Below are 576,716 nucleotides of genomic sequence, written 5' to 3'. Positions count from 1 at the left end.
CCAGCTCTATTGTCATGCCTCCAGTGTGCCCCCGGAAGCCTTGGAGAGGCCCAGAGCCGCTCACACACCAGCCAAGGCAGCTGCGAGTCAGTCCGCGGGGTGCAGGTCGGAGGGCACGGCAGCTAATGGGACCAGATGGTCTTGCCTTGTTTGTAGGCACGTGCGTCCCGTACCCTCACACAGCCATTTCCACATTTGTCCCTTCTCTCCGGAAACAGAATGGCCATTTTTAAATGAAATAGCACTGAAGGCTCTCTTTCTTTCCAGTCCGTGCGCCATTGAGCCTTCCAATATGAATACGTTTAATCACAGAAATTTCTTTAAAAGTCCGAGCAGCTGGCTTTATTAGGAAACCAAGGAGGGTCGTGATTTGGAGCAAAATGAAAAGATACCTACTCCCCACTTTAGGGCTTCCCCAACTGCTGGGCGGGTAACGAATCCACCTGCCAATGCAGGAGACAGAGCAGACGCCGATTTGATCCCTGGGTTGGGAAGATCCCCTGGGGGAGGGCATGGCAACCCACTCCAGTACTCTTGCCTGGAGAATCCCATGGACAGAGGAGCCTGGAGAGCTGCCGTCCACAAGTCGCCAAGAGTCGGACACGACTGTACAACTAAGCATGCGGGCACGCACCTTCCCTTTCACCCACCCCAGAGAAAGGGGTTCCTAGCCGAGGCATTAATTCCCATTAAATTCAAATAATTACAGGGAGTGTCATGTATCAAGCACTTAACTATTAACACATTAGGGTTAAAACACAGAAAGGCCGGTGGAGAGCCTGCATTCCAGGCCTCTGCACCCAGAGCTTAGGGAGAATCAGAGCCGAGCGCCCTTTGCAGGCCCATCTGTCCTCAAGCCCTGAAGGCCTGAGATGGGCTTGTTTGTTATCCTGAGACGTCCTTCCACCAAATCGAGGCCCTTCCCAACTGGAAACCCAGGTGTGGGCTTCTCTTTGCTGGTCTAATTTTTGCTATTTTTATTCCAAAATTGACTTTTTTTTTTTTAACTTTGAAAATGAGGCTGGGACTTCCCTGATAGTCCAGTGATTAAGAATCCACTTGCCAATGAAGGGGACACGGGTTCCGTCCCTGGTTTAGGAAGATCCCCTGGAGAAGGAAATGGCAACCCACTCCAGTATTCTTGCCTGGGAAATCGAACGGACAGAGAAGCCTGGCAGGCTACAGTCAGCGGGCTTGCACAGAGTTGGACACAACAGAGCAACCAAAACAACAACAACTCTGCCCTTGGGACTTTCAGAGGCTCGGGCACCAGTCTGCCTTATCCACATCACGTGAGTTAGAAGGGATGCCCGAAGCCCTGCGCCATCAGCCGGGGTGAAGACAGCTGCCTCCAGCCCAGCTCCCCAAGACTCCCCTCCTCCAACTGTCTCACTTGCGTGAAGCCGGCTCCCAGAGCTGCTGTTGAGCAGATGCAAACATCCAACACAATTATTCTCTCCCCAGTCACAGCAGAGCTGCTTCCTCTCCCCACTTCAGCTGGAACATCTTATTTAAAGTTCACACTCAAGGAGACGAGGGGGTTGATGGCTAATTGCCCCTAAATGAGCAGAAAATCGGGCGGCCTCTTCCCCTTGGCGGACAGCTGTGGGGTCTGTGTCCATCTGTCCAGCGCGCACTGGTCCTGAAGCAGCCTGTGGGTGGAGGACCACCGCGGGCGAGCCACTGACTCACAGCATCCCCTGTTCATTCAAGGAGAGCGGCACACCAGCTGCTGATTCAGTACCCAAGCCCCCGTGGTGTCCCCTTAAAGTTGCAGAGAAGTCATCCCTACTGGGTGAGGGTGGGGCTCGTGTCAATCTTCTTCTGTTCCTTTAAATGTCACTCCAGGAAAGCCCATCTTTGTGGAAAGAGAAGAAGGTTTAGGGGTGTGAAGGCTGGCTTTTCCAGGTTTAGGAGTGTGAAGGCTGCAGGGACCTGGCTGGAGTAGGGTTGTTGCCCTCCCTCTCTGCTGGTGCGAGAGAAGGGAAGAGAACAAGAAGCAGAGATACTGCCCAGATTTGGAGGCCCAAGGTGGTTAGATGATGCTGTGGGCGACCCCATCTTGCATTATGACTTTTTCTGCTCCATTTCATAGTAAGCCCCTCCCGTCGAAATGTACTCTTTTTTCTAATATAGAGTATTTTGGATTATAAAAGAAATACCTGTCCATGAAAGAAAGTTTGAAAAACACAGAAGTGTTAGTCACTCAGTCGTGTCTGACTCTTTGTGACCCAGTGGGCTGTAGCCCGCCAGGCTCCTCCGTCCATGGGATTCTCTAGGGAAGAATACTGGAGCGGGTTGCCAATTCCTCCTCCAGGGGATCTTCCCAACCCAGGGATCAAACCCTCATCTCTTACATCTACCTGCACAGGCAGGCGGGTTCTTTTACCACTAGAGCCCCCTGGGAAGCCCCCACTGGGGTGGGTAGCCATTTCCTTCTCCAGAGGACCTTGCCGACCCAGGGATTGAACCCAGATCTCCCACACTGGAGACAGATTCTTTACCTGGGAACACAGAAGAGGACAGAGAATGACTCATAATCCCAGTAAACCTTCTGAGAGCAACCTCGTGCGTATCCCCCACCCCACTTTTTTTCCTTACAAAGGTGTTATAATGTTACTTCATGAGAATTTTCCACAGAATGAAAATACTCTTCAAAAGATCACACTGAAGGACTCCATGGCATCCAGCCTTGGGAAGTGACATGATTTATTTAAGCCCCCCTCCCCCCATTAATCACATTGAGCTTGGTTCTCATTTGATACTATTATAAATAATACTGTGATGATAATCATTATACATAAATCTCTGCTGTGTCTGTAATTATTTCCCTTAGATAGATTGCTATGAGTGGAATAACTAAGTGGAAAGAGGTGCATGTTTTAAATATCTTATCATATCTTATGTCAGTTACATCACTAATTGCCCTAAAGAGATTGTTGTTGTTTTAGTAAGTAGCTAAGTCATGTCCAACTCTTTTTCAACCTCATGGATACCTCTCTTCTGAATTGCCTGTTCATGTCCACAGCCTGTTTGTTTTTGGGTTTTGTTTTTTTTTTTTTTTGCCTTCTCCTGAGAAAGTTTATCTCTTTTTTATTCACAGGAACTTTTTTATGTACACTTAAGCTATTGTTTTTTAATTGTTAATTATGGGCAGATACACAACATAAAAGTTATGATTTTAACCATTCTTAAGTGTACAGTTCAGAAATGTTAAGTATACTCACATTATCATGCAAATTGCTACCACCTTCCGTCTCTAGAGCTTATTCATTTTGGAAAATGAAAATTCTGTCCCCATTAAACAATTGCCCATTCCCACACCTCCAGGGCCTGGCATTCATCACCTGACTTTGTGTCTCTATGAATTTCACCCCTCTAGCCACCTCCTGTATGTGAAACCATACACTGTTTGTCTTTTAGTGACTGGCTTGTTTCACTCAGCATAAGTCCTGTCTATTCATTCCTTGATCATCACTTACATTGCTTCTGCGTCTTGGCCATTGTGAATAATGCTGCTCTGAACATAGATGTGCTTTTTGACATACGCGATTCTAAACAGTTGTTTTCTTTTTTTAATTTATTTATTTGGCTGTGTCGGGTCTTAATTGTGGCACACGGACTTAGTTGCTTCACAGTAAGTGGGATGTTATCCCTGACCAGGGATCGAAACCACGTCCCCTGCATTGCAAGGCAGATTCTTAACCTCTAAACGTTTTTATAAAATCTGATCCATCTGTCTTTGCTTTCCTTGGGCTTCCTCTTTGCCCTCCTGTCTTGCTCAGCCAAGGTGGAGAACATCTTCACAAACAGTTTCTTCGACTTCTTTTACTAACTCATCTTTCCCTATTAGATCCTAGACTCTTAACTGAAAAGTGTTTTGATGAATGGCGTATGTTCTGCTCAGAATATTTTTATTTGCAAGAAGCACCAACCCACTCAGAATACCTCGAATGAAAGGAAGCTTATTCAACAACACAGGGGTATCTTGAGGCTGCAGAAACTCCTGGGCCTCGTGGGAGCAGAGCCAAAAGCCCCTCTCTGGGGCTTTCCTCTTCCCAACGATGCTCCTCTTTCTGGGCCAGGTCTTTGTGCTCACATGTGGTTTGGGAGTGTGCACCGAACCTTGCATGGGATTGGCATCACCAACTCGATGGACAGGCATTTGAGCAGGCTCTGGGAGTTGGTGATGGACCGGGAAGCCTGGCGTGCTGCAGTCCATGGTGTTGCAAAGAGCCAGACACAACTGAGTGACTGAATGGACTGACAGAACCTCGGGGTGTCTTGACACCAGCACTGACTCTGTGATTTGACAAGTCCAAATACCCTGACTGGGAGTGCTGCCGACTCTTCCTTTATATTCTTGAGAGCAAGAAACTGACTAGTTTAACCCAGTTCCTGGGTTGGTTTGCCTGTGTCTGTTTTTGTCATTTCTGGTTCAATGAGCTCTGGCCAGGAAAGGGGAAAAGGTCATGTGACACAGAATACCCCAAACAAACAAAAGCAAGACTTCCAGGTCCACCCTCTTTATCAGAAAATTAGTGTGGGTCTCACGAAGGGATGCGTGGCTGGGCCGATCACCTCAGTAAGTCTGTAGGAGGAGACACTGTAGATGTCACTCTGGTTTTTTCCACCTTTTTTCTTTTCTTTTTTTATTTGACTGTAATTGTCCCACAGTGTTGTATGAATTTCTGCTGTACGGCATTTTGGATCAGCCATATGTATACATATATTCTCCTCCCTCCAGAACCTCCTTCGCACATCCGATACCTTTCTTCTCCCCCCTCCCCTTCTTTTTTTTCTCCACCGATTTGGAAGCTGACTTTATCATAGACTCATTTGTTAAATTTACTAGATCTTTCTTCAGGGTTTTCCATTTGCTTCCGCTTATCTACTCTTATATTTATACCATGCTTTTAAAAATATACTTATTTATTTGGCTGTGCTGGGTCTCAGTTGCAGCAAGTGGGATCTTTAGTTGTGGCCTGTGGGATCTAGTTCCCTGACCAGGGATTGAATTCAGGCCCCTTGCTTTGGAATCATGGAGTCTTAGCCACTGGACCACCAGGGAAGTCCCTGGTAATAGTAAATATACTATTTGGTAATGTTATAATACAGAATATCTGCTTTATTCTCTTATAATACAGAATATCCTCTTTCAGTGCTTCCTTTTCCAAAATGTCTTGGCTTTTCTCTTGCATTAGTGTTTCCCAGATAGATGTTAGACTCAACTTGTCAGCTTTTTGGTTCATGTATGCATGGTTCTCATGAGACTTATTTTTAAACTGTTTTATGTTACCTGCAGGACTGACCAAAGAATTGCTCAGGCCCAGGATATTGGACACAATATTCTTTTTTTTTTCAATTATGAAAGTATGATAACACATTTACAGGAGACTTGGAAAATACAGAACAAAGTTTCATATAGTTCCACTATATATTATAATTATTTTTGAAGTAGATAAATTAAGATTTTAAGTGGGGTTTCAATATCAAACTCTCAAAAATTAGTAGAATTAATATACAGAGAAGTAGAAGGATAGAGTAGACCTGAAGAGCACTATGAATCAATTCAACATAATTAAGATGTATACAATTTTCACACCACAGTCAGATACAAATTCTGTTCAAGTTCCCATAGACTATAAACTGGGAGACCCTGGCACATATCCAGGGACATAAAACAAGGTGCAAAAATGTCATGATTGACGCAATATTCTTTTTCACTTCTCACCATTGAGCTGAAATCTTGATCCCATATTCCTGGGTCCAGTTCTTTTGAACACAATCTCCACTGACCTCCTTTCTGATGTTTTTCACGAATTTCCCTTTCTTACAGTTTAATATGTCTTTATTTCTCACGGCAGTCTGAGGCTGCTGAAAGGCCACAGACCTGGGATAAAACAACGTTTTGCTCAAATCTTTCCTATTTACATGACGAGCTGTGCAGTTTGGGGCAGATTATTTAAAGCAAGGAAGATTTTATTCTATTTACATGCCATACAGAGGTAGTGAATGTGGGGTTGTTTCAAGGATTCCATTAAATGTGATTTTATCTAAAGCGAATAGTCAAGTGTCACCTTAGACCTGGTGATCCTTTTATTAATAGTCAGCCTTCTCTTAGTTGCTCAGTTGTGTCTGACTCTTTTATGACCCCATGGACTATAGTCCGCCAGGCTCCTCTGTCCATGAAATTTCCTTCTCCTAAACCTAGAGACTTATCCAGTTCTTTGGGGTTTTGCCTGACTTCACCTCTCAGTGAAAATCATTCTTTTTACTTAAATCGCTACTTCAGTAGGAGTTCTGGGCTCAAACGCCTTGTCAGCTGTTGCACTGAGTTTATTAGTGGAATCAGTGTCTTCGGGCCAGCTGCTAAGATGAATACTCCCTGCTTCCCAGCATGTTCACTGCTACTTTGGAATCCGTCTCCCTTGTGGCTCGGCCGGCATCAGCCAGCTCAGATGCTACAGCTTTATTAGAGGTAGAGCTTAAGCCTTGGCTCCGAAGCCTGTTCACTCCACAGTCTTCACCCTGAATCCCGTCTCATCCCTTCTTCCTGGCCGGCTCCAGGATGCATTCTTTTTCTTTGAAAGGAGCCTGCTGGGCTGTTCATTATCCTGGGGTCGGCTCTCCCAGAGTTACTTTCTCAATTTCAGCGAACGGTCTTGCTTGCAGGAGAATGGCAGAGGCCATTTTTCTGAGCAGTGCTGTGTAGAGAAGGAAATTAACTAGACTTGGAGGCGGACCGTCTCAGACTCAGATGGAAGGTGGTGGTGGCTTTGACTAGAAAGTGAGATGGAGAGCAGTTGGGTGGGTAACAGGTGCATTTTGCAGGTGGTCCTCAGAGGGCTCAATGATGATGGGAAGATGAAATAAAGAGAGGAATAAAGGCTCTAGGAATGGGTAAGTGTGGTGAGGAAGAGTAGGTAGAAACCATTCCAGGAGCTATAGAAGTAAAGGTTTCTTCTGATGGTTGTTATGGATTGAATAGAGTGCTTCAAAAAGATCTGCTGAACTGTTTACAATAGCCAGGACATGGAAGCAACCTAAATGTCCATCAACAGAGGAATGGATAAAGAAGATGTGGTACATATACACAATGGAATATTACTGAGCCATTAAAAAGAATAAAATCATGCCATTTGCAGCAACGTGAATGGACCTAGAGAGAGTCATACTGAGTGAAGTTAAGTCAGACAGAGGGGAAATATTGTATGACATCCCTTACATGTGGAATCTAAAAAGAAATGATACAAATCAACTTACTTACAAAATAGTAACAGACTCATAGACTTAGAGAACAAGCTTATGATGGCCAGGGGCGGATGTTTGTGTGTGGGGGGGATAAGTTAGGGAGTTTGGGATAGTCATGTACACACTGCTATATGTAAAATGGATAACCAAAAGGACCTGTTGTATAGCACATGGAACTCTGCTCAATGTTATGTGGCAGCCTGGATGGGAGGGGACTTCAGAGAAGAATGGATACATGTGTGTATATATGGCTGAGTCCCTTCACTATTCACCTGAAATTATCACAACATTGTTAATTGGCTACACCCCAATACAAAATAAAATGTTCAAAAAGATCTGCTAAAGCCTGAGTCCTTGTAAACGTGGCCTTATTTGGAAATAGAATTTTTGCAGATTGTAATCAAGTGACAATGAGGTCACAGTAAAGGAAGAGTGAAGCTCTGTCCATTACAACAATGGCTGATGCTATAGGAATAGCTAAGTAGAGAGGTGGAAACATAAGCTGGACAGAAAGGAACTGAAAACAAAGCCTGAGGGGAAGAAGGTGACTCTCAGCAGCTCTTAACGAACCACCTTTTGGAGGGCAGCAGAGAAGCCGGGCAGTGACTGGGCTGGGCGGGCCGGGGTCAGGGAGAGCATTGTGTTTACAGTGTGTGTCCGGAGGAGCTGAAGTGTGTCTGAGACTGTTGAGGGAGGCAGCCTGATGACTGGGAAGGAGTGGGGTGCTTTGAGGAACTAAGTCCTTGAGAACGTGAGAGGGGATGGGTATTAACAAGGGTGTTTCCCTCACTTTAGTAGGTGGGGAGACAGAGGGAGAGGGTGGATGTCCATTTCCTATGAAAGAGATTCCTTTCTTACTGTTCCAGTCTCTTCATGGAGTAGGAAGCCAGGTCATCAGATGAAGGCGATGGAGAACAGGAGGTGTTGGAGGTTCCAGGAATGAGGAGAAACCAGAAAAGACACTGGAAAGTGAAAGAGTGGACATTCTATGGGAAGGGAGCAGAATCACCGAGGAATCAGTGCTGCCTGAGGGGAGACAGAGTGGCTTCCTTTTGACGTGACGTGGTTTCCTCTGGCTAGATCTTCACAAGTCTGTCTTTTCCAAAGCACATGCTCAGTCCCTCAGTCTGACTCTTTGTGACCCCACGGACTGTAACCCTCCTGGCTCTCCTCTGTCCATGGAATTTCCCAGGCAAGAATACTGGATTGTATTACCCTTTCCTTCTCCAGGGGATTTTCCCAAACCAAGGATCGAACCCTCAACTCTTGTGTCTCCTGCATTGGCAGGTGGGTTCTTTACCACCAAGCCACCTGGGAAGCCCCGTTTTCCAACACATGGGTAATGATTGCATAGAGTACCCTAAACTGCCAAGGGATGACAATATTACCAGCATGAACCTTGAAATTCTCCCCAAATAATGGGGAGCAGAAAGACCTTTCTGGAGCTTTAGATAATTGTGAACCTAAGACTGTTTCTTTCCTTTCTGCCTGGAGTATTTTGAAATATTCAGTACACTAGAGAAGGTTTGTCCCTCTAGTAATAATTATTATTATAGTAATGACTTATCGACAAAGTGTAAAATGCTCTGTGCTTTATATGTGTTTGTGCATTTAACTTCAAATTCCTAACATCCTTATGAGGCCAGCAGCATTCCCATTTTATGGATGAGGATATCTGAGGCTAATGGTTTGTCCAGAGCCCCATGGCCTGTGTCTGAGCCAAGCTGATTTTTTTGGAAGCCGGTGCTTTTACCAATCTGTCTATTACTGAGACATGTCTGGGGTATGTGAATATAAATCTATTCTCATTGATAGCTTCTAGGATATACATACTAGTTTGCACATTAAATTGCCTTCCCATTGGGAGATAGAGTCAGAAAAAAAAATGATAGCCCCCCGCCCTGCAATTCTTGCTTCTCCCGTTGCTCCTTTTGCTCTGTGTCTGTTGGATGGGTCTCTCTTGCGTGTTTCAGAAGAGGTGGAGTCCCTTGAGCAGAGGCAGGAAGCATGGCTTTCCTAGAAGCATGATTGAATGAATGAAACCCCAAGAATATTTAGGTTCTGTCCTAAATCACTGGTGAGTCATGCTGGGACTTTGTATAATTATTGAACCTCTCTGAGACTGTTGATTCATCTGCAGAATGGAGATAATATTAATATGGTCTTTAAATATTTTCTCTAGATAATAAAAGGCATTCATTGCCAACGTCTCCATGAAAGGCCACCCGATAAAACTCTATAAGATGTTAGAGGTTTTCAGCATCCTTCCATTGACCAACCCCCTCTAATCTGGATGCACTCAGAAAGAAGCTCAGTGTTTTTGCTGAAAGAAGTCAAGAGTCAGAGGGGAAAACAGACCCCATCACCCCATGGCTAAGCCACTGCCTATAACTCTACATTGTGATAACAAAAGAGACCCTGGTGGTCCAGTGGTTAGGACTTCCCCTTCCAATGTAGGAGGTGCAGGTTCGATGCCTGGTCAGGAAGCTAAGATTCCCACGTGCCTTGTGGCCCCAAAACCTAAAAAAAACATAAAACAGAAGCAGTGTTGTCACAAATTCAATAAAGACTTTAAAAATGGTTCACATCAAAAGAAATTTATTTTAAATATGAAGAGAGAGTCTGAGTGATTCACAGATTTCCCGGTTGACCCCTGCATCTCTCCTCATCTCCTAAAAGGTTTGGGACATCGTAGGAGTCTTCCCTGCCTGCATCCTTTGCCCCTTCTCCCCAAGCCTGCTTCAGATCTCCTCTTGGCCAGGGTCCTGGCTCTCAATGAGACAGAACTGAAATGGTGTCATAGACAGAGACGGGAAGTTTTGGTTAGATGCTGGGCATCTTTCCAAGGGGATTACAGCTAGCACATCTGAAGAAAAAATAAGTGGCACACTGGGGTCTCCTGAAATAGAAATCTACCTCTGTACCTGTACAGAGGAGGCTGTGGGCTGCCTGGGCATCGGGGAGAGCTCTGATCTGGGAATGTGCGGATTTTTGTCACAGCTGGCAATGACCTTGGACTGTTCGTTCTCCCTCCTGAGCCCCAGTTTCCTCGTCTGTGAATCTCGAGGCTAGAAAAGGTGACCTTGAACTCTCCTCCAGTTCTAAGACTCTCTGATTGTATCCTGATGGCTGGGGGAGGAGGAGGGCTTCATCCTTCTAAAACCCTTGAAGATTAATGACACCACCCGTAAATACTCTCACTCTCTTTCACTCCCTTGGTAAATAATTAAGATGCACTAGAGATATGGTTTTCAAACGTTTATTTTTGAGCCATGTGATGCTTTCTTTAAAAAAAAATAAGTACCCTAAAACAATAATATAATATACAAGAGAGTAATAGAGAAGAGAGCACAGCAAAGCCTACCTATTGCTGTGGATGAAGTTGACCTAGAGTTTGCCCTTGACAATGACAGAGACCTCTGCAGAGTGTATGGGGCTTCCCTGGTGCCTCAGACAGTAAAGAATCTGCCTGCAATCCAGGAGACCCAGGTTTGATCCCTGGGTCAGGAAGAACCCCTGGAGAAGGAAATGACTACCTGCTCCAGTATTCTTGCCTGGAGAATCCCATGGGCAGAGGAGCCTGGTTAGTTACAGTCCATGGGCTTGCAAACAGTTGGACACGACTGAGCGACTAACACTTTCACTTCACACGGCGTACATATTGATGTTTTTGTTTGGTTTGGTTTCAAGCACAAAGTACCAGTTTTCTTAAACCCAAACCAGCAAAACTGATGATTCAGAGGACATTCATCTGAATGGAAACGGTTCTTTTATGAATGACTTTCTGTAAGATTTCTCTCCAATGCCGTGGTTGTTGTTACAGTTTAGTTGCTCAGTCGTGTCCAACTCTTTTGCGTCTCCATGGACTGTAGTCTGCCAGGCCCCTCTGTCCATGGGATTCTCCAGGCAAGAATACTGGAGTGGGTAGCCATTTCCTTCTCCAGGGGATCTTCCCCACCCAGGGATGGAACCTCTGTCTCCTGCATTGGCAGGTGGATTTTTTCACCACTGAGCCACCTGGGAAGCCTATTGCCATGGTTACCAACCTGTAGTCCAGGTTCTGCCCCCACCCCAACCCTGCTTGCGATTCTCTTTCTTCTGTATTTGATGAGATCCCTTGTTTTCCTAGGGCCCAACGATAATAGAGTGAGAAGCACCAAACCAAAAGTCAAGGTCAGGGGTTCGTTTCCAAAGTTGTCTACCAGTGTGACCTTGACAATGCCTCTTTCCCCCTCTCTCTGGCTTACGTTTCTTCTCTTTTCCAACGAGAGTATCAAGCAAGGTGGTTCCCATACTCTTCTGGCCATCTGGAATTGCTTACCTCAGCCCTCATAGCGGTGAACACCTGGCCTTCACCAGCTGGGCTGCACATCTGGCCCCCTCCCCAGGTCTCCGGGCTACAGAGTCAGCAGAGGGAAGACGCCAGAGGGAAATCTTCGGGTTTGCCTGGAGTATTTACCGACAGCTCCACTAACTGCACAGACTCTGGAGGAAACGGCCCCCATGTGCTTATGTGAGCAAGCTCTTGAATTGTCACATAAAACAAAGCAGTCCCCGTAGCTGTTCTCCAGAGACTTTTAAACTAGGAAATAGTCGTTGTCAGTGCAAGCTGCAATTAGACCTGGCCTGCCCCCAGTTTACACTGGTAGAACGACCTCAGGGCCGCTTTATTCACTCAACCAAAGGTGACTACGTGGAGAATGCAGGCCTCGGGGCTCCCAGCCCCAGATCCCAGATCCCTCGTGGAGTCGTGGGTGTGGGCTCTTGGGAACCAGAAGAGCCCTAGGATTTCCTGGAGGAAGAGCTCTCGGGCCAAATAGTAAAGTTCAGGCTCTCTGCAGCCCTGCCCTTGACTCTCTGTCCTGAGGTCAGCTTGAGGCACGTGCAGAACAAGAGGACCCCAGGGAGTTCCCTGCAGGGGATAAAGGAAAGACCATGGTCTCGATGTGAGTAGCATCTAGCTCCCATATATTGAGGCTTATTGGTGCAGAGAATCAGACAAAACGATTGACACACAGGATCTCGTTTAGTCCTCACCACCCTCCTGCCAGGTAGGTACTAGTGTCTGTGTTGGACACTAGTGGCCCCCTCTCACTTCCTGGTCCCTATACTTCTTTTTATAAATGACATTTATTAGAGGTTGTTTTTTTTTTCATATGAGGAAGTACAAAGAGAAAAACAAAGAATGGCCCATGATCGCACTCCCTAATACCAGATAACCTCTGTCAATAGTACAAAAATAAAAATAACACGTATATGTGTTTAGGAAATTCAGACAGTAAAGAAAGTGATAAAGCTCAGAGGTAGGGACTTTCCTGCTGGTCCAGTGGCTGAGACTTCGTCTTCCAATGCAGAGGGTACAGATTCAATCCCCGGCCAGGAAGCTGAGATCCCATATGCCTCGTGGCCAAAAAAAACCAAAACATAAAACAGAAGCAATACTGTAATGAATAAAGATGTTAAGAAGTGGTCCATATAAGAAAAGTCTTTAAAAAACTCAAAGGTAAAGACATCCCTTCCTTCCAAACTCTCTCCCCAAAGGAAGGAAAGTTTTAGTATTTTGGCTTCATGATTATTTGCAGAAAAAAATTTTTTTTAGTATAAAGCAGCCTACCTGTAATGGGTCTCTAGATAGACTCTCTGTGTATAGTATTTTCATTTTTACTTTGTTGTTTTGTTTTCCTTTAGTCTCTGAGTCAGCTTTTGCGACCCCATGGACTGTAGCCCTCCAAGTTCCTCTGCCCATGGGATTCCTCAGGCAAGAATACTGGAATGGGTTGCCATTTCCTTCTCCAGGGGATCTTCTCCTGCATTTGCAGGTGGATTCTTTACCACTGAGCAACCTGGGAAGCCCATTATATAAAAGGAATGATACTGAAACATTGCCCTACCCTTTGTTTTTTTTTCCTCCACTTTTTGTACCTTAAAGCTCTTACCACATCAGCATGTAATGCAGCCGTCCCTTATCCTTTTTAACAGCTAGGTACTGTGTACTGTTCTATCACTTGGATTATTCCCCCTATTTACAGAAACTACTGTGATCAGTGCTTCACAGTCCTACCTGGGGCTTCACTGGTGGCTCAGTTGGTAAAGAATCTGCCTGCAATTCAGGAGACCTGGGTTCGATCCCTGGGTCAGGAAGATCTCCTGGAGGAAGAAATGGCAACCCACTCCAGTACTCTTGCCTGGGAAATTCCGTGGCCAGAGGAGCCTGGTGGGCTACAGTCCATGGGGTCACAAGAGTCAGACACGACTTAGTGACTAAACCACCACCTGTCTAGCCTAGTTCATATATTATGGAAGAACTTGAAAGCATATATGTAGGGGAAAGTCCTAGCACTGAGATACTGAGTCAATGGCCTGTCCTTCAAAGAGACATCACTAATTTATCCTCCCACTGGAGGATAGAGCTCAGTGAGAGAGCTCATTCCCCCAGCACTGAGTCTTGTTGAATGCTTCAGTTTTGCCAAATCAATTTGTTGTGTTTTTTTTTTTTTTAAAGATAGATCACGTTTTGATTTGCATTTTCTTAATGACGAAAGTGAAAGTGAAAGGTCACTCAGTCGTGTCCGACTCTTTTCGACCCCATGGACTGTACGGTCCGTGAAATTCTCCAGGCCAGGATATTGGAGCGGGTAGCCATTTCCTTCTCCAGGAGACCTTCCCAACCCAGGGATCGAACCCAGGTCTCCCACATTGCAGGCAGATTCTTTACCAGCTGAGCCACCAGGGAAGCCCAGTTAATGATGAGTTAGGGTTAATCACATTTTTATATCTCCATTGACTTTTAAATTTGTTTTCTTTTGGGGGGTAGGGTAATTTCCTATGCGTATTCCTTGCTCATTATCTCTAGTATATTTTTATTATCATTATTGTTGGTGGTTATGATTATTGATGGGCTTCCCAGATGGTGCCAGTGGGTTAAGAACCTACCTGCCAATGCAGGTACATGTAAGAGACGCAGGTTCGATCCTTGAGTTGGGAAGGTCCCCTGGAGGAGGGCATGGCAACTCACTCCAGTATTCTTGCCTGGAGAATCCCCATGGACAGAGGATCCTGGTGGGCTACAGTGGTCCATGGGGTTGCAAAGAGTCGGACATGACTAAAGCAACTTAGCACGAACACACGCAGGATTATTGATTTGATGGAGCTTTTCGTAAGCAAAGGGAAACCCCTTTCTCACACATTCAACCCTAGGATATTACATGTGTTTTGATGTTGGTCTATGGCCTGTTTTCTGTGAAGAAGATCAGCAGGGTCCCAGCCAGCACTGTCAAGCTTCCTTCCAACTTCCAGAGACCAGCTCCCCCGTCTGTTCTGAGCAAAGCGATCCTTTGCAAGCAGGCTCTAACGATGGAGCACTGTTCCCCCGATAAAGGAAGCTACTTCTGGTTTTATTTTATCACAGTAATGTATTTTATTGCCCCATTTGCATACCGGATTTTCCAGGACAACTCCAGTATTACTCAAATTTATTTCTGTCAATAAAGACAATTTGTTAAATGTTATGTATATCTAATTCACCAGTCTTTTCTTAATGAATTTTTAGATTTGTGTACCATATAGATTACAAATAAGCACATCCATGATTTTAGAAATTCTATAGTTTTACTTCTTACTTGACAGATTTCATCATCAGGCAGCCTTTTTTCTTCTCCTAATGAAGATTGGAGGATATTTTAGTCTCTTAGTTTTTAAAAACTGGAAATTCTTTGTTTCCTTTATTGTTGGAGAATAATTTGGCAGTGAATTAAATACTTGGGCAACAGTTCCATCTATGTATCTATCCATCGTCTATATAATCTGTGTATTCATCCATCACCCATCAATGGGTCTATCTATAGCTATCTTAGAAACAAAATAAAATAATTATCTGAGTCAGATATGTCCACAGAAGTATCTGGTTTCCTGATACCAGTATTTATCACATCCAAGAATTTCTTGGTACTTATATAACACTACATATGCATATATTTAAACAATGTAGTGATGTGTTATATGTTTTATTTTTTTAATTATTTTTAATTGAATAGTAATTGTTTTACAATGTTGTATTGGTTTCTGGTGTACAACAGCGTGAATCAGCTGTAAGTATACATATATCCCCTCCCTCACACACCTTCCTCCTACCTCCCCCATCCCATCCCTCTAGGTGGTCACAGAGCCCCAAACTGAGCCCCTGTATCATATAGCAGCTTTCATCAACTATCTGTTTTACACGTGGTAGTGTGTTTATGTTGGGGTTTCCCAGGTGGCTCAGTGGTAAAGAATCTACCTGCCAATGCAGGAGATGCAGATTTGATCCCTGAGTCGGGAAGATCCCCTCCCGAAGGAAATGGTAACCCACTCCAGTATTCTTGCCTGGGAAATCCCATGGAGAGAGGAGCCTGGTGGGCCGCAGTTCGTGGAGTTGCAAAAGAGTCAGACACAACTGAGTGACTGAGCACACACCGTAATGTACGTCGATGCTCTTCTCTCACTTCATCCTGGGCGGGAATAGAGATGCAGACATAGAGAACGGACTCGTGGATACAGCAGGAGGAGACGGTGTTGCAGGTTTTAAAACTCTCTCTCTATGATGTCATCTTGTTTACCTTCAGCTAGTTGAGTGTGGTCCTTAACACTGCAAATAAGAATGCTCCATGTTGATACTTAGAGCTCTGGTTCATTTTGACTGTGCAGAGTTGAATAGGGTTACATTATATGAATATACCTTGATTTATCCCGAGAGTTCTTTCCCCAGTTTATCTTTATTAGAAACAATATTGCTCATGAACCTCCTTGCACGTATCTCCTTATGCGCACATTTGAGGATTTATCTCAGGCACAGACCTGAAGGTGAAATTGCTGGTTCTATGGTGCATCTATCATCAACTTTATTAACCGTCCCCAGGGTTCCTTCCAAAGCACTTGCACCAGTTTACACTCCCACCAGAAGTGTGCAAGAGTTCTTGTTTCTGCCTCTACATGCCCAGAGTCCCAGGAATTTTTATTTTTGCCAGTCTACTGGGTGCAAAATGTTACCTCATTATGGTTTTAATTTGAATTTCCCTGATTACTTTTGAGATGGAACACCACTTTATGCATATTGGACCTTCGGATTTTCTCTTCTGTGACTTACCTTTTCATCTCTTTGGCCTGTTTTTTCTTTTTTTCCTATTGAGTTGTTTTACTTTCTTATTAATTTGAAGTTATTTGTGTATTCTGGGTATTAATATAAACATATGTTTCTACCCATTGACTTATAGTTTCATGATTGCCTTTGAAGTATCATAGTTTAACTCTTTCAGGTTTATGAATGAGCATAGATTTTATTTTCATTACTGGTTAATACAGAAGTCTCAAATTGTTAAAGTTCAACAAAAAGAAGTGTACCTTTGCTTTTAGAAGGTGATTTAACCAGAAACAGATACAGACAAAGAGACAAACTCAACAAAACAAGAAAAAACACTTCTTGAATTTTTTTTTTATTGAGGTTTAATTAATATACAAAATTATATTAGTATTTGACATTTGTATATAATACACTGCAAAATGATCGTTATAGTAAGCCTAGTTATCATCTGTCACCGTGCAAACATAATACAATATTATTGACTACATTCCCCAGGCTGAACTATATACCCCCATGATTTATTTATTTTATAACTGGAAGTTTGTGCTTCTCCATCTCCTTCATCCATTTTGTCTCTCCTCCATCCTCTCCTGTCTACTGAAGTAATGGTCTCAAAAGTCTTTAAAAGGTTGCTTCACTTTCTGTAGGTTTAGTGTTTTATGAAGTTGGTTTGCATTTCTCCCTCTTTTTCTAAATGGCATTTCACTAGTGTATATATCTAGATATCGATCCTTCTAATATATGTCTGATATTTGACTAAAGATTAAAGTCTTCTATCTGCTCAAAAAAAGTCTATTAACTTTTAATTATTGCTTCTGAATTATCCCTTCTGTTTCTCTCCTGGGCATCTTATATTAAATAGATAGTAACTTCTAGGGTTGTCCTTTTTTTTCTCATCTTTTCTCCTGTCTTGTCTCTCTGTCCTTCCCCGCTGAGTACCCAGTGTGTCTCTCTCATTGGAACTGACTTCACCAATTTCTTCAGTATCCATACGCTTGTACCTATTTACAACTCAGGCAAACTGTCTAGGTTACTTTGTTTCACTCCCATAGCTGTGGGTGGAATTTAACCAGTGCAAAATTCTCATAAATTTTATTGAGGTCATCATTCAGATATTACCTCATTTTCCCCCTCCTATTTTTTATAGCACATCTCTTTTACAGAGAAACTTTCTGTTTACTCATAGCTGCTTTCTTTTTAAAAAAAGAAAAAAGAAAAAAATATATGTATATATAATTTATTTACTTCGGCTATGCTGAGTCTTTGTTGCTGCATGTCGGCTTTCTCTTACTGTGGGGACTCCTCTTGCTGAGCACGGGTTGTGGGTCTGTGAGCTTCAATAGTTGTGGTGCACAGGCTTGGCTGCCTGGAGGAAAGTGGCATCTTTCTGGACCAGGGATCCAATCTGTGTCCCCTGCCTTGGCAGGTGAATTCTTAACCACTGGACTACCAGGGCAGCCCCACCTTTGTGGGACCTGATCCGGGGCTGTGTGTGTGTGTGGTGTTGACACGTGGGTGTGTATCCATGCTACTTGAGTGTGCTCACAGAGCGCCCCCTAGCCTCTGCTTGGAGCTCTGCTGGGTATAGGGTCATTTCTCCGGAACTGCAACTTGGGCAAAATTTGTGCTGCGGTGGCCTTCACCTTGATGCCCAGCAGGAGGGCACGGACTTGGGGTCAAGGCTGCAGAGAAGAAGAGCGATTCCTGTGGGTCCTGGCTCAAGTCTCAGAGAAGAGTCACATCTACACTTGTTCAGACCGAGGGGTGAGCTGGCTTGGGGAGGGCTCTAGAAAGATGGTGGATGTAGAGATGGGTATACCTGGTTGGAATCCAGGGTCTGCCACTGCCTAGCTCCATGAACTTAGAAAACTGACCATTGTTACACAGGGCTCTTGTGAGGACGAAATGAAGCCAGGTGTGCAAGAGAGAACTGACAAGAGGTTTGGAGTCAGAAGACCAGGATGCTCTGTGGAAAATCCTAAAAGAAATGATACAAATGAACTTATTTACAAAACAGACTCACAGGCTTAGAGAATGAGTTTATGGTTGCCAGGCGTAAGGTTGGGGGCGGAGGGAGAGATAATTAGGGAGTTTGAGATGGTCATGTACCCAGTGGTATATTTTCAATGGATAACCAGTGAGGATCTACTGTATAGCACAGGGAACTCTGTTCAATATTATGCAGCAGCCTGAATGGGAGGGGAGTTTGGGGAAGAATGGATACATGCATATGTATGGCTGAGTCCCTTCACTGTTCCCCTGAAACTATCACAACATTGTTAATTGGCTATAGTCCAATACAAAATTAAAAGTTAAAAAAAAAAGACCAGGATGCTAGTGATGGCTCAGTCATCTTCCAACTTCCCGCCCTTGGCCTCAGTTTTTCTACCAATAAAATGGGAGAATAATATTTTAATACTAGAGAACTTACAATGCAGTAATGATTGAAACTTTAAGAAAATCGTGTATGAATGATCTTTGTAAACTGCATAATGCTACAGCATGTTTGCTCCTGTGTCACACAGATGAAACCACGTTTTCAGAGGCTCTGTCCCTCTGTCTGGCCCACAGTAGGGATCGGGTGATTGAGTTGGCTTTCAATCAAGCTCAGCCCCAAAGCAGTAAGCTGCACTTAGCCCTGAGGGACCTTGTTCCAGCTGACAGATTAGAATGATTTCGAGTAGCAAAGGTACTGTTTTATGTGCCATCTCTCTCAGTATTGATTTGTTTATCAAAAATCTTATTTATAAGGAGCACAAAAATAAGCCAAACGCTGCAGGATGTATCAGAGGTTCTGAATTAATGAGGTCCAAATTTATGAGGGTTTGGAATTGCTACTTCCATTTCTTACTCTTCTGTTGTTGGGAGGGACAGTGGGGGGAAGTAACTTGTTACAGGACAAGGGCCCCCCTCTCCTTGGGGCTTGTACTGTACCCCTCCACACTCCCTCGTCCTTCTCTCCTTCATCCCTCAATGAAGTTGCATTTTTCCGGGATGAGAGTTGGGTTTCTGGAGTCGTGACATGGCTTGGGATACGGGCAGAAGCCTCTTAGTTCAGCTCCAGTAATTCTTTTCTATAAAATTCTGGGTTGTGACTACAGACTTTTACAGCCAGAAAGTTCCTCATGGAAAGCTGTGTGCCCCAAGGAAGGAGGTATTTATTCCAGAGTGGAGGATATTATGGGATACAGTGGTAAAATTCTTTTATATTCCTGATACACTTGGAATATGGATCTCAGAGTCTGGAGCTTGGACTCAGCAGCAGCAGTATCATCAGGGTGATGGGATAGAGATGCAAGCTCTTGAGGCCCATCCCAGATCAACTGACTCAGAAATTCTGGGGATGGGGCCCGGCAGGCTTTAACCTGCCCTTCTGTTTTTTTCTAATGCACACTCAGGGTTGAGACCCTCTGATCTGGGAAAAGGAAGAAACTGGTCCAGCCAGACTCCACTCTTCAGAGGAAGGATGCTGGAGTCCAGGACCTAAATAGAGGGTTGGGCAAGGCACCCACGAGGACTCCAGCAAGTGCTCATTGCCGCCGCCCCCCCCCGCCCCATGAGCAAACTGAACTTCGGTGGTTTATGCGTTTACTCTAGGGCAGTGGTTCTTCTTCCCTGTGTGAAAATGTTAGTCATTTAGTTGTGTCCAACTCTTTGCAACCCCATGGACTATAGCCCGCCAGGCTCCTCTGTCTATGAAATTCTCCAGGCCAGAATACTGGAGTGGGTTGCCTTGCCCTTCTCCAGGGGATCTTCCAACCCAGGGATCAAACCCGGGCCTCCCAGATTGCAGACAGATTCTTTACTGTATGAGTCACCATGAGAACCATCTGGAGACCCCTTTTAAAAAAAAAGAAAAAAACACCTCCTGATCAACTGAATCAGAATCCCTAGAGCAGTGTAAGGACATCTGTATTTTTAAAAGCTTCTGGATGAATCCAACATACACCCATTTTTTGATACCTAATGCAGAGGATGCACTGCTAAGAAAAAATGTGATTTAGGTTATCTACATTTATTGTACATTTTTCCATTAGAAATGTATTTCACCTATTTATATTATACTGACATGCTCATTATAGGAAAAAACTTGGAAAATGCAGAAAAGCTGAAAGGAGAGAAGAAATAAAACTCACGTTCCAACTATCTAAAGGTGGTAGTCGGCATCAGTGTGTTTTCTTTCAATCTTGTTTTTTTGTTGTTGTTTTAAACTACACTGGTTTGCATTTTTTACAGAATTGTGGTCATACTTACTATAGTATTTTCTTCCACTTTTTTACTTAACTTTACATCTTAGGTAGTCTTCTCAGTGTTTAATTGTTAAGTACAGTTTTTAACATGCTCTTGTGGCAACATGACATATATGTGGCTTTCTCCACTTTCACATGTATATACTTCAAGATGGCATTTAGAGAGGTCTTTCTTTGTTTATAATGCCTGTACTTCAGGGGTACTGTGGAATCCTACATCAAATGTCAGAAGAAGAACAGTAACTATTTTTCTCTTTGCATGTCTTCTCCCAGGGTCTAAGACTTTTCTTCACCCCAACCCCACAGGTAGATGGAGAGAGGAGGCTGACGAGGGATAAAATCTTACTGCAGAAAGTTGAAAGAGAAAAGCACATAAATATTTTCCCAGTGTTTCAGAGCCACTGCCCTACTTGTCAGCCTCGGTGACGTTGGATTTCTCCTAAGCCACAAGGCTATAGATCATAGGATGAGGTATGATTCATAAACATACACACACACAGAGCATTTCAATCAAAACCACATTTCTATGCTTCCAGGAGAAAGAAACCAAAGGAATAAGACAAGAAAAAGAAAGAAGGAGGCTGGGACAAAGCAAAGGATGGTAGGACAAGTTCAGTTCAGACTGAAGTGCTGATGTGCTCAGTCAGAAATGCCAAAGTCAAGCCCTTTCCCCCACCTCTGCTTTCAACATAAGCTTCCTGGAACTTTCTTCTTTGTTGCAGTTATATGTGCGTGTATGTGTGTGTGTGTGTGTATATGTGTGTGTGTGTATATATATATATATACACACAATATATATATATGTATATATTTAAAATTTTAATATATAGAGTATGTAATATATATATTATATATGGCATACTTCATATATACTTTATATATTTATAATATATATTATATATAAATTTATAAAATAATATAATATAAATATATATCTCTTCCTTGATTGCTTCTACCTTCTGACTTAGCTGCTGATTTGAAATTAAGTTCACCGCCATTGCTGAGTGAACTAGAACAGCAGCGTTTGTCTTCTTGTTGGTGTCATGGATGCGCCAGGTAATTCTGCCCCGTCTTCTTACAGGACATTATGGGAAGGATGCTTACCGAAGTGGAGGACCTGATCTCCATAACTTCATCTCATCTGGATTTGTCACATTAGGAAGAGGACACACGAAGGGTACAGTGGAAACCATTTTTTACTAAAATACAGAGGTTGCCTAGGGAACCCCGATCTGAAAGGCGAAGATGGTGTGGAGGCCAGAGGCTGGTCCGGGACAGGATAAGTGGGGTGGTTCCATGGCTGCTTACCCTGATGACATGCGTGGCTTCACAGGTGTGACTTTAGAAGGCAATAATAGACTCCCAAGAGGCATGCGTCCTGCCCCGCCCATGGCATGGAGCAGGACACAGATGCCCGTGGCTCCCCGTGGGAGGGGACCACAGGCGGGAAACACTGCTGACGGTGCAAAGTGTTCCTTCTCCTCTTGGCTATTATTCCTCTTCCGTTTGAAAGCCACATTTAGTACATCGATGTCAATGTTCTGTCCTGGGGGGTGTTGAAGCCGGCATGCATGTCGAGAGTTTCAGCGTCCTAAGTGTGTCTATGTAAACTCTCCATGATGGGGACACGAAGGTAGAGGTTACACAGACCTTCCAGCTGCAAGCTGTACCCTAACATGGCGTTTCTGCTGAGCTGCTTTATGACCTAGCCGACAGCTTGCAGAGCTTCTGTGCAGGGGGTGTGGCATCCTCGATCCTGTCTTTTGTTTCAACAGAGTTCTACTAGGCTTGTGAGCATCCTGTCACACCAAGAGTAACTGGATCCCCAGCCCTTTGATTACCTTCCTAACACCTGTGTACTGTGATAGACAACTGTGAATTCTGTTGTAGGGATGGTGTATCCCTGTCTTCCTCTGAAATATGTGTTTGTTCCAAGTGTGAGTGAACAAGGAACTTTGCGATTTTTTTTTCTTACATTCCGTGCACCCGATTTTTAAATTCCCTCTGTGATGTTTGTTCATCCTATAGAGAAAAAAAAAATCTGTATCTGTGTATGTATTTTCTGTTGTGTCTCTTTGTGTCTAAATAAAGTTTATTGAGGATTCAGGTGGCATTTGTGGCTACTGAGAGTTGCAGAATCAAATTGGGACCAGATGACTTGGGAAGGGGTTTTCCGGTAAAAGACACAATCCTCGACATCCTAGACACACTCACATCAACTCAAGGCTGGGATGTGTGACCTCCGTGTCATCTTCTTTGGGATAAATACCCATCACTCTGCAAGAAATTAGAAGGGAGCATTTTCCACCCATAATAAACATTTCTTATCTCACATAGTTTCTGCGGGTCAGGAATTGGGGAGCAGCTCAATTGGGTGCTTCTGGCTTGGGGTGTCTCGTGGGGTTACATTCATACCTGCTTCCAAAGATGCTGCTCAAGGCCCACGCATCCTGCCTCATGAGGATGGAGGGGCTGAGGTGGCGTGTGGGTGGTGGGTCAGTGAGACCCACATGTCCTGAGCACTTGGTGAACGATGGCTCTTTCATAGAAGACACATGTTGCAATAGAGGAAGCTATAAAAAAGAAGATGGGTCAAAGACTGACACCACACTGTAAGTCAATTAAAATGGTAAAATATATAAAGTATATATACATGTATGTGGCATACTTCATATATACTTTTAATTTTTTTTTTTAAAAAAAGAAGACAAATCAGGAGTTGGAGCATTTACTTCAGATGAGTAGGGTCTATCCTTCCAGAGATGAAACTCAACCTCCTTAGATAATTTTTCAAAGTCTGTCTCAATGAACACACCTATGGAGACCCTCTGCTATTTGGGCAGTTTGGTTAAAGATCTCAAACAGGGTGGTTCTTTTAGAGTATGCAGGAGAGAGCTCCACGTGACCATCCTGTATTACTGTGACCTCCACCAGGGTAGCCCAGGCCACACCAGGCCTAGAGTCCTTCTGAGTGGCAGTGACCGCAGGTATACCTGTGCTAACCCGCACTGTCCTCAATCCTTTCCACCCGTGTGTGTGTGTGTGTGTGTGTGTGTGTGTGTGTAAGAGAAAGATGGACAGATAGATGCTTTGCTGACAGATAGGAGCCTCAAAGTGAGTCCCCTTTGGAGGAGGCAGGCACTGCTGCCCAGGTTGGCACGTAAGCTGAGTGCCTGCTGCATGCCAGACACTCCTCTAGGCCTGAGGATGCGGCCAGTAGACTTACATGCCAGAGAGAGCTGACCGACATAAAGGAGTACATCTACGAAACATGTCAGGGACTTAAAAGCTATGGGGCAAAATGAGGCAGGGAATGCAGGAGGAGCTGCAGCTGTTGAAAAGAACATCCAGATGCTCGAGAATAAAAGTGGCATTTGAGCAAAGACTGAAGGAGGTGAAAGGTCAAGTCCTCTGGAATTTGGGGGGAGGGTCTCCCAGGTGGAGAGAACAGCTGCCCACTGCCCCCACCCTACCAGCTGGCACAGGGACAACTGTGAGGCTGGAGCAGATGGGGCCAGGCTGTGGGCAGGAGGGGGTGAGGTCAGAGTGGGGCTGGACCACGCAGGGCCTGGGGACCACTTGGGAATCTGGTTGCCACTCCAGGTGGAATGAAAAACATAACACTTGTGACCTGAGGCATTAGGAAAACAATGTCAGTGGGAGGACTGGGGTCTTGGCAGAGGCTGGGGCTGATGTGAATTCAGTCTGGCTTCATATTAAGTTTTGGAGGCTTATTAATCAACCATGTGGACAAGTTCAGGGGAGATGTCCTGGCTGGGGATGTAACTATGGGAGTTTCTGGTACAGGAAGCCGGACGCTGGGTGACATAGGTTCCCCGGGGTGAGTGAGGCTTCCCAGGGGAGCAGAGGCTCCAGGAAAGAGATGAGGGTGGGGAGGTGAGGAGGGACCTGCAGAGGAGACCAATCAGGAGTGGGCAGCCAGGAAGCAAGAAAAGCAGGTCTGGGTGGTGTCTTGAAAATCAAGTGGGGAAAAAAAAAAATTCCATGTTTCTGAGAGAGAGTCATCAGCTGTGATAAGGTGTGAGAGGTCGGAGGAGATGAAGCCTGAGAAGTGACCACAGTGTGACCCACAACGTGGAGGTCACTGTGAGCTTGACAGGGGCGATTTGGGGGAAGCCCTTCCGACTGATGGACGCAAGAGAGAATGACTGATGCCTGCGTTGTGCTGCTATAGAATCTGAGCAGACTGAGCGATGGGAAGATGAGGGTTCATTACGCTCGTCTCACTATTCGGGAAGATGTTTGAAATGTTCCCTAATAAAAGTTAAAAAGGATTGTGAAAATAATCTTTTATTATTTAAAAAAGGGTGAAGAGGAAAAGGAGACTGCAGGTACAGACAACCCTCGAGAGTTCTAAAGTGAAGGGGAGTGGAGAATGAGGGAGGAAACTAGAAAGGAGTGTGATGTAAAGAGAGTCTTCTTTTTTTTGATATGGGAAATCACAGTACATGTGATATTCATATGCTGATAGGAATGGTCCAGTAATGAAGGGCAAATCGATTATGCCGGAGTGGGAGGGATGTATTTCAGAAGTGACATCTTTAATAGGCGAGAACAAGTGGCATCTGTCACCCGGCAGGGGAGGGGCTGGCCTTGTCTAGGAGCAAAATCCGCCCAGAGTCTCAGATTTCAGGTGGGATGTTCAGTCACAGATGCACGCAGGTGGGCGTATATGATCCCTGCTCAGTGATGCAGGAAGCAGGGTCATCCAGTGTATTAGGGTGACCAGACATCCCAGTTTGCCCAGAGCTGTTCCAGTTTTAGCTCAGAAAGGCCTGTGTCCTGAGAAACCCCTCCATCCAGGGCAGATGAGGTCAGTTTGTCACCCTTTGTGAGGACGTGTGAGCAGGCGCAGCCTGTCTGGTTTCAGAACATCTTCCACACCCAGCTCTAGAGCTCAGAGAAGTGGGATGAGGATGCTGCTGCCTGGTGCTGGTACCCACACAGCCTCAGAGGCCTTGGGATCCCCCTCAACAAGATGGAGACAAGGCCAGAGCCCTGTGGGGAGCATCCCAGACCCATGGAAAGACGCTGGATGGATTGCTTCATTCTGTCCAGATGGCATTCCCTGGGACTAGGCTGGGAGTGGCCATTCCTGCCGCCCAGCACACTCTCCATGGGGTCTGAGGCAGAGAATAAGGCGAGGTGTGTAAATGCTATGGCGGTGGGGGGGTGTTGGAGCTGGTGCTGAGATCAGAGCTGGAGAAGTGACCAGCCTGATGCCAGTTTTGGGGGGCTCAGCAAGGAGGGCAGTGGCAGAGGTGGCACCTCAACTGCTCAACCCCCAAATCCAGGGAGGAAGAGGAGCAACAGTGGCCAGGGGCAGGGGCTCGGGGGGAATTCTAGAGGCTGGGCCAGTGGTACCTACTCCCCAAGAAGAGAACAAGGCCAGATATGGGTTCTAACACTCACAAAGGCACAGGTGTCAGCCAGTGAGGAGTCTGGGTAAAAGGTCTACCAGGGACAAAACATCAGGGCAGGGAAGCAAGGACTAGAGCCTTTTGGTCAGTGTGATGGGTGGAGGCAGGGCATAGGAGGCGTGAGCTTCTGCCGATGACAAGGCCTGAGGGGTAACGGTGAGAGTGGGTGACTGAATGAAGCGGCGGGTCAACTGCAAGAGTCCTGCTTCAGCTCTCCGGTTCTGGGTGGGCTTTGTGGTCCCCACCCCTAGCACTGTTCTGCTGGGTTGTCTGCTCCCAGCCCTGGTCTGAGCCCTGCTGCTGGCCTGAACCCCAGGCACGCATGGGCCCACGCTCACCCCTCCCACCAGCCCATTTTGGTGCTGCCATGGTCGCCTGTAACACAAAGTTTGAAGTTAGATCTGCTCTTCTAGAAATGACAGAACAGGTGCATAGGCCTCTGCCGAACCGGAGACCACCACCCCCACACCAGGATCTGTGGATTGTGGCCAGGAGACCCCTATGCCATTTGGCTCCAGAAATCCAGCTTAGATATTTCCACACTCTGGGGAGCCAGGGGAGTAAGTGGGCTTGACTACACCAAGGTGTTTGAGGGCTGGACTCCAAGCGCTCCCAAGGCGTCCGGTCACCATGGAAACAGTGAGCTGGGAACTATAGTGAGAGAGAGAATGAAAGTGGGCCCGGCTTGCACGGAGATTGGCCTCTCAGAAGCCAGCACCACCTGGGAGTGTTCTATCCTGTGCCTCTTCGTAGGCTGGGGGATCCAGGATGGAGTGGGAGGGGGCCAAAGGACCTCTGGAATTCTGGGCTGAGGGCAACAAAGCTCTAAGCTGCGTACTGATGGTTCTGATCCCCCCTCTGGGTTTCCTCTGCCTGCTGACTCCTGATTAACCGCTGAACACTGGGAACCAGGCCTCCGTGCGCTCAGCTTTACTCGGGTGCTTTGCTCACTCCAGGTCAGCACACACAGACCTCCTCTAAGCCTCACACTCGGGGAAATAGATGCATAGCATCAGTGTGCTACCGTGTTTCTTAGAGTGGAGCCAACCTCGCCTGGTGGCTAATTGGTCAGAATTGATTGCATCAGAAGCAAGGATGGATCTGCCTGAATGTTGAATCTGGCACTCACCCAGTGAATCCCTTTCTCAATGCAACTACTGTTCAGACAGAAGAAAATAAGACAATGCAAAACCCAGGGTGGTCTTTCTGAGAGCTGTTCAATGGACCACTTCCACTTGCGAACTTAGCTGTTTTGCCTAAAAGCAGCTTTTCCAAAGAACCATCTTTTCCAAGTTAGTCTTACTGACAAGCACACCCCTGATTCTCCAGGCAGAAGTAATGGCTCTATGTCCCTCCTCAGTGTGGCCCAGGACTCCCTCTCCACTGAGACTAGTTTTAGCAGCAGTTAAAGCCTTGCAAATCAATCTGAGAAGCACGGTGCCCTGGGCCCACTTCCTGAGCTGCCCACAAGTCCACCCCTGAGATGGGACCACCCAGTTTACCACTGAGAGACTCACTCAAGGCATCAAGATGTCAGTCCACAAGTTTTCCATCCTTTTTAGGGCTGTTCTGGGCTTCCCTGGTGGCTCAGATGGTAAAGAATCTGTCTGCAGTGCAGGAGATCTGGGTTCGATCCCTGGGTTGGGAAAATCCCCTGGAGAAGGTAATGGCAACCCACTCCAATATTCTTGCCTGGAGAATTCCATGGACAGAGAAGCCTGGCGGGCTATAGTCCATGGGGTCGCAGAGGGTTGGACATGACTGAGCAACTAACACTTTCACAAGAGTAGTTCTTAGGTTGAAAGTATCACCAATTCAAACTAACTTGGTAAATGGTGACACAGAGAAAGATTCCCATCCATCAGGCCATTGGCTGAGTCCTGGACCGTACGTGTCTGCGTTTAATGCTTGTCTGTGGGCACTACAGTTGGCCCACGTAGGATGCATGGCTAGTCCCTTGGGACAGTCTGCTGGACTGATGTAAGGAGAAGGGAGATGTCACAGAACCAAGGAGAAGGACGCACTGTAAATCTTGCCTTGGGAGGTTTCATCTCTTACCTGTATGGTGTTCTCCTCCAGGGAGAAGTAACCCAGGTAGAGCTAGGACTTAGTCTCCACCAGTGGGGCAAGACAGAAGTCTCACTGGTACACTGGGGTCAAGGAAACATCCCTCACTCCTCGGCTTCTGCCAGCCTGACTCCTGTTCTGCTCAAACAGGAGGAGGAGGAGGCATACAGGACGCCTTTAGCACCCTGACTCTTAATAGTCTCTTTCAACCTCATTTGGAGAAGGTAGAAGGTCAAGGGGGCTTCTCCGGTGGCTCAGACAGTAAAGAATCTGCCTGCAGTGTGGGAGACTCAGGTTCGATCCCTGGGTTGGGAAGATCCCCTGGAGAAGGGAATAGCTACCTACGCCAGTATTCTTGCCTGGAGAATTCCATGGACAGAGGAGCTGGCAGGCTAGAGTCCATGGGGTCCATGCAGTCCATGCAAAGAGTAGGATACGACTGAGTGACCTTGAGAGAGAAGAAAGATCAAGCTCTTTGTTTGCAGAGGCCAGCTGGCCCAGCCAGAGGTCTTGCAGCTCTGGGCTCCGTTCTTATTTTTCAGTCTCCTGCTGGTGCCAGATTCAAGGTTTCTCTTGCCGTGACCCGTAGCTCAAGATGACCCCAGGCCAGTACAGTCTCTTCCTGGCACTGGTCTTGGCACTGACCGGTCATCCAAGTTAGGAATCTCCCCTTCCCAGGAGCCAGCCCTTGGCAGTGGCTTTCCTCCCTCTCTGCTGCTCACTGCCAAGAGTCTTAGGAACCCTGACAGCTAAGCTGTTGGGCCGTCCAGTCCTGGAAATGTGGTGGCAACGCGATCTCTGCCAGCTGGAGTCTGTCACCCGAAGAAGATACTTCTCAATCAACAGCTATCAGGACTTCATGGCAACTGTATATTCCTAAAACTTGAGGACTGCTAATTAGGGCTTTCCCAGGTGGCTCAGTGGTAAAGAATCTGCCTGCAATGCAGGAGACTGGGGTTCGATCCCTGGGTCAGGAAGATCCCCTGGAGGAGGAAATGGTAATCCACTCCACTATTCTTGCCTGGAGAATCCTATGAACAGAGGAGTCTGGAGGGTTACAGTCCATGGGGTCGCAAAGAGTTGGATAACCAATGAGTGACTGAGCACGCATGTACACACCTGAGCTTTGAGGGTGAGGCAGAGGGACCTCCTAAGACTCCAGTGACCTGCCCAGAAGTCTGAGTCATAGGGATTTATCCACTTCAATGAAACTTAAGTAATAGTTGAGCAAAGATAAGTACAATCGTGCCTGCCTTCCAGAAACCAGGCAGTGATTCCTGCCAAGCAAACAATTGAGAAGTGCCAGGAATTCTGATCCTGAGAAAAGCAGAAGGGGTTTAAAAGAGGAAATCATCGCCTCTGAAGGAGTCCTAAACAGCCACCTGTTGGAGACAGGAGTGGAGATGGTCCTTGCAGGGCTGGAAGAACGTGAGCCAAAACTGGGGCAGGGTGGACACTTTCGGGGGGGTGCCTCTGGAACAAAGGCATGGATGTAGAAGTGCCAGTGTGATGGTGGGTGATGATGCCACAGAGGGGTGGGGGCCATAGCCCACCTCCGTGGGAGTGCAGGAAAGTGATGGGGCATAACACACCTGTAGCGGGAGGCAGGAGAGTGATGGGATCATAGCACGTCTGTAAGGGCACGGCAGGAAAGGAAACTAGAAAGCTGGCGGGGAGGCAGAGTCCTGAGTTTCCCAGGCACAGGATAGATACAGACTGAGTTCGAAATTCTAGCTGATGATCACTGTCCATCCCCTTCCCCTCCTCCTTTCTCCTCTTCTGTCTTTAAGATTGGTGAATTTTTGCCAATATGCCAGTGAACAAATGAATGAATCGATTGAAACAGCACTAACCTGGGGGTGGGGAGCCCTGAGATGTTGTTGCAGGTGAATGTGACCTTGGGGAGAATCGGTTTGCTTCTCTGCGCCTGCCTCTGCCTACCTGTAAACTTTTCTGCAAGATGCCCTTTATTTTCTTGAGATTTTTGGAAATGCTGTTCCAGTGTTGCCTTGCTCTGTATGGTTTTTTTTTTTTTTTTTTTTTTGAAACCTGCTTTTCTTTTTTTAAGCCTGACAGTTTATTCTTCTGATTTTATAGGTTATCTTTTCACTTGAAAGCCTTGATAATTTTTATTTTTGAAGTCTGTAAGTTCTACAAGGACATCAGAAATGATCATGCTGAGTACATTTTCCAGGTATCTGTTGGGCTGTCTTGATAGGTACCATCCAACCTTCTTTTAATTTAAAGAAAGTTTGGTTGCATTATATTTTTGTATATTAGTTATCTTCCACGGTTTTGTTTTTCTCTTGAATGGGCTCTAAATATAGGGACGCTGTTTTTTCTTTCCCGTCTTCCAGTGCCGCCACATTCTATATAACTTGTTTTGCTTTAACTAGTTCATTTTTATTCTCTTGTTTGCCTCTTGCCTTTTTCATCCATGCCTTTAATAAGTTTTGTTTTGGCTCTCTTCTTTCCTAGGCATCTTGTATTTTAGTCTTCATTTTGTCTTTTTCTTTCACATCTTTCCTGTGTTCAGTGAATTCTCTCTAAATTTCTGTCTCCCTTTTGCCACTTGTTTTTAATGTTTTGAAGTTCTGTTTCAAGGTGTTTTTTTTTTTTAATAACCATAAATGTGTTTTTAAATCTAACTCAGTTCAGAGTGTTGTGTTAGCTTTCTTTTGCTTCCTGTTTTTGTGCGGGATTGGAAGAAAATTGTTATTAGCAGAGGTGTTTGAAGTTTCATCTTATGTTTTTTAACAGTAGATTCCTATGTGTTTATTCCTATTCCTTCTATCTGTTTTCTTTATCTGTTTGGCTGCACTGGGTCTTAGTTGCGGCCTGCAGGCTCAACTGCTCCAAGGCATGTGGAATCTTAGTTCCCTGACCAGGGATAGAACCTGAGTCCTCTGCATTTCAAGGTGGATTTTTAACCATTGGACCACCAGGGAAGTCTCTTATCTATTTTGTGACTGGTGGAAGTGATCAGATTCCTATTTTAATGGTATCTTTTCTACTAGTATAGAAAATGCAATTTATCTAACAGATATTACTATTAGGAAAGAGATGAATGTCCTTAGACATTTTTGGGTTTTTTTTGTCTTATAGGGCCCCATTCCCCCTTGCTGTGGTTGTTCTTTTTATCAGCCACTCTCCAAAGATTCTTCCTTAACTTTTACCGTCTTCTCACCCAGATGCAATATTTCAGAAGACTGTCGCTTTGAATTGCATGTAGTCAGTACTCTGACCTACCAGGACATTTTTCCTGTGTTTGCATACTTACAGTGAACTTTCTCATTTTGACAGGAGTTTTAGATCATTGCTAGGCTTGCTGCTATCTCCTTCTCTGCTCTCTTTCATATAGTTTATTTTATTTCCAGGCTGACCTTGTTCACCACAAGGCTTGTAGAGGGGACTAAAAAGATAATTTGCTGAGATTTGTTACTTTTTCTTCTTTCGTTCAGTTCACTCACTCACTCGTGTCCAACTCTTTGCGACTCCATGGACTGCAGCACGCCAGGCTTCCCTATCCATCACCAATTCCCGGAGCTTACTCAGACTCATGTCCATTGAGTCAGTGATGCCATCCAACCATTTCATCTTCTCTTGTTAAATGTAATTTAAAATCTGGGCAGGTTCTGGTTATGTTGAACACACAGCTAGAAATAACAGAGCTAGAATGAAGGCCAGGGCTCTCTGATTATGACGCTTTTGACTGTATTATACAACAGAGAGATGGAAAGGGTTTGTGGAATATCCTGGCAAATGCATCAAACTACCCGCGTGCAGCAAAGTCTTAGTTGATCAGCCGTAGCACATGGCCTTATGTTGTGTGTAATCCAAGAGTTACTTTCTGCTTTTGCCACTGACTGTGGAAAACCTAGCTGGTGATCATGAGTTCTAACTGATATAGGACTAAATATTATGTCATTGACAATAGAATTCTGTCGTCACCCTAGAGAGGCAGATAAGGAGGACGGGGTTGGGGGGGCACTTCCTCATTCAGTGTTTGCGGTGGCTCCCTGGCTCCACCCTCTGGAAGGTTCCCCATTTCCCATGATCTCTCTTGGCCATATCTGAAATGGGTGTGGAGGAATATGTCTTGAGAATGACCCAGCTTTCCTAGTCTACCATTTCTCAGAGAGAGTCAGAGGTCTCAAAGACTGTATAAAGCAGAGGTCTCCAACCTCCGGGATCTAATGCCTCATGATCTGAGGCGGAACTGGTGTAATAATAATAGACATAAAGTGCATAATAAATGTAATGCATTTGAATCATCCCTAAACCATCCCTCTACCCCATCTAGGTTCATGGAAAAATTGTCTTCCATGAAACAAGTCCCTGGTGCCAAAAAGGTTGGGGAAGGCTGGCTTAAGTAGAGGATCCCTGTTCCTCTGGTAGTTTAGCTCTGTAAGCGGGAGGTTTCTTACCTAATTGATTCCCATCAACTCCAAGTGCTAGTAAACATACATTGTTCTTGACACACAGTCCCCAGGAGTGCTGTTTCTCTTTCTCCCACTTAAGAGAGGTGTTCTGAGCCCACCAGATTCACTGTTGGGGGGAGACATACCCTTACTTTACTCTGAGTCACTTCTTTTTTAAATATTTTTTTAAAGGAGCTTTTATTTGTTTTTGGCTGCATCTCAAGGCATGCAAGATCTTAGTTCCCTGACCAGGGATCGAACCCATGCCCCCTGCAGTGGAATCACGGAGTCTTAACCACTGGACCACCAGGGAAGTCCCCAGAGTCACTGTATACAGTTAAAATACTGATCTCCTCAGCTAACATGGGAGGGGAATAGGAGCAGGAGAAACAGCACAGTGACTTGTAAATACTCCCACTTGGATGTGACGCATGGAACCTCCACTCATATCGTTGGCCAGAGTTAGCCATGGGGACATGTCAAACTTCAAGAGAGCAAAGAGATATACTCTTCCTGCACTGGGAGAGGCAATCAGATAGTGCCTAGTCTGGGGTGTGTCACTGCTCAGCGGAAGCTGTAGGCTAGGCAGTTGAGATTGACTCCCTCCCATAAGGCAATGAGAAGGGGTGTCGTTTGGAAGATGCAGGAAGGTGCAGGTCCTTCCGCTGGGTCAGGGTCAGACAATACTTGGTGATTGCACTTGGTGTGGTGCTCTGCCCAGATTGACTGCCTCACAGCCTCCTGTCTTTGGTCCTTGGTACCCAGAGGCATCTCCTTCGTGAAGAGGCAGGGCTGAGAGAGAACTCATCCCATGTGGCTTGGGATTGCTCAGTGGCCGCGAGAGACCATGCTTCTTGGCAGTTATGCTAATACAGCTGAGACTTCATAAAGCATTCTCATCGAAACCCACACTCCCCGGAATCACTCAGTTTGTCAGCCATCACTCCGAAGACTCACCTTTGACTGCAGAAAGTTCAAAAGCTATCAGGTCACAGGATGGAGTCCAAGCAAGTCTTTGCATCCCAGTCTCTTCCTGTGGATTCAGATATGTCCTAGGAGCCACTATGATGCAAAAAGGACTAAGAATCTGATTGTTTTACTTTGCTTGCCACAGACAGGTTCAAGGGCCCATTCTGGAAGTTTTACTGGGGGAATACAGCAAAGCTGCTGGCCCCAAAATTGATGAGTTGGATTCTTGGGAGAGTGGTCAAGGACCTAGTGCCCTCGTGTCAACACAACACAGGCTCTGGGAAAGCCCAGGTGGAGGGTGGCTTGCCTGAGAGTCAAGGCTGCCATTTGGGTAGTTGGAGGCGTGAGTGGCTCAGACAGGTGCTGAGACTCAGCCAGCCTCTGCTTCGTTTTGATTAATTGGTTTCTCTTTTGTTTTATGGGACTTGACAGCACTGGTTGTGGCTTTTCGTGGTTGACTACCCCTGGAGTACCTAATTACCGAGGAGATTTTTTAAAGCAACAATGAACACATCTTCTAAATATGCTCTCAATCCGCTCCCCTCCCTGGGTGACTGGAGGCAGAGGAAAAGGAGGGCTGGAGGTATTCCCAGAGGCCTCTTGTCAGTCAGTCCCAGGCAGGTCCCATTGGGACCACTCAGGGGCACCGACCCTGGGAAAGCTCGGGGTGGGGGCGGCAGGGGGGCGGGCCTTGCAGCCCCAAGGCCACACCCCAGACTCAGGAAATCCTCACACCTCTTGTCTTATTCTTGCCAGTGAGGGCTGAGGCTCTACTCAAGTCCTAGGTAGGAAATTATATGCTTCAGCCAAAGAAGCAAGGTGTTCTATCAAAAGGAAAAGAAAAATATCAGAAGCTTCCAAGGAGATCAGAGCCAGACTCAGTGAAAGCTCCTGGTACAGGTGATTCTGAGACGCTCTCCTTTGTTCTTCTGAATGAACAGAATAGTTGCAATAGGAATAACAGACTTTTTATGCATTCGTCTCCTTAGCTAACAATTCATTCATTCATCTATCCACCCATTCATTCATTCATTCCTTTGTTCATTCATTCATTCATCCACCCATTCATTCATTCATTCTATGCATTTGACCCAGTGCCAAGTACTGGAACATCTATTGGCAAGAATCTCACTGGGCAGGGCATGGCATCGGGGACCTCATCTGCACTGAAGACCAAAGTGAGGGTGGCGCAGAGTCCCAATACCCTGCTGGCCCGGACACTAAAGTGCTTCCCACTCCATCCCAACAGAGGAAGAGGAGAGAAAATGCCTGTGATTAAGTCACATTTTTCTTTCTTTCTGTCTGGCCGGTCACCTGTTTGCCCTCTCCCTTCTGACAGCGCAGGGGGGCACTCACAGCGACTCCTCAGTGGAGAGACTTTCTTAAAAGAACTAAGGATGCCAAAGATGGGCACCAGGGAGGCAGGGCACACACACGTGTAGACACACACAGATAAGCACAGCAGATGTAAGCTCTCTGTCCCTCGACTTTCCTTTCTGGAGAGTCACACTGACGTTGAATCGTTTAATAGCACAACAAGGATGTAAACCTCTGGGCCTGTTTACTCTCCCCATCTCTTCCTTCTGCGACTACAAGGGGCTGGACAGCCCTCGTACAGAATCCCTGAATTACGGGCTGCTCCTCCTCCCGAGGTGGGCTCCCTTTATGTGAGAATGAGGAGCTTTTGCCTCACCTGCTCCCCACTTTCTGCATAAGAGCAGTCTTCCCCAGATCCTTCCATGCTGGACCCTCGTTCAACTCTCTCTGCAGAGTAGGGCAGAGGTTCTCATCTCCACTTGCTTATCAGACTCACCAAAGTTTAAAAAAAGAGTTGCAGATGGAAGGCTGCATCCGAGACCTCTTGACTCATCATTGTCAGAAGTGCACATCTGTAACTCTGAGAAGCTTCCCAGGTAATTCTGATGCCCTGCTGTGGTCACTGCAACACAAACTCTCATGTGCATCACATTCACCTGGAGATGTTGTTAAAATGCAGATTCTGACCCAGTAGGTCTGGGGCAGGGCTTGTGATACAGCATGTCCGACAAGCCCGTGGGGTTGCTGCTGGTCTGGGAGCAAACTTTAGGTGACAAAGATAGAGAGTTAAGCTTCTCAACTTGGGGCACACCTTAGAATCCTCTGGGGATCCCAGGTGGTTCTAGTGGTAAAGAAGCCGTCTGCTGATGCAGGAGACATAGGAGACACAAATTCGATCCCTGGGTTGGGAAGATCCCCTAGAGGAGGGCATGGCAACCCACTCCAGTATTCTTGCCTGGGAAATCCCATGGACAGAGGAATCTGGTGGGCTACAGTCCATGGGGTCACAAAGAGTTGGACATGACTCAAGCAACTTAGCATGCACACCCATTGTCCAGGCTGAACCCCCAACCAACCTCCTGAGTCATAGTATCTGAGTCATGTCTACACCTTCCAGGTTATAACTGCATGACCCCAGCTGAGAAGGGCTGGTCTGGGAGCTGTTTCCTGCCAGAGTGGGTCTGTGATTCTGCTTCTTATTCCCCATCCCAACCACTCTCCAGAATCCATTTCCCACCAGCTGGGCACTGCATTTTCTTTCCAGCCGGCTAGACAATACACATTATCATCACGGAAGAGCTCGAGGAAACATATCTGTTTCTAAGAGAACCAACAGCGACATTAGCAAAGCTGGTATGTTCAGTATATTCCCTGCGCACAGAAAATTAATTCCGAATTGTTGGTTAATGATTCCTTGGCTTCTCTCCTTCTCCCAGAGCAATCCGTGTTGTACATGTACACAACCACAGAGGCACGTGGTACAGAGACCCACCATATGCATGTGTGCGTGCTCAGTCGCTTCAGTTATGTCCAACTCTGCGACTCCTTGGACTGTAGCCCGCTAGGCTCCTCTGTCCATGAGATTCTCCAGACAAGAATACTGGAGTGGCTTGCAATTTCCTACTCCAGGGAATCTTCCCAACCCAGGGATCGAACCCTCATCTCTTATGTCTCCTGCATTGGCAGGCGGGTTCTTTACCACTAGCACCACTTGGGAAGCCCACATGCATGTGATGAATCAATCACTGTCCCTTTATCTTTGACATCCTGTCTTTTTCCATCCTTCCCCCTCCATCCTTAAGAGGTGTAAAGAATTAGTGTCTTGCTACCTTCTTCAGTATTGTTGCCTGGAGAATTCCATGGACAGAGGAGCCTGGCAGGCTACAGTCCGCAAAGATTTGAACACGACTGAGTGACTGCAGAAAGAATGAAGGGATGGAGCCAAAGCAAAAACAGTGCCCAGTTGTGGATGTGACTGGTGATAGAAGCAAGGTCCGATGCTGTAGAGCATTATTGCATAGGAACCTGGAATGTTAGGTCCATGAATCAAGGCAAATTGGAAGTGGTCAAACAGGAGATGTGATAAGAGTAAATGTCGACATTCTAGGAATCAGTGAACTAAAATGGACTGGAATGGGTGAATTTAACTCAGATGACCATTATATCTACTACTGTGGGCAGGAATCCCTTAGAAGAAATGGAGTACCCATCATGGTCAACAAAAGAGTCCGAAATGCAGTACTTGGATGCAATCTCAAAAATGACAGAATGATCTCTGTTCGTTTCCAAGGCAAGCCATTCAATATCACGGTAATCCAAGCCTATGCCCCAACCAGTAATGCTGAAGAAGCTAAAGTTGAAAAGTTCTATGAAGACCTATAAGACCTTTTAGAACTAACACCCAAAAAAGATGTCCTTTTCATTATAGGGAATTGGAATGCAAAAGTAGGAATTCAAGAAACACCTGGAGTAACAGGCAAATTTGGCCTTGGAGTACGGAATGAAGCAGGGCAAAGGCTAATAGAGTTTTGCCAAGAGAACACACTAGTCATAGCAAGCACCCTGTTCCAACAACACAAGAGAAGACTCCATACATGGACATCACCAGATGGTCAACACCGAAATCAGATTGATTATATTCTTTGCAGCCTAAGATGGAGAAGCTCTATACAGTCAGCAAAAACAAGACCAGGAGCTGACTGTGGCTCAGATCATGATCTCCTTATTGCAAAATTCAGACTTAAATTGAAAAAAGTAGGGATAACCACTAAACCATTCAGGTATGGCCTAAATCAAATCCCTTATGACTATAGAGTGGAAGTGAGAAATAGATTTAAGGGACTAGATCTGATAGACAGAGTGCCTGATGAACTATGGACAGAAGTTCATGACATTGTACAAGAGACAGGGATCAAGACCATCCCCGTGGAAAAGAAATGCAAAAAGGCAAAATGGTTGTCTGAGGAGGCCTTATAAATAGCTGTGAAAAGAAGAGAAGTGAAAAGCAAAGGAGAAAAGGAAAGATATTCCATTTGAATGCAGAGTTCCAAAGAATAGCAAGGAGAGATAAGAAAGCCTTCCTCAGCAATCAATGCAAAGAAATAGAGGAAAACAACAGAAGGGGAAAGACTAGAGATCTCTTCAAGAAAATCAGAGATACCAAGGGAACATTTCATGCAAAGATGGGCTCAATAAAGGATAGATATGGCATGGACCTAACAGAAGCAGAAGATATTAAGAAGAGGTGGCAAGAATACACAGAAGGACTGTACAAAAAAGATCTTCACGACCCAGATAATCACAATGCTGTGATCACTCACCTAGAGCCAGACATCCTGGAATGTGAAGTCAGGTGGGCCTTAGAAAGCATCACTACAAACAAAGCTAGTGGAGGTGATGGAATTCCAGTTGAGCTATTTCAAATCCTGAAAGATGATGCTGTGAAAGTGCTGCACTCAATATGCCAGCAAATTTGGAAAACTCAGCAGTGGCCACAGGACTAGAAAAGGTCAGTTTTCATTCCAATTCCAAAGAAAGGCAATCACAAAGAATGCTCAAACTACCGCACAATTGCACTCATCTCACACACTAGTAAAGTAACGCTCAAAATTCTCCAAGCCACGCTTCAGCAATACGTGAACCGTGAACTTCCAGGTGTTCAAGTTGGTTTCAGAAAAGGCAGAGGAACCAGAGATAAAATTGCCAACATTGGTTGGATCATCGAAAAAGCAAGAGAGTTCCAGAAAAACATCTATTTCTGCTTTATTGACTATGCCAAACCCTTTGACTGTGTGGATCACAATAAACTGTGGAAAATTCTTCAAGAGATGGGAATACCAGACCACCTGACCTGCCTCTTGAGAAACCTGTATGCAGGTCAGGAAGCAACAGTTAGAACTGGACATGAAAGAACAGACTGGTTCCAAATAGGAAAAGCAGTGTGTCAAGGCTGTATATTGTCACCCTGCTTATTTAACTTATATGCAGAGTACATCATGAGAAACGCTGGGCTGGAAGAAGCACAAGCTGGAATCAAGATTGCTGGGAGAAATATCAGTAACCTCAGATATGCAGATGACACCACCCTTATGGCAGAAGGTGAAGAGGAACTAAAAAGCCTCTTGATGAAAGTGAAAGAGGAGAGTGAAAAAGTTGGCTTAAAACTCAACATTCAGAAAACTAAGATCATGGCATCTGGTCCCATCACTTCATGGGAGATAGATGGGGAAACAGTGGGAACAGTGTCAGACTTTATTTTTTGGGGCTCCAAAATCACTGCAGATGGTGATTGCAGCCATGAAATTAAAAGGCGCTTACTCCTTGGAATGAAAGTTATGACCAACCTAGATAACATATTAAAAAGCAGAGACATTACTTTTCCAACAAAGGTCCATCTACTCAAGGCTATGGCTTTTCCAGTGGTCATGTATGGATGTGAGAGTTGGACTGTGAAGAAAGCTGAATGCCGAAAAATTGATGCTTTTGAACTGTGGTGTTGGAGAAGACTCTTGAGAGTTCCTTGGACTACAAGGAGATCCAACCAGCCCATCCTGAAGGAGATCAGTCCTGGGTGTTCATTGGAAGAACTGATGCTGAAGCTGAAACTCCAATACTTTGGCCACCTCATGCGAAGATTTGACTCGTTGGAAAAGACCCTGATGCTGGGAGGGATTGGGGGCAGGAGGAGAAGGGGACGACAGAGAATGAGATGACTGGATGGCATCACCGACTCGACGGACATGAGTTTCAGTAAACTCCGGGAGTTGGTGATGGACAGGGAGGCCTGGCGTGCTGTGATTCCTGGGGTCTCAAAGAGTCGGACACGACTGAGCGACTGAACTGAACGGAATTGAGTGACTGACACTTTCCCTACTTCTTCCACCTTCTTCAGTGTCATCTGTGCCCCTGGGCTTTTGTACCACCTCATGGCTCAGAATGCCCTTCCCACCTTCCTGGCATGATGGGGACCTTCTTGGCTTTCCATTCACCCAGACCAAGATCAGTGCTGCAGTTCTAGGCAATTCCCTCTGCACTCTTCCAGCAGCCCATGAGTGTCTATTATCAGCCTTAGTCTCTTGGGCATTACTTGATTTTTCTAATCAGTTTCGCCCACTGAACTATGAGCTCCTTGAGAACGGGGGTGGCTTGCCCACCTCTCAATCTACATCATCTTGCATGCTGCTCAGAACACAGTAGAAGTTCCAACCATTTTTATTGAAAGAATTAATGGTTTCTCTCCTATTTCTTTTTTTCTGGTTTCTCTATTGGATTGTATAAAATGTACAGAAATGGATCTGTTTCAGCAAGACTGGCATATTCTCTCAAACTGGTTCATACCCAACAAGAGTCTAATTGGACTGCCCAATCCTTCCAAAACCCTGCCAATCATTCTTTTGTGTGAATAGGCACAGGTGATTGGTTCTAATCAAAGTCATTAGGGTGGCTCTGGAATGATCCCGCTGCCATATGTAGATAATTACGGCAGAAGTCTAAATTTTGGGTGTTAGCCAATCTAAATGGCATTAGCATGAGGAATTAGCATAGAACAAAAGGAGAAGGATGGTTTGGTATTTGGACATAAATAATAACAGCTAGAGCTTATAGAGCATTTTCTATGTGCCTGGCACTCCTCTAAGTAGTTTACATGTATTAATTCATTTACTTAACATAACAGTGATGCGAGGAGGGAAGTACTATTAGTGCCTCAGTTTTATAGGTGATACACAGAGACATTAGGAAACTTGGCCAAGATTATCTAGCTAGTATTGGTAAATGGAAGAGTCTCTACTGGGACCAGGTTGTCTAGCATCAGGCCTGTGTTATTCAAGGGGATAGCAGATTTTTTTTCTTTTATTTAGTTCAATATTTTAATTTATTGGCTGCATGTGGGCTTTCGTACTGAGTCGGGCTGAGCACGGGCTGCCCTTCGTTGCGGTGTTCTGGCTTCTCATTGTGGTGGCTTCTCTTGTTGTGGAGCACAAGCCCCAGGGTGCATGGGCTAAATAGTTGTGGCACATGGGCTTAGTTGCCCTGAGGCATGTGGGACCTTCCTGGACCAGAGATGGAACCCATGTCCCCTGCTTTGGCAGGTGGACTCTTAACCACTGGACCACCAGGCAAGTCCCAATTTTTTCTAAGATACAACTTGGATCAAATTTCTCAGCATGACTGCTAACATTCCCACATTGTTCATGTGTTAGTAAGATATCTCACTTGCCCCCTGAAAGCAGAATGGACCATCAGGGTTCTCCATCTTATTAGAGTTCAAGGATTAGCTGCTCAGCCGTGTCCAACTCTTTGCAACCCCATGGATGGTAGCCCGCCAGGGTCCTCTGTTGAAGGCATTCTCCAGGCAAGAATCCTGGAGTGGGTTGTCATTCCCTTCTCCAGGGGATCTTCCCGACCCAGGGATCAAACCCAGTTTTCCTGCATTGCAGGCAGATTCTGCAGATTCCACTGAGCAACCTGGAAACCCTAATTATCAATCCTCAAGTTTTAGGAATATACATTTATTTTTTTCTCTCTCTCAAATACACACAGACACACACACACACACACACACATACACACATACACACAACCATCTCTTGGGAAATAGAGACTTAGGAACCTTCTATGGACAACTTATCTATAAACACACATTTACTCAGAATAAGAACAGTGCTATTGCTCCCATAGAATTTTATTTGTTTCTGGATGTAAGACTGGGGTGATAGGATCAGGAGTTTGACTGATAGTTTCTGAGTCTGAATTTCTCCTGTGAATGATACCACTCTTTGCCTTACTTGACTTTTAGGGGGCCAGCCAGGAACCTAGGGTCCCCTCAAGTCCCCTTCCTCCAGGAGGAAAATGAGAGTGAGGGGGTCCTTTTCACACATTCAAGGACTTTTCTGTGAAATGAATCTGCCCTCATTCCTGGGTTTCTCACCTTTTATGTGTACCATTTCACTGGTGACCTCCCATTTGAAAAAGCCAAGATTTGGCATTGATATTTCTGCATGGTCATTTCTTTCAAGATGGGCCCTCCCTAACATCTATAAACAAATGGGACCTGCTGTGCCCAGGTAGACACACTGCCTCTTCCCACCTCTGAGGTCAGTGGGAGAAACAGGGAGCTGATGTTTTTCACCAGGTTCTCTACAGCAGACTCTTCTGCCAAAGAAAAAAATCCAGCAAGGTAAGAACATCACAATAGCGTCTGTATTCTCAGTCCTCTTTTTGCCCCATGGGACTTAATTTTTAAAAATTAAAACAGTATCAATATCTCCAGAACAATGATTCTCAAAGTGAGGCCCCCATACCAGTAGCCTCAGCTTCACCTGGGAATTTGTTAGACATGCAAGTCCTTGGGACTTCCTTGGGGGTCCAGTGGTTAAGACTTCACCTTTCCATGAAGCGGGTGAGAGTTCAATCCCTGGTCAGGGAGCTAAGATCCTATATGCCTCACCGCCCAAAAAACCAAAACATAAAACAGAAGCGATATTGTAACACATTCAATAAAGACTTTTAAAATGGTCCACATCATACACACAGACAAAGGAATGCAAATTCTTAGACTCTGCCCCACTGAATGGGAAACCCTGGGTGTGAGGATCAACAGTGTTTGTTCTAATAAGCGCTTGGGTAATTCCGATGCATATTCAAGTTGGAGAGCCACTGTCATAAAGAATTAAGATATATAGTGTTAAGATATGCTTCCTAATCGATGACCTCACCCAAGTAGATGGATGCAAAGAATCCGTCACTCACGTATCAAATCCTTAGAGCAGATCTCAGCGGGTGTTACCTAGAAATGGAGTTCTGTACCAGGCATGAAGCTTCCATCAAATTCTAAGGGGCTAGGCATTAACTGCTGGGAAACTGAAGTCATCCATTCATTACTAACCCCAGAAAAATACCTCCCCACTGTACAAACCATTATTTGCCCATTGATCAAGGCAGGTGGGATGTGGTTGGAGGCTGATGATTAATTCAGATGCTTCTGACTTGGAAGAGCTCAGCTGTCTTCCTCGCTCACAGCTGCCTTATTGAAGCTGTGATATTAAAACGGTGAAAATTTCTGAAAGCTAATTTAACCAACCGACTTTAATCACCCAGGGTGACAGGACATGCTGAGAAACTGTAAAGACTGGGGCTTCGGTCAAATTCGAATGTTATCGCTTTTGACGGGGGCCATTGCAAGACTCACAGAGCAAATGAAATGGTCACACTGCGGTCTTTCAAATGAGTTACAAAGATCAAAACATAAAAAAGCGGGAGTGATTTTTTTTTCTGAGCACAAAAATTTATCCTTTCAGAAATAATTAATTTGATAAAATTACTCATTAGACCCATGTATCATTGTGTCATTATAACTGCAGTGTCTAAAATAACTTTTGGCTTTTCTTTTCGAGGAAGCCAGTACAGACTCTAAAAGTTATGTACCTAATTAGGTCAGGTACTAAGTAACTTGCCTTTCCAATACAGTTCTATGGAGAATACTAGTTATAATTACCCTCTCTAAAAAAAGAAGGAAAGAAAGAAGAGAGAGGGGGAGGAAGAAAGAAAGGAAGGAAGGAAGAATTGAACATGGGTCCAAATGCAAGATTAGGATGGACATGTACGCACTGCTATATTTAAAATGGATAACCAACAAGGACCCACTGTATAGCACAGGGAACTCTGCTCAGTGTTATGTGGCGGCCTGGATGGGAGGGGAGTTTAGGAGAGAATGGATACATGTATATCCATGTATAGCCAAAGGGCTGAGTCTCTTTGCTGTCCACCTGAAATTGTCACAATATTGTTAATTGGCTATACTCCAATATAAAATAAAACATTTTTTAAAAAGCAAGTATTCCATCCAAGTTGTACACATGAACTTCATAAACCAATAAAATTCACTTTTACCTTAATAAATAAATTTTAAAAAGATGAAATTGAAGGTCATCATACTCACGGGATCCATAGTTCCAGGTTCATGGGTCTGTTGTCCAGTGCTGCCTTGTAAGTAACTGACATGTCGTGTCTGTTTGATAAAGTTCGTAGTTTGGGGAATATCACCTCATCCATTGTGACAGTCGTGTCTAACTCTTTGCAACCCATGGACTGTAACCCACCAGGCTCTTCTGTCCATGGGATTTCCTAAGCAAGAATACTGGAGTGAGTAGCCATTCCCTTCTCTAGGGGGTTGAACCCAGGTCTCCTGAATTGCAGGCAGATTCTCTACAGTCTGAGCAACCAGGGAAGCCCCACATGGGTAACATCACAAAGATCAGCGATTCAAGGCTCCCTCAGGGGACACAACCACAGTTTACCTGGGTAGACTACTGGTGTGACCTAATATGATGCTTATGATACACAGAGATTGGGTCATTTTCCTTTCTCTGAATTCAGAGGCACCAAAAATGAAATGTTCCCATGTCACTGGAAGCAGAGTGGTAAAAATTTACAAGGCTTCCAGAATTATTTGCACTGGTGGAGAAGCTCAGCTCTCCACCAACCCTCCCATTGGCAGCAGACACAAGCTGTGAGTTAAGACCAAGATGCCTTTCAGTCTCCCAGGAGTCTAAGAACCAGCCTTGATTCTTGGACCCCTCTTTAAATCAGCCTTGATGCTCTGAAGGTGCAATCCATAGGGCCCAGCTCTAGCCTGGAAGAGTAATTCAGGTTGGCTCAAACCTCCTCTGTGCAGTGTTAATGTCCCAAGTCGACAACCTGCAGAAGAAGTTGGATGAGTTGATCCAATGCCCTGAAGCAGTATTAATCCTTGAACATCATGTTTTGCCAGCAGGTCCTTCACCTCTGTCTCCTTTTGTTCCCATAACAACTCTACAAGGTAGGTTCTACAACTTCCCTGGTGCTGATGCAGAAAAGGAAAGTTAAAGAGAATAAGTGCCTTTGCCCAACTTTGCCTGACTATTGCACTGCAGAGCTAGTATTTGAACTCAGAGTTAAGTTAGTAAGGTCTAACTCTCCTTCTTCCCTGGTCCTTGTTATGAAAGTGGGTCACCCCAGTAAACTGCCCTCCGATAACCTGGCGGAGTGATAAGGTGGACGTTCAGCAGGCAGATGCTGACTTTAGCATCTTCCCTGGCCCATCCCTTAGGTCCAGGAGGCCCCAGGCATCCACTGTTCCACACTGATGGGCTCCAGGAATAGTTTAGGAGGGAGTGGTTGTCAGAGTGTGGTCTTTGGACCTACAGCATCCTTACCACCTACAAAGAACTTCCATGAATATGTATAACTGAATCACTTTGCTGTATGTACACCTGAAACTAACACAGCATTCTTAACCAACCGTGCTCCAATATAAAGTAAAAAGTTACAATATAAATAAAAATTTTTAAAAAGCAAATTATCAGCCCCGGCCCCAGAGCTACTGAATCAGAGACTGTGGTGGTGGCGCCCAACAGGCTGGGTTTTAACACCTCCTCCAGATGGTTCTCCTGCTTTTGAGCAAGGTCTGAGAACCATTGGTCTAGTGTTTCCCTCCGCACAGGCTAACACAGAGGCTACATTTGGTCTCCTTGGTCTCTCCTATTTGCTCCCTCCCTGATTTTCTGTCTTTCATGTACTTGAGAAATTTCTTAGACTGACTTTGAAACCCCTCATATTGGTTTTTGTTTTGCCAAAATCACTCTACATCTCTGTCTCTATTTCTGCTTTGCAAATAGGTTCCTCATTTTCCTAGGTTTCACATATGTGCGTTAATATATGCTATTTGTTTTTCTCTTCCTGACTTACCTCACCCTGTATGACAGGCTTTAGGTCCATCCACGTCTCTGTATAGCACAGGGAACTCTATGCTCTTTGGTGGCCTAAATGGGAAGAAATAAAAAAAAAAGGGGGGGGGGAATATGTGTATATGTATATATAGCTGATTCACTTTCTGCACAGCAGAAAGTAATACAGCATCATAAAGCAACTGTACTCCAATGAAATTTTAAAAAAAATCACTTCTGATTCACTAAGGCTATCACAGACCCCTCTCAGGCCCGACAGGGAGAACCTCTCCATCCTGGGGAAAAGGGTCTCTTTCCCCACCTTGTCAGGATGACTTGGATTTTCTTGTAGGTACCTGGAGATTTACTCACCACACACATGCACCCAGGATTCTAATATGTGTGTGTGAGTGTGTGTGCACGCGCGTGTGTGTGCGCGCCTACATATATGCTCAGTCATGCCCAACTCTTTGCGACTCCATGGACTGTAGCCTGCCAGGCTTCTCCATCCATGGAATTCTCCAGACCAGAATACTGGAGTGGGTTGCCATGCCCTCCTCCAGGGGATCTTCCTGACCCTTCCTGATCAAACCTGCAACCCTTGTGTCTCCTGCATTGACAGGCAGGTTCTTTACCACTGAGCCACCTGGGAAGCAGGATTCCAATGTGTGTGTTCAAATGGTCCCCAGGCTTCCTGGGATACAGTGACTCGAAAAAAACAAAACAAACAAAGGCAGAACTCTGCCTCTCCTCTCTGTCTTATCTAATTAATGAGTGCCTAGCATTTTATAATTCCTTTTTGAAATGAGAATGTGATCCTCTTTTAGTTACCTTTTCCCTCTAAGGGATACTTGGAGAAGATAAGAAAAAGCTTGTCTCTGAATATGTGAGGCTGTTGCTTATTAACTGAAAGGTGTAGTAGAAAAGATGAGTTTTGGAATCCATGAAACTGAGTTTAAATGTCATTTCTGCTTTACCAGCTTTGAAACCTTGGGGAAAAAAATCAGTTAAAATCTCTGAACATTCCTCTTTATTTTTAACATGAAGAAAATAATACCACATAGGGTTGTGTGAGAATTACAAAGTATGAGAGTGAAGTGGTTGTCATGTCGTAGGTGTTAAATAAATAACAATGATGACTATTACCGTGGAGAATGAAATGGTTTTATTTCCTCAGGTGTAGAGGTAAGGAAGCCACCTGATAAATGTGATGTATGTTCCTTCAGGACCAAATTGGTTCCATGGTAAGGAATATACATGTGATTCCTATATTAAAACTCTATTAACATTAATATTCTATATTAAAATTCTATTTACTCTCTCCTACATGATTTTGAATTTTAAGATAAAGCATGATTTCAGAGGAAATTTAGACTTGAATGAACTCACTTCTTTTTTTTAAGCTTTACCAGACCCTAGAATAGAGACAGGCCAGGGGGAAGTTTGCAGGGAAAGAACATTGGGATAAATCACTTTGCAGCACCCACCCTATCATTTAACCCTCATCCTTGACTTTGCTAATAAACTTCTGGGACCAGCATTCCCATTAGACTGTCAGAGACCTCAGCTCCATGCACTCCTATCAGCATATCCCTAGACACACTCATTTATACCCAAGCAGCCTTTGAAATGGCATTAGAGTCCCACTGCAGTGCTGGAACAGGGCGAGTGATACAGAAAATATGCCTCTTTTCTTTCCCTGCCCCTCCCTGCCATTGAAACGCCAGTCAGTGCAAACTCTTGCAAAGCAACAGAGCATGGAAGGGCCGCCCTGGCTCCCTGCTGGTTTATTAGCTCAGGAACACACACTCAGAGAAAGTACGAACCAGACCTTCAAACACCGGCATATAGTAATAACGCTCCCTATGGATTCTTATTTGAAAGCCGAACAATTTGTAAGTGGCATGTAGGTAAATATCAGTCTGGATGCAGAAATGTGCTGGCTACATTGGCATTCCAATAGCTATATATACCCCAAGGATAAAGAAGGTTATTATCCACAAAAGGAAAAAAAATAATGGATCAACTCAGGTTCTCAGGTTCATGAAATAATAATGAACATTTATTGAGCACTTACTACATGCCTGGTAATATGCAAACCATGTTACATAATCTCATTTAACCCTCGAACCATTTAAGAAAGTAGGAAATAGCCCCATTTTACAGATGATGAGACTGAGGCACAGAGAGTTTAGGTGTCTTCTCCAAGATCAGGGATTGGAGAATCAGGGTTCAAATTCACCTCCATCTAGCCTCAAGCCCTGGCTCCTGGCTGTTAGAACATTCTGCGTTCTGTTTATTTATCAGCCATGGAGCAAAAGTAATTGTGAGGAAGCCTAGAAAATAATTTATGCTTTGTAGGTTTCAGCTGACAGTCTTGACTGACTGAGAGCCAAAATGATTAAAACTCAAATGAACGTGCAGTTACTCATGGATTCTAATGACCATTGTGGTGTTGAATGAAGTAGAGTATATTAAGTCAGAGAATTATTGATGGTTTTAAAAGGTGTAAACAAGAGCTTTATTAATGAAGTTGTTCACTAGCTATGTCATTTATGTACATTAAACTACACTGAACAGGCCTGGGTTTTATTGTGGGCTTTGTAATTGTTGTTTACTGTTTGATTTTTGTGCTATAGGATTTTGGTATGATCCGAGAGATGAGTGTTTCCCAAACTATGGTCCACAGAATATTAGCTCTGTTATATGTTTGTAAGGGTTCTATGCATCAAACACATTTGTAAAATGTAGGACTCACTAACATTTGCAGTTTGTTTCTCGCAAGGTTTACTATAGGGGTTCTTTTGCATGTTGTCATCTGCATGTTGTGGGTTTCCAGGAGGGCAGTACAGTCGGCTTTGTTGGTCTCACTGCATGATGAGAAATCCTGACTATTTAATTGCTAGTCAGCATGGTCTCATTGTGCATGAACAGAGTTCATAGTGCCAGCTCAACTGTCTAGATCACCAGTTCCACTGGTGAATATCATAATATTTCATGTGTTTTGAGATTGCTTCTCATTCTCCTAAAAATGATTTTCATTTTTAAATTTGATTTTAAAATATTTATTTTTATTATGTATTTATTTAGTTGGCTGCACTGAGTCTTAGTTGGGTCACATAGTTCTAGCTCCCTGACCAGGGACTGAACCCAGACCCCTCTGCATTGGGAGTGCAGAGTTTTAGCCACTGAACCACCAGGGAAGTCCCAAAGTGATTTTCATTTTCAGTCAATATTACTTTGCTTTTAAATATGTAGGACTCCTCATGTTTATTTACCTAAAGACAAATAAAAATGGCATGTATGTGTTGACTTTTAAAACATCAAAGAAAATATTCGTTATACTCTTTATGCTTATTGATTGTGTACAAATATAAGATGTACCTTCACTTGGGTATTATTTTGTATTTCTGGTGCTAAATTCAAGAAAGACATAAGTAAACTGAATTGGGGGAGGAAACTAACATTTTTGAAAGTCACTTTTATGTCTGACTTAATCCTTTCAAAACCCTTTGAGGTTTTTTCAAATGCAAAACCTGCATCTCACATACATCAAACTATTTAACTTCACACAGCAAGCAAATCATTTAGGGTTTGAATCCAAACCTATGTGACTCCAAAACTTACATTCTATTTATTACAAAAAACAAACCAAAAGAGGATTTAAAATAAAATGGTAGAAAAGCTACCATTTGAAAAGAGATCTGACTGGCAAACTAATAATAATAGTAATGGCAACAATTGTATTCCTTCCTTGTGACAGAATAGGCTAAAAGGGATTGTAATCAATTTTTGTTGTGGGCTTCCCTGGTAGCTCAGTTGGTAAAGAATCTGCCTGCAATGTAGAAAAAGCCGGTTCGATTCCTGGGTCAGGAAGATCCCCTGGAAAAGGGAGAGGCTACCCACGCCAGTATTCCTAGTCTTCCCCGTGGCTCAGTTGGCAAAGAATCCACCTGCAATGTGGGAGACCTGGGTTCGATCCCTGGGTTGGGAAGATCCCCTGGAGAAGGGAATGGCTACCCACTCCAGTATGCTGGCATGGAGAATCCCAATGGACTGTATAGTCCATGGGGTTGCAAAGAGTCAGATGTGGCTGAGCGACTTTCATTTTTACTTTCAAACCAAGAAAAGTGACTAAGAAACTAATCTATTCTGTTCACTAGATTTGAAAATTAGAGAATAGTCCTGAAAGCTTGACAAGGGTTATTTTCAGGAAGGTCAAACTACTAATTCACAAAATAGGTAATAAAATTATTAACTCTACTACCACTAAGAGATGGCTTATTCTAAGAATGTAGATAGACTGAAGAAATAAATGGATGCATGAGTGAGTGATTTTTGTTTGGAACTTTTGATTGCAAGACTATGTAAGACAACGATGCTCAGACAAATCGTGCCCTTGGGTACCACCTGGTGACCAGCTAGACAATCTGTTCAGTAAAATGGCACCTTGTAGATTCACCTTGGGATGTTGGCAGAAACAGACGAGACTCTCTGGGACAGCTCTGGCCTTTCATAGATGGGGGACCAGTTGGGAGAATAACCTTCACTCCTATTAGGACTCAGCTAAGATGTTTCAGATCCTCTTCTAAGCAAAGTCACTGCTGGCATTTTGGTCATGTAGAAGCAGAGCTTCTAGAAACTGAGCTAGAGTGTGGGTCTTTTATTCAATTTATTTTTAACTGGAAGATAATTGCTCTACATTATTGTGTTGGCTTCTGCCATACAACAATGTGACTCATCCGTAAGGATACATATGTCCCCTCCCTCTTGAGCTCCCAGCCCTCTAGGTTGTCACAGAGGGCCAGATTGAGCTCCCTGCACATCCAGCATCTTCCCACTAGCTATCTGTTTTGCTTACGGTAATGTAGATATGTCAACGCTGCTCTCTCAGCTCATCCCACCCCGTCCTTCCTTTGCTGTGTCCAAAGTCTGTTCTCTGCATCTCTACTCCTACCCTGCAAACAGGTGCATCTGTACCATTTTTCTAGCTGCCTTATATATGTGTTAATATACGAAACTTGTTTTTCTCTTTATGACTTACTTCACTCTGTATAACAGGCTCTCAGTTCATCCGCCTCACTAGAACTGACTCAAATGTGTTCTTTTTTTATGGATGTGTAATATTCCATTGTATATATGTACCATGATTTCTTTATCCACTCCTTAGAGTCTACATCTTTAAGAAGTAAACTGATGAACAGATCAGAGATCAGAATGTATGCTTCTATCTGAATAAATTAATCATCTATTATTATCATCAGGGAAGAGATCTAGGAATTAGCTTGGTCCATTTTTCGGAAAGGGCAGCAAAGAGATGTATTCAAGAAATGTACATTAGCCTGTTTGTGAACAGGTGTACATATGCAATACGGGCCGTGTCTGCCCCTCCTTAACCCTTGAACTTCAGGATGCTAAAAATAAGACCTTCAGAATGTTAAAAGTAGGACCAAATATGTCCAAATTATCACCATACACACACAAAAAATGTGAACTGTAAGGCATGGTTCTTCATGCTCTGTAATAATGCATATTTTTTTCTTTGAAGTTGTTATCAATAGAGGACTCTTTAATGTCCACATCCTGGTGTCCAGATAATGAATGCATGTCGTCCTATCTCTGTTACTCTACTTGGCTGGAATTTTCTCTCTCGGTTTCATACAGGGTATGACATTTTATCTTGGTAGATATTTTATCACTTTATTCTTCTTAGTACCATCTGGTTGGGGACCTCTCTTTCACACATTTTCTCCCACCTACCCTTCACAACCATCATCTTCTCTTATTTCTTTGTTCTTTTTTCATCTCCCCCCTCCTCTAAAACACACACACACACACACACACACACTTTGGCTTGATTTCTAGCTCTACTTCCTAATGGCTATATAATGTTCAACAAGTCTCTTAATTTCTTGGAGGCTATTGCCTTATATATAAATGAGAAGTAATAACTGCCCTGCTCACGTCACTTTGCCTGCTGTAAAGTGCTAATATAAGCTTGTTGTTGTGATTATTAATATCCTACCCCACCTTCTCCACTAGAACATAAGTGTCCCAGGGGAGGCTGTCAGTAACTGTGATTACTGGGAAGGTTGATGGGGAAAGCGCTCCTCTCCCCCGACCCCACCCGCCTACTTTCGCCATCACATTCTTGGGTTTATGACAGATTTGTGCTTTTCCCTTTCAGTAACTTGAGTCTTGTTTCTCTGGCCAGTGGGGACCATTCCATTTCTATGCTGTTTCCATTTGTTCAACAGGTACGACCAAGTGTGGCGTGCTTGTCTTTCTGTTCCTCTGTAACCTGGCTTTCTTCCCCGAGACCTGGAGATGCGAGGCTGCCATGAGTGTCAAAGGTCCTGGAAGTCACAAGGCTTAAGAGGAAGAGAGGGTTGGGAGGGATGAGGGAAGGTACAGTTGGGGAGTTTGGGATGGACGTGTACACACTGCTATGTTTAAGACTAGCCAACAAGGACCTACTGTGTAGCACGGGGAACTCTGCTCAATGTTAGGTGGCAGCTTGGATGGGAGGGGAGTTTGGGAGAGAATGGATACTTGCATATGTATGACTGAGTCCCTTTACTGTTCACCTAAAACTATCGCAGCATTGTTTGTTAATCAGCTACACTCCAAAACAAAATAAAAAGTTTAAAAAAAATAAAAAGGAGAAGAGAGGGTAACAGAGACGAGAACTGAGAAAGGAACACCGTTAGGACAATTTGGATGGTATCGGGATAATTCCAGAACTGGTCCTCCATTGTTAACATCAACTCACTTCAGAGGTGTGATTAAATCATTGCTAGATGACCTTGCGTGAAAACCACTAGGGATTCAAATGGAGTGGAGACATTTTTATATGGCTTTTGGAAACACTCTGTGAAGCCTTCTTAAATTCTTTAAACGTAGCCAGGAGATTTTCTTATTTCTATGCCAAAACCACCTGTAAAAAATAAGCAATCCCCCCCCCCAAAAGTAACCTATAAATGTAATTAAAGCATCCCTTTGAAGGGAGAGTGAAAAATAGCACTGGGCTGGAGCTCAGTTCTGTCTTTATCTTCTATTCCTGCCACCTTCTTCCTAGGTAATTAATCAGAAATAATAATCATACGTCTCTCACCAGGCTAGGGCACACCTTCATGTTCATCATCTTGTTTGAACCTGGCCACAGTCCACTGGTGACATAAAACAAGCACACGGGATTCAACTAGGGGCAATTCCTCCCCCTCTGAACCAATTGTGTCGCTTTTTATTTTCCTCTGAGGATTTATGTTATATTCACTAAGGGTAAACATTTCTGTTTTTTTAAAAAATTATTATTTATGGATTTATTTTTGACTGTGCCAGGTTTTTGTTGCTGTACATGGGCTTTTTCTCTAGTCGAGGTGAGTGGGGGTGACTCTCTAGTTGCAGTGCAAGGGCCTCTCATTGCAGCGGCTTCTCCTGTTGTGTCTCAAGGGCTCTAGGGCACGCAGGCTTTAGTAGTTGTGGCACACGGGCTTCGTTGCTCTGTGGCATGTGGGATCTTCCCGGACCAGGGATTGAACCCATGTCCCCTGCATTGGTAGGCGGATTCTTAACCACTAGACCTCCAGAAAAGTCCCCGACTGTGTCAGTTTCAGCAAACCACTGACCCTTGTGATGTCCATCTGTTCATGTACATGGAATGCAGGTAGTAAATTCCCATGTGGGCATTTTGAGGATGAAATAAGACAATGTGTATAAAAGTGCTTTGCAAAACCCAAAGCACCACACAGAAGTTTGTGGGAAGTTAGGAACCAGGGAAGAAGTTTAGACCTTCCCCTTGTAGGGTTTTGGTGGTAAGCAATGGAAACCAAGTCTATAAGTTAAGCAGGAAAGGAATACATTGGAGTACCATCACATAATTCACAGACTCCATAGCAAAGCTGAAGATGCAGGCTCAGACAGGATCCAGGAATCAGTGAGAGGCCAGGAGACAGAGCTGCAGCTGTAATAGGACACCAGAAGAGTGTAGTCAGGCTGTTGGCACAGTTGGTCCCACTGCTGCTACCACCGAAGAAGTTGACATGGCCACCATGCAAATGAATTCTAAGTAGTCACTCGCCTTATAGCATCATCTGCTCTAGATGTGGGTGGACCAGTTGATTGGCCAAGTTCAGATTACTGCTTGCACTCTGATTGCCAAGATGCTGAGAGATGGAAACCCTTCTATAGTTGTCTTCCATACTAGGAGGCAAGATTCTGTCTCTTACCTCTCCTGGAGTTTCTCCCTGCATAGGAAAGGTGTTCAGAAGTCACTCTGAGGCCCCTTTGGATTAAATGACTTACCCTAGGGCCGCAAACAATTGGACTAAATCCCACCTCTCCTCATTCCCAGCCTCCTAGACCTTTCCACCATCTTGTTTCCTCCTATAGATGTGTTCAGTCTTTGAACAAATATTGAATCTTTCCCACCAATGATGCACCACGGTGGGGTGTCTCCAACTCTCCTATTTTGAGATTTTATGATGAAGTGTTTCCATGCAGCATTCCCCTGGTGATAAAGTGCTATGTTGAGAACATTGTTTTCATGATGAAATTTTAGACAGCCTGAAATTTAAAATGAAGATTACTATCAGAAGGATCCTGCAGATTCAGCAGAGAGGCAAGGCTGGAAAAGATAACTCACTCAACCAAAAGGAAGAGGGAATAACAGCACCAGGGGGACTTCTCAAGTTCCATCAATGTCCACTGTTCCACTTCAGTCTATAAATCAAAACAGAGGTCACACGAGTCAAGGACTTATAGCCCATAACGTGAATCTAGAAGCTGGCTTGCTTCCGAATTGCCCACAACTGATGCTGCAAGCCGTTTCCATACACTGTCTCCACTCTGCCTGTGTCTGGCACCAAGAGGGAGAAAGAGTGGGTGCTCTGAGAGTCAGTTCAAGGCTGATATCCATAAACAAGCAAATAAACAGTAGAAGGAATGTTCCTCTTTCTCAAGAGGCCTTCTGCCTTCCCCTAGTTGTTGCTAGATAAGAAATAGAGGGGCTGCAGATTCTGGAATATGTGTGTGTGTGTGTGTGTGTGTGTGTGTGCGCGTGCACACACAAGTGCGCGCACGCACTAAGTCATTTTAGTCATGTCCGATTCTTTGCAACCCCATGGACTGTAGTCCACCAGGTTTCTCTGTCCATGGGATTCTCCAGGCAAGAATAACTGGAGTGGGTTGCCATGCCCTCCTCCAGGAGATCTTCCCAAGCCAGGAATTGAACCCGCATTGACAGACGGGTTCTTTACCACTTGCAGATTCCTATAGGATGGCAAATAAGTGTCTTAGACTGAGTTCTCTAGAAAGTGGAGCTTGGAGCAGGTTATTAGGTGTTAGGATGTAGGGAAGTACAACCCCAGGGGGCGGACAAGAGAGTGCAGGAAAAAACAGGAGTGAGTCAGGAAAGACAGGAGGGCCAATTTAAGGATTGTGTTGTGGATTTTACAAGAAGCGTAGTTGATTGCTCAGTTTCTTAGGATGTGTTCAGAGAGGTCACCTGAAACCACGAAATGGTTTTGTTTTTTTTCTTTTTTGCTTTATTTTTGTTTGTTTGTTAATTGAAACATAGTTGACTTATAATGTTCTGTTCATTTCTGGTGTACAGCAAAGTGATTCAGTTATATATATATATACATGTATATATATATATATATATTCTTTTTTAGATTAGTTTCCATTATTTTTTATGGCAAGATTTGAATATAGTTCCTTATGCTCTATAATATGTTACAGAAAAACTCAAATGAACTTTTGGCCAACCCAATATCTACAGTAGGACCTCGTTGTTTATTTTATACATAGCAGTTTGTATCTGCTAATCCCAAACTCCTTGTTTGCCCCTCCCCAACATGCATGCTTTAATAGTCCATCTTAGGGTAGAAGGGAAGAGAATTTTTATGCTTTTCTCGTCTCTCTTTGGTGAAAGTTGTCCGGTGTGACATGGTGTCTCCTGTACTTCTGGGTTTACCTCCGAGGCCCTTGAGTAGCCACCTACGAGGCCAGATCTCTGGGACCCAGGAAGGCAGCGTCCATGGCACAAGTCACAGTCCTCAGGCTGAGTCCATGATCAAAGTGAGCCAGTGGTCCTCCCCATCCCTCCGCCCGCATCCTCTGGGCAAGACATCGTGTGTATCGCAAAGGGCCAGGCTGTCTCTTGCCTCAGCAGCAACAGGAGAGCCCAGAAGTGAGAAGCAATAGGCTTGCAAGTGGAGGAATCAGACATGCCTGTGGCTGGCATGGGGGACCTGGAAGCAACCACTAAAGAGACCCCAGCCAGCTAAGTGAGCGGAATGCGATGGAAGAGGCACAGAGAGCAAACGGTCCCTCCGCCTTGACAAGAAGGCATTGGGCCAAGAGGCTTCACCATCAACAGAAAAACACAGCCAAGGGTATCTGGAGAGATAAATCAACTGGGGTACATACACTAAGTCAACTTGAAAATCCTTTCACCACACTGGATAGAACACAAATGAATTAAAATTCATGGCTGAACTCGAAAGAGGGGGAAAATACTTAGTCTCAGAAAAAACAAGGAAACTAAAACAAAATTAGTCAATGTAGGGACTGGTTTTCTTGCTACTCTTAGAGGTTGGGGAAGAATGGGTTTTGATACCAGTACCGTATGGGAGAAAGGACACAAAACCTTAGGCCTGAGCAAAGTGAGAAGCATAGACTCATGACTCTCAAAGGATCCCAACCCTCAAAAAACTAGAAAACATATTCCCTTCAGCATGAGGCAGCAAGAAAGAAGCTCTTTTCTCTCTGCCTGTGTTTGGCAAAAAAAAAAAAAAAATTTCTTTTGAGAAACGAAAACCAGGACTGTATTTCTTAGAGGTTTAAGGTCTGATTTTATGTTGCTGAAAAGGTACAGGAAACCATCAAGGTGAAATATATCATAAAGCATAAAAATTGATCCTGAGATAGTGTTACTCCTAGGGTGCTCAGTAGAAGCACAAACAGAAATAGAGTGAAAGGCATATTGCAGGATTTCTGAAAGTAAAAAGAATATCTTACAGGAGACCATTTCACCATACGGCCACACCAGCCATCTGATAACTAGACTTCCTGAACTTGAACAGAGCAAGTGGAAAAAGAATATTAAAAAGTGTACTTAAAATTATTGAAAATATAAAGAAAAGGATTTGTCCCACAAATAAGAGATGAAGATCATATGAAAAAAGAACAGGAAACGTTGAAAAAGAACCACATACAACTTTTAGACATGGAGAAAAGTAGAAACTAAAATTTAAAGCTGAGCAGTGACTAAATAACAGATTAAACACCACCAAAGAGGGAATTAGTACATTAGAAATAATTCTGAAGAAATTATACAGAATTATACAAAATTATACAGAGAGCAAATGTAAAAAGAAAAACTTAGGTTAACAGCTTAAAATGTATAGATCCCAATGTATATTCCAAAGAAAAAGATAATAGAGAAAATATGGGAGAAACAGTATTTGGATAAATAATGGTAAAGTGTTTTTCCAGCATTAGTGAATGACCTGAATCCATGATTTCAAGAAACACAGTGACCTTCAGCAGGTGAAATAAAACCCCCAAATCACAAATAACATTATAAAGCAGATAGAAATTAATGACAGTCTTTACTCAGGAACAAATTTGAACTGGAAGATGACTCCTCAACATATACACTGGTGCCAAATAATGCTGTGATGAAGCAAAATTACCATCAACTTAAGGGTATATACAACTAAGTCCCCTACATTGGAACAAATTCTGTTCTGAGGGCATGTTCGTAAGTCCAATTTGTTCCTAAGTCCAAAAAGTTAGGCTAGGTACCCAACTAACACAATCCGCTGTATAGTACCACACTGTAACAGGTTTATAATACGTTCACATCTTTGAAAGTTCACAACTTGAAGGGTCGTATATAGGTCATATGTAACCAGCTAAACTACCATTCAGGAAGTGAGACAAAATAAACACATTTTTGCAGAAATAAAGGTTAAGAAATCTACCTCTATCAACATAAATCTCAAAACACAATAGTGAGTGAGAAAACCAAGCTCCAATAGGGTATGTACATTATGATTGACTTAAAATTATAAAAGCCAGCCTTGAAGTATCCATGTTTTTTATTTAAAGTGCAAAGCAATACTGAGAAACATACAACCACGTGTAAGATAGTAGTTCCTGCCAGGTAGGCTAGACGGGATGCAGAAGGCATGGAGAAGGCAGTCGGACTTCAGCTGTAACAGAAGTGTCTTAGATTTTTTTTTGTAATAATCTGCAGGAAAACACTAACATTGATTCAAACTAGATGGAGGGTCATAGTGTCTATTTTACTTGTGTACTTTCTGTGTGCTTGCAATATTTTCAAAATAGAATTTTTTTTTAAGAAATAAATCTACGTCAACGAGGAGGGAGAGGGAGAATGGAAGAACAAACCACAGAGGACGTTCGCTATTGTAGAAGAAAGGAGTCCGTCCCAATCTAGGTGGGAAGAGGCGAGAAAGAGAGAGAGAAGTGGATGTCAAGTCCAGGTCACGTTCTCACTCCTGCGGCCGAGCACTCGCACAGACGTCCCCTCTCTGACTCTCAGTCTCCCCATCTTTGAATGAATCGCGCTTGGAGCTGGTTATTCAACAAGATCCTTTCCATTTCCAGCACTCCTTTGCTCCACTCCCTTCAAGTTTTCAGATGGCCATGCTCTCAGATATAAAAGTGGCTTTCACTAATGCAACTGTATTACTTAAAACCCCCTTAGCTTCAAGTGACAGGAAATTCAGCCCAAATTGCTTAAGAGCCAGCAAAATGTAGGAGTGATTTCCCAATAAGGACAGTCTGAGAATTTCAGCCTTTTTTTTTTTTTTTATGTTTCAAATAGATTTTAATTTGGGGGGTCGCTTTGGGTTTTCAGCACAACTGAGCAAAATGGAGCAGAGTCCCCAGACACCACCTCTCACCCTCCATGGTCTCATTCTATTTTTTCTTTCCCTGTGACCAGTCTTGTGGAATTTTTCTTCCCCGACCAGGGATTGAACCCACGCAGTGAGAGTGACGAGTCCTAACCACTGGATTGCCAGGGAATTTCCTGGTTCTTTTTTTTTTTTTTTAAGAAATAATAAGCTTGAAAATAGCTTCACGGAGTAAGCAGTCTCTTTTTATATGGAAGATGGAAGGTGAGAGGGAATTCTTAAAAGTGAGGAGCATTCTAATCGTAAAAAAGGAGCCATGCAGAGATAAGCACATCTTTGGCTTCCAAATTCCAGTATTCATGATCAGAGACTTATTTGCTTGAAATATGTAGTTTTAGGATCATCCAAATGAGTTCTAATTAGAACTACAGGCGAGAATGATGAACATTACAGGCCATACAATGTTGTCCAATAGTAAAAATGAAACATAAGTGGTTGAAGAAGGGGTTATGTAGATTTTTAGAAGACAGCATGTGCCATCAGAAATAGAAAATGAGGTTCTGTAAACCATTTGTCTTCATGGCATTGCAAGAAAAGAATACATTTATTTTTGGATCACTCTCACAACTTAATACATCAAAATAAATACATTTTAATAATTTAAACAAAAAATAGTTATGTTTACACAAGGTAAGTGAAGTGAAAGTCGCTCAGTCATGTCCGACTCTTTGCAAGGCCATGGACTGTAGCCCACCAGTCTTCTCTGTCCATGGAATTCTCTATGCAAGAATACTGGAGTGGGTAGCCTTTCCCTTCTCTAGGGGATCTATCCAACCCAGGGAACCCAGGTCTCCTGCATTGCAGATGGTTTATTTACCATCTGAGCCCCAGGGAAGCCCAAGAATGCTGGAGTGGATAACCTATCCCTTCTCCAGGGGATCTTCCTGGCCCAGGAATTGAACCAGGGTCTCCTGCATTGCAGGCAGATTCTTTACCAGCTGAGCTACCAGGGAACCCCTCCCTTGCGCAGAGTAAACCATCACAATATTGTAAAGTAATTATCCTCCAATTAAAATAAATAAATAATTTTTTTTAAAGCATCTTCTTTCCACTTAGCTCTGTCATTAGTGCTATTTGTCCAATATTTTCCATTCTGTGCACTACGAGGACACAGCACTTTCTGGCCTTCTTGTGATGTGGGGGTAGTGGGGTGGGCAGGAGGCCAGTTCTAGCCATGTATCCTGAGTAGGACTACAAAGTCTTACAGTATTGGGATGGTTTTTGCCATACACCAACATGAATCTGCCATAGGCATACATGGGTCCCCTCCCTCCAGGCCCAAGCATTTAGTTGCAGGACCTGCAGAGGCCTCTTTACCCTCTACCATCAGTCAAGCTTGATTCCCGGAGTGACTGATGAATGGACCCTCTCATCCACCCCACAGAAGCCCCTCTGGTGGGCACCTGGCACCAAGAAAAAACAAACTTGTTTGAGGCCACTGTGGCTTGGAGCTGTGGGATGCGGTCTCCTGGCTGATGTGTCCCTAAACAGAAGATGAAGGGATAGAGTTGGGGGTGTGAGGCTGCCTGAAGAGGGGCTCCGTGCTGTCTTAGGGCCTGCAGGCGCGCATCCACGGTACCCACCCTCGCCCCGGTTACCTGCCTCCATACTGCCTGCTAGAGACCGGCTTCCATTTCTGGACACATCTCGGTAGAATAACCAGAGTGACTGACAGCATCGCTCCGAGGCAGGCTGTGAACCCGGCCGCCACATTCACTCTGAACGCAGCAAAGAGCAGGGACAGAGCGGAAGCCTGTTATCGCTGCCCGAGCCTGTAGCGACGCACACAGCGGCAAGAGGCTTTCGAGAGAGGCTGAAGGGAGCCGCATCCTCACAGCACAGCTTGTCACCGGCTTGTCACCGAGGGGCCTAGGTGGCTGGGGCTGGCGTCTGCTGAGCAAGTCTCCCTTCGGCTGGGCTGGGGGCTGGTTCGCACAGGATGGCGATGTCAAAATCGGAGATGGTCTGGGGAGGGGCGGAAGCACAGATTAACGTGCGAACCGAGCATCAGCCACCCGCATGTTCTTGCGCTGGGAACTCTCCCCTCCCACTGTCAGCCTGGCAGCTTGTTCCCTTCCAGCCGTGTGCTCCTCTCCGCTGTCTTGGGTACCACTGAGGAATCGCACAGTCTCATCCACGCACGACTCCTGGATGGATGCAGTTCCCTTGGGAGGTGGCTGCATCCTCCATATAGGCAATAGCAGAGATGCCCTCTCCCTTCCGTCTCTGTACAATCGGTCCATACCCGCCCCCGCCCCTCCCCCTCCTCTAGGGCAAATCCAGGTTGTAACAGGAGAACCTACTAGTCCTTGATTCCTGCCTTCTCCTTCCTCCTTACTCTCTGTGCACTCCTCTCAGACCTGAACTTGACTCCAGGAGCAAATGAAGAAGCAGAGAAGCATGTAGCAAGGAGACTTTGGAATCGGATCTAAGTAGTAGCCTTGGAGCTATTTATTTAAATTTTGCTATAGTATTTACCTCTCTGTGGGTTTGAATAAGCATCAGTTTGCACATCTCTACTGTAAGAATCAGGGATAATGTAGAGCAAGTGCCTGAAATATATGGCATGAGTGCTAGGTCACTTCAGTAGTGTCTGACTCTCTGCGACCCCATGGACTATAGTCCACCAGCCTCCTCTGTCCATGGGATCCTCCAGGCAAGAATACTGGAACAGGTAGCCATGCCCTTCTCCAGGGGATCTTCCCGACCCAGGGATCAAACCTATGTCTCTTAAAGTCTCCTGCACTGGCAGGCGGGTTCTTTACCACTAGGACCGCCTGGGAAGTCCTGAAATATAGCGCATGCATACTCAGTGACTCCATTGTGTCCAACTCTTTGTGACCCCATGGACTGTGGCCTGCCAGGCTCCTCTGTCCATGAGATTTCCCAAGCAAGAATACTGGAGTGGGTTGCCATTTTTTCCTCCAGGGATCGATGGAACCTGAGTTTCCTGCATTGGCAGGAGGTTTCTTTACCACTGAGTCATCTGGGAAGCCCTGGGAAGTCGAAATGTAACAGTAGCCCTTTAACAAATGGAGGTTCTTTTGCGTTCTCACTGCAGCTGCCTTTGCTACTCCTGATCTTCGTCTAGTACCCAATGTAGCTAATGACCAGAGTTTGGGGTTTGGTCCTTCCTACCCCAGACACTCTCAAGCATGCTCGCCGTACAACTCCATGGAGAAATGGAAAATTGGTGGGGGTGGGATAAAAACAGCCTGGGTCCAGGGAGAAATGACCAATCAGGAGGCAGGAAGAAGAGGGAACTACTTGATAAAGGGGAGGACAACAAGTGAGAAAAGGGGAAGGAGCAGAGGAGAAGTTGAATCCCTCACCGCCATCTTCCCACAAACCTTCAGGCCCTTCGGTGAGCAAAGGAGCTTCTCCCCTCAGGAACCCCACTCCACACCCATCTCGGACCCTTCCCAGTTCCTCTGCCATCGGGAAGCCAGGCTGGAGGCACAGCAAGTGTGTCCCCAAGGCCGCCTTCCCTGAAATAGCCAACGTGGCACTAGTGGTAAAGACCCGCCTGCCAATACAGGAGACATAAGAGACCTGGGTTTGATCCCTGGGTTGTGAAGATCCCCTGGAGGAGGGCATGGCAACCCACCCGAGTATTCTTGTCTGGAGAACCCCACAGACAGAGGAGACTGGTAGGCTATGGTCCATAGGGTCACAAAGAGTCAGACATGACTGAAGTGATTTAGCACACAAGGTAAATTCAAGAGAGCAAAGAGTGAAGATTTCAAACTAGCCCCATGGGGAAGGGTTGAAAAGAGACGTCTATAGGGATAGATATGTGATAATCTTTCACTCGGATGAGAAATTCAATTTTCTAAAAAAAATGACTCACCTTAAAAAAAAGAACCCATCAGGGACAGGAACATGTCTGAATTCTTTCGAGTAAGAAAGGTGTGAAGACATCTAAACCACAGGAGTGAAACGCTGTCGGCAGACATCCTAGAGCTTAAGTTTGGTGAGATTCTCGTGGGGAATGGCATCAAAGATTTTCGAAGAGCCACTTCTTATTTGAGGAAAAAAAGACTTGAGTTGCTATCCAAAATGTGCCCCATGGTGTTATGTATATGGTGGGGAGTGGAGACAAAAACAGCATCAGAGAGTCAAGATTCAAACCCAAAATACTTTCATCCCCACTGTGAGTCTCATCTGTTATTGTTGTTGTCTAGTTCGTCAGTCGTGTCTGACTCTTTTGCAACCCCATGGACTATAGCCCGCCAGGCTCCTCTGTCCATAGGATTTCCCAGGTAAGTGTACTGGAGTGGGTTGCCGTTTCCTCCTTCAGGAGAGCTTCCCCACCCAGGGATCAAATCCGAGTCTCCTGCATTGGCAGGCGGGTTCTTTACCACCTGGGAAGCCCAGGAGTTTTAGTGTTAGACATTTTCACCTACACTAAGTTGACATATATTCTGAGTCCTGCCACTTCTTCACACTAACTTCTTTTGGGTGGACAGTGACCTGTGTCTGCTCCCAGGATGAACGCCAATGACTCAGCGCTGGGGCCTATGTATTAAAAACGTCGCAGAGAGCCTTCTGTGAGCAGAGAGCTGCTCCGTGGACATCTCGCCTCTGCTAAATGAGAGAACGCTGCGGGCTTTCTGTTCCTAATAAGTACATGCCCAGAGCAAGTCTTCAGCACAGACAGGGGGCAAAACTAAACGCAAAACCTGTCACTGCTCCATCTCCTGTAGGAAGGCCCTTCTTCCTCCCCTGTCCACTTTCTGGGCATATCGTGCCTTCTTCATGGCCGTCATCACCCTCACAACCCTGGTACCACACTTTGGGGTTGCTCATCAACGTGCTGGTATCTGATGCTTGGCATGCTGTTATGTCTGAGTGTTGTTGTCCTGATTTTATACCTAAAGAAATGTAGCTGCAGACTCGGAGTCACGGGGGTGGTATGTGACCACTGGTCAGTCAGGGAGGGGGAAATTCTCAGCAGCAGGGGTCAGTCTGAACCTGATCCACTCAGACCCACCCATTAGCAAAGCCTCCCAAGTTTCCGGCTTTTTCTTCTTTCGCGCATCCCCATCTTCCCCCCACCCCCCCCACTCAAAAGTCTACCTATCCTTCTTGTCATTCTGTCACAGCCCTGCTCTTGAGAGAGTAGCAGAGAGAAACCTGTGCCATGAAGAGCAGGGTCTGGGGTCCAGGGGGACCTGGGTTTCAGTCCCAGCTCAGCCTTCCCCGGCTGCATGACCTTGGACAAAGTACTTAACCTCTTAAAGCCTCGGTTTCCTCACCTGCCAGTGGGACTATTAATAGTAACTCCCCCAGAAGGCTGTTGTTAAGATTAAATAAGACATTTAAAATACTTAGCGCAGTGCCTGACACATGCTGAAAAGTGTTAAGTATTACTCACTCAGTCGTGTCTGACTCCTTGCAACCCCATGGACTGTAGCCCGCCAGCTCCTCTGTCCATGGGACTCTCCAGGCAAGAATACAGGAGTGGACTGCCATTCCTTTCTCCAGGGGGATCTTCTCGACCCAGGGATCGAACTCGGATCTCCTGCGTTGCTGGCAGATTCTTTAACCATCCGAGTTACCAGGGAATCCCCTGGTAAAGGCTCAGTACTAGTCACCTTTGCTAGTAGAGTTCAGCAATGGAAGTTCACCTCTGAAAGGGATATCCTACGGACAGCGTTCTCCCCACGTACGGGCGTGCTGGGAGGGAGCTTGGGAGGTGGGGAGACTCGGGGCCCTTGACGCGGGGGCCCCGGGTACCAGCGAGCGTCCAGACTAATGATGCTTCACTTGCCATCTGCCATCTTCCTTTTAGCTGAGCTCATTAGCACCTCAGGCAAGGAAGGGGGAGGAGGTCGGGCTAAATCCTGTCTGTCTCAGTGCTTCTTAGCAGAAAGAGAAAGCTAAGAACCAGATCAAAGTTGGGTTGAAGTTGAAGAGCCTGCGATTACGCTGAGGTCGGCGGTGCTCTCTCTTCAGTCTTGGGTATTTGAGTGTAGGCTACATTTGACAGTTCTGACACACGAGCTTGATCCGGCCTGAGAAGCCTCGTTTTCTCTCTCTTTTTTTTTTTTTTTTTTAGTCTTGAAGGATGACAACCTGGGATTTGAAGGGTTTCTTTTCTCCTGCAGATTCCCAAGTGCTCAGACAAAGCTGTGTATCTTGGCAGAAAGTGATGCCCAGGAATTTGCACACCTGGTTTCTGGCTTTGGCTCCCTCTTTTGTTATCTCTGTTTCCACATCCCCTTCTCAGAAATGGTGACCCTCACCAGGAGAGGGAGAGCATATTGGTATCTATTCCTCACCCATCATCTATTTGGCAAATATTTATTGAGCTTTAAGCTATGTATTAATGTTAGTCACTCAGTCGTGTCCGACTCTTTGTGATCCCATAGACTGTAGTCCACCAGGCTCCTGTGTCCATGGGATTCTCCAAACAAGAATACTGGGGCAGATAGCCATTCGCTTATCCAGGGGATCTTCCCGATCCAGGGGTTGAACCCATGTCTAATGCATTGGCAGGCAGATTCTTTACCGTCTGAGGCAGGCACTCCTAAATACTAGGCATATTAGAACTTATGGTCCTACTACTTCTCCCCCTAATAATAATAAATATCCACTAGCATTAATTCAGTGGTTATCTGTATGCCAGGCCTTACTTGGCTTATCTCTTTTAATCCTCACATCTACCCTATACAGAGGATGCTGTTATTATGTCTATTTTTCAGATAGAGAAACTGAAGCTCAAAAAAGTATATGTCACTTGCCTACGTCCATGCCCATGAAAAACAAAGATAATGGGGTCCATTGCTCACTTTCAAGAAGCTCAGAGTCTAGGGTGATTCTCCGCCATCATAATTGCAATATGATATTATCTGTGCCATAACAGAAACAATAACAGATAAAATTGTTCTCAGAATAAAAAGAATGGCGGTGTCCATTTCTCCTGTTGACGAGTTGGGGAGGGTTAGGTCAGAAAAGATGCACAGAATCCGTGACGTTTGAGTTGTATGTAGAGGCACTTTTCCTTCTGTAAAGGATCTGCAACAACTTATTATAAATGACCACTGGAGAAGGAAATGGCAACACACTCCAGTATTCTTGCCTGGAAAATCCCACGGTCAGAGGAGCCTGTTGGGCTACAGTCCATGGGATTGCAAAGAGTCGGACACAACTGAATGACCAACACATATACAGATAAGAAAGATAGATGCTTACCAGTTCCATGGAGGAGAACATGAATTTCTCAGTGTCAAATTCTAAAATAAATGTAGTGCATGATGCAGGTAAGTTGTGTAGAAGGCAGTGTGAGTAACAATTTTGTAGAAAACACAGGTGTAGAGATGTGACTTTTTCAAACGGTGAGGCTAGAAGTGTAACACTAAAATGAAGCTCAGTGAAATTATTGAAAAGATCTGCATAGCACTTAATACTCCCGAAAGAAGAGGCGTAATTGTATGCAAAGCATCACCGTGCATACTCGCACATAAATTCTTACAAAATAACTTGAATTAATTAAAAATTAATGTTTTAGCAATGCATGTATACCAGTATTAATCAAGTATATTAAATCCCAATTACACAATAGTTTTGCTTGTGAATGGTTTTGCCCTCAGTCATGGGATATTTATCCTTTTTAAATTTGATTACATTCAGCAAACAGTGACTGAGCCCCTACCGTGTGTATGCTCAGTGCTGGTGATGTGGAGGTAGAAAGGACACCCCCTTAACCTCTATGAGCATGAAGGCCAGGAGAAGAGATGACAATAGACAAGGAAAGTTCTAGCCAGGTAAGCAGTGGAAGCCACAGGGTCCCAGGTAAAGGAAACCAGATCTCTTATCCACAAGTAGACAGGGGATTGGAGAAAGCTTTTTAAAGGACATGACCTGCAGGCTGAGTCTTGAAAAATGGGCAGGAGTTGGCCAAACAGAGGGCTTCCTAGGTGGCACAGTGGTAAAGAATACACCTGCCAATGCAATAGATGCCAGAGATGTGGGTTCGATCCCTGGGTTGGGAAAATCCCCTGCAATACAAAATGGTGACCCACTCCAGTATTCTTGCCTGGAGAATCCCGTGGACAGAGGAGTCTGGCAGGCTACAGTCCATAGGGTTGCAAAAGAGTCGGACACAACTAAGCGACTGAGCACATGGCCAAACCAAGGAATAGTTAGTGAAAAATGATGCTGTATGTGGAGGGGACAGCCTGGACCAAAGAGAGGTGTGCTTGGACGAATTTGTGTATCTTTTTAAAATTTTTATGTATTTATTTTAATTGGAGGATGATTACTTTCCAATATTGTGCTGGTTTTTGCCATATATCAATATGAATCAGCCATAGGTATACGAGTGTGCCCTCCATCCAGCACATCCCTCCCCACCCTATCCCACCAAAGCACCAGCTTTGGGTGCCCTGCTTCATGCATCGAACTCACACTGGTTATCTATTTTACATATGGTAATGTATATGTTCCAATGCTATTCTCTCAATTCATCCCACCCTGTATGTCCTTTGAAAGTGGGGTGGTCCCATGAATCTATGTGTGATAAAAACACATAAATCAGGGACTTCTCTGGCAGCCCAGTGGTTAAGACTTCATGCTTCCAGTGCAGGGGGCATAAGTTCCTTCCCTGGTTGGGGAACTAAGATCCCACATGCAGTGCAGCCAAAAAAGAAAACCCAAAACAAACCAAAAAAAAAACACATGGACCCAAACAACACACACACACACACACAGAGAGACATTCACTGGGCTTCCGTCTATGCTAGGACCTTTTCCAAAACAAAGATTCAGAGCCTTAGGAACTCCGGAGACTCACAGCTCCCCGTCCTGGTTGCTGCCGCTCTTCAAGCCTGTTGCACTAATTACTGTGACTCTGACCTTTAGAACACAACATTCCTAATCCATTTCCTCAACCCAAGCCCCGGAAAGGCAGCTGTCAGCAAAACACTCTTAGACAAACGGTTGAGTGAAAGGAAACTGCAGCAGGCCGGTAAAGATGAAATCCACAAATGGGCAGATGTGGCATCTGATGTGGTGTCCTGCTGTGTCCAGCCCAGGAGACAAGTCTTGGTTTTACTATCTGAACATCTCTGACCAGTCAACCTGATCTAGCTTCCATGAGTGGAGCTCATGAGAGTTTCATCCTGTGTTTGCCTTTCTGATCTTGTGCAAGACACTGAAAGTCTGAGCTGCAGGTTCCCTGTCTTGAAAATAGGAACACATGTGCCTGCTCCCCTCCCACAGAAGTGAGAGAAAGCCAGGGAGACTGGACTTCCAGAAGTTTCTACTTCTTTTGGTCAGAGCCCCGAAGGGGCAAGGCACAGTCTCATCCCCAACCCTTGCCTCCTTAAAAAAAAAAAAAACACTACAATATTGTAAAGTAATTAGCCTCCAACTAATAAAAATAAATGGAAAAAAAAAATCTTCAAACTGTGAGCTTGCTTCTGTTCAGACTCTTGGAGTCCAGTCTGAGTGTTCTCGGAGATTGGGCGCCATCTTGCCTCTTCCAGGGCAGCAGAGGACCATGGCTTTTGCCTCAGTAATAATGAAGAACCATCTTCTGTTGTAAATAAAGTCACAGGTGTGAAAAACAAGGAATGCGCTTTTCAGCACAAGAAAGAGTGTCGAGGTGACATTCAGAAGCAGAGTCACCTACAGCACTTGGTTTTCTGGGGAGGGAAGGAAATTAAGGAGAAGGAAGGCTCTCTGAGTGAAGGATGAAATCCTCGAAAATTTAGGGTTGGACTAACTCACCCAACATGGGGCTGTTGCCTTGTTTCTAAAATACTCTGAGGAAAGTGGTATAATCTGTGGTAATAATGAGCAGTTGAATGTTTCAGCTTAACCATGCTGACCTCAGAGAAGACCGCCAACTGCTCCCCAGAATGAGCTGAATTAAGCCTGGGGATGAAGCCCCCTCCCTCCAGTTAATACAGATCTCTCAATGCCAGACCCATTAGCAACTCACCCCCCACTCCAGCCTCCACACGGTTTTTTTCTCTTCTTCCAACTAAATGTTTTCAGAGCGAAGGCGGGCATTTCATGTCTCCATATATAATAATCTGCTGATTTGTCAGATTCCTCCTTGGTCCTCTGTGATGGATTCACAGGAGAGCAGTCTTGTTACTTAAGTCTTTATCACAAGTTTTGTCATTATCTCCTCGATGAATTGTTCTTCTTCGCATTTTCTTCCACTCTCAACCCCAGTGTTCCATGGTTGGCATGATCTGGATGGATGGAACGCCCCCATAGAGTATGAGAGGGTTAAGTTCTGATGATGAAGGACTGATAAACCAACAGAAGGCTTATCAAGCAAAAAGACAGAAGTTGGCAGTGGTCCTGGGCATATGATAACAGTGCTTCTTACTTTCTAATGACACTTTGGACTCTCATGTGATGGTCTGTTGTGTGTCCCCCATGACGCTTGGTATGTTGAGACACACAATGGAAATACAATAACTCCTTCATTTATTTATTTTTTAAATGGAGTTATAGTTGATTTACAGTGTTGTGCTATATTTCTCTTAAACCACAGAAATTAACACGGCATTGTAAAGCAACTATGTTGTTGTTCAGTTGCTAAGTCATGTCCAACTGTGTGACCCCCATGGACTGTAACCCACCAGGCTCCTCTGTCCATGGGATTTCCCAGGCAAGAATACTGGAGTGGGTTGCCATTTCCTCCTCAAGTGGATCTTCCCAACCCAGGGACTGAACCCGGGTCTCCTACACTGCAGGGAGATTCTTTACCACTGTGCCACAGGGGAAGCCCCAACTAAAGCTGCAGCAACTTTAAAGCAGGGATCTCATCCAGGCCATCTCTAGTTTCTGGCACTTAGTAGGTGTTTTAAGAATATTCAATGAATGAATGAAGGCACACACAGATGCATTGCACCCAGTGGTGTTCTTCATGAGAACAGGACACAGAGCTCCAGGGTTTGCCCCAGAATAGCCCAGAAGTGATGATCCTCACCTACCTTGCAAAGAAACCATGAGAGGGTCTTGCATGAGAAGCGTCTACTCTTCCCCCATCAGGGCAGTGCATCAGGAGCTGTTTCAGTCTCTGATGATGGACCACTTCCAGACCCTTCTCATCATCAGAAAGTTCTTAGCACTCTCCTGCCCTCAAACCCATAAACATCATTTGAAGCTATTCTCTAAATCACTGCTGTTCAGAGCTAACCCCACTTTCTCCTACCAAGCATGAAGGATTACAGTCTGACAGCAGAAATCCAGAGAGTGGGGTCCATGTTATCTTAAAAACACCTATCCCCTCAGTCACATCCTCTGAGTACCACAATTCCTACCAGTCTCATACCTTCATCTTGGTTTAAAGCTGTCATAGTTGGAAAAACCCTTCATCAATGTAAACCCATCTCTTTACCTTTCCAGTGGAGTTTTGTACCATATGAGTCAGGAAGGTGTTACTGTGCATGCCTGAGGCATTTACTAACTGTACATTTTTTTCTGGGACATTTAATACATTTAATCAATAGTAAACAGTGAGCAAAACTAACTACATTCACTAAACAGTCCTTCAGTAGCGTTTGTTCCATATGACATTGAAAAGATGGAAGCACACATTTTTAAAAAGTGAGTGAGTGGGAGATGGAAGACCAAAGGACAGAGGCTAAGTCAGTAGCCCCCGGCCCCCCACCAGACCCACTTCTAGTATCTCATCATACAGAGTCCTGCAGGCTGTGCTCAACACAGAAGCATCTGGAAGACAGGTTTTTTGTTTTTGTTTTTTTTTTGCTCCCTGGGGCGGTGACAACCCAGGGGTGCCCCCCTGTTCCTAATTCACCCAGAGGCACCAAGTGAGCTGGCAGCGGCTCCACGAACACCCTCCTTTACAGACGGAAAAGAGCAGAAACTGGACTGGGAGTGAGCAGAGCTGTGTCTCAGCCTGAGTTCTGTCACTGAAACCAGAGTCTTCCCTCCTCTGGTCCCGGCATCCACCACTGTCAAATGATACATGCGGAGGCCAGAGCTGTTTCTCACAAATTCCATTTGGTAGCTGCAGAGCCGCGTCCTTGGAAGAAATTGTTCTCAAAGCCAGTAAGTCAAGGGAGTAACCTTGAGGATGTCCTTTGGGAGGCAGGTAGGGGCCTGCCCCCTGGGTCCCCACCTTGGGCCCGCCATCCCCTCTGCACACGTACATGGTTAAAGACTATGGGAGCCAACATCTGTCTTTAACTTTGTCTTTAGAGCTATGTTCCTGTGACTTTATAAGAACCTGCCCAGCAGGAAAATATCCCCTAGAGATGGTAGAGAGCTGCACACAAATGAAAATAATAAGACCTGTGATTCCGCTGTGTGGCCTGGCCATCCAACTGATCGAAGCTTTCCAAGCCATTCCTGCAGACCCTCAGCTCCTGTCAGTTGTACTCACCTACCTCTCTTTGCTGAAGCTTCTAGCTCTTGCCTCCACCCGTGAGCCCGTCCAGTCCTCTGCTATTGGCATACGCTCCCCCGATATTGGGAGATTCTTAACAGAAGTCCGTCCCCCTGTCAGTTTGAGCTCCCTCAAGGGTCTACTCCTGCAAATCTCTGCCCCACTGAATATTCATGGTGACTGGCTGAATATTTATTATGCCAGGAAAACTCCACAGGGTCCTGTCTTCTCCCCTATCGACAAGCGGTCATTCTAATACATGCAGCCTTCCTTGGGCTGTGGCTTTGGCCCCTAGCACTGTCCCTGTCAGTCCTCTCTCCGCCATGGGCATTAATCCCAAACCATCAATCTTTTATGCCTTAACCCGCCTCCACCCCTCCCAGAATCACACTCCACTTTTCTGAATGATGCTCCCACTCACAGAGACCACAGTTACAACTCAGGTTAAGCACCAACCCCCTTGTAGAATATTAATAGAAGCTTTCCATGAATTTCATGAGACTAGTTTCTGCACGAAGAGACTCTAGCTTTCCAATGATGTCCATAGTGATAGAGGAGATACTAATAGAGGAGATACTGATGCTTCACCAAAGTTACATCGTCAACAAAACAACTAGCGTTCATTGAGCACGTACCATGTGTTAAGTAAGATGTATCATAGATTCTTGACAAGGCTTATCTTTCTTAAGTCAAATGAGTATCTCTTGAGTAATGAAAGAACTCTCTCGGGCTTCCCTTTTCTCCTCCATAAGATGGAGAGACTGGCTGCCTGTTGTGATGTTGCGTGGATGAAATGAGGAAAGGACGCAAGCTTTGCGGGGCTAGTTGGTGGGCACCACCCTCATCAGCTGCCCATCCTTCTCCCTCCTCAGGGTTTAGTGCCAGGGAATAGTGAAGGTCAAGGAAGCCAAGTGTGAGCTCTGAAGCAGGCACAGAGGGAACAGCAGATGTTTCTGTGGCTGCCCTGCTGATCGTGGTCGACCATGAGCTATTGAGGACAGATGAGGCCGTGTGCTGGGAGGATCTGCAGTCCCAGGGGAGAGGCACCACAGACGCAGACAGTCCTGATGGCCAGGATGAGGAGTCGCCTCTGCAAAATCATAGGCTGGACCAGGCCCTCTTGTTTAGGGCTAAAACCACCTTGTGCCCTTGTACCAACTGGGCATCCACTGGACAACCAGCCCCAGGTGCAATGCCCTTGCCTGGCCTGCTGAGTCCCCTGAGGGGCAAGATGGCACAGGGATGCCCCCAGACTTAGACAGGCTCCCTGAAGATCCCTGGCCTTCCCTCTGGGTGGCCTTTGGTTGGTCACCCAACTGCCCTGAACCCTGGTGTCCCACTTGACAAATGCCTGCATCACTGGGTTGACATTAAAACTGAATGGAGTCTTGCGTGAAAGATGCTGTGAATAGAAGACCAACTGCAAAAGCCCCACCCATCATGAGGCCTTCCCCTCCCACGCGGGAAGACCCGTATACTCCAGCGCACTGCCTCCTGAATCTTAACAACCTGCCCCATTATCTTATTTCTCACTGCCTGCTCTGGATAGTAAAGAGTTATTTGCTAGTATCTGTCTACCAGACCCGTGTCGATGGGGCAGGCGGGCGGCAGCTGGATCTTATTCATCTTTCATCTTCACTTTGCCATGAGGAACACAATGCCTGGCACATGAGAAATGCTTGAAGAATATCCAGTGAATGAAAAATGAAGATCCTTTTCTGCCTGGACTCAGAACTGTGTATTATCTTTCACATGCTATTCAGAGTCTGGAGGAGGAAGAAGGCATTGTGGTGAGGTTCACACTCAGGAGCCCCAGTCAAGCAAGCTGGTGATGTGAGTGGAAAATACTGGGTTGGCCAAAAAGTTTGTTCGAGTTTTTCTGCACGATCTTACAGGAAAACTCCAATGAACTTTTTGGCCAACCCAATAACAGGAACAGTAGAAGGAGCCCAGCTCCTTCCTGCCATCATTACTTTGAGGGGCCTGAATGGAGTCTTTGAAGCAATTGCTTCTCGTCCCTGAAATTGCTTCCTGGTTTTATGGGCAAATCCCTGAAATGGCTGCAAAGAGTCCCAGCTGTTTAATATCCAGCCCGCCGATAAGAGCGATTGCCCATCCGACCCCAGAACCCAGACACGCTCAGGAGGGACTGTGGACGGCCTTGGCCCAGAGGTCTCAGACAAATGGCTGCCCGGCAGATCGGTCCACATTAAGCCACAAACATGATTAAAGGCCAGAAAATAGGACCTGTGAGGAAAGGATGAAGCCATCTGTTTGATATATTGTGAAGGAAAACAAATAACAATGAGCAAGTCGGTGGAAACTGTCTATAAGAAAGATGGAGACACCCAGCAGGATGAGGCCAGAACAGAAGAGAAGGGCACGGCGGGCCATATGGGGGGTTCGTCCAGACATAGGAAGGACTTTTCCACTGCCCGGCAGTCGGCACAGTTAGACGCCATGATGGCCTCCAAGAAGCAGCCTTATAATCTGATTTTCTTGGTAAAAATGATGGAACCAAGTCTAGCAGAGAAACCCAACAATGTTTGCATCTGGGCCAGAAAAAAGAGAGAGAGTGATGAGCTTTTATGCTTCCTTCTGAGCCATTCCAGGACTCGGATAATCCACTGGACAGGATGTAAGGGGTAGAAGGTCCAGAGAGAATCCCAGATACCTAATCTCTGATGGAGCAAAGCCCACCCCTTGATGAGGGTCCTGCTTCTGGCTCCGGGGCATGGGAGAGTCTGCAGAGAGGTGACAAACCTCTGACTATGTCTCAATCAGTTAGTGACTGACAGTCAAAATCAATGGACACTGGCTGGAATAAGGAATATGCTCTCAACACAGAGCCATTGTTTGTTTTTAGCATCAGTTTTATCAATTAATTTGTGAATGAATATCTCATGGTTTCTGTCTTCATCAGGAACTGTTAGTATACACAGAGTGTGTATTGCAGCTGTTAAAAATAACTGAATCTGTTAAAAATAAAAACACTGACAATAGATATAAAAAGCATCTTTGGATATACAGTTCAATAGAAAACACTCTCATTTTAATGTTTGCTTAGGATTGGTTTTATAGTAAGGTATAGTAAGACACCTTCTGGAGGAGGAAATGGCAACCCACTCCAGTGTTCTTGCCTGGAAAATCACATGGACAGAGAAGCTTGGCGGGTTACAGTCTACAGGGGTTGCAAAAAGTCAGACATGACTTAGCAACTAAAAGAACAACAACATAGTAAGACACAGAGATATGGAAATGGCTGTCATGAAGGAGGAAGTTTTGATATTTTCAGACCATTAGAATAAGAAGCCAAAAAAGGTCACAAGGAGAAGCACCAGGGTCAGTCAGGAGGCAGGCGGAATGATGGGGAAGCATGTAATTTCTGCAGGCAAGGCAAGGCAAACGGGTTTGAATAATTTGAATAGTTTGAATAATTTCAGTAGGCTCTGAGGCACAGGGGTTGTTCTTAGCTGTCTATCCAGTGATTAAGGCAGGTGGGTAGTGGTCCAGACTATAAGACACTATGGAGGAGATGGGGAAGGGGGATAAGGACTCTGAATTGGTTAGTTTGCACAGGAAATATGTGTCCACAGGCGAGTCATTCACTATTACTAAGAATTTGCAAACACAGGTCAGCATGGCCCCAGCTGTATCCAGTATACAGAAAATAAGGGGACTTCCCTGGTGGTCCAGTGGTTAAAACTCTGTGCTCTATGTTCTGCAAAGCATGCCCTGGAGGAAGAATGGCTTATCCAGTGAGGATGCGTGCTAGCTAAGAATGCATGCTGGCTGAAGACGCCACCAGGAAGGGTTTATCCCCAGGGTGGGCCAAGAGGTGTTTGAGGATCACAGATGATCCTCGTCTTAACCCAGCTGTCTACCAAGTAGCTTCTGGGAGTGGACCAGACAACCAACGAAACTACCCACAAGTGGAGCCAGGATGGAGAGCTATTTGGCTGCCGATGGGAGATGTTATCAGCAGCATCGTCTCTGTAGCCTCCACGAGAGCTTCCTCTGACATCCCTTCTTCCAGAGATAATAAATACGGCTGACAGTGTTTTGTCAACCACAACACCCTATGTCATTTTCGGAGGCAGCTCATTCACTTGACACTGAATTTGTTGAACACCTGCTAGATGCAGGCATTGTGTGCAAGGTGCTGGGGACACAACAAAAAAACATGAGAAACATGGGTCGTGCCCTTGTTTAGTAGAGGGAGAGAGATGATAAGTAAACAAAATAATTAGTTTAGTTAATTACACATTGTGTAACTGCAGTGACAGAAATCAACAGAGGTGTGTGGAGGAGAATAATAAGGTGGGCCTATTTGGAGAGATCAGGTTGGCCTTTCTGAGGGGCCAAATTAAATGGAGATGGGAGAGCTGAGAGGAAGGCAGCCTGCAAGGCAGAGTCAGTGCTTTCTGCATGGATGGAGCTGAAAGCAGAGACCCCAGTGCGGGAAGAGCATCACTTATTCTAGCAACTGAACTCTGGGGAGCATCAGGGAACTGAAATTTCATTCCATGGGCAGTGGGAGGATTTGAAGCAGGGGCATCGTGATTACATTAATGGGGTTGGTGGGGAAGGCTTTTTTGTTTTGTGTTTTTAGTCATACTGTGTGATTTATAGGATCTTAGTTCCCCAAGCAGGGATTGAACCCATGCTGTTGGCAGTGAAAGCGTGGAGTCCTAACTACTGGACCACCAAGGAGTTCTCTAAATTAATGCTCTTTTTAAATTTTTTTCAATTTTTTTATTGGCAGCACCAGGCAGCATGTGGGATCTTCTCCGACCAGGGATGGAAACCATGCCCCCTGCAGTGGAAGTTCAGAGTCTTAACTACTGAACTACCAGGGAAGTCCAATTCATGATTTTTAAAAGATTGGTTTGGCAGCTCTAAGGAAACTGAATTTCAGGGAGGAAGACCGGGAGCAGAGCCATCAGCTAGGAGGCTGTTGAAAGGAGTAGTCAAGAGAGCAACGTGCCCTGGGTAGCAGGGGGACTGGGGTGTGCTATGGCCACCACACCACAGATGAAATGCTGTCTCTACCACTTGTTGAGGTGGGACCTCCAACAAGTCTTGTCACCTGTAGGAGCCAGTCTCTGCATCCACAAAGTGGAGATAATAAGGTATCTACTTCCAAAGGGGACCAGATCAACGAGATAATGTCGTAAAGCTCTTGACACAGGGCTTGGCAGACAGCAAGCTCTCAGCAAATAATAGCTGCTATTTTTCTTCACTTTACGAAATGACTCCTTTAAATAGTGAAAACCCTTCAGGAATCTTTTAAAGGGTTTTTGTTTTTAAAAAATACAGAAGAACAAGAAGAAAATAAAAGTTGCTCACATTGCACCCTTTATAATGATTAAAAGACAAAGTGGAAATTGCAGTCCCTTCTCCTCCAGTCCCACCCTCTATTACTTAAAATGCCTCCAAGAGAATTTTTTGTGATGTTTTGCCATGACTTACCACTTATCTAGGTGTGTCTATACACACATTTTCATATGAAAGCGAAAGCATGCTATCTATGTTGGTCTGGAATGTGTCATGGGAGGGTATGTCATGGAGAATGTCCTTGGTCAGCTCATTCAGCTCAAGTATGTTCTTGTTTTCCTGGCTACGTGGTACTTCACAGTATAAATATGCCAACATTTATTTATCCAGCCTCTTGTAGATGGACATTTAGGTCATAATCCTCACAGATCTTGAGTGTGATATTATGCAAGAAATCTTTTGCTTCTATGTTTGGTAAATACATGCCAAGGACCTACCTGTAAGGCATTTGGGAAAGAGCTGCTGCATTAAAGATGGTTCAGAAGATTTTGTTTAAATTTACAAGGCACCCTAAGCCATGTGATCAGTAGATCTGGTGGAGTTTTCTTCCTGTTGGTATGAACTCATTGTCAACATCATGATTAGTTCAGTCCCCTGCCCACCTGGGCCCTAGACCCATTGCTCAAAGGAGAACCTGCTTCTCATAGATTTAGGGTGTTAGAGAGGAGAGATGGCAGGCTTCCCAGGTGGCGCTAGTGGTAAAGAATGCACCTGCCAGTCCAGGAGACAAAAGAGAGGGTTCGATCTCTGGGTCAGGAAGATCCCCTGGAAGACGGCATGGCAACCACTCCAGTATTCTTGCCTGGGAAATCCCATGGACAGGGAAACCTGATGGGCTACAGTTCATAGGGTTGTACATAGTAGAACAGACCTGAAGTGACTTAGCATGCACGCATGGTGGAGAGATGGCATTTTCCATCTTGCCTGAGTGATTTTCAAGTCCTATGAAACAAGGTAAAACCAGCCCCCTCTCCCTGGTCACAGCTTTCCTTGGCATGTAACCCCCACTACCCCCAACCACCATCACATGCTCACTTCCTTGACATTAATGTGTTGTGTCTCCTGGAAAAGGAGCCAGAAAGCTCAGAGTCCCATGGGGGTGGAATACACCTCCCCTCCTTGAACTGCCTATTACTGAACCAAAATGTTCAGGTGATCAGAACTTAGTACCCCTCCCCCATACACTCATCTGACCCCTTTTCTGAAGAGTGAGCTTTTCCTAGCTCTCTGTGGAAAAATGCGGTATTAAGTGGTACAAATTACTAGATATAAAATAAATAAGATACAAGGATGTGGTGTTAAGTACAGGGAATATAGTCAAAATTAAATAATAAATTTATATGGAGTATAATCCGTAAAAATATTGAATCACTATGTTGTACATCTGCAACTAATATAACATTGAAAGTCAACTATACTTCAATTTTAAAAAAAAATCCTTAACCTAGTCACGTTTGCAAAGTCCCTTTTTGTTATGCAAGGTGACTTTTTCACAGGTTTTGGGAGCCACTCTTCAGTCTGCTGGTGGCTGTGCTTGCACCCCCCCACATCCAATCCTGAGTCACACTACAGTTTACACGTTCATGTGTCTGTCCATAATCACCCTTCTCTCCTCTTTCTCTAGACCACGTACCCCAGACCCCATCTTTCTTTTCGGTTCATTTGCCAAAGCATCCTCTTACACGAGAGGTTTTATAAGCACTTGTTCTGAAAAAATGTGAGGTTAGGAGGGTAAAATAAAAGCGGAGAGCAGGAAGCAATTTCTAAGCTGATGTCAGACATTGTGGATCCTAAGAATTCATTGAACACCACCCTCCACAGAGATCTTCTCCCGGCCCACGCTTCCCCTGAGCTGGCCTCCTGCAACCTGTCTGTGCTTTTTCCTTCTGCTCATTTATGATGGATTGATGCAGGTTCAGCTCTTCATCCCCATCGCTCCCTTGTAGACTTACTTTTATTCACTTTCTGGATATTCAGTCAGTTCAGTTCAGTCGCTCAGTCGTGTCCGACTCTTTGCGACCCCATGAACTGCAGCACGCCAGGCCTCCCTGTCCATCACCAACTCCTGGAGTTTACCCAAACTCATGTCCATTGAGTCGGTGATGCTATCCAACCATCTCATCCCCTGCCTTCCCCTTCTCCTCCTGCCCCCAATCCCTCCCAGCATCAGGGTCTTTTCCAATGAGTCAGCTCTTCGCATCAGGTGGCCAAAGTATTGGAGTTTCAGCTTCAACATCAGTCCCTCCAATGAACACCCAAGACTGATCTCCTTTAGGATGACCTGGATATCACAAAACGCCTTCTAAACAGAGGCCTAGTCTCTGGGTCTTCCCTCTTCGCAGCCATAAGGAAATCCCAGAACTTGGAAAAATTACAGGTTTTTCTTCAACATGGACTATCTCTTTGGCTAATTTTAGTGGTTTCCTGGGGAACATTACCAAGATACACGTGCAAGCCAGTCAAAGTGAGTTCCTATGGGTAGGCTTCCCTCAGAGCTTAGCTGGTAAAGAATCTGCCTGCAATGCAGGAGACCTGGTGTCGATTCCTGGGTCGGGAAGATCCCCTGGAGAAGGAAATGGCAACCCAATCCAGTATTCTTGCCTGGAAAAATCCCATGGACAGAGGAACCTGGTGGGCTACAGTCCATGGGGTCGCAAGAGTTGGACACAACTTAGTGACTAAACCACCACCGTGGGTAGGAAGATTTATTTCCCTCCTAATTTGATTCATTCATTCAATGAGTATGTATTTGTTGTTGTTCAGCTGTTAAGTCATGTCTGACTCTTTTGCGATCCCATGGACTATAGCCCACCAGGCTCCTCAGTCCATGGGATTTTCCAGGCAAGAATACTGGTGCGAGGGAAGTGGAGGAAGGTGGGGCAAGAGGGGGCGTTTCCCCAGGATCCTCATTGGCAGATGTAACGTAGTTCAGAGCCTCCGTCCAGCCCGCGTCAGGACTTCTAACAAGGGATGCCTTTGCACCCTGTCTTAACCAGCGTGTACTTCTTCGGGGAGTGGGAACTACCTGGTGGATTAGAGTGACTCTTCTTGCAGCCTCTGTTGGTAGAAGAGGAAAACAGTATCCGTGTTCCAAGGGCTTCGTTCAGCAGAATAGACGCCATGTGAGTGCCTGAAAGCGAGCTTTGCTCTGCTTAAGCCTCCCTTCAGAGAATGGAGAGTCAAGCCCCGTCTCTCCCCTCAGACCTCCAGTGTGTGTGCAGCCAGCATCCTTGCTCCTGATCCGAACGGCATCTAAAACCTTTAAAGCTTTCAAAATCTCCTTGCTATTAGTGGTTGGTTTATTCTTTTCCCCCAAAGCTTATGGAAGCATAAAATTTTAAAGCTGGAGGGGACCTCGGAGAACAGATGCACTATTTAATTTATATTTTTAATTTTCCCAGTTCAACATCTTGGGAGAGATGAGTTTATCCATCACAGCTTCCCTCTGCTCCCCCGGCTTCCACTCACGGTCCACTCACCTCTGGGGCTTCCCGCTTCCACCCCGCTCCCAGGGCAGCTCTCGCCTTGACACCTGTTCTCTCATGCTCCTCGCTTCCCTGACATGCTGTTTACAGGGGTGCAGGGATTCTCTGTCTGTGGTTCACGTGCAGCTGAACTCCTTTCGGCTTCGGGCACCATAACTGGCTTGCAAAGGGACAGGCTGCACACAGAAAGGCCCAGATTTCATTAGACAGGGATGGGATGCGACCCACCAGAGGCATCCTCCAGGGTGTAGCCCACATGCAAAGGCTTGCGAGAAAGTGGGTTACTGTGCCTGATTTCTGTTAGGACAGTAAGAACTCAGGAGGGCTGGAGGCCCATTTCCATCCGAAACTCACCTTAGAAGAGGGGGAGCCCTGTTACGCCAAGGTCATTCCCAGAGGGAGGAATACCAAGACAGTGCCTGGATTGGTCAGCACACTGGCCGGGCCAAGCCCGATTCCCAAAAGGGGAAGCTGGAAGCCTGGCGTGGTGCCAGGAGCTGCAGCCACGGACTGCCCAAGGCCCCCACCCCCAGGCTCGGCCAGTGCAGGTGGGTGTCTTGGGAAGGGCTTGGGGCCTCCCTGAGCTCACCATGGGAGACCTCACTTTTCTGTACTGGCCCAATGCGATCAGAACCAACAAGGGCCGGGCAGCCCAGGGTGGGGTGGGGGGGGGGTAGGTTCCACCCTTAGCTTTGCATTCGTTGTAGGGCTGAGAATGCATTTGACTGGGGGCAGCCAGCCCTCCCAGAATCAGGGGCTGAATCTGGGAAGGACACCTCCTGACGTGTCTGCTGCTGTCCCCCACCAAATCCTGGTTCACCTTCATCAGGCCAGTATTGCCCTCCCTTCCAAACCCACCTGACTGGGAAAGGTTGTCCCTGAAGAGGCCCCAACCTGCACCCTGTCCTGCCTGAGACATCGTGGCTTCTACTATTTCCTCTGAAGATGACTCTTGGGGTCCAGAGAGAAGGAAGCTTTCAGCACAGGCAGAATGATGGTCCCAAAGATGCCCACATCCCAAGCCCTGAAACCTAGCATATGGTGTTTACATACCAAAGGGGATTTAGGACTGGAAGACAACCCTGGATTATCTGGGTGGGTTTAATGTGCTCACAAGGGTCCTCATATAAGGAGGCGGGAGAGTGCGTGTCAGAGGAAGAGGCTAGAAGATACTGCATGGCTAGGTTGGAAGACTGGAGGAAGGGACCATGAGCCAAGAATGCAAGCGGCTTCCAGGGCAAGAGAACGGATTCTCCCCTGGAACCTCAGAAGGAACAAAGCCCTGTGACACCCCAGTTTCAGCCCAGCAAGACCCATTTCAGATGTCAGGGTTTGTGGTTATTTGTTAGAGCCCCAGTGAGAAGTTAAGTTAATATGGCCCCTTGTTGTTGCTGCTGTTTAGTCTCTCAGCCTTGTCTGACTCTTTGTGACCCTATGGACTGTAGCCCTCCAGGCTCCTTTGTCCATGGGATTCTTCAGGCAAGAATACTGGAGTGGCTTGCCATTCCCTCCTGCAGGGGATCTTCCCGACCCAGGGATTGAACCCACGTCTCCTGCATTGGCATGAGGATGCTTTATCACTGAGCCACCTGGGAAGCCCCAATATAGCCCCTAAGAAGGAAGAAAACAGCAGGCGATGACCATGGGCCACCATCTTTGGTTCCCTGGATCGTATGGGCTCCACAGGAGGGTCCTCAGCATCTCCACCCTCCTGGACCTGTACCTCCAGCCCCTGCCCTCCTCCTCCTTCTCCTCCTCCCCCTCCTCTGGTGCCCAGCAGAGCTGCTGATCTAGACTGAACTGCATCATGGGGAAGCAGGTCTCTCCTCTTGGGGTTCCTGTCTGACCTCCATAGCCAGCCCTTCCAGCTCTGGCTTCCCCCATCCTGGATGGTCAAGGTGCTGCCTCTACCTGAAGCCTCTGTTCATGGTGCTGGACCACCTCAGAGCACCTTTTCTGTTTTCCTCATTTCATGGTCGATTTCAACCACTTAGTGTGAGGGGGTCCCAGGAGGTCTGTAGGGAGGGCTTCTTACAGAGCTCAGTCCCCAGGGGCATATGCACAAAACCGCGACACTCCCCACCCTTCTCTGAGGAACAGTGTCCCCTTAACGTGACTCCAAGGTCACCCCCACCCTCCTTCCGTTTGGGTTCTCTTTCACCAGGATTAGGAGACACGGTCCTAGGGAGCACCTGGGATCCATCCTTCCAGAGGGGTCTTCTCTCCTCGTTCTCCCCTGAGAGCAGGTGAAACAGGATTAAAATGAATAACAGGGCAGACACGAGGGAGACCGTGACTCTATTCGGTCAGCACCAAAGTCATGACTTGTCCTTCAGGGAACGAGTGGTGGAGGGTGGAGAAGACTTTCATTTGCCCTGATAAGTGTGAAAAGATAGGGCTTCCCAGGTGGCTCAGCCGTAAAGAATCTGCCTGCAGTGCAGGAGACCTGGGTTCGATCCCTGGGTCAGGAAGATCCCCTGGAGAAGGGAATGGCTATCCACTCCAGTATTCTTGCCTGGAGAATCCCATGGACAGAGAAGCCTGGTGAGCTACAGTCCATGGGGTCACAAAGCGTCAGACACAACTGAGCACACACTCAAGAAGTTATGAAAAGATAAACATAGTATTCAAGAATTAGAAAAGTTATTTTAAAATATTTAGAAACATGTGTAAATATCAGATGGCATCTAATTTCATGGAAATAGAAGAGGCCACACATTTGATAAAATAAGAGATAAACCAAGAGGAATAGGATGATGGCCTGAAGGTGTTTCTAAGGGCAAGGTGGGAAAGGGGAAAACACTTGAAAGCAAATGATGTCTTTGGAGATGGCAGGGAGAAAAACAGATTCCATAAAAAAACATCAACAGGGGACTTGCTTGGTGCTTCAGTGGTTAAGACTCCTGACTCCTGACTTCTAAGGCAGGGGATGTGGGTTCAGTCCCTGGTTGGGAAACTAAGATCCCACATGTTGTGCAGTGTGACTAAAACAAGCAAATAACAAAAAAATACCAAACAACAGAGATAGTGAAGGTCAAGGGATGTCCCCCAGATGTTAAAGAAAAAAGGAGGAAGAGAAGGAAGTGGGCAGAGGGAAGGCCTGGGAGTTGGACCTTAGAGAGTAAAACCCAACATTGAGATAAAGGAAATTCTTAAAGAAGAGAAATTCAATTTTTTTTTTTTTAAAGGAAACAGAGGATAAAATAGCACAGAATAGAAGGAATAGTTCCTGAATTTAGAAACACTAGAATGGGTAGATGGAGTGAACTCTCCAGGTCTAATGAATTGAAAATAATCCAACTCATAGACAAACATTGATGATGCCTCTTTCATTTCAAGCATAAAGAACTTGACAAATGTCCAAGCAAGGGATTTAAAGAACAAAGCTATCTACAAAGGAGCACTAGTTCGATTTGCTGCAGAGACCGCTATATCATAGAATGATGTAAACTCCAGAAGAAAGCAGCTGAAAAGCAAAAGAGAGAGAGAGAGAGAGCAAGAAAGAGGAAAGACAGAGGCAGGCGGGAGGCAAGGAAGACAGGGCTGGATGCTGCATAGAGAAGGAAAGGTTTTGATCCAAGACCAAGAACACACCTACCAACCAGGGTGGTGTTTCCTCTTCAAGGCAATACCATGGCTTTCTCAGAGATGCAAAGATTCCAAAAGTATACCACGTAGTTTTATCCTTAAAAGAAATGCACCAAGATGTATACCTAACAACCAGAAGCTGAGTCAAGGGTTCACAAGAGAAGACCATGGCTCTGGTGCTGACCACAGAGATCATTTAAACAGGCCTGGAAAATGATTGACAGCACAGTTACAAAACAGTGCAAATATTCCTGAAGGGGGAAAAAAAGCAGAATGTAAGGATAATCATTTATCAATGTTAAACAGGGCCCAAAATTTGATAGCATACCAAGTCAATCTGGGAAGAAGAGAGGAAAAGATGTAAATATGTGATAATATTTTTCTCCTATTTGTATATAAGTCATGAGGTACTGTTTCATTATTGATTTTGATAAAATAAAACAATACAAGTTTGACAATATTTGTAAAATTGAAAGTACTCCCACATTGCAGGCAGATTCTTTACCAGCTGAACCACAAGGGAAGCCCGAGAATACTGGAGTGGGTAGCCTATCCCTTCTCCAGTGGATCTTCCTGACCCAGGAATCGAACTGGGGTCTCCTGCATTGCAGGTGGATTCTTTACCAACTGAGCTATCAGGGAAGCCCCAGTAACTACCAGTAGAACTAAAAATAACATTATAGGATTATAAACATGGTCCCATAAAGCTAATGGTATGAAATAAGCATCTAGGAAACATAAAAAGCAAAAAACCAAAATGATAATAACAATAATAATGCAGAAATAAGAATGGGTCAGGTATATAAAAAAAGATGAATGGATTCAATTCCAATGTTAAAATACAGACTTTCAAAATGGCTCAATAAATAAAACTTAGTTTTGTGTTACCTACAAGAAATACACCTAAAGCATAATTACTCCAAAAATTTTAAAGTTAAGAGCTGGATAGAAAAATACCAGATGATGTGGGGAAAAAAGCAGTGGTGCATAGAATTCAAGAGATAAATCATTTACAGGATAGTCATTTTTTACTCATGAAATAAATAATCCATAATGAAGATCTAATAGACCTATATCTTCATGTACATAATAACATTACATCAAAATATCTAAAGCCCAAACAGAATTGAAAAAAAAAACTGACAGAAACAATAAAGGGAAGCATTTCTTAAGAAATCTAGAATTCAAAGAATAAATAAAGCCGTAGTTACCTGCATAAATATTCAATAATTAAATATTTACATCACTAACCTACAAAGAAGTCAAAATATTTTCTTTTCTAGTGACCATGGGACATTTACAACATGTGACATATATTGGGCTATAAAGAAAAGGTCAGTGAATTTACTGAATAAAAATGAATGAACATAAATAAACTACCCATTCATCTCGGAATGTAGAAAGATGCAATTAAATAATCCTTGGAAACTTGCAGGGTTTAACTGATAAAAGCAGAAATGAATAGATTACAAACAGAAGGGATTCGTCAATTCAAGAATTATGGCTGAAACAAAATACAAATAAAATATACAAAGAAAGTGTCCATTGATGAGAAAGAGCTAGAAAGAGACAGAGATAAAGACACAAAATAAGGACCAAGATAGGGGAAGAAATCATAGATACAGAAGATACTTACAAAAACAGCAATTTTATAGGAAACATTAAATGATCAAAATTGACTTGTTTAAAGATTTAGATGCTTGAGTAGGTGAAAAATCATGGCAGAGAGTGAAAAATTTGTCAGTGAACTGCCCCTTGAAAAGGAACTGAGCAGAGGGGATTCCTTGGTGGTCCAGTGGCTAAGGCTTCACGCTTCCAAAGTGGGGACCTGAGTCTGATCCCTGGTCAGGGAACTCGATTCTACACGCCACAGCTAAAACGTCTCCATGCTGCAATGAAGACTGAAGACCCTGCATGCTGCAGCTAAGACCCGGTGCAGCCAAAATAAATAAATAAATGAAAATAATTTTAAGAAAAGAAACTGAGTAGAGATAAATTTGCAGGTGGTATTAGAGCCTTGTGCTACCTAACATCAACACATTCATGAGGTGTATCTATTATGATGTTACTTCCCCAATTGGAAAAAACCCAGAAGTTTGTTAGTTTACCCTCACAATATCAGCCTCCTCTTCCATCAGGTAACTTAAAAATGATCATGCTTCTGGTTTCTTCAGCCTCATTCCATCAAGTGTGCTCTCGATTTTTGAAAAGGAGAAACCATTCTCCCCGATGGGTAATCCGTGGAACAAAAGTTTGAAATTTTTTGTTAAGTCTCACAATATTTCAAACTTTTTCATTATTACTATACTTGTTATGATGAGTTGTGATCAGTGATCTTTGGTGTTACTATGGCAAAAAGATTACAACTCAATGAAGGCCCCAATGATGGTGAACATTTTTCAATTAGCAATAATTGCGCCTCGGATAAACCTCATTGGCTACGATACTGCCACTGTGCAAAGCCTACGAACATTTTTCAGCAATAAAGTATTTTTCAATTAAGGTGTCACATCTTTTTAGACATAACTCAACTGAACACTTAATAGATCACATTCCCTTCTCCAGGGGATCTTCTGGACCCAGAGATCGAACCCAGGTCTCCTGCATTGCAGGCAGATTCTTTACCATCTGAGCCACCAGGGAAGCCCCTAAAAGACTATAGTATAATGTAAATATAAATTTTATAGACACTGGGAAACCAAAGGATTCATGTGACTTGCTCACGGTGATTCTGGAACCCGATCCAAAATCTTGGAAGTCGGCTCTCACACTTCTTTAAAGCACTCAGGGAAAGGGGAGGGGCTTTCTGCCAAAAAGCCAAGAGCAGTCTGATGTTGCCACCGGGCAAGGCTCTGTGCACAGGCAGTGGGGCACTCTTAACATCCGGGTCCTGGACGGGCAGTATCCTCTCTTATCACTTAATCACTGTCGCTATCCTGGCCAGGGTCCCTGGAAGGAGGCAGAGCCTATGGAAATACTAGTGGCCTGAGCGCTGGTCCAAGCTCGTGAGGCCTTGGGCACTGGGTGAGATGCAGGGGGAGTCTTCAAACAATTATTACAGTAATTGTACTAACGACCTAGGAGAGCGAGGGGGTTCAAGCTGGCCCCATTCCTAAGGCCGGACCCAGAAGACAGAAGAGGGAGAGAAAAATGGGGAGGGCGACTGCTGTGCCAGCACTTTTTTGAAAAACACTCCTCCTAAATGGCTCTGGATCTGTGTTTTTCATTCAGGCTGGATATGCTGAGGCGTTTTTCACTCGGCTCCCTCCCACCCTACCTTCCCGGCAAATTCCTTCCCAGCGCTGTTGATTTCTGTCTTGCGACCATTATGGAAATCTGGCTTCATTTCTCCTCCTAATTTATGATCTTGTTAACATGCCCGCATGCCAGATGGTCCTGTTCTTCAGGTTGGGAGATAATGAGATAAACAAAAACTGCTGTAAGAAGCAAAGAGGGGAAGTTTTTGCCTTGAATGGGCCGCTCTTCATTCCTACAAACGGGCTCCCTAGACCTCAGCCGCAGCGCTCCGGAGCCCTAAGCAGGAGAAGGGCGCAGTGGTCTTTGGGTGGCCCCTGAGAGGCGAGTTCTTTCTTCCAAGAGGCTCTTTGTGCTCTGGAATTCAGCCCCAGAAAGAGACACGGTATCACCCCACCCTCCTCTGAGATAGCCCTGGAACCAACTTGTCCTTCCTTCCACATGACTGCTTACTGCTATCCCCACACTTAGCACATTGGACTCTTGATTGTTAATTTTTCTTTTTCTCTGCTACTCTGTGAGCTCCCAAGTCTTTTTCCTCTGAAACCAGAATGTCATGCACAAGGCTGCACATGGAGTTATCAGATAATCAAAAAATAATTATGAGACACCTCCACGAAGTCCAGCTACAGAGAAGAACAAAGAGTTGAATGAATCAATATGCCATATACAATATAAACCACCCAACCAACAGATACAAAAGATGGGTTGCAAAGACCCCAGCCCTGGGTGGGCACTGTGCCCCTTTATCTTTGAGGACCCTTCCCAGGTCAGTCGGAACACCACCCATGGTCAGACCATAAACAGACACATTGAGGAAACGATTTTTCTTAGTCTTCATCCAACCTAAAACTTGGCATGTGGACACTAGGAGGAATCTTAAGGGCCATCTGGTCTACCCTACTTGCCTTTCCCGAGCCATCCTTGTACTCACACACAGGAAGATGAGTCTCCAACACCCACCACAGAAGGGGTGCAGAGAAATAGGCAGGCTGTTGTCACCAAGTTCACACAAGGGAAGTGAGCCACTAGTACAGTTGGTGGCTAGCCCAAGTGTCAGCCAACTACCACTTCAGGCCACACATCTGGTGCCATCTGCCTTCACAAGTAAAGTTTTATTAGACCATCACCATGCTATTTGTAATTTATTATCTGCAGTGCTTTTAGGCCACAATGGCAAAGTTGAATAGTTGTGACACAGAACACATAGCCTACACTCCAGCCCTCACAGAAGAAGTTTACTGAGTCCGTGATCTCAGAAATACACAGGCAACCCCATTCATGTACATGTCTGGGTTTGTATGATCATATATGGGTCATGACCATGCCCACCCTCAGGAGACCAAGGGCCACTGCAATGAATGAATGAACAAATGGATGAATGAATGGGCAAATGGATGGATGAATGAATGAATGAGTGAACAATTGAATGAATGAAAGAAGGAAGGAAGGAATGAAGCTCTCAGTTTTAGCAAAGTCCTCTTTTCTTCTCTTGGGCATTCAGAGGATAGGACAATCACTGTGCTGAGTCCAGCCTGCAAGGTAGAGGGAAAAGTCTAACCTCCTTTGTTAGAAAAGTCTAATTTCCTTTGTTGTTTTTCACTGTTTGCAAAATCAAGTTTCTTACTAGCTTATCACTCTTAACCACAAACACTGTTCCCAGGGAATGTTGTGGGATTTGGCTAGGAGGAGGATGGGAGCAAGGGAAGAACCAGCCACAGTCTTCATCCTAATCCAGCCACGTACCCAGGAAATACCCAGGAAAGCCAACAAAACAGAAAAGAAAAGCAGCCCCCCCACTCAGTAATCCACCCCCGAGATTAGGCTCCAGCCAGAAGCTGGTGCTGATAGAGTTCCAAATAATAGGATTAGCTTCAGCCAGAGTGTCCTAATGCCCCTGACTCTTTCTAAGGCTGGAAACATTTCAATTTAGCAATTTGCTAATGCCAAGACCCTATTGTAAATATCCTGTCTCTGGCCTGCCTGGCTCTTTTGAATTCCAGCTTGGAATGAAATTAGCTTGCACTGCCCCCTCCTGAGAACCTGGGGTCTAGTCTTAGGGATGTGACTCTTCTTGATAGCAAGTCACCGGTGACAACTCACCTTCTGGCCAGCTGCCCCGAGGGCCATAAAGTGCCTCTCAGCAAAGATTATCAGGAACCCAAACAAATGTTTGCCTAAATTGCTTTAAAAGGCAAAAACCTGTTCAAATCTCATTCAGACTAAAGGGCAAAAAAAAAAAAAAAAAATCTATCATCAGGTCAGTTTTTGTTTTGGCTGAAAGCACCGAGACTAAGAACTTCCCTGACAGCTCAGATAAAGAATTCACCTGCGATGCAGGAGACCCAGGTTTGATCCTTGGGTGGGGAAGATGCCCTGAAGAAGGGAATGGCTATTCACTCCACTATTCTTCTTGCCTAGAGAATTCCATAGACTAAGAAGCCTGGTGGGCTATGGGCTATAGTCCATGGAGTTGCAAAAGAGTTGGACACAGCTGAGCAACATAACTGAGTGACCAACACTTTCACTTTTACCAGGACTAAAGAACCTGGAGCTTTGTGATGCTAGAGGAGGAGAGCTAACTTTCCTGACTTAGTTTTATGCAAGGCCAGTCCTGTGAGCTCTCAGTGAGCAAATGGATAACTAAATCTGCACATGATAGCTCAACAGTGTCCAGAAACTTGCACAAAGGACTTTGTGGTGCTCACTATTTGCGGGCAGCAATTATTGGTAATACACTTGTCGGAATCACTAGTGAGAGGGATCCTTTATTTTTCTGAAAGAGCCTGGGATTGTGGAGTTCAGGCAAGGCTGGATCGAGGTGCGCAGATGGTATCATCAGTCATCTATCTCTTGTCTCTCTGTTCTGCGCTGCTGCCTCCTCAGGCAGGCTCCTTTACATTCTTCCAGGTTAGCAACCTCAGGAGAAAGAGTATATTCTTTCCAGCAATGTAGGCTGAGGCTCACTGGCCCTGACCAGCCTCACTTGGTTATTTGCCCATCCCTAACTCTGTCTCTGAAGCTGTCTTATTTTCTGCTGTGGATCAGTTGCCGCTTTAAATCTTGCTTGTGCAGGCTCTTCTCTTTGCTCACCCTCCTTGGCTAGCTTTCAAGTTCCTAAATCCTCATCCTAGCATAATCACACACCTCCTCCAACCCTAACCTACACATCCGTTCCCTGAATCCCCATATCAGCCCCTCTGTTTACCCCAGACCAACTGTGACCTCTTAGCCACCGTGTTTTCCAGGACCCTGGTTTTTATGGCAATCTTCCTCTTGGCACCTGCTCCCACATTTTTCTCCTTCTCTCACCCTGACTCTTGAGTCCCTTTCTCCTTTTAAACTATTTTCACAAATCTCCCAACCTAATCATACTGAGTTTCTGAAGTGCCCTTATCCATCATCACTTAAAATTAACTCTCCCTTGAGTATATAGACTTAGTTTTATTTGCATATAATAATAACAGAGTGTAGTGCTTAAATATATTTTCTAGAGTTTTTATCTTGTGTTCTTCACATCCATCTGCAAAGTAGGCAGCATCCTCATTTGTCAAATGAAAGAAAAAGTAACTCTGAGAGCTCCAGGATGTTCAAGGGTAGATGGTAGGAGGCAAGGGTGCAGCTGGGGGTGGGATGGGGTGGTGGTAGATCCAAGATACACACCAAGGCTACACGGATGCCTAAATGAGAAGCTAGGCTTACACAGTGGTTCTCAAGCTGGGACAGTTTTGCTCCCCAGGGACAGTCGGATGGGCAAGAGGAAGCCAGTTTACTGGCCTCATTGAGTCAAAACCAGAGATGCTGCTAAACCTCATAGGATGCACAGAACAATCCCTCCTCAACCCTCCCCACCCACACACAAAAACAAAGAATTATCTGGCCTCCAAATGGGAGTATTCCTGAGGCTGAGAAACTGTGGCTTAGGAATATCTGAAAATAAAGGTTTCCATCCACATCTCCTAAGGGCCTTCCCTTCTGTTCTCAGTCACACACAAAGCGAATCAGCCACTACCACTCTTTCTTCATTATCAGAAGGAGGCTGGGAATATACAGGCCAGTACAAGGAGCCCACGTGGGAGTGGGGGGTGGGGGGGAGGGGCTTCCCAGGTGGCTCAGTGATAAAGAATCCTCCTGCCAATGCAGGAGACTGGGGTTCGATCCCTGGGTCGGGAAGATCCCCTGGAGAAGGAAATGGCACAACCCACTCCAGTATTCTTGCCTGAAAAATTCCATGGGCAGAGGAGCCTGGCAGGCTACAGTCCACAGGGGTCGCAAAGAGTCAGACACGACTGAAGGACCCCCTCTGCCCACCACCCACCCTGTTCTCACAGGACCATCGTGTGCCGAGGATTTGGCCTGCGCTCCTAGTTACTGGGCAGAGAGCTAGAGTAGCTGCTTTGCTGAGGGCTGTGGGGTGCCCGAGGGAGCGCAGGCAGGAGGAGGCGGAGGGGACGACGGCGAGTGACGGTCACCGTGGAGCAGACGGTGAGCCCGGGGAGGGTGAAGGGGAAGGGGAGGGTGCGAGGGATGCGTGGATGTGTGCACTTGGGCGGAAGGAGACCCGGGCATCCGGGGCCATGGAGGAGGGAGGGGCCTCCCTGCCGCCTCTGAAGCTTCAGGGAGTGAGATTTTAATGTGAGCCTAATGAAGGCAGAAGCAGTTTCCATTATTCACACTCTGCTCCAGCAGCTTCTGAGCCCACACGCTCCACTACCCTCTGGAGAGGTGCAGCCGCTGGTGCTGTCGGGTCCTGACTCGCTACAGAGGGAAGGGCAGGTGGCCAGATTCCCAGCCGCCTGTGGTCAGACCTGGGCCAGGGGCCTTCCTTGATGTTTCCTGTTTCGTTTCCTCCAGACTGGTGGTGCAGGGGGGGTGCCAGAGGGGGTCTGTTGATGAATCCACAGCGGGGCTGAGATGCCCAGGGAAAAGGGTCCGTCCACAGGGGCATTTTCAGCTCAAGGGCCTCCTCCATCCACCTGCGGCTTTGTGAGCCTGTCTGGGCCTCCCAGCAGAAGTGGGAAAAGCGCTGCTGTGGGCCTCAAACTTGGGTCTCACACCAGATCCCAGCCTCTCTGACTGCGGGCAGAGGACGGAGACCCTCCAGGGATCTGGGATCCTCTGGTGGCCCTTCCAGCTGGTTCTACTGTCCCCCCAGGAAACAGTCTCCCCCAGGAAAAGTCTCCCCAGCACTGGAATTCTCTGGAAGCCTCAGCTAGTCACTGGATGACGGGTCAAGGCGAGGGCAGCCTCCTCCGGAGGGTGGACCCCAGCTCTGGGCCTGCCTGTGTTCCGGCGCTCCTGGGGTCCCCAAGCCCCCCTCCCCTCTGCTTCTTTGTGGTCACATGGTCAGCTCTCTTCACAGGTTCCACACCTCTCTGCTCCTCTCCCAGTCTCTTACCCAACCTCCATACCAGCATTCCCACAGTAGTAGGAAGGGACCCTGGAGGGCAGCCTTCTGGCAAATGGGGACCTTTCCCAGATGCTCTAAACACTAACAGGTAAGTGTTCCAGGAGTGTAAAGAATGTTCAGGAAGCTTTGAGTCAGGGCTACTATGAGCTCATGGGAGCTTCCTCACCCATAGAGCAGGGTCCCCTCTGATCACTGTGGCCATTTCAGTAGTCAGCCAGATACAATTCTCACACACACACACACGCACCTTTTCACCCTCTTCCTCACTCCCCTTCCCCCCACTTGCCCACCCCTCCAACCCCTGGTTCAAGAAAGGCCACAGGTGCTTCACCCCCCACCCATCAGCAGGGGGCCAGGCGCAGGGGTGCCGTACGGATTGCCCTGAAGCCAGAGAGCCATATTTGAATTCCAGATTCCCAGTCTCACCAGCCTCAGAGCCCCTGGTCTCCCCCCGCCCAGCCCGAGACAGCTGCCAAGTGCAGGAGCCCCTCAGAGACCCTGCCTCAGGGCTCCTGTCAGATGGACAGCGATGAACAGGAAATAATATTTCAACACACACACACACACACACACACACACGGCATTTAAAAATGCTTTCTGTACTGAATTCTGTTCTCCCTTGTATTTCTTTGTCTACTTGTCCTTTTTTTATACTAATTTCTCATTTGAGTCAAAAATTATTTCACTGAAGAGGTGGTGATTAAATCTGATAATTAGGAGAAATACCAATTAAGTCAGGCTGGGCAAGCAGGCAGACCTACCTCATGTCGATACTGGAGACTGGGGCACGGCCAGGGGCCCCCGTCCCCCAACCAGGATCACATCCATAAACTGAATGGATGGGGGGCTTTATCCCAGCAGAGCCAAAGCGGGGCATGGCAGGAGCAGAGGCTTTATCTCCCCACACCCTCTAAAAGCTGCCTCATCCCTCCCTCTTCCTATTTCATCAGAATTCCACCCCAGAATTAAAGTGCCTGCCAGCCCAGACCACCCCCGCCATAATCCTGTCCTTGTCTCTGTCTTACCTGTCCATTACTTATTGTGCTTGCCCAGACCCCCACCACCGTGTCGCTGCCTAGACCTGGCCCTGCATCCCCTGACACTGTTACCTAAATTTCTAGTTACTTATCAGCTAGGGTGCCTATAGGCAAAAACACACCACCTCTGCACCCACACAGAACGGTCCAGTCAAGAGGGGGCTTCAGAAGGTGGAGGTGAAAACAGAGTTTCTCCAAGTATGATCTAGTGACTCCTTGCATCAGGGGTTCCCAGAGTGACTGCTTAAGATAATGGGATGCTTAGCTGGGATGAGACTTCCCTGGAGGCTCAGACAGTAAAGAATCTGCCTGCAGTGCAGGAAACCTGGGTCAGGAAGATCCCCTGGAGGAGGGGATGGCAACCCACTCCAGTGTTCTTGCCTGGAGAATCCCATGGACAGTGGAGCCTGCGGACTACACTCCAAGGGGTCACAAAGCCTCAGACACAACTGAGCGACTTTAGCTGGCTTCACTAGCTAGGATGAAGTGGCTAGAAAATTAAACTGGAGCCACAGTGTGGAAGCTGTCGGCTGCCAGGCTGGTTTATATCGGGCCTGGTTGGAGGGTAGTATCTGACACTCAGTGTGTGGGCTTTCCCCCACACTAAGCCATCCTCTGATACCAGTTGGGTGTCTACAATTCAACTCAGTTCTGATGCTCTCTACCCAGAGACTGTGGATGATGTCAGATTCCCCCGGTTAATAAGGGCTGAGTCCTCATTAACTGCCCCTCCCCTCTCCATCTCAGACCTACTCACAAGTTCAGGTTGTCACCCTGGCTTCTGGTTACAGGTGGGAGGTTCCTCTAACCTCTCCTTAAGGTCCAATGAATTTGCTACAGCGGCTCACAGAACTCAGAGAAAAATATTTTACTTACTGGATTATTTACTTCTTTTTCTACCTTTCTACTTGTTTTATATCAGATTATTATAAACGGATGGGGGCAACCCAGGCGGCTAGTGGTAAAGAATCTGCCTGCTGGTGCAGGAGACATGGGTTCGATCCCTGGGATGGGAAGATCCCCTGGAGTAGGAAATGGCAATTGACTCCAGTGCTCTTTCCTGGAAAATTCCATGGACAGTGGAGCCTGGAGGGCTACAGTCCATGGGGTTGCAAGTCAGACATGACTGAGTGACTAAACACACACACACACAAATCATACAGAGATATCATCAATGATATCAGGAGCAACCAGATGGAAGAGCTCCACAGGGCACGGTGTGTAGGGGCTCAGAGCTCCCATGTCCTCTGAGTGCATCACTTGCCCAGCACCTCCATGGGTTCACAGAACACTCAGAACCCAGCCTTTGGGGTTTTTCTGGAAGCTTCTCTACATAGGCATGATTGAGTAAATAATTGACCATTGGTGATTGGTTCAACCTCCAGCCCCCTTTCCCCACCCTGGAGGTCTGGGAGCAGGACTGAAAGTTCCAACCATCTAATGACTACAGCGGTTTCCCTGGTAACCAGCCCCCGGCTGTGGGTGGGGGGTCCAAAAAATCACTTCATTAGCATAACAAAAGACACCCTGATTGCACTCCTCGCTTAGGAATTCCAAGGGTTTTAGGAGTTCTATGCCAGAAATGAGGCAAAGATGAAATGTATATTTCTTATCATAAATCACAACATCACAGAGGGATACAGACAAAGCTGAACCATGATAGGTTAACCGGCAACAGGATCAGGCCAGATTCCTCAGGCTAAGCTGGTGGTTCTCTACCGTGACTGTGCATTAGAAGCACCTGGGAAGCTTTTAAAAAGGCTCAGTTCTCAGGCTGACGTCTAGACCAATTAAATCAAAATGCCTGAGTCGAGAGAAGTCAGTCATTAATATTGTCCCAAGCATCCGATATGCAGTCAAATCAAGGACCATGGGAGGATGACTTACCTTCTGATGAGGATGATCAGCCATTCTGAGTCTTCCCAGGAATGTGGGGTTCCTGGGAGGTGAGAAATTCAAAGCTAAAACCAGGAAAAGTTTCAGGCAAGTGGGACAAGCAGCTGCCTCTGCCTCTGCCTCTGGCCACTTGGCAGGGCTCTACCTGCGGGAAACCCAAGCCCCAGGGTGACATTGGCTGGTCCAAGGTTCTAGCCTGTTCTGAGTATTAATCACCCAGCATGAGCCTCAGAGTTCACCACTTTGGAGCCCTGTGACCTTGGGGGGCTGACTTCTCCCCGGAGCACTTCACCACCTGGTCTCTCTCCCTGTAGGTCATAGGTTGAGCTGCACTGGGTGAGCTGTGTTTTCCACACCTGGCTTTTGGTACCCACGGAGGGCCACTGCCTGCATGGCCATCTCCCATTCTTAGCGGACAGGATGAGCTCACCCCTTGGTCTTCTCTTCTAGGACAACAAGTCTCATTAATTCCTGTAATTGGTTCTGAGCCCCCTCCTTGTCTTTGCCATCGAGCAAATAGCATCTGTTTGCTTGTCTCTAATAGCAGCATTTGGGTCTATATCCTTTTCTATCCACTGGAAACAGGAGAGATTAGTATTTAAGTACCTGCCCTCTGAAATCAAACAGAACTTGAGTCAGAGCCTTGGCTCATCATTTATGGGCTGTGTGATCATGGCGAGTTACTTAACCTTGTTGAGTTCAACTGCAAAAAGGGATTTGTGAAAACACTTTTGTCACAGAGCTTGTGAGGACTGAATGAGGTCAGGTAGGCGAAGTGCTACCACTGTGCTTGGCACATTGGGCAATGAATGAAACACAGATAAACAGGAAAACCATAACTCTTTCTGCCCCACTCCCAGTTTCTTTGTGGACCCAGTATAGCCCACCCAGGAGAACTTTCTGAGATCATGGAAATTCCCAATATGGTAGCCACAAGCCACACATAGCTACTGAATACTTCAAATATGACTGATGTAACACAGAAAATGAAATTTTATTTCATTTGAATTAACTTAAATTTAAATTGCTATGCGTGCTTCATGGCTACCATATTGGATATATCCTATATATATGTTTGTCTATGTATATATAAACATATCTGGGCCAGTGGTGACCTACGCACACATCTTTGCTCTGTACAAGGGAAGGTCTGGTCTTTTGAGCAGACCAGGGAAAGTGTGGTATAAAACATGTCTTGGGCTGGGTATGGGGGGGGGGTCTCCCCTTGGGAGGGAACCTTGGGCAGGTCATTTCACCTTTGTGCCTCAGTTTGGCCACCTATAAAAGTTGGCTGGTTGACCACTGTTCCAGGACTCCTCCATCCAGGGCTGCTGAATATGAGCACACGGGCTGTGCCCAGCACTGCTGCAGACAGGGGGTCCCACGCACTGAGGCAGCAGTGTGAAGGGCGCCCCCTGGAGTTGTGCGACCTCACAGCTTGCTTCTATCCCTAAATATGCTGGGGCTTGACAAGGCTGCTTTTGCAGACCGTCTCTTTGGAGACCTCCTGAAAGGGGCTTTCAGGCCACTTCAGAATGCAATCTGGGCAGGAGGGAAAGAGTGCCTGCGTCAGGCTTTCAGTCAGATTCCCTTGCTCAATACTGCCTGAACCAATGACTCAACGCTCTGCCCTGGTCTCAGCCTCCAGAGACATGCTGCATGTGTTTGTAGCCACTATTTAACAGGGACTAATGTGAGGCATTGCTAGTATTCACGCAGCCTTAGTGCACATTAGCACCATAGCATAAATGAGCCCGTCCTAAGGCGCTAACTAGCTGAGGGCTGTCTTGCTAAGGTAGAGAGCTATTTGGAGCCTGTCATTGCCTAGAGAAGGAGACCTTGTCGGACCTGGTGGGGGAATGAAGCTGAAAGGCACGTGTGTGTATATTGTGGGGGCTGGGGGGATGGTACATGCAAAAGTGCTGCAGGGGGATGAAAGGTCCTAAAAGAAGAGACAGTGGTACTCCTTGCCCATTTCTCGGGCAGCCCTTTCTGCCAGGGCTCTCCCCCAACACCTTGGACAATGATGCTGCTCCCACCACCTCCTCCCAGGGTCCTCCATTTCCTCCCAGTTCAGGGAGGCAATGAATTCTAGGCCCTGTGGACCTCCTGCTCCAGGATGGACCCTGGGGTTTGTGTCTCTGCCCTTCTTTTCAGAAGAGAAGCTTCCATTGGCTGGATGTTAATTACGCATCCTTAGGAAGCCAGCTGCGTGTCGCTGCTGCTCAGGGTGCAGTCCCAGCTGTTTGCAGCCAAAGCCTCGGAGGCCCACAGGGCACGCTTGTGACAGCAGGATAGTGTCAGTGGCACATCCACCCTCCCCCAGCCCTCTTCCGGCTTCATAACAGTAATGATAACAACGAAGTGAAACTAACAAGGGTTTATTGAGTGACTCTGCCAGGCTCAGTGCTGAGCACATCAGATCCGTCACTTCACTGCATTCTCCAGCCAGCCTAGTACAGATGAAAGGATTCAGGCTCAGAGAGGTGAGTGACTCCTCCAAGGAGCGAAGAGAATTCAGATGGTCCTAAGAAGGGTGCTTCTTGAGCACTGGACAATGGAGAAAACAGTGATGACAACTGCCACCTAGAGACATTCAGAGCACAGTCTCCTGTCTCAGACCCTTCCAAGTCTCAGTGGTAACTTGCAGACAGGGGACAAGAACATAAGGGGTCTTATTCCCTCTCCTGATGGTGGGAAAGGAGAGGAAAAGAGAGGGATAGGCCGAGATGATGGAGGAATTGCTGTGTTTCCCAGCCACTGCTTTGCCAGGCAGTGGCCGGTTCCTTGCTATCCATCACTTTATTTTCCCCAGTTTCCACTTTGGTGTTTTGAAGTCCCTCTAGTTGAGCCTCAGAAACAAAGGAAGAGGCTGAAATGTTTAGACTCGAACCTTGCGGAACTTAGGTCCAATCGCTCTGACATATAAAGCTATAGGAGGCTGAGACTAAACGCATTTTCTACGAGCCGGGCACCAGGTTGGGGGCTGGGGTCTATAAAGCAAATGTGATGTCACCTCTGCCTTTGAGGAGCAGGCACTGGTGGCTCCTAATTCTGAGAAGTCTGCCCTGAATGCCTTGTGATGGCTTTGGGCACAGAGCTGGGTCTCAAGGTGTCTGGTTGCTGGCTTTGGGTTTGGTCTCTGGGGGTGACTGTGGGGTGTGGATAGGCAGGTGTCTGGGAATATTGATTACCTTCATTCAGTCATTTCCTGCATGTTTTATTTCTTCAGAAAAAGGTGCTGTTATGCACAGGGAACTCTGCTCAAGCTTATGTGGCAGCCTGGATGGGAGGGTATTTTAGAGGAGAATGGATACATGTATATTTATGGCTGAGTCCCTTGGCTGTTCAGCTGAAAGGATCACACCGTTGTTTATCTGCTATACCCCAGTACAAAATAAAAAGTTGATAAAGAAAAAGATGCTATTAAAAGTCCCCTGAATTTCCCTCTATAAGAGCTGACAGGGGTCTAGAAGGCAACTAGCCAGGACCATTATGTCAGGTAAAGAAACAGACTCAGAGAGCTTACATGACTTGTCCAGATCACCCAGCTAGTCAGAGGCATAGGCAGGGCTAGACCCCAAGGCTGACAGTGGGAGGTTTTGAGGGCAGTTCTCATCATGCAGGAGTGATGCCCTTTGCCTTGTATTCAGCTCTGGAAACTTAGTCACCAAATGTGACTCGAACAGAGCAGAAACAGGCTCCTGCGGGGCCATTTTCAACCTCTGGAGAATGGAGGTGGGGCTGGGGCTGAGGCTCGAGGTGGAGGAGGGCCGTTGACTGTCTCAGCGTCACCAAGGTTCTTGAAGAGTGTGCCTCCATTGACCCCGCTGTCTTGCCCCGTGGCTCCTGCGACTGATGGTCCGTTTTCTTCCCCTCCTTATCTCTGTGGTCACCACTGGCTTCTTTCCGCCCCTCAGAGCCTGGCCTCTGAGATGCTTCTGGTAAGCTCTTTGAGGTTCCCTGGACCTTTCACCCTTGGAGATGTAACCAGGCTTTGTATACCCCTGTCATTGTCAACTGTAACACAAATGGCTGGATTTTAACTGATGATGTTTATCAACCGACGTCTGCTCCCTGTGTCTCTGTGCAGGAATGCACCCCAGATGTAGCCAGCTGTCCGGCGGCTGGGACCTCTATTCTCCACGTGTGTGTGTGCTCTGTCGGTCTCTCTATGTACAAGTATGTTAATGTGTACTCTCTCTGCAGCCTTCTGATGTCTCTCTCTGTGTGTATTTAACCTTGTACTGATGTTCACGATGTAATAAAAACAGAACCTAAAGAACGCAACGCCTTCTGGCGATTTTTAAACCTAAGGGAGATGTTCATTTATCTGGGATGGATGCTCGAGCTATTACCGAAAGGCAGCGGGGTGGATAAAAATTCCCATCGACCTTGGAAGGGTCCCTGAACCTCTCAGCCCTCTGTTGAAGGCCGGCAGGTGAGAAGGGGCTCACATATGAGGAGGAAGAGTGGCAGGCTGGCCTTGCAAGCCTTGCAGGTGAATGGTTCTGATCCAGAGCATTCTGTGTGAAATCTCAATTTCAGGAATGAGGCAGCTGTGAGCAGACTGAGTCTCCTGGTATCCATGGAAGCTCCCTGGCCCTGGGTCTTGAGTAGAAGCTTTAAATGCTTCTGCAAAATCTGACCTTGAGAAACTGCCCTTCCAGATGTCATGAGGAGGCTGTCCCTCCCTCTTCCCCTGCCCTTTCCACCCTGGTCACAGAAGCCCAGAGAGAATTTGATCCATTTAGGAGACCTATTCCAAGGTTTTGATGTGGTCTGTTGTAAAGGACTGAAGCCAGCATCCCTGACCTTGGTCCACCGGGGTTGAGCCAGCCCTTCTGGACATCACAATGTGCACCCTGCCAAGCGAGGCTCCTTGGTCACAGCCCGCAGGTGGTACTCACAGGTGGGTGCCATGTACGAGATGATCACGCAGCATCCTTCTCCGCTGCCTCCTTGACTGTGCGATCTTATGGCTTCCTTCTCATTCATCCAGTAAATATTTATTGAGTTCCCTATGATACACCAGGCACTCTTTTAGTTACTAGTGACACTAACATGAACAAGGCAAAAATGGTCTCTTCCTTCCAGAGTTTATCTTCCAGAAAGAAACCATCAATGACTAAGCATGTAAATAAGACAGATGTGAACTATGATAAGGGTCATAAGGCAACTGGATACAAAAGAGGGACAGTCGGTACACGCTTTAGATAGGCGATCAAAAAAACACTGCCCGGCCCAAGGAAGAAACATGTGTTTTTAGAATGATGGGGAAGAGTTAGCCTTGACAATTCCAGGCAGAGGTACACCACTGGACAAACGCTTTGAGGTGGGAATGGACTTGATGCACTTGAAGAACAAAAATGGGGCTCATTGGGCCCCATGAGAGAGGAGCATTGGGCTCAGAGAGGAAGACAGAACCCCAGAGAGAGTCCGGGAGTTGTCCTGAGCATGAGGAGAAACCACAGGAGGATGCTGACCCTCCCCCAAACGGGCTGTGTTTTATACTTGGAGCTGACAATTTGTTTGAAAAAGTGGATGTGAGGTGTGAAGGAAGGAGAAGAGTCAAGGTTGACCCTAAGATTTGGGTCTAGGCGACTGGATGAAAAATGGGGCTGATGAGTCAGTACATCCTCTCACCTCCCTGACTCAGATTTCAGACACCACGTGCCCACCCCATCCTGTCCGGTCCCCTTACTGTTCTCATCCCATCTGTCACACTCACATGAGTGGGAGGGAAGGCGGGAGGGATGGAGGGAGGGTGGGGGGAGAGACCTGGACCTTTCCCACAAGGCTTTCTCTCCTACTGTCTCTCCTACAGTCTGGCTCCTTGCCTCTCAGGAGGGAATTTCCTTTCCAGGTGATCATATTTATTAAATTTCAACAAAGCACTCATTTGTCTGAGTATTACATTAAAAGAGTCTAAATCAATCACTCTCATTTATAGGAATAATGAGCTTTGGGGACAAGATTTTATACCTGAATGGGATAATAATGCCGTGTTAAAATCCTCCCAGGAAGGTTTGCTGCCATCAAGCATTGATTGAGTCTCGAAGGTGGGCCGGGTGGGGTGGATGCAGACACCACGCCTACACAACCCCAGTCTCAGACCCTCTGGCTCAAAGCAGGGTGTGAAAACCCAATTCCTTTTTTCTTTTTCGACCAGCAAAGCGATGATTTGTTTTTAAACAGTTGTTTTTTAGTTCATTTTTATTGGAGTAGAGTTGATTTACAATGTGGTGTTAGTTTCTGCCATACAGCAAAGTGAATCAGATATATATATATATATATCTCCACTCTTCTTTAGAAAACCCAATTCTTTAGCCAGAGGTTTATACAGACTGTGGGCGTAGGCAGAAGAAGTTGCTCAGATATTGTCAGGAGAGCCTGCTCCTCAGACTTCACCCCAAGCCTGTTAGCAATCCTGGGATGGGGAGGCCAGACTGAGGGTGACACCCTCAAAAAGCACACACTCTTGGTCAACCACAGCATCACACACAGTCCATACCTGCGCGATGGACTTTACCATCTACAAAGCATTTTCAACCTCCCCTGACTTCTCAAAGCAGTGACCATGCAGACGGGACAGGGAACCTCAGAGTACTGTCCCAGGTTCCTTCGTTTCCTGGGGGTGGAGTCAGAACCAGCACCCTGCCAGAACCACAGAGAGCTGTTTGTGCTGGCGTGCTCAATCGTGTCCGACTCTGCAACCCCAGGGACTGTAGCCCACCAGGCTCCTCTGTCCATGGGATTTCCCGGGCAAGAATACTGGAGCGGGTTGCCATTTCCTTCTCCAGGGGATCTTCCCGACCTAGGGATCGAACCCCCATCTCTTGCATCGGCAGGTGGGTTCTTTACCGCTGAGCCACCTGGAGACTGTTTACTGGGTAGCCAAGAGTCCTCACTCACATCCTCTGCAGCTCTGCCTGGCCTGGCAACTCCCTCCCCTTAAGGTCATCCAGACTCCGAGACAGACCAGAGCAAGCATACCAACACCAACAGTGAGACGCACAGGGCAGGCTCTCCCCAGATGGAATGGGGTGAGTCCAACAGGGTGTCCCACCCTGGGGTAGAAGAGAGAAAGCTGCGGTGTCAGGGGAAGGATGGCAGGATGAGGGGAGGGCACATAGCTCTAGATGGGAGGGATGCTCTGTGCCAACTGTCCAGGGAGAAGGAAAGTGTGGCGTTCTACTGACCACTTAGGTCTTGGGGAGAAGAGCTTTGAGAGCAGAGGTCCGTGAAGGAGGTAGCAGAGTTGAGGTGGGAGGTGGAGGGAGGGTAGTACCCCCTGTCTGTCTGAAGCTCTGAATGGACTGGAACCCTCTAGGGATACTGGTGACTTGGCATCTTCCCAGCCTGGTGGAGCCCTGTCCCTCCTCATGTCGCTCACTGTCCCCTTCCCAGAGCTCATGCCTCTGACTCTTCCTTGGTATCACAGGTTTAGACATCACCTTCTCCAGGAAGCCTTCCTTGATGCCTTCCCCTAGTTCCCCCACTAGGACACCACAGAGCGATCTGTTTATAGCTCCATGGAGTGCCCGAGTGCTCAGTGAGGCCTGAGTAGGGAAGAAAGGAATCAGATTCTATCCTTGCTTCAATCAAAGGCTTTCTGGGTTGGATGAGAATTTTCCCAGGCCTCAGAATGCAGAAACAGTCACACAGTCGACCTTGCCTAGTGATGGAGTTGGCCCACAGCGAGGAAAGTTTCTCATATCCCTGTGACTGTCTTGGTAATGCTTAAGCCACAGATCCCAGGCTCCATCCACGAGGTGAGTTAAATCCTTGTTCACCGGGCTCGCATGCAGAGATTCAGAACATGTCTTATCGTGGGACCCTGTTTGCTGTGGTGGACACAGCAGAAAACAGTGTAGACGTTTAGGAGAGGTGGGTTTCCATCTGAGTCTCACCACTTGCCAGCTGTCTTGGACTGGGGTAAATAACTCACATCTGTCTCCAGATCAAGTGCGAAAAGCACTGTATGTTAGCATTCACCCCGCTCAGTATGCGGACCATGAACCTGTCTCACCAGATGATATGGCGCCATCATTCTCGCTACTGATGGAGAGTCAGTGTAGTCGGTAGCTGAGGCTGGGGCTCTCGAATATTCCACCTGGGTTCACACCGAAGTTGTGTTGTCTTCTAGACATGTCACCTCCTGCTCTGTGCCTCCGTGTTCTCACCTGTTAAATGGAGGTAGGAACAGCAACCCCCACCATATGAGTTGTGACCATAAAATGAGAGGATGTATGTATGAACAGGTCTTAGGAACTTGCCTGGTTTTTAGCAAGAACTCAGTAACGGTGCACTCATACTGCGGTGCCTGTGACTGTCACCTGTTAATGTTACCTAAACATTCAAAGTGAAAGAAAGTGAAAGTCGCTCAGTCGTGTCCGACTCTTTGTGACCCCGTGGACTGTAGCCCACCAGGCTCCTCTGTCCATGGGATTCTCCAGACAAGAATACTGGAGTGGGTAGCCAGTCCCTTTTCCAGGGAATCTTCTCGACCCAGGGATCGAACCTGGGCCTCCCGCATTGTGGGCAGATTCTTTACCGTCTGAGCCAAGAGGGAAGCCCAAAGCTATGTACAAGTAGGTTGCAAAAAAGCAAAACTATGTCCCGACACTCCCATCTTGTGCAGGATCCCATCCCAGGGCCCCCTCTGGGCAGAGCCCTGTGAAGGAGGTACCAGGGAAGGAAGAGATCTCTGCTTAGAGAAGATCCTAATCCTAAAAGAGGGTGGGTCAGACACAAACACAAGTGACACACGGCTGCTAACAGCCCGTGCACTCCCGAAGCAACAGACAGACCAGAGGCTCAGAGGATGGAGACTGGAATTTGGTACCAAGAGCCCTGAGCTAGGAATCAAGAGATAGGAATTCTAGTTCCCCTTCTCCTGCTCACAGCAAACTATAATACGTCACCACTCTGACCCTGGGTTTCTTCCTCCGTGATAGAGTTTGATCCCCTGAGGTGACGCTCATTCAGTTTGGACACTCGGTGATTTCAAAGTACAACTTAACATTACACGCTGTTTTTAAAGGAAGTTCTATGTGGAAATCACCTCCTTGAAGGAGGTTTTGATGATCTACATTGTAAAGCACCACTGCCTTATTTGTGCTCTTCACACAGAGTACATCCTCTCCTACCTTTGAGCCCCGAGGCATAAACCCTTCAGGTGAATCTGTTTGCCTTCCTTTCACGCAGATAAAAATGGTCTCTCCCTCTGGGGTCATTCTTTTTGCCCTTGCTACCAAGACACTCCATAGACAAATAAATGCAGCACCCAATTACCTAGCTCACCTCACACACCCACTAACTGCTCATGATTCTGCTTTTTTGTAGTGAATTTTGTTCTTTGTTAACCTCACATGTCTAACTTTGTAACTATTTGTTTACACCTTATAAGTTGAATCAAGTCCATATGGAAACTGACAAAATTTATTTCACTTTCATTTTTCATTCTAAGTAATTTTTAGTATTCCAGTTATATAAGTAGATTGTGGACAAATTAGAAAATATGAATTAGTTGAAAAAGCAAATAAAAATGCCAACAATCTTACCAAAGATAACCTTTTATTATCTAGCCTTCCAGATTACTTTCCATCCAAATAATTAACATAAGTAAAACAGAGAATTGCATTCTATTATGTTCTTCTCAATCTGCATTTTTTTCACTTAACCTGTATAAATTTTTTAATTATCTACATTATGCATTGTAAAGGCTGGATGGTAAAGTTCCATTGCTTGGAGTTCTGTATTTTGTTTGACAAATCTGCTATTGCTAGACACTGAAGTTGTTTCCAATTTTTTGCTGTTCTCAACATTTTACAGAGAACATGGTCAATTATTTTCTTGGGATCTGTTCCTATTAATGAAATGACTGGACAAAATGGTCTATATACTTTTGAGATTTTTGATACATATCACTGGATTTATTTCCAGAAGTGATGTAGTAATTATATCAGAGTACCTATTTCCTTTCCCTTTTCAAAGAAACATGCATTATTTTATATTATGTATTTTTCTTAATTTTTTAAACCTAAGAGGAGGAAAATGGTATCTATTATATAGGCATTTCTTTGATCACTGAGGCTGAATATTTTACTATATGTTCATTAATGAATTTTATTTCGTTCATTCAACAAATATTTATGAATCACCTTCTAGTATTTCTCCTATGAATTTCTTGTTAATGTAGATATAAGTTCTTTTAAGAACTTTTATTATGTTTTTTATTTTATACTGGATATGGCCAATTAAAGGAAGATGTTGTGACCATCTTCCCTTCCTGATGCAGAGACTTCTGCTCTGGCTATGTGCTCTGAAACGTTCCTTGGCCAGAGCTCTCTGTTCAGCCTTTAGGAGCCCCCATCCCTCCCATCTTTATCTGAAACAAAGTTCCAACTGAGAGGTCAGGGCAGTGCCGGGGATCCTCTCCAAATACAGATTTGTAAATGCTGTGACCTCATCCCAGGTCTTCAGCATGAAGATGCTCCCAAGTCTCCATCCTCCCCTCCAGGGCTGCACGTGGAAAATCGGGGGCCTTCCTCCAGAGTCACAGCACTGCAGAAGTGCAAGTGCTGCCCCTACTGCTGGGATCCACGACGGAAAACTCGGGAGGCATCTGCCAGGCCAGCCCGGGTGTTGGCAGCAGATGTCAAAACAACTCCTCATGATGAAACCTCAGGGTCTAATTCCACACCTCTTCAGATTTTTCATTTAAGATCTTCCATTGCAATTCTGGTTCTGCTGCTCACATCCTCTGGTTCTGCTACTCACATCCTCAGAGTATTTCTTCCAACCTTGAGAGGTATCCGCCAACAACTGACTTCATCTGTTTCATGTCATAGGAAGGGCAGGGCTGGAACTAGGTCTTTTCGATTATGTGCACAGCAGTGGCATGGTGCCATGGTCAAGGGGACAGGTTCTTGGTCTAAGTTTCCTGGTCTTGGGTCCCGCTGTGTATCACACATTAATTAACTATGTGAATATTGGCAGCTGCCTGATTTTATTTTTGTGCAGCATTGCTTCTTTGTAAAATGGAGATGTTCGTATTGTGAAGCTGAACAAATGAAGAGACCTAAGATGCTCAGAACTGCGCTTGGCACGTGGTGACAGTGGCTATTCCCATTATTGCTAGAAATCATCGATGAGAAATTGATGGACTCAAGCATGTGAGCTTAAAAAGAAAGAAGGCTGAGAAGCAGTTTAACTTATTCAGCTAGAAACACACACACACACACACACACATACAAATCCACATGTGTAAACTATACAAATTCATCTCATTTGAAATTTATGATTACAAATCTCAAATGAGGGTCTGACACTCCCAGAAATCCTATTATTTTTCTTCTAAAACTGTTCTCAACCCAGGTGGTACATGGGGGAGTATAACTCACTTAAAGGTATACTAACTTTAAACTCTAGGTTAAAAGTACGTTGTTTTTAACTAAACTGTAGTTAAAACTATGGCTTTCCTGGACCCACCCAATACCAATTAAATTGTGATCAGATAGGGAACAGGAAGCAGGCATGAAAATATCTGGAAAGTCCTGCAGGCGATTCTAAGGTGCAACTGAGATGGAAAGACACTCCTTGAAGGTGATCATTTCAGATCTTCTCTCTCCTCTAATCCTTCCACCTTCTCTTCTCCTTTCAACTCCCAGCTGATATGCTTGCTTCCTCCTTCACGGAGAAAACTGAAGCCATTTGCAGGAGCTGTCCTTATACTGCCATTGCCAAAACCACTGAAGCACTGCCTGTGAAGCCAAGTCTTCCTCCTTTTCGACAGACGAAGGGGGTCCGACTGCCCATGTGCCATTCGAGTCTGAGCTCTTCCCCTCCCCCTCCATCAGTTGCCCTCCCCTTTCTGCTCAGCATTGGCCTTTCCCTCTCCATAGAATCACTGCCGAAGGCACACAACATCCCCTGGATTCTCTCAGCTTAGGGAAGAACACCACCACAATCAAAACCACTCCTTCTCCTTGACTTTGTACCACTCCAGCTCTCAACCTCTTGTCCCTCCATCAAAGAGCTGTGCGTGTGCACCCATGTTCACAGAGTGTGGTTCAGGTTCACGGCAGCCAAGGGGTGGAAACAACTCAGGTGTCCATCGATGGAAGCACAGATAAAGAAAATGTGCGATTTTGATACATGCTAATGTGACACGGGCTACAACACAGATGAATCTTTGAGGCCGATACACCAAGGGAAATAAGCCAGTCACAAAAGGCCAAATGCTGGCTGAATTCCACTCAAACGCACAGAATCAGAACGTAGAAAGATGATTGCCTGGGGCTGGGTGGAGAAAGGAAGGGAGAAGTAGGGCTTAATTGGTGCAGAATTTCAGTTTGCGAAGATGAAAAAGCAGTTGCATGGTGGATGCACTTAATGCCATTGAACTGTGCTCTTGCACATGGTCAAGATGGCAAAATCCACATCATGCATATTTGCCACAATTAATAATAATAGCCATAAACACATACCGTCCTCACTCTAACCTCATATGTGTTCTTCAACCCACAACCACTCTGGGTTCTGCTTCCCGCACTCCACCAATCCTGCTCTGGCCAAGGTCACCTTGACTGCATTTTTCACAAAGCCAGCAACCACCTTCCCATCCTCCCCTCACTTAACCTTGCTGAAGCACCCAGCTGTCTTCCTGAGATGCTCCACTCTCCTGGTTTCCATGACATCACACGCTCTCATTTTTCTCCTCCTAACTGCCCCCCACGCCAAAACCTCAAGCCCCAGCCTGAGGTCATAGAATTAAGGGTTTCCTTTGTCCCCTCTTGGATCTTCTCTCTCCAATCTGTTATTTCTTCAGGGGAACTCATCTCCTCTCATGATGTTTATTGAGGTTGATGACTTTCACAGCTTCATCTCCAGCCTCAACTTTCCCTCTGAACCCCAGACTCCTAAACTCCACACTATTTCATGTGCACATACAGTGTTCACAAGGGAACGCTGGATGCTACCTCCTGCTCCCAAATGGTGCATCCAACATTCTCAGCAGAGGTTGGTTCTCCACATTTGAGTAGCATCCCTCATTTCTCTCCTTCCCTCCTCTCCCATCTCTAGTCCATTAGCAAATCCTGACAGTTCTCCCTTCACATGTGTCTGGAATCTGCCCACTTCTCTGTGTCTCCATCACCTCTTTAAGTCACCTTCTCTTTTCTGTTAGATTATTGCCGTAGCTTCTTTTTTAAAAAATTGATTTTTATTGGAGTTTTACAATGTTGTGTTCATTTCTCCTCTACAGCAAAGTGAATCGGTTATACATATACACGTGTCCCCTCTTTTTCAGATTTCCTTCCCATTTAGGTCACTCATAGAGCACTGAGGAGGGTCCCCTGTACACCACAGAAGGTTCTCATTAGCTATCTATATTATACAGAGTATCAGTCGTGTATATATGTCAATCCCAACTGCCCAATTCATCCTAACCCCTCTATTACCCCTTGGTATCCACATATTTTGATTTCTACATCTGTGTCTCTATTTCTGCTTTGCATATAAGAACAGGCATATCATTTTTCTAGCAGTAGCTTCTTTGCTGGTCCAGGTCCTGACTGACTGTTCTCCTTCAAGCTTATCTCAAGCCTCTCTGCCCTTTTCCCTCAGCCAGAACAGGTCACTTCAGTTTTGCCACCATGCATGTGCTCAACCCAGTTTAATTCTTTCCTACCAGTGCCTTTACACACACAGTATGCACGCACACACTCTTCCTTCCCTTACAATCCTGCTCTTCACTCCCTGTCCATGCACATAGTGGGTCCCTCTCATCCTTAAGATCTCTGCATAAATGTTGATTCTGCAGAGAAGCACACCCTTCTTGGTCACATGCAATAAACAGCATCACCTTCTGTCAACATCCATTTCTTACATCCAGTTGTTACTATTTTACACTTTATCACCATCAACAACTTGCCTACTTGTTAAGTCTTCATTGCCTATCACTGCGAATAAATACTGGGCTCCATGAGCACAGGTTCTGTGTCTGTTGGACTCACCACTGTGTTTCCAGAGACCCACCAATAGTGCCCTCCTGGGACATGAATCAGGACTGCAGGGAGAAATATCATAACCTTAGATACGCAAATGACACCACCCCTATTGCAGAAAGTCAAGAGGAACTAAAGAGCTTCTTGATGAAAGTGAAAGAGGAGAGTGAAAAAGCTGGCTTAAAACTCAATATTCAAAAAACTAAGATCATGGCATCCACTCCCATCACATCATGGCAAATAGATGGGGAAACAATGGAAACAGTGTCAGACTTTATTTTCTTGGGCTCCAAAATCACAGCAGATAGTGACTACAGCCATGAAATTAAAAGATGCTTACTCCTTGGAAGGAAAGTTATGAGCAACCTAGACAGCATATTAAAAGGCAGAGACATTACTTTGCGCCAAAGTTCCGTCAAAGCTATGGTTTTTCCTATAGTCACGTATAGATGTGAGAGTTGGACCATAAAGATAGCTGAGTGCCAAAGAATTGATGCTTTTGAATTATGGTGTTGGAGAAGACTCTTGAGAGTTCCTTGGACTGCAAGGAGGTCAAATCAGTTTATCCTAAAGGAAATCAGTAGAATATTCATTCAAGAAATCAAAGAATATTCATTGGAAGGACTGATGCTGAAGCTGAAGCTCCAACACTTTGGCCACCTAATGTGAATAACTGACTCATTGGAAAAGACCCTGATGCTGGGAAAGTTTGAAGGCAGGAGGAAAAGGGGACAACAGAGGATGAGGTGGTTGGATGGCATCACTGACTCAACGGACATGAGTTTGAGTAAGCTCCGGGAGTTGGTGATGGACAGGGAAGCCTGGCATGCTACAGTCCATGGGGTCACAAAGAGTCAGACATGACTGAGCAACTGAACTGAACTGAACTGGGACATGCATGGTTCACTCATTAAGTCTTTAAGGGAAAAGGGACTTAATAAGTTCATTTATTAAGATTATGGTAGAGGGTCATCATGTAACATGATGCCTTATATGTAAAGCTTGGGTTTATACTGAGGTTGACTTTTCTGGTCATGTTCCAGAAATTTATAATCCTGAATTTTCCCTATTTATTTACTTTTAAGGTCTTTTTGATATGGACCATTTTTTTAGTGTCTTTATTAAATGTTACAATATTGCTTCTGTTTTCTGTTTTGGTTTTTTGGCCATGAGGCATGTGGGATCTCAGCTCCCCAGCCAGGGGTCAAACCTGGACCCCCTGCACTGGAAGACAAAGTCCTAACCACTGGACCACCAAGGAAGTTCCCCCTAGTTTACTGACTAATAAAAATGTAATGCGTTAAGACAGCTGACCTCAAACCATATGAACCAGTGGATTATATTACTCTTTAAAGCAAGTTTTTGAGGGTAATAATTCAATATATGTTTTGTACAAAGCAAGATTTTTAAAATTATAGTTGATTTACAATGTTGTGTTAATTTCAGATGTACAGCAAAGTGATTATTTATCTATGTCTAAATCTTTTTAGATTCCTTCCCTTAGGTGCTTGCAAGCCTGCTTAGTCACTTCAGTCATGTCTGACTCTTCGTGACCCTATGCACCGTAGCCTGCCAGGCCCCTCTGTCCATGGGGATTCTCCAGGCAAGAATACTGGAGTGGGTTGCCGTGCCCTCCTCCAGGGGATCTTCCTGACCCAGGGATCAAACCCCCTTCTCCTGCATCTCCTGCATTACAGGCAGATTCTTTACCCACTGAAGTACCTGGGAAGCCCTCTTTCCCTTTTAAGTTATTATAACATACTGAGTACAGTTCCTTGTACTATACAGTAGGTCCTTGTTGGTAAAGTGAAATTTTTATAAAAATAAGATTTTATTTGGTATCCATTTCAGAAATCCCTAATATCAACTTATCTTCATGCTTAGCTTCAGGCAAAACCCTCTTAGGACTTAAGGCTTCAGATCAGCCTGACTTCAACAATATTTGAAGCTCATTTGAGGCTTTTTGGCTATGAAACTTCAGAGGTTATTTCACGTAATGGCTGGCTTTCAAAAAATAGTTATAAAGACACCAGCTAGACCTTAGCTCTTCTCCCCCAGCTTATCTTTTCTCTCTTTGAAGAGGCAGAAGAAGAAGAGTGAAGAGGGAAAATCTACTTAGGAAAAGATGTGCTTTGTACGTTGAGTGTTTAAAATAAATCCAAGGGTCACCACCGAGATCTGTCTCATTAACGGATGACACGGTTCACATTGTTCGGACTGTGCTTTTGTTCCGCACTCCAGTGAAGCCTTTCCAAGGACCTCTTCCTACTGAGTGGCAGGCAATCATACTTTACGCATGGGCTTCTGGAAGCTTCTCTGCCTTATCAAGTCCCCAGACGTGCCTTGAGATCACAGATTGCCTCGGGTTCCCTGTTCCCAGAGCCATTTTCCAAAACAACTGGTACCCTTTGCTTGAAGAGACTTTTTCAAAGAATATTTTAAACACTCTCTCAACAGATGTTTACACTGGTTTCATCTCGGATATTGGCAGTGAGTGTTCCCTGGGCCTCTAAGTAATAAAACAAAAACAAAACAACCCCAGTGGTGAGTTTTCTGGGAGCCACCAAGCAAGCGTGTTAGTGAACCGGCACAGACGGTGTATACAGACATGTTCTAGAGCTGAGCCGAGACATCGGAGAAGTGAAAGAAGAGGAAAGAGACATGAGAAAGGCATCCTGTTTGCTCTGGTCGGATCTGCTGCCGCTGTTCAAAGGCTGCTGCTCCCTTGTCTTCATTTCTGGCAATTTATTCCTACTGTTGTCTGTGGGAGGATTCAAGACTGCAAAGGGAATCTGACAAAACATTGAAAAGTGTGGCTGAATAAAAACGCTGAAAGATCACCGCAGAGGCAGGCAGCTGTCTCTCGCGGGCCAGGCAGACAGACAGACCTGAAGCAGGAAAGACAGCGTTCGCTCAGTGCTTGAGCAAGATGTCGTAGGTGGCACCTGGGTTTGGCCACCAGCCAAGAGTCAGGCCGATGTGAATTACACAAGCTAAGATGTTCTAACGTGGTGTGTATGCCTGCTTGTGTGCAATGCACTGATGTTCACTTAAAATGTGCTTCTATGGATCTGCTGTGTTCTCTACACAGTTATTTACCGGTTAGAGTCTCTGAAGTCTGAAAAGAATATGCATGCTTTTCAGTCTGAACCATACAATGAGGTCACACTTGTGCCATCTGGTAACAGGGCCTCCAAAACTCCTGAGCAAGAGACCGGATCCTACCTTTTGGGTTATGAAGCTGACAACCATTATTAACGGAATCATATGATAACTCGTGGCAGAGTGGGACAGAAAAATGACTCTTTGAGAAAGGCAAGTTAGTGGGGTTTTTTTCCCCCCTCTAAAGATTAATATTCTGACTCTTTGTGACCCCGTGGACTGTAGCCCACCAGGCTCCTCTGTTCAGGGAATTCTCCAGACAAGAATACTGGAGTGGGCAGCCATTCCCTTCTCCAGGGGATCTTCCCAACCCAGGGATTGAACCCAGGGCTCCTGCATTGCAGGCAGATTCTTTACCAATTGAGCCATTGGGGAAACCCCAAAGATTAATATGGTCCAGAATTATAAAGAAAGTGCTCTGGAGGAGGCTGGCTGAAGGTATGGATTACAGATGAGATCTAGATATGTCTTTTAGAAACAAGACACTTCTCTGGGTAGTGGCTTGTAAGTAGTTTTATTTGAGTGTAGTTGTTTTTCTATAATTTCTGATGCTTTGCCACAACATCAATTACTGCTGTAATCTGATTTTTTTTTTTTTTTTGTAAATCTCCTTTTTCAAAGAGAAGAGGTTGGAAGTGGTTTGGCTCTCTGACTTTTAGATCAGCATCCTGAAAAGTAATTCATACATGTTCAAAAACGCTGGAACAGAAGTGGAAGATTCGCTTGTGCGTAACACAGGCAAGAGCAGCAGAGTTTGGTAGCTGCTGTTTTATTTGATTTTTGCTGTTCATCTATCTCTCACCTTGCCTCAGAAGGCATTAAAGGAGACTTTCAAGGCAAACGAGGGCTTCCCTGATGGCTCAGACAGTAGAGAACCCGCGTGCAATGCGGGACACCTGTGTTCGATCAATATCTGGAAGATCTCCTGGAGAAGGGAACGGCAACCCACTCCAGTATTCTTGCCTGGAGAATTTCATGGAGAGAGGAGCGTGGTGGGCTACAGTCCATGGGGTCACAAAGAGTTGGACATGACAGAGCAATTTTCACTTTCCAAGGCAAAGGAAGACTTTAGAAGGGGAGAGAGTAACACACAGGCAGAGACAAAGTAAAGCAGGAATTAAGTTAAACTGAACTCGCCTGCATATTTGACATGGCTGTTCTATAATAAGATCCAGACAGAGACATGGGGTCTTCTCGGGAATGCAACTCAAAGTGTCTAGAAGAAGACAACAACCCCCTCAGCTAAAAGATGTCTACTTCTTGGTATGAAGATTGGTCTTCTTTGTCCCAGTGGTTTTCTTAAAGGGGGTATTACCATGTAACACCACTGGAGAAGGGAATGGCAAACCACTTCAGTATTCTTGCCTTGAGAACCCCATGAACAGTATGAAAAGGCAAAAAGATAGGACACTGAAAAATGAACTCCCCAGGTCAGTAGGTGCCCAATATGCTACTGGAGATTAGTGGAGAAACAACTCCAGAAAGAATGAAGGGATGGAGCCAAAGCAAAAACACATCCAGTTGTGGATGTGACTGGTGATAGAAGCAAGGTCTGATGCTGTAAAGAGCAATATTGCATAGGAACCTGAAATGTTAGGTCCATGAATCAAGGCAAATTGGAAGTGGTCAAACAGGAGATGGCAAGAGTGAATGTTGACATTCTAGCAATCAGCAAACTAAAATGGGCTAGAATGGGTGAATTTAACTCAGATGACCATTATATCTACTACTGTGGGCAGGAATCCCTTAGAAAAAATGGAGTAGCCATCACAGTCAACAAGAGTCCAAAATGCAGTACTTGGATGCAATCTCAAAAACAACAGAATGACCTCTGTTCGTTTCCAAAGCAAACCATTCAATATCACGGTAATCCAAGTCTATGCCCCAACCAGTACCACTGAAGAAGCTGAAGTTAAAGGGTTCTATACAGTCAGCAAAAACAAGACCGGGAGCTGACTATGGCTCAGATCATGAACTCCTTATTGCCAAATTCAGACTTAAATTGAAGAAAGTAGGGAAAACCACTAGACCATTCAGGTATGAGCTAAATCAAATTCCTTATGATTATACAGTGGAAGTGAGAAATAGATTTAAGGGACTAGATCTAATAGAGTGCCTGATGAATTATGGACAGAGGTTCGTGACATTGTACAGGAGACAGGGATCAAGGTCATCCCCAAGGAAAAAAAAATGCAAAAAAGCAAAATGGCTGTCTGAGGAGGCCTTACAAATAGCTGTGAAAAGAAGAGAAGTGAAAAGCAAAGGAGAAAAGGAAAGATATACCCATTTGAATGCAGAGTTCCAGGGAATGGCAAGGAGAGATAAGAAAGACTTTCTCAGCAAACAATGCAAAGAAATAGAGGAAAATAATAAAATGGGGAAGACTAGAGATCTCTTTGGAGAAGGCAATGGCACCCCACTCCAGTACTCTTGCCTGGGAAATCCCATGGACAGAGGAGCCTGGTAGGCTGCAGTCCATGGGGTCGCTAAGAGTTGGACACGAATGAGAGACTTCACTTTGATTTTTCACTTTCATGCACTGGAGAAGGAAATGGCAACCCACTCCACTGTTCTTGCCTGAAGAATCCCAGGAACAGGGGAGCCTGATGGGCTGCCATCTATGGGGTCGCACAGAGTCAGACACGACTGAAGCGACTTAGCAGCAGCAGCAGAGATCTCTTCAAGAAAATTAGAGATACCAAGGGAACATTTCATGCAAAGATGGGCTCAATAAAGGACAGAAATTGTATGGACCCAGCAGAAGCAGAAGATATTAAGAAGAGGTGGCAAGAATACACAGAAGAACTATACAAAAAAGATCTTCATGACACAGATAATCACGATGGTGTGATCACTCACCTAGAGCCAGACATCCTGGAATGTTCAGTCAAGTGGGCCTTAGGAAGCATCACTATGAGCAAAGCTAGTGGAGGTGATGGAATTCCAGTTGAGCTATTTCAAATCCTGAAAGATGATGCTGTGAAAGTGCTACACTTAATATGCCAGCAAATTTGGAAAACTCAGCAGTGGCCACAGGACTGGAAAAGGTCAGTTTTCATTTCAATCCCAAAGAAAGGCAATGCCAAAGAATGCTCAAACTACCACACAATTGCACTCATCTCACACGCTAGTAAAGTAATGCTCAAAATTCTCCAAGCCAGGCTTCAGCAATACATGAACCATGAACTTCCAGATGTTCAAGCTGGTGTTAGAAAAGGCAGAGGAACCAGAGATCAAATTGCCAACATTCACTGGGTCATCGAAAAAGCAAGTGAGTTCCAGAAAACATTTATTTCTGCTTTATTGACTATGCCAACGCCTTGACTGTGTGGCTCACAATCAACTGTGGAAAATTCTGAAAGAGATGTGAATACCAGACCACCTGACCTCCCTCTTGAGAAGCCTGTATGCAGGTCAGGAAGCAACAGTTAGAACTGGACATGGAAGAACTGACTGGTTCCAAATAGGAAAAGGAGTACGTCAAGGCTGTATATTGTCACTCTGCTTATTTAACTTATATGCGGAGTACATCATGAGAAATGCTGGGCTGGAAGAAGCATGAGCTGGAATCAAGATTGCTGGAAGAAATACCAATAACCTCAGATATGCAGATGACAGGTTCATGGGGTCACAAAGATTCAGACATGACTGAGCGACTGAACTGAACTGAACTGAACCATGTAACACACCAGGCTGTCCTGAACAATGAGGCTCACAGGACTGGTCCACAAACCAGCCTTCAACAAACTTCAGAGTGAATGTCAGTGAAAAATGATGACGACATTACACAGTGCTGGGAGCACTCTGCTCTCTGCTGACTCGATTGACCCAGATGCATCAGGGGCCTATATTTCTTTCCTACAATCCTCCCTGGCTATTGTCTCTTCCAACCAAACTACTGATAAATATTGCATGGTAGAGCTGGAGACTGTGCTCCCGGGCAGAGCAAATACTTGCGTTGTGTAACAGACAATGAATCTGAGAGCAGTTCCCATCTGCTTGTGAAAAGGAAGAAGCCTGGCAAGAATGCCCGACCCTTTGTTAGAAAGACTTGAATCAGAGATGCGCCCAGTGACTTCCCTGGTTGTCCAGTGGCTAAGACTCCATACTCCCAATGCAGGGGACCCAGGTTCAATCCCTGGTCAGCGAACTAGATGTCACATGCCACAACTAAGCATTCACATGCCACAGATAAAGGTCCTGCATGCCACAACTAAGGCCTGGCCCAGCCAACAGAACAAAACAACAACAAAAACACAAAAAAATAAAAAACATTCCACAAAGGTACTTTTAAAGAAAAGATGCCCCCAGACTATTGCCACAGACACCATTGTTTTCCACCTGCTCCTCGTGGATACATGTGGGTGACCAGAGCATTATATCTGCACTGCCCACTCCCCAGCCCCCAGAGCAGGGACAAAACCATTTTGACTTTTGGACATCTTTGACCACATGCCACCCTGGGCAGATAAAACTCCCAACACAGAATTTCTAGTTTGAACGCTGCCACATCATGACACCTTCAGGGATAAACAACATGCAAAATGAATAAGGTAACTCATATGAGAGTTTACACAAACTAGAGAAAAGCTAGGGACTATCAAAATAGTAACTTCAGCTGTCTGGAAGGTGACCTGTGTCAGGGATTGAGAAACTTTCTTTTTCTTTTTTTGGTAAACAGCCAGAGAGTAAATATTTCTGGTTTTGCGGGATATACAGTATCTCTCTTCACTACTCAAGTCTTCTGTTCTAGCATGAAAGAACCACAAACATTCCTTAAGCAAGTGGTGCAGCTGGCCTCCAATAAAACCTTGCTTCCTTTGCAAATAAGTCATCAGTACCATTTTTCTAGGTTCTACATGTATGTATTAATATATGATATTTGCTTTTCTCTTTCTGAGTTACTTCACTCTGTATGATGGTCTCTAGGTCCCTCCACGTCACTGCAAATGGCACAATTTCATTCTTTTTATGGCTGAGTAATATTCCACTGCCTATATGAGATGCAGATGTAGAGAACAAGTGTATGGGTCCCAAGGAAGGAAGGAGAGTGGTAAGATGGACTGGGAGATTGACATGTATACACTTTTGATACTATGTATAAAATAAATAACTAATAAGAACCGACTGTGTAGCACAGGGAACTCTACACGGTGCTCTGAGGTGACACAAATGTGGAAGGAAATCCAAGGAAGAGACCATATATGTATGCGTGTGGCTGATTCACATCGCTGTGCAGCAGAAACTAACACACTATTGTAAAGCAACTATACTAAAACAACAACAACAACAACAAACCGCCACCTTTGTTGCCAGTGTTGATTGGAGGTGAGATTTGGTCCACAAACCACAGTTTGCAACACTGGATCTCTGTCGTAATCTCGGCAGTAATTACCTAGAAAGACTTGCTTTCTCATCAGGTTATTCCCAATTTAATCATCTAATAAAATAAGCAGTATAAAAATTCATTCAATTTTAAAAGATTGACTATCCTTCTCATCTCAATATGTGTAAAAATGCTGTGTGCAAGTCATCCAACAGGAGACTGGGAGAAATAACAAACAAAACCAAATTCAAACCAATCTACTCAGCTGGAGAATCTCACAGGATCCGACGGTAAAATTGTGGTGCAGTTTTTATACTTCCATCCAAACCATCAATCTATGTGGGACTCCTATAGCATAGCCCTTACCTGATTCCTACCCATGTGCCCATCAGATCCTTATGGGGTCTATTTGCTTTCTGCACAGATTTCCTCACTGACCCAGAAGACACATTCTTCATGTCTTTATGGGGATAGCCAAGGCTAACATCTACCATCTGGCACAGGACACCTTGCCCTGGGGAAACCCCAAATCACAGCTAATTGAGTGAAAAGGTAATTTTTCGGGTAAAATGTCCAGGAAACAAATAGGTCTGCAGTGTGCAGTGGTGAAGGGTTGCCCTTTTGGAAGATAAGATCTCCAGGCAGGTAGCAACTCACCTGCATGCCTGTTAAGGTCAAGAAGCCAGTGAGGCATGGAGCCCATCATGCCAGATGCCCCTGGAGCAGCCCTGGAGGTACACACCTTTCTGGAATGCTCCATTCTAGCTTGTTTTTAAAACTCAGCTGCCGGACGCTAAGTAAAAAGGAGCCTGAGGTTCAACATCAGAGCAGTGACTTGGTTTTAGAGAGACAGGTGGGCGCCCCCTGGTGTCATCTGGAATGTGAGCAGCCACAGGTCACCTTACACCTCTGTGTTGGGCCGCTTTGATCCAATTGCTAAATCTATTAGCAAACCCCTTCCTCATAAGTTTATTCGCAACTACATGGTGGATGGTTCATCAGTTTTCTTTTCAAAGACAAAGAGCTTTTACATTAACTTTAAATATTATAAAGGCCTCAGTCCTGTCTGACTCTTTGCGACCCCATGGACTATACAATCCATGGAATTCTCCAGGTTCTTTACCAGCTGAGCCACAGGAGAAGCCCTAGAATACTGGAGTGGGTAGCTTATCCCTTCTCCAGCGGATCTTCCCAACCCAGGAATCGAACCGGGGTCTCCTGCATTGCAGGCAGATTCTTTACCAACTGAACTATCAGGGAAGCCCAAAGTGCCAGGGAGATACTTCCAAGTTTCAGTTTTTTGGGGAAGTCATAACCTCCTAAGTTGTTTTTGGCTACTTGATTTACCCATCTAGGCACTTATATCCACTGTACTTGAAAAATATGAAATAATTACAAATAGATGTTCTTATTTTAAAATGGACATAAACAATAAGTCCCTACTGTATAGCACAGGGAACTATATTCAATATTCTGTGATATTCCATAATTGAAAAGAATATGAAAAAGAACACATATATATGTATAATTGAATCACTTTGCCATGCAGCAGAAATTAACACAACATTGCAAATCAACTATACATCAATAAAATTTTTAAAATTAGTAAAAATAAAATTTGCAGGCTCTCCATAAAGAATACAGCATATATTTACTAAGTAAGGTACATAGTGTCAGTTACTCAGTCACATCCAGCTCTTTGTGACCTCATGGGCTGTAGCCTACCAGGCTCCTCTGTCTATGGAGTTCTCCAGGCAAGAGTACTGGAGTGGCTAGCCATTCCCTGCTCCAGGGAATCTTCTGGTCCTGGGGATCAAAGCCCAGTATCCTGCATTGCATGCAGATTCTTAACTGTCTGAGCCACCAGGAAAGCTAGGTACATAGTAAAAGATAAATGGGGAATATATACTGTCTCCCTAAATGGGAAAAAAAAATCAGTTATCTTCAAATTAATCTATAAATGTCATGTAATTCCAAACAAAAATCTAAATTTGTTAATTTCACAACATAATACTAAAACACCTCAGAAAGCCTAAATGCTTGAGACTAATGTGTACATACACACATGAAAAATACAGGTGGGCATTTGTACTGTTAGATATTTAGATATTTAAAGGTAACGTGATTGAACTATCATTTCCTGGGAAAGGTATATTAAATTAACCCACCATGATGATGAATTAAAAAAAATAAAGGCAACATGAAAATTTAACAATCAGAGATCAGTGTAAGATTGGGAGCAAAATGACAGAATGAGCAGCTCAGGATTTCGCATGTGAGGGATTGTGGTCAACATGGAAAGCGCTGAAACACAGGCTTTTGGTGGAAGTCAGCGCCCCCTTAATAAGAGAGAACCAGCAGCCTGCCTGAGACCAGCTTCCCTGATGACCTAGCCCAGCTCTTCATTTTCTTTCATAATCAACTGTTACTTCATATTTTACAAGATAGATCCTAGTCAAAACCTCAATTTCCCTAGTTGCTCCTCTATTATCAAAATAGCCTCAAAACTACTGGGTCATTTCCAGACATAAGTTCATAGACGGTTTGCCCTGCATACCTCTCACTGGACAATCTTCCCTTACTATCGCTTTATCTAAATAGCCTGTGCGCCCAACCGCCAAAGATGTGGGCTTCCTCGATGGATAATTCTTTGGTATAAGACTAAGATGGATTTGCATAAAAGTGAGGAAAGGCTGTGTTGGACTTAATAGTTAATGACTTTAAAATAAATTAAATTCTTATCTCCTAACCTAACAGAATAAATTTCATGTATACTGAAGACTAAAATACCAAAATTGAAACCAGAAAAGAAGAGAAAAACCAATATTTGTGCCATCTGGGAATAGGAATGATCTGTTTGAGCAGATCTCAATCCTAAGCCCAGAGTCTGTGCCCTGGAATTGCTTTTTGAATTATAAATTAATAAATTGCCAAAGAGACAAAACAGAGAAGAAAATACACCTAAGTCTGACTGCATTTGAATTTAAGATATTTGTGAGTCAAAAAATTAAAAGGCAAGGGCTTTTTTAAAAATGGATGTGTAATAGATGTGAGAGCAATTAACTCTATATGCAAATTTTTTTTTTTTAATTTTTAAAATTTTCTTGACCATGCTGCACAGTATGTGGGATCCTAGTTACCGGACCAGGGATCCATCCCATGCCCTCTGCATTGGAAGTGTGTAGTCTTAACCACTGGGCCACCAGGGAAGTCTCAAATACTTTTAAAGAATAAAAATAAGATAATCACCCCAACGAGGGAGAAATGAGAAAAAGAAACTATCAAACATAGTCAAACATATATTAAAGATATTTCCACTGTGAAACATAGGGGAAATTTAAAAAATGAATAACATCAGTAGGAATCAATGAAATACAACCTTTTAACTTGGCAAAAACTACTCTCTACCACCAAAAAATAATACTTGTGATACACAAAGTGAGGGGAAATTGGCAATCAAAAGATGTATGAATCAGCACAACATTTCTGACAAGAAATTAAACCAAAATCTTAAGAATTACATTCCCTCTAACCCAGAAACTCTGATTCTAGAATTTTTCCTATGGAAAACAATGAAGACCTGCACAGAGTTGTGTAGAGATATAAAGTATTGTTTATAATACTACTGAGAAGGAAACAATTTAAATATCTAATAACAGGGAAATGGTAAAGCAAACAAACCACCATCCATTAGATTATGATGCTCTTCTATACGGCTGAATGCTAAGGGACCATTTACAACTGTCATGGAAGAGTTCATTATTGACTTTTAAAAATATCCACAGCATTTTGTCACTGAAAAGTCGTATCACAAAAGTTTGTTCAGCTTTTGTTTTTGGTGGACAAAATTAGACATTTTTTAGTTCATTTTTATTTTCTAGTTTTTCAACAATGGCATGTTAATTATATGCATACATGCTAAGTCACTTCAGTCATGTCCTACTCTTTGCGACCCTATGGACCATAGCCCTCCAGGCTCCTCTGTCCATGAGGCAAGAATACTGGAGTTGGTCGCCATGCCCTCCTCCAGGGGATCTTCCCAACCCGGGGACTGAACCCGTGTCTCTTACATCTCTTACCTCTCCTACATTGGCAGGAGGGTTGTCTACCACTAGTGCCACCTGGGAAACCTTGTTAATTATATAGGTTTTAAAAAATGTATTTATTTGGTTGCACCGGGTCTTAATTGTGGCATGCAAGATCTAGTTCCCCGACCAGGGATTAAACCTGGGTATCCTGCATTGTGAATGTGGAATCTTAGCCACTGGACCACCAGTAACAGCTGGAGTTGTCTTCAGGGGGGAGACAGCTATAGTGTCAGAGTCTTCCTGGAACTCAGGAAAGGGGCAAGGGGTGGGATGACTCTTCCACGGCATCTGAGCTTTAGCACACCTGAAGGAAGGTCTCAGAACGCCAAGGCATCAAGTAGCATCGCTGATACGTCTGTTTTCCAGGCTGGTCATTTATTTATGATGTTCTTCGCAGAAGGCTCTCTGTATGCATCAGGAAAAGAAGCAGCAATGCATTTTTAACAAGCAAACAAAGGCAATGCTTCCTAGCAAGGGAGCTGACCTCTGTGATGACGGTAGACGTCTCTCAACCTAACAGGCAAACCAGCTTCACAGTGGAATTGTACAGCAAATGGCAAATCTATTAATCGTCCTTCTTTCCCCATTGGGGATATCAGAGGATGTTTGTTATTTTACTGTAATATTCATATGGCAGATTCCCGGGAGACCAATAAAGTCTGCTCAGTTGTCTTAGTAACTGATTTGAGTAGAATGTGCGTGTGACAAGATCAAGTGTGATGGATTGGGGAATAGAACGGCAGCTCAGGTCCAGTTGGTGAGGGCTGAGATGGTGGCTCTGTGGCCTTCTGTTGAGGTTCACCAGCCTGTGCCCTGACCGGTAGCCATGACCTGGGCAAGTTACCACTGTGTGCCTCAGTTTTCTCACCTACAAAATGGGAATAATATAATTATTATTATATTATTAATAATATAATAATATATAATAATTATTATATAATAATATAATGGCTTTCTAAGTCCTGTGTGTGTAGTTGCTCAATCATACCTGACTCTTAGCACCCTTTGGACTGTAGCCCACCAGGCTCCTCTGTCCATGGGATTCTCCAGGTAGGAATACTGGAGTGGGCCCTCCTCCAGGGGATCGTCCCAACCCAGGGATCGAAGCTGCCTCTCCTGTGTCTCCTGCACTGCAGGCAAATTTTTTATCTGCTGAGCCATCAGGGAAGCCCTAAAAGATTAGAGAGAATACTATATGCAAAGGACTTAGTCCCTTTACAAAGTCGTTTACATTTATGACATTGGCGTCCATCCATAGCTCCATGATCTTCCTCATCCTACAAATGCTTTTTTTGTTTTTATTTTTTGTTTTATTCCAGCCCCTGGCATCAAGAAGATCCCCTAGAGAAGGAAATGTCAACCCACTCCAGTATTCTTGCCTGGGAAATTTCACGGACAGAGGAACCGGGCAGGCGATAGTCCATGGGGTCGTAAAGAGTCAGACACAACTCAGTGACTAAAATAAAAAAAAAAGAGAACCTAGATCCCCCTGGAAACTCCATGCAGCTCTGCAATTGATGCTGCAGACAAATCTCTGCTTGCTTGTTCTAGCAAGAGAGCAGCAGAGGGTAGAGTTAAAGGGCACTGTGTTTGGATTCTTGAGATGTGAGCTTGAATCCGGGGCCAGCCACTTATATTCTGTGCCATCCTGGGCAACTCAGTGCTATCGATGAAACATGAATGACCTCATAGAGAATAATGTGAGGTTTCAGTGACATGATACTTGTCATAAGCACTGTAAGTGTAAGCGCCTGACACAACACACGGTAAATGATAGGGGAAAAGACGACTGTCTTTGCCCAATACAGTAAGACTCCATTTATCCTGGGAATTTTAACAATGCCATTGTGGTTTCTTGGGCCAGGCATGAGGCTTACTATGTCCTCCAGTCGGTATTGTAACTTAAAGAACAAATGTGCAGATTAAAAATGGACAATGGAATATTACTCAGCCATAAAGGAGAATGAAATTGAGTCATCTGTGGCAGTGTGGATGAACTCAGGGTTTGTCATACAGAGTAAAGTAAGCCAGAAAGAGAAAAACAAACATTCTATATTAACGCATATATGTGGAGTCTAGAAAAATGGTGCAGGGGACCCTATTTTCAGGGCAGGAATAGAGTCAGAGATGTAGGGAGTGGACATGTGGACATGGGGGTGGCGAGGGGAGGCTGGGATGAGTTGGAGAGTGGGATTGACTGTATACACCACCATGTGTGAAATAGGCAGCTAGTGGGAAGCTGCTATATCACTCAGGGAGCCCAGCTCTGTGCTCTGTGACGACCTAGTGGGGTGGGGGGAGGGACTGGGAGGGAGGCTCAAGGGGTAGGGGATATATGCATATCTGTAGCCGATTCACACTGTCATATGGCCTAAACTAACACAACACTGTAAAGCAATTATACCTTTTTTTTAAATTAAAAAAAAAATTAAGATACAGACCCAGATCACACACAAAAAAATGGCACTTCTTCAAGGGAAATACAGCTCCATGTCAGGCGCACTCACAGTTCGTAGTAGTTACAGGATGCAGATCCTCCAGTGACCTACTTTTTCTTCGGGATATTTTGGGGTTTCCCCACAGACTACAGGCCCTCTATATATCAATCATCCCTCTGTTCTGGTTATTTCAGCTGGAGTCACCTTTTGCAATACTGAGCTGCTGTGTGTCACCCAGCGTGCCTAGATCAAGCTCAGGAAACTGTAGGAGGGGATGCCTACAGCTGGGGGTGAGAAGAATCTGGAATTTGCCATTCAGTCTCCTAGCAATCATAGCCACCCCCCGTCCCCGCCACCCCCCCCAGCTTAGGAAGCCCACCTGATGGGCCAGCTTGGCCCAGTATCAGAGGCCAAGACCATCCCACTCTCCCCTAGAGCCACCGCATCACACACCTGGAACTGATACCCTATCCCGCTCCAGGTAACCCCATGGCATCCAGGGTTGACTTCCCGTGGGTATGATTCAAATAGCTCTGGGGGATGCACTCCAGTCTTTATTACCAGGTGGACCATCAGTCCGCTGGAGTCGAGAGGCTGGTACATACTCCTTTTCATGGTGATGTGACCATAACTGCTAGCAGAGCACACCACTTAGGTGTCCCCAGGCCTGGATGAAATGGAGTTCTCCTGGAAAAACAGATCCCAGCAGGTGTCAGGCAGCTCTCCCACGGAGCCCCACGCTTGTCTTTTTAAGTGAATCTGGCAGAAGACACATTGTTTTCCTGGGTGGCATGACAACCCATGTTTTCAGGCAGCAATGAAAATGACAATTGTTGCCAGACGTGGGGAAGCAGAGCAGGGGAGGAGCTGATGTGAAGCCAGACTCTCAGGGGTGGGACTCCCCGGAGGGGACCCCGAATCAAAGCCTCTGAAGAGGAGGAGAGAATGACACAGGGATGGATGGCCTCGCGGTGTCATTGGCAACCAACCAGCTGTCTTGGGAGGAATTCTACCTTCGGACACCGTGACTCACAGGCCTGCCTCTCTGCATCGACCTTATCATGCCACCAAGATGATGAGCACTGTGCTGGGGTGCTTCAGAATGGCAGATAATCCTCAAGAAGAAGCGTGAAATGTGGGCTGGATCTGAGGTGGGGAGGCAAGGGTGCCTTATTCCTCCACACACACTCATATTCAGACACGTACAAAATATTACAACCCACACGCTTGGCTACGGGCCCAGAAAATCTGCCACTCCGAGCTGAAGAAGAGAGAAAGGAGGACAGGCGATCGAATCTCATCGCCAAGGCCTCTTGCCCATTCTCTGCCACTTCAACAGAGGATTCACTGACACTTCCATTCATCATCCTACGAATTGTACAAGTGCCCCCCGGGGATCCAGCCCGGGGGAGGACTGTTTTAAAGTAAACACAAAAGAGGTACAATCCTTCTCCACCTCCAGCAAGGTTCCGTGTATTCACAGCCGCGTAGAAGTGCCCTACCTGCAGAAGTATTTAATCGTCTTGGAAAGAGGGAAAGGATGCAATAGAGAAGTAAAAAAGCAAAACGATGTGTGATTAGGCACCAAAAGCAAGTGGGTGTGATTAGAAAGGCTTCTGCAATGGGGGACCTGAGGACAACTTTATGGAGATGAAACTGGAGTTTTATCATCAAGGGTTGGAAGGGTTTGGAGGAAGAGAGGAGGGAAAGAGTGATCTGGGTGGAAGACATTTCTGTGGGGTTTTTTTGTGTGTTTTATTTTTTGTTTGTTTTTATGTGGACCATTTTTAAAGTCTTTGTTGAATTTGTTACAATATTGCTTCTTCTTCTTCTTTTTTTTTTTTAATGGTTTGCTTTTCTGGCTGTGAGGCACCTGGGAATCTTAGCTCCAGGACCAGGTAGTGAACTTGTACTCCCTGCAATGGAAGGCGAAACCTTAACCACTGGACTGCCAGGGAAGTCCCAGGTAGAAGATGCTTTTAAGAAAAGCACCGATGTGGGTTGGGAATAGTGGAGAGGAAACCAGTCAATAGAATACACTGGTTTGTTGGGTGAGATGTAATAGGCCTAAATCATGGGCAGCTTTGAAAATGCAGTGACATCTCCCGCGTTTTTCAAAATGTGGTCCAAATTCCAGCTGCAGACGCAGGATGCTTTCAAAAAAGCTAATTCCTTGGGCCTGTCTCAGGTCACCTAACTCATAACTTATGGGATGAGAGAAGGGCTCAATTTTTTTTAATGGATTCCAGATCACTCTTAGGGATAGTAGTTCAAAGGTCTTTGCTGTTAGGCATCTAAGCTTTAGTCTATTGGTAGTTTGTAATACTTAGAGGCTAAAGGCCAGGGTGAAATTGGCATTGAAGAAAGACTAGTCTACTTGGCCATAATAAAGAATGGAATTTTGCCATTTGCTGCAATGTGGATGGACTAGGAGGGCATTATGCTAAGTGAAATAAGTCAGAGAAAGATAAATACTGTATGATACTGCTTATATGTGGTATCCAAAAAATAAAACAAACTAGTGAATAGAACATAACAGAAGCACAGTCATGGATACAGAGAGCTTAGTGCTTACCAGTGGGGAGGTGGGGAGGGGCAAGATAGGGGTGGGGGAGTGGGAGATACAAACCATTGGGTATAATATAGACTCAAGGATACATTATACAACACAGGGGAATAGAGCCAATATTTTGTAATAATTGTAAATGGAAAGTAACCTTTAAAAATTGTATAAAACTCATTTAAAGAAGAGCAAATATCGTATATTAACACACACATATGGAATTCAGAAAGATGGTGCTGATGAGCCTGGGGCTTCTCTGGTGGCTCAGTGGTAAAGAATCTGCTTGCAATGCAGCAGATTTGGGTTCGGTCCCTGAGTCAGGAAGATCTCCTGGAGAAGGAAATGGCAACCCACTCCAGTATTCTTGCCTGGGAAGTCCCATGGACAGAGGAGACTGGTTGGCTACAGTCCATGTGATCACAAGAGTCACACAGGACTTAGCAACTAAACCACCACCATCACTGATGAATTCTATTTGCAGGCCAGCAATGGAGATGCAGACCTAGAGAATGGACTTGTGGACACAGTGGGGGAAGGAGAGGGTGGGATGAACTGGGAGAGCAGCACGGAAACATATACATTACTGTACATAAAATAGATAACCAGTGGGAATTTGCTGTATGATGCAAGGAGTTCAAATCTGGTGCTCTGTGACAACCTAGAGGGGTGGGAAAGGGTGGGAGGTAGGAAAGAAATTCAAGATGGAGGGGACATATGTACACCTATGGCTGATTTATGACAGAAACCAACACAATAGTATAAAGCAATTATCTTCCAATTAAAAATAAACAAACAAAAAAAGACTATTCTAGCAGTAGTGCACAAGGTGAATCCATGGGGGCAAAGACCGGAGGCAGGGAGGAAATCCCACCCAGGGTGTGGTGATGAGACCTGAGATATGAGGGTCTATAACCAATATGCATATTATCTCTTTGTTTTGTATTCTCAGAAATGCACTGATCATGTCACTTGGGTACTATTTGTACCCTGCAACCTTCCTGTGACTCACTAAACAGAAATTACTTTTGCTACATCTCTCATTGAATTCATACCAGGAATGTCCAACACCAAGCAAATCACTCTTGTCTTTCACCTTCTTCCCCTTCCAACCGTGCATATAAGCAAGCACACAGGCACAGAACTGCACGCACACACGTGTAAGCACACAGTTGAATTGCTCCCCAGAGAAGACTAGCCACCTTCCTTAGCAGCTAAACCAGACACCAATGGGGGGAAACTCATTCTGCTGGCTCTAGAAACTTCCACGGCTGCAGAGGCCAGGCGGCTGCAGAATCTTCTGATTCTAAGCGACCTCTTCACCATGGATGGTCCACATCAATGCTCTCAGTGGGCAAAGGGCTCTGCCTGCTTCTCAGCTTCCTCCAAGCAGCCTTGGAGCTCTGATGGAGATTGTTTTGTCCCTTTGTGGTCTTGTCAGCATATCGATCTGTGAGTCCTAAGCACTAATTAATTGTTATGTTATCCAGCTCGATCCATCAGGAGGCGGATGGCCCTGACTGGGCACTGTGCCAAGGCCCAGGACTCCCTCAGGAGGAGGGGCAGGGGAGACCAGTAATTGAGGGAGTGGAGATGTGATCTGTGGATAAGTCCAAGGGGAGACAGGACGCCTGTTCCAACAGACTGTATATGCATCGCCGTGGAGAGGCGCTCCAGGCTGATTCTTGGAATCGTTAGCCTTCCTACTCTCAATTCTTAAGGAAATCAACCCAAAACAGTCATTAGAAGGACTGATGCTGAAGCTGAAGCTCCAATACTCTGGCCACCTGATGCAAAGACCTGACTCATTGGAAAAGGCCCTGATGCTGGGAAAGATGGAGGGCAGGAGGAGAAATGGGCAGCAGAGGAGGAGGTGGTTGGATGGCATCACTGACTCAATGAATATGAGTTTGAGCAAGCTCCGGGAGATGGTGAAGGACAGGGGAGCCTGGTGTGCTGCAGTCCATGGGGTTGCAAAGAGTTGAACATGACTTATCGACTGAACAACAACTCTTTGTACGTCACGAATTCTGCCTTTGGCCCTTCCATATTAACACCGAGCTGCCCACACACCCCACAACTCCATATTATCTAAAGCAACATCTGCCCACCTCCCCCTACCCCTGCCCTCCACCATCTTCAAGATGTAGTCGTAATAGAGTCACAATGAGTGAGTGCATCTGTGTTGGACAGTTTTTCCATTTGACCCCCCGACACACACAAATAATATACAGATTTAACAAAATTCTTTTTTTTCCATTTATTTTTATTAGTTGGAGGCTAATTACTTTACAATATTGTAGTGGTTTTTGCCATACATTGACATGAATCAGCCATGGATTTACATGTATTCCCCATCCCTATTCCCCCTCCCTCCTCCCTCTCCATCCCATCCCTCTGGGTCTTCCCAGTGCACCAGCCCTGAGCACTTGTCTCATGCATCCAACCTGGGCTGGTGATCTGTTTCACCCTTGATAGTATACTTGTTTCAATGCTGTTCTCTCTGAACATCCCACCCTCACCTTCTCCCACAGAGTCTAAAAGTCTGTTCTGTATATCTGTGTCTCTTTCTGTTTTGCATATAGGGTTATTGTTACCATCTTTTAAAATTCTTATCAATATCTCCACGAGATTTTTTTTAAGATATAGGCAATATTATCCTAAAATGTATACAGAAAGGCAAAAAAAAAAAAAAAAAAAAACACCCTAGAATAGTTAAAATACCTTTTAAAAGGAGAAATAGGACTTCTCTGGTGGTATGATAGATAAGAATCCACCTGCCAATGCAGGGGACATGGGTTCAATCCCTGGACTGGGAAGATTTCACACTATGTGGGACAGCTAAGCCCGTGCACCATACCTACCAAGTCCGCGCTCTATGACCTCTATAGAGCCCGTGATCCACAGCCCCTGAGCCGCATGCTGCAGCTATGGAAGCCTGTGCTCTGCAACAAGAGAAGCCACTGGGATGAGAAGCCTGGTCACTGCAACCAGAGAGCGCACAGAGCAGAGAATACCCAGCACAGACAAAAATAAAGTAAGTAAATAAAAATTTTAGAAAAGGAAAAATAAAGTGGAAGCGATCAGTCTACTCAACTTCAAGAAATCTCATGTAGCCACAGTAATCAAGACTGTCTGGTATTGGCAGAGGAACGGACATGTAGCTCAGTGGAACAGAAGAGAAAACCCAGAAGTAGGCCCACACAAATATGTCCAGCTGATTTTTTGACAAATGTACAAAAGCAATTATATGGAGGAAAGGAGTATTTTCAAATACAGTGCTGAAGCAATTGGACATTGGATCAGCAAGCAAAAAAACAAACAACAAAAACCCCTCAACCTGAGTCTCATACCTTTTACGGAAATTAATGCCAAATGGTTCATGGACTTAAATGTAAACATAAAACTATAAAACATCTAGAAAGAAAGGAGAAAAATCTTCTGACTAGGGCTAGAAAATGGCACTAAAAGCACAATCCATCAAAGAAAAAAATTGACAAATTAGACTTCATCAAAATGTAAAGTTTTGTTCTGCAAAAGACCCAGTTAAAGGGATGACAAGATAGGCTTCAGTCAGGGAGAAAATATTTACAAACTATATATCCTACAGATAACTATCATCTGGCATATAAAAAGAATTCTCAAAATTTAACAGGAAAAATGTAAACAATCTGATTAGAAAGTAAGCAAAAGTAATCAAGAGAAGTTTCATTGAAGAAGATAAACAAATGAAAAATAAGCACATGAAAAGATGTTTAACATCATTCGTCATTAGGGAAATGCAAATTAAAGCTACAATGAGAGATCACTCCATAACTATCATGGTTAAGAATGGCTAAAATAGAAAATAGTGACAATACCAAATGCTGGCAAGGATGTGGAGAAACTGGATCACTCATTCACTGCTGGTGGAATGTAAAATGTTACAGCCACTCTGGAAAACAGTTTGGCAGGTTCTTAAAAACAAACAAACCATGCAGTTACTATAAACAATTCAACAACTGCACTTCTAAGCATTTATCCCAGATAAGAGAAGACCTGGACACAAAGTCCTTAACGTGAATGTTTATAGCAGCTCTATTCATAATCTCAGAAAACGGAAAAGAATCCAGATGTCCTTCAACAGTTGAACAGTTGGTACTGTGGTACATCCACACCATGGAATATTTATTACTGAGAAATAAAAAGGAATGAAGTATTGATGCATTCCTGAATGTGTCTCCAGAGAATTCAGTTCAGTTGCTCAGTCGTGTCTGACTCTGCAACCCCATGAACCACAGCATGCCAGGCCTCCCTGTCCATCACCAACTCCCGGAGTTCACCCAAACCCATGTCCATTGAGTTGGTGATGCCATCCAACCATCTCATCCTCTGTCGTCGCCCTCTCCTGCCCTCAATCTTTCCCAGCATCAGGGTCTTTTCAAATGAGTCAGCTCTTCGCATCAGGTGGCCAAAGTATTGGAGTTTCAGCTTCAGCATCAGTCCTTCCAATGAATATTCAGGACTGATTTCCTTTAGGATGGACTGGTTGGATCTCCTTGCAGTCCAAGGGACTCTCATGAGTCTTCTCCAACACCACAGTTCAAAAGCATCAATTTTCGGCACTCAGCTTTCTTTATAGTCCAACTCTCCCATCCATACATGACCAGTGGAAAAACCATAGCCTTGACTAGATGGACCTTTGTTGGCAAAGTAATGTCTCTGCTTTTTAATATGCTGTCTAGATTGGTCATAACTTTCCTTCCAAGGAGTAAGCATCTTGACAAAAAAAAAAATCCAGTCTCGAAGATTACATATTGTATGAATCCATTCATAGCAGTCTTGAAATGACAAAATCAGAAATGATGGATAGGTTAATGGTTGCCAAACTTTCCTGGTGCCTCAGAGAATAAAGAGTCTGCCTGCAATGCGGGAAACCCAGGTTCGATATGTGGGTTGGGAAGAACCCCTGGAGAAGGGCATGGCAACCCACTCCAGTATTCTTGCCTGGAGAATCCCCAAGGACAGAGGAGCCTGGTGGGCTATGGTCCATGAGGGTCACAAAGAGTCATATATGACTGAGTGACTTCAATTTCACTTCAGTGGTTGCCAGGGGCTAGTGAGGGGGTGGATGCAGGAAGGAAGTGAATGTGGCAACATGAGGAATTTACCTAATGATGGAAACCTTCCCTATCTTGAGTGTATCCATGTCAATATTTTGATAGAGTACTATAGTTTTGCAAAATGTTACCACTGGGGAAACTGGCTAAACAATATACAAAACATCTGTATTGTTTGTGAATTAACAATGATCGTAAGTTTTAAATTTTTTAGTTTATTTGTTTATCTGGTGGCATTGGGTTTTAGTTCATGGCATGTGAACTCTTAGTTGTGGCATGTGGGATCTAGTTCCCTGACCAGGGATCGAACCCAGACCCCCTGCACTGGGAGCTTGGAGTCTTAGCCACTAGGCCACCAGGGATGTCCCTTAAATTTTAATTTTAGAAAACAATACAGTAAAAGCAACGTTTATTTTGCTTATAAATCTCTGATTTGGGCAGGTCTCTGTGGGTATAGCTCGGCTCTGAGCCACTTGTGTTAACCTGGACACCTACAAGGCTGGGGGCTAGAATCATCTGAAGTTTTCCTCACTCACACATCTGAAAGTTGATGCTGGTTATTGATGGAAAACTCAGGCCAGCCCCTGAAGTCAGACTTTGCATATGGTCTGGACTTCCTTATAATACAGTGGCTGGGATTGAAATGTGAGTGTTGAAAGAGTGAGCCAGGTGAAAGCCTTATCATCTTTTGCAGCCTAGCTGTGGGAGGCATGCAGTGTTATTTCAGCTGCACCATGCTCATTGAGGAAGTCAGGAGCACCCTCCAGTTTCAAGAAAAAGAGAATATATTCTATCCAGTGGGGGAATGGGAAGGTTTCAGGAGAGCATGTGGGACTAGAAATATAATGTCACCATTTTTTTTTTATAAAATATGATGTGGCACCATCTCTAAAGACTGACCTTCTCTCTTCCAAATCGACAAGACCGGCCAGAGCTACCTAGCTTACAAGTCATGTCCAGCCATGCAGAGAGACCAAATCTCTCTTTTATTGGTTCCTAATTTCTGGAGAAGGAGCTCCAATGGGCCCAAGTGAGTCAAGTATTCATACCTAGCCAAATGAACCATGACCTAGAGTTTGAGCCGTGTGGAGGGCAGTCATATCATACACATGCATGTATAATAGGGAGATAAGGACACGACAGTAGAAAGAAGGACAACTTTTCTGAGCCAGGAGGACTCACGTTTAACCATCAAGGCAACCCAGAACACACCAAAGCACTTAGGTAAATTTTCTTAAAATTATGCTCTTGTCAAGAGACAAGGATAAAATAACATGACACAGAAAGGTTAGATACAAAAGGATAGGCAAAGTTTATCAGACAAATGCAAACAAAGAGAAAGCTGGGTTGGCACTATAAATATCAGATCAAGCGGACTCACAGGCAAAAAAATTTTAAAAGGCATTAAATAGGACAGAAAGGGTTCTTTAATGTTGATAAAGGGTACAAGCCACAAAGAAGACATAAGCACCATGAGGTTTTTTGTGCTAAACAAGATAACTGTGAAATATGTAAAACCAGGACTATAACAGATACAGACAGAAAATGACAGGAACTCAACAACAGTGGGAGCTTCCCTGGTATCTCAGTTGGTATAGAATCTGCCTGCAATGCAGGAGACACCTGTTCAATTTCTGGGTTGGGAAGACCCGCTGGAGAAGGGATAGGCTACCCGCTCCAGTATTCTTGGGCTTCCCTTGTGGCTCAGCTGGTAAAGAATCCTCCTGCAATGCGGGAGACCTGGGTTTGACCCCTGGGTTGGGAAGATCCCCTGGAGAAGGGAAAGGCTGCCGACCTCAGTATTCTGGCCTGGAGAATTTCATGGACTGTATAGTCCATGGGGTCACAAAGAGTCGGACACGACTGAGCGACTTTCACTTTCACTTTCAACAACAGTGGGAGAGTGGAGATACCACCCTCAGTCTTTGACATATTAAATAGGCAAAGAATGAGTTAGGGTAGAGAAGAGCTGAATAATACATTTCATGTGTCTGATTTAATAGATATGTGTCAATTTTATACTCTGTGAGAAGAAAATAATACCTTTTCTTAAAGAATTCATGAAACATTCACAAAAATTGATCAAATATTGGCCCAGAAAGGAAACCTAAGTCAAATCTCCAAGGCAAAAATTGTACAGGCTCTGTTCTCTGACCGCAATACAATAAAACAGAAAATTAATGGCAAAAGTTCAAACTGACAAACCCAAACACTTTGAAATTTAACAACTCTGCTACAGAAATCTTGGGTCAGAGAGAAAAATCAAAGCTGTAATTACAGATCATTTAGGGCTTAACAGCAATAAGAACATTGCATATCAGTACGCATGGGATTGTGCCAGAGACAAATTCAGAGCTGGAGACCCGATATTGTTGATAGAAAAGAGTAAAAATAAACAGATGAAAGATTCAAGCTCCAAAATTAGAAAAGAATAACAAACCAAACCAAAGAAAATTAGGAGGCAGGAGTGAACAGATCCAAAAGCATAAAATAAGGATATGAAGGGATAAAAAGCTCTGATATAGAGGTAGTTATTTGAAAAAGAAGAATGATGGGAATAAATTGATGATCCAAAAAATATTAAGACAGGATGTTAAGGCTGAGAAAAGAAATATAGTTTCCTGTATAGAGGTCTTTTGAGGGTAAGTTACACTTCTAAGCTAATAAAGTTTCAAATGTTCGATGGATTTATAAAAAATGGAAATTACAAACTGAAATTAGAATTAGAAAATATGAATGAATCAATATGTAAGGAAAATGTTGCCAAGTCTGAGAGGCAGAATACATAAGGACGTGGGCTCTAGTGCCAGCCTGCCTGGACTTGAATCCCAGCTTCACCTGTTGGGCAAGTTATTCAACCTCTCCAAACCTCAGTTTCCTTAACACTAAATTGATGATGATAACAACATCTATCTCTCAAAGTTGTTGTTGTGCAGTCAGTAAAATAACAAGCCAATTCCCTACCACTGTGCAAAGCAGACTCCCCAAAAGATAGCAGGCATTTTTCTTATTGCACTCTTTCAAACTTTCAAAGAACACATCTTTCATATGCTCTATTAATAGTTCCAAGGCATACAGAAAGATGAACAAGTGCACTTGATTTTACAGAATCATTATCTTGATACAAAAAGCCCTGCTATGTTCGCACAAAAGTGCAAATTTTCTTTATGAATACATAGGAATTAAATAAGATATATATAAATGGGATCCAATGTTGTAATGAAAGAATGAGACACAAAAATGAAATAATGTATTTCCTAGGAATAGACGAATAGTTCAATAGGAAGCAATCTATTAACCCACTTCATCACATCACAAGGCAATTGGCAGTGTGTTGACCAAGAAATGCTGTTTTTAATTATTTGCCTAAAGAAGTAAGTCATGGACAAAGAGTTGTGTTCAAGGTTGTTTGGTGTAAATTTATTGAACTTTAAATAATCTAAATACACATTAATAGGGGAATGTTTATATATATATATATGTATATAAACATTATGTTTAAGTCATATGTAGAAATATACTATAGGTTATTCTATAGAAAAGGCTATTGTGAAACCATATAAAATATTTCAAAGACTATTTGAAAAAATGAAAATATATTCAAAATATGTTGTCCATTAAGTATAAAAGAAACTGATTAAAAATAGAAAATGCTTATTTACATATGTGGAAACTACACATACTTATCTTTGTGTATATATATATGTACATATACATGTATGCATGAACATTTACATTGTTTCTTTTGTTACTGTAAAAATGCTACAGGGAATAATAATCTTATGCATTTGTTATCTAATAAAACTGTAATGATCAAATCACCATATTTTTCTCTATTTTAAGCACCATAATCTGATTCTCACTCGTACAAATGAAAAATGCAAATTGCTATTCATTGCAATTTAAGTTTGCGTGTGTATATGTGTATATGTAAACATACACATAGTAATTTACTAGGGGAGGGAAACAAAAGAAAAGATAACAAAATATCATAATGGCTATTTTACGATGGTTTAATTTTCTACCTCTATAAATGTTTTTGCTTAATTTCAGTATGTGAAAAAAAATCAAGTGTTAGCAAAGTATCTGAAGTGAGATTCAAACAAAAGGAAAAGCCCTGCACTTGTAAACAAACTATCTAAACTCAAGACATTTATCCTGTTTGTAAACTCATGTGTAAAAAAAAAAGATAACTACTCTAAATAAGATATTTAGGGTTTTTTTACAGTGTCTGGAAATCAGCAAGTCAATAATATATCAATATTGATATATTGCAATGAAAATCATTGCAAAGATTAGCTTTTAAAGGTATGTGAAAGTGTTTAGCACAGAGCCTGGGGCATAACTGGGTACCAGGAATTATTTAATGAACCTGAATCATCTCCCTTTCCTAGAAACACCTAGATTCTGAAATAGAAGATTAGAAGTGCTTCTCTCTGGGACTTCCCTGGTGATTCAGAGGTTAGGATGCCATGCGTCCAATGCAGGGGGTGCAGGTTCAATCCCCAGTCAGGGAACTAAGATCCCACATGCTGTTCAATGAGGCCAAAACTTTTTTTTTTTCTCAAGTGAGAAAAAAAGAAGTATTTCTCTCTGCCACTCTCCACCATTTAATCTGAGTTCTCTCATTACTTGCAACTGCTTTATTTAATGCTGCCATATTGTTTAAAAACAAAGACATAAATGACAATAACAAAAAACAGTGAAGCTGGTTTTCTCCTTGCCTCCAGAGGACAAGCAGAACACACTACCCTTTATCTCTCTTCCTGGATTCTCTCTTCTTGCTTAAAATCCAGATCCAGGGTAGGATTGGTTCAGTGTCTGTTAAATACTTTTACCTTGGAAATAACTTAATATTCTGCTTTGAGAAGGTATAGGGTCTTCATGTGAGAAATGGTGGTTTCCTGCCCAAAACTATACTCCACTGGATAGAGTCCTTAAAGACTTTGCTCTGAACCAAAGGAATGATATAAATAATTCCATTGGTATGGGAAATTTTGTCTGGTGGTAGTACATAGGAATATTTCTTGGAAATAGCTAGAGACTAGAACTAAGAGAAATCTGGAAAAAAGCTATTCTGTGGGCCTGGATTTAGGAGGTTGCCATATAAGGAGAATTTGGGCATTCACTGGATGGATATGGAAGATGAAGGGAGGGAAATCGTGAATGAAAACTGAAGTTTTGCTTTCCAAGCCCATGGAACATTAGTACCATGGACAGGGCTTGAGCATCAGAGAATAAAATGATGAGCTCACTTTAGGACGCAATGGTTTGGGTTAAGAGTAGGAATTTCACGGTGACAGACATAAGCAGCTTAAAATCTAACCCCACAGACCAGAGAGATCCCAGGTCAGAGGTGTAGACTTGAAACCTCTCAATTTGGGTAAGAAGATAGACCCCAAGTCTTCGTGAAGACACCCAGCCTCATGACATACTAGCATTTAGATAATTAAAGAGAAAAGGGGATCTAGCGAAAGAGCTTAAGGATGAGTAGCAAGAGGGTATAATGCCAAAGATAGGAAAGATGATTTCACCCAGGAAATGGAAGCAAATCTAGACCTAAGAGGAAGGCAGGGCTGTCACCCATGGTTTGGATAAACTAAAGCTAAGAACTCACGCCTCCTCCTTCCTTTGCTTTGGTTGAAATAAGATGCACATACCAACAAAAAGCAAACATACAATGTTGAACTGGAGCAATAATATAATATTGAACTGTGCTTTGGTGGTAAGCCAAATCTTCCTTCCATTTTAGAAGCCTTGAACTCCTGACTTTAGCAACTATGACTCTATTCATTGTATGGCTTGTTCAATCAATGTGAACTTTTGCATTAATTAAAACCAATGCTTTTGAAACAGCGGGCTGTGTCACTTATAGGCAGGACAGAGACCAGGATCCAGAACTCTGGATCCCAGGCAGTAGGTGGTTCATGTCAGCTTACTGCCTCTCAGGACACACCCAGATACTTGTGTATAAAGACCCAGGACAAATCAAAGCTCTATAAGATGCAAGCACCTTACAGTAGGGCATCCTTTTCCTGAATAACCACTCCTGAACACCCTCCCCCCCCCCCAAAAGATCTACTTTCTCTGCTCAGTTCTCTATCTCATGTATGTATATTTTCCAGATGTCCCCTAGTCTCCATTCTTCTCCTCCTCCACCCCAACAAAGCTTCTGATGCTGGTCAGCCAGATCCACAGGTGTAGGTGGGTCGCCATGGTGACAGAGGAAGCCTAATGCAGAAAAAGAGAAACAGAAGCATCAGAGGAAGGGGCCTGCCTTGTTTCTAGGGTATGCAAAGGCCTGAGCTTCTTGGAAGTGCTTCCTTTGACTCAGAGAAGCACAGCAGAGGTCAACAGAGGTGCTGCTGTGTTGAAGAGACTACGGAATTCCTGAACTCTTCTTTAAAAAAATTTTTTTCTGTGATTTTCAGGTGATCATCAATATAACCATCCGATTTTAAGCAGCGCTACCCAGACCCCTACACATGGTGAGAGATGATTGAGAGTGTTCTGCATTCCATCCTCATCCCAAGTGGCTCCATCCTAGCTACTGATGCCGATTACGGCATCAAGCATGGTCACTGGCTCACTGAAGCTAAGGCGGTGTAAGGAGCCGGGTACCTGCCCTCCTCTAGGGCCACAATGACTCACTCTCACTTTTAGATCATTGGCCGCCCCGCCCAGTGTCTGTCTCTGATATCAAAGTGATCTTCTGCCATGAAAGGGGAAGACAAAGCCCCTTTCTTAACCCATTTCACTTACAATCTTGATCACTTCTTGCAGCCATAAATTCCATGTGTCCACAGCAAGGAGTGATCAATCTTCTTTGCCCAGGGCTACTTGTGGTGCCATATTAAGAATGACATGAGATGTGGAAAACTCTACCGATCCTCCCCCAAACTAATTAAGATTGGATAAAACTCAAAACCAAACTGGATGACTTGAGCTTTAGCTCTCAACAGAGGAAGAACCTGAAAGCTGCAGAGCATGAGTGTGTCAGTAAAGTGCCAAAGAGTCACAAAACCATGTTTCCCTCTTACGTGTTAACATCCTCCCATCACATCACAACTTATCATTTGGAACTGCAGTGAAAAGCTATTTTTGGTACATGCTCAAAACTTGATAGAACACAAGACAGCCATGTAAATTATGAGCTATCAGTCATTCTCCTGTCTTTGCCATTAAATAATGAAAACATCATTAAATTTTAGCGAGAGAGAAACTCAAAACAAAGATAAATTCTGCAGCTCACCTGGCAGAGAGATCTACACCTCTCGTGTCAGACTATGCTCTGTTTCTGCACTAGAATTCGGAGAAAAAAAGTGAACTATCTTGAGGTCCCCCTCCAGTGCTAAGCTCCTAATGAAAATATGGGATGAAAGCAACAGTTTAATAAGGTGTTTCAAGTTGCAGGGTCTAGGAAAAAGTAGAACTGGGGAAATCAGACTGATCAGCTAAAAGCAGCTGGTACCACCAGTGATGTTGACAGTAGGAATACGAAGAAGGGTTCAGATAAGAAATATTTGGGAGAAAGAATTGGGAAGTCTTAGTTACTAACTGAATATGACTGATAAGAGTCAATTATGAGTGAAATGGAGAGTCATGATCAATTAGAAGAATGAAAGGTCTTATGAAAGCAATCTAAGAAATCAGGAAAGCAGCCAGTGTTGCTGGTGGGATGGAGTTGCTGTTGGTGAGTCTGGATCTGGACATCGAGAGCTGGATATGACTACAGGATCTGCAAGGAAAATCATTCAATAAGGCAGTTAGAAATATAGACATGAAGTCTGGAGGGAGATAACAGCCGAAGATGTAAGTTATGCTTTGGAAGCAGCAACAGAAGTCTTGGGAGTAGGGGCAATCTGTGCAAGAAGGCTGAAAGAGAAAAGCAGAAGGCAGAAGCAGAAAGCCTGGGGGACGCCCGTGGTGATGAAGCAGCAGCAGGAAGAGGATCCAGAAAAGGCAAGCGAGGATGTCTGCTTGCTCAGTATCATTCTGAAAGACTAACTCTGAGTTGATATTCCCCAGAAGAAGCCGACACAAGTACAGCCTCCTGAATACAAATGGAGGAACCAATCTTTTTTTTTTTTTTGCCTTTATTTAATTTACTTTTGCCTTTTCATACTGTTCATGGGGTTCTCAAGGACAGAATGACTGCTGAAGTGGTTTGCCATTCCCTTCTCCGGTGAACCACAGTTTGTCAGTCAGAACTCTCCACCATAATCCATCCATCCTGAGTGGCCCTGCATGGCAGGGCTCATGGTTTTATTGAGTTACTCAAAGCTGTGATCCATGTGAATTTTTATTTATTTATTTATTTATTGCTTTTTAATTGGAGGATAATCTATATAGTGTTGTGTTGGTTTCTGCCATACAACAACGAGAATCAGACATAGTTTTATATATATATATATATTTATGCCTTAATTATATATATCTCCCTCTTGATATTAACACATCTATATGGAATATAGAAAAACAGTATTGATGAACCCATTTTCAGGGAAGGAATGGAGATGCAGATGTAGAGAATGGACTTAAGGAGGGACCTTTCTTTCCTCTTCCTCTTCCTGTCTTCTTTTGCCACCTGATGCGAGAAGATTGAGGATAGAAGAGACCCAGTACCTGCACTTGAACAGCTTGCAGCTCAGTGGAAGCAGGGTTTTCTCTTCATTCCTTCCTTGGATGTTTCACTTTTCCCAGGAGCTGGCAGAGTGACTCTCAAGAGAGGAGGCGGCCTGTGTCTACTTGATTAGCCAACGGGCATTAACTGAATTCTTATTTTGGGCCAAGCACTGTGAAGACATCAGAAAAACTGGAAAGCAAAACTTCTGCTGTCAAGGAGATGGGAATCTTTGGAGATAAACAAGACCAACTAGAGTCAGATGATGAGAGACCACATAGACACTAAACTGGGCAGTACTGACCAGAAGAGCAACAGGGGCTTGAAGACCAGATACCACTCTGGGCTGAAAAGATGTCATATTGTCACAGCAAAGAGTCTTAAGGGAGGGGGGAATTTGGACAGAGGAAGAGTATGGAAATGATTGTGAGAGGAGAGACAGCATAAGCAAGAAGGCAGAGGCAATCAATCATGGTGGAGGCAGAAAGCAAGGAAGGTTGGCCTTGGCTCCGTGGCAGGTTTTGGAGAACAGTGAGGGGTAAGAGTATCCAGAAACGTTGCATTTGGAAGTGGGTGAGCTGCGTGATGTCCTTGGTAGAGGAAGGATGCCCACAAGCAGAGGAAATTCATTCTTCTCGAGCATGGCCCCAAGTGAAGACACAAGAGCTACGGGGCTGGTAGCTCCTGCCCAGCAGCGCTCCTGGCTCCCTACCCACTCCACTCCCTGGCACCAGCCCCATCCATGCTAGGGAGGCTCTTTCGGTACAGCATGTTCTGATCGCCCAGGGATGTAGAGCATCCCCCCACCCCCTCACATATGTACCGAGCTGGCGTGAATACCTAATCATTGGCTGGGCTTCCCTGGCTCCATCCCCAGAGTTGAGGGTACCGTGAGGGCAGGAAAGGACAGAGAAGCTAGGAGTTCCCTGTATTGAGATTGTCCTTGAACATAGCCTAGAAGAGTTTCTCTTTGTCTCAAGGTTCATAGCATTCCCTTTGCTGGGGATGGGGAACCACAGTACACTGATACACTTGTCCAAAGTTAGAACCTGTCCCTACTTGGGAGTCCCAAACCAGGAGGGATGATTCGAGAGCCACCCGGCTGCCTCATTTCTGGGAATGGTTTCTCCAGCAACCCCTGTTGACTTCTTGCTGTACATCAAGTCATCCAAGCATCAAGGCATGCTTGTCTTCTTGCCCGGGCTCTCCATTCCTTTTTGTCCCCCATCTTCATGGCCACTCCTCACCTATACCTGCATCTCCTCTCCCCCATCTGCTGACTCCTGTATTATTCCTAATCTGGCCCCCAGAACCCAGACCAGCTCATTCACCTCATTAGTCATTCATCTCACTTCTCTTTGGTCTTTTTTCCCATGTCTTCCCCTCCTTTTTTCCCTCCAGGTCTGGCACTGAACAATCTCCCTTCTCTCTCTTAGACTTTGGAATCTCAAGGTTCTGTCTCAAGGGGTGGAGGGAGAAAAACAGAATGACACGCTAGACATTTTGCCTACATTCTTTCCTCCAGCAGTTGAGAGATGGCTAAGAGTGATTCAGAGGAAGGAACTGGAATAAGGGGAAATAGCTTTGCAGCTCACAGTGCCTTGTCAGGAGCAGGGCTTGGAGGAGCCAAAGGTGGAAGGGGCAGTGTGAGAGGTGAAATGACCCATGGACAGCATGGGTTGGAGTCTCAGTGGAGTTAGGTCCTGGACCCAGTCCTAGGGTCCAGGACTCAGATGAGATCAGTCACTCTACCTCCTTCTCCTTCAAACTTAGATTTTTCTGAGCCTGAGAACTAGTTTGCCTAATACTATTCACACCAAAATGAATGATTTTATGACCCACCTCCTCAGCTCCACTGGGCTTCCATTTTCATCTGACAGCCCCGTGATGTACTGGGAGAAAGAGTCTGCCATTCAAGGTAGGGTAACCTGTCATTATGTCAGTGCAGCCAAAAGCTCCTGCCCCCACTGGCTTGCTGGCAACTGGAGCTGAGCAGAGGGAAATCAAGTCACCAGCATCACCTGTGTCCTAGCACGGGGTCCCCGGAAAGCAGGATGGGGTCAAGAGTTGGAACCTGGACACATTCCTCCTGCCTGCCCCTGCAAAACTTTGTCCCCACTAACACCATGACCCCTCCCTTCTTTTGCAGAGAAGCCTCGGATGAACAACATCCTGACATCGGCCACCGAGCCCTATGACCTCTCCTTCTCACGCTCCTTCCAGAACCTGGCCCACCTGCCCCCATCCTACGAGTCCGCAGTGAAGACCCACCCCAGCAAGTACTCATCCCTGAAGAGGCTAAGTAAGTGGGATATTTTCCCAGGGCTGGGGGCTGCTTCCAAGGCTTCCATGACATCTTCTGCTGTCTCACTCTCTTGCCCCACACCTGAGGGCATGGGGTGGGATCCCAAGAACAAAGAGAATCTGGAAGAAGAGAACAGACAAGCCCCTTGTTTTTGTTCTTCAGAGCATGAGTCCATCTTCTCCCTTGGTAGAGTGGAGGCCAAGGGATCCTCAGACCCACATTCCCATGGGAGGCAGTGGTTCAACTCATGCACCACATTAACTGCAAGAGAAAGCCTTCCCCCAGCCTCGCCCCACACCTACCTTCTTCAAACCCTGGGCCTCCCTTGCTCTCTGTCTTGGAGTAAAAGTGATCAATGCCAGAGCTTTCTCTGAGGCTCTTCCCAGAGACTTGGGCTTATGGAAGGGCCTATAAACCAGTTCTCTCCCTAACTCCATCAGCGATGTCTTGGGAACCTGAGACCCCTCACTCCATGCACACATCCCATTTCATGAGTTGAGTCCAGGTCATCCCATGATCCCAGCTCTGCCATTTGAGTCTGGGGAGGCTCTTGAGACTGACATGTTTCAGACGTTACAGTATCAAGAAGGTATATGGTAGGAGGAGTCTTCTCTTCTAGCTTTCCAACCCATAGACCTTTTGCCTGCACTGCCCAATGAGTCTGTTTTGATGACCACCCAGCTACAGGGCTGAGCATGCACTTGAAGTTACAGAGTGACCTACTATGATAGCAGTTCAGCTCAGGAGACAACATTGGCCACCTCCAAAGTGGCACAGTGAGTTTCTATGGTTAAATGTGGGGAATCTCACATTCTGCAGAGACGTGGAAGGCTGTCTGTAGGAAGCCTCATTCCTCAACTGTGGGGTAAAGCAGGTTTGTCCTGGGTGAGTTCATGGGTCAGCTTGGGGATGGAGGGAAAGGCAGAACATCTGAATGAGGTGCACATATGGAGTTGCCCTGGCCTGCTTGTGCTGCAGGCACAGGCGAAGCGTATGTAGACTTGATTCTATGCCATGTGTTGGCTTCCCAGGCATAGGCTGTTACTCCAGAGAAGGTGTTAGTATGTTCCTAAGTAACCAGGAAGCATTTTCACAAGTGCCTCCTGGAAGGAGCATCCTGGAAGCATTCTAGCAGGAGACTGGTTTTCAGCCCGGTTTCCTTGGACAGAGGTTCTGAACCTCATCAGAAAGCTGCCAGCTGCTACCTGGGAGTTTCAGCAAGATCCAGGGAGCTATTCTGTTTTGGGACCATGGTGGGGCAGAAGCAGTCCTGGAGCAGGAGTTCAGGGTCATGGGCTTGCCATAGAGTTGGTCCTGAACTCCACGGGGACCTTGAGGGAGTCTCTTAACCGCAGAGTGGGTCCAAGAACTAGGGGCATCAGCATCACCTGGGAGCTTGTTGGAGAAGTAGGCTGACTTGCAGACCCACCCCAGAGCCAGGTCTGAATCAGACTGCATTTAACAAGACCCCGGAGGGCTTCCCTGGGGCTCCATCAGTAAACAATCTGCCTGCAACGCAGGAGACCTGGCTCCATCCCTGGGTTGGGAAGATCTCCTGGAGAAGGAGATGGCAACCCACTCCAGTATTCTTGCCTGGAGAATCCCATTAACAGAGGGGCCTGGTGGGCTACAGTTCATAGGACTGCAAAGAGCTGGACACCACTGAGCGACTCAACCAAGCCAGCCCGAGGACTGACTTGCACACGCAGTGGAGCGTCGACCCCTCTGGGCTGCATCACTACAGTGCGGTCCTGGCTACAGCATTGCGGTGTCCCCCACCCCGGCTCACTCCTCTCCCTCTTGCTCTCACCCTGTCTCTCCTCTGCAGCCGACAAGGAGGCTGACGAGTACTACATGAGGCGGCGGCACCTGCCTGACCTGGCTGCCCGCGGCACCCTCCCCCTCAACGTCATCCAGATGTCCCAACAGAAGCCGCTGCCTCGCGAGCGACCCCGCCGGCCCCTCCGGGCCATGTCGCAGGACCGGGTCCTTTCCCTGGAGCGAGGCCTGCCGGACGACTTCGGCCTGCCCTACGACCGCCTCCTCTCGGACGAGCAGCTGCTCTCCACGGAGCGCCTGCACTCCCAGGACCCGCTGCTGTCCCCGGAGCGGACGGCCTTCCCCGAGCAGTCCCTGGCGCGGGCCATCTCGCACACGGATGTCTTCGTGTCCACGCCCGTGCTGGACCGCTACCGCATGACCAAGATGCACTCGCATCCCAGTGCCTCGGATAACTCGTACGCCACCCTGGGCCAGAGCCGCACGGCGGCCAAGCGCCAGGCCTTCGCCTCGCGCAGACACAACACCGTGGAGCAGCTGCACTACATCCCGGGCCACCACACCTGCTACACGGCCAGCAAGACGGAAGTGACCGTGTGAGCGGCGGCGGCCCGGGGTCGGCCGGGACCTGGGCCGCAGCTTCCGGGCCTGGACGCGGCCCCTCCCCGCGTCCTCTCTCGCTGGGGCCGGGGGTGGGCCGCCTCTCCCAGAAAGCCATACTCCTGGGACTCGGCCAGTGGCCGGGCACAGCGCGCGCGCAGACCTGGGATCTAGAGCGGTCACCCCCACTGTTCCAGAAGAATCGGAGGGGAGGGGGGAGAGGGGCGAGGCCCCGGTCTCCCTCCCCTCCCCCACTGTCACCACGTCCCTTTCAGTCCCACGTCCCCCTCCCCCTCCTGAGGGGCTCAGCTGCAGGTCCGTCCGTCGTCGAGAGACCCTGGCCTGACCCTGGCCGGAAGCTGCCCGCCCGGATTTGACTTGGCCGATGGGCTGACGGAATAGGCTCCACGGTCTCTTTCATTCACCTAAAACCGCATCACAGAAATCTTCTTAGTGCCTAAAAACTGCCTGCTCGCTCTCTCAGAGCCAGGGAGCTGCTGTGTCCATAAGCACAATAATGATTCTCTTCTGCCCGCTGGAACTCTCTGGTCCCCACCGGGTGGCCCTTCTCTCTGCTGACTCCCCGGGGCCCCGCCCTGGCCCTGTGCCCCTCCCCCAAGCCCCAGGACCTGGAGGGGGTTCCCTTCCTTCAGCTGCCGCCCCAAGGTTGGGAACCCCGCCCCTTTCCGGCTGGCTGCCCCGCCCACAAGACCCCGCCCCGCCTCCAAGGCCCTGCCCCGCCCCCAGCCCTAGATTCCATCCCTGGGTTCCCTGGGGCTTCCCTCTGGTCATTCTAGAACAGAGTAGGGACGGGGTGCAGGGGCTTTTGGGGTGGCCCTCCCCAGCAACCCGATGATCTCCACACTTCCTCCAGGCCTCCGGGTCTGTCTGAACCGTGACCTGCCCCTCTGGCCTGCCTTCCCCTCCCTGGCTCTTCGCCCAAGAGGCTCTGCCCCCAAGAGGCTCTGCCCCCTGGCCACAGAGCAGCTGTGGGGAGGCCACTGTGACACCTTGGGCCTCGAAGGCTGGCCATTCCTCCTGCCCAGGGCTCCCGCCACACGCACCAGGCGGGACAGAGGCGCTGGCTGCTGGGTGGACGGCCCAGCCCCACGCAAAGGAGGACCCCAGGCGGTTGTTCTACACCTCGACCTCTCCACTCCCTGCATCACTGACGCCCCACCCCCCGACCCCCGACCCCTGTGCTTGGCCCCGTCTCTGTTTAGAGCCTGCTCTCTGCCAGTTTCCCCTCCTGCGTCACCCTGTCCCCCTCGCCCCACACCTCCCACCTTCCTGCAGCTTCAGGACTCTCTCCTGGCTGCCGCTTCTTTCTCCTGTGTCTCCTTTGGATCTACCGCACAGAGATCAATTAGCAGATGCAAATAATGGTACTCCAGGCTACTGGTCTGGGGGCTAACTGGGTACCTCCACAGTGCTCCCCTGCAGGGGACATCGGCCCTCCGGCAGATCCATGCCCTCAGCTCTATTGGTGGGGGTGGGGGGCGGAGTGGGGGAGAGAAGGCTCCATTCTCCAGGCCAGGATACCTCCCTGGGCTGGAGCTGGGGGAAATGGCTTCTGACTATTGGGCAAAAGTATGATACTACAAATGTGACAGCTGCCACAGTCAGACTCTAAAAGCAATGACTTTAAACTAGCTTTTAGATTCCCCAGTTCCGCATACAACATGTATGACCCTTTAAAAAGCAGGGGTGGGGCAGGGAGAACGCCCCAGGGTCAGCCCTGGGAATTTTTAATCTAATCCACAGAGAAATCAATTGACTGATTCCTCCTACTTTTTCAAGAATTCCAAAGCTCTTGTCCTCCCCTCCCTACCACAGTGCTCACCATCACAAGAATCACGAGGGGGACTGAGGCTGGGGGTGATGGACACAGCACCAAGGTCCCTAAGGGGGCAGTGTCACTGGGGCTGTGAGGCTGTGAGGTCAGGGATAACTCTCTGCTTCCCTTCTTGACAAACACATAAACTGTCTCAAGGGCTGGTCCCTAAGGGTTTATGAGAGTTCACTCCAGAAGATGAAGCTAAGAGGGCTGGGCTGGAAGGAATCAGCTACTCCTGGAAAGGAACATGTGTCTGTCACAGCCACCCGCATCTGCCCACTGCTCTCTAATCCAGTCTTTGGCACTCCCCTTGAAGGCTGGTGCAGAGCAGGGGAAAGGATGTGGGTGGATGTGAATCCATACAAACATAGACCTGAACCAGAAACCGGTTCTCATTCATATCTGCAGCATCCTCTCTGCACCAAGTTCTCCAGCCCTCAGGGCAATGATGCTTCTCCCCAGCCCTGTGTGTCTGTCTGGGGTCTGTTTGGCAGTTTGATTCTGAACCATTTCTCACCCCAGCATTCCTGCTGCCCAGTTTAAAACCCCTGGTTGTCGGTTGGATCAAAAAATTTCTATCTGACCCTTTACTTCTTTGAAATGATTCTTCTGCTTCACCCTTGAGTCTGGAAGGAGGGAGGGAATGAAGGAAGAAAATAAGAGAAAGAAGTCTACAGACGAGCTCCAATTCAGTCCCCTCATTTCAGGATCCATACAATGATGTAGCAATATCGTGTGCATCAGTCGTGCCGTCCATATTTGTAGGATGAGCAAAGCTGCGTTACTGGACGAGTTCTTTTAGCAGAGAGGAGAGGGTTCTGGAGCTGGAACCCTGGTGCCCAGACTTCAGCACAACCAGGCTGGTGGCCATTACCCCACATGGAAGGGCTGGCCCTTCCCCCACAATGGAAGCCCTGCTCTCCCACTAAGGGTAGCCCCAAGCCCGATGTTTCCCTCTGCTTGTCTGGCTCTCTGAGTCTCCATTGCTCTGCTGGGGAAACACTGGGGTCTGCATGGGTTCTCTCCTGCCCTGAAGGTTTGTGCTGGTCAGCTTGGCCTTTGATGGCAGCTGAGTTCTCACTATCCGTCATGCCCTTCCACCTTTCCTGCCTTGCTTCCTCCAGTGAACTTCTGGCTCCGGGAGCTTGTAAGTCACAAATGCTTTCCCAAGAACTCCTTTAATCCCCTAAATGGTCTTTTACCCACAGGGCTCCCCAGTGTATTGGGTGATGGGCTTGCTTTCTAAAAAGCTCCCACCCTTCTCTTCATTCAGATGTCTCCTCCCTCTTTCCACTCCCGGCCTGAACCTGACCCCACTCTTCCATGCCCGTTCAGTGCTTCCTCCTCTCATCTCCCTGGCCCTGGTCTTCTTCCATTCACCTCTCTCCATCCCAATCTCTTTTCCCTGGTCCTGCTGCACTACCCCCCGGTTATAAAATGTGGAGGTCTCAATGAAGATAGTCCCAGAGTGAGACATTCTTCAGGTCCCTGTTGGCCTCATTGGTTTATCCTTCACCTCCTGCCCCCATGAGATAAAGGGTGGAAGCTACTCTGTCAGAGGCATCATGGGCAAAGACTGGCTTTGGTTCCTGCAGCTGGCATGTCCCTGAAGCCCCTTTTCCCCGGCTTGCTGCTAGCCCAGAGGCTCCTGCTCCGGCCAAAGATTCATATCCTTGAGGGCTCTCGGCCACTGTTCCATCTCAGTTATGCCTGTCCTGCTTGTGTGTATCATAGACCTCCCTTTGTCTCCAAAAGATGAGAGAGCCTCACGACTGACTGAGCTTGGAGAAATATCCATTCCAGTAAGCCCAGTAACCCTACCACCAAACAGTCCACTTTCTTCAGAGATACCCTGTCTGCCCCAGCCTTCTGGCCTCAGATTCCAGTCAGAGGCAACTGTGAACTTGACCTTCAGGGCCTGCTGGTGATCGAGATCCTAGGAAGCACCTGTTCTATTCCCCCCACACTTTCCTCCACCCTCTTCCCCAAACCTGGGAAACTTGGCTCTGGAGTATTTTCTAGGAAGCTCGTTGTGCTTCAATGATGTATTTTTCAGGGTTCCTATGTATTTTTTTTATATATATATAAATGCAGCATTTTAGTGACAGATTTGATATGAGAGCTGTGTCTTCCTGGGCTCTGTATTTGATTTCTGAAGGCAGCATACTACAGGAGGAAAAACCACGGGGCTGAGGCTCTTGGAGATTTGGCTTCCGTGTTGGCTTTGTCCCCGTCTTGCCATGTGACCGAGGACCAGCTGCGTTCTCCCTCAGCACCTCTTTTTCCCATGTGTAAAGTGAGGGGCTTTGACCAGATGAGTTCTGAAGTTCTATCCCACTCGTACATGTAGGGCTCCCATTCCCCGTTAGTACCCCCTCCTCTCAGCATCCCTCCCCTCCCAGCTGGGCCGCGCATATCCCATTCCACATGCCCCACGGCGACATGGTCAGGTGCCCTGGGCAGTCTCCGCACTTCTTCCCAGAGCCCGGGGTGGGCCCTGTGGTCACAGTTACCCCGGGACGCTCTCCTGTCTGAAGGTGGAAGGGCCCGCCCGTTCAGTGGGCTACCAACCGTGTGTCCCAGAATCCACTCCCACCCCATATAGACACACCTGTATCACCCCAGGTATCTGAGTCACTGGGGAATTCTCAAGTGCTCATCCTGATGTGGTCCTTAGAGCTGGAGGGAGGTGGTTCTGATTTCCGAGATGGCATGGGCTAGAGGAGAGCGGTCCAGAGATTGGCCCACGATGGCACGAAGTCTGTATCTGGTATCAGCTCAGTGATGCATTTCAAGCCACGGGGGAGACAGAATGCACCGCGGCGACTCTGCAGCGATGGGCGTCACGTCTCCCACCAGAACCTGTGTCCTGAAGACTGAGTCTGGACACGGGGCTCCGCACCACCTGGAGGAGGGGAGGCACCCCCCTGGGCTGCTAAGAGGTGGGCACCCATCCCATTCTAGTACCTCTCTGGCCCCTCCTCTCTTGACACTACCATCCTCCCGGTGAAAGCTTGAGAAGAAGCGAGAATTGAGAGTACAAGTCAGTACCACCGAACCCATCTTGTAAATCGGCGAACACATCCACCATCCATCAGTCAGAGAAAGGACGTCCTGCGTTTCCTTAACACTCTCCCTCCTGGAGAGAGGAAGACCCCTGCTCCACTCTGCTGCCCACTCCTGCCCTGACCTTTGAATGCCACTCCCTGGGAGGACTCAGTCTTTTGCTTCGTAGTGGCAAATATTCCTCTAGTTCTATAACTCAACTAGACATTTTGTAGTAAAGAATTCTTAAAATTCTCTAATTAAAAAAAAAAAAGCAATTCTTACTGTAATATTTTTAGTTTGGGGACACAATTTCCTAAGGGGGGATTAATGAACATTTTTATGCATTAGCCCAATTTATGGATTCCATGTTTATTACATATGGTAGTACTGACGAAAAGTAACTTTCTATCTGTACCTTTGCCCGTTTCTTCATCCTCATAAGTAAGCTTCATGATGAGCAGTGCTCCTATAACTGCCGCTTCTGTACAAATCTCATCGTTCTACTTACCCGTCAAAGCACATTCTATATGTACTGTAAACAGGTATCACTTTAGTAAGATTTAGTCTTAAGGATTTTTCCACTTTTGTCAGTAACAGATATTTATGGATTAAAAAAATAATAAAGCCGTTTCAACATAATCTATGTCTCTTAAAATAGCCAAATAGTTTGCTTCTTCAAACACAGAGGCAGAGGTAATTAAAAAATCACAAAAGGATGTAGATGATCATTGACGGGAGAAGAAACAAGGATTGACCAAGGGAATGAGGGAAATTTTAGGGCAATGGAAGCACTGTAAAACTTGATTATGGTGATGCTCACAACTGCATAAATCTACTAAAAGTCATCAAATTGTATAATACAATGGGTGAATTGTATGATGTGCAAATTAGACTTTGATAATGCTTTCAAAATGGTGAACAAAAGAAATGTGGGAAGGCAGGCTTAGGATAAATGCCAATGGATAAGGCGCACCAACTCAAAACAGAATCAGAAGTTATAGCCTTGTATGGATGTCCCTCGTGGTCCAGTGGTTAAGACTCTGCGCTTCCACTGCAGGGAGCGAAGGTTGGATCCCTGGTTGGGGAATTAAGATCCCACAACTTTGTATCCATATTCATCTACTATAGCCTTATTATTCTTGGACATTAGGTCTTACTTACTAAACTTACTAAAAGTTTGCTTTTGGTTGATTACAAATCTGTTTACTATTCTCATACATAATAATACATAGCCACACATATTCTAAAGCCTCTTTTGCTCACTATGACAATCATTGTTAGAGTGGAATCCATAGTTTTAGAGTTAGTGCTTGCAGTTGCCATAAATGACCAGAGTAAAGGTGGTTAAACATCCATACCATTTAAACCAGAGAATCAGGTTGTACAGTGAAAACTGATCTAGATTTGGAGTCCTGCTCAAGACCTCTTTCTCTGGACTCATTTTCTATTTTTATTTTCTTTGGCCCATATTTGCTTTTGCTGCTAAGGTCATCTGTTGTTCTGTGTTTCTGAATTTTCTCCATAACCTAGATACTGGTGGGCTCTGCTTTAGCAAACAAAATATTGCCAAACAGGACATGACTTTTTGCCAACTTTAGCACCTCTGTATTTCCTAGAATTCATAGTCAGTCATACTCACTTACCAACTGCCTGATTCCTTTGTAATCAAAACCCTTCTCCTGGGCTGTGTTGAGCTTATACATGTATATATTTTAAAAATCTCTTTATCGGGACTTCTCTGGAAGCCCAGTGGTTAAGACTTCGCCTTCCAATGCAGGGGGTACAGGTTTGATTCCTGGTCAGGGAGGTTAAACCCCATGTGCCTTGCAGTCAAAATACAAAATAGAAAATGGAAGCAATATTGCAACAAATTCAAGAGTTTTTAAAAATGGTCCTCTTTAAAAAAGCACAAAAATCCCTTTATTATCTCCCACCAATGGCATTCTTTACCTAGGACAAAGTTACAAATTTGTTTACTACTCTAATACATAATAACACATAACCACACATATTTTAAAGCCTGTTTTGCTCACTATGACAATCATTGTTACACTGGATTATGTCTAAGTCCTGGTGTCTCTAACTCATGATGACACACAGCAAGCGCACACACATTATAAGTTTAGCAAAGCTTCATTACTCTATGCTCATTACTGGAAGGAAACCCAAGGGGGAAAAAAATTCTGAGATGGTAAAAAAAAATTTTTTAGAGACATGAAATTTAATTACAATGTTTACACGTACATGGGATTTCCTGGTGGCTCAGATGGTAAAGAATCTGCCTGCAATGCAGGAAACCTGGGCTCGATCCCTGGGTTGGGAAGATCCCCTGGAGAAGGGAATGGCTACCCAGTCCAGGATTCTTGCCTGAAGAATTCCATGGGCAGAGGAGCCTGGCAGGCTGCAGTCCATGGGGTCGCAAAGAGTCAGATATGACTGAGCAACTAACACTATACTACTACCTCACACACACAGAGGGTTAAGTCAGACTAGCAATATGTTCCCTCAGAGAAAATCACTGGAGACCTTCCTTACTGAACAGGTAAGAATAATGTGCAATTTATATAAAAACGGTCAAGACAATTGAGTCAGAGTTCTTAACATAATGGTGTTTGAAGGATTCTTCTCTTAAACTGGCTAAACATCCACTTTTTAAAAAATTTTATTTTATTATAGTTGATTTACAATGTTGTGTTAATTTCTGTTGTACAACAAACTCATTCAGTTATACATATAAATATATATATATACACATTCTTTTTCATATTCTTTTCCATTCTGATTTTATCACAGTATATAGAATATCTATGTAAGAGGTTAAGGAAAAATCCAAACTTTTTAGCCAGCCCAACAGTTCCCTGTACAATAAAGTAGGATCTTATTATTTACTCACCTTATATATAATAGTTTGCATTTGTTAATCCCAAACTTCCTTTCCTTCCCTTTCCCACTTCTCCTCCCACTTGGCAACCATAGCCTGTTCTCTACAAATAACCACTTTTAAATATCATTAATGTGAACAATTTGTTCAAATTTTCCTCTTTGATTCTCATAGATAAGCCTCAGTTTGGCCTCTGTCACCATTGTCACTAATCCCAAACTGCTGAGATCTATAAAAATGAGATAAAAATGAGGTCTTAATACACCATCATTAATAAGTCCAGGCCAGAGAAAACTCATGTTGGAAGCATCGAGATGCCAGGGGTCTCAGCCAGGCTTTCACCTCGCACATCACTTTGAACACTGACCTTTCTCCCCGGCTGAGCGTGAAGGAAGCACAAAATCTCTAGGGAAGAATAAGAAAGATTTTCCTTCAAGATTCTAAGAAGAAATCCAACAGCACTAATGTTTTGGGCTGCAAATGTGTCAGGAGTAGACAAGTCAGAAAGAGCAGAGGTTGGAATGAGTGCTTAGAAACTTCTAGAATGAGTCAGTAACTTTTATACCAGGGATGTGTGGAGCAATGCCATCGTTGGTCCTTGGTGTCCTCATCTGTAAAATTTAGGATATCAGATGAACAAAACAAAATGAAACAAAACCATGTCTGATTTATTTCATCACTAAATTAGCACAGCACAATACTCAAATTTCATCTGGGCTTCTTGGTAGCCAGATGAACTTGTAAGTATCCCATCCTGCTTGGCCTTGCCCGTCTCAGCTTTCCATGAGACTAGAGTGCAGTCAAAGAGTACCGGACTAGGTATCAGAAGTTCTGGTTCACTGTATTAGCTCTGCTGGCATTTTGCTGTGTTACCTTGAAAGACATCTTTCTCCTCTCCAAATCTCAGTGTTTTCATTTAAAAGAAAAAGAGTGGTCCAGACCTCTCTAAGTCTCTAAAAATCCTTCTCATCTTTTTTAGCCTGTTTCTGTGACTTTGCCAAGACTCTGCAGGGAGCTGGTACGCTCAGGTAGCATAAGTCTCAGCAGAAGGGTACGGTGGGAGTGCAGGGTGATGGGATGGCAGAAGAGAACCCATGGCAGGAACCATCACTTATGAAATAGCATTTTCCCAGTGACAAGCATGGCTATCCTGCATCAATAAGGCGGTTACGGAGGAAGAGAACGTGTTAAGATACTGGAAGAATGAGGTCCTTAGAAAGCTGCCTCTTCTGTTTAACTTAACTTCTTGTGATTTCCCAAAGCCAGCAACCTGTCTGTTAAAAAAAGGAAATCCAAAGAATGCATTTCCACAGAAAGTCCTCAACAGTTCATTATTTTTTCTGTGTTTGCCCATGGATACACGGCTCAGATGTGTGTTTCAGGACAAGGGCTCTCTCCAAGACAAGAAGCTGTTTCGCCTCCAGCTTCAATCTCAACCCCAAGGCCAAGTTCTGGAGATAGGCATCCAGTGTAGAATACTGGGACCATTGTTCCCCAGTGTGTGTACACTAATGATTCTTTCTTGAACCATTGTTACAGCTACTCCTGCTGGTTCACCATGGCAACCATGGAAAAGACCTCCCCCACTACCCAAATGATGCTAGTCCATACATCGGTCTTCATTTCAGACTTGGAGAAAAAACAAAACACTGTCACTTAACCCAGTGTGCCCACAGCCACATCAGTACCACTGGGAGCTCATGGCAACGTTCATTGCCAGTCCTTCTCAAGACCTATTGAATCAGAATCTCTAGGTGAGCCCCCAGAGTTTGCTTTTCCACAAGATTCCTAGGTGACTCTACGCACGGTAAAGTTTGAGAAGCCCATTCTCTGCTTTTTTTTTTTTTCAGTTTTGAAATGCTATAATTCTGTGATAATAAAGAGTTGGAATTCAGGGGATAAGAGCAGCCTTGATTTATGTAGCCAAACAATCTCAGGCAACCAGCTTCAGCGAAGAGGTCAGAACAAATGGGTTTACACAAGCATTTACTGTATAGCACAGGGAACTCTATTTAATATCTTGTAATAACCTATAATGGAAAAAAAATCTGAAAAATACATACATATAACTGAATCACTTGGCTGTACCCCTGAAACTAATACAATAATGCAAATTAACCATACTTCAATCTTTTTTTAAAAAAAGGAGTTTACAGAGGATTAACTATTTGGGAAATAAGAAACTGAAGCAGGGCGTATAAAATATCTGTGCATGCATGCGTGCTAAGTCACTTGAGCTGTGTCTGACTCTTTCTGACACTATGTACCATAGCCCACCAGGCTCCTCTGACCATGGGCTGCCATGCCCTCCTCCAGGGGGTCTTCCTGCCCCAGGGATTGAACCTCCATCTCTTATGTCTTCTGCACTGGGAAGTGGGTTCTTTACCACTAGCACCACCTGGGAAGCCCAAAACTATTTGTAGGAAAGTTTAACAGAAGAAAGGATAGGTTGATGAGAAGTTTTCAAGACCGCACAAACCTGAGAGTGTTCAAATTTGAAGAGAAAGGAGAATCAGGTAAGGATGGGGACCCAGGACCAGATCCATACCCTCAGGTGTAGGAGGAGCAGAGGAGGAAGAGCGGCTCCTCTGGAACTTCTTAAGGAAGCAAGACGGAGGCCACTGTGAAGGAAGCGGGAGGGGCTGTGTGGGGAGGTTTCCTGGGAGGGTCCCAGTCTTCTTGGCGATGGATGATGCAGAATCCCTGAATTAGGCAGGATAGGCTGGATTCTGCTGTAGTGATAAACAACTCTCAAATCTCCTTAAGACATCAAAAGGTTATTTTCTATTCCCACTCTGCTGCAGATCAGCGGGGGCTTCTTTCTGTGGTCTTGCCCTGTTCTTACTCAAGGGCTCAGTGGCAGCTAGTCAAGTCCCCCCACCCCCCTGCCCCACCCCACCCCCGCTTCCAGAGATGAAAAAGAGAGCTGTGGAAGGTCTGCCCAGGATCCTTAAAAGGCAGCCAGAAGTGACACATATCAGTCTACTCTGGTCTGCTTACACAGTCTCACCCACCTCAGAGAAGCCAGGACATGTGGTTTTATGACCTTCCAGCTAGAGGAGCAGGAAGTATCCAGTGAGTAGCATCAGTGACGATCACAGATGCCATGCTGCGCTGAGAGCCAAAGACTGGGAATTTACAGAAGCAAATGGTCCTCCTCTGTGGCAAAACCCTCAAAATGTTCTCAGGGTTTAAAGCAGTAAAACTTTCCTGCAGCAGGTTTATTCTATATAAAGCCAGTGGCACGTCCATTGTTGTTGTTTAGTCACTAAGTTGTGTCTGACTCTTTGCGACCCCATGGACTATAGACTGCCAGGCTCTTCTGTCAGTGGAATTTCCCAGGCAAGAACACTCGAATCAGTTGCCATTTCATTCTCCAGGAGGTCTTCCCGACCCAGGGATTGAACTTGCATCTCCCACATTTGCAGGTGGCTTTACTAAGCCACCAGGGAAACCCAGTATGTCCATAAAGTTAAGTGGCTCAGTCGTGTCCGACTCTTTGCGACCCCGTGGACTGTAGCCTCCATCCATGGGATTCTCCAAGCAAGAATACTGGAGTGGGTTGCCATTTCCTTCTTCAGGGGATCCTCCCGACCCAAGGATGGAACCCAGGTCTCCCGCATTGCAGGCAGATTCTTTAACTTTTGAGCCCCCAGTATGTCCATAGCCATTTCAAATCGGTTAGCAGATGTTTTAATCAGGAGTCATTTGGTTACAAGAAACAAAAAGTAACTGAAATTAGTCAAGGCAAAAGATGAGAATATTATTTTAATAGTAATAATAATATTTAATTTAATAATGATTATTTATTACACTAAATGAAAATAAATTTAATACTAATTGTCATTGTTAGATATAAAAGCATCTCACAGGATCTAAGTCCTGAATGTATCAGTAGTTCAGTTCAGTTGCTCAGTCGTGTCCAATTCTTTGCGACCCCATGGACTGCAGCACGCCAGGCCTCCCTGTCCATCACCAGCTCCCGGAGTTTACGCAAACTCATGTTCACTGAGTCGGTGATGCCATCCAACCGTCTCATCCTCTGTCGTCCCCTTCTCTTCCCGCCTTCGATCTTTCCCAGCATCAGGGACTTTTCAAGTGAGTCAGTTCTTCGCATCAGGAGGCCAAAGTATTGGAGTTTCAGCTTCAACATCAGTCTTTCCAATGAATATTCAGGACTGATTTCCTTTCAGAATGTATAAGTGGGCCTATTCAAAGCAAAGAAGTTGAAAGCCATCCAGGGACTTGCCCAGCAGTCTTGTGGTTAAGATTCTGCACTTCCAGAGTCTGTGGGTTCCAGGGGCTGTGGGTTTGATCCCTGGTCAGAGAATTAAGATCCCACAGGCCCAGCTGTGCAGCCAAAATGTAATAATAATAATAATATACTAGCTTTCAGTGAACTTCTTTGAGAAAGAAAAAGAAAGTCATTCAAAACCCTAGCAACACTCTCTCCCTATCTCATTTTCTCTCTCTGCAAATTTCCATTCCTCTAGCGTGTGTTTCCTTTCACACATGGCTAAACCTGACTAAGATGACACCTTCATTCAGCAATCCTATCTGCATAATCTCCTAGGTCTAACCCATGTAGCAAGCTGACACAATCTCTTTGTACCTCAGTCCCAAAAGTCTGGGAAAAAAAGCCAAAAAAATCTCTATAAACGATTCCCCTTGTGTATTGGTTATCCACTGCTGCATGACAAAGCTCCCCAAATTTAATAGTGCAAACAACAATTCTTGAGTGCTGCAATCCCTCATGGTTCTGAGGGTTGTCTGAGCTCAACCACACAAGACTCACTAAGGGTCCCTAATGTGGTTGCTGTTGGGTGGTGGCTGGGACTGGAGGCATCTCTGTGGTTTCCTCACTCACCTGTCTGGCTCTTAGGTACTGGTCACAACCTCAACAGGATTACCTATTGGAACCCTTACAAGCATCCTCTCCATGTGGCCTGGGCTTCCTTACCACGTGGCAGCTGGGTTCCCAGAGCAAGTATCTAGAGACAGGATGAAAGAGAGGGAGTAGGCACAGGGAAGATATGGAGAGAGTAAGTCAGGTAAAAGCTGTAGCATGTCATGTGCTGCAGCCTCAGAAGTTACATAGTATACTCTCTAAGTCATGGAGTTCTGCCCAGGTTCAAGGGGAGGGGACACAGATTCCACTACCGAAAGAGGGTGTAGCAAGGTTTCATTGTAAGAAAGGCATGTTGATGGAAGAGACGGCCACGACCATCCTTAGAAAATGCAATCTGTCACCTTTTGGGTCAAGAGTCTATCCCTGGTCCCATCACTGTGGTCAGGGAACCTTGGATCACATACTCCACCACCCCTGGAGTTGTAGACCGCTTTCTGAAGAAGAAGCGGAGGATGAGCCCATACCCTCAGCAGTCTCTTTACAGTGGGACATCCTTAAGATATTAAGAAAGCAGCTCGCAAACATAGCATCTACTCTTTAATTCCAACCTTAGGACTCCAAAGAAGACAATGAACAGGATGTGATAACAGTGAATTCTGTGAAATTGAATTAAAATATTTCCTGACAACAGAGTATTTATGATTTTAAACTGGTGGTTTCCCCCCCACTTTCCTTTTACCCCTACTCTATCTCCCATCAGTCCAAACAACAGTAACCCACCACCTCTCTGCTCCTAGAGAAAGCTAGAGACCAGAGGAAGAAGGCTTGTTCAACCTTGACTCTCAAAATTGACTTCTGTCAAGCTCACAGGAGCAAAACTTGTCATGTAATTGCAAGAGCCACAGAGTGGAAAGAGAAATTGTTTCCTATGATATTGAAAGCTGACCTTTAAGTATCAATGAGCCCTGCTTGATAAGAAACCAGAGTAGATTGCATACAGAATGTGGAGGGAGAGTCCTTCCCGGAGGTACAGGACAGAGGGAAATACACCTTCCTGCATCAAGAGACGAGATTCAGGGAGAATCACAGAAGAGAGCAAGACACGTGTATCTCTGAGGGTCCTGACTGTCACCACTGGGTGGGCGCCTAGGGATGGGGGGACAAGGGCGGGGGACAATAGAATCCTGCAGATAGATTGGAGGTCTGAGGTCAGAATGGACTTCTGCTCAGCTTCGGGGAGGAAAATTCCTGATGAATATGGCAGGTATGGCAGCTTGGAAATGGTAGCAAGACAGATCTATATAGAGCAAGCCCTTCCCGAGCAAGCCCTTCCCCCACCTTCAACACCAGGCTCCCACCTCTCAGGCACTCAGACAATGAGTGCCCTGGCTAGGAATCTGAAGGATATGTCTGAAGATTAGGAATTTCGATCCCACAAGAGCATGGAACCACTGTTACATAGAAAGGAAGAAATATCTGTATTTCTGAGTTACAGTCATGAATTTTAAACCTGGGACATCCATATCCTGAGACCCAATGTCTTTCAAGAGTGGTTCTCAAGCTTTTTGATATCAGTACCTCTTCATATTCTTAAAAAGGATTGACATATATATAGTACCATGTGTAAAACAGCTAATGGGAACCTGCTATAAAGCATAAGAATCTCAGCTCTGTGGTCTGGGTGACCTAGAGGGATGGGATGGGGGGCTAGGAGGGAAGTCCAAGAGGGAGGAAAAAAATATATATATAATATATATATATATATATTAGCCAATTCACTTCATTGTACAGCAGAAACTAACACAACATTTTAAAGCACTTATATTCCAATTTTAAAGAGTATTGAGGACCCCAAAGAACTTTTCCTTGGGTGGGACATATCTATATACATTTATTATACTATAAATAAAAAATGGAGACCATTTAAAAAGTCATTTATTAAGCTATTTTAAACTAAAAACAATAAAACCATGATGTGTCAACATAATAACACACTGCTGTGAGAAATGACTGTTACTTTCCAAAAATACAGTAACAAGGGTAGAATTACTTCACTCTTTTGAAAGTTTCTTTGTATCTGACTTATTAGAAGATACCTAGATTTTGATATGTGCTTCTGCAGTTATCAGATACTTTGTACACCACCCCTCAGAGCTGGGGGAGGTGGAAGATTGACTTATATATACTACCATATGTAAAAGAGCTAGTGGGAACCTGCTATAAAGCACAAGACTCTCAGCTCTGTGCTCTGGGTGACCTAGAGGGACAACCTCACCCATAGAGGAACCGGGTGGAAAAGCTCCCCCTTCTCCACTGTCACTGGTCAGCCCCTCCCTTATCACAGGGACACTGACAAGCCCCAGTATACCTGAGCTTAGGCCAGGAAGAGGCTTCAGTATCATATTAATTTGGAATTGCTAATGTTCTAATTAACTAGGCATATTAATTATTAAGCTATGAAGTGACCAAATGACTTCTTATTTTCTAAGAATAACCTGGAAAGTAGGGGATAGAAGGAAGGAATTAAGTTGTAGGACTTACTTGCTTGATACTATATACACAATGCAATGATTATATAGATAAACACATCTGGCATGGGACCTTGGCACAATGTCTTGGATTAAAGCAGAGGAAACATTCATGGAAAAGCCTCAAAAGAGGATCATAAAACTGTAGGAATGAGAAACCATGACATTCTCAATGGGCTACAAGATGACGAGGCTTTAATATGTCAGGAGCAGAAAAACCCTACAGAGGGCTAGGATGGGAAGGAAGCAGGTGGCACACAGACGTGTGATTCTTTGTCCTCCATCATCCTGGTCACCACGTGGTGCCCCACACGCCTCTGGGTATTACACGCCCCCATACGCCAACTCCCAGTGCAGGTGCGTGATGCAGACCAGACCAGTTAAAAGTGAAAGTGAAAGTCAAGTCAGTCGTGTCCAACTCTTTGCCATCCCATGGACTATAGTCCATGGAATTCTCCAGGCCAGAATACTGGAGTGGGTAGCTGTTCCTGTCTCCAGGGGATCTTCCTAACCCAGGGATCGAACCCAGGTCTCCTGCATTGCGGGCAGATTCTTTACCCGCTGAGCCACAAGGGAAGCCCTGACCAGTCCGATTCTTTCATTTCTAAACCAAGACTTAAATAGAGGAAATTCCCTTCTTCTCAAGGAATGAGTCTTAATGATATGAACCTGGGGCTACCGGTAGCCTTGTTCCCCACAGTATGGAGAAAGAATGCAGAAAAGAAGAACAGTGATCATTGGCATTAATTCAAGGAATGATTCCCAAGCACTTTGCAGGTATTAACTCATTCGACCCTCATGTTGTCTCCTCGTGAGCAGGAACTACTGCAGGCCCCACTGTTAAGGAGTCCGGCCTTACCCCAAGAAAGAGGATGCACTGAGGCCCCTAAGAAGCATGGTGACAAGGTCAAGGCTCTATTTCAGAGGGATCACTAGGACTCTACTGCAGGGAGGGATTGGAGGATTTCATGCTGAAGGCAGGGAGACCAGGGAGACTCATGCGGATCCTGTGCTGAATCAGAACTTACACCCTGTCCTCAAAATTTCAACTGCACAGGGCAACACAGGGGTCTCTTGAGGACTGAGTCATTTTCTGGTGATTAAAAACCATATTGAGTTATCCACATCATTAATGTTTTTTACAAAAATCTATAGATCAGGACTTACCTGGTGGTCCAGTGGTTAAAACTCTGCCTTCTAGTACAGGGGGCACAGGTTTGATCCTTGGACTCAGGATCCTACTTGCCACACAGTGAGCCAAAATACATATATGTGCACATAAGTATACCTGTACATATATGTATACATACACATACGCTAATAAACTACTTGGCAGAAGCTGGTATTTGTCACAAGACCCCTTTCTATTCATCATCCATCTAGCACTGTGCTCTGAATCATATGTATGTATAAAATGCATAGATAAAAGAGTAAGTAAATAATAGCAATAAATCAATTATCACTAAGTGGTGGGGACTCTATTTGATTTAAAGTTATTTCTTTAAATTCTTGATAATTTCTAGTTTTCTATAATTAGCATACATTACTTTTATGATCAGAATATAATCAGCATAGGCAATGTTATAAACATCGTAAGATCATTTTGTATATAAATGTGTTTGTGTATGTGTGCATGTGTGTAGCAAAATGATTGGAAGAAAGTTACCCTTAACTATTAACAGTGGTGGTGAGTCTAGGTAATTTTAATTTTTTAATTTTTTATTTTTTTAGGTAATTTTTAAATTTCCTTTTACTTGTATGCATCTTCCCAATTTTCCATAATGAGCATGCCTTCCCTTTATAATGGAAAAAGTAAAATTTATCCTTTTAATTTTTTTTTTATCCTTTTAATTTTTAAAAGAAGTGGGGCTGGAGGACTCGGAATAAAGATGCCACATGTTTCCTGAAAACAAAGCAGCAAACATAACCATCCTCCAGCAGAACCTCCTCTACAAGAGAGCCCCATTGCTCATCCAGGGTTTGGCTTAAATGTGGTAGATTCACCACAAAGGGAGAAGGGAGTACTGGGCACACACCTTAAGGGGCAGAGTCGGGCATCACCTGCTCTGACCTTTGCCCCCCTTTTTCTTCCTTTCCTGGACCCAGCTTTGACAGCTCTCTGATAGGCAGAGTCCATCAGTCCCACTTGCAACTGAGGAACTGGTAAATCGGCGGTTGCAACTGGGGCCCGGTGAGTGAGTGGCTGCTCTTCCCCTTGGAAAAGGCACACCCTCTCTGGTCCTCCTAGTCCCCTCACTCCCAGCTTTATCCCTTATAAGACAATAACTCCTGCCTTGGAGGAGACACAATTTCTAGACTATCTGTAATGTTAGCCCAATATAGACAAGTGAGACCCCTTAGGAGGGAGAGATGATTATGAAATCAGACAGCACAGCACCTCTAGCAAATCACTACGACATAAAAATGCCAGCCCAGAATGGCCTGTCTTTAATATGTTAAAGGATGAAAAGTACACTGATTTTTAAATGTAGCAATTCATTTAAAATGAAAACACTCTCTGGGCCAGTGTGTTCTGGCTAAACACAACATGTCTGTGAACCATGGTTTGGTTGCTCAACTGAAAATACAGAAACTCCAAGTCAGTTATTCAGAGCTGGGCTTCCTTACCCTCATACATCTATGGCTTAGCGTGATGGCTTAGTCACTAAGTAATGTCTGACTCTTACGACCCCATGGACTATAGCCCACCAGACGCCTCCATCCACAGGGATTCTCCAGGCAAGAATACTGGAGTGGGTTGCCATTTCCTCACCTGGGAGTCTTCCTGACCCAGGGATCGAACCAAACGCTTGTCTTCTGCATTAGCAGGCAGATTCTTCACCCCTGAGGGACTGAACTGAACTCTTTACCTCTGAGTCACCAGGGAAGCTCCAACTCGTCTCTTCAGCTCAGTTCAGTTGCTCAGTTGTGTCAGACTCTTTGCAACCCCATGGACTGCAGCACACCAGGCTTCCCTGTCCATCACCAACTCCCGGAGCTTACTCAAACTCATGTCCATTGAGTCAGTGATGCCATCCAACCATCTCATCCTCTGTTGTCCCCTTCTTCTCCTGCCCTCAATCTTTCCCAGCATCAGGGTCTTTTCAAACGAGTCAGTTCTTCGCATCAGGTGGCCAAAGTATTGGAGCTTCAGCTTCAGCATCAGTCCTTCCAATGAATATTCAGGATTGATTTCCTTTAGGATGGACTGGTTTGATCTCCTTGCAGTCCAAGAGACTCTCAAGAGTCTTCTCCAATACAACAGTCCAAAAGCATCAATTCTTCAGCACTCAGCTTTCTTTATAGTTCAACTCTCACATCCATATGTGACTACTATAAAAAACCATAGCTTTGACTAGACAGACCTCTGTAACCGCTTGGAAAATTCTTCTTTGGGATATACGTTATATCCTAGAAGTAACTTGCCCCATCTAGTTCTGTGTCTCCTGTTAGGAAGGGCGTTGTCCCCTGAAGAAGAGGAAGGGAGTGGAACAGAACCGAGAACTTCCTCTTTCCTGGAGAAAAATCAGGAAAGTTATCTTTGCATATGAGAGCAGATAACAATGAGATAAAGAATCAAGGATCTTTTCTGTTCTCCTTAGTTCCAGGCACCATAAAGAATAGACTTCATTTTCTAATCACAACTCTGCCCCAGCCCCCTCCTCATTCTACACCCACCCACATGACCAGCTCAGGGGCGAACAGAAATTTTCAGATGCTTGATAATACATGCCCTACTTCATTTCATTATGCAGTCACGACTGAAGATATATATTTAGAAAATATGTAATCACCCCACTGGAACGGTCAGCACCCCAGGCATCTGAAATATACTATTTCTTTCGAAATCAAGAGGCTCATATCCGAGAACTAAAGTGAATGCCAAGCCCCAAGAATTCTCGCAAGCACACACACAAAAAAAGAGCTGAGAATGTATGCTTTCTGCAGCTTTCCTTGTTCTGCCCACCTGTTTCCTGAGGTGGAAAATGTACAGTTACACTCTATAGATTATTATAATTAAGTGGTGTGCGAAATTCATTTCTTTAAAAATAGCTTCATCAACTCTTCACGGCGTATTTCTGTGAGACAAGTCTACATGAAAAGCAAGTGAGGATGGTTATTGTTCAGCATGTTTAATTAAGTAAGTATTTCTTTCACCCTTCTGGGAATTAAACATTGAACGGAGAATAAACACAGGGAAATGTGCCCGTGTTAATTTCTGGTTCACTGCCTCGATTTAAAAGCAGGGTGAAAATCAAGAAAGGAGTCCGTGATCTGGAGACCTTAAATGGCAAACAAAGTGATTGAAGTTTCACCCTTCACGTGTCCTGTAGGAATTGCTCCAGGAAGAGGCCCTTTTGTGTTTTCTCTCAAGTGTCTCCCTGATGGATTTCAAAATACATCTTCATCTCTCCTCTTTCCTGAAGAAATGTTTCTTTCCCTGACAGTTGCATCAGTTGTGACTCATAAGTAAGAGGGTCAGCAACTGGCTTCCTGGGGAGGGAATGTTTTCACTTACGTCAATGAAGAGTCCAGTGTGGCGGCTGCTGCTCAAACAGGGTTATCAGCAGCTGCTTTCTCTTCTCCATGTCTTTTTTTTTTTTTTTTAAAGTTTATTGCTTCGATGGGCATCCTTTGACAGGCTTTTAAAAACTGTTTTAATGCTAGGTCAACAAACAGGCAAAATAGATAAGTAGATGTTTTAAAACTTTTTATTTTATATTGAAGTACAGCCAGTTAACAATGTTGTAATAGTTTCATGGCTGAATCCCTTTGCTGTCCATCTTCATTTCTTGCTCCATTTTCCTTTAAAAAATTTTTTAACTTTTTGGCTATGGAGTGTAGCATGTGGGATCTTAGTTCCCCAGGCATTAAACCCATGGCCCCTGCAGTGGAAGTGTGGAGTCTTAACCACTGGACCCCCAGGGAAGTCCTTTTTGATCCATTTTCAGATGACTCCTCCCCTCATGGTACCAAGGTGGTCCCATTCAATGCAGTTCAGTTGCTAAGTCTTATCTGGCTCTTTGCAACCCCATGGACTGCAACAAGCCAGGCTTCCCTGTCCTTCACCATCTCCCAGAGTTTGCTTAAACTCATGCCCATCGAGTCAGTGATGCCATCTAACCATCTCATCCTCTGTCCCCTTCTCCTCCTGGCTTCAATCCTTTCCAGCATCAGGATCTTCTCTAATCAGTCAGTTCTTCCATCAGGATCTTAAGAGTCAGTTCTTCCCATCAGGTGGCCAAAGTATTGGAGCTTCAGCTTCATCATCATTCCTTCCAATGAATATTCAGGATTGAGTTTCTTTAGAAGTGACTGGTTTGAAGGCCTGCCCTTATCCTTCTAGGTTCAAATCCAAGAGGAACTAGAAAGACATTATTTATCCCTGACTCTGCTCTTTTGATGTTTAGTCGCTCAGTCGTGTCCAACTCTTTTGCCACCCCGTGGACTGTAGCCCACCAGACTCCTCTGTCCATGGGATTTTCCAGGCAAGAATACTGGAGTGGATTGCCATTTCCTTCTCTGGGGATCTTCCCGACCAGGGAATCGAACCCACATCTCCTGTGTCTCCTACATGGGCAGATGAATTCTTTACCACTGAGCCACCTGGGAAGCCCCCTTGGGGTCACATGTCCATTGACAAATTGGTGACTGCCCCCAGGGAATGGAATAATCCTGTTAGCTTAAGCCAAATCACATAGATTCTTTACCCACTGAGCTATCTTGGAAGTCCCCCTACCCCAATCCTAGCAAGAATTCTCATTCCTCCTTTTAAGGATATCTGCTTAGCAAGTCATCACTGGCTCTTAGCATTCACATTCTGTAGCTTAGCATTCACATGCTAACCTCTCTGTCCTCCAGACTCTGCCCTGTGTATTCAAAGCCAAGCTCTTGGAATTAAACCAAAGGAGCAACACAACATAAACCTTTTCTCCCTCTTAAGTGCTTGGCTTTTACAATGAAAGAAAAGAAGTAGCATGGCTTTCATCGCTACTGTCTCTGCTCTGTGTTTAAAAACTATTGAGAAGTTCAATGGACTGTTTCAGGCTGCGGTCACACTCCCCAAGGCATTAAATGTCACTAACTCACCAAGTAAAAGAGCCGCAGGGCAACATCCAAACACACAGGAATAGAAAACCTCAATTAGTATTTCAAAATGCACCCCCTACTTGTAATTGTTAGCACACGCTATCGGTTTACATGGTCAGAAAACCAGACCAGAGAGTGCCAAGGGAGTCAAAGATTCCCTGCAACAATAAGTGTGCCGTGAAGAAACCCATCATTATGAGAACCAAACAGGCTGTCATAATTTCAGGCAAAAATCAATTCAAGGGGACATTACTTATACCCTAAAACATTTTTAAAAGTCACAAAAATAAAAAGGGAGGACAAAAACGTCCTTAAACAATCATGTCATTTCAAAATGTTACCTACAAAGGGTCAAAAATCAAGCTGGCTTCAGAACTGTCTCCAACAATGAGTTTCAGGAAAACTGTGGAATAACTTCTATATAGCTTTAAAAAGAACGCGGGTATTATCCTACAGCGGTATACCTCTCTAATTCTGGGCTGGAGATGTGGTTTTGGGGGCCATTAGCATAAAGGGAAGAATTGCTGCCCTGGATGAGTAAGTTCATACAAGGAGATATTTTAAAGTGAGAGGACCAGCTCTGAGAGATGCCACAGCAACACCTATGTGGAAGGGATGGGCAAAAAGAGAGAGTATGAGAGGAAGCGGCTGACGAAAAGATGGCTGTCATGGAAGCAAAGAGATCAGTGAATCTGGACTCTCCTGGGTTGAACAGAGCCAAGAAGTAAACTAAGATAGAGCTGATGAGAAAGAAGTCACCAGTAATAGACCTAACTATAAAATTTGTAAAATTGATCAATTGTAAAATTGTAAAATTTTGTAAAAATTGATCAATTAACATTTTAAAAGTATTTGATATGTAATCTTAGAAATCTAATGAATTATTAGCATTTATTCCCAAAGTCCCATGGATAGAGGAACCTGGAGGGCTATAGTCCATGGGATTGCAAAAGAGTCAGAGATGACTCAGCAACTAGACAACTGAAATGAACTGCCCCACAATACTCAGAGTACAAGAAATGACACATCCTTTTCTATTTTTTATAATTGTGAAGTATATCATACATACAAAGAAGTACAGAAGGCATGATGCACAGTTTAAGTAGAATGATAAAATGAAAACACGTAAGCCAGGTTAAGAAAGAAAACATTACCAGGAACATAAAAGCTCTACTATCCCATGTCTCTTTGACCCCAACAAGAAGGGATCAAAATCTAAATGTTGTGATAATCACCCCCTCCCTTTTCTCTAGATGATTACATAGGTATATCTGAAAATATATTCTTTGTTTCACTTAGGTTGAAACTTCTAATAAATATACTCTAATATACTCATCTGTAACTTGCTTTTTTTGTTCAACATCATGCTTTTGAGATTCATCCTGTTCATGCATACAGCTACAGTCCCTTGATTTTTACTGCGTGTAGTACTTTATTCTATGAATAGTGCCTGTGTGCTCAGTCGCTTCAGTTGTGTCTGACTCTTTGCGACCCCATGGACTATAGCACACTAGGCTCCTGTGTCCATGGGGATTCTCCAGGCAAGAATACTGGAGTGGGTTGCCATGCCCTCCTTTAGAGGATCTTCCTGAGTGAGGATCAAACCTGCATCTCCTGAGTCTTCTGCACTGTGCCACGGGGGAAGCCCCTATGAATAGCACACCCCATAATTTATCTATACATTCTATCATGGATGAATACTTGGTTTGTTTCCCCTAATTTTGCTATTATGCACAGCATAACAATCAATATTCTTATACATATCTCCAGCATGGAGCCCCAAGTAGTCTGGACTCTCCTTCTGTATGTATCTAATATATCTGGCCTATGACTGTCTGACATCTTCACTTAGGGCATTCAAGGTGGCTGGGAGGAGACCATTCGAACAAGGCATGCATGTTCTTTGAATGAAAACTGAATCATTACTTTCAAATATTTGATACAGAAAGGTTGATTTAGATTCAGTATCCACTAGCAGCACACAAGAAATCTCAACATAACATTTGTCAACAAAGAAAAGGAAGAGCTGTTAGATTATGTAAATATAATGTCACCTGTTCACTTTCGAATAATTCTAAAAGGCTTTAAATTTTGCATTACTTGCTTGCATGAAGAAACCTTGTCAACGACAACTATCCAGAATGTAAAGAGATCATTATTTAAAAGTGTTACAGAGGAATTATGCCCAGCCGTTTCAAGCAAAACATCTGATATACAAAATGCAATGCTTACTGAAGCAAGTTCAAGCTTCTTAAAGAAATGGCAATTATTTCATCTGAATAATTACACAGATTCAACATCTTCCTTAATACCTTCATGGTGGCCAGCCTCTCAGAGAGCAACCAATGGTTTTTATGCCCTGGTGTTCACATCCTGGTGTAGTTCTCTTTCACAGGGAATAGGGTGAAACTCTGTAGCTAATGGGATTCCTGCAGAAATGACAGTGTGGGACCTTCAGAGCGAATCATTAAGAGACACTGGGGCTTGTCTTGCTCTCAGATCACCAGGGCTAGGGGAAGGCAGCCAAGGTGTTACGAAGACATTCAAGCATCCAGGGGAGAGCTCCACTTGCTGAGAAACTGCAGCCTCCTGCTGAGAGTTACACTGACTTGCCAGTCATGGGCATGAGCCATCTTGGAAGTGGTTCCTCCAGCCCCAGTCAAGCTTTCAGATGATGTAGCCCCTGATGTCATCTTGCCTGAAACACTAAGAGACATCCTGAGCCAGAACTACCCAGCCAAACTGATTCTATATTCTTGACCCACTACAAACTGTGTGAGATAATACAATAGTCTATCGCTATTTTAAGCTTCTACGTTTGGGGGTAATCTGTTACACAGCAACAGATAACTAATAACAGTTGTAACTTTCACTTTTCATACCATAATTCCACAATAGAAAGATAATGTCAATTGTTTTCAATAAGTCCCATATGGACGTCCCCCTCAATCTCTTTCTAAAATGGAGACAGTGTAAAGTTTGACAGAAAAAAAACAGCAAAACCTGACATTGCCAGCGTCCTGGAGCCTTCACCCTCAGACTCTTTCGAGTCATCACCACAGGCTTCTGTGTCTATTATTTTACATACTGGGGCAAAGGGACATAGAGAATGAAGGATAAAATGGGTCATGAAGGGGGAGACGGAGGCAGGAATTTTGTCTGAAGAGTTTATAGGAACTTAATGGCCCTAAATTCTCTCTACACACAAAGCATGAGCAGGACTCACACATCTGGAGTTGCCAGGCATGAAAACAATAAGGATGCCTTTCTATCTGCAAAATTAAAACCCAACTAAACTGTGATGTGTATAAGAAGCCCCCAACATTTCTATTTTTCCCTGATGCTTTTTTCAGAAATGTCAACTATCAAACCCATTTTAAAAATTGTTTCAGTGCTTCTGCTTTGTCCATTTCCTCTTGGTTGGTCTGCCTACTGTTTAATCCAGCACTGAGAAAACATGCTCTACAAACTTAAAGATTCATGGTGTAAAGTGGACACTCTTAATCACAGCACCTTCCACGCCCCAGTTATTATTAAATCAATCATTTTGCTTTCCAGCCACTGGCTTTTTCTGAGGGGCTCTTATTAGCTGAGCCTCCTTGAATAAGTGCTTCTTCTGTTAATATTCCTTGGAAGCCCATTATAAATGTTCTGTTTACCAGAAAGTCTGCATTCTCAGATTGGTGACTAAAGTTAGGCTGGTATGACAGAGAGGGACTCCTCTCAGACCTGCAGGCCTCCAGCTGCACAGGTTGTCTCCTTCCTTGTCCCATTCTCACCTAACAGGCACACAACAGGCCAAGCTCTTTCTATCCTGATCATGGAGGACTTGGCAGGTGACAAATGCTAATTTCTGAGGTCAGGGAAGGTGCTTCACATTTTATCTTTCTGAAGACAAGATCCAGACATAGGGCAGGATGGCGAGGCCCTGAAGACACTATGTATTTAATAGTGCTTTGCTGCATTTACTGATTGCTGGGACTTGCCTAGCAGTCTGGTGGTTATGACTGCACGCCCCCCAGTGTAGGGGCACTGGGTTCAATCCCTGACCAGGGAACTAAGATCCCACATGCTGCACAGTGCAGCCAAAAATTTTAAAAAAATTTTTTAAAGAACTAACTGCTGCCATACTCATGGAAATTAAAGTGATGTCAGAGTTTGAGCCCCATTTGTCAGATTAAGCGCACGTTCAGGAAACGAACAATGCAGGACAGTAAAACTATTTTACTTTTTCATAATTGGTATTAGAATTCTAAAGCTACGCTGCCTAATATGACAGCTCCTAGCCATATGTGATCATTTAATTTTAAATTAATTAAAATTAACTAAAATGAAACATCCAATTCCCCAGTAACACAGCACATTCTAAATGCTCAGTAGCCACATAAGCACTGTTATAAAACATTTCAGTTATCATGGAAAAGCTATAAAAACTTGGCCGAATTCCCTTACACTTGACATTGCTTTACCTTTGCTTCACACATTTTGGAAGCAGGTGGGAGAACCATAATACTTTCAGTGACTGGAGACCTGTAAAGAATTTAATGTGACTTTAGCCAGCAACCTCCTTTAACAGCATTTATACCTTTGATCGCGCCTCCACGTACTTCATCAAAAAGCCATTGCCCTGGACAGTCACACGCGAGCACCTCGAATCCGCTAGATTAGACAGGAAACCAGAGCCTCGGATGGTCTCCTAGCAACAGAGACGCGACCCCGCCCCTTCCCCTGCCGAGCCTCTCCTACCTTATCGGCCTTGAGGGGGCGGGACCGGGAGTCAAGTGTCCAATAGGAGGGCAGCGGAGGAGGGAGTCCTGGCCGCGTCCCCGTCGCCCGGGAAACGGCGGCATCCTGGTTCGCGCGCGATGCCGAGCGCTGAGGAGCGGGCCGCGCAGGCTGAGGACAACGCGGACGGGGAGCCCGGCGCCGACCCACGGCTGCGACTCCTCGGGGCCTATGTGGCCCGGAGCCTGCGGCCGCCCGCGGGCGCCTGGGAGCGCTGCGCGGGCTCGGCCGATGCGGGGCAGCTGCTGCACGCCTTCCTGGGACAGGGGGCCGCTGAGGGTCCGCGACCGCTGCTGGTGGTGCAGCCCGGGCCTGGGGGCCTGGCGGTGCGCACGGAGCTGGACGCGGGACCCGAGGCCGGCCCACCTCGCGCTAAGGGGCTTTTTTTCCTGCGCACCAGGCCCGAGCCGCCGGGCCCCGGCAGCCTCCGCGGGGCAGTGCTGTGCGGGGATCTGCCCGCCGCGCCGCTGGAGCATCTGGCCGCGCTCTTCTCCGAGGTGAGAGTAGGCCCACCGCCCCGCGCCGGCCGCCGCTGGGGAGGGGGACGGGAGCAGGGGGGCGGGGCCGGGGCGGGGCCGGAGAACCGGGGCGGGGCCTCGAGAGCCGTGAGAGCTGAGTTTGAGGAGCCGCGAGTAAAATAGGATGGGCGGGGCGATGTTGGAGGGGCGGAGCTGGCGGGAAACTAGGACCCTGGGCTGAGCTTGAAATGGAAGCTGGGGGAAATCTGAGCCAGGGTCGGGTCAGAGTCTTCAAGTCAGGGAGCTTGCTTCATTCCTGGTCTGGATTCAGGCCAAAGTCAAGGGGAGGCTGGAGTCGGAAGAGGGCCTGGATCCTGAGCTCTTTTTGAGGCGCTATCTCTGAATCCCCCCTATATAAACTGGCATCGCAAATGATAGGGAATCGTAGACCCAGGGGCATCTCCTATGGATGAAGGAAAAGAGTTAAAAAGAAGAGGTGGTTTGGTTTTGATTTTCATCTCATTCATGAATCGGAGGTCAGCCCTGTGCCCAGGTAAGCAGCTGGGACATCCAGTATATGAAATGCCCAGCAGGCATTTGGACAGGTCCGCCTAGAACACAGGGGCGGAAGATCTCCAGGGATTGGATTACGGGGGCTTCGGTGGCACCACAGCAGAAGACTCGAGAGGGCAAGGGTGCCTGGGAGAGACTCTTGGGACGTTTAGAACTTTCTGGAATGTGAGTAAAAACTTTCCTGGAAGTGAAGTGGATGTGCCTCTGGAGGCTTGATCCCCTGCTGTATCATGTTCCCTGTGATAGGTACTGTGGGGAGCACCAAAGAAATATGACAAGATCCCACCTGTGGATGTCATCATATATATAAAGTATTTAAAGCTAGTGGACTTACCAGGTGACACAGTGGTAAAGAATCCACCTGCCATTGTAGGAGATATGGGTTCAATCTCGATCGGGACCATCCCCTGGAAAAGGAAATGGCAATCCACTCCAGTATTCTTGCCTGGAAAACCCCATGGACAGAGGAGCCTGCCGGACTGCAGTCCATGGGATGGAAAAGAGTCGGACACAACTGAGCAACTGAGCAACTGAGCGCGTGTGTGCATGCATATATACACACACACACAAAGTTGGCCTCAGTGCTTGAACTGGGTCCTAGAGGCTCTCTGCTACATCAGGTGTTGGGCCTTTGGTTGCTCCATTAGGAAGCTGTGGGGAGCAGGAGTTCCAGAAAAGGGTCACGGATGACCAAGGAGCTCAAGGGGACTTGGGGACTTGGGGAAACTAGATTGTTCAGTTGATATGGGAGGATTTCAATATTTTCTTAACCCAATGGCTTTATTGCTGTTTTCTGAACATTATCCATCCCTGCAGGAATCCAAGCTTGGTTCAAAATCCCTCTTGAACAGTGATGATGGGAAGAAGTGCATGAAAATGAATTCACTGTTACCAAAGGAGAAAGGGAGGAGGGATAAATTAGGAGTTTAGGACTAACAGATTAACTATATATAAAATAGATAACCACCAGGGACCTAATGTATGGCACATGGAACTATACTCAATATCTTATAATAACCTATAATAGAGAAGAATCTAAAAAAGAATATATATATATATACATATATATGTATATATATATATAGGCTTCCCAGGTGGTGCTAGTGGTAAAGAACCTGCTACCCTTTATTCACTGTGGCCAGCCAGGTTTCCTTTCCTAGGGCTCTGGCACTCGGATACTGTGTTGGAAATTTGGGGTTTTGGAGGGGGAGTGTTACCGACCTTTTCCAATCGGGTGTCCAGTCGGGTGGACCTCCAACTGGGTCCTTCCCTCGTCCACTGCCGGCTGGTGCCAAGTAAAGGAAAACAGGTTCAACAGAAGTGGGAGAGGTGCGGCTCTGAAAAAGGGCACGTTCTCTCCAGGGGGTAACTGGGGTGTCTTGCACGGCGCAGGGTGGACAGCGAGGGCGGGGCTGAGTGGGAGGAGCAGGCATGCGCAGAGTCTCCTGCGTGGTGGACGCATAGTGGATGGCGGCCCTTGGCCATTTTGGACTTTTCTGGTTCCAGTAGTTTCTGTACTTTTCTCCCTGGCCATTTCTGGAGATTTTGCCTTAGTTCCTTGTTAACTCATTGTTGACTGGGGATTTTTGCAGAAACTAACGTCTGGCCGGCAATTTTTATTTCAGCAGGCCAAAAATTAATTCTGTCATTTTACTAACTCTCTGTGGGTTACTATATTCAGTATAGGCACACCTGTAAAGTCTTCTAATTTTTAATGTTGTCTTCAGTCCACTGTTCTGTGGAAGCAAAGGAGCGTTCTCCAGCACCGTGAGTTTCATTGTTACTTTCAGTATCAGAATCAATCATTAAGGTTTTTTGTTGGTCTGATGTTCACATCGTGTGAATCAGAACTATACTCCGAAGAACTGCTATTTTCAGGGACACTATTATATATGTCGCTCAGACAGTCAGGGAACGTATATGCATTGAATTCGCAGAAAAAATTCCTCTTCACTCAAAATTTCGCCATGCGCCATTTTTGAAAATTTCACATTTAGAATATATACAAGGTTGGAACAAAGAACTAACAGAGCAAAATGTGAATGATAACGGCATTCATAAGTTGTATCATGAACCCTTAATCAATTTTAAGCTCTAACAAATTCACTCGGTGATGTTAATTGTATCACTCTCTAAAAACACACTGATAGGTTTTCGGTCAATAACGTTTGGGTAACAAAAGACATATTAATACGTCTCTAGTCATTAATGTGTTAAGCAAGTACAGCTGTAGATGAATGGGTTGAGAGCCAGAAAGGGGAGGCTGTTGGTTGGTTTTCTGTAGAAGTGTGGGTCTGATCTCCCGTGGTCTCAGCCCGCAATGGCTTGGAGCGGGGCTTGCGTTCCCAGCCAGAGACTGGGCTGGGTCGTGGCGGTGAAAGCCCCAGTGGTCAGTGACAAGAGCCCTGGCCCTCTGACTTTGCAGAAAAGAATTGCCACAAAGACCGTAAGTAGTGAAGCAAGTGAAGTATTTACTAAGAGGAAAAGAGTACAGTACATGTGGATAGACACACGGGTGGACTCGGGGAGAGAGAGAGTCGCTGAGTCACACCCTGTGGCAGTTTGAATTAACTTTTATGGGATGTTTCTTCCAGGTTTCCCTTGGCCAGTCGTTTTGATTTGCCTGGTTCACTGCCCATATTTGGTTTATCTCAGGATCCTCTCAAGTGTGTCCAAGCATCCCTTAGCCAAGATGGATTTTACTGAAAATGCATCGGGGTAGAACATCCCTTGGCATAACTCCCCTTTGGGCTCCAAGGAGCCTTTTCTGCCCATGTGAGGTCTGGGAAGTTGCCTGACTTCCGGAACAAGAAATGTGTGATCTGTGCAGGGTCCAGCCTCCTCCCTTAATTGCCCTGCTGTTCTCATCTTGGAGTTTCAGTCCACAGGAAATGACTCTCCAATGGATTTACCCCCACTCTCCCAGGGCAGGGGGTTGGGGGCATCTACCTTCTGTCTCAGGTCCTTTTCCCGAGACAGGAGCATGGATTAGGAATCTGGGGGACCCAGGTTCCAATCCTTGTCCTGTCAAGTTCTGCAGTGTGATGTGAGCTCCCCTCTGTCAGGATCAACACACCTTGCAGGCTTGTCGTGAAATTCAAAATAATTTATCAAGACACTTGGAACAGAGTGTGTTAGCATCCCCAAATCCAAGTTCACACTCCTTGCCACATGGCAAGCTGATAGATCAAGAGAGAAGACATTGGGGCAAGGAATAGTGACTCTATTTAGAAAGCTGGCAGTTTGAGACGATGGACTGGCAGAACCATCTTTTCTGAGGGAGAATTTAGGCTTCTTTCTAGTAAAAGGGGAGGGAGTGTGGCTGTTCATTGCAAACTTCTTTGTGCATGAATCCTTTATTCTTGCAGATGTCCAAGTGGGTCTGATCACATTGTAAGCCTCCAACTGGACAATTATTATTCTCTGTCCTGCAATTTTTTATTATACCTTGAAAGGTCAGGCTTGGGAGGCAGAGCCTTGTGAATGGACTGTCATGTGTATTTCTGGCTGTGGGCAACATCCTTTTATTAATACAAAGAGGCAGAGCCAACATGACTAAGACAGGCAACAAAGTACAAAGATAGAGTAAGAGGAACTGATCCCACGTAGAGTCAGGTTTCTTCTCTGTTACGCCGGGCTTCCCAGGTGGTGCTCGTGGTAAAGAATCTGCCTGCCAGTGGAAGAGAGACAAGAGATGTGCATTCAGTCCTTGGGTCAGGAAGATTCCCTGGAGAAGGAAATGGCAACCCACTCCAGGATTCTTGCCTGGGAAATCCTCTGTCCAAGGGATTTTCCTCTGTGGGAAAGACTGGTGTCTCAAAGAGTTCAGTTCAGTTCAGTCTCTCTTTGCGACCCCATGAACTGCAGCACGCCAGGCCTCCCTGTCCATCACCAACTCCCTGAGTTCACCCAAACCCTTGTCCATCGAGTCGGTGATGCCATCCAACCATCTCATCCTCTGTCGTCCCCTTCTCCTCCTGCCCTCAACCTTTCCCAGCATCAAGGTCTTTTCAAATGAGTAAGCTCTTCGCATCAGGTGGCCAAAGTATTGGAGTTTCAGCTTCACCATAAATCCTTCCAATGAACACCCAGGACTGATCTCCTTTAGGATGGACCGGTTGGATCTCCTTCCAGTCCAAGGGACTCTCAAGAGTTTTCTCCAATGCCACAGTTCAAAAGCATCAATTCTTCGGCACTCAACCTTCTTTATAGTCCAACTCTCACATCCATACATGACCACTGGAAAAACCATAGCCTTGACTAGATGGAACTTTGTTGGCAAAGTAATGTCTCTGCCTTTTAATATGCTGTCTAGGTTGGTTGTAACTTTCCTTCCAAGGAGTAAGCCTCTTTTAATTTTATGGCTGCAATCACCATCTGCAGTGATTTTGGAGCCCGGAAAAATAAAATCAGCCGGTGTTTCCACTGTTTCCCCATCTATATGCCATGAAGTGATGGACTGGATGCCATGATCTTAATTTTCCGAATGTTGAGCTTTAAGCCAACTTTTTCACTCTCCTCTTTCACTTTCATCAAGAGGCTCTTTAATTCTTCACTTTCTGCCATAAGGGTATTGTCATCTGCATATCTGAGGTTATTGATATTTCTCCCGGAAATCTTGATTCCAGCTTGTGCTTCCTCCAGCCCAGCATTTCTCATGATGTACTGTGCATATAAGTTAAATAAGCAGGGTGACAATATACAGCCTTGACGTACTGCTTTTCCTATTTGGAACCAGTCTGTTCTTTCATGTCCAGTTCTAACTGTTGCTTCCTGACCTGCATACAGGTTTCTCAAGAGGCAGGTCAGGTGGTCTGGTATTCCCATCTCTTGAAGAATTTTCCACAGTTTATTGTGATCCACACAGTCAAAGGGTTTGGCATAGTCAATAAAGCAGAAATAGATGTTTTTCTGGACCTCTCTTGCTTTTTCAATGACCCAGCGGATGTTGGCAACACAGAGTTAGATGTGACTGAAAACAAGCTGTTACATTAGTTGTAGCTTTTCCTTACAAATGACAAGAATTATTGTCACTCTACATCCCACTTAAAAGCATCCTCACTTCTCTGACCCCTCCTTGTCACCTGTTCTAACCCAAACTCATCTCTTCCTGAGGACTCATCCCTTCTACCTCTGAGGCTGGAGGTGGGACAGGTAACCTTGCTCCTACTTGCTGCTTCTAGATTCAAGTCAAAAAGTATCCAGCTTGAAGCTAATGCCATTAGACAAAGCTACCCTCTCCCCTCATTGCTGTGTCATAAACTAATGGCACGGCCTTCATTTCCCTATGATTGGGCTCCCACACACTGTGACTTTCCGCAGCTTTGCTCCTGTATTAACACGTGGCTATATCAATGGATATTGGCCTTCCCTGGTGTCTCAGTGGTAAGGAATCTGCCTTCCAATGCAGGTGACAAGGGTTTGATCCCTGGTCCAGGAAGAACCCCAGAAGGAAATGGCAACCCACTCCAGTATTCTTGCCTGGAAAATCCCATGGACAGAGGAGCCTGGTGGGCTACAATCCATGGGTCAAAAGAAGAGTTGGACATGACTTAGCAACTGAGCTCACATGCGTGCACGCACACACACATGCACACACGTACACACACACACATATTACCCAAATACTGATATAATAAAATATAGTAATAAAGTCTAAACTGGCAATAAAGTAAGTAGATAAATAAATAAATAAAATGGCCTCTGAGACCACCTGTAGACAGAAGGTCATGCTTACCTGCATTTGTCCTGCTTTTTTTTTGCCCCTTGGCCTTTGTGACAATTTCAGTCACTCCTATTCACCCTGTGATGAGGAAGGGATTCCTGCCCTAGGGTTCTGGACACGGCTGAACACACAACACTGGACAGATGAGACGGCTCACAGGTGATTAACACAGATACAGTCCAGAGGAAGAGGACTCTGTGCCAGGCAGGGCCACACAGGGGTCGCACGTGGGAACAGAGTGAACGACCAGGAAGTGTGGCGGGCAAGCTTTGTACTCTCCAGAGGGTGTGGGGCCCGCTGGTTCCTGAGGGATTGGCTTGGGGGGATATTCTATTGGCTGGCAAGGAACCAAAGCCCACTCCCCAGGATGAGAAACAGACATGCCTGGTGCCCTTGATAAACGGGATGTTGGATAAAGGGCCTTCTCTGCAGGAGCAGAGTGGGTCGGGAAACTTGTGACTGGTTATTGCAGCTGCCCCCCACCCCCACCCCCAATTTTACCAGATGTCAAGGCAGTACATAATGTTTATTTCATAATGTTAGGCATTAGCTGTTAGGTCTTACCCGATAGAGACCTGCAAAAGGTTGTATATAGCTCTCTTGACATTTCTCAGAATAGTCTTCCTTTTTTTTAAAAAAAATTATTTTGTCTTGGTGTATAGTTGATTAGGGCTTCCCTGATAGCTCAGTTGGTAAAGAAACCGCATGCAATGCAGGAGACCCTGGTTCCATTCCTGGGTCAGGAAGATCCACTGGAGAAGGGAAAGGCTACCCACTCCAGTGTTCTTGGGCTTCCCTTGTGGCTCAGCTGGTAAAGAAACCACCTGCAGTGCAGGAGACCTGGGCTGGGAAGATCTCCTAGAGAAGGGAAAGGCTACCCACTCCAGTATTCTGGCCTAAAGAGTTCCATGGACTGTATAGTCCATGGGGTTGAAAAAAGTCAGGCACGTCTGAGCAACTTCATAACTGATGAACTGCTGAAGCTGAAGCTCCAATACTTTGACCACCTGATGTGAAGGGCCAACTCATTGGAAAAGACCCTGATTCTGGGAAAGATTGAAGGAAAAAGGAGAAGGGGATGAAATGGTTGGATGGCATCACTGACTCAATGGATGTGAATCTGACCAAACTCCGAGAGCTAGTGAAGGACTGATTTAACAATATTGTGATAGTTTCAGGTGGATGGCAAAGGGACTCAGCCACACATATGCATGTATCCACTCTCTCTCAAGCTCCCTCCCATCCAGGCTGCCACGTAACATTGAGCAGAGTTCCCTGTGCTACACAGTAGGTGCTTGTCAGTGGTTATTGTTTAGCAGCTAAGTTGTGTCCTGCTCTTTTGACTCCATGGACTGTAGCCTGCCAGTCTCCTCCATGCATAGGATTTCCCAGGCAAGAGTACTGTAGTGAGTTGCCATTTCCTTCTCCAGGGGATCTTCCTGATGCAGGGATCAAACCTGTGTCTTCTACTTGGCAGGCAGATTCTTTACCACTGAGCCACCTGGGAAGCCCCCTTGTTGGTTATCCCTTCTTTTTTTTTTGGTTATCCCTTCTAAATGTAGGAGTGTGTACACATTGATCCCAAACTGCCTAACTTCCCCCCCCCCACCCCAGAATAGTCTTTCTTTAGGGTTTCAGAAGTTGTTTCCTGTGCACATCTGTTCCAGGTTGTCATCCCTGTCCTGGCCAATAAGAAGAACCACCTAGACTGGCCCCACGTGGTTTGTCAAGATGTCCAGCGGCATGCCTACAGCCTCCAGGGTGACCTTCTGGTTCTCCTTGAGCAAGCGAAGGGAAAAACCCTGCTGCCCCTTCCAGTCGGCTCAGAAAACGTGGGCTCTGAGGGTTCTGAAATCGAGGCCGCGTAAGTACTGCCAGGCTGGCCATATGGGCCTCGGAGATAGGGGAGATGCCGGTTTATCGGAATGTTTTCTGTAGGACTTTTCTGTCCCTGACTCTGCACGTCTCCTTCTTCTGCACACGAGCCCACTGTTGGCCAGCATCCTCGGACTGTGTGTTCCGTGCTGATTACCACCCTCGCCCCAGTACCCCCCACCCCAGTCTCTCAAGGCTATCACAGCAACACGGCCTTCTTTCCACTCAGAACTATCTGAGGACTGAGAGCAGCCACACTGATTCCAGCGCTTCCCTTATCAGGACAGTGTCTCATCGTTGGCAGAGACCCAGGTCCAGTCTGGGAGACAGCACGCCTCTTCCCAGCATTTACTCAGCACATCATGTCGCTGTCCAGACCCTCTACCAGCAGCAGCTGGAGAGTGTTTTCAGGTCCTGGGGACTTTTTTTCTCCCCCAAGTAGAAACAAATCGGCTTTGTCGAGGCTTGAGATCCTTGTCTTCTGTGACTGGAGAGGCATTAATCCCCATGGCTCTTCTCCCTATAGGAGCGATACCCACTGTCAGCTTCCACTTTCCATTCCAGCCCTGAGCTATCTTTGCTTCTGTCTTGTGGAGATTTTCTGCTTTTTCTTTCGAGTCACACTATGTACCTAAAATAATATATATATTTTTAATCATCTTCTAGTAAGCATTCTATATGTTTGTGGCAACAGTCCACTTTCCTTCACGAGTTCAGTCTGCCACATTGCTGGGACTTTCCAAATGTGTTATCTATTCAGGGCCCATGATTTGATCTGCAGAATGAGTAATGCATGGGATAGAAATATACTTTACAGTGAGTTTTTTCATATTGGAAGTAATTTGCTATGTATATAATTTGAAGCAATCCCAGTTAACTGGAAAACTTATCATGGCTTCATAAAAATATATATTTTTCAAAATAAATATCTTCAAACGACCCTTCTTCTGTTCCTTTTCTCTTTGACTATAACAACATTCAGTGTGAATGGATAATCGTTGTGGTGTTTGTCTCCTTTTGTTCAAATCTGATAATTTCCCAAGAGGCTGGATCGTATTAATGGGAGGTATCTTCTGCCTTTAATTCCATCCATAATCACTTGTGCCATATCATTGCTCAGCAAATATGAACTTAATTAAATGAAGCAAAGGTGGGTTTCCGGCATGAAAAATGCAAATGACAGATTCTCTCTCACCTGTGTCCTGTTTTCTTGGCACGCCTGTGTGTGTGCTAAGTCACTTCAGTCGTGTCCAACTCTTTGCAACGCCATGGACTGTAGCCCTCCAGGCCCCTCTGTCCATGGGATTCTCAAGGCAAGAATACTGGAGTGAGGTTGCTGTGCCCTCCTCCAGGGGATCTTCCCCACTCAGGGATTGAACCCCTGTCTCTTACATCTCCTGCATTGGCAATGGGTTCTTTACCACTAGTGCCATGAATGACTGTCAGTTCAGACTGTATGAAAAGGCAACCAGAATGTATTTTTGATCTTTAATCAATTTCCAAACATCTCTAGTTTATTTAAAAGGTGTATGAGGGAGAACACATGGGAGTTCCATTCTCTACTGGAAAAGTGAGGACAAAGGATAGTAATGTTTGGACATCTGACAACTTGCCTGATGGAGGAGGAAGTAACCTGTTTCTTCTCGCTGAGGAGGTCAGAAATGAGACCAGATGAGGGACTGGCAGCGAGATGAACCTGGTCCCGGGTAGAGAGAAACTCTTTGCCAAGGAGAGCTGATCTTCCCCAAGAATGCATTGCCTTGTCAAGCAGGGAGCTGGCTGGCATTGGTGTGACTCAAACAAGGGTTGGGGCTTCCCTGGTGGCTCAGATGGTAAAGAATCCGCCTGCAGTATGAGAGACCCGCATTAGTCCCTGGGTCCTGAAGATCCCCTGGAGAAGGCCATGGCTACCTAATCCAGTATTCTTGCCTGGAGAATTCCACGGACAGAGGAGCCTGGCGAGCTACAGTCCATGGGGTCACAAAGTGTTGGACACGACTGAAGCGACATAGCACATAGAGTTAAGCTCTTCCCTGCATCCCAGGAGACTTCTTGTCTCTTTCGCAGGTTGGATTCTACGGACAAGTCCGTCATCTATGCCATTGAGTCTGCAGTGATCCAGTGGAGCCACCAAATCCAGCTGGTGCTCAAGAGAGAGTCTTCCCAGCCGCTCCTCCAGGGGGAGAACCCTACCCCGAAGGTGGAGCTGGAGTTCTGGAGGAGCAGGTGGGCATAGACTGGGACCCTGGGAGCAGATGCCTCACAGTGGAAATGGGCTGGGGGAGGTGACTGCTGAGTCCAGTCCCACCCCCCAGGCATCTCTCATCAGCCCTGGAGCCAACAGCTTAGTGTCATTTGGGTCAAGGCAGCTCTTCTGAGTACTGGGAGGTGACACTTTCACCAAGGTTCAATGGTCATGCCTCATTTCTTGAGCTGCAGTCAGTTTATCTTCCGATGTTTCTTCAAAGGCTCTTTCAGCCACATGTAAAGTTAATGAACTCGCTTATGTGTTTTCTTCTACTTGTCTGCTCCCTCTCCTTGGACAGTCAATATGAACACTTTTTTTTTTTTTCTTTTTCTAGGATTTAGAGAAAGAGAGGGGTTTTGGCAGTACACTGCTGAACACTGTCTCTTAGGTTCTAGGCGGTCATTAAGAGGGCTGAAAGTCCATCACCCATGGTGTCCCAGCCCCACAGGTTCCAGAAAGACCTAATTATCCCCCTTCTTCTTCCCCATTTCCCTGCTCCTATTTATCACTGTGCTGGTTAATCTTCTACTCTAAAGGAGACAGACAGACTGATGTGTGAGGGGGGACCTCCCTGTCCTTACATGTCACGTGACCAAGGATACCAGTAGGCTCCAGCCCTATTTGCGTCCCATGCTGAGATGCCCCATCCTCTTGCCTAGGTTCCTGACCACTCTGCTGACCTACTGTGGGGCCCTTCTCCAGCAGCCTTGCTCTGACAATACCTCTCTCACCCCACTCAAAACCTCACTGTGAGAGCTAATGACCTCCAGCTGCTGAGCTTCTGAGCTTCCGAGCTACCAGATGGTCAACAGTGTTCCCTGCTGTTACCTCCTGCAGCTGCTCCTTTGAACCTGTGTCCAGACTGAGGCTCTTGCCTTCACTATTCTGGGAACAGAGGCCCCAGCTCTTTGGACTAGAGCATGGCCTCTGCAGAAGCATCCCGAGGCAGACCCCCTCTCTCGGTCTATCTGAAGGCTGGTCATGGCGGCATGACTGTGTCCCCTGACATTCTTGTGGACTGACGCGTCTCCTGGCATTGCAGGTATGAAGACCTGGAATCCATTTATAATCAGCTGAGAACAATAAAGAGGAGGGGCATGGCGGGACTTCTGGACAAGTTTCAGAGCAGTTACTTTCCAGCTTTCCAAGCCATGTTCCGAGACATTGGAACAGGTAAGGATCCACAAGTATTTTCATACACTGACTCAACTTTGTTATTTAGTGCCAGATTATCTTCCTGTCTGATTTCAGCAGCTTCCAGTCCTTGCAGCCCTCCAACCTGAGATGGTCTAGCACATCGGCAAGAATACCAAACCTAGAAGCAGGAAAGTAGCCACCCTGTGCTCTATTTGCATTTCCAGAGCTTTGTGACCCTGGCAGAGTCACCTAACCTCTCTGAGCTTTTGCGTATACTCTGGTTATAGTGCATACACTTGCTACCTGCTTCCCTGGGCTGCTGGGAGAGGATGTAAGTGTGAGTTCCTTATTGACTGTAAATCATAATCCCTCATCTTTGGAATTCATGTCCTTCCACCCCCAGCTCCTTGGGAAGTCTCTGTTCCATTTCTAGCTCCATTCTGCTTTTTCTGTTCCTACTTGTGTCAGATGGGAGTGCAGTTTCCTGGTGTTCTGAGCACCAGACAAGATCGGCCCTTGTCCAAACTGCGAATCCAGCAGAGTCTTGTACTTAGAAGTAGGTAAATCCTTTCAGGGCTTCTCTCCCCTCATCAGTGCACGTCGCTTCTCTCTCCTCTCAAACCTCCTCCCGGCTCTCGGGGATTGTAGGTTGAAATATGCATTTAAAGGTGTTTGCAATTTCATGTTATTTAAGGTTAACCTCAGCAGTGATTTTCAAATGCTTTTTCTCTATCAGAACTCTTTTCTTTAAACGCAGTCTCCTGTGTCAGTCCAGAATGTAAAACTTGCCAAGGTGTGTTTGCTGTGCTAAAGAGGGAGTGTCCTGTGTCCAGAACCCATTGGTGGATCCCTGCCTCACCTTCTCCTCCTTATGGTGTGGGATTTGGAAACCATGCAGATGAAGGAATAAAAGTACCAGTGGTACTTTTGCTTGTAAAGTACTTGTGCTTTATAACAGAGAATAGCTGGCTTAAGGAGCTGGTCTCTGAGGTCCTTCCGGACCCTAATTTCTCATCCCAGAGGCCCTCTGTCAGCACCTAGAGCTAGCTTGGAATGGGGTTCCTATTGGGGCCCCAGTTTATTGCTTCTCTGAGAGGTTTTGTGTCTTGGAGCAATCAAATGTTGTTCCCAATTTATACTCCAATTCAAATGAGGTAGTGTCCCCAGAAATGATCTGTGTACCACTGTTAGTAAGAGATGGTTGGGGTAGATGTCTGAGCAGGTGTATTTTATTTTTTATATTTTAAGTTTAATTTAATTAATATATTTTTAAAATTGAAAGATAATTGCTTTACAATGTTGTGTTAGTTTCTGCTGCACAACAACATGAATCAGCTGTATGTACACATACACCTCCTCCCTCTTCAGCCTCCCTCCTATCCTCCTCCCGGTCCCACCCCTCTAGGTCTGTGATGAGCACCCAGCTGAGTTCCCTGTGCTAGACAGCAGATTCCCACTAGACAGCAGATTCCCACTATTTGTTTTTCACATGGCAGTGTATATATGTCAATGCCACTCTCGATTCATCCCACCTTCTTCCTCCCCCGCTGTGTCCACAAATCCATTTTCTATATCTGCATCTGTGTTTCCTGCCCTGCAAATAGGTTCATCAATGCCATTTTTCTAGATTCCATATATATATGTTAATATGCAATATTTGTTTTTCTTTTTCTGACTTACTTCATTCTGTATGACAAACTCTGGGTTCATCCATATTTTAAAATATGCAAAACGGTAACTCCTTTTTTGGGCATGTGATGTGAGTTTTCCATTTATGGTTTTATAGAGATTTAATGGTTTCATTTTATATGGTTTTATTTAGGTTAAAATTAGAGTCAAATTAGGGAAAGGTATGAAGTAATACTACAGGTTGTAGGCAGTCATGACAGATATCATAAAGGGGATATGCCAAGGACGGAAATTTGAGGCTCTGAAATAAAACATATAATAAAAGCATATTTATGAGTTTATTATTTAGAGCCCCAAGTATATTTTTTACTTTAAAAGATTAATAGAGTATAATCATTCACATTGATTAATAGTATTAAAATATTTGGTTCCCCAGACCTCTTTCTAAAAGTTTTTTGCAAAAGAATATATTATGGCAATGAAAAGAAATTAGGAAAAAAAAAAAATACATCAATTAAAATTGTTTCTTTTCCAAGAAGGGAAAAATTTTTTTTACCACTGTAAAATAGAAAATCTTGAAATAATTATAACTCAATTCCAAATAATGGAAGAGAGAAATTGACATAGGTTGCCAGGTAGAGACTTGCGCAGAAATGTTTGTGGATCTTCAGAGAATAAAAAATCTTTTAGCTGAACCTGATTTTCCGTCATTCCAAACTAATTTCAAGAGTTTTTGTCTTTATTCTGCAGATAACATGTGCTTTGCCACAGACATACTGGTATGTTCTTGATCAGGATAGTTCTTTGGTTCACAGATGGACAGAAGAGAAGGGGAGGAAAAGATGTAGTCCTGGATTGGTGGGCACATGGGGAGTAAAGAGGGAGGTTAAAAGAATGTAGAAAAATATGTGGGAACAAGATTTTCTAAAGTGCAGTCTATTGGGCAACAGAGAACCTTGGGAACAGGAAGAAAGGGTATCCTGGAAAGGAAAGGACCAGGGGAGTGAAGACCAAGCAGGGAGTCCCTGCCTCTGGCCACTTGGAGGCAGGGTTGGCATGGTGCAGCCCAGTTGCAGGTCCAGGATATTTGTGGGTAGAAGCCTGTGGAGAAAAGGGCTTCCCAGGTGGTGCTAGTGGTAAAGAACTCGCCTACCAATGCAGGAGACATAAGAGACGTCGGTTCTATCCCTGGATCAGGAAGATCCCCTGGAGGAGGGCATGGCAACCTACTGCAGTATTCTTGCCTGGAGAATCCCATGGGTGGAGGAGCCTGGTGGGCTATGGTCTTGGGCTTGCAAAGAGCTGGACACGACTGAAGCTACTTAGCACGCGTACGTGGGGAGAGATGTAAAGTCCAGAAGTTTTCTGGAGCGGCCATGGAACTGGCTCTCGGGTTCCCACGAGAGCCCGTTGCACGCAACTCTTGTCAACACCTGCTCCCCAACACTCAGTGACATCAAGTTAGTAGCTTGAGATCAGACACGGTGGGAAGATTAGGAGTATTTACATCCCAGAAATTGGCAAATGCTAAAGGCTTTTGGGATCAAGGCTTTTGTCCCAGAAGAGCTTGTGGTTAAAGATTTACCAGCAAACCACACATATTTCTGTGCAACTGGAGTTTATATTTGAATCTGTTTTGTTTGGGTTTTTTTGGCCACGTTGCCTGGCCTGTGGGATTTTAGTTCCCCAACCAGGGATCAAACCCAGGCACTGTGCAGTGGAAACATGGAGTCCTAACCACTAGGCAACCAGGATATTCCCGATATTTGCATTTTTTAAACGCTGTTAGCCTAACTCTGTTTGTATCTTTCTTCATCTGCCTTGTGAACCAAGGTGACTGCACCCTGGAGTAGATGAGCCAGCCCTCAAGTGTTGAGCTCTTGAAAATCAGGGGAGTGCGTATTTGTATGATTAAAGGAGATTTTTCTTATTAAAAAGTACAACATGAAAAGGAAGCTCCCGTGGTGTGATGCTCTCAGTTTCTTTTCCCTCAAGGCACAGATGTTGAAAGCCTGAGCATGTGCTCATTGGAATGACTGTTGGATTCTGACACACCACCACCCCCACCCTACAGTGGTTCTGATACTTCCATCAAACCCTCCCATTTAAGAATTGCTGTTCTAATCGATTTAACATGACATCTGTCTTTAAAAAATTGGTTTACATGGTCCTTCCCACAACCCCATTTGGGGTATAAAGCACTGATGTACACATCCCAAACTCCCATGTGTAGTGAGCCCTACAACCATCAATGTAATAAACTTGGGTATAATCCTGCTTTTGCTCAGCTGGGCAGGGCTGACCAATTAACTGGTAGACTCACCGCAGGTTATTTAGGTCTTAATTTTTTTTTTAATTTTCAGCAATTTTTATCAGATGGTACAGTGGTTTTATTTATTTATTTATTGGGCTTCTCTGCTAGCTCAAGTGGTAAGGAATCCACCTGCCAATGCAGGAGATGCAGGTTCTATCCCTGGGTCAGGAAGATAGGTTCCCCAGAGGAGGAAATAGTAATCCACTCCAGTATTCTTGCCTGGAGAATCTCATGGACAGAGGAGCCTGGAGGGCTACAGTTCTTGTGGAGTCCCGCAGAGTCAGACAGAGCCGAGCATGCAACAAATTACAAAAAATTAGAAAAAGAAATTTATTTGTTATTTTTTGGCTGCACCACACAGCATGCAGGATCATAGTTCCCTGACTAGGGATTGAACCCGTGTCCCCTTCATCAAAAGTGTGGCGTCTTAATCACTGGACAGCCAGAGAAGTTCCTAGGTCCTAATTCCTTTGCTTACAAAATGGAAATAATGAAGCTACCTCACAAGATTTTCTGTGAGTTTTTCTATGAGTTGGATGGTGTTTGGTATATTGCAACTGTTTACTAAACAGTATATATATTTTGAGTTTCTTTTAGGATGAATGCTGAGCTTCATCCACATAAAATAACCCAAGACCACCTGCTGTCGTATGACAGCTCCAGGTTACCTGCCCTGGAAAGAAGCAGCCTTCCTAAAACACCCATTTCCGGGCCTTTTGCATCCCCTCTCAGTGGCTCTGCAGAATTGGCACCCAGAGCTACGGTTTTCCTCCTTTCCCCTCTCGGCCACCACAGGACGGCGGATGGAAAGTGCTCTCTTTCCTCGGCTTCCTTCAATGGAAATGGCAGGAGGTTTTCCTGGCTTTGAAGACCAGCAGAGCCTTGCCATAATCAGCCTGAGCTATTTCTCTATTCCCTGTGACTTGTCCTCCGTAAGAGCTCAATCAGATTCTTTACTGGCAAATATTTATGAGAGATGTGACCATGCACGCAACACCTCCTTTGGTCCAAGCACTGAGCTAGCCGTGTATGAAGATTCAGTCTTGCTGCCTTCACAAGAAGCCTTTAAATGAGTTACTGTTCAGCCTGTTGTTGAGATTCAGACAGGATAGTCATGCCTGAGGTCACGCATTTGATGTATCGGCATTTGAAGGCAGATCTTTCTGACTCTTAAAACCCGTCCTCTGTCATCCATCCCATATTACCTCAGAGGTAATACCAGCAAGCAGTCACCGAGCATTTTCTACACACACAGCACCTGAGGGCCTGGGGCTGGGAGGGCCAGGAGGCCATTCAGATACAAGAATTCTGTAAGAGGGGCTCCTCAGACCCCTCTCCCAGCTGCCCAGGGCTCTTCTGATTTCAGTGTTTCCCCGCAAGAGCTGGCCAGCCCTCTTTGCTCCCTCAGCCCAGCAAGAGATCACAACCCTTGCTTTCTGATCCCTCACGCCCAGGCCTCAGGGCTCCGCTTGGCGGGTGTGAGCCTCAAGCTGGTACTGTGATGGGTTGTCTCCTGTTCCTTCCAGCTCTGATGGAGGCGCGGGACATCTACACCCACCTGGCGCCACTGAGCCGTCATCTGGAGAGCCTCGAGAGCCTGGAGTTTCCCGACGTGAAGCCCCGGCTGCGGCCCCTGCTGCACGTGGTCTGCCTGATCTGGGCCACGTGTGAGTCTTACCGCTGCCCAGGGCGGCTCACGGTGCTGCTGCAGGAGACCTGCAACCTTCTGGTCCAGCAGGTGGGCACCCAGCAGTCCCCAGCCTCACCGCAGGGGCTGGATGGTCCAAGTCACAAGAAGTGTAGAGTGTGCATCTGTTTCTTCAGAGCAATAATGAGGGCCCAAGGGTTCTCCTCTGGTGGCTCAAATGGTAAAGAATCTACCTGCAATGCAGGAGACCCAGGTTCAACCCCTGGATCTGGAAGATCCCCTGGAGAAGGGCATAGCTACCCACTCCAGTATTCTTGCCTGGAGAATTCCATGGACAGAGGAGCCTGGCAGGCTACAGTCCATGGGGTTGCAAAGAGTCGGACACGACTGAAGAGACTTAGCAGAGGATTCTCAGACTTGAATTGCTTTACCATCATAGACAGTAATTCCCAACACTGTTCTCAGTCCTGCTGGGGTACTCTAGAGGACCTGGGTTTGGGCGCAGGGTAGAGATGGTGAATTTCAACCTCCTTAAGGATCTTTATATATATATGCATATAACTTTATTTATATATTTATCTGGCAGCCCTGGGTCTTGGCTGCTGCATTCAGGCTGTTTTCTCTACTTGCAGCGAGGAGGGGCTACTCTCTAGTTGCCGTGCATGGGCTTCTCTCTTGCCGTGGAGCTCAGGCTCTAGGGCACATGGCTTCAATAGTTGCGGCTCCTGGGCTCGAGAGCACAGGCTCAGTAGCTGTGATGCACTGGCTTAGTTGCTTCTCAGCATGTGGTATCTTCCTGGATCAGGAATGGGACCCATGTTTCCTGCATTGGCAGGTGGATTCTTAGCATCTAGCCACTAGGGGAGCCCAGAAAGCAAGTGAGTCACAACAGAAACCTGGAAAGGATGCCTGTCCAGCCCCAGTCATCCCAAGAGAAGTCTCACTGTGTTTCCTTGTCTCTGACTGGTCACTTGCCACCCCTGAGCCCGTCATTGACCATAGCGTGACCCCTGGTCCCAATCCCGCTGTGGGACTGAAGGATGGGGTCTGATGTTTCCTCTATTAGTCTTCTGGAAAATGTTGCCTGGGCAGTCGCTCAGTGAAGAGCCATAGGCTGGGCAGAGTTGTGGACCATCCTTGCATCTGCAGCCGGGCTTAGCGCCACTCCCTTGTCTGCCCTCCAGGCCTCTGTTTATCTCTGCCCAGAAGACCTCCTGAGAGGTGAGGTCGAAGACGGTGAGAGGAAACTGCATGTGGTCACGGACACCCTGAGCTTCTTCAAGCAGCTGTTTCAGGACAGAAGGGAGAATCTCCATTCTTACTTCAAAGAGAACCAGGAAGTCCGCGAGTGGGATTTCCAGTCCTCTTTGGTCTTTGTGAGATTGGATGGCTTCCTGGGGCGACTGGGCATGGTGCAGGTGAGTGTTCTCCTCCCGTCAGGGCCTGGTTCCTTGCAGGAGGGAGCAACCCAGGGATCCAAAATGTAGCAGCAGCAACAAAGAATGGAACATCGTCATGTGCAGCATCATGAAGGGATCTAGAGACTGTCATGCTGAGTGACGTAAGTCAGGCAGAGAAGGAGAAGTACCGTGCGATATCACTTATGTATGGAATCTAAATAAATAATACAAATGAACTTATTTACTACACAAAAACAGACTCACAGACATAGAAAACAAACGTGATTGCCAAAGGGGAAAGAGAGGTGGGGGAGGGATAAATTAGGAGTTTGGGGAGTAACAGATACACACCATTATTTGTAACAGAGATAATCAGCAAGGACCTACTGTATAGCACAGGGAACTATACTGAATATTCTGTAATAACCTACAAGAATCTGAAAAGTATATGTGTGTGTGTATATACACACACACACGTACATGGGCTTACCTGGTGGCTCAGTTGGTAAAGAATCTGCCTGCAATGCAGGAGACCTAGGTTTGATCTCTGGGTCAGAAAAATCCCCTGGAGAAGGGAATGGCTACCCACTCCAGTATTCTTGCCTGGAGAATCCCATGGACAGAGGAAGCTGGCAGGCTACAATCCATGGGTTGCAAAGAATCAGATATGACTGAGCAACTAAACCACCACTACCATATATGTGTGTGTATGTATATATAGTGTATGTATATATGTGTGTATGTAAATATGTATGCATGTATATGTGTGTATATGTATATATGTGTGTATGTAAATGTGTATGTATGTATATGTGTGTATATGTGTGTATGTAAATGTGTATGTATGTGTGTATATATGTATATATATGTGTGTAAATATGTATGTATGTATATGTATATATATGTGTGTGTAAATGTGTATGTATGTCTGTGTATATATGTATATATATGTGTGTGAATATGTATGTATGTATATGTGTATACATGTATGTAAATATGTATATGTGTGTATATGTGTGTATGTAAATGTGTATGTATGTATATGTGTATATGTGTGTATGTAAATATGTGTGTATGTATATGTGTGTATATATGTGTGTGTGTGTGTATGTGTGTGTATATGTGTTTGTGTAAATATGTATGTATGTATACATATGTGCGTATGTATATACGTGTGTGTGTAAATGTGTATGTATGTATGTGTGTATATGTATATATGTGTGTATGTAAATATGTATTTATGTATATGTGTGTATATATGTATATGTGTGTGTATATAAATGTGTATGTATGTATATGTGTGTATATGTATATGTGTATGTAAATGTGTGTGTATGTATATGTGTGTTTGTATATATGCATATATATCTGAATCACTTAGGTATACACCCAAAACTAACACAACACTGTAAATCAGCTATTCTTCAATTTTTAAAATAAAGTGTAGTATTTAAGATTTCAAAAAAAGAAAAAAATGAGGAAGAAACAAATATTTATCAAATGAATTAATTTTTAAGAATAGTTGCCTTTCAAGGTATGTGGCAATCCTATTTTATTCTCTAATGGCAATTAAGTTTTCTTTTATGCCTACTTTTCATTACATTTTATGTATGGAGAATGCAGTAAGAGAATTATAGTGTATCTGCAATTCCCAGGCTATGTCATTAGGTCAGCATTTGGTCTTTCTTTTCTTTATTTCGGGTCTGTGTCTGCCTAAAGGTAGGATGACCAAATAAAAAGTGAACAAGTGAAACACAGCAAAGCGCAGAGTAAGAAGAGGTCCAAGACAGCAGGGTGGTCAGCCTCGCATTGCCTGGAAGAACCCATGATTCAGTAACTGATTTAGAATAGTCATCATGTGATGGTAGTTCTACTAGAAGTTCAAGAAATTCTGATCATAGTCTCAGGTAGAAGTCTGAAGGAATCAGTCAACAAATTCAGTTGGTTTTCAAATTACCCATAGTCTTCTTGCTAGCGGTCTCATGGGAAATGGCCAGTGAGTTGACCTGGATGCAGCTGGCCATGCCCACAAAGCCACTGCCTTGAACTTCTCCACTTTCCCACCATCAAGGTGGCTCCAAAAACTACAAGACTAGCATGAGTGCTAAGTTGCTTTAGTTGTGTCTGACTCTGTAACCCTATAGATGGTAGCCCACCAGGCTCCTCTGTCCATGGAATTCTCCAGACAAGAATACTAGAGTGGGTTGCCATTTCCTCCTCCAGGGGATCTACCCAACCCTGAGATCAAACCTGAGTCTCCTGTGTCTCCTGCATTGGTATGTGGGTTGTTTACCGCTTGCACCACCTGGGGAGCCCAAGACTAGCATGAATCCCTGTACAAATGAAATACGACTTTTGCTCAGAGTTGTGACTGTCGTCCCCGAGTTGTTTAAAAGTCAATGCGAACGTTAGTTTAAGGACCAAGGTAAGAAAACACGAGCCTTTCTCTTTTGACTGTTTTCCTCTTCAGGATTTAGTGTGATTACCATGTGTTCGCATGCTCTGCAGCTCTGTGTTCACTGATGAAACTCTGCAGGGAGAGTAGTGGGTATGACAAAACAAAATACTTATCATAAAATTAATTTGGGAGATGCAGGGTCAAGGTCAAGATTAGGACAATAGCCAAGGAGACTGAGAAGGAATCAGAAGCATGTTTTTCTCCATGATCAGCAGAGATTTGGGGTGAAGAGAAGGGCTGTGTTGGGAGGAGGTGGTGATAAGTGGCACAGACCAATGCGATTATGAGGATTAGAGAAGATGAGATGGAATCTCTTCACTTCAGCCCCCAAAGCATAGTTCCACGACTGCCATGCTCTAGGCACCACGTACCAGGCTCTGAGCTAGGGCCCCGGGGGTAGGACGGTGGCTAGGGTACAGTTTTGCCTGTAAGAAGCCCACGGACCAGAAGACATGCAAAGGGCAGAGACTGATGGAGGAGATCCAGGGATGGGACGACAACAAAATCTTGAAGCTTCCCTGAGGTGTATTACATGCCATGATAAAAGCAAAGTGTGTGTTAGTCACTTTGTCGTGTCCAACTCTTTTCGACCCCATGGACTGTAGCCCACCAGGTTCCTCAGTCTGTGGGATTCTCCAGGCAAGAATACTGGAGTGGGTTGCCATTTCCTACTCCAGGGGATCTTCCTGACCCAGGAATCAAACCCAGGTCTTCTACATTGCAAGCAGATTCTTTACCATCTGAGCCACAGGGAAGCCTGATAAAAGCAAAATTGGTGTGATATTGGGAGCAAGAAGGATGGGTTCCTAACCCAGAGGGCCTCTGAGAAAGTGGGGAGCACAAGAGGAAATAAATTTAGAAACTGTAGTAGGAATTCTCTGGGGAAACGAAGACTGGTGAAGGTGGGAACAGAGACAGAGAAAATGTATGAGCCAGAAGGCCAGACCCTAGATCTTATGAAAGGTGTACCTTAAATCCTTCTCTGGGATCACGGAGAGTATAAATAATTAACGCCTAGCTTTTTCCTAAATGCTTTGTTTTTGGCACCATTTCCACTCCAGCCCTTGAGGAGCAGCCTCTCTTCTCCTTCTTCTCCATTCCATCCCTCTCCTCTCCAACACCAACCCATTCACTGTCTTTTAACTGGAGGTGACAGAGACTCTCCCTCCTGCCTGCCCCTGGCCACTGTGGGGACCAGGGCAGACAGCCGCCTTCACAGTCTCCCTAGCCCTGAGGATAGTCCTTGCAGTGGAAGCCAGGGAGCAGGGCTCAGCTCTGCACATGCTAATGATGTGACTTTGCATGTAGACAGCTATCCTGACATTGAGCGCCTAATCTGCTGGGTTTATTCAGTAACCACAAGCAGCCCTAGCCACTAGCCTCCCCGGAGTCATTACCCTTGCAAGAGTCCACTCTCTGGCTGCTTTTTCTTTCTGAATCAGTGCACAGATGCATAAAAAGCAAAAAGCAGTTGTCCCAGTTTAATTAGAAGATGAGATGGATGTCACCCGGTCCTGCTCCTGTTCCCCTCGTAAGTTTTCTGTCCCTGGCTCTGGTTCACTTCTCTGCTCTTAGGCCAAATGCCTCCACTTCTTTTGTCCACTCATTTCTCGTCTGCCTCCCTCTTCCCTCTTCCTTTCCTGCTGGTCTCCCTCCCCTTCTCTATTTTCCTTCCTCTTGTTTAGCTTCTCTTAACTCTCTGTTCACCCTGCATTTCCCTGAGTCTGCCTTTTCCTGTGGCTGTTTCTTTCCCTCGTCCGGGCATTTCTCTCTCGTTCATCTCCTAAACATTTGCTCAGATTGCCCCCTGCCCCCTGTCTTCCCAGTCTCTTCCCCACTCAACTCAGTGCAGCAAGACACAGGCTATCGATCGGCTCTGGGCATATTTCACATCGCCCTTTAGTTAACATTCTGTGTATCTCCGTGATCGATGCCTGCTTGAGATGGGGTTAATCTGCTTCTCTCTAGCAAGAATTAGCATGAACCCAGCCCTATTCATCTTGCCATTCTGTATACTTCATGGCCCCTAAACCATGGGCAGCTGCAATTAATAAATACATGAAGCCAAGTTAGTAAAATGATTTCAGTGTGTTTTCCTCTCTGCCTGCTCACAAGGTTGAGGTTGTTTAGGGCTGGTTTTTAATCTCTCTTGTTCTATTTTCCCCTCTGATTTGCCTGGCCTTTTTTTTTCTCTTTGAAACAAGAAAGTTTTATTGTGCATATGGATGTTTCCCCTCTTTTGCTGTGCAGTCGCTCAGTCATGTCTGACTCTGTGACCCCATGGACTGCATGCAGCATGCCAGGCTTCCCTGTCCTTCACCATCTCCTGGAGCTTGCTCAAACTCATGTCCATTGAGTTGGTGATGCCATCCAACCATCTCGTCCTCTGTCGTCCCCTTCTCCTCCTGCCTTCAATCTCTCCCAGCATCAGGGTCTTTTCCAATGAGACAGTGCTTCATATCAGGTGGCCAAGGTATTGGAGCTTCAGCTTCAGCATCAGTCCTCTGGGCACCTGCTAAATGAAGGTGAGGGCAGGACTGCTTGGCCAGAGGTGTTGAGCTGTCCTGCAGGTCTGCCTGCAGAGGCATGTGGAGTAATTGCATTCTCTGCAAACCTTGTCCTCCTTCTCCTCTTCCTCCTCCTCACCATCCCCATGATGCAGCTAATCTCTTAGAGAGCTAACCCCTGGGAGGGAAAGGAAGAACAGACCAAGAAAGAATTAACATCTTTCAAGAGCCAATCTCATGTCAGAACTGCAGCCTTAGAACCTTGGAAAGAGCTGGGTAACAGCACCTCTGGCAAATGAGCACCATCACGTGTGACACAAAAATGAACTTGCCCAGAGTCACAGGCTCAGCAAGGCTTAGCTGGGGTTCATACCCCAGGGTACAGGGTTCCAAGCACTGTCTTTCCACCAAACACAGACGTCTCCCAGCAGTTACAAAGATCTGTTCCCCTGCCTCCCTCCCTCCCTTTTTAGAGTCCCACACTGGTTTTATAGTTTTCTTCTGCCCCAACACACTCTATTCTGTATTTGCACAGACTATTTTTACCATATGATTTCTCAGTCTTTTTTTTTTCCTGAATAAGTCATTTGGGTAAAATTATAATTCCCACTCCACGAAAGGGCCTTACTAAGGAAATCCCGAAAGTATGTACAATCTTGGCAATTTAAAGGAACAGTCGAAAATCAAATGGAAAAGTCTTCCGCTGCCTCTGGATTTTGTTTCCCCACCCTGCCTTCCTGCAGCGTGCTTCAGTATGCACCTGTGCACCCACACACGACACACAGCACGCATACAGACACACACTGCACATACACGCCCACCACGCTACACATGCATGCACACACACACACACCACACTCATACACACACTGCACATACACGCACACCATCCTACACATGCGCACACACACACACACCACACTCATACATACAGACACACTGCTCAGAGACACACAACACTACACATACAGACACACTGCACATACACGCACACCACGCTACACATGCATGCACACACACCACACTCACACACACACAGACACACTGCTCACAGACACACAACACCACACATACAGACACCTACTGCACGTACAAGCACACCACGCTACACATGCATGCACACACCACACTCACACACACAGACACACTGCTCACAGACACACAACACCACACATACAGACACATACTGCACATGGCACAGCACACTACACACACACACACAACACTACACACACAGACACACACTGCACTTATGCACATGGTACTACCCACACATTGCACACACCACGCACACATCGCGCATACACACTCACCACACACACAGGTGTGCATGCATACACTGTGTACACACAGTACATGCGCGCACACACACACAGTTTGTTGTTGTGCCGTAACATTGCAGATTCTGCAGCTGCCCTGTTTGTGTTTCCACCCCCAGCCTCTCCCCTCCAACAATGCAGTAAGCAAGCAGCTTGGAGAGCACCCCCATCTCTTTCACTGTGAAATGGCTATAAAGCTGTGATTCTCTTGGAGGTGAGACGCTTTCCTGCTGAGGCTCCGTGCGCAGTGATTAGCAGGCAGTTAGGTAATAAGCTGACCTAATCTACCACATTTCCCTTGCTCTTTCCATGTCTCCAGCCCCTCCGCCAGCTCCTTTTATTCGGGTCTAATTGGGCCGCTTCCCTTTCAGCCGGGCCTGAGCACTCGGTCGCGTAGGAGACCATTAGCTGCATAAGGTCGACCGCCTTCAGAAGGTAAAGAAAACAGTCTTTTTCCCAATGACCTTTTGAGATTCTCGTCTGTGAATGTCTGCTTTGTGTTCGCCCTTAATGAATTCTGAAGACATTTCTTTTAAGATGCGCGGCCTCTCCTGAGAACAGGCTTGCTGTTTGTGGGGCCACATCACCCCATTAAAGGTTGCACAGTTTTCAGAAGAATAGGACCCAGTCAATCCAGCCAGCTGCCTGGGACCCCCCTGCTCTTTGTGGCCTCTGCCTGGAAAGGAGCACCTGAGTATCAACTTCTGTGCACATCTCTTAGGCACTAACCTGATCTAATGACATTGGGGTGATGCTAATTAATTACAGTGCCTGCCGTTCATTGAGGGCTTCCCTGGTGGCTCAGTCTGCCTGCAATATGGGAGACCCAGGATGGATCCCTGGGTCGGGAAAATCCCTCGGAGAGGAAAATGGCAATCCACTCCAGTATTCTTACCTAAAGAATTGCATGGACAGAGGAGCCTGGCAGACTACAGTCCATGGCGTCACAAAGAGTCAGATATGACTGAGTGACTACACTTTAACTTTTTTTTTCCCACCATTTATTGAGGGCTCCCCAAGTGGCTCAGTAGGTAAAGAATTTGCCTGTAATACAGAAGTCGCAGGGAATGCGGGTTCAATCCCTGGGTAGGGAAGATCCCCTGGAGGAGGAAATGGCAACCCACTTCAGTATTCTTGCCTGGGGGATTCCATGGACAGAGGAGCCTAGTGGGCTACAGTCCATAGGGTCGCAAAGAGTTGGACATGACTGAAGTGACTTAGCATGCACACACACCTTTTATTGAAGTTGTACAAAGGCACTTCCCTTGTAACTGTAACTCATCTGCAGGTCAGGAAAAGGAGGATTAGAAAAATTAAATGTCTTGCTTTAAGCCACGTAGCTGGTGAACGGTAGAACAGGGCTGTGTGAACCCAGGGATCTGTGCCCCAGCACTCCTCCCATGATGCCCTGTGTCCTACCCCTGACCTTGACATTTTCAGCCTGAATACAACATCATGGATTTTGTGTGTTTACAACGGTGATGGATAAAAATGAATATTTTAAAAATTTAATCTAAATCTCTCATGGGTTTAAATGGCCTTTTATCTGTTTTGTGAGGACTTCTAAATAAACAATGGAAGGAGCTTACATTTAAATATTTTAAGAACCAAAGATATAGTCACCATTGTTTCTGTAAGTCTGTTTCTACTAATGTGATTCGACTTCCTGCCTGATGCAGGAATCTTCTTTATGATACCTCTGTGACATGACATCAGACTTTTAAAATCCACCCAGGGGGACTTCCCTGGCGGTCCAGTGATTAAGACTCTGATCTCCCAGTGCAGGGGGCATGGGTTCAATCCCTGGTTGGGGAACTAAGATCCCACATGCTGCATGCTAAGTCACTTCAGCTGTGTCCAGCTCTATGCGACGCTATGGACTGCAGCCCTCCAGGCTCCTCTCTGTCCATGGGATTCTCCAGGTAAGAATACTGGAGTGGGTTGCCATTTCCTCCTCCAGGGGATCTTCCCAACCCAGGGATAGAACCCGCGTCTCTTACATCTACCTATGTTGTCAGGCAGGTTCTTTACCACGGCACCACCTGGGACACCCACCTGCTGCATAGTGCAGCAGAAAAGAAAAGAGCTGTGAAATCCACCCAGATCTGGGGAGCTCACCACCTCTGTTAGCAGCCCAGTGTATGGCTGGACCTTTCCAGGCATGCGATGGTTCTGTTTCGTGGAGTAGAACCACATGAAACTGCCATTTCTTGTAGGTCAATATGGTCAAAAATCAGAAACTTTGTAAGTTCAGCCTACAGGTTGACCCCAGATCTTCTGCTTTGCCCTGTTCACTTACTTTCCTTAGTTCTGCCCTCAGCTCAGGGCCATGCAAGGTTCTGCCTTGCACTTGACCACAGCTCATCAAACATTCAAAGGCACAGTTTTGCCTTGCTTCCTAATTCTCTGTTCTTATCTAATTCTCTTTATTTTATCTAATTGTTCTGAGTCCAATGTTCCTAGAGTCTCTACCACCCTGTCACCTTCTCCTGGAGGTACTGTCGCTAAGTCCGAGGTCAAAGATGACATCTTCCTTCATTCAACAAATATTTCTTCAGCATCTGGGACTCTTCCAGGGATGGAAAATACAGTGGGATCTCTGGGGTGTTTACAACCTACTGAGAAAGGTGGATAGGAAATAAACAATATAATGTAATCCCAGATAGCATAGTATAATGCCAGAGAGTGATTAAGAGTTCTAAAGAAAAGTTTATGCAGGAGAAGGGTATACAGAGTGTAGGAGAAAAGTGGGGTAAGAGTCTCTTTTATTGAGGGGAGGTGTAAGGAAAGGATTAAGACCTTGAACTGAACCCTAAATAAATGTATTGCCCATCATGTGTTTGTTAAGCAACGTAAATATCCATTGTTTCTAGTGACCAGAGTTTCTCCAAAAATAGAATGATTATGTAAGTATTCTTTTGGGGCTTCCCTGGTCTCTCAGTGGTAAAGAACCTGCTTGCCAATGCAGGAGATGCACATTTGAACCGGGTCTGGAAGATCCCTGGAGAAGGAAATGGCAACCCACTCCAGTATTCTTGCCTGGGAAATCCCATGGACAGAGGAGCCTGGTGGGCTACAGTCCATGGTGTCACAGAAGAGTCGGACATGACTTAGTGACTAAACAACAATATCTATGATTTACCTGTTAGATTGAAAATGAAGCAACTTTCAGTGACCACCCAGGACTGTGCTTCAGGAATTCTTGAGAAATAAAGTATAAAAAAATAGTCATCTAGTTTTTTTTTACATAATCGAACATATTGAAATGCATCTGTCTTTTAAAATGGTTAGATGGTACCTCCTAAAAACTGAAATTAACATCCACAAACTTATGAAAAATGGGTACCGAGATGACATTCCACAGCACAAGCACAGTACATTTCTCCTATCAGAACGACTCAAATTACTGCTAAAGTCCATTTCATTTGAATCAAGTTGATTGCTGTCTCCTCCCTGCATACAAAGTCAAACGTGTGTTTAAATAAAGCTTACCCCCTTTCCCCATCCTTGGCAGGATCTCCTGGTTTGGGTATACATGTTCCTTCACTTGGCTCTTTCTTTCTCCTCATTTCTCCCAGTTCAGCCCCTGGCTCATCAGTTCAGTCACTCAGTCGTGTCCCGCTCTTTGCGACCCCATGGACTGCAGCACGCCAGGCCTCCCTGTCCATCACTGGAGTCTACTGAAACTCATATCCATCGAATCAGTGATGCCATCCAACCATCTTATCCTCTGTCGTCCCCTTCTCCTCCCACCTTGGGTCGCTTTTCTCTCTTATTGCCGTTCAAATCTCCTCGGGGTGGAGGACTGCCTCCCAGGGGTCCATGTCACATGTTTGCCAAAATGACACAAAGGTACCCCCATCTCCCTCTTTGCTACTGAAGAGCTAAGCACACAGATTGGAAGGTACAGCTGGAAGAATGCCTTGATCTAGAGACTTTGTGATTTTCAATGGGTAGTCGTGATAGATACGTTAGATGCAGAGTTAGAGATGTCTTGAAGGCTCCTATCCTGTCAGAAGTGAAGCGTCCTGGATGGACTCAAGCAGCATCACTCCCCCGGGGCTCTGGGCTGTATTGTGACCTGTCACTTGATCCCGAGCCCTGCTGGGAACTGCCACGTCAGTGGTGACAGTCACACACACTCACTGCCTATTTACCGGGTGCCGTCCTGAGCCTGCACTGACCTGATTCACTCTCACTGTTGTTATCCCGATACAAAGATGTTGGGTCACCACCCACCAACACCCAGCCGGCCACAGGGTCTACGGTCCCAGGTACGCCCAGCAAGGGCACCCCTCACATGTCTTTTCTTGGCAGAAGTCATTGCTGAGAATGTTGGCGCCACCTCTGAGCTTGTCCTCAGGACTACTCAGAGGATCCACTTTCCTGTCAGCACCTACCAAGACAGCCGTCATTCTGGAACCACACAACACGGTCCATTTAAAATTGGTTTCCTAAATGGGAATAAAGCCACCAGCCATGTAATTCGTGTTATTATTGTATTTTATTATTTATGAGAGAACACAGGAAGAGGTTGAAGCATAAATTTGGTTTTTGTGTGCGAGTAAATTTTATTTATTGGAATTTTCTCTTTGTTATCGCGTGTCACCAAGAGTTATTTATATCAGCCCAATCTAATAATAAGGTTACAAAACTAATCAAGCTTCACATTTTCCTAAGCAACCACCACCCCCATATAATTTTCAGCCCTTCCTATACCAATTTGCGCATCATCCACTGTTGTTATCATCCTCATTATCCTAATTCCATTGCAAATTGTCTTCACAGGATCTTCTGAAGACAACTTTGGATTTCCACAAACTGGGAAAGCTTGAGTTCAGTGGTATCAGAGGGAGTGCCCTGAGCCAGCAGGCCCAGCAGATGTACACCGAGTTTCAAGAGATGTACAGGGTCTTCTCAGAGTCTTCCTACAACTGCTTGGATCTCCAAAGCATGGTAGGGCTTGGAAGGGCTACCTTGCAAGATTTGTCTCTTTTTCTCAGATGCCTGCAGCCTCTAGCCTGGGTATTTACTTGGATTTCCCCTGTGCATTTTCTTTGGCTCTGTGGTCCCCATGGTTTTATCGGCAGAGACCACTCTTAATTATCCTGTCTGTCAGGAGAGAAGTCAGGGGAGGGTGATTTCCAACTGCTGACTTCTTCGGACTGAAGATACCCAGGGTTTCAGAGATGCTGAGATGGAGAAGGGGTGATGGTGGAGGCTGCAGCCACTTTAAGCTTGGAGCAGCACCTGCTGTGTGAAGGCCAGGCACACCCAGGCAGAATTTCATTAGTGGCCTGCAGAGGGGTAAGTGACGCAGTAGCCCAGTTTTCTGATCAGACTCTAGTTCCCAAGAGAGACCTCAGGATGAGGCAAGGGCCAACATTGCATGTTCCAGGATCAGGACCCAGGAGTCCACATCCCACCTGTAGCGCAGGAGAGCTGAGACCAGTGAGTCCAAGACTACAGGAACCAAAAGAAGCAAAAGGGTCAGTACAGACACAGGGAACGGCGTTCCCCGAGAAGGGAAGGCTAAAGGACTGGAGAAGGGATTTTAGAGTATTTGAGGGAAAAGGAAAAAGCAGTTGAGCAAGAATCTGTTCTGAGCACCTTCCAATGTCTGCGTTCATGCTCAGTCATCAGTTGTGTCTGACTGCGGTCCCATGGACTGTAGCCCACCAGGTTCCTCTGTCCTTGGAATTCTCCAGGCAAGAATACTGGAGTGGGTTGCCATTTTCTCCTCCGGTGGACCTTCCTAACCGAGGATGGAACCCACATCTCCTGCATTGACAGGTGGATTCTTTACCACTGAGCCATCTGGGAGCCCCCTTCCATTGTCCAGGGGGATCTTAGCTGGCCAAACCCAGGAAATGGAACTTTCTAAAAGTTCTATTAGTTTAAAGTAGAAAAAAAGTTGGCATATAAATGAGGATCTATACTGTATGTTTTCTACCATGTGATAAAACAGTACAAAACAAAATCCTGTACATAGAGAAGTGTGCTCCAATGTTAGTTGGGTTTGGGAAGTAGCGAAATGCTACTATATTTTCCTACTTTTCTTTATCTTTTCATAAGAGTATGCATAGCTACTGTAAAGCGATAATAAGACATAATAATTTCACAAATTAGAGATGTTTCTCTGAAAATCAATGTTCTCTGAAAGTCGCTACATTCGAAGAAAGAGCATGCTCTGTGTTGCTGAATAAAATACAGTTAATTGGGACAGGCTTATACTAAAAAAAAAAAAATTCATTGTTGATCTGAAATTTAAATTTAACGGGTGTCCTGTAATTTTATTTGCTAAATTTGGCAACCGTGGGGGCAATGGCTAGCTGCTGTCTTAAGCAATTAAGTGTATTTAGAAGAAATAGTGTATAGTTGTTAAATTAGCTTACTTTTCTCCTAATAGCCATAGCAGTTTGTTTACACTGAAGAGAACAGGATTTTCACTCGAGGGAGGAAGGGAAGTCAGGGGTAGTGATGAAGTAGCCCCATTGCTGGGGCTGTTGCTGCCAAGGTGGCTTTCAGGGTGGCCTGAGCTGGTGCCGCAGGTGAGAGAGAAGGGGCTGCAGGAGCTGGAAGTGGGGACACAGGAGGGGGACAGGGCACCAGCCTCACCTCCGACTCTTTACCATTTTGCCTCGAGTGACTCAGACAGTAAAGAATCCACCTGCAATGCAGGAGATTTGGGTTCAATTGATCCCTGGGTCGGAAAGATCCCCTGGAGAAGGAAATGGCTAACCCACTCTGGTATTCTTTCCTGGAGAATTCCATGAACAGAGGAGCCTGGAAGACTACAGTCCATGGGAGTCGCAAAGGGTCAGACACAACTGAGTGACTAGCACACGCTAATACTAGAGAGTCTAGGAGAAAAATGCTGCAATAATAGGGCAACTGTCTATGTGGATAAACACTGGGGCACACCATAGTGAACTGTAGAAAATCAAAATATATCCTTGGTGTGACAGATTAATAGGAAAAAGCATTCTGGGATTGTCCTTCAGAAAATCGTGTTTTCTTATGTCCATTTGCTGTCTCTTCAGGAATTTGAAAATGACATCTCTGACTTTAATCAGAGAGTAGAAGACCTTGACAGGAGGCTGGGGACTGTCTTTATTCAGGCCTTCGATGACGCCCCTGGCTTGGAGCATGCCTTTAAGGTTTGTACTGGAGGGGGAGCTACCCCCACTTTCCCAGCAGTGCTTCACTCTCCCTGCCCTCTCAGATGGGGATAAGCTTACACTTCCAGCTGTTTTGTTCCTGCAGAGAGGAATTGTTGCTGTTGGTCTAGTAGAAGCAGTACTGTGGGTGTCCCAGGGCGAGGGAGCCTGGAGCCTGCAAAACTGGGCTTCTCAAGTTGATGGCTCAGGCTTTTCTGCAAACTTGATGATATAAAAATACCTTGTAATTGAATTTCTTCTGGATTGCTCTCTTTGGGCCTTACCTGTAACCTGGGTGCCTATTAAAAGTGAAGAAGCCTGCTGTGGTCACCAGGGCTATTTTAACAGGTGCCATCAGGTCAATTCAGGCTGGAGCAAACCACTGAAACATGAGTAACTAGAATAAGAAGATGTGGACCCTTGCCCTGTGTTGCCCAGATCAGATGGTGCAGGAATGTGCAGGAGAAAGTTCAGGATGATGAGTAGATAAATGACTACAGAAACGAGCAACCTAGTCCTGAGACCTGAAGGCTTAGGGAAACAGAGCAGGTCTTCCACAAACTGTGAAGAAACTTACTCTGTAAAGCCTGAAGGATTAGAACCAGGACCAATCAGGTTATGGGGAGGCAGATTTTGGCTCAAAAGAAGAAACTGATCTCTGCTAACGCTATTTAAAGATGGAATAAACTTCCTAGAGAGGTAGTTAAGTTTTCAGGCGCTGAACATGTCCACAGACTGGATAACTGATGGGACAATCACAGAAGAGGCTTAACCCCAGGATGGTGAGTCTATGATGTTCTAGAACACTGGGAACATATATATTTAATTCACTCAAGAATATACATGTGTATTCCATACCTGCTACTCCATAACTCACATAGGAATCATTTTAGAATTTCTCCAACTATTTAATTTCAAGAGAAGGGCTTATATAAAACAATAATAGCAATATTTGCCATTATGTCATAATCATTACTACCATGGACTTCCCAGGTAGTGCTAGTGGTAAAGAACCTGCCTGCCAATGCAGGAGATGTCAGAGACATGGGTTCAATCCCTGGGTCAGGAAGATACCATGGAGGAGGGCATGGCAACCCATTCCAATATTCTTGCCTGGAGAATCCCATGGATGGAGGAGCCTGGCGGGCTGTGGTCCATAGGGTCATAGAGAGTTGCACACGACTGAAGTGACTTAGCACTAATTGGGCTAATTGGGATGCTACCACTCAGGTAACTGGTGACACTGGAACCCCGTTTCTACCTTGAGGATGTCCAGCACCATCTCTTCGGTAAATCCTTGTGCACCATGAATTTCAAGATGTCTTCAAGGATCTCACATACACTCTCAAGTTGCTCTGTCTTTGACATCATCTTTGTCTGCAATGTCTTTGTCTACAGTCTCCCTTAAAAATATCCTCTGCCCAGGAAGGTGCTTTCGGGATCTTATTATTGCTGTCCTGATGATCCCCACCATGACAGCATTTCTGTTTATGCCAAAACTCCAAAACTCCCATCCTTGCCCTTCGTGATGGAGCACGATTCTGGGCAGAAACAGAGAAAAGCCTTTCCAACTTCGCATACCCTTTACTACCAGGTCCTGAAGCAGCATTGCTCACACCCTGAGTCTCAAAGGACTCTCACAGAAGCAGGCCCTTTTTCTTTGGGCTCTGACTCTTCTTCTCACCAAGCTCCCCACCCAGCCTATGCACCTTGTAGGAGACCCGCAGCCATTCAGTCCCTTCTGCCTGCTTGGTTTTTCTTTTTGGAGTCATCTCACCAACAAGAAACCAAAGCCCTTCCTTCCTCCTTTAGCTCAAACAAAAGCTCCTGTGTTCATAATTTCATGCAAAGAAGTGCCTTTTCAGGTTGAGGAGTAGGGACAGAGAGATCCCCTGAGTCCAGATACCCCGTTACTGCTGTAAGACCATCCGACCACTAGTTGTGCCTCAGAGGATGTGGCCCGAAGCAGTATGTCCGGGTCAGAGAACCCACACTAGAGGGTGCAGGCTGGCTGCAGTGGTCCCTCAGCCCACCCGTCTGTACCTCCCAACAGGATGTCTGAGCCAGAAATCAGTGGAGACCTGCTTGCTTATGCCTCCATGGAGGGAGAGCTCCTTTCTGCTGTCTCCTGGGATCTGGGTGATTTGGGGCTGGAAAACAGAGTGGTCCTAGAAGTCATATATTGTTGTATCCTAAACACAACTGAAGTCATCCGCTTTGCCCTGACGTTGTCTCAGGGCAGCATCACAATCAGATAAACAGTCTAGCAACCAGGAGATGACGAGAAGCATTTCAGCATTTTGATCCCGCTGTTCTTTCCAAGAGGGCGGGGCAGTCATGATGCACATAAAGCATCTTCAGAGTGTCCTCGAAACCACTGCCTTCTGGGAGCAACTGCTCTCTGAAACTCTTTTCCTGCCCCCACTCTCAAATTTTAGCCCTCCCGATTCTCCCCAACAGCCAGCCCACTTTGCTTCTTGTTTCTTCTCCATCATCACCCTCTGTCTCTGTATCAGGTCTTTATGATGTGTATCAGCTTACTCTTTCTGACATCTTTCATTTTCTTTTTATGTTGCCCTCTACCCAGCTTCTCACAACATGAGACAAGGGTCCAGTAGGTCATTCAGCATGCAGGGATCCCTCCTTCAGAAACAAAGATGAGATGGACAGGCTATGAGTATCTGCCAACTATTTTTCTTTCTTCTGTCAATTCTTAATTGTCCATCCATGATCCTCTTACCTTGGTGGACAGACGTATGAAGGAAAAAACCGGGCTAGAGGATTAATGTAACAATGGAAAGTTTGGGTCTGTGACATTTCCCCATCTTCCTCTGCCTCTTTTGCAGATGCTGGACATAGCAGGAAACCTCTTGGAGAGACCAGTGGTAGCACGGGATGCCTCTGAAAGATACCTGGGGCTCATACGCATGTTCAGCGAGGATCTGGACGCCGTGAGGATGATCCACAGTCAGCATGTCCAGGAGGAGGCAGAGCATGGTAAGCTTGCTGCCAGGAGACTTGGATGGGGGCGTCTGTTAGCAGAAAGGGCGCAGGTCCTCTGGTTACACATCTGCTGTGGCTCTAGGACATTTTCCAAAAGCACGATCTTCTTGCATGAAGTTCCAGACCATCTCGAGCGATTGTCGAGTTCACCGAACTGTGCATTTCCCCGTGTCTGGGGCAGGATTGGCAGACTGACCCAGACCGGTGAAGTCCTGACCGCTGCCTCTGGTCAGCGGAAACCTCAGCGTAATGTATGAGCTGAACCTCGATCCATGTCTCCACACTGATTCATCTTCAACATACCTCAGTTCCACAGCAGATTTGCACATGCCTGAGAAAAGGTTCTCATCCCTTTCAGTGCCTTATCAACCATGCTTTTGGAGGGAGGAACCATCAGGAGTCTGACAATGAGCAGTTACACACGGAGGTGTGGCATCTCTGCTGTTATTGCAATTCTTAGATTCCCTGACTTGTCTGTTTGAAAGTCAACCACTTCACTTCAGCTTTGCAAACATTTCTGGAGGCCATGGTGTTTGCAAGGTCCATTTGTGGGCACTGCATTCAGGGGCTGGCCAGGGTAGGGGAGAAAATAATTAATCCTAAAAGGTGGTTCTTCAAGGAACACAATTGGCATAAATGTTATAAAGAACTGTAGCAAGGCACTTCCCTGGCAATGCAGTGGTTAAGACTGTGTCCTTCCACCGTGGGGGGGACATGAGTTCAATCCCAGGTGTGGGAACTAAGATCCCACATGCCAAGGAGCACAGCCAAAAAAAAAAAAAGAGAGAGAGAGAAACAAAGCAAAACAACAAGAAAAAAAGATAATGTAGTAAAACAGGATGAATTGGGCTGGGAGGTGGGAGGAGAGTTTATGGAGATGGTGGCCTCCTGCTGGACTCTGAAAGGTGGGGAGATGGACAGCCAGAGAGAAGAGGCCGTGGCCTTGGAAGCAAAGGCACGAAAGAATATGGAAGGTGACTAGTCGGACCTGCCCACAGCCCAAACGAGGGGTATACAGGGAGATCAGGTCAGCCGTTGAGTTTGGGACCAGGTTGTGAAGTTCTCTGAGCACCCTATTAGGGAATCCAGAGTTCATTATTCAGGCAATGGGAAATTTTCAAAAGTTTTAAGTGCTGGAGTAACAGGACCCCTCTATCTATAAACAGGTTTCACAGTAAGGTCATTAAGGATGGAGTTCCCTGAGGAAGTCATCCAGAAATTCTGTTGGCCTCAGCTTTACGTGGGGCTCTCCCCATGACGTCTGGGACCATCCCTATGATGAATGGGACCACCCCCATGATACAGGGGGTTGTTGGTGGGCAGAGCGGGGCTCAGGGCCAGAGCCTTGCTTCAGTCTGCTTGTGCCCTGTCCCCAGGATTCTCCGCCGTGCACAAGAACATGCCCGCTGTGGCCGGGGGCCTCCGCTGGGCACGGGAGCTGAGGCAGCGCATCCAGGGTCCCTTCGACAACTTTAGACGCATGACACACCCGTGAGTACCCTGTTCCTGAAACGCAGGTTCATTTCACACTTCCACTGTCTCTCTGGATTTCAAGCATCATGGCAACTTAACTCACTTCCTTGAGGCACAAAGATCATCTGCTTTTCTTTCCATTTCCAACAATCAGCCAGTGCCTTAGTCCATTCAGGAATACCATAGAGTGGGGCAGCGGGGGTGGGCTTATAAATATCAGCAATCCCGCTCTCTCAGTTCTGGAGGCTGAGGAGTCCATGGTCCGGGTGTGGGCAGATTCAGTGTCTGTTCAGGAGGACCTGCTTCCTGACTCACAGATGACCGTCTTCCCATTGTGTCCTCAGAGGGACTCGAGAGCTGTCTGAGTTCTCCTCATACGGGCACTCATCCCATTTGTGAGGGATCTGCCCTGTGACCTAATCTCCTCCCAAAGGCCTCCCTTTAGGCTTCGACATTTGAACTTGGGGAGGACACAAACATTCAGTTCATAGCAATCAGGCAGCTGCTGGCCAAGGGCTTCCCCGGTGGGTCAGTGATAAAGAATCCACCTGCAATACAGGAGATGTGGGTTCAATCCTGGGTCAGGAGGATTGGGTGGAGAAGGAAATGGCAACCCACTCCAGTATTCTTGATTGGGAAATCTCATGGATAGAGAAGCCTGGCAGGCTATAGTTCATGGGGTCACAAAGAGTCAGACAGGACTTAGCAACTAAATAACAGTAAACAAACCAGGCTAGGGTCTGAAGGGAGCCTCCACCACACCATCTAATGCCAAGAGGAGAAACAATGCAATGGAGAGATCTCCCAACTGTTGGAAAGAAGCTGAAAGTCTGGAGGTTCCCTGCAGATTATACTTCACTTCATGGTGAGGAGTCAAAACCACTTTTAGTAGCCAGTTCATAAATATATTACAGAGTATACACACAAATGTGAGTTCGTGATTAAAACAAATGGGAATTTTGTCTCACAAGCATGAGACACCCAGCTTTAGAACCAGCAAGTATTCGTCTTTTTTTCAAACTCAGTACTAGTCAAGCCATCGTGCCTGGGGGTCACATCTGCCCACTGGGAGATCTGTCTACTGCATCCACTCTGTCTGCGCGAGCTCTTCGTTTTGCAGACAGGGACACTGAGGCAGATAGAAGTGAGGTGACCTGCCTGGAGTCCAGAAAGAACAAAGACAGAAATGGAACAGGCATCTGAGTCCCAGGGGTCCTTGCCCAGAAGTCTCCCCAGGGGCTCCTCCAGTCACAGGGAGCTTGGTCCAGAGTCCAACTGAGCCCCCATCTTCTCCAGTATGCTTCCGCAAGGTGGGAGGGAGAAGATATGAGAACAGCCAAGGAGGGTGGCAGGGCTTTGTCTGGGAATGTGTCCTGCGGGAGCTGTCCTGGTCTAGTTCCCTGGGGCAGACTCCGAGGCGTGCGTGCAGGAGTTAACAGGGATGCTTTAGGGACCAGTGCCCGGGGCAGGGTGTTGGAGGGGTGTGAGGAGGGGCGGGAACCAGGCAGAGGAGGAGTTGAGCTGCAGCACTGCTGCATGCAGACCTCAGCCTGTCCCGTGGGGAGGTCTGACCCTTTAGGGTTGCCTGGCCTCTGTCCTCCTCCATCAGCTGGTCATTGGAAGTGGCTGTGGGGTGTATGTGGGGGGAGGTGTGGCCCTGGGAGAGGAGGCAGTTCTGTCTGGTTGGCTGAGACTGTTCCCAAAGAGGGAGGTGTCACCAGCACCCCGAATTCCTGGTGAAGGGAGATTAGGGGTGGCGGGTGGTCCCAACGAGGGCATCTGAGTGGCACCCCACGACATCCTCCACTTCTTCCATGAAAGTCTCTGTTGGTTTTCATCATGAACTCACATTTGTGTATATACTCTATCATATATTTATGAACTGGTTTGTCAACTCTTCACCATGAAGTAAAGCAGAACCTACAGGGAGTTTGATGCACTTATTCCTGCGGCTTTTCCAGCCTGCTAGGGGAGTCACAGGGGCTGAGGTGTGAGAAGCCACTCTCACCTCTAAACTTGTTCCTTTTTTTCTTTTTTTTTAGATTGGTTGCTTTACACTGCTGTGTCAGATTCTTCTGTATAGCACAGTGAATCAGCTATGGGTATCCATATATCCCCTCTTTTTTGGATTTCTTTCCCATTTCCCATACAAAGCACCGAGGAAGGCTCCCTGTGCTACACAGTAGGTTCTCAGGAGTTATCTATTTTATACACAGGATCAGTAGTGTGTATATGTCAATCCCAACTTCCCAGTTCATCTCACCACCACCCCTGGCCCCTTGGCATCCACATGTTTGTTCTCTATATCTGTGTCTCTATTTCTGCTTTGCAAATAAGATGATCTTTTCTATTTTTCTAGATTGTGCATATTTGCATTAATATTCAATATTTTGCTCTTTCTGACTTCATTCACTTTATCTGACAGTCTGTAGGTCCATCCACCTCTCTGCAAATGACTCCATTTCATCCCTTTTTATGGCTGAGTAATATTCCATTGTATCTATGTACTACATCATCTTCATCTATTCCTCTGTTGATGGACATTTAAGTTGCTTCCATGCCCTGGCTATTGTAAATACTGCTGCAGTAGACAATGGGGTGAATATATCTTTTTTTGAATTATGGTTTTTTCTGGGTATATGCCCAGTAGTGGGATTTCTGGGTCATATGTAGCTTCATTCTTTCTCAGGTAGAAACTTAGATCTGGGGTCAGGAGACTTGTGGAAACCCCAGGGCTCATATGGGAGGGCTGGTCTGAACCCACCCACCAGGTCTGAACCTACCCCCTGGTCCTCGCTGCCCTGCAGACGCCTCTGCTCCTTCACCAGGAAAGGGAATCGAGTGACTGGGAAAAAAGCCAGGAAATCCAGTGCTTTCTCTGCAGGCGTGAGGGCTTTCATCGAAGCTCGGGGGAGCTTGTGAAGAAATCCTGTGTTGGCTTAAAGAGCAAATGGGTTTTAAAGAATCTTTGCAATAAGCTGCCTCGTTTTGCCAGCAGAAAAAACAAGATCCTCCAACACAGTTCATGTGAAGGTTTCTGAAAATTACGGACACTTCAGCTTTCCCAGGAGCTGGACTCTCTTTTTGTGTTGTAAAGAGGTGTCAGAACCGGGGAGCAGGTGTGGGTAATAGCACCTCTGTGGTCCTCAGTGGACCTGGATAAGCCTCTGAGCGTGTGTCTGCCCACATGAGCATACGAGTATACGCACGTGTGTGTCTATGTGTGTGTATGTGTGTGGTATGTGCTGTAGTTTGGGGATGCAAGAGGTCCTCATATAAACATGGCAGGGCTTCCCTGGTGGCCAGTGGTAAAGAATCTGCCTGCCAATGCAGGAGACACGGGTTCAGTACCTTTTCCAGGAAGATCCCACGTGCCTCAGAGCAGCTAAATAGCTGCTAATAGCAGCTGCACCACAGCGATTGAGCCTGTATTCTAGAGCCTGCGAGCCACAGCTCCTGAAGCCCATGTGCCCTAGAGTCTGTGCTCCGCAACAAGAGAAGCCACTGCAAGGAGAAGCCTGTGTGCCGCAACCAGAGAAAGCCCATGCAAAGCAACGAAGATCCAGTGCAACCTAAAATAAATAAATAAGTTAATAAAACAAAGAACTCACAAATCACCTCCGCTCACCAGCACCCCCCCCCCCAAAAAAAAAACCCATGGCAATGAGTAATGAGCAGAATTTCCCATTACATGTCCTAGATGGATTTCAGAGAACAGAAAATATATAAGTATATATTCAGTTATGTGTATAACAATGTTTAACTATGTGGGGATGTGTATATACATAGTTGTTTTATATATGCATTGTTATATACAAATATACATACATGTACATAATGCTATATAGTTTTTGTTATAATGTATAATGTTATATACAGTTTTGTTCTTAAATTCAGGAAACTTCAGCACCTAGAATTTTCTTTCGTGTCTCAATCTCCCGTTAAGTTTTGGAAGGACTTCATGTACCCGGGGCACGACTGACTGGCCAGGGCAGAGGGGCTGGTGGAGCCCTGGAGGAGAGGGGCCGTCCTGTCACCTGACCGCTGCCTGCCTTTGGGGAAGCACACGTGCCCTCTAGCGGCCAATGGAGGATGTTCAGGAGGAAAAGCGGCAGGCTCATTCAGGGGCCTTTGCCTTTGGAAACTGGGCCGGGAGGCTATTCAATCTCTACTTTACAGGCTGGCTGCAGCTGGTCACTCAGATCATTATTTCAACTTCTAACTCGATGTCATTTTTTCTCTCTCTCTTTTGTATGGGTAGTTGCATGGAATCTGCCGAAGCAAAGCGCATGATACAAAAATACGAAGACACTCTCTCCTTGCTGGAAAAGTAAGCCGCTTCTGCGGTTGGATCTTTTTGTAAACTGAAACCCTCTCCCAACACCCGTTTCCCCCTCCCCGCCCCCTCCCGCTCTACCGTGTCCAATGCAGTCCCGAGTGTGTCCATGTTCCCCAGCGGCAGCGAAGCGTCCCTCCATGTTTTATGTTATAATCACGGTACCTGTGAATACAGTGCTTCTGGGTCGCAAACATCAGGTCTCCAGGGAACGCGGCTCTAGTCTTGACACAGGTGCTTTTCCAGTGTAGTTTTGAGGGGAGTGAGTTTTCTAACTTAGCAGAACTAGAGGTGGGGCGCTCCTCATGTCTCCCGGAGATCAGGGTCCCAGGAAGTCAGTCGCTGCTCGCTAAGCAGAAGTTGACAGTTGGCACTGCATGAAGAAATAGTAGGTTAGAAAAAAATACTGCCTGAGTCCTTTTATGGAGAAAGCACAAGAATGAAGCTTTTACACGGGCTCACAATTGTCTGGTCTTTTGAGGGGACAGGGTCCAGACACAGCCCACATCTTGCTGCTTCTCTCTGATACTTGCTTGTCTCCTGATTCAGGAGAGGAGGGCTGTAGATGTGACAATTGTGATTATAGTTGTGGTCACACTTAGCATTGAGGAGACACATTAGCTGGGTCATCCCCACCTGCCAGGTCACCCACGTTCTGTCCCCTCGACTTCCCAAATTCTAGCTTCCAATGTGCCCCCTCCTCTGTGTCCCCACCCCCCATGTCTTCACCAGAGACCAGAGCGTCTTGGGCCTGAGCTGCTGCAGCAGCTCCTAGGAGCCTCCCTGCTCTGGACCTCTGTCCTTCAGTGCCCTCATCATCATCGGATCCTCTGTCCCCACACCCCGTGTCCCCACACACCCCCATCTGGGAAGCCTCTCACTGCCTCCGTCACCTCCTTGATGTGAAATGAGAAGTGCTCCTGGGGACGTCCCTGGTGGTCCAGTGGTGGGACTCCACACTCCCGATGCAGGGAGCCCCAGTTTCATCTCTAGTCAGGGAACTAGATCCCACATGCCAAAACCAAGAGTTCATATGCCTCAACTAAAGATCCTACATGCCACAACTAGGACTTGGTGCAGCCCAATAAATTTTTAGAAAGAAGGCAGAAGTGCTCCCTGATGTAGCCTTCGCCTCCTGGTCCAGTCCTGGCCCTCACACCCTCCTCTCTCTGACCTACCGTCTACTCACTGACCCCAGCACACGGCATATTGCCTTGCTGCTCTTCACTCCACCTTAGTCCACCCTGCTGCTCTCGCTGTGAACACTCACTCCCCCATCACTGCCCAGCCGCCATGTGTCCTCTGAGACTCAGCCGACCATCACTTCAGCCCTCCTCTGTGAGGCCCTCCCTGGCATCCTCTTTATCACCCCTACCCACTCACCTTCCTCTGCCACTCGAAGGCTAATGCCCTGTACTCTCCCTGGGGTTGTACTCACTGTGTCCTCCGTTGACCTGGGGTTGTAGCACTAGCTACGTTCGTCTCGGGGTATTTATTCATCGTTTCATCTCCCAAGCCCAGTATATCAATGTGTAATAACTGAACAGTGTATGTCCATGAGCTATGTGAAGATTAGTAGGAGAGCAAACCTTACTCGATAACTTCTTCCAACATTTACTGAGACTAATTGCCCCTTTCCTTATCCCCCCAAAGATCACATGGAGCCTCTCTTTCCATTCTCCTATGATTTAAGTTATGCCACCTTTAGAAATGAGGGGTTACCTGTAGAAGCTGTCATGCCTGGCAGAGTTGATGACTCTGACTTCATAATGTACTCAGATATTTTACTAATTAGCATCTTCAATTCATGAGACATACATATTAAAGATAGATATAGAGAGGTTGGCGTCCTTGTTGGTTCAGTGGTAAAGAATCCTCCTGCCAATGCAGGAAATGCAGGAGATGCAGGTTTGATACCTGGGCCAGGAAGATCCCCTGGAGAAGGGCATGGCAACCCACTCCAGTATTCTTGCCTGGAGAATTCCATGGACAAAGGACCCTGGTGGGCTACAGTCCATGGGATCACAAAAGAGTAGGACATGACTTAGTGACTAAACAACGATAGAGATGTTGTTTTATATATACATTTATTTATGTAAACATATCTTCAGTTAACCATTGCCAGATGTTGGGAAGCTGGGAGGGTGCTTATGAGGTGCCCGTTGTCCCTGATCTCACAGGTATGAAACAAGACTTTATGGGGACTGGTGTCAAACAGTAGCAGAGAAGTCGCAGTACAACCTCTCACGGCCACTTCTGAGACGTGACCCGGAGACAAAGCAGATCACTGTCAACTTTAGTCCACAGGTAAGTCTGATGGAAGGAATTTCCTTTTGGTCTCTAAAGAGTTGCATTTTTGACTCTGCTGATTTCAAAGGCAAACAGGCTTTTTATAAGAATATGCAAAAGGTGCTCAAAAGAATTTGCGCCCTGGATTTCATTTTTGGGGGGGGGGGGTGAATCCTAGGGCATAGTGTTTTCTTAAGTTGTCCACTCTTCATGTTTTCCTCCAGGCTTGCCCAGTGAATTTGCTCTGATGTCACACAACAGAAAGTACTGCAAAATACCACTGATCTTTTGGTATCAGAGTCAACTGGGCCCACCTTATCTTTTATTTTGTGGTTGTACATTTGAAACGGCCCTCTCTACTGCAATATTATATAAATAGTCCCTGCTTTTTTTCATTTTTTGTTTTCATTTTTTACATTTAAAATTTTAATACCTATCTTGAGCTTATTTCAGTATAAACTAGGAGACTGAGGTCATTTCCCGGCTAAAGGATGAGCCTTTGTCTCAGCGTTGTCAGGGCAGCAATGAGCTGTCCCAGCACCACTGGAAGGAGAACTGGGAGCCCAGAAGTCTTGATATGGAGGTGGGGCTGGTGATGGGGGGATTCTGGCTTGCTCCGTGTTTTGTCATTTGTCCTTATATGCATCAATCCTCAGTCAACTCAGAGATAACACGATAAATTAGCAAGGGATGAAGAATGGGATGTCTGTAAACCCAGCCAGAGGCCTCTCTGTCTTTTGTGCGGGACCACATCTGCTTGACTTTTCCCTTCTGCACTTCCCACTAAACTCGATGCCTCCCCTCAAAAGTTCAGAGAGTCCTGTGTGACTTCTATTTCCTGACGCCTTTCCTGACCCCCTAGTATAAGGCTTTAGAATAAGGCTTCCCTGGTGACTCAGATGGTCAAGAATCCACCTGCAATGTGGGAGACCCAAGTTCGATCTCTGGGTCAGGAAGATCCCCTGGAGTAGGAAATGGCAAACCGACTCCAGTGTTCTTGCCTGGAGAATTCCATGGACAGAAGAGCCTGGTGGGCTACAGTCCATGGGGTCGCAAAAGAGCCAGACATGACTGAGCAACTTTCACTTTCACTTTAGTATATTAAAGCACACAGCATGCCAGGAAAGAGTTACAGAAACTAAGGGATATTTCCAATAATTATATTTAACAACTAAAGTTGTACAATGGGCACCTCCTCTCAAGTCTGCCAGTGTCTGTGACCACGTGTCTGACCTTGTGGGGAGGGGGAAGATGGTCCTCATGTATGTGGGTGATCCTAATCCTTCCCCTGACCACCCCTTCCCACCCTCCAACCCCCACCACAGAGCATGGCTCCGCAACCAGGGACCAACTCTTCTCATCATGGGAAGTGATACTTTGCGATCCATGGGACTATAGCCCACCAGGCTCCTCTGTCCATGGGATTCTCCAGACAAGAATACTGGAGTGGGTTGCCATGCCCTTCTCCAGGAGATCTTCCTGACTCAAGGATCGAACCCAGTTCTCCTGCATTGCAGGCAGATTCTTTACCATCTGAGCCACCGTGGAAGCCCCTGTTTTCATCATCCACATGCCCAGAAGCATCAAGCTAGAGCCCTCCCCGGCTATCGCTGGCGCCTTCTTTCTCGGGTTTTCCTCTTCTTACCCTTTGTGATTTAGTGCTTCCTGATCATCTTCCTTTTGCCTGATCCTCAATTTTCCCTCTCAGAGAAGATGTAAGGAACCAGTAGAAGCAGAAGTCAAAAAGAGACCCAGAAGGCCCTCAAGCCCCTGGGGTTTCTCTGTCCTGACCTATATTACCGCTATTCAATGTCCCTGAACTGCGGGCACTCATGTCGACTCTTTCCTCCAGCTGGTTTCCGTGCTGAGAGAAATGAGTTATCTTCAACCCCAGCAAATGACGCACATCCCCGAGACGGCAGCAGCCATGTTCTCCTCCAGGGAGTTCTACCGGCAGCTCGTGGCTCATTTGGAGTTGACGGCAATGTGGTACAACAAGGTTATGAAAACTCTGCTCGAGGTGGAATTTCCATTAGTTCAGGAAGAGCTGCAAGATATCGATCTCCGCCTGAGAGCTGCAGAGGAGACTCTGAGCTGGAAGACAGAAGGTAACAGGGCTCCCCCGGGAGTCTGGGGAAAAGGCTGAGAGTCAAGATTCTAATAACGTTGGTAGAACCTCACTTTACTCCCGGGTTAACCTGATTCAGGTTTGAAGCACGACTACGTGCTCTTGGATATGCATCCAAAGCAGAGAGGACATGGAGGAATGGCGTCCCTCTTCTGCCTCCTCTGTGTGGCTGGGAGGTTTGGATGTCTTTGCTACAACAGTCTCGGGGGTTTGCATGAACTCACCCATAGTCTCCAGCGTATACCAGACTCTCCACGGAGGAGGAATCACACTATATTAGGTGGCACAGGGATAATCAGCCTGCCAGTGCAGGAGATGCAAGAGACACAGGTTCGATCCCTGGGTCAGGAAGAAGGAGAAGTCCCTGGAGAAGGAAATTGCAACTCGCACCAGTATTCTTGCCTGGGAAATCCCATGGACAGAGGAACGTGGTGGACTACAGTCCATTGAGTCACAAAAGAATCAGACATGACTGAGGGACTAGCCCAGCATAGCACACGTCATTGTAACTCACTCTCTTTTTTTTTTTTTTAGTAGTAGAATCTGGTTAGTTTATTTTTTTCTTCTTTCTATTTTCATTACTTTTTCATAGAAAGTGAAAGTGAAAGTCACTCAATCGTGTCCAACTCTTTGTGACCCTGTGGACTTATAGTCCATGGAATTCTCCAGGCCAGAATACTGGAGTGGGTAGCCTTTCCCTTCTCAAGGGGATCTTCCCAAACCAGGGATAGAACTCAGGTCTCCCATATTGCAGGCAGATTTTTTTATCAGCTCAGCCACAGGGGAAGCCCTCGGGAAGACTTTTTGTTAATTGGACCATAAACATCTTTAAGGGAACTATGCACTTACTTTCATTGTATCCTCCAGTTCAATTCCATAGACTTTCGTTGACTGATTAATGCATCCAGGGTTCCATGTGCAGGACTGTGGGGGAAACTATGATCTGTGAGTTATAGGGGAACACCACCCGCATCCTCAAAGAACTCGTAACCAGGGTTATCGTAAGGGGTGGCTTAATGATACAGCTAGGATGGAAAAAGCTCTGATGATGACAAACTGGCCTGTGCAGAAAAGTCTTATAAAACCCACAAGTATGAAATCCCTATCTTTCATAACAACCACACCTTTTGCTCTACCACGCTAAGCTATTTTAATGAATGCTGTTTCTTTTGGGGAGCAGGTATTTGGGATTATGTCATTCAGATCACCAATAGTATTCATGATCTCGAACAAAGAGTTCAGAAAACTCAGGACAATGTGGAAGAGATTCAGAGCATCATGAAAACATGGGTGTCGCCAATGTTTAAGAGAAAAGATGGGAAAAAGGAATGCCTTCTCTCTATGGATGATCAGCATGATCGAGTGGAAAAATATTACCGTCTCATCAAAGAATCTGGCCTGAAGATCCATGCCCTTGTGCAGGTAATAACCAGTCTCTCAGGCACACATCCCACCACTCCAGGGAAAGTGCCAAGGAGAGTGTTTGGGTGCTAGAAGTGGTTTAGGTATTAGAACAACCAATAGATGCCGTGTCTTCTGCAGTCATCGGTAGACGTTAAAACTGATAGCAGAAGACCTGAAACTAATGGATAGAGACAGTGCCAAGTCACATTCTGGTATCAGCGTGTCAGCGTTAAAACTAGCTTAATAGTGACACCACTTAGTCATCGCACACAAAACTCCAAGGGGTAGAAGGAGATGCCAAGGGCAGAATCCTAAATTATCTACTGCACGTACATAGTATGGCCCTCCAGTAGTCTTCATGACCTAGCCCTACTGAGCTTGGACAGACACAAGATGTACTCGATAAAGAGAAGGAGAAACACAGAGCACTGCTCTTCGCCGGTGGCTCAGAGGTGAAGAACCCAGCTGCTGATGCAGGAGACACAGGTTCCATCCCTGGGTCAGGAAGAGCCCCTGGAGGAGGAAATGGCAACCCACTCCAGTATTTGTGCCTGGGAAATCCCTTGGGCCGAGGAGCCTGGTGGGCTACAGTCCACGGGGTCGCAAAAGAGTCTGACGTGACTTGGCAAACTGAGCGTGCATGCCCTTCATGCAGTAACGCTCCACCCTGCACTGTGAGCAGGGAATCCTTGTGTCTTATCACCCAAGATAGACAAAGGAAAAGAGCTGTAAGTCATAAATGGCCACCAGCTCCAGGCCTACTGAAGAGGCCGTGAGACAGTTCTCATGGGTTGATCTCATGCACAATGTGTAGTGAATCACAGTCATTATCTTTGGATTGTAATCTTTGGGTTTTCTGTGGTTTGAAGACCAGTCAAATGTTGTACTTTTGACCTTTTAAATTTTCTTTATCTGTTTTCTAGTTTACTAATCTATTCTTTATCATTTCTTTCTTTCTAGTTGATTTGGGACTACTTTGCTCAATCCTTCTTTTCTAGCTTATGAGGGTAGGAACTTAAGCATATTGATTCCCAAGCCTGTCTTCCTTTCTAATACAAACATTTGATGATATAAATTTCCCTCATACTACTTCTTCAGTTGCATTCCCCAAATTTGTTCTGCCTCATTCTCATTATTGTTTCAATTTTAAACTTTTTCTCTTGTGATTTGTTCTTTAACTCAGTTGTCACTTAGGAGTATATTGTTTAATTTCCATGTATTTGGAACTTCTCTGGATAGCTTAGGCTTCCCAGGTGGTTCAGTGGTAAAGAATTGGCCTGCAATGCAGGAGATGCAGGTTTGATCCCTGGGTCAGGAAGATCCTCTGGAGGATGAAATGGCAACCCGTTCCAGTATTCTTGCCTGGGAAATCCTATGGACAGAGGAAGCTGGTGGGCTATAGTCCATGGGGTCTCAAAGAGTCGGAGACAATTCAGCGACTAAACCACCTCCAGCATCTGGGTTCAGTTCAGTCGCTCAGTCTTGTCTCTTTTCGACCCCATGGACTGCAGCACGAAGGGCTTCCCTGTCTATTACCAGCTCCCGGAGTTGACTCAAACTCACTGAGTCGGTGATGCCATCCAACCGTCTCATCCTCTGTCACCCCCTTCTCCTCCTGCCTTCAATCTTTCCCAGCATCAGGGTCTTTTCAAATGAGTCAGTTCTTCGCATCAGGTGGCCAAAGTATTGGAATTTCAGCTTCAGCATTAGTCCTTCCAATGAATATTCAGAACTGATTTCCTTTAGGATGGACTGGTTGGATCTCCTTGCGGTCCAAGGTACTCTCAAGAGTCTTCTTCAACACCGCAGTTCAAAAGCGTCAATTCTTCAGTGCTCAGCCTTCTTTATAATCCAACTCTCACATCCATACATGACTACTGAAAAAAACCACAGCTTTGACTAGACCGACGTTTGTTGGCAAAATAATGTCTCTGCTTTTTAACATGCTGTCTAGGTTGGTCATAACTTTTCTTCCAAGGAGCAAGTTTTTTATTTCATGGCTGCAGTCACCATCTGCAGTGATTTTGAAGCCCCCCAAAAATAAAGTCTGTCACTGTTTCCATTGTTTCCCCATCTATTTGCCATGAAGTGATGGGACCGGATGCCATGATCTTAGTTTTCTGAATGTTGAGTTTTAAGCCAACTTTTTCACTGTCCTCTTTCACTTTTATCAAGAGGCTCTTTAGTTCTTCGCTTTCTGCCACAAGTGTGGTATCATCTGCATATCTGAGCTTATTGATATTTCTCCCGGAAATCTTGATTCCAACTGTGCTTCACCCAGTCCAGCATTTCTCATGATGTACTCTGCATATGAGTTAAATAAGCATGGTGACAATATACAGCCTTGATGTACTCCTTTCCTGATTTGGAACTAGTCTGTTTTTCCATGTCCAGTTCTAACTGTAGCTTCTTGACCTGAATACAGATTTCTCAGGAGGCAGGTCAGGTGTTCTGTTATTCCCATCTCTTTTAAGAATTTTCTACCGTTTGTTGTGATCCACACAGTCAAAGGCTTTGGCATAGTCAATAAAGCAGAAGTAGATGTTTTTCTAGAATTCTCTCACTTTTTCAATGATCCATTGGATGTTGGAAATTTGATCTCTGGTTCCTCTGCCTTTTGTAAATCCAGCTTGAACATCTGGAAGTTCACGATTCACATACTGTTGTAGCCTGGCTTGGAGAATTTTGAGCATTACTTTGCTCAAAGTAAGCTACCACCTGGGTAGCTTAATGAAATTGATACTGTTTAATTCCACTGTAGGCAGAGGAAATAAACAGCACACATGGGAGCCTGGCAACAATTCAACCTGCCCAGCCATCTTTTGTGGTGTTGCTGTGTATGTGCATGTGTGTGTATAAGAGGACCCCACAATAGAATATTATAATTCTGTGTTTTCAGAACTTTTGGGGAAAATATTTATAGTGTTTTGTATTTACCCACATAGTCACCATTTCCAGGCTTGTTTTTCACTTCTGCAGAATTGAGTTAACATCTATGGTCATTTCTCTTTGGCCCAAAGAACTTCCTTTAGTATTTCTTACAGTTCAGATCTGTGGATGACATGATCTCTCAGTTTTTTTTTATTCTGAAAATGTCCTTCTTTCACCTTTGTTTTTGAAGAAGAGTTTCACAAAATATAAAATTCTGTGTAGACAGTTCTATTTTCCTTTCGAAAGTCATTTCATAATCTTCTATCCTCCAATCTTTCTGATGAGAAGCAAGCAAAATGTATATCTTTTCCCCTTTATATGTAATGTATTGTTTTTCTCAGGCTATTTTCAATAGATTCTAAATAAAATTTTAAAATAAATTCTTTGTGTTTTTTTCCATTTAACCATGATGTACATAAGTAAGTTTTCTTTGTATTCAGCCTGCTTGAAGTTTGTGATATTTTTAATCTGTGTTTCACCAAATTTGAGGAGTTTTTAATCAAATTATAACATTCTCATCTGCTAATTCCAACATCTGTTTTATTTTCTGAGTCTTTTTTAATGTGAAGGAAGTTTATTTTTTTCTCATAAAATAAGTCTAAGGAATAAACATCCAAGGATTGGTATGACAGTTATTTTCTAAGTCTGTTTTTACTGACTATTTTCTCTCTTGGTTAAATGTCACATTTTCCTGCTTCTTAGCATGTCTAGTAATTTTTTATTATATTCTAGTCATGTTGGATGCCACTTTGTAATCTGGGTGTTATATTTTCCTTAAAGAATTGGTGGTTTTGTTTCAACAGGCAGTTAACTCACTAGTGTACAGCTTGATCCTGTTGAAGCCTTATTTTAAGCTTCCTTGGGGAGAGTCTAAAGAAGCCTTACTCTAGAATAGAGCTCTAATTCTAAAGCATTGCATTTCTGGGGTCTCAGCTGAAGTCCTGGGTTATCTGTTATCATTTCATTATTTCTGATAAAACACTTACTTACATTTTCCAGCACTATATGACCTTCACAAACCCATTCAACTTAGAGTCTCCAGTAACTGTTCTCTGCCTACCCTTGCAGAATCTTGCCCTAAATACATACAGCTTAATGCTCAGTCGGAGACCCAAGAGGACTCAGCAGCCTCAGCAAATCCCAATTTCTGTCTTTTTCTGTCCAGCAGGAAGAGTGCTCTAATTGATGTCCACTTCTCTATGCCATGCTTCGGAAAGTGCCTCCAGGTAGAAAGTCAGGTGGTTGTGAAGCTCACCTTGCATTTTCCTTTCTCTTAGAGATCGTATCCCAATACTCTTATCCAGTTGCCCAAATAATTATTTCTTGTATCCAATTCTATAGTTGTTTGTAGCAAAAGGGAAAGTCTGATCTCATTCTTCTGTCTTGGCTAGTATCAGAAACTTGAGCTAATTTTTCCTGGTTTATAGAAAATTCCAACATGTTTGCTCCTTGTACCATAGTAGATTTGATGTAGAAAGGTACAATTAGCTATCTTGATAGGGTGACAGTAGAATGGAGATAGAACAGCTATACAAGGCAGTTATAACAACTACGAGTTTTTAACTGTAGAAGCAAACAGACGTGAACATCTCAGTAAGACCTAAGAACAACTCTGCATTGTCACTGTGCTATCATTTGCAGATGATGGACTCCCATTAAATCTTTAATCTTCATAGGAAGGAAAGGTGTAGGTAATGCATTTTAGAAAATTTTAGAGTTTTGACATTTAAAAGCAGAAAAATGAGATTTACAACATGGCAGTGTTTCCTAAAGAGGTAAGTGTGAGTCACCTAGAAAATTTACTTTTGCAAAGTGGTAGCCACTTTTTTTGAAGATATACGATAAATGGAAAGTTACTGTAAAAAGGCTGAGTGGTGAAAATGATGGTGAGTAAATGGGACGTCTATACTTGCCATACTGCCAGGTCGGGGACTGTACATAAAAAGAGGGAGAGAGGGCCTGTATTTGTTTCTGTGTGTGCATTTTCCAAGTCACTCAGTATCATAAAAGTTTTTAGTTAAATGCCAACAATACTCTCAAACTTATTTCCCTTTTTATTTATTTTATTGAAGTATGACTGATTTACAATGTTGTGTTAGTTTCTGCTATAAAGCAGGGTGATTCAGTTATATGTACATATTCTATTTCATATTCTTTTCCATTCTGGCTTATTACAGGAGAGTGAGTAAGTTCCCTGTGCTGTACAGTGGGACCTGTTGTTCATCCATCCTTAATATAATAGTTTGCCCCTCTAACCATGAACTCCAACTCATCCTCCCCCCACCCACTCCCCCTTGGCAAACACAGTTCTGTTCTCTGTGTCTGTGAGTCTGTTTCTGCTTTGTAGATATGTTCATTTGTGTCATGTTTTAGATTCCACGTATAAGTGATATCATATGGTATTTGTCTTTCTCTTTCTGACTTATTTCACTTAGTATGATTGGCTCTAGGCTCATCCATGTTGCTGCAAATGGCATTATTTCATTCTTTTTTATGACTGAGTAGTATTCCATTATATATATATATACACACCACATCTTCTTTATCTATTCATCTGTCAATGGACACTTAGGTTGTTTCCTGTCTTGGCTATTGTGAATAGTGGTGTTATGAACATTGAGGTGCCTGGATCATTTTGAATTAGAGCTTTGTCTGGATATATACCCAGGGATGGGATTCACACCAGTTTATTTCTCCTTAGAAAGAAATATTTCTCCTTTTCTAGGAAATGCTTTAGTTGCTTGAACCCAAATTTCTTATGTCTTGAACTGTAATGCTCTCTACCCTTAGTATTCATCCTTCCGCCCACCCTACCTTCCTCTCTGATGCAGTTTCCTCTGCAGTGTCAGTCAGCATCTGTGAGGCACACCCTGCATCCGTCAGCATCCCTCCTGAGAAGCTGGCCTGACCCCATCTTCCTTTCTCAGGGAGAGTTGCAACATCACATTTCCTTCGTGGGTCAACTTTGTGTTCCTTTCAAGCAAGGGTTACACGCACATTAGATAAGAATGGATCTGACACACGTGTACAGGCATATCTCATTTCATTGTGCTTAAGCTTTATTATGCTTCACAGATACTGCATTTTTTTTTTTCAATTGATGGTTTATTGCAACCTTGCACTGAGAAAAGTCTGCAATTTTTCTCTTGTCAAATTTTTGGCAATTCTTACAATATTTCAAACTTTTTCATTATCATCATACTTTGTGTCTGTGATCTTTGATACTATTGTGGAAAGATTATGATTTCCTGAAGGCTCAGGTGATAGATAGCATTTTTTAGTAATAAAGTATTTTTATTTTTTTATTTTTTTTAAGTATTTTTAAATTAAGATATGAATATTCTTTCTGTAGACATAATATTGCACACTTAATAGACTAAAGTATAGTGTAAACATTACTGGGAAACCAAAAACTTTGTGTGACTGACTTTATTGCAATATTGGCTTTATTACAGTGGTCTGGAACCAAACCTGCAATATAGCCAAGGTCTGCCTGTAATAGAAGATTCTCCATAACAGTGCAATTTTTCTCTGTGTGTTGCCTTCGTTCCCATTCATGATGATGAGAGCAGTCCTTCCATATTATTAAACGTGGTTTATATCTGCTCTTCTTTATTTTGTAGGAAAACCTGGGTCTTTTTTCAGCAGATTCAACTTCTGATATCTGGAAGACTTATGTTAATTACATTGATGATATGTTGCTGGATGGATTCTTTCTTGCCATTGAGTGTTCCCTCAAGTACCTCCTGGAAAATACTGGTATTTACTGGCCTATGGATGTGGGTTATTACTGGGAAGGTAACAGTTATAGCATCTGTTGAGTTACAGTGAAGTGCCATTGAGTGCTCTGTGACTTTTCCCAAAAGGTGTGAACATTTTGTGAAGTGTACACAGTAAAATAAAGAAGGCATTGTGTCTCTAAATTGTTCAAAGATAAAATACTTCTCCCTCTTCAAAACTCAGATGATAAACCAGGCTCTAACACAGTGAAACCCATAGCCAAGGTGAAAACGTAAAAGCCAATTTACTCTAGGGACCTCCCTGGAGGTCAGTGGCTAACACTTTGCACTTCCAGTGTGGGGGGGCATGGATTTGATCCCTGGTTGGGGAACTGAGACCCACACACCTTATGAGTGGCCAAAATAAATAAATAAATTTCATGGTTTAAGCCGAATGTGCTCTATCTCCATGGCCTTTTGAGAACACAGGGAGTTTGTAGCAGCTGGCTTATGTAGAAGAAACAGATGTTTTTCTGTGTAAAAAAAAAAAAGAGACAAGAAGCTGGGGATGAGATAGCTTTCAGAAGGGAAAGGTATATTAAGGAGGCAGTGGGCATTCTTTGAAGCTGTTAAAAGATAGCTCAGGGCTTCAAATTTATGGTCGATACACAGGGCCAAAGATTTTATAGTAAAGGCTAACCTTGGTTAGTAAATGATGGGATGGAAAGGGGAGATGAGTTCAAAAATAAAGTTGAATTAAACCTTTCACATTCTGGTAGATTCTGACATGCTCAGCAAGGCTGAAGGAAGAGGTGAGGATGAGATGAGATGCGAGCTTAAGGCGCTGAGTAGAACCCAAGGAGAGAAATTAAATGCAGAGTTAGAATAGGTGGGCTGAGACCAGTGTCTGGATATCCAGCCACTGTAAGAAGCTGACGATGCAGAGAGGAGCAAGGCCAGCGCTGGGGGTAGCTCCACCCCGTGGTCCTAGTAGGTGGAGTGACTGAGGTCAGAGGCAAGGTCGCTGCTTTCACAGTCCAAGGAGACACAGAAGCAGGAAATGGGCTCAGGCCTAGTCAACAAGGTGGGAGATCACCTTCTAGAACCTCGGGCACTGAACTCGAGTGCTGAGACTGGAGAGCTGGTTCCTAGGGACCAGTGCCGATGGCACTCATCTTAGTGAACTGACCCGATCTCGTCTCATAGTGGAGCTCGGAGACTCGTCACTCAGCTCTCCTCTAGAAGTTCTAGGAAGATGCTTCAGGCACACTTGAGTTCAGGTGCTGCACAAGGGACTTGCCCCGAGTCAGAGTCTGTCCGGCTCTCCGGATCTGGGCTGTCTGAGGTGTCACTTGTCCTCCTCTCATGGGAAGGAGAGCCAGGGGGCAAGAGGGTGAGGACAGGGGATGGTAGCCAAAGTCATCTTCCCTCCATGGAAGTAGGAGGAACAGAAGACATTCCCTTCACAATATATCAGCAGTTAAGGGGCGGGAGCTGGCCTTAGTAGCCGCCTGAGCAGAGGAGCTATGGGTGAGATGAAGAGGCGCTGGTTATCACGGGGAAGTGAAGGAGCCTGAAGAGAATGGCCTCTAAGGGGAAAGTCTCCGTGACCCTTCGCCGTAGCCCAGCTGGACAACTTCAATCACCTGGTCGACCTTACTATTTCCACCTCTCGCACTTGGTCAAACCAGTACCGTTCCCATGGCTTGGTCTAGCTTCCCAGCCACCTCTCAGAATCCAGACCTTGCCTGGGTTAACTGCTGCCCACTCCGTCCGGAAACATTCTTCCTCTTCTCAAGTCTTAAAGAGATTCGCTTGTCCCAAGGATGTAGAACCACTAGGACCATCCAGTTTGTACGGTAATTGTGTTGGTATCGCATCTGACATAGGGGTTATGGTCTCGTGTGGAGTTTCCCAGGTGGTGCTGGTTGTCAAGAACCCGCTTGCCAAGAAGATGTAAGAGACGCGGGTTTGATCCCTGGGTCAGGAAGATCCCCTGGAGGAGGGCGTGGCAACCCACTCCAGCATTGTTGCCTGGAGAATCTCGTGGACAGAGGAGCCTGGTGGGCTACAGTTCATAGGCTGACAAAGAGATATGGCTGAAGCGACTGAGCAGCACAACACTCACCTTCTGCAAAGGCCCAAACTCTGTCTGTGGACTGTATCTCTCTCTAAATAGATCTACTTCTTGAGAAGAGGGAGGCTCGTGAGGGAGGGGAGATATATACACACACACATATATATATATATATATATATTTATGACTGATTTGTGTGGTACAGCAGAAGCCAACACTGCATTGTAAAATGATTATCCTCCAATTAAAAAATTAAAGAAATAAATCCACTTCTTACCTAAAATATATATGTATAAGAAAATAAGTGGTTATTAATAAGAGTCTAAGCATTTATCTTGTACTTGGAACATCTTGTTCCATATTATATTTTGATTTAAATTTAGCAAGGCAGTTTAGTCTAGCGAGTAATCAGGGATCTGTTAATTATTTATACTGTTTTTAAAAATTTTATCGCTAGAGGACTACAGAATTAAAACAAGTCCTGTTTTTACAGAAAAGGAGCAGAAGGGGAGGGGTTGTGACTGCTCTTTTTTTCCAAGCCTACACGACCTTGGACAAGCACACCCTTGTTCCCCTAGTGGCTGCCGTTGGAATTGCCTGGTTTGTGCTCAGGATGATGTCCGCCGCTTCCAAGAAACTGGCTTTGCAAAACCAACGTCTTCTCAACCAGAAGCCGTACTGCTCCACGGGAAGTTTTGGGAGTGTGGAAGCATTCCCGCTTGGGTTGATCAGTCACAGGACGTGCCCTCTGACGACAAGGAGAGTAAATGCCCTGCCATGCCCTGATGCTGAAGCTCCAATATTTTAGCCACCTGATGTGAAGAGCCGACTCATTGGAAAAGACCTTGATGTTGGGAAAGATTGAGAGCAGGAGGATAAGGGGACCACAGGATGAGATGACTGGATGACATCATCGACTCAATGAACATGAATTTGAGCAAACTTCAGGAGATAGTAGAGGACAGGGAAGCCTGGGGGCTGCAGTCCATGGGGTCGCAGAGGGGACACAACTGAGCAACTGAGCAACAACAGCAATCCCAGGACAGCCGTACACAGGGAATCAGCCTGTTCAAAATGCCAGCGGCCCGTCCCCCTGTTGATAAACACTGCAGGACTGCCACCTTCACCTTTTCTGGGGTTTTAGCAAAGTTTATATTTCTATTTCCCCAGACCGGAACAGCAACTCTAAAGGAAAGAAACGCTTGGAGTGTTTTCAAATCAGTGTTGCATTTTTGCCACTTACCCACTCTCTTCTGTTTGTTTTCTTTGTATTTCAGAATGTAAGGCAGGACTTACCCCGATATTTGAAGCCCAGCTGAGCTTAGCCATCCCAGAACTGGTTTTCTGTCCATCGCTAGAGCCTGGCGTGAAGGGCGGCTTCTACGACCTGGTGGAGGGCCTCGTCACCAGCATCTTTAGCATCGCGTCCTTGGTGCCTCGGCTTTCTCCTGAGAATGGCTCTCCCCACTATCAGGTACTGGCTCTGCAAGCATCTCCCCCGCCCTCCCACCAGACCTGGAGGCCCCTGTGAAATGCCAGTGTCACCCATCCACTGCCATCTTGCTCCCCCAGGTGGACTTGGAGGCCATGGCTGAGCTGGCGGGCCTGCGGGGCGAGCTGATGGGGCGGGTGCAGGCCATGATGGCCCTCTGCGGTGACTATCGGAGCACCCTCAGCCAGTATTCCTACCTCTACACGGAGGACCGCAAGGAGGCTCTGGGCCAGTTTCTGTTGTACGGGCGCATGCTCACAGCCGAGGAGGTGGAAGCCCACGCCGAGGACGGCATCCCAGAGAATCCTCCCCTCCTGCATCAGTTCAGAGCGCAGATAGACTCCTACGAGAAGCTCCATGAGGACGTGTGCAGGCTGGAGCCCGTCCAGGTGTTTGACAGCTGGATGAAGATCGATGCACGGCCCTTTAAAGCGTCTCTGCTGAATATAATCAAAAAGTGGAGCCTCATGTTCAAACAGCATCTCGTGGACCATGTCACTCACAGGTAACAGGGTCCTTCTAGCTTTTCTTCCAGCTTCCCGGGCTGTCGGGAACACCATGTTTTCAATCGATTTGACATTTCCCCCCATAGGTTCACTGGTTAAATGAAACGTTAGAACAGCTGGATGGAGGTTCCAAGCTTTTGGACACCAGCAGTACCTTTAGTCCTGTCCTCTCGTTTGTCAGTCAGACCTGGCCTCTTCCTGTTTTGTTTTCTATCCAGCACCCAATGTCCAAAAGGCACTCAGTACACAGTAAATACTATTTGAGACAATAATAGCAGGTCAGCCCTCCCTGCACAGCTCTGACTGTGAAATCTCTTTAAGCCTGAGAAGCAGAGGGTGTCTAATGGGCCTCTTAGATTTTATCTCTCCCATTTACTCCCTGTCTCAGATTATCCAGCCGTGCAGCATGGAAGTCCCTAAACCTACACGCCCCTGATGCCTTTTTTTTTCCCTTATAATTTTATTTATTTATTTATTTAAGGCAGTGCTGGGTCTTCATTGCTGTACAGGGTTTTTCTCTAGTTGTGGAGAGTGGGGGCTGCTCTCCGGCTGCAGTGTGAGGGCTTCTCACTGCAGTGGCTTCTCGTTGCAGGGCATGGGCTCTAGGATGTGCAGGCGTCAGTAGTTGCGGCTCTGGGGCTTGGTACATCTGGGTGATGAGCTGCTTCACCCCATGCAGGGTGGGGTGGGCACACAGAGACGGATGCAGCCAGTGACGGTTCAGAGAGCACCTGTAATTGCCCAGGTAGACACCATCAGGGTTGAGCATGGGTGCGACCTTGAAGACCAGATGTTCCCATAGAAAATGAGCGATAGAGTGCTGGCTTATGAGGAAGGCAGTGATCCCCTGACAGACGAACGAAGAGGGTGTTTCTCCTGGGTGGACTTGTCCTGTGATGAATACCACCTTCTGCTCTGCTCCCTCCCAAACATTGTCCTTCTCAGAACTCTAGCTGTGCAACTGACCGGATCTGAAACTCTGCCTGTTCCCCCAGGGACTTGGACCCCCTCCCAGCTCCACCAGCCCAGCACTAGACTCTCAAAGCCTACCGCTGGGCCTAAAGGTAGATGAGATACACTTGCCCTTCAGTGTGACCTCCAGACTGCTCCACCCCGTCCTCTCTCAAAATCGCCATCTCCACTGAGTTCTACCAGACGGTACCGACTGCCACCTGTCTCGGCTGCAGTCACTGGCCAAGCTCTTAGTCATGCCTCCCCTTCGTTGCGGGTCAAGTTGTCCGTCTCAGTCTCCCTCTCCCATCCTTCTGCTGATAATCATCCTCAGTGACTCAGCATCCACAGGGTGTCTTCATCACAGCTGCCTCTTGTTTTCTCGACCTCTCTCTCCAATGCCTTTCCCTCCCTGCCCCTCTGTTCTGTGCTCTGCTCTCGGTGGAGTGGAGGGAAAGTTGAGCAAACTCATGCTTCCCCTTCAGAATCTCAGGATGAAGCATTCTATCCCCTGACCACCACCTGGTGTCTTCCCAGCTCTCTTACTTGGCAGCGCTGCTGTGCAAAGTTCTTCAGACCCATCAGTATTTCCAATCCACTGTTCCCGACACTTGATCAGGACAGCTCAGTGTTTATCACCCTTGCTCCCCAGCCCTGTCCCCACCTTGTAAAACCCTGACTGTCTGAACTCAGCACTCCACCTCCGTACCTGAGCATGTCATCCTTGATGAAGGAAAAAACACACCAGTATTCCAACCAATCTCAGGTTAAATTTATGAACAGAAACTTCAAGCATGCCCTGAACATTTTCATATATGCTTCCCGACTCCTCCAGATGCTTTTTTTCCTCTCTTGCCTTAAACCTCAAATATCTTCTCTGCCCTTTTAGCCTTGCCTCTCATTTCCCTGGAAAAATGAGAACCAATCACCAGAGAACTAACTCAACTTTCCACCAATATATCTACCAACCTACCTGCATTTGAAGCCTTACGTTCAACTACCTCTTCTCTTATCGTGGATAAGCTGCTTTTCTAACTGTAGCCTCCTCCTTCTTATCTACTCGAAGACTGACCTCCTTAAACACTCCCTTCATTCATTCTCCGCGTCATGTAAATATATTGTCCTATCTGGCCTCTTAAAAAAAAAGGAAAGAAAGGAACACAGTCCCAGGAGTCCTTCCGCTGCGGCACCCTGTCTCTGCACCTCCTTCATAGCACAGAGCCCCAATAAATGTCTCTATACTTGGTCCCTGTACTTTATTTTGTCTTCCATCCCCTCTCTTCAAGAAGTTTTATTATAAAATGTTAATATACATAAGATTTAGAGAAAAATATTAAATTCTCAGATTTTCCTTATCCAGCGAAGAAACAGGACACTAGCTACATTTTAATATTCCCTTATGGAAGGACTTGTATGCACTGCTATATTTAAAATGGATAACCAACAGGGACCTACGGTATAACACAGGAAACTCTGCTCAATCTTATGTGGCAGCCTGGATGGGAGGGGAGTTTGAGGAAGGATGGATACATGTATATGTGCAGCTGAGCCCCTTGGCTGTTCACCTGAAACTATCACCATTGTTAATTGACTGTAGTGTGTGTTAGTCTCTCGGTCGTGTCCGACTATTTGTGACCCCATGAACTGTAGCCCATCAGGCTCCTCTGTTCGTGGGATTCTACAGGCAATACTGGAGTGGGTTGCCATTTCCTATACTCCAATACAAAATTAAAAGTGTAAAAAAAATAAAAATAAGTTTTAAACAGTGTGAAAAATAAAATAAAATTCCTTTATGGACTCTTCCCTGATTAAACCCCTCTTCCTCCCTGCCGGTTGTTACCCCTGCACTAAATGTAACCTAATCCTTCCCGGTTTTTTTCATGACTTATATATGCATGTATATGTATATATATTTGTACACACAGATACACATATACTGAGATTTGCATTTTAAAGCTATAAAAATGAAACAATGTTGTATTACTGTATATCTGTCTGTGTCCTGTCTCTCTGACTCAGCGCTGATGCTTGAGATTCATGCTTGTTGTGAGTGTAGCAGTAATTCCTTCGCTTTCACTGCTACAGAGTATCGCATCGTCTGAATATGCCACAAATTATCTATCCCTTCAGTGGTTGACATGGCTGTTTCAGATGGCTTCACTAATACCAGCAGGATTGCGATGAGTTCTCTTATACAGAGGTCACCGTGTACTCAGGCCAGCATGCCTCTAGGGTGTGTGCTTGAGAGTGGGCTTGCAGGGTTAGTGCACGAAATGCCAGCTCTCTGCCAGGTGCCTCAGGCATGTGCAAAGATGCCTGGAGCCCCACATCCTCGGCACTTTTTGATACAAACTGTTTAGTGCTGGCCCTTCTGGTGGGAGCTTAGTGGTATCTCATAATGATAAATATTTTGCATTACGCTATGAATAAAGTAGCTCATCTTTCTGTGTTTTTGGATGAGTCATTATGTTTCCCCTTCTTTGGTTATTCATAGCCCTTGACCATTTTTTATTGGACTGTATCTTTTCCTTTCTCGTATTTGGAAGTCACATATTTTAATTCTTTGGTAGTTGTATATATTGCAGATTTAGTTTCCCATTTTGCAGCCTGTCTCCCCTCTGCATTTATGGTATATTTTGATGAAGGGTTCATTTTTATGTAACCATCTTTCCCCTGTGTTGTCTTCTTTTCTCTTGTTAAATCAACCCTTTCTTGTCCTGAGATCCTAGTGATACTCTCTTATATCCTTACCTAAAAGTTTTACTTTTTGTATTAAGTAGCTTTTTGTCTGTCAATATTTTGTCCTCAATATGAAACTGTCCTAATTATCATAGCTCTGTAATAAATCTTGGCTTGCCAGGTGGCTCAGTGGCAAAGAATCTGCCTGCCAATGCAGGAGATTCAGGTTTGATCCCTGGGTCAGGAAGACCCCCTGGAGAAGGAAATGGTAACCCACTTCGGTATTCTTAACTGGGAAATCCCATGACAGAGGAGCCTGGAAGGCTATAATCCATGGGGCGGAAAAGAGTCAGATACAACTTAGTGACTGAACTATAACAATAAATCTTGACATCTGGCAGTGGAGTCCCCACCTTTTTCAGTTTCATTAGGAATGTCTCAACAATTCTCGGCCCTTACTATTTTACATACATTAAAAATCAGTTTGTAGAAGAAAAGATTCCCTTGAGATTTTGATTATATTTGCCTTGACTGTAGATCATTTTGAGTAGAATTTTCTTTTTTATAGTATTGAGCATTCCTAAGAACATATTATCTCACCGTTTATCTTCTTTAATGTCTTTCAATGAAGCTTTATAATCATTACCTTTAAAAGCATTTTCACATCTGAAGATTTATTCCTTAATATTTTATTTTTTGTTTCCTAGTATAAATCATATTTCAGAATCACATTTTCCACAGAAATGAATTGATTTTTGTACACTGATTTTGTATCAAGCAGTTCTACTAAGTAGCTTGTTAATTCTAATAATTTATCTGTGTACTCTTCGGGATTTGCCATGTACATAATCATCATCTACAAATTTATGGAAATTTTATTTTTTCCTTCCCAGGTTTTTTTTATGCATTTATCACTATTTATCTGATCACCCTGACTAGGACTGTCAGTGTAACATCGGATAAAGTGATAATAAGTCCTTGTCTTGTTCCTGACCTTTAAGGGGATACTTTCAGCATTTCATTATGTCGTATAATATTCTGTGAGTTTTTTTTATGGATTCTCTTTATCTGATTAAAGATGTAAACTTCTAGTCCTAATTTGTTAAGAGGATTTAGCATAAATGGTTATAACATTTTCTCGAGTGCCTTTTCTAACACCATTAACATAATTCTGGGTTTTTTCCCCCAATATGTTAAAGCTGTGAATGAATTTTTTGGTTTCTAATACTGAACCAATCTATCATTACTAAGATAAGCCAAACACAAAATATTGTCTTTTTCAATATATCCATTGGTTGATTTCGTTTGCAGATATTTTATATAGCACTGACATGCCTGTGTTTGCTGAAACTGGCTTTCAGTTTTTCCTTTCTATATTGTCTTTGTCTGATCTTGCTCTGTGGTTTTGCTAGCTTCCTAAAATGTGTTAGGAAGTAATCCTTCTTGTTTATTCTCTGTAAGAGTTGGTGTAAGATTGAAATTCGCTGATCCTTGAAAGTTCGATTTAAATCTCCTATTGAACCATCTGGCTTGGTGTTTTCTTTGTGGCAGGATTATTACCTATAATTTTTCTAATGTTTCTAGAAACATTAAGTTCTATTCCTAAGTCATATTTTTCTAGAGTTGAATCCATTTCATGTAAATCTTCATATTATTGTCATGAAATTTGTATTATTCTCTTACCTGTTTATGTATTAGGGATGTTCTTCTTTAGGTTTCTATTCATTTCTATTGTGCTTTCTGGCTTCTGAATTAATCTTCCAAGTGATTTACAAAGAGTTACCTTATGAACCCATTGATCTTACTTATTATAATTTGATTTTTATTTTGATAAGTTTTTCTTATGTGTTTATTATTTCCTTCAACTTTCTTTGGGTTTATTTTCTGTTCTTTGACTAACTTAAGATGTGTGCTTTGTTTATTCATCTTGAGTCTTCATCTTTTTTAATGTAACACTTAAAGTTGTAAATTCCCTTCTAAGTATAATTTTTATCTACATCTCACAGGTCTTAGTATGTAGATTTTAATATCCATTAAAATGTGCTTATATTTTTTAAATCTTAAAACATGGATTCTTCTAGTTACATTTCTGTTATTAATTTCTAACAATTCCATTACAGTCAGATAAAGTGATATACATAATAAAAAACTTCTGAAATTTGTTGAATTTGGTCAGTTTTTATAAATATTTTGTGCACATTGAAAAAGAATATATATTCTTTAACTGTTGGGTATAATGTTCTGTGCATGCTTATTGGATCAAACTTGTTTTCTTCAAATCCACTACAACCTCACTGCCATTTTTTTTGTCTGCTTAATTTATCAATTACTGAGATAACTGTGTTAAAAATCTTGCACTTTGATAGTAGAGTGTCAACTTCTTGTACTTCTGTCACTTTTTGTTTCATTTATTTTATGTTATATGATCATACAGAGTTTGACTTTTTATATCTTCCTAGAAAATTGAATATTTTAGCCACACATTAAAAATCTTTTATCACTAACTATATTTCTTGTGTTAAAGTGTGTTTTGTCTTGTATTAATATAATGAAACCAGTTTCCTTTGTATGACATTTGCCTGGTGTCTCTTACCTTACCCTCTGGCTTTCGATCTTTCTGTGCCTTTGTATTAGAGGAGATCTTCATAATTGGCATGGAACGGAATGTTTTATCTACCTTAATATCTTTCTTTTAACTGGGGGGTTTTCCTCATTAATGTCTACTGTGCTATATTTGAATTCATTTATACCATTTTATTGTGAGCTTTTATTTGTTCTTTTTATTTTTCTTTCTTGCCTGCTTTTGGATTGAAATTTTTTTTCATCTTTTCTTTTATTTTTCCTTTTTCCTATTCCATTTTTTCCCTTCTGCTAATTTGGATGTTGTGCTATCTAAGTCTTCTGTTCTAATAGTTAACCATAGCTATTCTTATAAAACATTCTTAAAAGAAACTAATCAGTACCGTTACTCTTTTCACAACCCATACAAGGACTTCAGAATAGCTTGATCTCACCTGTTTATCCATCAAATTATATCCTATAATTCCAAGTAATTTCAGTTGCACTCTATTACTTATCTAAAATTACACAAGTTATACTTTATTTTTATACACTCACTGTTTATTTAAATTTACCAACATCTTTGCTCATCCCATCTTCCTACATTACTAACTTGCTCTCTGAAGTACGGCCATTAGAAGGCTCATTAAAAGGTTCTTTTGGTGAAACTCTCATTCTTTCTTTGGCTGAAAATGCGTGTATTTTGCCTTCATTCTTAAAAAAAATCAATTTGTGGAAGATAGAATTCTAGGATAACATATTTTCTGTAAATTTATGGAAAATATTATCCCATTGTGTCCTGGCTTCATTTTTGGTCGTGCATGGTCAGCCACCAGCCTAGACATTTTTTTTTTTAAATAAAATTCTGTCTTTGCTCTGCAGCTAATTTTAAGATTTCCTTTTTCGTTTTTGGTAATCTGCAGTCTCACATTGAAGTACTTAGGTAGGGTTTTTTAAAAATATTAATTTCACCTTGAATTGGTTGGGCTTCCTTGATATTATATTTGGTGTCTTTCATTAATTCTAGAAAATTCAAAGTCAGGATCTCCTCAAAGATTGCTTCTTGCCCATTCTCTCTATTACATCCTTTTGGACCTCTTATTACACTTATAGACTTTTAAATATCCCCCATGTCTTTGAACAATCTTCATAGTTTTCATTTTTTTTAATCTTTCTTCACTGCAGTTGAATAACTTCACTTTTTTCAAACAGCAGTCTTATTCTCTCTTTTAGTTTTGTCTGAATCTCCTGTTTAATCCTTTCATCGAGCTTTAAATTTTCATTATGCTTCCCAGTTTTAGATCTTATATTTGGTTATTTTACAATTTTGTTTACTCATTTTAATACCCTTGCATTCTTTGCTCAAATTCATTTTTTTTAATTTATCATTTTTCAAGTTTCAGAATACATTTTCTAGATTAGTGGTAAGGAATCTACCTGCCAGTGCAGGAGATGCAAGAGACATGGGTTCTATTGCTGGGTTGGAAAGATACCCTGGAGTAGGAAATGGCAACCCAGTTCGGTATTCTTGCCTAGAGAAACCCCATGGCCAGAGGAGCCTGGCTGGCTACAGTCCATAGGGTTGCAAGGAGTCAGACTATGATTTATTGATTAAACAACAACAACAAGATCTTAAGATAACTTTTGATTTGTCAGTGAATAATGGTTTGTTTCTTCTTGCCATAGATCAGAGTTAACATAAAAGCCTATGTAAAATTATTAGCTTCTTTCTCCTGGAATTGCCCACTAACATAGCATGATGTGATCATTTTTGCATTGCTAGAACACATATTAAAAGCTTCTCTTCACGAAATAATGCCACCACAGGCCATAATTTTCATGTTAGCTGCTTCAGTAAGTTTTGTCACTTCTTGAATCCATCAATCAATACAAAGGTCCACACGTTATCACAGATTCTGGGCATATTTGAAAAGCCACTGAAGTTGTCTCCATTCCTGACCCTGAGACAATGCTGAATTTATGCTTGAACTTAAAGGCAGGTTGGGGCCAGGGTAAGGGTATGGTGACCTGTTGAGAATGTAAGAGTTTATCTAGGCTTCTGAAGGGCAACTCCTAAAGAAATCGTTTCTGTACTGACTGATACATTATGCTTAAAAGGAAGAAATTGTTTTTCTTGGTCAATCTAGAATAGATGTCTGAGAAATAGCAGGAAAAGCACTTGTTCCTGGTACGTGGGTCAGAAACAATAAAGCAAAGCACCTAAATGAGAACTCTTGTGTCTTTGACATATCAAATGTCACTAGTTTATATTATGCACCCGAATTCCAGTATCTAAAATCTTCAGAAGTTTAATACAGCCGTTTCTGCTGGTTCCCACTTGTGGTGACCTCTTTCCTTGTGCATGTTGTAACTTTCAGTTATAAAATCATGTTCCTTGGAGCCTAGTCCTTTGAGGGCTGGATTCTTGCTGCATTCCTCCAGAAAGGATGTTCATTTTTTAATTAAATCATGAGTCCCATCTAACTCTCACAATAACCAGTGAGAAAGAAATGATATTTCTAATCTTACAGATGAAGAATCTGAGGCTCAGAGATATTGAATGACTTGGCCACACATCTAGTAAGTGTCAAAATTAAACCCAAGTATGTATAACCCTATAGGCCATAGTATTTATTTTCCACTTTTTAAAAAATAATTTAAGATTCACAAAATAATTTATAATATATTCACTGTGAGATTATTTCACTTTGAAATGATTTCACTCTGAAATAATTTCAGACTTACCAAAAAAGCTGTAAAAGCAGTACAAAGACTTCTCTTTTACCTTCACTCTACATTCCCAAGATGTTACCTCGGTAACATCCGAGGTAACCATGGTACAGTCATTAACACTAGGAAGTTAGTATTGATGGAGAAGGTGTGACTAGTTCGCAGAGTTATTCACATTTCACCAGTTGTCCCAATAATTCTCCTTGTCTCCTGTGTCTCCCCCATCACGGAAGCCTCAGTCTTTGTCCTTTGCGACCTTGACACAACTGAAGAGGGTTGTATATTATCATCAGGCTATGGAGAGTTTTGCATAATAATAGCTATTATGTTGGGGAAATAAATAAATTCTTTTGAAGGGTGGAAGGGGAATGGCTGCTCACATTCTGTTTGTTCTCCTCAGCTTGGCCGACCTTGAAGCATTTATTAAAAACAGTGAGAATGGCTTGCTCAAGAAAGTCGAAAAAGGAGATTTCCAAGGACTGGTTGAGATTATGGGGCACCTGATGGCTCTTAAAGAACGACAGAGCAGCACCGATGAGATGTTTGAGCCTTTAAAGCAAACGATTGAATTGCTCAAGACCTATGGACAAGAATTGCCGGAAACAGTGTTTGAGCAGCTGGAGGTCAGTGCAAAGTTTATGCTTTCCTAATAAAGGAAATAGAGGGAACGTTTGGGGATTTCAAAGTGAGATGAACGTGGTGAAGTCAATGAAAAACAGGACTTATGATAGCTCAAGATCCATGTTTTGGAAGTAAATGTGTCGAATGTGTATAATGTGTACCACTTTCTTAACACTCAATAAATATGAAACACTGTAACACTGGAGAAATATGGGAAAACTGATGTGGATGAAGTGTGTGTGGTCTTTTTCCAGAATTAGGGATGAGCCAAATTTTGATTCAGAGAGAAAAGAAAAAGGAGGTTTGAGGAATGTTATGATGATCTAAGAGGAAATGTGGGGCATACAAGAAAATAACCAGGCACTGTTGGAAAATATAGAAGAGGGTAAGGCTTCCTGGGGCTTCCTGGGTGACTCAGGAGTAAAGGATCTGCCTGCAGTGCAGGAGATGCAGGTTCGATCCCTGGGTCGGGAAGATCCCCTGGAGGAGGAAATGGCAACCCACGCTCCCTCGAGTATTCTTGCCTGGGAAAGCCCACGGAAGGAGGAGCCTATCGGGCTACAGTCCATGGGTTCCCGAAGAGTCAGACATGACTCAGCAACTAAACAACAACAACAAAGCCTACTGAGGAGAAGTTGAGAGCGAGGAGGATTGTGTTGAGTCAGAAGTAGGTGACCGTCGTGAGAGTGGGCAGCCAGGGAGCCCCAAGAAGGAAGGGGGCAGTCGTAGACGACAGCAAACAGTGCCATGGCGTTTGTGGACCAGAGACTAAGAGGTCTGAACGTGTCCAGCCTCGGGTCTGGGGTCACGGGCGAGCAGAGTGGGGTCTGACCACGTCGGGTCTCCTTGGCAGGAGCTGCCTGAGAAGTGGAACAGCATTAAAAAGACGGCGGTTACCGTGAGGCAGCAGGTGGCCCCCCTGCAGGCCAATGAAGTGACCCTCTTGCGCCAGCGGTGCGCAGCCTTCGAGGCGGAGCAGCAGTCCTTCTGGGGGCGATTCCGCAGAGAAGCGCCCTTCAGGTATGGACCCAGGTCGCCACCGCGGCCCTGCGTCCTGGAAACGCAGCAGCATCTTAAGTCACGGGTGACCTCCCCACGGAGGCTGTGTATTTTCTTAACAGAAGACCGGTTACTCTTCTTCCCTCCTGTTTAGGTCCGCTGGTTAGACCGGGGACTCGTGTTCACAGAGTCCTGTTGTGGCCCGTGTGGGATGAACAAAGGCTGTACAAATACTTAAAAAAAAATATCTAGAAGCTTCTATGTCTCCATGTCTATAAAGGGATTGTGTGTGGTAAAATTACTCCTCTTTTACTAAACTGTTAGTATTCTGATTTCGCCCAGACTTCTGTTCTTTTGGTTTAAAAAAAAGTGGCTGATGAGAATTTGAAAATAATTTGGGGGGATTTCTGTGGTGGTCCAGTGGTTAAAACTCCACATTTGCAATGCAAGGGGGACTGGCTTCGATCCGTGGTCAAGGAATTACGATCCCACATGCTGCACGGTGTGGCCAAAAAAAAAAAGAATTTAAAAATAATTTTGGAAGGCCTTTCAGTAGCCTAACGGCAGGATTCAAGGTGACAGATTTACTTTAAGGAGTCCCTTCTCTGCTTAGCAGTTAGTGCTCAGACTGCCCCCTGCTTGTGGTCAGGGATCTTTACATAAACAAAGAAGGGGCGGGGTGGACAGCACAGCACCATTCACGTGGGCCCACGTGCACACATGTGGTCCCCCTCTCAGGGGCTCCCTCCCCGGGTGGGGAAGTCTGTGGGGTCTGCTCCTGGTCTGCTGCTCAGCGTCAGACGCTCCAGCCAGGGGCCGGTGCTGGTGGCCCTATGTCTACTGACCCGCCAGCTGAAGTGGACCCTCTCCCCCCAAGTCCAGCTCCAGAGTTTGCTTTCTGTTTCCCCTGTGGGGCTTCCTGCTGGATCTCCTCTCTCGTTTTCATGTAGACATGCCTGGAAGTCTCCAGACTGAAAAATGCCCTGTGTAAAGCACCAGGAAGCTTTTTATTTTCACTTTACCGACAGAAATCTGACCTAAGGCGATACATGCCAAAGTGACCAATGAAGCAAGGAAAGAAAATCCCACAACTTTATCAGGAGTTAAGACGACGTAATGATTAGGCACACGGACCCTGGATTCAGCAAGCCCTCTGGCTAATCTCGGGTCCACTACTCCCTTCTAAGTCAGGGCAGTCCCTTACTCACTGCCTAAGTCAGGTCTGTCACTCTGTGCTGTTTCCTCACCTGTAAAGTGGGGGCATTAATGGTATCCACCTCGGAAGGCTGTTGATAGGATTAAGTAACACATCTTCACAAGCTTTTAGCACAAGACCCAGCACCCAGGTAACCAGCCATCTTGGCTTACCTGGCCCTGTTCTGGTTTTGGCACCAAAAGTCACACATCCAGGGAATCCCCTCTGTGTCAGGCAGACTTGAGACCCTTGGTCACCCCACCTGGCTCACAGGAAGGGCCTAACTCTTCTTATTATCCATCATCAAACATGTATGAAGTGGCTGGTCTCCAAAGCATCATACCTGGGGCTAGAAAGAATGAGACGAGTGTGTCAAGAGGCAGGGAAAGGGACTTCTCTGGCAGTCCAGTGGTTCAGACTCCATGCTCCCAGTGCAGGGGGCATGGGTTTGATCCCTGGTCAGGGGACTAAGATCCCACATGCCTTGGGGCCAAATTAAATTAAATTAAAAAAAAAATGAAGTACAGAACTTGAAAAGTTTCATACAGATTTATTTTTTAAAAAGAAGACAAGAAAGGAAAAATGTATAAGCTGTATTTAGGACAAATGTACAACATAGCACTCTAAAGCATTAAAACCACCTGGAAGATTTTAAAACTTCCACTGTCCAGCCTCTCCTGCAGACCAACTAAATCAGGCACTGGGAATGAGACCGGGCATCAGTAGTTTTTAATGCTCCCTAGCTGACTCTGATGAGCAGCCAAGTTAGAGACAGCCACCCTAAGGGAAGAAACTGGGCCCCTTTTAAGCAATCACACCAGGGCGTATAACTCCAGATGACTCTGCGTTCCTTTAGATTTACAGCAGTCCACAACCTTTCTGGCACCAGGGACCAATTTCTTGGAAGACAGTTTTTCCGCAGACCGGAGGTGGGGAGAATAGTTTCGGGATGATTCAAGCACATTACATTTATTACTTTATTTCCAATCTAATGCCATCAGTGATCTGATAGGAGGTACCGGTCCCCAGTCTGGATGTGTCAAAGCACATCCCTTTGACTCTCCTTTGGATGTGCAATTGAGCACAGGATCGAAGCTGGTCAGGCAGGCGGGCCATGAATGGGGTATTTCTGGGCAGTGCTGACAATATCCACACTAGGGCAACAGCCACGAAGGTAATGACACTGATATCTTTGCATCATCTGTCTCTTTTTTAAAAAAAATTTCAAAAAAGGAATTCCAAATATGTCTGGTGAGAGATCTTTCCAAACAGGCTCCCAAGACTGCCTGAACAGAACAGCACTCTTTTTGCTGCCGTGTGTCTTTCCGTGTGTCTGTCGGAAACCTTGATCTCCCCTTCCTAGTTATACCACACTTATGTATTGATCAGCTCTTGTTTTTTAAATGTGATAGCTGCTTTGGTTTTTCTCTCTTTGCATTTGTATCCATCTGCTGGCTATGAGGATATTGCTACTCTTAAATGAGTCTTCCAAATTCACATTTTTTTTTTTAAGTTGGAGGACAATTGTGTTACAATATTGTGTTGGCTTCTGCCATACAACAGCATGAATCAGCCACAAGTACACATATGTCCCCTTCCTCCTGAACCTTCCCCCCACCCCCACCCCTCTAGGTTGTCACAGGGCACTGCGTTGAGCCCCCTGTTGTTCTGTACAACAGCTTCCCACTGGCTATCCGTATTATATATGGTGATGTATATAAGTCAGTGCTGTTCTCTCAATTCATCCCACCTTCTCCTTCCCCTGCTGTGTCCAAAGTCTGTTCTGTATGTCTGCATCTCTACCCCTGCCCTGCAAATAGGTTCATAAGTACCATTTTTCTAGATTCCATATATATGTGTTAATATACAAAATTTGTTCTTCTCTCTCTGACTTCCTCCACTCTGTATAACAGACTCTAGGTTTATCCACCTCACTAGAATTGATTCAAATACATTCCTTTTTATGGCTCAGTAATATTCCATTATGTATCTGTGTATATATATATGCCACAATATCTTTATCCATTCATCTGCCGATGGACATCTAGGTTGCTTCCATGTCCTAGCTATTGTAAATGGTGCTGCTGTGAATATTGGGATACATGTGTCTTTTTAATTACGGTCGTTTGTTTTTCTGGTATTGAGCTGCATAAGCTGCTTGTATACCAAATTCACATCTGTTAGTTTAACATGCAGATGAATCTTTGCAAGAGACTTCTTTGAAAAGAACTGCTCACAGCAGTGCAGAAAGTCAAACATGACTGCAATCTTGATGTATTCCTCTTCTTGTCAAGAAGACTATCAAGACTAGAGCAGAATCATGGATTTATTACCGAGGCCAATCTTCGTGGGTGTCAACACATGGGTTTACTTCTTAAGTTTCGTGTGCACGAATGTGTGTGTTTAAAGTGTTTAGACATTGTATGTGGCAAATGAGTTGAGTTCTCGTTCCTTTGCCTTCAGATCACTCACAGAATTCTAAAATGCATCTTGCTGAAGGCAAGCCTCTCTTCCTGATTAGATTACAGGGGAAGCTCACGTTGAGCTTGTCTTTGGGAAGAAAAGGAAAGTGTGGGTCTCGTTTGTCCCTTGAAGTCTAACAGGTACAGGATGAAGTCAGGTCCCTAGGGGTGAAGTTCTTTCTCTGTGTTTAAGTTGAGTTTTTCTTCCTCCTTCTGTTCTTAACTTGAAGCTATGTCAGCATATTCCTAGCTGAGCTCTCTCAGTAATCAGCTAGATCATCGTAGCCAGATTCAAGCACTTCTCACAACTCTTGAAATTGGAGACTCATTCTTCCCGGTTGAATAACAGGGATGCTCCAGGCTTCTAGCAGCTCCCTTGTTCAGGCTTCCTGGCTTTAAGGAATGGTACCATGTCATCCAGTCAGTTTACCCATATCAAGACCAGGATAATCCAGGGGTTTCTTGGTAAAAGCATTTGGTCCCTCTGAGCTCCAGTTCATTGGAAACCATCAGTGTTTCTAGCTGGCCAGTCCCCAAATTCTATGAATGGTGGGAAGGACTATCTTGAAGATACTCGCCCATTGGGTGCTGTCCTGCATGGCAAGCAGAAAATCAAGGCTTTCCAGACAGTGCAGCAAATGTGCCTTCATCTTGCTCATGAAGGGTCTCCTAGCATCAAAACATGTATATTATCAAGGGTGAAACAGATCACCAGCCCAGGTTGGATGCATGAGACAAGTGCTCGGGGCTGGTGCACTAGGAAGACCCAGAGGGATCGGATGGGGAGGGAGGCGGGAGGGGAGATCAGGATGGGGAATACATGTAAATCCATGGCTGATTCATGTCAATGTATGGCAAAAACCACTACAATATTGTAAAGTAATTAGCCTCCAACTAATAAAAATAAATGGAAAAAATAAAAGCTGAAGGAAAGAGCAGTATTAATCACTGAATCTCTCAGGGATGTATCAGTATCCTCAGACACATCATTCATTCAATTTGACCCTGTTCTTGCAGTTGATCTGACTCACTCACATGGTTCAGGCTTCCATAGAGCAGAAGAGGTGTGTTCTCAGCATGAGGTCAGCAAAAAAATGACATGTGCTAGGATATTCAGATAATATGGATTCCCTGATCTCAAGGACTGACAGACTCAGGGTCAGTTTCAAAAATGAGTAACTGAGGACTTCTCTGGTGGTCCAATGCATAAGACTGTGCTTTTCAGGCAGGGGATGCAGGTTCCATCCCTGGATAAGGAACTAGGATTCCACATGCCGGGAGGTGCAGGCAAAAATAATAATCAGACATGTCCACTGGGCCCAACTTTGATGCCCACTGGGGAGACAGTTCACAAACCCCACAGAAGCTGGTGCTTCAGCCAATGGGCAAATGAGAATTAGCCATTTGGAAAAAGAGAAGTGGAAAGCCATGGGATTCCAGACAAGGGAAGCAGAACCTGGAGAGAGACAGGGGGATGAAAACATAACACACAGCTGGAGGACTGCACATGTGTGTGAGTGGGATGCAGGATGTGGGAGGTAAGGAGGGAGAGGTCCAGATGACCAGGCTTAGACCATGAATGAGCACTGCGGAGTCCAAGCCTGAGAACAGCATCATGTAGACACTTCTCTTGTGACTGCAGAGAATACAGTGGATCAAGGTAGACTCAAGGCAGGGGCTCCATGGCGATGGGGGACAGGGTGATTGCAACAGCCCAGGTGAGAAGCAGGAGGCCTGAACTGAAGCCGTTGCAGTGAGCAGGGAGAGAGGAGGATGGATGTGAGGGACACTCAGGAGGGAGAATCGGGAGGATTGAGTGAATTATGGAAGCTGGAAGTTGTGTCCGACTCTTTGCAACCCCATGGACTGTGACCTGTCAGGCTCTTCTGTCTATGGGATTCTCCAGGCAAGAATACTGGAGTGGGTAGCCATTCTCTTCTCCAGGGGTTCTTCCTAATGCAGGGATCAAACCTGGGTCTCTTGCATTGCAGACAGATTATTTTACTCTCTGATCCACCAGGGACAGATCCAAGCGTAATTCTCTGTCTTCTGTCTGGACCAGTAAGTGGAAGGGGGTATGTTTTGCTGCTCCTTAGATGGGACCATGGGATGGGAAAGGTCACCAGGTCAGAAGGAACAGGCTGAGTTACAATGCCCTTAGGGTTTCAAGCACAGGGGTGTCACTATTCTGTATATGTGCAGTTATGGGGCTGAGGTTGATGTTTACCAGCTGCTCACGTCCCAAGAAATCATTTAAGTCACTTATTCCTCTTTCTGTCTGTGCCCACATCTAGGGCAGGCCCGAATCCTTTTTTCCAAGATCATACACATGAGCACCCTATTTCCATTTCTCTTAATTATAGCTTTGCTCATCCAGACTTTCCAGGCATTTCTCTTTTAGATTAAAATACTTGTGCATTATTATTTCAATTTCAAAGACTAACTACACCCTTTTCCCTCCTATTAGTTTCTTGTTCTCACATTGTATTGTTCCCCCAGGCTTTGGAGAACTGCTTCAAGTTTATTAGGTGCATTAATCAGGTCTGTGAATATCCTGACAGTTTGCACCAGAGCTTTGAAATGGGAAGCGGGCTATTTGCTCCCCTGTCTGGAGGTTCCTTTCACTACTTAGGTCAAATTAACTTTTATATGCGCTCAGCTATAGGGAATGAATGTCAGCAGATTCAAACCATAAACAAAAATTATGCCACAGAGCAAATGAAGTTTGGAATAGGTTTGACAAATGATCACCTCTTACAAATATTTGAGGATTCAATATTGATTCAAGGATGTTCATAGGCACTGTGGAAAGAAGTGTTAGGAAGATCATTTATTATCTTCTGTGCCTACCCCTCCAACACTCTGATAACTCCTGTCTTACCGACTATTTCTGAACTATACTCTATTAATAAATTAAACAGAATGTGGGCTTTTAGAATCTGTCTGATATATACTAACACCAAGAAGCCAAGTTCACTTTCCCCATTCACTCTAGTCAAGATAAAAGGTAGAACCAACACGTTCCAACAATTAGTCTTGGAAAGAATGTGCGGAAGGAACCTTCATGCTGGGTAATCTTTCCTGATGGCTCACTTGCTGTGAGGATGTTACATTCCTTTCCTTCTAATTCTTTCTCTACTGCTGTCATAGAGGAGAAAGCTCCTTGCCTATACAGACAGATGGCCCTCTTTAACTCTGAGAACTCCAGGCCCTTCTGAAGCCCTCGCTGGCTGGACAACAGTGAACATACATGATGGTATTCAGTCTTAAGACGAAAATCCACCACCAGAGCATGCCAGCCAAAACTATTTAGATGGAACAAGCAGGAATCAAACATAGCAAGCATCAAAGTTAATCTGACACTAATTTAATGGTATGCATAACTGTTATTGTGTTGCATGGCAATTAGGCTTAAGTGGTGAGCAGTTCAGGTAAATGACTTTAATTAGGATTACTTTCCATCCGTCAAGTCAAATATTTCCAGAGACAATTGAGAGAAGAGGCAGTTCAAGGAAAGGTTCTTGCATGTCATCATCTTCCCACCAAACAACACACACACACACACACTCACACGGACACACACACAATTGCAAGAAATGGCCAATTCTCTAGTCATTCCTTTTCCCTCTCAACTTCTTTATATTGGACTCCACCATTCCCTAGTCTAATTTTAGAGAAAGATGGTGTTCACACTTAGATCATGGTATCCCCAATATCTGGGGCTTCTCAGGTGGCACTAGTAGTAAAGAACCTGCCTGCCAATGCCAGTGATGTAAGAGATGCAGTTTCGATCTCTTGGTTGGGAAGATCCCCTGGAGGAGGGCATGGCAACCCACTCCAGTATTTATGCCTGGAGAATCCCATGGACCAAGGAGCCTGGCTGGCTGCAGTCCATGGGGTTGCATGGAGTAGGGCACAATTGAGGTGACTTAGCATGCACATATGCATCCCCAATATCTAGCCACCCCTCAAGCACACAGAAACAGGAAGACCTGAGACTGGTGATGGGAAGAAAGGATACAGGGAGGCTAGGGAAGGAAAACCAGAGGCTCCTTGAAGGTTGTTGTGGGTGCTCCTGACCCACATCAGTTCAGTTCAGTTCAGTTGCTCAGTCATGTCCGACTCTTTGCAACCCCATGAATTGCAGCACGCCAGGCCTCCCTGTCCATCACCAACTCCCGGAGTTTACTCAAACTCATGCCTATCGAGTCAGTGATGCCAACCAGCCATCTCATCCTCTGTCATCCCCTTCTCCTCCTGTCCCCAATCCCTCCTAGCATCAGGGTCTTTTCCAATGAATCAACTCTTCGCATGAGGTGGCCAAAGTATTGGAGTTTCAGCTTCAGCATCAGTCCTTCCAATGAACACCCAAGACTGATCTCCTTTAGGATGGACTGGTTGGATCTCCTTGTAGTCCAAGGGACTCTCAAGAGTCTTCTCCAACACCACAGTTCAAAAGCATCAATTTTTCAGCGCTCAGCTTTCTTCACAGTCCAACTCTCACATCCACACATGACCACTGGAAATACCATAGCCTTGACCAGACTGACCTTTGTTGGCAAAGTAATGTCTCTGCTTTTTAATATGCTATCTAGGTTGATCATAACTTTCCTTCCAGGGAATAAGTGTCTTTTAATTTCATGGCTGCGGTCACCATCTGCAGTGATTTTGGAGCCCAAAAAATGAAGTCTGACACTGTTTCCACTGTCTCCGCATCTATTTCCCATGAGGTGATGGGACCAGATGCCATGATCTTAGTTTTCTGAATGTTGAGCTTTAAGCCAACTTTTTCACTCTCCTCTTTCACTTTCATCAAGAGGCTTTTTAGTTCCTCTTCACTCTCTGCCATAAGGGTGGTGTCATCTGCATATCTGAGGTTATTGATATTTCTCCCGGCAATCTTGATTCCAGCTTGTGCTTCTTCCAGCCCAGCGTTTCTCATGATGTACTCTGCATATAAGTTAAATAAGCATGGGAACCTGTGAATGAGCAGTTCTTACATCAGAGAGGAGGTTCTGCCAGGAATGTCGGTTGAAGGGGCCAGACCAGAAGGGGGTTCATGGGGTGAGGACCAAGAGCAGCAAGGGAGTCCTGAACATGGGGAGAAGAGGAGGAGGAAAGATGAACTTGAACTGTAAGTTCGATGTAGTGTTTACAGGAGTCAAGTGCAGAACCAGAGGTCACTGCAGGACACAAGAGGAGACGGGGCCACTTGAAGGAGGAGCTTGAGAGATGTGGAGCCTGACGGGAAGCACACAGTTCGGGAAGGCCATGCAGCACAGGCCCGTGGTCAGGACTTTGTGCTCATGTGTCAGGGTCCGTCTCAGTGCTTCTCCCACCCAGAGGCACTGCTTCCTGAAGGTGATGCAGGTCTTTAGTGTGAACCTCACCACAGAGATGGAAGCCAACCTGGGGAATCTGAAAAATGCTGTTACCTGCTATTTACAATAGCCAGGACATGGGAGCAACCTAGATGTCCATCAACAGGTGAATGGATAAAGAAGCTATGGTACATATGTGTTAGTCGCTCAGTCGTGTCTGACTCTTTGTGAACCCATGGACTGTAGCCTGCCAGGCTGTTCTATCCATGGAATTCTCCAGGCCAGAATACTGGAGTGGGTAGCCATTCCCTTCTCCAGGGCATCTTCCTGACCCAGGGATCAAACCCACACCTCTTGTGTCTCCTGCTTTGCAGGCAGATTCTTTACCACCTGAGCCCCCAGGGAAGCCCCAATGAAATATTACTCAGCCATAAAAAGGAATGCATTTCTCTGATAATGAGTGATGTTGAGCATCTTTTCATGTGTTTGTTAGCCATCTGTATGTCTTCTTTGGAGAAATGTCTGTTTAGATCTTTGGCCCATTAAATATTAGCCTCCAACGAATAAAAATAAATGGGAAAAAAAAAAGGAATGCATTTGAGTCAGTTCTGGTGAGGCCAATGAACCTAGAGTCTGTTATGCTAAGTGGAATAAGTCAGAAAGAGAAAAACAAATATTGTATATTAACGCATATATATGGAATCTAGGAAAATGGTACTGATGAACCTATTTGCAAGGCAGGAATAGAGACCCAGACATAGAGAATAGATTTATGGACACAGCCGGGGGAGGAGAGGCTAGGGTGACTTGAGGCAGTAGCATTGAAATACATACATTACTGTGTGTAAAGCCGATACCGCCTGGCGTGACCTTGGCCTTCACAGCCTCTGCAGTAACAGGACAATGCTCTTTTGTGTCAAGTGGGCTGCACACCAACAAGTGAAACAGAGTCTAAGGGGAGCTCAAACAAACGGTTATCCCCCCACTGGACCTGGGGAGGTGAGGAGTATTTTTATTACCCTCTCAGATGTAGAGGGCTTCTCTGATGGTTCAGTGGGTGAAGAATCCGCCTGCAATGCAGGAGACACAGGAGATGCACGTTCAGTCCCTGAGTTGGGAAGATTCCCTGGAGTAGGAAAGGGAAACCCACTCCAGTAGTCTTGCCTGAAAAACCCCATGGACAGAGGAGCCTGATGGGCTGCAGTCCAAAGGGTTGCCAAGAATCGGATATGACTGAGTACACATGGGTGTAGAACAGATCCAGACAGGACGTTCCTCTTGAATCATCCTTCCTCCTTCTGGTTATGCTCATCCCACTCTGACCTACCCTGACTATCTTTCCTTCGCAAGCTTTGGTGAACATCCCTGCTCTTTGCTAAAACACTAAGGATTTAAAGGTTCAAGCTGCCATGGCTCTGGTGATTCCAGGAGATGGTCCCTGAGTTCTTCCACTGATGAAGGGGAAACGCTGTGTCTTGTCTTGCAGGTTTGATAGCACTGACCCTCATCAGACGCTGGATGCCTGGCACTTGGAGACCCAGCAGATGGAGTCCACCATGGCCTCCATTTCCGCGTCCGCCAGCTTGTTTGAAGTCACCGTCCCTGACTACAAGCAGCTGCGGCAGTGCAGGAAGGAGGCGTGCCGGCTGAAGGAGCTCTGGGACACGATCGGGATGGTGACCTCCAGCATCCATGCCTGGGAGACCACCAGGTGGAAGGATATCGACGTGGAGGCCATGGACTCGGAGTGCAAAAAGTTCGCCAGGAACATCCGGAACCTCGACAAGGAGGTCAGGGCCTGGGAGGCCTTCACAGGCCTGGAGAGCACCGTGTTGGACACCCTGACCTCCCTGAGGGCCGTGGCCGAGCTGCAGAACCCGGCCCTCCGGGAGCGGCACTGGAGGCAGCTGATGCAGGCCACGGGCGTGACCTTCACCATGGATGAGGGCACCACCCTGGCCCACCTCCTGCAGCTGCAGCTGCACCGCTTTGAGGACGAGGTCCGGGGCATCGTGGACAGAGCCGTGAAAGAGCTGGGCATGGAGAAGGTGCTGAAGGAGCTGCAGACCACCTGGGCTGGCATGGAATTCCAGTACGAGCCCCACCCACGGACCTGTGTGCCCCTGCTGCAGTCCGACGAGGACCTCATCGAGGTTCTGGAGGATAACCAGGTCCAGCTTCAGAACCTGATGGTGTCCAAGCACATTGCCTTCTTCCTGGAGGACGTGTCAGGCTGGCAGAAGAAGCTGTCCACCGCCGACGCCGTCATCTCCATCTGGTATGACGTGCAGCGCACGTGGTCTCACCTAGAAAGCATATTCATTGGATCTGAAGATATCCGGGCTCAGCTGCCCCAGGTACCTGCTACAGAAACCCTGCTCCCTCTGTTCCCTGCTCCGAGTCAAGGGACAATCCCCCAGCCCCTGCATCCTCTAGACCATTCCTTCTCTGCCTCCCTGCCTTGGCTTCACCCAGGGGCATCTCCAATAATCATAGACCTTTCAAGACACCAAAAGCCAGGCATAGGGAAAGAGAGAAGGTAAAATGCATGCCAGACAGCTTGTTCTTGGGCTTCCCTGGTGGCTCAGTGGTAAAGAATCCGCCCTAGCCAAAGCAGGAGTCCCAAGAGACCTAGGTTCAATCCCTGGATTGGGAAGATCCCCTCGAGGAGGAAATGGCAACCCATTCCAGTATTCTTGCCTGGGAAATCCCATGGACAGAGGAGCCTGGTGGGCTACAGTCCATGGGGTCTCAGAGTGAGACTCGACTTAGCAACTAAACAACAACAAACAATTTGTCCTTAGATGGGTAGGAAAAAGAAAGAGAACCTGGTTTAAAAAACAAAAGAAGTGTACTGGAGGAAGGAGGTCTGAAATAGGAGCCGCTCTTGTGTTGCTCTACCCGTAATCACAGTGTGGGTACCAACTGGGAAGCAGCATCATTTCCAGGCAAGCTTGAGTTCCTTCTCTGCAACGAGCTATTTTGTAAACCTCCAGCCTGTGCTAGCAGGCTTAAACACTAGTCTTCAGCTAAGTACTAAATGAGGAATTTCTCTAAGATATGCATTCTTCTTATTACTACCTTTCTAATTTGTTTGCCCCTTCTAATTGTCCTAATTAATGTGCCATTGATGTACGCCCTCTCTCAGTGGGCTCATTTAAAAAAAGATTTTTGCAGACTTATTCCATATCCCACTCCAGTATTCTGGCCTAGAAAATTCCATGGATAGAGGAGCCTAATGGGCTACAGTCCATGGGTCACAAAGAGTCAGACACGACTGAGCGAATAACACTTCAATATCCCTCAGCACAGTGAGTTCTTTGCTTGCAAATTAGTTTGATTCCAAAATGTCACATGTTGTCCAGACCTTGTTTCAGAGTTAAAGCACATTCTATCAAATCATATTTTTCCGGCTCATCCCACAAAAGCACATTTAGTATAATGACGCAGATTAAAGTTTGTACATCTGCAATGAAAAATAACAGAAAATAATTCCACTGCAGCTACTGTCATGAAACAAAATCAAATAAGCCAGATTTTATTCGTCTCCAATGCTAATGACTGAAGAAGGGCAGGTTTGATGTGAAGTGGGGGAGAATGTAGGTAGAGTCTTTTGCAGACATTTTAAAAGAGGCATTTGAGAATTTACAATAAAAAATAATAAATAATTCGTATCATTAACTTCTCAGGTTTATGTGTAAAATGTGTAAATACATTTGTCTTCTTTGTAGTGACAGTATGGTAACAAAGAAATACCACAAATTAGTCATCATGTTACACCCTAACTAGTAAATATTTTCATTCACTATGAATATTTTCCACCTTTTGTTCACATATATACATGTTTTTATACAATTGCTCTCAGGATAGTTACAATTTTTGAGTCAGTTCTTTTCACCTCAAACATTTATGTCAGATATTTCTGATGTGTGTGTATGATCAGTTGCTCAGTAATATCCTAACTGTTTGTGACCCTATAGACTGTCGCCTTTCAGGTTCCTTTGTCCGTGGGGTTCTCCAGGCAAGAATACTGGAGTGGATTGCCATTTCCTACTCCAGGGAATCTTCTTGAATCAGGGATTGAAGCTGTGTCTCTTATGTCTCCTGCGTTGGCAGACAGATTCTTTACCACGGAGTCACCTGGGAAGTCCCTTGCTTCTGACCCTTCCTTTTTATTTATTTATCTTATTTTTGGCTGTGCTGCTTCTTCACTGCCCTGCTGTGCTTCCTCTAGTTGCGGTGCACAGGTTTCTCATTGTGGCGGCTTCTCTGGTTGCAGAGTATGGGCTCTAGGCATTTGGGCTTCAGTAGTTGTGGCTCACAGGCTTGGTTACCCCAAGGCACGTGGAATCTTCCTGGACCAGGGTTGGAACCCGTGTCCCCTGGACTGGCAGGCAGACTCCTATCCACTGCACCACCAGGGAAATCTTCTGATGATTCTATAAATTCTTAATAACTTTTCATTTTTAACTGGTGAAAGATGCCTCATTTAAGGATCATAATTTAAGTCTTGATAGGAGAGAGGCATGGGTCACAGAGGTCCCAGCAGACTGGGGCCAGCAGCCCAGGCTTGAGTCCACCCTCTCAAGGACCTTAGGGAAGTTACTTGAATTCTCAGTGCCCTGGTTTTCTCATCTGTAAATTGAGACTAAGCCCGGTCCCTACGTCCAGAAGTTCATTAAAGCTGAATGTCCAGCACATACCATTATGATTGTTGTTATGTAATCATAACCACGCAAGCTCTCACCAGGTACCAGGTGTTGGGCTGAGGTGCTTTGCATTTAGTATTGTCTCAATCATTTCAACGACACTGTGAGAGTGTGTGTATTTGGGGAAAATGATAATGTTTAATTACTTTTGACATCACGGGCTTCCCCAGTGACTCAGATGGTAAAGTGTCCACCTGCCAATGCAGGAGACGTGAGTTTGATCCCTGAGTCAAGAAGATCCCTTGGAGAAGGGAATGGCTACCCTCGCCAGTATTCTTGCCTGGAGGATGCCTTGGACATAGGAACCTGGCAGGCCACAGTCCGTGGGGTCACAGAGATTTGGATGTGACTGAGCAACTGACACTTTCTCTTTCACTTTGACATCATCATAGCACCTTTGCTGCCGAAATGCTTACTTTGGTCATAGAAACTTTTGCTTGGACCCAGAAAGCACATAGGATCCACCATCTGCCTGACTTAGGAATTACACAGTTTACACCAACAGTTCTCAAAGTGTGGTCTGATGACCTCTGGCAAGGGGTCCCTGAGACCTTTCCAGGGGATCCTCAAGGTGAAAACTATCTTAATAATAATACTAAAATGGCATTTGCTGTTTTCACTTGTTCTTCTATGAGCATACAGTGGAATTTTCCAGAGGCCACATGGTGCGATATCACAACATACTGAATGCAGAAGCAGGAAGAGAATCTGGCCATCTTCTAAGTCAGACATGAAAGAGATTTGGCAAAAAAAAAAGTGCAGAGATGCCACTTTTCCTCTAAGTTATGTTGTTTTGGAAAATATACTTATTTTGGACTAAAATATGTGTTATATTAAAATAAAGTGCTTATTGCTGTAATTTTAAATGAATTGACAAATATTCTTTAACATTTCTCACCTTTAGCTTCTAACGTAGAATATGCATTGATAGATATAATGTTACCTTATAAATGAAAGCTCTTTGCACTCCCCAGTAAGTTTTACAAACAGAAAGGGGTTTTAAGACCAAAATGTGTGAGAACCATTGATTCAAGCTAAGGTATTTCCTCCTTTGGGCCTAATCTCTGTGTTACACAACCTAGGAGCAGTTTTCAAAAGCAGGCTTGGTACATGAGGGTAGCTTCTTGGAGTTGAAAGGAGTGGGGGTTAATTTTTTCCACGCTTTAATTTGCAGGATTCTAAAAGATTTGAAGGCATCGACATAGACTTTAAAGAGTTAGCTTATGATGCTCGGAAAACTCCAAACGTAGTGGAAGCCACCAACAAGCCAGGTCTTTACGAAAAGCTGGAAGATATTCAGAGCAGGTGATGGTTGATGTGCAGCTGCCTTTGTAGGAGAGGCTGTCTTTGTCTCTCAGGTCCTCACCTTCGCTAACTGCCCGAGTGAGAGAGTGAGCGTGTGTGTCTGGCCGTGTGCCTTGATTTGCCCGTGTGCTTGGGTAATGTGGGATGCTGTTGGAGGTGTTTATTCTGATGGAAGTGTACTAGTAGGGGTGTATGCATATGCCCACAGATGTTCCATGCATACATCACTCCTGAGTGTAATTCACAGGTCACACTCATTTGCGTTTAGTTAACATGCCTGTGGATTCTGGCAAACCTAACAAGGAGATTCTCTGTGCCCTCAGGCTGTACCTGTGTGAGAAGGCCCTGGCAGAGTACCTGGACACCAAAAGGCTTGCCTTCCCCAGGTTTTACTTCCTCTCCTCTTCCGATCTTCTAGACATTCTTTCCAATGGCACAGCCCCTCAACAGGTAAGCAGGGAAGCGCTTGTAGAAACAGTCAGAAGGACTGAGATGCTCCAGCAGGTGAGTTTCAAGCTCCCCATTATGCCCCATTAAGCAGTGTGTCTATTTGACCTATGTTGCCATCAGCATGGTCCCTAACCTCATCTCTGGCTACCTGCTTTTTTTTTTTTTCCTTAAACCTTTCGAGGTTTAAGTTTCTTTCCATTTGGATCTCTGTAGAGATCAAAATTTAAATTAAATTTTTGAAAATTTCTATGTGCTTGGATCCTTGCTTTATCTTTCTCTAACACGATGAGGTTTTTGTTCCCTCTCTGAAAACGGGCTTTCACTATCTTGGAAATGTTTTCTTTCAGTATACTTTTGCATAATATTTCTTTTTTTTTTAATGGACCATTTTTAAAGTCTTTATTGAATTTGTTACAATATTGCTTCTGTTTTACGTTTTGGTTTCTTGGCCATGAGGCATGTGGGATTTTAGCTCCCTGACCAGGGATTGGACCCACACCATCTGCATTGGAAGGCAAAGTCTTAACCACTATACAACCCGAGAAATCTCTACTTGGTATTTCTACTCCGGTTATGTGGATAATCTTTTCCCTCAGATTCATCATATTTCTGTAGGTTGAGATTATTATCTTCATCTATTCATACATATTGGTACATATTTATACACTTTTTTCTCTCTTAGTCCTCTTCCTTGGCATTCTTCCATGTCCCTCAGATTTATCCACCATATTTAATGTGTGTGTTTATTTGGTCCTTTTGTGTTGCTAACGCTGTTAAAAACTACACTGCCCCATTTGTTGTTTTATTTTTCTACCTCTACCAATTCTTCTTATCTTCTACCTCAAATTTTATAGAGTTCATGTTTCTTTCACTTAATTGAAAGCAAAACAAGGTGATATTTTTTCATCACTACTTCTGTTTCCTGTGTGAAGCTTCTAATATAGATATGCTCTTACTCTATTTCTTGAGTCTGGCTTTCTCCTTCTTTTAAGTTGTGGGATAATTTCACCGGTCTTGTGTTAATTGTGGTTGTTGCTTTCATCCACTATTTGTTCTTGGATAAAGAAAGGTCCATCTCTATTATTTGTCCCAAGTCACTGGGTGGGATCTCCTCCAGCACCTTTAGTTTACTTCAATACTCTTAGAATTTCTCCCACCATCTCATAAGCGAGAGAGCTCATTGCCATAAATGTAAAGGTTAAAACTCACAGTTCTCAGGAGGCCCCTGTATTTCAAAAAAACTCTACGTGGGGCAGCTTCCTGTTTGTCATTTCTTCTTCACCTGCTGTTCTTCTCACCTCAGGACCACACTGTGGTTCTGTCTGGCATCCCCCTAGGATTATTGCCCAAGGCATCACTGCCTCCGTATCATGAGATGCCATGCTTGGGAGAAGCTCCAGTACAACCAGACTTTCTGCCCGCTGTGAGTTTGCTGGTCCTTGCTCTAGACCCACAGAGGTTGGTCTCCTGCCTCAAAGTGGTTCCTACAACTGAGTGACTTCTTCCACAGGCCATGGTCACCACTGCCCTTGATCCTCCAGATTTTGGCACATTAGCATTCATCTGTAGACTCTCCTGTGCCTACCCTCCTGCTGCACAGTACTGTTTTCTTAGGAAGAGGGCTTATGAATTAGTTATTGCTCCAGTCTGTTCCCATCCATAGTAGATCAGGCAGAAATTAATCAAACTTTTGTGGCTTCATTGGTTTGTAGTTAACGCGTGTTGCCCACTATATCTATATTCCCTTTTATCCAGTCCAACTAAATCCCAACTTCACATCTTCATCATTCCCTAGCTTCCTTCTAAACATTTGGTACCCAACACTTTAATGGTTGTCACAGGGTAGCCCTCTAAGCAATACAATAATAATAAGTAGCTTCTAAGCAATAATCATTGGAAGAACTGATGCTGAAGCTGAAACTCCAATACTTTGGCCACCTCATGCAAAGAGTTGACTCATTGGAAAAGACCCTGATGCTGAGAGGGATTGGGGGCAGGAGGAGAAGGGGACAACAGCGGATGAGATGGCTGGATGGCATCACCGACTCGATGGACATGAGTTTGAGTAAACTCCGGGAGTTGGTGATAGACAGGGAGGCCTGGCGTGCTGAGATTCATGGGGTCACAAAGAGTCATACACAACTGAGCAACTGAACTGAACTGAAGCAATAATCATAAGTAACTTCCTGGACATGCTCTCCACTTGTAGGTTCAACGCCACCTTTCCAAACTCTTTGACAATATGGCCAAGATGCAGTTCCAGCTAGATGCCAGTGAGAAGCCAACCAAGACCAGCCTTGGCATGTACAGCAAGGAAGGAGAATATGTGGCCTTCAGCGAGCCCTGTGACTGCAGTGGGCAGGTAACGCATACCTCTCTCTCTCAAGTGTCTGCAGTCAAGCATCAGCCTTCAGAACAGCCTTTGTGACCTTGCACCAGAACTTGTCTCTGTGCCTGGGGACTGCCCAGACCTCTGACTTGAACCGACTTCGGAGCAGCTTCCAGCGCCCACTTTCCTCTCCTTGGGGACACATGTCAATACCTATGTATCTTCCTCGCTCAAAGACCTTGCAGAGAGCAATAAAATGCACATAAACAACTTCCTGAGTCAACAAAAAAAGGGTTTGGAAATGATTAACAGCACCAGGAGACTTCAACATGACAAGCCCTGGAGCACCCCACAGGGGAATCTGGGTCACTGACACCTTCCCTGGGAGAAAATGCCCTTTGAAATGAATCATAAACCTGAGCGTTCACTTCTCTGTACACATACACCTCCTACAGCCCTACCTGGTGGAGAGCCCACCACCGCCCTGCTCCAGAAGCTACCAGCTCCACATCTCCCCGGCACAGTTCAAGAAACACAAAACATGACACCCTTCTCTCCTTAACCCTCCCACCCACCTTTCACCATCTTCACTAACGTAGACAAGCCCTTCTTTGTTCATTATCCTCCTGCATTTTTCTCTTTTGCTTCTTTTTTCTCTTCTCTTTCTTTCTCTTCCATTTCTTCTGTGTTGTTCTCAGTCATGTCCCACTCTTTGCGACCCCAAGGACTGCAGCCCACCAGGCTCCTCTGTCCATGGGATTTCCCAGGCAAGAATACTGGAGTGGACTGCCATTTCCTACTCCAGGGGATCTTCCTGACCCAGGGATCCAACTCAAGCCTTTTGAGTCTCCTGCATTGGCAGGTGTATTCTTTGCCTGGGAAGCCCCCATTATCCTAAATATCAAAAGAAACATGGTCCCTGGGGTGCTAATCCAGTCCAGAGTAAAGCCTGGAGAAAAGATCTTCAGAGTTCTAGAGTTCTACCTTCATCCAAATGCATCTTGGAAAGCAACTCTAGCATCTGAAAATAGACATTCTCAGTTTTATGAAAGGGACATTGGGGTTTGATTCAAACCTTGGGTGTTCTTTCTGTAGCCTCAGAAAGCATTTAGTTGGAAAATATAATCCATATGCACCGTGGACAAGGTCATGAGAATCCACTGATTTATTTACACTCCTGGGTCAAGAAGATCCCTTGTAGTAGGAAATGGCAACCCACTCCGGTTTCCTTGCTTGGGAAATCCCGTGGACAGAGGAGCCTGGAGGGCTGCAGTCCTTGGGGTTCCAGTCAGACACGACTGAGCACGCAAGCACAATCCAGATGAAGATTTCCCCCTAATCTCTGGTTGGCAGTCTTGTCTCCCCAAAACCTGCTCCTCTGCTCTGTGGGTTCCAGTGGGCACACCCCCCCCCACCCCCTGTTGTTAATTGAGCCTTGGTCTCAACTACCATTGCCCTGTGTTGCACAGACGAATGGTTTTCCTGTGCCTTCTGGCAACCATTTAGGGTTGCACATCTCGCCTGGGCTCATCTTCTTCACTGCCTCCATCTGAGTGGAAGAAAACGTGTATCACTGAGCACATCTTCTTAGGAACCCCGAGTCTAACCCTAAGTTCTTCTTCCAGGTAGAAATATGGCTGAACCACGTGCTGGCTCGCATGAAGGCCACGGTGAGGCACGAGATGACAGAAGGTGTAACCGCCTACGAAGAAAAGCCCAGGGAACAGTGGCTCTTTGACTACCCAGCTCAGGTATCCTCTGATCCATCCTCACCCGCTCTCCTCCTCCATGACCTCTGTCAGCCTCCTGGGGGCTGCCAGGCTCACCCATGCTTCAGGGTCAGGAGAGGCTGTTCGGGAAGGGATCAGCGGGAGAGACCAGGGAATTGTCAGCCATGACGCAATTCAGCGGTTACCTCGGGGCATTAAGGGTTGTCCATTTTACTCCATTAGCTGCATACAGCAGGGAGAAAACATAAACAATTCAACTCACTGAGCCAGCCCTCCTTGTATGTGCCAAGCTCTTTGCTGAGCACAGGAGACACCAGCAGGAAACAAGGCAATGCAATCCCACCTGATGGAGTTTACAGACTGGCGTGGAAGTCAGCCACCTAAAAATGGGACCTGGTGTGATGGTAAAGGAAACTTGGGGTCCTCTGGGAGCTGGTTAATGGGGTCTGGGGATGACCCTCCTGAAGACATGATTCTAGGCTGAGGTTTGAAATAGGAGTTGGCAGGTGAAAGATAGAGGGTAACAGCACCCACGTGTGGGAAAGAGTGTGGACAAAGGCTCAGATGCAAGGGAGAGTCTAAGGTGTTTGAGGCATGAGTGTGGTTGAAGCAGGAGTAACAGGCGGAGGGAGCAAGGGGCAACAGATGGATTCGGGGGAGGAAACTGGGACACAGTTCTTATAGACCTTGCTTGGGAGTGATGTGATTCCAAGATATATCTAAGTCCTTTCCCGGGATCTCAGGAGGGTAATAAAAGAAAGAGGGGGAGCTAATGAGGTTATTTTTTAATGACCCTGGCTGCAATACACCACCCCTCCCTCCCCTGTTAATGTCTAGTATTGGGCTGGCCGAGAAGTTCGTTTGGGTTTTTCTGTAACATCCTACGGAAAAATCCAAACAAACTCTTTGGCCAACCCAGTACTACTACTGGTACATTTAGGGGTTACAGATATCTGGTGGTGACTGAAGCCCTAGGAGTTAGGTAAGATTGTGTAGACTGAGCTGAGGCTTCAGATCAAACCCACGAGCATCATCCAAAGGCTGTATAGTCAGAGGGAAACCAGGGCAGCAGAATGAGAAACAGTCCCTTTTCTGAGAGAAGGAACACCTGGCAATGGTAATCACGGAAACTAAAACAGAAGGCGTTGATAGGTGAGAGGTCAGTTATGCCACACACGTCTAAGAGGTCAAGCAAAGTAAAGAGGCTAAGGAACATCCATGACCTTGGTGAGGCCATCTCAGTGAAGTGGTAGAGAAGAGCTCACACTGCCGGTAGCTGAGAAGGGAGAAGAAGGCGGGAAATGTTGACAGTGAGTGTAGACAGAGCAGAGAAATAAGCCAGTGCTGCAGAAGGGAAGGAGCCTCCCAGGTGGCGCTAGTGGTAAAGAACCCACTTGCCAATGCAGGAGACATGGGTTCAATCCCTGGTCGGGAAGATCCCCAGGAGAAGGAGATGACAATCCACTCCAGTATTCTTGCCTGGGAAATCCCACGGACAGAGGAACCTGGTGGGCTACAGGAGTTGCAAATATAATTGCACATCACATTCAGACCATTCTGACAAGATCACACTGCAGGAGGAACCTCTAAAAAAAATCCAACGTGTCTAAATCCAAAGGCAAAAAAACAAAACAGGTAAATTCAATAATGGTACTTTATACTACAGCAGAATTCTCTGCTTCACGAAGTGAATAATTCCCACCAGGATTCCTTGTTTGCCTGAATCAGAATTTTGAGGCAAGAAAATGTGTTTCTTCCTGCATTCTGACAGATTCATCTAGAGCAGTGTCTCCTGAGCCAAGGGGGACCACAGAGGATCAGTGTCTCTAAGTTCTTCACCATGCAGAATCAAAATTATGCATTTTCCATATTAAATCTTCTGTTTCTCAGCAAGCAGAAGAAAGGTTCATTTAAATCACTTTTTCCATTTACTTATTTTGAATCTCTAAAGAATACACATCAAAGTGGTGGTGGTGTTTGGTGGCTCCGTCGTGTCCAAGTCTCTGCGACCCCATGGACCGTAGCCCACCAGGCTCCTTTGTCCGTGGGATTTTTTTTTAGGTAAGAATACTGGAGTGGGTTGCCATTTCCTTCTCCAAAAAATGAAAGTGACGGCACTGAATTTCAGTGTCATTCTTCCTGACCCGCAAAGAGTAGACCTTTCAAAGTTAGAGACACAGATGTAAGAACAGACGCGTGGACACGGGGCCGGAAGGGGAGAGTGGGATGAATGGGGAGATTAGGATTGACATGTATACACTGCCATGTGTAAAATAAGCAGCTAGTGGGAAGCCACTGGATAGCACAGGGAGATCAGCCCTGGGCTCTGTGACGACCGAGAGGGGTGGGATGTGGGGTCCAAGATGGAGGAGATATATGTATGCATATAACTGATGATTCACTTCATTGTACAGCAGAGACTAACACATGTTGTAAAGCAATCAGACTCCAATTTAAAAGAAAGAGCTGGCTTTTCAAAGTTATAAGTTTGAAGAGATTTTTAAAGATATAGTGTAAATACTATGGGCAAGAAGAAATCTGCCACACATAATCAGCAGTGGCTCACTGAACTAGAATACTTCAACTCTAAGGGGTTCCAGAGGAACAGAGCAAAGACTGAGTATCATTGAGACGTCCAATCAAGACTTTGTTATCCTCCCAGGCACAGGAAAGTTGCTGTGGCTTGAGAAGCAAAAACAGAAGGATCAGTGTAGCAGTTTCTAAAAGCTACAGACATTGACCCGAATGAGCCTTTAGCTGTTCTCAACCAAATGGTACATTTTTCAAGAAAGGACTCTCCCCACTTGTATCGTACCCACTTTATATCTCCGAGGACTTAGAAACACATGTTCAAGGGAACAGTGCTGGCGGAAGAGGGAGGGAAGGGATGTCCATCACCCACACGATTATATTCTCAGCCCCTGCTGTGTGAGAGTGGGCTGGTTTGAGAGACAGTCCTGGTAATGGCTTTACTAAGCAACTCTTGGTGCCGTAGGTGGCCCTGACCTGTACCCAGATCTGGTGGACCACAGAGGTGGGCATGGCATTTGCAAGGCTGGAGGAAGGCTATGAGAATGCCATGAAGGACTATTACAAGAAGCAAGTGGCCCAGCTCAAAACCCTCATCACCATGCTCATTGGCCAGCTCTCCAAGGGGGACCGGCAGAAGATCATGACCATATGCACCATCGATGTCCATGCCCGGGACGTGGTGGCCAAGATGATTGCTCAGAAGGTGAGTCCTGGACTCTCAAGAGTACCACTCTTTGTGGGTACCTATACCACAAGTATTGGGGTTTGGGAGAAGCTTACATGTGGCCAAAACACACAGGCCCCAAACTCTGCACCCGTCAGGGATCTGGGAGAGGACCAAGGTGGCTGCTCCTCCCTTTAAACGCCGGCAAAAGAGCATCATCCAAGTGGCTCATGCTTTCTGTGCCATGGTGGTCAGCGTGCTGCTCCCCTGAATGGTGCACAACACCCGGGTCACCCCGAGCCCTGTGAATTCTGTGGCCATGGGGCCACCTCCTACCTGTTGAATCTTGGATTTACCAACCTACTCTGTCACTCCCTCTCTAGGTAGATAACGCCCAGGCCTTCCTCTGGCTGTCCCAGCTAAGGCATCGATGGGACGACGAGGCCAAACACTGCTTCGCCAACATCTGTGATGCCCAGTTTCTATACTCCTATGAGTACCTGGGGAATACCCCTCGCCTGGTGATCACGCCTCTGACAGACAGGTGAGCACCAGCATCAGCCACTGACGGAGGAGCCTTCTGCTGTCTGGCTCTCACCGTCCACGGTCACTTGCTATTTGTCCACAAGGCTGCAGGGGGAGGGCCAGGCTTAACCCAACAGATGGAAAATAAACTGAAATGGCATAGGACAGAACCTTTATCAGAGCAAACCCCAGAGCAAATTGGTGAGCCATGGTTGTGTTTTAACATTTATTCATTTGGTTGCCTTGGGTCTTAGTTGTGGCATGCAGGATCTTTCGTTGTGGGGCACAGATTCTCTAGTTTTGGCACACAGGCTCCGGAGCGCATGGGCTCAGTGGTTACGCCAGGTGGACTAATAGTCCCTGGAAATGCAGAGATCACTGAAACTTAAACTCCAGTTTTATTGAGGGAAATAAAACATGTGTAGATAAAAATTTCAGAAGTATAACGGGAAGGATTTCCCTGGTGGTCCAGTGGTTGGGACTCTGTGCTGCCAATGAAGGGGGCTCAGTTTCGATCCCTGATTGGCGAACTGTGATTCTGCATGTTGCACTGCATGATAAAAAAAAACAAAAGTTTAAAAAAATCATGCCGAAGAATTGATGCATTTGAACTGTAGTGTTGGAGAAGACTCTTGAGAGTCCCTTGGACAGCAAGGTGATCAAATCAGTCAATCCTGAAAGAAATCAGTCCTGAATATTCATTGGAAGGACTGATGCTGAAGCTAAAGCTTCAATACTCTGGCTACCTGATGAGAAAAACTGGCTCACTGGAAAAGACCCTGATGCTGGGAAAGACTGAAGGCAGGAGGAGAAGGGGATGACAGAAGATGAGATGGTTGGATGGCATCACTGACTCGATGGACATGAATCTGAACAAACTCACGGAGATAGTAAAGGACAGGGAAGCCTGGTGGGCTGCAGTCCATGGGGTTGCAAAGAGCCAGACGTGACTGAGTGACTGAACTGATTGAAGTAAATAGCACAGGGAAAACATGCAAGGCCATAGTACAGAATAGGGTACAAAGCCGTTCCCTACAAACTTCCAAGTAAGTGATGTCTGAGCACAGAGGGTCTCAACCACTGCAGGAAGAAGAGGACCAGGAACACATCAGGGAAGAGCAGTATCTGATCTGGACCCTGAAGGGTGTGTAGGACTCTCATAGGATTTCCGTTCATTGTAGGATGACTGACAGGGTATCCATGAAATTGTACAGAAAGCTGTGCACGTGTCACCCTTTCTATTGAAAAGATACGTTGTTGTCGTTCAGTCGCTCAGTCATGTCCGGCTCATTGTGACCCCATGGACTGCAGCGTGACAGGCTCCCCTGTCCTCCACTGTTTCCCGGAGTTTGCTCAAATTCATATCCATTGAGTCGGTGATGCTATCTAACCATCTTGTCTTCTGTCACCCCCTTCTCCTTTTGCCATGAGTTGCATCTATAGCATTCATTAATTGTTAAAGTGGTCTGGGATGTCCCAAAGGTGAAGGACTACTGATCAGCATTCTGGTTGGAGTTTTGTGGGCAAAGATGTGGATATGGGAACATTCAAGGCATGTTCCTGGAAGAGGGACTTTGGAGGAAGTAGTCAGGAATGAGCCTGGTAACATGGGTAAGAGTCTAACTGTGAAATGTGAAAATCATATTTTTTTATCCAGTAAGGAGTGATTAACTATTGAAACTTTTTCATCAGAGGAGTAAAAAAGGATGAAAACTTATTTTATAAAGATTCATCTGACAAAAGAATGTGGGCAAAGGAGAGAGAGGACAGGGAGATAAGGTCATGATCCATGTGAGAAATGGTATATTAATTCTGCAGAGATTTCTATAAATTCTGTTAAATGCTGGTGCCCTTTCCCCTCATAATTCCACTGAACATTAAATCTCTTCTTCTGCAAAAAGACCTGCACATCTGAGTCACTGGCTCACCCAGAATAAGTGACCTGTAGGTAATGAAGACATGGTCGTAAATTATGATGGTTAAAGTGGCCAAATAGAATCTGTGCCCTCTTTTACTTAATTTTCTGTCTGCCTATTTTAAGTATTATCGCCTGTATTCTGGCTAAATCCTCAGATATATCTCCAAATAGCAATTAGTGAAATTGTAATCACTCGGCTCATGGAATGAATAGGGATGTGGGAACTTCAAAGTCACTGGAGGTCCCAGCATGATCTATAGAAGAAAACCTTCTGGTCTATCTCTGCCCCCCCTCCACCATGCTTTTCATTTTTTAAATTCATCTTCCACCCAGAGTCCCACTCAAACCACTCATTCATTTACTCTTGCATCTCTCTGTTTCATGGGAGCCTATAGAGGTCACATCACTGTCTCTGGGTGCTCCCCACTGCATTTATACTAAACTATGAATTCCTTGCAGAACATAGTAATTCCTGCCAACCACCCTGATGCCTCACACCCTGCAGTCCAGCCACACTGGCCTCCTCTGTGTTCCTTGATCCCTTTAAGTTCATTTCAAGGTACAGCCTTGAACACGTGTGGTCCCTTCTGTCTGGACTGCTCTTCCCCACGCTTTCTGTTCCACTGTCACCCTCTCATCCTTTCTTGTTCTGCTCTTCACTCTGAGGAGACCTTCCATGATCACTCTTTCTAAAAGACAGCCTCTCCCACCTCTCAAACACAGGCACACACACACACATACACACATAAATAACATTATGGATTCCCCCATTTATCCTCTCCCTAAGGGCTTCCCTAGTAGCTCAGCTGATAAAGTATCTGCCTGCAATGCAGGAGACCCGGTTTGATTCCTGGGTTGGGAAGATCCACTGGAGAAGTGATAGCCTACCTACTCCGTATTCTTGGGCTTCCCTGTTGGCTCAGCTGGTAAAGAATCTTCCTGTAATGCAGCAGACCTGGGTTTGATCCCAGGGTTGAGAAGATTCCCTGGAGAAGGGAAAGCTACCCACTCCAGTATTCTGGGCCTGGAGAATTCCATGGACTGCATAGTGCGTGGGGTCACAAAGGGTCAGACACTACTGAGCAACTTTCACTTTCACTTTTCAACATCTCCCACATTCTGAAATGAACTTGCTGTCTGGTTTATTGGCAACAGTCCCCTTTGGAATGTACACTTTTTCCTCTGAGAGATCTTTGTCTCATCTGTTGCTATTTTCACCAACACCTAGTAGATGTTGAATTATCATCTCTCGGTGAATGAACGATGGTTGATTGTTGAAAACCCAGATCATAAGAATGACAGAATTGGGGAGGGGGGGATTGACTCAAAGGAGGGGTCCACATGGGACTCCGTCTATGCCTTGGCTCCCAAAGAAGAAGCAGGCACTATGCTCTCTCATGCTCTCAGCTGGGCACCCACCCTGCTCCCTGCCCCAGCTGAGGACAAAAGGCAGGCAGCGTCAGTTCAGAGGGAGAGGCAGATTTCTCTGCACCTCAACAGTAAAGGCAGCTGTAACTCTGAGGGTTCGCGTGTCTCCGGGCTTTTACTAGGGCTTCACTGGATCACGATCAGCTGGAGGGGCTCATTTGCTGTGACTTCAGGGAAAAGCTTTCCCACCTGGAGTTTCATTCACAGGGGACCCTCTCACATGTCTTTGCCTTTGTGCTGATTCTCAGCAAGACACCTGTCCTAAACAGAAAGGGCATCCAGAAGGGTGTTCTCTCTGATGGTGAGCTTTTTTGCCTGCCTTGGACTATGAGCTAATAGTTTGGGAATTTATATCACTCAGAGCAGAGAAGTGAAGCTATTATATGTTTGAGCAACTTGATTAATGTCTGTCTCTCGCTTTGGACTATATGTTCCACAAAAGCATTGACTTTGATTGGCTCACTGCTCCATGGTGCCCCAGGACCCAACATCATGTCCAGCAAATAACAGGCATTTGAGAAATATTCCCTGTGTAAAAGCAGTGAAATGATTTCTGAGACCTGGGTTGACACATTCAGCTTCCCATACCATTCAGAGTATTTCCTTCCCCTCCCCTGGCACATCAGACATTATTCCAAGTAATAAAAGGTACACGACTTTCCTTTTCCCTGGGTCTTCACACCTGCCCGTGATTTGAAGGAAATGATTGCCTCTTTTGGAGTTAGAGATCTCTAGTACTGTAATGCTGAATGCCTCCTAGAGGGACGGGGTAAAGTTTGGACAATGAATTATTTTCAAAATAGGCATTATTACCTCTCCTATGGAAGAATGCAAATAGGAACTTAAAAGGAAGATTTGCTGCAAAGAACGGTGAATAGTGTACAGAGCTTGACCTTGTTCTGCACGTGAGATGCTCTTCTAGTGTGGAGTGCATATTTATACGGCAAATTCCATTTTCTCATTGACTTCCATTATTATCTCAAGAAATGTCTTGGCCAGGAAAAAAAAAAAATTGGCCTCCACCCAGAAAATCGCATTTTAAAGAGCATTGAGCTTTTGCTGGTGTATCGCTTAAGTACATTTAATTCTCTCCTGCCAGAGGAATTAATCAAATGGACAATTGATCCGCACAGCCTCTGCACATTCATTAAAGGCACAACCACATTGCTGTACATCCAACTGATTATGCCTGTTTATTCAGAACATCCCACTGCCTGGTTGGGACCAGAATGTATAAGTAGGTACAATGGCTCAGCCGCGGTCCCAGGACTTGAACACAATGCTAAGTTGAAGGGCTAAATGGTGATCCTTTTTCATGCTGAACAAAAGCTGTTCTCCTAGGTTGTCTCTTCATCTTTGGAGGATCTCCTTCCGCTTCACTCCCCTTCCCTCACCCTCACACACAATCCCCTACCCGAAGGATTGTCTTAGTCAACTGCTTATCCATTGGCAGAACCTCTTAATTTCTCCGGCACCAAGGCAAGTGGGCAAGATACAATTGATGCAAGAGTCTGAGGGTGATTTTCTGAATAGGCCACAATTACCAAAGTCATGGTCTTCCCAGATGTCACTAGTGGTAAAGAATCCATCTGCCAATGCAGGAGAGGCCAGAGACACAGTTTTGATCCCTGGGTCGGGAAGATCCCCTGGAGAAGGAAATAGCAACCCACTTCAGTATTCTTGCCTGGAAAATTCCTTGGACAGAAGAACCTGGTGGGCTACAGTCCATGGGGTTGCAAAGAGTCAGACACGACTGAGCATACACACCACAGCAAAATGATACCCTCTGTGTTCAAGTTTTTATTGAAACATAGTTGATTTATAATGTAATATTAGTTTTGGGTATACAGCATAGTGATTCAGTGTTTTTATAGATGATACTCCATTTAACGTTATTGTAAAATATTGGGGGTGGGGTGGGAGGGAGGCTTAAGAGGGAGGGGAAATATATACACATACAGCTGATTCATTTTGCTGCATAGCAGAAACTAACGCAACATTGTAAAGCAATTAGACTCCCGTAAAGTCAATAAATAAATGCACTGTGCTCAGTCCCGCATTGCAGGCGGATTCTTTACCATCTGAGCCACCAGGGAAGCCCAAATAAATAAACACATTTTTAAAAAGTTGTTATACAATATTGGTTCTATTCCCTTTGCTGTACATCACATCCGTGTATCTTATTTATTTTGTACATACCAGAGAGACAAGTCTTAATCCCCTTCCACTGTATTACTCCTCTCTTCAACCCTCTTCCCACTGATATCTACTGGTTTGTTGTGTGTATCTTGTCTGTTTTGTTATATTCATTCGCTTAATTTTTTTAGATTCTACATATAAGTGAAAACGTACAGTATCTGTCTTTCTCTGTTTGACTTAACTTCACTTAGCATTATACCCTCCAGTGCCATCCATGCTGTTGCAAACGGCAAAATTTCATTCTTTTAAAAACCTTTGCACCATGAAGGAAACCATCAGCAAAATGAAAAGACGGTGTACGGAGTGGGAAAAGATACTTATAACCATCACCCTATTCAAAGTTTTGAGTCTATCAAATTGCCTCAGCCTATCTATTCTCACTCTGTTTCATTATTATGTTAATCCATCTATATGCTGTACTCTTTAAGGACTGTAGCTTTATTGTGAGTTGTAATATTTTTATAGCAAGGTATCATCTATTTGCATTTTCCTTTTTTTTAAGCTCTTCCTTTCTTCTTTCAAATGAACTTTAATCATTTTGTCAAGTTCCAAAATATAAATGATTAAGGTTTTAATTGGTGAGCCTTAAAACCATCAAATAAATTTTGGCCTCACATCTTTATAATATATGATCTGTTTCTCTTTGTTCATACTTTTGTTAGGGGAACCACACTGACTGAAACCGCCCACCCTGGCCAGGCACCATAGAAACCATTTGCATGAGTTGTTTTATGACAGGAAGTCCTGGTAAGGAACACGGAACTAATAAGCTACCACCAACTGGAAGAGTTCAGGACAGGTCAAAAAGAGACACCATATGTCTGACCACCTCCCAGAATCCTCCTCTCTGGCCTCCATCTTGGCTAAACAAGGCGTGCACCACCAGGAAGGACTCTGAGTCAGAATGATTGGCTAAGGACAACCCGGAAACTAATCCCATCACCATAAAACCCAAGATTGTGAGTTGTGGCAGAGCTGTTCTCCTGGGTTCCCTTACCCTCCTGCTCTCCACCCAGGCACCCTTTCCCAATGAAATCTCTTGCTTTGTCAGCACATGTGTCTCCTCAGACAGTTCATTTCCAAGTATTAGGCAAGAGTCCAGTTTCAGGCCCTGGAAGTGGTCCCCCTTCATGCAACACCTTTAGCTGTGTTTCTTAGAAAAGTTTATAAATATCTTCATATAGATTTGAGTGTTTCTTATCGTTACCTCTAGGGAGTTTTAAATTTTTTGTTCCTATATAAGGTTTTTTTTTTCATTTTATATATATATATATATAAAACAACTTATTGAGCTTTATTTTATTTCAAAAATTTTACCCATCCAAGTGTATAATTCAATGATTGTTAGTAACTTTATCAAGTAGTGTAAACATCACCATAAATCAATTGCAACATTTTTATGCTCCTCAATAAGATCCCTCATGGCCATTTATAGTTAATCCTCATTCCCACCCACAGTCCTGCACAGTCACTAATCTATTTCTGTCTCTATAAATTTGCCTATTTTGTACATTTCTTATAAATGGAATCTTACAGCATGTGGTCTCTTGTGTCTGGCTTGTTTCATTTTATGTGATGTTTGGGGGTTTTTCCTTATAAAATATATGTCAGTAATTTGTTACTTATTATCTCTGAACAATAATTCATTTTACAGATATTGACATATTTTGCTTATCCAGTTATCTTAGATAATTTTTAGTTTCGGGCCATTACCGACAATGTCTCTGTGAACATTTGCTTGCAAGTCTTTGTGTGGACATATGTTTTAATTTCTCTTGGGTTAATACCTAGGAGAGGAGTTGTTGGGTGGTATGGCAGTTTTATGTTTAACTTTTGATAAATTATTTTCTGAAGTAACTTGATTGTCTTATATCCCCACCAGCAATGTGTAAGGCTTTCCATTTCTCCACATCCTTGACATTTATTATTATGTCTTATTTGTTGTAGCTATTCTAGCAGATGTGAAGTAGGATCTCATTTGAGTTTTAATTTGTATTTCTGTAATAATGATATTGAGCATATTTTCATGTGCTCATTGGTCATTTGTATATATTCTTTGGCATAATTTCTGTTCATATCTTTTGTCTATTGTTTGACTGAGCTGTTTGTACTCTTAACTGAGTTCTCAGACTTCTTTGTATATTCTGGATATATTGCATATGTGTTTGCAAGTATTTTATCCCAGCCTGTTGCTTATCTTTTCATTTTCTTCATGGCATCTTTTGAAGTGCAAATGTTGTTAATTTTGATGAATGAAATTAAGCAAAGATGTCTTAGTTACACCAAAAGTATAGTCCATAAGAGAAAAACCTGACAAACAGAATCTCATCAAAATTCAGTTGTGTATAGGAAAAAGTTGGTCTTTGTAAATTTATTTCCTATTCTGCCCATCTACTGCCTTGCAGTAAAAATTCTGTAAAACATTCCACCAAGGACCTCAGTCCTACAACTGGTAAAGCTTAATTCGGCCAAGAATTCAAATGGGACTGGAAGCAGGTCTTCCCCAAGAGGGTCTAGGTAAGAGTCCAGTCAACTGGTTCCTTGATTTTTGACCCTGTGGGACCATCAGTAGAGGAGCCACCTGGATTCTTATGTATAGAAATGAGATTATAAATGGGTGTTGTTTTTTTAAAGCCTCTTTGTGTGTATGTGTGTGTGTAGCAATAGGAAATGAATAAAATCAACTATGATTTCACCAACTCTAAGATTAGCTAAACCACATGGCTAGAATAGCCTCAAGTCTATTCATAGCTGAAATCAAGATACAGCACCTTTGATATTTTCTTAAATCTGCCATTTGAATGATTGTATCAAAAAAAAAAAAAGGGAAAGCTACATTTCCTGTATTTATTATCTTAACAGATAATACCTTGAAAGTGGATCAGCTTTCTACTTTCCAAGGCACTGTCTTATCTCTTGTCTCATCTTGTCCTCACAAGAGCCTGGTGGGTCAGATAAAAACAAAACCGGTAGACGTCACTTGCCCGAAGAAAGTAAACAATTAGCTCAATACTAGGAAGGCCTTTCAAACAATTAGAACCAACCCATGGTGGAAGGGGCCAGCTTCGAAAATAATAAACCATGTCTTGCTGGAAGACAAGGCTGCATGACAGTATTTGAACGGTTTAATGGAAGACAGGGTTTAATGGCATCGTTAAAGAGCCAAGCCTCTGAGATCTCTTCTAACATTAAAAATCTGTCTTCCAGATAAGCAATCAAACTAAATTAATGCATATTCATGTTGGGGTTAGTCAATGATTCCTTGCCACTTTCATAATTGCAGTTGTTTTATTTTTGTTTATTTTAAAGTTTTTTTTTCAGATGTGGACCATTTTTAAAGTCTTTATTGAATTTCTTACAATATCACTTCCGGTTTTTTATGTTTTGGTGTTTTGGCCACGAAACATGTAGGATCTCAACTCTGACCAGGGAGCAAACTCATGCCCTCTCTTGCTTTGAAAGGCAAAGTCTTAATCTACTAGACCACCAGAGAAGTCTCTGCAGTTGTTTTTGAGACAGCAGATCTATCTAAATTCCTTTGTACAAAAAAAATTCTGTGTGATAGACTGCCAATGACACATTTTTTAAAAGGCACCAAAGTTTATTAACCTGGGCGGATTTCACAAAGGCTTTGTAGTAGAGGCAAGCTTTGAAGTTAGTGTGTCTGACTCCTGAGTCCTTGCCTCGAACCAAAACAGCGTGATCTGCCCTCTCAGTAGGAAACAGGAGCAGATTGAAGCAGCGACCTAGACATTTAAAGAGATGGACAGTCTAACAAGACCACAGACAGAATCTTGGAGGAGGAGTGTGTGTCCCGAAGAATAGGACATCCTGCTGGCTCAGTGGCCCAACTGTAATGCCAGCACCACTGCCCCGCCCCCCCACCCCCGCCCTCCCCAACACGCATAGAGGAGAGGAATACGCCTTCCTTTCCTTGTGTATCCTCATGGCCTGAGCTAAAGGCCCACTGCACCTGCCTTGGTTACAAGAACTCCTTAGGCAGCCCACCTTCCCTCCCTTAACCTCAGTGTCTTTGCGTTGTGCGTGCCTGCTCACTCATGTCTGACTCTTTGTGACCCCACAGACTGCAGCCCACCAGGCTCTTCTGTCCATGGGATTCTCTAGGCAAGAATACTGGAGTGGGTTGTCATTTCCTCCCCTGGGGGAATCTTCCCGACCCAGGGATCAAACCCATGTCTCCTGTGTTTCCTGCATTGGTAGGTGGATTCTTTACTACTGAGCCATCTGGGAAACCCACAAATCTCAATCTATCCATCTGTGATTTAAGGGGATTGGATTAGTTGATCTCAGAAATTCCTTCCAGCCCCAGAGTTCCTGTTATTATGGGCAATTATGTATATAATTATATTATATATTGTAATATATTCTTCCTCCCAGTTAGGTTGCCCTCCGAGATTCAAAAACTTCCCCCAGACCCGCCAGTGAGAGGGTTTCCTGGTGTTTGGAAACTTTCTCTATTACAGCTCCCTTCCCGGGACGGGTCTCCGTCCCTAGCTCTTTTGTCTCTCTTTTTTTCTTTTATATTTTGTCCTACCTCGTTTCGAGATGATGGGCTGCTTTTCTGGGCGCCTGATGTCTTCTGCTAGCAGTCAGAAGTTGTTTTGTGAAGTTTGCTCAGCGTTCAAATGTTCTTTTGATGAATTTGTAGGGGAGAAAGTGGTCTCCCCGTCCTATTCTTCCGCCATCTTAGCTTCTCCCCTATATATTGTAATATATATTATATTATATTGCCATAATATATATGAGCAATTGCCTATACACACACACACACACACACACATATATGTATGTATTTTGGCATTTCCCCCCAAGTGCTTCTTCTAGAGATACTCAGAAGCTCAGTAGATGCTCAAGAAGAGATTGACACCCAGATCTGAGTATTTCTTTGGGGAGATTCTTGAGTTTCCTATGAGAATTCTGTTTTTGTGAAACCTTGTTCTTCTGGGCTCTCAGATCCCTTGAGAGCTTTGCTGCTGCAGCGAGATTAGGTCTGAGTTGCCCCCCAGCTGAGCAGAAGAGGCAGCCGTGGGACAGTAAAAGAGTGGGAAAGTTGGCTGGGGGCCAGGATTCCCCTGTCAAGGCAGTTGCCTTTCATTCTGGGGGTGCTCAGGGCTATAGCAGGCCCTCAAAGGTCTGGGAGAAGCCTGAGACTGGCAGAGATGGAAGGTCTTAGGGCCAGTGTGGAGGCAGAGCTTAGCCTAAGAGCACAGGTTTGGTTAAGGCTGCACATAGAACTCTGAAGATGTAGTTATCAGTGTTGGAGAGCATTGCCAAGTGATCACAGTTACTGAGGAAGGTGAGGTGGGACCTAGCTTTTCACCTTAACTCTGACTTGCCTTCCCTGGTGGCTCAGTCAGTAGAGAATCTGCCTGCAGTGCAGGAGACTTGGGTTGGACCCCTGGGTCAGGAAGATTCCCTGGAGGGGAGAGCATGGCAACCCACTCCAGTATTCTTGCCTGGAGAATCCCATGGACAGAGGAGCCTGGCGGGCCACAGCCCATGGGGTCACAAAGGGTCGGACACGACTCAGAAATAAACACTTTCACTCTCTGTCTCACCTCACCTTCTGGCCCACCTCACAGATCAACAGCTGTAGGGCTCCCCCGTGGCTCAGAGGTAAAAAAAATCTGCAGTGCTGAAGACATGAGCTTGAGTCCTGGGTCGGGAAGATCCTCTGGAGAAAGAAACGACAACCCACTCCTGTATTCTTGCCTGGGGAATCCCATGGACAGAGGAGCCTGGAGGGCGACAGTCCATGAGTTCACAAAGGGTTGGACGTGACTTGGTAACTAAACAACACAACAGCAACCTGAGCTTTGTTCACAGGAAACAGTGATGCAGCTGCCTAAGCCCAGGTCCCCAGGGGTTAAAGTCAGCCAGCCCATCCCCTCCTCACCCCACTACACAGGAGAACTCCGGGTGGAATAGCAATTCTGCATATTCTCTCCACCTGGGCAAACTGCCTTCCTGGGTTTCTTTGTCAAGGGCTGAAGTAGCTATGGGAATTTCACACTGAATTAAAGGAGAATTCAGGAACTCCAAATCTTTTCAAAGCAATTTTGGTGGCAGTGGAGGTGCAGTCACCATCTGGTGAGAAAAGTGTTAAGTCAGAGATTCTGGTCAACTCTAGCATCAGGTTCAGAACCAAAGAATTCATTTCAGAGACACCCCCTTCCTCAGACGGCCCCTCCCCATCTAAACTGCAGGTTGAGAGCTTCTGTATTGATTTTCCAGGTATTAAAAAAGCCAATGCCACAGTTTTAAAAGCTTTGCTGAGATGCAATTTACATGTCTTTAAGTTCACCCATTACAAGTGTACAAATCAATAATTTCTAGTAAATTCTTTGACGTGTGCAGCCGTGATCACAATTTAGCTTTAGAATATTGCTGTCATCCTGTTTGCAGTCAGACCTCACTCCCATCACCCTTCCTAGGCAGCCACTGATGTGCTATCTCTGTGTCTTCCAGACATTTCACAAATGGAATAGTATGGGATCTTTTGCATCTGACTTCCTTCATTTTAATGTTCTTAAGGTTCATCCATGTTGTATGTGTCAGTACTTAATTCCACTACTTTGTTAAATAGCGTTCCATTGCATAGATACATTGCATTTTGTTTGTTCATTCATGGTTGATGGACACTGGAGTTGTTTCCAGTTTCTTATTGTTATAAATATTGCTGCTTTGAACATTCCTGCATAAGTCTTTGCAGGATCTTTTAGTTTGGGCATTTTGAACTCTTAGTTGCAGCATGTGGGACCTAGTTCCCTGACCAGGGATGGAACTCGGGCGCCCTGCTTTGGGAGCACAGAGTCTTAGCCATTGGACCACCAGGGAAGTCCCTTGTCATTAACTCTTGAGTCAGCTTTTTGAGGCTCAGGGGGAGACCTGGGAGACTAAAGCAAAGCCATTTATCTTAAAGGACAAGGACACGGGGACTTGTATGCACACTGTAGAAGGGACAAAGGATTGTTCGGGATCCCTTTAATAAGGCATGAAGTCCATTCATGAGGACTCCACCTTCCTGACCTAGTCATCTCCCGAAAACCCTGCCTCCCAATACCACACTCTTTGGGGGGTGAAGATTTCAACATATGGATTTAGCAGAGACACTAACATTCAGACCATAGCGCTGAGCAAGTGAGAATACCTCTTCACAAATGAAGTGGGCTGGGGCTGGGGAAGTGGGGAGGACAGTGAGAAGTGAGCTAGAGAAATAAGCGAGGGCAAGATCAAGACATCAGGAAGGTGCCATTTAGAAACCTCCTCCCGCAGCACGGAGGGGAACAGACTGGTGGGACCTGAGCTTTCCTTTCCAGAAGCTGTGTTGAGCCTCTTGTGGCCTTGAACCTCAGCCCTGCCTCACTAGGCCCCAACCTTCTCTGCCTTCCTGTGTGTGGCAGGTGTTACATCACCCTCACCCAGTCTCTGCACCTGACCATGAGCGGGGCTCCAGCAGGGCCTGCGGGCACAGGCAAGACAGAAACCACCAAGGACCTGGGCCGAGCGCTGGGCGTCATGGTCTACGTGTTCAACTGCTCCGAGCAGATGGATTACAAGGTACAGGCCCAGCCTCGCGGGGGCCCAAACCATCGATCAGCGTTATCCACGCCGCTCTGGCCAAGCTCAGAGACCCAGACCAGGAGGTCTCTGCTTCTTCCCAGGAGACATGGGGATCCTTGGCCCCGGGAGCTGATTGACCTCCTGTTAAACCTCACCACCATGGAATCCACTTCCACTAGTGAGCTTTGCAGCAGCCACAGATGGGTGACTTCCCCTCTGGGACCTTCCTTCCATCATTTGTAAAATGAGGAAGCTGAACATATCTCCAAAGGGCTAAATTCACTCCTTGACCCAGAACCACAGAAAGGCTCATAAGTGGTTGATATGAAAGTCTTCATATAAAAGCCATAGATGTGCTCTTCTGTAAAAGTGGGCATTTTTTCTAGAATTTCCACAAGGGCACAATCCTCTGCAAGAGCAGATTTGGCTTCTGAAGACAGACTAGAGTAACCTCTATTCTTTTTTTTTTTTTTTAATTTTTGACTGTGCTGGGTCTCAGTTGCAGCACATGGGCTTTTCTTGCTGCTGTTGCATGCAGCATGTGGGATCTCAGTTCCCTGACTAGAGATGGAACTCCCATCCCCTGCACTGGAAAATGGAATCTTAACCCCTGGACCACCAGGGAAGCCACAGTAACCTCTGTTCTTAGCAAGAGATACATAAAAGGCAAGTGCAAGGCTAATATTCCTCATTCAGGCACTCGTCATTTTTACATTATTTTAATATCAAATTATTCTAGGTGCTGTGTCATAAAGAAAGGCAAGGGAAACAAGACACCCATTAGGTCACCTCTTAGCAACATTCTGCTCACAGACCTTATATAGATTCTTTGTTATAAAAGCATAATAATTATCTCACTGTCTCATTTTTAGTTTTTTTATTGTATGTATTTTTGTAGACTGCCATAAGTCCCTTTTGAAAATAGGATGGCATGTAAATAAATTTAGGGTGGAAAAAGAAAACAATTACATTAAATAGATCAAATATTTATAGGTATAAATGATGTGATATATTGATTGCAAAATAAATTTAATTTAAAAGTAGTTTTAGAGATTGCAAGATAGCACTTGCAGTTACCCCATACAGAACTCTTGAAATGAGATTGATCTGCTACAACTTTAATCATTTCTCTTGTATATAAAATTTTGCTGCACAGAGTTGCAGAATCCTGTAGCACCATGTTTTCTCATAGAAAGCAGACAAAATGAGGATTCAGGCCTAAAATAGCAGTGCTCCCATAGTCTCTGCACTAAATTTTAATATGGTTGCCTTTATTTATGAACGCATAAAGATAATGTTTCTCTTTAAGCCAGGCTGGAAGAAGAAATATTTTTCCCCCTTTAAAGAAACAAGCTAAGCTTTAAGAATAAAGTTTCTGGATGCTTCTAGAGTTAAGCAATGGCAGCATTTCTGAGACAAGTATATTCTCCCAAGAGGAACATTATGGAGGACACACACATTTAGGTGTGGAAGACCTGAGATATTGACTGAAGAAGAAAAGGCAGATTTCTTAAAGTGACACCTAACATGGGAAATAGGAAGAGATGAGTTGGCCCCATGACCAGAGGTCACCTGCAGTCATTTCACTCAATCCTTTCAAAACTTGATTACTGAGCCCTGACCCCACCAATTCCTCTAAGAGTACAGGATCAGAGGATGAGTCTACCCTCAATTTGTTTGAACCGTGTGAAAGTTCAGCCATGTGTATCTAGTCCAGACACAGATCAGAGCAAGAACAGTAAGTATAGTTGTAGTGGGACACAGCAAAGGTAAGGTGACCACTTCCTGGACCCCAGACATCCTTTGTAACCAAACAGCCTCACTGAGCAGTGTCAAGCCTCCTCTTCCCTTTCTTGTTCAGCTATTCAGATAGAGGAATGGAGGGGTAGGCAGATGGATAAATGGAGATGGATAGATAGATGATTGATTGATATATAAATAGCTAAATGAGTGATAGAGAGATTGGTGCTTCCCAGTTGGCACTAGTGGTAAAGAACCCGCCTGCCAATGCAGAGATGTAAGAGATGTGGGTTCCATCCCTGGGTGGGGAAGATCCCTGGAGGAGGGCATGGCAACACACTCCAGTATCCTTGCCTGGAGAATCCCATGGACAGAGGAGCCTGGCAGGCTACAGTCCATGGGGCCGCAAAGAGTCTGACATGACTGAAGCGACTTAGCATGCATGCGGAAAGATATACAGATTAGATATATGCAATAGTTGTTGTTGTTGTTCAGTTGCTAAGTCATATCCAACACTTTGTGACCCCATGGACTGCAGCACGCCAGGCTTCCCTGTCCTTCACCATCTCCTGGAGTTTGCTCAAACTCATGTCCATTAAGTCGACAATGCCATCCAACCGTCTCATCCTCTGTTGCCCCCTTCTCCTCTTGCCTTCAATCTTTCCCAGCATCAGAGTCTTTTCCAATGAGTTGGCTCGTCCCATCAGATGGCCAAAGTATTGGAGCTTCAGCTTCAGCATCAGTCCTCCCAGTAAATATTCAGGGTTGATTTCCTTTAGGATTGACCAGTTGCTAACCAGTGGTCTTTAGGGAACCAGGAGTTCTATAATAAAGGGGATAGAAAATTATCAATACTTACACATGTAATGGTAAGCCTAGCATGGGTGGTAATTTAATCTCTGTACATCTCTCTGCAGTCTTGCGGCAACATCTACAAGGGCCTTGCTCAGACTGGTGCCTGGGGCTGTTTTGATGAGTTCAATCGAATCTCTGTGGAGGTCTTGTCAGTGGTGGCGGTGCAGGTATGGGGGGCAAAAGTTGATGGGAGCGTGGGGTCTTCATGCCAAGCACTGAGGACTTCTGCATCTTCTTGCTTTCACCCTCTCCTCACCCTTCCCCCATTGCATTTTCTCTATCTGCTTAAATCAGGCCTGGGTGCAGGACAGGGTATCTACAGGCCTCTACCAAAGGGAATCCGTATACTAGCCATGAGTCTCCATTTCCTCCTCTGTAAGATGGGAAGAAAGAACATCCGTGCACCTGTTTCTTGGGGATGAGGAAAGGCTCAACAAGATGGCAGAGCCCAGCTCCTTAGAAAAGGCACAGAACTGCTATCGTGAATACTCACACCTGTGGTGTCCCTATGTAGCACCTGGTACTAGAGGTTACCAACAGGCTGTCTCCATGTGCCCCTGCAAGGAGCCAGGGGACAAAAGGGAAGCAGTGAGAGACAGACAGACCAAAGTCAGCAGACAGTTCGTCTTGGGCTCCAGAGATTGTATGACCAAATTCCACATACAGTTGGGATTGTAAAAGAAGCAGGTTCTTGTAGAGTTAGCCAGACAAGGCGGGGGAGAAGTGGTTATGTGTGTCGGCTCTGAAACCACACTGCCAATGTTCACTTCTGGTCCTGCCACTTATTAGCCATGTGCCCTTGGGCAAGTCCATATCTCAAATTCCACATCTGTAAAGGGGGTTAATAATAGTACCTACTTGATCTGGTTGTAATAATTATTGAATGAGTTAACTTAAAGCCGTACACATAGTAGGCACACAATAAATGTCAGTCTCTGTTGTGATGGTGATGATGGTGGTTGTGGTCATGGTGATGATGGTGGTGATGATAAGGGTGATGATGGATGATGATGATGGTAGTTGTGGTGATGGTGATGATGATGATGATGGTGATAATGGTGGTGGTGGTGGCTGAGGTGATGGTGATGACGATAAGGGTGATGATGACCATGGTGGTGGTGGTGATGGTGGAGTGGTGGTGATGATGATTACTATCATTATTATTTGCACCCTGAAGGAAATGGGTTGAAGAAAAGTAGAAGGTTGGAACACACAGGACAGGGAAGAAGGCTCTACTCCCTAGTCTCTCCAGTCTCCTCTGTACCCTTCACTCCTTCTCAGCTGGCCCAGGTTCAGGCTGTCTTAGCAAACTTAGCATCCTAACTGATAAGGCAGTGCCCAGCAGCTACTGTCCCCAGTGTATAACAGACAGACACTGAATTTGCCTAATTTTGAAACTGCCCAACACAAGGGCAGTAATGAGGTCTCCAAGATCAGTTGTCTTTTGCTTCTGGAGTTAAATGAAATCAATTCAACCTGGAATTCCCTGATGCTTTCACGTTCTCATCCAGGATTATATCTGAGGACACATTCTCAAGAAAGTGGTCTGACACAGATGAATGGATAAAGAAGATGTGGTATATGCGTGTGTGCTGGGTCACTTCAGTCGTGTCCAACTCTGTGCAACCCTATGGACCGTAGCCTGCCAGGTTCCTCTGTCTATTGGATGCCCCGGGCAGGAATGCTGGAGTGGGTTGCTGTGCCCTCCTCCAGGGGATCTTCCCGACCCAGGGATTGAACCAGCGTCTCTCACGTCTCCTGCATTGGCAGGCAGGTGGTACATATACATGCAATAGAATATTAGCTATTAAAAAGAGTGAAATAGTGCCATTTGCAGCATCATGGATGGACCTAGAAATTGTTGAACTGAATGAAGTGGGTCAGATAGAGAGGGAGGTATTGTATAATATCTCTTATATGCAGAATCTTTAAAAAAAAATGATACAAATGAACTTGTTTGCAAAGCAGAAATAAACTCACTCAGTCATGCAAAAGTTAAAAAAAAAAAAAAAAGTGGCCTGACAACCACCTGGGCAAAACCTGAGCTACTACTGCTTAAAATCATAGACCCCAGAGGAGAAAATTGCACTGTGTTCACGCCGCAATCCAGGTTGGCATGTTGGTGCAGAAGCTGCAGCAGCTGTGACAGTTCCCCCGCCCTCCCGTCTCCTCGCTGCCTCTGCTCCTCTCCACTCCTCCCATGTCCACGTCCCTCTTCCCATAACTTCTACAAAAGTGAGCATGCCTCAGTGTCCTCGTAGGTGGACATTTTCATTTCTCTGTCAGATTGGTTAAGCAGAATTACGTATCCAACTGGGAAAGGTAAAGCAATTCAAGAACAATTACTCTGTTAGTTTTTAAACATAGAAGATACTACTTTCCTTTTTTTTCTGGAATTTTGCCACTACTATTGCAACCAGCTCCCTAGGCTTTGGGTTACATGGGCCAGTCACTACCCTGCGCCTCCAGCCTGGGTCTCCCTCCATGCTCCCTGGTCAGGTGTCCCTGATATTCCCTCCCTTCCATAGATTCAAGCCCTGACTGTGTGTTGGGCTGTGGCTGGAAGCAGTTAGACACAGCAGAGCGGCTAGCAGGGGCTCTAGAACTCAGCACAGCAGTGTTTCAAAAATTCACGTGCTGAACAAATAAATGCTAGTGTCTCAGAGCCAGGGGAGCTCCCATGTAACACCATTATAGAGGAGCCTAAGGTCTAAAGTAAAAACACAGAAACATTTTTAAAAATGTAAAATGTGATGAGTGGGTTGCACTTCCCAAAGAAAACAGACTTCAATCTGCCCCTGCAGAGAGAAGCATGGAGTGAGCCAGGCAGGGTTTTTTATTTTGATTCTTTAATTTTGTATTGGGGTATAGCTGGTTCACATTGTTGTAATAGTTTCACCCCACATTCCTCGTTGGGTGATGAGGGCGGTGAGGGGCCCCAGGGCAGAGTGGTGCTGTGAGCGCCATGGGAACCAGCAGAGTCTGGACTGTTGGGCCAGCCTGCCGGGCTCTGGAGGCCACCTTGGCCAGGACGCATGGACATTCTGTGCACGGAGAAGAAGTTTCAGTCTCAAGCTAATTACTGCAAGCTCCGCAATTTTGTCATTAGAGCTTCACTTGGGAAAGAAGCTGAATCCCAGTTGTGGAACCGCTGGGCCTTCTGGCAGAAACCGCCCTTCTGGACACTGAGCGCCTCGCCCGTGGGGGACGGTCCACTGCCTCCAGTCCCTCTTCCTGTCTCTGTCTCCGTCTGTCTGTGTGTCTGTCTCTCTGGTCCAGCTGTCTGTCTCTCTCTCTCTCTCTTTCCTAAGTGTTCCAGTTCTGATTCCCTCTCCACCTCTCCTCTGTCTCTGTCTCTCTCTTGTTTATGATCCAGCTGTTTCTCTCTCCTGTCTTATACACACTCCAGTTATTTCACTCTGAGCCTCTTTCTCTCTCTCTCTCTTTCCTTTGTTTATGATCAGCTCTGTTCCTCTCCCTCTCCTTCTCCCTCTGGTATATGGCCCAGCTCTCTGTCTCTCTGTTATTTATAGTCCAACTCTTCCCCTCTCCTTCTCTCTTATATACATACACTCCAGCTGTTTTGCTCTCTCTCTCTCTCTCACACACACATATTCAGACACACATCCCTGCAGCCCAATCTCCACGGAACCCTTGACTGTTCTAAACACCTGAGCACAGCTGATACACATGAGGTTCATTCAAAACCTTTCACTGGCCCCGATCTCCCAGTTCTGCAGATGTCCTAGGGCCTGGCTGGACAAGGGAGCCCCTTTTGTCTTCCTGCCTTCTGCTGCTGATCATTTTTGCACACACTTTCCCAAAGCAGCAGGTGTGGAAATAAATAGGTGAATTTCATTTTTGTTTCTGCTTCACTGCCCTAAGAATGATCTAGAATCTACATCTGACCAGATCAAGCTTCAGCTTGAATCCCCTCTGGCTCCAGACCACATTTAAGAAAAACTCTAATCTCTTTAGAAAGACATGACTAGCCCCTGGGCATCTGGCCCAGCCTCCTTTTGCCACTGTGGCTCTTTCCTCTCCTCACCAGAAACCCCATCCCTGCTGAACTCACCTGTGCTTTCCAGGTCTGTTCTAGAAATGTAGATGGAGGAGGAGCTGAGAGAGTTAAGACCAGATAAGGACCACACTGCAGTGGTGGAGGACAGGTTAACAGTTTCCATGTTAGCTGCTGTCTTTGAGCATCCTTTTGTGTGTGCTAAATTCCTTGTGGACTTGATTTCACTTACTCCTTAGAGCAAGCCCAGGCAGCGGGTCCTTGTGTTCCTTCTTTCCATCTTGTAGTGGCCGAGAGCCCAGGCTCCAGAATCCACAGGCCTGGATTCTGACGCAGATGCCAGCGCTGAGCAGCTGGGGAGGGCTCAGCAAACTGCTCCCATCTTGGTGCATCCAGTTCCTTACAGAGAAAGGGGATGATGGTAGTAAAGAGCCCCCCTCAAAGGATCCTGGTGGGGATCCCATGACTTAACCCAGAATTGTGCTCTAGGACAGTAGTTGGTGCAGGGGGAGGGGACCAGTGCTCAGAGCTGTCCATCTCCAACCTCTTAGGCACCACGTGATAGGAATGGGCATGGGGCTTGGGGCGGCCAGATTTCCTTTGGACAGGCACCCAGTGCCCATTAATAAAGGGTCCAGGGCTCAGGCCTCAGGCCTGTCCTTCAGTGTGACCCTGGGGTCCCAGCCTTAGCCACCAGCTGACCCCTGGAACGCACAGGGGGCATTTTCCCGTGACTTGTTCACCAGGTAAAAAGCATTCAAGATGCAATTCGAGACAAGAAGCAGCGCTTCAACTTCCTTGGAGAGGAGATTAGCTTGAACCCATCCGTGGGCATCTTCGTCACCATGAACCCCGGCTATGCTGGTCGTACAGAGCTGCCCGAGAACCTCAAGGCTCTGTTCAGGTGAGCGTCCGCTCTGCCCTGGGCATGCAAGGACCCCAGAGAGAAGCTTCTTTATTCTTTCCGCTGAAAACATGTGACATATATGTGAGAAGAAATGTAGAACATATATTCAAAAGTAGATTATATAAAACACATTTAATGCCATCAGCCATAAAATGATTTTTTTTTTTGCCGAATTGTGTTCTGTCCTTCTTTCCAGGCATAGAATTTATGCATTTGTAGTGTATGTTTGTGGTCTACACACAGTTTTGCATTGTCTTTAATTTCATAGGTTATCATAATCCTATCATAAATAGTTTCTTCTTCTGTTAGATATTCTTAAGAAATCTCATTTCATGACTGTGTTTTATTCTATCAAGTGCATGGTCCACAGTGTAGTTAGCAAGTCCCCTGTAGTTAAACATTAAGACTGTTTCTGACATTTAGAATAAATTTATGCATCATGGTAAAATATACATAAGTAGTTTTTTTGTATGCATGATTATTTTCTTTGGCTAGGTTCCCGGAAGTGGAATCACTGAGGTAACAGGGAGAAACATTTTTAAGGCTCTCGACACACGTTGCCAAGTTGCTTTCCACAAACAGTAGTGCTGAGTGACACTCCTAGAAGTGATGCATGATGTTGTTTAGTCTCTCAGTGGTGTCCAACTCTTTGCAACCCCATGGACTGGAGCATGCCAAGCTTCTCTGTCCTCCACTGTCTCCTGGAGTTTGCTCAAATCCATGTCCATTGAGTTGGTGATGCCATCCAACCATCTCATCCTCTGCTGTCCTCTTCTCCTTTTGGCTTCAGTCTTTCCCAGCATCAGGGTCTTTTCTAATGAGTTAGTTCTTCCCATCAGGTGACCAAAGTATTGGAATTTCAACTTCAGCATCAGTCCTCCCAATGAGTATTCAGGACTGATTTCCTTTAGGATTGACTGGTTGGATCTCCTTGTGGTTCAAGGGACTCTCAAGTGTTTTCCTGCACCACAGTTCGAAAGCATCAATTCTTCACCGATCACTCTTCTTTATGGTCCAACTCTCACACACATACGTGACTACCAAAAAACCAGAGCTTTGACCATACAGACCCTTGTCAGCAAAGTAAAGTCTCTCCTGTTTAATATGCCACCTCGGTTTGTCACAGCTTTCCTTATAGAGAAATGCAATTAAAGACACGTAACAACTCTAGGCTCCTATTACATACCTAGTAATTTTAAAATTAAGTAATTGTAGGGACTTCTCTGGACTTCCGAGGTGGCATTAATGGTAAAGAACCCCTACCAATGCAGGAGATGTAAGAAACATGGGTTTGATCCCTGAGTCTGGAAGATCCCCTGGAAGGGGGTAGGACAACCCACTCCAGTGTTCTTGCCTAGAGAATCTCATGGACAGAGGAGCCTCACTGGCCACAGTGTTGCAGAGTCGGACACAACTGAAGTGACTAGGCATAGCACAGCGCAGGGACGTCTCTAGCAGTCCAGTGGGTGAGACTTTGCCTTCTAACGCAGTAGGTGGGGATTCAATCCCTGGTCAGGGAGCTAAGATTCTGTGTGCCTCATGGCCAAAAAACCAAAGCATAAAACAGAAGCAATGTTGTAACAAATTCAATGCAGACTTTAAAAAAAATAAAAGAAATACAAGGGAAAGAAATTCTTTAAAAACTAAGTAACTGTAAGATAAAATGTTACTAGAACTAGAAAGAAAAAATCACAGTAAATTCTTATATACAGATAAAAATTCCCTTCGGTATTCTATTTCTCATTTTCTGGCAAGGTGCAGTTAACAGGTACTGACTTCAGCTCTTGGCATTAGGCCTTGGCATTTGTATGCAAATAAGTTTAGAATAAGCTCTGAGGCTCTGGACTTGGAGGAGACAAGTTTCAGGATGAGGACTAGAGAGATTAGAGAGACTCGGTTCTTCAACAGTAGCCCCAAATCTGTGATAATTTGGGGCTAATTACTAACCTGTAATCTGCTAATTACTCAGGCATCACTAATCTGTGCCTTGTGTAAGGCCCACTAGACTTAGCTTGCAAGACTTGAGTCGTAGCTCCAACTTTGTCCCCATCTGATCACATCATCCATCACCTTGAGCGGGCAAGTCCACTCCCTTTACCCTTATTAATTCATTTTAACATTGAAAATCTTTGATGAAATCATTGCCAAGGTCTCAGTTTCCATGCTCACATATGCCTTCATCTATGATCTCAGCCAGCATCTCTTCTCTCACAAGCTCCCATCCAGGCGTGGCTGGGGACCCAGTCAGCCCTATGTCTCCCTCTCACAGGCCTTGTGCAATGGTTGTCCCAGACTTTGAGTTGATCTGTGAAATCATGCTGGTGGCCGAAGGATTCATCGAGGCACGATTACTAGCCAGGAAGTTCATCACTCTTTACCAGCTGTGCAAAGAGCTTCTCTCTAAACAGGTAACCCTCCCTGGTTACACCAGGTAACCACTCAAGTGTGATTGTCCCAGCTCTGGATGGGTTCTGGAGCTGGGGTATTAGGGAGACATAGCACCTTCTCATAATAGATTCTTCACTGTCTGAGCCACTTACCAGACTTACCCTATATGGGCTTCCCTCATAGCTCAGTTGGTAAAGAATCTGCCTGCGATGCAGGAGACCCTGGTTCAATTCCTGGGTCGGGAAGATCCACTGGAGAAGGGATAGGCTACCCACTCCAGTATTCTTGGGCTTCCCTTGTGGCTCAGCTGGTAAAGAATCCGCCTGTAATACGGGAGACCTGGGTTTGATCCCTGGGTTGGGAAGGATCCCCTGGAGAAGGGAAAGGCTACCCACTCCAGTATTCTGGCCTGGAGAATTCCATGGACTATATAGTCCACGGGGTTGCAAAAAGTCGGACACGACTGAGTGACTTTCAGTTTTTCAGTTTCATAATAGATAGTCTCTGTGCCCATAAGCATATTCAAAGCTCTGCAGACTTCTACAATAAAGGAACTTCTATAAATAAACTATAACAAGGAAACTTCTATAATAAAGATACATGTTTATTATCTTAGCTAAGATAATAAAGATACATGTTTATCATTAACTAAAAAATTTAGCTTAGCCCAGCATTTAAAAGATAAACCTGTTTGGTCATAGCGCTCCATCTTTTAATACAACACTTAGTAACACCTCGTAGACTCCCAGTGTCCCGTAAGAAACACTGCAGTGGCCAGTGAAAGCCCTTGGAGGGAGTGGTCTCTGCCTGATGGAACATGAGATCTGGGAAGAAGACTGGGGAGAGAGTCAGACATCAAATGGCACCCCAGTGCTCTTTGCTTCTGGTCCTTAAATGTGGCTTCTTTCCAGCCCAGACCAGGAGCTAGGAACCCAGAATCTTCATCTGCTCTGTCGTAGATCTTTTCTTTTGCCCCCACCTTGACCTCATAAGTGACCGAGTAGTGACGTGATATCTAACTCTGCTGACACGAGCCTGAGCCCGTGGGTCCCGCACCCCAGCATCTCTGGCCTCACCGGCCCCCTCCCCCCAGGACCACTATGATTGGGGCCTGAGGGCCATCAAGTCTGTGCTGGTGGTGGCCGGGTCCCTGAAGCGGGGAGACCCTGACCGGCCCGAGGACCAAGTCCTGATGCGCTCGCTGCGAGATTTCAACGTCCCCAAGATCGTGACTGACGACATGCCAGTGTTCCTGGGCCTGATCGGGGACCTGTTTCCAGCCCTGGATGTCCCTCGGAGGAGAGATCTTGACTTCGAAGCCCTGGTTAGGAAGGCGGTGATGGAGCTGAAACTCCAGGCTGAGGACAACTTTGTGCTCAAGGTACATGGGGTTTTTCCTCCCTCCCAAGATTTGTCTCTTAATTCTTTTCTTTGACAATGGGTTACTCTTCGTCCTTAATCCAAAGGGCTGCTCTCAACGTACAGATATTCATCAACTTTGCAAAAACTCAGTTCACTTCGGTAGCTCGTTATAGGGGCTTCCCTGGTGGCTCAGGGGTAAAGAATCTGCCTATAATGCAAGAGATGCGGGTTTGATCCCTGGGTCAGGAAGATCCCCTGAAAGAGGAAATAGAAACTGTCTCCAGCATTCTTGCCTGAGAAATACCATGGACAGAGGAGCCTGGCGGACTACAGTCCATGGGACCTCAAACAGTCGGACATGACTGAGCAGCTAAACAGCAGCAATAGCTCTTTAGAGGGACACCCACAGTGTGGGATGTGTCACAGGAACGCAAGAGAAGGTCAGAGCCCCTACCGTCGGGGATTCACATCCTCACAGAGGAATAAGACACAGGCTCTGTTACATCGTGTTCCTTTCCCATGAATTATTTCATGCACCATAATAACATTGATGCATCTCAGAAACGTTACTTTCTGCAAAACTGTTCAGCAAAAATAACACTTAGGGCAAAGAAGGCTTCCCTGGTGGCTCAGATGGTAAAGAATCTGCCTGCAATGCAGGAGACCCAGGTTTGATCCCTGGATTGGGAAGAACTTCTGGAGAAGGGAATGGCTACCCAGTCCAGTATTCTTGCCTGGAGAATCCCGTGGACAGAAGGGCCTGCAGGGCTACAGTCCATGGGCTTCCAGGGTCACAAAGAGTTGGACACGAGTGAGTGATTACCACTTTCACTCAAAATGTATAGAGTATTGTACCCAAAGTCCTAAAAACTCAGCAATGTGTTATTTCATCGAAAAGCTCTGGTTTGAGAAGGCATCCTGTAGTCTTTTTAAAGTGATAATATTAACTTGGAAGGAAAAGGAATAATCCCGTGGAAGTGTGAAAACTGGGAAGGAGATATAGCAGTAAATTTCTGGAAAGATGGAGAGAGGATGGGAGGAGACTGACAGATCAAGCAGAGGAGAGGGGGGTTGCAGGTGTGGAAAGGGCTTCAGGGGACACGGAGCCAGGAGGCAGCCAGTCTGCCAAGCAGAACCTCGGAGCAGCTCTGGGCTCAGAGCAGGTAGTAAAGGAGGGCAGGGAATGAGGAAGAGAAGTGAAAATAGCCAGGAGCGGGGAACGTTAAGACACATCATGATGGGATTTCAGAAGTCAAGGGTCAAGAGGGAAAAATGAAAGTTTCTTGGCTGGGGGATGGATTGAGAAGGTGTACAGGTGACCCACGAAGGAATGAAATTCAGGATGATGTCAGAACCTCTCACCAACAATATCAGATAGTGCAGGACAAGGAAACCGTTCCTTCAAAGTTCTGAGGGGAGACGATCTCAAAACTCCACTATGTACCAGATTATCAGATATTTTCAAGGAGTTACAGATTTTATTAATGTTACATAGGCATCCTATTCAATTAAGCTATTTGAGAACATACTACAACAAAACATGGATGAAAAACAAAAGTCATGGGATTCAAAACTTCAAGAATCAAATAAGGGAAGTCTTTGAATTATCGCTGTCAGCAGACCTAGAAAGCAGCTAACCCAAATCAAGGCAGCAGTTCCATGGTCTCTAAGGAAAAGGACCTCAAAAGTAGACAAGGCATATCAATGGGAAAGAGAATCATTGAAGAGCTTCAAGCAGTCATCTACCTGGTATGTGTGTGTGTTGAGGGATGAAAGACAAAATTAGAAGCTGATTTGGGCCAGATTGCAACAGGGCCTTGTAAACCCGTGTAAAGATTTGGGACTTCATCACCGAAACTTAGGAGAACCACTGAAGGGACAGCCTGATGACAGTGACATGATCACATTTTCATTCCAATAAGCATACAGGAGTGTAGAAAGGAGAGCCTGAAGGCAAACTGCAACAAGAGTGATGATGCCTTCCATGCAACCACTGTCCCCCAAGGAGCTCCTTGACTCCAGCCTCATCAAGCCTTCTGGTCAACCACATCATGCTCTGTCATACCACAAGCCTTTGTGCTGCTTCCTCTGCCTGGAATATCCTTCCCGTCCATCTTCTTGGCAAACTCCTACTCATCCCTGAAGCCCCAGTTCAAATGCCCCATCCTCTGTGAAGCCTTTCATATTCCCTTTATCTATATGAAATCTATTGTTACTTCCTATCTGTTGCTATAATGTTCATGTTCATGGGGTTCTCATAGCAAGAATACTGCAGTGGGCTGCCATTCCCTCTTCCAGGGATGTTTTGATGCTTTCAAATTGTGATGCTAGAGAAGACTCTTGACAGTCCCTTGGACAGCAAGGAGATCAACCAGTCAATCCTAAAGGAAATCAACCCTGAATATTCCTTGGAAAGACTGGTGCTGAAGCTGAAGCTCCAATACTTAGGCCACCTGATGTGAAGAGCCAACTCGTTGGAAAAGATCATGATGCTGGGAAAGATTGAAGGCAGGAGGAGAAGAAGGAGGCAGAAGATGAGCTGGTTGGATGGCATCACCAATGCAAAGGATGTGAATTTGGGCAAGCTCCAGATGGTGAGGGACAGGGAAGCCTGGCGTGCTGCAGTTCATGGGGTTGCAAAAAGTCAGACATGACTTGGCTACTGAACAGCAGCAACAATCTCCTTCCACAGCATTTAGTAAACACATCAGCCACAGCAGTCATGCCCTTCGTCCATGTGTGCATGTGCTCAGTTATGTCGGACTCTTTGCAACCCCGTAGACTGTAGCCCACCAGGCTCTTCTGTCCATGGGATTCTCCAGGCCAGAATATTAGAGTGGGTTGCCATTTTCTCCTCCAGGGGATCTTCCTGACACAGGGCTTGAACCCACATCTCAATTATCTCCTTACATTATAGCAGTTTGTCAGTGTGACTTGCTTCTCTATCAGACTATGAGATCAGGGAAGGCTGCAGAGTCAGCTCTGACTCTCTCTCACCAGACACACTCTCTAGCACTTAGAGGTTACTAATAATTACTCACATGATGAATAAGTGAATAAATGAATCACGTTGCCCCAACATTTAGGACCCCATTATATCCTGGGGGGAGTAACCCTTCCTGTGTTGACCTCAGGTCTCACTTCAGGCATCAGTCAGGCTCACAGGGGAGCATTGGGGATGTGGGTGAGTGACAAGTGGTCCCTCTGGCCGGATTCCGTGTCTCCCAGGTGGTCCAGCTGGAGGAGCTCCTGGCGGTGCGGCACTCTGTATTCGTGGTGGGCAGTGCTGGAACTGGCAAGTCACAGGTGCTGAGGTCCTTGCACAAGACCTACCAGATCATGAAACGCCGCCCTGTCTGGACTGACCTCAACCCCAAAGCGGTCACCAACGACGAGCTCTTTGGCATCATCAATCCAGCCACACGAGAATGGAAGGATGGTAAGGACGGGATGCTTCTGTCTTAGCTACTTGGGCCGATGAGAAGGCAGTGGGAAGGGTGCGGAGGAGGGAAAGCCGAGCTGATCAGTTTGGGGTGGGAGGAGGTGAAAAGAATCAAAGAAACAGATTTTGGCTTGGAGAGGAGCCTCATCCATTGGGGTACTTTCTCTCCTTGGGGATTTTTCAGCTTGTAGAGAGGATAAACAGGGCAGGCCTTCTCCGCTGCTGTTCCATGATTCTGAACTGCAAATCATGGGGTTTCCACATTGCCTGGAATGTGGGAGGGTCTGACATGGATCAGGCAGGGAAGCCCATCTCTCGTTCCCAAAGGAGCAGGCAGTCTAGCATCCCACAGAGGGTACCTCCCTGTCAGTACCACCCCAGGAGTGATGGGGAGGCTGCTACAGAAGACTCATCTCAGGAGCATCCTGGGACCACAGGAGGATGTGTATAGGATGGGGTGTCCCAGGTGGCTCCGTGGTAAAGAATCCACTGCACTGCAGGAGGCATGGGTTCCATCCTTGTGTCGGGAAGATCATCTGGAAAAGGAAATGGCAGCCCACTCCAGTATTCTTGCCTGGAGAGTCCCACGGACAGAGGAGCCTGGCCAGCTGCGGTCCATGGGGTCGCAAAGAGTGGGACATGACTTAGCGACTGAGCACACATGCGTGTGTGCAAATGTATAGGATAATGCAAATACTGCTCCATTTTATATGAGGTCTTGAACATCCATGGATTTTAGTGTCCGCAAGAGTTCCTGGAGCCAGGGAGCTGGTCCCTTCTACAGTGATTCACATTGTCCCAAGCCCATGCTCACTGGGTGCTGACCTCAGCATCACCTTCCGAGAATTGAAAATTGTGATAGGTGTTGAAAGGGTATCCTGTCACTGGGAGAGAGCAGAAAAGAAAATAGAGAGAACTCTTCACAAGCTGATCAGATCTCTTTCCAAAAGCAGTGTGGCTTCCGGAATGAGGTCATCTCAGGCCCCCCCGTAACATCCCAGTGACTACAGCAGGGTATACTGCCTGTTGTTGTTCAGTCGCTCAGCTGTGTCCAGCTCTTTGCAACCCCATGGACTACATAGCATGCCAGGCTTCCTGTCCTTCACTATCTCCCAGTTGCTCAAACTCATGTCCATTGAGTCAATGATGCCATCCAACATCAGTCAATGATGGCATCCAATGAAGCCATCTCATCCTCCGTCGCCCCCTTCTCCTCCTGCCCTCAATCTTTCCCAGCATCAGGGTCTTTTCCAATGAGTCAGCTCTTTGCATCAGGTGACCAAAGTATTGTAGCTTCGGCTTCAGCATCAGTCTTTCCAATGAGTATTCAGGGTTGATTTCTTTAGGATTGACTGGTTTTATTTCCTTAATGTCCAAAGGACTCTCAAGAAGTCTTCTCCAGCACCACAATTTGAAAGCATCAAATCTTCGGCACTCAGCCTTCTTTATGGTCCAACTCTCACATCCATATGTGACTACTGGAAAGACCATAACTTTGACTATACAGACCTGTCTCAGCAAAGTGATATGCCTGGATTCCTCTAATTTAGGGTCTTCCATCAGAGGCCTTGAAAAATGAGACTTAATGAGTAGCCTCTCTAATTTTTATTTCACTATTAATGAGGCTTAGCATCTTTTCCTTCTTAGTGGTCTTAGTAATTGGCTCTTTTGTAATTTTATTTCTCCTTATTATATTCTTATCAGTGTGTAAGTGTTTTTTTAAATATGTCAAAGACATTAAACTTGTATCTGTTATATGCACCATTAATGGTTTTTATCTGTCTTCCATTTGTCTACAGATACTTTATGACATGTTTACCATGTACTTTATAAAAGGAAATTATGTCTGTCTAGTCTTTTTAGCATCTGGGATTCCTATTTAGTTTATGACTCTTTCTAATTTTACAGGCATAATATCATAAATTTGGTCTTAAAGATTCTTTTCACATTAACATTTTTTACTCATCTGAAATTTATTTGGGGGCTTAGCTGGGCTTCCCAGGTGGCACAGCAGTCAAGAACCCACCTGCCAATGCAGGAGATGCAGGTTTGATCCCTGGGTCAGGAAAATCCCCTGGAATAGGAAATGGCAACCCACTCCAGTATTCTTGCCTGGAATATCCCACGGACAGAGGAGCCTGGTGGGCCACAGTCCATGGGGCTGCACATAGTCGGACTCGAATGATCATCAAGTATGAGGTGAGGTAGGGAATTAGCTTTATTTCCTCCCAGATGGATAATTGTGAAATCTCCATTTATTAAGTAAAGTATCCTTTGTCTCTGAATTTAAATCCCAACTTTTCACATGTACAGTTTTCCTTTGGTATCCCTGGGGGATTGGTTCCAGGAACTCCTGCAGACACTAAAATCCATAGATGCTCAAGATCTCATATAAAATGGAGTAGTATTTGCTTTATCCTATACATATTCCTCCCGTAAACTTTAAATTATCTCTAGACTACTTATAACACCTGACACAATGTAAATGCTGTGTAAATAGTTGCAAAAGCAATGTAAATGCTTTGTAAATAGTTGCTAGAATATGGTAAATTCAACTTTCAGTTTGAGGAAATTTCTAGAATTGTTTTTTTTCCCCAAATATTTTCAATCTACAGCTGGTTGAATCCACAGACTTGAAATTCACATATTGAAAGGGAAAATTGTATTGACATCTGATTCTGGGTTTTCTATTCTGTTCCATCACCTATTTATCTAATCCTGTACTAATGTCATTCTATCTTAATTGTTATCATTTTATATCATTTTCCTGTCTGATGAGGTAAATCCCTCCTCAGTACCTTTCTGTAGTTTCTTGGGTAGTGTTAGACACTTCTTCCATTTTAAATTTAAGCTCACAAAATATAATTTGAATTTTTAAGTGTGAGAATTTTAAATTAAAGTTTTATTAAATATACACATTAAATATGGAGAAATCTACAAAGGTTTATGATAATCATAAATCTATGTTCCCTAAACAAGAGACCTTCCAAGTAAATGGAATATAACTTTTCAAAAAATTTTAAGAGAACTTGATAAAAATAGAAATACAGTGGTTTATATTAATACATCTTTTTCAATATTAGAAAGATTCAATAGACAGAAAAATAAGTATAGGCATAGAAGAATTAGGAAATATGTCATCAAACACAATGTAACACAAAGATATAGAACTTTGCATCTTGTAAATAGAAAATATTCCTTTCTTGGTAGGTTCGTGGAACATTTCAAATAATTTAAAGTTTAGCTGGGCACAGAAGAAATTGTAATGAATTCAAAAGTATCCATTTTTCAGGCCACTTTGTCTGATACTAATACAATAGAATTAGAAACAAATAGCAAGAAAATGACCAAAACTAATTTTATTACTTGCAATCATGAAACACCGAGCCCCTGGATTATAGGGAAAATTTAATTGTAATCCTTCTTGGAAGCAAAATAAAGAATGTTTATACAGAGACCTCTGGGACACAGTGAAAGCCAATAGTGAAAATTTCTAAACTCTCATTATTACAGAAGATAGGCTAGAAAAAGAGGAAATCAGTGTCCATTTTAAGAAATTATTAAAAAAATAATAAACTAAACCTGAAGAAAGATGGGAAGAAACTAATGCAGATAAAAGCTGAGATTAGTGGGAAGGAACAAAAACGTATAGGAAGGATAAATAAATATAAATATTGGTTCTTTGTAAAAACCAATAAGTCCATTGTGAGCATGATTAATGGGGGTAAAAGTAGACAAGATAAGGAATTAGAAAAAGATATAACAGTAGATATAGACAAGATTAAAAGAGACACAATTAGATCATACATATTTGAAAAACTGAAAGAAATAGATGATTCCCTAACCAAATATAATTTTAACAAAATTTACCCAATGAGAAGTACAAAAAGTAAACTAATGAAATGGAAAGTTTTTAAATAGTAGCTGAATTAAGAAAAGATAATTCCAAAAATCATAAAAAGGACACCTCTTATTTCATTTTGTGAAGCCAAAATAATCTTGGTACCAACCTTTGTGCAGAACCAAAAAGAATAGCCCAAATTCCATTAACATTAAGAATAAACCAAAGAGATCTATTACCAACATTATTATTCTGCTTTGCCCGTGGAAGTCTAGAAAATGCAGTAAAAACAATAAAATGGAATACATGATATAAACTGGAGGAAAAAGACAATTATCATTTTGGTGATTGTACAACTTTATATCTAGAAAACTCAAGACATTATTGAAAAATCACTAGAATCAATGAGAAAAAGTATTAAAGATAACTCAGTGTAAAGTGAAGTGCACCAAATTTGGAAGCTTATCTCTATACTAACAGTAGCCAACTAAAACTGAAAATACAGGGGAAAAAAATCCGTCCACAATAACAATAAAAACAAATGCCTGGGAATACATTTAGCCAAAGAGATACATTGAAAATGCTGTAAAAATTTATTAAGGAACATAAAACAATATTTGAACAAATGAAAAGACATACCATATTATTGACTGGGAAGGCTTAGTATTATAAAAAATCAATTGGATCCAAATTAAGATATAAATTTCATGTAATGCTAACTAAAATCACATCAGGCCTTCTCTCAAAGCCTGCGTTTGGCAAGATTTTCCTGGCTGCAGCTTCAAAGAATGAAAACGTTACCTAAGAAGGTTTCATGTAATTCCATCATGTTGCAGTTGCCTGTTGAAATGATTTGCTGGGTCCCTTGTCACTTGAAAACCTTGGACCGTTTCCTTCTCCAGGGGATCTTCCTGACCCAGGGATTGAACCTGTGGCTCCTGCATTGACAGGTGGATTCCTTACCATTGAGCCACCAGGAAGAAAGGGATAAATATATGTAATTATAATTGATTTCCATTGTTGTATGACAGAAACCAACACAACATTGTAAAGCAATTTTTCTCCAATTAAAAATGAAAAAAAAAAAAACCACAAAAACTAGGACCATCAGGTTTTCTTCTAGTTTTGCTGTTGTTGTCATTCTCATAAAAAGTCAGATTGGAGCACAGAACGAGCAGAACCTGAGCATGGTCAGATTTTTGGTAGAGTAGGAGAAAAGGCCAGTTCTGACCTGAATGTCCTGTGTACACCTCCTTCCGAAGGTTGTAGCTGATAGGGAAAGTTTGTGTTAAGAGAAAGAAGATTGATGGTGACCTGGAAATTGAGATATCTGTGGTTCCTCTTAGGACTGTTCTCTTCTATCATGCGGGAGCTTGCCAACATCACCCATGATGGGCCCAAATGGATTTTACTGGATGGTGACATTGATCCGATGTGGATCGAGTCTCTGAACACTGTCATGGATGATAACAAGGTACCAAGGGGGAAGGGGAGCCCCATATCATCCCCAATCATCAGTGAAACTGGCTCCCAGGCACATTTGAAAGCCTGGATTCCACAGTAGGGCTGGCCCTGAGTAAGGAATTATTACTGGTGTCTTTTTTAATTTTGGGGGAGCTTTATTGCAATAGAGTTGACATATAACATTGTTACAATTGATTTAAAACATTGTATAAGTTTAAGGTGTAGGACCTGATGATTCGAAATACTTGTATATTGCAAAATGATTACCACAATAAGGTTGGTTGACAACTCCATCACTTCCCATAATTACCTTTGTGTGTGCCTGGTGAGAACTCCTAATATTTATTCTTTTTAAATTTTTTTAAATTGGAGTACAGTATGGAAATTCCTTAAAAAAAAAAAAAAACAAACTAGACGTAGAACTACCCTATGACCCAACAATCCCACTTCTGGGCATATACCCTGATAAAACCATAATTGAAAGAGATGCATATACACCAATGTTCACTGCAGCACTTCTTACAATAGCTCGGACCTGGAAGCAATCTAGATGTCCACTGACAAGATGAATGGAAACAGAAATTGTGATACATATATGCAATGGAATATTACTCAGCCATAAAAAAGAATGCATTTGAGTCAGTCCCAATGAGGTAGATGGACCTAGAGCCTATTATACAAAGTAAGTCAGAAAGAGAAAGACAAATATCATATGTTAACTCATGCATATGAAATCTAGAAAGATGGTACTAAGATCTATTCTTTCAGCAGCTTTCAAGTACACAGTACAATATTGTTAACTACAGTCACCATGTCTTACATTACTTATTCATCTTATAACTGGGATATTTATAATTTACCACCCAATACCCCCATCCCTGGCAACCACCAATTTACTGTCTGTTTCTAAGAGTTTTTTTTTAAGATTCCATACGTAAGTGAGACTATCTATTGTTTGCCTTTCTCTGTCTGACATTTCATGTACCGTAATGCTCTCAAGGCCATCCATACAGATAGCAGGATTTCCTTCTTTTTATGGCTGAATAGTATTCCATCCTCTCTCTCTCTCTCTCTCTCTCTGTGTTACATCTTCTTTACCCATTCATCCATTGACAGACACGTAGGTTGTTTCCACATCTTGGCTGTTGTGAATAGCACTCTGGTGAGCACAGGATGCAGATAACTCTTCAAGATCCTGATTTCAGCTACCCGTAAATGGCAACCCACTCCAGTATTCTTGCCTGGAAAACTCCACGGACAGAGGAGCCTGGCAGGCTACAGTCCATGGGGTTGCAGGAGTCAGACACGACTGAGGGACTTTCACTTTCACGTCATCTTTAACAGGGGTCTCAGAACTGATTCATCCCATACAATAACTTTCAGTTATTCCAAAGCCACTGCTGTCACTCACATGTTTTTGGCATTGTTGTAATTTACTTTAGAATCTTCCACATGTAGGTCAATTCAGTATTTAGAGCTGCAAAGAATCTTAAATCATTTACTCAAATCTTTTTTTTAAAGGGATTTTTTCCCTTTGTTTATAAATAGAGGAAACTGATGATCAGAAACATTCTGAGCCTGTCAAGTATCCTCAGTGGTGGTCAATATTTATCATGGAGAGGATGTTTTATTTTTTTTTATAAACATTGAAAACTGGCTGCCTATAAAGAGACTGTAAAGTTGGTAGCACTTGTTTGGAAAGCACACCCGGATTAGAGGTTTTACGATGGCTTTAACATGTACGGAACATACTCTTCCAGAGGAAGCCCTTTAAAAGAAACAGTAGTTACATGAAAACTGAGCTCTTTTCCTTTAATTATCTAATTTTTTAAAATATGGTCTGTTGTTGTTATTGTTCATTCACTAAGTCGTATCTGACTCTTTGAGACCCCATGAACTTGAGTACACTAGGCTTCTCTGTCCTTCATTATCTCCCAGAGCTTGTTCAAACTTATGTCCATTGAATCAGTGATGCCATCTGATCATCTCATCCTCTCTCACCCCCTTCTCCTCCTGCCCTCAATCTTTCCCAGGATCAGAGTATTTTCCAATGAGTTGGCTCTTCATATCATGTAGCCAAAGTACTGGAGCTTCAGCTTCAGCATCAGTCCTTCCAATGAATATTCAGGACTGATTTACTTTAGGATTGACTGGTTTGATCTCCTTGTCGTCCAAGGGACTCTCAGGAGTCTTCTCCAGCACCTCAGTTCAAAAGCATCAATATGGTCCAGTTCATTCAAATCACTGACATCACTTAACTTTTCAGGTAGCTTATTTCCTGACCCAGGACACAGGGATGGTGATCAAGGGGCTACAGAAGGAGAGACAGAGGACTTTGTAGAAACTTTCAAAGATACTTATAATCATAATGTCTATCAGGAATAAAAGCCAAACTCCCCTGAGCTGGCCTCGCACCCTAACTCCTCCCTGCCTGCTGCGCCCCTCCCCCGTGTCCAGGTGCTGACCCTGGCGAGCAACGAGAGGATCCCTCTGAATCCCACCATGAGGCTTCTCTTTGAGATCAGCCACCTGCGCACGGCCACGCCAGCCACTGTCTCCAGAGCAGGTATGGGCCGCGAGACGGAACAGCCGCACCCCTGCTCAGCTGAAAACAGGTGCCTCTAGTGATACCTGTTTGGCTGGCTCTGACCAAAGCTCCAAACAGGAGTCAGACATTGACCATCCAAAATTCTGGCCTAATCCTCATCCCAAATCCATACCCACGAAAGTGAGCCAGTGTTCTGCAGCCAGGATCATGTGAGTTTCTCGATTCAGAAATGTTTACAGTAAGATAAAAAGGAATAGCCCCTGAGCTGGACAACTACTGTCTTCTGCACAGAAATGCCTTGAATTAGGCTACTTTCCAGCCGGTTCTAGCTTCCATGGAGGCTAGTGAAGATGACTGAGCATTAGAAGTTCTCATTACATCTTGGTACAAAATGACTTTATACCTTAACTTTCCTTGTTAGGACATGGACTTATCCTTTTGAGGGGTTTCTCTAGTGTCTCAGTGATGAAGAATCTGCCTGCCAATGCAGGAGACGTGGGCTTGATCCTTGGATCAGGAAGATCCATTGGAGGAGAAAATGGCAACCCACTCTAGTATTCTTGTCTGGAGAATTCCATGGACAGAGGAGCTTGGCAGGATACAGTCCATGGGGTCACAAAAGAGCCAGACCAACTAACCAATATCCTTTTGGGGGCCACCATGAATGTGCACACTTCCTCACCATGACAAGTATTGCTAATCAATCACAGTCTTCTTTCCTCCTGAGCCTGGATCTGGCCTCAGGATTCTTCTCAACACTGCTGTCCATCAGCTATTATGAGGCCATCAGAGCTGATCCCAATAGCAAACCCTCTCAGATTTCAGCCAGATCTCTGTTATTTTCTTTTTCAAGACTTTTTGGGGGGGGGGGGCTGTGGACCATTTTTAAAGTCTTTATTGAATTTGTTACAATATTGCTTCTGTTTTATGTTTCGGCTTTTTGGCCACAAGACATGTAGGATCTTAGTTCCCTGACCAGGAATCGAACCTGCACCCCTGTACTGGAAGACAAAGTCTCAACCACTGGACTCCCAGGGAAGCCCCTTTGTTCTTTTCAAGGCCAGTCTTCTGTACATTTTTTTTTTAACAGAGAAAATAACTCTGGGGTGAAGAATATCCTGAGCTCTATGGACATGTCACTAAGTTATATTCTCTATGCTCCCAGGGATCCTGTACATTAACCCGGCAGACCTGGGCTGGAACCCTCCTGTGAGCAGCTGGATCGACAGGAGAGAGATCCAGACAGAGAGAGCCAACCTAACCATCCTGTTTGACAAGTACCTTCCGACCTGCTTAGATGCGCTCAGAACCAGGTAGGCCAAACAGTGAGGAAGGCGAAAAATTAAAGCAGTGACAAAGAGCCTGTTGGCTCATAGCTGGTGTCCTGCTGATGTTCTGTCCTGTCCCCAAAGTCAGACGTCCCCAGGCAGTCCCCTACAAGTGTGGCAGACGGCAGAGGGAACATACATTAGGATGGAGCTGAGATGCCTGTTGGCAGTCCAGGCAGGAAGAGAGGTGAGTGAAGAGAAGGGAGATTTAAAGAGCCTTCTGTGAGTGCTATACAGGTGTATCTGGAGGAAGGTGCAAGTTGTAGTTGTTGTTCAGTTGCTAAGTTGTGTCCGATTCTTTGCAACCCCATAGACTGTAGCCTGCCAGACTTCTCTGTCCTTGGGATTTCCCAAACAAGAATAGAGTGGGTAGCCATGCCCTCCTCCAGGGGTTCTTCCCAACCCAGGGATCGAACTCATCTCTCCTACATTGGCAGACAAGTTCTTTACCCCTGAGCCAGCTGGGAACCTAGACGGTTTGCTTATCAGCCACCCTGGGCCTCTATCATACCAAAGCTTTTGCTGCTGCAAAGCCACATGGACTTGTCAAATCCTTTACCCTCTAAGCGACCAGGGAAGCCCCTGTCAAATCCACAGACACCAGCAAGTTTCCATAGTTGTCCAACAGCACCACTAGGATGGAATAATCCAGTGTTTTAGAATATATCTGGGTCTCTCTCTCTTCAGATTTAAGAAGATAATTCCAATACCAGAGCAGAGCACAGTCCAGATGCTGTGCCACCTTCTTGAGTGTCTGCTGACCGAGGAGGACATCCCTGCAGACTGCCCCAAGGACACCTACGAGCTTTACTTTGTGTTTGCTGCCATCTGGGCTTTTGGCGGAGCACTGGTCCAGGACCAGGTAAGAGGGTGTGTGCTGAGGCTAACACCCACACTAACCAGCCAAGATTTGGTAGACAGAACAGCTAAATGTGAGAATTAACATGGGGCCATCAAACCATTTAGTTAGGTCTCCCTGATTCTGCTGAAGACGTCAGTCTCCTTAGGAGGGCTTCGTGTAGTGAGACAGATGAGACCGAGCTGTGTTTTGTTGCTTTTTGACTTGGTGAATGTGTCCCTAATTTCTTGGACAGTTGATGATTGAATTTGAAAAACTAGAGGTGTGAATACCTTACTTAGAAAGATGTGTGTTTTAGGTAGGATGTGCTATGCTGTAGAGGCTTGAGTAGGAAGAATCCCTTCTTTTAAAACCTTCTAGAACAAGCATGTACCACTCTATACCAACCATCTTCATCACCCCTGAAACACAGAGCTGTCCATAGACGGCTTTTGCTGTTGTTCAGTTGCTAAGTCATTTTTGACTCTTGCGACCCCATGGACTGCAGGAGGACACCGTGCTCCCCTGTCCTCCACTGTCTCCGGGAGCTTGCTCAAATTCATGTCCATTGAGTCAGTGATGCCATCTAACCATCTCATCATCTGTCACTTTCTTGGCCTCCTGCCCTCAATCTTTCCCAGCATCAGGGTCTTCTCCATTGAGTTGACTCTTCCAATCAGGTGGCCAAAATATTGGAGCTTCAGCTTCAACATCAGTCCTTCCAGTGAATATTCAGGGTTGATTTCCTTTAGGATTGACTGGTTTGATCTCCTTGCAGTCCAAGGGACTCTCAAGAGTCTTATCCAGCACCACAGTTTGAAGGCATCAACTCTTCATCACTCAGCCTTCTTTGTGGAAGAAGAACCATAGAATGTTAGACCAAAGGTTAATCGACATCTATGAGTAGAAAAACAAAGTAGTATTTATCTCATGGTGTTTACTGCTGTGGTTTCAGGCTGTTTGGCATCCTATTCTCTAAGCTTTGTGTATCCCCAACTTTTACTTTACTGAGTTTTCTCCAAATAAAAGGTACTTTACCTGGAAACAACATAACTGAGGTTAGGCAGACCAGTCTTTTACAACTGACTCTAGCCACCAGGATAGCTCAGCAGTAGAGAATACACCTGCCAGTGCTGGAGACACGGGATTGGTCTCTGGGCTGGGGAGATCCCCTGGAGAAGGAAATGGCTATCCACTCCGGTCTTCTTGCCTGGAGAATTCCTGGGCAGAGGAGCCTGGTGGATTATAGTCCACAGGGGTCGCAAAGAATCAGACACGACTAAGTGACTGAGCATGTGCTAGCTACCAGGCAGCATCCTATAGAGGCTGAGAATGTGGACTCTGGATTTGAATTCTGACTCTGTCATTGTTACCTGGGGACCCTGGTAACTTAACATCTCTCTACCTTAATCTCATTACTGGCACAAAGAGCTAGATAAATTGACCAAGTGTCAGGTATCTTCATCCCGATACCCCAAACATTGGGTACAAAGGCAGTGAAAGTGATAATAGTGGTACCTATTCCTAGGACAGATGTAAGGATTAAATGAAGGGATGCTGTTCTAATTGTCCACATGTAAAACTCTTAGAATACTGCTTATTATTAATGTTCTCCTACTTAGGGTTTCCCAGGTGGTGCTGGTGGTACCTACCTGTCAATGCAGGAGTCGAAAGAGACACGGGTTTGATCCCTGGGTCAGGAAGATCCCCTGGAAGATAGCATGGCAACCCACTCCAGTATTCTTGTCTGGAGAATCCCATGGATAGAGAAGCCTGGCAGGCTACAATCCCTAGGGTTGTAGAGAGTCAGACATGACTGAAGCGACTTAGCACACGTGCACCATAAAAATTCAGTTTTATAGCAAGTATCTGATGCTTTTCTCACCACAGGGGAGTAAGCCAAGCTGCAGTTTTTGGAGAGTTATGATTTACTCTTTCTGGTCTGGGTTGATTATGGGCTCTTCCAAAGAAAAAGGTAGGGGCTTCCCTGGTGACACAGTGCATAAGAACCCACCTGCCAAGGCAGGGGACTTGGGTTCGATTCCTGATCCAGAAAGATCCCACAACCTAGCTCCTACACCATGACTACTGAGTCTGTATTCTAGTGCCCGCGAGCGGCAACCACTTAGCCCAGGTTCCTGGAGCCCGTGCCCTGCGACAAGAGAAGGCACCGCAATGAGAAGCCTGCGTAACCCCCACTCACCACAACTAGAGACAAGCCCACATACAGCAACGAAGACCCAGCACAGCCATAATGAAATAAATAAATAACTTTTAAAAGATGCAGACCCTGACGTTTCGGCTGCTGAAATGTCAGCAACCACTGCTGAGCTCCTCTCTTACACTGGTGCTGAGCAGACCGTGGGGTATCAGGATAAAGACACTTGGTCAATTTTTTCTGTCTCTATGTGGAAAAATTTAAATCCACTCAGCTCTTTTTAAAAGCCCAAGAGAAAGCCTCCCTCCGGGCGTCCCAGGCTCTGGAGCACTTGGAGCTGTCGGCGGCCGTGCTGGCCCTGGGGGGTGGAGGGGGGCAGAGCACACAGGAGAAAGCTTTCAGCAGCAGGGATGTCCGAGATCCCCTCGCAGCCTGCATTCAAGCCGAACACAAAATAGCGCTGTAAATAGGAAAGTATGAAGGTAGCCAGAATATTCACATCAGGAACACCAATGATGCTTATATTGAAAAAGCTGTTATTAACGCAAAGCAGAATATAATATAAAGCACAGCCCATACCTGGGTAGACATTCCAATAAAAAGAGGGAGTGGGCAGGTGGATCCAGGCTAAATACTTTGCAGCAATCACAGGAAATTATCTCTCAGAAGCAAAAGCTTCTCAGCACCCTATTGGGCACCTGGGTTCAACTCCCAATTCTTTTCTTTAAAAAATAAATAAAAATTAAAAAAAAATAAATAAATAAAAAAAATAAAAAATAAATAAATAAACTCAATAAATATTTGTTAATATATAAAAAAAATAAATAAATAAATAAACTTTTTATTTTATATTGGAGTACAGCTGATTAACAATGTTGTAATAGTTTCAGGCTAAGTAAAGGGACTCAGTCACACATATACATGTATCCATTCTCCCCTAAACTCCCCTCCCATCCAGTCTGCCGCCTAACACTGAACACAGTTGCTTGTGCTATACAGTCAGTCCTTGTTGGTTATCCATTTTAAATATAGCAGTGTGTACATGTCCATTCCAAACTCCCTCACTGTCCCTTCGCCCACCACCATTCTTTCCCCTGACTCCCAATTCTGCCATATGCTGCTAGAATGTAACCGTTGAGGTTTTGCTTTTTCATATGCATAAAATAGGAGTGATTTTCAGTAGCCAGGCTGACTGAGAGCATCATGAAGATCAAACGAGGTGATACTGTGTTTCCAAACTCGGCTACCTTGCACCACACTGTATGTCAGCCTTCCTGTTGTCAAGTTCAAAGGGCAGGAAGGTGACCAGAGACTCGTCAGAATCTAAAGGAGCTGGAGTTCAAAAGGAGCCCCTTCACTGAGGTCATTCAAAGGGCAGAGACACTCAAAGAGTCAAACTGAGAAAAGGCCGCTGGATGGCTCGGCAGAGGTGACCTTATCTTTCTAGCGTCCAGTTAGGGTAGAAGGTTAGGCCCAGCACCAGGCTTCAGGAAGCCAGACAGTGCAGCCTGTGAATGGCTTGGCTGAGAAACAGACCAGGTAGCTCCAAGTGGAATTGACAGTGAAGGAAGAGGGTCCACCACCAACCTCCTTCTTTCTAGAGCTGGTCTGTGTCTTGGATTCTCCATATAAACCTAAAATCTGGTTTTCTTTAGGAAGCCAAAGGTCTTCAGGAATTTTTTTATCTAAAGGTAGACAGCTGTTATGTTTTCTTGAATAAATACTGTCAGCCAGAAAACAGTTGCTGTCAGGTGAAACACATTTTTTAAGCTTTGTTTCATATTTTCTTTTCACTTAGTTTTTATGGGGAATGGTTTTTCAGTAGCACTCTTAGTTCTGCTTAGGTGATTTAGGGGGAAGCCCTCTTTTCCATAGTGTAATTCCATTTAAGAGGTTGTCTAAAAATCGTTTTAATTCATAGGAAGATTTTAATATCTGAGAGTACTCAAACTAAGGATATAAAATTACTGTGTGTGCATGTGTTAGTTGCTCAGTCGTGTCTGATTCTGTGACCTCATGGACTGTAGCTTGCCAGGATCCTCTGTCCATGGGATTCTGCAGGCCAGGAAGACTGGAGTGGATAGCCATTCTCTTCTCCTCGGGATCTTCCCAACCCAGGGATCAAACCTGGGTCTCCCACATTGCAGGCAGATTTTTTTACCATCTGAGCCCCCAGGGAAGCCCATAAACTTCCCATACCTTCCTATTATGATGAAAAACCACAGAAAGCACAACCCTTGAAATCATATTACCCTGGTTATTTCTATTTTTTGCACCTATTTTAAATTCTGTTAGTGTATTTACTTCATTGTAAATATCTTTGAGGGTACCTTTGCATTTTGCTTTTGACCTTCGTTCTACAGTTTGGATGTCAACACCTTCCCTAAAAAGCACCAGTATGTTAAGTTCCGATGTCATCATCCCAATCGGGGTTATTCATCTTTAATCTCATTTTCAGTCTCTATGTTCAGCAGTGTTTTTAATAAAGAATTACAGAGGAAAAAAAAGAATTTCATCCAAGGGTCAAAGATTGGGATTTTTTCTCCCTAACGTTTCTGATTGCAGAGGACAGATATTAGGAAGATACATTGTCCCCTTAATCTAAATTCACCTCAGAATAAGAAGAGCAAACAAACCTGTCCTTAGAGCCTGTTTCCATTCTGTTTTTAAGGTGCAAGAATTCAATCCTATTTACTGAGTAGACAAAGTCACTGTCATTTCTTCCAAGTTCAGATTCATTGTCATGCGCCCAGCTCCCTAGCCTGTCCTGCACCGCAGAAACGTTTCCTAAAATGCCCACTCTGAACCTTCTCCATCTTTAGGACTTTTCCTAGATCTGTGTGTTCAAAGAGTGGGTTGGCTCCCCAAGAAGGTAGCCAGTAGCAGTGGGCGTTTGTGTGTGCATGTGTGGGTGTGTTGTGGGGAGGGTGCGTGTTACATTTCGGTCTGAAAGAAATAGCCCAAGTACTCAGGTGCACAACCCTATCTTAGGGGCTCATTCTGCAATATGTGTGTCTGTCTATTCCTTCTGTCTGAAAGACCTGTATAGCTTTGTCTCCACTGCCCTTAGATTTGAGGATTTTAGCTCTGGAAGGAAATTCAGAAATACTCTTTTCTAGAATCCTCATTTTATAGATGAGGAAACCGTGGCATGAAAAGACGTGATTTGCTGGTGGTTATGTGTGCCACTCCCTTGATGAGATTTTTACCGCTGTTTCTTCCTGTGCCCCCCAGGTGTCTACAGTCACATTTTATTTTTTAAAGATTTTTTTTTAATGTGGACCATTTATAAAGTCTTTATTGAAGGTGTTACAATATTGTTTCTGTTTTATATTTGGGGTTTTTTGGCCAAGAGGTGTGTGGGATCTCAGCTCCCTGACCAGGGATCAAACCCGAACCCCCTGTATTAGGAGGTGACGTCTTAACCACTGGACCGCCAGGGAAGTTCTAACAGGCACCATTTTACTCCTTCTGTCCCCAGTTGCCGTCTGGACGTGGCTCAGTGTCTCGGGAGTCGAGGGGGATGTGGTGGATCGGTCTCTGAGAGTTCCTGGCTGCACTTGCCTTCCTTGGGGTCTCAGGCTCCCTCTCTCCGCTGTGTTCTTACACCTCCTTCCCTCGCTCCCCTCCACCTGCCAGGGCTCTGAGATGCACCAGGCCAGGGCGACCCAGCCCCGTGGTCAAGCAGGTGCATGCATACACGCTCCAGAGCAGCCCCCGCTTAGCTGGGCCTTGTCTGGGCTGGTCCTTGGGGGACAAGGAGGAGCCGGCTGTGCCCCCGGCCCTGACCTTCTGCCTGATGCTGGGCAGCCTGTCCAGGCTTCTCGTGCTCTGCGGAGCCTTGACTCCTGACTTGCTTTTTTTGGGCAGCTCGTGGACCACCGGGCAGAGTTCAGCAAATGGTGGCTCAGTGAGTTCAAGACCATCAAGTTTCCCTCCCAAGGAACCATCTTTGACTATTACATAGACCCAGAGACCAAGAAATTCGAGCCTTGGTCCAGGCTCATCCCACAGTTTGAATTTGACCCTGAGACACCTCTGCAGGTAAGTGTGGCTGAGCAGCGACCAGGGATATGTAATGTCCCCAGAATCTGCGGTGGCTCTTGTGGCAGCCCCTAATGGATTCCCAAAAGGTTTGACCTCATTAAGAATTAGCTACTTTTCTTTTCAGAGGAAATTAGAGGTTGAGTAGAGTCATGCATGTGTGTGTGCTAATTTGTGTCAGTCCGACTCTTTGCCACCCTATGGACTATAGCCTGCTAGGCTCCTCTGACTATGAGATTTTCCAGGCAAGAATACTGGATGGGTTGCCATACCCTCCTCCAGGGGATCTTCCCGACCCAGGGATCAAACCTGTGTCTCTTATGTCTCCTTCATTGCAGGCAGGTTCTTTACTGCTGAACCACCAGGGAAGCCCTCAGCAAAGTCCTAAAATCTCCCCAAGCCTAGGTAACTTAATTAGTAGGACCCCCTGCAGGCATCCTGAGACAAGGTGGAGGAGATGGGTGGGGATGACCAGGCTGATGGCTTTAAAATACAATCCAGAGGCCTTGGAGGCAGACAGCGCTAGCAGAGGAGGATGGGCGTGCCCTCTACCCACAGCAAGAGTTACCGGGAGGGTCTCTCTGGGTGACAGGGGGCCCTACAGCCTGCAGTAGTGAGCCCCCCAACCCCAGCGCGGGCGATTCCCTCTCCTGAAATGCCCCAGGGTGCTCTGACAGCATGTGAGTCTCCCACGAGCCCCCAGTTCGCTCCTCCTGTCTCCCACCACCCTCGCCCATCTCCCCCTGACCCCAGGCCAGCCTGGTGCACACCGGCGAGACCATACGCCTCTGCTACTTCCTGGAGCGGCTCCTGGCACGGCGGCGGCCGGTCATGCTGGTGGGAACGGCGGGCACGGGCAAGTCGGTGCTGGTGGGGGCAACGCTGGCCAGCCTGGACCCCGAGGCGTACCTGGTGAAAAACGTGCCCTGCAACTACTACACCACATCAGCTATGCTGCAGGGTGAGTGTCAGCGCGTCAGTAACCAGGCGAGTCGGCCTGCTGCTCACCGCTTACACAATCGGGTACACACTCACCAACCAGGGAAGAGAAAGGGGCCTTGAATCAAAGTGCCAGCGATCTGGGGAGATGGTGGATTCAGCATCTCCCAAAAAAACACTTCCCAAGACGCTGCTCCGTGGTGAAAATGTTTAGACAGAAACAAATCATCTCAGTTAATCACTGAGATGGGGATGGGGGAGGTCAGAGTCGTAACCATCCCCCCACTGCATGCAGGCTTGTCAGCTCCAGAGGTCTTCTTCTAGACCAGGGGTCGCCAGCCTCCAGGATCTAATGCCTGATGATCTGAGGTGGAACTGATGTAATAATAATAGAAATTAAGTGCACAGTACATGTAATGCACCTGAATCAATGCAAAACCATCCTCCACCCCTCAGTCTGTGGGAAAATCATCTTCCAGGAAACCGGTCCCTGGTGCCAAAAAGGTTGAGGACTGCTGCTCTAGACATCTTGTTCACGCAGTTTGATTTATTTGCAAGATGACTGAAGAGGAATCTTGGGAGAGGTTTGGTCATCTGTTAATTCAGTTCAGTTCAGTCTTTCAGTCGAGTCTAACTCTTTGTGACCCCATGGACGGCAGCACGCCAGGCTTCCTTGTCCTTCACCAGCTCCCAGAGTTTGCTCAAACTCATGTCCATCGAGTTGGTGATGCCATCCCACCATCTCATCTTCTGTTGTCCCCTTCTCCTCCTGCCTTCAATCTTTCCCAGCATCAGGGTCTTTTCCAATGAGCCAGTTCTTTGCATCCTTTGGCCAAAGTATTGGAGCTTCAGCCTCAGCATAAGTCCTTCCAATGAGTATTCAGGACTGATTTCCTATAGGATTGACTGGTTTGATCTTGCAGTCCAAGGGGCTCTCAAGAGTCTTCTCCAACACCATAGTTCAAAAGCATCAATTTTCGGCACTCAGCTTTCTTTATGGTCCAATTCTCACATCCATACCTGACTACTGGAAAAAACATAGCTTTGACTATATGGACCTTTATCGGCAAAGTAATGTCTTTGCTTTTTAATATGTTGTCTAAGCTGGTCATAGCTTTTCTTCCAAGGAGCAATCAATCTATTAATTGCTTATTTGCCATTTCTACTTCTTTGATCTATGGGAAGAACTGGCAAGTTAGGCCAGGTATTGTGTGATGAAAGGATTTGAAAGGTGTGCTCAGGTCAAAGGCAAGTAGAGCATGGGGGTGCCTGGTTTAAAAAGTGAGTATGTGTTTGTGTGTGAGTTGCTCAGTCATGTCCAACTCTTTGTGACCCCATGGACTGTAGTGTTCCAGGCTAGTTACACTATAGCTTCACTAAAGTGACAAGAAAAGGGGCTTCCTGCTGAGGGCGATTTCCTGCAAGGAGCTGCTCACATAAAGGTCCCAGGGGCATGGAGGAGGGGACCACATCCTGATGTCCTCCACTCTGAGCTGGGATGGAGGTCAGGCACCTCCCCAGCTGACTCCCCTCCCACTCCTCTCTTGCCTGTCCCCTCCCCCGTCTGTCCCTCTCTCCACACCTTAGCAAGGTCCCCTTTCCCATCCTTTCTTTCTCCTGAGGTGCCTCCCTGGCTGCTGAACTCCTCCAGGGCAGGTCAGTGCCTTGATGACAAAGAAAACAGAAAACCCACTGAAAGATTTCCACGGGCTTATAGACTCCTGGCACCAGAAAGGTCTCTAGAGGTCATTTCATGTACCCCTCATATCTTATGCTTGGGGGAGCTGAGGCTCGGGTACAAGTACATGGCTGCCTAAGATCACCATGGTGCGACTAGGCTGGTGTGGCCCTTGAGTCTGCTGGGGACACAGAGCTTGCGTTTCACAGGGCATTTACGTGTTGGGCTCCCGAGAGGACGGGGCCCTCAGGGATCCCAAGGGTCGCTGCATATGTCTCCCCTACCCCAGCCACTTTCTCCTTGACCTTCACTTATTGTCGAGTCTCCTTTTGTGTAGAAACACTCCTCACACTGACCCTAGAAGCAGCCTCCTTTTGAAGAAATGCTGAAGCCAGCATCCCAAGAGGAGGTTAGTGGCCCGGGCTGGGTAGAAACCCCCCTCTCACTCCTCACACCAGAACAGCCTCGCCCCACCCTCTGGAGTCTTAGCCACTGGATCACCAGGGAGGTCGCCAAATCATTTGATCTTGTACAAACCTGTGAAGTATAAGTCCTTTTATCATCCCCATGTCGTAGATGAGAAAACCAAGGCACAGTGAAGTTAAATAAGCTCCTCGAGGCTACTCAGTAAGTGGCGGAGCCACGGTTAGGATCCAGAGGGTCTGACTTCAGAGCCTGTGCCCTTAACCACTAGGCTAGACCTCCTCCCCTGAAAATAAAGCTCTTTGGAAATTGAAATAAATATTAGATAATATTAGTCTTATTACTGACGACACTATTTGAGTCTAGAAAGATTATTTTCTAGAATCCTATTATAATGATTTTATAATGTAAAAAGTACTTTGACTAGACAGTAAAAATTCATTGCCAAGAAAAAAGAGATGAGTATCGTATCCTTGATTCTGAAAAATGCCAGATTCCCTTACTTGAAAATTCCCATCCATCACTTTAGTCACAGTCCAAACAAGTTTGTTCATTTGGCTTCTTAGCTGAAAGCATTTCAGAAGTAACAAGATGGCAGGAGGAAGGGTGCTTAGCAGTTATAAAAGTTGGAACAAAAAAGCTGCTATCCCAGGGGAAATAGAAAACGTAAAAAGGAGATGCAGGAACCCACAGGGCGGCTGCTCTGACATCAGACAAGAAGCGAATTGCCCCGCCCACAGCAGGAGTCCATGTCTCTGTTCTGTTTTTGGCCATGTGGCATGCAGGATCTTAATTATCTGACCAGAGATCAAATCCACACCCTCTGCAGTGTAAGCACAGAATCTTAACCACTGGACCTCCAGGCTTGCCCTCCATCACTCTTTCTGAAGCCCAGGTTTGTGTTTAAGACCCTATGGAATTACGTTGAATGTGATGTGGTACAGTCTGCTTTAAAGGGCAGGCAGTAAACCCAGACAGATGTGCAGAATGAGTGTTTATAAGGTAATGAATGTAATGATGGCAAAAGACAGGAAATAGTCCAGTTATCCATAGGATAGACTGCTAAGCGCTATTACAAAGAATGAGGACATGCTGTGTGAATTAAGCTGGCTCCATTTCCAAAATCTTTGTCGAGTGAGAAAAACACGATACAGAACAGTGTGTATAGTATGCTCCAAATTATGTCTTGTTTAAAAAGAGACATATAAAACTTTGCATACACATACACTCGCACATCTATGCTTATACATCCTAAGTATATCTCCGGGGGGACATGCAAGCAACAGCAGTTGCCCTTGGCAAAGGGAACTGGATGCTAAGAGTGGGGATGGAGAATGACTTAAACTTTTTTAAAATTATGAAATATTTCAAGTATGCGGAAAAGTACAGACAAGAGTATAACAGATGCCCATGTACCCACCACCCAGACTTCACAGATGTTAACATTTCTGTCATCTTGCTATGGATCTTAGCATTTTAAGTACAGCTAACACACCACCCACAAGTCCTTCCCCCATCATGCCCTTGGAAACCAGACTAGGACCACTACAGCTGATGTGCCATCATTCCCAAGTTACGCTTTTGATAGATGTATGTAGCCATGGAATACATGATGTTGTTGTTTGTATTTAAATTTTAAATATGTATCATATTATAACTTCCTTTGGTAACTTGCTTTTCTCATCCTTGTCTGTTTTAATGTGTGTGGAGTGCTTCTTCACTGGTTTTCACTGCTGCATAGAATTCCCTTGTGTGACTAAATCACAGCTCATTTACCCATTCTCCTACTAAAATGCAACATAATTTTTCAACATTTTCCATTTATAAAATACTTTTTTGGTTATAATTGACATATAATACATGGTATGCATTAAAGCACACAGTCCAATAAGTTTTTAAATATTTACCCACCGTGAAACCATCACTATGATTGAAATAATGTACACTGCATTGCCTTGAGAGTCCCTCACCTCCCTTGGTAATCCCTCCCTCCCTCCCAACACCCCCCAGCCGTCCTCTGTGTCTAAGGCCACCACTGATCTGTTTCTGTCACTGCAGGTTAGTTTGCAATTTCTAGAATTTTATATAATGGAATCGTCATACAATAGCCCTCATTTTTTTTGGTCTAGCTCCTTTCACTCAGCTTGATTTTGAGGTTTACTCATGTTGTTGAGGGTACAACGGTTTATTCTTTTCATTCCTGAATAGCAAGACAAAATATGTAAAACACTCAGAATGATTCCTAGCGTACAATAGATGCTCAGTAAATGGAAGCTGTTATTCTAACAACATTACAATCCTTCTCAAATTTAAGTTATCAATATTATACAAAAATCCCTGAGCCCCAACTGCCAAAACAAAAGGAGCATGAGTAAACCCCTTTTGGTTGAAAAAAGACGTTTAGCATAAGCTATGCTAAAACAAAAATAACGTTTTTGGAAAAAATGTTCCAGCTTACAAATGGGCAATAACTTCACCCAGCAGGTCAATTCACTGAGGTCTCCAGAGGAGTGTTTTACAGCTCACTCATCCTGCTAGTCCATCGGATGCCATTTTTCTCAAATCAGATGTTCTTTTATAGAGAAAGCAGCTGCTTGATATTCCCTGCATCTTTCCTCTCTTATTGCTTCCAGTTCTGGGGTCTCCATTGAGTACTTTTCTAAACAGATTCAAAACTCCTTCAAATGCAAACTGGGCTTGTGTTTCAAGGCATTCACATTGCTTATCAGTGTGGATAGCACATGCTTTACTTGAAGTTTTTACTATGGCAAGCCCCTGTATTATTAGTAATGCTTTTGACCGCAAGCAGCAGACAGCGTATTAAAAAGAAACATCAGTCTGCCTACAATGGTCCGTATAGTCAAAACTATGCTTTTTCCAGTAGTCATGTGGATATGAGAGTTGGCCCATAAAGAAGGCTGAGTGCCCAAGAATTGATGGTTTCATCTTGTGCTAGGGAAGACTCTTGAGAGTCTCTTGGGCTGCCAGGAGATCAAATCAGTCAATCCTAAAGGAAATCAACCCTGAATACTCATTGAAAGGACTGATGCTGAGGCTGAAGCTCCAATTCTTTGGCCACCTGTGTGCTGCAATCCATGTGGTTGCAAACATGACTGAGCAACTGAACAATGACAAGCAGAAAATCAGATAATGACACAGAGATTTTTTTCATGCAACAAGAAGTCTTGAGGTAGGTAGTTGCTAATGCTACATCAATGGTTCAATGCTATTGACGCTATATATCTATTATTCTCTTAGATGCTTCCTCAGGGTAGCAGAGTCTCTGCTGCTCCAGCCATCACATCCTCATTCCAAATGGAAAAAAAAAAAAAGATAAAGGGGAGAGTTATTGCCCTTGTCAGGAAATGATAGCTCTCCAGGAATCCCACTGATTTATGTGTCTGTTCAAAATTGTGTCACATGGCCAGTCTAGCTGGAACATAACTAAGGAGAAGGAAGATGGAAATGATGTCCATCACGGATCTGATGACAGTCTATTTTTACAGAATGAGAAAATGAGGCTTAGAGGTCTTAAGTGATTTCCCTCAAAGTTGCATAGTGACTTAATAGCCAAGCTGTCTTATTTCATTGAGCTACTGTGTCCATCCACTTTGATAAGTCGTGCATCTACATTTCCATAAGAGAATGCCAATTTTCCTTCCACTTGTCTAGTATCTGGAGCACATGAGTGTCTCTGCCTTTGACAGTAAGTAAAAGAGGTCCTTCACTTGTTCAATGAAACTCTCAGACTTAACCTGACCGCTTGCCAGCAGCTGTACCAATCGCAGTTAATAACCCTGGCATCTTAGCTGAGGAGGCGGATCTGTGTCCCTCTAGCTGCTCTAAACACCACAGACCCAGGGCCATTGCTTCCTTTCCCTTCACTGAGTTATCATCTAATGATCCACTCTTGGGTGTTGTTGAAGGTTAGGATGATCAAAAATAATTTAAATTTTTAAAAAATATCTCCTATAAAAATCTAGGTTGAAGACTATGCCCATTTTGCAGCTCGATACACCTTTTATAAGTTTCCAGGATACATGCCTTTTAGAATTGAGTGCCTAAAATTAGTTTTCCTACAAAAGTAGAGATGGGTTTGTATCAGTGATCTGGGATGGCATGGCTACTGTAATTAAACACAGATTGAGTTTTAAGCTTTCAAAGAGCCAGTTCATAAAGGACAGTGTGACCATTCTTATTTCATTACAGTAACTATATCACCATGATTAGTGGCTCAAATAAGTTTCTTCTACTATATAGTTTGGAATCTCTTTTAGTCTTTTTCAATTAGTCTGTTTTATGTCTATTGAAATAGCTTAAGTCTTTCCTCATTCATTTTGGAAATATAAGTGATTTTTAAGAACTAAAGGAATTTGCAATGACCCATCGACAGGACAGTTTAGAAAGGGAAAAAGAGGAATAAAGAACTGGGTCACGGCATCGATGGGCTTATATTTGCAGTGCGATGGGAGTGAGCCAAAGCAATGCTCGTCACAGTGCTGAATTCTCCTGACATCCAACTGCGACTTGAAGTATTAGCTCAACAAATATTTGAGTGCGTAATTACACTAATTAGATGGGAGCTCAGGTGTCTGAGTCCTTGTGTAAAACAAACCCATCACCTGTTCATTGAAAGTTTAAAGCTGGACGAGACCTTGAAAGATCTGATCAAACTCTCGACCTCAAAGGAGCATTACATTATCAGATGGACAGCTTTCAGCACTTGCCTGAATATCTTCCAAAAAGGAGATGCTGTGAGGTGCTTAGTGGCTCAGTCACGTCCGACTCTTTGCAATCCCATGGATTGTAGCCTGCCAGGCTCCTCTGTCCATGGGGATTCTCCAAGCATGAATACTGGAGTGGGTTGCCATGCCCTTCTCCAGGGGATCTTTCCAAACCAGGGGTCGAACCCAGGTCTCCTGCATGGCAGGCAGATTCTTTAATGTCTGAGCCCCCAGGGAAGCACAAGAATGGATAGGCTACTGAAATGGGTAGCCTAGCCCTTCTCCAGGGGATCTTCCCGACCCAGGAATCAAACCAGGATCTCCCACATTGCAAGTGAATTCTTTACCAGCTGAGCCACCAGGGAAGTCCAAAAGGAGATGACACAGAATTAAATCATCAAAGACTTACCATCTAGTAGGCAAGATGCTCTACTTCGAATGGGGATTCAAAACATAAAGAAATTGAAAACGACACGTTTAAGACTATAGGGAAACCATCCCATAAATTTTAGCACCTCCAAATTATGGAATGCAATGCAGCAATTAAAAATCATGTTATAGTAGGTTAGGTATTATCATATAAAACGGTTTATAATACATGAAATGAAAAATAACATACACAGGCAGAATATACAGTATAATTCCTATTTTGTAAAGGAAAAAAATCTAACAGAGCAAATACACTAGAGTGAAATAGACCAAAATATTGAAAGTTATGCTTACTGCTAGGTGATAGAATTATGGGCAATTTTCATTTTCATCATTATGATTCTCTATGCTTTCCAATCTTTATATAATGAGTATGTATTATTTTATAATCATGCAAAACATGTTATTTTTTTAAAGAACAAATGAAGAGCCCTTACAATATAACTAAAATGTCTTAACATGTGAAAATTTGGATAATACTAAGGAAAAAGAGTTCAAACACAGAAATACAAATCAGGTCAATGCAAAGTGAAGACATGATTAATTATTAACGATCTCTGTCAAAAAAAACATGGTCAGGCAGCGCAGTTAACTAAAGCAGGGATTTCTGAAGGACAGGAGCCAGGTCATAGTAGTAACGTTTCAGAAGCAGTGTGCTGTGGTGGGTACATAGTTGCCATAGTCAGGCAGACCTGGGTTAGAATCCTGACTTTGTCCTCAGGAGCTGGATGACTTTGAATAAAGTCCCTTTATTTCCCTAAAGCTCAGTTTTCTCTTTTGTTGAGAGATGTTTTTAAAGGTGATGATAATGCATGCTAGGGTTGCTCTGAAGGCTCAGTGATATGGTGCATGTCACGTCCTCCACACAGACCCAGGTCCCTAGTGATGCCCAGCAAATGAATGACTGCAGGGCTCTGGTGCTCAGAGCCTGGAGGAATCCTGGGATGAGTGAGAAGGGCTCACAAGGCCTCTCTTCCCCAGCCATGCGAAAGAAGCATTGGGGTCAATATCAAGAGCCCTGGGTTCTAATTCCAGCACTGCATTTAGCCCGTGTCAGCCTCTGTTTCCTTAGTTACAAAGGGAGTATGAGAAACCTTTCTTTGCCTCTTCATGGAGTTTGTTATCATATTAAGCCATGTATTCATTCATTCTTTAATCAGTTTTTGAATACCTTCCTTTGTGATAAATAATATCCTAGGTGCTGGGGTTATGACAATGAGGAAAACAGAGAAAGATTCCTGGCCTTTTGGAGTTTATAATATGGAGGGACTGAAATAATAATTAAGACAAGTAAGTAAGATATACAGGATATTAAGTGGTAATAAGTGTTAATGGAGGAAAACGAAGCTGAGGCCAGGGATAGGAGGTGGGGGGGGGGGGCTTTAATTTGCGCTCAAGTGCCAGGGAAGGGCTTCTTAAGAAGATGGCATTTGAGTAAGTAAATGCCTGATGTAAGTGAGGGGGCAAACTTCTGGCATTTAGGAGAAAAGACTGCAGACAGAAGAAGCAGCCAGAGCAAAGACACCATGGCCATGGGTGACTCGTGAGTCGGAAACAGGATGGTTGGAGCAGAGGGAGTGAAGGCAGGAGCAGTGGGAGAGAAAAGCCAACACGGGAGGTTTACCCTGGTAACCAGACAGGCTTTTGCTCCAAGTGAGATGGGGCGCCACTGGGGGTTTTAAGCATGGGACTGGCACAGTCTGATTTTACATCTTCCAAGGATACCTCTGCCTGCTGTCTTGAGAACACAGCACAGGAATCTAAGGGCAAAAGCAGGAAGATCACTTGGGAGAATGTCACGGACACCAGGTGTGAGAGTCAGTGGACGAGGATGGCAGCAGTGTTGCTGTTCACCCACTCAGTTGGGTCTGACTCTTTGCGACCCCATGGACTGCAGCACGCCAGGCTTCCCTGTCCTTCACCATCTCCTGGAGCTTGCTCAAACTCATGTCCATTGAGTCAGTGATGCCATCCAACCATCTCATCCTCTGTCGCCCCCTTCTCCTCCTGCCTTCAATCTTTCCCAGCATCAGGGTCTTTTCTGTGAGTCAGATCTTTCCATCAGGTGGCCAAAGGATTGAACTTCAGCTTCAGCATCAGTCCTTCCAATGAATATTCAGGGTTGATTTCCTTTAGGATTCATTGGTTTAATCTCCTTGCAGTCCTAAGGACTCTCAAGAGTCTTCTCCAGCATCACAGTTCAAAAGCATCAATCCTTCGGCACTCAGCCCTCTTTATGGTCCAGCTCTCTCATCCATATAATACTGGAAAAATCATAGCTTCGACTATACTGACCTTTGTAAGAAAAGTGATGTTTCTGCTTTTGAATACACTGTCTAGGTTTGTCATAGCTTTCCTTCCAAAGAGCAGGTGTCTTCCACTTCTGTTCTTCCAGTTCTTCCTGGAAGCAGAACTCACTACTATTTCATTCTAGATAAGACTTGGAGCAGAGGTCAGCCAAGAAGGGATCCAGTGTGTGTGCCTCTCCTGGGGAGGCCTCTCTTTTCTTAATCATCCTTTTGAGATAATCTGGTGTATTCCAAGTCCACTTCTTGCTAACTGACATGCTTTTCTCCTCAACAGTCCTGAAGTAGCATAAAAAGCTTAATCAACCCAAATTACAGGGTCTGCTTAATTCCAGGAGTTGATTTGAATATCATTGCTTCAGGAGGAGGAGAAACAAGTCTTCCTAAGGAGAGAATTTCCTATTAGAAGGACTGTTCACAGAAGCGTGTCCTTGGCAGCCCATTAATTATATTTCATTTTGACAGATCTTGTATATAGTTGTTATGTCTTAAGGGGGGTAGGAAGGTGTTGGGTGATTAATTGGTCGATAGTATATGTTAATTGCATGCTAATTAAATTTAAATTTAATTCCTATTTGGAACACTTAATTTAACTCAGGACCAGAAAATTAGAATATTCAAGCTTCTTAAAGGAACATGTCTTTCTATCTGTCACCTTCATATGTCTGTTGACACTTCCTCCTTGTTTACAAACTTGTTTTTCAAGAAAAGGGATGAGATGGTTCTTAGAGCCTCTAGCTGTAATAGTATTGGTTCTTGCAGTACATAAATATCTAATTGGTTTGTTGAAAAAAAAAAAATATATATATATATATACTCTGTTACTTAGATTTGCTCTAAACAAGTTCTGTCAGGCTGGGAAAATGTACTCTTTGATTCCTTCCCTCCGGCTGGATAATTGAAGAAGCAGCTCCGGGACAGAGTCTGTACTTAGTTTCCAGAAAGGCACTGAGATGCTCCGCTACCCCAAGGCAGGGGGGCGGGGCATTCATGATACTGGGGGCTTCTGGGAAATTCTCTGGGGCTGTTGTTTCTTCTCTCCCTCAGGGAAAACCCCGGGGTGGCGGGGCACTCTGAGAACACTGTTGACAAAATATCCAGTATTTCCTCTTTTACAGTCCAGGAATGGAAGGGGCCTCCTTCCAGTTCTGAGATGGGGAACCACATCCTTCGTCTCCTCTTCTGTCGTAGGTAGAGAAGGTGTGTGTGTGTGTGTGTGTGTGTGTGTGTGTGTGCGTGCCCTAAGTCACTTCCGTCGTGTCCAACTCTTTGTGACCCTATGGACTGTAGCCCGCCAGGCTCCTCAGTCCATGGGGTTTCCCAGGCAAGAATACTGGAGTGAATTGCATGCCCTCTTCCAGGGGAGGCCACACAGGTGCCATCTGGGAAGTCCACCTAGGATCTGGTTGTTTGCAGATTTCCTTGAGGGTAGAGTACTAGGCCTTGGGACTTCTGTTTTTAGTCTGCAAAGAAAACCGTGGACCTCAAGTGCGGTGGAAGGAACATGGGTTTTGAAGTTTAACTGATTTGGATCTGTACCCTGGCACTACCTTAGACAAGTTAATTCATTCTTCTGAGTCTCAGTTCCGTCATTTGTGAAAGGGGTGATGGTTCTAATCTTGCAGCACTGTTTTAAGGCTTCAGTGAGACCGTAAATGTCTGTGCAAACCTAACACCGCACACAGTCAGATGGCCAAGGCCTGGGCGCTGCTGTTGCTGCCCCTGCCTGATCATCATCCGCCTCCCCTCTGGTCCCATGGAGCTGCCTGCCCCTGGGAGCAGCTCTCGTGTGCACGCTGCACCGTGGCCCATCCTTGACACTGGAGTGTCTTAGATAGAACTGGCCTCTGAGCTTTGACCCTTCTTCCCTCACTAACTGGCTCTCTCCTCAGCTGTCCTGGAGAAGCCTCTGGAAAAGAAAGCCGGCAGGAACTACGGTCCCCCAGGCAACAAGAAGCTCATCTATTTCATTGACGACATGAACATGCCCGAGGTGGATGCCTATGGGACTGTGCAGCCTCACACGGTCATCAGGCAGCACCTGGACTACGGCCACTGGTAAGCGAGCAGATGGAGGGACTCGGCCGGGCGGGGGACAGGTCCAAGGCCGGTTTGTCCTGCTGGAGCTGCAGGTCTGAGCTCAGCTCTGGCACCAGAGAAGGCGCTGGTCAGAGAAGCTACTGATCTCTTATTTAAGGGAAAATGCCTATCCTTTCTTCACCACTCATCTCTAAAGTCACCTTCTTCAAGCTTCCAAAGCATGATTAACCAGGACGACCCCACCGCCCCACCCACACCCCACCTCCCGCTGTGGTTCTTTAGCACTGAGCAAGGCCTTTGATGAGAACGCCTAACATGTGCCTTAAATCCGTTAATTAATATTTTAAAAAGTTCTTTTTAATTGGAGGATAATTGCTTTACCATATTGTGTTGGTTTCTGCCATGCATCAACATGAATCAGCCATAGATATACATACGTCTCCTTCATCTTGAACCTCCCTCCCACCTCCCACCCCATCGTACCCGTCTAGGTTGTCACAGAGCATCTGACTTGAGCTCCCTGCGTCACACAGCGAATTCCCGCTGGCTATCAATTTTATACGTGGCAACGGGTATGTTTCCATCCTGCTCTCTCAATTCGCCCCACCCTCTCCTTCACCACTGTGTCCACAAGTCTGTTCTCTATGTCAGCCTTTGTCTCTCAGAGCATCTCACAGGCTCCATTGTTATCTCCTGTAAGTGTATCATTTTTAATGGCAAAAGGTCTAAACCTTTTTGCCATTTTCTTACCAGAAAGGAAAAAAAAAAAACAAGTCAGCGATTTGAGGCAACTCTGGCTTACCATCCTACCTCACACTGAATCCAGTAAGACCTTCCTGGAAATTCTACTGCATTGCCTTCATACGGTCCCCTTTCTGCTCCCAGAAATAGCCGCTCCATGCTTCTCCTCTCTCTCCAAGCTTGCCACCCAGCCTCCGCTGATGACCACACCCACTACCTCCGTCTCTAGCTTCCACGTCTATACAACTTACCTGCCCTCCTGTGCCTCCCCCCACCGCATCTTCCCTGAGGCTTAACCACCCACCAGCATCTTTGCGTCCACTCTTTCCACCTCTGAAATCTCACTTCACCTGTTAGTCCCTCCTCAGTGCCTTCACATCAATATTTAAACTTGCATGAATTTACCTAGTGAAGTGAAAGTCGCTCAGTCCTGTCCGACTCTTTGCGGCCCCGTGGACCATATAGTTCATGGGATTCTCAAGGCCGGAGTACTGGAGTGGTAGCCTTTCCCTTCTCCAGGGGATCTTCCCAACCCAGGGATCGAACCCAGGTCTCCCTCATTGCAGGTGCATTCTTTACCAGCTGAGCCACCAGGGAAGCCCAAGAATACTGGAGTGGGTAGCCTATCCCTTCTCCAGAGGATCTTCCCAGCCCAGGACTTGAACTGGGGTCTCTTGCGTTGCAGGCAGATTCTTTACCAACTAAGCTATCTGTGTTCAAAAATATCATTTTCTGACTACTGCTCTGTCTCCCTCTGTGTTACCAGATTCTCTCCGCAGTTTCCAATTCCTCATCTCCCACTCACTCCTCCAGCCACAATGATTGGGTTTCTGTTTCCTCCACTTTACTGTTCTTACTCAAAGAACTGTATCTTTATTATGACGTCCAACAGTCCCCATTGGGTCACCATCTTTCTTATTTTCCGTACACGCTTGATGTGGTTGACTGCTCTGTCCTTCTGGAAATCCTGGCTTTCTGCATACCACACACCCTTGATTTCCTCCTACATCTTTGACCATCTTTGTGGTCTCTTCTTTCTGCTCTCCTTCCATAGACATGGTATCCCTTAGGAATTTGTCCTCAGCTCTTTTATCTTTTATCTACCAGTGGGTCTAGTCTTTTTTTACCTCTCAGACACATGGGTGATTGGGCACATCCCAGCTCACCTTCACAGCACGCTTTCCTGCCTGAGCCCTCACTCATCTCTCACCTGTGGCTTCTGACTGCTCCAGGTATGATCGAAACAAACTGTCCCTGAAGGAGGTCATGAATGTCCAGTATGTTTCCTGTATGAACCCCACCGCGGGCAGCTTCACCATCAACCCCCGGCTTCAGGTATGGGTGGGGGATCTGTGACCTCGGGGTCCTAAACACCGCCTTCCAGGCTGGTGTCACTCGTCTCTGCGGGATAATTGGCTCTCCACCCATCCAGCCTCTTGACATGGTGAATCATACAGGATGTGGACTCGCGTTTCCAGGGAGACCAAAAAACACCTCAACCCAGACCCCCTGAAGGTTTTTTTTTCTTTTTTTTTATAATTAACTTCCATTGGAGCATAGTTGATTTGCAGTGTTGTGTTGGTTCCTGCTGGGCAGCAAAGTGGATCAATTTTACACACACACACACACGCACACACACACACACATACCCCCAATCTGTTTTAAATTTTCTTCCCATATAGGTCATTACAGAGTGTGAGTAGATTTCCCTGTGCTGTACAGTAGGTCCTTATTATCTGTTTATATTTGGAGTGTGTGTGTATCAAGCCCAATCTTCCAGTTTATACCTCCCTCCCGTTCCCCCCTTGGTAACCCTGAGTTTATTTTCTCCATCTGTGACTCTTATTTCTGTTTTGTAAATAAGTTCACTTGTACCACTTTTTAAAGAAGACTTTCGAGCCAGATGGATTCATCAGGTTAGTCTAATTCAGCCTGGCCTTCGGAATAAGAGAACTTCAGAGAGGTGAATGACCCTCCCGAGGTCACGTGCATTATCAGTATCACGTTCAGATTTGGACCCAGAGTCCACGTTCCCTTCTCTTCCTGCCACGCCACACTGACGTCTTTGACCAGAGGTCCAAAGCCCTTCATTCATTCTAGGCTCAACTAAGTTTGGGTTTAATGTGAGAAGTGTGGCCAGAATGTAGAATTCAAAGCCCTTCTAAGAATTCTTGACCACTGTACCCAAATCCAGAAGAAATGTTTTCTGTTCTGTGACGACGGAGGGTAACTCGTGGCCTCCTCCCTGTGGCTCTCATTTTCCCGAGCAGCGTCACTTCAGCGTGTTCACCCTCTCCTTCCCGGGAGCAGACGCCCTGTCCTCCATCTATAGCGCCATCCTGACTCAGCACCTCAGGCTGGGGAACTTTCCGGCAGCGCTGCACAAGAGCATCCCCCAGCTGCTCCAGCTGGCCCTCACCTTCCACCAGAAAATCGCCACCACGTTCCTTCCCACAGCGATCAAATTCCACTACATCTTCAACCTCAGGGACTTCGCCAACATTTTCCAGGTGAGTCCGACCTTTCCGAGACACCTTCGGAGGCTTGACAATGACCCTGTTCCCTCCATCCTTGGCCAAAGTCTTCGACGAAGGCAGGGTCCTTATGAGGTGATGAACATATAAGTAAACAGAGTACCATGGGATCTGTGTGGGTCTATTCAACAGAACAGAGTTCTCTGGCTTCCCTGGTGACTCAGTGGTAAAGAATCCACTTGCCAATGCAGGAGACACATCGATCCCTGGTCCGGGAAGATCCCACATGCCTCAGAGCAGCTAAGTCCATGCACCACAACTATTTAGCCCAGGTGCCACAGCTACTGAAGGCTGAGTGCCCTAGAGCCTGTGCTCCAAAACAAGAGAAGTCACCGCAGTGAGAAGCCCAAGCACCTCTACTAGAGAGTAGCCTCTACTCTCTGCAACTAAAGAAAAAGCCCTTGCAGTGACCAACATCCAGCACAGCCACAAATTTGTAAAATATAAAATTCTGTTAGTCAATTGAATTACTTCTCAGTAAACCGAATGCATTTTTTGAGTTGGTTCCTTCAAGCTGAATATGGCTCAGCATTTCAAAGATAATGTTATCTTATTCAGCCTAGGAAAAAGAGTGGCACAGAAGAAAGATAAAAATATTTTGCAGGCCCTGTTGGTCCACCCATCTTTCTTGAGATGCAAGAGAACGTCCCCCAAACCATGCAGGAGGGCTCTGCCTCCTATAGAGGCCATGTGGTACTACTCCTAAGACACCATCCTCCAGCCTGTGGGATGCCTCAGTCCTTAAAACTCTGGGTTCTTTCCCAGGTCAAAACCATTTCAGGATAGTGATGCTCTTCTAACTAGGGATGGCCTGTGTCTGCCTGGTGCTTTCAATTGCTTGGCCCCTCACTATCAAAACCTCCAGAGGGCAGCACAGCAAACCCGGCCCCTTCTTCCCCTTGCTCAGGTAACCCATCCTCACATCATGGGTCCATAACCCTCCCATCCTGGAGGAGAATCTGCAGAAACTACTTCTCAGAGGGACCCCTCTCCAGGACGGCTCTGAGCCATTTTTGAGGGAAAGTGCCTTTTATACCAAGCAGAGGCCACACCTGTAGGGAAATGTTAACTTGACCAGGGAGCAAGGCTTGACCCTCCATGGGGAGCACATTGATAATTACTCAGGGTGAAGAGCCAACTCATTGGAAAAGACCCTGATGCTGGGAAGGACTGAAGGCAAAAGGAGAAGTGGGTGGCAGAGGATGAGATGGTTAGATAGCATCACCAACTCAATGGACATGAATTGGAGCAAACGCTGGGAGATAGTGGAGGACAAGAGAACCTGGCGGGCTATAGTCCATGAGGTTGCAAAGAGATGGACGTGACTTAGTAGGACTCTGGGAAAACTCAGACTAGCAAAGGTCCAGACATTGAGGCCGTAGGGCTTGGGGGTTCCATGGTCGTAAGGAGCAGAAACCCACTGAACATTAGTTCGGTGATCTGAGAGCAGCGTTCCCAAAAGGCTCACCCAGAGGGTGGACCACTGAGCCCCATAGCCAGGCCAAGTCTCTGAGAGCACGTGTGAGCTGACCCAGGATGGTGCTTCTGGGTCACGTGCCTCCAAACATTCACTTATCAACTTATAAATGAGGAAACAGACCCACAGAGCTTACACTGATTTGCCTAAGAGCACACAGCCAGCCAGAGAAGGAACTGGAATAGAACCTAGGTCTCCAGGTCCCCCTTCCACCATGCCATTCTGTCCTCATCCATCCTCTTAATGAAACAGCCTAAAACAGTTAAGGCAACAAGAAGGACCCAGTTCCGTGGCCCTCAGACCTGGACAATGGCAATGTCTGTGCATCTCCACCCTCCTCTCCCATTTATCAAGTATTAATTGAGAAAGACTTTTTAAAAGTGTTATTTATTTATGTATTTATTTTTGGCTGCTCTGGGTCTTTGTGACTGCACTTGGGCTTTCTCTAGTGGCGGCAGGCAGGGGCTGCTGTCTAATTGTGGCGCACGGGCTTCTCGTGGCGGGGGCTTCTCCTGTTGCTGAGCACAGGTGCTGGAGCAGAGCCTCAGTACTTGTGGCACACGCGCTTAGTTGCCCCACAGCACGGGGGCTCTTCCTGGACCAAGGATTGAACTTGTGTCTTCTGCTTTGGCAGGTGGATTCTTAACCACTGGACTACCAGGGCAGGCACCTTTTTTTTTTTTTTCTTAATCACACAAGCCATCTCTTAAATCTCACTGAAGTGGAATGAGACACAGGTGTTACCGTCTGCATTTTCCAAGTGAACAAAAAGGAGTTAAGTCGTTAGATCAAATTCCCCTTGCTTGTAGAGGCAGAATGAAAGGGAGAAGAAGCATCAGGTCTCCCTCACACAATGCACTGGGCCGGCTCCTGCATGGACAGCGCCTTGTCACCTGTGCGACCTGAAATTCATACTCACTACAGCCCTTTGGGATGCACATTATTATCCCAATTTAATAAAGGCTGAGAGAAGTTGCCAGCTCATAGATGACAGCGTGAATGCTCGGGGAGGTAGAAAGGTACACACGGTGTTGGTGGAATAACAAGTAGGTGGGAACAGGCCTCAGAGATGTCGCCAAGCCACAAGACTGGGGAGGGAACTTTGAGATCAGAGAGGATCTTTGTAAAAGGTCCAACTTCAGTCTGTAATAAAGCTGGCATTTATTGAGCCAGTCCTATGCCCTCTGCATCTGTTAGCTAATGATTGAATCCTCAAGACAACCACTTCAGGTGCAACACTGATCGCTTCCAATTTGGAAATGACAAAACTGTGTCACAGGCAAGTCAGTAGCTCGAGTATGTTCACATAACTGCCAAGCAGAAGCCTCGTATCCCAGATGAGTGGGGGGGGCAGCTCTCTTGTGTGGGGATTCAGGCTGCCAAGGTGCCCTGAGGAAGGAGGGTCCCAGTTCAGCCTGTGTTAGGTCCTCCCTAGTCAGGGAGGAGCTAGGAGGAGAGGTATGGTGTGGGGCTAAGTCTGTTTCTTTTCCAGACTCAGCCAGCCTGAGTAGCGACCCCCGGGCTCTATGTCCGAGCCCGACCTCTGCAGCCTGCCCGCTGTCAGCTCCCAGCCCCAAATGTGGGAAGTGCACCCCCACTGGAGAACCTGCCTCCGTCCATCCATGCAACCCCTCACCCTCCTCCTCCAGAAAGGAGTTTTGAGCCCATAGCTTGGCTACAGCCTCCCCCTCCTGCCCCTTTCCCAGCCTGCTTGCCTAAAGGCCTGACAGGAGAGCTGTAAGGGGGTTGAATGCCCCCAAGGAGACAGACGCTGTCTGGAGAACACGCCGTTTTCCTCCATCCAGCTTGATCCAAGGTTCCATCATTCAGCCCTTCTCTGCGCTTCACTCACTCTGTCCAGGATCCGGACGTCAGGACAGAACTTGATCGTGCTCTGAGCAGAAATCATTAAGCATTCCCATCTCAGTGCTACACAAAACTGTCTGAGTTGGTGCAAAGTTTGTCCTTGACACGCTCTCATCGACTCAGCCCTTAATTGTCAGTCAGCCTGAGCATCTGGCTGTAACGGGGCTTGTAAACTTCAGCTGACGGCTCTCCTCTCTCCCAGAGTCAGCTCTGGTGGCGGGCCTCCTTCTCCACTGTCCACACCTCACACGGGGCTGGTACCCAGGAGATTCAGGAAGCCGACAGGGGCCGAGATGTATGTGTGGGAGGGGCCAAAGGGACCTAATGAGATTTCTTTTTTAAAGTCTCACATCCAAGTCAAAAAGCACCAAAGTCATGAACACACAGCTCAGTTAATTGTCACAAAGTCATCACAGCTACATAACCGTAACTCAAGTCAAGAACTACTTTCCCAATAAATACATTAAAAAAAAAAAAAGAAGTACATTCCCAGCATCCCTGAAACCCCTCGTTTTTCTTTCTTATGTTCACCCTTTAAAAAAAAAAATGGAGCTTTTCTTTTAATTGTACTTACCTGTTTATTTGGCTGCATTGGGTCTTTGTTGCCGCATGCAGGCTTCCTCTAGTTGTGGTGCAGGGACTTCTCATGGTGGTGACTTCTCTTGTTGCAGTTCATGAGCTCCAAGTTGTGCAGGCTTCAGGAGTTGTGGCTCTTGAACTCTAGAGCGTGGGGTCAGTAGTTGGCAGCAAACTACTTTAGTTGACCCATGGCATGTGGGATCTTCCCAGACCAGAGACAGAACCTGGGTCTCCTGCTTTGGCAGATGGATTCTTAACCACTGGGCCACCAGGGAAGTCCTCCACTCACTCTTTTCTCCTCCTCTCAGAGCTAAAATACTGTCTGAACTTCTAGCCCCATACGTTATTTCAGCATATTTTGGGACTTTATATAAATGCAAATTGTATGGTAAATATGCTTGTGTACCTTTGTTCAGTATTATGTTTGCACCTATATACACAATCATGCCATTGGTAAAATGAATCATAGTAACAATTTCTTTCTTTCTGACCCTTAAACCTTCCCATTGCTTTTTCTTACCTGCCACCACAAGGAAGAGACATTGGGAGAGTGGCCTTTCGCAGCATTCCTAATTTTTAGGGAAAAGCTTTACAATAGTTGGCTGTTAAGTGTGATGCTTACTATAGATTTTCATGGATGCTCTTTACCAGTTTAAGAAAATTTCTTTCAGTTTATAGTTTACTAAGAGTTTTTTATCATGAATATATGTTAAAACTTAAATGATTTTTCTATATCTGTTGAAATCATTGTATCTATTTTTTTCTCCTTTTTTTCTGGAAATGGGATAAATTACATTGATTGTTTTTGAGTAGTCAACCCAACTTAGTTGTTAACATGGTGAACTTACTTTATTTTCTGGATTCCATTCATTATTTTTTTCTCTATAATGTTTGCATCTATATTAATATGATTTTCCTATCATTTTTCTTTCTTCCAGTGTTCTAAGGTTATGAAGTCCTCATAAAATGCATTGAGAATTGTTTCCTCTGTTTCTACTCTCAGGAAGATTTTTTAAGACACTGTATTGTGCCTTCCTTAAATGTCAGAAGAATTTAATGATGAAACCATCTGGAGTTTTTTTGTGAAAGATTTTCCATTATAAATTCCATTTTTTAAATACATATTAGGCAACTCACATTTTCTACTTCTTTTTGCATCAGTTGTGGTCAGATGTCAGTGTCATCAGCTTCTAATTTATTAGCATAAAATTGTTTATAGTATCTTGTTGTTGTCTTTTAAGTATCTGTTTTATCTGACATGTGCTCTGTTTTTTTGTTCTGGCTATTGATTATGTGTACCTTCTCTGTTTTTCTCTTTTTATCTTCAATTAGCCCTGCTAGAGAGTAGGGCTAATTGTGCTAGTCTTTTCAAAAGAAACGAAAAAGAGAAGTATGTCAATATTATGTGTTTGATTTTATTGGTTATCTCTATTTGATACATTTTAGTATACAAATTTATTAACATTTGCTCTTCTCTTTATAATCTCTTTCTTCCTACTTACTCTAGGATCGGGGTGAGTTTGTTCTTGTTCTATCTTCTTGACATGGCTACTTAGATCATTAATTGTCAGCCTTTCACCTCTTGTTATGACCAGATCGTCATGCCATGCAGGTGAATCTGAGCATCATTCTGTCTAGAGTGAAAGTGTTAGTTGCTCAGTTGTGTCTTGACTCTGTGACCCCATGGACTGTAGCCCACCAGGCTCCTCTGTCCATGGATTTCTCCAGGCAAGAATACTGGAGTGGGTAGCCATTCCCTTCTCCAGGGGAAAACCCAAGTTTTCCTCATTGCAGGAAGATTCTTTATTATCAGAGCTACCAGGGAAGCCCATTCTGTCTGTAATGATGTACAATTAAAGGACTCCTTTTCTTGTAAGACAGGATAGAAATCAGTGAGGGCAGACAAGGCATCGATGAATTTTAAGTTATAGGATTTGAAGTTGTCAAGAGGCTCTGATCTCAGTGGTCTCCATTTTTCCATAAAGAAGCTTGGAGCATTGGCTAATAATAACAGGGGAGTGGTGGAAATTTGAAAAGAATAGTAAATATTTAGAATGATCCCTGAGGTATATAGGGAGGAGAACTTACTAGAGATGAATAACTAGATTGCTGACCTGTAAAAGTTAGCTATATTCCTTCCAGCCCTCTGTTGTCCTTCTGATTTGAAGAAACAGTCATCATCCAGATTAGCTTTCAAAATGGCACTTGTAGAATTGAAATACAGCAGAGAAGCCACCTCACCCATTCCTGTGGTGACTTGGAAAGTAGTGGTTGAAATTCCAGGATCTCAGGTCAGGCAGACCTGGCTTCAAAGCTGTGTGGTTTTGAACTAAGGCCACTTATTACTCTATACCATAGAGCATGCTTTCTTTCTTTCTGAGTCGCATCCTTCACCTTATGCTGAATGACTTGTAAAAATTACTTTGTGGGTTCATCATGGTGGTTAAATGAGCTTTGTCTGGCGGAACATCTAGTTCAGTGCCTGTTGCATAACTGGTTTCCATCAATAGTAACTGTTGAAGTTTTAAGTTACTATTCATGTTATTTTTGTTGCTGTTTATTCTCCTTATAGGGTATTCTCTTCTCCTCCGTGGAATGTGTCAAGTCCACACAGGACCTAGTAAACCTCTATCTGCACGAATCGAATCGGGTTTATCGGGATAAGATGGTGGAAGAGAAGGACCTTGATCTTTTTGATAAGATCCAGGTAGACGTGGTCAAGAAAATTTTTGATGTGAGTATTACCCTGTGAATTTATGCTTACATCTGAAAAATAATGGTGATTATGCAAGGATCACCCAAATGACAAAAATCTAGCCCTTCAATTGAAGAAAATCATGTTTAGGTAAAGAAAGAAAGTCTGTCCTTAGTGTGACAAAGTGGAAAATTCTGGGGCAAGAAGAGACACAAATTAACCATAGAATCTCGGTGTTGTGAGGTCTGTGAAGACCATCTGACCATATCCTTGTCCTTTCCCCAAATTGGTCATCCCAGCTGACACACCAACACCCTTGGAAATTCACAGTCTTGTCTCTGCAGAGCCAGCCACTCTGAAACTGCTATTGGTTGGAAATTTGGAACAAGTTTGGAACTTGGAACATTTGGAACAACTCTAAAGACTGAAGATTTATTTAAATAGTGATTTAAAATTTATTTCCTGGGTTATGCCTCTGCTGTTGAGCAGCATGCTAATCACCCCCTTCCCAAGTGAGTCCTCCAGTCTGAACCTTAGAAGGAAAGAGTGGCAGGTGGGAACAATTGCTCATGCTGACATAAACCCCTCCTGATGCATTAGAAAGCCTGTTCTTTCTTGGACTCACTTTCATAACAATCTCCACGTCACAAAATCTCAAATATTTGGGTTTTGATAAGTAAACAATTCCTTTCTGGATTAAAAAAGAATAGCTGTCCTTTTGAAACTTCAAGTATAGCTTGGTAGTGATGAGACAAAGACTCCCTATCTTTTAAGTCAGTGGAGTTGTACTGGGTATTTTATTTTCTTATACATAATAAGGTTTGTCGCCACTTTGTGTGGAACCAGACCCAAGAGTCGGTCAGGATTGTCCTTGCCCCTGTGTCTCATCACCAGGACCTCGAAGAGACTGTGGAGCAGACCCGAAGCCTGAACGTGTATTGCCATTTTGCACACGGCATCGGGGAGCCCAAGTACATGCCTGTCCAGTCGTGGGAACTTCTGACCCAGACTCTGGTGGAGGCCCTGGAGAACCACAACGAAGTCAACACAGTGATGGACCTGGTGCTCTTCGAGGACGCCATGCGCCATGTGTAAGTGTGGTTCTCTTCTTGCCTTTCTTCAGCTGTCTCCCCTTCCCAGGGTCAGGTCTCACTGGGGCATTTGAGGACACCTAGATAAAACCGGGAAAGCAGCTACCGCTTCTGCCATGAAGGTTAAGGTGGTGGCTGGTAGAGCAGCTTCTGCCACTGACCTTGGGGGGCAGGGTCGTGTTAAACTCTGGAGGAACGGGATTTGTTTACATGGTTGCCACTTGCAGTCCTGGTCCTGACCACAGTGACAGAATGGGAGGTCATCAAACAAGGCAGCAGAAGGGCTGAGGACCTCCATTCCCAACCCACCCTCCCCCAGTGAGATCGCAAGTTTTAAGTGCACACGTGTTTCAAAAACTAACTGTCCTTTTCAGCCTTGCTCCTGTCCAATGAATGGGCTTCCCAGGTGGCTCAGTGGTAAAGAATCACCTGCCAATGCAGGAGACACAGGTTCCATCCCTGGATCGGGACGATCCCCTGGGGAAGGAAATGCAACCCACTCCAGTATCCTTGCCTGGGAAATCCCATGGACAGAGGAGCCTGGTGGGCTACAGTCCGTGGGGTCACAAAGAGTCAGACATGACTTAGTGACTGAGCGCGCCCTGAGCACGCGGGCTATCAAGTAAACCGCGGAGAATGGTCTCCAAACCTCCCAGACAGTCTGTACTCACACCTGAGCCGCACTGACCACCCCTCCTGCCTCCTACAATCTCTCCACCCTGCCCCCTGCTGCCCAGGGTCTCCAACAGCAAAATCCGCTTAGTCCTCCACTTCCCTGAACTCCTCACTGATGAATTCTTACTGAGACCTCACTGATCCCTGGGTTGAGGAAAGTGTTTTTTCCTTCCCCTTTCTATATGCCCCAGGGCCTGGGAAGAGGTGGGGACCCTCCTTCTCCCCTCATTCCATGCCGGTGACATTTCTCTGCACCGAACAATATAGTGAGAAGCACAGGTCACTAAGCTTCTGGGCATCACTGCACACAGCGCCCAGGATGAAGTCTCTACACACTTTTCCAGGAACCCACAGGCCCGGCCGAGAGTCAGGCCCGAATTCAGGTCCTCCTCCGGCCACTGACGGCTAGTAGTTGTCTGCAGAGGACACGGCTGTCCCAAGCCTCAGTTTGCTCCTCCGGAAAGTAAGGATTTTTGAAGGTCCTTCCTGCTTGTCGAGGGCTTTGCGCTGCCTAAGAGTTCCTGAGATTAGAGACTTTGTCTTTTTGCTGTTGTTTTCTTTCCCTAAAAGCACCTTTTCTCTCCTACCAACTTCCTTCACCATTCCAGCACACTCTTGTTCTGCTTTGTCTGAAAGCTTCGCACTAGATCGTTCCTCCTGCTTTTGGCATAATCTTTGTCTTTTTCTTTGTTCTTTTGCTCCGATGTATGTTTTTCTGCCTCCTCCTCTTCCTCTTAGGATCACTTCTTGTTTATTAACCAAAAAAAAGGAATTTCTTTCCTGCCCCTTCTTTTGTGCATCTTATTGGTTCTCTCTCTCTCTCTCTCTCTCTCGTGTGGTGTGTGTGCGTGTGTGCGTGTGTGTGTGTGTGTGTGTCCAGTCTTCAATAAGCCAGTCTCCTCCAGCTGTGCTGTGGTACATCTTCAGCTTTTGTTTTTAATCTCCCAGAAGCTCAGTAATGGGCTTAACTCAGACTGCCTTGGTTTTCTAGCCCAGGCACCCTTTAGAATATTGATCTTCCTTTTAGATTTTGTGATTTAAATGCAGAGTCCTTTGCCCTCGTCAGAGGTTGTTAATGAATCCCCCAGCTGGCGTCTGATGCTGACAGTTGCAGACTTCACCATTCTTCTTTGAAAGCTTCAGCTCTAATGATGCATTTCCATTTAGCTATCGAATAGCATGGACCACGCTGAGCTGACTTCAGGCCTTCCAGAATAGAGCTGGGTGTTGGGCGGCCCACAGAACTTACTTGAGTTTCTCCTTCCCCTTGCCTGCCTCAGTTTATCCCTTGTTGCGGTTCAGTCGCTCAGTCGTGTCCAACTGTTTATGCCCCGTGGACTGCAGCACGCCAGGCCTCCCTGTCCATCACTGTCACCCTGAGTTTGTTCAAATTCATGTCCATAGAGTCAGTGATGCCATCCAACCATGGCATCATCCGTGGTTGTTGTCCCCTTCTTCTCCTGCCCTCAGTCTTTCCCAGCATCAAGGTCTTTTCCAATGCATCAGGAAATATTTTGCATCAGGTAGCCAAATATTGGAGCTTCAGCATCAGTCCTTCCAATGAATATTCAGCATAGATTTCCTTTAAGATTGACTGGTTTGATCTCCTTGCTGTCCAAGAGACTCTCAAGAGTCTTCTCCAGCATCACAGTTTGAAAGCATCAATTCTTCAAAGCTCAGTCTTCTTTAAGGTCCAACTCTCACATCCGTACATGACTTCTGGAAAAACCATAGCTTTGACTATCCAGACCTTCATTGACAAACTGATATCTCTGCTTTTGAATATGCTGTCTAGGTTTGTCACATCTTTTCTTCCAAGGAGCAAGCGTCTTTTAATTTCATGGCTGCAGTCACCATCTGCAGTGATTTTGGAACCTAAGAAAATGAAGTCTGTCACTGTTTCCATTTTTCACCATCTATTTACCGTGGGATCAGATGCCATGATCTTAGTTTTCTGAATGTTGAGTTTTAAGTCAACTTTTTCACTGTCCTCTTTCACCTTCATCAGTTTATCCCTGCCCCCCCCCCCACCTTTTATTGAATCTGAAGAGAGGGCCTGGACATTTTAGCACCATCATTTCCCTTTTTGTCACCATAGGCAACCGCTTTCTCATGTAGACACAAAGCAGATGATTCCTTGCAACTTCTTCACCCCCCAAATGTGATGCTTAGTATAAGGTCTGGGGTGTTCTGCTTCAATTTAGCAAAATTTTCTTGAATCCCTTCAATGTGCTAGCACTATAGAGAAAGCAAGCTGGGTAAACACACTCTTCAGATGTCTAGAAACTCGTTTAATGATGGATCAGAAGTATACATCTGTCTGATACAAGATAGAGTATCAAAACTGAGTAATTATAAATAGAAAAGTAAAATCATAAAACGAGCTAAGGTAGGTCAGTAAAAACCTCCTGAATATTTGTGGTATTGAGTGCTCAGTCATGTCCAACTCTTTGCAACCCCATGGACTATAGCATTCGAGGCTCTTCTGTCCATGTGTGTGTGTGTGTGTGTGTGTGTGTGTGTGTGTGTCCAGTCTTCAGTAAGCCAGATTCCTCCAGCTGTGCTGCGGTACATCTTCAGCTTTCGTTTTCTTGCCTGCAATTTTCCAGGCAAGAATACTGGAATGGATTGCCATTTCCTTCTCTGGGGGATCTTCCTGATCCAGGGATTGAATTCCAGTCTCTTTCCTCTTCTACATTGGCACACAGATTCTTTACCACTGGGGCACCTGGAAAGAATATTTAGGGGAATAAAATGTCACTAGATAAATTTAGTGACATACGACCCCTTCACCGTGGCTGCATCACTGTGCTATCCATCCCCAAATATACGGGCTTAACTTTCAAATTCAACTAATACAATCTGACATGTTCTTATGCTCCAATATAGTAGACTCAACCTTTGACTACTTCCACCTGAGAAGAAATTGGTGCCACCATAATGGGGTGGGGGAGTGCGGTTTTTCAGCATTTATCAAAAGCCATGAAAACTGTCTCACTAGGAATTCATTCTGTGGACATAATTGGAGATTTAACCCCAGGCCCTTCCTGTTACCATCACACACCCCCTCCTGGTGGCCTTGGGCTCTTCCTCCACCACCTGTTCTTCACCTGAGGCTTTGGCTTAAAGCAGAGTAGGGAGACGTTAGTCCACTCGGGCCAGAGGCGAGGCCAAGCTTGGGGACCATTGTCAACTACAAATTGGTGCTTGCCCAGGGCATTTGCCCTCTGCCTCTGCGGAGACTGAACCCTGTGCTGCTATAGCTATGGACCTTCAGCACTCCCTGAAGGGAGTCCAGGTTAGAGAGTGAGGCACTCTGTGCTCCAGGAAACTGGTGGAACAGGTCTTTAGATAAATATTTTCAGAAACTGATTTCATAATCCCAATCCTTGCATCACCTCTTATCCAGAAAAGCACTAAATCCCTTCACGGTGACATCAGCTCCTCAAGACTAGCAGAAAACTTTTTGTAAAGTAAGCCCTGGATTGCTCTGAACTCCCTCTTCACCAAAATCTTATGTATCGACCTCTCCCCGCGGCCTCTTTGGAGCAGTCTCTCAGAGCTGCTGTCTCCCGAGCTGCAGTCCTCATTTTGCCCCAAATAAAACTTAACTTGCAACTCTCACCTTATGCATCATTTCTTAGTCAACACCTCTTAACTGAGTCTTTCCAAGCTCAGCCCAGGATGTGCCTGCAAGGGTTCCAGCTCCCCCAGACCATTCCACCTGCTTCTGACAGAGGGGAATCTGATCGAAGCCCTGTGTCTCTGCTTCCCTCTCAGCTGCCACATTAATCGCATCCTGGAGTCCCCTCGGGGAAACGCTCTGCTGGTCGGCGTGGGGGGCAGTGGCAAGCAGAGCCTGACTCGGCTGGCGGCTTTCGTCAGCTCCATGGATGTATTCCAGATCACGTTGCGAAGAGGCTACCAAATCCTGGACTTCAAGGTAGGAGGGCCGGCGGCTGCGGGAGGAGACCCAGCCTCTCCCGGGCTGCCCAGACGCTCCCTGTCACCCTGCGTTAGCTCTTCGGCTCCCTCGCCCAGAACCTCCCCTTCATGGTCTGTCCGCCTTCTTCTTAGACTCTGGGCTGGTGCCTGGAGGGGCTCATTAGACCCTGCCTGAGAACCTGGCCTTCCCAAGCTCTGTATCTGGGAGACCTCAGCTGCTTTAGTGACACCTGTAGAGTCTCAGCTCTCACCCGAATAGGAAGCACATCTATTAATATGTCAAAGTCAACAATAACAAATTTCCTACCAAATGATTGTGTGTGCATATGTGTGAGTGTGTTTGTGTGTTCCCCTATATACATATATTTTTTGCAATGCAAGTCTTTTCCTGGAGCTAGCCATAAGGACACAAAACTCTGCTATCATAAGATATAGTCATCTACCCAAGCCTGGAGGCCCAAGTACGTGGTGAGTCTTCTGTCAGGACTAAGAGCTTTTGCTTTCCTCCTGGGGCAAGTCATTCACTCGTGTGACGAGTGACTTGTGTGATAAGTTAATACAGGTGAACAGGGGACCATCCTTGTCTTTGGAAAGCTGTTGTCTCTTTGCAAGGCAGGAGTCCTAGAAACTAATTCAGGAGCCACGGTGGTTGTGTGAATTAAAGATCATCACTATTTATTCTACTTTTCCATCTATGGGGTCAAGGCCTGGGAAGAGGCATCTTTTTCTGCCTGTGAATGCAAAGTCACACTCCTTCCTCCCTCCCGTTGCCGTCTTTCCTTATTTCCTGTGAGAGCAGACCAAAAAAAAAAAAAAAACGGTCCCGTTCCTAAAAAGTGGGTGGGGGTCTCTTTTCAAGGAGGCCCTCTTCTCAGAGGTCTCTGACACGGTTTCTGCAGGCGGACCTGGCAGGCTTGTGCCTGAAAGCCGGGGTCAAGAACCTCAGCACCGTGTTTCTCATGACCGATGCCCAGGTGGCTGACGAGAAGTTCCTCGTATTCATCAACGACCTCTTGGCATCTGGTAAGAGACTCTTTGCACTTGAATATCTCTAATGGATTCCTGCTGGAGTCAGAGTCATTCCCAGCTTGGTACAAGGTCAGAAGAGCAAGGCCACAGAAATGAGGGAGAAAACCAATACAGGGGATAATTGGTTCATGAAGGTCCTTCTAGGACTGGTGCTGGGCCTGCTGTCTTCCACTGTCCTTACACTGGAAAACAGGCAGTAGTCTTGGGGCTTCCTTAGGTGGGACCGGATATGACAATAGGAAGAAGAGCAGGTTAAGGGCCGGCTGACCTGCTGAGGCCAGAGTGAAGGTGCTGTTCCCTTCTGCACCCAAGACAGAGGCACTGGAATATGTGCAATATTTCAGGGAGGTTAGGTGTTAGCTGCAGAATACACAGAAAACGTGCACACACAAAACTTACACAGTAGGGCAAGGTCAGGTTGCCAGTTTAATTAATCAAGGACTCAGAACTTTATGCAAACAAAGTAGAAGCAGGAACAGACAGAGGATGGTTTTCTTAGATTACAGAGAACTTGACAAAGGCTGTCTCAATGTCCCTCTGACAATGTGAATGCAAAATAGGACTTCACTGGGAAGTTCAATTCTTGATACTTTGCTGTCCTTATTTCTTTAGGGATTCAGGACTTATGTCAGCCATTCAAGGGAAAAAAAATTTATGTACACATGAATATGTATCTATAAACATATACTAACATATAAAAATATATATATATGCATACGCAAGATATATGTGTGTGTGTGTGTGTATTTAAGGACTTCCCTGGTAGTCTAGTAAGAATCTGCCTTACAAAGCAAGGGATATAGGTTCAATCTTTGATCAGGGAGCTAAGATTGCACATGCCTTGGAGCAAATGACAGCAACCAAGTCCCGATGCAGCCAAATAAACAAATATTAAATGTTAGGGGGAAAATTTTAAGGTATATGTATTTATATATGTATACCCAAGAAGATAAGACAATATAGTACAAAAATTATGCATTTTCAGAAATTTGTGGGGAGATGTATATATTTGTATTAATTCAAAAGAGAGTATTATTTCTTGACTCAATCCAAATTTCATGTCTACAAAGCCGCCTCTTCATCTGGGCTGATAAAATAGCCTATGCACAGGTGTTCTGAACACAATTTCTGCCTCCAGATTTCTAGCGTTTCAGAAAGCCTGTTTCTCCCCACCTCCAGGCTCTCTGACTAAATCTTCCTTAGTTTATGAAGTCCAAGGGCCAAGATCACCCTTGATTCTCCAAAGTCTGTTCCATGTCCTATAAAAGATCTTTCAGGATGGCTCCTCCCATGCAGTCTTTAGGAACTTCACAGCTTCACAATCGTTGACTGCTTCAGATTTTGTTCCCTTGTACCCAGGGCCATTTCACTATCACTTCCGTGATAAGCCACTGTCCCTGGTTTGGACCATGCACTAGCAGGCTCTGTGAGAAGACTTTGGTTTCTCTCTGATGAGGACCAGAGTCCCAGGTTCCTTACTGTGCTGGTTCCAACCATTACACCGACTCCACATTCTCATTTCTTTCCCAACCTGCCCAATTTAAGTTACCTTTCGGTCTGGGAATTTGCGTATTAACTCTTACACCTTTCTTCCTCCGATCCAGTAAATGGTTCTTTTCTCTTTTTTATAGTTTATTTATTTGTAGCTGTGCTGGGTCTTTGTTGCCACGCGGGTTTTTCTCTAGTTGCAGTGCACAGGCTTCTCATCGCGACGCTTCTCTTGTTGTGGAGCACGGGCTCTGGGGCTCGTGGGCTGCGATAGTTGTGGCTCCCAGGCTCTAGAGCACAGGTTCAATAGTTATGGCGCATGGGCTTAGCTGCTCCCAGGCATGTGGGATCTTCCCAAACCAGGTATCGAACCTGTGTCTCCTACATTGGCAGACAGATTCTTTACCACTGAGCTACCAGAGAAAGTGAGAGGGAAAGTCACTCAGTTGTGTCAGACTCTTTGCAACCCCATGGACTGTATAGTCCATGGAATTCTCCAGGCCAGAATACTGGAGTGGGTAGCCTTTCCCTTCTCCAGGGGATCCTTCCCAACCCAGGGATCCAACCCAGGTCTCCCTCACTGCAGGCGGATTCTTTACCAGCTGAGCCACAAGGGAAGCCCAAGAATACTGGAGTCAGTAGCCTATCCCTTCTCCAGCAGATCTTCTTGGCCCAGGAATTGAACCGGGGTCTCCTGCATTGCAGGCGGATTCTTTACCAACTGAGCTATGAGGGAAGCCCTTGAAGGCCTGTCCTTTTCTTAAATACTGTCTTTGTAACATCCCACCACCTTCTACAACAATATTTCGGCTCCAACACTGCCTCACCTTTTATTATTTCACCAAATAATGAGATACGGGTCTAACTGCCCTCCCACCCTGAAGCTGTGCCCTGAAGTCTAATTTCTAAAACAATCAAAAGGATTGAATTGTGCTTCTTAAGACTTATAGCTTTGGAGATGCCAGGCATGTCGCAGACTCACCCTGTATCTCATTTGGCTCCATTCCAGCCAGGTCACCTTCTCCTATAATAACGTCCGAGACAGGAGACGTTATACTTTTACTAATTGAAATTTTATTCCTCAATGAAATATTTTTAATTTTGTATTTGGAAGACAACTTGTTTCAAGTTCAAATGAATTTCTGAAACCCTGCCCAGTGAAAACTTACTGCAGTCAATCTGCTCCAAAGTCATGGAATTTCAAGCTCTTATTTCTTTTGTATGGCTTTTAGACAAAAACAGGATTTGCATTAAAGATGTCTATATGGAGATACAATGAGAAGTAATACTTTTCTAATCTTCCTCCTGTTTTTCTTACTATTTTGACAGGGAGAATTGAGCACATCTGAGTTATAATTTTCCCTGTCGGATCATTTCTGACTAGAAATTAACTTACTGCCAATCCAGGCAGAGTTACAGAGGTTCCTCAGAGCCTTGTCATTCCCCCTTAGTTTTTTAATTTTATGGGATTGTGCAATCGCCTTATTCTTGGATATCACAGTGCATGTGTGTGCATGCTCAGTCATTAAGTCATGTCTGACTGTGACCCTATGGACTGTAGCCCACCAGGCTTCTCTGTCCATGGAATTTTTCCAGTAAGGATACTGAAGTGGGTTGCCATTTCCTAATCCAGGGAATCTTCCCAACCCAGGGATCAAACCTACGTCTTCTGCATCTCTGCATTGGCAGGTGGGTTCTTTATCACTGAGCCACCGAGGAAGCCCAGATAACACAGTGTGTTTCTCAGTCGCTCAGTCATGTCCAACTGTTTGCAACCCCATGGACTGCAGCACACCAGGCTTCCCTATCCTTCACCATCTCCTGGAGCTTACTCAAACTCATGTCCATTGAATCATGATGCCATCCAACCATCTTGTCCTCTGCTGTCCCCCTTCTCCTCCTGCCTTCAATCTTTCCCAGCATCAGGGTCTTTTCTAATGAGTCAGCTCTTCACATCAGGTGGCCAAAGTATTGGAGCTTCAGCTTCACCATCAGTCCTTCAAATGAATATTCAGGATTGATTTCCTATAGGATTAACTGGTTTGATCTCCTTGCTGTATCTCAAGCAAGGGACTCTCAAGGACTTGAGACTCTTAAAGAGGGAATCTCAAGAGTCTTTTCCAACACCACAGTTCAAAAGCATCAATTCTTTAGCACTCAGCCTTCTTTAAGGTCTAACTCTCACATCCATACATGACTACTGGAAAAACCATAGCTTTGACTATATAGATCTTCATTGGCAAAGTAATGTCTCTGCTTTTTAATATGCTGTCTAGGTTTGTCATAGCTTTTCTTCCAAAAGATAACAAGTAGAGACAAGGAAACTATTAGAAAACTATGCATTGGGCTATCTTGTCATCAGCTCATCTCTCTCTAGTTATCTGCAAATCTTGTTAGATTGAGGATAAGGTACAGTGAGTGAATTCCACTGATTCAGCACTCCGCTGATTCATCTTCCTCAGTGACCTAAAGATCTCATGTCACGGGCTATCTGCTTTCCTCCCACACTTCTTTAGCTCAGTCTTTCATCCCTTGGATTCCTGACACCATTTCCAAGATCAAAGTGTATTTTTAATTCAGCACTTGATTGGTAAATCCCACTTCTGACACTAGCCAAACATTTCAGAACCCATCATTATGCCACTTGCATCTCAGATTGGTTGCAGACTGGCAGTTAGAAATCCTACAGTCAAAGTTAAAATTTAAATCAAGTTTCTGATTCAATTAGCAAAAGCCATATAAGAAGCAGGGCGGCTACCCAAATCAGCAAACAAAGCCTTCTAGTCTCTTCCTTTGGCTGCCAGAGTCCTTAAAGGGGCTCTTGAAGCTGCTGGTGAAATGATGCATGAAATATTGGTCCTTGCTGAATCTGAAAAGTTCAATTCCTGCTATGTCCTTGTCCCTTGTAATAATTCCTGAGTGATGTACCTTGACCATCAAATCCAGATATTTTAAAAGTCTACAAAATTTGTTCTGTCTTGGTCCTTGAACCAAACTCAGCATCAGCAAGGCCCCATCTTAGTCTAAGTGGAGAAAATAGAATCTTTCCCTGGCTTTTTGGGAGCGTGCACCTGCCTCCAGGTCTCCAGCATTCCAGAAAGCCCATCCTGCTGCAGCCCAGCCAAGAGACCTGATCTGCACCAGGTGTGGTATCTTTTCCTCTCCTTACTTTCCTAGATTGCGTACTTCATTTCACTTCAGGATCTTATTTTGGAATTTCCCTTTTGCTTTCCAAAAGGTTTAATTGTTCACTCAAAAATTAATGCTTCCCTTCCATGGCCCAGATTAAGTCACTTTGCATCGACTCACATCTTCAAAAATCATTTATTCAGCTTCCATGTTCCAGTCAGTAGCCTCTATGTGGTCTATTGAAATAGTTTATGAACAACTGAGTCCCCTCTCTTGTAAAGCCATGTGCTTCTCCATATCTGAAACAGATTGTCCTTTGTACATTTGGGCCAAATCTCCTCTTGGAATATATTGAGTTGGCCAAAAAGTTTTTTGGGTTTTTCTGTAACATCGTGTGCAAAACCTGGATGAACTTTTGGCCAACCAGTTAAAACATAAAGCGATTCCCCTGGTCTTCCGGGTGCTCTAGGATTAGATGCTGGGTTGATGCATTAGTGATCTTAACACATCCCATGAGAACGTGGAGTCTGGAGGTTTTTGTAACAGTATTGGCATTGAGTTCTTCTCCCATGAGCAGTTGGAACTGGATTTCCTGATGGACCATCTATGTTTTAAACAAATCATATTCTGACCCAATTTCCCTGGAAAGAACAAAGACAAAGTATAGGGCAAAAGAGAAGCTGTCAAACATGCACCAGATCTCCTAAACATCCTTTCTGGTCTCGGTGGATCTATTTATAAGATGCATCCAACCCATAAGCCATGGAAATCTAAGCCAGCACCGGGCTGGCTCCAGCTGCCAAACAAAAATGCCCAAAGGATAATGCAAAAAGATGCTTGAGTAACCAACCTGTCTTTGATTCACATGATACTAAATCCTCATACACATTGAGACTGTGTCTCTGCATTCTCCTACATTACTAACCTCTCCCTCACCACCTGTACCCAGCAGGTAAGCAGTTGCCACCAATTTCAACCCCTGTTTCTGAATCCATCCTTCCCTGTCATGGCTACCACTGGTTTTTTCATCTCTTGCTTCAACAAATGCAAACACATCTTTTTCTTTTTAATTTACCTTATTGAAGTATAGTTGGGCTTCCCTGGTGGCTCTGTGGTAAAGAATCTGTCTGCCAATGCAGGGGATCCTCCCTGGGTTGGGAAGATGCCCTGGAGGGAGAAAGGGGCTACCCACTCCAGTATTCTTGCCTGGGAAACCCCATGGACAGAGGAGCCTGGCCGGCTACAGTCCACGGGGTCTCAAAAAAGTCAGACACGAGTTAGTGACTAAACAACAAGGAACAACAACAGAATAGTTCATTTACAATGTTGTGTTAATTACCACTGTACAACGGTGGTTAGTGATCTAGAAATATATACATTTTTTCGTATATATATTATATTCTTTTCCGTTATCGTTAATCACAGGATACTGAATATAGTTCCCTGTGCTACACAATGAGTGTGTGTGTGTGCGTGTTCAGTCGTGTCTGACTCTTTGCAACCCCGTGAACTGTAGCCCGCTAGGTTCCTCTATCCCTGGGTTTTTCCTGCTAGAATACTGGAGTGGGCTGCCATTTTCTCTTCCAGGGGACCTTCCTGACCCAGGGGTTGAACCAGTGTCTCCTGCACCTCCTGCAGTGGCAGGCAGTTTCTTCACCACTGAGGCCCCTGGGAATCCACTGTGCTATACAGTAGGACCTTATTCATCCATCCTATATATAAAAGCTTACACTGCAGACACTTCTTAACTCACCTCCCTACCTTCCAGGGAGCTCCACTACAATCCATTCTCCTCACTGCTTCCAAAAAGCTCTGTTTAAACCATGATTCCTTCATTAGTTCCTAAGTGAGTGCGGGATAAGCTGTTTTGTACAGAAACACAAAACAAAACAAATCTGCCTTTGACCTGCCTCCTTCCTGCCTTGCTGGCTTACCTGCCCATTATAATCTAGCAGTTCCTACCTCCTTGAAATAACATACTCGACTGTACCCTGACATCCTTACTGACTCAAACTGTTCCCTTTGAACCTCATGCCCTTCTCCTTCTTTGTCTAGATTAACTTCTACCTGTAGTACAAGATTTATCTTGGGTGTTATAATATCTCTCTGGGAAATCTTCCCTCATCCACTATCACCTCAAGAAGAGGAAACATCCTTGTGTGTTTCCCTCACACTCAGGGGTTGCACACATCACCATTGTACTGCAACGACATTGCAAACTGATGAAAGGCAGAGACTGTGGTATCTGTTTTTGGTGCATTTTTTGTTATGAAATAATCCAGAGATACAAAATATAAGGATTAAATGCTTACCACCCAACTTAGGTAGTAAAACATGGCTGGTGTAATTATAACCCTCTGTAAAGACTGTTATTGTCATCACTTATATTGTCAGTTCTGAACAGAACTCCTGGCCCATAATTAGCATTCAAGGGGTATTTGTTGAACTAAGGTGTATAATGTCGTAAAAATGATGTGCCATGTTATGTATTACTTTTTATTTTTTGGCTCTGCTAAATCTTAGTTGTCCTGTGGCATGTAGGATCTTGGTTCCCCATCCAACATGTCTTCTGCATCGGAAGCCCAGATTCTTAGCCACTGGACCACCAGGGAAGTCCCTACGTATTATTTTTGGATATGAGCTTTGAGAAAATTTCCAGCCACGCAGACAGAGGGGCAAGGGTCCTGAGACAGTCACCACACCCCCTGTTTTTCCTCCCTTGAAACCAAGGAAATGTCTTTGAAAAATATTATTCCTGAGTGGGGTCAAAGACCTTAAGCCAGTGCAAAGCTGACTGGTTCACGGAGAGTGACCCTCAGCTTTGCCCTTTTTTATCACCAAGCTCCAGACAAGATCCATGTTAAACTATCCGGATCTCCTCCCCCCAAAGCAGCTGTGGGCTCTGAGAGCCCCAGACCACACAAAAATGATGATGAGTCAGACTTGCAAAATATCAGGACATGTTAATGACCGCATGGAGCCTTTCTGCACTTGGCGGCAGAAGTAAGGTTTCCCAACTTTAGGTCTCAGGACGAAGATTTTCAAACATTTAAATAGTCTCTGAGTCTGTTCACATCACAAAGTCCCCTCTGGCAGTTCAGTCTCCTGCTTTCAGCATGACTACCTGCATCGCGCCGTGAGTGACAGGAATGTTGTCAGGAGAAATTGGAGGAACAACCTGAAAATGCAAACTTTGCTCCCAATTCAGAGGTGCTCGATTCCATCTGGTGCTCTTCTTAAGGGATTTTGGGAATCATGTGACAATGGCCTGAGTGTTTTCAATATCCTGGCACTTTAAGGTATCACAGAATACAAATGAACTTAATCTCCGAAACAAAAACAGACTCACAGACATAGAGAGCAGACTGGCTGTCAAGGGGGGAGGCAAGGGGAGGGATGGACTGGGAATTTGGAATTAGCAGATGGAAACTATTGTATACAGAATCGATAAACAACGAGGTCCTACTGTACAGGGCAGAGAACCACATTCAATATCCTGAAATAAGCCATAATTTGAGAGAATATGAAAAAGAAAGTATATATATGTATAACTGAACACTTTGCTATACAACAGAAACTACGGCAATGTTGTGAATCAGCTATACTTCAATAAAATAAATTTTTTTTAAAAAGGTATCACATAAACCTGGGTGAGCCTTACAGAGACACGCTTTCTATAAAGGGTCAGAAAGTTAACATTTTCAGCTTTGCAGACCATACGGCCTCTGTCACAAATACTCGGCTCTGTCACAGTAGTGGGAAAAATAGCCATAGACAATATATAAACGAAGGAGTATGGCTGTGACCAATAAAACTTTATTTATGGACAATAAAATTCACACATCATGTAATTTTCATATCATTAAACATTATTATTTTAATTTTACCAACCATTAAAAATTGTAAAAACCATGCCCAGCTTGCTGGCAGAGACAAAGGGTCAGATTTAGCCAATAAGTCATAGCTTGCCTCCTCAACACCCGACGTGAAGGGTTTTGCTAATGGCTCCGTGGCTAAGAAGCCACCTTGCAATGCAGGGGCACAGGTTTGATCCCTGCTCGGGGAAGATCCCACGTGCTGAGGGGCAGCTAAGCCCTTGCACCCCAGCTACTGAAGCCCGTGCACCTAGAGCCCCGTGCTCCCCAGCAGGAGAAGCCACTGCAGTGAGAAGCCCGGGCACGGAAACTGGAGAGGAGCCCCTGCTCCCTGCACCTACAGAAAGCCCGTGCGCTGCAGTGAAGACCCAGCCTAGCCAAAAATAAATAAAAAACTTTTTAAAATGCCCAGCACGCTATCCATAAAACACCAAAGGACATAAATTCTACCTTTTTTAAATAATAGAAAGGTGAAGAATGCAGACCACAGGGAATCCAAGTTCTCACTGGAGGACTATAACACATTTACAGATAAGAAAATGCAGACTCTCAGAGGGACAGAGGAGAAAGTAATTCAGACCACTGCAGGCAGTCAGCCCCAGAAGTGGGAGTACACCCACATGGATTCCACTGGAGTATTTTCAAACTTTCCTGAGCTCCGTAACTCCCGTGTGCGTGCTCAGTCCCTGCAGTTGTATCCAGTCCTTTGCAACCCCATGGGCCGTAGCCCACCCGGCTCCTCCGTCCAGGGGATTCTCCAGGCAAGAATACTGGAATGGGTTGCCATGTCCTCCTCCAGGGGATCTTCCTGGCCCAGGGATCGAACCTGAGTCTCTTAATGTCTCCTGCATTGGCAGGTGGGCTCTTTACTACTAGCACAACTTGGGAAGTCCCCTTAGCTCCAACAGATGCTAAGTGTCATTTCATTTCTCTAGCAGTTTTCTCTCACCCCATATTTTTATCAAATCAGACTGAAATGGATTATTCCACTAATAAGACCTCGATTTTGACAAGTTATAGCACTGGGTATTTTATATGCATGAAATATCTTAATGAATGGAAATTAAATCAAATTTGTCCAATTAAGGGAAGAAAGTAAATGATCATTTTCATGATAATTCTTTTTTTTTTTTCATTTTTCCCATTTAAATAATTAAGCTTAATTAGTATAAACTACTACCCAACTCCTGGCTGGATTAGTGTTGTCAGACTCTAAAGACCAGAAATTTGTTAAAAAGTTGGCATGAGTTCCTTCCAGATACATTAGTTCAAGGAAGTACAGCTGCATCAGTGGTAAATATTCATAATTTCCATCACTTAGAGAGGCTTCCCTGGTGACTCTTTGGTAAAGAATCCCCTTGTCCCCCTGCCAATGCAGGAGACACTTAAAAGACACAGGTTTGATCCCTGGTCTGGGAAGATCCCCTGGAGAAGGAAATGGAAATCCCACTCCAGTATTCTTGCCTGGGAAATCCCATGGACTAAGGAGCCTTGTGGGCTACAGTCCATGGGGTTGCAGAGTCTGAAGGGACTTAGCAATTAAACAACAGCAACAATGGGGAACTAGGATCCTACATGCCCTGAGGCGAGACTGAGAAAATTAAAAAAAAAAAAAAAATTGTCAGTTGCCTTCCAGTGTAGTTGTATAAATTTACTTTCCACACAGATACCTGTTTGTTCCCAACCTCACGAAAAGTTGGTTCTTCTGACACACCAGTTTTTGCCAGGGAGTCTGAAATGGAATCTTTCACTTCTCACTTGTGACATTGGATGTCTTTTCAAGTGTCTATTGGCCATGCATCTTGTTCCTTCCTTGCCTTTTTATGTATTGTGCTCTTTGGGTCTTTCTTTTTCTCATGGATTTGTGGGAGTCCTCTGTATTTTCTGGATGCCTTTGTTCATTATGTAGTTGGTAAATATCTTTTCAAAGTCTGCTTCTGACTTTTGTCATGCTGATTTAGTTTTAAATGTTGCAAGACAGTCTTTTTATGTTTCATGCTTTATGTACTGTTTCAGAAATCGCATCCTAGCCAACACCATAAAAATAATCTTTTGTGTTTCATCTTTAAAATACTACTGTTTCATATTCATGTCTTTAATCCACCCAGCCTGTATTTTTGCACAGTATTATAATTTTATTTTTTGTTATTAGTATTGAGTTATGCTAACATGCTTATTGATCTGCTCATCCCTTTTCAGCACACTGGTTTTGAATATGAATTTCCTGCTTACGTCTGGGTTCATTTCTAAGTGTTTCACTTACAGTTCTATTTATTTATCCAAGAACCAATTTCACGTTTTTAACTAACATTACTTTGCTGCTGCTTCAGTCGTGTCTGACTCTACGACCCCATGGACTGCAGCCTGCCAGGCTTCTCTGTCCATGGGATTCTCTAGGGAGTAGTACTAGAGTGGGTTGCCATGCCCTCCTCCAGGGGATCTTCCCAACCCAGGGGTCAAACCTGGGTCTCCTGCGTTGCAGGCAGTCTTTACTGCTGAGTCACCAGGGAAGCCCTAACATAGCTTTGTAAGGAAACAACTTCTGATAAAACAAATAAATCCCTCCATCCTGTTTTTCACAATTATCTTTGCCACTCTTTACCCTTTGCTCTTCCATATAAATTTTAGAATATGATTGTCAAGATTGTAAAAGAAACCCATTTGTTTATTTTGGAATTGCATCTTTATGATATTGGTAATACTGAGTCATCCACTCATGAACACAACATTTGTTTTGGGGTTTTATTAATGCCCTTTAGTAGTATGTTACAGTTTTCACATCAAGATTTTACATATCTTATTTACTTATTATTGCCTGTCTTATGATTGTTGTTGGTATTCTAAAGTAACTTTTAAAATAACTTTTTTATTTGCTAAAGCACAGAAGTGCCGTTTTATTTCCAATGTTGATTTTGTATCCAGCAAGCTTTTGTTTAACACACTAATGAGTTCTGTTATGTGTATATTCTCTACGATTTTCTATATGGAAACTTAGATTTTGATGATAATAGCTTTATTGTTTCCTTAATTATCTGTATACAGTTTATTTGTTTTCCTTGACTTTTAGCCTTTGATGTTCAGTTGCTCAGTCATGTCTTACTCTTTGTGATCCCAGGGACTGCAGCATGTCAGGTTTCCTGTCCTTCACCATGTCAAACTCATGTCCCTTGAATCCTTGATGCCATCCAACCATCTCATCCTCTATCGCCCCATTCTCCTCTTGCCCTCAATCTTTCCCAGCATCAGGGTCTTTTCTAATGAGTCGGCTCTTCGCATCAGGTAGCCAAAGTATCGGAGTTTCAGCTTCAGCATCAGTCCTTCCAATGAATATTCAGGATTGATTTCCTTTAGGATGGACTGGCTGGATCTCCTTACAGTCCAAGGGACTCTCAAGAGTCTTCTCCAACACCAGTTCAAAAGCATCAATTCTTCAGCATTCAGCCTTCTTTACCGTCCAACTCTCACATTCAGAGATGACTACTGGAAAAACCATAGCTTTGACTATACAGACCTTTGTGGGCAAAGTAAGGTCTCTGTTTTTTAATATGCTGTCTAGGTTTGTCATAGCTTTTCTTCCAAGGCACAAGCGTCTTTTAATTTCATGGCTGCAGCCCCCATCTGCAGTGATTTTGGAGTCCAAGAAGACAAAACCTAGGACCTCTGTATGATGTTGATTAGAAAACATGAATAGCAGTCATGCTTGTCTTGTTTTCTCTTTTTTTAAACTTCTACTTTATAGGACTATAGTGAGAATTTATTTGTTTATTTCCGGCACTGAATGGCATGTGGAATCTTAGTTCTCTGACCAGGGATCAAGCCTGGGCCCCCTGTTTTGCAGTTACAGAGTCTTAATCACTGGACTACCAAGGAAGTCCTCCTTGTCTTGTTCTTGATTCAAAAGAGAATATTTTAGCATTTCACTAGTAGACAGATGTGATGTTTGCTTTGGTTCTGCTATAGATACCTATGATCTGGTTAAAAGAAATCTCATTTATCTATAGTTTACTAACAAACTAAGTTTTCAGAAATTTTGTGCAACTTTTTTGATGATCATATTATTTTACTTCTTTAATCCATTAATGCAGTAAATTATTCTCACAGATTTTTCTAATATTTAACCATCCTTGCATTTCAAAGATAAACATTTCTAATTGATTGAAATTCTAATTGAAACAATTCTAATTGCATTTCTAATTGGTCATCTTACATTTATCTTTATATATTAAGTTCAGATTCTTTAAAAAAAATTTGTCCAGTATATACTGCCTCGCTAATAACACTAGTTTATCTAATTTTCAGAACTTAACCAACCTGGTAAAAATAATAATAATAATAATAATAATTAGGCATATGTGCTCCAACTCTTCCTAGGAGAGATCCCAGATCTCTACTCTGACGATGAGGTCGAAAACATCATAAGCAATGTGAGAAATGAGGTCAAGAGCCAAGGTCTGGTTGACAACAGAGAAAATTGCTGGAAGTTTTTCGTAGAGCGAGTCCGACGGCAGCTGAAGGTGCGAGGGTGGCTGCTCGGGGTGCACAGGAAAAGAGGTGACTCCCAGGAGCCTCTGAGGACATGTTGGACACAGCAGTCCTTATTGGCCCCCTTGGGAGCTCGGGGTGGGTTGGGGGCGCAGTTCCCTTCTGATCCCGATCACCTATGTGAGGATGCTCTTCTCACCTGCTGCTTCAAGGGCAGTAGCCTGCCTCCTGCAGTCCCAGCATTCCTTTTTTCTAAAGAATTTTAAATTGGAGTGTAATTACTTTACAATGTTTTGTTAGTTCCTGCTGTACAATGAAGTGAATCAATTGTATGTTTACATATACCTCCTCCCTCTTGAACTTCCCTCCCACTCCACCCCCCATCCCAGCCCTCTCGGACATCACAGAGCAGAGAGCTGAGCTCCCTGTGCTAGACAGCAGCTTCCCACTAGCTGTCCACTTTATGTGTGGCAGTGGATATATGTCAGCGCTCCTCTGCCATTCTGTGCCCTCCTCTCCTTCCCCTGCCGGGTCCCCGTGTCCGTTCTCTATGTCTGCATCTCTCTTCCTACCCAGCAAACAGGCCCATCAGTGCCATTGTTTTAGATTCCACATATACACTTTAATACACAATATTTGTTTTTCTCTTTCTGACTTACTTCACTCTGTATGACAGACTCTAGTAGGTCCATCCACATCACTACAAATGACTCAGTTTCCTTTTTTATGGCTGAACAACATCCCATTGTATGTGTGTACCACATCTTCTTTATCCATTCATCTGTTGATGGGTGTCTAGGTTGCTTCCATGTCCTGGCTATTATAAATATTGCTTCAGTGAATATTGGAGTGCATGTGTGTTTTTCAGTTATGGTTTGCTCAGCTTATGTGCCCAGGAATGAGGATTGCTGAGTCCCAACGTTCCTAATCCCTTGGCTAGAAAGGCTGGCTAAGAGTTTACAGATATTGTCTCTGTTGATACGTCTCCCAATGTCTTGGGAAATAAAGACTCCAAGGCTGTATGAATCTCTCTCTAAGTACCTTCTGGGTTCTCCCCACCTTTCTGCCTTCTCAGGTGACTCTCTGCTTCTCCCCGGTGGGGACCAAGCTGAGGGTCCGCAGCAGGAAGTTCCCCGCCATTGTGAACTGCACGGCCATTGACTGGTTCCACGAGTGGCCGAAGCAGGCCCTGGAGTCCGTCAGCCTCCGCTTCCTGCAGAACACGGAAGGCGTTGAGGTGAGAGGGCAGAGGAGACAGCCCTGATGCTCCTCTCCACCTCAGGGGGCGAGGAGTCCCCCGTCCGGCCTGTGAGCCACGTGGGCAGTCACCCGCCATCAGCATGGCCAGACGACCTCTTTATTTCCCACCGTTTGATTCTAGACCACAGTCAAGCCATCAATTAGCGAGTTCATGGCTTTCGTCCACACAAGTGTCAACCGCACCTCCCAGTCCTATCTGAGCAACGAGCAGCGCTACAACTACACAACGCCCAAGTCGTTCCTGGAGTTCATCAGACTCTACCAGAGCCTGCTGCGCAGGAATGGGAGGGAGCTCCGGTCCAAGATGGAGCGGCTGGAGAACGGGTTGCTGAAGCTCCACAGCACCTCTGCCCAGGTAAGCAGCGTCCTTCCAGTCCTCCTGTCCACGGCGGGCTCGGAGGGAGGGAAGGGCAGCCCCTTCCCAGAGGGTGGAGACCACAGTCACACGCTAAAGACGAAGCCCCAGAACAGTGCCTGTGGAGCCCGAAAAGCTTTATCAGAAGTCCAAGCTCTTCTTTTGTGCTGTGTGCTAAGTCTCTTCAGTCATGTCTGACTCTTTGCAACCCTATGGACCGTAGCCCGCCAGGCTCCTCTGTCCATGGGATTCTCCAGGCAAGAATACTGGAGTGGGTTGCTGTACCCTCCTCCAGGGGATCTTCTTGACCCAGGGATCAAACCTGTGTCTCTTATGTCTCCTGCATTGGCAAGTGGGTTCTTTACCACTAGCCCCACCTGGAAAGCCCCAAACTCTTGTTCAACTCATCCAAAAGAATCAGGTCGAGGAACACAAAGGCAAAACACATACACACACCGAGGAGCAAAGAGAACAAAGAAGCAGTTTGTTCAGGGCAGAAGCAGAAGTTACACACTCAGAGAAGAGTTCAGGTAGGCTCAGAGTGAGGGGAACACCGCAGGGTTTGTTGATCCCCCTTTTATTTTATTTTTAGCCCTTTGACTAAGTGGGGTCTTTCTGATTAGGGGTGGAGCAATCACTGGGGGAAGGTCGAGGAGTGGCCTGGATTGCACCAGGTGGCATCAGCTACCATGGTCCTGTCCATTCATCTCCTGAAGTCACTATGCCTGCATTCAAAGAGATGTTTTCCCTTCAGTTCTACATACTAGTCAAGCATCACACATAAAAGGTCGTACAGGGTCATCAGCAACCTGTCTGTGTTTTTATTGGAATATAATAGCTTTACAATGTTGTGTGAGTTCCTGCTGTACAGTGATGTGAATCAGCTGTGTGTATACATATACCTCCTCCTTCTTGAACTTCCCTCCCACTCCACCCCCATCCCCGCCCTCAGATCATCACAGAGCATCAAACTGAGCCCCCTGTGCTAGATAGCAGCTTCCCACTAGCGATCTGTTTACACATGGGAGTGTATACACATCAGTGCCGCTCTCTCCATTCATCCCAAACTCTCCTTCCCGCACTGTGTCCACAAGTCCATCCTCCATGCCTGCTTCTTGACTCCTGTCCCGCATTTTTATTTGCATCTGTTCCACAGTGTTCACGATCGATTTCCTTGCTCAGATGCTACAAGGTTTCTGTTTTAGATGCCATTCCTGCAAGCGTCATGGCCTCATTAAAAGCAAAACAAAGAGGTGACGTTGTTGTTCAGTCAGTAGGATGTGCCTGATTCTTTGTGACCCCATTGACTGCAGCACACCAGGCTTCCCTGTCCTTCACTATCTCCTAGAATTTGCTGAGTCATGCCCATTGAGTCAGTGATGCCATCTAACCGTCTCATCCTCTGCCGCCCCCTTCTTCTCCTACCCTCAATCTTTCCCAGCATCAGGGTCTTTTCCAATGAGCTGGTTCTTCACATCAGGTCGCCAAAGTGTTGGAGCTTCAACATCAGTCCTTCCAATGAGTATTCAGGGTTGATTTCCTTTAGGATTGACTGGTTTGATCTCCATGCAGCCCGAGGGACTCTCAAGAGTCTTCTCCAGGTGATACTGACTCTGCCTAAATGCCTGGTCCTGTCTTTCCTGCCTCACCATGAGCCTGGGCCGAGCTTGCTCTTGGTGGAAGTGCACACCCTCAGCTTCAGTTTAGGAGGTTCCCTCCCACGGATACCAAAATCCCTGGAAATATTCCCTTTTTTTCTTTATCACATCTTCCTTTTCCTCTACTTTCTTTTCCTCTCCTACCCACAGTCTCTTCATCTTCAAAATCCAAAGAGTTGAATGGCTGGGAGCGATGGTTGCAGGGTTAGACCGATTTTCTTTCATTTCTTGCATCTTATGATGTTATCTATCAAAGAGCCTTTGGAACCGAATTTCTTAAACTAACCCTGTCTCTTGTCATGCGTTCTACTCTATGGTCCTAAATGGTTATACCTCAGAAGAAGGCCCCCGTCATCCTGTCCTTGTTTTGTTTTTCTACTTCCTCTTCCGAATGGAACAAGTCCATTTCAGTTAATTTACCTTTGGAAAACTGGGGATGACGCTGGCACCTCTTCTGCCCTGCCCATGCCCATCAGATATTGCTGGTCTCTCTGTGGCCCCTTGGTGCTCTGTTTACCAGCAGCAGACCCGGCCTCTCATTAAGGTGGTGGAATTCCATGCATTTGCACAGTTAAACTAGCATTGTAATCAGTTTAATTTGTGAGCATGGCATGTTTCTGCAGATTTCTGAGCCTTTCATTTACTGTCATTTTTTTTAGAACTCTGCCTTCGGAATAGCTCTGTTGAACTTCCTCCTGACTTGTCCTTTTTCTCCACTTTTTTTTTTCTTTTCTTAGATTTTTTTTAACTCTTTTAATTTTTATTTTTAAAATTTGCAGTTATTTATGTATTTATTTTTGATTGTGCTGGGTCTTCGTTGCTGTGCACAGGCTTTGTCTAGTTGTGATGCACGGGCTTCTCGTTGCAGTGGCTTCTCTGTGAGATCTTCCCGGACCAGGAATAAAACCTGTATCCCCTGCATTTTCAGGTGGACTCTTAACCACTGAGCCACAGGGATGCCTTCCACTTCACCTTCTCAATTCATATACGTAATATATCTAAAGGATTGCAGTTTATTCAGTGGAGTGCAGTCAACCCTTGCAATCTACACATATAGGATTTTTTGCTCAGGAAATCTTCCTCCTGTGATGAGGTTTTGCTCATCTGGTCAGGCCTTTCCTGCAGGAGCAGTGATGAGCTGGATGGGTTCTTTGCACTTCATGTCTATTGTCTTCTCCCTCATTGCTTTCCTTCCCTTTGGCCTTTTCCTCTATATACTAGGAAGTTTATCCTCAATGATACTGATCTAATTGTGGGCAATATTGCTTCTGTTTCTTACGCCTCCAGTGAAGATTTTAATTATGCTATTACATTTTCAGTATCCCCACAGGTCTTACTCATCTCATCCTTTTCCCTTTCTCACATTGCTTTTGTATTTCAGCCTATTTTTCTGTAACCGTATATCACAGGAATCATTCTACTGATGATGTCAAACAGCTTTCTTGATGTCTTCTCTAAATCCAGTCATGGGTTGTTTTTCAGTTACATTGTTCCTCTTAGTCTTCTGGAGGCTATTCCTTCTCTTATTCTGTAATTATGAAAGACCTTCTTACCCCTTTGTTTACCTCCAGGCATGATGAGATCTATTCAAACTCAATGTTTGTCAACAAATGGCTGTGACAATTATCTGCGATGCTACTCTCTTTCTACTAGTGTTCTTGTAACCAAAACTCCTTCTTAGAGCTGCAGTTCAAAGCAGCTTGAGGTACACAGTATCCCCAGCAGCTTGCTTGGTCATACCTTTGTTGCAGAAAGGTAGTGTCTTCTCACCCCAGTCACTTTCTTATTGTCTCCATCTCGGAGCCTCTAGAAAACAAGAGTAAGATAGACTCCCAGAATGCAGTACTACCAGATTTATTTTGCCGTCTCTCATCTCGTCCTCTTCCTGTCTCCCCCACCCCACCAACAGTGCCCTCAGAACATCCTGTATCCCCACTCACCCCTGTTCTGCAAAATACCCATCTCTCCTCCAGGAATTGCTGATCAGGATACACTAAGGACCATTGCTGGGGAACCATCAACGGAACATTCACAGAGCAGCACCCAGTGTTCTCTCTTGTACCAACCCTGGGTGTCTGAGCAGACAATAAAGACAATCTGTTTTCCTCCTTTAAGCAATCTCTTTAATATGAAGAAGCCTGATTATACCATTCGGTGAATCCAGCTCTCTCTGCCTACCATCAGTGGAGAGTCCTCCCATGTCCTTCCATGTTTGTTTCTTCTCCTTCTATTTTCTCTACTCCAATGAATAATATGTCTATCTACCCAGTTACCTAGCCCAGAAACTGCAGTGTTATTTTATACACCTCCTCTTCCCTCACTGCTCATATTTAAGCCTTAACAGCTTCTACAGGTTCTCCAAGTACCTCTCAGAGGCATGCCTCTCGCTGTGTCCCCTATTTAGACACTTCTTACCTGGATTATTTCAATAAACTGAACCTTCAAGTCTCTTCCCCACCCCAAGCCCACTTCACCCACATCCTCTCGCCTCAGCCAAAATCTTCAGTCACCCCTGACTCTGCTCACATCTCTCTCTCTCTCACTACCCACACCCGGTGCATCAGAAAATCACCGTTGGCTCTAGCTGAAAAGATGCCCAGAATGCCATTGCCTTGCACCTCTTGCTACCACCCTGATCTGAGCCACTGACACCTTTTCTCCCGGGTAGTCCCAATACCCTTTCACTAGTTTGTCTACTTCCCTCGAATAGTCTGTCATCAACTGAGCAGCCAGAGCGATCAGTTTATGTATTTATTTATTTATTTTTGGCTTCACTGGGTCTTCATTGCTGCATGTGAGCTTTCTCTAGTTTACGTGAGGAGGGGCTACTCTCTAGCTGAGGTGCTTTGGCTTCTCACTGTGGTGTCTTCTCCTTTGGTGGATCACGGGCTCCAGGGCCTGCAGGCTCAGTAGTTGCAGCTCCCGGGCTCCAGAACACAGGCTCATTAGTTGTGGCGCCTTGGCTTAGCTGCCCTGCGGCATGTGGAATCTTCCCAGACCAGGGATCGAACCCGTGTCACCTGCATTAGCAGACAGATTCTCAACCACTGGACAACCCGGAAGTCCCAGAGCGATCAGTTTAAAGCATAGATATGTCACTTTTTTGCTCCACACCCTGAAATGGCCTCTATTTTCCTCATCACACTGAGTCTCCTCCCCAACTCTGAGATCTCATCTCCTACTGCCCCATCCCCAGGCATGCCCCCTTGAACCTCGCTGCGTCTGTTCTCTCCTCAGACACCGCAGGCCATTGCACTGGCTAGTCCGCTCCCTGGAATGCTCTTCCTTCTAACATCCCCATGACTTCCTCTCTCATCTGCTTCAATCCTTTATTTCAGTGCCGCCTTCTCAAGGGGTCCTACCCTATGACCTCATTTAAAATTGCAGCCCCCATGCCATTCCTGAGCCCCTTATTCTGCTCTACTGTATCTTTCTCCCATAGGATTTATCCAAATGGCAACCCACTCCAGTATCTTGCCTGGGGAATCCCGTGGACAGAGAAGACTGCTGCGTTACAGTCCACGGGGTCGCAAAAGAAACAGACATAACTTAGCGACTAAACAACAGCAAGCATGTTATGTGGACTTCGCTGGTAGCTCAGTGGTAAAGAATCTGCCTGCCAGTGCAGGAGACACAGATTTAATCCCTGGGTCAGAAAGATCCCTTGGAGAAGGAAATGGCAGGATTCTTGCCTGGGAAATTATGGAAAGAGGAGCCTGGCCGGGGCGGCTGCAGTCCATGGGGTCACAAAGAGTCGGACACAGCTTAGTGACTAGACAACAGCAATGACATATTATATAATTTACTTATGTTTATTTTTTTTGCTGTCTATCTCCACCTGTTGGATTCAAGCTCTATAAGAAAAGGGATCCTTGTCTGTTTTGTTTGCTGATGTATTCCAAGCACCTAAAACAGTGCCTGGATGGAGCAGGCACTCCATAAATATTTGTTTAATGAAGTAATAGCATTCTACCTAGTCTCCCTGACTGTATTCTGGCAGCACTCTATTCTTTCAGCACTACCCAATAGAAATAGCCTGCAAGTCATAGTCGCAAATCTAAATTTTCTAGGGAATTCCCTGATGGTCCAGTGGTTAAGACTCAGTGCTTTCACTGTCGTGGGCCCAGGGTTCAATTTCTGGTTGGGGAATTAAGATCCCACAAGCTGTGCAGTAGAACCCCCCAAAAAAGTCCAAATTTAAATTTTCTAGTAGCTGCATCAAAAAAAGTATAAAAGAAGTGGATTTTATTTTAATCATATATTTTAATAGTATATCACTCATCACATAATTTAATAGCATTTTATTTAACCCAGTATATTCAAAATATTATCATTTTAACATGTAATCAGTGTAAGAAAAGTGTTGTTTAAAAAAGTTGCCCATAAAATATTTTCCCTTTTTTTCTATAAGGCTTTAAAAGCTCATGTATATAATTATACTTACAGGGCATCTCAGTTGAGATAAGCCATGTTTTAAATGCTTTCTGCCTGGAATGCTGCCAGAATACAATCAGGGAGACTAAGCAGGGAGACCAAGTAGGATGCTACATTTTAAAGTACATTTTAAGTGCTTATTAACCACGTGTGGCTGGTGGCTGCCAAACTAGACAGCACAGCTTCAGACCAACCTGTCTCCTGCTCTTAGAAGGACTAATAGCAGTATTTCACGATGTATGCAAGAGACGTGATCTTTGTTCAAACCTCAAGTCTGAGTATTCACTTGAGTAAGCCTTAATGATCTTAGACATTGCCATTCAGATTCTCTAAACTTTTCCAGAACTTTTAAAGTTGCATGTAGCTCCATTCTCTTCTTCCTCTTTCACACTTCTTCCTCAGATCACACTGCACCCTGAAGTCCAACAGTACTATTTGAAGTTCTCCCCAAATAGTTCTCTCTATCTCTCCACAGCTTGTTCACATCTCTACATCTTCACATATGTCCCTACCTTGTCAACTTATCACTGTCAGGACCTAAAAAAATTTCCTACCCCCCTGCCCACAAGCCCTCTCTAAGCTCTGAGCAGTGTACATTCCCTTCTCTATGTTCCTTGAATTATTCATCCTTTTTTAAAAAATTGGAGTATGGTTGATTTACACTGTCATGAATTCACTCTTACATTATGTTTCTTCTCTTGCATACATAGTGAAATACTGCTATTAGTCCTTCAAGGGTAGAAATCAAGATTTATTGGCACATAGTAGGTGATCTACAAATGAATAGCTAGGTAGACGATAGGTTGATAGATAGGCAAATGAATGAACAGGTTCAAATATCAACTACAAGCTCAAAGAGGGGATGGAGAATGGATCTTTTGAATGGAATGATCTGAGGTACCTAACTGTGATATAAACCCTTCATCTGGAACTATTCCTTTGATAGAAAAGGACTGAAGTATATATCACCATAATCTTGGTGAAAGAATGATGACTTGAATTATTAATATATTCTATAGTATCTTCTGCTTGATTACAGCTTTTGGTGCACATAATCTGGTAGGAGTAAGCTAAATGGATCTCACACCTTGGGCTCAGACAGATTCCAGATTTATTTAGCAGTTACTTCCCAGGGCTTCCCTGGTGGCTCAGAGGTTAAAGCATCTGCCTGCAATGCGGGAGACCCAGGTTCGATTCTTGGGTCGGGAAGATCCCCTGGAGAAGGAAATGGCAACCCACTCCAGTATTCTTGCCTGGAGAATCCCATGGATGGAGGAGCCTGGTGGGCTACAGTCCACAGGGTCACAAAGAGTCGGACACGACTGAGCGACCTAACTAACTTTCCCAGGTGGCTCGATGGAAAGAACCCACCTGCCAATGTAGGAGACAGTTCAACCCCTGGGTCAGGAAGATCCCCTGGAGAAGGAAATTGCAACCAATTCCAGTATTCATGCCCGAAAAGCCCCTTGGACAGAGGAACCTGGTGGACTACAGTCCATGCGGTTGCAAAGAGTCAGACACAACTTAATGACTCAACAGCAATAAGCAGTATTAGAAGTAGTAGTAATGACAGTAATTAACAATTGTGTGGTAACCTAAATGTAAACAGACTTTAGACTTACAATTTCAAGCTTTGACTCAGCTAGTCAGAATATAACTTTCTTTTTCAGTAGCTGAATTTAACTTGGCCCTGGATCCATCTTTTTTCCTTTAACAGTAGAAACCTCTTAACCTTGCATTTCAGGTTGAGTTGGTCATGTCATGTTAAAAACTCAGTCTTTGGAGGGCAGTCAGTTCTCTGTCTTGACACAATCAGAGACCCCACCTTGACTGGGGTCTCACTCCTCTTACGATCAACTTCAATTCTGTGTTTAACTCAGGTGTGATCATGAGAAAAAGGGACTGTTGGATTTGATCCACAAATCTATCAACCTGGAAACCTTTATTTTTGTTAATATTTTATTTAACTTTTTATTTTATATTAGAGTACACCTGATTAAAATGTGCGATAGTTATAGAGGAACAGTAAAGAGACTCAGCCAGTTGCCAGCATGAAGGATGGGGCAAAGGATAGTTAGGGAGTTTCGGATGGTCATGTACACACAGCTATATTCAAAATGAATAACCTACAAGGACCTACTGTATAGCACAGGGAACTCTGCTCAATGTTATGTGGCAGCCTGGATGAGAGGGAAGTTTGGGGGAGAATGAATACATGTATATGTATGACTTGGAAACTTTTAAATTCTTTTTATCCTGGAGTTTAAAATAACCTCAAGTCACCTGGAGTTGACAGTTAAAATTTATGATGATATATTTGTCAAGACGTTTTTGTTTGCAAGTGAAAAAGAAAACTAACTCAAATTCACCCAATGAAAAGAAAAAAAAGTGAAAAAGTGGAAAGTGCAGAAGGGGAGGGAGGGAGAATAGGAAAGATAATTTTGAGATTGCATCAGGAGTTTATCAGAACCCTTTTGATGGCAACTAACCAAAATCCAACTGAAGTTGATTAGACAAAGCAAAATATAAAGGAGTGGATGAATTCATATCCCTGAAAAGTGAGGGATAGGGTTTAACATGGATAGGACTGGAGTTAGATACTCACTAGATGTCCTTGTTCAGGCAGGCAACCCCCATGGCTCTGAAACCTCAGACAAGCATTCTGTCTGCTTTGCCCCTTATTTATTGTATTTTTTGGCTGCTCTGGGTGTTTGCTGCAGCTCTCAGGCTTCTCTATTTGTGATGGGCTGGCTTAGTTTCTCAGAGGCATGTGGGGTCTTAGTTCCCTGACCAGGGACCCCTTGTCCCCTGCATTGGAAGGTGGATTCTTAACCACTGGACTGTCAGGGAAGTCCTTGCTTTCTTTCTTTTCCAGTATTTTCAGCCAAGTTCCTGGGCTGGCTCTGAGAGAGCTTTTTGGGACTTTGGTTTGCCCATATTGAGCCAGTCTATAGCGTGGACCCTCTCATTGGTCGAGCCAGGATCCATGACAACCATCGAAGTTGGCCCCACCCAAAATACAAGGACTTGCAAAGGAGAGGTCTCCAAAAGAAAACCAAGTTGTGTTACCAGAACATAGTTTTTATATTATTATTAGTTGTTATATTATTATTGTTGTTAGGCAGGCAAACCTAACAGATGTCTACTCTAGATGGAAAACATCTGTATCTAAGAGGAAAGCTTGCTTGAAGTCCAAATTCGTATCAGAAACTGTTGGAAGTTTTGACTTCATCCCTGGCTCTAGGACTGGATTTGTAACATAGGCATAGGGTCTCAGAGCCATTTGGTCTTGAGTCTCTTCAGGTATGGACCCATGACCTCAAGTGATTGACTCAGGCATACTGATACTAATTCTAAGATTCTTTTCTTCCTTTACTTTCTGTAGTTGGAGGTATGAGGGTATAATCCTAAGTTCTTGGCCATTATCTTGCCATCCTGACGGGAGTCACTGACTAGAAATGTATTCACTTTAAAGTAGAACAGAGTTGAGAGACATGATGTCATTTGTGTTCTAGGATGAAGCTGTATCTGAAGCCAGTATAGCTCCAGAATTAAGTTATATAAACCATTAAATTTTCATTTTAATAATAAAAAAAAAAGAAAGTGTTTGGTGACTCCATGGATTCTGAGTCAAGAAGGAAGCTATCTCTAGGCCTCCAACTTTCGATGGAGTGTTATTTGTGACTGATTATTCTGGATTCCTTCTCTATCTTCTGGAGCTCTGGGGAGAAGGTCCTCTCTCTGAACATCATTGTGCCTGGACCTTGAAGAAAGGAGGGTCTTCCACCACCATCTTACCCTCACTGGACTCGGTACTTGTGGGGAGAGGGTCTCATCAGTGTTGGTAGCACCTCCCCTGTTAATCTTCCTATTCAAGTGTGGGAGTGTCTATGTGACAAGAAACCCAGAGTATAGCCTGAATGCTTTGAATAAGGGGGAAAGGGAAGAGAAAATGTTTAAGTCACTTATTTCAATGTCCTGTTCTACTGAAGAAGAGCCACAAAATGACCCTGAGTTCTGCCTTGTCTGTAGCCTACTTCTGATTCCTTCCCAGGTGGCTCAGTGGCAAAGAAGCTGCCTGCCAATGCAGGAGACACAGGAGACATGGGTTCAATCCCTGGATCAGGAGGATCCCCTGGAGTAGGAAATGGCCACCTACTCCAGTATTCTTGCCTGGGAAACCCCACGGACAGAGGAGCCTGGTGGGCTACAGTCCATGGGGTCGCAAAGAGTTGGACGCGACTGAGTGAGCAGTCACAGCCTACTTCTGCCTGGCTGGCCCCTCGTGTCACTCCATGTCACAGCTTAAGAGTTATAATAGAGCTTCCATCCACAGCACTGGTGATTATTTACCCGGGGCCTGAGGCCATAGGGCAAATCTGCAATCCATAAACAACAATAACAACAACAACAAAAAAAACCCACTTCAATTTTCTCAAATCTCCCAAGATTTGGAAAGGAACACAAAGTTACTGGTGTGTTTGCTGACTGGAGTGATTATGTGGTTCAATCATTTTGATTTACAATTGCATCTTTGTCCTTGTAGAAATTACTCTGCAGCTGAACAACGGGAGATGGAAAGGGATTAACCTTCCAACACGAGAATACAAGACCCGTTCTAGGGAGCAGGCCTCCGTCTGAGGTTAAGCAAAGTCTCCGATTTCTATGAATACACAAAATTAAAGCGCATTCTTTTTTTCTTCTGCCTTCATTTTCTTTTCCTTTGATCTGCCATGAAAAGGGAATTATCAGCAACGTCTAAGCCCCCGTTTTATTTTTGCAGCATAAAGCATTTGAATCTGTTTGACATGTTCTAGGAGCTCTGAAGTAATCTTTGGTGGTTGCATGAAATAGACTTCAGAAAAATGAGAGACAAGAGGTCATCTTGGGATGTAAAGTTTATGGGCCATATTGCAAATACAATTGACTTTTTTTTTTTTTTTACTTTCCAGAAATAAATAGATCTAAGTCTTCTCTTTGCACATGAACAGGGTGTGAGTTAGGCTAGTGATTCTCAAACCTAGGCAGGCATCAGATTCACCCAGAGGGCCTATTAAAACACAGATTGCAGGGCCCCACCACCAGAATGTCTAATTCTGAGTGGAACAGAATGTCTAATTCTGGTCCAGAGTGGACCAGACAACTTGATTTCCTTCTTTTCCTTTTTAAGATTGTATTTATTTTATATTATTTTATGTATTGGCTGTGCTGGGTCTTCACTGTTGCATGTGGGCTTTCTCTAGTTGCAGCAAGCAGGCTTCTCACTGTGGTGGCTTCTGCTGTTGCAGAGCACAGACTCCAGGGCACATGGGCCTCAGTAGTTGCGGCACACTGGTTTAGTGGCTCCACCGCATGTGGGGTCTCCCCGAACCAGGGATGGAACCCACGTCCCATGCTTTGACAGGTGGGTTCTTTACCACTGGACCGCCAGGGAAGCCCCAGACTTTGCATTTCCCAGGTGGCGCTGATGCTGGGTACCACCTTCTGGGGTCCGAGGACCACATTCTGAGAACCACCACCCCCTCCTGAGCACATAGAAAGCCATTCACCTCTTCCTAGCTGATTGGGAACATAGAAGGATTCCTGGGAGCCGGTATTCCCACCACTCCATCATTGTCCCCAAATGTGCGTGAACATAGAGCTGGGTGGAGAACACAGCTGGTCTGGGCCATCGGAATCCATGCTGTTCTACTTCAACCTAGTCCTTCTTGAAAGGACTGTGGGAATAGATGAAGTCCAACTAAACGAGGACAAGCAAAGGCTCTTTATTCAGAGCTCGCTCTAGCAAGGCAGTCAGCCACCATCATTTGCGCTTTGGTAGAGACATAAAAGGTTTCCCTGATGGCTCAGCAGTAAAGAATCTGCCTGCCAACGCAGGGGACATGAGTTTGATTCTTGGGTCCAGAAGATCCCCTGGAGAAGGAAATGGCAACCCACTCCAGTATTCTTCCCTGGGAAATCCCATGGACCAAGGAGCCTGGCCGGCTACAGTCCATAGGGTCACAAAGAGTCAGACACGATTTAGCGACTCAGCAGCAACAAGAGGAGACACAAAGGCAGGCAGAGGAATGGGGGAGCTAAATGGTTGGAAGAAAGGACCTTCACGGACAGAGGCTGTTGGCTGTTGGGAGGCAGAGGAGGGCAGATCAGAAGCTGGGCATCTTTGATTGTTTAGGGGTGGGTGTTTGAATTTCTCTCATCTCTGGTCCTACACTGGGATAAAGTTAAGAAAGTTGTCAGTTATTAATCAAGTCCCTGCCATTTTGAACTGATTCTTATAGAGGTTATTGCCTGTCTTCCTGGACTGTTACTTAGACAGTAGACTTGTTTCCAAACCAAGGTCTAGTCGCTGACTGCTCAAAAGCCAGTAAAGAGGCCAGGTTGGTGGAAAGGAAAATTTGCATAATTTGGATGCCAGCAACTGGGAAGGAGAGCGGATGTCTGTTCAAAGGCTTAACACCCCTGCCTGGTAACAGTCTGTGGGCAAGAGTTTTTGTAGGCTGAGGAAGGGGGCTCTGTGCAGAAACAGCACAGCTCTGACAGTCAACTTGAAATTGGTCATCGCTGGTGTGACCAGCATCATCTTGATTAAATACAGTTAATCTTCAATTCCAGGGTCAGTGCGTTCCCATTTCCTTGAGGCCAGTTCTCAGAATTATGGCAGCTTATATCATGGCTACATGGTCATCATGAGGCTGACTTCTTCACCTGGTAGGGATTTCAGTATCTACACAGGATATGGCTCAGAATATTATCTGTAGCCCTTGAGAAGAAACCAAAGATCCTTGGCTATGTTTAATGACTATGTTATTATTTGGTCTCCCTTGACTATCTTCCTTTGTTTTGTGCATGTTCTCACCTCTCTGATTAAATTTATTTTTTGGCTAATGTTTTTCCACCGACAAAAGGCAAGCTGCAGACATTGTGGAGACAAGGACCATAGGGTCCTGTTCCATTTCAATCTGACTTATGAATGCTGGCTTTCTGAGCTGGTTGCTGTGGATAATGGGCTGGTCTCCTGGGTAGGTTGCTGCAGGTTCTAGATCAGAGTTCTGCTTTTATGGTCCAGCCACTGTCTGTTCATATATTCCGTCTTTCAGGATACCCAGTGGACACTCACTTTTTATAGTTTGCTAAATCCTCAGTGCACTCCAAACTGGCCAAATTCAGTTAAAGAATAACTGTTGCTTAGTAAAGCCCTACTATGTGTGAAGTGTTATGTTAGGCCCATGAGGTTTTTATAAGACACAGACACCGATGTCAGTGAGAAGTCACCTATGTCATTTGGGCATCAAGGAGAAAGAAAGTTCATGGCATCTGTTGCTTAGAATCTTCCACCACATTTGCTGCAGAGGAGAGAGGAAGAGGGTGGCCAGGGTTACTTTTCTTTCCCAGGTCAGGGAGCTTGATCCCAGCTGAGAGCTCAGCTTTGCGCCTTTGCATCAGGAGCTGGCCTTCTTCCCTGCCCTGCAGGGTCAGACCCCACCATGGTCCCGTCAAAAAAAACCTGCCGCTTCTCTGTTGCAGGTGGATGAGCTAAAAGCCAAGCTGGCCACCCAGGAAGTGGAGCTAAGGCAGAAGAATGAAGATGCCGACAAGCTGATTCAGGTGGTGGGCGTGGAGACGGACAAGGTGAGCAGAGAGAAAGCCATCGCCGACGAGGAGGAGCGGAAGGTGGCCCTCATCATGCTGGAGGTGCAGCAGAAGCAGAAGGACTGTGAGGAAGACCTGGCCAAGGCAGAACCGGCGCTCACGGCAGCCCAGGAGGCCCTCAACACCCTCAACAAGGTAGGAGGAACGTGTGCGTGCCTGCTCATCCCTCCGGGGAGGAGCAGCCTCTCCTCCAACCCAAAGGCAGCCCACCACCCTGGTGTTCTGAGGGACATAGGGGCACAGTCCAGAGGGCTCGGCTGGGACCAGCTGTCACTGGTTTATTCATTGAGCAAGCAGACATTTATATACGCTGAATATATGTCAGGATGCACGGGCTACCAGTGAAATCCGAGAGATGTGAGTCCCAAACTTATTGGGACAGGAGGGGCTAACTGTCCAGCCTCCTTGCTTCACTGATGAGAAAGCCAGGGCCCAGAGTCACAGACCCCAATGTCAGAGCCAGACTTGAACTCACATCTTCAAAATGCAGGCCCGGAGACCTTCTGACTATGCAGTCCATGGTCACTTTACTTCTTCTGTGCTATAGGACACATAGGCCTCTTAAGGGCTTCCCTGGTGGCTCAGGTGGTTAAGAATCTGCCTGCAACACAGGAGACCTGGGTCCAAACCTTGGGTCGAAGCTTCCCAGGTGGTGCTAGTGGTAAAGAACACTCCCCAGTGTGGGACACATGAGACTTGAGTTTGATCCCTGGATTGGGAAGATCTCCTGGGCATGCCAACTCACTCCAGTATTCTTACCTGGAGAATCCCAGGGACAGATGAGCCTGGCAGGCTACGGTCCATGGGGTAGCACAGAGTCGGACTTGACTAAAGCGACTTAGCACACACATGCATGCAGGCCTCTTAGGGCCCTATGAAAATGTTTATGATATGAGACTAAAGTAAAATGTTGTCTCCAAAGTAAGAGAAAAAAATCTACAAAATCAAACTTGGCAAGTACTCAGTTGTCGACAGCATGTAACTGTGTGTCAACTAAATTCAGCTCATACACATGACCTTTTAGTGGAACAAGCATGACTCTTGAGATGTGTTCATTGGGAGTTTTATTTTGGTTCCCTTTAAAGATACTCTGTGTGTTGGGAGGTGCCTGTGGTTAGTACTTCTTCCTTTTATAGTTTTCACAATTAACTTTCTTTCCCATTTGGATGACCATGGCTGAGAGACTGAGGGAGGAAGATGGAAAGCAGGACAGACAGACTCGGGTCATCAGGAGTTGGCATCACAGAGGAAAGCTGATGTTTACTTGGGAGCTCAGGTCATCTCTTTGCAGACCCTCCGCTGGTTCCTCTTTCTGCTGAGAATCTAGCTACTCACTTACCCCTTCACAGGGGCCATTTGATCAAGGTCTCAGACAGCTCATGGCAGGTGGGCCATGCCAGCAGCTCGCCTCTGCTCCACAGGCGACACCTATGCCTCCTTCTTCCAGATGGACTCCGAGAGTGTTGGTCACCCATGTAGGAAACGCCCCCCAAGTTCCACCACCAGGGGACTAGCCTGCCATTCGCATCCTGTAGATTTCTGTAAGTTAGACCCCCAGTCCGGTGTCACTCAAGTTGCATTTAAGCTCTCTGAGTGGTCTCCTTAAAGCCCTCCTCTCTCTAGACTTGATGTGAAGGGACACATGCCCCACCCCCCACCATCCTCCCTTAAAGGCAGAGTGGATGGAACTCAGCAGCCTATCTCACTGAAGGCATTGAAGTGTGAGTGGTTCGGTCATGTCCAACTCTCTGCGACCCCATGGACTGTAGCCCACCAGGCTCCTCTGTCCTTGGGATTTCCCAGGCAAGAGTACTGGAATGGGTTGCCATTTCCCTCTCCAGGGGATCTTCCCAACACAGGGATGGAACTCGAGTCTCCTGCATTGACCGGCACACTCTTCACCCCTGAGTCAGCAGGGAAGCCCTAGCTGCAACATTGAGTACTCTTAACTGCAGCTTGTGGGATCTAGGCCCCGGACCAGAAACCAAACCCGGGTCCCCTGCTTTGGGAGTGTGGAGTCTTAGCCGCTGGACCACCAAGAAAGTCCCTTTGAAGCTTTCTTTTATGGGTTCTATGTAGTCAATGCACACATCGCCTTGGAAGGTAGCATTTCTTGGCTTAGAGCCTCAGCACATCTGAGACTAAGCTGAGGATGCTGGACAATCCTGTGATGTATAGTTATGTATCAATTGTATTTAATGTGAGATATGAGTGCATTATTATGTGTTTTTTATGATGTGTGGTGGGAGGTCCCTAAAAGGAAGGACCTGTAAAAGCCTTAAGTGGGCCTCTACCTCACCTCCATAGAAAACGCAAGATTTCTCCAGGAAAATTTTGGGAATTGTGGATAGACTGGGGAGTGGAGGTATAGCCCAATTATGCCACCACTTCTCAGCCTGAAAGCTTTTCTCTCTTCTTAAAGCTGGAGGAAAATTTCACTGGAGGTGAATTGCTTTACAATGTTGTGTTGGTTTTTGCTATACAACAATGCAAATCAGTCATAATTTTACACACACACACACACACACACACACACACACACACACACACACATCTTCCCTCTTGGTCTCCCTCCTCTGACCCCACCCCACCCCTCTAGGCCATCGCAGCACCAAGCTGAGCTCCCTGTGCTACACGGCTGCTTCCTGCTAGCTATCTATTTTACACATGGTAGTGTATATATTGGAGAAGGAAACGGCAGCCCACTCCAGTGTTCTTGCCTGCAGAATCCCAGGGACGGGGGAGCCTGGTGAGCTGCCGTCTATGGGGTCGCACAGAGTCAGACACGACTGAAGCGACTTAGCAGCAGCAGCAGTGTATATATGTCCCTGCTACTCTCCCAATCTGTCCCACCCTCTCCTTCCCCGCTGTGTTCACAGGTCCATTCTCTGCGTCTCCATTCCTTCCCTGCAAGTAGGTTCATCAGTACTATTTTTCTAGATTCCATATATATACATTAATATATGGTATTTGTTTTTCTCTTCCTGACTTCACTCTGTATAATAGGCTCTAGGTTTGTCCACCTCAGTTCAACTGACTCAAACTTGTTCCCTTTTATTCCATCTGAACTTTTCCATACAGCCAGGCCAGGGTCTCCCTGACCCCTCATAGCAGCATCATTTCAACTGCGAGGACTTTAATCAGACAGTGCTACAGTAGCCATCTAGGATCATCACTCTGTCTAAACAACACCCATATTGCAAAATCAAACTTACTTTCAAGAGCAACCTCTCCCTTTCCTGTCTTCCAGAGCACAAAAGAGAGACTGCTTTATTTATGCACCCTTTTGTAGTGTTCAGTGATCACTTCTTGCCAAAAAGATGAAAGATCTTTTGACACAGAGATTATATTTTCTAAGATGAGCTGAGTCCAAGTTCTGGCTGGACTATTCACAGTGTGTGACCCTAGGAATGACTTTATGTTCTCTGAACCTTTGTTTCCTCACCTGTAAAGTGGAGGTGGTAGTAATATGGTCCGCATCAGGCTGTGAAGGACAGGGAAACCTGGCGTGCTGCAGTCCATGGGGTCGCAAAGAGTCGGACATGACTGAGCCACTGAGCGACAGCAATAGGTTGTTACAAGGATTCAATTAGATAAGGCATGAAAAGCATCCATAGCTAACAGATGGCAGTCAATCAGTTTGTTGTTGTCGATGTCTTTATAACAGGGTTATCTTTTCGGTTTCCACAGGCTGGAAACGGTGAAAACCTATGAATACTCTTGGTTAATTTTATGGCTGATTAGTTAGGTGACCTTTGCTGGTAGAAATAAACACATAGAGGTGTAACTCATGGAAGTGATGGGATCGGATTCTGAAAAAAAGCACTGGATTTGAGGTCTAGATATCTCTGCCACGAAGGAAGTGAAACTCATTTTCCTAAAGGAATGAAGTTTTCTTGATAATTTAATTAATTTATGTGTTTTTATCCATGCTGGGTCTTCATTTATTCTCAGGCTACTCTAGCTGTGGTGGGCAGGTTTCTCAGCTGCGGTGGCTTCTCTTGTTGCGGAGCACAGGCTCTAGGGCAGGCAGACTCAGTCGTTGTGGTTCCTGGGCTCTAGAGCACAGGCTCAATTGTTGGGGCTCATGGGCTTAGCTGCTCCCCGACATGTGGGATATTCCCGGATTAGAGATTGAACCCCTGTCTCCTGCATTGACAGGTGGATTCCTTACCACTGCCCCACCAGCAAAGCCCATGAAAATCATTTTTAATGAATGCCTACCATGTACGGTAGCTCAATGGTAAAGAATCCGCCTGCCAATGCAGGAGATGAGGATTCTATCCCTGGGTCAGGAAGATCCCCTGGAGGAGAAAATGGCAACTTGCTCCACTATTCTTGCCTGGAAAATCCCATGGGCAGAAGAGCCTGGCCAGCTGCAGTCTGTGGGGTCACAAAGAGTTGGACACAACTTAGCGACTAAACAACAGCTACTGTGTGCCAGAGAACATGATGGGTACTGTCTTCAAACTAGCGTGGCGTCTCACGCACCAGTCACTGAACTTCTTCATCCCTCACAATGACATATAATGGTTCTTAGCCTCACGTGTAGAATGTAACGATTCGATATATACAAATATATTGTGAAGTGATCACCACACTAAGTCTGGTTAGCATGTATCACCATGCATAGTTGCAATTTTTTTCTTGTATTTTGTTTTTCTTCTTCTTTTAAGATTTACTCTCTTAGCAACTTTCAAATATACCACATAGTTAGCTATACACTACATCCCCAGGACTTATTTATTTTAAACCTGGAAATTTGTACCTTTTGAACCACATTCACCCATTTCTCCCAGCCCCCACCCCCTGCTCAAAGAAGTAGAATGGATCAGATTGTACCACACAGAACAGGGGAGATGTTTCTTCATGAACACAAGGACCCCTTGAGTATCCTCAAATTTTTTTGCATCCTCAGGACTCTGGTATTTAAGGACTGCATTCCTATTTTCTCATCATTTTCAAAGTTAACAATGAATCTTTAGTTAATACATAAAGAACACCTGTAAATCAGAGCATAGTAGTAAGTCTCTGTACATTTTAAGTCTCTGCTTTGGCAGTATTATTTCACTTTTATAGCTAAACTGAAGCAAATCCGGTATAGCTTTCCCTGCCCTAGTTGAAGAATGGTTTTGCTTACAATTTCATGGCTCTTTTTTTTTCTCCTTGCAGAGTTACTTGAAATTTTCTATTTATTTCCTATGCATTTTATCCAGTAAACTTATTTTTTATTATACAAATAACATAAAATGGCGTTTTTATCATTACAATAATTCAAAGAGTATAGAATGTACAGGATGAAACATAAAGTCACCCTTCTTTGCACTCCACCCCCAGCCCTCTCCTAAAACAGCACTCCTGGAAAAGCTTGAACTATATCTCATCCAGCAATTTTTCTGTGTATTTATTTCTGTGCAAATACACATATGAAATACACCAGGGCTTCGCTGGTGGCTCAGACAGTAAAGAATTCACCTGTGATGCAGGAGACCCAAGTTCAATCCCTGGGTTGGGAAGATCCCCTGGAGAAGGGAATGGCAACCCTCTCCAGTATTCTTGCCTGGAGAATCCCATGGACAGAGGAACCTGGTGGGCTACAGTCCAGTGGGTCACAAAGAGTCGGACACAACTGAGGGACTAACACCTCGGGCTTCCCTGGAGGCTCAGACTGCAGTGCAGGAGATTTGTATTTAAAACATGACATATTTTATATGCACTGCATTATATGTTTATACACATATAAAATATATCATATTTTAAATACAAATAGATAATGACAACTTACTCTTCCTCATGAAACAAGACTGTGTCACGCCAATACGTACATTGAAACCATATTTATTTAATGCTTTGTAGTATTCCAGGCTATAATGTACTCTAGATCTTTTAGCTATTTACTCTTGAGTGTGTAATTAGTTTCTTTTTCTCTAATACAAATATTCTTATGCATATATCTTTACTCCATATGTTCAAATATTTCTCTGGGTCAAATAAGAAATACAATTGTTTGAGAGAACAACATGGCAGGTTGAATCATACCTCCTCCACCCCTCAAAATACCCACGTCCTAACCTCTGGAACCTGTGGATTTTACTTCATATGGTGACTCTGTAGGTGTGATTAAATCAAGGTTCTCAAAGTGGGGAGATGACTCTGGATTATCCAGTGAAAGTGAGAGTGTTAGTCACTCAGTCATGTCCAACTCTTTTTGACCTCATGGACTGTAGCCCACCAGCCTCTTCTGTCCATGCAATTCTAGAGGCAAGAATACTGGAGTGGGTTGCCATTCCTTTCTCCAGGGGATCTTCCCCATTCAGGGATCAAACCCAGGTCTCCTGCATTGCAGGCAGATTCTTAACCATCTGAGCCACCGGAGAAGCCCCAGCTGGGTCCTAAATGTCATCACAAGGATCCAAAGAAGAGGGAGACAGGAAGGTCGGAAGGAGGAGGTATGATGGTGGGAGCAGAGCGGGTACACAGCTCATTTGATGTGGGACCTTGAGCCAAGGAGTGAGGCTGGCTCTAGAAACTGGGTACAGAAAGGCTCAGACTCTCTGCTCCAGCCTCCACAAAGAACCAGCCTCTCCAACATCTTCAGCTTAGGAATCCTGCCTCCAGAATAGGAAGATTGTACGTTCACGTTGAGTCACTGTGTTTATGATAATTTCTTACAGAAGCAATGCGTGTGCTCAGTCACTTCAGTCACATCCGACTCTTTGCAACCCCAGGGACTGTAGCCCGCCAGGCTCCTCTGTCCATGGGAGTCTCCAGGCAAGAATACGGGGGTGGGTTGCCATGCCCTCTTCCACGGGATCTTCCTAACCCAGAGATCAAGCCCCTGTCTCTTATGTCCCTTGGATTGGCAGGTGGGTTCTTTGCCACTAGCGCCACCTGGGAAGCCCCACAGAAGCATTAGGAAACTCTAATAATAATTCTCTTTTTTATATAAATAATGCTCAATTTCTATCCAAAATAGCTTCTCTTGTTTATAGTTGTAAGCTCTGCTTCCCCCCACATCCTTGCCAGTCTTAAGTATTTTCAGTCATTCTAATTTTTCTCATTAAGAACACAAAGATTTTTTCATTTAAAAAATTTGTGAATAGTTTGATTCTAATATTTAGATTACTTCCTTCATTATTTGCTCAGATTCTTTGTCCGTTTTCTGATGAGATAATTTCCCTTTTCTTTATTGATTTATAGGGTTTTTAAGATAAATTTTTACTATATATCTTGTTATATATGTTGTAAATATTTTCTTCCTGTCCTTTGACTTATAACTTAATATTAACAAGTTATATAAAAGGTATATTTTATAATTAAATGATTTTGAGAATTCTAGGGTTACAGAGTTTAACAGACTTCTTTCCTACTTTTTAAGTAGAACTTTTAAAAAAAGGACTTTTTAAGACCTTTATTATATGATAAGCTTGATACTAGAAGTGATAGAGATAGCACAAGAAAATAAAACCTCAGATTATACAAATTTATGAATAATGATTTAAGATATCCATACAAAATCCTGATAAATCAAGCCTAGCAATTTATTCAAACAACAGTATGCTACCAAGCAAAGTGGTTATGTAGGGCCACTCCTGTGAACATACCCAGCTGTAGATTTAAGAAGAATAGTTTTGGGGGACTTCCTTGTGGTCCAGTGGTTAAGACCACCTTCCAATGCAGGGAGTGTGGGTTCGATCCCTGGTCTGGGAGCTAAGATCCCAAAAGCCTTGAAGCCAAAAAACCAAAACATAAAACAGGAGCAATATTGTAACAAATTCAGTAAAGACTTTAAAAATGGTCCACACAAAAAAAAATCTTTAAAAAAAAAAGGCAAAAAATTCTGCAGTTAGAGAAATGTTAAAAATGATACCTAACACAATTCAACATCCATTCCTATTAAAACTCTCAGTATAGTAAGAACAAAAGGATATTTGGGTAATTTGCTAACACATAGCAATCAATCCCAGTCCAAGAATGAAACATCCCGTCTAATGGTCGAGCATTACCCGAATTCCCATTAGCAAAAAAAAAGCACAATAATGACCCCCTTTGCTTCTATTATAAAACAATTGCCCTAAAGTTTCTAGCCAATGCAGTGATAAATGAAAAATGGTAATCGTGCAAATGTTGTAAAGTAGCAGACTAATGTGTTATTATTCATAGATGTCATAAAAATATAATAAAACAAATAAAAGGGGAGGGTTAAGGGCCCATGACAAAATTTAATAGCTTTCCTAATATCAACAGTATCCAGTTAGAAAATATAATATTTTCAAGATAGCAACCAAAACTCTCGGTACAAGTAAACATAAATAAATTTATTGAAACTATGTGAAGAAAACTGCACATCTTTGTTGAGTAGTGTAAAATAAGATATGAATAGGGAAATAGATGTACCAAGTTTGTGTAAGGCAAGATTAATATTTTAAGGATGTCACTATTCCTCAAATATGTTATACATTAAATCCAAGCCTAATTTGACTCTGATTTGGGGCTTATTTATTTCTAATTTCATTAAAAGTTCATGTCATTTAAGCAGCTATTAAAAATTTAATAACCTAAATACTTAACAATATGGAGTTGGCTAAATTATGGCTCATCTAAATGAGAGAAAATTGCACATACTATATTTAATATCATATTTTGCAAAAATAATTCCTAACATGAAAGAGTTTAAGATACAATTTTCAGTGAAAGCAGATCCAAAAAATAGTGTAAACAGTGATTGATATATGTATATGTATGTACATATATGTATGCATGTGTGTGTGTTAAGTTGCTTCAGTGGTGTCTGACTCTTTGTGAACCTATGGACTATAGCCCGCCAGGCTGCCCTGTCATGGGATTTGCCAGGCAAGGATACTGGAGTGGGTTGCCATTTCCTCCTCCAAGGGATCTTCCCAGTCCAGGGATCGAACTCGCGTCTCTTATGTCTCCTGCATTGGCAGGTGGATTCTTTACTACCAGTGCCACCTGGGAAGCCTACGTATATGTATTTGTGTGCATAAATGAACGAGCCAGACATATACCACATTCATATATATTCACACAATATTCGCTCATTATCTTTTTTTCTGTGCCTCTTTGTTAGTTTGTTAAGCATATATCATTAAACGTACCAGGACAGTGTTTATCTCTGGGTGGTAAAATGAGTGAGTCTGGTTTTCGTCTTCATCTCTGCTAAATATTTCACAGTAAATATGTATTATTTTACTAGGAGGACTGAATAATGTAATCTTGTAAACCAGTGAACAATAAGAAAGAAACTGTAAAAGAAGTAGAAAAGTTACTATAAGGTCACATCATCTTAATACATATGAAAGACCCTTCTAACCATAAAAGCGAAAGATGATAGCATGATGTCATCTGGAAAAGGATTACTCAGTTTGGCTATAGGAAAACTAAATTTCTACCTGTCACAGAATATCTTAAACAAATTTTTTAAACTAAAAAGAGAGTATCCTCATATATGTGTGTGTGTGTGTGTGTGTGTGTGTGTGTGTGTGTGTGTGAAGAGCTCTTATAAATCGTGCTGGAACTGGCATTTGTGTCTGTCCTCTCCCCACTCATTTACTCTCTGCCCTTCCCCCTCCTGAAACAGCAGGTTCTCTAAGGTTTCCTCCCAAAACCCCCTCCCTGGCCAAACTGATACTATCACTCTTCAAGAATCCACTAGCCTACTAGCCCTTATTTTTGCTTTTTTTCAGAGCACTTCTCACTCTCTAATATACCAAAGATTGACTCTTTTGTGTCCGTCCCCCCCATCTGCATGAGCAAAAGGACTGACCTTTTATTTACCACTGCATCCCCCCTTTGCCAAATGAACGACTGTGCAGACACATTTATCCACTCAGCAGAGAATCCCTGACTGCACTCCATGCCAGACACTGTTCTGGGTGCCCATGATGCCTCTGTTTGCCTTCATAGAGACAAAGATTCTGTCTCTGTGAAGATTCTGTTTAGCACTGGGCAGGGGCGAGAGACAATGAGCATCACGAAAAAGCACTGTATGCAGTGTGTGTGCGTGTGTGTGTATACATGTATGTATACATTTATATTTAGATGTTCGAAAAACTAAGAGCATGGCACCCAGCCTATCATCACTTCATGGCAAATAGATGGGGAAAAAATGGAAACAGTGATAGACTTTATTTTCTTGGGCTCCAAAATCACTGTGGATGGTGACTGCAGCCATGAAATCAAAAGACACTTGCTCCTGTGTTCTGCCATAAGAGAAGCTACCACAATGAGAAGCCTGCACACCACAGCTAGAGAAAAACCCATGTAGCAACAAAGGCCCAGCATATCCCCAAATTATATATATATACGTAAATTTTTTTTAAAGTGAGAAGGAATTACATTGAAATATTAACAATGATGTATCTAGGTTATAGAATTCAATTTCATCTTTATCCACTTTTATCTTTTCTTAATTCAGTACATTGCACATACATGCTCAACTTAAATTGTATTAAAATTGTGGGGGTTTTGTTTCTGACTGTATTTTCCCTCTTTGTCCTCTTTGGCTCAGGGGAGACCACTAGGACAGGTACCCAAGCCCACCTGCCACACCTGTGCTGTCCTTCATTCCTGTCCCTGACAAGACTGTCGTGACCCAAAGTGCAAACAGTGGCACGAATAAACAGAGCATCTTCCTAGGCGCTTCCATTAGGTGCTAGAAATAATCCCCCTCCTGTTTTGACTTCCCAGCCTGAGAACACCCCCAAATTAATTTGGCACAAGGATCTAATCTTTGAAATCAAGATTTTCCCCTGTTAACAAAATCAGCTTTGAAATCAAGTGCTTTTGAGATCACATGTTCCTCACTGTCAGTCACAACAAACCTTAAATCAACTTTATATGCATTTCTGACCAAATTTCACTTGCAGATGTACTGCTCCCAACCTACAGATGAAAACACTAAAGCCTGAGAAGTTCGAGTGGCCTTTCAAGGTCAAGCCTTTCAGTCCTATCTTTCTAGAGCAAGTGAAACTTGTCGCAAAGCTCCAACCCATGTCTAGGCAGAGGCAGTAAGAGCACACGCTGTGCCTGGCTTTCTGTCTGCGTTATTTCTTGGCAGAAGACGCCTCTTTGCTATCGGGACGGTCAGCTGTAGTTAGAACAGGCTCATGGAACAAAGCAGTTTAATTAAAGAAAAAAAAAATAGTTGGGTTACATGCTATTCTCTTCAATCCAAGATGGAAATTAATTTACAATAACCTTATCTTTTATTCATGGCACGCTGCCTGTTTCAGAGCATGTTGGCATCCTTATACATTTCAGTCAAATGTGAAGTAATTGTGTGTTTCTGATGGGCTGTAGGTCAAAGTGCTGACAGAACCTCTGAGTCTCAACTAGCCACTCGGAGCATTCTGGACCTGCTGGGGAGTTCTCGGTTCCCTTCTGATGAGTCATGATATTTAAAATTCTGAGGGCAGCTAAAGGCTTCAAAACGGCCCTCTCAGATGGCTGCAAGCCAGGCTCCATGAGTGGTCGATGACAAAGAGAACGCATGCATTTTCCTCTAACAACGTGCCTCTCTCTTGCAGACCAATCTGACCGAGCTGAAGTCCTTCGGTTCCCCGCCGCCGGCGGTGAGCAATGTCAGCGCAGCGGTGATGGTGCTCATAGCTCCCAGGGGCAAGGTGCCCAAGGACCGCAGCTGGAAGGCCGCCAAGGTCACCATGGCCAAGGTGGATGGTTTCCTGGACTCCCTCATCCACTTTGACAAGGAGAACATTCACGAGAACTGTCTCAAGGCCATCAGGCCATATCTGCAGGACCCCGAGTTCAATCCGGAGTTTGTGGCCACCAAGTCCTACGCGGCTGCAGGCCTCTGCTCTTGGGTCATAAACATCGTGAAGTTCCACGAGGTGTTCTGTGATGTGGAACCCAAGCGCCAGGCGCTGAGCAAGGCCACCTCGGACCTCACTGCTGCCCAGGAAAAGCTGGCGGCCGTTAAAGCCAAGATCGCTGTAAGTGGCCCCCACCTGAGGCAAACAGCCCTCTCCCTCAGGCCCCAGCGCCTCTAGACCTGACTTTTAAAGAAAACCAAGTTGTTATGTAAAATCTAATTTTTCAATAGAGGAAACTTTTGAATTTTCTTTCTCAAATACCATGTAGTCCAAACAAGACAGATCCACTGGGCCATGGGTTTAAGCTTTGGTCCTAAAAGGTTTTTTTCCATTTCCTCCAAGGAAAGAAAAGATGACAGATGGATACGTATAATAGATGAACGGTATTATCCATGGAACCAGCTGCTATCTTAGTAGCTACAAGTGAATCTAATATTTTTGCACATCTGATAGTTAAGAACAAAAGGTCAAACAAGGGAGATTCTTTAGCTTATTTTATTGAAGTACAGTTGATTTACAATGTTGTGTTATTTTCTGCTATACAGAAAAGTGATTCAATTACACACACATACACACACATATATATTCTTTCCCATTATGGTTTGTCACAGGATATTGACTATGGTTCCCTGTGCTGTACCGTAGGACCTTATTGTTTATCCATCCTAATAGTTAATATTGATAGTTAACTGATAGTTAATATCCTGATAGTTTGCATCTGCTAATCCCAAACTCCCAATCCATCCCTCCCCGCCACCTCTTCCCCCTTGGCAACCACAAGCCTGTTCTCTGTGAGTCTGTTTTGTAGATAAGTTAAAAAATGGGAGATCCTTTTTCCTCTTTGAGACATATTTTTTCACCACCTTTCCCCACCTTGTGTATCAGGGGCTTCCATTCTGGCCACTGTCCGCCCCCTCACTCTCGCTGGTGTGGACATGTGGGTCTGCGGGACATCCCGCAGACTGCACTGTCTAATGGAAGTCTGTGAGAGCACCTAGCGTGTTGTGGTATGGGGTGGGGGGTGGGGGGGGTCCCTTGGCAATAAATATATAATTATTAGCCTCTTATTGATATTTTTATTGTATGTCCCTCACCCAGGATTGGGGGATGGAAGTGACCTTGGATTCACCCCTATTTAAGAGATTCCCCTTGAACTTCACCTTTGCCATTAAAATGACATATGTGCCCATTCAGTCTTGTCCAACTCTTTGCAACCCCATGGACTGTAGCCTGCTAGGCTCCTCTGCCCATGGGATGCTCCAGGCAAGAATACTGGAGTAGGTTGCCATTTTCTTCTCCAGGGGATCTTCCCGAGCTAGGAATTGAACCTGCATCTCCTGCATCGGCAAGCAGATTCTTTAACACTGCGCCACCTGGGAAGCCATTACAATGGGTATCGCCAATGTGAGAGGTGGAAATCAGAATCCTGCAGAATTACACGGCAGCTAAAACCCCATCGGCAGACCTTCCAATCCACTCTGCGCCGTTCACCAATGGGTGACATATAGAAAGGGCTTTCAAGTGCCCAGACTTCAGTTTCCTGACATAAAATGGACACAGTAATAGCCTCCACTTTGTGAGTTTGCTCTGAGGATCAAAGGAGAGAAGCAGGTAGAGCAGAAGCCCAGAGCCCAGCCCACAGGAACACAGGGAGCTGCCGCCGCCACCAGGGTTCCCGTGACCTCTGACCCCTGCATGACCTCCACCTGCTCCTCCATCGGCTGCACGTGTCATCATGTCTGTGTCCAAGCCCTGGTCACCACAGTCAAGCTCAAGCCGAAACTTTCCCTGGATCTTTCATTTCTACGTGTGCATTCTAGGCAGATAAGATTCTTACTGCACATTTTTCGTGATGATAAAAAGGGTTTTACAAATTATGAAAAGCAAGATTGCAGACATGCTTCATGCTTCAAGTTTCACAGGTTTATTGATCCATAGATTAAATTCCTCAGCTAAAGACCCCAGTTCAAAGATCCTTGCAACCAGACTGTATAAAAAAGAAAATGCTTTGGCAAAGCAAAGAATCTCCCAGTATGTTTGCTTTACAAAACCCAGATATTCACGGGCCAGATTACTGATAATCAACCTCATAACGGCCCTCTTAAAGGAACACCAAGAGCAAAACACTCTACCACCCTGTTGACTGCTTCTGGGGGGGAAAAGACCTTCTGATCATTTTCATATTCTTCAGTCTCTCTCAGAAAAGTGTTACAGGAACTACATTTTCAAAGCTCTCTCTCTCTTACTCAAGTTATTTTAACGAAAGGAACATTTGGTGCGAAGGGAATGTTTTCAAAATGTTTATACCTTTTCAGTTAGCCAACACGCACATGATGGGCTCATTCAACCTGTGAAAGCAATCAGAATATTTTTAAAATACTTGGCTACCTCAGGAAGGCGCTTCTCTTCTGCCAAAATATTTTTTGAAATTAAAAATAAAAAGATGCCTTCTCGCTTTGAACAGCCTCCTCTCCATCCTTTGCTCATCCACATGCCTATCAACATAGGCATGACACTCACCTACCACTCCACTCAGCCTACAGGAGGGTGGACTGATACCCATTGTGCATATGGACGCCCATCCAGGAAGGAGAGAGCCTCCCTCTGTGTCACTGAGGCCACAGCCAGCCCTCTCCAGTTGCATCCCCCCCTCACCCAGAAGAGGATGCCTGTTTTTAGGATTTTAGCTTAATTCCAAGTAAAGAACTTTTTTTTAATCAGAGTATAGTTTCTTTATAATGTCGTATTCATTTCTGCTGTACCAAGAATTTTAATTCACAATGCATAAAGTAAAAAAAAAAAAAAAGCATCTTTCAGAACACATTCTACAAGGTAATTTCAATTTGATTATATATATAATTAAAATCCCTGGAGGAGGAAATTGCAACCCACTCCAGTATTCTTGTCTGGAGAATCCCATGGACAGAGGAGTCTGGCAGGTTATAGTCCATTCAGCCACAAAGAGTCGAACACAAATTAGCAACTACACAGATAATTAAAATACACACGAATATGAATAGTGGTGGTTATTTCCAAGTAGTAGATTTTGGATGGTTTTTGTTAACTTGTATTTTCTTTTTTTCTGTCACAAACACATATGAAGTTGACAATTAAAAGAAATAATAGAGTAAAAACAAGGAAGGCATCTTTATCAGGCATTTATTCACTCATTAAGCAAAATAACAGAGCAGAGAAGAGCTTTGAGTGAGAAATGACAATCTCCTGACCTTTTCATTCTTTTGTCTGTTTCTACTGATTGTTGAGCCATAAAGAAAGCTGAGTGCTTGTTTATAATAGCCAGGACATGGAAGCAACCTAGATGCCCATCAGCAAATGAATGGATAAGGAAGCTGTGGTACATATACACCATGGAATATTACTCAGCCGTTAAAAAGAATTCATTTGAACCAGTCCTAATGAGATGGATGAAACTGGAGCCCATTATACAGAGTGAAGTAAGCCAGAAAGATAAAGAACATTACAACATACTAACACATATATATGGAATTTAGAAAGATGGTAACGATAACCCTATATGCTAAACAGAAAAAGAGACACAGAAATACAGAACAGACTTTTGAACTCTGTGGGAGATGGTGAGGGTGGGATGTTTCAAAAGAACAGCATGTATACTATCTATGGTGAAACAGATCACCAGCCCAGGTGGGATGCATGAGACAAGTGCTCGGGCCTGGTGCACTGGGAAGACCCAGAGGAATCGGGTGGAGAGGGAGGTGGGAGGGGGGATCGGGATGGGGAATACGTGTAAATCTATGGCTGATTCATATCAATGTATGACAAAACCCACTGAAATGTTGTGAAGTAATTAGCCTCCAACTAATAATAAAATAAAAAAATAAATAAAATGCACAATAAAAAATAAAAAATAAAAAAAAAAAGAAAGCTGAGTGCTGAAGAACTGATGCTTTTGAACTGTTGTTTTGGAGAAGACTCTCGAGGGTTCCTTAGACTGCAAGGAGATCAGACCACTCCATCCTAAAGGAAATCAGTCCTAAATATTCATTGGAAGGACTGATGCTGAAGCTGAAGCTCCAATATTTTGGCCACCTAATGTTCATTGGAAAAACTGACTCACTGGAAAAGACCTGATGCTGGGAAAGACTGAAGGCAGGAGGAGAAGGGGATGACAGAGGATGAGATGGTTGGATGGCATCACCGACTTGATGGACATGAGTTTGAGTAAGCTTCAGGAGATAGTGGAGGACAAGGAAGCCTGGAGTGCTGCAGTCCATGGGGTGACAAAGAGTTGGACATGACTGAGCAACTGGACTGAGCTGAACTGAGCTGATTGTTGACACTACTCAGAGCTTGCAACCCAATGGCTTAAATGTCTTTTATCTGTCCTGCACATACTGCTTGGAAATGATTTAACTGGTGGCCAGTATTTAAAACAAAAAAATCTGATTTCTGGCCAGTCTTATAACAATCACAAGATTCCTGAATATCACTGACTGACTCTGGCCTTAAGCAGTGGCTTCCCACTCAAGCAGGCAGTTTTGCTGCGTTTTGTCACCGTCCCCACCGGCCCCTATTTCTTTTAACATTAGACTCATCTGGCTGGTTTACATCGTCTTCCTGTTCTGCACATCTGGATTTCTGAGCCCTGTCTACATACTGTGCCACATCCATTTGCCATGTACCTTCTCTAGACAGTTGACTTTCTGCTCCAGGTGCCTGGACGACAATCATCTCCTATCTTGTTACAGTGACTCTGTTTCGCCGACGTGACCTCAATTCCTTATTCAATCACGTAGAGGCCGCTTCCTAGGAGCCCTTGTGTTCAAGATGGAGTTAGTGCCCTTGCCTTTAGCTCACCCCCTCCCTCCTACCTCCCACTTCCCTTATCATTACTTACTGTTATTTGGTTTTTGAATCACCAACACTGAAAATCCCTACATTGTAACCAAAATCAGTTGTCCCACGCGCTCCCCATTGACTGATTCAAAAAACTGAAAGAACAGTAAATTATATTTATATTCTATGAATCTGTCTATATTGTTCATAGCAGATCAAAGTACAGTTACATTTCCTTTTTAAAATACCTTTCTCCCTGGAATTTCTACTTTCTCTTTCTCTCTGTCTCAATTAGCTCCTTTGGCGGGGTGGAGGGGCACTTTCTAGGGACTTACCTGGTGGTCAGTGGTTAAGATTTCACTTTCCAACACAGAATGTACAGGTTCAATTCCTGGTCAGAGAGCTAAGATCCCACATGCCTTGTGGCCAAAGAAACAAAACATTTTTTAAAAAAGAAATATGGTAACAAATTGAATAAAACTTTTAAAAAATAGTTCATATTAAAAAAAAATCTTAAAAAAAAAATTAACTCTCCATCCAATCCAGTGTTCTGCTGAGCCTGCCTTTGTTCCTGAGTCCTTTCTCTCTTGTTTACAACTCAAAGCTCCAGTGACGAAGAGTAATCACGTTCACTGCTCTCTTGGGTTCATTCCACAGACTTCTGGACCCCATGGCTTCTTTCCTGATTTCTTCTCTTGTTTTGCTTTGGCTCATTCTTAAATAACTTTTCCAGAAATGTTACATAAGAGGTAAATTATCTAATATTCTGGTCTGGACATATCTTTTTGTTCCTAAACTGAATGGACAGTTTCACTGAGTATTAAATTCTGATGCTAATATTTTCCTCTCAGAACAATGAGTGCTTTATCTTTTGGTCTGGTGAGAAGCCTGATGAACAGTCAGGGTCCCATTCCTCTGTTGGTGCACTGTGTTTCTGCCTTTTTGGAAGTCTTTCGATTTTTTTCTTTATTCTTGGCATCTGACACGTTACATTGATGTACTTAGCTGTCATTCTTTTTTTATTCTTTGTGCTTGGCTTGTAGAGACTTATTTTCTTCAGTTTCACAAGGTGATTTGTAGTCTCTCTTCTGTTTCCTTTTTAACCTTATTTTCTGTAATGAATATTGATTAGATATTGGAACTTCTCAAAGTAAAGAAAGTGAAAGTCGTTTCAGTTGTGTCCAACTCTGCGACCCCATGGACTGTAGCCTGCCAGACTCCTCTGTCCATGGATTCTCCAGGTAAGAATACTGGAATAGGTAGCCATTCCCTTCTCCAGGGAATCTTCCCAACCCAAGGATAAAACTCAGATCAACTCTGCATTGCAGGCAGATTCTTAACTGTCTGAGCCACCAGGGAAGCCCATTGAAACTTCTGACGGGTCCTCTACTTTCTCTCATTTTTTTGTCACTTTATATTTTCTTACACTGTCTAGATTTCCTCAAGTTCATGTTTTAATCCTTTGCTTGAATTTATTCCCTGGTGGCTCAATCGGTAAAGAGTCTGGCTGCAATGTGGTAGACCCAGGTTCAGTCCCTGGGTCAGGAAGATCCCCTGGAGAAGGATGTAACCCACTCTAGTATTCCTGCCTGGAGAATTCCATGGACTGAGGAGCCTGGCAGGCTACGGTTCATGGGGTCACAAAGAGTCAGACATGACTGAACAACTTTCACTCATGATCACGTTAGAGAAGTTTTGGGAAGAAGCGGAGGTAGAAGAATGTGGGCAGCCTGCCACCATTAACTGGATGCCTCACCACCTCCTCATTAAGCTGCTTGGCTGTATAAGCCTGGCTCTTCATTTCTTCCTCTTGTGACTTGGTGATGATGAACAGAGCAGCCTGAAGCCCTGCTGTGACACAGATGCGAGACTTATCTGGAGGCGTCTTTCATGCAACGAGGTGGCTTTGTGGGTGCAAACAGGCGTGGTAGGGGCAATAAAGACTGTGCACTTACATTCTAAATTCTTAATGCATTTAGAAAAAATCAGAACCATGTCTTTTAAAAAATATTCCTCTACTTTGGCATAATTGCATAGAATGGAGGAGGTTAGGTGAAGTTGTCTTGTACTCCTGAGACCTTGAAGCAAGGGGAGGACCCAGGTTGCAGACCGACTCCAACCCGCAAACCAACTGCAGCAAACAGTCTGGCTCCTCCCTGCACCCCCACCCCCGATCCTGGGATCCTTCCGTCCATTTCCAGGCCTCCCCAGGCTCCAGTGAGCTTCTGCTTCTAAAAGCAAAGCAGCACTTTCACTTTTTTCTCATAGTACTGGAACCCATTTTCCCCAGTACAGAGACAGACAGAATTTAAGTCTCTCTCTCCTGGTCTCCATTCCCTGGGTCAAGAAGATCCCTTGGAGAAGGAAATGGCAACCCACTCCAGTATTCTTGCCTGGGAAAGTCCATAGACAGAGGATTCTGACGGGCTGCAGTCCCTGGGGTCACAAAGAGTCAGACACAACTGAGCAACTAACATTTCATTTCATTTCTCCTGGTCCATCACCCACTCTTGCTCCTGGACCATTGACTGGGTGAGGGACATGAAAGCTGGATTCTCTCGCTTGGATCAGGACCCTTTGGACTCCCACAGGGATCTGCCTGAAAGCCCCCCAACTTGCCTTCCTTCCCTTCCCTGCCCATTTCCCCAGTCCCTCACAGCTTCTTCCGGGCAGCAGAGGGCTTCTTTAAAAACGCCCTGCACGTGGACCCTTATCTCTGAAGCACTGGAATTACTGACAGACCTTGCTTTCCTTCTTCAACAGCACCTTAATGAGAACCTGGCCAAACTCACGGCCAAGTTTGAGAAAGCAACAGCCGACAAACTCAAATGTCAACAAGAAGCTGAAGCGACTGCAGGCACCATCTCCCTTGCAAACCGCCTGGTAAGTGTGAGCTTCCAGGGACGGGGCGGGGGAAGAGGAGGGATTTAATTACACAAGCTGAGCTTGTTGGGTGCCTCAGGGGTACACAGTAGATGAACACAGCTGAGCCCTGCTGTGACAAGAGGGGCAAGAAATATTAAAATGCTCTGGACTGCAGAGGCTGACTCCTGGGGAAAGTATGAATGCACACCCTGATCTGATCAAAGGAGATTTCCTACAGGGATGGTCAGGAGGAAGGGGTGTGGGATCCACCAGGCAGCTTTCAAGAGGCATGACATGCTTAACCTGTACCTGCAACAGCCATGGGCATCGTTGAAGACAAAGCTAGCCTTCGATAAGCAAACCCAGGCATTCTTCCCTGTGGGGCATTTGATAACAAGGGTGTGGACAGGATGAGGCGCTGAGACAGAAGCAGAAAGGAACCAGACAGACAGCTGACTCGGAGCATGGCCACCCATGACCTTGGTCTCTCCAGCAGGGTCATCACCTACATGGCCACTCAGGGCTCCAAGAGCAAGTGTCCCAGGGACAGAAAGTAGAAGGCCCCACTCTCTTAAGGCCTGGGACCAAAAGCCAGCACAGCATCCTTCCTTGCTTTCTATTAGTCAAAGCAGTGACAGATTCGGGGAGAGGGACCACAGACCCCAGCCCCTGACAAGAAGAGAATCACAGGATTTGTAGCTGTTTTCATCCCCCGTGGCTGACATTTCTCGTGAATCATCAGCTCAGAGCCTGCAGAGCAGCCCCCACTGGACGTGATGTCTCTTTATGGAGAGCCCTTATAGCACCTCCCTCACCAGCGTAAGGAAGTGGAATCGATCCCTTTTTGCTCATGTTTATTCCAGCCACCATTTACCTATGTGACAAAGCCAGGTCTCCCAGTTCAGGGACAGATGAGTCATCACCGTCACTGAACCAGCTGCACTCCAGTGACGGAGGTGAAGCCTTGGGTGTGTCTGAGCCCTTGTGTGTTGAACCTGCTACTGCACAGCTCTGAGATCCCCACCCTCACTGCACGGCCGGGTGGAGAGGCAGCTCCTCCACAGACGAGCGGGAGGCAGTCAGGACCTCCCTGCCAGCTTGACGTCCATTCACCCCCCTGCCTGGTCCCCAGAATTCCCCTTGGCCTCTCTCTGCCTGGTTGGAGACTTTTCTGCATTGGTCCTTGTAGGAGGAGAGGTGGGGCTCTGCTCTAGGACTCAGGACAGATGGTCTCTGAAGCCCCTCCACATCCACCGACCTGGGGGTTCTGACAAGACGCTTGGACTTTCTGGTCTTTATCTGTGTGATCTAAGACGGGGTGAGGATGGTCAGGCGGGGTAAGTCCCTCAAGTCTCTCAGCTCTGACATCCTTGGATGTCATCTTTCAAGGAATAAAAAGCAACCTGTCATCACACCATAGAACAGAGGGCTTCCCAGGTGACTCAAGTGGTAAAGAATCTGCCTGCAATGCAGGAGATCTGGATTTGATCCCTGGGTCAGGAAGATCCCCTGGAGAAGGAAATGGCAACCCACTCCAGTGTTTTTGCTGGAGAATCCCATGGACAGAGGAGCTTGGCAGGCTACAGTCCATGGGGATGCAAAGAGTCGGACGTGACTGAATATGCATGCATGTGCGTAGCACAGAAGCCGAGCTTCACCACACAACCCACCTCACAGTTCTCCCATTAGGAGATGGTCTCTCCTCCAGAGAAGGTGCCTCTGACGTGGACCGGCAGAGTCAGGCCCTACTCTGCAGTCTTGGGACTTTGTTTCTGCCAATCTGTGGCTTAATGACCATGCCCATCCCACCCATTGAGAGTGATTTATAGTGCAATTGATTTTCATTGATTTTCATATCCTCAGTATTGGAAGAGAAGGGAGAGGCGCATGATTTTCTTCAATGTTTTGAGTACCAGACATGATCCCAAGTGATGATCACATGCAGTCACACTAAATCCTCTTCACGGCCCTTCGAGGCGGGCATGTTCATCTCTATGCCTGTCAAGGGCAGAGCCCCGAAGCCTGCATTCAGACCCTGTCTCTCCACAGCCCATCGGGTTCAGGGTAGAGAAGAGGGGCTCATTTGCTGCAGTGTTTGCTGCGGCTGGTGCAAACCCGCATTGATCACAAAGGCCACACAGATGATGTCCTGGGTCCCCGGCTGGGAAACGTGAGCTGTGCGATCTCCGTGGCTGAATCATGGCTCTGTGGCCCGTGGTATGACGTGCCTTCTCCCCTCTCTGCTCTTTGAAATGGCAGGTGGGAGGCCTGGCCTCTGAAAACGTGAGATGGGCAGAAGCTGTGCAGAACCTCAAGCAACAGGAAAGGAAATTGTGTGGAGACATTTTACTTACCGCAGCTTCCATCTCGTACCTGGGCTTCTTCACAAAGCAATACCGCCAGAGCCTCCTGGACGCGACTTGGAGGCCCTACCTGAGCCAGGTGCAGGTGTGTTCTGGCCCGCGTCACTCGTGAGCTCACGTGACAGTAACAATCCAAACCTTCTAGTCCCTTCCTGCGTTCTTCCTCCCATCACCACCAGAGCATCCTCTAGTGACCTCCGGGATCCAGGAGGGAGACCTGGGCACCCCTGTCCTTCCACACTTCCATGTACCGCCATCCACTGCCCCCCAGGCCACCTGGGGACAGCACCTGTCCTCCTTCTGGGGTCTGCATGGGAACGCTGGTCCACCACCTCTGTGCTGTCTCCTGACAGTTCTCAAAACTGTCAAACCCACGAGGCACCAGACACATCCTGTATTTCCCTCTAGCCTTCCTGCTCTTGTGCCAAACTTAACAGCAGCAGTGGAGGGCAAGCTTCCTTCCCCAAACGCTGCACTGCCCCGGTCACTGCGCCCCGAGCCCCACCGTCTGTGTCTGCGACCCACAGACACCCCTGTGAAGGCGTTCGTCTCCTTTGGTCAAACATCCTCAGCTCTCAGTGTGAGTGGGTGGATCTTACTCCCAACTTCTCCCTCCACGCTGACATGACCTGGTGGGGAAATGCCAGTTTCCAACTGAAGAGGACTTAGGGTGTGTTGGCCCTCGGCGCTCCCTCATCACTCGTGGTCGTCAACCCACAAATACATGCCGAGTCTTCAGCCTGTCCTACACGCCACTGGCAGGAGGCACAGAAGACGGTCTGTACCAGGGTGTCGGCAGGACAGTCTCAGTCCAGCAGACAGGACGAGAGTCATAAGAAGCAGCTGCCTGAGAGTCAACACAGAAGGATCACACGTCCAGTTAGGGTTGTGTTCCAGAATGCATTCATAGGTGTCTCCTTGGAACACAAAGCCCGTACCGTCTAGTGATGGTTGGCTTCTCAGATCAGCTCGTAAAATCCCACCCACCTGATAATTTGCTGAACAGTAGTTTAAAAACTGTTACAGCGCGTTTCCCTGGTGGCCCAGCAGTTAAGACTCTGCGCTTCCAAGGCACGGGGCACAGGTTTGATCCCTTGTGGGGGAACTAAAATCCCACATGCGACACGGCACAGCCAAAAAAAATTTTTAATTTTTTTAAAAATTAAAAAAAAAAACAGCTACATTTATGGGAAATAAACAACCAATTAAGCTGTTATTTATTCACTTTGAACACTTGTGGAAAGGAAATTGTTCAAAGGACAGTCACTAGCTGAACAAATGAAGGCAAGGAGCGCGGTAGCAGGTTCACAGGCGTTTTCTGGCTTTGCTTTGGGCACTCAAGTATTTTTGTGCCATGGACCCTTTTGGCAGTCTGATAAAACCGATGCATCCCTTCTCACAGTAATGTTTTGTAGCATGTAAAATGGAACGAATACGATTACAAAGGAAAACGATTCTATTGAAATACATTTCTGATCCCAGGATAAGCACTGCCAGGGTCTGTTTTTCCCTTCGAGATCTGCTCGAAGGTATAGAATTGGCCATTTGTGCTCTTAGTAGATATAATTAAAGGGAAAGGAGATGATCTGGAGAGGCTTTCCTGAGATAACTGGGAGGACAAACTGCAGAAAAGAGAAGGATGGAGAGGTTAATATTAACAATAGGGCACATGTGTGAGCCTCGAGAGCGTTCTGCAGCCAACACAAAGGCCACACGTATTGCATGATTCCATTTATGGGAAACATCCAGAATAGGTAAATCCACACAGATAGAGAACAGATTAGAGGTTGCTAAGACCTGGGGGTAGCGGGGAATGGGGAGTGACTGCTTGTAGACGTGGGGTTTCCTTTTGGGGTGAAGAAAATGTTTTGGGAGGAGACAGAGCTGGCGGTTGAAAGACTAAATGCCGTTGACTTAATGCACTCCGAAGTGGCTACTGCTACTGCTGCTAAGTCACTTCAGTCGTGTCCGACTCTGTGCGACCCCATCCCTGGGATTCTCCAGGCAAGAACACTGGAGTGGGTTGCCATTTCCTTCTCCAATGCATAAAAGTGAAAAGTGAAAGTGAAGTCGCTCAGTCATGTCTGACTCTTCGTGACCCCATGGACTGCAGCCTACCAGGCTCCTCCGTCCATGGGATTTTCCAGGCAAGAGTACTGGAGTGGGGTGCCATTGCCTTCTCCGCTGAAATGGCCAAGGAATGTGAATTATACCCCAATTTAAAAAAAAATTGTTTCCAATGAAAATGATTATTCCGAGAAGAATTAAATGAACTGAAAGAAGTAGAAGAAAAGGTAGGGTTCCCAACAGGGACAGTGGACAGGTTTGCGGGACGAGCTCCTGCAGGCAGCCTTGTGTTGAGGGGGGTGGTCTGCAGCAGGAGAAAGGAGAGGGTCCGCAGTCCTTTGTGAGCTGGGCATTGGCAGCAAGTGGTGATGCCAGTGAGAGGAGAGGGTATTCGGTGTGTGCTGGTGTGGGGCTGGGCCATGAAGCACAGAAATGCAACGGAAATGACTCTGCTGACATGGGTAAGGAGGATGGAGACTGCTGATTAACATGCAAATGATACTTGGTTGCTCAGTCGTATCTGATTCTTTGCGACCCCATGGACTATAGCCTGCCAGGCTCCTCTATCCATGAGATTATCCTGGTAAGAATACTGGAGTGAGTTGCCATTTCCTCCTCCAGGGGAATCTTTCTGACCCAAGGATCAAACTTGCATCTCCTGTGGCTCCTGCATTGGCAGGCAGATTCTATACCACTGGACTGAATCCACCTGCAATGCAGGAGACAAAGAAGACATAGGTTTGATCCCTGGGTTGGGAAGATCCCCTGGAGGAGGAAATGGCAACTCACTCCAGTATTCTTGCCTGAAAAATCCCCTGGACAAAGGAACCTGGTGGTCTGGTCCAAAGGGTTGCAAAGAGTCAGACACAACTGAGCAAACACACTTTGATTTGATTTGATCATCTATGGTAGTCATTTGACTTAGAAAATATACTGAGGAACCGAGGATGACAAGGGTGGAATTTCTGCTGCTGTTCATCCATCAAGAGAAAAGACTATCCGGACGCTGAGAAAACATGCTTCCGCAAGCAATCACACAGCCAGGAAAACTCTCCTCAGGGGGATTTTGGTCTTGCTTTTTAGAGGAGTTCTGTCTTTTGAATGAGCTGTGGCCCCACCCTCGGCCGAGGGCACCTGCTTCCATTCTGAGTGCCTATGCCCTTTCTTTCCCACCAGGTTCCAATCCCGATGACCCCCACCCTGGACCCCCTGCGGATGCTGATGGATGATGCCGATGTGGCCACCTGGCAGAATGAGGGCCTCCCTGCAGACCGCATGTCCACGGAGAACGCCGCCATCCTCCTCAGCTGCGAGCGCTGGCCGCTCATGGTGGACCCTCAGCTACAAGGCATCAAATGGATCAAGAACAAGTATGCTGAGGACCTCCGGGTCACCCAGATCGGCCAGAAGGGGTAGGTGTCTGCACACAGAAGTTCCCACTTTGCCAACTATGCAGAAGGAAAAAGTGTGATGAGTGGGTTTTAAATCACTGAAGATTGTTTCTACCCTCCTGATCCCCCCAGGAGTTTTCTCCTGATTGTCCTCTCAATTTAAGAAACATCTCAGCGAGAGATGCTTGGGTGCTGAGTCTCTGCTTTTCTTTCTTTTTATTTTTGTTTTTATTGGAGTACAGCTAGTTTACAAGGTTGAGCTACTTTCAGGTGTATAGCAAAAGGAATCGGTTATGTTGTTGTTTAGTTGATAAGTCACGTCTGACTCTTTGCGACCCCATGGTCTATAGCCCTCCAGGCTCCTCTGACCATGGGATTTTCCCAGGCAAGAATACTGGAGCGGTTTGCCATTTCCTTCTCTAGGGGATCTTCCTGACCCAGGGATCGAACTGGAGTCCCTGCATTGGCAGGTGGATTCTTCACCATTGAGTCACTGGGGAAGCCTGAATCAGTTTACTTATTTGAAGTTACCCAAATGAATAAATGAGCCCTATAATTCATCATTTTTTCCAACAGTCTGAACTTTTGGTCTGTAATGACTTCTTTCTACATATCTGTATTGTTCAAGCTATAGGAAATATTTTATTATCAGCTAATGTAAATCTCTCCTGTTATTCTTCATCATCATTTATTTATTTCTTAAACCGTTCTTATTGTTTTCTTCTAGATTAACTTTAAGATTTTTGGTCAAGGTTTAAAAAATTATATTGTTATTTATTGTGTGAATTGAATCACATCAAACTTGTAAATCTATTTAGGCGAAATCAACTTTTTATGTGCTTATTAAACTCTGCATAACACTGAAAAATTAAAAATAGCCTAGCTTTTGGTAATTGATTGTTAAGTAAATTAAGGTGTATCAATAGAGTCTAATACCCAGTCACATAAATATTGTTATAGAAGAATATTTAATGGCATGGGAAAATATTTACAGTACATTTCATGTACCAAACCCAGGGTTGTAAATTAAATGAGTTGCATGGATAAAGTAATAAATAAACATAAATACAAATGCAGACGTAAATAAAAATATGAATAATATAAAATAAATAGAAATAGTAATAATAAACTTGAAAATATCATATATCCAGACAAGAACATTCAACACCAGAATGTAAATGACATGAGGATCACAGTTAATTTTCATGTTCTTTTATGCATTTTGTTATTTGTTTCTTTTCCTAAAAACAGATCACATATATACCATTTTTTAAATAGGAAGATAATTGCTCTACAGTGTTGTGTTGGTTTCTGCCATACAACAGCGTGAACCAGCCATAAATATACATATGTCCCATTCCTCTGGAACCTTCCTCCCAACCCTCATCCCATCCCACGCCCCCAGGTTAGCACAGAGCATCTGGTTGAGCCCCCTGTGTTACACAGCACCTTCCCACTAGCTATCTATTTTACATACGGGAATGTAAGTGTTTTGATGCCACTCCTTCAATTCCACCCATCCTCTCCTTCCCCCACTGCATCCACAAGTCTCTCCTCTGCCTGAAAAATCTCTATTCCTGCCCTGCAAATTAGTCCATCAGTACCATTTTTCTCGAGTCCATATATATGCATTAATATGTGAAATTAGTTCTTTCTTTCTCTGAATTGCTTCACTCTGTGTAACAGGCTCTTGGTTCATCCACCTCATTAGAACTGACACAAACGCGTTCCTCTTTATGGCTGAGTAATATTCCACTGTATATATGTACCACAACTTCTTTATCTATTCATCTCTCGATGGGCAAGATCACATAAATGTCATGTTAAATAAAGAAACACATGCCCCTGAAGTCACCCCAGAGAGCTGTGCCTCCAAGATGACCCCTGCGTCCCAGAGGCCACGGCCACTTTGTTAAATCGCCTCACATCCACCGCTTGCCACTCTCTCACCTGCCCACTCTCTCCTCAGCTACCTTCAGACGGTAGAGCGTGCTGTGGAAGCCGGGGACATGGTGCTGATTGAAAATCTGGAAGAGTCCATCGATCCTGTGCTAGGACCCCTGCTGGGGAGAGAAGTCATTAAGAAAGGACGGTGAGACCCAGCTGTCCTGCGGGCCTTCCAAGGGGCTGGTCCATGGCCCCTGTAGAACCGAGCACAGACCTGCTCTCCCTAGGGCCTCCTCTCCCAGCTAGCTAGCTCTCCTGAAGCACCTCCTCATTCTTCCAAAAGAGGAACACCTAACTGCCCTCCTGCCCTGGGGAAAGTTTCCTGGAGGAACTTCCATCAGCCAGCTCACTGGCCTGCTTCTCAGCAACCACAGCACACTCCTCTGGAGGAACTTGAGAGGGAACATGATAGAAAAGCAGGCTCTTTTTATATATATATATAAATTTATTTATTTATTTTTATATTTTGGCTGTGCTGGGTCTTGCTTGCTGCTTGAGCTTTCTCCCTTTGAAGTGAATGGGGGCTTCTCTCTAGTTGTATAAGCTTCTCACTGCGTTGGATTCTCTTACTGTAGAACACGGGCTCTAGGGCTTGCAGGCTTCAGTGGTTGCAGCTCCTGGGCTCAAGAGCACAGACTCTGTAGTTGTGGCTCCACGGCATGTGGGATCTTCCTGGATCAAGGATTAAACCCATGTCTCCTGCATTGGCAGGCTGATTCTTTACCACTGAGCCACCAGGGAAGCCCCAGGCTGAATTTTAACCACGTGGATTTCATCTAAGCCAGCTGTCTGAGTTCTGAGAACTCAAGCCTTTGTCGATTGGATGAGTGCCTGTTGCTTTGGGTGCCAGTAGTTGATCCGGGCTTAGCAAGGGTCTAGGAGAAGGGGGAGGAAGAGAGAGACAGGGAAGGGCTACAGGCACATAGGAGAGGGGGTGAGAGTTATCGGGAAGGACTGGTCAGACTCAAGAGCCTCTCCCACTGCTCAGACCTTAAGCCACCTTTGCATGTCCTTGTTTAGTCGCTAAGTCACGTCCTACTCTTTGTGACCCCGTGGGCCGTAACCTGCCAGGCTCCTCTGTCCATGGCATTTCCCAGGCAAGAATATTGGAATGGGTTGCCATTTCCTTCTCCAGGGGATCTTCCAGACCCAGGGATCAAACCCACATCTCCTGCATTAGCAGGCAGATTCTTTACCACAGAGCCACCAGGGAAGCCCCCTTGCATGTCCTTAGGAGGCACTTAATTACTTAATTAAGCATTTTCTCCCATAGAAGTAATGTTCCACCAGCCATGAGACAAAGTAAGCTCTTCTGCTAGCCCGTAAGTCACCTTTGTGCAAACTCTTAAGAAGGTGCCCCTTCCTGTAAGTGCTTTACTGCCATCTGCTGGAAACGTTTTATAATGCGCTCCCGTGTACATGCACCACTAAGTGGATAGCTCTTCCTCCAGCCTTACTGGAAAAAATAAATGTGATGGCCATGGGAGAAGGTCTGTCACCCTCCACCCTGTTCCCTGTGTGAAAGCTCAGTCTAGACATGCCCATCCATCTGAATATGGCAATATCATTTGCTACGACCTTGCAAAAAATCCCATGCAGGATTCTATCCCTGACCAAATCTCCCAGGAAGGCACCCACCTTCACATGAGCCTCTTTGTTCCAGGTTTATTAAAATTGGAGACAAAGAGTGTGAGTATAACCCCAGGTTCCGGCTTATCCTTCACACCAAGCTGGCCAACCCTCACTACCAACCCGAGCTGCAAGCTCAAGCCACCCTGATCAACTTCACCGTGACCAGGGATGGCCTGGAGGACCAGCTGCTGGCCGCTGTGGTCAGCATGGAGAGACCAGACCTGGAGCAGCTGAAGGTATGTGAGGTGCCCACCCAGCAAGGGAGGGAGGAGGGAGACGCTCTGCCACCCAACCCTGCCGTGCGCCCTCCTCTGGGTGTGGGGGTGGCAGGTGTTCCTTCAGAAGTTGAGCTGTGTGGTTCTTCTGGAGCTCAGAGGAGCACCAGTACCAACCAGTTACCTGGAACATCTGTTGGGAAGCAGAAGGTAGAGCAGGCTGAAGACCAGCAAGCGGAAGGCAGCTGGGAGAACCTGCGGTCCTGTCCAAGACACTTTTGGACCGCTCATCACAAGTGTTCATGTGTCTATGTCCAGAACTAAATGGGATTCATTCCTGCAGGGGCAATATAAATAGACTCAACCGCGTTAGGGGAACATCTTAGCTCGAGCTGCCATCACAAACTACCAGAGGCTGAGCAGCTGGGACAACAGATATTTATTTTGTCAGTCTGGAAGCTGGAAAGCAGAGTTCAGGGTCGTTTCTGGTGAGACCTCTCTTCCTAGCTTATGCATTCACAGACCTCTTCCTTGTGTCCACAGAGAGAGAGCAAGCTCTCTGGTGTCTCTGCTTATAAGGGCACAGATTCCACCACAGGGACCCCATCCTCAGGACCTCATTTAACCTTAATTACCTCCTTCTGTAAATACTCCCATCAAGGAAATGGCAACCCACTCCAGTATTCTTACCTGGAGAATTCTATGGACAGACGAGCCTTGTGGGCTACAGTCCATGTCCATGGGGGTCTCAAAGAGTCAGACATAACTGAAGGACTAACACACAAATACAGTCATATGCAGGGCGGGGGAGGCACTTAGGACTTCAACATATGAATTGGGAGGGAATACAATTTTATGCAGAGCGAGTAGTGTCCTTTTTTCGACTCCTTAGATATGACTGCACTGTAAGAGCAGGGGGATATTAGAGAGCCAGGGGGCTGATTTAAATTGGGAAGATCAGAAAAAGGTTCTATAAGCAGGTGGCATAAGCCTTTGGCATGGAGCACTCCCAGAAGAGTCAAGAGTGAATCCTGGTTATAAGGCCAGATTGAGGCATGTGATTTTTCTTTAAGCTTTTTATTTTGTATTGAAGTATAACTGATTAGGGCTTCCTTGTGGCTCAGATGGTAAAGAATCCACCTGCAGTGAGGGAAACCCAGGTCCAATCCCTGGGTCAGAAAGATCCCTTGGAGAAAGGAATAGTAACCCACTCCAGTATTCTTGCCTGGAGAATCCCATGAACAGAGGGGCCTGGCGGGCTATAGTCCATCAGATCACCAAGAGTCAGACATGACTGAGCAACCAACACTTTCACTTTTCACAGAGGAGAGCTATTCCTTTTGAGGACAGTAAAGTCGTGACAGAGAAGTAAAACTTGACCCCATCCTCTAGCTATTCCCTGAAATAACTTCCTTTTGATGACTAGATCATGTCCCAGCGTTCTGCTGAGCCTCGCACAGCACTGCTATGCGGACGGCCAGGCTTAACCCAGCTAAGGTTACTGTGAAAGGGGCATTCAGCCCAGGATCACATGATTAGTAACTGGTGCAGTTGGGGTTCAAGTCCTCGGCTGATCTGACGTGCCTGTGGTCCTGAGGACTCCTCTGTTCCACTTCCAGTTTGCTAAGGGCAGGGGCTCCGGCCCCATAACCCTCTGTCTATTCAGACCTAGCTGAGAACACGATGCTCTGGGCTCCTATACCTGACTCTCCCTTATGTGATACTGCAGTCAGAGCTCACGAAGCAGCAGAACGGGTTCAAAATCACCCTCAAAACATTGGAAGACGACCTGCTCTCTCGCCTCTCCTCGGCCTCCGGGAACTTCCTGGGAGAAACGGCCCTGGTGGAGAACCTTGAGACCACCAAGCAGACTGCCGCAGAAGTTGAGAAAAAGGTAAGACCCGGCAGCCTGGGCTGGGAATGGGGGTGGGGGGGGTAGGGGTGGGCAGAGGCCCTCCTCCTGGTCCCTGAGTCCAACGTCCAGGGACAAATGTCAGAGTAAGAGATGGCTGATCCATCTTCCTGAGTTTCTCCTGGAAAATCCAGCTCGGCAGGATTCCAGAAATGACCACTTCACCGCCTGCATGACAGAGCCCTCACCTACTAAAAACGCTCTTGACAACTCTACTCCGCAAACATTTGACCAGCACTTAGATCTGTGCAGGGGCTTGTGTTTTGTACAGGAAATAGTGGCTCAAACGGAATACCTTAGTGAGTCCATGGAGTTGCCCTGAAGCTAAGGAATCACACTGGTGTACAAGTTCAGGCATGGCTGCACCAGCCCCCCCCCTCCCCCCAGAAAACCCACAGCCTGCAAAAATCTGACAAGTCTGATTTCAATGAGAAAATTTCAGTGATGTCCCAGTAAACTGAGCTCTCAAAATAAAATTAAAAAATAAAACAGTATCATCCTGCAAAATTACTTAGCATATGTTTCCTTCCTTTAAGGGTGTGGAAAGGAAAGTGGAAATTAAGGAAACCCTTCCTGATGGTCTCTATGTGAGTGTGTGTCTGTAGGTGTTAATCCCTCAGTCGTGTCCCAACTCTTTGTGACGCCGAGGATTGCAGCCCACCAGCCTCCTCGGTCCATGAGATTTCCCAGGGGAGAATACTGGAGTGGGCAGCCATTCCCTTCTGCAGGGGATCTTCCCAACCCAGGGATCGAACCCAGATCTCCTGCGTTGCAAGCAAATATTCTTTCCCATCTGAGTCACCAGGGAAGCCCAGCGGGGTCTATACAGTCTATGAAAGCATGAGTCAAGCTCCTCTGCTGAGCGTGAGGGTGTGGTGTTGAGATAGGGGGCCTGCGTAGAGGAGCGAAGGTTTTCAATAGCTGCTGGAGGACGCGGGAAGGAAAGGGACACAGGTTAATGGACAGCATGAAGGACCCAGGTGACATGAAAATTATGAGGCAGTGAAAACACCAATCAGAGCAACTCTGTGATTTCTATCCAGTTCCACTCTCTTCTGAGAATCTCTTTTAACTACTGGTTTAACCAGGTTTTACATTTTTAAACATTACTGATACAAATGGGTTTCTTTCTACTCGCTTGATTTATACTTTCTGTTAACAATCCTTTTGTTTATTTTTTCTCCTTTCTTGATTTTTCTTTATCCTCCTCTTTTATCCATTGCTAGTTTTAAAGTTATTTACTGTTTTATTTTATTGATTAATCTTAATTTTTCATCAATATATGAAAAATATATTTCATTTCATATGTGACTTAATGATACATATATTAACTTAACACAGTCTAAAATTAAGAACTATATCTAGCCTCTTTCAAAACATTATAAGGATATTAGAAACTTTGATTATTTTTTTTATCTTCTCTTATTGTTTTATAGCATTTTACTTCTACCTTGCTTTCATCTGCTACTTCCAAACTGGTCATGTTTTTTATAGTCTTTGTTATTTAAATTGACTGTACATTTAAGAAATTCTTGCATCTCACTCACTTCTTGTGGATTCAGTTTTCTTCTAATCAAAGAAAATAATTACTTCTTCAAGGGCCTGTGGATAGTAAGCTTTCTCTGACATTGACTGCTTCTTCAAAGTAAAACCTCTGGTCTTTAATCAACTTTGGAAAATTCCTAACCATTATAGCTCAAACATCGCTTCTCCCCCATTCTGTCTGTTCTCTACTTATTTCTGTTACATACATTTTGAATCTTTTTATTTTATCTGCCGGGTCTAATAACTTCCTTTACATATTTTCCAACTTTCTTTCTCTCTGAGCTGCTTTTTAAACAGTTCCTCAGATTTATTTTTTAGTTTGCTTATTCTCTTTCAGCTCAAGTTCATTATTTAACCAGTGTACTGAGTTTCCTATTTAAATAACTGTATTCTTATCTTTGGAAGTTCTATTTAGTTCTTTTTCAGATAATGTCTGTTCTTTTTTATAATGTCCTGATTTTATACTTTCTTTTATCTCTACTGCTTTTAAACAGAATTAATTAATGCGGTAGGTAGGTAGTCACTCAGTCGTGTCTGACTGTTTGTGACCCCATGGACTGTAGCCCACCAGGCTCCTTTGTCCACGAGATTCCCCAGGTAAGAATACTGGAGGAGGCTACCATGTCCTTCTCCAGGGGATCTTCCAGACCCAGGTATCAAACTCGAATCTCCCACATTGCAGACAGATTCTTTACCATCTGAGCAACCAGAGAATGGTGTTAGTTAATGTTAATGGTAGATAGTTGGTGTTATATAGATAGATAATGGTGTTGGTGTTATCTAGATAACACCAATGGTGTTGGTAGATAATGGTGTTAGTTAATGGTAGATAGTTCAATCATCTTCAGCTCTTGGGGTGCTAATCCTTCTGGGAATTTTGAGAGGGAGGTCTCCTAATTATCCCCATAGGTAACACTTCCTCTTGAACTTTGTAGTTGTTTATTGTGAGCTCATCTTCAGTAGGATTTGTTTTTCCTGTGGGATTTGCATGAATTATCAGCCGTTTCACTCTATCCTGGAGTATAAGGCAGGTTGTATTGAGGTTATATTTAATAGGATATTCTTACAGAATCCCTCTCTGATATTTAGGTCTCTTCTTATTTTTACCTCTGATAAGAAATTTTCTGAAAATAGATATTTCCATTGAAAGAGATCTTCTTTGTGAATTTACATGTTAGTTCATAAAAGCAAGGAGAACAGAAAACTATGGACTTCTGTGATGGTCCAGTGGCTAAGAATCTGCCTTGCAATGCAGGGGACACAGGTTCCATCCTGGTCCTGGTGCCTGTGCTCTGCAATAAGAGAAGCCACACAATGAGAAATCCCGAACCACAACTAGACAGAAGTCTCCATGAGCCACAACTAGAGAAAGAAACTAAGACCCAGCGCAGCCAAGGGTTAATTAACTCATTAATTAATCAATTAATTAAGAACAGCCATCTGTGTAACAAAGAAAACAGAAAATTAGATTATGCTGCTTTCACTGGAGTCCTACTGCCTGGCTTACTTTTCAAGTTAGACATACTGATGTGTATGTATGTGTGTGTGTATCTCCCACATGTCTCCAAGTGGAGGGGCTGACACGCTCACCTTTGAAGCACTAGGAGTGTGTCCTCTCTTCCTCACTCGAGCTCAGTTAAGGAAAATCACAGCCGCTGTCTGCCCTCTCCTGCTCCCCCCATCCCGATCCACCCAGCCCACCCAGGAACACAGGCTCTGACACAGAGCGGCCACGCTGATTCTCAGGGAGCCCTGGCTGGTTCAAACAATGGACTGCTCTTGGTTTTTCTAACAGGTGCAGGAGGCCAAGGTGACCGAGGCGAAAATCAACGAGGCCCGGGAGCATTACCGGCCGGCCGCCGCCCGGGCCTCCCTGCTCTACTTCATCATGAACGACCTCGGCAGGATCCACCCCATGTACCAGTTTTCCCTCAAGGTGACTGACCCCCAGAGCCCTCTGCATAGTCAGCACAGCAGCGTGACTCGCCCCGCGCGGCTCTGCGCAAGGGCTTGTCCGTGGGCTTCGTTGGCCGTGGCAAGTCTTTGAGATCAGATCCAGGAGGGCAGCGACTTGGCCTGACAGGCCTCGTCTCTCTGATTGGGAGAGGCTCATTGGTCTCACTGGTTATGACTTTCATGACTCATTGGTTATTTGGCCGAAACAGAGGCAGAGGCCGTGGCAGGTCTCAGCCTCGCTCACTCGCTCAGCGAGTACATGTGATCCAGCCGGCACTCTGCCTCCTGACAGTGTGGAAGAGGACACATCGGCAGGAAGCCCTGCCCCAGAGAGCTGCACAGTTAATACGGCTGATCAAATGTGTGCCTCATCTGTATCTGTTAAAGCCAAAGCAGGCCATGCTAATGGTCCAACTTTAAGTTAGTTTCCCTATGGCCCTAATGGGCTTCCCAGGTGGTGCAGTGGTAAAGAAGCCACCTGCTGATGCCAGAGATGCAAGAGATGTGGGTTTGATCCCTGGGCCGGGAAGATCTCCTGGAGGAGGGCACGGCAACCCGCTCTGTCCTGGAGAATCTCATGGACAGAGGAGCCTGGTGAGCTATACAGTCCAGGGGGTTTGCAAAGAGTCAGACATAACTGAGAATACACACACAATTACCCTCACATCCTCAAAGCTACTGCTCTGTGGTGCTGATATATTTCTAAAATCAAAGACGTTAGCAGATTGTAAGTGCTAACTAAGCTTATCTTACTCATGAAATAATAAAGACCTATAAATTTTAAGTACATCTCTGAAAGTATATCTTTCTCCTGTTAGGAGTTTCCAAAAGACCATAGCTGTAGAGTCTGTAGGGGGCTCTGAACAGCTTCTCTGGTTTAATCCAACAGAGAGGACACTCATATTCAGGGCACACACCTCATCTAGCTCCTCCCTGGAGGCCAAGGTGTGGGGATGAAGCTGAGCCACTGAGAAGGCAGAGGGCTTCCGCACCTGGAACTCACTAGGGTGGAAATGGCATTTCAGCCTGTCCCTATCCCCTCCCCTCAGCTCAGAAGCTCTATAATAGTGAATGTTTTTAAAAGAAATCCAATACTTGGCGTTATATTCAGATCAAAGCCCCACGTGAAAGAAATATGGTGGTGGTGGTTTAGTTGCTAAGTCGTGTCCGACTCTTGTGACCCCATGGAGCCTGCTAGGCTCCTCTGTTCATGAGATTTTCCCAACAAGAATACTGGAGTGGGTTGCTATTTCCTTCTCCATGGGATCTTCCCGACCCAGGAATTGAACCCAGGTCTCCTGCATTGCAGGCAGATTCTTTCCTCACTGAGCTATATAAAGGATTTAAAAAACAGTATAGAAGTTAATGTGATAAGCCTAATAACTATGGAATCACCTCCCTAGTTTTGACAGTAGTTGAAATCTACTGCAGTGACTCTTCCTGAAGAAGGGAAATTAGATGAAGCCCATGAAAATATGTGTTTCAAAAAAAAAAAAGCCAAACAAGAAGACTGGAAATCTGCCTAGCCAAAAATTGAAAAGACCCAATAGTATCTTGATTTTTATTTTCTTTAAAGATTCATCACTGGCCTTTGTTTTCTTTAATGATTACTTTCTTTATCATTCATTCTTTAATGATACATTCATTCCCAGTATCAATTTTTATAAATAGTCTATATCTAAATTTAAAGCGATGGAAAATTGATTCCTATGATCAATACGAAAATGGATTCATATTATACCCATAAGGTACACTTTGGAAGATGTAACCAAAGCAGGCTATGCTCTCCCAGTTGCATAAGAAGTGTCCATAAGAGAAAAGCATTTGTAAGAGGACTCATCAAATGATGTGGAATTACTAGAAAGAAAAACCAAGAACAGCTGATATTCTGATCATTACCAAGAAGAAAAGTAATTAATTAAAAATATTCTGAGTACCTATTATGTACAAAGGTCTCTTTTAGAGAGCAAAGTTGTGCAAGATGTTGATTCTACCATTGGGAATTTTATAATCTAAAAAATAGAATCACCCAAACTGGTTATTGTTCACTGTGTTCAGTTTCCAACAAAACTTACTGGATTTAATTTAATTATTTTGGTCACTGGACCTACACAGTAGGCTCTTTGCTGTATGCTTCATAGCTTGGCCCCCTTTGTGACAACATAGCAATTTATACGAGCAACTAAGACAGGAGTTTTCCTGTTGCCACTGGCCCTCCTTGGCAGGTTATGCTGGGAAGATATTTCCATGATTGGTGAATTATAATACTCACCAGAGGTAGGACTACTAGTTACATACAGAGAGCCGTGTAAGCTACCGGTGTCCTATCTCCTGCCCGCAGGCCTTCAGCATTGTCTTCCGGAAGGCCGTGGAGAAGGCGGCCCCTGATGAGAACCTCAAGGGACGGGTGGCCAACCTGATAGACAGCATCACCTTTTCTGTCTGCCAGTACACCACCCGGGGGCTCTTCGAGTGCGATAAGCTGACCTACCTTGCCCAGCTCACCTTTCAGGTAAAAGAAGATTGAAGACATTTCCAGAAAACATGTCAATTTATATGCCCAACCAACAGATATAAAGAAACTTTTTTCTTTTAAAAAAAATTTAATATTTGCCTATTTATTTAGCTGTGCCAGGTCTTAGCTGTAACATGTGGGATCTAGTTCGTGGCTAGGGATTGAACCAGAGCCCCCTGCATTGGGAGCTCAGAGTCTCACCACTGAATACCAAGGAAGTCCTAGAAACTTGCTTTTTTTTAACGTCAGTTCCCATAGTTTGTGAAGATTATTGAGCTCTAAGCAGAGGCTTCAGACAAGAAAATCCAGCATGGTGCATGCAGGCCATCCACTCCATTGTCCCACTCATGGCAGACATGCTTAATCAACCGTTGTACTTTTTCGTGGTGATCCTGGATGAGGAAGATCCTCCTCCACAGGGCCCTCCAGCAGCCACGACCAATCAATCCAAGCTAGCCCTGAGGATGAAACTGGATGGCCATACCAAAGACTGGATACTTCCTGAGATTCAGTAAGAACTTAAAGTATCCCTCATTATTTATGTACCTTCAAGGTTGCAGGTAGCACTAGCAGAAAAGAATCTGCCTGCCAATGCAGGAACCATAGAAGACGCTGGTCCGATCCCTGGGTAGGCAAGATTCCCTGGAGGAGGAAATGGTAACCCACTCTAGTATTCTTGACTGGAGAATCCCATGGACAGAGAGGCCTGACAGGTTATAGTCCAGGGGGCTGCAAAGAGTCGGGCACAAGGGAAGCAACCTAGCACACAGCACAAGGCTGCAAGTTTAATGTCCAAACCTTCCCCCGGAATAAGAAACTGCAAATGTCCTTCTATAGCTGCAACCTTGGTCTTAGAAAAGTCCTTAAGAACTCTGGTTCTCAAGGGCTCAGAAGCATCAGGGCTTCCAGGGTTAATAAGAAACCATTGCATTCTGCTTATTCTCAACATCAAAAAAAACCATGGAAATTGATTTCCTTGCACCTAACTCTCTAGGGACTTCCTGGGTGGCTTAGTGGTAAAAAGAATCTACCTGCCAATGCAAGAACTTCAAGAGACACGGGTTTGACCCCTGGTTGGGAAGATCCTCTGGAGAAGGAAATGGCAATCCACTCCAGTATTCTTGCCTGGAAAATCCCATGGACAGAAGAGCCTGACAGACTACTGTGCATGGGTTTGCAAAGAGTCAGACATGACTGAGCATGCATGCACCTAACTCTCTAACCATTTTAGAATTGGGATTTTTCCCGATTATAAATAAGAAGCACAGACCAGATTATCCTGTAGGACTCCACCAGTTCTGAAAGTCAGCTATTCTAACATTGCTTCTGCTCAGACTCCGTTTGCACATTCTGGTCTGAATTCACAGAGGAGCATTAGCATGGCTTGTCCCTCTCCTCCTATGTGTTCCCCTCCCTGGCCAGATAACAGCTTGGCCATGTCAGAGGGAACTTGAGCCCCAGCCCAGATGAATTTTCCTCCTGCCACACGTTTCCCCCAAAGCCCAAGGAGCTTTTGCTTCTGGCTTTTACTCCTCTCCCCTCATAAATATTTCAACCTCGTTTTACAAGGGCTGCTTCACCTCATCTGTGATTTCTAGCCCTTATTTTCCTTAAAGACTTTTCTTCGAACTAATCAAATTATTTTTTCTCTGTGAGTATTCCCATCTGTAACTTCTCAGCGGAGAACGCCATTTGAAGGGGGAAGAACAATCTCCTGAGCGCCTCTCAGTGTGAGCTCTTAGTTCTAACCCAGTCAAATGCTTTGCCCTCCCTGCACACACAGCACCAATTCCCTCCCAAGTCTCTGCAGTTTCCACTCCCCCCTCCCTGGGAAGCCTGTCTAAATCTCACGCTCAGCTTCTCCAAAAGCCAATTCAAAACCACTTACAGGAAGTTCAGTCAAATGCATCTCCCTACCCTACTTCCTAGCCACTCCCCTGTTCTGGGTCCCCCTTGGCAGTAATTTTTTATTTATTTATTTTTGGCTGCATCAGGTCTCAGCTGTGGCATGCAGGATCTCATTAGTCTGCATGGGCTCTCCAGTGGTGGCATGTGGGCTTCCGTCTAGTTGCCTGGAAGCATGTGGGATCCTAGTTCCCTGACCAGGGATGGAACGGAACCCGAGTCCCCTGCATTGGAAGGTGGATTCTTAACCACCAGGGAAGTCCCCTGTTAGCATTACTCATTCACACATGCACTTCTGTTTTGCATACATTCGTCCGTTACTTTGACCCTCTCCTCAAATCATGTCATTCGCCACTGTCGTCTTCTCTGTGAGACCGCAGGAATGTACTTCATGGCATTTAGGATTGATCCATCAGTGCCTTGCTTACCAAGACAAACAGTCATTCACTGTGTGCGCTTTAGTCACACTGGTATTTGGGGTGAAGTCAGATGTACCCAGAGGTGATCAGCACAGATAGAGACTTTCTTCCCCTCCACTCGATTTCAACAACCAAGACGGATCAACAACCAAGACGGAGGAGTGCACTCTCGGGTCAGAAGTAGCACTAGTTACACTGGTGCAACTCTGAGGGGCTCCAGGACCCACGACTGCCGCCAGGTAACAAAACACAGTGCTGGGACTTCCCTGATGGTCCACTGACTAAGACTCAGGCTCCCAATGCAGGGGACACAGGTTTGATCCCTGCTCAGGGGACGAGACCCTAGAGTAGGAAGTGGCAACCCACTCCAGTACTCTTGCCTGGAAAAGCCCATCCACAGAGGAACCTGGTGGGCTACAGTCCATGAGGGGTGGCAAAGAGTCAGACGAGACTGAGCATCTGAGCCCAAGGAACTAGACCCCACATGCTGCAGCTAAAGATCCCATGTACCACAACTAAGACCCAGTGCAGCCAATAGATGAATAAGAACACTGTCCTTCCACGTTGCAGATCCTCCTCATGAACCAGGAAGTGAGTGCAGCCGAGCTGGACTTCCTGCTTCGATCTCCAGCACAGACAGGAGTCACCAGTCCAGTGGAGTTCCTCTCCCATCAGGCCTGGGGTGGCATCAAGGTCCGTACCAGCCCCTCGGGAAAAAAATCCACCTTGTCCTCTCCTGGACTGCTGTTCTGATGCTTATCCCTAGGAAACCAGCGGGGCTGTCTTTGAGGGTTTCACCCTGAGCTGTGTTTGGGGCTTCCCCAGTGGCTCAGTGGTAAAGAATCTGCCTGTCAATGTAAGAAACATGGGTTTGATCCCTGGGTGGGGAAGATCCCCTAGAGAAGGAAACGGCAACCTACTCCAGTGTTCTTGCTTGGAAAATTCCATGGACAGAGGAGCCTGGCAGTCTACAGGCCATGGTATCGCAAGACAGTCAGACTTGAATTAGAGACTAAACAAGAACATGAGCTGTGTTAGTCGTAGGTGGGTCCCTTTGTTGGCACCCCTACAGCAGAACTCCCCCTTCCCAGGCCTGCTGGAAGGGCTCTGCCGAGAAGGAGCAGGTGCATGCTCGTGTGTGGGCTCTGACTCTAGGATGTCGGGGAGCAGAAGGAACCTGCAAGTGTCTTTGACTCAGCTGAGCAGCTTTCCTCCTGCCGGTGTTCAGGGCCAGCTCCTCTGTGAGGTGCGGAGTTCAGGCTCCTCTGTGAGACCCAGGCTGGTGTGGAGATGCTGTGTCCATGGAGGGGACAGTTACCAGGGAGCTGCCAGCTGTCCATTTCCATGTGAGTCCTAACAGCCTCAAAGCAGGGGACACATCCCAGCCTGGGATTCTAGTGGTTAATAACAGCTCACGTTTACTGAGCACCTTAGAAGCACATTGTTGTTGCCTTTCAATCGCTAAGTCGTGTCTGACTCTTTGCAACCCCACGGACTGCGGCACGCCAGGCCACCCTCTCCTTCACTGTCTCCAGAAGTTTGCTCAGATTCATGTCCACTGAGTCAGTGGTGCCATCTAACCATCTCATCCTCTGCCGCCCTCTTCTCCTTTTGCCTTCAATCTTTCCCAGCAGAAACGCTTTCCCTTATGTTATTCTCATGTTTCCCTGGGCAAGAGGTACTGTTTGTTCTCATTTAACATGTAAAGAAACTGAGATCACTCATTTTATAAGTGGCAAACCCAAGAATCGAGAATCGAGTTCTGGTCTGTCTGACAGCAAAGCCCATTTTCCCCTTCCATGTTATTCAGCTTAGTTTCATTGGGATTCTATGAACATTGGAAAGATCACAAGCGATGAGCTCTGTCCAGTAGGGACCACGCCTGCGTTCACACGGGCTGGCGCAGTGCCGAGTGGTGTGTACTGGGTGAACGTCAGCCCCAGGGTCCAGACTCTCTCCAGGTGGGCGGCAGTCGGGTCCCCACCTGGAGGAGCCCCACAGTAGGTGCTGGAGCTGTGTGAGGACCAGCACAAAGTGAATCCTATTTATGACCTTCCTGCATTTTTTGTTTTTGTTTTGTTTTTTTGCTTTTAAAGATTTTTTGGGGGGGATGTGGGTCATTTTTTTAAAGCCTTTAGTGAATTTGTTACAATATTGCTTCTGTTTTATGTTTTTTGGCCACTAGACATATGGGATCTTACCTCCCCCAACAGGGATTGAATCCACACTCCCAGCATTGGAAGGTGAAGTCTTAACCACTGGACCCCCAGCGAAGTTCCTATGACCGTCCCTATGACCTTCCATGTTTGCTCCCTTTCCTACCTGTTTCATAGCACAAAGAAGCCTGAGTCTGAAGTAATGTGATTGGCTCTCTCTCTTTATATTTTTTACTAAAAGTCTTTTGAGACAATGATTCACATGCAATTATGTGAAATAGATTCTTTGCACCACATCCCCTCGGCAGTCACATCTAGCTTTTCTGCAGCGTGATGTCACATCCAGGAAGCTGACACTGATACAGTCCACTCTGTTCTGATTGCACCTGGTTTTCATGCACGTGTGTGTTAAGTTTTATCACACGTGAAGATTCATGTAGTCAGCACCACAGTCAAGATCTAGAAAACTCCGACTGGTGTGTAGGTCGCTTGTTATAGAAACAACAACTTCCTCCCTCCCCCAACCTAATTCCTGGCAACCACTAATCTGTTCTCCATTTGTATAATTCTGTCATTTCAAGGATGTTATATAAATGGAATTATACAGTATGCAACCTTTGGGGACTGGCTTGATCACTCAGCCCAACTCCCTTGAGATCCATCCAAGCTGATTTACTTTAGAACAAAAGCCCAGCACATAATCATTTATATGCATGCTGTCCTCTTCAAAGGAGTCATCTTGCGAAATGCTGCCTTGGCCCAAAATGTTTTTCTAACTTTTCTCAGAGTCTGCAGCTATTCTTTTAGTCATCTTTAGAACTGTGTCTAAGTCAAGAGTCATCAAACTTTTCCTGCACAGGGCCATACAGCAAATATCTAGGCTTTGAGGGTCACACTGTGTCACAACTATTCAACTCTGCCAAAGTCATACACCATAGGTAAGCAAATGGAAGTGGCTGCGTTCCAATAAAACTTTATTTACAAACACAGCTGGTGGGCCAGACTGTCCCTGCAGCCTCAGTTTCCTTATCCCTGATCTAAATAATAAAGGTGTGATTTGATTTTTATATATTAACTTCATTTGAAATTCTGAATCCAATCTGGCAAGTGAGAAGGGGAAGACTATGTTGGGAAAGAAAACAGAGGAACTCCATTCATAACAGCAACCAAACCACAAAGTCACAAAATGCCTAAGAATAATTATAATGTGTCAAGCATATGTGTGGAAAATCAGCTTTTCTAGGCCACATAAGATATGAATAGACAAAACCTAGAGTAGTGCTATGAAAAAGAAATAGAAAGCATGTCACGTGTGTCATCTAAATTTTTCTAGTAGCCACATTAAAATGCAAAATGTAAAAAAATAATGTAAAATGAAATCAATGAAAATAATTTTAATAATGTATTTCCTTAACCCAGTACAACCAAAATATTATCCTTTTAATATGTAATTGTTACAAAAATTATGAATGAGATATTTTACATTTTTGAAGTAAGTCGGAATCCCAGTGTATATTTTTTTGCACTCACAGTACATCTCAATTCAGATATTAAATCTTCATCAGAAATACTTGGCTTGAATTTAGATTCTATAAAATATAGAGTTATAGCAGTTGATTCATATACCCAAGTTATTTCGAATGTACTCAAAAGTTCTCCAACTACTAAAGCAAGTTCCAGTTTCTAAATTTAAATTTTAAGATAATTAAAATGAACAAAAAGAATGCGTTAAATTTGTAAAAAAAAAAAAAAAAAACTAGATCCTATGCAGAAAAAATCCACTATACCAGAAAAGAATAAATGCATTAAAAATGTTAAATAAATAAAATTAAAAGCAAATAAAAACCCTCTTCTTCAGTTATACTGGCCACGTTTTGTTTGCTCAGTACTCACAGGTGGCCAATGGCGTCCTTGTTGGAAGTACAGGTCATGGAGCTCAAGAATAATGGCTCAGAGTCTGATGCCCTTATGGGAAATGAATTCTGGAGAGCAGTTCTGAATACGCTCATTTGCTGAACTGGACCAATAATGGAGATAGACAGTTGACGCAGGCTCTGAATTCAGACATTCCTGGGTTCAGTTTCAGGTTTGAGCTTGTGACTTCTGACAGGTTATCTTTGTTTTCTTATCCGTTATGTGACGCACATAAATGTTCAGTAACTGGAAGCTGATTATCGTTATTGTATTTGTTTCCTAGAACACGCATAACAAAGTGCCATAAGCTGGGTGGCTTAAAAACACAGACACTTATTCCGCCAGAGTTCTGGAGGGTAGACATTTGAAATTAAGGTGTTGACAGGTCATGCTCCCTCCAAAGGCTCAAGGAGAGCATCCTTTTTTACCTCTTCCAGCTTTTGGGAGCCCCAGGCATTCCTTGGATTGTGGCAGGACTATTCCAATCTCTGCTTCCATCTCTACAGTCCTTACATGGCCATCTTCCCCCTGTGTCTTTGCATCTCTTCTCTTCTTACAAGAACGTCAGTCACATTGGCCACCCTCCTGACCTCATCTTTACTGGATCACCTCTGCAAAGAGCCATTTCCAAATAAGGTCACATTCACAAATCTGAGAGGTTAGATTTTCAACATATCTTTTTGGGGGACTGAATTCACCTTATTGCAATTATGATTATTAATTAACCAGATCTCAGGTATATATGGGCTTCCCTGGTGGCTGAGTGGTAAAGAACCTACCTGCCAATGCAGAATACGTGGGTTGGAAAGATACCCTAGAGAAGGAAATGTCAACCCACTCCGGTATTCTTGCCTGGGAAATCCCATGGACAGAGGAGCCTGGCAGGCTACAATCCCCAGGACCACAAGAGTTGGACATGGCTTAGTGACTAAACAACAACAACAAGGGGTGTATATGCTGTGGTTGACATGGGTTGTGCTCGATAGAATTGTCCATCACAGGAAAACCTTTGAGGACCTGTGAGTTGCCCAGCTGAGTCCAGTGCTGTTTGCCTTTTTCTTTGTAATCCCACGAAGCCCTCTGAAGCACAAGTCACAAAGAAGTGATTCGAGAGCACTCTATACTGCGCTCATTGTACATTGCTCCACTCAAAAGCCACTGTGCAGCTTGGTCTTATTCCTCTTTTGTCTGGTCTGCTTTGCTTTTCTTCACTTTGCATTGCAGTTTTGTTTTGCGAGCTAAGCTCATCTGGCTGTTCAAAGGCTTCTGCACATGAGTGAAGCTTTCTTTCTCTCTCTTTCCAAGTTTTGTTATGGGAGCTGCCACGTCCAGCCCCTTCCAGATCCAGCCCAGTGCAGGATGCAGGCTGGTGAAGCATAAGGCACTGCGTAGCCTCTGACAAATGCTCTTTTTTAAATGTTCAGTTGGATTTTAGCCCAAAGAAACAAAAGTAGAATTGAATAGGACATGATTAAACAAAAAATTTTTAAGCATCCTAACTGATGAGGAAGATGCATTTCCTTGATTCTCCAGAAGCCCTGATAAACAGGTAATGAATGAAATCTGTGATCAAGTACTGCTTTTATTAGTAACTTCTGTAAGGAGTTTCAAGGTCTCATCCCATGCTGAACTTCCAGGTAACAGGCATGTTCTCTTCTCCATCAGAAGACCTCATCTGCGCTACCCAGCTCTGTAAGCCTATGAAAAGGCCCCTCCCACCTATCTCCGGATGCCAATTTAGCACAGTTGTACTTTGGTACCCAGTCCAACGTAATTAGGTTAATTAGTCATTTCCATTTAGCTTATTAGAAGGCTAGAAATCCCTTTCCCTCATTTGGAAGATTAAACATTGCAATTGTGTTCAACCCAGAGCTTTAGGAAAGCGTGTTTCAGACCCAGCCACACCAGCTGGGAGCCCTGATCACCCTGTAATGTCCTCAGTTTTGTGGTGACTCCAGAGGAGGGTAATGGGCCTGCAGGAGGGTTAATGGGGACACAAGCTGGGAAGAGAGGGAAAGTGGCCGCCTGAAGGAGGACGGAAGTTTGGTCCTCGGCACAGAGAGAGCTAAGCACCACGTCTGTAGCTTTGCTCAGCCTGCCAAGGGCCCTCCCAACAGCCGCCCAGATGTCCAGCTTTTTTAATGCAGTGCTTCCTAAGTGCCAGGCAGCCTGCAAAGCCTGAGGCTACAGAGACGGCACAGAATGTTCTTGCCCACAGGGAACTCGCAGTCTTGTGGGAGTCACAGACAAGCAGACCAGCAATTGCAATCTGATAACATAGGAGCCCCCAAAAAGCACAAAGAGGGGCTTTACAGTCTTCTGAGCACCCATATGTACATTAGAGCCATGAGCTAGGCAGATGATTACATGGCCTCATTTTCCAAATGAGAAAATCAAAGCCCACAAAGGTTTAAGAACAGGCTCTGAGTCAAAAGAGGCTCATAAGAGGTGGCCCTGGGACCAGAGCTCTCATCTTCTGGTGCCTCAACCACCATCATACACTCCACTCCCTCCTCCCCCGTCCATTCCAAAAACCGCCCCTCCTCTACCACGCACCATGCTCCTCCTCCCCCTGCACTCCCCACGCCCCCTCTCCCCTGCCACCCCCACTCCAGTCCAGGTCACGTCTCAGCACCACAGGTGCGCTCCCTGCTCTGAGTGATCAGAGTGACGTTGGGAAGCCGCAGAGCCCAGGTGAAAGGGCAACTAAAGATGGGACATGGGTTCGTCCAACTCAGGAGAAGAGCCTGGGCAAGCCCAGCTCGAGTGTACGTGTCCTTCTGCAGCCTGACCTTCCCCTTGTCGCCTGTCACCCCTCCACTGCAGTCACATGGCCTCTGCCATGCACCATACCCTCCCTGCTTCAGACACAGGCTCTGTGGACCCTTCCCCATGAAACACCCTTCCCTTCTCTCCACCTCCCTCTTTGCCCAACAGAATTTTACATTTAAGGCTTCCCTCATCCCTTTCTGTTTAGGATTGTAAGTGCCTTGAAGGTGCATGTATTTTGGGGTTTGCCTTTGTATTCCCAAGTACTTGGCATGTAGCAGGCATCTCATAAATACCAAAGGATGAGTGAAAGATTTCACATAATGAGAATGCTTGGGTTCCTTAAAGTTCACAGCACTGTGGTAGATGCCCTGGACCCAGTGTAGCTTTTAATCTCATTGGAGAGATGGAACCCACAGGCGGAGTTGAGTGACTGTGGAAAGGCTGCATGTAGGTGACTAAGTCAGTGAGATTCACCTGGGCACTCTGAAGAAACAGGATGGACCCCCACCCAAAATGCAGTTCCCCTGTCTAGATTGACAATGCCTCACGCATACCCAGAAGGCATGAAAGAATTTGTTGCTCACATAGTGAGACTTTCTGGGCAGAGTAGGGGAGTTCCCAAGTAGCGTGAAAATGGCTTGAGAGAACCAGGGAAGGTGGTGTCTTGGGCTTTTTGTGACTGTTGGGGAGTGGGGCAAAGGCTTGCATGATACAACTTCCCTTCAGCACAAAGGAAGGAGCACCCAGATTACCTACCAGCTTGCCTGGTGGAGCAGAAGAGGAAGAGGGAGAGACAAGGCTTAAAAGTGATCAGCAGTCACACATCCATAAAGCGAGTCAGTCTTTATTAAATATATCAACTCTGTGAGTAGCTCTGAGTGGTCCACAAAGGGGAGTGGGAGGGCTGTGTGTTCCAGGTTAGAGAAGATGGATGTGAGTGGGGTGGCTGGTTTTGGACTGGACTTGAACAATTTGTTAGCAATTTGTAAAGGCTTCCCTGGTGACTCAGACAGTAAAGAATTTAAAGAATCTGCCTGCAAAGCAGGAGACCCAGGTTCAATCCCTGGGTCAGGAAGATCCCCTGGAGAAGGGAATGGCAACCCACTCCAGTATTCTTGCCTGTAACCCACCAGGCTTCTCTGTCCATGGGGTCTCAAAGAGTCAGACATGACTGAGTGACTAACACTTTAACAACTTGTAGAACCTTGATACATAATTATGCCCAACATGAGAAAGGAAAGGAGTAGAATTTGTGGAGGGGAGGGCTGCTCCTGCGATGCAAGAAGTGTGAACCAGGCATCAAGCTGCGAGAGCGCCTGGCACATTTCCAGGGTTAAGTCAGATGTGGGTGGACAGAGGGGGAAGGACGTGGGCTGGGTGGTTAACTGGATGGATTGGTGGGAAGCCCTAAAGGAAGAGATTTGATTCATGTATTTGGATTTAATCTTTATGAAAGCAAGAGACACATGGAAATTTTAGAGTTGGCATTAACACAAAGTTAATGATCCTAGATCCTAGAGACATTTTGAGGGATGGAATTGACAGGGGTTGCTGGCAGCGTGAGAATAGGATTGAAAGGGAGGCGTCAGAGACTTCAGTACCAGAGCTCTGTGACCAGAAAACTCACAGCATCCTCTTGTCCCTCTTCCCGTGTGGTCCCCTCCTGGGAGGTTCTCTCAGTCCCACTGCTGATCACTTCCCAAACACTTGGTTTGTTAAACCTTACACATCCCTGGGGCTTTTGATGGAGGTGAGTTGATCAAAATCCTTCCTTTTCCTTGGTGTTCTGGGGGGAATAGTCAAGAATCCAGAAAAGGAGGATAGATGAAACAGAATTGTGTTTATAAGACCATCCTGCTCCCCTACCCCCAATGATGATGCAAATGACAGCTTTCAGGAGAAACTGCATCCAGAGCCAGGTTCCCTGACCTTTTTCAGGCACTTTCATCAATGGAAGAATTCTGTAATCTGGATCGGGACATTGAGGGATCCGCCAAGAGCTGGAAAAAGTTCGTGGAATCTGAATGTCCTGAGAAGGAAAAGTTCCCCCAGGAGTGGAAGAACAAGACAGCCCTGCAGCGCCTCTGCATGATAAGAGTCCTGCGGCCCGACCGGATGACCTATGCCCTGCGGTAGGGACGGGTGGCCATGGGGAGGCCAGGGGTGGCGAGGAGGCCAGGGGAGGCAAGGAAGGCAGGGTGAGTGTGGCCAGGCCAGCAGGGCTGAGCCCAAAGCCACGCGTTTACCGTGACAGAAGCCTTTGTACCAACGTCCAGAATCCCACGAGGCCTGTTGCTCTGTGTTCTTAAACATGTGTATTGTCAACACATGTATCGTCAACACACATGTACTGACAATATATTGCAGTATTGTCTTAAAATCTAAGTGAACCATTTGGGAAGAGGTGCTCATTGACATCTCAGGGGTAAAGAATCTTCCTGCTAATGCAGGAGATGCTGCTTCGGTCCCTGGGTTGGGAAGATCCCCTGGTGGAAAGGACTGGCAATGCACTCCAGTATTCTTGCCTGAAAAAAAATCCCATGGACAGAGAAGCCTGGCATGCTACAGGGCTGCAAAGAGTCGGACACAACTGAGCAACTAAACATACACACACAGGCATGGAAGAGCTCAGGGATATAAGGTGTGGAGGGTTTAGCTGCTTTCTGAAGACGTTGCTCCTGGCAGTCTTCTGATGGGTGGTGGTGATGTAACAGGACATCTAGGTTCCATATAGGAGTCAGCAGTGGCCTGGATGGATGGGGATCCAGAAGAAGCCCTGATCTAGGTGAGCAGGTGCACAACTAGTAACACAGGTTGTGAGTGTTCACTTAGTAAGTAGCGTTGGTGTTGCTCCCAGCTCTGTAACTGCCAAGCTGTGACCTTGAGTGCATATTTCCATTTCCACAGACCTCTGTTGCTCATATGTTATCATTCTGTGACTGATGTCTATACATAGACCTTTTTCTCCCCTCCTGGCAGAGATTTTATTGAGGAGAAGTTAGGAAGCAAATACGTGGTGGGAAGAGCACTGGACTTCGCAGCCTCTTTTGAAGAATCAGGACCAGCCACGCCCATGTTCTTCATCCTGTCTCCAGGGGTGGACCCCTTGAAGGATGTGGAAAGTCAAGGTATGAAAACCTCACCCTGGAGCCTAGGTGGCACCGGCCCCACGCACTGTTGCTCTGCCTCTGTCAGCTTCAGTTTTCCTGATTCAAGGCTCGTTTTGCAGTGCTTGATATTTGCTAAGCATACAGAGATCTGGGTCACTGCCAAACTGACCCCAGGGGGTCTACACCAGCCGGAGGACTGTTCTGGGATATAAGGTAGCAGATTCATGAGGAGACTTTGTCTCACCACCCTCCCTGCCAGCCATTCCCCTGCCTGTAGTTGGAGCAGTGATTCTGAAATACAGGTACAATCCTTTTACAGCTCCTACTGCCTTCACGATAAAGTCCAAACTCCTTAACTTGACTTATAGGGAGCTTCATGCTCCAGTCTCTCCCTATCCAGCCTAGTTTCCATTAATGGTTTCGTGTTTCTTCTGTAACAAATGATCACAAATGTAGAGGCTTAAGGTAACACCATTATTTTATAGTTCTGGAGGTCAGGAATCACAAATGGGGCTTACTGTCTACCCCATTCCCTCATAAGGACACCTACTATCAGGCCCACTCAGACAACCCATCGTCATCTCCCCATCTGGAGGTCTTTAATCACATCTGTAGAGTCTCTTTTGCCAGGTAAAGTCACATCTATTCACCAATTCTGGGATTTAGGACATGGACATCTTTGGGAGCTCCTTATTCTGCCTGTATTTCCCTACTGCCCTCTTTCTCACTCAACACAGAAGCCATTCCATTCTCCTGAATAGTCTGTTTCCCCTCTAGCCTTCCCTTCACCAGACTACCTTCTACTCATCCTTTAAATACCCATTTCACTGTCACCACCTCCAGGAAGCCCTACTTGACTTCCAGAGTGCTTGGTATCCCTCCCATGTACTCTTAGAGCACCCTTCTATCTATGTCACATTGTAACCGTTTAATGACTGTGGTGTCTTTATGTGAGAGTGAGAGCTCCCTGGGGATAAATGGCCTTTTCAGCATAGTATTCAAGTTCCTAGTGCTTTTCATATGATAGATACTCAGTAAGTAAATGAGGGGGTGAGCAAATAAATGACTAATCAAAACTATAAAACTAACAAAATTGCAATATGTTGCAAAGTTAAATCAAGACTTGGGTTTTTATAGAGTCGGGTCTTTATAGGTAAGAATACAGACCAAGTACTATACCTCCACAAGCAACCTGTTATTCCATATGTAATGAAAGGAATGGGCTTTCCTGGTGGCTCAGCGGTAAAGAATCCACCTACCGATGTAGGAGGCGTGAGTTCAATCCCTGGGTCAGGAAGATTACCTGGAGTAATCTCCAGTATTCTTGCCTGGGAAATCCCAAGGACAGAAGAACCTGGAGGGCTATAGTCCATGAGTCGCAAAAAGAGTATGACATGACTTCAGAGACTCAACAACAACAACAATGAAAGGAATATATACCATATACCTGGTGTTTGGCTCCGAAGAGTAGATACCTGCTTAAGGGAGAGCATCATCTTATTCACTAATTTAATGTATATTTTCGTGATCTCCCAAAAGTTCAAGTAGCAAATTTTTTAAATACCGATAACAAAGAACTTAGAAAAGCGACAGTTCTCAGTCCAGCCCTCCCCGCACCCAGTATCCTTTCTCAGACCCTGGGCTTTTGCCTATTTCTGAATTTATTCTTTCTAATAATTTCTTCTCTATTTCCTACTAGTAGTTTATATTACTCTTTCTGGATTTATCAAGTTTCAGTATCTACTTACCCTCTGATATGAAAAATAAGAACTTAGCTCCCGTTACTGACAATCAATTGGCTTCATCCTAATTTTGCTAGCATAGGTCATCAGGAAAAAATCATGGAAAGTAAAATTTCTGAATCTTTGGGTGTCTAAAAAGACTTCAGTTTTGCCCACATACTCATTTGATGAGTTCTGCTAGGTCCAAAATGATTTTTTTTTACTCAGAATGTGTCCACAATGCTCGATTGTCCTCTAGAACTCAGTTTTATTCCTATGAGACCATATGCTAGTAGGGTGTTATCCTTCCCTTGTTTCTTTTTTCTTTTTTTCTAAGTATTTAATTTTTGGCCACATGGCATATAGGATCTTAGTTCTCTGACCAGGGATTGAACCCATGTCTCCTGTGTTGGAAACTTGGAGTCTTAACCACTGGACCACAGGGAAATCCCCTGCCCTTGTTTCTTTGTTGGTGACCTGTTTTTATTCCCTGGGAACTTTCAAATCATCTCTCTACCCTGTGTTGTGACATTTCATGAGCTGAGTTAGGTGCAGGTCTTTTTCATTTACCTTCTCAGCACTCAGCCTGCTTTTTCACGTGGGAGAGTCATACCTCTCTTTATCTCTGGTAATCTTGCTCTCTCATTTTTTGTAAATATCACCACAATTCACCAAGTTGCTCATGTCAGAAACCTGAGAATCAGTCACCTTGGATATCTCCTCCCACCCATCACACTTAGTCCTATTGATTCTACCTCCTAAATGTGTTTCAAATGGGTCTAATTGTATCATTGTGCCTCCCTCATCTGAGTCACCAAACTGTCTCCTGGACTATCCCAAGAGCCTATTAACATCTCTGTTCTTCTCCTCCATCTGCAATCTTTTGCCGCTCACAGCCAGACTCATCTTGCTAAATCTCAGATCTGATTATAATGCACTTCTACCAAAACCTCTCTAGTGGCTCCCCACTGATGTAAAAGTAAGGTCCAATACCACTGACATGGTCTCCGTGACCTGCAAGCCACAGTCTTTCTGTCCAGCCTTGGATCTTTTGTTGTCGTTTAATTGCTCAGTCATGTCCAACTCTTCTTTTGACTCATGGACTGTAGCCCACCAGGCTCCTCTGTCCATGGGATTTCCCAGGCAAGAATACTGAAGTGGATTGCCATTTCCTTCTCCAGGGCATCTTCCCAACCCATGTATTGAACCCACATCTCCTCCATTGGCAGGTAGATTCTTTACCACTAAGCCACCAAGGAAGCCCTCAGCTTTAGATCTTAACTTCCCCCAAACTCACACCAATACTCCAGCCACATGGCTCTCTTAGGGCCATCACCTCATGAGCCCTCCCAGCCCAGGGCATTTTCACAAGCAGTCCCTTTTTTAAATTTTTTTTAAATTTTCTTTACAATATTATATTGGTTTTGCCATACATTGACATGAATCCACCATGGGTATACACGTGTTCCCCACCCTAAACCAAGCAGTCCCTTTTATCTGAAATACTTCTCCTCAGTTCTTTGGTCCAGTGCCTCCCCGTCCTGCATGGATCATCTCCTGAACTTCTCCCTGCAAGACCATCTGGGTCTCCCTTACACATGTATTTGCATCAGAGCATTTAATACAGTTCTTTTAAAATTTGTATTTATTTATTTATTTGGCTGTGCTGGGCCTTTGTTGTGGCATGTGGGCTCTTGATTGCGGGCCTTCTCCAGTGGCAGCGGGCAGGGGCTACTCTCTAGTTGTGATGTGTGGGCTTCTCACTGCACTGGCTTCTCTTGTTGCAGAGCACAGGCTCTAGGATGCACAGACTTTGTTGCCCTGCAGCATGAAGGCTGCTAGTTCCTGGACCAGGGATCAAACCCACATCAGCTGCATTGGCAGGTGGATACTTAACCACTGGACCACCAAGGAAATCCCGATACAATTCTAATTAAACCTTTCTTTTATTATTTAACTTACATTTGCCTACCTACTTCTCACTAAGACCCTGGAGATCAAGGACCACATCATCTTGCTTAGGATTTTATCTGTGCCTAAAAGTTTGAGTGGCACAGAGCGGGGCTCAGTAAATATCAGTCGGATGAATTAGTAAATGAATGAATGCACATAAAACAACTGTTGTAACATTGCAAAGTTGTTCCTGACTTTCAGTTTTTTTTTAATAGAGTTCTGTATTCTTCTGCCCCATGGAGGTTTTATTCCTTTCATATTAACAAATCTAGCCTCCTCATTTTTAGTCAGTGTTTTCCTTTTTGGAAGCTTTCATATACCCTGTTTATGAGCAATGTCCTCCTGTTCTTTGCCAAGTGACCTCCAACTATTTCATCATGTAAATTGAAGCTTTCTGTCATTCCAGGCAAGCTGACCTGTCCCTGAACCATACTGGTTATTTGTCTCTGAATGTATCATCTCAGCCCTGCCCTTGGTTTAACCTTCACGCACATTCCCTTAGCTGAGGCAATATTGCCGCTCATCAGCTAGTGATTACCTGCGCACCTGTGCCGCTTTCTGGGTGGCTTGACTTGTTTTCTCCTGCACCCAGTTAGAACATACACTCTGGGTTCATCATGCGCTCCCCATCTTGGGTCTAATCATTTTGTCTGATGGACTCCTGTTCTCAGGTTTGGAATCCACACGGCTGACTCAAACACTTTCCCCTGTGTCTGCTAGGCCCCCGCTTATAAAGGAAACTCACCATCTGCACTTGGGCAGAATCTGTACATCAAACCGTCCACTGCTTTACTCCACGTAGCCTCTTAGAAAGCCTGGGATCCTTCCCCGCCTTTGAGTGTGTGATCCATGCTCTTAACTCCTTCATGTCTCTATCCCTTTGTTTCATCAAGGCAGTTATTATTTATTTATTTGGCTGTGGTGGGTCTTCACTGCTTTCCTCTAGTTGCGGCAAGCAGGGGCTACTCTCTAGCTGAAGTGCAGGGGCTTCTCACGGTGGTGGCTTCACTTGTTGCAGAACAAGGGCTCTAGGGGGTGTGGGCCTCAGTAGTTGCAGCTCCCAGGCTCTAGAGCACAGCCCTCGTCATTGTGGCACACGGGCTTAGCTGACCCTGCAGCACGTGAGGTCTTTCCAGATCAGGGATCGAACCCGTGTCTCCTGTACTGGCAGGTAGAGTCTTTATTACTGAGCCACCAGGGAAGCCCCACGGCAGTTCTAATATTGGGCTAGGTTTTAACACCCTGAAAGTCAGATGAAAGATTTTATTTCTCCCACCCTCCCTCCAGCCCTTCTCCCAAAATGCATGAACCCTCAGGCAAACAGAATTCTCTGTATGATCTTGGGAGCTCTCTAAGCTTCCAAAGCTCATCTGTTGACAGTTGATTAAGAATGTGTGCTTTTCTAAGAATCTGAAAAGTGAAAGATATATATATATACATATATGTGTATATATATATATATAACTGAATCACTTTGCTATACACCTGAAACTGACACAGCATTGTAAATCAACTATACTCCAATATAAAATAAAAATGTTTAATTAAATAAATTTAAAAAAAAAGCATCTGTGCTTTTCTGACACTTGTGTCTCCTCCAGGATTTTCCATCCTCAATAGAGGAGGAGGAAGAGGAAATTCCATCCACTGTCTTTGGCCTCTGTTTGAACATGAACCTGCCACCACCCACCCACACGGCATCCTTCTTGCCTTCACAGATCTATCCTTTAACACTCGTTTAATTTTACCCTCCTCTCTCTCTTTTCTCATCATGTCTCCTCATTTTATCTATTTTGACCACGCCGTGCAGAGTTCGGGATCATAGTTCCCTGATCAGGGATGGAACCCATGTGCCCTGCTGTGGGAGCACAAAGTCTTAACCACTGGACCACCAGGGAAGTCCCTCCTCTCTCTTCTCATCACCTGCTTCCAGAAGGAGCCACACTTGCTTATTGGCACCATTGTTTTCGCTTTTGGTTCATCTAAAAGCAATCACCCGTTGTTTCCAGTCACCCTATTACCTTCCTCCTAGGGTTACTGTGAGGATAAACATGAAATCTCAGGTGCAAAAAGGCTCTGAAACACTAAGACTCCAGTAGCATCATACGGCACTGCAGTGACAATGATGATTCTCCTGTTCTTTGAGGCAGCTCGGTTTGCTTTTCCTTTATACCCTTTTCTCACATCCTTTCAAAGCACAGCATCCTCCTTGGCCCTCCTGGCAGAGGACCTCCCCTTTCCACCCTCACAAGGCATCGTCTCTGGTCCTTCTTTCACTTGACTCGTACATGATCTTGCTCAGTCTCCATCCTCCTTTGTCCAGTTATCTGGCATTGACACAATGAATCCTGACATTTCCATTTATCTACCACCTTGGTCTTCCACTGCCTTCTCTTTCTCTTTTCAATGTGCTGGTCAGAACAACAGGCTCCTTTAGATTTTTGTCAGCCTGCTACCAGGGGTGTTCAAAGAAACAGTTTTCAATTCAGCGTCTTTGCAGCTAGATTATCAACACTTTGATTAGAGTCTCTTTTTCACTGCTCCTGACCCCATTCTCTTTTTCTTAAGCACCAGTTGAAGTTGGCCAGGTTGGAGCAAGTCCAGTCTCTACAGAGCAGCTTCAAGATCAGCAGAGTGTTGTTTCTGTGTGGAGAGGCAGTCCTCTCTCTGTTCTTATACTAGGAGAGTGGGGGGTACCTCTTCCATTGCGGGGGCTGTGGAGGGGGATGGAACAGGGATGTGGGAAGTGTCAGATACAATGGCAGTAATAGAAGGTGTTCTACCAGATGGCAGATGTCTTCTCCGGCTGGGGGAACAGTAGGGAGTGGAGCCAAATGCTGAGCATAAGAAGTGGGGGGCTCCATTAGGAAGTTTATTTATTTATTTTTAAATACTTTCTCTTTAAAAAAAGCTTTCTTTTTTTTATATTTATTTATTTATTTACTTTGCCACACTGTGCAGCATGCGGGATCTTAATTCCCCAACCAGGGATTGATCCCTCGGCCGCTACAGTGGAAGCATGGAGTCCTAACCACTGGACTTCCAGGGAAGTCCCCTTCGAAGGTTAAAGGAAGGTTAAAGGAAGAGGGGAATGGGGAATGTAGCAACTTCTGGACACGTGGAAAGATGACCAGTCTCCTAAGATTGAGAATTGTCAACTTGCTGTGGCCCCAGCTCACCCAGTGTGTTATTTTTCTCTTGTATTAATGCTCAGATCTGTGCAGGATTGTGTGTGTATGTGTGTGTGTTTAGTCTTTCAGTTCAGTTCGGTCGATTAGTCATGTCCGACTCTTTGTGACCCCATGGACTGTAGCACGCCAGGCTTTCCTGTCCATCACCAGCTCCCGGAGCTTGCTCAAACTAATGTCCTTCGAACTGGTGATACCATCCAACCATCTCATCCTCTGTTGTCCCCTTCTCCTCCTGCCTTCAATCTTTCCCAGAATCAGGGTCTTTTCTAAAGAATCAGTTCTTCACATCGGGTGGCCAAAATATTGGAGCTTCAGCTTCAGCCTCAGTCCTTCCAATGAGTATACAGGACTGATTTCCTTTAATATTGACTGGTTTGATCTCCTTGCAGTCCAAGGGACTCTCAAGAGTCTTCTCCAACACCATAGTTCAAAAGCACCAATTGCTCAGTTGTGTCCAACTCTCTTGAAACCTCATGAACTGTAGCCGGCCAGGGTTACGGTTTTACAAAAGTTGGATGATGCAGGTGTAGAATGGACAACAGTTAAGAATCTTATAAGATCATGGCTCAAATGAAGGATTACTGGATCCATATTAAAATAACAGGGAGGTAAAGATGAGGGTTAGGATAAACAGAGGAGTCGACGCACTGGGCGTTTTACTGACACAGAATCATATGAGCAGGGAGTAATCGATTAAACAGCCTGGGGCCTCCCTGGTGGTCCGCTGGTTAAGAATCTGCCTGCCAGTGCAGGGGACACAGGCTCGATCCCTCGTCTGGGTTTCCACGTGCCGAGGAGCAGCTACTGAGCAGCCACCCTCGTGCCACAGCTACCGAGCCCACGTGCCTGGATCCTGTGCCCTGCAACAGGAGGAGCTGCCCCAGTGAGAAGCCGGAGCACCACCACAAAGACCCAGCACAGCTAAAAGCAAACACATAAATCAATGTTTTAAAATAATTTTTTAAAAAAGATTAAACAATCTGGAGAACAGGACATTATCATTGTGAATAAGTATGAAAGAATAATGTTTGAGACACAGAATCATTCCTACTGATAAAGTCCTTGGTGCAGCCTCTGAAAGTGGGTAGCAGAAATGGAATGAGGTTCTTTGAAAGATGAGGAAATGTGAGGCTGGGTGTCGGCCGAGTCATCCACAGTAGCAGCAAAGTTCACCAAGTTACTGATGAAGCAAGAAAAGATGGAAGATTTTAAAGTTCCAAAGTTCCAAATATTCCAGAGTTTCAAGTTCCAAAGCCCTAATAAAAGTGGCTTTCTCTGGGAAGTTGATAGAAGGCGGAAAACATACAAGTTAGTAGGTAATCTAACTGATGCGTGTGCTTTAGAAGAGAAAGGGTTTTTTACAAGAGTGGAGAAAAAATAGCCTGCAAGTCCTAAGAGAAGGCTAGACAAACGTTTACCTTCCTCCCAGCTCCAGGGGTGTGCGGAGCGAGGGACAGGGCCACAGAAGTTGTCATGTCCTCAGAGAGCCTGGCGTTTGAGGAAACACAGCTGCCAGGATGGTCAAGGAGGTTTACAGTGGGACTCGGGTCCTGGTGACCCCACCATAAGGAGCACTGGGCAGAAGATCAGAAAGGGAAAGATGAGCTAAAGGTGGGGGGTGGGGGAGGGGAGGGCTGGAAGTCATAGCACACAGTATTCAAAGTAATCTAAACCTAAGCCCCTTTTTTCCTTTATCCTTTGTGAATAAAGAAAAGAAATAGGCTCCTTTGTGAGCAGAAATGTCACCGAGACTATCTCACAGTCCCAGCACCCTTATCCTAGTATTTTCTTTGGAATCTATTGTTTATATTCCCAGTTCTAAAGCTGACATCAAATCCATAGCCAGCTAGGATTTGTAGAGTTTAATAAGGGTATTGCTTGGGTTCATCTCTGTTGAATCTGTAATAACCATTCATCAGTACAAAAAGTCATCACACAGTTTTGTCCTATGCAGTTCAAGAACACGCCATACTTTTTTTTTAGTGCTTTAAAGACACTTCCGATATTGACAGTGTTCTTTAAAATTTTTTGCAGAGATACCAAATTGCATCTTCAGTTTTAGTTCCCCTGAGACTAAATTTAAGTACAGACTTTGATTCTTTTTCTTTTTAAAATTTCTCCTCTTCTCTCTTGCGTTCCTTACCTTCTGAGAAAAATTGCCCAACAGCTCCTTCATGGTATTGCACGCTTTTGTGATCCTTTGTCTAAAGAACACTGTGTACTTTCTCTAAACTTTATTGGATTGGTGAATAGCCGGTATCCAAACAGAATTGGTGTTCTTTAGTAAGGTTATTTCTTTGTGTGAAGTCTTTCGCAGGCTTACAGAGCAACTCTTTTTCATTGATTTTCATTTTTTTTTAAATTGAGATATAATTGACATAGAATATTGTGTAAGTTTCAGATGTACACCATGTTTTGCAACATGTATTGCAATGTGATTATCACCACAGCATTAGCTCACACCTCTGTCACATGACATTATTATTATTTATTTTTCCATTGCTTTTTTTTTTAAATCAGAGGATAATTGCTTTACAGTGTTGTGTTGGTTTCTGCCATACAACAGAGAGAATCAGCCGTTGAGTATACATATATCCCCTCCCTCCCGAGCCTCCCTCACACCCCGCCATCCCACCCCTCCAGGTCATCATAGCATTGACATATATATAATACCATGTGCAAAGCAGATGGCTAGTGGGAAGTCGCTGTAGGGCACAGGGGGCTCGGCCTTGCTCCAGTGACACGGCTGTGACATGCATGTTCATGCGGCTGTTCCCTCACTCCACCCCCACCACTGAGATGCACAACATTCACACCCACGCAGCCAGGCCCTTCCTTGGCATGCCTCTCTTCACTCGAATTCATGCAAGATGGCGACAGTAAATGTCCTATGTGGTGGGAATAACAAGGAGGAGTTTCCTATGGAGTAACATACAGGAAGCTAAAAACCACCTGAGTCCTGCCTCTTGGGGCCACACCTCTCAGTAGGTGTCCAGGGAAAATACATATTATTATTCATATGCATCAGGGGACCAAGCAAGCTGGACCCAGCCATACCCACACACTTGCTACTCTTTGGGCCTTTTCACTCAGGGACAGTGGCCCAATGCCTGGTCTTGGAGTGGAGGCTGCACAAAATGGCAGGGGCATGTCTGTCCACTCTTGGGGGTGTTAACTGGAAAAAAAAAGTCCAACATGAGAGTTGTGAGTTGAGTTTCATTTGGGGCAAAGTGAGGCCTAGAGTCTGGGACACAGCCTCTCAGAGAGCTCTGAGGAGCTGCTCCAAAGAGGTGAGGGAAGGAGGTCAGTGTCTTATATGGTTTTAGTGAAGGCAGTACATGCACCCAAGCACACGGTTGGCCGAGGCTGGATGCTGGTCACAAGGAGTGATGTCTCCATTAATGATTTCAGTGCTTTTCCAGATATGAGGAGATTCAAGAATTTGGGCTCCTAAAATCTCCTGAAAATATCTATGTGAACGTCTGTTCTGCCAGTTTTTCCCAGAGTACAGAGCACACCGTTCCTGATCTCCACCCTGAATTCTTTTCAGGGAGTTTGGAAGGTCAGCAGCTACAGTGGCCTTGTAGAAGCAGATAGCAACTGACAGTTTTTAGTTGGCAGGGATTCAGTGAAGAGGGAGGGGAGAAGTCGCTTTGTCTTGACAAATGTGCTTCCTTTTAATTCGGAACAAAAAGTTGGAAGATGTAGCAACCCCACCCTGGGAAGGAAAAAGGTCTGTGCATGAGGTTGAAGTGTATGGCTTCCTGCCGCTGGCAATGGGGGTGCCGTGTGGGGTGAACACTCAGTGACATAAGAGGTGCTAATGACCGCTCCACGCTCCTTTCAGGCAAAAAACTCGGATACACCTTCAACAACCGGAACTTCCACAATGTGTCTTTGGGGCAAGGACAGGAGGTCGTGGCTGAGGCCGCGCTGGACCTGGCTGCCAAGAAAGGCCACTGGGTTATTTTGCAGGTACGCCCACTCTGCCCTGATGGGGCTCACTCTTGACCCATCCCTGTGTAGACCTCCTGGGCCGCCTTTCCTTCCATACCCTCCTCCCCTGACTTCGTAATCTTCTCAGGACGCTGGCTTTCAGCTGGATCTTTCCCGCTGCTGATCTCTTCCCATGCCTTCCACAGAACTCTCCTCTGCTCCACCTTTCCTCTGGGCCACACGGTCCGTGTTGTCCATCACATTCACGACTAGAATGCCACACGTGCAGCCAGAACGCAGCCTCTTCATTGAGAGCTCATGTTGGCATCTGGAGTCTGGAACACCTACTGTTGAGTTTCGCTGAACACAGGAAGTAAAGGCTGCCCTTCTTCCGTCACGGCCTGTCCTCATTCCTGTTCATGCAACTTGCATGGATGCTGGGACTGTGGCAGAGCAAGCGGCGGACCCCTCTCTCCTCCCGTAACACCCTGCCGCCGCCTCTATGAGCGCATCCACAGCTCTGTAGGAACAGTTTACTATATACCTGTGTCCTCCGCTGCATTTTTTTAGGGAAAGAGGCATCCCCCATCTGCCTTTGGCACCCAGCACACTGCTTCCCTCAGATGCTGGCTCAGATGGCGAAGAATCCGCCTGCAATGAGGGAGACCCAAGTTCAATCCCTGGGTCGGGAAGAGCCCCTGGAGGAGGGCATGGCAACCCACTCCAGTATTCTTGCCTGGAGAATTTCATGGACATAGGAGCCTGGTGGGCTACAGTCCATGGGGTTGCAAAGAGTCGGACACCACTGAGAGACTAACACTTTCACTACTTTCACACTACTGTGAACACAGTAGACACTCAACCAGAGCCTGCTGGGTAAAAGAATCAGTGAAGAAAGCAATGGAGGAAAGAATCAAATGGAAAAGCCAGTCCCTCCCCTCCCATCTGACTTTAATTACTCAGAACTTCTTCTCACCTGATGACTCAGTGAACACTTCATGCTGTTGGGTCTTCATTATCCCACTGTTTGTTTGAGCCTAGCAGCGGAAGGACCTGTTGTTTCCTAGGACTCCTTTTCCAGAAACAGTGGGACTCTAAAGAGGAAAGAGAATGACTGCAGGGTCCCTGCCTTCTCCCACTGGATCAGCTCAGTGATGGGAGGGTGTGACCTCCCCAGTTGTCTCAGGCTCATCTGTCAAAGCGACCCCGTTCTGGCCACTGGGTTTTCCCTGATGGCTTAGATGGTAAAGAATCCATCTTTACTGGCAATGTAGGAGACCCAGGTTCAATCCCTGGGTCAGGAAGATCCCCTGGAGGAGGGCATGGCAACCCACTCCAGTATTCTTGCCTGGAGAATCCCCGCAGACAGAGAAGCCTGGCGGGCTACAGTCCATGGGGTCACAAAGGGTCGGACACAACTGAGCGACTAACTTTTTCACTTCACTTCACCCTGGGCACTAGCACCTTCAAGAACCCAGCCCCCTCCCAAGACAACAAGCGGTACCTATCTGCTGCCCTGGACCATCACATCTTGTCCCGATGTGGTTCCTAAGAGATCTCCAAGATCAAACTTGGAAGCTGGGATTCCTGATACAGCGGCAGAGTTTCTCACTGGGGAGTGGCCATGCCGCCCGGCTCACGGAGCCGCAGCTCTCCAGTCACCCACCCTCCCTGCTCTGATAAGTGATGACAACGGAATTCTTTCCTCTAACAAATTTTCATTTCGGCATCCACTACTAACTCCTACATAGCATTTCACAGTATACAAAGCCCTCTCAAATCCATTACCTTCAGTTATTTGCAGCAACCCTGGGAAATAAGTATGGCATGTATTACTGTTATTTCTCTTTTCATAAAAGAGAAAGTAGACCAGATGGCTGTGGCCTCAGCACTGTGTTCTGTGCCGACCTGTGTATTTAAGGCTCTGCAAGCAGGCTTCCTCAAATATTTATCAAGGAGCTTTTATCTGTCCATCATAATGAAACATATTGCAATGAAGCAAAGTGACTATCCTTGCTAAAGTAAAAAGTGCATGCTGCAAGGTGGTGCTAAGAAATTAATGTCGTTTCACATAGACAGACGGACAGATAGGAATCTCAGGAAGGAGGAGACAGGCTCAAAGACCAGAGGGGCTTGGGCATGGACAAGGAGCCTTCCCTCTATGAGAGCTGTGATGTCCCAGTGTGTTTTAGAAAGATAAGTTTGACAACAATCAGCAGAATGATTTGGAGAGGGATGAGGACGAAGGAGAGCTAGCTAGAAGTTTAAATAAATGCTTTTCAAGTCTGAACATGCAAACAAATCACTGGAAGATCTTATTAAAGTGCACAAATTCAGTAAGTCTGAGTCAGCATTTCTAACTGGCTTCCAGGTAATGGTAACATTCTGGTCCACGGGCCCCACATTTGAGTGTCAGAAGTTCAAAAAAATCCAGGTGTCAGCTGTGGGGATCTGAAGTTGGAGGGTAACCATGCGTGAGACACTTCAAGTGTGACCCCCAGACCAGCAGCAGCAGCATCACCTAAGAACTTGTTAGAAGTGCAAGCACTCGGGATCCTCCATGGACCAGCAGCTCTGGGGTGGGGCCCAAGAACCTTTGTTTCAACAAGTCATCCAGGGGATTCCGAAGCCTCAAGGTCAAGTCTGAGATCCTTAGGACATGGAGGGATAGACTGAATGGCAGGAAAAAGGGGTCCTCATGACTGAGAACCCCAAGACTCTTGCTAGGATGTGATTTGTTTGAAGCAAACACCAGGTATCCCCCCCGCAACCCCGATCCTCCTTCCTGATCACCACTTAAGCAGAGGCTTGCATGGGGCGGGGGGCTCCTTCCTTCCCACCAGAACATCCACCTGGTGGCCAAGTGGCTCGGCGCCCTGGAGAAGAAGCTGGAGGAGCACAGTGAGAACAGCCACAGAGAGTTCAGGGTCTTCATGAGTGCGGAGCCTGCCCCCTCCCCCGAGAGCCACATCGTCCCCCAGGGCCTCCTGGAGAACGCCATCAAGATCACCAGCGAGCCACCCACGGGCATGCACGCCAACCTGCACAAGGCCCTGGACAACTTCACTCAGGTGGGGCCCTGGAGGGAGGGCAGCGGGGCACCTCCTCTCCCAAAGAGCAGACCCCCTCCCCGCCCTGCCCAGGGCAGGAGAGGAACACACTTTCTTGAAGGAGTCAGTGGCAGGGTATGCCCTGCTCGCCTGCCCTGAGGGTCCTGGCAGAGACAGGGAAGGGGCGGCAGCTGCTTCAGTGGTACAGCTCCTAATTATTAAGATGATAAAACTATGCCTCGGTAGGTTTAGTATCATCTTGTCAGCCTCCCCAGGGGCCTTTGTCTTTGGGCTTACCCCTGTGCAAACCCAATGTCCAGTCTTGGTTATCGAGCAGTTGGGAAGTATATCCCAAGAGATGCTGGCTTGTCCCAGTTCTGCTGCGGAAGGATACACAACGGTTGACGTTTGGGACTTTACCGGCCTCTGCAGTAGGTCATTCGGGGGAAGAGGGACAGATTCAGGAGTCTCTTCATTGCTCACAAGAGTATCAATTGCTCCATTCTGCATTTGCAAATACCCGGGGACAGTGGCCCACTTAATACCTTCTAGGATTCGCTCTGTTCCTCCAGAGCCCTATTTTCACTGTTTATGGGACAAATCGCAGAACTGGGGTCTTTTCATCCATCCCCTCTTCCCTGACCGCTGTGCTGTTTGGAGATGATCATTTCATTCTGACTTTCATTTGAGTGAACCCCCTGTCATCCAGCTTCACAAGTGTGGCTTCTCATCTTTGTGCTTAAAGGCATTTTTCAGCAGGACTTGATTTTCCACGTGTGTCAGAGGTAACAAAGGAAGCTCCCTACATGTCTGCAGAGAACAACTCTTTCCAAAAAGCCATTATTATAATAAGTTCCTGCTTGCATGAGGCAGTGACTTTGTTCCCTGTACCACCTCTGACCTTTCACATTCATATCTTCATGGCAAGCATGGTGCCCAATCAAGGAACCAGAGAGAAAACTGTGTCATGGGTTCACTGGGGAAAAAAATCAGACCTACCAACAGCTTAATCTCTGCGATCTCCTCTGCTTTCCCTCCTTGTTGTAAGCAAAGTCTAAGGTCCACCGCCTAGAAGAAATGCCAGGACTGAACCCAATCCAATTGTGTGAGCTTTAAAAGTGCCTCTCGGGCTTTAGCTGCAGCATCCTGCTCCTTCCTAAACAGAGGAGCTCACTCAGAGGACTCGTTTCCTTCCAAAGAATCCAGGGTTCACATCCTAACAGCCCTTCACAATGCAGTTTTCTCCCTCCCCACCATCATCCCCATGCCCATTAACATTTAAGAACAATTCCACTGACTTCCTCTGGACTCTCTTGCTTCTTTTCTTCCATCTTCCCATCTTTCATCCTCTCTTCATGAGTCAGACCATTTCCCCTGCCTTCTGCTCTGCAGTCAGGACCCCTCGGGGGTCTTGCTTCTGCAGCGACAAGCCCGTTAGGATGTAAAGGACAGGCCACCCCTCTGTTTCTTGTGGCTCCAATTCCCACCGCCCTCTGCTTCGGCAGTTCCCCCAGCAGATGAGCCGTGGGGTTGTCAGTCACACAGGCAGTAATTACACTGACTAAGATTCCATGATGGTCAAGGAAGCATGACAGGAAGGAGGGGAGTCAGGGATGATGCTGTGGGTGTCCCCACCCACACCCCAGCACCAAGTGCTGTCAACAGGACAAATATAACACTTCTGTGGCCCCCTACCCTTTTCTCTGTTAGCTACGCTTGGGAACCTCATTAGCATGTCCGTGTGTGCAAACTGTAACTGTAGACAAGTTCTGTTATAGGCTGAATCTAAACTGAAACCCAGCCCCTTTGCAAGGGCCTCTCAAACCTGACTCCATGCCTGTCTGCAGCGCAACCCACAGTCCAGCTGTCACTCAAATCTCCACCAGGACAGGTCAGGCCCGCCCTTCTCACCCCCGCCCCACCTGCCCTGCATCACGGCTGCTCTGCTCTGACACTGAGCATCATCTCCTTCCAGGACACCCTGGAGATGTGTTCCCGGGAGACAGAGTTTAAGAGCATCCTCTTTGCGCTTTGTTACTTTCACGCTGTGGTGGCAGAAAGACGCAAGTTTGGACCCCAGGGGTGGAATCGCTCCTACCCCTTCAACACCGGAGACCTCACCATCTCTGTGAACGTGCTCTACAACTTCCTGGAGGCCAACGCCAAGGTACAGTTCCAGCCAGCACAGGGGCAGGTTGGGAGGGTGCCTCTGAGAAAGATGATGGGGCATCTGCACGGGGAGGTGGGATGCGCTCACTGAGACAGGTCTACAGCCCCCCGGGGGTGTGAGGAAGTGCAGGTTCGCTGCATGGTCAACCCCAAGAGCAGCGTGAGGCTGAGGAGGAAGTACCATGATGCGAGAGGGATATGGTAAGGGTAGAAAGAAAGCTCAGGAAACCAAACTACTAACAGTGACTCACGCTTGGTGTCAGTCAGTCCCATGGGTGTCTGTCCCAGGGCCCCCCCCAGACCACCCTGTGTACTCCCAGCATTGCTGGGGGTGGTGATTGGCAGGAAGAGACCCACCCTCATCTGCTACAAGCTCCCAATTTAATCCACCAAAGACAGAGACCTTCTCGTGGTGGTGCACACAGCTCCTTGCATAAGCACGGTCTTGCCAAAGTTGAAGAAGCCAAATTCTTCCTTCTTCCTTCACCTCGCCTCCTTTATCCCGCCTGATGGCTCCATTTTATGAAATACGATGATCCACGCTCTTTCAGTTTAGGGAAGACCAAACACAGCCTCTGCAAGGCCTCTCCCTCTTTCTTTGGGGACAGTGAATCAAGCCCAGAAGCAGTGCCTCTGGCTCTGGCTCCAGGGTCCTGGGAAGTCCACCACAGAACACACCATCGCTTCACCTGCCACGAGGACCCAGGGCTTTCCTCCAAGTGGCTTTCCTGCCTAACTCTAACATCCATGAACTTGTGTGCTGCATTTCATTCACTCTGAACTTTCCAAGGAGACAATTAACTGATAAGCTAATCAATGGCAGGAAATGAGAAAAGTACCCACGTCTTTGCTCTCCTCTACTTGACCTTGGCATATTTAAAGGACCCGTAGGTAGAGCCTGACTTCACTGCCACAGTTAAAGACGATGAATGAGGGCAGGCGCGTGTGCAAGAGCGCCTGTGTCTTACCTCTTCTCACCCTTTGATCTAACTCTTCCCTCGTTTAATGAGCTCCCAGAGGTGCTCGACCCTGCTAAGTACCAGGGAAACATGGATGAATAATACACTGCTCCTGGGACTTCCCTGGTGGTCTGGTGGTTAAGACTCCATGCTTCCAATGCAGGGGGTACGGGTTCAATCCTTGGTCAGGGAACTAAGATCCCATGTGCAGTGCAGTTTAGCCAAAGGTTTTCGAAAAAAGACATCGCTCCTCATCTCCAGACCCACCACATCTTGTGGCTCACATCGGGTCGGCCCAAGGCCCGCGTACAGGGCTTCCTCCCTTCCTGTCTCTCAGGTCCCCTACGATGACCTGCGGTACCTCTTCGGTGAGATCATGTACGGGGGCCACATCACCGATGACTGGGACCGGAGACTCTGCAGAACCTACCTGGAGGAGTTCATCAAACCAGAGATGCTAGAGGGAGAGCTGGCCCTGGCCCCAGGGTTCCCACTGCCCGGCAACATGGACTACAGTGCCTACCACCAGGTGGGGACCTTGGTCTCCCTTCTGTGCAGCCCAGGAGGACTGGAGATACCCGGGCAGGGCCAGGGGAGGACGGCTGAAAGAGCTGAGCTCACATGGAGCGTGGCTCTCAGCCTGCTCAATTTGAGGGCTCCTATAGGATTTCTAGCCTCCAATTAATGACAAAATTGAACTTTCAGAGATCTTTTTATTCTTGACGTTTGGTTCAATAATTCTATTTGTTGCTCTTTTCTACAAACAACATCTCGGGCACTTACTTGATCATTTTCATTCAGGATATTGACAAAACCATTAGGAGCAAAAATTCAGGTAAGAACTTAGCCAACTTTTTGGTTAAGTTTCTATTAGTGGTTCAGAATACCTTCAGAGGGACACGGTCTTATGGGCAGACCACTCACCCCTCCTATTCTCAGAGGCACGTACACACACCAAGAGAACATTTTCATGGAGCTTTTTCATTCTGTCACTGTGGGTTTTCATTTTACTGTTCAGTTCAGTTCAGTGGCTCAGTTGTGTCCGACTCATTTGCGACTCCCATGGACTGCAGCACGCCAGGCTTCTCTGTCCAACACCAACTCCTGGAGATCGAGTTGGTGATGCCATCCAACCGTCTCATACTTTGTCATCCCCTTCTCCTCCTGCCTTCAATCTTCCCCAGCATCAGGGTCATTTTACTTTTACTTCAGTTATTTCTAAGGTATGCATCTTTGCCTATTTAGCCCACCATGAAAATGTATTAAAAGGCAATTAGAACAAACAAAAAGAACTTTTTTGTTGCTTGACTTCTAAGATTCCTAAAAGAACCCTTGAATAACAAATTTAAGGGAAACACTGGTCATAGGAACATTAGCTACAAGCTTTACACAAATTTTTATTTCCTAAAATTTAAGAATGTGAGTCATATAAGTTACTCAATCCAGAAAACTAAGTCTATGAGAAGAAATTAAAAACAATAAGACTCTTGAAAGTAAATAAAGAGAATTTTTTAAATAAACACTTTGAAGGCTTTAGCCAAGAAAGTTGTATAAGAGCGTCCCCTACTGTTGGTCGGTGGAACAACTTGATCAGAGGCTGGAGAAGGTGTTGGAGGATACGGTGGTTTGCAGGCTTCCCTCTCTGTAATCTGTCAGCTAATAGATGGTTACAGGGCACCGACCAAGAGTCCAGGAGTGTGTGCTGGGTGCTGGAAGAAACGCAAAAATAAACCCGTGGATTTGCCTTTAAGGAATGAGCCATCTGTCACTTAGACTCAGCTCTGTTGCTGTTGCGTGCTCAGTCACGTCTGACTCTTGCGACCCCATGGACCATAACCCACCAGGCTCCTCTGTCCATGGGATTTCCCAGGCAAGAATACTGGAGTGGGTTGCCATGCCCTTTGATCCCGACCCAAGGATCAAACCCAAGGCTCTTGGATTGCAGGCAGATTCTTTCCCAACCACTGAGCCACCTGGGAAATCCCACTTAGCTCCAGATGGGCCCTGCTCCGACCCGCTGACTGCCCTGCAGAGGACGGGTCAGGTGGGAGAAGGGAGATACGTCTGGCTGGTTTTCAAGTGAGCTTGCCCTTGACTTTCAGTACATCGATGCCCAGCTGCCCCCAGAGTCGCCCTACCTGTACGGCCTCCACCCGAATGCTGAGATCGGCTTCCTGACCCAGACGTCGGAGAAGCTCTTTCGCACAGTGCTGGAGCTGCAGCCCCGGGACAGCCAGGCCGGAGAAGGAGCAGGAGCCACGAGAGAAGAAAAGGTACGTGGAAGGTTTGCCCAAGATATTCTGGGGGCCCAGTACTGCCCAGGGCGGCACTTCCGCCGTGGGCCTTGATGGGGCACAGTGCAGACGTCAGGGCGCGCATCTTCTGCTGCCACGACTGGCCCAGCGTTCCTCTTCTAGGGCCCCGCCCATCGGGTGACCTGGCGGGCCCTCAGGTTACTTAATAGGAGGCACCCGCTTTCCGTGTGTCGGTGTTCTGCTCATCCACCCAAAAAATGTGCAAGTCGTGTCCAACTCTCTGCGACCCCATGGACTGTAGCCCGCCAGGCTCCTCTGTCCAGGGGATTCTCCAGGCAAGAATACTGGAGTGGGTTGCCATTTCCTTCTCCAGGGGCTGTTCCCAGCCCAGGAATCAAACCTGGGTCTCCTGCATTGCAGGCAGATTCTGTACCAACTGGACTGCTAACCCCAAGGTAGGTTTTATTCCTGTTTGTCAACCCAAGTGAAGAAAAGGCAAGGCTGAACAGCTGTGGTCTGGGGACCTTGAAAAGGACCTCAAAAGGTTCCTTGGCAAACTAAGTAATGATGGGTGGGGAGATGTTCTTAAACACCCCACCCTCACTCTGCCAGCTAGATGCTGGTGAACTCGCTCGTTTTAGATGAAAATGTGGTCTCTTTGTATGAATGACACTTAGTCCCAGAGCCTCCTAACATACAAGTAAGTGCTACTAAGCACAGCACTTCCCGAAACTAAAGGAAGATGGAGGAGAATTCCTGGGCAGAAGGGCAGAGGAGGGCGCGGAGTGAGTTTAGGGTGACCATAGGCAACTTGGGAGCTCTGTTCCTGATGAGTGCTGAGCAGAAGGCAGAAAAGGAGGGAGCTCAAAGTGCAACTTGCCTGTCATGCTTCCCAGGACGAGGCAGCTCAGTTTCCAAAGGTCGCATCTCCTTCACCCGCCTCCCCTCTGCAGTCCTGCCTGGTTTCCCTTAATTAGAGGTTCCCTGATACTTGGAAGATTATGGATTAAGAAACCTGGGGAGCTATCAAACATTTTGGCTCCAAAGACTGATTTCAGGAAAACAAACTGACTGATGGTAAAGGAGCTGGATGTTTGTTTAAAGGTACAGAGTAATGTCATTAAAGTGACTCAAATTTTAATATGCTTTGGAGTGAGCTGGGGAGCTTCGGATAGATTCTGGGGTCTAGGGTAACGCCCAGGAATGTGTAGTCTTGCGATGGTGATGCTGGTGAACCTACTTGGAGAAAGCTGCTCTAAAGCCCGTGACTCATCCTCTTTGATTCTTTGATGCATAGGGTGTAACTTGAGAACTAAAGGAAGATAAGAAAGCTTATGTGGCCCAAAACTCAAACCACCTAGTATCAAAAATGTTCCTACACAATAATGAACAACAAAAATGTTCACCACAATAAAGAGCAGCCTCCACTCACCGAAACTGAAGAAAGCCTGCATGCAAGAACACAAAAAGACCCAGTGCAGCCAAAATATAAATAAATAAAATTAATTAATTAATTTTTAAAAGTTCCTAGCTTTTATAAAAATGAGAAGACTGGGACTATATAACTAATTGGCTTAGGGTTCTTCGGGCAGCGTTCAAATAAGTTTCTAGTTCTTGTCATTTCCTTATCCCCTTCTCCTAACCACTTCAAGAAACAGTGTGTGTATGTGTGTGTGTGTGCGTGTGTATGTGTGTGTGTGACAGAGAGATGAATGAACTATGATCACTTGCCAAATTAGAAGAACCCATTTGCAACACAGCTATCAGGAACTGTACAGATTTTTACTAATACACAGAGTTCTAACCTATGGAAGAAAAAGGAGAGAAAAGAGAGAAAAGGGGAAAAGGACACAAAAGAAATTCACGTGATGATACAAATGGCCAATAAAAATAATAAAATATTCTCAACATCACTTGTAAGTAAATGAAGTTAAGTGAAATATGTTTCACACAATGGTAACATTTCTTTTTTTCATTTGAGGATATCTAGTGGTAAGAGCCTAAAACAGGCACTCTCCTGTCTGTTATACAGATTTACACCGTAAAACAATTTGACAATAGCCACTAAAGTTTTAAATGTTCATATGTGTTTCTCATAATTCTATTTCTAGGATTTCAACCAGTGGAAACACTCAAAAGGGTACAGATTTTATGACAGATATCTTTATTGCAGAGTTGTTTATAGTAGTAGAAATGATAAACAAGCAAACCAAATATCCATCAGTGGAGAAATGACTCAATAAATTATTTTGGCACATGCCAAAACAGTGAAATAATATATACTACTAAAAAAAAAAAACAAGGAAAATCCATATATACTACCAAGGGAACGTGTTCAAGATCTATTCTTAGGTGACTAAAGCAAGCTGAGGGACTTCCCTGGTGTCCAGGGGTTAAAACTCTGATCTTCCACTGCAGGGGGATAGGGATTGATCCCTAGTAGGGAAACTAACAGCCTACATGCCATGAGGAGCATTCAAAAGAAAACAGAAACAAAAAAACAAGCTGACAAAAGCTATGTGTATTATGATTCCATTAGTGATTGATAGAGAAAGAAGTGGAGAAGAAGGGAGAGGAAGGGATAGAGGGAAGAAGTGAGGCAGGAAGGAAGATGTGACAGACATGTAAATATGGAGGTGGGTGGGTGAGTGGATGGATGGATGATGGATGATGGGTGGATGATGGATGGGTGGATGGATGGGTGGGGGGGAGGGATAGATAGAGTTATATGCATTGAAGAACACCTGCAGAAATTATAAACTGATAATTCACAGTGGGTTTTCTTTCCCTCTTTGAGGGAAGAGGCAAATTTGGGGGAGAATTGTACTTTTAATATCAGATTAAATATTTAGATCAAATATATAGTGTTTAGATTTTCATGATAAGCACTTATTATCAGAGGTGTTTGCTTGCAGAAATGAGGTAGACCACACCCCTGGACACCCTCTGCTCTCGTCCGAAGGGTCCTCTTTATGTCTGTGGATCCGCTCCCTCCTCAGGCTGGCTGTCCAAACCCTCCACCACCTGATCAGTGACAGAGAGAACTCTGTGTCCCCACCTTCACTGTGTTTTGAAACAGTTAACTCCAGACTGTCTTTTCCTTTCTTTGTGACTAATGTCCAAATGGCAGCTCGCTGATACAGAGCTGTTTCTTCCAATTCAGCTCCGCAGACAGAGATGTGCTGTAGTTTTAGCAATTTGTCTTCAGGTCCAGCAGCAGCTTCCAGGTGCCATTAAAATTCCATCCCAGTTTTCGCTATGACAGCACCAGAGACCCATTTGTGACACGGCAATGAGTTTTTAACTTTCTTTTTTCTGACATCAGCTCTTTTCCTAGAGAACACATTGTTTGTTAACAACACAAGGCAAAGTGAATATTAATAATTGTGTACAGAATTCTTTCTAGCTTTCAGATGCCACCACATTCATCAGACCTCTTTTGGTTTTGATCTCTTCACCAGCCCCAGGAGCTGGTGGGGGAGAAAGACACTCTGGAAATTTTTATAGATGAGGAAATGGAGGCCTAAATGACTTGCTTAAATTCACACGGGTAGTACACAGCAGCACGGTGTTAACTCAGTCAGGGTTCTTTGGTTGTGAAGAACAGAGACCCATTTGGCTGAAACAGGCAAGAAATAGCTCATTGTATTGAAGGAATACACCAAAGAAAGGACAGAAACCACAGTGACTCCGGGTCCCTGGGAGGAGGAAGGGTGGACCATCCTTTCAGAGCGCTTCCCTTCGCTTTCTGCGCCTGAATCCTGGCTTGAGGTTCAATTCTCACGCTCCTGGAAAATATCATCTGACTGGCCCACTTGAGTCATGGGAGGGCTGGGCATGAACTGTGCACCCAAACAGCGGGGAAAAGGTAATTTCGCAGAAGGAGACATGGCCCTGTTACTAGAAAAGGGGGATGAGATGGAGCCAGAACGGCATCCACCACACACGTCCACCCGCTCACCCGACTCCGGGCTGGCACTGCTCCCTGGCCCCTTCTCTCTACCCTCCAGCCCCCTCCCTGCCCCTGCCAGCCACACGGTCTATTAAACCTGCACTGTCTCATTTTTCTTTGTCTGCTGACAGAGCTCCTAGGCCTACTTCTCAATGGCAGACTCGGCCTCCCAGTGTGTTTGTGAGTCGCTCCGTCGTGTCTGACCCTTTCGTGACCCCTTGGACTGTAGCCCACCAGGCTCCTCTGTCCATGGGATGCTCCAGGCAAGAACACTGGAGTGGGCTGCCGTGCCCTCCTCCAGGGAGAGGCTGGAGCCTCGTCCTAACCACGTGTTTCCCGTCCTGGGGCAGGTCAAGGCGGTCCTGGAGGAAATACTGGAGCGGGTGACAGATGAGTTTAACCTCCCAGAGCTGATGGCCAGGGCGGAGGAGCGCACCCCCTACGTGGCCGTGACTCTCCAGGAGTGCGAGCGGATGAACGTGCTCACCAGACAGATGCAGCGCTCCTTGCGGGAGCTGGACCTTGGACTAAAGGTGGGTGAGGCCAGGCTGGGGACAGGGCGCTGGGGAGCAGCAGCCTCACCACCCAGGAAGGTGCCCCTCCTAGAAACGGAGTGTGGCTGGGCCACAGGGGTGGGTGAGACAGGCTCCGGAGCCGGAATCTGGGCAGGTGGACTGAGCTGTGAGGGGCAAGCTGCCCGAGCCTACGCGCTCTGAGCTCCAGGCAGGAGAGAAGTCGACACCCAGTGCTTTCTGCTGACGTGGGTGGCGTGGCTTTCGCAGGAGGTAGAAGTGTGTGTGCTGCTGCATCGACGCAGGGGGTCTAGACATCCCGGACCACCTCCCCGCTCTGCTGCGTCCTCAGCGTGTGGCCTCAGAGTGACTTAAAGCCCCACTGCATCCCAGTTCCTTTACCCGTAAACCAGGGCGAGTGGGCCTGCCTCGGGGGCCTTTGGGATTCAATACATCTATTTGCATGGGTTTGCCCGTGGCTCAGTGGTAAGGAATCTACTTGCCAATGCAGGAGACACAGGTTGCATCCCTAGGTAGGCAGATCCCCTGGAGGAGGGCATGGCAACCCACTCCAGTATTCTTGCCTGGAAAATCCCCATGGACAGAGGGGCCTGGCAGGCTACAGTCCATGGGGTTGGTTGCAAAGAGTCAGACACAACGGAGTGACTAAATGATAACAACATAGAATGTTGTAGAATAATGCCTACGTGTGGCCAGCACCCAGAAGTGTAAGTACATACAAATGAGTTCCATTCTGAGAGCGCATTTATAAGTCCACTTGGCTCATAAAACCAACAAAGTTAGCCTAGGTACCCAACTAACACAAACGGCTATATAGCACTGTGCTGTAATAGGTTTATAATACTTTTCACACCAATAATACATAAAAACAAACACAAAAAATAAAGCATTTTTAGTCTTACATCACAGTACCTTGAAAAGTACAGTTGTCCAGCACAACAGCGGCACACAGGGCTGGCATCAAGTGAACAGGCAGGATAAGTTACTGATGGAGGAGGGAGAGGAGGAAGGAGATGGTGGAGCTGAGGGTCGTCAGCAATAGGCGACGGAGGGCAAGCTGTGATGTCACGCGTGCTTGATGTGGATGGATGCCTGACATTGGCATCTATGAAAGTTCACAACTTGAAGGTTCATATGTAGGGGACTTCCTGTATTATTACTGCCCCATCGGGGGAAGTCCTTCATTGGAAGGACTGATGCTGAAGCTGAAGCTCCAATACTTTGGCCACCTGATGTGAAGAGCCGACTCACAGGAAAAGACCCTGATGCTGGGAAAAACTGAGGGCAGGAGGAGAAGGGGGCAACAGGATGAGATGCTTGAATGGCATTGCCAACTCGATGGACATGAATTTGAGCAGACTCTGGGAGATAGTGAAGAAAAGGGAAACTTGGCTTGCTGCAGCCCACAGGGTCGCAAGGAGTCAGACCTGACTGAGCAACTGAACAACAACAATGATCAGAGGAAAGGAAATAATCTTAATCTTTTGCAACCTCACGGTTATGTGAAACATCCAAGATGCTACACAGGCTCTGATAGTTCTCACGAGCAACGAGAGTCCGTTATTTATACCACCAGTTATTAAATACATCTACTTCATTCACCATCAGAAAATTCCATCAAGTGCCCAGCACAAAGCCTAACGGAAAAGCCCTGTTAAAACCATTCACCTGGACAACAGGCCCGTGGGAGGGCCTGCTGCCCTTTAGGAGCTGAGGAAGGCAGCTACTGTCAGCTTACAATGGCAAACTTAAAAGAGTTGTATCTCCAGGCAGAGGGAAAGGGGAACTGAACCCAGTTTCCTAGCTGGAGGTGGAAGCTCAGTCCAGCCCTGGACATCCAGGGCTGTGATACGCCACCACCCTTGAATTTGGCTCTTGGAGTTATATGACCACCGTCAGGCGTGCAGAGGACACACAGCTGTGAGTGTCTTCATGTGTAGTCACATAGAAACTGTGAAGTAGGCTGAGAAACCTGAGTTTTTTTTTTTAATCTGTTAATTTGCCTTCTGCCCCAATATGGATAGAAGGAAATAAAGAGAAAAGAGGGATGGGAAGAGATGCTGAAGATTGTTGCTGCTCCATAATGTTTTAAAATTACACATCAGCTTGCATCCTGTATCAAAGGAAATACAGAATTTCACAGAACAACCTCAGATGTAAATAAGGACCTTGACTGTCATTTTATGTGGCTCGGTTCCTGAGATACGCAGGTCGATATTAGCAATTATCTTGAGTTGGTGTGTTGCAATCTTAGTTTATTGAATCCATGCAGTTTGGCGCAGTCTGTTTACCGATCCAGCTTCCAATTCACTTGCTCATTTTTCTTCCAAGAGCTTTTGCTGGGGTTTGGTGTCATGAATTTCAGCGCATGCCTGCGTGAGGATGGAGGGGGTGGGGAGGGAGTTGCTCTTTTCTTCCAGTCTAGCTTGAGAGGGCCTGTGGACAGGCAGCCTTGGCTCTCACTTCAGCCTGGAGGAGGCAGTGGAGACCGATGGGAGCCTTCCTTTCCAGGTGGAGAGTCTGGTGGGAAAAGAAACACAGAAAATGATCACAGTACCAGGCACGACTGATTGCAAGGAGGTGGGAGGAAAAGGGAAGAGACAAGTGTGTGGGAGGAGAAGCGGCATCCAGGGGGGCTTTGGAAGAAGGGTAGAATTATGACAGCTGATGATAAGAAGAATCTGCTGAGTAGCCCTAAGCCTGTTCTAAGAGTTAACTTACTTTGGCTGGAGCAGAGAGTCCACTCAGATGAGTAAGAGTGATATGGTAAACTTCAAAAGGAAGAAAAAAGCAACTCCTTTGCTACCCAAACGGTCCTAGCTGAACTGAGAGGCACAGCACTCAAACCCCCGAGGACTGTGGGAACCCACAGCACACAGCACGCAGAAGTAATGCTCTGTGCAAGGTCTGCCATCCACAGCCATGTTCCCACAGAGAGGAATACAGGAAGGAGACAGACATCTGGCTCTCAGCCTTTCACAATGAAGAGCCAGGTCCTGTGAGTATACCAGAGCTGATTGGCCAAAAGTACTGACTCATATTAACCAAACGCACAAGAGCCTGATGTACAAAACTGTCAACTGTCACTTTATTCCTTTACAATCAACTAGGTTATAACTTTCAAAGGATCTACTGGTGGCAGCTTGCCCAGAAAATCTCTGCCTGTGTAAGAAAACTACAGGAGAAGCTACATTCTTACGCACTGTCCAGGACGGTGGGCTTCCCTGGTGGTTTAGATGGTAAAGAATCCGCTCGCCAACACGGGAGACCCAGGTTCGGTTCCTGGGCTGGGAAGATCCCCTGGAGATGGGAATGGCAACCCACTCCAGTATTCCTGCCTGGAGAATCCCCATGGGCAGAGGAGTTGGGCAGGTTACAGTCCACGGGGTCACAAAGAATCTGACATCATTGAGCAACTAAGCATACACATCCAGGATGGTAGCCACGAATGACAGGTTAGCGCGTGAAATGTGCTCAGTCCATACTGAGATGTGCTACAAGTGTCAGTTAAATGCCAGATTTCAGAGATATAGGGCAAAAAAGGGAAAATACCCTATTAATAATTTTTATATTGGCTGCGTATTAGAATATTTGACATTTTAAATATATCACATTAAGTAACATATTATGAAAATTAAATTCACCTCTTTTAAACTTTTTTAAGTGGCTACCAGAAAATGTAAAATTACACACATGTAATATTTTTAATTTTTTTTATATTTATTTTTTACTTATTTGGCTGCATCCAGTCTTAGTTGCAGCACACAGGACCTTTGTTGCCTCATGCAGGCTTAGTGGCTCCAAGGCATGTGGGATCTTAGTTCCCCAAGCAGGGATCGAAACTGCATCCCCTGCTTTGCCAGGCAGATTCTAAACCACTGGACCATGAGGGAAGTCCCAATTTTGTGAATTTAAATTTTAAATTACCCATTCACAACTTGTGTTACATTTCATTTGGGTCATGCTCTCTTAGATGGTGTCCTGGCCAGTCCAGTGTCTGGGACCAGGAGCTATTTTTTATTATTCAGATGTTTGATGGCATCAGACATTTCCCCCCTCACCCCGCCACTATGCTTCAATGGCTAATGCCCCTCCTGACTGACAGATTCTGTTTTTCTAAACATGTGAAAGATGTTCAGGCTTAAAGCCCAGCTCGACGATTTGAGGGACTGCTCTGGTACTTTACTTTCGTCCATTGTATGTTGACTTAATAGTTCAGCTCTTGCTCTGGCCATTTAGTGACTGATGTCACCACCACGCAGGCAACTGCCCTGGCCCACGTGCCTGCTGGAGTACATGGATGGACCAGCTGCTGTCACTCACAGTCTGGGCGCCAGACTGGCCGGGGTGGAACCCACATAATTCCCCGGCTTCCCTCCCCATCTCATCACCCCCTGCATCTCGTATGAATGACAGCTGGTTGCAAAGACCATCTTCGTAGGGAAGGAAGGGAGGACCGAGGCTGACCTTCAGGTCAGGGGGCATCCTGTAGCCCCTGGAGAAGGGCATGTGTGGGCATTGCTGATGCCGTGGTGTGCACACTGGCCACATGCATGTGAGCCCAGAGCACCGGCCACTTCCCACCCCCAAGAAGGGACCGTTTCTGGCCATCCAGAGTCCTTCAGTTTGGACTGGAGTCTGTGAATCTGCACTCTTCACAAGCTTCCTCACTTAAAGCGATGAAGGCTTAGAGGGAAAATCATATTTTTATTTTTGTTGATGCTCAGTCATGTCCAACTCTTTGTGACCCCATGGACTGCAGCATGCCAGGCTTCCCTGTCCTTCTCCATCTCCCGGGGTTTGCTCGAATTCATGTCCATTGAGTCGATGATGCCATGCAACCATCTCATCCTCTGTTGCCCCCTTCTTCTCCTGATATCAAAGAAAGACTGAAGACATTTATTTATAGGGACGAGAAAAAGTGCTTAAGGCCATATCCAGGTAGCCCTCGTGCCCGTGATAAAGTTCCCCCCAGTCTTCAGTTCTCCCGTTTCCCTGCAGTGTGGACATGGGACAGGCCAATCACAGGACCCGAAGTGTGGCGTCTTTTTAAGGATTTAGTGTTTTCTTTGTACATTTTCTTTCTATTGACTCTTGACCTGTGAGCAAATAATAAGCAAAATAATAAGCATTTAATCTGTCTGTGTTCCAAGCGACTGAGGCAGGAGGAGTTTGAGGATGTCAGGGTGAGCAGACGGAAGCAGGTTTCTCTATGTGGGTAGCTGGAATCTTCACGAAAGGCTTCCTTACTCACCATTTGGCCCCAGAGACTTCCTCTGTGCACCCCCAACCCCCCCCCCCGCCCCCGCAACCCCAGCCTGTACTGATCTGGCTGTGCCTGAGGAGACTAATCTTCTCTGCACACTTTTCAGGAAATGCTGTCCCAGTCTGTAGGTTTATTCCTCTTCTTCTAAGAAAGGGATTTAAGTTACACTGCACTAATTTAGTGTAGGGCTCTCTCTGGGTTCTTCTCTTCTCTCCTCTGAAAATGAGCTGTTTCTACTTCCACTCGAGGTCGTGGGCAGATCTGAGTTCAGAACCCTAATCATCAGATGAATGGCTTCTTCTTTTCCTAAGTTGTTCCTGGTTTCGCTCTCAAACGAGCAGAACCTAAGAGATGACACCTTCCTTAAGGTTCCATCACTCTCACATTCAATTAGTAAATGTGAGCTCACTGTCAGAATAACTTATAAGCAGATGTGAGAAATTTTTAAGAAAGCCAAGTTACACATTTTGTGCTACGCTGCTGTCAAAACAACTTTAGATTTCTGAAGAGTGTTAACAATTAAGTGTTGTGTACACATTTTTTATTATCTGACTTTATTTTTTAGAGCAGTTTGAGGTTCACAGCAAAATTGAACAGAAGGTACAGAGAGTTCCCATTTACTCCTCCCCCCACCCCAACTCCCCACCATGCACAGCCTCCCCACCATCAACATCGCCACCAGAGCGGTCTGTTAGTTACAGCTAAACCAACACTTCCATCACAATCCTCAAAGTCACCTATGGTTTACCTTAGGATTCACTCTTGGTGTTGTACATTCTGTGGATTTGGACAGATGGATAATGACATGGGGGCTTCCCATGGTAAATGGTGGCTCAGTGGTAAATCCACCCACCGATGCAGGAGACACAGGAGATGGAGATTCGATCCCTGTGTCGGGAAGATCTCCTGAAGAAGGAAATGGCAACCCACTCCAGTGTTCTTGCCTGGGAAATCCCATGGACAGAGGAGCCTGGTGGGCTACAGTCCATGGGGTCGCAAAGAGTGGGACACGACTTATTGACTAAACAACATGATGACATGGCCCACCGTTACAGGGTCTTACAGAAGAGTCTCACTGCCCTAATATTGCATTTACTTTATTCTTAAGCACAGGACTTCTTCTTGCAACACATATCAGAGAAATGGAGGTTTACAGGGCCTCCATTTTCAGAAGTGGCACATCTCTGTGTGAGACAAGGTCACACAGGGTTAAGGGGTGTGACTGGCTAGAGGAGATAACCAGGCAACAAAGGACTCCTCTGTACCAGCAAGTGACAGTGGCTGGCAGAGTCCAGGGCTCCATCTGAGTTCATCTCTGCCAGTCTCTCTGCCACAGCCCTCAGAGACGTGCCAAAGGACTGGGACATTTTCATCCTAGTTTTTCCAGTAGTGCTGACCCAGTTCTGTTAGGTCATGTTGTAGGATGAATCCAGGGTGGGAGCCCTTACCTTCCCATCGACTCAAGACAGCATTCACAAGTACAACATACTTCCACAGATGCACCCAGACTCTAGAGAACCCGCAACACTGTGGTGGAGAAGCAAATGTATTTGGTGTATCATTTATAAAAGCACTTTATGTGAGTGTACGGGCCATTGAAAACTTAAAATTTTTATTTTAAAAGGAAAATTAAATACATCCTGTATCTTTTTTTAAGTCTATTGGACTTTATTTTTTTTGTAATGAATCCTGGTTTGAATATGTATCTTTTTATGCACAGTTTTATAAGCATGTACTCTTATATGTCCATAAACAGATTTTATTAAAACTGCAACATACAGGATTTTTAACACAACCCTGACAAAAACATACACAGTGCAGCTTAATTAGCAAACAGAAAACTAGGCCTTTCTGTTTAGAACAGTGCTGTCCAATAGAACTCCCTGTGATGATGGGAAGATTCCATGTCTGTGCTAATAAGGGCACATGTGACTGCTGAGGACATGAACTGCCAGGAAGGAACAGATATTTAATTTTATAGTTCTAAGTCATGCATGCATGCTCAGTCACTAAGTCATGTCCAACTCTTTGTGACCCCATGGACTGTAGCCACCAGGATCCTCTGGCCCTGGGATTTCCCAGGCAGGAATACTGGATGGGTTGCCATTTCCTCCTCCAGGGGATCTTCTTGACCCAGGGATCAAACCCCCATCTCCTACGTGGGCAGGAGGATTCTTTACCACTGAGTCTCCTGGGAAGCCTCAATTTTAAGTCACTTGTGCTTAAATAGCTTCATAATACTGATGGTCATCATATCAGACATGGCGGACCTTGTTGGGTACCATATTTCCTGTGAAGAAACCACTGAAGTAGAGATGACGCCTTCAAGAAACTGTCGATCCTTGGCATAACTAAGGTTACAAAGTTTAAAGATGGTTTTCAATGTCAATGTTCCTTCACAAATTTTCATCCAGCAATTGCAAGAGGGTCCCTAAAAGTTGGCTATGTCTCTAATAGCTTGGTTTCTGAAGGAAATTCTTGATTTGGGGGGATATAGATCTTCCTGGCTTTGGCTTCTTGCATTTACTGAAGAAAGGTGCCCTTCATGGAAGGTGCTCACTGGGACACCCAAGTAGACACCGGGGGTTGGGGGGAGGCGGTGCAGAGTGCATCACCTGCAGGCTGATTACACACACATTGCCCCCTCCCCTCTGGCTGTTTGTCTTCAGGGAGAGCTGGCCATGACCAGCGACATGGAGAGCTTACAGAACACCCTGTACCTGGACACAATGCCAGAGTCCTGGGCCAGCAGAGGCTGCTGCAGAGGCTGGAGGAGAACAGAGGAGCCCAAACTTGAGGGTCGGGTGGAATCAGTATGGGCTTTCCTGGTGGTTCAGTGCTAAAGAATCTGCCTGCCAATGCAGGAGACACAGGTTTGATCTGGGTCCGGAAGACCCCCTGGAGAAGGAAATGGCAACCCACTCCAGTATTCTTGACTGGAAAATTCCATGGACAGAGGAGCCTGGCAGTTTGCAGTCCATGGGGTCACAAAGAGTCGAACTCAAGTGAGCAACTGAGTGCGGAATCAGTGTGGAACCCACAGGGGGTTTTAGGTCCAGAGTGAACCTAAACTACTGTCGGTGGATAGGTGTAGACCCCGATATCACTGGAGCAGGAAAAGTTTTAAAGGACCAGCCTCTATGAGACAAACCTACAAATCAAGTGCTAGACAGGGACCATCATTGGGTTGCCCACCTCTGCAGTCATCTCCTGCCTTCCCCAACCTCCCCAAGGCCAGCTGTTTCCAGGGACCTGCCACCCTTCACTTTTTCCCCTCTGGCTGTTTGTCTTCAGGGAGAGCTGACCATGACCATTGACATGGAGAGCTTACAGAATGCCTTGTACCTGGACACGGTGCCAGAGTCCTGGGCCAGACGAGCCTACCCCTCCACGGCAGGCCTGGCAGCCTGGTTTATTGACCTGCTTAACCGGATCAAGGAGCTGGAGGCCTGGACGGGCGACTTTGCCATGCCCTCGACTGTATGGCTGACGGGCTTCTTCAACCCCCAGTCCTTCCTGACAGCCATCATGCAGTCCACGGCCCGCCGGAACGAGTGGCCCCTGGACCAGATGACCCTGCAGTGTGATGTGATGAAGAAGAACAGGGAGGAGTTCAGGAGTCCCCCGCGGGAAGGGGCCTACGTGCATGGCCTCTTCATGGAAGGCGCTCGCTGGGACACCCAGGTAGACCATGGGTTGGGGTGGAGGGGCAAAGGGCATCAGCTGTAGGCTGATTACACACACATTGCCCCCTCCTGTAAAGTCCAATTGCTAAAAGGGGCGCCCTGGAGACTTCTGCCCTGGATAACCTCTCCTTGAGGCTGTCAGATCATTTCCCTGCAGCCACAGTTTGAAAGCATCAATGCTTCAGCACTCAGCCTTCTTTATGGTCCAACTCTCACATCCATATGTGACTACTGGAGAAACCATAGCTTTGACTGTATGGACCTTTGTTGGCAAAGTAATGTCTGCTTTTTAATGCGCCGTCAAGGTTTATCATAGCTTTTCTTCCAAGGAATAAGCATCTTTTAATTTCATGGCTGCAGTCACCATCCACAGTGATTTTGGAGCCCCCCAAAATAAAGTGTATTGCTGTTTCCATTGTTTCCCCATCTATGTGCCATGAAGTGATGGGAGCGGATGCAATGATCTTAGTTTTTTGAATGTTGATTTTAAGTCAGCTTTTTCACTCTCTTCTTTCACCTTCATCAAGAGACTCTATAGTTCCTCTTTGCTTTCTGCCATTAGGTGTCATCTGCATATCTGAGGTTATTATTGATATTTCTCTCAGTAATCTTGACTCCAGCTTGTGTGTCATTCAGTCTGGCATTTTGCATGATGTACTCTGCGTATAAGTTAAATAAACAGGGTGACAACATACAGCTTTGACATACTCATTTCCCAATTCTGAACTAGACCGTTGTTCCATGTCTGGTTCTAATCGTTGCTTCTTGACCTACATACAGGTTTTGCAGGAGGCAAGTAAGGTTATCTTCTGATATTGTCATCTCTTTAAGAATTTTCCACAGTTTGTTGTGATCCACACAGTCAAAGGCTTTAGTGTAGTCAATGAAGCAGAAGTGGATGTTTTTCTGGAATTCCTTTGCTTTTTCTATGATCCAGTGGGTGTTAGCAATTTGATCTCTGGTTCCTCTGCCTTTTCTAAATCCAGCTTGTACACTTGGAATTTCTCAGTTCATGTACTATTGAAGCCTCACTTGAAGGATTTTGAGCATTACCTTGCTAGCATGTGAAATTGAGCATAACTGTGTGGTAGTTAGAACATTCTTTGGCATTGCCCTTCTTTGGGATTGGAATGAAAACTGACCTTTTTCAGTCCAACAGACTACCTCCCATTTTTTCATTACCTTGTTTCCAAATGATAATAAAACCAAAAATAACAACTCAAAGTCTATATCCCAGAAAGCACTGATCAAAAAGGGAATGGTAAGGATGTCCAAAATTCCTATCCTCCATAAAACAAGGGCATTAGCAAAAAGAAAAAAAACATATGTATGTATTAGATATAACAAGTTCTGTCATCAGCATAAGGGGTTCAGTGTTACCTAGACAGAAGCAAGGGATCTGTGAATCTCTCTGGATGATCATCTCCCCAAGTATGTTCAGAAGACACTAGTGATGTGGGAGATGGATAGGTTGCAAGAAAAGGGCCCTGTGGTCAAAGTAAGTTTAGGAAACACTGGGATAAATAAAGTGAAACTTTTTTCTTTACTGCCAGGTCTTCTTGCCTTCATTGTGCGTGATAAAGCTTCACGTACAGTGTATGGTAATGCCAGTAGGCTCTGTCTTGCTCAGCTTTATGTCCCTAGCACCTAGCATGACATCTGGCAAATAGCTGCATTCAGCATGCTTACGAAATGAATGATAAAACAGAGATTCAAGCCCTAAAGAGATTCATTTACATATGATATATGACAGCTTTTGGAACTCTGCTTTGAGAAGATATTCAGGCTGAAAACCAGTAGGAATATGTTGTGCACCCCCTCCAGTGCATTAGCACCGGGCTTCCCCGGTGGCTCAGTGGTAAAGAACCCGCCTGCTAATGCAGGAGACATAGGCGACGAGGGTTGGGTCCCTGGGTTGGGAAGATCCCCTGGAGGAGGACGTGGCAATGCACTCCAGTACTCTTGCCTGGGGAATTGCATGGACAGAGGAGCCTGGCGGGCTACAGTCCACAGCGTCACACAGAGTTGGACACAACTGAAGTGACTTAGCATACACTGGTGCACGCCACCTTGGGTTGTTGAGAGAACCTTGCAAGGGGGTGGGCCTGGAGGCAGCCTGGCCATCCCAGTCTCTCTCTCCTGGATCTCCCGACAGGAGTGAGGCTGCCTGTCCGGGCTCGGGGCCTGACCTGAGAGGTGCTCTCTTGAATCCTTGTCCTCAGGCTGGGATCATCGCCGAGGGGAAGCTGAAGGAGCTGACACCCGCCCTGCCTGTGATGTTCATCAGGGCTGTCCCTGCGGAGAAGCAGGACTGCCGCAGCGTCTATCTCTGTCCTGTGTACAAGACCCGTCAGCGGGGACCCACCTACGTGTGGACTTTCCAGCTGAAGACTAAGGAGAAGCCATCCAAGTGGGTTCTGGCCGGAGTCGCCTTGCTTCTGCAGGTTTAGCTTCCTGCAGAACCCCCGAGGAAGCAAAGCTGGGCTGGAGGCTTCCCAGAGGGACTGGTGGGTGAGGGCTAAGACCACAGCCATAGAGAAAGATAAGAAATGGATAGTACTCACAGTTCTGAAGAGTTCCTTTGGGGAACTCGAGAGAAGTGCCTAAAGTGAGGTTGAGCTGGAGGAGTATGGACCTAGGAACTAGGATTGAAGAGTTTCCTAACACTGGCCCTTTCCTAATAAAGTGATTTGCTCTTCAACTGTATTTGGCCCAGGCTCTGAGTGTTGCAGCGTCAGAAGTTATCGTGACAAGCCCAAGAGAAAGAAGTCACAGATCCCTGAGCCCTGATGTTACATGACCCCACATCCAGTGCCCTGGTTTCTGGCTAGTCCGTGGGCCAGCGGCCCCAGGCTCACCTGTGAGGCAGAGTCTACATTTTAACAAGCACCCCAGGTGATCTATATGCATGTTACTCTGGATCAGGGGGTCACCAGACTTTTTCTGTTAAGGATCAGAGAGCAAATATTTTAGGCTTTGCAGGGCATATTGTTTCTGTGCAACTGCTTAGCTCTGCCACTGTAACCCCAAAGGAGCCACGGACATACATACATAAGTGGATGTGGCCACATTTCATTAAAACTTTATTTACAAAAATGGGCAGTCAGCCACGTTTTGCTGATCACTGCTCTAGAGGATAAGGGAGGTATACATGCAATATTTGGGTTTCCCTGGTGGCTCAGCAGTAAAGAATCCCCCAGTCAATGCAGGAGACACAGGTTCAATCCCTAGGTCAGATCCCCTGGAGAAGGAAATGGCAACCTGCTCCAGTATTCTTACCTGGAGAATCACAGGTACAGAGGAGCCTGGTGGGCTACAGTCCATGGGGTCACCAAGAGTCAGATACGACTTAGTGACTGAATGACAACAAATATGCAATACATATCTTCAGTTAATCCCCACAAGCATTTATCAAGTGTTTTTATCTAACATCTACTTCTTGCTGAGGACAAAGCCACAAACAAGATAGGTTGTTTCCTTGTCTCTCCGTCATCTTTCAGATCATTTAAGAGGGGCCCAAGGAGAAACATTTCACCAAAAGCTTTCTCACGTACAATTTTCCTCAATTTTCCTGTGGAACACATTCTTGCTGGATGCCCAACAAAATCTATGTGTTTTCATGAGTTGTAAAGCTCCCTTTGTGGGGCTTGTTTGTTGTCTGGGCAGGCTCCCTGTTCCTTCTAGGATCTTTATTCCCATGTATCCTTGGAGAAACATTTTTTAATTAATCACTACTTAGAAAAGTGGTTCTTAATCTTGAGCAGGTATCAGAATCCCCTGGAGGACTCGTTAAAACAAAGTTCTGTGGGCATCCTTCAGCATTTGACCTGGTAAGAAACTGCCGACACTGCAGGTCTCAGGACCGCACTTTGAGAACTGCTTACTCCAAATGTAAAATCCTACCCTCCTACAAACCTCTGCTATGAGAGGACAGAATCTAACGCCGACTCCACCATGATCTCCCTGCTTTCTGCCTTGTGGTTCCCACACCCTCAAAAGAGGGCCCTCCCTCTTCATCTTTGTGCCAAAAGGGAGGTGATACATTCCTCCGGAATCCACGGATTCCAACTCAAGAGTCATCTCTTGTGCATCAACCAGAAAAGCACTTTCTGCTCTTTGCCTGCAGTTTACAGTCTCTTGCCTAGAGGTCATGTTTCTGGGGAGTCAGCTCTGTCCTCCTCATCAGCGTCATCCTGACTGCCCCGTCACTGGGAACAGTATGGTAAGAGCCGGCAGAGGAGGACCAAGATGGAAGGGGAGTGGTCTCGCTGAACCAGAGCAGGACACCCTGGGTCACGTCACTTTCGAGGACAAGGACAAGTAGACAGGTTAGATGTATCTGTTAACAAACCTGAGTTGTTGAGTCACTAAGTCACGTCTGACTCTTTGCGACCCCACGGACTGTAGCCTAACACGCTCCTCTGTCCAAGGGATTTTCCAGGCAAGAATACTGGAGTGGACTGCCATTTCCTCCTCCAGAGGATTCTGCCCACCCAGAGATCGAACCCAGTCTCCTGCATTGGCAGGCGGGTTCTTTATTGCTGAGCCACCAGGGGTCTAGACACTCTATAAATTGAATTGATGCTATTGATTTCTTCCTAACACATACAGACTAAATGAGATAATGAAGACAATTTTACAGCCCAGGACACTTTGGCAAAAATGATGGATGGCCTAAGGGGGACACTGGGAGAAAGAGGGGCAACTGGAAGCCCCAGAGCAGATGGGAGGCAGGCCTGGGAAGAGGACACCAGGATGCCTGGCAGTGGGCGAGCTCTTACCCTGGCACCAGGCTGCTATGTTCCTGTCACTGTCCCTCTGATGGTAAACTTGGGGAGTTTGTTTGAGCTAATCCGGGAGCTCGAGCACCACTGAGGGTTTGTGAGTTTCAGTCAGCTCACAGTGGATACCGCACACACAGACGAGACAGGGAGTGACCACCAAGTTTATTGAAAGTTAGCTTTGCACCCATACGACAGAGACCACACGTGAGCCCACTGGCCTCTTTGCTCCCCCTTCTGAAACAGAAGACCTGCTCTAGGACCATAGTTCTGAGGGCAGATCCAGTGAAACTCTTTCCAGAGAGCACTCCTAAAACGGGACCTCCAAGTGACACGTCTTTCCCGAGGGGTCCGGGAGGACAGACGAGCAGAAAGAGGAAGACTTCTCTTTCTCCTGATGCAGAAGCAAGAAAGTCAACCCGCGTGAGATCCAACCCAGAGGCCGAGCTCTCCTCCTCGCCTAAAGCCGTGCTCCGGTCTCTGCTCTGCAGTCCATGGAAGACTGAGGGGACAGGGATGCTTTCTAAGGGATGCGGTTCCTTGGGATGGAGCCAAGTCTTCTTGAACGGACCAGGGGACAGGACGGGGCTCTGAGCCGGCTACGGGTGGGGCTTCTTTCCCAGGTGGGACCTCTGATGCTTGTCGAGGCTCGAGCTCCAGCTGAAGCTCTTGCCGCAGCGGGCGCACCTGTAGGGCTTCTCGCCTGTGTGCACCCTCTGGTGCCGGTTGAAGTTGGACCTCTGGATGAAGCTCTTCTCACACACAGGGCACTTGTAGGGCTTCTCACCCGTGTGGATTTTCTTGTGGTAGCGCAGCCCCGAGAAGTCACTGAAGCCCTTCCCGCAGTAGTCGCACTTGCAGGGCTTCTCCCCCGTGTGAATCCGCTGGTGCTTCACGAAGCTGGAGCTCCGCAGGAAGGCCTTTTGGCAGGTGGGGCACTGGAAGTACGTCTCCCGGCTGTGAGTTCTTTGGTGGAAAACCAGTTGTGAGTTCCGGTAGAAGGTCTTGCCACACTCCCTGCAGGTGGGGAGTCTCTGGGCCATGGGGGCCCTTGGCTGCCCCCGCAGGGCAGCCTCTCTCTTCTCCTCAAGCCATGGTGCGGGCGGCTCCTTGGGAAGCGGGGGCAGCAGGTGCGGGCCTGGCTGCGTCCTGGAATTCGTCTCCTGGGGCAGAGCTGACCCCCCGCCCCCTCGCCCTGCAGGTTCCCCTGGACCTCCGAGAGGTCCTCTCCTTCTCCAAAGGGTCTTGGCTCGTCCTCACCGAACAGGCCGCTCAAGGGAGTCTGAGGGGGAGGCTCTCCTGAGGCCAGAGGGTCCTGGGCCCTGTAGTTCTCCAAGTTCAGGTTCTCTTTGTCATTCTCCCCTCTGTCCCCTGGAAGACAAAGAAGATGCAGAATAGTTCAGTCAGCGGTCCGCCCTGCTTGCCAACCTGTGTGTCAGAGAAAGAGTCAGCACAAGACATAATGACTTCTCTTTACCAAGAAGAAGGAAAATGCTGTCGGACCTGAGCACCCGGCACTCGCTTCTCGTGTGTCCAGGCTGTGACTCAGCTCTGGACAGGAGGAGAACGAGAGACAGCAGAGGACGGCTTCCAGAGGCCGCAGTAGCCGCCTCGGAAGAGCAGCAGCCAGCTTCTGAAGCCTAGGAGGAACAAGTCTGTATGGGAGAGCACTATGCTAAAGAGTATTGGTTTTTATCTGATTATATAAAAAGGATAAATATGATCACGAAAAATAATTTGAAAAGCATACGAAAGAAAACAAAATCAGCCTTAATGATAGCACCCGGAGGCAACTTGCCACTGTGAGTGTACATTTCTTTCCAGTCTTTCATTTAAACTCGTATGTCAGGAAGATACCCTGTTGAGGGCATAGCAACCCGCTCTAGTATTCTTGCCTGGAGAATCCCCATGGACAGAGGAGACTGGCGGGCTACAGTCCACGGGGTTGCACAGAGTCAGACACAACTGAAGGGACGTAGCATGCACGCACGCACGTACATGTGTAAGTTTTTGGCTGACACGACCAGTACCATAACTGTATAAACAGTTCTCTACCTGGCTCTGTAGCCTTCCAATGGTAAAGGGTGGTGGTTATCAATTTCACACGGGTCCTCCCTTCCACAAGTCACCCCGAAGTTCGTGTCATGTCCCAGGGGCTGTGGTGCCCAGAGAAGCTGCCGTGTGAAAGTCAGCACCCTTGGTGTGCACAGGAATCCAGCTTCATTGGTGCTTCACTAACTTCATTAACTCATGAAACAGTTGCATTTTCTTCTTCTCATAGCTTGGAGTTTTGGTGGTTACTACTACTCAGTGACCCGTGTGATAAAGTTCTTTATGGTGAGGGTAGAATTTATCTTCAGCTTTTATATATGACTTTATTCCTGCAGATCCGAAGGAGCCCTTTGCCCTTCTCTCTGCCATGTCAGTGTCTTTGGAGTTGTTTGCCCTTCTCTCTCCTATATCGGTGTCTTTCACATTATCGGCTAGAGACCCAGGAATCTGCTGGAGAGCCAGACTGGAGCTTGTTAATTCAGAGCCTTAGAACTCGTTCCTCTTGGAAGGCCAAGGTACTCTCTCTTGTCTTTGAAGAAGCCTTTATAGGTATCATTTTAAAGAGCTGAATAACGGCTCACATTGGAGATATGATAATAAACACAGTAGACTAAAACATGGTAATTTATTTAAGACTTCTCCTACTGTGGGAATCTAAGTTGTTTGTTATGTTTGGGTACTGTAAATAATGATGTGAGAAGCTTTTTTCTTCACAGATTCTGCCCACATTTCTGATCAGTACCTTAAAGGTTCCCCAAAGTACAATTACTGTGTCAACAGGCATGAATGGTGTTATTAAGGCTGCTGACACCAACTGGTAGATCAACTTCCAGAACAACGGTGCCGTCCTCAGGTCCCAGAGGCTGGGGAGGGAGGAGGCAAGTGTTCAACGCCTACCTACTGACTGTCTCAAGAATCTGCTGCTGAGATTGGTGGGAAACAGCTTCTTGTTGGTGTAAATGTTAATTCTTTAGTTATTAAAGGATCAATTTTTTTCACATTTCACATCATGAGTTACGTCTTATACTCCAAAACTGCTGTCCATTATTAGTAAACTGGGAAAGTCACTTTTCTCTTATCAACTTGCACTCATTCTTTCTATTTTAAGAAAAATAGTCACTTGTCTGTCATGTCCATGAGAAGAGTTTTTCACCAGTTTAGTCATTACCTTTATTTTGTTTGGGGTTCTGTGCTCCATGGCTCAGTTGTGTCTGACTCTCTGCCACCCCATGGACTACAGCCTGCCAGGCTCCTCTGTCCATGGGATTTTCCAGGCAAGGATACTGCAGCGGGTTGCCATTTCCTCCTCCAGGGGATCCCTCTGACCCAGAGATAGAACCTGAGTCTCTTGTGTCTCCTGCACTGAAGGCGAATTCTTTACTGCTGAGCCATCGGGAGTGGGAAGAAGCCCCTTGTTTGGAGTTATTTTTATGTGTAGAAGTTGTGGTTTCTTTCTTTTTAAATATAGTCCAGTCTGTTAATCATTTACCTAGTGATTTTTTTTCTGTCGCTTTTATACTTATAAAAATCATCCCCATCTTGACATGAGTCAAATATTTACTCATTTTCTTCCCTATTACTATTATTTTATTTTCATATTTTATGTCTTTTCCATCTGCTTCCAACTTATTTTGGTAGACAACACACACAAAGTTGAAGCAGATTACTCTTCCCGGAGTGTTTCCTCCTGATTCTGCTCAGAGAAGAGTGACTCTTCCTGTGGACTTGTGTTGCTTCCTCCTCCATCAGTCCTTCACAGACCAGCCTCTGGTCCCCGGCTCCCTTGTCAGTTCCACTGGCTTGTATACTATTAATATTGCACTATGTGAATGAGTTTACCTTTCAGAAATGACATATTCTGAATATTTACAAACCCAACACTGATGAAACACTCTTCTTTCAAACCTTTTTACTATTCTTGCAGTATTCCTCCCAATAAGTGCTTAAGAATCATTTTTCCAAATATAGTTGACTCTCAAACAATGTGGGGGCTGGGGCACCCACCCCAGTGCAGTCAAAACCCAAGTGTGACTTCACAGCCAGCCCTCTGTGTCCAGGCTCTGCACCTGTGACTTCAACCAAACGTGGATTATGTGCAGATTTATTGAAAAAACTCTTGAGAATAAGCATTCCTGCACAGTCCAAACCCTTACTATTCAAGCGCTAACTGTATGTGTATAAGTTTCATCCTCTGAAATCGTGATTAGAGGTATGAGTGTAAGACTTTTTGAAGCTCACTTCCCTGCTGACCTGCTTTTCCTGTGAGCTGTTCTTCCATGTGGTCAAACAGAAGAGCATATCTACTCTCTCCTGGGGCATGTGCCCCACTTGCTCTGAGCCCAGGTCAGGCTTCCCTGGTGTCTCAGTGGTAAAGAATATGCCTGCCACTGCAGGAGATGCAGGTTCCATCCCTGGGTTGGGAAGATCCCCTGGAGAAGGAAATGGCAACCCACTCCAGTATTCTTACCTGGAGAATCCCATGGACAGAGGAGCGTGGCGAGCTGCAGCCCATGGGGCTGCAGAGTCAGATATAACTTAGAGACTAAACAACAACCACTGAATCTAGGTCTGGCAGGCTGTTAATTCTGGTAACCTTAGGGACCAGACCACTCCTTTCTTGTCCTGTTATTACTGTCTCATCCCTGCACACCTTGACTCCTATGTCAGTGGCCCCCAGGACTCTCCTCTTTGCAGGGCACCCTCCCAGCCTGTCCTGCAGGTGGCTGCTTCCCAAGTCTCTCTCCCCACAGATCCTCTCTCAAGAACCTACAATGGCGTTTCTTTGCCTTATCAAGGCAGGCTGGCTTTATACCCTCTCCACAGTCTGGTTCGAGGTAAGATCTAACGGGACTGTTGTTAGAAAATGAAATGAAGGGATGTGTGTGTGTGTGTGCACACGCACGTGTGTGTAGGTAGGTTTGACAGTCGATTTTACATAACTGCAGTGTTTTTAAAAGAATTCAGAAGGCAAAGGGTGACCGCTGTTTTACAACAGACCAAGTTCATATTTCTTTGTACCAACCTTAAAATACGTGACTGATATGAAGTATTTGTTGTTGCTGCTGTTTAATGAAACTTGGGGTGCATAGAAAGTAGCTGAAACATGTTTTTCTGCTTGTGTGTCTTGTTTATTTTGTTGGGAGTTAGTGGGTTACCATTTACCATAACCAGAGTGAAAAAAAAAAAAAGGTCCAGTTACTCTGGACCTTCTCCTTAGGAAGGATAACAGTAATCTGTTAGATGATCTTTTTTATTTTATAACAGAACTCAATCCATATCTGATTTGCTCTCAGCCTGTACAATCTTAATTCTCTCTAAGAAAGGAAGCCATCACAACAGGCTAGAGTGAGGCAGCATATCACATTCAGGGTCCTTCTTCTATAATTAAATATCTGTCAACAACCTGACAGCTAGAGATGAGGAGACCCAACCTCAGTATTCAACCTGGACTCACCAGGTCATGGCTGGTTATGACCGATGTAATAGAAACCAAGTCCTAACCTCTCCCCCCACCACCTCCAATTTAATGACTGGGGGTCAGAAATGGCTGGGGACAGGTCACTCACCTACGCAGGTGGGTCTTGGGATCTTCTCGCTGGCCTGCAGGTGTGGCCCTGCCAGCTCTGCCCCATACCCCGCTGGATCAGTCAGGTCAGGCCTGGCATTGGAAATGCCTGGAACAGAGAGGGGATCCGTGGGCCTGGATGAACGGGGAGGACTGGGGACCAGGCTGTCTGTTCACAGGAGGGCCCTGAGTGGAAAGGGAACTGAGAGGCTCTGGACACCACTGAGGAGCCCGTCTTGCAGGGACATGGGGAACCGCTAAGACACCAGCACCCCTGGGATGGCCGGATGACGGCAAAGGCCACAAAAAGAAGGCTCTGGGCAGGAGGGGTCAGGCCTCTGGCAGGATGGTGCGCGGGTTGTGACTGGGTCCCCACCCGTGGCTGGCTGGGACATGGTTAGCAGAAGAGAGCAGCCACAGTCGGCCACAGCTGAGCCCCATCGTAACTCAGCACCTGCAAGCTCCGAAACAGTGAGAAAGTGACTAGATCTGCCGCTCACTGTCACCATCTTACAGCCGGCACCCACTTCACGGAGGAGAGGAGCCACCATGGGGCCAGGCGCACACAGCGTGTTTAATACACGGGAGCTGACACTGTTGCCCACCCCCTCCAGCTCCCCAGCTCCTAGCTGTGTCTCCGAGGGTTTCCGTCACCCGGAGAACGCCGAGCAGAGCGGCCGGTCGCCCCTAGAGCAGACGGGAGGTGCCCCTTCCACCAGGCTGACCCACCTGCACCTCCTGAGACCATCTTCCCATAGGTCTCCAGCATGAGATCCCAGTACTGCTCCTTCTGGGTGGAATCCAGGTGCCTCCACTGCTCCTAGAGAAGAAGACAAGGCATGGGTCCAGGGGAGGGTCCCGAACCATCCCTCCGCCTGTGCAGGGCTGAGGAGAAAGGAATGGGCCTTAGGGTCCCAGCCATCGGAAGGTCTGAGAAACCATGGGAGACGGCTCCAGACGGAGTCGACAGGCCCGGCCTCTGTACTTCTTGCCATGGAGAAAAAACACGTGGGTTTTAGGTCCCGCATTCTCTTTTAAGTTGCCTGTTTGGGGGAGCCCTTTCTCCACTGGGCTTGTGTTTAACTCTCAGTGCTCATTCGAGAGGTCTTTGGGCAAAAGAAAGAGCCTGATATTCCCAAGATGTCATTGATGTCTGGAAATTCAGGAGCGAAAGGAAAGAAGTTTTGCAATGTATTTCTGATTAGCAGATATTAAGCTTAAAAAAAGAGAGAGAGAAGAAAAGGAGAAGTTAAATGTTTTCGGGTGGAAGAAACTGCAAAGGTGAAAAGTGACCTCTGTATTTTTAACTTATCATAACCACATTTTAAATATGGATTTTAATTTAAAATTTTCTAAAGTAGGAATTTTTAGCAGCCTACTTTGTTGATCTTCTATGAGTGAAGTTACCTTAACAACCATCTGGAAATAACCAGCTTGAGCAAACACTGCCGAATGCAAGAGTCCTTGGTCTTTCAGGTCAGAACACACAGACCCCCGCTTTGGCACTGGCAGTAATACCCACGAGGCGGCCTGGCCCCCTGGACACACGGGCACCAAAAGAGTAGCCACCAACTGCCGTACAAGGCAGATAAGACATCTACCAAAACCCTCCGGGGCAACAATCGACCCTTTCAAAGCCCAGAAAAAAGTCTCTGAATAGCATACCTCCAACCTTAAAGCCAGACTTACTCGAGGAACTGCCAGAAGCCAGAAGTGCTTGAATGAAACCCTTGACTTAAGAGACAACACGCCAACTACAGCCCTCCCACTCCCTCTCATTTTCACAAAAGCAGAAAAAAATCGAACTTCCTACTCTGGGAGGACAGAAGAATGAGACTGGATGGGGACATAGTCTGGATTTCATGTGGAAACAGCACCACCTTGTGGGTTTCTGGGGCACTGCCACAACTGACTCGCAGAGATGTGTGGACTGCGTTCCCCTCTGGAGGTCTGAACAAACGGGAACGGACGCCACGCATCCCGGAGTCTGGGAGGCTCTGTCTCTGATTCAGTCACACATCTGCCACGTGGACTTCACACCCTGCCGCTGTTCTCGAGGTTCCCAACTCAGGGAAGAGAGTACAGGACGTGATTCCTTACATTTAAACATTACCTTCAGTTATAAAAGATTCTGTTGAACATTGAGGGCCTTCTGATACAAACAGGTGTTGTTAGTTTAGGGAGGGGCACTGGGTAGGAATGGTCTGTCAGGGCTGAGTTGCTGTTCATCAGGAACTGGCTATATACAGGAAATTTGTTTATACATTACATATATTTACATAGGGCTTCCCAGGTAGCGCACCCTGGTAAAGAATCCACCTGCCGATGCAGGAGACACAAGTCCGATCCCTGGATCGGGAAGATCCACCGGAGGAGGACATGGCAACCCACCCCAGTATTCTTGCCTGGAGAATCCCATGGACAGAGGAGCCTCGCAGGCTACAGTGTATGGGATCGCAGAGTCGGACACAACTGAGAACATACCACATATTTATATACATAAATACATACATACATATATACACACACACACACACACACACACACACATATATGGTGTTGCTGGTGAACATTAAGAATCTTTGGACCTCGAGCTATCCAGAACAGGTCGTGGCTAATGTCAGTATATAAGTACCACAGAGCTAACAGCTAACCCCACTAGGTGAAGTATGTTAATATATACACCTTTCACAGGGATACCCTGTATTTACTGTAGAAGCAACAAGAAGCCTCCAGGTCTGCTTGAGATCCTTGGCGGAATACCCAGTTCTTTTCCCCCAAGCAGCCTCTTGCCTAACAGTCTGGTTCCTGAATACCCTGAAAGCAGGAAGAAGGGTACTCTTTTGAGTCACTGAAAAAAGTATATCCCCGTGCCCACTCCCCATCCCCTACCCCAAGTACAATGTGAAGCTGGGACTCTGGTTTCTATATCTCTGGGCCTGGAGAGCTGAAGCTCAGACCTGGCTTCACACCACGTCCAGCACACCTGCACTCTAAAGGATCCCACAAGGAGAGTCCCGAGAAGAAGTTCTCTAGAGGTTTGGAACAATGCTTTGACTAAAGTCTACAGGTGCTTGAAAAACTTTATTTTTATCAAGTGCAACTTTTCAGAATCGCTCACACATAATCAAAATAGATCTGTTTCTGAGACTCTGTTTGAGGCCAGGATGGAGTGAGAGGGGCTGGGTTTACCTTCCTGCTGAAACCCCGAGGGCAAGGTTCTGGGGTCAAGAAGCAGGGGACCCCACTCACCTGAGATGCTGTGTGGAGAAGGGAGGCTCCGAAGTCCTGGTCCCCGACAGGCATTTGCTCGGGCTGGGCAGGCAGCTGGGTGGCGGCCGCTGCTGAAGGCAGAGACAGAAGACTGAGCATCCTGACGTCCTTCCCGACCACTCACAGAGGGCACAGGGAGAAACCTCCCCCCCGAGAACCTACACGGGTCCCACCATCTGTGAGCTCAGACCCATGTTTACCTCCCTAACCAACTCCGGCTCCTCCAACCTTCCCGACAGCTGCCCCTGACATCTCCTCCCACATTCCTCAGACCCCAGATCCGAAAGGCCTGGCCCTGTCATAAAGTGGTTTACATTGCAGACTTTGAATCCCCAGTCGCAGTTGATTCCTGTAGGTGCACCCTGCTTCCCACATGTCCAGACAAACCCCAATTGGAGCGGCCTATGGTATCAGTTTCCTGCTGGCCTGCTGATCACAGTCCCCTGGTTTCTCCAGGACGCAGCACACACACCACCAGGAACCACCCCTCACCTGGACCTTGCTCCGCGTCAGACTCCTCTTTCACCACACAGCTCAGGGGCTCCCTGGGCCCAAGGGCTGTGTTCTGGAGCCCAAGCTCCTGAGGTTCTTCAGCAGGAGACTCTGTGTCCCCCGCCGGGCAGCTCGCGGGCTCCGCCTTCTCTGAGAAGACTTCCTGTCCCAGAACTTGGATGCTGATCTAGAGACAACACAGTGCTGATTACTGAAAGACCCAGAGGGAGGCTTTCTGAAAAACACAGAGCTACCCTTCCAGAACACATCCTAAGGCAGGCCTTAGGGACACGGGGCAGGGAAAGAAAAGGCCAGCGTTTATTTCTGGTCCAGCAGGAACTGGGCAGGAAAGCATCCTGAGAGCAGCTGGAGGACAAGGGAGACCTGGGAGCCCTTCAGACAGGCCACTGGGGCTGTGTTTCTACTGGACAGCCTCCACCAATTAAGATGCAGGCATCTTTGGGACAACTCCCCAAACACTCTAAAGATGGGATGGGAGGGGAGACTTTATCTTCAATCCCTAATGGCCAAAAAGTGTAGAGTCACAGGGAGAACTAGGATCAGGGGTGGCATGAGGATACACAGAGGAGGTATAATGAGAAACACGCTGAGGAGGTATAATGAGTCTTCATCTCAGACTCCTGGCATAGAGCTCTGAAAACCCTGTAATGTCCTCAAGGACAGGACTGCCAGGAGCCACTTCTGTGGTTCAGAATGAGCCCTTCCCAACCGTCCCTGAGTTGATCATGATAGGGTGACTCTTGGTGGCCCTGGATAGCTTCAGGATGGAGGCCCATTGTCAGGGGAACTAACCTGGTGATTGGAGGGCCAGAACGCTCAGCCCCGCCTCTCAACCTCTAGGGGACGGAGAGGGGCTGGAGCTCTTCAACTACTAACGGCCAATGATCAATCTATCATGCCTGAGTACTGAGAACACCATAGTAACTCCTAAGCTGCGGGGTTCAGGGAGCTCCAACCCAGTGAACACATATAAGGGTCAGGAGGATGGAGTGCCCAGAGGAGGGCATGGAAGCTCTGTGTATCCCCCATCTCTTCTATTTGGCTGCTCCTCAATCACATCCTTTAGAACAAACTGGAAAATGGAAGCAAAGTGTTTCCCTGAGATCTGAGTCATCCGAGCAAGTTATCAAACCTGAGGAAGGGGCCATGGGAACCTCCCAGTCTGTAGCCAGCTGGCCGTAAGTCTGAGTGACCCCTGCAGCTTGTGACTGGTGGCTGAAACGGGGGAAGTCTTATGGGACCAGCCTTATCCTCTGGGTTGAGCCAAGCAGACCGCTACAGTCACAACTGAACTGAATAGGAGGACACCGAGTTGAGATCAGAGGCTTGGAGAATTGGTTGTTGGTGTGAAAAACCTGACATATTCAATGCCAGAAAAAAGATAACACCCCTGGGACTTGCCTGGTGGTTCTGTGGTTAACCACTTCCCTGGTGGCGCCAATGCAGGGGACACAGGTTCGACCCCTGGTCCAGAAAGACCCCACATGCTGTGGGGCAACAAAGCCTGTGCATCACAACTACTGAGCCCACACGCCCTAGAGCCAATGCTCTGCAACAAGAGCAACCACTGCAACCAGAAGCCCATGCGCCGCAACCAGAGTAGCCCCCGCCACTGGGGAGTAGCCTCCACAACTAGACAGTAGCCCCCGCAGCTAGAGAACACCTGCACGCAGCAACAAAGACCCAGCGCAACCAAAAGTAAATAAATTGATTAATTAAAAAAAACAACACCCCTGCTAAGACCCCAGAGGACCTGGTGCTTCCCTCACGGATCACAGCACTCTCTGCTCACCCACTGCCACAGCCTCTGGGGGTCTCCCTTCAAGCTCTCCACGAGGGTCACGGCCTCCTCCCCGCTGCCTGGGCACTGCTTCCGCACCCACGTCTGGATCTCCCCCGGCAGAATGCTCAGGAACTGCTCCAGCATCAGCATCTCCAGGATCTGCTCCTTGGTGTGAACCTCTGGCTGCAGCCACTGGGCACAGAGCTTCCGAAGCTGTTGGAGGGTCTCGTGGGGCCCGGACGTCACCTGGTAAGGAAACTGCCTGAAGAGCTGGCGTGCAGTCTCGGGGCTAGGGGGCTCCCCTCGGCGGGTGGCATCTGGGCCATGGAACGGGAGCTCCTCGGCCTTGGGCGGTGGCGGCAGCAGGACGGGAGCCTGCCCCAACTCCACGGGCATCGTCTGGCGCGGCGAGTCCTTTTAGAGGATGTGCTTCTGGGACGGAGCTGTCCCTGGGAGAACCAAGTCTTCTCAGAGCCTCTCACAGGGACCCTGGAGGGGCAGCGAGAGCGACATTACATGGGCTAGGGGATGCCCTTTCACAAAGAACAGAATCACCTGCCCTGCCTGAGAAGCCTTGGAGGGAGTTGTGGGTCTTCTGAAATCAATGGATGCACTATTTTACTTTGAAATATGGTAAACCTGAAGCTGCAAAGCAAACTACTAGAACCATAGCTAGACTATCAGAACTCTGACCATTTTTACAGTGTTCTCTCTTGGTCTTCAAATGGCCAGACCAAGTAGAAGAATGAAATGCACCATGTGAAGCGTGTTCATAGGTTTCCAGGTAAACAGCTCTTCTCCACCACACTCCGATATCTGCATCCATAGGTCTGCAGACTAAAACAGACAGCTCAACAGAGACACTGATGCCCTAGGATTAAAGACTAAGGTTGAAATGATTGCGTGCATGCATGCATGCTGAGTTGTGTCTGACTCTTGGCAACCCCATGGACTGTAGCCCACCAGGCTCCTCTGTCCATGGAATTTTTCAGACAAGAATACTGGAATGGGTTGCCATTTCCTTCTTCAGGGGATCTTCCCGACCCAACAATCAAACCCACGTCTCCCGCATTGGCAGGTAGATTCTTTACCACTATGCCACCTGGAAGCCCAAGGTTGAAATGACTAGATGCTTCCAAAATAAATATGAAGTTGAAGAGAACTTTTTCCCTAAAAGGTGCAATCAAAGTTCTAAGTGACTTCTTTTGAGTGCTGTGTTGACAACTGGGAATTTATGAAAAATCTGTCATACTAAAATTTTCAACCCTAAGCTGAAAAAAGTCTTAGAATAAATACTGACTACTGCAAAAAACATTCCTACAGACATGAAGCAAGTTTTATGGCAAGTGGTATCAAAATTCAGAAGGCAGGAACTAAGACAAGGAAAAGAGAATTAGGAAATGGCAAAGTTAATATTAAGATATTTTAAAAGGAGCATGCAATATTTCTAGCTGGCTTTCTTCATGTAATCCTAACATTGGATTCAATTTGGTCTATCTTAAAATATTATAAAGGAGCTGGAGGTCATCATTTCTCCATAACATGAACCACAACAACCATAAAAACACCCAGTCACTCGGGTGCCAGGGTTAATCAGAGATCAGTACAATACTCTAGCTTTTGATGGCTGCTTTGTCCTTGAGGGGGCTTTCCTGATAGCTCAGTTGGTAAAGAATCTGCCTGCAATGCAGAAGATTCCTGGGTCAGGAAGATCCCCTGGAGAAGGGATAGGTTACCCACTCCAGTATTCTTGGGCTTCCCTTGTGGCTCAGCTGGTAAAGAATCTGCCTGCAATGCAGGAAACCTGGGTTCAATCCCTGGGTTGGGAAGATCCCCTGGAGAAGGGAAAGGCTACCCACTCCAGTATTCTGGCCTGGAGAATTCCATGGACTGTATAGTCTATGGGGTTGCAAAAAGTTGGACATGACTGACCAACTTTCACTTTCAATTTTTTCACTTTTGTCCTTGGGGTGTAACAGCAATGTCTTTATCTCCATGACTTCACCCAAACAGTTCACTCTATATCACAACATCATTTAAAAATAAAACAAGCAGGAGATTGCTTCAAGATGGTGGAGTAGAAGGCCACGTGCTCACCTCCTCCTGTGAGAGTGCCAAAGTCACAGCTAACTGTTGAACAATCATTGACAGGTGGACACTGGAACCCACCAAAAAAGGTACCCCATGTCCAAAGACAAAGGAGAAACCACAATGAGAGGGCAGAAGGGACACAATCAAGAAAAAAATCAAATCTCATACTTGCTGGGTGGGCAACCCACAAACTGGAAAACAACTGTACCACAGAGTTCTCTCACTGTTGGGAAGGTTCTGAACCCCAAGTCAGGCTTCCCAATCTGGGAATTTGGCAAAGGGACTAGGAATGCCCAGGGAATCTGACGTTGAAGGCCAGCAGGACTCGATTGCAGGACTTCCATAGGACTGGGGGAAATGAAGACTCCACTCTTGGAGGGCACAAAATCTTGTGTGTACCAAGACCTGGGGAAAGAAACACTGACCCCACAGGAGACCGAATCAGACCTGCCTGCTAGTGTTAGAGGGTTCCCTGTAGAGGCGCAGGTCAGCAGGGGCTCACCACAGGGATGGGGACACTGGCAGCTGCAGTCCTGGGAGGGGCACCTTGGCATGAGCCCTCTTGGTGTTTGCCAATAGCCCCACCATCAGTTCAGTTCAGTTGCTCAATCACGCTACCATCAGTTCAGTCCAGTTTAGTCGCTCAGTCATGTCCGACTCTTTGTGACCCCGTGGACTGCAGCACACACCAGGCTTCCCTGTCCATCACCAACTCCCAGAGCTTACTCAAACTCATGACCATTGAGTCAGTGATGCCATCCAACCATCTTATCCTCTGTCGTTCAATCTTTCCCAGCATCAGGATCTTTTCAAATGAGTCAGTTCTTTGCATCAGGCAGCCAAAGTACTGGAGTTTCAATTTCAGCATCAGTCCTTCCAGTGAATATTCAGGACTGATTTCCTTTAGGATGGACTGGTTGGATCTCCTTGTAGTCCAAGGGAATCTCAAGAGTCTTCTCCAATACCACAGTTCAAAAGCATCAATTCTTTAGCACTCAGCTTTCTTTCTAGTCCAACTCTCACATCCATACATGACTACTGGAAAAACCATAGCTTTCACTAGACAGACCTTTGTTGGCAAAGTTATGTCTCTGCTTTTTAATGCTGTCTAGGCAAAGGAGATCAGTCCTGGGTGTTCATTGGAAGGACTGATACTCAAGCTGAAACTCCAATACTTTGGCCACCTCATGAGAAGAGTTGACTCATTGGAAAAGACCCTGATGCTGGGAGGGATTGGGGGCAGGAGGAGAAGGGGACAACAGAGGATGAGATGGCTGGATGGCATCACCGACTCGATGGGCATCAGTTTGAGTAAACTCCGGGAGTTGGTGATGGACAGGGAGGCCTGGCGTGCTGCGATTCACGGGGTCGCAAAGAGTCAGACAGGACTGAGCGACTGAACTGAACTGAGGCTGGTCTACCATAGAGCCTATAGATTCCAGGGCTGGTCCCCTCAGGCCAAACTAAAGGGAGGGAGCACAGTCCCACACATTAGCAGATAACTGGATTATAGTTTTACTGAGCAAGGCCCTGTCAGAGCAAGACCCAGTTTTTCCCCAGTTCCTCCCATCAGGAAGCTTACACAAGCCTTTTAGCCTCATCTACCAGAGGGCAGAGAGCAGAAGCAAGAACAACTACATTCCTGCAGCCTCCAGAACAAAAACCACAATCACAGAAAGTTAATCGAAATGAAAAGGCAGAGGATTATGTCACAGATGAAGGAACAAGATAAAAACCCCAGAAAAACAACTAAATGAAGTGGAGATAGGCAACCTACCAGAAAAACAATTCAGAATAATGATACTGAAGATGATCCAGGAGCTAAAAAAAAAGAAAAAATGGAGGCACAGATTAAGATGACATAAAAAGGTTTAACAAAGATGCAGAAGAACTAACCCAGAAAAAGAAAGCAAATTTTTTTTTTGAGGGGACAAAATAGAAAGGTAAGAAGAATATGTTTCTTGTGTGGGCCCCACTAACTGTCCTTTGTGCTTACAAAGAGACCCACGTATTGAGCTGGTCAAAGAGTTCATTTGGGTTTTTCCATAACATCTTACAGAAAAACCTGAACAAACTTTTTGGCCTCCTGATATTTCATTCATATATTCATCCAGCACCCAGAGGGCTATAGCAACATGTGCTCAATAATTCAGGAATTCTATTTCTTTTCATGGCAGCCTACCCACTGTAATTAACAACAATACTGGAGAAAGCCTAAGAGGCCACTCTTTTCAGGCAAGAAAGGGATCCCTGAGAGATTAAAAGCTCAGAGGAGGGTCCCATGGTCATCACAGCTGTCTGCAAAGGAAAGATTTCCCAAGCCCAGTGCAGGAAGCTGGAACTCAAGCAGAGACCAGGGGCTACTGAAGCGGCTAGAATCGTAAAGAGCAGGGCAGTGGGGAGGAAGAAGCTGTGGCAATGGAGGCAGACAGGTGTGGAGGGTTGGGGGGGTTTCCTTGTGATGAATCTTGGCCAAGGGTTGGACTGCACTCAGCATGGTGGAACTATCCAAGGTTCAACAGGGAGCAGTTGCTACCATGTTAAAAGAGCAAATGAAGGATACAGAAGACCAACCAATGATGAGAGACATTTACATTTCTGACCCCAAAAGTAGAGAAACATTCAATGCATCCTGAGTTATCTGAAAGGTCATGTTAGGAGTAAGGACCATGCTCAAGAGTAAGACCTACCTACTCTAAACATGCCCCCCAAAACCTAAAGCCAAGCTTCAACAATATCCACCAAGGAGGCCCAGTCTGTTGGTCTATTCTGATCCAGTTATAAGAATTTGAGGGAATTCCTTGGCAGTCCAGTGGTTAGGACTCCATGCTTTCACTGCCAACAGCTCAGGTTCAATTCCTGATAAGAGAACTAAGATCCCACAAGCTATGCAGAACAGCTAAAGAAGAAAAGAATTTGGGAAACACCTTGGGTTTTCCAAAGATCTACCCTAAAACCAAGCTGGTTATTGTTCAGTCACTAAGTCATGTCCGACTCTTTGCGATCCCACAGACAGCATGCCAGGCTTCCCTGTCTTTCACTATCTCCTGGAATCTTCTCAAATTCATGTCCATTGAGTTGGTGATGTTATCTAGCCATCTCATCCTCTGCTGCCCCCTTCTCCGTTTGTCTTTAATCTTTCTCAGCATCAGTGTCTTTTTCAATAAGACAGCTCTTTGCATCAGTGGCCAAAGTATTGGAGCTTCAGCATTAATCCTTCCAATGAATATTTAGGGTTGATTTTCTTTAGGACTGACTGGTTTGATCTCCTTGGAAAGGTATGACAAACCTAGACAGAGTATTCAAAAGCAAAGGCATCACTTTGCCAACAAAGGTCCATATAGTCAAAACTATGGTTTTTCCAATAGTCATGTATGGATGTGAGAGTTGGACCATAAAGAAAGTTGAGCACTGAAGAATTGATGCTTTTGTATTGTGGTGCTGGAGAAGACTCTTAAGAGTCCCTTGGATTGCAAGGAGATAAAAACAAAACTAACATGACCCAAAGGTGATCAATCAGTAATTGAACTGCCTGCTAGAAGAAAACTCAACACTCTTCAGAAGAAGATAACAGAATCCTTAGTGTCTACAATGTGCCATCCACAATATCCACAATGTGATCCAAAATTACTAGATATGTAAAGAAGTAGGAAAATGTGACTCAAAATCAAGGGGAAAGAAGTCAAGAGAATCCAGGCCCTGATGGCCTGTGGATTTAAAAACAACATAATTTTAATGATAGAAGAGATTGTGACTTTTCACAGAGAACTAGAAATCATAAAGAGAAACAAATGAAAATTCTAGAAAATGAACTGTTAACCCAGAATTCCACATCCAACAAAAACAGCTTTCAAAGAAAGAATTAAAATAAAGACATATTTCAGATAAAAAAAAAGCCACGAGAATTTTCCCCCAATGATGCGTACTGCAAGAAATGCTAAAGGACATTCTTCCTTTAGTTGAAGGAAAACTCATATCTATAGAAAGGAATGAAATCTCCAAAAATGGTAAGCACGTGGTGAATAAATGTAAGATACTATGCTTCTATTTCTTCTAACTTCCTTAAAAGAAGCAACTGACTGCTAAGGCAAAAATAGCACCAGTATAAGCAGAACATAAGTAGAAGTGAAATATATAAATACAGCACAAAGAAGGGGGTAAATGGAATTAATCTGTTATTAGGTTATTACATTTATGAGATGCTAATGCAGAAACAGAAAATTGAAAGGAAGAAGTAATGTCAGATGAGGTGACAGATGGGAAATGTAAAGGTGTTAAGTGAGGGGTAGGAAATGAGAAATGTGATTATAAAGTATAACAATATTAAAGCACACTCTGATAAGTTAACCTTTGATAATTTAAGGATGCATAATGCTAGCTGTTAAAGGATTATAGAAAGAGGTATAGCTAAAAAGCCAAGAGACAAACAATGAAAAGCAGTCAATAATATACAGGAAAGAATCAAGAGAAGAATAAAAGCAGAAAGGTCAAGAGGAAAAAAAGACAATGTGACAGACTAACACCCAACCAATCAATAATTACATTAAATGTAAATGGACTAAACACTAGAATTATAAGGTACAGATTGTCAGATTTAAAAAAGCAAGACTCAACTATATGCTATCTACAAGACATTTTATATATAAGGACACAAATAGTTTGGAAATAAAATGGAGGAGAAAAGACATTCCATGCAAACAGCAAGCACATGAAAGCTAGTATAGTTACATTAGTATCTAACCAAGAAACTTCATGACAAAGAGAAAAGGAGAGACATTTTATTCTGATAATTGGGTCAAATCACCTAGAACACAAAGCACCCTAAAAGTGTAGGCACCTAATATCAGGTCTAAAGGGAAAACTCCTCAATCATCACTGGAGATTTTAATACTGTTCTCTCAGTAAATGATAGAAAAATAGACACACACACACACATTATATATATAATATATATGAGTGAGGAAATATCTACTACTGTGGGCAAGAATCTCTTAGAAGAAATGGAGTAGCTATCATAGTCAACAAGAGAGTCTGAAATGCAGTACTTGGATGCAATCTCAAAAACAACAGAATGATCTCTGTTCATTTCTAAGGCAAACCATTCAATATCACAGTAATGCAAGTCTATGCTCCAACCAGTAATGCTGAAGAAGCTGAAGATGAACGGTTCAATGAAGACCTACAAGACTTTCTAGAACTAACACCCAAAAAAGATGTCCTTTTCATCACAGGGGACTGGAATGCAAAAGTAGGAAGACAAGAGACACCTGGAGTAACAGGCAGATTTGGCCTTGGAGTACAGAATGAAGCAGGGCAAAGGCTAATAGAGTTCTGCCAAGAGAACACACTGGTCATAGCAAACACCCTCTTCCAACAACACAAGAGACGACTCTACACATGGACATCACCAGATGGTCAATACCGAAATCAGACTCATTATATTCTTTGCAACCAAAGATGGAGAAGCTCTACACAGTCAGCAAAATCAAGACCGGGAGCTTGTGGCTCAGATCATGAACTTCTTATTGCCACATTCAGACTTAAATTGAAGAAAGAAGGGAAAACCACTAGACCATTCAGGTATGACCTAAATCAAATCCCTTACGACTATACAGTGGAAGTGAAGAACAGATTCAAGGGATTAGATCTGATAGTGTGCCTGAAGAACTGTGGATGGAGGTTCATGACATTGTAGGCAGTGATCAAGACCATCCCCAAGAAAAACAAATGCAAAAGGGCAAAGTGGTTGTCTGAGGAGGCCTTACAAATAGCTGTGAAAAGAAGAGAAGTGAAAGGCAAAGGAGAAAAGGAAAGATATATGCAATTGAATGCAGAGTTCCAAAGAATAGTAAGGAGAAAAGAAAGCCTTCTTCAGTGATCAATGCAAAGAAAAAGAGGAAAACAATAGAATGGGAAAGACTAGACATCTCTTCAAGAAAATTAGAGATACTAAGGGAACATTTCATGCAAAGATGGGCTCAATAAAGGACAGAAATGGTATGGACCTAAGAGAAGTAGAAGATATTAAAAGGTGGCAAGAATACACAGAAGAACTATACAAGAAAGATCTTCATGACTCAGATAATCACGATGGTGTGATCACTCACCTAGAGCCAGATCCTGGAATGAAAAGTCAAGTGGGCCTTAGGAAGCATCACTATGAACAAAGCTAGTGGAGGTGACGGAATTTCAGTTGAGCTATTTCTAATCCTAAAAGACGGTGCTGTGAAAGTGCTGCACTCAATATGCCAGCAAGTTTGGAAAACTCAGCAATGGCCACAGGACTGGAAAAGGTCAGTTTTCATTCCAATCCCAAAGAAAGGCAATGCCAAAAAATGTTTAAACTACCACACAATTGCACTCATCTCAAACACTAGCAAAGTAATGCTCAAAATTCTCCAAGCCAGGCTTCAACAGTACATGAACCATGAACTTCCAGATGTTCAAGCTGGTTTTAGAAAAGGCAGAGGAACCAGAGATCAAATTGCCAATATCCGTTGGATCATCGAAAATGTAAGAGAGTTTCAGAAAAACATCTGCTTTATTGACTATGCCAAAGCCTTTGACTGTGTGGATCACAACAAAATGTGGAAAATTCTGAAAGAGATGGGAATACCAGATCACCTGACCTGTCTCTTGAGAAATCTGTAGGCAGGTCAAGAAGCAAGAGTTAGACCTGAACATGGAAAAACAGACTGGTTCCAAAAAAGGAAAAGGAGTACATCACCCTACTTATTTAACTTATATGCAGAGTACATCATGAGAAACACTGGACTGGATGAAGCACAAGCTGGAATCAAGATTCCCAGGAGAAATATCAATAACCTCAGATATGCAGATGACACCACACTTGTGGCAGAAAGCGAACAACTAAAGAGCCTCTTGATGAAAGTGAAAGAGGAGTGAAAAAGTTGGCTTAAAGCTCAACATTCAGAAAACTAAGATCATGGCATCTGGTCCCATTACTTCATGGCAAATAGATGGGGAAACAATGGAAACAGTGACAGACTATTTTGGGGGGCTCCAAAATCACTGTAGATGGTGACTGCAGCCATGAAATTAAAAGCTGCTTGCTCCTTGGAAGAAAAGTTATGACCAACCTACACAGCATATTAAAAAGCAGAGATATAACTTTGCCAATAACAGTCCATCTACTGAAAGCTATGGTTTTTCCAGTAGTCATGTATGGATGTGAGAGTTGGACTATAAAGAAAGCTAAGCACCAAAGAATTTGATGCTTTTGAACTGTGGTGTTGGAGAAGACTCTTGAGATTCCCTTGGACTGCAAGGAGATCCAACCAGTCCATCCTAAAGGAAATTAGTCCTAAATATTCATTGGAAGGACTGATGTTGAAGTTGAAACTCCAATCCTTTGGCCACTTGATGCGAAGAACTGACTCATTTGAAAAGACCCTGATGCTGGGAAAGATTGAAGGTGGGAGGAGAAGGGGACAACAGAGGATGAGATGGATGGATGGCATCACCTACTCAATGGACATGAGTTTGAGTAAGCTCCGGGAGTTGCAGATGGACAGGGAGGCCTGGCGTGCTGCAGTCCATGAGGTCACAAAGAGTCGGACGCAACTGAGCGACTGAACTGAACTGAAGGAAATAGAAAATCTAAACAACACTGTGACCCAAGTTGCTATAACTGTCATTTAAAACAACAACTGCAGAGTACACACCCATGTCAGATGCACAGGAAGCTCTCATGAAGACAGAATATGTGTATAATTATGTTTCAAAACACCAGAATCTTAAAGTATAGATTCTCTGACCATAAAGTAGTTGAACTAGAAAACAGTAAGATACCTAGAATATCCTAATATACGGAAATATTAAATAACCTACTGTCAAAGAAAAAAACCAGATAGGAAATTAAAACATTTTCATATTGACTGATAATGAAAACACAACATATTAAAATTTGTAGGAAATGGCTAAAGGCTGCTTAGAGAGAATTGAACAGCTTTAAGTAAATAGGTTGGGAACGAACTGAATTGCAAAAGGCTTAATCTGCAGGGCTTAATGCAAAGCCAGAGAAGGAGATGCTTTTACAGAAAGGATTAGAGTTAACTTTTCCAGGAATGTCTTTTATAAACAAATTATTATTAGTGGAAGTACTTTGTCTCATAATTAAACAACTGCTGAGTGAATTTTACAACTTTATTCCGACCCTGAGAAAAATAAACTAACTCTATTGAAAGTAAATAAACATGTTAAAACTTTTAAATATATATGCATCCTTCACTATCTAGATATGGCTCCTGAATTTCAAATAACAAGTAGCAAGATTTTAGATAGCAAGAGTCTGATCTGTGGACTTATTCATATTTACTTAGTTCCTGAATTAAGATAGCAGTTTAGATAACACCTAGGGAAAGCCACTTTCAGGGAAAACTATGTCTCATAAAATATTTAACTCTGATTTCAGCTATTACACTTTCACATAATGGTAGGGAAAATGCCTCCGGTATTCATAATTAAATTACTTTATGGGTTTCCCTGGTGTTTCACATGGTAAAGAATCTACCTGCAATGCGGGAGACCTGGGTTCGATCCCTAGGTTGAAAAGATTCCCTGGAGGAGGGCATGGCAACCCACTCCAGTATACTTGCCTGGAAATGGACCCCAGTCCATGGGGTCAGAAAGAGTCAGATATGACTGAGCAAGTTAAACACAGCACCCACATAAATGGCTCATAGGTTGGTACTGCAAATACTTCATGAGACTGTACTCCTGTTAGTTTTGAAAAAAAATGTAAAGTTATCCCAAATGTATAGTTATTATACTTATTAAAGCTATAACAAATCAGAATGCGTTTTTAAATGAACAGCTAGGTTCAGATACTTATCCATTCACATATGAGCAGCCATTCGCAGAGCACAAAGACGGTCTCCTTAAACATCAGTCAAGCTTCTGAGTCATCTTTTTGAGTAGGGCTGGCCCTTGGACTCTGTCCTTGGCCCTTCTAATCTAGTTTAGCAAGAATCTTTCTGACTCCAGTTTAGGGAAAATCCCCTACTTTTGATATTTGATCAAATTCAACATCCCTTGACCATCCTTGATATCTGACCAAATTCCCTATCACCCTGACCTGCCTTCAGCAAAGCTGGTCCAGTTAGTTTAGCCAGAATGACCCCCTTAAGCCAGACGTTTCCTCTAAGTAACCTTCCATCCACTGACCCCACCCCAAACTTTGGCTATAAATCTCCACTTGTCCTTGTATTCAGTCTCTCCCTCCCATACCTCAAAACCCCATGGAAGTCCCTCTGAATACTGTCCACCTTATTGTTTTTAAGGAGTGTCTGAGTAACTTTTTTCTCTATTAAGTTCCATGTTAGGCACGGTTCAAGCAAATACTCAGAAATGGGCTTCCCTGGAGGCTCAACAGTAAAGAACATGTCTGCCAATAACGGACAACGCAGGTTCCATCCCTGGGTTGGGGGAAATCCCCTGGAGAAGGAAATGGCAATCCACTCCAAGTATTCTTGCCTGGAAATTTCCATGGCCAAGGGAGACTGGCAGGCTGCAGCCCATGGGGTCACGAAGAGTCGGACACGACTTAGCGATTAATTAACAACCCTCACAAATACCCAGCAAGGCGAGTATTATAGTGTACAGGTCTGAATCTCTGAGGCTCACCGAGGCGGCCAAATTCAAACCCAGAAGCTCTAACCGCCTGTGCCTTTGGGAGGAGAGCGGCAAACCTTTGGTAACTTGGTTGGGGGTGGGGAGGGGGCGGGCTTAGGAGCTGTCACGAACAGCTGGAAGGGAGGAGGAGCTACAAGCAATGAGGCCGGGGAGGGGACCCGGCCCTGCCAGGCGCAGGGCAGCGCTACCCACTGCGCCCTCCACCCTCTGCCCACGACGCCGACCGCACCCAGGAGACAGACTGCGGGCATCAGCCCATACGGGTTCCCTCTTCCCGAGGCTCACTTCCAGCCTTCTAGGGGAGGCAGGAGAGAGGGGCCCCTTCTCGTCCCAGGCCAGAGACGTGGCTGGAGAGTCCGGCGGGGCCCACAGGCTCGGGGGGCCTAGCCCGGTCGGGGTACCGTGCCTCCACCAGAGTCCACTCACAGCCCCGCTGCCTCTCCCCCCGCACTCGCGGCGTCCCCGCGCGCGTCCGACGGCCCGGACGCCGCTCCCGGAGGCCCGGCAGAATCCCGCGCGGACGCGGGCGGCGCCATGCCCGACCCCCTGCGGCGGCGTCCAGGCCACTCCAGCCCGCGTGCGCTCACCTCGGCCCGCGGCGCCGGCTTCGGGCGCACTTCCGGGAGTCGGGCTGCTGCGCGCGACTCTGGGTCCGACGGGGCGGGGCGGGGCGAGGCGCCGGGGCGGGGCGGGGGCGGGGCTGATACACAGGCTCTGATTGGCTGTCCGGATAGCCCCGCCCCACTGGCGCCTCTGAGGCCGCTGTGCGTCACGTAGCTGGCGGGTCTCTCATTCATTTGAGCTCCGTGCGGTCGCTCAGTCCTCGCTGGACCTTTAGGGAACCCCAGGTCTGGGTCGGGCACTGGGCCAAGCACTGTGAGGGATGCAGAGGTCGTTCTCGTGTCTGTCCCAAACGCTTCGGCCCCTAACCCCGGCTCTTAACCGCAGTCTCTTCCTTGTGGTCCTCACCTCACTTAGAACTCCCAAGGGCGTTTGATTTGCCCTGACCTTTCTCTGTCAGGCTTCTCCAGCTCTCACTGACTCTGCGTTTCCTCGGCTCTCTTCTTCCACTGTTCCCCTTTCAGTGTTACAGTTCTCTTCCCACCTCATCTTGTCTGTCTGCCCCCGCTTCCCCACCCCACCCCCATTCTCACTCCTTCAAGGTGATGTCTTCCTTGCCTCCTCCCTCCCCTTCTTCCCTTTCCACTTGACAATAATCTCCAAGCCCTAGGATTTTACCGCCTTGTCCATCTCTCCGACCTTTCCTCTCTCCATTCTCTACCCCTACCTCCTTCCAAGTCATTTCTAACTGGATGACAACTGTCCATTTCCAGGTCATCCTGCACTCTACCACTCAGTCATCCTGTGTGTTTTTCTAGGTCCCAGAGCCTAAGCGAAATCCACTGTGTGAAAACTACTATTTCAGCTTAACCCAGGTGGGAGTTTCCGAAGTTGGCTTGTATAACAATGCTGTTTTTTGACTTCCTGGACAGAGCATGGTAGCAATTTGTCAGAGACATTTAGAGTGACACTTGCCTAGGGTGTTACTCCCAATGCCAAGGTGCTTTGCTTCTAAGAAAGTCAAGAGGTGAGATGGTTTGGAAAACGAGGATGATGGATTTCTATCTTCAACATGTTAGTTTTTATCTGATCAATATCCAACGAACATAACAGTAATTTGGAAGCTTAAGTTGGGGTCACAGAGCCCTCTTGAATCTGATGGAAGCTATAAATCCGTTCCCAAGGAAAATGCACATACATCTCTACACAGATAAATTTGTACACAAATTCATGGAGTTCACAGAACCCTGAAGTGCATTCTTGGAACTCATGAATTTCAGGTTGAAAACTCTTACTCTGGTAGATGGTTCCTGATAAGGAAGTGACACTTGGCACTTTAATAATTTCTTTATAAACTGGCAACTTGCTCCTTGTGATATAGGATCATCATTCCTGCCCAAAGTTTTGGCAGCTAACTAGGTCAGTTAGTTTCTTGAAGTATGAGTTAAGAAACAATTATTATTATGCTTAAAATTATTGATTATTAATTGTGTATTGTAATGCTTCTCCTTAGACCACTGCCAAAAGCATCATTTTGGCAGTTTGTTTAAAAATTGTATTTCCAGGCCCCACTTCTCAGAGCATCTGATCAGAGAAGGCAAGAAATCTGGCTTAACGTGCCCTCTTTATGAGTCTCATGTGTAGCCACATCTCAGAAACCCTGGTTTAGAATGGTGGTCACTACACTTTTTAGATCAAGCAGTCTTCACCAGTAAAACTATTTTGAGGTTAGAGAGCCACTAGTTGTATATGTATTTATTAATAAGTAACATACATGTATTATTTTGCCTACATATTCTACATAATAAAACATGTGAATATAACAGTTAAGAAAGACAGATATAAGGATGAAGAAGTAATATTTCAAAATATTTATTTTACTTATTGAATAAAGTTCCCTTTTAAAATGAGGTTTTATAGGCCTCAATATGTGAGCAAATCTTGGTTTAATACTCTAGTTACACAGTTATTTTTTTCAGGTCTGGTTCTAACTTTAGTTTTTTTTTCCCCCAGCACTTAGTGTTAATGGTTTTCATAAACGAAATAAAGAAACATTACAAACCTTCTAAATAGAAAAAGTACATCATTGGCAGAACATATTCATTTTTCAATGCCATCTGCTAATTAAGCAATTTTTGATGAAATGTGGCTACTAAGCAACTCCATAAAGTACCTGGTAGGATACTGTATGATGTTACGCATCACTGAAAATTATCTTCATGTTCTGGATAGGGTTTCAACCACAGAGCCTCAATTTTACTGAATGCCAGGATCTCGATGTCATCAAGAGTCTCTGTAACATCAATCTATCTTTTGTTGATGCCAGGAAAAGAACTCCTGCCTTCAGGTACAGATCTGGAAAGCTTCTGAACTGTATAGATGATTTTTTTGTGGGTTTTTTCAATTTTATGATTTACAATGTTGTGTTAACTTCTGCTGTACGGCAAAGTGATTGATATACATACACATGCATTCTTTCTCATATTCTTTTCCATTCTGGTTTATCACAGGATGTCGGACATAGTTCCTTGTGCTGTAACAGTAGGACTTTGTTTATCCATCCAGTATATACTGGTTGGCATCTGCTTATCCCAGACTCCCAATCCATCCCTCCCCAACCTTCCCCCACTTGGCAGCCACAAGTTTGTTCTCTATATCTGGAAGTCTGTTTCTGTTTCATAGATGTATTGATTTGTGCTGTATTTTAGATTCCACATGTTAGTGATATCATGAGGTATTTGTTCTCTTTCTGACTTAGTTTGCTTATATGATGCATAGATGATTCTTTATCCCATTAACTGACCAGGGGCCCTTTAAAGATTGGAGGGTTCTATCTGGTTAACAATTTTAGAGAGATTGACCAAGAGGCCTCAGACTCTCTCAAACATTCTACCATCCAGAACTCTCCTTCTTTGGTCTTTTAGATGCCTCACTTTAACCCTCGTTACCGACTTCCACGTTGCACATGGTCACTTCTGACCCCGATTGGCCTCCTTCAGTTCAGGTTGCTTGATCCCTCGCTGCGCTGATGACCCTCGGGCTTTGGACAGCCAGTTCCTGCCCTGTTGAATCTGTGACATTTCACTCTTCTTGATGGCCAGGGTTCTTGAAAACCCACCATCATGGAGCAGTGGGAGGCCCATCTGTCCCTGCTGTCAGATGTGAGGGAGGCTGGACCACTGCCCAAGCCGAGCTTCTGTCTGCACTGGGGTTTTCAGATTGAACTTTCCTCTCTCTAACGGAAGCTTCCAGGAGCATGTGGTGACTCTTGAAGGGCTTAAGATCAATAAAAGAAGCAAGCATTTCTTCCTCTGGGGAGCCAGCAAGATGGGTGAGTCATCTGTCACTGCTAATTAGAATGAGGGGTCTGAACGTCAGGGAACACATGGAGAGAAAAGGGTTGGGATGAACCAGACACTGGGGTTTAAAAGAAAACACACAAAAAGCTACTTTCCAGAGTGCAGTCTATTCATGATGTGGTGTTAGGAGAACACAGAGAAAATTAATTGGCAGCAGTAGTCTATTTTAGGAAGACTTGGAGGGCCATTGAAGAGAGATTCAGGCTGCCCATGGAGAGGTGCAAAAGAAGCAGCACAGAGCACAACCTCATCTTGGAAGAAGCGTGGTCACCAAGAATCAGGCATAGAATGTCTTCATTAAAGCTTGCAGGATTTTACCCACGGCCCCTTCTTGCCTCTTATGCTGCTATGGACCCTCCAAACCAGGAGCTGGAAGCATGTATTTCATTTGGCCAGCACAAGTTTTGAAATTCTCATTTTGAATACAAATGCCTTTTACATTCTTTTTTACTCTAAGTGGCATCATTTGGAGCTGATGAAGCAATGATGTGGGTCCCCCCGAGGTCCCTGGAGCATCCTGTCCATCACCAGATGCTACCCATCTCTGTGTCGTCATACACTCCTGAGCTTTTAAGATCATGTCTCCTTGGTCCAGCATGTCTGAGAGGAAAAGAAACAAGAAATCCTTTAATTTTGCTTCCTGAAAACCAATGAACTATACCAAACTGTCTAAAAATAGATTCCTGAATTCTAACACACAGACTCATGAGATGGTAGGGAAAAAGCTCTGCTAAAATATGGTTTATATATGTAACATCAGGAGAGAGTAGCTTGTTGTTGTTCACTCGTGCCCAGCTCCTCGAGACCCTATGGACTGCAGCACGCCAGGTTCTTCTATCCTCTGCTATTTCCTGGAGTTTGCTCAAATTCATGTCCATTGAGTTGGTGATGCTAAGCATCTAAACAACTCATCCTCTGTTGTCCCCTTCTCCTTTTGCCTACAATCTTTCCCAGCATCAGGGTCTTTTCAATGAGTCGGCTCTTCGCATCAGGTGGCCAAAGTATTGGAGCTTCAGCTTCAGTGTCAGTCCTTCCAATGAACATTCAGGGTTGATTCCCTTTAGGATTGAGATGATTAAAAGAATATTCCCTTTTCTTTGACTGCACTTGTGGCTTGGATTTAATAAGGCATAAAAGACCAAAAATAGGGTGAGAGCTCTAGAGTAGTACTTGTCAAGAATAGGTTAGAATCACCAGAGAGAAATGGGAGAGTAGCTTAACAAAACCTGATTTTCAGATTTGAAGTGAACCAATGAAGACTGTTAAGTAAAGATGTTCTATCAAAAATTTTACTCTATTGATAAAGTAAGAAATGTTCACTGAATAAATTCTTACAGGATTTATCATCTATGTATCTTGTAAATCATTGCTATTCAAGTAGAATCTGAGCAGAGAACAGAAACTTGGTACATTTATTTTCTGTTCAATAGGGTGAAAAAAAGAAATATTTTGTAATAAGTAAAATAGAATATGTAAGGAAAAAGACATGTCTTTTTATAAGACAGACTTTTCAAATGTAATTTGTTTCTGATTAATTTTTAAATGAAGCTGCTTACAAGAATATAAACAGTCATATTTTGTTACTTATAAAAGAATGCTTATTACAACAACAAAAGGATAGCTATCATTCTCAATTTAGCTACATATTAAATAATTTTCATTTAGATATTACATTCATAATATTCACAATTCATAAGCTACCAAAGGTTTATTATCAATAGACTTTCTCCAAATTGTGTTGCTCAGCAACTTATGTGGAGAAAGAAAAGATGAATAAAACCGATAAGAAGCAGTAAAATTCGAGTTCTTTATGATATTTTAGCTCTTTATAACAAATTTTGATGCAGTATTATGTGAAAGTCTTACAACTCAAAGTTGATATTGGAATGTACCTATGTTTTGTGAGCAATCAGGGGCCATCTTTATCTAAGAGCTAAGACAAGATCAGGGAGAGAATGATTTTCAATAAATGAACTGAGTTCAGGTAAAGGCAATCTTTCTTCAAACTAATGGGAGTTTGTGTCTATATATATACATAGGACCTTGTTGTTTATCCATTCTGTATATACTAGTTTGCATCTGCTCATCCCAAACTCCTTGTTGATCCCTCCCCTACCCCCTTTCCACTTTGGTAACCATAAATGTTTATGTCTGTGTGTCTATTTCTGTTTTGTAAATAAGTTAATTTGTATCATTTTATATTCCACAATGTATTTACTCTTTTAATTCAACTTTCTAGAATGAATTTCCTAATTTGAATGTTTTCCTTTAGGTTTATTTGTTGCATATATTTTTCTTATTCAAGTTCATTAAACTGTATGAAGTCAATGTTTTTCTTAAGTTTCTATTAGAGAAATATTTATAATTGGAAAAGGGGGCTAGTAACACTTTACATAAGAATGTAAGTATTATCAGTGGTCCACAGCAAAGAATAGGGGAGAGATGCTTGTGGTACTTATGGGGGTGGGGAGATGAGAAGTCCTCCAAGCCATTTCTTGGTACCGTTCCAAGACCCAAGAAATTGCAAGTGAAAAATGAGATAACATACACAACAGTGACATTTAGACCACAGGAACTGGTTGTGAAACCTACTGGCAGGTACTGGAATAAAGTCTTAGAAAATTGCTCAAATAGAATTGTTTGGTGTCAGTAACCCTTCATCTGGAGTCTGATGATGACATTTGGATTGTTTGCCAAAAAACTATGAGGCTGTTGATGCCTTTCCCCTGTATGTTAAAGAGGCCAAGTCAATGGAAATGCAAAATTAGCACAAGGCTGGAGGTGGGACGGGGTCCCTATTTTTTTTTTTTTTTCATCAGTCTTTGCTAATTGTTGGCAAGTTTTGTTGATGTTTTGAGAGATGAATTTCATTTGACTTTTGATACTAACCTCTTTGGGTACTAAAATATAAACCTCAAAGAAAAGAAAGCCATCTTTGAATCTGTACCCCCAAAGAAGAGAGTTTAGGGAGCCTCAGCTTGTCCTTTTCTCTGTCCTTTGTTCCTTCTCCTCCCATCAGCACCATGCCAAGGATGCCCGTAGAGTATTTAGCCTTCACTCTGGGCTAAACAGCCTGGATGGGGTACTTTCCTTCTAGCTTCTGATTAGGATTTCCCAGGACTAACAAGAGCAAGCTGGTATACTGATTCCCAGATGGGAATTTGGCAATGTTTATAATGACCTGGAATTGGAGATACTGCTCCGTCTGCGAGGCCCTTGGAGGAGAGTTCTGGAGGGCTGGAAATGCGAGGCTCTCCACTTAAGCACACCCACCTGCTCTCACCTTCTATTTGCCTTCATTTAACTTTCCCTAACGGAGAAGGCAGTGGCACCCCACTCCAGTATTCTTGCCTGGAAAATCCCATGGACGGAGGAGCCTGGTAGGCTGCAGTCAATGGGGTCGCTAAGAGTTGGACACGACTGAGCGACTTCACTTTCACTTTTCACTTTCACGCATTGGAGAAGGAAATGGCAACCCACTCCAGTGTTCTTGCCTGGAGAATCCCAGGGACGGTGGAGCCTGGTGGGCTGCCGTCTAAGGGGTCACACAGAGTCGGACACGACTGAAGTGACTTAGCAGCAGCAACTTTCCCTAAGCCCTATCTCTGGGGCTTCCCAGGTGGCTCAGTGGTAATGAATCTGCCTGCCAATGCAGGAGATGCAGGTTCGATCCCTGGGTCAGGAAGATCCCTTGGAGGAGGAAATAGCAACCCACTCCAGTATTCTTGCCTGGGGAATCTTATTGATAGGGCAAGCCTGGCAGGCTACAGTCCATGATGTTGCAAAAGAGTTGGAGATGACTGGACAACTAAATCACAAGCCCTATCTGAACCCACTGTGAGCAATCAAGATGATGGCTGAGGGTGGTTTTCAGAGCAAGAAGGCAGGTTCCTTTTGATGGAGGACGGATTACCAATATGCTAGGAGGAAGTTCCAGCACAGATAAGGTCTGTTGGAAGGATGTCCTGGTACAGATTGCTCAATACTTCCAAAGGGCAGGAATCATCTGGCTCCATGTTTCAGATTACCTGGTATGTTGTATAGCTGGTCATTCTATGTATAGGCGAGACATACCTCTGCCCAGAGATCCACACTTTACCATTCCAATTACATTTCTGTTGGTCCACAAGCCCCTAGTCTCACAAGGGGCTTTTTTTTTTTTCTTTTTAGCTGCTACGTTCCTAAAATCAGTCTGTGCCAAGCATTGGAGGAAACCTGACTTTGTTCTATGAGGTTGCCATCTTATATAATTCATATATAAATTACATATTTCTATAGCTGGTCTTATAAGGTGTAGAGGAGATGAAGGAGAGAACCCAGTGTGTATTTAGGGGAATGTGGTGATGTGTGAGCTCAGTTGCTCAGTTGTGCCTGACTCTTTGTGACCCCGTGGACTTGAGCCCGCCAGACTCCTCTGTCCATGGGATTTTCCAGCAAAGAATCCTGGAGTGGGTTGCCATTTCCTCCTCCAGGTGATCTTCCCAAGCCAGGGACTGCGCTCTTGTCTCTTGTGTCTCCTGCATTGACAGGCAGATTCTTTACCACTAAGCCACCTGGGAAGCCAGATGGTGATACAGATGATACACTAGCATTCTCTAGGCTCTCCCTTGGCAATGTGGAGGGTTGGGGTGTTAGGCAGCTCCATAGCTCGAGTCAACTCCCCTCTGGAAGTGCCCTGTCAGAGACTGGACAAGAAGCACGACCTCAGTGACACTGTTTCAGTTTTAAGATTCTGATTTTAAATTCTGAGATTCCAACAAGGGGCTTCTTGAACTTCCGGGGTCACAGACCTCTGTGGGAATGATAAAAACTATGTACCCTATTATCCCTCAGATGCACACACTTTCAGACAGCTGTAGGCCCCTCAGGGGGCCAGCAGCCCGGGAGCAGGATCTCTGCCGGCCTTTTGGACCGGGCACCGGCGACCCGAGCCACTGTGCTGCTTGGCATCTGGTGCGGCTCGGCGTCAGGCGCGGGCGGGGGCGTGCCGGGGGCGTGCCCGGAGGCGGGACCAAGGCGGTGATGGCCACGCCCCTCGGCCGTGCGAGAGGCCGAGCTTGCTGCATTGCAGCCGCCGCGGCGCCGCTCGGCTCCTCACTCCCAACAATGGCGGCTCCGAGCCCCAGCGGCGGCGGCGGCGGCGGTGGCTCCGGGGGCGGCAGCGGCACCCCGGGCCCCGCGGGGTCCCCGGCGCCCGGCCACCCGGCCGTCAGCAGCATGCAGGGTAAGGAAGGCGGCGGCGCCGAGACCCCGGCCCCCCCCGGCTCGGCCGTCCGCGTCGTCGCGGCCTGTCTCCGCGCCGCGGACGCCCCCGGACCCGGCTGAGGAAGCGGCCGTGCCGCCCGCGCCGGCCAGCCTCCCTCCTCCCCTGCCTTCCAGGGCTCGGCCTGGCTCCCGGCGGCGGGCCGCGGCCTCCGCCCGCGCCCGCGCGGCCCGGGGCTCCCCCCGGCGCCGGCCGCCGGGCCCACCTAGAGTCCGACCCGCCCCCGCGGCCGCCCCGCCGCGGCCCCGCTTACCTGGCGCGCCCCGCCCGCCTTTCCGGGAACGCGCGGCCGGGCGGCGGCTGGAGGCGCCCGGGCCTGGCCTGCGGTCCCGGCCGCTGAGGGCGGCGGCGGCGTCCGGGCCCCGCGCCCCTCTGCGGCGCCCCGGCCCTCTCCCCGCCGCCGTGGGGCCCGCGCAGGGCCATCTTGGTCCCGCGGGCGCCGCCGAGACCGGCCGCCGCGCTGACCTCTGCGCTTCGCGCGGGCCCTCTGGACCCTCGGTTTGCAAACTTTTGCAGGGTTTCCGCGCGCCGGGCGGGGCGCGGGGTGACTCCGGCCTGTGCCACCTGTGAAGGTAACGAGACAGTCCTTTGCCCGGGAGCGGCGATTTGTTTCTGGCCGGGGGTTTCTGTGCTAGCGTTGCATGCGGACCAAATAAATAAATAAAACCGGGAATTGGGTTTAAAGGGAGAGATCCGGGACCTCGAAAGGCGGGGGTCAAGAGTGGGTCTGCGTGGGGCTGCACACCTGGACGTGCCCTCCTGATGAGTGACTTGCCCTACCGGGAACGCCTGTGCGCTCTCTGTAGCTCTCGACTGGCGGTGTTGTTAAAAAATACTAGGCCCCAGCCCATCAGGGACCTTTTCCTTGAGTTTACTGGGGAATTTTGAGCAGTCACATTATTTTCGAAAACAGGGAATCTCAGAAATTTCCTGACAACTTTCGCAAACTCCTTGCCTTCTTCAATAGCTAACAGAATCAGTGGGGGTACCCTTCATGGTCAGTGTGGCCATGGTTACTCTTTGATGAACATTTATCTAAAGGGCTTTGAGATCTGTCTTACGCGTGTGTCTAGTTAGGTTTGACATTTATTGAGTCTTTCGGGTTTATGCGAGTGTGATTCAGGAAGCAAGAGTTGGGGATTTTTGTCATTTTTACCTCCCTGTCCCCCTCCTCTTGGGATATACATAAGGAACAGAGAGGACACTTTCTGTGCAGGCCCTCAGATGATTAATTGGAATTGAATTAGTTCCTGGATGCCACTGTGTTGCACAGTATACAGATAAATACAGGCTGCATTTCCTGATCTTTCCATTGGGCAGTCTAGTTGGTGGTGGTGAAATGAAACAGTAAAATGACAACTTAAGATTGTATTGCATATCCAAAATGAGTGACTCGTAGAGCTTATAAGTATGCAAGTTTTGGGGGTTTGAGAGTAGGGAGGCTGATAGTTTGAAAAAGCTGTAGACATTTATTTTCCAAAAAATATTAATTGAGCATCTGTTTAGTGCCAGGCATAGTGCTCTATCTCATAGTGCTTTTTATAGGAAAGAGTGAATCAGAAAGCCTTATTCTTGATGGAGCTTATTCTTCAGGTAGGATTGGGGAGGGAAGACAGTGTGCAGATAAATAAAAACTGCTAATTGAGAAAAGTGTAATGAAAGTAACAGGCTGGGGTAGAATTTGATAGGGGAGGGGGGAGTCTGCTTTGATAAGGTGGTCTCAGAGAACCTGTCTGGTAAGATTACTCTTGTGATAAAGAAGAGGGTTCTAGGCAAAGGGAACCATACATGTGAAGATTCCAAAAAGTGGAAAAGAGCCTGGAGTATTCTAGGAACTCAGAGAAAAGCGTCATGGTTAGGGGTTACTCTGATGCTCTCCATTCTCCTCCTCCCAACCCCTGGGTTTTGATATCCAGTCAGCTGACCTTTCTAATACGCAGTTTTGTTGTTGTTTAGTCACTCAGTCGTATCTGACTCTTTGCAACCCCATAAACTGTAGCCGGCCAGGCTTCTCTGTCCATGGGGTTTCCCAGGTAAGATCCTGGAGTGGGTTGCCATCTTCCTTCTCCAGGGGATCTTCCCCACCCAGGGATTGAACCCAAGTCTCCTGCAATGCAGGCAGATTCTTTACTGCTGAGCCACTGGGGAAGCCCCTAGTAAGCAGAACCCAGTTTAAAAGGGAGAGGGAGGACTTCAAGACTTCTCTTTGAGCTCCTAATGAATTTTCTTTAGTCAGTGCTGTGTGTAGCCTTGATTGATTCAGGAACCTGTTATATCTTCTTGAACTGATCTCGATTACTCAGAATGAAGAGAAGCACTTGAAGCTCTCGGGATGTTCTCTCGTACAACCCAGGTTACAAACCATGGGCTTAAGCAGCTGGATAGGATTTTCTTTTGTCTTGTGATGTTAGAGCCTCACCTCCCCTCCTTCACCTACCAGATCTTTGGCTTTAGGTCAAACTTGTGATCCTTGGTTGTTTGGTAAATGCCACTCCTTCCCCCACCCCACCTCCGAACATGGTCAGTTGCCACCCCAAAGTACTGTTTCTCTGGAGTTGTTAATGACCGTGCTCATTCGAGTAGTGGGGTTCAGTTGAGGGGCCACGTAGAATACACATCATTTAACAGTATTGTGGTCGATCTGTGTGATGAGCATTGTGCTGGACACTGGATCACTCTTCACACTTTTTCATGGTCTGAGGTTTGTGACCCGGGAGTGGTCTCAGTTGAGAATTATTGTTTTTTAATATAATGCTTGAGTTAAGCCAGAGCTCTGGAGTCCTGGATTTGAATCTCTTCATCAGGATTTACGAATTCTGTGATCTTGGGCAAGATGCTTAACTTTCCAAGTGTCGGTTTCTCCATTGGAAAGTAGGAATACAGCTTACTTTACAGGAACTTCTAGAATGCAGATACAGCGTGGGCCTGACATACAATTAAGTATGTGATCAATACATATTAGCCATCATCATTGTTAATAGCAACAATGCTCTTACTTATTATAGTCTAATTAATTGTCTCTTTCATTATTAGCAGATGAGTCCCAAACTCCTCATCATGGAGTTTCTTTAGCTTCGTTATCATTGGGTTCTACCCTTTTCTGTGAACTGTTTATTTCCATTTTTCATTATTGAGCATTTCTGTTCAGAATGTTCTTGATGAGTAGTCTTCCTGAGTTCAGGTAACTGCTCTGCCATGTGCAAGCTCTGTGACCTTGGCAAAATTACTGACCTTTTCTGAACTCATCTGTTTCTCATTTGTTAAAGTAGGGATAATACTTACAGGCCTGTTGTGAGAATCACATTATTAGATTAATGCTTATGAAAGTGCTTTGAAAATTATAAAATCTCTACACGTATATAAAGGGCCTTCCCAGGTAGTGGTAAAGAACCCATCTGCCAGTGCAGGAGGCTAAGAGACACAGGTTTGATCCCTGGGGCGGGAAGATTCCCTGGAAAAGGGCACAACCCACTCCAGTCTTCTTGCCTGGAGAATCCCATGGACGGAGGAGGCTGGCGGGCCGGAGGGTCATAAAGAGTTGGACATGATTGAAGCGGCTTAACATGCACGCACACGTACGTGTGTAAGGATTGCTATTAAACATGGTTTGTTCAATACTTTAGTTAGTAGGCCCTTAAAATTAATAGATTTTAAAAAACGAGAAGTTAAATTTATTATGGGAAACTTAAAGCAGGGAAAAAATAAAACATCTTAAACTTTACTTGGGTAGCTGAGAAATGTCAGTTTTTAAAAAATGATTAGAATAGTTAGAATCTGTAAATGTGTGTGAAAAACAGAGGCATCTGGAAAGTACTTGTCACAGGAAATGGTTATAAATTATATGTTGTAGGTGCCTCTGATTCAGTTAATGTGCTTATCTAGGCAGTTTTTCTTTTTTTGAGTCTCTAATGTATAACATGTATAATACATGTATAACATGTATGTTTATACAACAGTAAGCTTACAGACTAGCCCATTCCTTACCCATTTATCCTCAGCTGAACATTTTACAAATGTCAATTTAAGTAAAAAGATGATAATTGATTGTAAAAAAAAAAAAAAAGTAAAAAAGATTGTAAAAAAAAAGTAAAAAGATTGATTCTGCTTTTAAAAAATATACAAAATAATGCACAGCGTAGCAACCGCAGTTAATAATATTGTATCACATATTTGAAAGTTGCTAACAGAATAGATCTTAAAAGTTCTCATCACAGGAAAGTTCTTTATGTACAATGATGATTGTTAATTTGACTTACTGTGTGGTGATCATTTCTCAATATCGACACAGTACAAACATCGAATCAAGTATACTTGAAACTAATAGAACGTTATGTCAGTTACACCTCGTTAAAAATTTTATAGAAAGAAAACACAAACACACACACAAAACTTACAAGCATAACGAAACATATCTGTTGAGGAAAAGTGAAAATTTGAATCGGTATGCTTTTTTCTCCCAGTAATATTTGTATATACAAAATTAGTATGAAATGCCCTAATTGTGATTCTATTTGACTCTCTTTCTGTCTGTACCATTTACCAGAGGGGTGTGCCTTAATCCTAATTAAAAAAAAAAAAAAACTGAATGGTACACAGGGATAAGGTTCCAAACCTTGGAGTGGCTTGCTTTTCCTAGTGTGTTGGAACACACTTTCTGTCACCATTTGTTTGACATGACCTGAAAAGTAAAATTCAGCTCAGGAAATTGGTGCCCCCTTAAAGCATGTGATGTGTTTCTCTATATTCCTTAAAAAGGAGAGTAACCCTAGTATTAAATTTAAGAAAGTAGAAAAACATAATGCTTTCAAGATACTTATTTTCTCATGTTTTCCTTAATGTCCCTTATCAGAGTGTGTATTGACACTTGTTTAAAGTGGTGTATGAGAACCCTGTATTTTGAGTCATGTTTCTTTTTTTGTAAATTTCTCTTTTCCTATTCTATTTCTGTTAACCTGATTTGAGAAGTTTGGATTGACTTGGGCCCGTAGAGTTTTTCTTATTTTAGGGGTCTGGAAATCAGATCAACTCTATTGCACATAATTCAGATGGACCTCTATCACTTGGAGATCTGAAAAGCCCACGTGATACAATCTGAGGAAGTATAATTCAGATTTAAAGTCTGGAAGGGAAACTAATAGTTATCACAGCTCTTTTTTCACTGTCTTTGCTTAACTTGATGCTCATAAGCTCTCTTTAAGGGTAGGTGGGCATGGTCCCCTTTCTTAGGTAAGGGAATAAACATTTAAATTGAGGGATTTGCCCTGGTGAAAGTGGGTTTTAATCCACCTGGTGACAGGTAGCCTTTGCTCTTCTTTCCTCGGCTTCCTAGCACGAGGCAAGCTGGTATTTCAGCGCTTAGTTACAAAACCAGAGTCAGTTAGGTAGTCACCAGCCACAGCGAGGAAAGGAGGTGGGCATACGGGACTGACAAGATCCTCAATGTTAATCGTGAGTGAGTAGTTCTGGATGATGCAGGTAACCTGGAGTTACTCCATTAAGGTGGGTCCCTTTGCGGTTTGAGAAAGGTGAAGTCAGGAAAACTCAAGGAAGTAACCCAGCAGGAAGTCTGTGGAACTCTAAGTACAGTGAAAATACAAGGTCTGGATAGGCTTAGATAGGTGCTTAGATGTTAGAGCCGCCATGGTGTACTGTGAGTGACTTTACAATTGAAGGCATGCGCCAGAATTCCGAAGTTGGAGTTGCAAGGTGACCCACTGCTGGCGTCTTCAGCTGTGTAGGAGGCGGGTATGGGCACTTGGTCTGTGGCCTGACCCAGGAAGCAGGCAGCTGTGGTTTTATGTCAGGTTGGCTTCGTACTGTAGTCATCATCCCTTTTCAGCATTTCTAGAATCCAGGGTGTCCGGAAACCATAAGGTGCTACTGAGGAGGTGGGCAACTACTGAGACCCCTGCCCTGCCCGCCCCCTCCCCTCATTATACCCTCGCCCAGACGAAGAGAAGGGGGATGGTTGCTGTGCTCCACGAGGGCCATTCCACAAGCAGCTTTACATGTGGACACGCTGTTTCAAATTCTGAGATCTCTTGATGTTATTGTTAATCTTATATATAAATGAGGAAACGGGCTCAAGTGAGATGACTCGTTAGAGTTTCAGTTGGAACTAGAACCTAGGCCTGACATTCTTCATTTTGTTTTCTACTTTCTCAAATGCCGTTATGCCTTTGGTTTTAATATACACTTACACACATCCTAAACAGCCTTTTAACGTGTTGCAGACAAGCTTGCTTTATCTGGTAAGTACAGTAAATTGTAGGTTTCCAGTTATGGCCAGTTAAGAGTTCTCAGGATTGGGGCTAGAGGGTGAGAATGAGGGGAACATGCAGGAGAAGCCTGGTGAGTAAAAGGAGAAGAAACCCCCCCCCCCACCTTTATTTCTTTTGTTGGCTTGCTAGCACCCTGCCCTGTGTATCTCTGTATTTCATTCTTGGGTTTCTGAGATTTGGTGAAAAGAAATTTGGTTGGGGCCAGATAAAATGAAAAGGACTCAAATTTGAAGCAGGAGATCAAGTAAAATTAAGGCCCTGGGTACAGACACAAAGTTAAAGAGTGCAGCACCTGAGATTAGAAAATTTAACCTGTTACTAGCAGTGGATTCAGCTGCTACCTACTACTCTCGGCGATGCAGGGCTCAGAGCATATGCATGGAAAGACAGAATTTAGACGTAATTTGTGAGACCTCAAAAACTGAGCATATGTGAATGAATATTAATGGACTAATTACAACAATCTCAAATTTGCTTTTTATGAAGTTGAGGATATTGGAGGTTTTCCTTCCCATTTCTTTCTCACCATCTTTCTTTTATTGTACAAGGTTGGTGGTGGCTCCCTTGACCCTGCCCTGCCCATTGAACATCATAAGCTTTTTCTCATCTGTACTTTTCTCTGACCTTGGTGGGTTCTTCTCCATGTTTATATAATCTCTCCCTATATAGTTTCTCTCTCTACATATGTGTGTGTATGTGTTGTATATGTATATGTATAGTCTTAGAGGTCTAGAAAGATTTAGCTAATAACTTTTTATCTGACTTCATCGCTAAGATGACATGGAATTTCAAGGAAAAGGCAAGTCGTTCTGTTCCAGTTTCTTTAGCCTGTGCTTGCCCACGAACCCCAGGTCAGTTAGCAGATCTTTTCTGAATGAGGAATGTAGATATGAGAGGGATGTGGGTATGAGTCCTTAGAATCTGTTCACCTGGTCACTTCATCCATAACTACGTTAGTCTGTAGTTTTACTTCGAGAATGCTACCCCCTCTGTTTTTAGCTACATGCATGGATTCTGTACTGATTACAGAACTTCCAAGTTTTGAGAACTTATTAGCATTTAAAGGGCTTAACTTCTAATGTGTTCGGGGAGTAATTGGTGACATTTCTAATGTTCCCAGTTACATATGCTTTAAATTTTTACCTATTTATTATACTTTTATCCTGTAATTTATTTTTAATACTACCATACAGATCCTTCTCATTCTTCTTCACATACTTTCAGATTTATTTTATTTCACATCCTACTTTCAGATTTATTTTTCCTGCTCCTTTCCCCATTCATATTGCTGTTCAGTTCACCTCTTCTCTCCCCTTTTATTTTTGCTACCTAGTAGCAACTACTGACTGTATTTAGAGCTAAGGAGAATAGTAACTATCAGATTGTATCAGATTGTTTCAGTGTTTTACCAGCTCCTCTGCAGTCTGCAGGTGCATTTCCCCCTCCCTCTTCCAGTGGCAGGAGTGGGAGATGGGCCTCTGAGCTCCTCGGTGTTCCTTTTCCGCAGTTGCTTCCAGAATGCACACTGCCAGCTCCCATTCCTCCTGACTTGTGCCTGGTGGGACGCTGGCTGTCTTTTAGTTGCTTAGGTTCATAAGACCCACAGGATCCTTCCCCCTACAGGATGTGGGGTCTTTCTGGACTAGGGATCAAACCTATGTCTTCTTCATTGGCAGGCCGTTTCCTATCCACTGCGCTATCAGGGAAGTCCTATAACTTAAAATCCTAAGAATTTTGATAGCTGGATGGGAGAGATAATCCTTTTTTGTCCTGGCTCTTTTTCCTACAAGTTTTGATTGAATTTGTATAAATACACTTGAGCAATACTCATTCTAAATTTGACTTCTCCATTTTGTTCCCCAAAGCAATAAAAAACAGAGGTATAGGTAGACCACTTAGAAAACTGGAAATTCACCCAATAGACTTTGAGGGCAAATGAATACATACTCATTTGTATTTTGGAAAGCTTTTGTTTTGAACAGCTTATTTGACTGGGTGCATTTTACAAAATTACATCTATGTAAATGTATGTGTAAGGTATAACCGGACCTAATTGAATTTGGAAATATGTTGATGTATCTAAGGAGAATTCACAGGTTTTCTTCCTGTAACTCCTGTAGTCCTACTTATCATTTCTAGGGACATGGTCTTTTTTCAGGCCTACTTTAGAGAATTTCAGCACCTCTTTAGTAGTTCACTGTCTTATCATTTTGAAGTTAGCTCATTGGCAGAATGGTGCTATGCGTGTTTAGCTTTTACAGTTTATTAACTACCAAAGCTTTTGAATCTGGGTAGTAATCAAATAGTTTAAGTCTGTAATTTGAATTAATAAAATGTGATTTGTTCTGAACTTGTAGATTGAAAAAAATCGATGAATCTGCCTTTAAAGTTACTATTAACTTCTAAGGGCTAATAGCTATTCTTTTTATTGAATAGATGTGAAAAGTAAGGGTAAAGACAATGTAACTCTTATAATTTGAACTTGGTTTCAGTTCCATATAATTATAAAAGTACATCTACATCAGAAAGAGCTGAGTTTTTAAAGAAAGCACATGTGTTATAGTTATCTCTGTGATGGTGGAGGTTATGTGCTTTGAACTGTTTGAATGTAATATAAAAATGCAATGTCATGTTCTAATTTTGGTTTGTTTGATTTACAGTAAATGAACTGGAACTTATCTCTTTTACTTTAGGCTTTCAGATAAACTTCTCTGAAAAGGCACAAAGTAAGCTACATGTTTTATGATATTATGCTGCTTACTGTTTTCATATCCATCTTGGTATTGGGAGTGTGTCCACTATTGTTTCAACTAACCAACCATAGCAGTCTTACTTTGAAAGAGCTTCCATTTTTCATTAGTCTCCCAAATTTAAAAAAAAAAAAAAATCTGTGTTATATTCGTGACTGTAAATTGTTCTTGCTTTCACTTGCAGTTGACCTAGGAGAAACATGTAGGTATTCAAATGTATATAAGTATAGAAAGAGATATATAGATATAGACATAGACAGATATACTAGATTTAGAAAGATATATGTTCATAGTATATAGTTGTATAGAAAGATGTACAGAGATACTTGGACTTAGCCAATTTAAATCACAAGTTGAAGAAAGTTCACTTTTACGATTGGAGTGCAAAAAAGTATATAGTATAACTGTACTCTGAGACTTCATGCTTTAAAGTTGACTTATTTTAAAGCATGCATTTAATGAATTTTAAATTTTTTTCTTTAAAAACAAAGCTTTTTTTCTTTCTCCTTTCCACTCCCCTCAAAATAGACCAGGGTTGTATATTAGAGCACCAGTCTTCATAGACTACAGAATAGGTTTTCTATAGGAAAGCAAAATTTCTAAAGCTAAAATGAATACATTTTAAAGTTAAATGTCATTTGTATAAAATGCAATATAAAAAAGTCCCAATTCAAGAAGACTGTTCTTTAGTTACCACAAATATATCCCAAAATACAGTGTGTTCATTTTCTGCTTGTTGTTTCATAGAGTGGAGAAGAATAACAGTTGTGCTTTTTTTACTTTCTGGCTATTCCATTTGCCAGGATATCAGTTCCCTGAGCACGGATTGAACCCAGGACCTGGCAGTGAAAGTGTGGAGTCCTTAACCATTGGGCAGCTAGGGAACTCCATGACAACTTTTTTATATACACCATTCTCTTTCCTCCAGCTTTATGAGATGTAATTGATATATGTCACTGTGTGAGTTTACAGTCTGATGCACTTACATATTGTGAAATGATTACCACAGTAGGGTTAGTTAACACCTCCATCACCTCACATAACTAAGAGTGAGAACCTTTAAGATTTACTGTCTCAACAGCTTTCAAGTATATAATACAGTGTTGTTAGCTATAGTCACCATGCTGTACATTTTAGATCCTCTGATATATATCTTTTTAAGTTAGTTCAAATGAAATAGTTTAAGCTGGAGAAAACATTTCAGCTGTTTTAAAACTTTCTGATGGAAGTGAATGAGTGAAAGTCGCTCAGTCACGTCCAAATCTTTGTGACCCCGTGGACCATACAGTCCATGGAATTCTCCAGGCCAGAATACTGGAACGGGTAGCCTTTCTCTTCTCCAGGGGATCTTCCCAACCCAGGGATTGAACCCAGGTCTCCCGAATTGCAGGCATGTTCTTTACTAGCTGAGTCACAAGAGATACCCAAGAATACTGGAGCGGGTAGCCTATCCCTTCTTCAGTGGATCTTCCTGACTCAGGAACTGAACCGGGTTTTCCTGCATTGCTGGGGGATTCTTTACCAACTGAGCTACAAGGGAAGTCAATGGAAGCAACATGCTTAACTTCCGTTGGTTGAACATTATGACTTCCTTGGAAAAGTAGTTAACAAAAATTTATCTCTTGAATGGTTTACCTGTGATATAAATCTATAAGGAGTAATAATAGAGTATGCTAGACCCTAGGATAAAAAGTTTTTAATTGGTCCATATTGTCATCCTTGTCTTAACTTAAACTAAAAATAGTGCATGATTTCCTGCTTATAGGGAACCTACACATATGATACATACCTCCATGTAATGAAGTTACAGCTTCTAATTTATACTATGTTTTAAATGTATATGTAACATTTACTGTGACAGTTTTTAGCTTTCATTTATACTTTAACATAAAACATTGTTCTGATATTTAATGTAATTTTTAAGTTTTTATTTATGTATGGACATAAAATCTATTTGAGAAAAATGTTGCCATTTAAAAAATTTAGAATTGCATTTACACTGTTGCTTTTTTCTCTTAGTCCTCTTGTGGACTATAGAGAATAGTCCACAGTATGAGAAATGTTGATTGTATTAAGTTTAAATTGTGTATACAGTGACTATAAAGCTCTTTATTAAGTAAGACGCCTTCAGACTGCCTAAACGGTGCGGTGCTATCTCTTGCCATTTGCTCTGGAAACACCAGGTTTTAGGTGCTGCACACTTTACTGCAGCGACAGAACCTATCTGGGAAGTGTGTACATGCCCACCTTTGGTTGCCTTCACCACTTCTGCACACTGACTTTGCTCTCCCTTTTTATTTCTCATCTCTGTTTGGGAGGTCTCCTTTCAGTTTCCGGCTTTTGGAATTCCCTGGGGGCTCAGTGGTAAAGAACCCACCTTGCCGTGCAGGAGCCGTAGGAGACTCAGGTTCTACCCCTGGTCAGGAAGATCCCCTGGAGAAGGAAATGGCAACCCACTCCAGTGTTCTCGCCTGGAGAATCCCTTGGACATAGGAGCCTGGTGGGCTACAGTCCTTGGGGTCACAGAGAGTCGGATACGACTGAAATGACTTTAGCATGCACGCATGCAGTCTTGTGCATTCATTCACAGAGCACATGTTGGACACTGAGGTTCCATCCAGTGATGGAGATTACTGGGGCAGAAGTGAATAGAACAGGCCCCCGTCCCTGCAGGCTCTTCTTAGTGCAGTGGCGCTGCTGAGCACTGGGCGCCTCTGCTCCCACTGTTCTCTCAGGAGAGAGAACCAGCATGCGGGCTGCTGTGGGGTCCCTTGGTGGCTGCCTTCCTGGTTGGAGACCACGGCTCAGAGGTCCTGCAGTGGCCTGTCCTGCCGTGGCGTCAGGCAGAGCCATCTGTGCGGGCTGGGGCCTCAGAGGATGTCTCTCGAGGGAGGGTGGGAGCTGGGATCGTGGTGCGGAGGCCAGCTCTAAGTTGATGACTCTTGTTTTTGTACAGTTGGTACCAGTGTTTTAGGGTAAGTTTTCAGTTGTTGACATCTATTGACACTTTTACTCCTAAGACTGGTCCTGTGATCTGTGTAACTTAAAATTTATAAGTGCAGTTTGGTAATGTTTGCAGAGAATCAGTCTTCCAGTTTGCTCTGGAACATAGCCGTTAACTGTTTGTTAACATAGCCACTCATTTCTTTGCCAGTGAAGGGCTTGAAATCACCAAAGCAGCATTTTCTTACTTATTAGGGTATACTCTAGTGCCAGAATCTCCAGTTTCATTCTGAAGGTGTTTCAAATGATCAGAAAAACTATAATTTAATTCATTAAAAATAATTATATAGCAGACAGTAGTTGTAGGAGGAGGGGATGGAGTGCAGAGAACACAAGTACATTTTGTTAAAAGTCCACTAAGTGTGAATGCTGCTTTAATGTTCAATTCTCCATCACAAATCAGAAAGACTTATTGTAAGATGGTTCTGATGACTAATGGAAGCTCTGAAGGATTGATTTTTCCCCATTGTTTGACTTACACATAGTTTTTGTTTTTTTTATATTGCTGTATCACTATTCCAGTAGTTTATTACAATTGCCTGTTATAAGTTAGTGGAGTTTTATTGGTCATGTGTGTGTAGGTTTATAACAGACACACACACACAAGTATGAGATTGCATATTTAATTTTGGAACCAGATTTTTATAGAAATTCAATAAAAATCCACATTATACCTCATGATCTTTTATCAATTATAGTTTCTGCCTTTATTTGGTTTTCTAAATATATATAAGAATATATATTATCTTATTTATCTTAAGATAAATAAAGTTATTATTTGAGACAACAGTGTTAATATTTCTTTTTAACACTGTTGGATTATTGAATTTTCCTAAAGTCTGAATGTAAGACTACATCAGGGAAAAATACTTTTTTCCGATGTAGAGCTCCTACATTTAGAAGTTTGATTAGTTCATCATTTATCGTTTGAAGATAATGATTTTGTACTTGTAAATATGTTTATGTGATTTATGAGCAAGTTTGATATCTCAGTGACTGTAATGAGCTAACTTGTAAACATAGTTCTTTAAAATATGATTTGCCTTGCTTTATAAAGCCAGTTTTTCTTTGAATGGGGAGGAGCAGGAGATTTGCTCGGAACAAAGTTTTTGAGATATGGTTTTGTGAGTGTTAAATTTACCTCCATGTGTCCTCATTTTGATTTTTTATTTCTATGAGAATTTTAAGACCCCAGTACATAGGGATTTTCCTCATATAACACCTAATAGAATCCTGTGCCAATCAAAGTGAGAGCAGTTGGGAATCTGGCAAATAATTTCACACAAGAGCACTTTAGCTCTTTTTCCCCACCATGTGCTGCAGTATATTTTCAGCCCATGTCTGGAGAATTCTTGATGGCTGAAGACAACTTCTGGGAGTGCTGAATTTCTGTACCTTTGCCTTTTATACTTTCTGTAGCTCTGAAAAGATTTAGTGGCTTTAAAAAATTGTTTTCCTTGAGAATGTTTGCACAGCGACAAGATGTTTATTTAGAAAATTTCATGTTCCAGAACTGACTGTTATCCTTGAAGTTAATAGTAGAAATTAGATTACAGGTATTGATTGCTTTGGATAATACCGCACAGCTAAGTATTTGGGGGGAAATGGCAATATCCCAATGATAGATTTCATTGTGAAACTATTCTTTTGAATAAGCACCCTGGATTGTTTTTGAATTGGTAATAATAAGAATGAGCCAATAAAGAGGAGAAAGGATGTTTTGTGAGTCTTCGCAGAAGTTTGAGGAAGTCATTTGTAAGTTTACTGACTTGGTAAGTTCTGTGAAAGATGATGTTTCCCTCAGGAGAGTGTTTGACTTTGTTGGAGGTGGAGTGTAGGAAACAGGTGAGGAAGGGTCAAGCCCTCCTGCATTTAGAACTAGAGCTTAGAATACTTGATTGATTAAACTTCTAATTTTCCACTTTATTAGCAAAAATCTATACCCAATGACTAAAATTTTATTGCTTGAAATACTCAGCCTTCCTAAGAAACAGAATGACCACATTTGCTACGATTGGAGGTTAACATGGATTATTTAAATTTACATACATGCTGAAGTTAGTTGAAAAATGAGACTTTTATAGGATTTGCCACAAGTCCTTAGGACTAAACGTCTATTCTATTCATCGCTATCTTTGTGGACCCTGATAAACTGTCAATGGAAAGCCCTTCTGCTTAGAAACTGCTGCTGCTGCTGCTAAGTCACATCAGTCGTGTCCAACTCTGTGTGACTCCATAGACGGCAGCCCACCAGGCTCCTGTCCCTGGGATTCTCCAGGCAAGAATACTGGAGTGGGCTTCTACTTTTATACTAATTGAAGCCCATGAATTGTAGTCTTGGCAGAGTCAACTTCACATGTTCCCTTTAAACCAATTACCGAAATTCCAAGGAGAATGTTACCTAATTATCTCTGGTCTTGGGAGTGAGGGGAACATTAATTCTTTCTGAAAATGGTTTTGTTGCTAGAAGAAGAAAGGTTTCAAATACCTGTTGCACCTTAAAAATCATTTGGAGAAGCTTACTGTGTGTTTTTGAATGAGAAAAAAATGCATGGTTCTCCCACGCTGCAGGGTCTCCCTTCATCTTCCAGTCCAGCTTTACCCTGAGCAATGAGAGGATATTTGATGAGACTTTTATGACAAGTTTCCAGAAGGTATTCCCAACTAATTCTCCAGTTAATCAAAGTGACTTTCAGTTTCGCTTATAAATTTAGGGTGATGGTTTTTAAACCAGGTGCAGTAAATTCTTGAATTCTTACTGCATGACCTTGAGTGCTTTGAAAATCCAGACACAAGTGTCTAGATGAAAAGATGTTCCAGAGGAAATGTGCAGGGGCCATGTTGGTGTTCATCTTTCTTTAGGTAGAATTCAGTGAATACTACTCAGAAATGAAAATGAAGTGTATACATACTTACTCCTCTTCAGAGAACCTCTTAAAAAGGTTAAATAAACAGAGGCATGGTATAACAGTTAATAAACATATATATGCCAGTAGTGGTGAGAGGCACCGCTGTCTTTAAAGGTGGGTTAAATCTTGAGCCTGCTCTGAAGAAGCTTCTGTTCTTTGAGAAATTGCACATGTAGAGGCAGACCGCGTGGTAGAAATAAACTAACAGGTAACTCTCACTTCATGCTTGCCAAACCCTGTTCTAAGCTTTTTGTGTCTCTTACCTAATCTTCTCTGTCACTTTAAATTATCTAAGTTATTAACACCGTTTCTTCCAACAACCTTATGAAGTAGGTACATAGATGAGACTGAAGCCCAGAACAGTGAAGGGCATTTTCCAAAGTCATGCAGCTACGGAGTGGTTGACTATGTGACGCTGGCCTGGTTACAGGTTACATGCTGTCAACCGTAGCATTTTATTGATTCTTGAAAGAAAGCAGTGTGCACTCATAGGAATGATGCTCTAAACCATTGGCTTTTGAGGGGTCTTCAGTTGAAAATGGTCATGAGATCTGGACTTAAATTTATATCACTTTTGATTTTTCTTTTTGTCCCCAGAGTGTTTCAAAATGTTATCTGTAAAGTCCGACTAAACATTAAATGGAGAGATTCGTTCTTGCGGCTCTGAATGAAGGGACAGAAGGGATCTACCACTAGGGAAGAAATGGTCAATGAAAACTCTAAATTCTGACCTAGACAGACGCAGAGAATGGAGCGCTTTGGGTGGGATTGTCAGACGACTTGTTTGCAGAACAGCTGACAGATGAGTAGGTCAGGAGACTGGGGGTTTCAGTGAACACGGTGGTGGTGCAGCCATGCGCTGCTTGAGGACAGACTTGTGATACTTTTAGCAAGAGATTTATGTCCCATCTACATTCTTGTAATGAGAGTGGAAGAAAGAACATTAATTTTTAAAAAAAACTTTTGATGATAGACGTTTTCCAACTTAGAATAGTATAATAAACCCCATGTACCCATTACATAGCATCACTGATTACAGACTTATGGCCAACTTTACTGCATTTGTTGTTCTTCCCTTTACCTGTCTCTACTAAAACTCTGTCAAGCAAGTTCTGATTATCGTTAGTTCATCCACAGATGTGTCAGTCACACATCTTCTAAGTGATAAGGGTTAGACTCCTATAACTTCAGTACCTTATCACACTGTTAAGTAAACAAAACAGTATTATCAGACAGCCACTCAGTGTTCAGATTTCCTCAAGTGTCCTACAGGTGCCTTATTCACAGTTGATTTTTTTCAAGTTGAGCTCTCAACAAGGTCCACACCACATTTGGTTGATATGTCTCTTAAATTTCCTTAAAGCAGTTCCATCTTCTCTCCTTTTTTCTCCCCACTTATTCATTGAAAAACTTGGGCCATCTCTTTTGTAGCATTTTGTACACTTTGGATTTGACTGATTACATCCCTTTAGTAGTTAGTGTTTCACATGTTCCTTGTTGCCCTGCATTTCCTGTTACCTGATAGCTGCAGAAGCTTTGATCATGTAGAACTTCAGGTTTTGGACACGAACGCTTGACAGGTGGTGCTGTGTGTGTGTTGCGTCACACCAGGAGGCACGCGGTTTCTGGCTGCAGCTCTCCTTACGGCTGGCCCGCAGGCTTCAGTGCTGTCACTGTGATTCGTGGGAGTGAACTTCCCCATCGGCCTTTCTCCTGATGCTTCTGGCCGCCATCACTGACTTTCGTCTAGACTGATTCTTCATTTGGGACTGGCTAACTTGTGTTTCTAAACATTTGTGGTTTTCTGCAAATAGTTGCTGTCTTCAGCCAGCAAATAGTTTGTGTTTGGGGCATGCTGTCGAATGCATGTTACTGCACTGATCATGTATGACTTAACTGTACCAGTGCTGCCAGATGTGAGGTACATGTATATATATGCACACGCACGTACACAAACCCTAATTGCACTTTTCTATACTCCAGGAGAATTAGAACTGGACATCTGTCTCTTCTTACCCTGGAACATGAGTTAATCTATTCCCTAACCAGGGTTCTTTTCAACTTTTTAAAGATCTCTCAATCTCTGCAGGTAATGAAAAGCCATGTCAAATAATAATTCTTGTCTCTCTCTCTTTTTTTTTTTTTTTTTTTTTGGTGAAGTTGAGGAACCAGTGGGTATGTGAGACCAGTTCTGCCAAATTAAGATTGGTCCCAAACTGATGCCAGCTTTGCTCGTTAATTGATATTCAGCACTTAGAGTGCTCAGGTCCTCCAGGCATTCCCTTCCCAGGACTTGGGAGCCAGGATTAGTCATCAAAAGTCAGTTTGGTGAGAATAGAAGGAAATAGGAGTTCTCATCCAAGATATATTAAAAAAAAAAAAAACCCACAAAAGCCATGAACACCCTGTGTTCCAATTGGCAGTCACCTTCTCAGTGACTGGTTTATGCTTGTTCAACACGTGTTGTTATTCACCTTTCATTAATGACAGTTTCTTAAGCAGCCTTTACCTGTCACTGTCCCTATTCAGTCACCCATCTCGTAACTACAGGATGAATGTCTCCCTGTGGTGGTATTCTGATACGGCTTTGACCTTGCACAGTTGTGAATAACAAACCTGAGACACCTCCATCAGATGTCTAGGGTAATGCAGCGCTGAAATGGAAAAAGTTGGTTGAGTGTATAAAAGATGATCACAAATCTTGCAACTGAAGGCAGTTAAAAATGCCAGTTTTTTTTTTTTTTTTTTAAAGCCGGAGGATGGTGACTAATGCTTGTGTCATGAAGTTATCAGTTAGGTGCATTTCTTTAGTTAAAGTTTGCTGGCTAACTTTTTCAGAGAAACTACCTAACTTCTAGCTATGCTGCTTTTGATTAATGTGAACCAAAGAAGCAACAAATTAGATCTATCAGGAAGTACAGATAAAACCCCCAATCGAGACGTCTGAGTGAAGCTATTTGTCCTAAGGGTGTTAAATCAAAACTTGAGCTCGGATTATTCATTTATTTAAGAAATATTTGAGTTCCTGTGATACGCAGGTGATATTGTGAAAAGTCACCGGAGTGCTAAATCTAATTTCCAGTGGTCAGAAGTCATCCATATGAATATGTAGGTTCTGAGCATGAGAATGCTTTTGTTCAGATGTTGACCGTGTCCCCAAAGAAGCAAGGGGTTGTTATATAATAAATGAGGTATGCTCTTGAGGACTAGTTGAACATTATATGTTGTAGGGCTTTTGGCCCCTCCTCTAACTATGGATGATATTTTAGAATTGGAGAAACTATCCTTGAGATATAGCGTCCCTTCTGCTTTAGGTGGCACAAACTGCAGGCTTGCTCACAGTTTTGGGTAGCATAAAAATATCAATTTATAAATATTGATGAAAATAAGGAAAGATTTACTTCTTGATGTTAATTTCTTTTGCCTTTAGGAAATCTTAATATTCCTCACTTTTCACTGTTTCACATTTTGACACTGAGGTATTTTCTGACTCCACACAGTCTTCCAATGTCAGCTGTGCAACTCAGTTCTGACACTGTCTGCCTGGGGTTAGCATCACATCTCACAGATTAAAGGGTTCAGCCCCATCAAGTGACCCTGACTTCAGATCCAGCTGCAAATGGGGTGCCCAGGCTGCTCACACTTCTCCCTGGCTGACTGCATGTTACAGGGTTCCCTTAGCACCACACCCCCACCCCCTACCAGGGTTCACTTATTTGCTAGAACAGCTCACAGAACTCAGTTGTTCACCAATTTATTATAAACGTGTGTAACTCAGGAAGAGCCAAATAGCAGAGGCATAGGGCAAGGGATGGAGAGAGAGGAGGGCATAGCTTCCCTGCCTTCTCTGGGTGCATCATCCTTCTATCTCTTCTGTGTGTTTGCCAACCAGGAAGCTCAGAGCTAATTTTGGGGAGTTTTTATGAAACTTTCATTGCAAAGGTATGACTGATTAAATGGTTGACCTTTGGAGATTGAACTCAGTCTCCACACCCTCTCCCTTCTGTGGTGGTTGGCAGGTGGGGCTGAAAGTTATCACCCTCTGATGACTTGACTGGTTTTTCTGGACACCAGCGCCCCCCATCGTGAAGTTCTGTACGCCCTCCCCACCCTCCACCTAATTAGCATAAACCCTGATGTAGTGGAGGGAGGCTTGTTACGTATAATAAAAGATGTTTATTACTTAGAAAATTCCAAGGGTTGTAGGAGCTCTGTCCTAGGAGCCTCAGACAAATATCACATGCATTTTTAAAAAATTATTTATGTATCACAGATTGTGTCTGTAGCAAAACCGTGTGCATACAGCAGACACATAGCTTTGAATCAGTACAGTTTCTAGACAGGTTAATCTGAAGGTACCTGGAAGGAAGAGTGGGTACCCACTGTCTCTTTGGCCAGTGGGTAGTTGATTTTCTGTTGTAAAAAGGATCAAGATGTCCTGTCTGAGGACTGAGTGGTACTTCCAGTGTGATGCTAAATTGTGAAAGTAACAGCTTTCTTTATCCTAATCTACTTGCTAACTTATAGGATTAGTTTAGAAGAGTTAATTATTTATGACTGTGTGGGAATCCTTATTAGTATTTTAAGCTGATAAGGAAATAAATTAGATAAAGGAAGAAATTAACATTTGACAAAAGTCTGACTTTGTTGCATGAGAGTCTCTTGAACTGCAAGGAGATCAAACCAGTCAGTCCTAAAGGAAATCAGTCCCAAATATTCATTGGAAGGACTGATACTGAAGCTCCAGTACTTTGGCCACCTGATGCAAAGAAATGACTCATTGGAAAAGACCCTGATGCTGGGAAAGATTGAAGGCAGGAGGAGAAGGGGATGACAGAGGATGAGATGATTGGATGGCATCACTGACTCGATGGACATGAGTTTGAGCAAGCTCTGGGAGTTGGTGATGGACAGGGAAGCCTGGTGTGCTGCAGTCCATGCAGGGCCGCAAAGAGGCAGACACAACTGAGCAACTGAACTGAACTGATAATGGTATTATTCTAAGTAAACTCTGTAAGGAGAAGTCAGGTCGGTTTTTTTTAGGAGCTGCCCAGTTGAGGTCCTGCTTTTGGCTGAAATGGTCACCTCCTTGGCCCTGTGGCCTGGAAGCACTCACTGGAGCTCTAGGTCAGTGGCCCTTGCTTTGCCTTCATTGTGTCACACACATGTTCTCAGCACTGTGGTGCATATAAAAAAGGTGTGAAGCACTGATGGGAAAAATACTGACTGTATTATTAGAAAATACGGTGAATGTGCTTGTTTCATTTATAGGTGGTGGGAAGTTAAAATGGTGATGGTAGGATGTTGTGGGTTTGCCACGCGGGAAAAATAAATGTGATATAAGACCAGAGGGCACTTTGTTCCCTGTTAGAGCTCAAGCAAGCTGTTGTGAGAACACCTGCACCTCTGCCTCCACAGTGAAGCTGGTGGAAGCTTCTGCCTGGGCTCAAGGTGTTGGAAACCGAAACAAGCCCTGTGGCTCTTTTTGGCACAGTTCCTAAGTTTGCCTATTATGTGCCTTGTCCCACTAGAAGGAGGACCACTGTGGATGGTTTTCCAGAAATCCTAACAGATTGCTGTTGGTGTGTGCTGAGACAGTAACTTCAGACTTTGGTAAACTGTGGAGGAGTTTCATTAAATGCTGAGGGGTTTGATGGGGAGGCCTGCCCATCTCAGGAGAAGGGAGCTCTCTGACCATCAGTGTAGAAAGTTTTGTTGGAGTTGACACGGCATTTATGTCTCACTTATCTCCATGGGGCCCCTGTTGGTATCTTCACACATTTGAGGCTTGAGAGCAAAAATGCCCTGTGGATTTGGCTGAGTTTGGGGGATTACGTGGGTTTAAAGTGTTCTGGTGCCTGGACAAGGTGCTGGGCACCGTTACTGACTGGTGTGCCGTGAATGTTCCCCTCCCTGACCAGGGTTCTTAGCGCGTGTGGCCTCCGAGCTTCTCTTTGGAGGGAAGTAGTATAAGTTTAGGCCTTTTGTACCCGGACCGTGAAGGACGAAAGCATAAAGGAGATGCTCAGTAAGCTGGAGACACGTGAAGGACTCATAGTTCTTAGCGCGTCTGCCTCTCTCTCTACACTGGGGCAGAGGTGTGCTGACGGTCATGGCTGCCACCACTCCGTACCCATTTGGAACCTTCTCAAGGTAGGTGTGTAGCTGGAATTCCCGCTGTTAGGGTCCCATGCGGCTGTGCTTGCACGGCCATTGGAGCATGGCATTGTGGAGGGAGGGGATTGCATTGGATAGCGTTTCCTCTTTTCTTGGAGATTAAAATATTGTTAATTTAGCTGATCCCCAATCATTGGACCACCAGGGAAGTCTGCGTACTTGTATTTTTAAGGCCGTTTTTTTTAAACTTGTTCTCTCAGCCTCAGCAAGGTTAGGTTTAGAGAATAGATTGGTCCCTTTTAGAAAGTTCTGGTATCAGGAGCAAGGATGTTATAATTAAAATAGAAAAGAAAAAAAAAAAAAAAACCCTTAGTGTAGAAAAACCAAAAGAGAAAAGCAAAAAAAAAAAAAAAAATTTAAAAATCACTGATGATTTTAGCACTATGAATTAATTACCAGTGATGTTCTGGAGAGTGTGTATTATAAATTAAATGCACATGTGCTTTACTAAAATGATAGTTTATTAGACACATTATGTGTTGTCTGATTAAAAGAAAAAATAAGCCTTTAAACTATTAATGTTAGTTCTAATGTTAGTAGTCTTTTATGGTGTGTTTTCTTGGTGGTAGTGTGGTATTACCAATATGGGTGTGCCATAATTTTTATAACTCATCTAACCTGACCTGCCTCTTGAGAAACCTGTATGCAGGTCAGGAAGCAACAGTTAGAACTGGACATGGAACAACAGACTGGCTCCAAATAGGAAAAGGAGTACGTCAAGGCTGTATATTGTCACCCTGCTTATTTAACTTATATGCAGAGTACATCATGAGAAACGCTGGGCTGGAAGAAGCACAAGCTGGAATCAAGATTGCCAGGAGAAATATCAATAACCTCATGCAGATGACACCACCCTTATGGCAGAAAGTGAAGAGGAACTAAAAAGCCTCTTGATGAAGGTGAAAGAGGAGAGTGAAAAAGTTGGCTTAAAGCTCAACATTCAGAAAACTAAGATCATGTCATCTGGTCCCATCACTTCATGGAAAATAGATGGGGAGATAGTAGAAACAGTGTCAGACTTTATTTTTTGGGGTTCCAAAATCACTGCAGATGGTGACTGCAGCCATGAAATTAAAAGATGCTTACTCCTTGGAAGGAAAGTTATGACTAACCTAGATAGCATATTAAAAAGCAGAGACATTACTTTGCCAACAAAGGTCCGTCTGGTCAAGGTTACGGTTCCAGTGGTCATGTATGGATATGAGAGTTGGACTGTGAGGAAAGCTGAGTGCCGAAAAATTGATGCTTTAGAACTGTGGTGTTGGAGAAGACTCTTGAGAGTCCCTTGGACTGCAAGGAGATCCAACCAGTCCATCCTAAAGGAGATCAGTCCTGGGTGTTTATTGGAAGGACTGATGCTAAGCTGAAACTCCAATACCTTGGCCACCTCATGCGAAGAGTTGACTCACTGGAAAAGACCCTGATGCTAGGAGGGATTGGGGGCAGGAGGAGGAGGGGACGACAGAGGATGAGCTGGTTGGATGGCATCACCGACTCGATGGGCATGAGTTTGAGTAAACTCCGGGAGTTGGTGATGGACAGGGAGGCCTGGCGTGCTGTGATTCATGGGGTCTCAAAGAGTCGGACGTGACTGAGCGACTGAACTGAACACAAATATCTCTGCTTTGGATAACTTTTTTTGTGTAGTCTTTAACTTCCTAAAGCCCAGATTCTTAGGGATAGAGGTACTGGCTTAGCCATCAGGACATTTTGAGGTGTTCTGTAGGTATTGCCCTCTAGAAACCGGGCTAGTTAATATTGATTCACAGCAGTGCATTGTTTGTTCTTTTGTTTGTCTGTGTTCATCTGTTGACTGAAGAAGTGTTGAGGGTTTATGTGTCTGGTGTAATTCTTAGGCCACTGAGGCACATGAGAAGTAGTTTTTGCCTTGCTGGAACTGAGGTGGGTAAGGGACACCATCTGACTACACACAGCTGTGAAAGTACAGCTGTGGTAAAGTCCCTGGGGACCGCTGCTTATTGTACCTTTGTGAACTTTGATATTAGGGCTCTCTATTTATGTGTGGTATTTAAGGCAAAAACTGAATTTTATTTTTTTGGATGACTAGAACATTAACATTTTTTCATGTTAACGGCTTATTTCTAATCTATTTGTATCCCTTCTTTTGTTAATGGCCCGTTCATGCCGTTTGTGTATTTTCTACCGGGGATATTTGCTGTCACTGATTGGCAAGGCCCTCATACTCTCTCCTAGTGTGCCGTTGCAGAAGTAGTGGCTTTAACTGAGGCTCTGCAGTTCAGACAGAGCACTTCCCTCTTTGCCTCTCAGTGACCGGGGTCCTCACAGCAGAACTTGGGTCTGTAGAGGTCCAAAGCCAAGGTTCTGTCTGCATGGTGCTATGGACAGGCTTCTCAAGTCCTGTTAATTTCAGTAGAGCCTGGACATTTGTGCTGTACTGGCGATCCCGGGAGGGTCTTCCTGAACTGGCTGGCTTCCTGGGTATTTTTGCGGAGTTTGGACTAATCAGGATTTGGCCAGTTTAGTTGGAGAAGTTACATTTGTTTGCTGGTTATTGACATCTGGCCTGTGTTAGTCCTTACCACAGCAGTTCCGACAAGTAAGGGACAGTTTGTAATCTTGGTTTTACAGATGTGTGGATTACTAGACCACAGAAATATCCCTGTTTTTATCTTCATCAGTATTTCATTGGTGCTCACTTAATATCTAGCAAAAGTGCTTTTCTTCCCTATTCCTACCCTTTAACTTCCTCCCACCACAGTCTCTTTTAATTTTGGCAGGATGCCAAAGACAGTAGTCTTTATGGGTAGGTCACTGCTTTGTCCTTTTGTCCCCTCTGCCTGGCAGACTGGCTTGCGTATAAGTGCAACATTTCTGCACCTCTGGCTACATAACTTCTTTCATTGGACTTCCCCCAAATCCATCTTACACACAGAAGTGTTAAAATGTGATGAAGGGGCTGTTGGTTTCTTAAACTCAGCAGTCCAGTTTCCAGAATGCTTACGTGCATGGGTGAGTGAGTGTTTTGTTTTATTGATGAGAGTTCAGAGTTCTAAGTGAGATCTTATTAATTTTTGGATGTTGCTTACCCTTATGTACTAAAGTCTGGAGGAGGAGGAAGCAATGTAATGTTAGCTGATAGTGGCTCATTTAATGCTTGGAATGCCTGGGACTGCGAGCCTAGAATGGACAACGTTGCCCATTTCTCCTGATTTCAAGTCAATGTCCTTCCTCTCTTACTCTCTTGAGTTCATGATATGTAAGAGAGAGCACTTGTCACAGCAGTAATGGAGGCAGAAAACGGGATGAAAGTAAACTTTTGTCTGCCACTTTATTTCCTCATTTCTGAAGCTGTTTGAGGTTGCATAGTTGGAATTGTTTTCCTGTTTTCTGGTGATTACAGATAACTTGAAAAATTACTCTGGATATTCTTTCTGTTTTGCAAATGAGGTTACTCAGAACCAAGGGAGAAATGAGCATTTAAGGCAGTTCTTTTCCCCCACCCCTGCTGGCTGCTCTGAATACTTGTAGGTCAGTCACCAGTATTCCTGGAGGTATGATGGGAGTGCTCTGTCTGTTGTAGTTAAGGTCGCCACCTACTCCCGGCCTTGGTTCTGGGGAGTCCCCTGTGGTGTCAGGGGGCTTCCTCCAGAGAGGCTGATCCAATCACCTTTCCATTTCTGCCAGCTCCTTTGGCATGTGAGTAGTGGCTTAAAACAGCAACTGTTCGATTCTTCATGATTCTGTTTGTTACTCACATGTCTGCGTTCAGCTCCTTGGTCTGCTGGGGCTGCTTCAGCTCAGCTGGACTGGCCGGGCCTTCAGGCCTCCCGCTCCATTGCCCCTTCATCGTCCGGGAAGCTTGACTGACCTGCTTTCCGTTTAGACTCAGGAACTCTGCAGGAGCGTGAGAGTGGAACCGGCAAGGGCAAATCCCAGGCTTGCCTGGATTCAGGAGGAGGGAAACAGATTCCCCCTGTGATGGCAGGAGCATCAGAGTCACGTTGCAGAGAGGCACGGACACGGAGCTGTGGTTCATTGGTGGCTATTTCTGTAACAGTCTACTGCAGAAACCACAGAGATCTGAAAGCTGAAAGATGGCTTCCTTTCAGCCTCAATATTCTGAGTTGTTCTGTGGTCAGAATTAGAGCAAAAGATACTCCTGGGCCATAGTGAGTATGGATATGTTTGGACAGGTTCTCCTGCTTCAGAATCGCCGTTCTGAATATTCTTGAAGATCCCATGCTTGGGAATGCACCTCCCATGAGAATTGTGAGGAATAAATTGTAGAGTGATGTTACTGGCAAGGTTGTGTAAATGTCACTGGCATCCTCTTAAGGCAGAACTTTGAAGCCAGAATTTCAAGGGTGATGCAGAAAGGTGGACCTCTCGGTCCTTGGAGCAGCTGAGTAGGGCTTGAGGCTGCGGAACCACCTCGGCCAGCTTCGGGGCCAGCCGTGGTTCTCATTTTCTCCCTGCATTGAACAGATGTCCTCATTGTCATATAAATTATGGCATGAAAAAAGTCAGACAGCCTTGCCCTGAAGGACACAGCAGCACTATGGGAATATGACTGGATGAGGACACATACTGTTTTCCTTATCAGTCAGGGTTCCTGGGTGCAAACAGCAGAAACTGATTCCAGCTGATTTAACCCATGCTTTTCGTTGTCTGGGTCTGTCCCTGTCAGATTTATTCCCAGATCAGTAAATATGTGAGCATATTTTCTGTATCAGGCACCGAACTTGGGTTTCAGGTATACAAAACAGTCTTGTCTGTGGGAAACTCCTTCCATATAAATAAGGTGTTTGACCTGCCTTGTTTCTGTCCTACTGCAGGTCAAGGGGAGGGTCTGTTTATTTCTGTTGATTGGTTAGGAATTTATTATTTGGTGACAGTCTTACCAAAGGGAGGATTATAATCACAAATTTATAGTCTTTCTTGATAATGACTTTAAATTACTTGTAAAGCTATTTTAATCCCTATTAGCTTCTAAAAATCTCCACTAGCCATCTATAGTATCCTTATATTCTTTTCTGCCTATTGCAGGCAATTGAAAAAAAATCCATATTGATCCAATATCCTGTTTGTAGTTTTGTCAAAATATCTGAATACATGGTGGCAGGTTGCCTTTAGGGTTTAGTTTTTTGGGGCCCTTGAGAAAGAGAGGTAAAGACAAGAAAGATCAGAACTAAGAAAGGTTCTTACTTAGAGAATGAATATAGAGGAAGAGATGCTTAAACAAGCAAACAAAAAGGCTCATGCCTACAGAGATTCAGAAATAGCCCTTAAAGTATTGTAGAAGCTGCCTCTTTGTACCTTACCATCCACCTCATCTTTGCTGGCCTTTCTGGGGTGTTCTTGTCCTCCCCTAGACTGAGACTGCCTTATGAGCTCCTCTTAAATGTAGGGTGCACTGCTGAGAACAGGTCATGTAACTCAATCTCAGACTCTGAGTCATTGTTGCTTATAGATACTTTGAACTTTTATAGAATTCTTTAGTGTATTTTGTTGGTGAAAGATCAAAATATATTGAGTCATTGTTGCTTATAGATACTTTGAACTTTTATAGAATTCTTTAGTGTGTTTTGTTGGTGAAAGATCAAAATATATACTCGGACTGTTTTTAAGATAGCTGCAGATGTTTCTGAAGTAGAGAGTGTGTTTAAATCTCATTTATGTAAGTCACATTCTGTTCCTTGTGTGAGTGTTCATTTATATAGTAAATGTCCTTTAAGGACCCTAATTTATTTTTGTTTAATGTGAATGCAGTGTGAAAAGGAATCTGTGTGTGTGTGTGTATTATATAGAAATATTTATTTTCAAAAGAGCAATTTGAGTAAGTTTTAATTATAGTGACATGTTTTATTTGCCTGCAAAGGTTAGCTACTGTTCTGTCAAATTGGGCTTTTGCAGAGCGGACCAGTTTTAGTGTCTGTCTTTGGATAGTTTTCACAATGATTCTGTGTTCTGTTATTGTCCTTAGCATTTAATCTTTTAGCACTTTTTCACCATGCAGAGAATATGGGTGATGTACCAGTCAGTTTCAGACACACACACATGACAGGTGGTGTTCAGCCTTTGATTTGGGGAGCTTGTTAGCATTGAGCTAATTCAAATTTATGATCGCAAAGGTTCTTAATTTGCCATATAAAGTAGCATTCCTAGATTCTGGTATTTTGGGGGCCACCTTTTCTGCCCACTACCATATGCCTCTGGTCCCTATGTAATTACATCTGTCCTACATGCAAAATACATTCATCTGCCTCAACATTTCCCAGAAGTCTTGGCTCATTACAAAATCAGCTCAAGTCCAGACCTTGTCTAGACATCATCAGCTCACCAGTCCCAAGTCTCATCATTGGAAGCATCTCAGTCAGGTATGGGTGAGACTCTTAAGTATGATCCATCACGACACCAATTTCTTCTCCCGTCTGTGAACCTGGTAACTAGATGATGAATTATCTGCTTCCAAAAAAATTACAGTGGTAGGTCAGGCATTGGATAACCATTAGGGAGATTTTCATTCAAAAAGGGAGAAAACTGAAGGCAGAAAGGAGTGAGCAAGCAGTCCCAAACAATTTCAGAATCTAGCAGTGCCTGCAAATGGTCCTCCCCCTTTAAACCTTCTTTAAAAACAGGTTTGCAGGGCATGAAAGAACTTACTCATTTAAAGCTGCTTCTTGTTCGCTGCTGAACCTCTTCCCAACGGTTTTTCTTCTACCAACAGTGTATTTTACTAGTGATTCTTTTACCTGGTCATTTGATCACCATATATCATTAAAAGAATAAATGTATGTGTACAAAAATAAAACCTCTGAACTTTTCCAGTTTCACATGAACAAAAGTTTTAATTGTTTTTGGTGTCACTAAGTACCTTTCATAATTTTTTTCTCAGTTCTGCTTAACTTTTCATACCCTTGCCATTTTTTGTATTTTTTTCTTGATTTGTGTGATGTCCTTATATAGTTAGTTTTTGATTTTATATTGCAAGAATTTTCCAAGTCTTTATTTAATTTTTTAAAGTTTTTTTTTGTAAATATAGAGTTTGCTTTTTTAATACCTTTTGCATGTATAGTTTGAATATCCCTTCTCTACTTGCGATCAAATTAAAAATTATTTTTTTTAAAAAGGCACCCAAAAGGACAACTTGTGTGGAAAGTTCACATTGTACTCCGCTTATTTCTGACAGTGGGCTCCTTAGGAACCACTGTTATCCTGTGGCAAGGCGCGTCCCTGAGAGCCGCCCCTGGAGCCCGTAGGAGCCTGTGGTCCTGCCCTGGGGGCCTGCCCGCCAGCGTGGTGCTCTCGGTCCAGGTTCCTCAAAGCCCGGGGCCGAGTGGGTTGAGCCCACTCTTCTGAATCCACTGAGGCGGGAAGGGGTTTGGATGGGAGAGATGTTGTTGGAATAGGTAGATATGTGTATGATACACTGTGAAAAATGAGTGCTGGAAAATGTATCTTTAGGATGTACATGCAACCAAGATGTACTAAAAATGTGGAAAAACCCAACTCTGTTACAAAATTTCCATATAGTAAACCCCTACACTAGTAATTTTGTAAGATTTATTGACATAGAAAAAAATAGGATCTGTGACTAAAGCATGTTGCAAATCAGTACTGTGGTCTGATTTTGATTGTAGAGGAAAAAAAATATCTTTGTGTAGAAAATAGTCTGCAATAGACAACGATTATTTTGGGATAATTGGACTTTTAAGTGTATATACAAGTTTTTAAAACCCTATAATATACTTATAGGTGTATAATTATATATTTTTATCTTTTCTGATTTTTCTGGCTTTTAAAGGACTTTTTAAAAAGTAATATAACATAAAACATTGATAATTTCTCCCTTCCCAAGCCAAATAAATTGCCCCAGAGAAATGATGGTTTGGCTTACCTGTGTTATTAACTTGAAATTGACTGTTCCATGATGTTTTTAGCATCATGGTTGTGAAATGCTTTATATTCTTCACTCAGTTGTTTATATTACATTTGAGGGGAAATGATTTTTATTAAACTAAAGAATTAAAATGTAACACTGGAAAGGTGCTGATATTTTAGTATTTTTCAATATATCTGCCGAGGAGAATGATTTTTATAGCGGTATTTTTACATGCAAAAGCCTTAGCACCTCTGAACAATATGAACTGAAAGCACTGAGCACTGTTTTCTGTTCTTTTGGAGACAATGAGTGATTTGTGGTTAGTAACAACTTTGGATCATTTTTATTTACTTTTTCTTAATTCTGAGAAATTCTTTGCCACCTCTCAAAATATTATATTAATATATGTTAAAGCAAAATTTCCTACGTCTTGGTGTGAATTTCTTATGCCCTCAGAATCCTACCTGTTTTATAGTACTTGAAACTTTTACTTTTTATTTGTTATTTCTTAGGTAAACGCAAAGCACTGAAGTTGAATTTTGCAAATCCACCTTTCAAATCTACAGCAAGGTTTACTCTGAATCCCAATCCTGCAGGAGTTCAAAACCCACACATGTGAGTATTTCTGGTAATCACATAAAAGGCTCAACTCAAGCAAAGGTTTTAAAGTTATTGTATTTTATCAATTTTTGCAAGTCGAGGGGTTGGTATTTGTTTTATTTTATGGGCCATTTGAAATATTGCTATTTGGACTTACAAAAGCTGTTGATCCTGTAGTCTGAAGTAGGCAAACACAATTTTCCTTTCTAAAGTTTTACTTGAAGGTAAGAAAAGAGCTGAAGATTCAGATACATTTATACTGTTTTAATTTCTCTCATTGAACACAGAGTAGTGTTTAATACCCCTCCTCCTGGATTTCCAGTTGAGTTGTGAGTAGTATTCAGAATACTTAACACTCCCCTGGAGATGAGCACAAATCACCCTCACTCACTAGGTGACAAAGCTAACTCCCATTCTGAATATACCTAGTGCCCGTCAGATTTCCGTGTCAAGGTAAATGGAAAGAGTTTGTACATGTCAGTGTGCAGGTGTTAGTGATACTTTAAAACTGAAAAATAGAAATGACATTATGGTAATAGCACGTCACTGAAAAGTAGTAGAAATATATTAGTTAATTTAAAACAATCTTATTACAATAATACTTTACAGAAACCTTTGAATCGAAGTGAAGTGATGTGTTAAATAATAATGTCTTCTCCTCAAACCTGGCAGGAACATAAAGGGTCAGAGCCACAGATTTACATTTCTACTCATGTCCAGAAAAGAAAACATTTTCACCCATTTCTACTGTTGAAAACTATAAAGCAAGTGGTGGAAGACACAGTTTAAAAAGCTGTCAGATCCATTATTTTATAGCTTTGTAATAATTCCTCAACAATTTGCATTCAGACTTTATTAGACTACAGATATGTTTATTCTTCCCAAAGAGGCATGTTTATTGCTGTTTTCTTTTGAAATTTGGCATGCACAATATTTGCACAGTTACACGTTGGTAGAAGAGTATATTGCAAAGGGATGCTGAAAATATTTTTAAAGCATCAGTGTCTAGATGGAAGGAATATATGTGTGTGTAGGCTCTTAGGCTTGCAACTGCCACCTTAAGGGAATTGAAAGGTATTTTAAATGAAAACCGATAGCAGTTCATTTGGCTGGGTGTGGTGTCTGTCAGCTTTATTAGACTACTTTATTAGACCACTGTTCGCTGTTCGCAATGAGGTGTCTTGTCAGAGCTCAACCTTTTTACCTTCTCTGAAACATATTGAGGAAGGAAATTCTTAGTATTGCTTAATTAGTCCGAGCTCCAGCAGCAAGGAAACACTCTCAAAAGAACCTCCTTCTTCTTTTCCTAGAATTTCTAGTGAAAGCTAGTACCTAGCTAATTCCTGAACAAAGTCCTTTTCTGTTACCTTGGCTGCTAATTGAATTGCATGTTTGACATCTGAGAAAGAAAAGATATGTAGTAATCACCAAACTTAACAAATCTTTCTTTCCTTTTTTTTTTTTTTTAAAAAGCCCCTTGCACAAAGAGAAATACAACTTGATTTGCGTTTAGAACTTAGAAAAACATTCCCTTATCTGTACTCTCTTCTCTCATGACTTTCTTCATATCTAGGGGAATTCATGGACAAATTTTTTTTTTTTTTAAACAGTAAACAGTGTGAAAGTAAACGTTCTTCCAAAATTTAAGTCAATCAGGTCCCTCCTTCCCCTCGGCCCTTTCTGTTTTTTAAACCTACTACTTCATAGCAGTCCTGTAACCAGCTGGGTTTCTTTCTTGTCTCTTCTCAGGTGTTAAAAGTTAGAGAGGAGACAGTAGCAGACATTTTTACTTTGTGGTAGAATCTTTGGAATTTGGTTCTGGTATGTACACGGTTTAGACCCTGCCGTTGAGTTTTGTTATTGCACTGGTCTGTTTGGGGAATAGGCAACTACTAAAATTGATACTCGTCAAGGACAGTTTTTCCCTGCTTAGTGGGCTGGCACATCTCCTACCTCCCACCCGCCTCCGTGGGGCTCCTGTGTCATCTCAGGCACCAAAATCCACGGCTCATCACTGTTCAGGATAAGTTTGCAATTAGAAAATACTGCTTGCAGTATGTAGGGGCTTTGAAAAAGATGCTTAGTTTCTCAGTCGTGTGTGACTCTTTGTGACTCCATGGACTGTGGCCCACCAGGCTCCTCTTTCCTTGGGATTTTTCAGGCAAGAATACTGGAGTAGGTTGCCATTTCCTCCTCCAGGGAATCTTCCCCACCGAGGGAAGATAGCAGCACCTCTGTGCCAAAATGTTTCCTTCTCCTAAAATATCCTTGCATTCAGTTTTTTTTTTTTTTAACTTTAGTTGTAAATATAAATATAAAACTTTAAAAATGAACTTAGAGCAAGATTAGATGAAACATAAGCAACTTATGAAGTTAAGATTCATCCCAGGCACTAGTTTCAGATCCTTTTTGGCGTTGTTTGGGTGCAGGATTCTGTGGAAGATTAAAAAACAAACCAACAAACAAGACAGTGTCCTTACTTTCTGAGAAATAGCAATTTAAATAAAATTTCAAGAAGGCAGCCCTTGAAGAAGTAAGGCGTGGGGTGATACAGATCAAATGTCAAATGAGTGGTGCGGGAAGGGCAAGAGCAGTTCAGATAAACAACGTGGAGAAGTGTCCCCGAGGACCAGGGTTGGAACTGGGGTTGAAAGCCCCGTGGAGGAGCTCAGGTGGAGCAAAGCGGGAGAAGGGCATTCTGGTGAGTGTCCGCGCAGGATAAATTTGAGGGAGCCATGTTAGGTCCGTTTTACTGCAGCGGAGATGTTACTTAGAGATGACCTATTCCTCTCTCGCTTTTCCACTTTGTCTTTATTGTTGGTGTTCTTCAGTTTTATCAGAGTATGCTTAGGTTTGGGCCACCCTGCTGTGTACCGGATGAATGGTTTTAGTCTGAAGATTCATGTTACCTGTTTCCAAGTTGCTGCTGCTTTTCTTTTGAAGATTCTTTCATGTTTCTCCTGTTCTCTCCTCCTGAAATGTGTGTTATTTCATTTTTCTGAATTTGTATTCTGAATTCATATCTCTGAATTCCCCGAGTGTTTGATTTTTTTATTTTTTAATCTTTGTTTTCTTGCTTTATATCCTAGGAGATTTTTAAAAATTTTCTGACCCTTCTCTAGAATGTTCTGTTTTGGCAATTGACTTTTATGTCTAAGAGTTGATTCTGGCTTTTTTCTTGGTATTTTATTCTTAATTTATGGATGTAAAATCTGAAATTTAAAAATTCTCTTCTGTTCTCCAGATAATCTGTTTCCTCAGGGGGCACTGTTTCTCTTGTCTTTCTCTTTCGTGTTAGCTTTCTTCCACATGTCTAGTAATTCTTGCTTGTCCATCGATAGTTAAGGATGAGGAACTTAGAAAACTTACTGGAGGCTCTGATCATAGACGGTCAGCTGGCAGGTTGCCTTGACATTTCTGTGAATGGTTTGAGTACTGGTTGTTAGGCCAGGAATATTCTAGAGGCGATACTGAGTAGGCCAACATTTGCCCTGGGAGGCTTTGTTTTTTCCAGATAGTATGTTTATTTTCCTTAGAGACATGTTCTCTTTTCATTATGGGTTGAGTGTGGGGGGACAGGAGATACTGGATAAACCTTTCTTCTAGAAAGAGTTTTCATCAGTTTTCATCTTGAGTCTCTGGGCCTCTTCCTCCCCAGCCGTGGTTCCTTTCTAAGGCCGTGCTGGGAGCACTGCCTACCTCTGGTCTCTGCTCTGTGCTCCTCTCTTCCTGTGTGTTGTGGGTGGCAATTTTCTATATTTAAGTTTTTTTTTTTTTAAACTCCTTGTTATGGGAAGCTGTAAATATATCCAAAACTGGAATGTGGTAGATGAATTTTTATGTATTTATCAATCAGCTTTAGCAGTTAATATGGCCACTATTATTCCTCTGCCCTCCTTAGTTTTAACCAAACCTCAGACATGTTATTCTATCTATAAATATTTCAGGATGTGTTTCTAAGAGATAAGGACTCCTTTTAAAAAACACAATTATAATATTATCATTTTAATATCAAGTAAGTGATTACTTCATCATTTTTTTTTTCCCCAGTAGTTTGAAGCAGGAGCTAAACAAGGTTTTGTACTGCTCTTGGCTGACAAGTTTTTGAAACTGTAGAGTCCCTTCTCTTGGAATTTGTTAGTTTTGCTTTGTCTGCATATTTCGGTGTGCTTCAGGGTATTCAGAAATTTGCCTAAATCTCTGTTTCTTTATTTCCTTTTGTTTTTTTAAGTCATTCTTTTCATGTGTGTCTTTAAAGAATAAGACCACCCGAACAAGAAACCTTGGTTTTTAATTATCATTGGTTAAAATTAGAAATATTTCCGACACACACACAAAAAAATGAGTGGTATAGTAGAGATTCTTATACCTATTACCTAGATATAACAAATCTATAACATTTTGCCCTTTGGCTCTTTAAATGAAAGATTAAGCTGTAAAATTACAGAGTAGAAAGAAAACTGAAAGGAAAAAAATGTGTGTCTGTCTTTCTTTACATTTCCATCAGGATTGGATCATACTCAGCACCGTACGTCTTTCTGGTACCCCAAGGGTGGTGTGACACATGTGGCAGACGTACGCTGAAGTCATGTTCTGTATATAAAATTTGACAGGAACAGAAGTAGGCACTCCACTGCGGGTACTGTGCTTTCATCGCAGCACATCTGAGTGACTTGTGAGTGCGCTCAGTGTGCTGAATCATTTGGAGCGTACCACATACCATCATGATTCTAAAATACAGCCCTTTATCTTCACAGCATATCAGGATTGTAAAGAAGAAACACTAACCCAAAAGCTAACATTGGAAATAAATAATGATGAGTAAAGATACATTTGGGGGTTTAAGCTAAACATTTTGAAACCATATGTTGTAAATTTAAGGGGCTCTTTATCTGTTGAGACCAAGAGGATCTCTAGGGTCTCATTTATCTTTGTTACATTGGAACAGAAAAAGGCTCAGTTGTGCCCTAGAACATCTAGGAAGTAGTTTTAAAAGGAGTTTTGAAGTCACCAGTTAATCACTAGTATTAATTCCATGCTGTGCCTCCTTAGTAGAGCTACATCTTAGAATGTGATTATAAATGACGTAGGCTCTTATTCCTGGTTAAATTGTGGGAAGCTTTATCTTCTCAACTTATTCTTTATGTTCTCAACTTACTATCTTGGGTTAACCTTTTCATTAATATGGGAGTCCTGGTTTCTACCTAAGCATGATGATGGTCTCTGTGAGCATCAGGGTATCACTCACCTCTGGTGTCAGTTCAGGCACTGAATTGGGATAAGGACTTACATTATTTTATATGGTGAATGGCAGGGAACGGGGGAGAGAAAATGAATAGGAATCAAGCCAGTTTCGTGCTCCTTTCTTGAAGTAAAATTCTTATGCATGAGCCTGACAGGCTGTTTGTGGAGGTGGGAGAAGGTTCTGTGGTATTGTCTACCTTTGTTCCCCAGAATAGTCCCAGGACATCTCTTCCAGTTCCTAAGTATGAAAACCATCAGTCAGCATGAGCATAGAAGGGTTTTTCTCCATCTGAAGTTTTTAATGTAATCACAGTCATTTGGAGTCTGTACGTTTCTATGGTGGGGCTCTTTCACATGATGGCAGAGATATTTATAGGTACAAATTAGTGCATGTTCAGTTGCTAAGTTGTGTCCGACTTTTTTTTGTGACCCACCAGGACTGTAGCCCACCAGGCTTCTCTAGTCCATGGGATTTCCCAGGCCGGAATACTGGAGAGAGTTGCCATTTCCTTCTCCAGGGGATCTTCCCGACCCAGGGATTGAACCCTCATTGCCTGCATTGCAGGTGCATTCTTTTTTCTTTTTCTTTTACTTATTTTAATTGGAGGCTAATGACTTTACAATATTGTGGTGGTTTTTGCCATACATTGACATGAATCAGCCACAGGTGTACATGAGTCCCCCCATCCTGAACCCCCCTCCCACCTCTCTCCCCACCCCATCCCTCTGGGTTGTCCCAGTGCACCGGCTTTGAGTGCCCTGTTTCATGAATCGAACTTAGACTGGTCATCTGTTTCACATATGGTAATATACATGTTTCAATGCTATCCTCTCAAATCATCCCCCCCTCGCCTTCTACCACAGAGTCCAAAAGTCTGTTCTTTACATCTGTGTCTCTTTTGCTGTCTTACATATAGGGTCATCATTACCATCTTTCTAAATTCCATGTATATGCGTTAATATACTGTATTGGTGTTTTTCTTTCTGACTTACTTCACTCTGTAGAATAGACTCCAGTTTCATCCACCTCACTAGAATGGATTCAAATGTGTTCTTTTTAATAGCTGAGTAATATTCCATTGCTTTTCTTATCCATTTGTCTGCTGATGGACATCCAGGTTGCTTCCACGTCCTGGCTGTTGTAAACAGTGTGCAGGTGGGTTCTTTACCACTGGCGCCGCCTGGGAGGCCCATGCCCCTCTGTAGCTCCACGGACTGTAGCCTGCCAGGCCCCTCTGTCCATGGAATTTTCCAGGCAAGGATACCCCCAATTAAAAAATGCCAAATGTGTCAAATTCTGTGGGGTAATCTACTTATTTTTGGCTGGCTTAGATTTACTGCAGCAAACTTTATTTTTTTACTGTAGCAAAATATGGATAACATAAAATTGACCATTCTAACCATTTCTTAGTGTACAGTTTAGTAGCATTAAGTGCATTCATGTTGTTGTGTATCCATCACTACATTCATCTCCAGAACTCTTTTATTTTCTCAAACTGTAACTCTGTGTCCATTGAACACTAACTCCCCATTCCTCTTTTTCTGGTCTCTGATAGTCACCGTTTTAATTTTATTCTCTGTCTTTATGAATCTGATCACTGTAGATACCTCATATGAGTGGAGTTACACAGTACTTGTTCTTTTGTGTCTGGCTTATTTCACTTGACATAATGTTACACTCCATCTGTGTTCTGATGTGTGTCAGAATTTCCCTCTGAAGGCTGAATGATATTTTATTATATGTATATATAACACTTTGTTTTCCATTCTCCATTGATGGGCCTTTTGGTGTTGCCCACTTTTGACTCTGGTGAACAGTGACTGTGTGAGGTAGTCTTTCCCAGCTTCTGTTGTGTACATCTCACAGTTCAGAGGGCTTTGATCTCGTCCCCAGCCCCCTCTCCAGCTCGGCTGCGGTGCCCCTGGCACCGTGGTGCCCGGAGGGCCGTGCTGCCAGGCCTGACTGAGCCGGTCCTCTGCTCCCCGCCACCCTGCAGAGTCACTCGTGTCATCTTAAGCTGGACGTTTATGGCTGAGGTACTGGATGTTAATTCTGGGATGTTTATTTAAAGAAACGAATATGATAAATGCTGTTGATTTGCCTGTCTCCTGAAAATGAATTTCATTTTGGTGTTTAGTTTGGTGTTCCCACTAACTACACTAAATGCCTGGTGGCTCATATGGTAAAGAATCTGCCTGCAGTGCAAGAGACGCGCGTTTGATCCCTGGGAGAACGAAACGGTAACCCACTCCAGTGTTCTTACCTGGGAAGTTATGGACAAGAGGAGCCTGGCGGGCTACAGCCCAAGGGGTCACAAAGAGTTGGACACGACTGAGCGACTAACACTTTGTTGTTGCTCTCACAGCGTGGGAGGCTGTGGCAGGCAAATGACAGCATCTGACTTGTGTTCTGCAGTGATGATTCTGGCTGCTGAGTGAAGTGTATTGGGGAGAGGCTAGAACAGACTTAGAGAGACCCAGTAAGACTGCACTGGTGTAGCTGAGATGTAACGGGTGGTCATGATGTTAGGTGGATGGCAAGGGAGGTACAGGGAAATGGACAGATTCCAGAGATTTTGGGAGGTAACATTAATGAAACTGGTAATAATTCGAACATGGGTTGTGAAGAGGGGAAAGCTTTCATGGTGACTTCCAGAATTCTGGCTTGAATGACAGGCTCAGTGGCTGTTACTGAGATGGGGACCGTTGATTCTGGAGCTTCAGGGATGAGGGCGTTCAGCTTCAGGTGTGTTGAGTGTGGACTGACTGCAGAAGCTCCCAGTGGAGATCCCAAGGAGGTAAACATGACACACACTCTGGTGTTGAAACTACAGATGTGGTGCTGAGAGGAAAGGGCGCAGGGCGGGGGTGAAAAGCGAGGAGTTGTCAGTAGTGGATGAGACCGTTGGTCCAGGGCTGGGCCCTGAAGAAACATGGCGTTCGAGCTTGAATGCAGGAGGAGCAACAGGCCGGCCGAGATCGGAAAGACGCTTGAGAGGCAGGAAGCATATCTGAGAACAGAGCATCGTTTCTGGGGTGGGGGTGGGGGGTCCGCCAGGCCCAGTGTTCTGAAGGTACTGGGAAGGCTATTTCTACTGGCGGAGACTCCTGAGGCACACTTTTAACTTATCCTGCTTGGGGGGATGGGGTATTAGCTGCCAGTGGAGATTGGAGCCCAAATAGGGAAAGGATCTTACAAAAACTTGTGCTTCCTACCTTTCCTGTAAGGAGCAGAGCCCCCAGGAAAGCCATTCCAGTAATAAGCCTTAAGTACAGCCGACAATGATCGGCTCTTAGGGGACCCATAGCAAGATGTAAATGTGAACATCTGTTGCATTTTCTCTATTACTCTCTTCCTTTGTGACTAAAAACAAAGTACTTCTACTTCATAAATCACTACTACTTCAAAATACTGCAGACTTGTACAATCAGTACTTTCTGTTCATTGAATATGAATATCAGAATTTGAATGTTTATCTTCGGATTGTTTGAGCGATTCTTCTAGAAATCTTTCTTTTTTCAGCTTTTCCTTTTGCCTCATCTTGAATCTTAGCAAAGATACTCATTTTGTTAGTAGTGCCAGGAAGCAGGCAGTTTCCATGGCAACCGACAGATTGCGTTTACTGTGGAAATTTCCTGAATTAACAGAGCTGCATTGCAGAAGGATGCATAAAGCAGTGTTCATCTAGAGATCCTAAGAGCATGGACACAGAAGAACAGTTGCAGTGCGGTGCAGGGTATGTGTTCCGTTTGTTTTCCTGTCTGAGGATGCTTACGCGTTATATCTATTTATATGCTGAGGAGAGAGTGATACAGCTTGAGGCATTTTAGTGTGTGCCTGCTAAAGTCAAGGAAGCTCTGGGAAGGAGGTGGAAGGGATAATTTGGGAAGAAAGAAATGTTTGACAGCATTGGGAGGAAGTCAGGATAACAGTAAATGAAGTAGAAGAACGTGATAATGAAATAAGAGGAGAAAACACATTTCCAGCTATTAGATAATAAAGGGGTCTTACTAGAGGTAGCTTTGGACACAAGAAGATACTTATTTATCAGGGGAAAACGAGCAGGCCTTGGCAGGCTCGGGGAGTCACACTTTCCCGTGTAAGCAGGAGGCCACTGCTGAGGTAACGACTGCTGCTGGAGGCCCCGCCGCTGTGAGGGCACCCGGGCCAGGTGGCATGTGCGGCCTCGTACCCTCACTGCCCTGTGCAGGGAGAGAGGGAGAGCCACAGAGGGGTCTCTCCCGGGGCATCTGGGCAGGCTTTTCCAGAAAAAGCAGGAAGTGTATCTCAAGATTAAATCCTGGAAATAAAACTGTAGGATTTGGGTAGATAATTGAAATTTCTTCTCCTCCAGAGCATAATTGTAAATTTGAAAGAGAAGCAATGTGATAAATGAATGGATAGGACTCAGATCATTTAAATGATGAGTGATATTTAGCCGACTAGATGTCATTTAGATTATGCAGTCAGCAGACTGCGGCCCATGGGCCAGGTGTGGCCTGCTGCTGTGTTTTTGAAAATCAAGTTTAATTGGGATGTAGCCATACCCATGTAGTCATATATTTGCTGCAGACACTTGTATAGATGGCAAAGCCTGACGTATTTATTGTCTGTCCCTTGACAGAAGAAGCTTGGTGACTTGTGATTCAGATGGCGTGTGGGATTCCTAGGGCTGCCGGAACACATTACCACAGACTTGGTGGCTTCAAGCAACAGGAGTGTGTCCTCTCAGGTTTGGGAGGCTGAAATCTGAAGTCTCAGTGCTGATGGGGCTATGCCTCGTCCGGAGGCTCCAGAGGGGGCCCCCCCCTCCCCCCAGTCCTGTTTCCAGCTCTGGGAGCTCCCAGCGTCCCTCGGGTTTTGGTCGCAAAATTCTAGTTGCTGCCTTCCAGACCTCCCTGTGCTTCTCTGTGTGTCTCTGTTTTCTCCTTTTCCGTCTCTTATAAGGACACTCATCCTTATGTTTAGAGTCCTCCCTACTCCGGGACAGTCTTCTCTTGAGACCATTTTCCTACTTACACGTGTAAAGATAAGGTCACCTTCTGAGGTTGCAGGGGGACATGTCTTCTGTTGGGGCCGTGACTGAGCTCACTGCACGTGGTGTTGGAGAGCTGAGCTTTGGCTTCTTGGACCATGTGCTGCGTTAAGAAAAGCCAGTTCCTGGCAAGTTTCCTTGGGAAACCTATGAGGCAGATACTCTGAAGTAGACTTGTTGACCTGCTGGCGAGGATGTTAAACTAACTTTTCAAGGACAGGACACACAGGCGCAGTTACAGTCACAGCACACGGTCTCTGTGATGCAGACAGAAGCAGCTGGGCGGAGGTGGTCCCGGAATATTCGCAGGAGAAGTGCTAAAACATTCCTGGGAAACCATGAGAGTCGTCTGCTGTTAAACATCGCCATCCGTCTCTCCTCAACTCCCACCCCCTAGGTAACAGCAGAGTGAATCTGGAAATGTATTGAGAGGTGGTTGGAACCAAAATAAGAACCAGCGTTTTGAGAGATTAGACTAGATTATGACAATGGGAAGTGTGTACATGATTTAAAATAAGTAAATTTCATACACGAGCGAGTGAACAGAGCCATTAGTTGCAGGCTTGACTCTGGTTGGAGGGCCTCTGTATTGTCATGAGAGCGTATAGACTGTTGGCTTGGGCAGGTGAGGCCAGTGATGTCTCTGCCTTCTGAACACATTTATGAGCCATGGTCCTGATGGTGGATTTCTGTCCCTGCAGCCTTTGGAAGCCTCAGTCAGCGTGTTTGGGTCTGCTTGGAAATGTTTCAGCGGTGATAACTGCCCGTAGTGAAGAATCAAATGCAGACGGGATTCTCGTGGGAGTGATGGAGCTGCACAGAAAACTCCCTTTGCTCTGTGATCTCAGGGACCCCTGCCTAGTGCCTGCATCCTCACCTGTGCGCCTGAAAGTCAGGCCCCTGGTGCAGACTAATGGAGATAATCACAGAATTAAGCAGAACTCGGCAAAGATGGTTAGAAGTGGATCCAAATTAGGGTTCACCAAGAATAAGCAATACAAGCCAGCCTACTATTTAGGTGTGTCTTGGTCTCACCATATGTGCGTACAGAGGAGGAACGCTCAGCCCGTTCCAGGCTCTCAGGCAGTTTCCTGAAGGATGAGACTAGATGAAGTTCATATTTTCTTTCTAATGGGATTTTGTTAGTCTGTGACTCTGGATCTTGAATACCAAACTGAGAAGTTAGGAAGCAGTAAAATGGGAGTTCTCTTCTTCCTTTAACAAGATATTTTGTGTGTTAAGTGCCACCCGTGGTGAATTGTATGCTTTAGAGAAGAATTCAAACCCACCTACAATGACTTTAACTTTTAATGTTTCTATTGGCACCTAGAGTATACATAAGGAAATAGAATGAGATAAGGTTTAAAGCATAGGTTGCGATTAAGCTGGTTGATCATAGTTTACACAGGCTAACAATTTAACACTTCAAGGTTCAAAAATACACTAGGTTTCAGTAGATATATAAAATACATGCTAAATGTGTCTGCTAATAAAATTTATTTCTATAAAATCTTTTTTTCACTGGCTTATTTGAATAAATGCTCCCCCAAAATATTAGAAGCTTGAGGATATAGTTTTATAGTTATGTATTTAAAAGACAGTTCACATAGTAATAGTGTCAAACATTAGCTATAGGTTAGGAATGAAAAGTGGTTCAGACTCTTGGTTCATATTTGCTTGAGGAACTAAAATTCTGATTTTGTAAAAAATAAAATAAAATAAAATAAAATTCTGATTTTGTAAAAGTAATTTATATTTGTAGTACAAAATGATATGTGAGTAGCAGCCACCTGCTAAAGGTGAAAATATGAAACATAGACAATTAAGACAACTTAATGCTAAATGCTGTGTCTGATTACTAATAACAGTAACAGGATAAAGAAAAAAGGTACCCGGGGTTTCTCTTCCTACATTGCTGCAGAGACTGCCCGTGGTAGGGGGCCCCCCTGAGCCCCTGGTCTCAAATGCAGAGAGCATCTTCATTCCCTTTTCTGTCCTGGCCCCTCTTGGTAACCACAGAAAGTAACTGGGGAGGGTGGGAGGAGGAGGAGACATGGATGCTGACCTGTTCTGCTGGGTAGCATGGTCATTCTGAGATGTGTTGCAGGTGGATGCAGGGAAGGATTGGAGCAGCAGATGGACTGAGAGGTGTGGTCTGTACTTGCTGCTGTCAGTGGAGAGCACGGTGCTGGAGAACAAGGAGACGGGGTGGTCCGTTTGCCTTGGGAGCAGCCAGTGCTCTGATTGGTGATGCGCTGAGCCCTGGATGCCTCAGACTGTCTGCGTGCTTCCAACTGTAGACATGTGACAGGCACACCCCTTTCACACAGAGTGGGGTCCAGGGAAGCCAGTCTGTCTCTCTCCCTCTCAACAGTTTTATCAAGGGCTAACTGACACAGAATAATCTGCACGTATGTACAGTGTACGTTTGCTAGGTTTTGCTGTATGTGCCCATGAAGCCATCACCACAAGCAAGAAGGCAGACATGTTCATCATCCCCAAAGTTTCCTCCTGCCCCCTTGTGGTTTTTACATCTAGACATTTGATTTGGTTCTTCTCTCCATTCTTTTTCTTGAGCACATGGAATGCAGTCATAAGCACTGTTTCATTGTCCTTATCTGCTCATTCTTGGCTCTCTGTCATCTCTGGGTCACTTTGAGTTGATTGCTTTTTCTCCTTGAGATGGTTCCTAGTATCTTGCTTCTTTGCATACTTGATTTTATATTGTGTGCCAGATATGGAATGCATGGTGTTTTTATATCTTAGTATTTTTGAGCTTTCTTCTTTGGTTAAGTTACTCAGAAATACTTGGATCCTTTTGGGTCTCACTCTTTAGCTTTGGTAGGTGAGACCGGATCCTTCCTGTGTACTTTCTTGAATCCCCCATGAATATGGAGTTTTCTACTTTGTGGGCAGGGATTGTTGTATGAGCTTCGATATCCTTCCCTGTAATGCTTTTGGGCAGCATTTTCCTCAGGCTTATATAGGTTCCTCATAAGCTTGTGCTGATCCAGGGACTACCCCCCCCACCTGCGTGTCTCTGGGGTTCTGTGCAGCTCTCTTGTTCAACACTACCTGGAGAACCGGTCTCCCCAGACTCGCAGACACGTCACCTCCACGTGAGGGTCTGCCTGAGCCTGCCCTCCCTGTGTTGCAGTCTGTGCAGTCTTCTCTTGGCAGCAGGTTGGGGCGCTGTAGGGCTCAGCTTGTGTACTTCCTGTCTCCCAGTGCTCACTGCCCTTTGCTGCCTGCTGTCCAGGGTCTTCAGGACCTTTCCATTTATCGTCTGTTTTTTTAGTTGTCAGTCTGTCTCCTGATGCTCCATAGTACCCTGAACACAAGTTTCATAAGATACTCATTGTGAGATGGGAGGAGAGGTATGGAATTAGGGAATCATATCTTCGATGCTTTGAGAAAGAGCATCTCTGAATATGATATTGCATAGCATTCAAAATCACGTCTCACGTGGATGATATTAGTATTTGTAATAAAGTAGAAGAAATCATGGCACTTCTTAAAAAGGATTGGAAACTATTGAGGAAAGAACAAATTTGGATAAATAGGCAACAGAATTACTGAAAAGGGTGATTCATGAGAAAAAAAAGACAGTGCTAGTGGTGGAGTGAAATCCATATTGCATGTGAAAGTGAACTTAGATGATACTGCAGGATGGCAAAAGAATGTGGTGGGAATGATTGATTCTAAAATGCCTCAATTACTGCATTTTTTTGCATATGTAATTTCTTAAATACAGTTGGAAGGTAAACAGCACCCTGGAGAAATATGTGCAGTATAGAACAAAGGGTTGACAGGGATGTTAACAGAAAAAGAATTTTTTAGCAGGAGCAGTGGACTTGCCAGGTGGTGCTTGTGGTAAAGAACCCACTTGCCAATGCAGGAGATGTAAAAGATGAGGGTTCGATCCTGAGTCGGGAAGATCTCCTGGAGGAGGGCGTGGCTGTCCAGTCCAGTATTCTTGCCTGCAGAATCCCATGGACAGAGGACCCTGGAGGGCTACAGTCCATGGGGTTGCAAAGAGTTGGACACTGCCTAAGTGACTTAGTACAGCATAGCAGAAGCAGCAACAACAAAACAAATACCCATGTAGAGAGCTGTAGTTAAGGGGATGTTATCTCAGGTGGCTAACCAAAGAAGAAGCAGTTGTTTACCGAACAGCTAAGAACATCCGACTCTAAGAGTAATAGATCAAAACGCCTCTTAAAGAGTGATCTAGCCACCGTTCAGGTTGGCCTGAGGGAAAAGGTGCTGTGGGCCCGGCCCAGGGGGCTCCTGCCCCTGGTCCTGCATGGTCAGCGCAGACAGACTCCCCAGGCAGTGAGATGCAGCCACGTGGCCCATGTAGTTACACTCACGTCAACAGTGCATTCAGCGACATCTGTAAAGCAGGAAGCAGGTCACTGTGTAATAGCACAGGCAAATGCGAAGAGTGTACACGGAATTGTTCATAGTGCTTTTCTCCCATTATGATTGATTTCCTTCCTTAAATTTCTCTTCTGCCTGTGAGGCTGCAGGGGGGAATGGGTAATCCGGTTGGAAGAAGGGATTCAGGTGCTTGTCCTGCTGCTGAATTTGCACAGCAAAACCCTGTATGTAATAGACGTGGTGGTGGGGTGTGGCGCTACAGCCATCCCAGGTCACTTTGGCTGTGCAGTTCTGTGTCTTTAAAAAAACAAGCCCACCCTCCTGTGTACAAAGCTATGGGCAGCTTTATTAGACACGTTGCTGCTGCTGCTGCTAAGTCACTTCAGTCGTGTCCGACTGTGTGACCCCATAGACGGCAGCCCATCAGGCTCTCCTGTCCCTGGGATCCTCCAGGCAAGAACACTGGAGTGGGTTGCCATTTCCTTCTCCAATGCATGAAAGTGAAAAGTGGAAATGAAGTCGCTCAGTCATGTCCAACTCCCAGAGAACCCATGGACTGCAGCCTACCAGGCTCCTCTGTCCACGGGATTCTCCAGGCACAAGTACTGGAGTGGGTTGCCATTGCCTTCTCCGATTAGACACATTAGATAGAAATAAAACTTTTCTCCGTGCCCAGTCTGATTATGCTCCAGAGCATTATGTCACAGTTCTTTGACTTTTTAGGCATCAGTAGGATTTCAGAAACTCATAGATTAGTCTGGGTCAAAGAAGGGACAGTAATTAAAATACAGTAGTGATGATTCAGTATTAAAGGACAAGTTGCTCGTTTCTGTCCCAAAGAACAGTTATCAGAGAAAGTACTCAGCCATACAGATGGCCAACAGGCACTTGAAAAGATGCTCAATATCATTAATTATGAGAGAAACACAAACCTAAACTACAATGATGTATCACCTCACACCTGTCAGAATGGCCATCATCAAAAAGTGTACAAGTAGTAAGTGCTGGAGAGGGTGTGGAGAAAAGGGAATTCTCGTATAATGTTGGTAGGAATGTAAATCGGTGTCACAACCGTGGAAAACAGTATGGTGATTCCTTAAAAAACTAAAAAAGCTACCATATGATCTATCAGTCCCACTCCTGGGTATATATCTGGAGGAAAAAACCCTCTAATTTAAGAAGATACGTGCACCCCAAGGTTCATAGCAGCACTATTTATAATAACCAAGACATGGAACCAACCCAAGTGCCCATCAACAGATGGTTGGCTTACTCAGCCATGGCAAAGAATAAACAACTGCGATTTGCAGCACCCTGAGTGAATCTAGAGAATATTATACTTGCTAAAGTAAGTCAGACAGAGAAGGGCAAATATACGCATGTGTGGAATCTAAAGAAATAATACAAATGAATCTATATACAAAATAGAAACAGAGTAACATAGAAAACAAATTTACGGTGCTCACCACCACCACCACCACCACCCCCCCCCCCCCCGCCTTGTGGATGGCATAACTGTAGCATGTTTTTCTGTGATTTTCATAGCTCTTTTCCTGTCTGAGAAAGTGGATCTCTGGGTAAAAATCACGTCCTTCTGTTCATCTTTTTCTTTCAGCAGCTTTATTTGAGGAGGTATCACCCATTTAAGCTGTATGATTCTATCGCTTTGAGTATATTCAGAGTTGTATATCTGTCACCTTACTCAATTTGTGAATGTTTTCATTAGCCCGAGAAGATAACCCACATCCCTTATCTGTCAATGTGTTCACTTTCAAAAAGAAAAAAAGGAGCTTATCCAGAAGCCATACAGCAGGCCTACAATAAGCTAAACTGTTTGCAGAGATATTCCATAATTCTAAAATTTGATCTTTGTGGCAGTATTATAACTGTTGTTTTTGTGTGACTTTATGTAGCAATGAAATATTCGTTTCATTTCTCAGGAATGCTAATGGTAAATGTTACGTGGTACAGTGTAATCATGAGTGCTAGCCTTTGCTGTGTTCTGTTGGCTGGAAACAAGCCACAGGTCCCCTCTGTGTTCAAAGAGAGGTGCTTACCTAGAGATGTGAATCCCGGGAAAGTAGAGTCACAGGCACCACCTCAGAGCTTGTCTGCCGTGACCCTCAGCAGTAGGCCAGTGCTGACTATTTCACCAGTGATTAAACTGAGCCGTAGAGATTTTCTTGTCAGTGGTCACAGAACAGTAGTCATTATATATGGAACTTCTTTATGTTAGAATATTTCCTGGCTTAATCCCTACCTACTTCAGTGGAAAAGTAGGTAGAGACCCACTTGCTTAGATCTGATTCCATCTTAGGCAGTTCAAGCTTCACACCTGAATGGTCACTTATGCCACTGGTTTCTGGGCTTCCTGTGACTCAAGATGCTAGGTATATATAGTACTGGTGAAACTGTTTTGTAAACTAAAAAGAACTTGTATGGATGAAAGCTGGTACTAGGACTTACTAAAGTTATGGTTTGAGAATCTGGCATCTGGAATGCTGGTTTACTAAGTTTTTATTTAGACAAAATGTATTAACTTTTTAACTATAACCTTGATTCAGTTATTATTAATGCTGGTATAAATGATTATTCTGGGAGAGTGATTTTAAAATTCTAAGTACATGAGAAGCTTAAAAGTAACTATAAAACACAGTTGTGCTAATCTGAGAAAACATTTCCTAAATTTTGGAAGAAGAAAGAGATAACCAATCATGTTCTTACTTGTATCACTAGATCAGGTTTTAAAAGTTTCTGATCATTTAATATGAAATGGAAAAACTGTAGATAATATTCAATGGAGTCTTTTTCTTTATGTCCGCTGCACTCTGGTTTGATGCAGTTCATTCCTACACATGGGTGTGTGTGCAAGAGAGAAACTGAAAAACACGATTGATGTAACATTTTTCACTGGATTTGGGTTTTTACAAAGTATAGTTAGAAGTTAATACTTGATCTCCGGTTCCCATTTTGGAGGTGCTTTTTTTATTTAATGAAAATATGTAACAAGTGAGTTCTTCTGTCCATGAATCTTTTTTTTCTATCCATTGCTCTGTCTGCTCATCAAGGACTGAGAGGCTCACGTGGCAGTGTTCCTCTTGGAGCCAGCCGGCTAGCTGTTTAACTGTTCTCCTTCCACAGCATGGCGTTAACAGGAGCAGGGCAGTACCCTGAGGTGCTAGTTCCCAAACTTTGCTGGCATCACCTGGGTGTCCTAAAATACTCCTGTTTTCTGACCTCTGTGCCCACATATTCTGATTTGATAGCCATATAATGGTGCCTGGGCATTGGGAGTTAATACATCTCCCCAGGTGCTTCTGATGGGTGGCAGAGTTTGTGGACAGCTGTATTAAGGACCGAGGACCTGGAATAATCCATGTTGGGTCAAGCAGGATAAGAGATTTTTGAAAATGAGGTTCATAGCACCTGTGATTCTGCATTTGATAAAGCAGTTTTGCAAAGTCTGGAAAAGATCTTGTATTTAGAAATGAAACTGGTCTGCAATAGGAGTTTCTTCCACAAATGGAAGTTTGGCTTTATGAGTCCCATTAAAGCTGTGTTTGTCAACTCCCTAAGTTTAGGCCTTTCTTAACTTGGTATGAAAAACCAAAATGGCACAAACAAATGAACAAACAAATCCCCAGAAACCTGGAGCTCAAACTGTTTTAGTAACTAATGAGGAAAGAAATTTTCCCACGCATTAATCAGTGCTAGCTAAAAAAGAAAAAGTCAAAGCCTATTTAAAATGTGGAAAAATTGCTTCCTAATATTTTAACAGAGAGAGACTGAGAACCCACAGCATTGAGTCGTCAGGAAAACTGAAGATCTCCCCTGAGCAGCACTGGGATTTCACTGCAGAGGACTTGAAAGACCTCGGAGAGATTGGACGAGGAGCTTACGGTTCTGTCAACAAAATGGTCCACAAACCAAGTGGGCAAATAATGGCAGTTAAAGTAGGTGATGCCCGTGATTATTTTGGGTACTTTAATCCATGAGATGGAGTGTCTGGGGGCGGCAGTACCACTGCTCTGTTCCTGCTGTCCTGGGCATGCGTGGGGCTCATACAGCTCTCCTCCCAGTTCTCCTGCGGGTGGTGGTCTTCACTGCCGGCATGTTCTCTCCCCTCTGGAAACGTGAGTTGTGACCCGTGCATGTTCCCTGCACCCCTGGCATGATGCATTAATGTGTTTTGAACTTCAGGCCCTTCCACTGCTAAGGTGAGTTCTGGTCGGGCGGCCGCACCCTGGGGACCTGGGCGGTGCTGCGGGGCGCCAGGCGGGAGCCGGACGAGGAGGCTGCGCTCTGGGTTGGGCGGGGTGCGGGGCTAGGGCTAACAGCAGGCTCACTGACGGTTTCCCGGAAACCACGCACATGCTGTTGCCACTAACCTCAACCTTACTCGGTCCTGACCGGCTCGGCTGCTCTGTGTGTGTTTCATCTCCACTCCGTAGGCCCCCGCGGGGTGTGCTGACACGCGTCCTCTGTGATGGTGCTGTCATGTCTGTCAGTACTGTGACTGTCGTGAGTGGCCACACGTGCAGATTGGCCCGTACACGGTACCTGGCAGGCTGACGTTGGCACCTGGGAGGAGCCGATGGCTTCCACCTGACTCCCCAACAGGCCCATGTCAGTGTAGTTTGTTCATCTGTTCATTCAGATTTTTAACTGAATGTTCCCTCTCTGTAAGATACTTCAGGAAAATTGATGATGGCTGAGGGCAATTTAAAATGAAAAAGGGAAACATGAGATAAGGCCACACTCTCATCAAACTTAAAATTCTTACGGGAACAAATACTTTCCTAGTTTGTAAGAATTGAGAATGAATTTGCAGACAGTCTAAGCGAATCATCTTTCTGTTAGCCCCCCGATTTGAAAGGTTATCAAAATGACTTGATGAGAGGAGTTGCCTGTTTCCTGCTTGACTTTTGGAAGTGGATTTGTGTCACATTAATGTAAAAATGCTTCCTGTATTGAAGTTTATTGTGAGTGAAGTGTTACTCTTTTAGCCTCCTTCACTGTTAAGCAGTTTTCTTTGCTGGGTTGTGTAAAACTAATGAAAAATTGATGGTGGGGCGAAATCTTAGGATTCTCCCTACGGAGCCTAACCTGTTTTTGGCAGTATTTCTTTTACAGTGTGGTGAGAACTATAGACTTTTTCTTGGGAAGATGCTTACATATACAACATTTTGCATGTAACCACAGACCTCTCAATACGCACAGGCTGGAACCTCTGCTTTGGATTATCTGTTGAATTAAAATGTTGTTTTCCTTGGAATGTAAAACAACTTCTCTCTATGCTGTGCACTGTTGTGTGAGTGGAAAGAAAGTCATTTTATTTAGACTGCTCTGCACAAGCGTTGCATTGTCCTTATGTACTGTCCGTGCGTGACACTCACTTTTACGTGGCAGAGGTTGAAGGGAAAACTATGCTGTAAACTAAAGTTCTAGACTTTTCTCCCAGCTGCCAGGGAAGGTACTTTTAATAATTATGTCCTGCTTTTTTCAGTTTGTGCTGTTCTGTGCTTCACTCTGTTGATCAGCATCATAATCTGTTTTGGTAACATGGATAGACTGTAGCCATGGTTAATAAGTTTTAAAGGAAAACAAAGAAGTTCCTTCATTTTGATGCTGAAGATTTTAATGTTAATTTGCTAACATTTGCAACTGTATAATGCTTACTCAAGTTTTGAAAGAATTTAAGAGTGAAAATAGGAAACTATCTGCCATTCATCGTCTGACTTTGAGAAATATTTATCAGGTGGTCTTGGGACCTACAGATGGATGCCTGTCACATCTGTACTCACCAGGTGATACTGTCTCTTTATCACCTTGAATTCTTGAGCAAGCATGATAGTTTAGCATTGGGGCTGCTGGGAGGGCAATTTAAAAAGAAGGAAAAAATGAGACATGGCCATGCTTTCATTTAACTGGGTAATGTGACATTCCAGTCAGGGTATTGATGGGGTGTAACGACTGGAATCTGTGAGTTCAAATAATAATGGAAGAGTGTTTGTGCATTCATGTAATTAAAAATTGACACCTGTTTGATGACTGATGCATGCCATAACTGCACATTTTAAAATGTATTGTTGTTGGTCTCTTTGAAAATACTTAGCTTTTCCTCATACCCGAGAGTCTATTCACTCTTCACTTCAGCTCACAGACCAGATGGACAAGTACAGATACACAGAAGCATTGCGTGATTAAGGATTTAGGTGTGACTTTTTCACATGGACGGCTCTATTCCTGATCACGCACTGGGTTTAGCTCTGAGAAGAGGAATATGGAGATTTAAAGGAACTGTGAGATAGTGGTTCACACTCCTGTGAGTCCTCCTTGATGTCGGGGAAATGAGACAGCCACTTGAAGTAACTGTACACTGTCGTCTGATGCACTTTGGGAATGTATTGCCACAGGGTCTTTTAGAGGTCAGGAAGGACATCCTCTGACACTGGCCCTTTGGGCTTGGATCAGCAGACAGCCACTTGAAGTAACTGTACACTGTCGTCTGATGCACTTTGGGAATGTATTGCCACAGGGTCTTTTAGAGGTCAGGAAGGACATCCTCTGACACTGGCCCTTTGGGCTTGGATCAGCATCCTCTGCAATAACATTTCATGCCCCAGTTTGCATGATGGTGCAATAACCACTAGATGAACACATGAGACACGCAGTCACCATCCTCTGGGAGGGAAGTAGGTGTCTGCTTAGCTCTCTGGCAGGGCTGGTTGTCATGGGGAAGGAGCCCAGAGTTCAGACCAAACAACTGAGGAAGCAATCAGGGTTAGAGAAATTCAGATCTGGGAGAAACCCCCAGCGGAGTTAGTCCCAGATGATCAGAATCTGATCCAGGCAAATCCAGGGACACCGGAGGGAAGAATCAAGAAGAGGAGCTGTCTGTGGCTGGAGTGGGGAGGCACGGCTAACTAGGATCACCACCCGAGGGCTGGAGGAGCGACCTCATGCTGGCCTGGACCACCACTGCCCTGTTGGTAGGTCCAGATTGACTTCTTAAAGGAGCCTGCCCGGTTCTTGTTTGTAGGGAGAGTAGGAAAGAATGAAAATGGGAGGGAGAGGGAATAAAAGAGAGTGAAGATGGAAGGCAGTGGGGTTAACAGGGAAGTCAGGTTCTCATCTCAGTGAAGAATGGACCTGATCTGACCATTGGGTCTGGTGGGAGATGTTAGGATTGTCATTGTTAAGATGAGCTTTGAGTCTTCTAATTGAAAAGTTATTTGAATTGATCGGGAAAACAGACCAGCTCTTTGAAATTTGCTGCATAGGCCACACCGAGTTAGTGATGTGACCGTACGTACATTGAAGGGTTTCAGGTGTTTTCCATTTCTTGGTGGTCTGCCTGGGTGTTCCTCCCACCCTGTGTTTTTCTGTACTCTTCCAACTCTCCTGTTGCATTGGTTTAATTGTTCCTGACCCTGAGCTGGTAACCTGATCTTGATTCCTGCATTCCTGCCTCTCCTTGGTCTTCGGCTCTTGACGCCAGTGTCCCTGACCTAGAATTGAGACCTAGGTTAACCCGATGCCTGCTGGGAAGGGCCAGAGCTTCCACGCGCGGTGTCAGCACCCACAGCCCCGCCCTCCCTGGGCCAAGTAGGCTCACTTGCAGGCCTCCTGTGTGGACGGGGCTGCTGTGGGAGGAGGTGGGGGTCTGCAGAGCAGGGCTGGGTTTCATTTCCCTGCCACCTCTGGCAGTTTTGTTGATTCTCAAGGGCCCACAGTGGTAGTATTTGATTATCTAGATCACCTGTGGGATGCAGAAGCCATGGTTATCTTTTTTTGAATTGAGACTGAATTCCAGTGTCTGAAGCTCTTATTTGGTTAGATCAGGAGGCTTATTAGGAAGACCAAATTGATTGCCCCATATGATTTCATGTTGCTAATGTTGCTTGAGTGTTGTGAGTGAAACATATCAGTGGAGCGCTTCCTGGGAGGGCAGATCCCAAGGAAGTGGCAGGGCTGTGCGCCCCGCCCCCCAGTCCCTGGTGCTGTGGGGCTAGAACGCCTCATGTGCACGGTTTCTTTTGCTGTTGCTCCTAGTGTTTTGCTGACTGTGGGTTCTTTCTGTTAACAGAATTATATGTAACCCCCAGCAAATACAGTAGACAGCATTAGTGCTCTTCTGGTTGTTGTGATGGAGCGGGGTTGTGATGTGTTTGTGCTCTTCTGGTTGGTGTGTGTTGTGATGCCTGTCCGCATCAGAAGCCCCCGGGGCAACAGCTCTGAGGAACCTTTGGTGTCCAGGTGGGATGGTTTGGAAATGGTCGCTGTAGGTGAATCTAATCAGCCATTCAGTGTTTTTGAGGATTCTGGATACCTAGTTTCTGAAAGCCTTTGTTTTCACTTGACTGACCCGACTGAATTGTGATGTAGGACTGTATCCCAGCTTGTATAAAATAGTTATTTGGAGAAGCAGCTGTCTTACCACACCTCTCTCTTAAGTGAGGATTATCTGGAATGATGTTTGATATACCTCTGCACATTTTCTACCATTCTTTGTTGTCTCACAGTCATGCCTCTGAAACTGTGTATCAGATTTCTCTCTTGTCTCACTGTATTGTCATGGCTGGCAAAGTGGTGATCTGTCATTTATGATCTTCAGGCCCTTACATACTTCAGTGGTGAGGTTAACAGTGTGCTCTTTACATCTGGGTGATGTCATTAGTGAAGGGGAAGATGATACCACACTTGTCAAGACATATCAAGCTTGTCCTCAGAGCAGCTCGTCCCATGATGTGGTAGTACGTGTTTTTGGAACTGATCTCACAAGTTGTCTGATGATGCACAGCAGAAATACGTAGAAGGAATTCAGCATCCTCAGTGAGAAGAAGGGGAGGTCCTGCTATTAATTTGATCAATATACATTTGAAAGTTTATTACATAGATTCTAAGGACTCAGATGGGCTTCCCAGGTGGCGCTGGTGGTGAAGAACCCAGCTGGCAGTGCAGAAGTGGTAAGACGCCTGTTTGATCCCTCGGTGAGGAAGGACTTGGGTGGTTTTGCAATTAAGAATTAGTATTCTTTGTTCCTGCCTTAGTGAAAGCGTGTGTTTTCATAATTTAAAACAAATGATTTAACACACACAATTTGTTATTCCTTGACATTAAAGGCAGTTTTGCATTTGTGATCAGCGTAACAAATACTTTTTTTTTTCCTTTTTTAAAAATGGTTTGTGTTGGCTAATGTTGCCATCTGCTTTGACCTTATTAGTGACAGTTTTGTGAGGTATCAGGGACATTTTTGCGTGTGGTGTGTTTAGAAGACTAGCAGCGAAGGCTGAGATTCTTGCTGCCTCTGTGGGGCAGAGAATCTTTGTTTTGAAATGAGGAAACTAAGAATGCCTAGGATTTCCTGCAGCTCAGAGGAAGGGGGCAGCCCACTGACTCCGCGGTGGTTTCTGGGGTTTCCACCTTTGCATCTGAAGTGCATTCTAGACGTTGCTGCTGGGAAAGCAGCATATTTCTTTGTAAGGATCTAATGTTTGCAAGAATCCAGGGGGCCTTGGGGATCTGAATGTGATCCTTGCTGTCCTAGCCCTCACCTCACTGAGGCTGATCTGAAGGTAGCCACTGAGTGGCAGGCGAGTCTCCTTTGTATTTTATTCTCAGATACGAACCTTAGGAGGGGTGTTTGTCAGGGAAAGCTTCATGAATGAGGTTGCACGTCTGGCATAGAAGTGTTGGTGTTTGTCGAAAGTAGACACTTTGAAAATATGTTTATTCCAATTACATTGATTAAGAAATCCTTATCCTCTTCATTGTTTGATTTTAAATGAAATGCTGTCGAACCCTCACTCTGTCCCTCTTTGGTCTCTGTGGAGAGGAGTCTGCCCGAGATCCCATGCCCCGTGGCTGCGTGGGGTCTCAGCTACCCGACCAGGCCTTGAACCTGCACACCCTGCAGTGGAAGCGCGGAGTCGTGACCACTGGACCACCAGGGAAGTCGCGCCTTATCTAGCTTTTAAGTTTTTGATATCAATAAATAAAAATTTCTTGTGACATGAGGCATTTATCAACACATTTGATTTCTAAACATTCAAATTATAAGAGAATTTAGGTACTATAGTTGGCTTCATCTTTGCTTGCATTTCCAGTGTCCTCATTAAGGACAGCTTTATAAGGGGAGGAAGTTTGTTTTCCTTGACATGCTCCACTTATTTCAAATGGGAGAAATCTTTTCCATACACATTGCTTTGATGTTCATTTAGAAAAACTTCCCTGGTAGGGACTTTTATTATTAAGTATTCTGTCACATGACTCATTGGTTACTTAAGTGTTGTCCGACGTGAATCACTTACTGAATTATGAACTAAAATCATTAATTTGAAGCTACTGCTGTTGTAGGAGATGTGTGCCTATAGTTAATCCCCTCTTTGAGTCCTTTAGGCCTTTTGAGGTAGTTTATTTTATTAATTGCTCACATATAACAAATGTTGCAGTGCGACCCTAAAGCTTCAGGATAACTGAGAGCTAGCTGCTCTTGCTCAGTTTCAAACAGTTGGGATGTGATACCAGGCGCTCCCCTTGCTCTGCCCGTCGCTTGGACGAGATGTTGAGGAGGCGTGCAGAGGTGACGGCAAGTGTCCAGGAGCAGAATCTGTCTCGTGTTTGAGCACCAGGCCCTCCAGCAGCCACAGGTTCTCTTCTGCGCTGGCAGCAGTGCTCAAGAATGTTTTACAGATGAATGGATTTTCCTCCCATGCTCACGATCTCAAATTACAGCTGTGCCAGGAGCTCTGTCTCCAGTTTGGTTAGTAATAATCTTGTGTATCAGTCAGATACTGGGGCTTCAGTTAGGCCTGCAGTTCACGTAGTAACATGTATCCTTTCTGCAACAGCAGCAGCGTTTTTAGAAATTGATCCTCAAGAGCCAAATGTTGATGATAACTACTAAGGTTTATTGTAAATTTAGAAAGCCAGCTAACCAATAGACGGAAAGAAAAAACAAACTAGCAAGGAGGGTGTCTTTTAAAACAGTGTTTTGTAAGTGTGTGTGTTAGTATATGTACACTTGTAAATATAGAAAAGTAGAAAAAAATAGTGAAAGTGGAAAAAAAAATCTTTAAATATATTAATAGTGACAATTCTTTAGTAGATCAAAGTCTTTCCCAACCAGAGGGTCGTTTGTTTCCTATTTGTTTTATAATTATTAGCTCTTTGTCCTTGAAATTTAGAAACATAGGATTGTTAAATGTTTTTAAAAAGAATTACCTTCCCAAATTAGTATTTTCACAGCTGCACTTTTAAAGTAAAGTGTAAAGTGTTAGTTGCTCAGTCGTGTCCCGACTCTTTGCGACCCCATGGGCTGTAGCCTGCCAGGCTCCTCCGTCCATGGGATTTTCCAGGCAAGGGTACAGGAGTGGTTGCTATTTCCTTCTCCAGGGGATCTTCCCAATCCAGGGGTTGAACCCCGGTCTCCTGCATTACAGGAGACCACCTGAGCTACCAGGAAAGTCACACTTTTAAAAGTTGTATTTTTAAAACAGGAGTTAATGTAATTAAAATGTTTATAAAAATTATCAGTGTCATGTTTTGAACAAATATAAATTACATTTCTGGACTAATTTGACTTTTTAAAAATATTTCTTTTGAGCAGACATTATGCCAGTGTTGATAGAAAAGCAAGAATATTATTCTCCAAACTATGAAAATACACAAATGGTGGGGGGTGGTTCTTAATTTTAAAAGTACCAGTCTTACTTGTTTTTATTTTTCATTCTTCCTCTTTTTTTCTTATTTATCTGGGCAGGACATGCAGTGTGAGAGTTTAAAATCAGTATATACAAGATGAATTTTAATTTGTAAATTTTATTTGGTATGAGGTATTGTAGCTAGCAAGCAGGCTATAGATTTTAAGTTATAAAATCAAATTTGTTTGTGTTTGGAATATATGGAATTCCTCATTTAGTGTGGGAAAATGAAAATGAGAGACCGACTTCTTTTCCATACATACCTGCTTGTTGTCTTGTCACGTGAAATACATCTGTGCCTCTGGCTTCTCTTCTGTAAAACGCACTCAAGAATTATCATTGACGCCTTCACTCCTTTCGAGAACATCGAGGACACATGCCTTGAGGTCTTTGGAAGACTAAATGCCACCTGGTGTATTTTTGTATGCTAACTTGCCTTGTAAGTATGTGCTGGGTATTGTACACAGTGGCGTGGTGTGACGTACACTTATTTTATGAGAACAGCTGCTGTTTGCATGCCTCGACATGAACCCCTAACTTTGTCATTGTTTCACACCTTCTGAACCTGTTTCTTTGCTGTCCGTACTGGGAACTGTCCTCTGAACATCTCCGTGTTCAGCACAGATCCTGGGTGGGTGACGGGAGGTGGGGTCCTGGTCTGTGGCTGTCTGCTGGTATTGTGCAGAGTTACTGCGGGGGTGTGGGGATGTCCCCCAGGTCTGCACTGTGGGGATGGAGGGGACCCGTCACCTGAGGAGCAAGCAGGCAGCCTTCTGCTCCCTCACGGTTAGGTTTGCTTCCACTTGTTTGTGTGCCCTGGAGGGTCAGGTGGGACTTTGTTTCTAACATACAGGAAGGGTGGTGAAGTGGGGGTGCCAGTCTCCCTATGGCTTGGGAGACTTGGGTTGTAGTCTGTGGGCTGGTTCTTACTTTTACCTTTCCATGTGTAAAGGAGGAGGAGGCTGGGCTTAAGGACACAGGGGGAGCAGAGGGGGCTGTTCTTGCACTGAAAGCCTTGCTTCCATCCCGTTCTGAAATGGTGATTAACAGTATGTAGAGTCCTCAGAGCTCCTGAGGATTGTTCCGTGTGAACTGTTTAAAGGCTGGCTCCTCAGGACTTTCTTTGTATTTGCATATGGGGCTGGTTTTCAGTGCTCCACAACTTGGTTGCATTCCTGCCAACGTGATCAGTGAGCACTTGTGATTAAAAGCCTGGGTCCCTCAAAGCATTCCTAAGGGCCGTACTGTCCAGGTTTTTTTCCTAAGTGCTATTGTGTTTTTTAGTGATAAAATTGTTCTTATAAAGTATAAGGAAGATTATAATTTTTAATGTGTGGTTATTTAGTATCTGTGAAGTTTGCTTGGAAATTTTCAGTCTTGCGGAACTGGCTTTTCTGTAGTTTCTAAAGTCGTTTTGTGTTTTTCTGATATCTTTTGTCCTTCTTTTTCAGAGAATCCGGTCGACAGTGGATGAAAAAGAGCAGAAGCAGCTCCTCATGGATTTGGATGTAGTGATGCGGAGCAGTGACTGCCCGTACATTGTTCAGTTCTATGGCGCGCTCTTCCGAGAGGTAGGAACAGGTCATGTGGGTCTTAGGGGACCAGCAGACAGCTACTTGGAATAAGTAAGGAATGACAGCATTTGATTCTCATCTTCAGTTAAATGCCTTGCATTAGTAATACGTTGATTTCTCAACATTTTAGTATATCACTGTGGTAATTTACTCTTAATTTCTGCTGCTCATGTTCCTTGGGCTGGGGGTGAATTTCATACCTTAGCTAGCTAGTTAATTATTTTGTGACTGCCATTTGTGAATGCCATATTTCCTTCATTTATAAATATTTTCTGTTTTTTAAGAACCTGGCACATCAGCTGGCTTCTAAATATGTTACTGTTTTTAGATCTATCTCTTTTGTCCTTGAGCTCCCTCAGTACTCCCCCAATCCCCTTTTTAAACCTTTATTCATTTCCGTCATCAAATGTATCTGCCTTTAATACAAGCATTTATTCGTGTCTACCCACAATCCTGAGTATAATCCATCAGACAGGGAAATTAACACTATGGTAGAAATCCATTCATTTTATTCCGTTTTCCAGATTTTTATATAGAAACTGGAGCTTCAATTTCTTGGTTTCAGGATCATGTTTCTCTTTTGGCCTCTGCCTATTCTGTGTCCTGATGTAGGTTATCACTTCTGCCTCCAGCTGTCAGCACACTTACTGGCTTCTGGCATCCTGCTACCTAAAGCAGGAAGTGAGTTAGGTCAGGAAGTAGAGCTGGAGCTATCAGTGAATATGTGTGGTGTCCTGGACAGTTGTCACACACTTGTGATGTTCATTTAGGGGAATGGGACTTGAGCTGAACTCTTAAGCATTTTAAATACTCATTCTCATTTTGAAAACATTAGGATGAGCCGATACCGGTGGGTTTGTTATGAACTGGTGAGGAAAACCTATGCCCCACCCCTTCTCCTTTTTGGTACTGGATCACAGAGAGTATAGTCTTGGTTTTGTTATTGTTATTGACTGAAAAAAATACTATGTTTTAAGACCGGACTGAATGTTACACTGAAGTATGTACTAATAGAAGTATGAACTCTTAAAATTAGAGAAGACCTTAGAGGTTCGACAGTTAATTCTTTGCTAGTCCTGAAATTTTTATGTATTTTTCTGTACTTTTAATAGAAGATGATAGTAACTGGTAGCGTTCTCCTTCATGATACTGCCATCCCTTTGTTGAATCACTAGTTAATCACTAGGTAGTTCTAGACTTCCTTAGCTTCTTCTACTCCTACCCTTGTACTTTTGACTTGAGTGTTCATTTTTATGACCAGGTCTATTGAATTTGTTAACTTTCTTCCCCATTTCACATAGTGTTACATCAGTCACATCAGCACACAGTCAAGTCTGCAGACACAGAGCTGAACCCTGGACTGAAGTATTATACACTGTCATTCTGTTTGCGAGATGATGAATCTCTTCATGTTGCACAGGTTACATTAGAGGCAGTGACATTGGCTGAATTTAGTCACCTCCTCCCTTTCTGACCCTACTTCTGTCATATCTTTTCCATTTCCTTCCCCACATCTCCCCAACCCCCACATACACACACGTTTTTAGTAAAACTATGGAAGTAAAATTGACAGTTGGCTACACTGTGGGGTTATCACCATAATCAGGATAATGAATGTCTCCATCTCTCCTCAGCTTCCTTGTGCCCCATAAGTAGTACACACTCCTCTCTACTCCATTATCCTCAGGCAACCGCAGGTCTACTTTCTGCCTTGTGAATTAATTTGCATTTTCTACTGTTTTATGTAAATAGAACCATACAGCATGTACCACTCTTTTGTTTGTTGTCTTTCATTCAGCATAATTGTTAATATTTTGCAGTTCAGTTTCTTCCAAAGAGTTTTTTTCAGGTTATCTGTTTCTCCTTGAGTGATACTTGGTTGTTTGATTATATTTTCAGAAATCTGAACCTTTTATCTAACCTGTCAAGTTAGTTGCTATAAAGTTTTCCATAACAGCTGTATACTATCATTGTAATACCTGTGGAATCTTTAGTGATGTTACCTCCCTCTCTCTCTCACTCCTGGTATAATTTGTATCTTCTTTGTTTTTTCCTGATTAACTTGGTGAGACATTTTGCCTCTTTTGTTAGATGTATTCCCAGGTGTTTTTTCCTTTCCAAATGAGTGGTGTCTTTTTAAACATTTCATTTTCTGGGTGCTTCCAGTTGGTATAAAAGTTATGTTATTGGTTTTGTCTGGATATTGTCTCTGAAACCCTTATCTTGATCTTAGTAGCTAAATTTCGCTAATCTCCACCTTCCTGTTCAGTAAATCCACATTCAGTAATTTTTATTTTTATGTTTCAATTGTGTGGTCATCCTGTGTTTTGCTTGAACATGGAAGTAATGTTGCTGTCAGTGCCTTTTGAGGCAGCTCTGACCATTCCTCTTTTTTTTTTTGTAAACACAGCTCATTGCTGCTGTCCTCAGTTACGGCTCAAAGAAGCTGCCAGGAGAAAAACATTTCCATTAGTTACGTGCCTTAGAAACTACAAGGATTTCTCCCTCATTCCATGATCGCTCTTTGTCTTTTGGTTGCTTTCATATTTTCCATCCTTTCCCCTTCTCCCCTCATTTTCTTAACTCTTGTTTTTAGCCCCTGCTGGCACTTTACTTTGTGCTTTACATAAGTTAACTCATTTGATCCTCATCAGAGTCCATTGAGGATGGGGCCATCCCATGTCATGGATGTAGAGTTGATGGGGCCCAAGCTGATGCAAGTAGAAAGTGGGAGAGCCTGAATGAGTACATCAGGCCTTCACACTCTTAACAGTGATTTTCCCACTTTGCTGTGTTACTGCAGTTAAGTTCCCTCCTGTCACCGTTTTTCTAAGTAGGTGGGTTAAATGTACTTTCTCTCTAATTAAGAAATTCTAGTAAATCTATTGAAATGGTGTCTTTAGACAAAAATAAATTCAAGTGTGTGTATTAGGCTAATAGTGTTAGTCTCTTGTGAAGGCTGTTCTTCAAGAGCACTGGAAAGAGACCTAAAGAGGAAAGTTTGGAATGACTAAGTGCAGGTTCCCTGTGTCAGATATGCTTTACAAATCATCGTTCTGCAAAGGTGTGGAGCTACGTGACTATGGTAGCGGATGGTTCTAAGAGTGAGATTATTCATCTCAGCCATCATGACCGCATGTGCGGTCTCTATGTGTAGATGAGGTGTCCTGCACTGTAGGTGTTGTTAGGAGAGCGGAATTAAGTCAATTGGATTCTGTTCACGGCTGTCACTGATTTGCAGTGTCGTTCCAGACAAGCCGCTTTTCTTCAGCGGACATTGATCTCTCAAATAATTCGGGCCAAGTGTTGGGGTGGGAGGTCCATACAAGAAAATCTTGAGGATACAGCTGGATCCAAAAATTAGTAATCACACTCAGAATTTTGTCAAGGTAATTTTTGTCATCATCCCAATATCTCTTTCCATTCTCACAGGTACTTCGTAGTCCTTGTTTATATGTGCACACAGTTGGCAGCGCTATAAACCTGGTGTTTGCTTACAGTCCTGTTTTCTCATGCATGCCTAGTGAGCTGTACGGTTTTCACAATAATTGTATCTAATCCTTTTCACAATGTACCACTTTTTCCTGTGAGGTAGTTCAGAGGTTTCTAGTTTGTTTTTGTTTATTTTTTCCTTTTGTAATTTGTGACCTATTTTTAAGTTAGATCTCTAGTCAGGGAGTGAGCCTATCAAAGAGTATGGGCACTTTTATTTCTGTTGTTTTATTGTCAAATTGCATTCAGGCTGGTTTAAAACACCCTACCGTGCTGCCAGTAGGTTTTGAGTGGTTTGGTTTGATTACAGCCAGCATTTGTTCATTTAAAGTGAAGTCGCTCAGTCGTGTCCGACCCTTTGCGACCCCATGGACTGTAGCCCACCAGGTTCCTCTGTCCGTGGGATTTTCCAGGCAAGAATACTAGAGTGGGTTGCCAATTCCTTGTTCATTTAAGGAGTGTTTATTGAGCCCTTGTCCTGGTGGAGTGTATGTTCCAGTAGGGGAGATGAGTGAAAGACATAAGCAGAGAAGAATGGTATTTTATATTAGAAGATGGGGAGTGCTCTATGAGTAGAGCAGGTAATGGGATGTGAGGAGGATGACTTGCCCTGGGAATTAGGCATTTTCATTGTTGGCCACTGAGAAGGTAGCATTTGAGCAAGGACTGTAGACATTGGATTTGCTTTATGTATATTTTTTCTTTTCTTTTATGAATTTGAGAAGCTGATATAATATCTCAAGATTACTGTAATCTGTTTACTTTCTTAGTGAGAACAGTTTCCCACATATTTTCTATTTTTATATTTAATTTTGGCAAGTTGAAAATTTCATGAAAATCCAAAGGTTTTCTATGTAAGACTGTGCCTGTCCTTAAAATTAAGAGTGGGGAAAATTGGGCAACTAAATTTGTGTTTGAACATGAGAATATTCAGTCCAGGGCTTTAATAAGGAACAAAAATTACCACTCATTTAAAGTTAAAAAAAGATTCTTCTCCCATTGTATTTCAGTTTTAAGTGAAGGAAAGGTGTGCTTAATGTTAAACTGTATAAGAGTGACTTGTGTTTATTATTTTGTAGGGTGACTGTTGGATCTGTATGGAACTCATGTCTACCTCGTTTGATAAGTTTTACAAATATGTATATAGTGTATTAGATGATGTTATTCCAGAAGAAATTTTAGGCAAAATCACTTTAGCAGTAAGTACCTGGTTTTCAAATTGTTCGGGCTATATATACTTGTATAAAGATGCTGCTGGAGTTCTGAATGCCCTTCACAGAATGTTATTGACCTTCCTGGAAAATCATTTGTAATAGGAAAAGAGACAAAGTCACTTCTGTGGGGTCATTAACAAAATAAGTCATAAGAACAATTTTCAAAGTACTGATCTACAGATACTTTTCATTGTTGAAAAGTACGTATTGAAATCATACATTTCAGTAGTAAATACTGCAGTGTTCTTGTCATGAAAATCATAGTGAGCCATAATAGATTGTGCTGTAAATAAGGCTAGGAAAAAGCAATTTTCTGTTCCTCTTTCCCTTATTACTTTAACTATTTTTAAATAGGTTTTATTATTACAGTTCCCCTTAAATTAATTAGAATTGCAGCAGTTTCCTTGAAGTTCCTTAATTGAAACTCTTAGCCAAAGTCTATTTTCTTTTGCTTTAAGATTTGGCTGGTTCTGTCTAAACTAAAATTGTTGACCAGCAATTTCAGTAACCAACATTACTACTAATTTGGTAAAATCACTTTTACCATAGTTCAAAAAAAGGAAAGAAGTACTGTTTTGCTTATGTATTTATAGTTTTGAAAGTAAATTCATGATCATTTTCTTTCCTGTTCTTTTAGCTAACAAAGGTCATTCACAATTTTTTCATAAAAAGAAAAACATTTTTTTTAATAGGGTAGGGTAGAAGGGTATGAGATTTCTTAGAATCCCCTGAGAATCTGAATTAGTGGATGTGTAAATGAAACTTTATAGTAAGATAGGTATTCTGGTTTCAGGTAATTCCCTCTTTCTTCTCCACATCCAGTATGGTCTACTGTTAATTGTCAATTTATTTGCTTAATCACTAAAGGTTAATGTTGCAATGTATAGATAGCCTCTGAACTGTTTTTTAGTTATAAGAGATGTGTGTATATAATTGTGCTTTAAAAAGTCAGATTAAATCTAATCATTATAATCTTAAGATTCATAGATCCCATGTTAATATTTTATTTATCTGAATTAATGCTTAATTTAAATGTTTTATAAGCTAAATGTTAAGATATATACCCTTTCATATAATTTTATAAAAAGCTGTCTAGTATAAACAACCTTATACTAGGAACTTGTTCATTATTCAAACAGGTATATGAAGTTTTATGTTCAATTTAGTCACCTCTCCAATATACCAAACTGAGCTTTATTTTGGAGCTCGTTACTATTCATAATAATTATAATAGAATAACAGTAGAATAATAATAGCTATGGTTATTGAGTGTTTGTTTGTGTCAGGCCAAGATCTCATGACATTTTATGTTCATAGCAACTCTCAGTGGTAAATAGTGTAACCCCCTTTTTGCAGATGACAGATCTAAAGCGTGAAGAGGTTAAGTACTTAATTTGCTGTGAAATTCATACATTTGTAAGCGTAAATGATTTAAGTCCAGGCAGCCAGACCCTAGAATCCAGCTGCTAACCACTCTGTAACAGGATGATCTAGAAACTGGAAAACATAAAATGATTTTATCCTGTATTACAATATTACAATCCTATATTATTTTACAATCCTATAATATTATAATCCTATATTAAAAATATTATAATATATTTAGTATGTACTAATAAATCATTTATTACATATTTGCCTGTGTTTCTAGATTTGGTTATCATCCTTTATATTAATCACAGTATTAACAATTACTTTGTGTTAAATCCCTCCTTGCTAATTAAAACCCCCTTGAACAAGCCTGACTGTGTGAAACATTTGAGCTTGTGTTTCACTCTCCTAATACTTGATGGCTTGATGGCAGTGGAGACTTCACCTTCCTAATGGTTGGCCAGTTTGTCACTTCTCTTTTAGTTTGAGACTGTAGAAATTTTAATTCAAGTCTGTTTCTTCTAATCCTTGAGAAATCTTTGATTTCCTGATCATGAGCAGTGATCAAACAGTAGGATAAATTCTGGCTCTGCAAACATAACTTTGCAGGCTCCACATCCAATGAGGGTGAGTGATTGTGAGAAACTGAGAATTCGGAAAAATGTGCTAAACAGGAACCATGACTATGGGATCTTTTTGTATTAAATATATTAATATCTATTCTTGAAAAGTTCGATGGTATGAGAAAGATTTTACAGCTTTTTAATGACTCATTTGAAAATTTGTAAGTTACCTGTTTTTTTTAGCTGTCAGAGAAGAGTATATAAAGAAAGCTAAGTTTTCACATCTAAAATCATAATTTAGCATCTTCGGTTAACATAGAACATGGACAGGATATCGAAATACTCAGCTTAAAAGAATGCCAAGAGCTACCTGAGCTGTAACTTTATGATCAACTGCTATGCTGTTTGATTAGAAGGAAGCTGATTGCTTGTCCTGTTTTTCTCTGCTTTTTCTCCCTAGACTGTGAAAGCACTAAACCACTTAAAAGAAAACTTGAAAATCATTCACAGAGGTGGGTATGACTAGAGCAGCCTTTTTACCAACTAGGATCAGTTAGCTTTTTTGCTGTGATTAGAGTGCTTTTGATTACAAGTAATAGAAAATCCTGTTGACTGGCTTAAAGTTCAAAGAAACTCATTATCTGTCATAGTGAGTCCAGAGGCGGGGTGGCTCCGAGCACAGCGTGGTTAGGCTGAAGCTCTCTCCGTTTGGCTCTGGCTCCTTAACGTGTCGGCTCCGTTCCCAGGGGAGTCACAGCTGAAGCAGATCCTGTGTCACATCTGGACGCGTCGGCTCCTTGAAGAAGAAGCTTTCTCTCCTCATGTGGCTGTCTTAGGAGCAGAGAAATCTTCCTTATGTGTCTCTAGTATCTTCTCTTCTCTCATTCACCAGAGTTTCCTCATGCCCTCACCTGAATGAGGCCCTGGTGAGAAGCATTAGTCTACCCTGCTCAGCTCAGGCCAGTCAGGACCCAGTGCTTGGAGGTGTGGGTGGAGCAGCACGGAGGAAGTCTCCTCAGTAAGGACAGCCTGGTTAGGAGCTGATGCTTGATAGGCAGTCAGCCGTGTCAGTGATAGTGAGCGCTCTTCTCTGGAGTTTTTGGTGGATAACCTTCTGAGTTACAGACAGATACTTTTGTATCCTTTATTTATTTTTATCATGACTTTTTATTCATAGAGCCGTGACAGTGACAATGAAATGGATTGAAAGATTGAGAAAGGTACAGAGAGTTAGTGAGCGAGGGGGAGAATTGGCCAACTAGCTGATTTGCACTGACTGGCTGAATTAGGTGATGGTCAGTGAGGAGAAGGTGGTAACCTAGGGCCACTGTGGCCAAATTGTGTAAAATCTGGTGAAGCAAATGGCAAGGACTTAGCTTTCCCATGTGTGCAGAAAGGCGCACCCACTCTGTAACAGGTGTTTTCCTTTCCACAACCCCGTAAGTTAGGAATTGTTGCTTATATTTTGTAGACAAGGGGATTATGGGTGCTGAGTGAGAGTTCAGAAGCTTGCTCTAGGTAGAGTTGTGAATATCAGACCTAGGGCTCAAACCTTTACTTTTCTGACCCCAGAGCTTGTGATCTGATGAATGTACTGGGTTGGATACTCTCCTTAGTTAGATGAAGCTCTGCTTAAACAAAATTGTGGGTTTAAAATTTATGTACTTTGCATTTAGTTTTATCATCTTTGACATGTATTTTAAAGTGGCTTGGGCTTCCCTGGTGACTCAGATGGTAAAGAATCTGCCTGCAGTGCAGGAGACCTGGGTTGGATCCCTGGGTTGAGAAGATTCCCTGGAGAAGGGAACGGCTACCCACTCCAGTATTCTGGCCTGGAGAATTCCATGGTCTGTATAGTCCTTGGGCTCACAAAGAGTCGGACACGACTGTGCAACTTTCACTCACTCACACTCATAAAGTAGCTTAGTATACTCTTACAGATTAAATTCATTGTGCATGTTTTTTTTTTTTTTTTTCTTTTTCAAAAATTTTTATTTGACTGTGCTGCGTCTTTTATTGCTGCGCGGGCTTTCCTCTGGTTGCAGGGGCCGGCGTTACTCTCTAGTTGCCATGCCTGGCCTTCTCATTGTGGCTTCTCTTGTAGCAGAGTCCAGGCCCAGGGCGTATGGGCTTCAGTAATCCCCGCCGGTGGGCTCAATGGTTGCTGCTGCCCGCCTGTAGAGCGCCGGCGGAGCAGGTGTCACCTCGGGGCTTCCTTGTTCCCCTGGCATGTGGGATCTTCCCAGATCAGGGATCCAACTCCTGTCTCCACAAAATCTGTGTGCTTAGTCGCTTCAGTCCTGTCCAACTCTTTGCAACCCCACAGACTGTAGCCCTCCAGGCTCCCCTGTCCATGGGATTCTCCAGGCAAGAATACTGGAGTGGGTTGCCATTTCCTTCTCCAGGTCATTGTGCATGTTATATGTTCAGTAATGAATCTGAAACAAGTAAATGAATGTCTCTTGATGAGAACAAAGAAAACTTTATACAATGCCTAAATTTAAGGCATTTTTTTTTATAATGTGTTTCTGGCATTCAGAAAATTTTATCATCTTCTTATCTATCTGAATTTTATGGACTTGATCACTTATGCTTTCTAACATTTTTCAACATTTTTCCTTGGACTTCTTTAGAATATAGCTCATTTGCTTAATTACTTGACTGTTGAATGACATCTGTGTCTTGCAGATATCAAACCTTCCAATATTCTTCTGGACAGAAGTGGAAATATTAAACTCTGTGACTTTGGCATCAGTGGACAGCTTGTGGACTCTATCGCCAAGACGAGAGATGCTGGCTGCAGGCCCTACATGGCAGTAAGTGCAAGTCTCAGCCTTCTTGCCTGACAGTCATTGCACAGAGAGCCTGTGCCCTTTGGTGCTGTACTTCCAAGGAATCCACTTTAGTCACACAGTTTCACTATACTAGAGTATTTGCGTCTTCCACGAAGACAAAACTCAGTTTTAGCTTTGCTGCGAAACTTCTCGGAGTTCTCCCAGTGAACTCCTGCTTCATGGGCTTGCTCTGTTCCTCTTGCCTGGCACTTAGCACATATGGTCTCCTCTGATTATTGTTTTTGCACTAGATTCTAGTTAGTTCTCAAAAGGCCTCTTTGCGTTTCTAGACCAACCCTCCCCCCATGCTGTCTCGACTGTAGGAGGTGATACTGTAGTAGACACGTGGATAATGTAAGTGATGCCATTTCCAGTTAGAGGAGAATGGGAAAACAGGTTCCTCCCAGGACTCAGTATGTTTCATAGAGTCTTTAGGGGTGGAGGAAGCTCACTGACACATACAAGGGTGAAGGCCTCAGGTGTTTCCCAGCCTGGGAAGCTGCTCACACTGATAGGTTTATTTTATAACCAGCCAAAATACTCATGGACCTCTTTTTTTAATAGGTTTCAGATGGTACTCAAGATACCATTCTGTAATAATTTTTGCCTTTGCCTTCCTCATATTTATTGATCTTTTTCATATCTATCCATCTACCTACCTATAATCATATATGTGTGTGTGTATATATATGTATATATATATATATATATTTTACTTGTGTTTATTTTTCTTGCTTTGCCTAGAATTAGATCAGTGTTGATTGACAGTGGTGATAGTAGGATTCGTCTGTTGCTTGACTTGAAGGCAAATGTCTTTTTCTGGTTTACTAAGTGTATGTGTCTATATCTGTGAGTGAGAATGTGTGTGTGTGTGTGTATGAGAGAGAGAGATAAGAATGAATCAGGAAGGGCTATTAAATTTTATTAAATGCCTTTTTGACATCATTCAGTATATGATGAAATGTTTCTGTGTAGCTGTTGACATGACACCTCATAGTAACATATATTTTCAGTGGTGATTGAGCCATGCTGGCATTCCAGAGGTAATCCCTACATGGTTCATAGTTGATATGCTTAATATGTTTTTTACATGTGCCATGTTAATATTTATGATTGCTACATAAAAACGTTTGAGATTGGTTTATAGTATACATTGTAAAGGTGTTAGATGGGTTATGCTAGTTTTAAAAATCAAACTTGGAAAATTCTTTTATCTTTATTCATACATTAAAGTATTGATCATCTAGTGATCAAAAACATAACTTTGACCTCCTTGAGCTCAGAAAATTTTCCCTAGAGCTCAGAACCATTGTGCTAGTGTAGTTTTCTGTTCTTTGAGGCTGAAATCCATCTTGGCAGGTGTCTTTGGGGAAAGATACATAATTATATGAAAGCTGAAATTTTACTGTTTCCTTAGCATCACACATATGTGTGGTTGCGTGTGCATGTGTATACATATGCATACGTTTCTTACTGTTTTAAGTGTCAGAGCTGTTTACTGAAGTGTCTTAAGTACCAAATATGTGGTAGTTTTAGAGTCTGTCCAGTCTCTTTAAATGCTCCTCCCTTCAAAAGGTGGTGACTAAGTGCAGCCTTGAGCATGGACTGAACTCAGTGGCCCACTTCTCATGAATCACGTGCGGCAGAAATGAACACATCCCTCTGAGAACAAGTCATAAAGAAGCAGATGGCTTCTTTTCTGTTTTCTTTCTTGGATAGCTACTTGGGGGGAGCCCAGCTGCCATGTTCTAAAGACTTTCAACAAGCAGCATCACAGAGACACTCATGTGCTGAGGATCAGGGACTTCCTGCAGTAACTGTGTGTGAGCTTAGTGATGCGTCTTCCAGCCCTGGGGAGGCCAACAGCCCTGGCTGACTGCTCTACTGAAGCCTCATGAGGGACCCTGAGTCCAAACCCCCATCACAAATACTCGCTGATGCCTGACTCACAGAAACCTGAAATAATAAATGTCTGTTGGTTTCAACTGTTAAGTTTTTGGGTGCTTTGTTACACAAATAGCTAACTAGTACAAAGTGGTTCATGTTAATCTTCTTGCTTATTCCTTGCTTTTTAAATTTTTAGCCTGTACCTTCCTGCCTTTTGGCACATATTAAAATTCTTTTTTTTTAGCATAATAAATGATCAGTTAAAAAATGAAATATTGGAAAAGGTCTGTTCTGTGTTACTAATTACATTTGTTCAGCACTTTTTTGCCTCTTTAAAAAAATTGAGTTCAAAATTTGATAACATTGCGGTTATCAATTTCTCCTTATTCCTTGGTTTTTATTTTATATACTTCAATACAGAGTAAATTGAGTTGTATATTTATTATAAATTATATGTTTTGGATATAAAATTTTTTTATCTATTACTTTTTTGCTGTTTTGGTTCGTGTTACAGACCCTATTCTCTAAGTTGATATTTTCCTCTTGTGTTGTTATTGTTCAGTCACCGAGTCATGTCCTCCTCTTCGCGACCCCATGGGCTGCAGCACACCAGGCTTCTCTGTCCCTCACCATCTCACCATCTCCCGGAGTTTGCCCAAATGTGTTAGTTTTAAAAAGCTTTTTGTTTTTCAAACCCATACTTCCTACTTAGTTTTAGGATACAGGATCTTTAATTCATTTTATGGATCTTAAGTGTCGTTTCCTCTCAAAGAATACTTTTCAAAATTTTAAAAATACTACACATACAAATAAAGAATGAACATGTGTCAAAAATGTATTTAACTCATTCATGAGAAAACTGGACAGGCAGGTTGGTGAAACTGGCTCAAAGAATGTTTGCATAATTCAGTATTTACAGTCACTAAAGAAAGAATATTGGAATGAAATGGCTAATCAAAATATAACATTGCTGATTACCTCCAGGTCAATGAAATAACTTTGGGGTTGTTAGACAGAAACATGTGCATCCCTACCTAACAAAATATGCAGGTTATTTTGTGACTTAAGGGTCTGGGCCCTAATGAAACAAGTACACTTTCATTGATTACTTCATTTGGTTATTTTATATAGTTCAAAATATTTTAAAGCTTTTTCTTGAGACTTCTGCTGTGATCCATGTGTTATTATTTAGAAGTGTGTTGTTTAATCTCCAAATACTTGGGGATTTGTCAGGTTTTCTTTCTGTTATTGATTTCTAATATAATTACTTTGTGGTCTGAGAACATGCCTTGCATGATTTCAGTTTTTTAACATAAAGTGTGTTTTATGTTTTAACATAAACTAACATAGTTTATGTTAGTGAATGTTCCATGTGAGTAGGAGAAGAATGTGTATTCTGCTGTTGTTGGATGGAGTATTTTCTTTCTTGGTTGATTATCGGGGATTATTATGTAATATGTATGTTATCAGGTAAATACATATATTTACAACTAAAAGTAAAAGTGAAAAGCTTCCAATGAATATTTATGCGACACAGTACTCATGTTGAAAACAAAATGGATAGGTTTCCAAACTAATTGTTGCTGACAGGCAGAGAACATTACGCAGTGACTATTGTGCTTCTCTGGACATTTCTTTCAACAGCAGTTACTGTCAGTCTTAGCTAAGGCCCCATTGTCAGCTCTGTGCTACTGACGGCCTCTCTCTCTTTTCTTCTCCATCCCTGACACTCTTTGTGGATAATGGTCCCTTATTTCAAGAAAATGTAAAGATGCTTCCTTCATAGAAATTACTAAAAGTGATTTTTGCTGTTTTTATGGTAGGATAATATTACTGTGCTACTGGCAGTGCCTTAATTTGGGTAACAGTTAGACTAGTTGGACAAGTATCTTTATTTGATAGAAATACAAATTTAACGTTATGATGAAGAGTGAGTAGAGCAATTATAATAAATTTGGCTTGTATTGGCTTGTATTTGTCTCAGATATATTGTGCTGTGTCCTTTAAGCAAAGAAGGATAAGATCCAAAGACTTACTCCCCCCCGCCTTCTTTTTACCATTATTTGCCACTAATCTGGCCCTGTTGTAATTCTTTGTTTTTTCCCTTTTCTTCCCATTTCTCCCTTCATCTGTTCTCAGCTTCAGTTTTGTAAACCCTTGTGAATCCTTAGGGGGAAGAATTAGCCTTGTCTTCCCTTTATGGAGGAAGCCACTGAGTTGGGTCTTCCCTTGTTGTTTGTTTTCAGTATGATATTGATGTCCTCTTCCTTCCTGTCTGTCCCTGGGCATGGGTTCCTGGGTAGGCATTCTGGCTGCCTACCCAGCCCTGCTTCCATCACCTGCCCCTGGGGTGTGTGCGTCGTTAATGACTGTGGCTTCTCTTTGTGTTTCAGCCTGAAAGAATAGACCCAAGTGCATCACGACAAGGCTACGATGTCCGATCTGATGTCTGGAGTCTGGGGATCACATTGGTAAGTTCACGTTGACTCCACCTTGTTGTGGTAGTATGACAAGAAATTTAGAAGTGAAAGAGAAGTTAACCAATCTTCCACCACTCTTAAGAACACATCCTGTGTCTTCTCGTCTTTGATTTCTATATTGCTGTTTCTTCCTGTCCCCCACCCCTCACCCCATGGCTGTAATCGCAGAGACTCTATTTTCTAATTGTTGAAAACAAGTTTTTACCTTAAAAATCAAACTAGAGTTGATGGTTTCCCTCATGGCTCTGTGAAGCACCTGGGGCTCTTCAATGCTGTCCCTCTGGATCTCTTGCCACAGACACTAGGAGTCAGAACTGCGCTCAGAGCAGGAGCAGGAGGCCGGCTCACCCACGGTCAGCGCAGGTACACAGGCTCCCGCGGCTCCAGCAGGAGTCGTAGGTCCACTGATACTGTGGACAGTGTGTGTGTGTTAGCACGCATATCTGTATGAAGATAGTTACTGCTCAGAATCTTCTACTCCCTGAACAGAAAAGTCACAAATTCTGATAGTGATTCCATTGTTTGAGGAACAAGAACTACCGAGGTGATAATTCTCAATGAAAGTTCTGCCTTAGAACAACCAACAAAGAACTGTCTCATTTCTGGGCTATATTGAAATTTTGGTTCTATTTTTAAAATATATTTATTTGCTATTCCCCTATACCAAGATTTGTTTTGAAGTCTCAGATTTATTTTCTTGTGCGTGCTGTTTTACCAGGGCTGAAGGACATTTTTCTGACTTCAGACAGAGCAGCTTCTTCCACATTGGATGTGAACTTTCTATCACTCAGGGCGGGGAGGTTGCTATATCCTTTTTGGTAGGCAACCCAGAGCTTATCCTGCCATTTTGCCCCCATCTTCTTAAGACCCCAGAGCACCGAGACCACAGGTTTCAGGGCCGGGGACTCTTCCTGGAGCTCATGAAACAGTCTCTGTTTGTCCACCAGCACTGTATGTACTGAGATCCTCGTGCCGAGGACCACACGCCCTGTGAGCTGTCCTTGGTGAGTCATGGCACCACACCTGGTGAGCTCTCTGTCTAGAGACATGCAGGTTGACAGCTCAGCTCTGTGGAAGGCTCCATCCGGCTTCCCTTGTGACCAAACATGGGAGACACCTCGGGGAGTCTTTTCTCAGCATGAAGCCGCTGGTGAAAGGGATTCCTTCCCAGTTACTCAGGAGAGAACACGGAACTTGGGACTTTATTAGGTCTGGTGACTAGAGCAAGACTTGTAGTTTCCAACTGAGACAGCTATTTGCATAGAAGGATGCAAACAGCTGTCCATTGCATAGAATAAGAATATTCAATATTCAGAAAAATCCATCAGTGTCCAAGCCAGTTATGCTTAGCAAGCAAGTTTTTACTTTACTGTAAAGTAAAATTTTTGTTCTGTGAAAAGTTTTAACATAGAAATTTTTTTTTTTTGGCAGTTTCCTTTACTACATCTGGCTAAACTTTGTTTACATTAAAGGTAGCTCAGATGGTAAAGCGTCTGCCGACAATGCGGGAGACCCGGGTTCGATCCCTGGTTTGGGAAGAACCCCTGGAGAAGGAAATGGCAACCCACTCTAGTACTCTTGCCTGGAAAATCCCATGGATGGAGGAGCCTGGTAGGCTACAGTCCATGGGGTCCCAAAAAGTCAGACATGACTGAGCGACTTCATTTTCACTTTCAAACTTTGTTTAAAAGGAAGGCATTCAGTACCTATAATTGCTTTATAACTTACTGTTCATAGACATTATTCTCATAATTCCATAAAAAGGATGAGATGAAATTAACTTCTGAGATCTGAAGTCTTTCACCTTACAACATGCATCCTGCTCTTTCCTTCTCTTATTAAAACCTGTTCTCAGAAATAAATCTAATGAAGTTATTCCCATTGCTGTGAATGGTCAGTGAGGTTTGCTTCTTCCCAAGCCTTTATATCAAAAAGAAACTACAGGCAAAGGAGTGGATTTCTGCGTGCCTGTGCGTGTGCCTGCTGGCCTGGTTCCCCCAGGCACGTGTGCAGGGCAGACAGTGCCCAGCTGGAGGAACATCTTTTGGAGAAGAAGGCTTTCCTCTGCAGCTCCCTGTTGGAGGGGGGCTTTACATCTGCTTGAGCGCCTTCCTTTCATGGTGTAAACTAGGACTTTTGACATTTGACTGGACCAATGGAATCAAATCTCAGCCGAGGAAGCTCTGAGACAGTCTTCTCAGCACACTCTCTCACGTGCTGTCTCGGATGAGCTTGGGGCCGTCCCCACAAATCAGTCACCTGTCAGTGCACATAAAATAGGGTTCATTTAGGCCATGCTCCAGATTTAAACCTAGTTCTTAAGAAAAGTACACAATTTCTGGATTTGCATTACCCTCGGAACAGAGTGGAAAATGAGAACACAGTTCACAAATGTATTTGACCTGGGGCAGGTGAGGACTTGCCGTCCTGATTTCTAAATATCACTTCCACTTGGCTGTAGACATTCTGAAAGATTGCACCTCAGCCTCACCTTGATTTGATTCAAGCCTTTTTCAGGAGTGTCAGGAGTTTTAGAATTGTAATGTGTAGTAACAAATAATGCCCAGTGTATTTTGTTTTTTCCTCTGTTTTCTTTAGTACGAATTGGCCACTGGCCGATTTCCTTATCCAAAGTGGAATAGCGTATTTGATCAACTAACGCAAGTCGTGAAAGGGGATCCACCACAACTGAGTAACTCTGAGGAAAGGGAGTTCTCCCCAAGTTTCATCAACTTTGTCAACTTGTGGTGAGTATTTGACTTATGAATACTCAAAACCGTATGGTGAGGGGGCAGTGAGGTAATTACTTCCTCTCAGCAGTGTTGGCAGTTTACACTGGGGAAGGGGGCCTTATTCGTATCACTGTGCCCCCTGAGCTGGGACTCTGGTCACTGTGGCTACATGGAAGGTCCCAGCGAGCCTGGAGGGGCGTCACCCTTATTCTGCTACTCAGGCACCGAGAAAGAGCAGATGTGGGTGGGGGAGCAGCTGCTGCCTCCAGATTTCTCGTACCTTGTACAAGAGACACAGCCTCTGTGAGACTCACCCTCTTACTCTGGTGTGGTTCTCACAGTGAACTTGTACCAGAATCACATGCACACTTTTACTAAGTGAAGATCCTCCCAGGTCACACTTGCAGGGGTGGGTCTCTGCTGTGACATAAACACGTAACGTAGTTGGGTCAGGCCCAGAGCTTGACTGGTAGAACCATACATTGGCTCAGGGAGATCTTGTGCCATGGAAGGTGTGAACACCATGCCTGATGTTTTTAAGTGTTCATCTTTTAACGTGTGTGTGTGTGTGTGTGTGCATGGCATGTGAGAATAAATACATACTGATGTGGCAAGAGTACAGTTGTGCCTTGTACTATTTCAATCTATATTTTAAATAAAACCTGTTTCATTATCATGTGAATATTTTTTATAATTATTCTGTTTATCCGACATGATTTAGAAGTAAGATACGTTTGTGAGCAAAGAGCTAGAGTGTTTTGTATATTCTTCTTTTCATTCTTGAAAATGCTTTTCTTTTTCTCATTTTTTTTCTCTCTGGAAATGCAGCTTCTCTCTATTCTTTTTAGGTTCTATAAGGCAACATTTCATGGTCCAGATTGTTGAAGTTTTTTTGTCTTTTATGTTTGGCAGCTTGTCTGCTTTGTGACTTTGTATCTGAAGGAAAAAAAAAAAACAACTGACCTCTTGCAATACTTTTGCTTGTGAAAATAAAAATACTTGAATAACTGTGTCTCCATTTTAATGATGTTAATTTCTGTGTTATTTTAGCCTTACGAAGGATGAATCCAAAAGGCCAAAGTATAAAGAACTCCTGGTGAGTCTGAGACTTTGGGGATAGGAGGTATTTCCTCATGCTTGAACCCTCCAGGATGCAGGCTCACTGAGCAAGCCGCCGGCTGTGCTGTCAGAGACAGCTTGACCTTATTGAGTGTTTTTAAAGATGTTTTAAAACAAGGAGATTTGGAAAGACAGAAGTTGTGTCTGATTTTCCTACTAATATACTAGCTGGATTCTCATGGGAAATTTTGGCTTCGGCCTATTATAAAAACTACCCCCAAGGAACTTTAACCTTCACTTTCAGGAGCTATTTCCCACCCCACAGCCTGTGTGTGTGAGAGAGACACATCTGTAACCATTTATTGTGTTCATTTTGCCTTGACTAAAAGCTCCGGTGCAAATTTACGTCGCATGGCCTGTTCCCGCTTCTTTGAAAGTTCTCACCCTTCTGTAGACCTGGGGCTTTCTAAGCAGTACCAGATCTGGCCTTGGCCTTGGGAGCGAAGAAAATACTGTGACCTAATAATGTGACCTAATAATAATGTGACCTAATAATATTTTAGGAAAAAACCCACTTGTCACTCTTAGCTTCTAGCTTTCCAAGGATATTAGGTAGAACTCTGGTCCACCCCAGCACTGACTGAGCTTACTGAGTCAGTGTACTTAGTGAAGCTATGGAAGAAAAACATCGCTGGGGATGGAGGATGAAGAAGGGGGTTTGGGAGGCAGATACGCAGCCATGGCATTTGGAAGGTGCAGGCACAAGCACCCTGGAGGAGCTGCTGCTGAGCCTCTTTCAGAGGTCGGGGGAGGGTCAGAGGACCAAAGTGGAAACCTGGCTGTAAGGTCCCTCTGCTGCTCATGGGGACGTCCTGCGTCCAGGAGGAATGACAACTTTGGGTTCCTGCAGTGCTTCTGGGCTCTTGGAGGGCAGCAGAGGCTCCAGCTCTGATTTGTGCTGAAGAACGCAGGGGCCCTGATATGCAGATAAGCTTCCAGACCCCACAGCCAGGGCGGCTCCTCCAGAGCCCAACACCGTGTGTGGTGTATCTCACTAACCTGTGCGTGGAGCCCAGCCTGGCTTGCCTCACTGCAGCCCTTTACAGTTCAACCTGGCTGGAGCCTGCAGAGCTGCACTACATGGCAACCAGGAACAGTTCCCTCTGAGCTCTGATGTGAATCTTGATCACGTTTCTTTTTCTTGTTTTCCATCCTCTTGCAGAAACACCCCTTTATTTTGATGTATGAGGAGCGCGCTGTCGAGGTCGCATGCTATGTGTGTAAAATCCTGGATCAGATGCCAGCCACTCCGAGCTCCCCCATGTATGTCGATTGATGTCGCCGCTCCGTCAGACTCTAGACAAAGGGCTGAGAGGAAGCAAGACGTCCAGAACCTTCACCCCCACCACAGTGTTTCTGTTGCTCGCCAGACACCGCGCACACCGTGACTGGTGTTCTTTCATCCCGTCTGTATACTCCCGCCACCCCGAACGCGCGGCCCTGCGCGCCCGCGCAGCGTCAGCGCGGGCCAGAGGCCTCGCCCGCTCTCCCGTGAACCCGGATGTCAGTACGATCAGCTTGCTGACTGTGATGAGACCACATTGTAAACTCATTTCTAGACTCGAAGCCTGGAGACGCAGCTGCTGGAAGGGTGTTTCGTCAGGCTTCCGAATTGCTGGATGGACGCGGTGGCGGCCGCGCTGTGTCTGAATGCAGGCTCTGGGCTGGAGCGCGCAGCGGGCGCGGCCAGCGAGACACCTTGCCTTCCGGAGCTGGGAGACGGAGGAGGGGTAGACTTTCTTCACCAAGTGCAATAGGTTGACTGATTGGACCTTTTGTTGTTTGACAGTCACTGTCCACGCTTGGGGATCCATGTGCTCAGCCAAATTCCCTGTTTGAAATATCACGTTAAATTAGAGCACGTTTATCTTTACCAAAAACCGTGCTGCGTTCAGAGAGGAGAACGTGAAAATGCCGAGACGGGACAGAATGTGTTCTTTTCTCCCCCGCCCCCACCCCCAGTCCCCTGCCCTCCATCGGGGAGACAGGAGTCTGCCAGGCGTCAGAGAAGGTGCTGATTCTCCGAGTTCGGTGTGCTGCCAATTGGATGTTCCACCTGCCACAAACCACCCGGGCTGAGAAGGGAAGAATACGGAGGGCAAAGTTTACAGATGTTTTTAATCCTAGAATCCTGTCTGGAACAACTCGTAGCAGCTATGTATTTCCCCTGGTCCCAAGCCTGATGCTCTAGCCTCTGTAACTCACTGACGGGGAGAAGTAGCTGGTAGCAGTGTGCCTTGACTGATCAGATAAAGATGTCTTTTAGGCAGCGAAAGACCAGGTCTCAGCTGTGCGACATGACTGGTCCGGGTCTGCAGCTTCTGCGTCTCTTTCCCCACATCTGTGGTCTGTTGCCCCTACGTGACTTTTGCTTGATCCAGTATCTCGCCTTTTTCCCTATAATGGAAACCTTCATGATTACCAGGGATGTTCTTTACCAAGGATTTGTACAGCCTCCAGTGTATCACATGATCTCAAGTTTAAAAGGCTGAGAAGGTGGGGCCCAGCTGATGTGGCGGGTGATGGAAGAGCATCTCTTTTAGAGATAACACTTGACCAGAGGAGGATTTCTTTTACATGAGTTCCTCACCTACAAGACACTAGCAGGTCACCACATTTCTTAGGATTGGAATTCTACAAAAAACAACCCTAAAACCAAAAAACCCCCAAAGAACACCAGAATAGTTCTAGGAGGCTGTTGAAATCTGCATCTTCTGCTGTCCTTCCTCCCTTCCCCGTGAGCTGGGTCTCCATGGTCTCCCTCCAGCCCCCCCGGACGCCCCGCGTAGGTGTGACGGTCAGGTCTGTCCAGCAGCGCCGTGAGCAGCTCACGCCCACTGGAGCGTAAACCGGCCGAGGTCTGAGACGCGGCAGATGCTGTGACGGAACCAAACAGCGGTGGGTGTCGCTGTGTCTCCTCCCAGGTGACGGTCACAGACACTTTTCAACAACAAAGGGAGAATGGTGCTGTTTACAGTTACATCCTGTCAATTTCTGAATTCACCAGTGGTTTCTCGCTTTGGTCCACTTGCCTGATCTTCCTGTTTTCTCCCCCGTGGCATCGAAACCCCAGATTTCCCAGCCTTGGAGGGGAAGCCCCGCAGCGCCTGCCCCTGATCACGCCAAGCCATCGCCCCCCATCCCCACGGCTCCCAGGGACCTAGGAGGACTCCACGTGGGGTCACTTTGCCATATGCAGATGGAGAGGAACACAGTGCTGACCGTCAGGAGCTGATCTGACTGTTCTCTCATGTGGACGACCACATAAAAAAGGCAATTTTAGTGTATTAATCATAGATTATTATAAACTATAAACTCAAGGGCAAGTGTATCTTTATGAAAACAAAAGGGTGTACAGTGTTCACACACTGTGACAATAGTGTAAGAACTGTACATTGTGAGCTCTGGTTATTTCTCTCCTGTACCACAGAAGCATATTGTATAAAAACTGTCGGAAAGCTGATGTGAAGGGCTACTGCCTTATTTGTCTGTAAAAAGTGCAGCTCAGTCACATGACTGCTTCCTGGAGCTTGGGAATAGTTTATCCTGTATTCTTGTTTGAATTCTCCCTCTATTTAAGATGTATCCATGGAATCGAAGTGTCGATGTAATAGTTCTCTTCTCTTGCCTGCAGGTCAGTTGTAATAAATCTAGGATGTGATGATGACTTTGTAATTCGATTTTCTGAAGTCAGACCCTGAGGGGAAAATCAAGTAAATTCCATTAAATTATCTGTGCATTTCACATTGGGAAAAATTCTCTTGTTCCGCAAGTGTTTATGGCTGCTGCTTCTCCCCGCTTCTCATGGTTGCCTTCTCTCCGCTTATTCTTTTTGGAAGAAAGCTTTGCTTTCTGTTGGAGCAGACATGTTGGGGTCTTTCCAGATTGATTTCTTCATTGGTCTCCCTGACCTTCCCCACAGCGGCTCAGCGGTAAAGAACCCGCCTGCAATATTGGAGACACAGGAGATGCAGGTTCGATCCCTGGGCCAGGAAGAGTCCCTCAAGGAGGAAATGTCAGTCCCATTCCAGTATTCTTGCCTGGAGAATCCCATGGACAGAGGAGCCTGGTGGCTACAGTCCATGGGATCGCAGAATTGGATGTGACTGAGCGCAGGAAGACCTGCCCCAGCTTTCTTGCTGCTGACAGCTGAGGGTGCTTGACCCTGTGTCACAGTGGAGAGACAGCTTGTAAGAATACAGCCTCCTGCCTTGGCCCGATGTCTGGCCACAAGGCCCTTGGTCTGCTCCTGGCGCTCTGACTGCTAGGTGGAGGTGAGAGGTCAGCTCAGATGTAGCCACTCACTGCTTCCCGAGAGACAGGGGTAGGGAGATCGCGGGGGTGGAAGCCCCACAGAAGTCAGACCTGGGAGGCTTATGGGTGGAGGACACAGGAGTGAGTGGAAAGCCATGGAGGCCTGGAAACTAGAAGAACTTGGGGCACCCACCCCAGGCTGACCTGTCATGCTTCCACCTGTCACTCATTGCTGACATCCTGACTCACTGAGCATAGACTAAGCCAGCACCTTACCCTTCTCCTGCGCCCACGGCCAGCCTGGTCTCTGATGCAGGAGATGCCATTACAGGAGCAGGTGCAGTGAGTAATCAAGCGCTGACCTAGGAAGGGTGTGGCTAGAGGAATCCTGCTCCTCCAGCCAAGCCTTAGCTTCTGGGACGCAGACCCCAACAAGGTGCCAGGTCCTGGCTGAGCACCAGCTGTGTGCGGGACAGAGCATCGTAGATGGACCATGCACACCACACTTTGTGGACACTACCTGTGTTTGCTGATCTTATCTGATCATAACTGTAGCCTTCCAGAGTCAGGCGGCAGACGCCCTTTTTAGAGATAGAGGAAAACCAGGCTCAGAGCTCTGACAACAGAGGGTGGAGAGCTGAGATTCATCTCCAAGGCTGTAGCACTTAGCCTGAGAAATGACATTAATTAAAACTGCCGTTGAGGAAATGTTGAGCTGAGCACTGGGAGAGTGAGCCACGCCTGGGGCATGCTCAGCTCACAAGCCTTACCATGGCCTGCTGTGCTGCCTTGAAGTCTGAGGTTCCGGGGCCTCAGTGGGGCTTAGTGAGCACCGTGAAGGCAGTTGTGCAGAAGGGTGTTTCTTAGGACTAACCAGAGAACTCGGTGCTGATTCTCACCCACGACATGTGAGAAGCCTTGTGATGATGTAACGTGGCCATCATTGTGGCAGGAAATGGACTTGAGCTGGCTCTTTTATTATTAAAATGCCCTTTTGTTTCTCAATTCCATCCATCTTAGACGCAGGAGGATAGCTTAGGGATGCATGAAGGCTTGAAAGCACCCGGATGCTGGCTGCTGGTCTCAGAGTCCCAGAGGGGGTTGTGCCCCCAGCTGTTGGCCAGAGCTCTTATAGTCCAGTTACATCCATAGCATCAGTGCCTGATATCTGAGAGGTCAGGGGTAGAGAACCCACACACCGTTGGCCTTGAACTTGTTGTCTTCCTTAAATACCTCGTTAAGTGGCTTGAGGGCAAATGCAGTCAGTGGTGACGCCCTTCCGAGGGTCCTCCGTGAGGTGTCCTGAACAGTTGGTGTTAGACAGTGTGGTGTAAGGAGTTCCTCTTCAGTTCCTCTGAAGCATCAGTTTCCATTACCTCCTAGGGATTTGCTGAAGGCTAAAGTGACGTATTGTTTGGTCTTCCCCATCTTCAAGTAAATGGATATCCAGGAATTCTCATCTCAAACCTTGAAATCATTATTTAGGTCAGTAGTTCAACATCCTCAGTAACAAGTTTCTTTCCTGGTGCTATGCCAAAGTGTGTTCATATTTCTTGAATGTAAAATGTGATCTTGCTCTCTAAAGTTGTCAACCCATGTATAGCATAAAGTGTAAAGTTAAAATTGGGTCATCCCAGTGCACAGTGAGTCAGATTTCTATCTGCATTTGAAATTTCTCTCTACCTACACATTTTGCTGAAGAACCATGAAACAGGTCCTCTAGTTTTTCACAGCACTACCCACAGATTTAATGTGAAGACAACTCTCTGAGATAGAAAGTTACCTCAGTCCTACTCACTGGAGGCCAGCCTGAAATAGTTAGATAATTTGCTTAAGGTCATACTTATGTAGGGAATTGTACATCACGCCACAGATGGACTTTTTTTTTTTGGTATGTGAAAAATTTATTTTAAGCTTACTTTATAAAAGATACAGCGTGTGTGCGTGCGTGCATGCCAAGTCGCTTCAGTGGTATCCAACTCTGCAACACCGTGGACTGTAGCCCACGAGGCTCTTCTGTCTATGGGATTCTCCAGGCAAGAATACTGGAGTGGGTTTCCATTCCCTCCTCCAGGGCATCTTCCTGACCCAGGGATGGAACTTGTATCTCCAGTGGCTCCTGCAACGCAGGTAGATTCTTTACCAGTGAGCCACCAGCAAAGCCAAGTTGGGGCATGGCTATATAAAATTGAAAATAGAAATCTTTATGTCAGTTACCCAGTTAGCAAGTAGGTTCCATGATGCTTGTCTCTTAAGACCCGATTTTGAACTCTTGGTGGTAATTCTCATAACACCAAGAGCACATTTGACATTTTTATATAAATAAGGATGCACTGAGTTCTGTGTTCAAAGATGGACTTTCATCTCTTAAGTGATTTTAAGCAGGGAAGTGACCTGATCTGATTGGTCCTTTCCAAAAATCATCTCAGTGACTGGGTAGGCTGGAATGGAAGTGGTGGATCTGAAGGCCAGTCGAGAAACTTGGACTATTCTGCACAAAAATTGGGGGGAAGTGAAGTAGTGGAATGGAATGAATTTAAGAGTGAGCTTGGGTGGAATGAGCTGACTGGCTCCTGATGAGGGGAAGAAGCATTGGAGGGCCTGGAAGAAAGTTGTCTTCTGGCTTGAGAGATTTCGGGTTGCCGTGCAGAATCTGTGCCATATTCACAGCCTTTCATGGTTTGCCGAACCTGCTCTGCTCTGTCACGCCTTCTTGGTGCCTAAGCTGGCCCCTTCCATGTGGAATTCCTTTCTTCACTTTTCTTTTGAAAACACCTGCTGGTTCTTTAAGACCTGAGTTAAATGTCACACCCTCTGGGAAGCCTTTCCCAGTTCTGTCCTCTGAGCTCTAATCACTTTTCTTTTCAAACACAACCCTACGCAGCGTCTAACTGTTTTGTGACTTGTCTCCTTCCTTGTTTGTGAGTTGTTTGAGTTTGTTCTCAGACCTCTTGGTGGCCCAGTGGTAGAGTCAGTGTAGCGATCCTACAGTGATGGTCTGTTTCAGTTAAAAAGGACTTGTAGGCCTGACATTTTCACTCCTGACGACAGTGTCTCATCCTATTGAGCCTAATTGATTATTTTCCCAGAACTGTGCCAAATAAATTGGATTTACATATCCATTGGGTATTTCTGCTAAAAGCAAGGAGGTGAACACAGACCTTGGTTGTGGAACCACACACTCAATGGTTAGGAACCCAATTTTAGGTCCTATGTAAATAGCAGTAGTCAATTGTCATTAACAAAGTACTGGTGACTTCTGTTTCTGACAGGACATTAGCTTGGATACTGTTAATGGTACTCCTAACTGGAGTAACTATACTGGTAATCACAAAAGAGAACTCTTTATTTTCAAATGCTTTCCCCCAAGTTGACACAAAAGTAAGGAATCTCTGAGGCACCCTCACCCCCAGCCCCCATAAATAGAAGCAGCAGGAACTCTTGATTCCAAACTTTTTTCTGTTTCTAGAAAGTAAATCAATTTTCAAAGATTGAGGAGTTGCTTCATTTGAGAACAGAAAGTGTTAAGAACTTGGCAGGAGCAACTTTTGTTCTTGAGAGTGTGCCTTTCTTTGGAAGTTGCGGAACGATGTAACGACAGGTAAGTCTTCTTTGCTGAGAGTTTTGAACCTCGAGCTTGAGCTTTTGTATTTAAAATTATGTGGGGTTCAGGGCTCAGGAGGTAAGGCGTGGCACCAGTGCTCCAACAAGGCTGAGACCTTGAAGGGCTTTGTATGAAGTCTAAGGTGGACAGAGATCTGCCAAGTGGTGGGGAAAGAAATGGAAACATACTTGCCTTCATCCTGGCACTATATGCAGGAAAATTTTTAAGATCTCCAAGAAGCCATAACCACAAATCAACTTCCATGGGGGTTCATGGTCTGAATTCCAACTGTGGTCAACTTCCATGTGGATTCATGGTCTGAATTCCCACTGTGGTCCCAGAACCCCAAGCAGAGGGTTTAAATTAAACAGACCTGAATTAGTATCATCCCCAGCTACTTGGCAGAAGCTAAAAGTAATTGTCTCTGGTGGACGTCTTCAACTCAGGTTCAAAAAATTATGACAGGTAAGGCCCAAAGGAAAATGACTAGCTCACAGTCAAAAATGTATGGCTGATGGATGGGAGGAGGGTTTGGGGGAGAGTGGATACTTGTATATGTATGGCTGATGGATGGGAGGAGGGTGTGGGGGAGAGTGGGTACTTGTATGGCTGAGTCCCTTTGCTCTCCACCTGAAGCTATCACAGCATTGTTAATCAGCAATACTCCAATATAAAAAAGCTTAAAGTCTCAACAGACCTATATAAGAAGGAAAGAAATAAAAAAAAATAACAAACACAAGCAACATGCTAAATGAGAACCATCAGAGACCATAAGCAGTGTGAACTATTTGAATTTATCAAATAAAGAATATAAAATAAATGTTTAACATGTTAAATCAAGTGGGAAGATTGAAAATATGAGTCTGGAAATAAGAGACTATCAGTGCTATCAAGAAGAAGTAAAAAAGGATCAAATAAAACTTGTTGAACTGAACAATATAGTCATCGTCCTTCAGTTGCTAAGTCACGTCCCACTCTTTGCGGCCCCGTGGACTGCAGCATGCCAGGCTTCCCTGTCCACCAACTCCCGGAGCTTGCTCAAACTCATGTCCATTGAGCGGTGCTGCCATCCAACCATCTCATCCTCAATACAGAGACTGAACTAACAGGGCAAGCGGTGTAGTGGAGACTGCTCTTCATCCTCCCCAACCCACACCCAGAATCTCTTCTCCTTTCCTTCCCTTTAGCCCTAAAAACATTGAGTTTTATGGGGCATGTGGTGACCTAGCTAGTGCGTATTTTCCTCCTCACTTTATTTAAATGATTGGCTATTACTGTTTTTTGGGTCACATCTTGTGGCATGTGGGATCTTAGTTCCCCAATCAGGGATTGAACTCATGCCTCCTGCAGTGGAAGGTGGAGTCCTAACCACTGGACCACCAAGGAAGGCCCTAGATAATTAGTTATTAACTAACAGAAATATAATGAAAACTCGTGTGAAAATAAACAGTCATAACTAGCAATTACCTGTTTCTAACCTCACTATCACATTTCCTAGCCTTCCCTGACAACATAATCCTCCTCTTGAAGTCCCATGATGGTTGTTCATTTGCTTTCTTTGTCTTCCCTCCTTCCCTCTCCTCCTTTGCTTCCCCTTCTTCCTTTCCTTCCATAGATAGATAGAGCATATTTCTGAGTTTAGGTCTTATATTTTGTCAAAAAGTCATGCTGTTTATACTATTTGGGGATTTTTCCTCCTAATATCCATATTGCTATTTGATTGCTGTGTAATGTAATATTCCATTGCATAAAAAAAAAATCCATTCTCCCATTCATGGGCATTTTCGTTATTTCCAGATTTTTCTCAGGTGAACAGTACCACTGTGAATATTCTTGTCCTTGTGTCCTGCTTCACAAGGGCTAGAATTTCCTTTGGACCCATGCTGGAGTCAAATTGCTGGATCATAAAGCATGCGTTGAATGTTCAGCTTTGAGAGATAATACCAAACTGTTTTCCAAGTAATTGCACTAATTTACTCTCTACATCTTCTCCAACGTTTGATATTTCAGACTTTAAGTTTTTTTCCAATTGAAGAAGTTTAAAAGGTGACCTTGATATGACTTAATCACTAATGATGAGATGCTTGTAGACACATTTATTGGCCAGATGTGTTTCCTCCTTCATGTTTCTGCTCGTTTTCTCATTGGGTTACTTATGCCTTATTTTTAGTTATTGTCATTTCTATATTATTGATCCAAATTGCTTCTGGGTGTGTATACCGAAAATACCTTCTCTTGGTAACTTATTTTTTCACTTTTTAAAAGGTATCTTGATGAACAAATGTTATGAACATCAGGTATTCAGACGGACATCAGTATTTTATAATTCATTGTTTTTGCATCTTATTTGAAAGACTAAGATTTTAATTGCAAGGTTTAAAACTGTTAACTTTGCATCTTAGAGTTTTAAACTTTTACTTTGGACATTCAAGTTCTGAACTCATTTGGAATTGATTTTTGTAAATGGTGTGGGGTAGAAATATAATTTCACCTTTTCCTTGTGATGATCATGGGCTTTTCAGCTGGGAGGGGATCCTAGCCATCAAGGTTCATGTTGCAGGAGGGGAGCCCACCCGTCTTGATCACACTCACCTGGGGCTTGGCCCAGGTGGCTGTGGGCAGCATGGGAAATGTTCAAGTCGTACTTTTTGGGGAAGAAAGCCACCTAAGTGGGGACCAGGGAAGAGGGACCCTGTGGCTCTGGTTGCCCCATTGTGCGGTGGAGTCTCTCCTTTGTTGAACTGTGTTGGGGTGGGGGGGAGTGAACAGGTCTTGGTTCAAATACCACTGACACTTTTCTTGCTGAGTTTTTGTAGGTTTTCCTGATTAGATGTTTGTGTTTTCTTTGCCTTTAAGACTATTTGCAGAGGCTTAAGATAAACAAGAAAATAATTTTCGCTAGTTTTGCTCGGGAGGGGTCAGTGGAGCCCCTCTCGATGTTATGCCGGGTGTTGCTCTCTCCTCTGATTTTGGAATAATCTCATCAAGTTCTTTGAAACTTTTGTTTGCATTCTTACTGAATTGCAGTGAAAGCATACATTAGTCCTTCTCAGTCACTTTAGGGCAATGACTGAACACCAAAGTGCAAGTTGCATTCGTTCCATCGACCACTTGGGGGAGCCAGATAGCTGAAAACAAGCAAGTTCCCAGTAAGTTAAGCAGAGGTTCTCCTCTCTGAGAGTGAGAGTTGAGGCTCCTCTAGTTCCAGGCTCTTATTTCCACATTTCGGGAAACAGAGGCTCAGAGAGAAGAAATGATTTGCTCACTGTTGCGCAAGTAACTGGTAACTAAAGATGAGACTGTTTTTACTTACCAGCTCATTAACGAATCACTTGAAAAAAATCAACTTTAGTCACAAGCCTGCTAAGTTGTGAGCATGGCTAAGTCTGTGCGGAGTTGAAAATCACCCCACCCTTCTCCATTTCTCAGCTGATAGCTTTCCTGGGTCAGGAAGATGCCCTGGAGAAGGGATAGGCTACCCATTCCAGTATTCTTGGACTTCTCTTGTGGCTCAGCTGGTAAAGAATCCCCCTGCAATGTGGGAGACCTGGGTTCAATTCCTGTTTTGGGAAGATCCCCTGGAGAAGGGAAATGCTTCCCACTCCAGTATTCTGGCCTGGAGAATTCCATGGACTGTATAGTCCACAGGGTTGCAAAGAGTCAGATACAACTGAGCGACTTTCACTTTTACTTTCATCATAAACATGATATGTCTTTCCATTTGTTTAAATCTTTGATATGTTAATAAAATCATGTTTTCTAGAGGTCTAGCACATTTTAGATTATTACTAGGTAGTTGAGATTATCTGGTATGATTATAATATGATCTACTGTTTAATTATATTTTTATTTGTATATAGAAATTAATTATGTATGGGCTTTCAGGTGGCTTAGTGGTAAAGAACCTGTCTGCCAATGCAGAAGACGATCCCCTGGAGAAGGAAATGGCAACCCACTCCAGTATTCTTGCCTGGAGAATTCCATGGACAGAGAAGCCTGGCAGGCTACAGTCCATGGTGTCTCATGAACATGACTGAGTACAGAAATTAATTGAATTTTGATGTATTAATCCTACACCCATCACATTGCTGAACTCCCCCTTTTTCCCCTCTGATCATTGGCCTATAGTTTGTTTTGGGTTTTCTGTTTAACTGGTTATAACATCTCCAGATAATGAATGTCTTATTTCCTTCTTTTTTTCCTTAAACCTTAATTTCATTTTTATTATCTTATTATACTGATTGTAACCTCTAATCCCACAGTAAACAGAATGGGGATAGCAGGCACATTTGTCTTATTCCTTATTGTAATGAGAGTAGAACTAACATTTCCACATTTAGCATGACATTTGCCCTGTTTTGTTTGTTGTTTTAGTAGATATTCTTTCACCAAGTGAGAAAGTTTCCTTTTATCTAGAATTACGAACAGTTTGTTTTGTTTTTAGTAAATGAGGTTAAACTTTATCAAATGATGTGTCTGCATTTGCTGATGTCAGTATTGATTTTTCTTTTTTTCCCAAGCTGTAAACTTCTTATGTTATATTGGCATATAGCTGATTAACAATGTTGTGGTTGTTTCAGAGTATATGATTTTTCTTATTTAATCTATTACTGTGGTGAATTACTTATGGATTTTTCTAATATTTAACTACCCTTTAAGTGAAAGTTGCTCAGTCGTGTCTGACTCTTTGCGACCCCGTGGACAGTACAGTTCATGGAATTCTCTAGGTCAGAATACTGGAGTAGGTAGTCTTTCCCTTCTCCAGGGGATCTTCCCAACCCAGGGATCGAACCCTTTAAACCATTATATAATCGAACCACCCTTTAAACAGTTATTTAATTACAAGAATAACCACAGTTGTGTGTAAAATTTTCACATCCATAATCCAGAGTGATACAGACCTGTAGTCTTCAACTTTCCTCCAAGATTTTTCCTTCTGCTGCTGTTTCCTCTTCCCCCTCCCTCTCCCCCTCCTCCTCATCTTTTCTTCTTCGTTGAGTTATGGTTGCCTGATAGAATGAATTGGGGAGTTTTCCCTCTCTTTTCTCTGACTGCCTGGGTTTAGATCCTGGATTATCCCTTCCTGTTGCCACCTTGAGTCCTGTGTCTTGGATTCTTAGTATGTGAGCTAGAAATACAAGAAATAACTGCCTCATAGTGTTTTGGTGAAAATTTTAGTGAGAAAATGCATCCAAAATGGTAATCACAGTGGTTGACCGGTGGACTGGTTCCAAATTGGGAAAGGAGTACATCAAGGCTGTATATTGTCACCTTGCTTATTTAACTTGTATGCAGAGTACATCATGTGAAATGCTGAGCTGGATGAAGCATAAGCTGGAATCAGGATTGCCAGGAGAAATATCAATAACCTCAGATATGCAGATGATACCACCCTTATGGCAAAAAGCAAAGAGGAACTAAAGAGCCTTTTGATGAAAGTGAAAGAGGAGACTGAAAAAAACTGGCTTAAAACTCTACATCCATGAAACGAAGCTCATGGCATCCAATCCCATCACTTCATGACAATTAGATGGAGAAACAATGGAAACAGTGACAGATTTTATTTTCTTGGGCTCCAAAATCACTGCAGATGGTGACTGCAGCCATGAAATTAAAAGATGCTTGCCCCTTGGAAGGAAAGCTATGACAAATTTAGACAGCATATTAAAGTGTTACTTTACCAAAAAATGTCTGTATAGTCAAAGCTATGGTTTTTCCAGTAGTCATCTATGGGTGTGAGAGTTGGACCATAAAGAAGGCTGAACGCAGAAGAATTGATGCTTTTGAACTGTGTTGTTGGAGAAGACTCTTGAGAGTCCTTAGGACTGCAAGGAGATCAAACCAGTAAATCCTAAATGAAATAAATCCTGAATATTCATTGGAAGGACTGATGCTGAAGCTGAAGCTCCAATACTTTGGCTACCTGATGCAAAGAGCCAACTCATTAGAAAATACCCTGCTGCTGGGAAAGGTTGAAGGCAGGAGGAGAAGGGGACGACAGAGGACGAGATGGTTGGATTGCATCACTGACTCAGTGGACATGAGTTTGAGCAAGCTCTGGGAGATGGTGAAGGACAGGGAAGCCTGGCGTGCTGCAGTCCATGGGGTCGCAAAGGGTCAGACATGACTGAGCAACTGAACAACAAAATGCAAGTTGCTTTCATTCCACAGACCACTTGGGGGAGCCAGATAGCTGAAAACAAACAAGTTCCCAGCAAGTTAAGCAGAAGTTCTCCTCTCGGACTGAGAGCCAGAGTTGAGTCTCCTCTAGTTTCAGGCTCTCATTTTCGCATTTTGGGAAACAGAGGCTCAGAGAAAAGAAATGAATTGCTCACTGTTGTGCATGTAACTGGTAATCTAAAGATGAGAGTCTTTTTACTTACTAGTTAATTAACGAATCACTTGAAAAAAATCAACTTTAGTCACAAGCCTACTAAGTTCCGAGCATAACTAAGTCTGTGCGGAGTTGAAAGTCACCTCATCCTTTTCCATGTCTCAGCTGATGAATTCATGTTGTACTTTTCATTTCATTAAGATCTGTGCTGAAAAAGGAGTAGGTTACCAGATATTGTTGGATACACCTCATGCCCTGATATACACAGTTCTTACAGCATACCGGCAATTGGCACTATGAAAAAGAAGCGTACTGACACACAAGAATGAGGACACACTCACTCACTCACACACACACACACACACACACACACTCCCTCTCTCTCTCTTGGCGAGCTCACCCAGTTTCCAAGCTTTAAGTATGCCCTGTAAGTGGATAAATCTCAACTTTATATTTCCACCTAGATCATCCTCCTGGACTTCAGGCTCATTTATCTAACTTCTTACACAACATTTCCACTTGGGAGCCTGTGAGGCATCTCGTGTTCTTGTTTAAAATTGAGCTCCTAATCTCCTCCTGTCCTGTTCCTCCAACAGACTTAGTTCAGGACAACCTCATTCTTCCGTTTGCTCAACCAACCTTCCCATTGCCTTTAAACCTGTTCTCCACACTGAACTCACCGGCAAGTGTGTTGGCTGTGTTCTTCAGGATAAATCCAGAATCTGACCACTTCTTCCTGCCTCCACAGCTCCCCTCGCGGCTCATGCCACCATCATCTCCTCTCTGGCCGTCGCCAGGGCTCCTCCCAGATTCCCCCACGTCTGTTCTTCTGTGGCTCACTCTCTGCAGAGTGGCAGAGGGCTGCTGTTACACATCTCAGCAGTGCCACTCAGTCAGCTCAGGAACCTCCCCTGTGTCCCCCCTCACCGCCCCTCTGGGGTGTCTCCGTGTACCCCTGACTGTCTCCTACTTGTCCCCCACTTGGCCTCTCAGCTTGGCCGCACGGACCTCTTTGCTGTCCACTGACTATTCCAGGAAGCTCCCACTCAGCCCCTGTCTCTGTGACCTGCCGTGCTCTGACCCCAGACGCCTGCAGAGCTCCCTCGCCTCCTCCCTTCCTGTCTGTACCCACGTCACCCCTTGCCACTCTTCCCACAACTGCAGCACCCCACCCCACTTCCTTTCCTTCTGCCATGACATATAACCCCCCAGATTCTACCTATTCCACTTATTTTGCTCAGGGTCTATCTCCCTCCTAGGGAATGGTAGCTCCACGAGGGCAGCACTTTCTGTTGTTTATTTCCAGCACAGAGCAATGCTTAGCGCATTGTCGGAATGAAAGACACAGACTTCAGAAGCTAGTCTGTGTGAGGCAAAGGGTGCTAGGGTACGAATAAAGGGATTTTTACCTGCTTATCCCTGAAGTTACTGAATCCCTCTTGCCGTGGGCAGTTGCTCTGTTTTTGATCTTACATATGAGGGTGCGAGTGTCCTGCTTGTTGTTGTTCTAAAATGTCGATGGAATGAGTTAAGACCCTGCAAATGTTGATGAACTGCCCCCAGACCCTGCAGGGCCTCTGGTCATTATGAGGCAGGAGGCAATGCTTCCTGGCTAGAAAGTCACTGGCTATGAGACAGTAAGACGTGATGAAGCAGACAGTGATCCTTTGTGCAGGAAGTGTCGAGATGGTGGAAGGCAGGTCAGACAGCGGCAGAAAGGTCCTTGAGGGGTGTGATGGGAAGGACATATAAAAAGATAGGTCGAGGCCATGTTTGCAGAGATTGGTCTCCAGGTCAAAGTCTAAACTCCTTAGTCTGGAATTCCGTGGGTGAGGCACAACTGATTTTGAGCAAGAGAAGACCCAAATGGTCTAGAAATATTCGTCTATCCAGGATGGATTGAAGGGGGGTGATTCTGAGTCAGGAGGTCATTAAAGATTTTTAATCTCAGATGGTGACAGCATGGACTCTCAGGGGAGCAGCAGGAATAGACTTGGAAGAACAAGGGAACATCAGGAAAAGACTTGGAACATGAGAGCTGCAACTAAAGAAAAGGGAAAAGAGAAAATTCACTAAGATATGTAGACAAAGAAAGGAAGAAAGAGGAAGGCCAGAAAGGAAGCTAAATTGTGGAGGAAGATGAGTGTTGCAAGGTCTGTCTTAGTGACTCCAGGGGAACTTCAACCATAAACTTTTCTCTCTCACAGTTCTGGAGGCTGGAAAGTCCATGGTCAAGCTGACTCCTGGCTTGCCATGGCCACCTTCTCCCTGTGTCTTCACATGGCAGACAGAGATCCTGTGTCATCTCCTCTTTCACTAATCCCATCAGGGGGCCCCACCCTTACAACCTCATTAACCCTCATTATTCCCAAAGGCCACCTCCAAATTCTCTCCCACTGTGGATGAGAGTTTCAACACATGGGTCTTGGGTGGGCACCAACATCAGTCCACAGCATGGACGCTCAGCACTCACTGGGTGAGGAGGGTCAGGGTTGAGGTCCCTTTCTGGGTGTTCAGGAGCAAAGGACGGAAGTTTGAGAGAAGATTCTTGTCCACATGGGGGGAGATCTGTGATTGTTTGAAGGCAAGAGGGAAGAAACCAGGATAGCGAGGAGAAGATCAAATGTGCCAGGTAAGGAGCAAGATGGAGAGGCGGTTCTTTCCAAGCAGAGAGGTCTCTAGCTTGTTGAGGCCAGAGGGAATCTGGGCAGGCTGGAGAAAGAGAAAATGTTTGAAGGCAGAGATAAGGAAACTGGAAGGAGCTTACTGCTCACAATGCTTCTGGGGAAGAAGGAAGCACAATTCTCTGGCAAGGGTGGGATATGATGCAGAAGAGGGATCAAGGCTTGCTGAGGAGGGTGTGGAACCTGGCACTTGGATCCCACAGACCGTCCATCCGTTGATCTTACCATCTTCTCACTGTTCCTCACTTGTCTCCTGTTCTTGCTTCCTTTAGAGCCTGCTTAAAATCCATGGTCAGTCACTGAAATCATTGTCTTTCCCCTCTTCATTGTCTGTTTGGTTTCTGAACCATAACCCTGATATAATATCACTCTTTACCCCACCCAGCTCTTGACCCGTTCTGCACCCACACGAGCTTATGTGATACAGTGATCCTATGTGCAATAAAAAATGTGCTTACCCTTTCTACAGACCAGGATACAAAGTCTGTGGGTGATGTCCACTCTTCTTGATGTCCTGTATCTTAAATAATGTGATGTCAAGTGAGTTGTTACTAATATATCTATATTAGATGATAAGGAGAAAGAACAAAAATAGTTGATACGTACACACAGACATATTCATAACAGTAAGGAAGATGGATGTGAGAGTTGGACTATAAAGAAAGCTGAGCTCCAAAGAATCGATGCTTTTGAACTGTGGTGTTGGAGAAAACTCTTGAGAGTCCCTTGGACTGCAAGGAGATCCAACCAGTCAATCCTAAAGGAAATCAATCCTGAATATTCATTGGAAGGACTGATGCTGAAGCTGAAACTCCCATACTTTGGCCACCCATTGCAAAGAAATGACTCATTGGAAAAGACCCTGATGCTGGGAAAGATTGAACCAGGAGGAGACAGGGATGACAAAGGATGAGATGGTTGGATGGCATCACCAACATGAATTTGAGCAAGCTCTAGGAGTTGGTGATGAACAGGGAAGCCTGGCATGCTGCAGTCCATGGGGTCGCAAAGAGTCGGACACGACGGAGCGACTGAATGACTGAACTGAACTTAAGGAAGATGCACTCCATAACAATGATAATTCTCATAACAATTACAGTCCTCACTGGTCCTGAGGTTATAGCTGATATCTATAATTATTAATACCTTCTCCCACTATTCTTATCTCGCCCTGGTGGCTCAGGGAATTTGCCTGCAATGCAGGAGACCTGGGTTTGATCACTGTGTTGGTAAAATCCCCTGGAGAAGGGAATGGCAACCCACTCTGGTATTCTTGCCTGGGAAATGGCATGGACAGAGGAATCTGGCAGGCTACAGTCCATGAAGTTGTGAAAGAGTCAGACACGACTTAGCGACTCAACAACAACAATAATTTATATTTACTATTTCTTCTATCAGTTTTGTATATCTTGTATTTTTCCAGAAATTTACCGATTCCATCTAAATTATTTAAGTTTTGGGTCTGTGGTTGCTCAGAGTATTCACTTATAATCCTTTTAATTTTGGTAACATCATTAGTGATACTGCTTCTTTTAGTCCTGATTTTTAGTCAAGTCTTTTCTCCTTCATGCGTGGTCAGTCTAGTTAAAGATTTGTCAATTTTGTCAAACTTCCAGTGGGCCAGCTTTCAGTTTCATTGATCGCCTCTGTGGTTTTCCTACTCTCTTCTCTTCCTCAGAACCCC

At 44.9% G+C, this 576,716-nt stretch overlaps 4 protein-coding genes and 1 pseudogene across 6 annotated transcripts; 3 read left to right on the top strand and 2 right to left on the bottom strand.

The window, feature by feature from the left end:
- Positions 1–85,531: 85,531 nt before the first annotated feature.
- Positions 85,532–85,737, bottom strand: LOC122424782 (annotated as a pseudogene).
- Positions 85,738–137,990: 52,253 nt separating this feature from the next.
- SHISA6 (shisa family member 6) lies at positions 137,991–146,272 on the top strand. The gene is made up of 3 exons (XM_043473968.1): positions 137,991–138,044; positions 142,329–142,481; positions 144,313–146,272. The coding sequence occupies exons 2-3, from the start codon at positions 142,340–142,342 to the stop codon at positions 144,861–144,863; spliced, it is 693 nt and encodes a 230-aa protein (XP_043329903.1). The 5' UTR covers positions 137,991–138,044; positions 142,329–142,339; the 3' UTR covers positions 144,864–146,272.
- Positions 146,273–170,961: 24,689 nt separating this feature from the next.
- DNAH9 (dynein axonemal heavy chain 9) lies at positions 170,962–448,749 on the top strand. Its single transcript, XM_043473954.1, has 69 exons — positions 170,962–171,378; positions 179,305–179,501; positions 181,580–181,738; positions 182,803–182,933; positions 188,367–188,578; positions 189,673–189,906; positions 200,961–201,128; positions 203,216–203,332; positions 206,179–206,329; positions 207,712–207,826; positions 212,070–212,138; positions 214,325–214,451; positions 216,286–216,541; positions 217,742–217,983; positions 224,520–224,655; positions 227,970–228,166; positions 228,265–228,689; positions 238,010–238,232; positions 239,084–239,250; positions 249,694–250,564; positions 254,091–254,221; positions 254,545–254,671; positions 256,881–257,033; positions 258,626–258,751; positions 261,726–261,965; positions 262,310–262,470; positions 275,421–275,577; positions 278,238–278,342; positions 282,940–283,097; positions 285,370–285,508; positions 286,582–286,869; positions 290,079–290,289; positions 295,480–295,607; positions 298,055–298,163; positions 299,311–299,458; positions 300,161–300,335; positions 306,340–306,513; positions 307,267–307,474; positions 318,905–319,070; positions 321,026–321,128; positions 322,064–322,303; positions 328,822–328,983; positions 329,839–330,035; positions 334,491–334,653; positions 335,555–335,678; positions 348,548–348,690; positions 349,734–349,895; positions 350,040–350,273; positions 363,893–364,153; positions 375,568–375,993; positions 383,452–383,571; positions 385,813–386,001; positions 389,160–389,395; positions 391,344–391,466; positions 392,985–393,189; positions 394,898–395,062; positions 398,421–398,561; positions 400,923–401,093; positions 403,991–404,113; positions 412,201–412,394; positions 413,242–413,390; positions 424,085–424,212; positions 427,017–427,244; positions 429,199–429,390; positions 430,689–430,880; positions 432,454–432,624; positions 436,909–437,091; positions 445,652–446,041; positions 448,266–448,749. The coding sequence occupies exons 1-69, from the start codon at positions 170,962–170,964 to the stop codon at positions 448,491–448,493; spliced, it is 13,461 nt and encodes a 4,486-aa protein (XP_043329889.1). The 3' UTR covers positions 448,494–448,749.
- Positions 448,750–450,968: 2,219 nt separating this feature from the next.
- On the bottom strand, positions 450,969–474,436 carry ZNF18 (zinc finger protein 18). Its single transcript, XM_043473948.1, is given in 8 exon segments — positions 450,969–451,995; positions 451,998–452,195; positions 456,443–456,550; positions 457,171–457,261; positions 459,694–459,785; positions 460,207–460,393; positions 462,020–462,499; positions 474,343–474,436. Coding segments are annotated over 7 exon segments (1,635 nt in total). The 5' UTR covers positions 462,407–462,499; positions 474,343–474,436; the 3' UTR covers positions 450,969–451,423.
- An 8,286-nt stretch (positions 474,437–482,722) lies between these two features.
- Positions 482,723–561,823, top strand: MAP2K4 (mitogen-activated protein kinase kinase 4). 3 transcript variants are annotated; one of them, XM_043473934.1, is made up of 12 exons: positions 482,724–482,899; positions 491,913–491,945; positions 512,435–512,537; positions 530,964–531,138; positions 540,342–540,461; positions 545,036–545,155; positions 547,565–547,616; positions 549,793–549,920; positions 554,219–554,296; positions 556,904–557,052; positions 558,088–558,133; positions 559,319–561,823. In XM_043473934.1, exons 1-12 carry the CDS (start codon positions 482,782–482,784, stop codon positions 559,430–559,432), a joined length of 1,236 nt encoding a protein of 411 aa, XP_043329869.1. In that variant the 5' UTR covers positions 482,724–482,781; the 3' UTR covers positions 559,433–561,823. The 3 variants fall into 3 exon arrangements, with proteins under 3 accessions (XP_043329852.1, XP_043329869.1, XP_043329862.1); XM_043473917.1 differs by lacking the exon at positions 491,913–491,945 and having other exon boundaries at positions 482,723–482,899; XM_043473927.1 differs by lacking the exons at positions 491,913–491,945; positions 512,435–512,537 and having other exon boundaries at positions 482,726–482,899.
- Positions 561,824–576,716: the final 14,893 nt, after the last annotated feature.

The sequence above is a fragment of the Cervus canadensis genome, chromosome 1 (assembly GCF_019320065.1).
Source record: "Cervus canadensis isolate Bull #8, Minnesota chromosome 1, ASM1932006v1, whole genome shotgun sequence".
NCBI lineage: Eukaryota > Metazoa > Chordata > Mammalia > Artiodactyla > Cervidae > Cervus > Cervus canadensis.
Note: the sequence above shows the minus strand (reverse complement) of the source record. Positions and strands in the feature narration are given on the sequence as shown.

What these genes read in the sequence shown, in the direction of transcription:
- DNAH9 (XM_043473954.1), top strand. Translation starts at nt 170,962, where the DNA reads ATGCCGAGCGCTGAGGAGCGGGCCGCGCAGGCTGAGGACAACGCGGAC. An exon ending in ATCACGCCTCTGACAGACAG is followed by an intron (nt 262,471 to 275,420) that starts GTGAGCACCAGC and finishes TGTGTGTGGCAG; the next exon opens with GTGTTACATCACCCTCACCC. An exon ending in CAGACCTGGAGCAGCTGAAG is followed by an intron (nt 393,190 to 394,897) that starts GTATGTGAGGTG and finishes GTGATACTGCAG; the next exon opens with TCAGAGCTCACGAAGCAGCA.
- SHISA6 (XM_043473968.1), top strand. Translation starts at nt 142,340, where the DNA reads ATGAACAACATCCTGACATCGGCCACCGAGCCCTATGACCTCTCCTTC. An exon ending in CTCATCCCTGAAGAGGCTAA is followed by an intron (nt 142,482 to 144,312) that starts GTAAGTGGGATA and finishes TCTCCTCTGCAG; the next exon opens with CCGACAAGGAGGCTGACGAG.
- MAP2K4 (XM_043473934.1), top strand. Translation starts at nt 482,782, where the DNA reads ATGGCGGCTCCGAGCCCCAGCGGCGGCGGCGGCGGCGGTGGCTCCGGG. An exon ending in GCTGCAGGCCCTACATGGCA is followed by an intron (nt 549,921 to 554,218) that starts GTAAGTGCAAGT and finishes TTTGTGTTTCAG; the next exon opens with CCTGAAAGAATAGACCCAAG. An exon ending in GGAGTCTGGGGATCACATTG is followed by an intron (nt 554,297 to 556,903) that starts GTAAGTTCACGT and finishes TGTTTTCTTTAG; the next exon opens with TACGAATTGGCCACTGGCCG.